This window comes from Natator depressus, chromosome 18 (genome assembly GCF_965152275.1).
Source record: "Natator depressus isolate rNatDep1 chromosome 18, rNatDep2.hap1, whole genome shotgun sequence".
NCBI lineage: Eukaryota > Metazoa > Chordata > Testudines > Cheloniidae > Natator > Natator depressus.
Window position 1 is genome coordinate 21257451 of NC_134251.1, and position 562049 is coordinate 21819499.

Consider the following 562049-nt stretch of genomic DNA (forward strand, 5'->3'; position numbering starts at 1 on the left):
CTAGTAGGTAGTTTCCTTCTCTAATTTCTACATTTTCATCTTTAGATGCTCATTTGGACCAACCCTCACCTGTCTGTACCATGAATGGTCAAACCAGACACTAAAGTGTTCACAGCTGTGCAGGGATTGTATCACCATATCCCGAGAGGACAAAATCCTGGCAGCCCAGCTGATGGTCCCTTACTGTTTGTCAATATTCTTCTTTTCCAGAGTTAATTAATTAGGGTCCTCATCTCTTTCTAATGGAACTTTATGAGCTGGTAAATGGTGGAGGAGCAGGAGTGATCATTTCATTACAAACAGGAAATAATCATCCAGGCCTGAAGCATCACTTCAGCAGGAAAGTAACTCAGAAATTATCCCAGTTATGGACATAGCCACTGACCTCTCATGGGGGAAAAGCTGAGCACTATTCTATTTAGCAGCAATTCTTCTTCTGCTAGTTCCACAGAATCGCCAAAGCTGGAGCTGAACTAGGACCAGCTCGTTTAGTCAGCATCACATTGATGGTTTCTGCAGAGCTGGCTCAGATAATTCCTATTAAATTTAATAATCCCTTCCATTTCCAGCCCTGTTACATGCAAGACTGGCCCCTACACTATTTTCTCTAGTACTTTGTATACTCTCTTGTTAAATAACTTCAGCAATACAGCGGCCCTCACTTCCGCTGGGAGACGCTTACCAATTTCACAATGTATTTTCCATATTTTCTCTCCTCTTCCTTGTTCAGCACATCATTGTGTTTAGGAACATTTGCATAATTACACCAGGGGCGGATACCTCCGCTGGTGCAAATGGCTGTAGATGTCTTTGAGCTCCTGGGCCATGGAAGTTGAAGGATCTGCACCCACATGCAGCCCCTGGGGGTCTAGCACGGTATCTTTGTTTCTAGTATTGTTCCTGCTCTATTTCTTTGTTCCCATTTGCAGCCATGATCCTCCAACACTTGGTTGCTGTGGAGATGATGCTAATGAGGCTGAGTTTCCCAAATAAGGGTTATTAATTCAGATTTATTATAGATACAATTACTTAATTTTCATTAAGTGGGTCCTAAGGTTAGGATGTGCTGTGCCAGGAAAACTCTCCACGGCCAAAGAGACAGGCATTATAGCCCCAGACACCAGCAGTGAGCTGTCTGAAGTGCAGCAGAGGTGTTTCAGACATACATCCTGCACTGTAGAGCAGCTGTTTCTATGGGGTTATGATAGCGCTTGCTGTATGTCAGGGATCCAAATCGTCATAAAATAAAGATTCCAAATACTGAATTCCAAAGCCTTGAGGAAATCTGTTTCTGTGAACTGACATCTATCTCCTTTAGCTCAGTAAAAGACTATGCTTCATTTGAAGTGCTGCCAATTTTTGCAATAATTTTAATTAGTGGTACAGGAATCCCTTGAGATGTCACTTTCCCCCTATTAGCTATGAGCACCAGGTAAATGCTTTGAGTCAGTTGTCTAGATGAAACATAACAGGGATCCTGGAATCCCAGTCAGTGCATGCATATTTAGATAGGTGACTAGTAAATAAAGCAAACTGTTAGTGTTCTGAAAATAACAGAACGCCACTAGCCATCACCTTCAGCCGCCAACTAAAACCTCTCCAACGCATCATCAAGGATCTACAACCTATCCTGAAGGACGACCCATCCCTCTCACAGATCTTGGGAGACAGGCCAGTCCTTGCTTACAGACAGCCCCCCAACCTGAAGCAAATACTCCCCAGCAACTACATACCACATAACAGAACCACTAACCCAGGAACCTATCCTTGCAACAAAGCCCGTTGCCAACTGTGTCCACATATCTATTCAGGGGACACCATCACAGGGCCTAACAACATCAGCCACACTATCAGAGGCTCGTTCACCTGCACATCTACCAATGTGATATATGCCATCATGTGCCAGCAATGCCCCTCTGCCATGTACATTGGCCAAACTGGACAGTCTCTACGTAAAAGAATAAATGGACGCAAATCAGACGTCAAGAATTATAACATTCCAAAACCAATCGGAGAACACTTCAATCTCTCTGGTTACTCGATTACAGACCTAAAAGTGGCAATTCTTCAACAAAAAAACTTCAGAAACAGACTCCAACGAGAGACTGCTGAATTGGAATTAATTTGCAAACTGGATACAATTAACTTAGGCTTGAATAGAGACTGGGAGTGGATGGGTCATTACACAAAGTAAAACTATTTCCCCATGTTTATTCCGTTCCCCCCCCCCCCCGTTCCTCACACATTCTTGTCAACTGCTGGAAATGGCCCACCTTGATTATCACTACAAATGGTCCCCCCCTACCCGTGTCCCCCCTCCACTCCACTCTCCTGCTGGTAATAGCTCACCTTAACTGATCACTCTCGTTACAGTGTGCGTGGTAACACCCATTGTTTCATGTTCTCTGTGTATATAAATCTCCCCACTGTATTTTCCACTGCATGCATCCGATGAAGTGAGCTGTAGCTCACGAAAGCTTATGCTCTAATAAATTTGTTAGTCTCTAAGGTGCCACAAGTCCTCCTTTTCTATCTGTCCAAAGGTATTATGCTAGATAGTGGTTTGTACTTACAGTCTCTGCTCTGTTTGGGATCTAACATGCTCTGGTATGAATCTTAAAAAATATACTTGTTGCTCTATTATGGTTTATTCTAAAGATAACCAAGCCTATATTGTTTGGATCCAGATCTGGATCTAAATTTTCCCAGGAGGGTTTCTGGTTTATATAAAATAAATATTGACCAGATATCAAATTGAACATGAACCAAATATTTAAGGTGGGTTTAAAAAATCTTACTTTCATTTTCACCCACATCTGAGTCACTTGGGGCCATCCAGAAGCAGTAGTGGAATATTTCTGACCACTGAAAATCTTTCAAGAATACCTGTTTTCATGAGATTTCCAGTCAAATGTCATTGATTCAGAGGTCAAGATAGTTTGGATGAGCATCCAGAGTTTAGCAAACCAAGCTGATCGGACTGTCCAATTATTCAGAGGTTTCACCAGCACTAGTGTCGACAGAGATGCACAGAACAGACAAGGTTAAATCCGGAGGAATCCCACACGCAGCCTGTTCTAGGCAACTGGTAAATAGATGTTTGCAGAGCAAGAGTGTATTTCAATAGAAAGAGTGATCCTGTGTTTTCCAGCATTTCTCACAATGTATGAAAAAGAAGAGAATTTATTGTACAGTTAGAAACATAAATGCCGGTGTGACTTGGCAATAAAATTTGAAAGCAGACAGCAGAATTAGATATCCAGAAAATACCCATTCTTCTAAATAGGAAATAAATAGAGGTAAGGAGAATAACAGAGCAGAAAGCAGTCATCTGTATTAGACAGCGTCTGTAAAGTAAGACCCACAGCCCGTTAAAGTCAATGGGACACTTTCAGAAGACTTCACTGGGCTTTGGGCCTGGCTTAAAGAGTGTGTGTGTAACTCTGACAACAAGAAGGGGAGACTCAGGAAAAAATGTGTGTGGAATCCAGTTTTGTGCAGTTGCCTTAAGCCCAGACATGCAATCTGGAGAGAGCTCTCTCATAGCAAATAATCTGAGAAATTGTTTATCCCACAGCAAGAGATATAAATTTTAGACTCCATCCCAAGGGGAGTCTAACACTGTAATAAAGAGAGAGGACCACTTTTATGTTCAATTTTATTCTATAGTCTTTCTTCGGCAAAGGAAGTTTAGCAACAGGACATTGTCATCTTGGGGTTTCTGTAATGACCTTGTCTTAAATGTGAGAAAGGCGATTCACCAGTAATGTTAAGACGTTTCAAACCACAAACGAAAAGTCCATAAAACCCAGATTGAGCCACCACGCACACTGCTGCAGCGATGTTATAAAAGTTCTTATCAGCAGTTATGGAAAATAAGCACTTTTGTATGAGATTTGCTTGCTGTGAGCGACATAAATAAGCACTTGTCCAAAGTAACTGTAATAATGATCAATTATTGACAATAGGCCCCTGTAACGAAGGAGTGTGACTACCCCAACGTTGGAAGTAGTCATAGTTTGGTCACATGCTAGAGATTTAAGAATAGATCTGAAGCTGCTGTAAATCAAAGCAGCTGCATTCCCTGGCCTTTGACATGTTTCTGAAATGCTCATATATCACCTTGATGGGCACAGTATAAAAAGATGGGAAAGTAGGTGGATAAACCAAGAGAAATAAATGGATGATGCCTCACACGAAAAGCTGTCACCCACCTAGCCTGCATTGCCTGTGCTTTCCAGGTCTGCCCTATGCTAACAAACCAGCATTTTCTCAGCAGGAGCCGTGGGGGGAGATCTCCCTTGAGAAATGTCCCTAGTGACAAGCAGCCACCCCTCCTCATCACAGATTGTATCTGAACAGTTTATAAACAGAGGGTCAGATCCTCAGATGTCACTGGACCAGCTGTGGGGACTTGCAAAGTGTAGAAAACTAAAAATCTCAGCCTGACTCTCTGATATCTCTTTTTTGGGAGGTGGGGGGGGGGTAGCTCTGAGCTCCAGCTCAACATGGCTAAAACAGAGTTCTTCCTTTCTACCTTCTCTCCCCACGTCTTCCCCGCTACCTTCTTTCTCAATCAGTGTGGACAACCCCACCATCCTTCCTGTCACTCAGGCCCATAACCTGGTGTCCTTTTTGGGTGTCATCTCTTTCTAGGTCCTCACAGCCAGGCTATGTTGAAGTCATGCAGATTTTTTCTGCATAATATCTCTAAAGTATGGCCGTTCCTACCCGTCTACACAGCTAAAACTCTCTCCCGGGTTCTCGTCATCTTGTGTTGCAATTACTGAAACATCCTCTCTGGCCTTGACAAATGCAGTCTTGCCCCACTCATCACCATTGGGAATGCTGCTACAAAACTCTTTTTCCTAGCCCATTGTTTTCACCACATTGCCCCTCTCTTTGCAACCCTCTGCCAGCTTTTCTTTCTCTATTGTCAAACATAAATGACTTCTCTTCACTCTCAAGGCCCTCCATGGCCTGCCTCCACCATAAGTATCCTCTCTCATATCATTCAGTCTGACATGTGCCCCACACCTCTGATCAGTCCATGATGCCAGCTCCCATCACCTACTTGTTCAATTTTCAAATAAGCATCTTCATACTTTCTCCCATCCACAAAGCTACCTCGTTATCCACCTTGAAATCCCTTCTTAAATCCCTCCTTTAGCATGATGCCTACAAAAAGCTTGACAAAAGATTAGGCTGCTGGTGTACTGAGGCCACTGCCTGTCATGCTGGCCAATACGGTTTCCTTGTAGTCCCCTGTTGTGCCTTTTCTTCTACAAAGATAGCCAGCTCTTTGGAGCAGGGAGTCTCTTTTTGCTCTGTGTCTGTGTGGTGCCGAGCACAATGGCCAATGGCAGGGGCTCCTAGGCGCTATGACAATAGATATAATAATGGGAGGGCTGCAGGCCCAAGGGCGAGCAGGCGGCAGTGCACAGGGCAGGGGGAGCTGGGTAAGGAGCTAGGCACAGTGAGTCAAGTGGTCTGAGCATCCCACTGCAGTGACCCCGCAATGCCTGTACCTGCGGTCTCGGTGCAACATTGCCATGGGTTGGAGAGGGCTTGGTATCTGATTGGCGACACTCTCCGTGACTCCACAAGGATGGGAATTTTCTAAAGCATGTTGGAATCCTCTGAAATCAAAGATGATACAGGACAAATCTTCTGCTGAGGTAACCCCCTGGATTTCACACCAGCAGATTTTGGCCCTTAGCTTATTATTTTTACTGGAAGGAGAAATATGCATCTCTTGGTATTATATAGCAACGCCTCTCAAATCCCATTCGGCCTCTTGCTCCCTTTCCTTGCAGTTTATTGAGGAGTTTATATGTTTCCAAAGCTCCTCTTCCAGGGTAAATGACATGCTTTTAATTAGTACTGGAGCAAACCACTCACCAGGAAAGGGAAAGGATGGCAGCAAGTGGATCTGAGGCAAACCCTTGAGCTAAACCAACATTTCAGCATGTTCATAGGCTGGGCTTATGGAAATTTCAAAGAATTACTGGGCAAGCCAGCTCTTTTCTATCCAGTACCAAGTCACCCTTCTGAAGCATGAGAGGTGCTTGAGCCAGCTGCATATTCAGTGAGAGCTGAGCTCAAGCAATGGTGCAGGAAGAAGGATCGGCGTATGGAGAGTATAAAACTTAAATCCAATAAAGAAGGACAAGTAGTATTTGGCTGGAGCTGTCAGGGAATGAAACTCACTTTTCTGAGAGAAAACTGTCACGAACTCAGCTCGTACAGCACTAAATAATGCATCCCAGAATGAACAAGGGAAGACAAATAGTGCTGGAATGAATTCACCAAATAAATAAATCAGTCCTTAAAGGTCTCTGCTGCAATGTTCAACTGGCACCTGCTCTCAGAACAAGCGAGCAGCAGTGGAAGGATCAGAATCAACTCTGGCTCTGGACTCATCTAAGAAGAGACATGTGGGAATATGAAATGCCATGGAGACAAAGAGAAGCAAGCCCGGCAGAGTTGGGGGAGGTAGGGGAAGGGACGTATGCCAGACAGCCTTACTCATGGGGCGGCTTTTTCATAACGCTGCAGTAGTGGTAACTTTGCAGCTGAATAACAATAACAGCCATTCCATTTTTAGGCTTTATTTGTGAGCTGAAAAGGAAGCACCTCCCCTTACAAGTATAAATGCTACCGTATACAGTACAGCACACAAAAACACACACACCGCTGCATGACCTAGTGGATAGAGCACTGGACTGGAGCTTGGGAGGCCTGGGTTCCTCTTCCTAACTTGGCCCCTGGCCTGCTGGGGGTTCCCTAGACCTGGACTTGTGGGCAAACAACTCATAGTGTTTAGACAGAAGCACTGATTGTCTGTGCAGAAGCCTAGCACTGTAACTGGGCTGATCTGGTACCCACAGGGTGGGTAATATTTGAAGAAGGGTCTCAGACACATTTGAAAAGATTTGCTGTAACTTTCTCAACACCTTGGATGAATTCTTAGCAAATGGACACTGAGCTATCACTCTCCTTTCCCCTCCCTGCCCACCATCCTCCCTTTCCTTTCCCTTCCCACCCATGCCTTTACTTTTTTTGTTCTGTTGACTCTTTTTCTGTTCCCCCCTTATTTTTGTTTAAAAAATAAAAAGATAAATAAAAATGGGGCTGAGCAGATATGGGGTTTAATTTTGTCCCCATTCTGGTGATGTCCAGATCCAGGGCTGTGGTTTGGAGCCATCCTTAGTTGCACCAGAAATGTACCCATGTCTCTTTCACACTCTTGTATAATTTAATATCCAGGCTCTGCATGTGGCACATACACCAAATACTTATAGAGAACGATAAATAACCCTAGAATTAAGGCTTAGTTAGCATTTCATTAAATATTTAGATGCATCTTCTGTGAGGAAAAAGTGGGAGTTTGTTCTCTGTGGAGTCCAGGCCCTAAAAAGTCATTGTAAAGAACAATCTGTGATTTTACTGACTGTGAACGCTTTGCTCGCTAAGTATTTATCTCATCTTAGATGTTCTCCCTGAAACTGTGCAGCCCAAACACAAGGCAGAAGGAGACAAAAAAGGGCCTTATACAACAACTTTTCTTCCAAGGAGTTTGCCCCGTCTCGAAAATTAAAATCCATATTGTAAGCACTGCTCGGAGGAAGTGCTGTAAGCTTAGCAGCAATTTCGTCCTGACACCGAGCAGCTGTATGTGGCTTTTATCAGCGTATCCTACTGATTTCCTTGAAGTCAAAGTACTCATTTGCCTGAGCTCAGTACAAGCTGAAGAACTGTCTGTCATGGCTGGATCATGTAAAGAGATGTATCAGTCTGGGACTGTCTCAAGCAGTAGAGGTTTATGCTTTGAGAGCCCAAGATCCTGGGTACCATCCCTGAAGATGACCTGGGCATGGGGGCATCCTTGCAACGTGGAGTGAGAACACTCTCTCCGCAGGCTGGTCTTTACCTACTGATGTAAACTAGCTCAGAACAAACCTTTCTATGTCAGACAGCATAAACCTCGACAATGGAGGAGGCCTGGTGTCCCCCAGAGACTAAAGCTGCTCCATGACATGTCCTGTGTCTCTGGTCTGGCAGTCCAGTGCCTACACTCGGATTTCCACTCCTCAGCCATTAGCACACCAGGCTGGTCTTGTAAGTGGGACTCTTAAGTACAAGGAGTGACGATGCTCTCTGGGTTTTGAAAAGATAAATGGCCTGCTGCAATGAGGAGATAACTGAGGGAGAAAAAATAGACTGACAAGAAAATTAAATGAACCATTGTGAGTCTGGATATCTTCTCCCTGAGTCAGCAATGACAGGGTAAAGAAACTAACAATGACAGTGAAGATTAAATGTGTGCTCATAGTTTTAGAACAAGAAAGGAAAAACCAACAAGACAATCCCTGGTGCTGAGTGGAGGGAGGGCATAAAGGCATTCTGCTCACTTTCCGAAACTTTGGCTGTTTTATTTCCTCTGGCCCCTCCCACCCTTGATCTGTTTGGGCTATTTAGATTGTGAACTCTTTGGGGCAGGGACTGTTTCTTCCCCTATTTATGTGCCACACCTACCACAATGGGGCCCTGATCTCAGATGGGCTCTCTAGAAGCTACTGTCATGTAACCAGAAATAGTAATAATGAACTATCATTCATTCAGGAAAGGGATGATGCATTTTGGCATTCAGGAAAGCTGGTATTGCTGTTTCCCATTCTGTATCTGTTCAAGAGATAGCCTTGGAGGCTGAAGCCCTCTGTTTATCAGTCCAGGATCTTTCACTTAATTGAATTGTTAATGTAAATTTTTAAATGTTACATATATGTGACATTTAACAAACCAAACCTCCAGGCATCAACCACCCCATTCATGCATCAAATTTCAGCCAAATATATTTTCCAAAAGCAAATAAGTGGGTCACACTGCAATAATATCTTCCAGATAAATATTAAAAGACAAATTCACAGCCTCTATTAAAAAAATGAATGCTGGAGAGAGATCAGAAACAGAACGAGGAAAGCAGAGTGAAAATCAAATATTAATCCCCATCAAAATTCTGACCAAGGAAGAAGCATTCATCAATAATCAGCAAAAGAAATCTGAAATCCAGACAATTTTTTCTGAATGGGCAGAAGGAGAGTGAGCTAGAAAAGAGACGGTTATTTTCTCTTGGGGGCTTCTACTTTTTCATATGGACTAGTTCATTATCTTCTTCTTCTCATCCACATAGCCTTTTCAACAAAGTTCTAACAGGTACTATCTCACCAGCAAACCTTGGACTTGATGTTCTGTCACTGCTTGGGATGACATTTGAGAAGTCTTACATTCCCCAGGTGAGGCCTCAGAAAATTCTTTCAAGGAATTAAAGTTCCTGCAGCTGAAGTCTCACTCATGGATTTAAATTCCCCTTGGGGTTGTCTGCTCTTACTTATGGACTGCCTGCCTTTTTTATCTCTTTGGTTTTTTTTCAGGTGCATCTCGCTCATCATCATCATCATCACTGCCTTGTTTCCTTTTGTTTTCTGACCACCACCCCCCATCTCCCCATAAATACATTACAGGAAGTGCAGGGATTGTTTAAATGATATTACAACAACTCTCTTTGGAGATGGGGGATGTTACAGCCTGACATAGGACCAGATTCTCACTGGTATAAAGTCCTCATAGCTCCACTGAAGCCAATGCTGATTTATGCCATCTGAGGATCTGAAACAAATTGTTTAGTGGGTGCCAGCTGGAGTCTATATGAGCTTTTGAAGGGGGAGGGAGGCTAATCATTTAAGACACTTTCATATAATTTATATCCTTTGCCCTGAGTCATTCTTCATTTATTATCCTCTTTGGGGCAGGATCTGTTCTTTGTTTGTACGATATCTAGCACAATGTGCTCCTAGCTGCTACCACAATACAATCAGTAATAATTCTTTGATAACTCATTCAAGATGAGTAACTGGCACTTAATATGTTTGCATGTAGCTTATACTTAACCTTATACTTTTATATTTAAAAACTGTTTTTCAGTGGGATGAATTCTAGCTTGCTCAGTGCAGCAAGATCAGAGAGGCAAACGCTGCGTTTCATTCTGAGTGTTCAGAACTAAACCAGAGCAGTAACATCAGTTGTGATTCTGGCTCTGCCGTACCTTTGATAAGTACTGGGCCTTTGTGGCTGTCCCAAAAAAGACCATCGCAACTACTACTCAGAATGGCCTCAGAGTTCTAGTGTAGGGTGCGGACGCTTTGTTCCATGCATTCACTGCTCAGTGTCAGCGGAAGGCAGCTATGCTTTGGTTTAGTAGGGAGACTTTACTTTAGAAGTAACACTATTGAAGAGATAATTGTTCTATATAAATGTCAAGTGGTGATGTTAACCTGAAATGGGCTTGAGCTCTTTATCTCTCTCTCTAAGTTAGGCATCAGTGAATTGGAGAGTGTTTTCTGTGCATTTGGAAAGCCGAAGAAGTGTATCTGGGACTCAGCTCTCACAAAGAGGGCTAGAGGAGATTGTGTGAGAGCCAGTCAAAATAAACCACCAACTGGCCTTCCATTTTCTTCAAAGATTTGCAGCATGCCCATTAGCTCGATTATCCTCTGCATGAATGTTGGCCAGCTGCCAGATACCACCCCTCATCATACAACCCAATGGAGAGAGAACATAAGACACCACAAATCAACCATGCTGCCCACATCTTATAGCCTTTCCCCACTCTCCAGTCCCGATTGAGTAATCCATCACTTTCCTCATTCTCCCCCCAGCCCTCGTGCTCATGTGTAACTCTTTAAAACAACTGTGGACTCCAGAGATCTTGTGGAATATTTATATTCCAGAAGTACCTACAAGCCCCAACTAAGACAGAATTCCATTATGCTTCGTGCTCTAGAGGAACATAGCAAGAGATGCAAAATCCCTGCATTGAAGTGCTTACAAAGTAGAAAGGCAGACAAAGGAAGTAGTATTATCCTCATTGTACAGGCACAGAGATGAAGCAGTTTGTGCAAGGACGTGCAGGAGCCTGGTGCAGAGCTGGGAAATGAGCCCAGAAGCAAGCCCACTCCCGGTGCCAAACCACAAAACCATCCTTCCTCTCCTTGAAATTGGTACTTACTCATGGTATAACGCGAGGGATAGAAATTCTGAGCAATCTTCATGAAGGAAAAGGCTTTTCCTTGGCACTTTCTAAAAAAGATCAACAAGGCTTACGAAATCTGTGCCTTCTGGAAGCAGTGCAAAAAATCTTTTGAGTGCATTTTGTGGTTTCAGCCATCTGGCTTCATCAGGTTCTAGACAGGCCCACTAACCAAGCGCTCCCTCTTGAGGAAAGGCTCTGGAAAATACCGGCGACTTTCACCTCCTGTGGACATGCTATTACTGGGCCATAACCTCAGCTTGTGCAGCGGTGAAAGTAACTTAAAGGACTTACCAGTACGCAGGGCAGCCAGGGTCCTGGGCAAGGTGGGAGGGCAGCTCTGGGCCCCCAGAAGGGGCGGGGCTGTAACCAGATCCCCCCAGCCAGCCTTTCAGCACTGCCTGGCCTTTAAATCACTGCTGGAGCCCTGGGGCTCCCAGCCACCACCGTGCTTTAATGTCGGCTGTGTACCGGCCCATACCAGCAGCCACATCCCGTACTGGCTTACTTTCGCCTCTGAGCTTGTGTAAATCGGGGTTGTTCCATTGAAGTCAATGTAGATTGACTCTAGCTGAGAATCTGGCCACTTCATCCCCACCAGGACGAGCAGGAGACTCTTGGCCCCTTCATCAGGCCTAATAATAATAGTTCCCTTAGTATTATTATTATCTGTCTGTTTACATGGTTTGTGCAGACAAGGTGCTTGCACTGTGTGCCCTGTGAAATAAACACTGTCACGGCTCCAAAGAGCTACAGTTTAAGGCAGGGGTCAGCAACCTATGGCACGCGGGCCAAAGACGGCACGCGAGCCGAGTTTTAATGTCACGCTGCTGCCTGCCGGGGCCAGCAGCGTGCCATTAAAAATCCTGCCCAGCCTGGCGCAGCCCAGCCCAGCCCGCTCTTCTCTGCCCCCCGCCCCCTCCTTGCAGGACAGGTGAGCTCCCCCCTCCCCCGCCTCTTCCCCCAGCGTGCGGGGTTCCTGCCCCCCCTCCTCCTCTCCCTCCCTGCCGCCCATCAGCTGACGGCCCTTGCCAAGGAGAGGGAGAGGGAAAAGCGGAGCCGCAGCGTGCTCGCTGCTCCGGGGACCTTGGGGAAGGGGGTGGAATCGGGGCATATCCCCTCCAGCCCCCTGCCGTGAGCTGCTCAGGGCAGGGGGCTGGGAGCACCCCCATGACCCCAGCCCCCTGCCCTGACCCCTGAACCCCCCACACCCCCCAGCCCTGACTCTGGCACTCCCCACACATACCCAGCCCCCCCAGCCCCCTGCACCCCCCACACATACCCAACCCCCCACACCCCATGCCCTGACTCTTGCACCCCCACATCCCCACCCCCACCCTGAGCACCAAACAGGAGCTCCTGCACACATACACCCCACATTTCCACCTGCACCCCTCACACCAAATAGGAGCTGCCCAGGTAAGCGCTCCACACCCAAACCTCCTGCCCCAACCCTGAGCCCCCTCCCTTATTCTAGCTCCTGGCCAGACCCTGCACCCCAACCCACAGCCTGCTCCTTCACCCACAGCCCTGTGCTCAGTACACTCCCACCCTCAGCTCAGTGCAGAGAGAGGAAGAGAATGGGCTAGAACCAGGGAGAAGGTAGGTACCTACTCTATGTGGACAGGGCCGGGACCCCAGACCAGCAGCGGGCTGAGCGGGGCCGGCAGCCGGGACCCTGGCTGGCAGGAGCCAGCGGACGGAACCCCAGACCGGCAGCGGGCTGAGCGGCAGCGAGGTGAGCCGCTCAGCCCACAGTCGGTCTGGGGTCCCAGCTGCCGGCCCCACTCAGCCCACTGCCGGTCTGGGGTTCTGGCTGCCGGCCCCTTGGCAGCTGGGGTCCCGGCCGCAGGCCCCGCTCAGCCCGCTGCCAGCCTACGTGAACCGAACCCCAGGCCGGCAGCGGGCTGAGCGGGCCAGCAGTGTAAGATCAGCATTTTAATTTAATTTTAAATGAAGCTTCTTAAACTTTTTGAAAATCTTGTTCACATACGACAATAGTTTAGTTATATAATATAGAGACTTATAGCGAGAGACCTTCTAAAAAACGTTAAAATGTATTCCCGGCACACGAAACCTTAAATTAAAGTGAATAAATGAAGAATTGGCACACCACTTCTGAAAGGTTGCCGACCCGTGCTCTAAAGCATTAAATGCACAGAAGACAGGAGGCCTGGGAAATCCAGTGACTTTGGGTTTTTCTTCATCCTTACTGTAGTAACTGATGATGATTATGATTATTTATCATCTGTGTTGTGGCAGTGCCCGGGAGTCCCAGTCAGGGACCAGCACCCCACTGTGGGCACATTTGTGTGGGCCTTGCAAAAGGACAGGGGTGTGCGGGTTTTGTTAGCAGAAGGGTGTGGTGGCTTTGTGATCTGGGATGGGGAGAGCATTCTGTCCAGGCATGGAGGCACTAAAAATAGCAGAGTAGCTGGAGTGGCAGAGGTTAACTGTCCTGAATATGCACCCGATGGAGCTAGGGGTGTGATTCCCAGCATATGTACACACACTCTCACACTTGTGCTAAGAACAACTGGGGGAGCACAGGAAGTGGTGAGCTGTAGCATGGGCTAGCCACCCCGAGTACAAACCTACCGACACTCCAAGTGTAGAAAGAGCCTTAATCTCTCTGTGCCTCAGTTCTCCCGCTGTAAAATGGAGACCATCGCACTAACCTACCTGACAGAGTGTTATGCTGATAAATAAATACGTTAAAGATTGTAAGGGGCTCAGATTCCCCTGTTGCAGGGCCACGTAACTACTTTAGTAGCTGGGCTTCCTCTATTCCCACCACTTTGCAGAAAAAAAGCAAGCGGCCACTCACCACAATTCCATGGTGTATGAGAAAATACTACATGTGTGTCTCTGTAAGTCAGAGACTTTAAGGCCAGAAGGAATCATTTCGATCTTCTGATCTGACCTGCATACCACAGGTCATACCCTCGCCCAATAGGTTATGCTATAGCCCAAACAGGAGTTATGGGCTTGATGCAGACCTTTGAGAAGGACATCCATTTTTTTTCTGTGTGCACGCCCACTCAGTTTTGCTTCTGGTCATTGTTCCTTTTTCCCTTCCACCAGAATGTTTCATCTCTTTCTCTCTCACCCACTGCAGTGAGAATCTAAGTCAAGGGAGAGCTTATCAAATGCTCCTGTGACCCACTCACTGTGCTTTCTGATTGCCGTTCTTAGAAACCTCTTCTGGACATAGTGCAGACATTTTAAAGCAAGCTATGCCTTTATTTTCTTAACGTGAATTTAACAATGCCATGTGGAATCAGACTGAAAACCTCCGGCTCTGAAATACTGCCAGCTAAATTCATTGACCCATTGGATGCTCTGATAAATAAAGGAACACACCAGAGACAGGTCAGCAACAAACTCCAGCTTTGTTATTATTCCACAGATTTAAGATCACTGCTAACATGCCATGATATTTAAGGTAACTTTTAAGGTGGACTAATCATATTCTACAAAGCCGTACGCAACAACAATGCATATTCTATTCTGTATAATTTCTTATACCATATTCACCACTATAGTATCTGAGCATCTTCCACTAGTGCATTAAGCAATGAGACTACATCTCTGTCACATGTAGTTTGTTCTCTCCTCCTCTCCCCAGGGAGAGAGGTGTATGCAGTGGAGTGCTTTCTTTTGGAATGTTTTTTACAGTATATATTAACACATGTTGCTATATGTTTATATATATATGTAAAATATGTTTATACGTCCATTTTAGCCAAGCCAAGGCATGTTCAGCAGATTCTGGTACCACCCCATTGAGAAGTTTATTGAAAAGAAATGTGTCTAGTTTGCTAGTACAAATGGACTCCTTTTGTCTACATGATCTCTGGCGCCTTTTTTGTAGCAACACTGGGAATAAACTGAAATGAAAATTTACCTGACACATCTGTCCAAATTGGCCTTTGACGCCACATGAAAAATAGATTTCAATCCTGTGTATACTGTGTGCTAGGCTCTTCACCCTGACAAAGCTGGAACCTACCTTACATTTTGCATTTGACCTGCAGCATGTTCTCTTAGATTTCAAAGAAACATGTGTGTTTGGCATCAGATATATAAATTGTTCAATAGGATTAATCCAGCTTTCAGGATCTCCTCTGCCCTTCTTCCTGGCAGGCTAGTCCTTGATGAGGAAAATAAGACATGAATGATAAATATTCAGCCTTTCCTCTGCAAGTCTCCACTGCCAGGCACAATTACTTCTTTTTGTTCATTATTAAATATTTTGTCACCATCCAGTGAAGAGCTGCTTCAAGAATGCGCGTAAATTTGCAAAGGTGCATTTAATTGAATATGTTCCTGTGGTTCATTTTATTTAAAAAGCTTAATGATATTTTGAAATAACATGTGAACACGTCACCTAATGTTCACGTGCACAAATTGTGCTACCACTTCTGTACAATAAATTAATTGGTGCATTTGCACAAAGCATCTCTTATGCACTAAGTGTCAAGTAATGTATGTGCGCTATTTAATGTCTCTATTTTATACACATTATTTAATGTACTTTGGGATGTTTTAGATGATAGTGACCTTCTCTTTGTAGAGCTCTGAATAACTATTTGTAAAAATGAGTTTGTATTTGCAAGTTGTTCAATCCCCAAAGAAAAGTATCTGACGTGATGGGAGCTAACATCCCATTTGAAAAGAAAGGTAGGTACTAATATCAAATGATTAAATACCAAAATCTGATATAGAAACAAACCCAAGAATCTTTCCATCTCTCCAACCATTCTTGCAATAAATGATTACAAACCATTACACCTACACACTCCCATAGATACCCAGCTTAAAATATACAAAATGATGCAACACCACTGTAACATAAAACTAAAAATGAAACCACGGTATATTGAGTCTCAACCATGGGCAGATGTCTAGATATGATCTGGAGTATGTTGGGACTGAAAGAATGGTCATCCAGCAGATTAAGACTCCATTTATTGTTACAAAGATTCCTTGCCTGATCAGTCACCCCTAATTAACCGCTTTAATTCAATTCTACAAAGGTGCAATATGTTAACATTATCCAGTCATCCCTGTACCCATGCTCATGTAAAGCAAGTTATAAAGGAACCAGTGAGCTAGTCCACCTCAGTGGATAACACATTAAAGTAGCACATGCCAGTTTTTCACAGATTCACTAATGCCTCTAGAACGCCATCAGGCTAACTGCAAAACAGTGAGATTATTTTTTTGTTCAGATTCCAAGCAGGACTCGATCCTGACTTCAGGTTTGAAGATCTTGGGCTGCAAGCAATAAACTTGAGTTGCGGGGGAAGGGTTGAAAATTGCAACACCCATAGGTTCCTAGGTAAGGAAGCATAAGAAGCAATTTGGATCTAACCACTTGACAGCCAAAATCAGGAGACTGCCATGGCTTTTCCTTCGGGATGAAGAATAGGGTCCCTGTATCTCTGCTGCGGACAGGCTAGTTCAGTAACCAAGACACTGTCTTATCTGACAACCAAAACCTGTTGGACTAGTTCTTATTCAAGAAGCCCTTGGCATTTCCCTCTTTCCAGTTTATGAAGAGCTGAGCTCTGGTAAGATATTTAGAGGTTTTATTCCAAATGAGCTGCAGAAGCTCAGCCTTGACTAGCTCTGCAAAGAAAAGGGAAGGTTGTTTTGAGGTATTGTAACGGATTTTTCATTTTTTTTCTGATGAGTAAAAATAACCTTGTTGATCACCCTTATTCAGCAAATCCGTGGCTGTCTCACAATGGGGCTCTCTCTCCGTGATTCAGGCTATTCCATTCTAGACTCTCCTCTGCGCTCACACTTCATTAACATTCTGCAGCCCCAGCTTTCTCAAAGGGGGCACGTGAGGGAAATATTTTCCACCTGCAGCCGTTTAGATGGATGAGTTTCATTACACAGCTGGGCATTTTTATTAAGACAGCACCTCTGGTCCTCTAGCAGTGAATATTTTATAAGAAACAGGGCAGGGTCAAGCCTCTACAGATTTTTCCTGTCACAAGGAAATGGATAGTCTGTCCAAACAGGTACACTGGGTATCATGTCCTAGGTGCTGATTTAAGAGGGGAGGCTCTGTCTCGTAATGCCACATGGGTTAGGATCATATTACCCAGGACAGGGACACCTGAAAGGCAGTGTGCTGAGAAGTCCTGTGGAATCAGTTAGACAATAAAGAAGTGTTCTTTATCCATTCTCTATTCATCTCTACAGGATTTTAGGCTAATTTCTATAGACGCCCATGACATGTCTACAGATCCCTGTGGGTTTCATCTATAAGACTGTGAAACAGGGGGAGAAGGCTAGAATATTGGAGCCCTAATCCCAGACACTCCCTCCCCAATACTGTGCACCTTCCCTGGAAATGTGTCTCCCAGAATTTCAGCCTGGCAAAAATTAAGCCTTTATCTGCATAGCTGGTTCACGTTCTCATCATTCCCTGGTGGGCATGGCTGAGGCTTTCACTCCTACAGAGAAGTAGCACTGAAAAGAGCTACCCAGTGCTCAGCAGTGAAGGCTGAAAGAGAGGGCATTTGGTGACCTTGCAGGAGATGCACTTGATGATGGCTAGGCTGGAAAGCCACTCTCCCCTTTTTCCCAGGGTACGAGGGGCAGGGCACGTTTCAGATGTCACGGATGGCCTGGGTTAGATTAGATGAAATGAGATGGAGGCTTTCTCCCACTTCGTCAGCTAAGTGAGAGAAGGGACAAAATGTTCCATCACCTATTTTCTGCAGGCCAGCCAGCTCTCAAGGGCTGAAAACAAAGGGAAAGTAGAAGCCCCTGGAGTCACGAGCATGGATCCTTCTGTTCAGAGGGGTGGCTTTAATCTGCCAAAGCAAGAGTAAGAAGGATGGAAAGACTGTTGTCTGCTGGACTCTATTTGCATGCAAACCCTTATGTGTGGTACAAAGGTACAAATCTTTAATCTGATGGATTTGCGGAATCAAATCAAAGACCATAAAAATTCTTTGAACAGTTTATACTTTGAAGCTGTGTGTGACTTTAAATCCAAGGATGAGAAATTATGGTTGCAGGGAAATAACCTAGATTTGGCATGGCACATTTTGACACATATTTACTGTCTGTTCATCTACCTCTGTGCTAACAATAGCTCCCCACTTTCACTTTATCTAGGAGAATTTGCAACATTGACAAAGAGGGGAAGACGAATGGCAGAAGGAAATGAGCAATTATTACTCCCACACATGCTGCAGGCAAACCAGTCAGTTTAGTATTTTATCTGGATTTCCAGGTATTTAGTAGAGTATGGTAATAGCCATGTTATTACTTGAACCCAAACAAATAACACTGGGATAATCCTAATGGATGGCTCGAAAGACTGGTAATGTGATATACAGCTCACTGGTTTCAGTGTGGCTTTAAGTAACTAGAGACTGAAAATAGTTCCCCTCTCATGGCTGTTTGGTGGCCTGGGTAAAAGAAGTATTCTGAATCTTAGCTCCTTTCTTCTTATACTTGTTATTTATTTGGTCACACTGCTGGCAGACTTATGGACTGATGGAAAATGAATTCCTCTTTATGCCTTTGGTCAGGTCTCAGTTGCACTGACAGAGGGAGGGGTTTTGAATTGCCGGTACTGTGCCATTCTGCTCTTAACAGCAGACGCCAGCCTCCAGCTCTGCAAGCCCAGAGCTTCCACCAGCACTAGAGCCAAGTGAATTAATGAATGAATGAATGCAACAGAAACAGGATGCTTTGTGTGTTATCTTGTGATAGCCTAGCACATAAGAGTAGTCATTTTGGTATGTTTTCATAAGCAAAGAAACCACAGCCCATTGTAGGCCTAAATCCTTGCCAGGGCACTGAAGCAGAAGACAGATTAATTACCCGTATCATGTTTATAATATCATCACTCCAATCTTCTGTGGGATTCTATGCTGCATGCAAGGAAGGGGTGGATTAGTTCAGCTACATGTCAGATCGGGGTAGAAACAGCAATCAACGAGAGAGAGCTAAGGGACAGGGAGAACTGTGTGAACTTGAGTCATCTGCTATAAATGAAACTGTGCCAGGTTTAACCCTTTGACGATATTGCCTGTATATAGTGTTAATAATTAACAATCAATATTTGTCCATAATCAATTAACAATTAAATTTGTATTTATCAGTTATTGGTTATCAATTAATTGTGAGTATATGTTTTGTGAGTATATGTTCTCTCCAGTCCAGATTAGTTTAATAATCAATAAATCCAATCAAAGATGACTTACCCGAGGTTTGTTATTAAGGGTTAGTAAAGACAGCACATACACGGAGAGGCAAACAGATGGCAATAGCTGTGGAAGGCCTTCCATGTAATTCTCTTACAGCCGGCATCCCGCCTGTAGATGGTCTTGCTTCCCCTGTGATTTAGGAGCAATTACGCCCTTGTCACCCTTATTGTGTGTCGTTCTGGTCCTCTTGTATTTCCTGATCTCAGGCTACTGCTGAGGTTCCCTGTTCCATTGCAATTTACTTCATATCTCACTGTTAGTGCATAGTTGTAGGAAATTTCTTAGCAGTTTTAAAAATCTGCTAAGGATTACTACTTGGGGAAATTCCACTCTCTAAAGTTAGCTTCATTGAACTGCAAAGCATCACGGGAGTCTTGCTCCCAGGCAAGCCTTCAAATCTTTCCATCTGAAGTGTCAACGATACTAAGCATCCTCTGGATATGGGGCTATAAAACATTTCACCCCTTGCCAGGTGCAAATACCTGATGCCAAAGGAGGTAATGAGACACCTGAAGCCTCCAGTGGATGCATTCTGCTGCAGTAACCAAGTGAGGCACATCACATGGAGTTGTCTCATTCTCACTTATGCAAGCAGTAACCCCAACATCAGCATCACCTCAGTCACAGCCTGGACAAGCCCCTTGAGTCGCACACCAACTCAGCCACTGTGAGCTCAGCTGAGGGACATTTGCATCACATGCTGAGTCATGTCACACTCCTGCAGCCCATCCCCGGTGAGTAAGACAAAGGAGAGGGCTGGCTGTTTCCCTGGGGCTGTCCTCAGTGAGAAGAAGAGGGATGGTTGTTTCCTTATGCCCATCCATGGCGTGCTGGCTTTTGCCTCATTTGAGCAGCACATAAGATCCTGTCTCGGAGCAAAGGGTTGAGGAAAGATCTAGGCGGTTTCCCATCCAGCCAGCACAACAGAATGCATTGGCCGCAGAGTCTTACAGCGGCATGTGGGTAACAAAAGAGCTTTGACCAAACTTTGTGATGCACCACGAAAGCCCCACATCTCTGGATTCATGCCCACCCTGACTTGGGCACAGCTTGTTTTTCGGCTTCAGTCCAAGTTCATGGCGGTCACTGCCCAGCACAGCAAACCTACCGATTTCAGTGCTGTGGCCAGCATTGCGATTTTTCACATTAGCTCTTAAAGGCCATGGAGAATAACTGAATGGAACCCATCACCCTATTCTGAACCGATGGTGCGGCCATGCTCTACAGATGCTTCTCACCCATGAGCCATCTTCGGTTTCTTGGAACACAACAATGTCTGGTTCTGAGTTTTTCTTGTTCTTTTTACCAAATCTCATCTTTCTTTTCGGTAACTGGTAGAATACCTTTCCTAACACCCATTGTTTCATTTATAGAGCCTTCAGTCTGGTTTTGATTGAGTACACTTAATATAGTTGCTCTTGTTGTATAAAGGTTTTTTAATCGGATATTTGACAGTCTTTATCTTAAAAGCATCCATTAAGTTAGGGTAGTTATACCTCCAGGTATTGTTCCCATTAAAACAGATTTTTATCGAGTTGCTAGTACATTTTCAGGAAGATATGCAGAGGTCGGGGGGGGGGGAATAATAAAATCCTCCAAATTCAGATGCTGAAAGATCTTTGCCATATTAGAAATAAAAATTTATAACCGAAAAGGGACTTTCTCCAACAAGGAATATTTTATACCTCCTTAAAGAAACAGTTCCCATATTTTTTTTCTTCTCTGTTTCCAGCAAAGAAGATGAAAATAATTGGATAAAGAAGGAACTGAATCAATCTATTCCTTGAATTTATCCTTTCAGGAATGATAGATAATCAGCCACCTCCTCTGACTTAAATGAACTTGGGTATCAACTGCTCTTCATTTCCCAGAGTCCTTGGGACTGCAGGTTCAAATACTGGGGGGCCAGCTCAGTTTTAATTCCTCCCATTTAGGTGAACTGATGTTTATAATGTTTATAAGACCCTTGTGGGGTCTTTGTGTTGAACCCTTCTAAAAATGATGTCCTGGCTGTTCTGCATGGACATTAGAAGGTCTGTGTTAATTTTGTAGGGAACTGTACTCTTTTCATCAAGCTAGATACAACTTCCATCACTTAATGTGCAGGAATTTTTGTGAGGATGCCAGGACAAGTTGTATTTAACTATCCCTCTGTGTGTGCCCAGTGTAACTCCTTTGAGTATTACTGAGTGCTTCGCAAGGTCACTGAGAGAACAGGCTCCATTATTATTTGGATACAATTCTTTCTTCTTTCCACTCTTTTCAGTACACCCTTACCCTGACCAGCTGTGCACATCTCTCTTTGTCATGCCAATGCAAGTAGAATTGTAATGGTTGTACTCAGCACACTGTGTCTGAGAAGGGTTAGCTTTACTTCGTTTCCCATTTTGGTTTCCCACTCAGGAAAATGGATTAATTAACCTTCCAATAACTGATGAGGCTGTCGAAGGGGGATACCAGGGCTGGCTAGCTGGCCAATCAAATTACAGAAAACTAAAAGGTCAGAAGGGCCTCGTCTGCAGCTGCTTCCCAGAGAACGTTATAAGAGATGGAAACTCTCATTCCTCTGACAAAGATGATAATGAGGAGAGAAAAGGGCACAGCGCGGGCTCATTCTGGGGCAATGATTTCAGCTTCTCAGATACCACATGGCACTTCTACTTGTGAGCCGGTCCTATGGGCCAGCAGAGAGGAACAGCTTCTCTTTCTTCCCATGTGTTCATGACTTCCTCCAAACTCCTTCCCCCACTACAAACCAGGACTTTCACTCCAGTTATTTTAAAGCCTAGATTCCTGACTGCCCTGAATACCCACAGCCATGAGAAACCCCCTTTACCATCTACAGCTGGCAAGAAGACCGTGCCCCTTTCTGATGGGGGTGTAGCCATGGCTAGCCGTGTATTCTTGACCTCTAGGTGCGGCTCTGCCCTGAAACCATGCACCGTAAAACAATACAGTTGGAATAACATAGCAGGCCCCTGCTCTGCAGCACTGGTCAGGGAGACCCCATCACACCAATGCTCCACAGGCTCCTTGTGACACCCATGCTCTGGGTGTTCCTAAACCTCTGACTGCCAGAAGCTGGGGCTGGACAACAGGGGATGGATCACTCAGTTGCCCTGGTCTGTGCATTCCCTCTGGAGCACCTGGCACCGGCCACTGTCAGAAGGCAGGCTACTGGGCTAGATGGCCCATTGGTCTGACCTAGTATGGCCATTTTTATGTTCTTATGAATAATGGGTCATATTTTAGATTTTAGTCAGCATCTTCAAAGCCCCCCCCTTATTACTGGCCCAAGTTACCTGAGAGACTGATTTGTCCTGTGTGTTCATGGCTTCCTACCACAGCTGTGTTCCCACAGGATGAAGGAGCCCTCTGCCTCACCCTGAGTCCAGAGAGCAGAATTTTCTTGGTAATTGGCCCATCGGCTGAGAATTCATGCCTGGAAATGGTCATGATGGCCACGAAACTCAGGAGTAGAGCTGGTGGGAAAGTTTCCATCAAAATATTTTTTCAATGGAAAATAGCTTTTTGACAAAACTGAACCTTTTTGTGGAAAAAATAGATTTTCGTAAAAAAATGAAAACTTTTTAGTTTTGTGTTTACAGTTTTTTCGATAAAAACAAAAAAAAGTTAATGAAAATTTTCATAGAACATTTTTTTTCCCAGTGAAAAATTTCAAACAGATTTCCTACTCAGGACCTGTCAAGCAGAATTTAAAATCCACATCTTTAACTGAACCTTCCCACAGCAACATTAAAAGACGTTTCTATTTCTCTGGTTAATTTTCATTTTCCCTTAATAGCTAAAATTCTCCCCAATCAGTGGGTGTTCCTCAGAATGGCTAGGAGAAAGGTTTTAAAAGCAGCTTCTGCCTCCAGCATTTGCTATGATGATGATGAGGATGGGGGGTGATGATATTTTATTAAAGTTAGACCTAGAGGCCCCATTTGTAACTGAGGTCCCATTGTGCCAGATGCTGTACAAACATGGAGTGAGAGACAGTCCATGCTCCAAAGGTCTTCCAATCTAAATACAGAAGAAACAGAGGAAAGATTATTATCCCCATTTTACAGACAAGGAACTGAGACCCAGATTCTTATCTACAGCTGTTCTTGCAATGAGTGCCACTCAAACCACAGGGACAGCCTGCCCAACTCAAATCATCGATTCCAACACTGCTTGTTCAGAAGGGATAGTCCGTAGCCAGCTCTGTGTGCTGCTGGTGTCCCTCGTGCAGTAACTGTGGAGGGCAGCAGGCTTTCACTTGTTGTCGAGTGTATCCAGATCCACAGGAATTTTCAACCCAGAATGTTAGTCTTTTTAGAGAAAAAATTCCATATGAATCAGAGCTGGAAACATTCAGTCTTTTGTCCCTACACAGTTAACTCTCCCAGCGCTTTTGTGATGCTTCCCTCGGAAGTGGGATGGTTTCTTCGTTTTGAGAGTTGGTTCAGCTTTGATTTTTGGAGCCTTCTAATCCCCACTTGCCCTCCTCTGGCACCAGCTGTGCTGACCCTGACTCACTGCTGCCTCAACACGTTCCCTGCCGTGCCAGCCTCTCTCATCCCCATTTCTTCTTGCTGCTATTTTGTAATGTTATAGCCCTAGGACACCCACTTAAAAATGAACAGCTTCTTCGGAGTTTGAAAATTCAATACCAAATCCATCCACAAACACATGTCCACACACTCCCCTGCTGCCTCTTTTGATCTCCACTTGTTTAACAGATAGACATGAAAGAGGCTTGGGCATAGCCCACTGGCAGCTAATCATGATCCCTCCCATCTCAGGGATCAGGGAACTTACCTTGCAATACAGTCAGAACCCATCTGTGAGAGCAAATGCTCATTTGTGAGGAGCTCCTGAATTGCTAGAAAAGGAGGGACAGAGGGATTTTCTCTGCAGCAAACCACTGGGAACTAGAGAATGGACCAGAACAACGATAGCATGGGCTTTCCATTTTCATTTAGGGTTGGCGCTTATGGAAAACTTCTCCAGAGCCAACAAGTTTCTTGAGTCTGCTAAATTGCTGTGGGAATCTTAGGGGAAAAGAGGCTTCTCTTCATTCATTGCTATGCAGGATTTCCTATTTCCAGTCCATCCAGGAATGCCATGAGAACAGTCTTTCTTGACCCTTCTCCTGAAATGTAGATGCTCCAGTCAAAATGGACAAAAAGGAGCCAAACTTCTTCTGAACCTCAAACAAACACAAAACAGATTGAATTTTCATCCCAAAAGTACAGGGTGTGGGAGAAGGAATTAACTATGTGTAATTCATTGTGACCCACAGGCCATCTGGTCCCCACTCCATAGAGGACACTGATCCTGAGGAGATCCATGCATAGCTGATGGAGGCATTTTCTTTTTTCCCAATTTTCATATACCTCTGCATTCCAGATTGCGCCTGGGACCAGAACCAGATGCCTTGAAACACCAGGAGAGAGATGCTTGTTGTAAGATTTCCTGTCCAGTTTTGCAATTCCAAGAGCTCAGAGGTAGTCTGGAGAAGCGTCAATTCATTTGCGGGTTGCCCTTCCCAAGTAAACACCTACTCCATCCTCACACTCTTTTGGGTCTGCAAATCACTAGGGCACAATCCTTTTCAGAATAAACTATTTTTCCTGTAAAGGGATTAGCTGCAGCTCTCAGTATAAGGGGAATGAATTAGGTTACAATTAATTCCATTTCCCCATTAATCTGCTCCCTTCATGAATGCTGTGACTTAGAACTCAGTATAATGCTGACCACCTCTATAGTAGCCCAACACTTAAAGAATAATGTGGGTGTCCTAAAGCTCATGTATAATTACTGCCAGCAAATAGTGCTTTGCCATGAAGCCAAATTTATCTCCAGAGTACATTTCTACCATTTTTAAATGAATTTTATTTCCTTATTAGGAAAGATGCTGTTAAAACTCCACTGCAAAGGCTAATCCCCACCTCTGGCTTGGAAACTTGCAATATGGTTTGTGTTGCTGCAGGTAACACTTAGGGTGGGAACAAGAATACTGAGCAAATTAAAAGGTCAATCGTCCCAAGAACTGCATCTAAAGTTTGACATAATCTTTTCTGAACAATGACTAGAGGCTTCCAAACACTTGTTACTTTGGCATTTCTTAATCTTCCCTTGCACTCATGGTCATAGGAGCTGAATATTCTTCCCTGGGGAATGCTATTGGGGAATTATCACAGATCAGATGACATTATGACTTAATCCAGTTCATAAAGCAGAAGGTGATTTTTTGTTTTTTTTTTTACCGTTAATGTTGTTGCTAAATTAGGGAGCTCTGTCCCAGCAGATCACTTCCACTGACAATGACCCAGCCCTTTCACAAAGCACTGTTACTTCTAAATACAGACACAAGGGAGGCTCACGCACACAGGTGTAAATCAGGAGGACCTGCAGTGAAGTCAGTGGAGTTACACTGGTGCAAAGTTGATATAAATTAGGAGAATCAGGCATTGGTATGGTAACCTAATATACCATGAAGATATTGGGTCAGATTCTCCAGTAACGTGTGCATGTATCTCTGGGAAAAGGGGGTGTGAACACCTGCCAGATCAGAATGTCAGCATTTTACACCCATTCTACAGAGGTGTAAATGACTGTGCCAGAGATGAGAGTGCAGAGAACAAGCCTCGCTGGCTTTTCTTTAGAGTGCCCTACAAAACTCCTGGCTTTTACCCCTCTGTAATAGGAGAATGAAGAGAAGAAATAAGCGTTCTTACTGAGTCTACACACAGAGCCATCTTCAGACTTGTTTGTTGTTAAACTTCATGTGAAATATATGCATCAGGTCACTCTGCCCGCATTCTAAAACATGAATGATTGATTGTTTCTCTCTTATAATACGGTTAAAGGACTGGGGTAAAAGAGCGCTGTAACACTAGAATGGCAGAAATTAGTAGATAGATAGATAGGCGTGTGCATAAATAGTTTGTATAAAGTCCCCTCACAGATGAACTCTCACTGAGAGCAATGGACCAGATTCTGTGCTGCACTTCTGACGCAGGACAGCCCATAAAGTGCAGTCCAAGAGAGGGGGCAAAGATGGCTACCTGGCATCTTTGCGTCTCCCTAATCTTGGGCTCCTCTGAGGGCCAGTGCAGGACCCAGGGTAAAGAAAAGGTGCCCTGAGGATTGCCCTAATTTCTGGCAGCCTTGAATGGCTGCCTATGGGCTGTCGACCCACCACGAGCAGAGCACTTCCCATTCTGGCTGCACCGACTCCACTTCCACTCTCAATTCCCCGCTCCCAGACGTATCCCTCGCATGCCCCTGTTCTGGCCCTGGACAGAATGCTGACCCTCTGCCAGCCCTGCAGCGGAGGAATTCCCCCAGGGGCCTTGCTGGTTCGTTTGGACGGTCAGAGGTGTGTACGGGCACCGTCGCTAGCCACATATTAGCATTTGTCAGGACAGTAATGCTAGCATGATGCCTGGCTGTGAACTTCACAGTTTAACTGGAAAACACACACGGAGGAGTTGTTAGTGCCAAAGTATAAAGGTTGTTGCAGACTGTTTTAATAAAATCATAATTTCCTCTTGTTAAACACCAAAGCACCACTCCAGTAATTGCAGGCGCTGAGGGCAGCCAGGCAAGTGCATGTTATTCACTGCTGACGTTTGTAAAGGGATTTGAGATCCTTGGAAGGAAGACACTGTATAACAGCCCTGTACCAGGATTGTTATTATTACGTGCCTGGATTTTGCCAATCCTCCATTTCCACACACACATTCTCTGCTGATACAAATGGATGTAACTCCACAGATGTCAATGTAGCTGGGCCCAATTACACCAGTGAAGAGTTTAACCCCCGTGGCCAGTAAGCAAAGCGGTGAAATCCAACTATGGGCCTTGTGGTGCAAGTGGCTTTGTTTTTAACTCATTTATCAATGTGCCAAAAAGCCTCGACATCACAGTGAGAGCCACAGTAAAATGAGTCTGTGGCAGCTTTGCAAAGCAACACAAGTGCAGCCCCAGCGGCTGAACGAAGTCTGAAGCCAGCAATCAATGTAGAGTTCAAAAGCCAGTTTCAGATGGGCTCGCAGACCCACTCTGGGAGGGTAGTTAGTGAGTACCAAAGCATGTTATTCAGGTCACTGAAGACAACATTCTCCCATCTTGCTCTACGGATTGCAAAGTGTTCTGTCACACTCCATTTACTTGCAAGATGAGTCTGCAGGGAGCCAGCTGAAAATACGGCAAGATCATCTGCTCACTGCCTGAAAGGGGTTTTCCCCATTGATGGAGTCCTATGGTGCTGCTGTAAAGGCACAGTCGGCAAAGGCCGGCGGCCTTGGATCATTCAAAGCCCTGCAGCATGTGTGCTCTTAGCACCAGCACCAAAGAGCCCCATGCTGTCAGTCTGCAGAGAAGCCAGGTGTGGAAAGGGCCGTGGGGACTGAATCTCTGCCCCACGCTGCCCTCAATCCTAGACAGGGTCTGTCCACATCAGAAGTGAAGCACAATGGCAGGACATGGCAGCAAAGTTTGCTTCATGCCAGAATTACAGCTCTAGAGATGAGGCAGGAGAGACATCATAGAATCATAGAATATCAGGGTTGGAAGGGACCTCAGGAGGTCATCTAGTCCAACCCCCTGCTCAAAGCAGGACCAATCCCCAACTAAATCATCCCAGCCAGGCCTTTGTCAAGCCTGACCATACAAATATCTAAGGAAGGAGATTCTACCACCTCCCTAGGTAACGCATTCCAGTGTTTCACCACCCTCCTAGTGAAAACGTTTTTCCTACTATCCAACCTAAACCTCCTCCACTGCAACTTGAGACCATTACTCCTTATTCTGTCATCAGCTACCACTGAGAACAGTCTAGATCCATCCTCTTTGGAACCCTCTTTCAGGTAGTTGAAAGCAGCTATCAAATCCCCCCTCATTCTTCTCTTCCGCAGACTAAACAATCCCAGTTCCCTCAGCCGCTCCTCATAAGTCATGTGTTCCATCCCCTAATCATTTTTGTTGCCCTCTGCTGGACTCTTTCCAGTTTTTCCACATTCTTCTTGTAGTGTGGGGCCCAAAACTGGACACAGTACTCCAGATGAGGCCTCACCAGTGTCGAATAGAGAGGAACGATCACGTCCCTCGATCTGCTGGCAATGCCCCTACATATACATCCCAAAATGCCATTGGCCTTCTTGGCAACAAGGGCACACTGTTGACTCATATCCAGCTTCTCGTCCACTGTAACCCCTAGGTCCTTTTCTGCAGAACTGCTGCCGAGCCATTCGGTCCCTAGTCTGTAGCGGTGCATGGGATTCTTCCGTCCTAAGTGCAGGACTCTGCACTTGCCCTTGTTGAACCTCATCAGATTTCTTTTGGCCCAATCCTCTAATTTGTCGAGGGCCCTCTGTATCCTATCCCTACCCTCCAGCGTATCTACCTCTCCTCCCAGTTTAGTGTCATCTGCAAACTTGCTGAGGGTGCAATCCACACCATCCTCCAGATCATTTATGAAGATATTGAACAAAACTGGCCCGAGAACCGACCCTTGGGGCACTCCACTTGATGCCGGCTGCCAACTAGACATGGAGCCATTGATCACTACCCCTTGAGCCTGATGATCTAGCCAGCTTTCTATCCACCTTATAGTCCATTCATCCAGCCCATACTTCTTTAACTTACTGGCAAGAATACTGTGGGAGACCGTGTCAAAAGCTTTGCTAAAGTCAAGGAACAACACGTCCACCGCTTTCCCCTCATTCACAGAGCCAGTTATCTCATCATAGAAGGCAATTAGATTAGTCATGCATGACTTGCCCTTGGTGAATCCATGCTGACATCGGGGCAAACAGATCAGAAAAAGAGACTTTGGGGGAATTCTAGTGGAAAATGTGCAAAGAAACAGAGAAGGGGAGAGAAGGTTTGGTAATTTCCTCTCCCTGGGACTATACCTCCTCAGCTCCCACCCGCTAACCCTCCAGTTCATTAGCTCTCTGCTGATGGAAGCTTTTCCTACCTTACAGCTGCATTTGGAGATCAACGAACGTTCACCGTGCAGCTGTCTATTCTTTTTGCAGCTCGTGTTTTCTTAGTCCTGATTATGATGGATCAGGAAGCGAGGCTTTGCCAAGGAAAAATATATTGGAGACATGCTGAATCTTACTTCGTGCACTTAGAGGAAAGCAGTGATAAGCAAGATGTGGACTGTGGAGCTGTCATGAGAGGGGAACTTTACCAATAGCATTAAACAGGTGGGGGAAAGAGCCAGGAGTAGAAATAGGAATGTGCTAGATTGTTACCTTTGAATAAGACTTCTTCATTCCTTGCAGCCTGGACATTCCTTGCTCGTCTTGATCTTGGAGGTGCTGAAGACACCATCATCCTTCCCATGATATTTCTTGGTGAAATTTAAGCAAGGCTTAAACCAAATTTATTTTGCACTCACCAAGCAGGACATGCAAGTTTTTGCTCTCACAAAATTGTGCATCTGCCACATTTGCACCTAACTAGCCAATTTTCAGAGGCAAATGTTTGCACAGGCCAAAGGGATGAGCAAGCAATTCTACAAACTCAGTGTATTTGCATAGCCACAAAATCTGAAGCCACTGCTGAAAATGTGATTCCTCAATTGCACTGCAAGAGCAAATACAGAGCTAAGTGGTCCTCAACAGGACAAAGTTTAGATACAGCTGAGAATCACACAATTTTGAGCAGTGGTTAAAAGGAAGGGCTTTTCAGGTACAAGAGTATAAAATGAAAACCTTTCTCCATGCACTGGTGAGATGGCAGGCCATGGGCATGGGAGCTTCACATTCAAAAATGTCAAATGATTGACTTGGGAACAGAATGACTGGATGTTCATCACTTGATTCCACATCTAGTGCTCAGCACTGGGGATAATTCCAACCGTTAGCCAAATTTACAGTGAAGAGATCAAAGGAAAAGGTTGCTTTTGCTAGTAGTAAAAACAATACCTCTTACAGTTATGTTAGAAAGGATTGGAAAATCTGGAGGGCATTTAGCCCTTCAAGTGTGAAATGTACTGTTAAATTACTAAGAGGAGAGATGCAGGTTTCTTTGAACCTGAAAGATATAGTCATTACTGAACCAGAACTCTCAGCTGGAAATGTTTTATAGAACCTAATTAAAGCTAAGATGGGGAAAAAATTCATTGGAACTCAGTGTGTGTGTGTGTGTATCAAAGTGAACAGAGCAACATTGTGCAAATTTTCTCCCCTCTGTTCCACAGAGTTCGTAATCTAGCCTTGTAACCATTATAACCCTTCCACATCAGTAATGCTGCCAATTAGTTACAACCTGCCTCAGAATGGATTCAAAAGGATTTACTGCTCTCTCTCAAACCCACACACCTAAGAAATGCACAGTCCAGGTAACAATACGCTTCTCACTCAGATCATTTCCCAGGTGGAACCAATTAATCTAGCCTCCCCATCTATTCATCACCAGTCACACAGTCACAGAACACATATTAACTTCCCATCATCATCTTAGGCAGTTATATATTAAAAAAAAACCTGTGTTAGAAAGAAAGTTAAGGTTGCAAAGCCAAGGACTTAAAAGTAAGGCAATGCCAGTGGGAAGGCTGCCTGTGCAACCTCAGTTTGCCCCTTGTGCGTATGATAGTCTTTAATTCCGTTCTATTTTTTCCCATAGGACACCTGCCTCATTCAGTGTGCAGGATGGCTGGTGCTCACGGGATGGGTATTTCTTTTCATCCTCATCATTCCGTTAGTGCAGAGTTTGGGGATAATGGGCAGTAAATGCCACAGAGTTCAGACTGATTAATTTCCTCGTGGACTTTTCTCTGGTGCTCACTGCCCTTGGACCAAAGTGCTTCACAAACATCAATGAATTTATCTTCACAAAATGCCCTGTGGTGAGGGGCTATTCTCCCCATTTTACAGATGGGGAACTGAGGCACAGAGCTTAAGGCCAAAATTGTCGGTGTCCAATTTAAGATACCTCGGGCCTGATTTTTCAGAGTTCTTAGCATTTTCTACCCTGTTCTAAGTTCAGAGACAAGCTCCACCCCATGTACCATGTTACTTCTCCTATACCTCCCTGTAGCCAAGCTTTACACACAATGATGTCAGTTCATGGATAGAAACATAAATCAAAGGCCAAGGGTGGGAGAAGGGGGACCTCAGATGTTATCTGTGCAGCTTGCGAAGATCACCTTGCCGAGTCAGCGATGAGCCATGGAGCTCAGGGAAAATAGAGGAGGCATCAGCTTGCTCCATCTCTGGATTGAAGCACCCACTGATCTATCACCATTTGTGTGTGAATTGTTCAGCTTTCCCCCATTGCTAGGTGTAATCTCACTCTGTGGAGCTGAGAGGAGATGGGTCTGCTGCTGGCACTTAAGTGCGCTAGGGTACACAGCTTAGCTCACCAAAACATCATCGCACCTGCTCACAGTCAAGGAGCAGAACAGCGGGGCTAGTTAAGCTGAATGTTCACTGGGGCTCGGGGAACTGCTTCAGACAACCCACCAAAACCCAAAAGCTAACCTTTGAAAATAGCCCTTTACATTCCCATTTTTAAATGTCTTTTATTGTCTCATGACTCTGCAACTCCTCATTCTGGTAAGCCCTGAAATGCTACAGTAGGGACCTGTATTTCCATCCCAGACCGAACCAGGGAGTGTCCCAGGGACTGCACCAGAGAAACTCATTTTTGAGAAAAAGAACAGGAGGACTTGTGGCACCTTAGAGACTAACAAATTTACTTGAGCATAAGCTTTCATGAGCTACAGCTCACTTCAACGGAAGCTCACGAAAGCTTATGCTCAAATAAATTTGTTAGTCTCTAAGGTGCCACATGCCACTAACATGGCTGCTACTCCGAAACCTGTCATTCTTGAGAGATTCCCAACAGTAGCCCTGGTTTACATTAAAGATACAAAATCAGTTACAGTTCAGAACTGGTTGAAAGTATGGGAGGGGCTCTGTGAATTGGCAATAAAATGCTCAGGGGAAAGTTTACAGCTGGTCCAAAGATATAAGCCAAGCAAAGCACCTGAGCCTCACTAGACAGCTGAAGGATCTGCAACTTAATGACCTCGAACAATAAATGTTTGACTTTGATGTGCAGGAAGGAGAGAAAAAGAGAGACAGATTCCTCCAACAAACTCGACCTCAGCTGGCTCCATGTACGCATGCCTTTGTCCTCTTCACAGACTGAAAGGAGACAAAACTAGGAAGATGTAAGGAGGAAGGGGTGAGGACACATTGTTGTCTCATACAAGAGGCTTCCAATGCAGGTCCCCACTACAGGTGCCCGAATACTGCCCAGTCTACAGCAATGGCCCTCGACGCAGACAATGCAATCATGGTCCCCTTTTACCTATCTGCAAACACTGGTAAAAGTGATTTTCTGAGCTGATGTAGAATAAGGTAATTAACACCCTATTCCCAGAGCTCTTGTGACATCGTTTCCTGTTGATGCACAACATTAAGAAGAAGCCACCTGCCTTCTGAAACCAGAGGGTGATGAGAGAATCATTGTGCCAAATGGAAAAGCTGCCCACTGGGAAGAGAAGCAAGTGTAGTTTCCCAGCTTCTTAACTGAGTTCTACAGAATGAAGCCTAAAGGAAAGGATGATAAGTTCCTCTGGGAATGCCACTTAAACAGTGGCCCAGTGTTTCTGATAGCTCTGGGTCAGCAATCTAGCAGCCTGCTTGCTTACCAAAGTCCTGCATAATCGCTGGAGCATTAAAATAGGACAGTGAGAGGGCAGGAAATTTGTGGCCACTCCAGCAACTATCTCAACACCAAAACCCAAAAATTAATACACCACATAAGGTGGAGGAAGAGAGACATTTTGCAAGCACATTAACAAAAGCTGGAGGATTGAACTCATTGGAAGTCTGCTTATTATATGCTTGAGCGGTTTCTGGATCAGCAGGAAGCTTCATGGGGGAGGCATGCTGGCAGCCTGACACACATAGCTATAAGCGAGGCAGATGTTTCACTTATCTCTGCTCATTGGACTTTAATAGCTACTGTAGGTACCCGTTTCTGCCCAACAGAGATAATCTCTTAGGAAGCCCATGCCAAAGAGGGCCCCTAAGGCAGGTCCAGCTGAACATCAGCTGCATAGCACAGAGCTAGGTGAATCCTTCAAAAAAGTATTTCCATTCATACTGACTTTAATCTTACGAGTATTGTTTCCAAACGTAACCTAGGCGCCAGAGTCCCACTTTTGCAAAGGTTACTCGGTACGAATCCCCTTTTAATTTTCACGCTGCCTGCCTGTTTTCCTTCCATGAGATCTGAGCAATCAGCTTTACACATAAAAATGTTCACAGAAAGTGAATGCCAACATTGCGTGTACACGTTGTTGCCCCAACCAAAGCTTAAATTTGCACATGCAGCTACTAGCTGCAGGAATGATTCAGTGCTTGTCAATCTGCTCACAGATACTCTGCAAGCAGGAAATGAGGCTAAATTCATTGTTCATTCATTATTGTTTGTTGGGAATAATTTTCTCATCTTTTTTACAATGTTAAATTTGGACTGAGCATGTGTGGAACCTGGAGGCCATTAGAAGACAACAGCCAAAGGACAGTGCACTAATGCTATGTGTGTACCTCCTTTTAACACAATGGTCAGGCGTTAGTTTTGTCTCATTCTTCAGGAAAGAAGCTTTAACATATAAGTGCATGTGCCAGGAGGTCTAAACGGTATACTGCCATGTAAATAACCCTTACGTAAAAGTCCTATAGAATTGAACAGGGATAAACCCACCAGTGTTCCATATAAATTACTCTAACATATAGAATTGAATAGTGAATGGGATCCATTCGATATTTGTTTTTAAGCTATCCTATGGAATTCTCTGTTGAATTCTCTAGGGTATTCCCATAGCTAAGGTCTGGAATTTCATTCCCAGCATTATAGAAGCAGCCTGTATGGTGACTAAACACCGGGAACTTGACAACTAAGAGACACTTCCCTCACTGAGCAGAGCAGAGGAGATGGTTGGTTGTCCCCAGAGACGACATTTGATAGAAGACAGCTTTTCTGCTACTCTCTCCTGTTAAAAAGACTCAGAAATGGCCTTTGCTCACTGTACATAAGCTCCTGCAGAACCCACAGGGAGCCGAGGGGGTCTGAGTTCAGGAAAGAGCCTATTGAGACACCCACTGCTACCTCATGAGAAACAACGGAGTGTGCTAATCTACACCTTTCACTGAGCGGAGACGCTCAAGCCTCAGGGAGAAGGTGCAAAGGGTTAGGCCTAAGACCTAATGCCTCAGAAAATTCAGCCTGCAGTCCTTCCACTGGCACTGTCCAAGGTGTAGCAGGGGGGGTGGGGGCGGCTTTGCCCAAGTCCCCCCCTTCCTGCATGTGCCACTCCATACTGCATCCATCCCAGTGCACCAGCACTCTTGAGCAGCCTCTACACACCTGCCCTGGGGCAAGGCAGCATCCCCCCAAGCCCTCTCTTCTGCAGACATGGTATTTGAAGACAGAATCATAGAATATCAGGGTTGGGCGGGACCTCAGGAGGTCATCTAGTCCCACCCCCTGCTCAAAGTAGGACCAATCCCCAACTAAATCATCTCAGGCAGGGCTTTGTCAAGCCTGACCGTCAAAACCTCTAAAGGAGCAGAACCCAGGTCTTCTGTTTTTAAGGTCAGGCTTGACAAAGCCCTGGCTGGGATGATTTAATTGGGGATTGGTCCTGCTTTGAGCAGGGGGTTGGACTAGATGACCTCCTGAGGTCCCTTCCAACCCTGATATTCTATGATTCTATGATTCTAAGTCATAGATTAGTGCTCTACCCACAAGGCCACACTGCATCGCACAGCATTGCATTTCCCCCCGATTATCCTGTTTGCAACAGCGCGGGGCCCTGGTTGCTCAGAGGCAACCAGCTCCTGGATGTAACCAAATCAAAAGGAAGTTTGGATGCAGATCCCAATTTATCCAAAACCCCTTTGGAGGAGAAAAATGGTCCTTCACCCCAGTCCTGTGTTCCTGACCCTGCAGCTGGGTGCTGTCAACTTTATTTGGGTGTTTTACTGAGTTTTCAGAAAGCCGTTTTCTCCTATTTATTTTATCACATACATTATCAAATGCCCAATCATTTCAGGGCTCTTGGTGGTACCACCAGCTGAGACCAGCACCTGCAGGAGAGATTGGATCCCGATAAATCCACAATTTCACCATCTCTGCATGTACTCTGTGTGCGCCTATGCACGTACATGTGTTGATTACTTGACAAGGAACTCATGGTTCAAGAAACAGTCGCATTTGAGCGCTAGGAGAAATCCAAGCTGAGCTGTACAGCAGGTTTAACAAGAAGGTAAAAGATTGTCTTAAGGCCTTCTGCTGTAACATTCTTAATTATGAGCCAGTTAAGTCCTGGGAACCAGAAAATGTGGACCTGACCATTATTCTCCACACTTTCACACTTAGTACCTTATAAGGGAGATTCCCATTTACACTACCGTCCTTTTTCAGCTTATCCGGCCGTAAGAGACCTTACGTTCCGTCTTCACTGCCAGAGGACTTGAAAGGGGCTTCCATTAGAGAAGAATCAGGCCCCAAGGACTCTAGATCCAATGCGTGTCGAAAGGGCCGGAACCTAGGTGCTGGAACTAGGGGGTGCTACCGCACCCCCTGGCTTGAAGTGGGTCCATCATATAAAGGGTTTAGAGTTTGGTTCAATGGCTCTCTGCCCCCACCTCCCCTCCCCACTGTACACATTGTTCCAGCAGTCCTGGGCAGGCATTGTGCAGCATGCAGGGCAATTAAGGCTAAATCCCCCAATTTAACATTAAAGAGCAGGCGAAACAATTGAATGTTGAAATCTCGCTTTTCTAACCAAATCTAGAATGAGTCCGAGGGCTAATCTAAAGACTCTTCAAAGCCAATGGAAGTCTCTCCATTGATGCCAATGGGTTTTTGTTCATGTCTCTCTGAACCGTGCAACATGAGTCCATGCCCATGGCATTGGTCATGATAAGAATGGAGAAAGCAGAATGAGTTAAATTTACACTACCTTAGATGGCTGCAAAGGAGAGTAATCCTCAGGACAGCATATGCCATGAACCCTTGGCTTCTAGTCCTGTGCTTCTGGTCTGGGTGGGCTGCAGTATCACAGGGTACAGGAAAGTCCTCAGGTCTATTTTCTACCTTTATTCCCCCAAGCACCACACACCACAGCTACCTTGCTGCCACCCTCTGGATAGTGCCAAGTGACTGCATTGGGAGACGGGAAATGAAGCAGGTAGTGCCATCATTTCATGCTAGTGCAGACAGCAGCAAGAATGTCCCTTTGGATACCAACGAGAAACAAGAGAAAGATCAGGGACCTGGCTGGGAGATCACTGTATTCGTATGAATACTAAATACAACAGAAAGCATTCTTCCGCATCGACAATCTAGTCACTCTTATCTTCTGCTTCCTCTTTCTAAACTGTCAAGTTGCCCTTGCAGCTCACCTTGGGAGCATGGCAGGGAGCTTTGCCTTCCATTGCTGCTGCTGTTTTCATCTTTATCAACTGTGATAGATGGTTTGTCTTACACTCAAGGTGTCCCAGTTCTGGGGACCTCTCCTCTCCCGCACAATCTCTGTGAGCAGAGGAATCTCATAATGATGACACATGGACATTGGCAAAATGCATCCATCCCCTTCCCAGGCCGAGCGTTCTGATTACAGGAGTTCATCTTCTCTTCTGAATAACAAACTGAGTGCCCCGGAGTTCAGCCCTGTAAAGCCCTCTGATGGCTCGGTAAATATCTGCAGCTATCTTGGTTCTCGCTCACCTCCTCAGTGTCTAGCTGATTGCCATATGTGGGGTTGCCTCACCACTGACTTCTTGACTATCTACCTTTCTTAGCCCTTTCTGTAGCAGCCATCATTATAGTAACTAAATGCTTGTTACTCCCTCATCTCACAAGATGTGAAGACAGTTGCTTCACAGACGTATGTTCCATGCATGTGTACACATGTATGTCCTGCAATGGAATCTACTCAAGCTGTCAAGAAAAAGTAAATCCCTTCCCAAACTTGGATGAAAAGTCAAAAATGGAATTTTTTTCATGGGAAGAGATCTCTAGTAAAATTCCATTTTGGGGAAACAGAATTTTGGGGTTTGCCTGGAGGGCTCTTGTCAGCTTCCCTGGCTGGCAAAAAGGTGTGTAGACGTGAAAAAGTCATCTTCATAGTACTATCTGCCCTGCCAAGCAGGTTTTCCGGGTTGATGTGATGCACACATTTTCCTCTCTGTTTTTTCCCAAGGTTTCTATCTGACCTGGGGTCAGACTGGTTTCTACTGTGTTTATTTCCAGAGAGAAAAATATGTAAAAATAGACAAGGAACTAGACACTGCCTGAATATTTGATTTTTATAATACTCCAAGAGGCTACATATGTTTACCAAAAATTGTAGAATTATTGTAAAATATTGCAAACTTTTAATTAAAACCTGTATAGTACTGCACATGCACAAGGAGGCAGAGCTAAAGTTGTGTGCTCAGTTTTGATGAGAGAACATTGCAACAGTGAGTAAAATTTTGAAAAAAACTCAGCAGTTCATTTACTTTGTATAGAGACCCATGCAAAGTCTGTGCAGTTTCTAAGCATCTAAGTTGTATTGTCTATACACCTCATGAATGCCCACAAATTAGGGCTGCATGTGTGTGTAAAGGTAATCAGCCACCCAAAATTCCAAACTTCCAAGCATGCAAACTGTGTGCAAAGGAGAGAGCTTGTGGGTATAATATATGTAGCTGTTCCTTCAAATTCAGTCTCTATGGTATCATCTTCCATAAGTCACTATTTGGGCAGAATCCGATTTTCATTTCATTCAGTTCATACAGATTAAGAAAGGTGCAAGCAGTCGTGTTAAATCACAACATAGGGAAGAACAATACCACACGCGGTAAATCTTTGGAGAACTAGATCAAAGCCATGTTCACTGCCAATTCGCCCACATTTATTCATTCAGCTAGTTGCTCGTGACTTTGACAATTGTCAAGCTGTCATACTGGAGGCATAAACATAGGCTGGAATTTAGAGATCGGAGCTTGAGCAAAACGGTACCATAGTCCTGAACATTCATTCAGATGAAAACATTGCTGTACAGCGATGGTATTTGCAGACCTTTTTATTTCACTTCTGTGAACACCCTTTGCGTGATTATTTGTCCACAAGGATTTTTAGTGAGGGTAGGATTCACCCTGGTGTATCTGGCCAGTGCAAAGCCTAGTCACACAAACTCACTTAAAAACTAAAGCTAAATCAAGGCAATTTTGCTACCTGATGGATACAGATGCTCTACAGTTTGTAATGGGCAAATTCATTATTTAGTTTTCCCTGTATGTTGTCTAGTCACTCGCACTTTCTTTGGCATATTGTAATTAAATTTTTCATAAAAAGTTAACACCACGGTGTTACTCCACAACAGCTGTCTTTCTGTAACCTAGGCATCAAGTCCCTTGCTGCCCAGTACTAGATCTTGGCATTAGTTGTGCGCAGTCAGGCTCTGCAGCAGCTTAGTTCCCTAGCGAGGCCAGTTAGCTTTCCTCTTTCTTCCACCCGCACAGCATCACGGAGTGTAATCTACTTTCCGCCTCTGGGCTGTGGAACTTCACTGAGCTGCATTTGTTATTATTTATTATTTATATTTCAGCAGCACCTGGGAACTCTAATCCTAGTCCGAGGTCTCATGCTGCTGGTCAAAACGATGGCAAATAACAAAGAAGACAGTCCCCACTCCAGAGGAGTTTACAGTCTAGGTGTCAGGCATGATGCCACAGTTGGACAAAACCACAACTTCTAAGGTGCCACAAGTACTCCTTAACTTTTCACTGGAAAGTGTCAGTTTCCATGATGGTCCAGGATGGATTTTGTGGTCAAAACCAGACCAAGAAACCATAGAGGGACTTGAACCAGAGTCTCCCACATTGCAGGAAGGAGCCCTAACTTTTGGGCTATTCTGAGGAGAAGTGCTTACCCTCGCGGGGTGTGCAGGGACTGGAACCCTGGGAGCATAGCAATGCAATCAAAAGACAATGCAGAGTTTGAACAATAAGCTGAGTTCATGTGAATCAGGTCTGCTTCAAGTCAGCTGAGTGAAGCGATACTTTTGTGACCTCAGATTCAGGGACTCGTGGCCCAATTTTCAGAGGCACTGGCCGTCCCCGCTCCCCATTGAAGTTAATAGGAATTGTGAGTGCTCATTAGCTTTTAAAATCAGGTCATCTGTGTCCTGTTGCAATGACAGCTGAGAACCAGGCACCCTACATAGGCCATACCTGGAGCTCCAAAGGCAGGGAAAGGTTAGTCTGGTATAGAAACTGCCTATTCCTTCCCCACCCTTCTCTCTCCAGAGATGGGCTCTCAAGTCATGGGCTCTTCTAGGATTATGTTACAATATGGCATTAGAGAGAAGCAAACTAGGAAGGGGAGAAATGGCAGTCAGGCCAAGTGTTCTCAACTTTGAGCTGCCACCCAATCCAGAGCCTGCGCTTTTGTGGGCTTGCCTGATTTTAAACAAAGCCCAGCAATCTGGAGAAACCAGCCAGGTGCCAGTTTTCTGCCACATAAACTGCTCTAATTGATCATGTGTTTCATAGCAGACGAATGTCTGGATATTTTATTGGATTGATTTGACATAATGCTCCACTGTCGTTTATGAAGGTTGTTTGTGCTGAGAAACAAGCAATTGATGTCTGTGTTTATTATCGAAATGGCACAATGCGCTTCGGCCTGGATCTGATCTCACTTGTAAAGCTGGAGTAGTGCCACCGATGTCAGAATGCAGAGCCAACAATGTTTGAGTTTCAGCTGAACTTCCAAGCGCTTGGTGCCCAATGAGTTAGAAAGTCTGCAAAATAAATTAATCAGGCAACATCTAGGGGGAAATCCTGGCCCCACTGATGTCTGTGGCAAAACTCCCATGGCCTTCAGTGGTGCCAGGATTTCACCCGCAATGGTTAGAAACACGACGCTCAATCCCATTTCATCAACGGGATGGAGGCTCTTGATCAGTTTAAGCAGGTTTGATAGCAAGTGCAGATGTAGGAGAAAGAGGTCAACTGTTAGCCTCAGAATCAGACTGCGTTTCTACGGGGTGATATTGAGCAAACAGGAGATAAAACCCACAAAGAGAAACTGCTACCTCCTGAGCGAGGACATTGCTTCAAGGACCCAGAAGTGTGTGCTGTACATCCCCTTTCTCTTAACTGGCCTGTTGAGATTTATGAGGCTGCCACTGCTTCCAGCTAGAGGAACTAGTCCTTTAAGTGGTCAGTGGTCTGCATTGTCACAGGGAACCTACGGTCCCCGAATGGTAGCCCTGTTGATGTCAAATGGTACTGTGCATTGGCTCCAGAATGATACATGGGATAGGATTGGCCTGGGATCTCCACTTTAAAATGGCTTGTTTTTAAAATGTAGGCATATTGACAGTTGTCACACACACCCTGTTTTACAGGGAAATGGTATTTTGAAAAGGGAGCATCCAATTAAGTTTAAATACTCTGATAAAAGCTACTTTCAGGGTTTACTTGATTGTTCTGAGTGCAGGCACTTCAGCCCATAATTAGACACTGTAAAAGCTAATTGACTTCAATAATATATTGAGAGCTAGATTTAGTTCCTGCTTCTTTTAGGTCTGCAACCTATTCACAATTTATAAAGAGAAATAAATGTTCTCTGAAGATGGACACTATTTTTTCTTATTACCATCTTCGGAAGCAATCAAAAGGTAAAACTTATAAATCAAAGGAGACATTATGCCTAATAAAAGAGCATTCCATGTCATTAATTCCCCTAATTATTTATGAATTTTAAAAAATTGGTCCACCTGGTTTTCTTTCTAGAAATAATAAATATACTTATGGATAATTTAAAAGCAGTTATTATAGAATGGGAAAATGTGAGCATGCAAAGAGATGCTGTACTGTACTTCTTCCCGCTCTGCAAATGCCTCTTAGTCACCACAAAACATCCTTGAGAGCAGGGAAATATTCTCTCTTTGGTTTGGAACATGCACTGTTCCGTTTAGAAACACTGTTGGATAAAAACTATTATCACTTACAATCCACATTACACTAAAATCATATCGAATATGCTGCTGAGGCAACTAGGTGAAGAGTAAGGAAGATATTTGGCATTCTGGCAAACCAAAGAAATTCTGAATTATTTATAGACTGGGATAAATGTCAGTGGAAATTAGACACCTAAATATCTTTGAGGTTCTGGGCCTAAGGATTTGATCCAAAGCTCTTTGAAGCCAATGGGAGTTTTTCCAGTTACTTCAGTAGTCTTTAGATTAGCCCTAGGCCACTAATTAACTTCAGGAATTTTGGATTATCCAGATGCTAGGAAACACCTGGGGAGTATTCAGTGATCTGACCTCCTTAGATTTTGATTTTTATTTTAATTCAGGCATGGGCCTCCCAAGTCAAGCCCTCCCATAATTTTCCCGGCTGTTTTTATCCAGTGGCAAAGCAGCCTTTCCTCCCTAGCAAAGGTGAAGATAATGTTTAAAATTAAATGTGACATTTAGGACCATGACAGCAGAGAGAGAATGCTGGTCATCTCTTTCTCTGATCATCCTACTGAGCGACAATATGGATTCTCTGAGCCAGAAGGCTTGTAAAAGAGACACAGGAGGGAATTTGGATCCTTTTTTTTTTTTAAATCCCAAATTCTTACAACCCCAATTTGTAAATTATATGGAGCATCCTTGTTGTGTGACTATCCCTTACCTGACATGGACTATGGAACTGCACATGACTTGGAGAAGAGATGTTCAATTTAACATTTATACCTATGTATCTTTATACAGTGTATTACTGGCATGCCTCAGCATCCCACAATGAGTCTGGTGAAGTGACATGAACCTCTCCCCACACTCAGGCACATTGTGGGTGTTGTGTCATCAGGTTGGGGTTGCATCAGAGACTAGCCCTGAAATCAACAGATGAGGGACTATTTTGATAAATTATTTATTTATTCAGTTTCTCACTGTTTTTCACAGTCCACATAACCTTGTGAGAGCAAGCGTTAAAAATTCATTATAGGTCCAGAGAGGGAATGTCAAGGTTCCTTCCCCACTCTGAACTCTAGGGTACAGATGTGGGGACCTGCATGAAAGACCCCCTAAGCTTATTCTTACCAGCTTAGGTTAAAACTTCCCCAAGGTACAAACTTTTATCTTTTGTCCTTGAACCTTTATGCTGCCGCCACCAAGCGTCTAACAAAAATAACGGGAAGAGCCCACTTGGAGACGTCTTCCCCCCAAAATATCCCCCCAAGCCCTACACCCCTTTTCCTGGGGAAGGCTTGATAAAAATCCTCACCAATTTGCATAGGTGAACACAGACCCAAACCTTGGACCTTAAGAACAATGAAAAAGCAATCAGGTTCTTAAAAGAAGAATTTTAATTAAAGAAAAAGTAAAAGAACCTCTGTAAAATCAGGATGATAAATACCTTACAGGGTAATCAGATTCAAAACATAGAGAATCCCTCTAGGCAAAACCTTAAGTTACAAAAAGACACAAAAACAGGAATATACATTCCATTCAGCACAGCTTATTTTATCAGCCATTTAAACAAAACAAAAGGAGTACTACTGGCACCTTAGAGACGAACCAATTTATTTGAGCATAAGCTTTCGTGAGCTACAGCTCACTTCATTGGAATGCATCCGATGAAGTGAGCTGTAGCTCACGAAAGCTTATGCTCAAATAAATTGATTAGTCTCTAAGGTGCCACAAGTACTCCTTTTCTTTTTGCGAATACAGACAAACACGGCTGCTATTCTGAAACCTTAAACAAAACAGAATCTAACGCATATCTAACTAGATTGCTTACTAACTCTTTACAGGAGTTCTGACCTGCATTCCTGCTCTGGTCCCGGCAAAAGCATCACACAGACAGAGAGGACCCTTTGTCCCCCACCCAGCTTTGAAAGTATCTCGTCTCCTCATTGGTCATTTTGGTCAGGTGCCAGCGAGGTTATCTTAGCTTCTTAACCCTTTACGGGTGAAAGGGTTTTTCCTCTGGCCTAGAGGGATTTAAAGGTGTTTACCCTTCCCTTTATATTTATGACAGGGAATGAAAATAAATCTATCTGAAAGCAGGAGATAGATTAAAGGCCTTTGACCTCCTAACTGAATGCAGAGCTTGTAATGCAAAGTGCACTGTCTGAATGGTTCAAGCTGCTGAACTGAGTGACGGAACCTCGCCGGCCTCCTTAGGCTCTCAGCAAGATATTGAGGTAATGTCAGTGCTACGTGGACAGCTGTGTGTGAAAATTGAAACCAGCACATGTTGCATTTTAAAGGGAGAACGAACAGGGAAAGGATCGATTCCACCTGGCCTGGGCCCTTTTCAAAGACTGCAAAATACACCCAAGAAAGCAGCAGCTTGGCAGTAAGGAGGGGGTTTTGTCAGTTTTGCAGTAATCCCCCATTCGCCCACCCATTACAAATCTCAGGGAGGGTGATCAAATTTCCCCTTCTCAAAGGATTTTTCACCAAACTGACTAGCAAGATGGAGATGGATTTGACCAAAGGTGTAGCCAAATGATGTTCTCTGTCACAGCAGTGTAAATCCAAATTAATGTCAGTGCAGTCTCACATTTGCACATGGTTTAAGCAGTTATGTGTTGGCCACTTCTGTATGTAAGCATCTGGTTAGGCAAATGATCATCCTTATTTTTAATTTCTGGCATGTATATTTTGAAGAGATAGTCTTAAGCTTTAGCTGCTGGATACATGAGCTTATAGAGCCAATTCTGTTTGAGAGCTGGGGCATATGGCCCCCATTGATGCAAATTTGGCACTTAGGTTTTTTTATTTATTTAAATATGGTAATTCTCCTGCAGCAGAGGTGCTATGACTTAAGTATAATGACTATTGTTTCAGTTTGCTGAAGGTGCACTTAGGAATCTATTCTAAGTTAGAAACTTCATTAACAGATTGGAAAACATTTGCCGAATGTTACCCTGCCATTACTAAATAAGTCTCATCTTTCAGTTTGGCACAGAGTCCAAATAGTCATTTGAACTAATAAAGATACTTGGTAGTGTCTTATTAGACAGCTGGCAAACTCCCAACAAATATTATGATGATCTTTTGTTTAATTAGGGGTTTCTTATGCAGTCTCCATTTCATCCTGGTAATAGGAAAGATAATACATTCTCAAAAGCATGAGCTTTATCTGAAAGTCAAGGGACAAAAAGGTCCATCCATGCTCACAGCTTTTACCCATCAAAGTGCTGGCAAAATCTCCATGAAAGCTCAGAGAATTTTAATCACACAACCCCTTCAGAGCCCTAATTAACCTGACTATATAAGGCCTAAAGACAAACTGTCCCATAGCAACTCCTCCTACCTGCAGTGGTTGGTGGTTCCTGTAGAAATGGACCCTTGGTATAGAGTGGGTAGAAAAGTTTCCCACTAAATATTGTTTGATATTATTTTTTTTACAAGACAAGACATTTGTCAGGGGGAGGGGAGACACCCCTTACATTTTCACTTATTCGTTCACTGAAAAACTGAAAACCAACTATATTTAGTTTTTAAATTGATACAGGGGGTTGCTTTATTTTATTTTTGCCAACCAAAAACTGAATCTATTCTGTTTAAAACTGATTTTAAAAATGAGTGAAAATCCCACTAGAAAAATAGTGACAACTATTGGAGGAGCTGAGAAAGGTGATTTTTATTCCCCAGGACCTAGAGAGGAGTAGACTGGGATCATGCTCACATTCTTATTTCCTTGCTTGATAATTACCATCACCTATTATTAATAGCACCTCACCCAATAGTGAGTTAGAGGCTGTCACAGGTGGGCTGGGGCTTAGCTGCTCCTGTGCCAGGCTCTGCCCATCTCTGCAGGTGGAGAGCATTAATCCAGGGGTCATGTGATGGGAGCATGTGACTAGAAACAAGGCCCTGCTGGGGAATATAAGAGCAACCTGAGTTTGGTTAGTGGTGGCTTGCTGCTGAGGGAGGCAGTTCTCCAAAATGCTCAGGCAGAAGGCTGGGAGAGAGGCTTGCAAGGTGTATCTCTCCCTGTGGAGGGGAAAGCCTCAGTGATGAGGACTATGAGCTTGGAAGGAGGAGTATTAGTAACGGGGATCCCTAGGAAGATCTTTAGTCTAGAGAGAGACTGAGGAGGCTGTAGAGTTTGCACCTACACTGGGGAGCTTCACTCTGGAAATAGCTAGACAAGTCCCTGCCCCGAGGAACTGCTGCTTTGAAACTTAGGTACCCCCTCGTAAGGGAGGGTGAGTCAAACAGGGTGCAGGGAGAGGCTAAACAGGCATGCAGGGAGGGGGTTGGAGAATGGAACATAGATAAAGTTATGAACCAACTGAGTCTCTAAGTTGTAGATCATGCAGCTGCCGTGAGTCACTGTGTGAGATTTAAATGAAGGGGGGAGGGTGGCTTGGTGAACAGGATGAAGGAGAGTATTAACAATGACTGTGTCAGAGGGTCCACAGTGCTGAGCTCTAGCATGTTCTTCGGAACACTGCTTATCAGGCCCGCATATCTCCCTCCCATGTCAGTGACTTGGTAGGAATAACGATACAGGCTATGTCCCTAGTTCCCTGAGTCTGAGTCTCCTCTCACTAGACAGCAATAAAAAGGTCAGTTTGAAAAACTCTTGAGTGTTAAAAACCCTGTGTGAGCTACTGATTAGAACAACATGTGTGACTCAGAGTAGCAGTAGGAGTTGGAGAAGTTACACAACTTTTCACCTGTCTTGCAGAGTTCCTGGCCATTATTCCAGTGTAGTTTTTAAATGCTGAATTTTCACAAGGAGGTATGATCCTTGAAGTGGCTGTTGCAGTGACAGCTCTTGATTTCTCCGATTCCGAATGCTTGAGCTGTCTAGGATAAAGCCCAAGATTCTACACAACGTATCATAGTGCCAGCACCACATAGCAAAATTGTTGAAAAACATTCTATTTAGAGTCACTTCTGCCTATGCGGCAGATATAGTCTGTATTTTCCTTCTCTGTTGTCTATTGTTCGGGATATTTGCATAAAAACAGCATCTTTGTTTCCTGAATGGCCCTTTTTCATGCAAACGTCCCTAGCAATAAACAAAAGAGAGAAATACAGAAATGAAATGGAAACAGAATTGTCTCCAGATAGAAAGTTTCACTAATATTTTCAAGGCTCCTCTTTTTAACCACAGAATATGTCCAGGCCTTGATAACTTGTAATAAAAATATTATGTAGTCCTTATATCACAGTATACAAAGCATTTAAAACACATTTATGAGTCTCCTGTATGAACAATGAACGAACGAAGTACTGAGTTGGAATGTCAGAGAAAATGATTAGATGTCTGAATAGCTGAAGGCACTCTCTAAAGCTAGAACTATTGAAGAGACAAAACCGAAAGAGTTTATGTGCCAGGCTGTGGAAGCGGAGAACTTGGAGGTGAGGGAGCTAAATGCTGGATGAGTCTTGGCCAGCTGAAGAATCTCATCTATGCAACAAATGGCAAAATCTCACAACAAAAGATAGTCCTGGATCTCAGGATCAGAAACTGCTTCAGGGACTCGGGACATTTTGAAAATAGTTCATTCAGATTACAGTACATTGCAGCTGATGTACACTAGACTGCATCTAAATATAGAGAGCAGTTTTCAAAGGGCATCTGCTGAAATGTTTTGGAACAGTTTTACCCTACATGCTTATCAAGTCTAATTTAAAAGGATGTCTCAAGATGTTTCTAAGCTGTATAAAGTTGCATGAAGAGATAGATAGTCAGATGGCTGCTCTCCACGATACAGATGCTCTGTAGATATAGTGGGACTAATCTAGCTGTAGATTTGAGGGGAAGACAGGCTCCTAAGTCATTTACATGCTTTTGAAAATTTGACACTAGGACAAAAAGTAAAGCTTTTTTTCTGAGATCTGAAAAAATTCTAAGTCCTATTAAAAAGTCAATGAGATTTAGGTTCCTGAACTGCTTCGGAACTTCTGAAAATGGTACCTCTGGTCTGTTTTCCCATCTCTAATTAAAAAGTTAAATTTTAAGTGTAGCCTCTTAGAAAAGATACTAAAGATAAAAATGTAGAAGAGCAGTGAGCCTAACTTCCAAATGAACGTCCAGTTTCCATTTCCAGATGAGGACTGCAGCACAGTGCCCTTGAACAGCATATATCCAATGCCCAAAGAGCAGAGTCTGTGTAATGCAAACACCAATAATTCTTTCTGCCCAGTTACTTCTCTGTACAGCAGGAACAACCTAATCAAAGAGCTGTATAATCCCCCCCAGGGAAGAGCTCTTTCAATTGACATATGGATTTCTCTGTCATCCCGGTAGATGAGTCTAAACTACTCTTAATTTTTACAGCAGTTACTTGCTTCTTGTAGCTTCCACCTGATGACTAGAAACTGATGTAAACGTATGTAACTCCCTCCAAAATGCTAACAGGAGCAGATCCTGCCATAGGATTCACACAGGTAGCCCCTTGTACCTGTGTGGAGTTGTAGATTTCAACAGGACCCTGCACAAGCATAAAGCTCCGACCACATAGATCAGATTGCAAGGTCTGAGCCCAGGTGAATATCTTGCTGATGCAACAGTTGTTAAACCAAGGTGCAGAAATTGCATGAGTCTATACTACAAAAGGTTCCCCCCCCCTTCTCCTGCTGGGGGAGCTATGGGGTAATAGCTCATCTTAAGTGATCACTCTCCTTACAGTGTGTATGGTAACACCCATTGTTTCATGTTCTCTGTGTATAAATCTCCCCACTGTATTTTCCACTGAATGCATCCGATGAAGTGAGCTGTAGCTCACAAAAGCTTATGCTCAAATACATTTGTTAGTCTCTAAGGTGCTACAAACAAGTACTCCTGTTCTTTATACTATCCATCTATCTATCTAGGTACACACAAGCCCCATCACCATTGTATCTGAGTGCCAAAGATATACTTAGGGGAAACTGTGAATCAGTTAAGAAGTGGCACCAGAGAGGATAGGAAAATTCTCCTTAGAAAATAAAGACAGGTGTTCTCGTGAAAGTGGAAAAGGAAGCCTCTTTAAAAGCTGGCACCTCCCCATCCCACAGTGAGCCTGTCTGGCAAAGAAGACACTAGATAATTTTCATCCTTTCAAGCTTCTCTTCTAGGTTTGTATTTTACAGGCTCTTGCATTCCCTCTCCATCCAGCTCACCCAGTAGCTATTATTACTATTCGTAGCTGAGATTGGGGCTCCATCGTGCTGGGCTTGTACAGACACATGGTAAGAGACAGTCCCTGCCCCAAAGAGATTAGTCTAAATACTCAAGACAGACCAAGAGTTGGAGAAAGGAAGGGTTATGTTTCCCATTCTTACAGGCAGGAAACTGAGGTGCAGGGAGACTAAACCACCTGTCTAAGGTGACACATGGAGCTTCTGGCAGGGCTGGGAATAAAACCCAGTGGTTCTGGGTCCCAGTCCCATCCCTTAACCAAAAATCATCCAGCTTTTCTAACTTGCCAAGGATCTGCAGCACAAACCTTCCTTGTTGCTAGTAATTCTCAGCATAGTCAGCAGGAACATCCTGGGGCCCCAGCGTAGCAGATGGTGGGTTCCTCACCTGGACTCAGAATGACCTCAACACCAAGGTCCTGTTTCACCTCTCACATTGGCATAAATCAGGAGTAACTGCGCAGAAGTCAGTTGAGTGACATTGGGGCAGAACTGGCACAAGTTCCCTCTGAGGGAAAAAATCAGACCAGATCCCCGTGGATGTCGATTCTCAAAGGGCAGTTACTCAACCTGGTCAGACGGTGATGAGAAAAGAGTCCTTGCACCTGGCTGCTTGATGGGCCCTATTCAAAAACAACCTCCAAGTGCATACCCAGAAAGCTCCAGTCTAGCCCTGGGCTGGATGTTGTTAGCCAGTAAGAGAAGGTGGATAATTGAGAGGATTCCCTCTAACCACCAGACTGACAGAAGAAGCCAGATGCCTTTAGCCATCTTGGCTGTTTCCATGTTTTGCATTGAGAAGAGGTCGTTACACCTGTATTGGCTCCTTATCCTAAAAGTAAAGCTTGTCATATGCCTTTATGTTAATCATTGGTGTCTTTGGTACAGCCCGGATCCTGCCCCATGTTAAATACAGTGCATGGGCTGAATTATTGACGATCATCCCACCCTTTAGAGAGGAAGTAAAGGATGAAATCTTAGTGCTGTATACTACTCCAGAGCTGTGTGCAGCTTCCATAGACCATGATGGGGTCCTGTCATGCTTACCAGGGTCAGCATACATGAACACTTAGAGATTATTCTCCTGTTAGTGTTAATCTGCTGCTCACAGAAATTTTCCAGTTCCAGAAAGAGAAGGAAAGTATTATTTTTAGAAGCCGAGATAATTGTCACATTTTGTGTAGGAAGCTAAAATTACAATTCTGTTTTTGTTGTGCTCTGTTTGAATAGCATAAAATTAACAGTAGCCTCATACCCCACACAACATTCCCTCTATTAGGCGGGGTAATTTAAAGAGTGTTCGGCTTGAAGCAATGTAAGGGTTGAGAAGAGAGCGTGGGGGCATTTTAAAGTGGTTATTTTTTTAAGTATTTAAAAATACCTTTTTAAGTGCATTTAATTCTTATGAAAAGTGTCTGGATGACAGCCCCTGAAAACTGAAGTTTTCTGCATTTCCAGAGAAAAGAGGAAAAGCACCAGACGCAGCAATGCAAGGAGCGCACGCACATACAGACCCCCTCCTGGCCAGCGTGATTAAACTCTTCCCTGCAGGGCATTTATTAGCATTGCTCCACGTAGCTTCTTTCGTTTCTCCCCGATTTCTCTGTGCTCCGAAGCTCCGCGGCACTGCATTCAAAAGTTGCATTTCCTTAGTTTCCATAAAGGATACAGAATTTCCTGCTCAGATAAGGAAATGCTCTTTCAACGCTTATGTAAGATGATCACGATCATGGCATATTAAACATCCCCATATTAAGAGATGGGATTGCACAGCCTTATTTAGAAGAGAGAAAGAAATACCTCTATGAAACCGAAGCAGAATGATTTCAAGGTTACACCCTCACTCCTTGTCATGAATAACCCTATAACTCAATTAATTATAGTTCGAGTTAACTTTAGCCACAACAGAGTGATTATTCTTAATATTGTGTGGGCAGCATGTTCTCACAGCACAGAAAAAAACAAAACCAAAACTGAGAAACCCACATAGATCACTTCACACAATGCAACACTCCACAGAATAACTGGATGAGTCACTGCATGGCCATTGTTGTGTGGCTGAGTGAGGACACAGAAGATGCCTCAGGAATGTAGAATGAATAAATGAAAAGGAGAGAGAGAGAGAGAGAGAGAGAGAATGCTGTAATGCTTGGGCTCTTCTGGAGGTTGGAGATGCTTTTGGTTTATTTATATAATATCAAAACAGTTTCCACTTCCTCCTAAGCGCTCAGACTCCAACATGGGCCCTCAGAGGGAAATTGCTCTAATGATTAGTTCAAACGATTCAGAAGTTCAGATGTATTGGGCTCTGGCTAGATAAGCTCGTAAAATTTCAAATACTTTCCATCTATTACCCTTAGAATGGGAAAATTGGTCTGGAAATGGGGAGAGAACAGTATTGTCTTTCAAGATTTTCTCTTCTTCCAACTTTCAGTCAGGACAGATTATCCCAGACACAGCTTGGTTTATGGTATTTCAGTGTTCTTGCTTCTGGCCTCTGAAGGACCCAAGACTTACAGAGTTATTATGAGGAAATTAAAAACAGGGGGAAACTTCTTCAAACCTTGAGTACAGATCTTCTTCAGGCTGAGTTTAGCATTATATTGCCCATGTAAGACTCTCACATTAGGCATACGTTGGGAAGTGAGACGACATCTTTGCTAGTGAAACCGGAAGCTCAGTGGAAAACAGAATAGTAAAACCTCATTATAAAATGGAATTTCTTCTTTGCAAAAGGAGCCTCTTCAAATATTAAGTACCAGCATACAATAGAGTTGTTTTCTGCCATGTGTTTCCTTTCTGCTTGATTACAATCACTACCCTCTTGAAATAACATATTTCATTTTCATTGGAACGCCGTCACTGGTTTGCAAGAGATCATGAAAGGAAGCCAATAAAGCAAGTGGGAAAAGATAAAAGCAAATCAAACACAACATATGGTACCACAATGAAAGCACCAACCGTGCAGTTTGGAGATCAGCTTTCCTGCATGAAAGCACGAACGTGCTTATTGTTTGTGTTGCAGAAAAGGGGATTCAATACTGTCATTTTCTATCCCACAAAAGCCTATATCCTTTTTTTTTTTTTTTAAATCACTGAATCTTTTGAAGCATTTATAAGGTCCTATTAGCAGCATTTCCTTAGGGTGCCAATGAAGTAAATGTCTCAACAGACCTTTGCCTTTGTGTCCCAACCCTATCATTCAGCACCTTTCATTGCATTTAATGTGTCCAGGGTAATTTAGCACTAGCTTTCTTTAAGTCCTATAACAACAGGAAAGACTGCAACGATAAACTTTCTTTATGTGAAAAGAGCAGGAGGACTTGTGGCACCTTAGAGACTAACCAATTTATTTGAGCATAAGCTTTCGTGAGCTACAGCTCACTTCATCAGATCCAATTTGTTAGTCTCTAAGGTGCCACAAGTCCTCCTTTTCTTTTTGCGGATATAGACTAACACGGCTGCTACTCTGAAACCTTTCTTTATGTGGTGTGTTTCGTACAAACTGTGTCACAAAATGCTTGAGTGTTAAAAATTCTAAAGGCAAATGTGATTAGAGAATTACAGGCAAACAGCTGTGAAACCATGTCTCATGGTGAAAAATACAATTAAAGCCTTCACTCCGACAAGGAAGAACAGTCCCTGCTCTGAAGACCTTACGGTATAAAAGACAGACTGACAGTCAAAGGGTAGGAGGAAACGGCAGGACACAAGTCAGAGGATTTGTTGACCATGTTCTGCTCTGTTCAGTGAGGGTTCTTATGCCACTCTGCTCACCGCAGTACTTGAATCCCTTCCAGAAGTGCATTAACCAATCTGACTGGCATTTGCCGTGGGTGATTCTTTGCCATTCTATTTCCAAGGGCAAAATTAGGTGTTTGCTGTGCAAGAAAAAAAAAGTGTGCTGTGTACTTGGAACAAAAAACGGGGAGGTTTGAAGTGGCTCTTAGATTTGGTGGGAGTTCGTTCCACAGCCTTGAACCAGGCCCCGCGAGCGCTCTGCCTCCTGCTGTCGGATAGCGGGAGAGGGGAGAATCGCTTTAAATAGCTAGCAGTGCTCCCTGGGCCCTATGTTTTGGAAGGTAGTAGGCGACGTCTACACAGCAGTTGAATAACCGCAGCTGGCCTGGGCCAGCTGACTCAGGCTCATGGGATTCAGGCTGTGGGGCTGGGAAACTGGGACTCTGCCAGTGGGGAGGGCTCCAGAGTCCAGGCTCCAGCCTGAGCCCACGGGTCTGCACAGCAATTTGTGGCCCCACAAGCTGTGGCTGTGTCGTGAGTCTTTTATTCCAACATAGACACACCCTGAGGCACCAAAACCCAATCAGAGCAGCGGGTAGAAGAAGCTCGGCCTGATATTTTATGTACAGTTAGTAAACACAATTATTTGGGACCCAGCTGTATATGTGTGGTTTCTTCCTATTCTTGTCATTGTCTATAGATCAAAAGACCCAACATCTGCAACAATGAGCTTTATCTTTGTTGATGTTATCATTAGTCCCTGTTAAAAATAAGGGTGGAAATCACAGCAATTTAATCAAACTTTTTCCTGTTGTTTTTTCTTGGTTTTTTGTTTTGGGCAAAATTTGAAATCTCAATTAAACAGTTCATCCAAATTCTGAAATTTGAAAAATGTTGATCAATGCTAAAGGTTAAGTGACTTGCCGAATTTCCCACAATAATTCACTGGCAGAGATGGGAATTAGCAATGGAGAGAATGTTCTGCTTGTCTGGGGACACTGTTCTTACCCACTATCGCAAGGTCCTGAATATGAAATGTATCCAAAATACTCCATTATTATCATCACAGAGCAGAGATGGGCTGCAAATAAACATCTGAACACCCTAAAATTGGGGAGAGTTTGGGTTGGGGTCCGACCTTTGGGGGATTGAGTCTCATTACACTTCACTTTGCACTTCTCAGGCAATGTAAATTGCATTTAGCATGTAGCGTGGGTGTAAATTACATTTTTACCTCCTTTAGGGCCTCTCTAAGCTGTCAGGCCTTAGTGTAAATGAGACTCAGCCACTCTGACTTCAGCCCATCTCGTTATGAAAAATGCTGTCGGGGAAAAAGGCTGCACACGGTAATGTTCTAATCCACACTTGTGATCCTCACAAAGGCAGGGATAGGAGCCTTGCTAAGGAATCACAACAAAAATAACACTGCACATGTCAGGAACAGTCCCGGCAGCATCAGTAAACCTGTGTGAATTAACCCTTTATCTCAGCAGCTACAAATCCATAAATTAGGGTGTGAGCAGCTTCCCCATGTAGGAAATATACCAGGGAGAGGAAGATCTAAGAAGCACCCATTTCAAGGCATGAATAATCCAGTGTGATCCTCCAGATTTTCTCCCAGCACCTATTCCAGTAACAGAAACCAATTGAATCAACAGAGACAGTTCTTGCAGCCAGCAAAATCCGAACTGATAAACGGTTCATCTTCCAGTGTGCAGTAAAGGTGTGCAGTAAAGGAGCTGAGAGTTAAACACTCTCATCCAGGAGCAGCAATGTTCTTTAAATAAATGCAATCTGAGCAGCATTTCCTGTGGAGCTCTCTGGGACTCTGACCAGCACACGAGCACATTCAGTGGGGTGCTTTCCTAGAATCTTCTTTAATTCCAGCCTCCTCTTTTAGTCATCATTTGTTGTTTGGGCAAACTACCATTGACAAAAAAGCAACTTCAGTGCAGAGGACATGGAGGTGAAAAATAAAATTAATACAGTGAAAAGGGAAGGTGTGGGTTGGCTCAGTGGACTCATGGTTACAGCTCTGCTTAGCATGAGGAACAGATGGGGTTCCTGAACCTGTTGTCTTAACGTTTTAGACTGCTCCCAGTGTAGAAATGCTGAAGAGCCATAAGAAGCTGTCCTATCAACTCATCATAAACCAGCAGTGGCTGGAAATCTCACGAGAGAACCAAATCTGGTGAGATTTTCAGACTAAACAAGACTGACGAAGCATCTCAAAGTTCTGAGCACTACCTAGCGTGAATCCCTGCTCCTCTTGAGTGTCACTCATTACAGCAGTGGGGGAGCAAGCCCATGGAGATGATTGAAAAGGGAGGTCCCACCACTGGCTCACCTGGGATGTTGTCCCAGGCCTAACGATTATACTAATCCCAGCTGTCTGCACCGTGCAGAGCTGCATACTTAACACCAAATCGCTTCTGTCTCCTGTAAGAATTATCCTGAGGGAGCAGCTGCTCCAGTGATATAAACCATCCAGCACTTTCTTTTCATGAGGGGACTCCAAAGAGCAGCCTGGTTTCAGCTTGGTGCTCACCATTCAATGACTAGTGCAGCAGAAGACTAAGGGGCATTTTCAAAAGGACCTTTCATCATTCAGTACGTGTGCAGCTAAGGCAGAGTTACAGGTCCCTGGCTAACATTAAGACCCAGAACATCAACTGGGAGGGCTGTCAAATTAAACCACTCAAAACAAATCGCTTTGTGGGTTCAGACAACTTTGAAAAATGTTTCTCCAGTCTTTTGCATCTGGCCTTAGCAGAGATACACACACACACACACACACACACACACACACACACACAAATGAAAAAGAGCCCAAACACTATGGACAAGAATCTCCTCATGGTATTTTGCCCCACACAGCAGAGGCCTGGAGAAGCAGCCATATCTTGGATTGTTTATCCTGACCCTTTTGAGAGGCGCATTGTGAGGACATCCATCCAGCCTTCTGGCCCCAGCTTGGAGGCATCCGTGCCCTGACCCTCACCTGCCCAAGGAAAATCCACTCCATCCAGGTGACCACCACCAAGACAGTCCTTCAGGGGCCTAGAAGGCCCAGGAGGATATACTGACCAATGAAGAAGCAGCAGGCCAGTGAAGAAGGCTTACCTGCCTGTGCTCAGGGGCAGAGCTGAGTGAAACTGGGACAGAGGAGGCGCTCCTTAGGGCTAATGCAGAACCCAGCTGCGGGCCAAGGCTTTGCAACTAAGCTCTTGCATTTGAAGGGGTTTTTTGCCTCTTTATTTAAAGGCACAGACAGCTGCATTCTACATTTGCTATTTTTCACACCAAGCTTACAGCACAAGCTACTCTGCCCCAACTTGGCACTTGAGCTTTGCAGACTAAGGTAGAGAGCACCTGCAGTACCATAAGTGGCCCTGAAGGAGGCACTGCAGAGCAGCCCCACCCGACACCCACATCCACTGCTAATGAATTATTATCCGAGACTAGGAGGAGACTAAAAGATAAATGGGGGAGGCATTTGCTTGGAGCAGGTTAAGCATTCCAGCTCAGCTGAATTCAATGCTGCCAGCAAGCACTGCTCCTCTGCCGACATTCTTGTTCTTCCTTGGCCCCCATCCAGTTGTCAGTAAGGAGGTCTGCACATCAGTAAAGCAGCAGCAAGGACTGAGGCTCAATATCTCCGCTCTGACAGGTATTAAATTTTATATGAAATTCTCCTCCTCTGGGAGAGAAATCTCTTGCCTGCTGCTCTCTCTTCCTTTCTGCTGGGAGTAATTACATTTTGTCGTGATTTAATGGAGTAATCCAACAGCACCACCCTCAGCTATCAGGGTGGAAGTGACTTTGCCTATTTCCCCCCGGCACACACTGGGTGGCTAAAATACAGATACCTAGAGCAGCCCTGTACTATGTTCTCTCCCAACAGAGATGAGGACGACGATGGCGTTCCAGCTAAGCTGTTGCAGTGGTTTCTAGCTCTTGACTGGAGGCAGTTCTGTTGGGTTGCAAGACCCCCGTGGTTCATGCATAAGGGGTTCATGCTGGTGCCGACACTTCCACGTTATGACTCACCTGCAGCTGTGAGTGCCCGACATGTTGGAGGCAGAGCCTGTAATCTCCGGGTGTGGAATGTGGGCACTGCTTGGGGACGTATTGCTCCTGAACATCAGGTGATCGGCTGGCTGCCAGTTGTGTGTATTTATAACCCACAGCTCACTGCGTTACTCATCCCTGTCTGTGCCCAGTCCACAGCAGATGTGAGTCTGTTACAGTCACCAGCTAGATCATTCCAGCTGTAGAGGATGGAGTTTTTCTCTGGAGTCCCTAGTGTTGGCCAGGATGGCATATGCACCTTGTGCCAGGACTGTCTGGAATATGATAGGCCTGCTGAAGTGCTAATCAGTTCCCTCAGCGGGCTGGGGAGCGGCTCCTTTAAGCAAAGTGGCTAACGCCTGGGCTGGAGCTGCTGCCCAATTTTCTGGTGCCAACTATTCATGTGGGTGTTAAGAGCATTCAGTATTCCAGCACCTTATGTCACTTCCAGAATGAGACCCTGACCTCGTGCGAGATCGGGGCCTTACAATATGCAGCGGGGGTGTGGGGGGTGAAGTGCCATATTCAGAGACCTTTCACTAGCAGGCATTAGGCAAGCAGAGACGATGTGAGCAAGGAGACAGACCCTGGCTGGCTGGCTTCGATAATCAGGCAGTTCAAGGGCATGTCCTGGGTTTACACCTAGGGACAGGTGAAGGTGGCGCAGATGAGACCGAACACAGCCATCAACAAACAACATGTCAGCCTGAACTGGAGCTTTTGGATCCTTGAGTCGAGTCAGCCCCTCTTCCTAATTTTGCTGCTCAGTGTCTAGGACACCAGTCCAGCATGCTGCGTCCAGCAAATCATTCAGGAAGAAAATCTCCCCAGTGGATAGCATACATTACATGCCCATTAAAGCCACAAGATCATGTACAATAAACCCTATTAATGAGTTCCTGAAGCTACAGCATGGACTTTACCAACACTGTCAATATCTCTTTTCCACCATTCTTCTTTGAGAGTGGATAAACATACATTAATCCCTTCCCTTCCCCTTCTGCCTGCAGCAATTCTCCTGCCGAGTCTCTGCTCTTCAGTTCGCTGCCGACTGCCTCTTGAGAGTTCGTGTGAAACCTTCCATTCCTCTTCAACCTGTGCTAAAACTCTAAATCATGCAAAGGTAGGTAACCGCCTGTTTTAATTGGAGCTGCAAGTTCACCGTCCAAATAGGGCAGCCTGGCTTTTCTCGATATCTCTGTGGTTTCTATGGCACCAATCACCTTGCTATCTAAACACTGACAAGACCATCACCATGCCAAGCACTTTAACCACCAAGATCAGCACTTTCCTCTGAGTGGCTCAGTTTCTGGGTGCCCAACTTAAGGTACATAGGGCCTTATTTTTCAGAGCTCCTGAGAACCCCCCAGCTGGCTTTTTCATCACCTAAAAAAATTAAGAGGCCCCAGAGGGGCTCAAACTACTGCATCATTGATCATCTTTATACATCAGTGGGGTTCCTGTAATGGTGGCAGCGTGGCTTCATAGCTACCAATTAACAGCAATTAACCCCCATTCTTCTCAGAATGACCTGCAACAAGCAGGGAGCCTGGCACACTGAACACAAGACAGAACTCTTTCTGGGTAGACTCTTCATCGAGGAATGACATCGCCAAATGCAATCACCCACAGATGGGCTGGTGACAGTGTTGTCTCGGACTTTCCACGGGTAGATGCAATAATTACTGCCTCGGGACCCAAAGTTGCACCTTCTTCATGGAGCTCTGGGCCAAGCACACTCCTTCCTGCTCATGCTCAGAAGCTCCCAACTTGAAAAGCCCCTGAGGTGTATCGTGGCTCTGGGTATAGGGGAGTTAAAGAACCAGCACTCTTCCCTCAGCATTACTGAGATCTGGAGGAGTTTGGCATTTGATGGTCACCATAGGGCTCATGCTCTGGAATCATTCGTGATCTTTAACCTGGCCCCATGCACTGCTGAGCATCGAATCATAGGGTTAGAAGGGATGGCAAGGCAATAAGGATGAGCTGTCCCTTGGGAGACAGGGAGTTATAAGGAGTAGCAAGTTAGCCCTTATTGTCTCTTAGGTGGCTTGATTATTTAAAGGGCTAACAATTCTCTAAAGCCCTGTTTTTCATGGTAATCTTATTTTCATACAATTGAATCAAACTTCTCCTAGCTTGGGGTTCTCTGACTGTGTGAAATGTTTAGGATGTTATAGAGTAGGGGTGCCCAAGTTCATAAGGCCTGCTGCCTGCTTCAACACAGTATACTAATGGCCTATTCATTACCGTTTTGTCATCATGTTTACATCATTTTAGTTTACACACGTGTGTAAACAGACAATACTGTACATAGAAACAAGGTCTCTGAAGACAGATGAAACAAGATGAACTTAAAATATAAATCAATACACGTGATTTTAAATTTTTACTAAAATATGTAGAATCTGTTTGGCACACACAAGGCTGCTCACCACGGAGGCAGAGCGTGCACGTCCTCATTAGAACACTTCTGTTCCTACCAAACAGCGTGGCTGGGCTGAACACAGCCACGGGGGGGAAGAAAGCCAGCAGGTCTGTCACTATAGCAGTGTTCCAGAGGCACTTCCCCATTCCCCTTCCTGGCGCAGACAATGCACGACACCATATATTTTAACTGAGGGCAGCAGTCCCATCTGAAATCCTTCTATTGCGATGACATCAGCAGAGTTACGTGAGGGATAAATTTGGTGCAGTGTATTGCAAAGCAATGACTCACATCAGGACAGAATCCTCTTTATCATAAGGGGCAAATAAATAGACTGATAAACTTCAGATTCTGCAGCCAATGAATTCAATGACTATATGGAGGCAAAATGATTTTCTGTGTTTCTCTGAATATTAATCCTAGCTTCCCTTTGTGCAGGTCTGACCCCAGACAATACTTCCCATGGACACAGCATATTTGCACTGCACACTCGAGTCCAATTTTAAAAGATATTTGTCCAGTTCTCATGCTGACACTCATGATGTGTGTGCCGAGTGAAATGTAAATGAAAGACACTGTTGCTCTTTTCCTCCCGTCCCCGGTGATGTACCAGTCTATGCTAATCCAGATTTATACAAACCTCTTCCATCTGCAAACTTTGGGCTGTAAATCCCATAGGAAATACTCCCAAAACAAACGCTCGATCTCACACCCCAGTAAGGCAAAGATGCATGAAAATGGAAATGTTGTTACCTTCCAATAAAGGTTGGATTGAGCACTGGTCAAAGATTTAAAGGGTTTCTTATTTCCTCCCCAGTCAATTTGCCAGCCTATAGCATGACCCCTTAAAATTAGCCTACTGAAGAGATTTCAGAGTAGCAGCCGTGTTAGTCTGTATTCGCAAAAAGAAAAGGAGGACTTGTGGCACCTTAGAAACTAACCAATTTATTTGAGCATGAGCTTTCGTGAGCTACAGTTCACTTCATCTCTAGTTAGTCTCTAAGGTGCCACAAGTACTCCTTTTCTTTTTGCATAACTGAAGAGTCACTCTGGGGTGTGCAATTCACAACCCCCAGGCCATATCAAGGCTAAGAGACTGGGAGAACCACATGGAGTAAAAGGATGAGTTGTCAAAAAGCACTAAAATAGCAGGAAAAAGAAGCCATTTGCAAAGTTTTTCGGAGCATATGTTCTTTGCATGCTATGTGGAGAGGTCTCAAAAAATTTCAACCCATTAGCAGTTTGGTTCACCGTCATAATCACTCATCTGTCATATCATCTATTACAGACTTCTACACACCTGCTGCACTCAGTGTGCAGATTCCAGAGCGGGGAGATGGTTGCTTGGCTGAGTGAGTGGCTGGGAAGTAGCATCTGTACATCGTGTCTGTAGCAGGGTGGTACCCACTCCGGCCCTGAAAGGGTAAAGCCAGCCCTTGGGGAGGGCTGAGGCTGTGAGCAAAGGCTAGGCTGATTGGGAGAAGCAGCCACAGCTGGGCCACGCCCTAGTCAGGCCACACCTGGCCCTGTTATAAGGGCTCAGGGAGGCGCTGGGTCAGGACTCTGCCTCTAGCTTCAGAGGGAGAAGGATCTAGCTGCCTGGGAGCTGGTGGAGCAGGCAACCAAGCAGGGCTGGGGAAAGGCGAGAGGAGCAGGGGAGCTCCCACCTGGCAACTCCCCAAGCTGCAGGCCTTGTCAAAGGCCAAACCAGCTACTGGGGTTGCAGAGGCTGCAGCCCAGGAGTTAGGCAAAGGCAGCAGATCCAAACCCAGAGTTGTGGGGGTACTGCAGAGGGCAGCACCCAAGATAAAGGGGTACTGGGGTCCAGGAGGGACATGGAGGCCAGTGATAGGCGAGACACCAGCCTGCAGAGGGCACCCCGGAGGCTGGAGAGCTAATTGGCGCAGCGCCTCCCACTGGTTGTCCTGGGAGTGAGTCCCGCCTCACTACAGCGTCCCATTAGCAAAGCCCCCACTAAGGAAAAGAGGCATTCACCTTCTTGCTCTGTGAGGAACCCTCCATCTAGCCAGCCTCATTGAAAACCAAGCATTATCTAGCTCACACACTCTGATTTAATTCACAGGGTCGTTTCCAAATGGATGTAACTATCAAAGGGCAAGGGCCCATTTTGCTTGTAACACAGCACTGGAGCTGGGTGCTTGCAGTGAGGAATGCTAACCAATTTTCAAGCATTTATGAACTAGACCAAATGTAGCCCAGTTTCCCACAAAAGACAAAACCCTGATTATTGGCACTGAGTAAGTGAAGCATAAACCTACCAGCTTGCTCCAGTATGGCTGGGCTTGTCTTTTATAGGCAGTCTGGGGATTATGATGATGAGACCTTTGACTTAGCTGGCCTCATATACTTGCCATCATAACACCTACATAGGTTAGCAACCTGGATTTGTTTTGCCTTGTTCCTCTCAACGGGACAAATCTAATTTCTCCTACTCCCCATGTACCTGTGCCAAAGTTAAGCCAGGGCAGGGTTTGATCCAGTGACCTTAACTATACATCCTCCTACTTTATTTAAAGAAAAAATATAGGATGCTCTATTAAGATGCACTGCATTCATGGATACCAGCTAATAATGTGACACTTTTTCTTATAATAGGGCATCATGCTCATCCCTTTCCTGTCAGCAAGAAGGAATTTCAACACTGGCCATCTTGAACAGAATGTACACTGCTGCAGTTCCCACATTAGTCATCTGAAACTTGGGTTTTATACGAGTAAGCTGCAGACTCCTGCTATATACAGAAGTCATTAAGTCAGCATTAGATCCATCAGAAAACAGTTCAATGGCTGGTGTGAAATGAGATGGTCACAAGTAGTGACTAGTAATACAATAGAATAACTAGGATGGGAAAAAACTAGGAATTCACTCAGTCTCTATGAATTTTACCCATTTTTAGAACAGAACTTGAGCCTCCATGAAAGTTCTGGAAAATACAGTTAACATTTTACCTCAGTTGTTTGCTTTGCTTCCACACTTGTGGGTTCCAGCCTGAAATACTAAGGAAAAGGCTGTTTCTATATAAGCAGGATGTATATGAAATCACACGGGATACTTCGTCCTCTTGAGAGTCCCATCTGACAGTAGCAGCCTCGAGTTCTGGAGAATGTGTATTGAAGCATCTTGTCTTCCACCTGTTTATCCAAATAGAACATGCGTGACGGGTTGGATCCCCCCATCCGGGATGCCACCTGATGTTCTGGGGTCTCACTGAGCCCACCCATTCCACCAGCCTGGGCTTCCTCACCCTGTCTATGCTGTGCCAGGCCCTCAGGCCTTGTCTAGCACACACACAAGTAGGGAACCACCCAGCTACAGACACAAACAGAAATCAGCTCTGTGTGGGAAGACTTAGCTAGGCGAATGGCCAGCACTCATGTGCACACCTCCTTTGGGGTATAAACCCAAAATAATATTGCCTTGAGCTGTATAGAAAGATCTGCACAGCGCAAGCTCATAAAAATTTGCCCTCTCCCTCAACGTAGAGAGAGACATGCACAGCTTCCTCTCGCCCCCACCCCCCATGAATTTCACAAACTGGGTTCTGAAATAAACAAGAAATAAGTTTATTAACTACAAAAGGTAAATTTGAAGTAATTATAAGGGATACCAACCAGAACAGAGCAGATTACTGAGCAAATAAAACCAAACACACAAACTAGGTTTAATACAGTCAAGAAACAGGTTTCAAAATAATGAGGAGTACTCGTGGCACCTTACAGATGAACAAATTTATTTGGGCATAAACTTTCATGGGCTAAAACCCACTTCATCAGATGCATGGAGTGGAAAAACCTCAGTAGGCAGGTATATATACACAGCACATGAAAAGATGGGAGTTGCCTTACCAGGTAGGGGGGTCAGTGCTTAAGAGACAATTCAATTAAAGTGGAAGTGGGCTATTCTCAACAGTAGAATACCAAGGGAGGAAAAATCACTTTTGTAGTGCTAATGAGGCCAGTGTAAATAGGGTGGCCCATTTCAAACAGTTGACAAGAAGGTGTGAGTATCAGCAGGGGGAAATTAGTTTTTGTAGTGACCCATCCATTCCCGGTCTTTATTCAGGCCTAATTTGATGGTGTCCAGACTGGGAGTGGATGGGTCACTACAAAAACTAATTTCCCCATATTAACTCCCTACTGTTACTCACACCTTCTTGTCACACCCTCCCAAGCTTTAAAAAGGATTTACCTAAGGCAGGAATCCTTTGTTTGATCCCTATCTCCCTACAGTGGAAAAGTAGCAAGTTAAGACAATGTCCAGTACCAGGTGACACAGTCACCTGACCCTGCTGTGTCAATGCAGCAACGCAGTAAATGTCTCAGGAAGGAGTGAGATTAGCAATTTCAAAGTTCTATTGTTCTCCTTAATGGCTCATCTAGGCTCTTTGCCTACTGTCTGGTTGGCATTTCCCAGGTGAAAACACAGTTGTAATTATTACATAGTTAATATTCATAACTCCAGATACAGAAATTATACATGCCTACAAATTGAATAAACACATACAGTAAATCGTAATCTTTCCAATGATATCTCACATGACCAATCTTGCATAAAACATATCTTAGTTATGCCATATTCATATCCTAATATTTCCATGAAGAATATGGGCTGTAATGTCACAACATGAACTTGGAATCTCTGGAGATTCACATATTGGTCCAATGTCTCATGTAACTATCCACATCACAAAATACAGCATCATCACTGACTGTCTTGTCAGGTAGTGACAGCAGGGAGCCACACAATTTGGAGGCTGAAGCTTCCATGTCAGTGATGATGACATAAGAGGAAGGATGCTTTCGTTAAAGAGCTGGGCTGGGACTCAGGAGATTTGGCTTTAGTTCTTGGATCTGTAGCAAAATCCCTTGTGTTATCTTGGGCAAATCATCTAATCTCTCTGGGCTTCATTTCCCTACCTATAAAACAATTATAATAGCCCTTCTATTTTCCCATCCTCTGTCTATTTAGACTTTAAAAACTTCAGGGCATGGGCTGTCCGTTGCTGTGTGAATGTACGATACCTAGCACAACGGGCCTTGATCTAGGTTAGGGCCTGTAGGTCCTACTATAATATTGCCTGTCTTTTGGCCTGAGCCATTAGCCAGTATTTGAGGTCTTCCCAGGTTGTTTCCATTAGGGAGAGAAATTGATGATATTCAGGTATTTTTGTGGGGCAATCCTGTTTATTTACAGAGAAAGCACATACTGTCCTGTTCCTGAGCACAGTAGAAGCAAATAGGAGGCAATTTCCTAGGTCACAATTTCCAAGCCAATCTTTCCAAGGAGACCTGTGCCCCAAGGAGATCTGTCTCTCTGGTCCCTCTCAGGACCATGCTCACAACTGTTTCTCTCACTTACTGGTGTCTTTCTGCCTCTGTCAAACACAGCAGCAACCAATAAATCCCCTCACCTCTGCATTTGCCATAGTGCCCAGGAAACCCTTCAACCCACATGGCTTAGCTTGTGATCAGCCTTGCCATGAAGCCCAGTGCCTTGGATGGTGGCTTCCCATCATTTCCAGTTATCACTACATAAATGGGTATTTAAATGCTCCTTCCACTTAGCCAAAATAGAAGTTGATTAGCACACCCATCAGCTTTAACTACGTCTGTGATTGTCTGTACATCGTAGCTCCATTTGATGGCAGCCAGTAATACCTTCCAGCAGAACAATAATAATAATTATAACGGGGCCCAATAGAGGAAGCTTGCACAGCTGCTGTCAATCTGTTTTGAAGATCAATGAAAGACTTAATATTTTTAAAACTTTTTGAATACAGCACACTTTACTAGCTAATCAGGAATCATTTTATCAGTGACTTAATCTATGCAAAACACAAGACCATTGCTCACTTTTCCGGAAAATTGATCCTAGTGACTGAGCTGTAATATCTACCAATGGCAGCAGTCAACATTAGCGATGAAATGGACATCAGTCAAAGACTCTCAGATCCCTAAGGGCACCACTGAACTTGGGCTGAGTTTGAAATCTCTACAGCATGATGCCACCATCCGTTCTCCTTTCTACCATGCATCAGTGAACAGAATTTTTAAACCTCTTCCTTTTTTCCATGACTGCCAAGGCATTATACACTGCTCAGGAGCAGGCAGAAATTCATGAGCCAATGCAATATTGATAAAACCTATTGTTGCCATTCCAGTCCAGGCAGGACCAGCAGAGTGATATTTCTTGGGAAAGGAAAACTTTCTGAATCAAAACACCTCAAATTTTACGTGCATATGAACGTTACACCTCACTCAGAGAAGGCACGAGTGACAAAAAGAAGCCCTTAGTTCTGCAACTGGAAGTTCATTTCCCACCTACATCTTATTTACTTTGTCCTGGCTGAAGTGTGTGCAGTCATGACCCTGGTGTGCAATGGTGTGTCAGAGGCCGGAGGTATCAGTGGGAACGGTTGCTGGCGAAACTCCCCAAACTGGCCGCAAAACCGTTCTTGGCGATTCCCGACTCTTCCAGAAAGTTGTGCTGCGGCTTCCTGGCCGTGATTTCCTCTAACACCCGTTTTATCTGGGCTGAGCCTGACACCAGAGCTTCTCGGGACGTGGTTTGCAAAACTTTCGGCAGCCGGAAGTAAAACCAGAACAACGTGACCGAGGAGGGCGGGGAAGCTGCAGTTTATCGTTTCTATTAGCAAAACCTATCTTGGAGCAAAACAAGTCAAATTAGATGAGTCCTCTTTAGAGGCAAGGGCGAGCCAAACATACTATTCTATTTTATTAAGTCTGAACTGCTAACGTGCTGGAATACAGGGTCCATGAATTGGGCTCCTGGGATTGAGGGTACAGAAGATACCAGCAGGGCATTTATTAGGTGAGTTGAAGGAAGTTTAAGATACTCCCAGTGCTTTTTAACAGCAAAGGAAGTACTGTCTCTGTACATTTTGATGAGTGTTAATAAAAGGCACAATGGTCAGCAGAATTATTAAAGCCCTGGAAAAAAATTCCAAATCTTTCCTTCTCCAGTACATTTCAGTTGTGAGATGTGAGCTGAGATTTCAGGGTGAATTAATTCTTTCATTACTAGAATCCAATTTTCCTCCTGACGTGAATGCAATGGAAAGTGAATAATAAGTTGCATGTTAGGCACAGAGTGATATGACTTTCGTGTCTTTAACAGGGACAACTTCATTAACAAGCCTGAACAAAATAAAGAATTCAATTGTTCCTTCCAAACCATTACCTCAAAGTACATGGAAGCTAATGGCAGATACTACTCATTCATTTCCTTATCAAGTGCTGCAGGGATCTCCACATTTGAATAGATGAGGCATTTCCTGGGGTTAGGGCCATGCCACTGTTCAGACTCCACAGATTTTTAAACAGGAGGAGAGTGATTATTTAGGCCACGAACGAAAGGCTTTGAACTAGCATCTCAGCTTATGAAAAGCATTTGAAAATGATCTGATAATGACCTGACATTTATTTAGTGCTTGTTAATGTAGACGCTCATATACCATTATGATGAGTGCAGTATAAATGATTGATTTCATCTAGATGGATCCCAGAGCCCTTTACAAAGAGTTTACTAACCATGTACAAACTAGACACTGACAAACCTGTGTTATGTAACCACTCCACGAAACAGCAAATGCCAATTACTTCATGGAGATAGCTCAGCGAAAGGTTGGATAACACCTGGAAACCACTGGCATACTTAAAACTGATCACTGAAAGAAAGCCTTGCCCACTGGAGGTGCTTCTCAATGCACATTTCATTGTAGTATATATTGGTAGCCCAACGCTGATGATGATGCCGATATTATTGCAGTTCTCAGAGTTGTGAGAGAACCTGGGCGGGAAATTTTTGAGCGAGAAAGCCGTTGCACAGAGGCAATGCCACTCTCTCGGCTGTAGAAGCCAGATTCCAACAGCACGAGGAATCGTTACGGCTGGGGACTTCCTTAGCCGCAGTGGGTGACCAGGACGTCTTCCGTGCCTTGTCACATTCGCCACGTGCCACAGCACATTGCTGAACTGCCTTCATGGTCGTTGACTCACAAATTGATTTCCTCCGCCCAGTCTGCTGGAACCGTCTTCTCATGCTAGAGACAGGCCGTTTCCCTATCTTGCCGAGGGCAAAAGACCCATCGACTACAGTCACCTGGTTTGGCCCGCTCATCGAAGCGGTTTCCCAGGGTGTGGCTGCTGTCACATGCAGACAGGGAGAGAGCTGGGGGAAGGTGGGGAACCAAAGCGGATTAACTACTCCCAAAGGAGCAGGACGTGTTCCTCCAATAGGGGTACTACCCCTCCCTAGTTCCCCACACACCCCGTTTAATTGTATGCTGGAATTAAATGCGGTTGCTTCTACAGTGGGATGCACAGCAACATGACCCAACATTTTAGTGCCATGTGGGCGGTCAATTCTATAAGGTGCTGAGTTCTCTGACCCTGCTCCAGCCAAGCACTTAAGTATGTATTCAGAGATGATGCTGGGTCAGGTCCTAAATCTCTAAAGCCAAACCCATGCAATTCTTACTAGGATTCATCATAAATAAGCCTTCGTCATTTTAACAATGCCTTGCCGTTTTTATAGTGCCTTCCATCCAGGGATCTGAAAAGCACTTAATGCTTCGTGAGCAGCTAATGCTGTTCCAACACAGCTTCTATTGAAGCGATTTCATATGCACAACTTTGCCCTGTTGTCTAGCCCTGTTGAGCAGCAAGCCCTCCGTTCCCTGCCTTATACTTCCACGGTAACTTGCCTTTCAGAAATGCTGCTCGTTGGCGTCTGTAAAATGTTGCTTTTAAACATGAGTCTAATTGAACTGCATTTTTGTTTAAGTTCAAAAGAAGTTAATTGTTTAATTAACACTAATGTAGAGAAAACAAAGTAATAGGCACCAACAGGATATATAAAGGCACCAGTAAAAGTTTATTACATAGGAAGTGCGGCTCTTAAGATGACTGTTGTAATAAGATGAGGCCCTGAAACATAAGCCCTTATATCAGAGGCCTGGTATGAGGCCTAAGGCCTGAACTAAAGTAACGGTCAAGACTTTGCTAACATAAAGCAAAGTTAAGCTGTGAGCCAGAGGCAGGCCCTGCTCACAGAAGCTGGTAAGGAAAGGGCTGATGCTGCAAGAAGATACAGACCTAGAAGGTCCTGGACACTAGATATCAGAACGCTCTGATACTTGCACATTCCACACACATAACAAGGAACAAGCTGACCCATCCCAAAGGCAGGGGCAAAAGGGTAGTATGATGGATTGAGTTGTTTTGTTCAAACCAACATGTACAAGGTGAGAGGCAGCACCTTACTGCATAGAGGGGTTGTACCTCAATACGTCAGGAGTGATGTGTAACTTGTTTGTACCTGTTTCAGAGTAGCAGCCGTGTTAGTCTGTATTCGCAAAAAGAAAAGGAGTACTTGTGGCACCTTAGAGACTAACCAATTTATTTGAGCATAAACTTTCCTGAGCTACAGCTCACTTCATCGGATGCATACTGTGGAAAATACAGTGTTTGTACCTGTGTATAAGTTGCATCCCTGGGGCAGTGTCTTTGTCTGGCCTAGGGGGCAGTGAAGAGTCCCCGCACTGACTGAGCCGGTCCATTGTCAGGGGGCACATATTCGTAGTATGCCCTGTAGAGTCTGCAGGGAACTATTACTGTGCTTCGTTTGACAATAAACCTGGCCGGGTGCCTTCGTACCTTAACAGAGTCTGTGGTCATTGGGGGTTCTCTCAGGGTCTGCTGTGTCAACTATCTGCGCAGAGCCGGGGCAGCACACTGAGGGAACACACGCACGCAGCCAACTGTTATCAACATTGGATAAAGCAGAGCACCACACCAGTGGCATCTGACGACATTGGTGACCCCGACCGCTGATCTGGTGAGTAAGGGAGCTGTCCACTGTAGGAATCGCGATCTAACATGACAGAAAACCACGAGCTAGGAAACCCCCTTAACTCCTCCCTGCAAATCCCCACAGAGTTTAAAAAATATAATGGGGATGAAACATGTAATGTTATTTGTAAAGCTAGGGCAGAGACTGTAGCCTTAAAATGTAAAATATTGCAAACTATAGCCATGGCTGTTAAATGGTTAAAACAGCCCGCCACAAAATTGGCGGGGCAAGTAACAGTAACAAAGAAAGAGTTAAAAGAATCAAAAGAAGCTACACAGCCCTGGAATGCTCCCACCTCCCTCGCAGGGCGGCAAGCAGCCCAGAGACAACCAGCACAGGAACAGAATAAACCACTGGAAACAGCTGTAAGAAACCTACAAAAGATACATGTGCCGTCCCCTGTTATAAATATTGGTGGTAAACAGCAAGCTTCAGGTAGCTCCCCTGTGCCTGCAGAATGGGGACAGAAGTGGCAAAAGGTGGCCCTAGTAAAATTTAAAAGATGAAACGGGGTCCACTGCAGTGCAGCCACCTCCTGATGATAAAAGCCAGGTTCTGGTAAAACCTAAACCGGGACCTACACTGGTGCCTGTCAGAACGGGACAAGTAAGTGCACAGATGGAAAAAGTAACACACAACACTTTCACTGAATTGGTAAATCAAATGAAGGAAAAAATGGAACAGTTCACGGAGCACATTAGAGACAGGAGCTGCGACTCGATCGCAGGGGAGTGAATAAAAAGGAATTTCAAAGTCAAAAACTAAAATTGAGCAGGTTAACACCTAGAATTGATGCATTAACACATGGAGTTGCCCAAACACAGTTAACTGCAGCAAAAAAGGGCACTCCCGCCATCCGTCTGGCATGCACACAAAAGCAACAGACACTGGGGGAACAAATTCAGGTTTCACAAGAGCAGGTAACTACCCCCACTCTCGTCTCAAAGCCAGGATAAAAACCAGGGGCACGGTTCTCAACTGCAGGTTCCCAACTGCTTTGACCCGCGGAACCACACTCCATGCTCATATCTAAAAATATGACCTTCTTCCTCAAATATTTTTACTACCAGTTAAGTTTTTTCCTTTCTATGCTTTCTCACTTTGCTAAACTCGCTGCTGCTGCCTGTGCTTTCAAATACCTTGATACTGTTAATCTCTCTTGGCTCAGGTCTCCCTACCTTCCTAGAAGAAAAGGAGGACTTGTGGCACGAAAGCTTATGCTCAAATAAATTGGTGGGTCTCTAAGGTGCCACAAGTCCTCCTGTTCTTTTTGTGAATACAGACTAACACGGCTGCTACTCTGAAACCTACCTTCCTAGGTTGCTCTTCGCCCTCCCTTTTCCCCCGCCTCTCCTCATGTCAGTTCTCTCTCTCTCTCTCTCTCTCTCTCTCTCTCTCTCTGTTTTAAAAGTTAAAAGTTATAATTTTTACAGAAACCTCCAAAAGATAAAGCAATTGAAAACAGAGCAAAACAAGAAACAAAAAGAAAACAAGGTAAAAACTTTACTTTTTAAATAAATCCAGTAAATTAATTATTTTAACCCTTCAGGAATGCAATAGTGCTCACTTGCTGAAGGGAGTCAATATCTAGATGGTTATCATGCTCCCCACTGTCATGGTTTGGCCAGGCTAATATATATATTGCTCTTTCAGGGTGAAATACATCCTTCTGCAGAGGGTCCTGTGAATCACATAAGTCTTCAGAACAGGTATTGTGCCGCCATCTGCTGATGGATGAGTTTTAGCTTCTATTCTTTCACCCCTTTCACCATTGTCATGGCTCGTCTTTGGGTCGATGTCAGTCCGTTGTCGTCTTGCTGGTATCAGTAAGCAGGCTGTTCCGGTAACACTCACCAGCTGCCCGGCTTGTAGATGGGTTGGGTCTGGATTTGGTTGCCTTATTTTATTTCAACATACGAAGCTCAATTAATGGGCAAACCAATTCTCAAAAGAATTAGAAGATGCCGCCTCATGATCCTGGCCTCTGAGCACTTCATGTCTCTTCGGTTTTAATGTTCTGCACATCATGGACCCAGGAGCAGAGCTGGGTAAAAATGTGCAGACAGTTTATGGGCTGAAAAATGCAGCGTTGGGTTGACTGAGACTGTGAATTTGACATGTGGCAATTCATACCAGCAGGGGATTTGCCTGCAGCTAAATTTGTAGAGCCACTGTCTGGCGCACCATGAATGTGGGATAGAGAAAGATCCACCGCATGGACACTGAAATCACTGCAGGAAGAAGTGCAAACCAGTGAAAAATCAGGGTGAAAGACACTGAAAAGGTGATGGCCACTATGCACGCTAAGTAATTCTATAGTCAGTAGATATCATTCACATTAATATGTAATAACTTTCAGTTGCTCATACCACATACAATGTGACCTGTCATAGAGACAGACCTGAATTAGGCAATTTCCTGCCAGAAGAGACCACATCAAAGTATCCCCAAATATTCTGAGTACAGTTTTGTTCTGCTTTTTTAAAATGAATCCCCAAGTAGCAGTTTTTGGCAGTCCCTTGAGTGGTCATTTAAGATCAATTTCATTATATTTAAATTATGAAATTACCTTGTTTTCTGTATTGTCATATGCATGTACAAAGGTTTTTATACAGCTTTTATAATAAATATACAAGGAACATGATGTCCATGTGGTTAGGGACTAAGCTGAGTCCATCAAACTCTCTTCGACGTGTCTGGAAACAGATATGAAGCCAAGTCCTTACAGATGATTTTCCATTTTATTCCATTTCCTCCTCAAGCCCGCACACATGTGCATGCAAACATGTATGCCGACACATCTCTCTCTGCTTTTGACACTGTTTGGGAGCTGAAGTGCACGTGGATTTGTAGAGCTGCCAAGTCCTTATCCAAGCACAGCTGAGAACAAGGTGAATGACAAAAGCACTGTTTCATTTTCTCTTCCCCTTGTAGTGCTAAATTGTTGGGAACAGCTGGTGCCATTGTCACTGAGACAAGTTGCTATTTTATTTATCTTCTGTGCATGTTGAAAACACAGCACTTCGCATTTAGAGGCTGGAAGGGATTTCCCTATCAGGATTTTCCTTTGTTTAGGGCTGATACAACTGGGAAGATATCTAAGAGTCTGCTTTTGTTCATCCAAAGCCAGTTGGCTTCCTGGAACAGCTGGTGCAGAAAGTCCTACAAGAATTAAATTAAGAAATGTGTGGAATCTTTTTCTCCCTCTTGCCTCACAGTGTGATTAGGTTTCACAGGAAAATGGAAAATGATGTGTCAATTAGTTAGCAGAGTGACTGAGTGACAGAGGGATGACTCTAAAGCTGGGAATCCTTGGCTGAGTGATCCATGCCTGTGCATGGAGCATTAGTGGTCATTATCCAACACAAAGCAATGTGGAAAGATGTTTCTGTCACTACTAGGGCACTGACTCACGGCACTTAAGAACTCAGTATTTTCAATGGAAGACTTTGCAGCACCCAGAAGCATGAAAATTAACTGGCATTAGTGAGATCCTTCCTATATCTTCCTAAAAAACACAATGGCAACCCTTCTCAAATAGCCATGCTGTTATCCCCGTGCTAGTTTCCTTGATGATCAGAATAACCTTGCAGGGACAGGCCAAAGGAAATGCAATTGGGTTGCTCAAGAAATCCATGAGGTTGACAGTGATTTTTAACTAGAAAAAATCTGGCCTCCAAAACTTGGTAATTTCAGTTCCCCAAGTCTTGCTCCTGTACTGCAAACCCGTCGTTCTTGTTTCCTACTCCAGCATAAGCAAAAGGAGCAGCGTTCATGTTGGGCCTCATTAGCATCAACACACCTAGGGTTAATTAGGAAAGGACTCCAGGCCACTGATTAACAGCTAAAGGAATGAATAGACCAACACGTTAATTGGCAATAATTGCAAGCGTTAATAACTGTAGAAATCCCGCCGGTTAGCACCAGCTCTCCCAGCATACAGAAGTTAAATGGTAAATGAGAAGGCAGACACTCTGCATTCATCTTTGCCAGGAGTCAGGTAACAATCTCTAATCAGACTGACCAGCCTGTCCTGTGGTTTTATCACATGGAACCAGATTCAGTTTCCACATAGGCAGAGGAACAAGTCGCAGCTTAGAAGGGGTATGGATAGGTGCCCAGGGCAAGCCCACCCAGGCTCCTTAGCTGCAGAGAGATCTCTGCAATGAAGAGTGGTGGGAGAAAGGGGAATTAAACAGGGTCTGCAGGAGAGGGGCTTTGCCATCTCCTCTGTTGGAGCAATGGTGCACACACTTCCTTAGCCAGGGCTGCATCAGTGTGTCTATTACAAACCCCTGGAGTTGAGCAAAATATTTGCCATGTTTTCCCTTGAGAATTTTCCCTGTTCTCACAGGTTCATGAAATGTCTGTCAGGTGGCCTAGAAGAGAGTAGCCGTGCATGTGAGAGAGAGAGAGAGCCTTTACCCTCGCACAGCACTTTACAAACACCGCTTACTCAGGTCATTTACATCATGACCCGCTGGACTGCGGGGTGGGAGGAAGCAAGTGGGGGTGGGCAGGGAACGTGCACGCCCGTGTCTGCACACACAGCACCATGTTCATGGAAGCCGGTTAGCATGCAGCTGTATAGCACGTCCTGGGCATTCGCTAAACAGAATAATCGTCATCTCCACTGCAGCTTGGCAAGCAGATCGGTTACTCTCATGCTGAGCAGAAGTACAGTCTGTTGACTCAAAAATTCACTGAATTGAATCCTTTAATGGCTGAACGTGGAGGGGGAAATTCCTGGGAACGCTGCAGAGGTAAGTGCTCTTACCTGTGGGGTACCCACTGCAATGTCTACTCTCCTGGTCTCTTGCTGTGCAGAGGGCCCCGCAAGTCTAGACATCGCTTAGCCCTAAGGGTTCAGGTGGGATTTTGGTGTTATCTGCTGCCCTGTGCTGTACAGTGGTGAGGATGGTGAATTCGCCCTAGACTAGCCTGCTTTCTCCCACTTATTTAAGGTAAATGAAATCTTCCATTCCATCTTCTCTGCCTGGTGAGACAGACTACCCTTTGCTATCACCTTTGGGCAGCTATAAAGCTGGACCCGGTTATCAGCACTTCAGATCTTTAACCAATAGAAACAGATGTCCCCATCCCTGCTAACAAGACCAGGGACATAGTGCTGGCTTTCCAGCAGCAGGGGGGTTGGATTCCGAGACATCCTGCTGGCTTCAAGTTCTCACTGCTTTGCCCAGTCCATTGTGCCATAGGTCCACACGGCCGGATCCTCCTGCTTTTGGAACACGTGTTTCAATAACAACCCCTTGCGAAAGGCCCTTCTCTCTTGTCCTGCACCAGTCAGGTAGCAGCATTTCCCCAGCCCCAAATCTCCAGCGTGTGCAGGGGCACCACAGACACTCTTCAGACCATGTCTCTGTTCATGCTAGAGCTGCATTTCAGGCCTTTCTATGAAGGACAAAAATCAGCTCATCCTTTTGTCTAGTGATGTCTGTGTAAGTCCCAGAACTATTCTTTTCAGGGACATTAATACGTTCAGGAACTACAGTGGCACCCTAGAGATGCAAGTAGCAAAGCGGGCAACAAAAAAAAGAAAAAAAAATCTCCAGTTGGTGAATCTCCAAAGCAGACACTCCGTGTCCCCTTTTTAGGTCTTTTCTTTGTCAGGCCTTTCTTTGCTCCCCATATTCAGTTTCCCCAGTCTGCTGGGAGCTCTCGGTGGAGGGGTTTTTTGGTAGAGTTTTCGTTTCTTGGTTTGGTTGGTTTGGCTTTGCGCACATAAAGGCATATGTAAATAATTCAATAATTTCACTACACCTTCATCTACAACAAACCCATTAGCATTAATCTAATTCACAATGGAGGCAGATCAGAACAATTCCATCATTGCAGGAATGCATCTCCCTGCAGAACATTTTGAGACAAAGCTTTATGCCATTAGATAATTATACTCACTATAAACATATGCTTTTTTAATTAGAATTGTGAATTATATTTATTATATAATCAGGTGCACTCTCCTGAATTTACTTTCTTAGAGTCTCTGCAGGAGAAAGACTTGGTCTCTCCAGTCCCACTGGGCATTATGGAGGAAAAGTTAAAATGGCATTCCATGCTGTTTGCTGAGGGATTTAAGAGAGAAGAATCATAGGTTGTCTACAGAAGAGGTCTTAAAGGTAGGTCTCAGGGGACATAGCCGCCTCCCATTCAGTTTCACTAAAGTACTAGCTCCATGGCAGGGTAGAAAAGGGAAAATTGAATGGCAATCGGACACTGATCTCACCCTTGGGACCAACACAGAGTGCCTGAGAATGGAATTCTAGGTTAGCAGGACTAGTATTGTGTGCTAGCCAGTGGGTAACGGGAACTGCTGGTCAAGGTACCATAGAAAACGTGTGAACCAGTGATCACTGAAGTGACATGCAGTTTAAGGCAAGGTGAAAATGGTGCAATGCTGTGACAATCCGCCATCTCCCTGCATGACACTACTGAGACTTTTGCCAGAATATTGGTGAAGGGCACAAACACTGATGTGCTTTCTCACACAGATCAGAGAATTTCCCAACATGACCCAGAGGGTTAGTACCTGGGAAATTTTCCTGGAACTTTTTGACCCTGTTCCTCGTGATGGGATGTATAGAGAAGGGCTTCATTCAAAGCCTGTTCTAAACCCCTTGCCTATCCTAAGTGGAATGCCCCAACTTCCCTTCTGTACCCCAGCTGGGATCTATTTATCAGGCAGCTTTCCTCTTTCTAGATCACTGTTGTTGTTTAATCTGGATATTACCCTAGATCCAGGGGCCCATGGTGCTAGGCAATATATAAAGACACAATGACAGCCATGAAGACTTCTTAGCATGGGATGCTCCTAGCATGTTACAAATGAAAAATAAGTCTCTTTACAGATCAAAACGTTCCTGACAAACCTGCAGCATCATTTATCGATTCCTATCATGGACACCGAGCCATTGTGCAGTAAGCTTTTATAAGCAGCAGACTAGAGCCACAAGACCAAGGCAAGTGCACCAGGTATATTTTTACAGTCGAATTAAAGGTCTCTTTTCTAGCTAGTTCAGCCAAAGTTCAAAGCATCCAACAATAACCTGGGTTTTGGCTGGTTCTCCGAATGGCATTGTTGCCTCGGAAAAGGCTACGATAAGAATTCCGTCACTTTTCTTGACCTGAGGATGCTTTTTTCCCATACACAACGTTGTGAAAAGAGAGATTAGAGTACTTAAAAGCATCTTCCCTCCAGAATAAGTGCTTATAAAACTATTACATCAACCCTAAACAGATTTTGCTTTCTCAACAGAGGACAATGCCACACGAGTCTCGAATGCATAAGAACTCTTTAGATCTGCATAAGCCAGGAGTGGACATTCTGCAACATTCAGTGTGGGTTTTCTTGGGGTGAGGAATGTTAGTTAAAACCATGTGCACACTAGGGCTTTTGGGCATATTCTTTCCACCATTGATAATCCATTGCATCTCTGCCACTGGAAACCTCAAAGAGAAAGAGAGAGTAGACTAGGTTCCTGTGACTCCTAAAAATGAGTGAGTTAAAAATGCTGGCAGAGTATTACAGTTACAGATGTGCCTAGAGGCCTCACGCTGGGATCCTGGATCTAGTGTGTGAGGTAGTAAAGCTAGACAGTATCAGTTTTCTGCCTTGAAGTGCTTCCAATTCAGGGGTTACTTTACTGATAGCTTAGTATCCTCCTCCAGTTAAGGAAAATTATCATATTTTTGTTAAAAAGCCGAACACTCTGTATAAATCCAATGAGATGTAGAATCCAGCAGAATTTGCTTCTGCAATCCCCAACATGTTGTAGGTCCTGATACCATATGTTGGAAACGTCATTCTCAGAACCAACACAAGAGATGTGTTGCCTCAAAATGCAGCTGACACTGTACCAGCTCCAGGAATGAGCGTTCTCCAGTGTGTAGGGTTACATTACTAAATGAAACCACTGCAAACAAATTCATTCTGCAGTAATGATCCTTTTCAGACAGCAAGATTCAGGGCTCGTGGTTGGCTATAAATCTAGATGCTGAGCTCTGTTGCCCATTAATTGGCATATGTATTTATAAAAAATCTAATTAAAGCTGTCACATTATCATTTTATGCATCTTGCATTATACACCACTGATGCACTGCACACATAATAAAGCAAATGACTGTCATCTGACATTCAGGCTCTGATTTTGAACAGAAAATGTGAAAAGCTTCAAGAAAGTATTAACTTGTTCCCCTCTGGCAGGTTACTCAGCTGAGCCCGTGCATGGCTTGCGAACCAGTTTGTGCCACGCTTCCCTAAGGAAATGTTATCATAAAACAAGCGGGCAATGGGGAGCAGATTGCTTCATACTGGGAGGCTTCACACCAATGACATCCCAAAGAGCATTACAGAGCCCCGTGTTAGGTACTGGGCCTACAGCAAGCCACGTAGGCCAGTGCCCCAACCACTGCAGCTCAGCCACAGTGAATAGGCTTTACAGAACATTTCACTGAGAGAGGGGGATGTCATGGTAAGGATGACATCATCATCCCAGAATCCTTACCATGACAACAACATGATGTCATAGCAAGGCCACTGGGTCTCTTTCACCACCATTCCCTTCTTGCTTTGAAAATGCCCCAGGGTCTTCCAGTCTCTCTGGACAGCCAGGGTAGACATGAACAAAGAAGCTCAATTTCACATCTCAGCTAGAGCATGGCAGACTTGCCAGTGCAGCACCCCTCTTCCTGCCCGTGCCTGCAATGGGTCCCAGCCCCAGTGCTGGCTCCGAGCTGGAAGGCATTGCCTCATGTCCTCGCTGCCCACGGAAATGTTACCACAGGGGCCAATCGGTGCCTACATACGTCTTAATGACATGGAGAGGCTGTGGCTATAAAGACTTGAGTATTTCAGACAAATGGGCTGAACAGAAATAATCACCTCTCTGCTGTAGCATCACTTCATCTATTAACCTGCGACTCTCCTAATTCAGTGTCAGAGCCCCGCCACCTAAACCCTCAGCACAATTTGTTCCACCCATAAGGGTATTTCCATAGCAGAGATGTTCCCTGACTAGCACCAGCAGCATCTTCTCTGGGGGAGAGACCCAACAGAGGTAATACGCTAATGTCTGTTTAATGAATGGGAGGGTAAAAGTGTTCCTCATAAACCAGCTTAAGCGAGAAACTGGTGAACAGTGGGAACTAGGTCCTACCCCCAGGTAAAGAGAGAAAACAATGTGGGCAGCAAGCAAGTCAGGGGACTGCCAAGAGCCAAGGCAGACAAATGTGCTACTTGACCCACTTGAATCCATGTTCAGGTTGATTTTGTCTCTGTACCTCAGAGCGGACTTAGCTACTCTGAACAAATGGGAAAGCATCACTCAGGCAATAAACACTCTGCAAATTGCCAGCTCCCCAATTCAGGCATGGAAATGGTATCTTTCTAGCTATCATTTACCAATGTGCAAATCCTCCAGGAGATTGGGTGCCCACCAGCCTCTACAGACAAAACCAGCTACCCCAAATGGAGATGTGCCAATTTAGAAGCCAGCTGGACACTCGTGTGAAAAATGTCCTTCTCCCTGATGCAAAGTCCGGTGAAGCAAAGCAGAAGGGAGCAGGGCAGCATGTCATGCTGCAGTCTGACCTCTGTGACTGCCATCCCTAACTGTGATGGAAAGACCGTTCCTCAGATGTCATGGCTCCGCACTGGCCAGGCAGGAGAGAAAGTGCTCAATTATCACTCCTTCCGCAAAGGAACAGAGACTTGTGCGTTGGCTAGACTGGCTGATGATAGCAGATACAGTCTCAGTGGTGACAGCAACAACACTGTCCAGGCCAGATATCCAGGCACTCAGGGCCTGATGCAAAGCTCACTGAAATCAATGGGAAGAGTGCCTTTGCCTTTGGCTTCAGTTGGCCTTGGATCAGACCACAGCCCTTACCTGGGGCTCCAGATGCTGTTTGCTAGCACGCAAGGATAGCCCCGGAAGGGGCTTTCCTTTGTGCCCTGAGCAGACCTGTCAGATTGCACCGTTTTCCCCCTTTGTGCTTGGTCCACACACACCAGTGTATAATGTTTTGTTAAATGCCATGGGTCAGATCTCCTCATTATATCTGCAAGTGAGAGCTTGGAAATTATAGCTACTGATCGCACTTAATCACAATGCACTTGCTGAGCTGCCAGTTTAACTGAAATCCCTATGTTAGCGTTTACATCCCTACCAGCAAATAATTTACTTACAGCTATAAAGGTGTGATACACAGTATACCTTTGGAGATTCCTGGCCTGAAGTGGCTGTGAATAAAGCACCGGCTCATGCATCATCCTTAAGCAATATTATATGAAAATGTAATGAAAATTATTCAGCAAATCTACTTTAATAGCCCATCTTAGGAGTCTCTCTGTCCTGTAGATGACACAATAATTTAAAAAATATTAGCTGTCACATCCAATCAGTTTGAGGGAGCAAGAGTAACTCAGCCCATGACTTACTGAGGGCTACTAATTCATCAGGCTCATATGCCGTAAAGAGCAGCGACTCTGCTTTGATTTGGACATAAATCTTTTGAGGTCAGGAGCTGGTTTTAGGCTGTTTGCAGGGAATTCTGCCCACTGCTCTCAGACAGCTCCCTTCCCAAGCTTGACCCCAGACAGCAACCTAATATTACCCCCTATCTTCATGGGCTTGGGGGTCAGGGGGGCACCATTTATCTTCCCATGCCCCATAACCTCCAACATGTCTGCCTCTCATCCTCTTCCCAAAGCAGCCATCTGTTCCCCAGCTCCACAGGCTCTGTCTGCTGTAGACAAAGGTGAATTCTTTCACCTTCAATAACCAGTGTCTGTCTCCTTCTCTTTTATCATCACTGGGCCTGTAAGGAAAGTGCCATTAAAAGAGAACCTGCACTGCATGATGGAGCAGCTGGGAGAGGGCAGGGGCTATCTGGGAAATAAGTTATGAATTCTGGTTGATATTGTGAAGTTATTATGCAATTTCTGTATCATGCAATGCTCCTATGTCTGTGTATCCACCATAGCTATCAAGGGTGTAGCACATCCTCACCGGAGTGGGGACAACAGTGATTACTTAACATCAAGGTCTGCATGGTGTCTGGCCAATAAGAATGCAAAGAGGTTGGCTAGCGCTGGGAGAAGCCATTTCCTCCCGCTTGTCTATAGAGCGCTGGGGCTCAGAGAGTGTAAATTCCCCAAGCAGGACAAAGACAGAGGTGACCAAAGCAGGAGGCCATAAAAAGATGGATGGGGGAAGACTTAGGGAGCTGCACAGGCAGCCTGGGCAGGACAGTGGAAGGGGATGGACCAAGCACGTTCAGGGCAGGCTCCGTGTTTCAGAACTCAAGTCTCTCACTGCAGCCAAGGGACCCTGGATGGCCCAGGACAGCTCTGAGCTCCATCCAAAGGCCATTCTGGAAGGGTGAGGAGAGTGAGGCTCAGACGTGTGTAGGGTTTCTTCTTGTTGTGTAGATCTCTGTATTTCTCATGCGATGCCGTAAAATGCAGTGGGGGTACAGCATTCCGTGCAACACACCTGCACGTTTGCTGTGTCACGCTAGTCATGTGCCCCCTATGGACTCATAGACTTTAAGGTCAGAAGGGACCGTTGTGATCATCTACTCTGACCTCCTGCACATTCCAGGCCACAAAACCTCACCCACCCACTGCTGTAGCAGACCCTTAACCTCTGGCTGAGTTATTGGCATCCTCAAATCATGGTTTAAAGACTTCAAGTTACAGAGAATTCACCATTTACACTAGTTTAAACCTGCACGTGCCCCATGCCCCATGCCTCAGAGGAAGGCGAAAAGACCCCAGAGTCTCTGCCAATCTGACCTGGGGGAAAATTCCTTCCTGCCCCCAAATATAGTGATCAGTTAGACCCTGAGCATGTGGGCAAGATCCACCAGGCAGATACCTGGGAAAAAATTCTGTGTAGTCACTCAGAGCCCTCCCCATCTAGTGTCCCATCTCCATCCGTTGGGGATTTTTGCTACTGGCAGTCACCGATGGGCCCCAAACCATCGTAGGCAGTCCCATCAGACCATCCCCTCCATAAACTTACCAAGCTCAGTCTTGAAGCCAGTTAGGTTTTTTGCCCCCACTGCTCCCCTTGGGAGGCTGTTCCAGAACTTCACTCCTCTAATGGTTAGAAATTTTTGTCTCATTTCAAGCCTAACCTTGTTGATGACCAGTTTATATCCATTTGTTCTTGTGTCCACATTGGTGCTTAACTTAAATACCTCCTCTTCCTCCCTTGTATTTATCCCTCTGATGTATTCATATTTCCCCTCAGACTTCTTTTGGTTAGGCTAAACAAGCCAAGCTCTTTGAGTCTCCTCCCATAAGGTAGGTTTTCCACTCCTCTGATCACCCTAGTAGCTCTTCTCTGCACCTGTTCAAGTTTAAATTCATCTTCCTTAAACATGGGAGTCCAGAATTGCACACAGTAGTCCAGATGAGGTCTCACCAGTGCCTTGTATAATGGTACTAACACTTCCCTGTCTCTGCTTGAAATATCTCATCTGATGCACCCTAGGACCATGTTAGGCTTTTTCACGGCCACATCACATAGACAGCTCATAGTCATCCTGTGATCAACCAATACACTCAGGTCTTTCTCCTCCTCTGTCACTTCCAACTGATAAGTCCCCAGCTTATAGCAAAAATTCTTGTTGTTAGTCCCTAAATGCAGGACCTTACACTTTGCACTATTCTATATCATCCCATTTCTCTTACTCCAGTTTACAACATCAACGAGATCTTCTTGTGTGATCATAGAATCATAGAATATCAGGGTTGGAAGGGACCTCAGGAGGTCATCTAGTCCAACCTCCTGCTGAAAGCAGGACCAATCCCCAACTAAATCATCCCAGCCAGGGCTTTGTCAAGCCTGACCTTAAAAACTTCTAAGGAAGGAGATTCTACCACCTTTCTAGGTAATGCATTCCAGTGTTGCACCACCCTCCTAGTGAAAAAGTTTTTCCTAATATCCAACCTAAATCTCCCCCACTGCAACTTGAGACCATTACTCCTTGTTCTGTCATCTGCTACCACTAAGAACAGTCTAGAGCCATCCTCTTGGGAACCCCCTTTCTGGAAGTTGAAAGCAGCTATCAAATCCCCCCTCATTCTTCTCTTCCGTAGACTAAACATCCCCAGTTCCCTCAGCCTCTCCTCATAAGTCATGCGTTCCAATCCCCTAATCATTTTTGTTGCCCTCCGCTGGACTCTTTCCAATTTTTCCACATCCTTCTTGTCGTGTGGGGCCCAAAACTGGACACAGTACTCCAGATGAGGCCTCACCAGTGTCAAATACAGGGGAACGATCACGTTCCTCGATCTGCTGGCAATGCCCCTACTTATACAGCCCAAAATGCCATTGGCCTTCTTGGCAACAAGGGCACACTGTTGACTCATATCCAGCTTCTCGTCCACTGTAACCCCTAGGTCCTTTTCTGCAGAACTGCTGCCGAGCCATTCGGTCCCTAGTCTGTAGCGGTGCATTGGATTCTTCCGTCCTAAGTGCAGGACTCTGCACTTGTCCTTGTTGAACCTCATCAGATTTCTTTTGGCCCAATCCTCCAATTTGTCTAGGTACCTCTGTATCCTATCCCTACTGTCCTGCGTATCTACCACTCCTCCCAGTTTAGTGTCATCTGCAAACTTGCTGAGGGTGCAATCCACACCATCCTCCAGATCATTTATGAAGATATTGAACAAAACCGGCCCCAGGACCAACCCTTGGGGCACTCCACTTGATACCGGCTGCCAACTAGACATGGAGCCATTGATCACTACCTGTTGAGCCCAACAATCTAGCCAGTTTTCTATCCACCTTATAGTCCATTCATCCAGCCCATACTTCTTTAACTTGCTGGCAAGAATACTGTGGGAGACCGTGTCAAAAGCTTTGCTAAAGTCAAGGAACAACACGTCCACTGCTTTTCCTTCATCCACAGAACCAGTTATCTTGTCATAGAAGGCAATTAGATTAGTCAGGCATGACTTGCCCTTAGTGAATCCATGCTGACTGTTCCTGATCACTTTCCTCTCATCTAAGTGCTTCAGAATTGATTCCTTGAGGATCTGCTCCATGATTTTTCCAGGGACTGAGGTGAGGCTGACTGGCCTGCAGTTCCCAGGATCCTCCTTCTTCCTTTTTTTAAAGATGGGCACTACATTAGCCTTTTTCCAGTCTTCCGGGACTTCCCCCAATCGCCATGAGTTTTCAAAGATAATGGCCAATGGCTCTGCAATTACATCCGCCAACTCCTTTAGCACTCTTGGATGCAACGCATCCGGCCCCATGGACTTGTGCATGTCCAGCTTTTCTAAATAGTCCCGAACCACTTCTTTCTCCACAGAGGGCTGGTCACCTCCTCCCCATGCTGTGCTGCCCAGTGCAGTAGTCTGGGAGCTGACCTTGTTCGTGAAGAGAGAGGCAAAAAAAGCATTGAGTACATTAGCTTTTTCCACATCCTCTGTCACTAGGTTGCCTCCCTCATTCAGTAAGGGGCCCACACTTTCCTTGACTTTCTTCTTGTTGCCAACATACCTGAAGAAACCCTTCTTGTTACTCTTAACATCTCTTGCTAGCTGCAACTCCAGGTGTGATTTGGCCTTCCTGATTTCACTCCTGCATGCCCGAGCAATATTTTTATACTCATCCCTTTCATTTGTTCAATCTTCCACTTCTTGTAAGCTTCTTTTTTGTATTTAAGATCAGCAAGGATTTCACTGTTAAGCCAAGCTGGTCGCCTGCCATATTTACTATTCTTTGTACACATCGGGATGGTTTGTCCCTGTAACCTCAATAAGGATTCTTTAAAATACAGCCAGCTCTCCTGGACTCCTTTCCCCCTCATGTTATTCTCCCAGGGGATCTTGCCCATCAGTTCCCTGAGGGAGTCAAAGTCTGCTTTTCTGAAATCCAGGGTCCGTATTCTGCTGCCTTCCTTTCTTTCTTGTGTCAGGATCCTGAACTCAACCATCTCATGGTCACTGCCTCCCAGGTTCCCATCCACTTTTGCTTCCCCTACTAATTCTTCCCGGTTTGTGAGCAGCAGGTCAAGAAGAGCTCTGCTCCTAGTTGGTTCCTCCAGCACTTGCACCAGGAAATTGTCCCCTACATTTTCCAAAAACTTCCTGGATTGTCTGTGCACCGCTGTATTGCTCTCCCAGCAGATATCAGGGTGATTGAAGTCTCCCATGAGAACCAGGGCGTGCGATCTAGTAACTTCTGCGAGTTGCCGGAAGAAAGCCTCGTCCACCTCATCCCCCTGGTCCGGTGATCTATAGCAGACTCCCACCACGACATCACCCTTGCTGCTCACACTTCTAAACTTAATCCAGAGACTCTCAGGTTTTTCTGCAGTTTCATACTGGAGCTCTGAGCAGTCATACTGCTCCCTTACATACAGTGCAACTCCCCCACCTTTTCTGCCCTGCCTGTCCTTCCTGAACAGCTTATATCCGTCCATGACAGTACTCCAGTCATGTGAGTTATCCCACGAAGTCTCTGTTATTCCAATCACATCAAAATTCCTTGACTTTGCCAGGACTTCCAGTTCTCCCTGCTTGTTTCCCAGGCTTCGTGGATTTGTGTATAGGCACTTGAGATAACCCGCTGATTGCCCCTCTTTCTCAGTATGAGGCAGGAGCCCTCCCCTCTCACATGCTCCTGCTCATGCTTCCTCCTGGTATCCCACTTCCCCCACTTACCTCAGGGCTTTGGTCTCCTTCCCCCGGTGAACCTAGTTTAAAGCCCTCCTCACTAGGTTAGCCAGCCTGCTTGCGAAGATGCTCTTCCCTCTCTTCGTTAGGTGGAGCCCATCTCTGCCTAGCACTCCTTCTTGGAACACCATCCCATGGTCAAAGAATCCAAAGCCTTCTCTCCGACACCACCTGCGTAGCCATTCATTGACTTCCACGATTCGACGGTCTCTACCTGGGCCTTTTCCTTCCATGGGGAGCATGAACGAGAACACCACTTGCACCTCAAACTCCTTTATCCTTCTTCCCAGAGCCACGTAGTCTGCAGTGATCCGCTCAAGGTCATTCCTGATATTCTGGTCATCCTCTGTGTCCCCCAAAGAAGTCAACTGTGAATTCAGAACAGCAGAGTTGTGAGAGAAGGTGTTAGGAGTTGCTGTTACACAACAGTGAACCCCTTGTTAGCTGGCAATGTGGGGCGCTTAGCGTCACAGGTGTCTCCACACAAGAAGCATAGGCCTGGGCTCTTGAACAAATGTACTAAGGGGTGCTGCTGAATGCACAACCCAGGAACCCTGGAGACAGTTGGCATTTCAAAGGCATAATGTCTTCTGATACCATTGCTTGGGCGGTGCACCTTCTCCCAGTTCTGGACATGGGTCCCCCACAGAGGAAGCATCATCATGGCCCAGGTATGTCAGTTCTCAAGGCACATCAGCTCAAAAGACTGTGTCATAAAGTTTGCAAATTAAAGATTTGGCTTCTGGCTCAAGCCAGCCATGTATTTTCTCAGTGCCGTAAGGCTAGCTGGTTGCTGCCGGAAGTTCCAAAGGGCTCAGCTGCCCATGGGGGCATCACTCGCAGAGCATTGTTAGACCTTTCCTAGTGCTTCTATGTTAGACATTTTCCTATGGAAAAGAGACGGGGCTCTCTCTAACCATCACAAGAATAAAATCCTAGTGAGGAGTCTGTCAAGGCTGATTCATTCATCTCACTTTAAAGGGAATATAAAGACATACCGTAATATGCCAGCACCCTACCCAGAAGGCACAGTGTTCTTCCATGCATGTAGGTTTTTGTTTCCCTGAGCATCTGTCTCTGAGTGTCCTCCCTGGGCTGCCCTGAGATGTTTTGTTCCAGGTAAGGATGGGTAGTGGGCTCCTAACATCTGCCTCAGGTTCATGGAAATGATCTGAGATATTGCAGACAGCAGGCAGCAAGATTCTCATGCAGATGGACAGAAACCACAACCACACACATGGGCACTTGGTGTTTCTGCCAAGCTGGTACAAAGGGAATGTCAAATTAGCTTTCTTCACAGAACCTTCTTGAAAGAAAGCTTCAGACATTGAGAATCAGGCTATTTCATGTTCAGACCCACAGTGTGCCATTAACGTGAAAAAAAGGCCATGCCACCAAAGTCAAATAAGGTATAAACATAAAGTCTTTATGGCTCATCTGTTTCTAAAGATTCCCGGTATCATTTTGGACTGCTTTACTCATTCAGTTCCAGAAAGCCAGCCATTTGTTGACAGGACAAAAACTGAAACTTGTTCCTCACACTGGTATTAGCTGGCAATATTGCTAGGAGAAATTCTTTCTGTCCCCAGCCTGGTGACCACTTTGTGCCTTGTAGCATGAGGATTGCTAGCCTGTTACAGATTGACTACTGTCAGCTGAGAAATCCCGTTCCAAATTCCTGGCTATAAGAAAATGTGTGGAAACACCTGTGACCCTAAGCACCCCGCAATGTCAGCTGACAAGGGGTTCACTGTTGTATGACAGCAACTCCTAACAGGCCTGACAGACTCGCTACACCTACCACATTGCTTTCATAGTATTTAGCCATAGAGAAGATCATGTGGAGGCTTAATGGAAGCCAGCATCACAGTTCTTCCGAATAGCATCATACGATGAATGTACAGATGATATTTAAGGAGTTGTGTATAAGGCTAAAATCTGTTTGAAAATCTGTCACCAGCCAAAGCAGAAAAACAGATGTCTTCCAGATGTGTAGCTCTGTCAAATGTAAATGAAGCATTGTCCGCCAACACAATGGACAGCCCATTTACCTACAGCATCAAGAGGAAAGGAGCACACCCGAAAAAACAAGCCATGAAGGTTAGGCTGGACCAAGGGTTCTCAAACTTCATTGCACCACGACCCCTTTCTGATAAAAATTACTACAGGACCCCAGGAGGGAGGACCTGAGCCTTCCCAAGCCCCGCCACCCAATGCGGGGTTTGCCAAAGCCCCTCCGCCCCAGGTCGGGGGGCCGAAGCCCAAGGGCTTCAACCCCAGATAGGGGGCCTGTAACCTGAGCCCTGCTGCCCAGGGCTGAAGCCCTTGGGCTTTGGTCCCGGCCCCCAGCAAGTCTAATCCAGTCTTGGCGACTCCATTAAAATGGGGTTGTGACCCACTTTGGGGTCCTGACCCACAGTTTAAGAACCTCTGGGCTTGACCGTGTATTAAGACAATGACCTCAAGGGGGGAGGTTGGGGAGGCAAAGAAGACCCCCATTTATCTTGTACCTGAGGGGGTAAATGAACAGCACATTTACATTAATGAAAAACGGCTGCCAAAGACATTTGGGGTGATGTAAGCATCTTTAGACAGCTGGTTTCCCTGGTAAAGCTATGGTAAGTCTCTAGGAATCCAGTCATAGGAGCTGATCCTGAAGGAAATCAAAGAGACCGATGTGTATCCTGTTCCTCTGGGGCCAGCTACCCTGGTATTTCTGTGAGTGTTCAGGCTGCAAACTACCAGAGAACACTTCAAAGGGGCTCGAGGACTAGGATGTGACCACCATTAACCTGCAAAGCCAAGGAAGGACTGGCATAGCCCAGAGGAGACTGGGTGGGTGGGTAACAGACTGGCAGTGTCAGGAAGCTGACAACCAGCTAAGCACAACCAAGTCTCTCTCTTGCTAGAGGAAGGGGTGTAGCAAGATGTTCACAGTCCTGGGTGTCCTGAAAACTGTCACACCACAATCGGGTATCAAGAAAATCCAGCCAGAAGCTGACGACTTTAGGAATGGGGGTTAGAGAACATTAAACTAGTTTGAGAGGTAGCTGGTGCAGGGAAGGCAGGGAATTACAGATGGTAACTAAAAGACCTTTTGAAATAACACTTGGTGAGAGACTCAAGAGGGAAACCAAACCTGTTTGCTGAGAAAATCTAATACCAGACGGTTGAATGACACTGAAACCCACAGTGAGTACTGTGAGTGGAGCCGAGATGCTACCCCAGGTACGGGATGCGAGAGACTTCAGTGTCACTCTGCCAATGGCAAAGATAATCCAGGTCTCTTCAGGACATCCTGGGGGCATGATTCCAAGGAAGACAGGGGTTATGGAGAGATGGTGTCAGTTGGAGAGCCAAGCCAATAAACAATACATTAAAAACTCCTAGCTTCTATGGGTCAGAGTTAAGGTATCAGGGTTAGGATGCAATATATATTCCTTTATATGTGGTAAGCATCATCATCTCTTTGTTTGTTACCCAGACACTGTAAGATTTATGATTCCCTTAACTAATCATCTCCTTGCTTTTAAGTGCCTACGTTTTGTAGCTGATGTGAGAGCTAGGTACATTCTTGTCACTTAGCAATCACAGATGGTTTGTTCCGGAGTCAGGGACTGAAGGTTACATAGCCCTTGTCATTTTCCCAGGGCAGCCATAGTGGTGGTGATTGTTTTAGCTCTCCAGGCATACCTATGCACCCTTTGCAGCCATGCAAGCTAGCTACAGCACCTCAGATACTGTGGAGCCAGGCTGACTTGGGATCTCCTTAGGATTGCAAGTCCTTCAGCTGGATGCTCAAACCCATGCGTAGGCGCAGGAATTGCAGGGACTAACCATGGCGCTCTGCTTGGGGGGATGAGAGTGGCTGCAGGGAGATGGTCACTGCAGCCCACACACACCACACAGCCCTGTAGAGACTAGTCTGCTGGCATGACTTTGGGAACTGAGCCACTCGCAGGCAGATAAGCCCCGAGTGTTGCCACTTGGCCTGTTTCAGCGTCCAGGCTTCCAGATTTACTGCAATCCCGGTAATGAGGAATGGCTTTTGAAAAGCCTGTTCAGCTGCCCATAAGGATCTCTTCATAATGCCAGCAAGCTACTTCTGCGTCATTGCTACTCTGACAAGCAAACTGCCCTTCTCCGGCCTGTCCTCCACTTTTCCAGGCCCTGCTGTGCTTTCCATCAGCAGCACAGGGGTGAGACACATGCGTGAGAAGGGCTCTCTGCCTGGCACAGAGAGGGACATGATGCCCCAACAAGAAGACCATCCAAACTCCTGGAGCAGCACTGCGGTAATGCCTTCAAACTCCCCACTCCTCAGGAGGGTGCTGTGCAGCCCTGAGTGCCCAGCCTCAGTCATTCAAGAGCAGCCACTCCATGGAGCTTCACCTCTGGGACAGTGAGAAGGTGCGTCCTTCGTTCCCCCCGAGGCCGAATGTTCCCAGAGTCTCTCACGGCGAGCCACCAGCAAAGTCTTCTCCTGCCGGGTTAGAGGCGAGAGGCCTGCCTGCTCTCAGTGCTTCCGGAACTGGAGTGCCAGTTGGGAGAGGAGACCCCCACACTTTTTTCAACTTCTCAAGAGCTTTCTATTTACAGGGTCACTGTCAAACATAAGTAAAATGCTGCCCATTTACAGACAAGCATTACACGGGGCTGTCCAAATGAAACGTTCAGTGACGACAATGTACAGCCGCCCTTAGACATTCCAGCCACAGGAGCAGTTACCCAAAGCAAGGCTGTGGCCCTACCACGTCTCTGGCTGTCTACTGCTGTCCCACAGACAACATTTTTCCTAGCTTTGCGTTGCCTGTTACACACACTGAGGCTATTTTCCAAAGCCCTGTGTGACTCTCTGCTAGCACAGAACGTGAGAAACAGAAGTGACCATGCAGTAGCAAGCGGCAGAACCCAACATTATCCCTCGGCTTAAAGGCACGGTCAGCTTTTCAATGTCAACTGACTTAATCGGAAACTCAAATCTCAAGCTCCTGCTGAGGAGCAGACTGGAAAATGCTCTTGAAGGACAAAACTCCTCTTGCGTTTGTGCTGCCTGTCCAACGCAAGGTATTATTTTATGCTATTAAACAGATGTGCGTGTGGGACAGATAAGAGCCTTGAGGTCTGATGTAGGCTCCAGGGTGGGGAGGATTGAGTGTCAGGATGAGGACAAAATCCTGATTAGGAATATCAATATGTATGAAAAATAATGTGTGTGAGAGGGACTGATTTAGATGGTACTTGGACACCGAGATGATAAAAGAAACTTAGAAACATAACTAGATTAAATTAAAACCTGCAATATGTTACCAATCAGGAAAGCTTAAATTCCACACCCTCCCCAGTGCAGAAGAAACATCATTTCAACAAGGCAAATCCCCCCTCAGCTGCTGTGTTGTAACAAGGCCCTCACTCGCTATATTACTGTGGTAAATTGGAAGAGGAAATGGGGACACGGCAGTGTGGTTTGTTTGGGGTGTTTTGAAATGAGTTCTGTGTTGTCATCCTTTCCTCTGGCTTTGCCCCAGACGATAGCTCTGCTCCCAGGTGGTAGCAGATATAGTGACAAAATGTACTCCTGCTCTAATTAAGATATCAGTCTGCTGTGTTGTGATGATAAGGGTCAGAAGTGATAACACCACTTGGAAGGTGAACAAATGATGTTGCTTTTTGATCCTCGTGATTCAAATGCTACCAAAAATATTGCCTTTATTTTTTTTATTTTTACAAAAATGCCACTCTAGGTTTAGAGAGAGTTGGGGTTTTTTTTACACATCCCTGAGAAATTAGTTGGACTAAGTGATAAACCATCATAAGAACATTAAGAATGGCCATTCTGGGTCAGACCAAAGGTCCATCCAGCCCAGTGTCCTGTCTTCCAACAGTGGCCAATGCCAGATGCTGCAGAGGAAATGAGCAGATCAGGGCAATTACTGAGTGATCCATCCCCTGTCATCCCGTCCCAGCTCCCGGTTTTATGCAACCTGATTAGGAAGCAAAGTGTTTAATTGGTCCATCAGCTTGGCTCCCATCTCCATTAATGAAATGGCCCACACATGCTAACAAAACCACCAGGCTGGGGTAAATCTGGAGGCTTTTTTTATCATTATAATGACAGTTATTTGTGATTGCAGGTCAGGTTAGTGGTGGATGCAAAGCACAGAAGTCAAGCTGGTTCTCGACAGCAGGCAGAGGACTGTATACTTTTGACACAAAACATTTAGGATGGGAAGTGACCTCTTAGCTGGAACACAGATGTCAGTAAAATATGCTCCCTGAACCAAAAGTCCAACCAAAAAATGAAATGCATAAAGAGCACACAGTAATTTGTAATGTTCAGTGCTCACTCAGGCTTCATGTCAAAGGGGATGACACTAAGCCAAAGAAAATGGCCGCTGAGTATCAGGAGATATGTCCTGGCAGTGACCTAACACTGCAGTGAAACACCCACAGCTGGTCCCTGTCCGCTGGCTCGGACTCACGGGGCTTGGGCTACGGGGCTCATTGTGGGGTATAAGTTCAGGCTTGGGCTGGAGCCTGGGCTCCAGGACCATCCCACCTCACGGGATCCTCTCCTAGTGCTCTGGCAGCCGGGATGAATGCTGACCATACCGTTGGCAGGCACTGGCTCCAGCAGGGCCGTGAGTAGAGCTGTGGAAGTTTCATAAGGCCTGGAGTGGGATTTTGGTATGATCCTGGGCTTTGAGACGCTTGAGGCTAGGCCCAAAATCTGCCACCAGGCAGCAGAACAGGGATTTCCCTTTAGCCCAGTGCACTCTGGGCTGAAGAATAGAGAGGCAGCATTAGGAATGAGAGGTCTTCAATTGTCTTAAAAGGTTGGGGACAAGGAGGCCATCTGTCATCATAAAATACCTGACTTGGAAGCTGCCCAAAATAATCAGTCAGACACCCCTTAATGATGTCAGGAGGCTGTCAGACCACTCTGGAAGACCCCCATTAACGTCAGGTAAGGTACTCATAGCAGGATGGGGGAAAAGGCCCTGGCTAAATGGGGGCTCTGGGTGAGTGGTGTCATAATGAAACAGGTGAAACTCACCAGATTCCTCTGGTTTGTCCAAGTTTTGGGCTTGAGCAGGGGGCTGCAAACCTGAATAAAAGCTAGTAATAATTATCTGGAACTCTGGCAAATGCACCCCAACAGGGTTCACACTCTAGTGTGCCCAGTCGTTAGCGTGATCAACAGCCCACCTGCACTTCTCTGTGCATCAAATGGTTTATATAATCCAAGTCCGTGTGACAGCTTTGCTGGTACCCAAGAGGGGCTGGCGCAGCAGCTCTTACCCATCTGACCATTTAATTTATACACAAGCTTTAATTAAATTAACCCTGGCCTATTAAGGTTGAGAAGCTTAGACAAAAGGAAAATCAAAAATTTGCTGAGCAGGCAGGTTCCCAGCCCTTGTTTATTATATGTTGTTTGTGAAATGAAACAACCGCTTGCTGCTCCAACTAGATAAAGCTTAGAAGCCCATTTGAAACAGAGGATTGAGATCAATAACTCAGTTGTGAAGGCTGTAATCCTACCCATCCACCCACATCTCCTCCCTCCTCCCCCAGGTAACAAGGCCGTTTCCAGATAACTAATTACTTCCCTGTATGTATTTACTGGTCATCCGTATGCGTAAAAATGAAGGCAATAATTCACGTTTTCTCTCTCACTGTTTGTAAACAGCTGCTGTAAATGCACCAGGTAGCCTTTTTAGTCAAGAGTATTTATGCTAAAACAAATATAAGCCTACATATTAAGCAAGTTCACACACAACCTAAATTTACAGGTAATGTAACTTGCCCAGGTGATCAAGATACTAAAAACTCCAAAAGAGCTGTCAGAAAACCTAAGAGCAAGGTATTATCCCACAGATCCATCGCTGTAAATTTTTACCTAAAACAAAACTGTAAGCTGAAAAAAAGGTTTAAATCAGGTTATTGATGAATTTTAAACAGACTTATTTTTCCTAGGTAGGTCAGTAAAAGCATCTCCGTAAGAACCTGCTGGAACAGTGAGTGTCTTGTGCACACGTACAGGAGCATTAGCATCCGAAACGTACACCATCAGCCTCTTTGCATCAGTTGCTTTCACTCAGGCGCATGTGCATACACGGGTGTTTGTCTTTCCAAAACAATGGACTCTGGCGTTTCACCACAGTGCCTAACCTGATCAGGGTACGTCCATTGGGGAAAGTATCCCTTTTCTAGATTCCAGTCTAGCTTCCATGTTTAAACTGCTGCATTCCATGGACCTAACCTCTTTCAGAGCAAGGGCTCCACTTGATCAAGGCACTTAAGCAAGTGCCTAACTGTATCACTTGAGCAGCCCCATTGAATTCAATGACATGGCTTGTGTGTTTGAAGCACCTGATGGATCAGGGCCAAAATGCTGAACTGTGTAGTAATTTCTTCACATACAAGAACTCCCGCTAATCCAGCTGAGAACAAGTCTCATCATCATAGTGCAGAAAATGCCTGCAGCAGCCAGTGGTCTGCCTACACAAAGGCACCCTGTTCTGCTAACACCAATGCAGCTGAATTTGTGGAGAAAATGTTGGTAAATTTATAGGTAGCAACATGCCCTCCACCCCAGAGAAGTGCAGCATTCTGCTGCTTCCCTTGGATCAGATCGCTGAGGTGAGCATTATTCCTTGTGCTCTTTGCAGTGAGGAAGACACAGTCTCGGCCAACACTTTACAGACTTGTAAGTGGTTTCAACCCCCCATAGAAGGACGCAGGGATGGAATGCAGGCTCCAGATGGATAGCAGCACTATCCGCTGACTCTGAATTAACAAGGGTCCAGTGTCATTAAGTGAAAACACAGATCATAAAATACTGGCCTGCACTTAAATATAATAATTCAACTGCTGGGATGGAGGGGTTACCATGCATAAAATCATACTGCTAACTCAAACTACAGGCAGTTTCTCCTCACTCATATAGATACAGGAGTAGACCCGTGTCCAGCCCATCTAGATTTTTATGTAGTTTTCAAAGCACCGCAGCTAAAAGAAAACCTGGTAATCTTAGTGGGGGAAAGCAAAAGAGTATCCAAGTCCACTAAAGCTCTTGCTCTGGGCCAAAGTTCTGTGCTTAACAGATACTTTAGCTGAGGTGAATCATTTTGGTTAAAGATGAAGATGCACGTTTAACTGACCAAGCTGTCCCTTCAGCTCTGCTGTATTTGGTAGAAAGCATTCCTCTTGGACACACAAGCAAATCTCAATCCTTGCCTCTTCCTGATGGATTGAACACAAATTTGCACAATGTCTCATCATCTTTTAAATTCTTCCATAGAACCGTTTGGGTCTGACAATGACTCTGGGCGACTATGCCCACCTCCTTCCCTGTCCAATTCTTCCCACGGACTGTAGAGACGATTGGTGAAAGAAGGCTGACATGGTTTGGACATATCTCAAAAAACTATGTTCCTAGACAAGTCCTTGATTGGCTAGCTCCTGGTGAAAGACAGAAAAGAGGAGGACAGCAGATGATATATGAGAAAACCACTGAGAAAGATGCCGCTGTCATGGAAACAGTCTAAAACAGAGCAAGAAACTTGGCATTAGACAGATGGAGGTGGAACGACTGAGTTGCCTCATGTGTCACAAGGCAAGAGAGCATCTACTAAATAGAAATCTAATTCTGAGAAATGGCCACTGGAGCTGGTCCAAACACCCACAAGTCATTTAACTGAAAAATTGAAAAATTTGAACTTTTTTCTGTTTTCAAATGTTCAAAACTGCACCTTTTAAAATAAATCACAAAAAAAATGGAAACGTTCTCAAAATGGGTTTTAGGGAAACAAATGAAAATACTACAAACCTCTTGAGATCGTGTTGAATAATATTTTCAATAACGATTGAAAAATATTGAAAAGTGACATTTTGGGAGGGAGAGAGGTGAAAAAATGCTACAGTGTTGATGATTTTTTTCCCAGAAAATATTGGTTTTTAGAAAGGACCATTTTTGGTGGGGAAAAAAGTTTTATTTGAAATATCTTGACCAGTTCCATAGTCCAGTTCCTTAGATAATTAGTTAGAAATTACCAGGCATGCTAGAGTACAGATGAGAGTAGCTGTGGGAAACTATTTTAGTGTTGACTGTTCCATGCCATCATGGAAAGGAGATTTCCATCCAAAACGAGAGAGAGAGAGAGAGAGAGCATCCTCCACACTAATGACTCTGGCCAAGACTGTCTCTTAGATGAGTGGCCCCAACTCATGTGGTCATTCCTTGGTTCCTAGCCTTGCCCGAAAGGTTAGAGGTTGACAATAATACATCTACAGTCACTTCAGACTCCATTAGAGAGAGCCTAATAGTACTGCCATTGTACAGTGCTATTACAGAATTACTGTACACTTATGTGCCATCTTCTGGGCTTTTGTTTAACAGGTGACATGGGAAGTGCTTTTCTCTCGAGTGCCATTCCTCCCCAAAGCACCGGCGTAAGGAAAGAGTCCGAGAGTACTTTGGGAGGCAGGCATCATGTGCTTTTCTGGTGTGACTGATGTACTTAGGAGCAGTGATAATAATTGTTATTAATCATTATTATTATATATAATTCCAAGTGCATGGGAGCAGTGATAGTCATTAATAGCAGAGGGGCATGTACAGCTTAATATGTGTTTATAAAGCTTGTCCGAGAGCCTCAGACTGGAGATGCCACATCAGTGTACAGTGGTTTTGCAATACCTCTCTACAATGGGTATGGAGGCAGATGTGGCAGCTCTTCTGACTCCGCAGTGGCTGGCCGCTAACTGGCCCCTGTTCTGCTGGTCTCGCTCCTTCCTCCTGTAAAAATGTGCCTTGGGATGTTTGACCTTCCACCTGGCCGCCTGCTAGAGCTAAATGAAAGAGGCCATTCATGCCTTTGCCGGGAGATGGAACATAATGATAATAATCTCCATTCATCTCCTTTTCTAAGCTATAGTTAAGGAAAATTAGTTCCACTTCCAAGACCTTTAAGAAAGAGAGGAGATTCTCCAGCGTCACCCACATTCATCCAGCACTAATGCACACACAGGTTGAAGCTCCGAAGTGGATGACCTTAACCATCGATTGCCTGGGCTAACTGCTCTTTGTGGGGGGCAGCAATCTTAGGAAAGCTCTTGTTTGGGGTGGATTGTTCTCGTGGGCTCAGAACCAAAGTATCAGGCACTTCCAACAAAGTCTTGCCAACCCCTAGCAATGAGTTACATTTGGGGCTTTTCACATTCACCCTAAACTTATCCAAATCAAGAGCTTTGAGGTGGTTGAGAATATTCCTGTCACTTAAATGACAGATTCCCACTCCATGTCTTCCCCAGACTGGCAGGTCACGATAATCCAAACTCCAGCTGCTTTCACAGCAATAACATAAGTCCGAAAAAGACTGAAACTGGGACTGCTTCTTAACTGCCAGGCAGGGGTGGAACTCTGCCCCGTGGGTGCTATTACCACACGCATCAAATGGTGACAGGATTTACACTTTAACTTGGATCCCTGAGGGTTTCACTGACTGTGTCTGCAATGCACTTCCGCCTCCTTCCCCCCAAACATGACAGACCAGGGTATCTGTGAGCACATATTAAAGACTGTATCATAATGCGTACACACAAGGGGGGCAAAGTAAAGTAGACAGGCAGCATTAATTCTGGCATTTCCTAACTTTTGGGAGCTTGACTTTGCAATCTTAATAACGTTCTTTTAACAGGTTTGGGTGCGGCTGTGTTATGTATGCAAGTAGCGTGGGCACAGATGATGTCTAAATTACACAGATACACAGGCCTGCCTCTCTCTCTCACAGCAGTGAAGTCAGGACTACTTGGGACAGGGATCCAAATGGAGCTGTACCAATGCAGGTGAGGCCAGGAGTAGCACATGTATGAACATTTCTAACGTAGTGCGACCACATTTTCAGCCATGCCTGGCCCCTTGGGAGGATGAAACAGAAGCCGTGACTTCCTTCTCAGCCGCTTCTCTCTCTGTGCTGCATTTATGTATGACCCTTCGTGTTGCTTTTGCACAGCTTCTGTGCAACTGATTGTGCTGATGTTGGTCTCACGTTATTTGGCATTCCAAAGGGGCTTCATAAAATGATTTTACTTCCACTTCCATAAAAATCAGCTTACCTCCAAAGAAAAACATTCTAATTATGAAAAAAATTCATACTCCTGTGTCTAGTGGGGAGGCATCTGCTGAAAAAGTCTGTGGATAATTACTGAGAGGTTGTGTGGGAGAGAGAGAGAGAGAGAGAGAGAGAATCGGCTACAGGAGTAAATTCTGGAAAACATTAGAGAAGGGCTGGTAGAAAGGCTAATGACTGTAATCATCTGACACATTCGGAGAGGGTTTCTGCACTGACAGAACATTAGATGAGTTCCATTAAAACAGTGGTTTATAGCAGCCTCGGAAAACGCTTCCTTTGCAATCCCAATACCAGACTTCAGTGTTTTGATAGAAAGCTACTGGAATCACTGAGGACATTAGCTAATTGAAGTTTCTTAACTACTGTGTCAGATTTTGCTGAGGGAATAAGTTCTTTGAAAAGGGGCAAGTTAACTATAAGTCTGGCTATATTGGGCCTATATTGTCATACTGAAGCATTACCCAACATGAGTGTACTTACCAAATGGAGAGAGAGAGAGAATATGTTTGTGTGTCTCATTTAGGTCCGGTTGACACCTAAAACTTAGGTCAGCCTGATTATGTCACTCAGTTTGTTAGTGGCAACACAAGGCAATGGAGACTCAGGCCAATAAGCGTGACGGGGCAATGGAGTTACAATATACCGCACCAGTCCCCGCTGAGACTTATTGCTTGTGTGTTTTGTTACGGCCCCTGCCCAGCTGCTGGACGCAAAGTTATCACAAGGAAATGGAGCTAAAAGCGAACAACTAAAGCCCTGGGGAATCAACGTGGTGGAACAAGAGGCCATTGGACAGATCATTTCTAGGGGAGGTTACTCTCTAATGACTGGATTCCAACTCCCCTACCAGGATATCGTTTGGATCAGCATGCTGAGATTTCAAACAGCAAACGCTTCCCAGCATCTACATTCCTCACCAGCTTAATGCAGGTGCTCGATGACACCCGTCAGCTTTTTTTACAGGAAATGAGGGGGTATAAATGAATGGAGGCTGCTTCATTTTCCAGATTGTTGGTTTTGTTGCTACCTGTGCTGGCAGCCCATTGTGATGGAAGTTCCTTCTCCTGGCCGTTCCAGTGGAATAACAGAGGTACCCTTTAAAATGCTGCCTTTTTTGTCCAGTTTTGCAATTACATTTCGGGGCTCGTCATTTTCATGAGCTCCGAGAAGCCCTGCATCCTCATGGGAAGTATGGCTACACAGCATTGGCTAATGGACCAGCCGTGCCCTGGGAGGTCAGTGTTCGGCTACAGACTATTAAGCACGGAAGGCAGGTTCCAGATGGAGCGCTGTGATGCGTTCTACCCGTGCCCCTGCGTCTGCCACCCTGCGCAGGAAAAAACCAAACAGCGTTGTTATCTGAAACATACATTATTCCTGTTCTGAGAAAGAAACTGTGAAACTGTTAATGTGGCTAAACTCATTCCAGAAGTGATCTCTTCCCTTGGCCCCTCATCCCTCCATTTTTACAGGGTACCTTTCCTTTGCCCTGGTTAATCTTCTAGTTAGGCAGTGTGACTAATAAGAGATTTAGCAGAATAAACGAAGGGTGTGTTGGTTTTGTAACAGAACCCCAGGTGTTTAGTTGGGAGCCGTGCTTCTTCCACTTCTTATTCTGAGTTGCTGAGTAGACACACAAACCCCTCTCTGCCCACTGAACTCTATCAAAAGGACAGCTTTCCTTGCTGACACTTCTCCCCTATCCCCAAAGATCAATGTGCATCCTGTGAAGCTACAGTCCTTGCTAGCCAGGGGCCCCTCGTCCTCCTGCAGAGTGCGACACCACAGCTCCCTGAGTCACTGGGCCTGGTCCTGCACCTTAAAATTCAATAGGAGTTTTGCCGTTGGCGTCAGTCATAGCCCTCAGTACAGAGTGGAGTGCAATTCCTGAGGTCATTCCCAAACCTTGGTGTCCTCTACAACAGCCCTAGGGAGGTGGGATAGCGGGAGGGCTGGTCTTTGTGACTGTGGGGCCCGTTTTTCTTCGTTTGTTCGCTCACATCTCCAGGCAGTTCCTCTAGGTGGTGGCCATTAGCTCTCTGGACTCCTTCATGGAGCAGCAGGCGTGTCCTCCTCCGGAATCCTGATTTTGAACCTTTGACTTGCACTCGCTCCGTTTTCATTTTTTGCCCACCCAGATTTAGTTGCTTTGTTTTGTTCTTTTCTGGCCCTTCCCTCTGAAGAGAGGGAAGCCCCTTTGGTTTGAGAAAGAGGTCTCCTTCCAGCGAGTTATCCAGAACATGGAGACCAAATAGGCCTAAGAACTGCTGCCTGAACCCCAGTGGGCCACGCACTTGGAGATTCCTATAGTACGTCGGCAGTAAAACGCAAGTGTGTTACTGGGGGGAAATGCTGTTGGATGATTGCACGCTGCTTCTTGATACTGAAATGGAACTTCGCCCCCAAGAAATGACTATATATATATGCTACACATGTTTAAAGACACCCAGGTCCTGTCTCTGTATCATCAGAACAGATCAGCTAAAGTTTAAAATGTCTGCCACAGTCCAAGCTCCCGCCAAGCTCCTTTGAGTAATTTGGAATGGCCACTATCAGATTTCACAGGCTTTTTTTTTTTGCTCCCTGCATAAAACCCTTTACTGGCCAAGCTCCTTGAGGCCTACCACAGCTTGGCAGTAAGGGGTTCTATTTTTCTGGAAAGTGATTTTGAGCAAACCCCAAATACCAAGAGACTAGACCTGAGCTGAAGCTGTGAAAGCTGGTTGGGCTGGCAAGTTCAGGACCAGGGCTTGGCTTCTTTATAGCAGTCTGGGTCACCAATCATATAGAGAGAAAAGGGAGTCATTGCTCAAGTTTTCAGTCACCTTGGGATGGGGGTTTAAAGAGTGATAAGTTTGCCCTTCTATAAGAACCTTTCACAGAAGGATCTGAAAGTGCTTTAAATACATGAAAGATTGAAACCACACAGCATCCTTATAAGATAGTTAAGCATTATTATATCCATTTTACAGATGGTAAACTGAGTCACAGAGAGTTGGTGTGACTTGCCTAAGATGGCAGAGCCAGGGCTAGAACCCAGGAGTCCTGTTACCCACCCACCTGCTCTGATCACTGTAGTAATTCTTTCCCTGTCTGCCTTGCCCTCAGGATGTGGCAGGAAGGGGGGATTTTCCCCCTCAATGAATCTTCCTCTCCAGTAAAACTTGCCTGTGAATTCCCAGTATTTATGTAACAAAGCCAAATGCAAGTTGCTGCTGCAAGACGAGCGTGATCAATCACAATCCTGCCACACTCTCGCAATCACTAGAATGGGGTTTCAGCTATTTCCCTCTAAACCATTAGTGCAAATGGTGCGCTCAGACAATTAGGTAGCGCTTGATGTTTTTAAGTACTAATGACCTGGAATTAACAGAAATAACTATGGTATAAACTGGTAATTAATGTCCTCTTTATTATCCCGCTAATGAGATGAAAACATATCGAGAAAGGATCGTCATTGCTCAGCCCCAAATATGACACCATTAGCACCATTGTAATGTTCTTCTAATTACCCAGAACTCATCCAGACGGATTGGCTCAGAATGAAACAGGCAGCTGCAGAAATGGCTGGACCCTAACGAGAAAGGAGTGGGACCATTTGACAAGTCACTAGACTGAGTGTGAATTTGAGGGGATAGGATGTTGTACAAACATCAGAGTTATTCTACCAGAAAAGAGCGGGGGTCCCTCTAATGCAGACACAGCAGCTTGTCTCTGGAGGAGACCTGTACTAGTTGCTTCCAATATTCCCAATAATGAACTGTGTCGGTTGTCCTATACAATTTTTAACACTATTATTTGGGCCCAGATGACCCAGCCATGACCGAGGCCCCATTGTGCTGGGGTGCTACACAGAGGGCTATTCCAGACAATCCCGGTCCTGAAAGATTTTACAATTGAATATTAAGGATTGGGGTGACAGGAGACTGAATATTAGAATTTATTCCTGACTGTGGTAGGAAAACACCAAGGCCTGGCTTGTGACCGTCACTTGTAGAGTTGCAAGTGTTAACAGTTATTAAATCAGAGGAGAGTGGCTGATGGGCTGGCACCCAGCTACCACAAACAAGCCCCCTCCTCGCTGCAGGCAGGCAGGGGACTCAGAGGACTTGCCTGCCCTGAGAACTGTCCCAGCACCTGCTTGTTCTTTCACATGTCTAGCGTCAGGGTGGGGCAGAGGGGGCGGGACACTCCGCTGATGCTGGAGGCCTGGGAGGGGGAGCCCACACCATTCACACTTCATCGCTAAAGGCTCAGGTGGGGCAAACCTCAAACACATGGGTGGGTTTGTTTGGTCTGAGTGACTTCGTCTGTATTGACTTTCCCTGCTGGCCTTTGTACAGTGCAAACTCGGGCTTACAGGCAGGGGGCTGGAGCTCCTTTCTCATTCCCCTCCCCTCAGTCTCTGAGCTGAAAGGGGCACTTGGGCTGCATGACATGCGGCTTTTTCCTCTAAAAGCTGCCTCGGCCCTTGACTTGGTGCCTCGCCCCCTGCAGAGAAACACACCACTCCAGAGCAGTGTTGTTTCAAGGTTGATTACACACAATGAACCGGCTCTTTTGAACCCCAAGTCACACCTCAGCTAGGGGATGACTGACCAGCAGAGGTTTGCCTTTTTTATCCACAGCCTTCTGCCAGACGTGCTTCCCATCCATCAGACCTGACACTGCGTGCAATCCTAGGGACCATTTGGAGAGCTGAAAAGCAACACGTCCCTTTTACGCAGCAAAGCCAAAGGAAGGGGCACAACGTGTTACTGACGTACCCAGGAGGGCAGCTGGTTTGTGCCTGTCATCAGTGTCTGCTCTACTACGACCTAATGGCGTGAGCGTTTCTAGTGCCATCGTCACGGTTGTACTGGCAGAATGTAAATGCCCCCATGCTTTTAGCTCTCTGCATTCATACAATTTAGCGCATGTGTTTGCTGTTGGTCAGGGTTTTTTCACCCTTTGATTTTCAATGAAGCAAGTGCCCCCACTCCAGGGTAGAATAATACACAAAATGCACCACATGTCCGCAAACACACACGGGCTGGTGAAGCTAGAGTTCTGGAGGACATCAAGCAAATCCACCAGGTACCGCACAAAGTCCATCCTGGGGTATGACCCTTGGATTCTGATCCAAGAAAGGCCATCACAGAGCTGCTGACTGCTGGTCACCCTCTAAAGTGCTTTGAAATGAAAAGGTCTAAAGAAACAGTAGGCAGAGGAAGGGCGGTCGGGAGGGTCAGTTTCATTTCCTCCCATTTTACAGATTGGGTGATTAGGACCAGTGGCTTGTCCAAGGCAGCAGAGAGGCAGAACTAGCATCCTGGACACCTGACCCCCAAGTCCCCTGCTGTAGCCACAAGGCCACCCTTAACTAGGAAAGGGATTTCAGTGTAAAGAGGATGGAGCTGTTGTAAACGAGAGGAAAACACCATTTAAAATTAAAATATTTTAAAATACCTCTACAATGTCTAAATAGGGGCAACCACAGGATTAAATCCTTATCACAGAGACATCAAAGAGTCGGATCTGCTACTTCCCGGCTTTCACTTTGCTCCATTTAGCTAAAAATGGCATTTTATTAAAAGGGAGAGGGGGAAGGCTGATGAAATTGATAACGTTAACTTTGAAAGATGGGCTGCCTTTGTCTGCCGTAAGAATGCCGCAGCTTATCTGGGGAAGATTCAAGTGCTGGGTCTGCATTCAGTCTGACATGAATGCAGCAGGAGCTTTCAAATGCAAATTGCCGACTCACTTTAGAGACTACAATGTGAAATGAGGCTCCACAAAAGAGAGGAAAAACATTTAAAATTACAAAAAAAAAAAAAAAAGCAACAAGAAGTCAGCAAACGCTGCGGCCCTCCTTCCTCTCCGCATCTGTGCTCCTCTACCTGGCTCAGCAAAGAGAGGAATTGACTGTGCTTCCTTGAAAGGAGTGAGGGGTCTGGGCTGAAGCATCCCCCAACTGTGGGACGGGCTGTAGCCTGGACTGGCCCAGTCTAGCTACTTAAAGGGCTTGTGAGGCTCCACTTTTCCCTTCTTCCAAAGGGGAGCTGTTCCCATGCCCCACTCTGCCACAGCACCTGACTATCTGACCTGCAGTCCCCGCCCCCACCATTCCAGCCATAGCAATAGTGCTGAAATTAACTTCGTGTTCATGAAAAGTTCCCAGAGATTTCTCCTATGACAAATGGATACAAGCCCTCAGGAACTGTCTAGGGCCACATGAACTATTTCCTTCTCCTTTACTGAACCTGCAGAAGATTGTGCTACACAGCCGTGATCAGCGTCAGATTTCTATCCAAATCCGTACACTGCTGCTCTCGAACCTCCCAGGTAGGGTTACTGGGACTCTTCATGCTGCAGCCCCTATGCAGAACCGAGCAATTGTTGTCTTTAAGCTGCTGTTCCGTCCTTGTATTTCTTTGGAAAGTACCTGTAGGCTACTGTAGGTTTACTGACAGGTTTCAGAGGAGCAGCCGTGTTAGTCTGTATCCGCAAAAAGAAAAGGAGTACTTGTGGCACCTTAGAGACTAACCAATTTATTTGAGCATAAGCTTTCGTGAGCTACAGCTCACTTCATCGGATGCATTCAGTGCTCTTAAGTAAGAATGCAGGAGTTTTTCTAGCCACTAGCTTGAAGTATAATATACGCTCCAAATTCTGTTCTCATGTCCAGTGGTGTGGTGTGACTCTGGAGTTACCCATTACAGCTAAGGCCCTGTCTTGCTATAACGTAGCTCATTGGGTTGTGATTATGTTGTCTCATGTAAGAGACAGCTTGCTTTTCTGGGCCGATGGAACAGATCCAAGGAGTTTGCTGCTGTGAACCCTTGAGGTCCAGAACAAAAACTGAAATCACTGTCTATGACACTACAGCCTCGGAAAAGAGAGATGTGCGTAGTTAAGATGTGCTTGGCAATCTGGATTTCTAGCAAGAGGAGCCCAGAAAGCCAAAAAGATAAGGGATTTGCTTTTCATGAGGCTAATCAAGGCAGCAAATTAGCTCTGTTCAGTACCGTGCAACATATCAATGAGCAGGCTTAATCAAATCCATTGTGGATTGTGCATAACAGGTAGAACTGCCAAAGGGGTTTCTGTGGGGGTGAAAATACAGCAGTTTGAACATCACAGGCTGACAGGTTTGGAGGCAATTAAGGTAATAGGAGGCAAAGTGCTTAGCTTACCCATCTATCCATGGGGGAGGATTCGGGTGAAGAATGTTGGCGCTGCATACAGAATGTTCCCAAATGCTGCTGTTCTGGGGAGGTATTTCAGGACCAGCTCTGACAGGTACTTAGATATTTAGTGTCCTCTACAGAGGCTGCAGGTGTTCAGATCTGTGCAACTTCTCAACTTTCTTATCACACTGTATTGCAGAAAGCACAGAAGCTCTGCATTGCTGAACCATTGTGCCTCAGTTTCCCTGTAAAAATGGAGGCAGTACTACTGACCTATAACACAGAGGGATTATAGGGCTGAAGGTTTGTAAAGCACCTTTAGATCTGCAAATGCAAGGCATATGGAAGTGCAAAATATTATTGTCCTGGACCAGAAATCTACAAGGAAGAATGTTTGCAGAGTATTTTTAAGCTGTACAAAAACAGAAAGCACAGCAAATCTGGCAAAAAGCTCTTACCACACGCTTGAAAATTTATCTAAAACTTTCCAGAAATGAGGATGCTTGTTTGAAGTCTACTCACTATTACCTATTATCACACAATAACCCACATCTAGAGCTGATTGGGAAAATGCAGACAAATTTTGCAAAAAAAAACTTTTCATAATTTTTCACAGAAATAATCATCAACTATGCCCCCAAATGGAAACGGCAACCAGTTTTTCATCCACTGTGGCCTATACAAATATAATTGTTTGTTTGTTTGTTTAAATCCAGTTAAAAATAACGTGGAATCTTTTTCACAGGCCTGCTTGGACAGTCCTCCAGAATGAATTAGACCTAATGCAAAGAGAATTCAGATCTTCTGCTCACAATGGGTTGTTGAAAACCTCTGCCTGTGTTTTTTCTATTCATTGGATGTCCTTCACAGTTCTGTATTCGGTTTGTCCTTAATTCCCCCTCCCACTGTGCTGTCTGCATGCAGCAGTCACACAGCATTGTCACAGTGCAGTATCTCCTGGCAACTAGGCATTCATTCCCAATTAATTTCCATTGACAATACGAATAGATGATCATATCTGTGCAGCTTTGATCACAATACGAGCTGGGGCTGCCCTCCTGGAAAGTTAAGAGGGTATTTTGTCTGGTTTCCAACTAAAGACGGCTGATAATGTGAAGAACAGTGAAGAGACCTGCAACAGCAAGTTTTCCCATAGATTCAGAGTTTAATGCCAGAAGAGCCCCATTAAATCATCTAGTTTGGTCTCCTGAATATCACGGGATTAAATTTCGCCCAGTTACCCCTGTATTGAACCCAGTAATTTGTGTTTGACTAAAGCAGATCTTCCAGAAGGGCATCCAGTCTTTATCTGGAGACATCAAAAGATGTGCCTGGTTATTTACCACTCCTCTTGGTACTTGTTCCAAGGGCACTAATACACTATCACATCACCTCTCCATCTTCTTTTTAGATGTTAAACAGATCGAGCTCTAACTTTCTAACTGTAAGGATTTTCTCCAGCCCTCGAATCATTTTTGTAGCTCTTCTCTGCACCCTCTCTAATTTTTCAACATCTTTTTTACAGTGTGGACACCAGAACGGGGCTTGGCATTCCAGTCTCAATACTGCTGTATCGCCTTCCTGCTCGCTATCCTCCTGTTCATACAGTCAAGGATCACGTTAGCCCTTGTGCCACAGCTCATGTTCAGTTGTGTGTCTGCAATGACCCCTAAATCCCTTTCGGAGTAACTGCTTTCCAGGATACGGTCGCCAATCTGTAGGTGTGGCCTGTATTCCTTGTTCTAAATGTGTAACTTTGCATGTGGCTGTATTAAAATACATTTTAATTGAATGGGCCTAGGTTAGTCTACTTTTTGAAGTCTATCAGTTAGCCAGTTCCTAATCCACTTAGTGTGTGCTCTATTAACACTGTTTGTGCTTATTAGGTATGGTATATGGCAGGGAACTATGGCTTTAGGCACGGTGTGGCACCTTGCCTGATGCTACGTTGACAATGGGGATGAGGGAGCATGAATTGTTGGCATAGACTCCAGAGGCAAAAAGGCAATATAATACTGAAGAGTGGCAGCCTATAACACAGAGGTGTGCATGGTCTTCACAAGCTCCCCAGACACTGCCCCATCACATGCCTGAGTGTTCTGATGGGACAATCTCAGCAGGTGAAAGGGCAGTTCCTCCTCATGGCCTCCCTGCTGAGATTGCCAGCAAGGGGTCTACCTGTGAGGCTGTTATCTGTGCACTGGGAAATGGACTGAGACTACCCACTTGTTTCACACAGGCCACTGCAAATTCATCACCCACTTGTCTACCACTCCCTCGCCTGTGGCTGAGACAGTGTCCGAGGGGTGATTTTGTCCATTTTCAACCCTCTCAGTTAACTCCCTTTGACTTGATTTTTAATACTAAGCAGAGTTAGCCCAATTCTACCCCTTGACCTGTGGCGATAATTCATCTCTTTATTCCTACATGTACTGTATCGCCTGATTTCATGCTTTCCAGTTCCCACCTTTGCCTGAGATCTGCAAGGGTCCCCTACCCTGAAACCAATACCAGATTTGGATGCTGTGTGCTCATAGATTAAATGAAATTCCAGCATCAGACAATTTTGACATCTCTAGTACTCACCTTTAGAAGAGATTATCTTCTGTCAATTCAAATAATGCACGAATTCTGAGCTGACGGAGTGATTTGAAATCACACACAGAACATGCTGACCCCTTCTAGCCTCCGGGACAGTTCATAGAAATGCAGGTGATGGGCTGGATTGTGGAGAGCTTCTGATCTGTCACTTAAAGGGATTAGCGAGAGGAAGGACAACCCAGCTGCTTGCTCCAGTATGCAATGGGGAGCTACTGGCAAACAAAAGCCTTGTAACAGAAAACTCTGTGCTGCACTCTTCGAGCTCTGTGCAACAATTTAGATGAACTAGAATGAGTAAAGTACCATAAAATTGTCGTCTTTGTGTACAAAATACAGTTCAAAAACCAAAATACTTAAAACAAACACATTCTGGAAATGCAGCTTTTTAAAATCTGTTAAAAAAGAATTTAAAAAATAAAAATCCAAACAAGCCCACGGCTCAGCAAAGGATAACAGAAATAGTGACAATTGTCTGGACTGTGGCATATGGTATAAATACATAGGGATTCATTTACCATTTTAAGTAGAACAAATATGGCTATGTTACATCACTGGCGGTCATGTTGATGTGCCAAGAATTCAGTAAGACAATAAATCATAGTGACTTGGCCATGGCTTGATTAGATAGAGGCAAACTGCAAACAGGAAGGAAACACATCCTGCCAGCATGTGGGCTAGGTTCACAGAGCAGCTCACTCGGTTTTCTGTCTGCAAACAAACATGGTCAAGGAAATTCAGAACCAGAAAATCTATGGAGGGAAAAGTCTCTAAAGCTGATAATAACAACAGGACTATGTCGCTTGGTAGGTGGAGTAAGATGAAAGCTTCGACAGATGCTCCAGGAACACGTCATTCTACTGACCCTCAGGCAAAGCCTCCTCTTTATTGATAGGTAACCTTCACACAGAAAGTTTCTTCATTCTTGTCTTCATGGTCATTGATATAAATCAGAATCTCCTCCTCCCCGGTGCTCTGGCTTGGTGCAAACCGCAAGCCAATCGTGTACGTCTCCCCTCCTCCAATCTGCAGAAAGAGTGAGATGTCAGCACTAAACATCTCCATTCTCCTTACACCAGCATGCCTTGCACTAGCACACATGTGCATTTGGCACCAAGCTGCCAGAGGGGTCTGTCAGCTGACAAAACAGGCACGGGAGATGTGCCCGACAACAACACGTAACGTGATTTCTACCTGGTCCCAGTGTCAGACATCCCAACCCACTGAGTTCACACAGCACCACCCTTCCCTAGCAAATTCTTACAGAGCACAAAAGAAGTCTAAAGTTTTCAAAACGCATGAAGCTTACTAATCTATTTCCAGTCTCCCTGAGCAAATGGTGCAGTTTCGCTGTGAGTGGAACATGCATTCTAGGATTCAGGGTAAAAAGCAAATGATGGACCACAACAGACCACGACATGCAGAAAAACCTTCTGGGAGTGATTTTCAAACGTGTTCACCTCCCAGAACTCCGGCGAGAGTCAATAGGAACAGCGTCTCTGAAAGTCAGCCATTGAGCATTGGAGAAAATCATTAGCTTTGGAAAACCTTTGAGGATTGAAAAACAGAAAGATAGGCAGGCCTACTGCAAGGGTAGTGAGATTCTCCCGCCATGCTGTTTGGTTTGCTACCTCAAAGGAATCCTCCTTGAACTGCAGCAGGTCAGCTCGGTTGGTATGCAGGAAGTACATCCTCCTGGAGGGATACGGGTTCGTGTATGTGATCCGCTTGTTGGAGCCTTTCCCTCCGCCGGCAGGGAGCGTTATTTCAAACGCCTGTGGTTACATATAAGAAATCACAGTGTTGTCATTTCAGTACTGATACAGGCCAAGTCTGGAGTAAAAGCACAATGGTTTCCCACATGGTATAGTAAACACCCACAGGAAGCAGAGTAGCAACCGTGTTAGTCTGTATTCACAAAAAGAAAAGGAGTACTTGTGGCACCTTAGAGACTAACAAATTTATTTGAGCATAAGCTTTCATGAGCTACAGCTCACTTCATCGGATGCATTCAATGGAAAATACAGTGGGGAGATTTATATACATAGAGAACATGAAACAATGGGTGTTATCATACATACTGTAACGAGAGTGATCAGGTAAGGTGAGCTATTACCAGAAGGAGAGCGGGGGGGGGGGGAACCTTTTGTAGTGATAATCAAGGTGGGCCATTTCCAGGAGTTGACAAGAACGTCTGAGAAACAGCGGGGGGGGAGAAGGGGGGAGGAATAAACATGGGGAAATAGTTTTACTTTGTGTAATGACCCATCCACTCCCAGTCTTTATTCAAGCCTAAGTTAATTGTATCCAGTTTGCAAATTAATTCCATATTCAGCAGTCTCTCGTTGGAGTCTGTTTTTGAAGTTTTTTTGTTGAAGAATTGCCACTTTTAGGTCTGTAATCGAGTGACCAAAGAGATTGAAGTGTTCTCCGACTGGTTTTTGATTTCCCTTTATTCTGGAGTCACTACCAAAATGTTCAGTAAATTTGCAGAGAGTGAAAACTACTATATAAGAACCCAGCAATGAGTTATTAGAACATGGAAGCGAAGTGATTATGACCCAATCGCAGATTCTGTTTAGGCCATTTATGGAAGGAATAACAGCGGGGACTGAATGGCTCCTTCTGGATCTTCTAGTCCATATGCTTGGCAGCAAGAACAGAAGACGTCTCTATCTATCATTCCAGTCCCAATTATCTATCGTTCTAAGGCTAACTGTGGATTCAAATCTCCTAGGACCATTTCATAGGAACGAGGGGCAGGTGGGTCCAAAGTACTCAAGGCTGGCCTGAACCTGCTCCCACCGAAGCCAATGGTCGAACTCTCATTAGGACAAGGCTCAGTGTTTTTGAAAATCCCTTTCAAAATGTTTTGACCAGAAACTTTAAGGGGTGTCTCCAGGCTACCACAATCAGCCCCCTCTCTCCCTACCACACATCCCACGGCGATGGTGTCAGTGCTGGTTGCAAAGTCTTGTGTCTATTCATTAGAGGAATTTTTCTTCCTCAGTGGATCCTTTGTTAGGCTATTCCCAATGGGTGTGCCAGAGAGGGCCCCCTTAAATCCCACTTGAAACCCTTTATTGAAGGCTAAAGTGCTGCATAGGCCTTGCACAGGGGAAACTTTCACTCACTGTGAAAACATTAGTTCCCTCACCTCACCTGGCTTTCCTCTCAGCTCCCAGGAAGCATGGATTATGCTTAAATTTCTACCATCAGGGCAAAGTGGAGAAAGGGCTCTCCCCCGGCTTGAATTCTGCAGTGAGTCTTTTGTATATATGGGGTTATTCGCCTGAATGACAAAGGGACTCAGCTGGGATCATAGCCAGGCTCCTTCACCAGCTAGCTAATTTATTTCCATCATGTCAGCCATGGTGCTAATTCCCATCACACGGCATACGGGAGTGGTTCTGGCGTTACGAGGGAAAGTGTAGCAGTGCTGTAATGTTGTGCTTAACTTCCCCCAGTGTAGAGTATTTCAGGGAAATGTTTAAAAATGAACAATGGTTAAATGGGAAATCCAGTTTCCTGCTTTGGCCCGAAATCCCAGAGCAGACTGGAGTCAGCGCTACTAGGAAATACCCCTGCTGTGACGGACTTCGGGAACGGGGGCTCTATGGGTGGAGCTGCCTTCGAAACAGGGGCCGAACATGATTTTCTGATGCTTTTCAGTGGGATTGTTCACAGGCTGAAAGTTAAGCACGTGCTTAAGTGCATCCTAGATCCAGGTTACAGTGCTCAGCATGATGTAACCCATACCGTACACCAGGTTCCCTCAAAATCCTCTACGATATATTCTGAATACAAGAGCTACCCACAAGTATTACCACAGACACGCATGCCACTATAGCCCGGATTCTGGAAAGCACTTAAACGTGTGCATAAAGTCCCGCCGACTTCAGTGGCAGTTCAGCATGTGCTTTCCTGAATGGGCATGGATTTGTGCTTCGGTGCTTTCCTGACCTGGGGCCTATATACACAAAATCGGGAGAAGGAGCAGTATTTATGTACAAAGGGAAAAACCACGAGTCCTTCCTCTGGTTATACCCAGGGCCATATCTAAAGCAGCTGTCCAGATATAGTAATATTGAGTTGTTATTATAATTCCGATGGCAATTTGATTGCATTTAGCATGTGAAGGCAATTACTTTGGGGCTAGTTGCTGTTAAAAATATTACTACTTTAAGGTGATTAACTCAAAGAACAAAGTGGTTTTGTCACTATCTGTCCCAAATGTTTAGAAATCAGTTTTATGATCCTATATTATATTCCTGGTGAAGGGAAGAGTCTTTCACGTTTGAAGAGACTGCAAAGAAAGCAAAACACTGTCCAAAGAATAATAAAAAAATCAAAATGTTCTACACACATTCTGGAGTTGTAACAATATAGGACTCTAGTCTCGCCCTTTCCTGTACGATGAATGACTTGGAAGTTTCTCACACTCAATGCGAGGGACTGATTTCTGACCAGAAGTGGTGGCTAAAGGCTATGGTAATGGGTGACATAGAGATAGCTACAGACGGTAGTGACCCTTCCAGTAAAACTAGTCAGCTCACTTTGCACTCAGGGCAGTTCCATCTTTGGCAAATAAGATTTAACTAGCAGCTAACAGCCCATGCAGTCGCACAAGTGTAATTTGTAGAGTCAACGTGGCTGAGAACTTAAAAATTTGATGGTAACAGACCACGAATCCCAGTGATGACTGAACCTGGTGACATTCTAAACACAAAGAGCTCTCGGCCATGCTTGTAGCTGTTTCCATCACTTCACACTGACTCAGGAGACATTCTAGGCTTTCGAGTGACACACAGAGTGACCTGCCTGGAATGTTGTTATAAGAGTGCACCCAGGTACCTTAGAAATGACAGGCTGTCGGCAGGAGACACACACCAGCCAGGTCGAAACAAGCTGGTGGTACTCCACATCCACCAGATTGAGGTAAACAAATCTGCTGCCAGCTTTCTGAGGCCTCACACCAATATGCAGGTCCTGGACCCCGTTCGGAGGGAGAATAAATACACCTTTGGGATCCACCTGTAGGAAATGAGCAAAATGGAAACCGGCAGAAATGCTCACAATTTAAGGCAGCAACCAAGCCGTAGGAACACTAACTCTACACGTGCAGATGAGGCCTCTCTGCCTCTCAGGAAAGACAATGAAAAGGTTTAATTAGAATCCCCAAATGATGTATCTCTCCGGTCCTGGAAATGAGGTCCAATCTGGTACATTCCAGCTCAAAATGTTTTATATTAAAAATGCAAGAAAATCAGAATTGTCTAGATGAAAATGAAAGATGGTATCAGTCATGGTCAAAGTTATTGGCACTGTTAATATAACACGTTATTGGGATAGTCTCAGCATGAGAGACAGTGGAGGAGAAATTAACCCAAACTTTTACATGTGCCATGAAAAATCTTTTTAGAGGCACCAACATGGTGTCCTTTGATGAAGTCAGAAGGGAAGCTAATCTACTGTACCTTCTAGACTCCAGTCTGGAATATAAATTAGACACTGATCAAATGTCAAGAAATGTGTGTTTCTGAGAAGGAAATTAAAGCTGGCTGCATTAATAAACTAGGCTCTAACTTCATTGTAAAATCTGTCTGAGTTGCACATTCAGAGCCTGTCTGCAGAGGAACTTTGCTTAGCAGAATGAATTTCAATAACAAAATGGAGTTAGCAACATCTAGAGAGCTCATCTCAGCTAGAAATGTTAACCCTGCTACTGCCCTGTGGATGCCTGATGCAGGCTCAGAAAAATGCTACCAACAGAGTGCAATACATCTAAGATATACTGGAGGCATTAGATGCCATGTGCAAAACAGAAGGTCTCTGAATGCATTTGGTTTTGTTGAGTTATGTACGTTAAGGTTACAGTCGTCATTCTTCCTTTTACACACGCTCGGCAAAGACAGTTCTGGCATTTTGTGTTTTACCTAAAAATTCTTCTCTGACAGCCCTATCAATATATCGACTACCAGAATACCGTCCGATGAGCTAGAAGGAAAGGGCAGGTTATTTGTATAGCTAGAACCTCCTACTTGAGGTGGAAAAGATACTTTGAAATGTCAGAGTAACAGACACTTTCATTTTAGGTGCCAAACAGATTTATGAATCAGATAAAAGACCCATGTGACATTACAAGCAAACGGGGGGCGGGGGGGGGAAGGTTACTCTGCTGAGAGAGACCCCAGAGCCTTATCTGTCAGGGGAAATCTGGACTATGGCTGTGGTAATGGTTTATGTACATGGGACTTTTGTAATAAATGAACCAAACAAGACCTATATTTACAGTAACAAAGACTGTTTGGATTGTTTTGGAGGACTCTGAAAGGGGAAATCGAGGCAGACCAGGCCATGGCCTGCCGCAGGAGGGTGCATCAGGCAGGGGCTGCCTTCTCACACATGCTTCCCTGCAATGTATTACAGTTCTAATTACCACTTCGGCCAACTAGAGCCCAGCCCCTACATCACAGGAAGCTAACACAGAATTCAAGATGTACAACTCCCAACCATAATTCAGGTCGCTGCAATGAAAGCAGCCCATTGTGGTGACGGAGCTCACTCTGGACGCCATCAAGGGAATTCATCTCCATGTTCTGCCTCAGTGAGGACAACATTTAAACACTGATTTTTTTATTTCCTAATTCATGGAATGGTTTGTGTGTCTTTTATTATTCACATTTATAATTACGACTAAATGAATTCTAAAGAAATTATTAGTCTTCAGATAGTCTCATTAATTCAGATAATTTGCCCTCTGGGGTTTTGTACCAATGATCCTACACATGACGACTTTAATCAAAAGATAATTATAATGAAGACTTTATGGCAGTAAATTGTTCATAATTCCTAATGGGACTGGTTTCATATTGGAGGGTTATTTTCACTGGGACTGTCAACGTAAGTCCATTCATAATTATAATTGTGAAGGATTTCACTAATTTTCAACTCACTCCTAACTCCAGTCTCTTCCAAATGAAAAGTTTCTCTTTGTGGTGGGGAAGGAAGAGAGGAATTGGCAGCAAACACTTCTGAGTCCAATGGCAGAGCCTACCTTCAGCTCCTGTGTGTGGGAGGTATAAGCTCTCACTTTCCTGATCGTTTGGGTGCCCCTGAGAACCAAGGAAAGGCGGGTCAGCTGGCCAGTTATGCAGCTAACATCCACACGTTGCAGCGAGTGAAGGTAAAATTGCCAGATCTGAATGGGTGCAGCAAGCCAGGCATCCCTGGAGCAGAGAGAGAGGAGCCTGTTATGACTGTACTAAAGGAAAAGGTGACACTGAATCTTCAGAACCCTCTTAACATCTTCCACCCTAGTCCAGGTTGTGCAAACAGGCGTATTTCAAGAGAATCATACAGATCTTCTTCCAGATTTTTGCTTGTCAGAAAAATAAGTCACGCGCTGGAACCAGTGTACTAGGAATGTTCCATGTGCGTTTCCTTATCTGCTCTGACAAGATTTCTGGAGAATTCTCTCTCTTCTACTTTTGGATTCTCTTACTTACGTATAAATAGCAACAAAGAATTTTTTGATCTGTGGGCTTGGTCCTCCAGCTACTTTTAAGAACACATCCTGTGGCTCCCCAGGACCCTGAGTACAGAAATCAGAAAGCATCGTTAGAATAGTTAACAAAGAGATCAAACCAGCTAATGAGGACCCCAGGGGTTCCTTTTCCCTTTATTTTAACCCCCCACCACTCCACTTCCACAAGCAGAGGGCTCCAGAACCCAGCTAAACTACCCTATTATATTATTATACAGCTTGGCTTCTTCCAACATTTTTAATTACAAAAGAGGATACAAACGGCTCTCACATTCCGGGTCTGTTTCAGTAATTAGATTTTGCAGAATTTCCCTCAAGTTTTCTAACAAGCCATAATCCAATTACCATGCTAGCAGATTTCTGCAATGGCAATTAACAAGCACCTTCATTACCGTCCGCATTTATGTGTGAGTTTGTTTTTCATTTAAATCCCAACTGGCTGAAAATAAAATCCAGGAAACTTGGAATCAGAGCTAAAAATTACAACACAGAGCATATCATGAGCTGCTTTTCTATGCATCTCCCTCTGATGGCCTGATCAAAAGCCCATTGACAGTCAGTGAGAGCCTGTCATTAACCTCCGTGGGCTTTGGATCAGCCCCTGAAAGCGTCTCAGTTATTGGATCAGGCCATCAGAGGGACATGCAGGAGATCAAGCAACACTTGTATGACGGAGAAATATCATCGCCTGAAAGGAAAGGGATCAGAAGTTAGATCGATCTATTTATTTATTTATCGATTGATCGAGTAGCCCTCCTCCCTGTAGTAACTGAGTCTTGAGTACTTGGATGCTGTCTTGGAATATGACACAAAGAGCAGCACCACAATCCAGTTGAGGTTTTGTGGTCTATTCAATAAGGACACATTTTTACTTCTTTCCTTATTGGAACCTCTGATTTCTGAAGAATTTATCTGTGGCACCTAGCTGGAGAGCTGGTGTTTCCATAAGTGGCAGTTTCCACCAGCATTTCAAATCTGGCCTTTCTTCACATGAACAATGCAATGCAGCCTAACAAATTATGGTTTATATTGTGGTATTAAACCCACAAATATGATGGAAGCAGGCTAGAGAAGTTCTGTTCCTTTTTAACAGGGGAGTGAGGCAGTCACAACCTAGTAACACCCAATATTCTATCATTACAGATCAATGAACCATTGGTGCATGGTATCTTTGCTTTAGATAAAGCGATCGATAGAAAAGAGATGGTGAACATAAAGGATAGACTCCATTGGATTGCCGCTTGATTTGTGTAAGTAGTACCATTTTTTTTGTTTCGCAAATGATGTTGGGGTCACTGCAGCGGACGTACATCTCCGGTTCCCCACCTGGCATTCCTGCTGGGGCACCTGGGGAAAAAAGCATAAGATGACCACTCTCCCTGCTGTTAGGCATAGGCCCATCTCCTGCCCTCGTTATCAGGAAGGCCTGAAAGCTGGCAAATCTCTAAGTATGTATCTCTTTAAAACCTACAACCCTGCAAAACAAAAACATGGAAACACAAGCAGACACAATATTTGCATGCCAGTTCTCAGCTGGATGCAGACAGTTACCTGGCAAGGTGTACCATGGAGGTAACCGTATGGACTTCTTCAGGAAGGTGAGCTCCGGATGATAGAATCGGAATGTCTGATCCACCACATGGGGCTGAGGCTCCACATTAACACTGAGAATTGCAATGGGTTTGTCACCATTTGCCTTAAAGAAGATCTGTGCAAAACAAAAAATAATAATGAATTCGTTGAGAGAGAAAGAAAAGAGACCGTCAACAAATGCTACAGCAGGGGTCGGCAACCTTCCGCACGCAGCCCATCAGGGTAATCTGCTGGCGGGCGGCGAGACATTTTGTGTACGTTGACCATCCGCAGGCACAGCCCCCCGCAGCTCCCAGTGGCCACGGTTCCCCGTTCCCAGCCAATGGGAGCTGCGGGAAGCTGTGGCCAGCATGTCCCTGCGGCCCACATGACTTCCCGCAGCTTCCATTGGCTGGGAAGGGCGAACCGCGGCCACTGGGAGCTGCGGGAGGCCGTGCCTGCCGACAGTCAATGTAAACAAAATCTTTTGCGACCCGCCAGCAGATTACCCTGACGGGCCGCATGCCAGCGGTTGCCGACCCCTGTGCTACAGCAAGAGAAAATAGCATCTCTGGCTTTCATTCCGACTGATAGTGGGAACAAAATCAATTCTCAATCTGTTTACAGCTCTGAAGTAGTTACCATCGAATAGCAGGGGACCTAGGATGCTATAAAGAGAACTCAATTTAAATAAATATGTGATGGTAAAATCTAGAACTATGAATGGAATCTCCAGGGCACTGAAACCATGCATTTTCAGGGGAGTAGCTTTAAAGTAATACTTGATAGAGGAATTAAAAACCAAGCCCAGGATGGTGACAGAGGGGTCAATAGATATGTTTGCAAACAAAATCCTTTCAAAAACAATGCTGACCATGGCTGTAAAGTCATTGTATTCTTCTCTTTTCATAACAAAACCTGTATGAGAAGCCACACAGACATGACTGGGTTCTAAATAGCCATGTTCACGAAATACATACAAACACATAAAGCCTAGTTATCTATACCCTGTCATACTGGTTTGTGGTGGCATTTACAACAGAGAACACAGTGAACATCAGCAGACAGCTCACAACGCATTTAAAGGGATACTACCCTATTTCTATACACTACAATAGACATCCAATGAAATTCAGAAAAGTTTATTTCCTGATCATTAAAAACCTTATGGCCTGCCATAAATGGGCAGTTAAAAGGAATTATATATGTGTAGGCTTAATCTTTGTCATAGGGTTTTGATCATTTGCAATTCACCTAAATGACAGCACTTCTTTTTGCCTCTGTTACCTTGATGCGTTTTGTCAGCATGGCACTGGACTTCCAGGGTGGTGCAGCTTCTGTGCCTTTATTAAACCTCAGCTCAGCAGGGCCCTGCTACAAATTAAGTAGTAGTAATCATGCAAAGCAGCAGTGCACGTCACGTCACGAATGCATTCTTTGGAATTTTCACCACTGTTTTGATCTAAATCTATAATGTTTAAGAAACCGTATCACAGTGAAAACTAGTAAGGGTAAAGTTCTCCTCCCAGAGCCTCCAGCTGTCCCTCTGCTTGTGACCAGCTGCTCTTTGCATACACCAAACAATGACAGCTCCCTGCATGTTGGGAGAGCAGGGTTTCAGAGCAGAGATCCCTACGCAGATAACGTTGTCCTGTAAAACACAAAGTGCTCTGCTCTAGAAGAGCTCTCCCTTGCACCTGGGAATTCAGGTACTAACTTTAAAACACCGTGAATTGCAAATTTCTTGTTGCTATTGGCCTCTTCGCAGTGTTGCTGAGGAAGCGAGAGTTGCTTTTCTATATTTCTGCATGTTCTTGTCATTGGTGGCTTTGCTAAAATCTGTGAACATCAGTAAAATAGTAAAAAGAAAAAAGAAAAGGAGTACTTGTGGCACCTTAGAGACTAACCAGTTTATTTGAGCATGAGCTTTCGTGAGCTACAGCTCACTTCATCGGATGCATAGCATATTGTGGACAGCATCAAGAGCCTGTTGTCCTCTGAACCCTCTCTTCTGTCCCACTGCTGAGAGTTAGAGGAGCACTCTAGGGTTACATAGCTGGCTTGTACCTCGGCCTAACCACTCTGAATTCTACAAGCACCCAGCAGCTTTGCCTCCCCTATTCATTTATTCTGTGGAATTGAGCTAAAAAGGGAATAAAAGGGAACAATTTGGATACAATCTCATTTTAAAAGCCAGTTTTATGCTTCTAAAGAGCAGACTAAGGGTCGCATTCATCCCACTGATGGAGTTACACCAATGAATTTGGCCCTAAATCTTAACACATCAAGAACTGAGAAGCACAGGTGGACATGAGCCAGTTGCAAAGGTAGAGGGGATTGTTCCCCCTGAAGCTAGAGCCCTGTCTTTAAAATGTAAGGCCTCTCTGTTTTAATCCTCATGTGAGCCTCACAAACACTGTGAGTTTGTTTGCTATTATTATTCAACCACAACAGATGGACAAGCCACTTTGGCCTCAAAGGCTGAGTCCCTTCTTATTTTTTCCAGTTTTGTGTGCTTTTTGTTTCCTGGTTCTGCTGGGGCCAGAAGAGAGAAGATTACAGAAGAGCCTCTTCCAGATATTTCTGACGTCTCCCAAAGACATTCAGCCATTGCTCCTCGGCAACAAAGACCTGATATTTTTAGGCCCTCCCTTATGAGCTAAGTCATATTTCTGTAAATTTATTGGTGTGATATCAGACAGCAGGAACAGAAGAAAATAAATGCTATAGAAAGCAATATAAAGAACAGCTGATGTTAAGTGATGTGGCATACTACCCATCACCTGCTAGAAATAGCATTGGTTATAAAATGGGCATAGAAGTTTATACAGTTAGCATCATGTTTAATTCTAGATAATGATGGTAGGCAAATGGACCCTTTCCTCATTGTTTTATTTGTCCTATGTCATAATACAGCAGAAGTGATAGGGTGATGTGTGTACCTGCATCATGACAGCGCGGTCTATAGAGAAGGTCTGGTATTTAAATGGAATGTGAATGGTCTCTTTGGGGCGCAGGTAGACCTGAGGCATGAGGTTGTCCTGAAGATGGAACATGTCCTCTTCTACTGGAGTAGTCATTGTTTGGGTCAGCTCTTTGAAGTGTCTCCACTCCCTACTGTCCACAATAACACTGTGGAAAAAAATCAAAGGCAGAGTTACTTTGGGGACAGAACATCCCAGGAGCTGGGGTTCCCCCGATCCCAAAACGAGGCTGTGAGTTATACCTAGACCTCAGTGTACGGGGTTGGAAAAAAGACAGTTGCTGGAATGTGCAGGCACATATTAAATGGAAAGAAAAATCCAAAATCAACCACACCTTTGGTTTGGGAAACAAAGACCTCTCCTCTCCTCGCCCCCAGTACACCCGCCCCTCCCCGAACACTGCACAGTGAGGCACGTGAATTACAGCTAGCGGCAGGATAACTAGGGTAGATTTGACCTAGTGTGGCAACTCCTCTGTGCTTAGCTTCTCGGTAGCTTGCGTTCTCCCATCCCTTTAGATAGTGATACAGGACGTGGGAAGAAAACAAAAGAAAAGTGAAATCTCTGAACGGGGGGAGCAGATCATTGGTATATGATGGAGTCCTCATTATAGACTAACCCCCCCGCCTTTCCCAATAAAGCCTGGAAAGCAACAAGCTCGATCCCAAAGACACCTCTTGTCTCACGTTTCCATAAGTGCCTCTTTGCTCTGGGCTGGCTTTCCAAGTGTAACGTGCAGAATTTTGGAGGGGAGAAGGCCTTTGGCTCCTACCTCAGCTCAGGGTGGTCGATCTCAATCGTCACTGTGTGCCGGACGTTGTATGGGTTTCTCAGTGCAAACTCAAAGAACTCTGCGGTGCCCAGCGTGGCATAGAGCGTGTAGTTGGTGGTGATGGCCTGACTCAGCATGCTGGAGATGCTCTCGGCCTTGATGCGCTCCCGGTAGGCATCAATAATCTGCAGGTCCCTGGAGTGCTGGATGCGCTCCTCACGCCGGCCCTATCGAAGAAGAGATGCACTATGACTAACGCACTGATGTGGGCCCCTCCCCTGTGTGTCTGAGGATTCATCCGAAGGAACCCGCCCCCAAACCCTGACATGAGAGATGCTACAAGGTGTTTTATCAGGCCTGGCTCCCGATTGCTCTCTGGTCCCAAGATCGTTTAGACAGCGCTCTGTGCTCCTCACCATGAGGCTTGCTCTCCTCCCGCTGACATCCTCCTGGGCTTCGAGCTGTCGCACCATCATCATCCTCTCCAGCTTCCGCCTGCGGCTGGCGTTGGCCTCGCGGCTGGCGTGCTGGAAGGCCGTGCTCACTTCCTGCAGGCGGCTGAACAGCATGGCAGCCAGCTCGCTGTCCACGTCCGCCAGCTTCTGGGCTTGGGACACGTTCTTAGCTGGGTGCAAAGGAAACAAGCGTCAGAGTCTGGGGCTGAGCGAGTTGGGAGTGGACCCCATGGGGAGCAGTGCAGTAGACCACTGAGACAGGGAGATGGATGGATGACCTGGGCAAACAGAGGGATATGCTGACTTGAGTTGCCTCAAGCATGCAGGTGTTTGAAGCCGCCTAGATTGGCAAGCAAATGAAGCGGCAACCACCAGGAAGGGGAGCTGAGGAACAGCCGCTTTGCGGTCCAGACTGCTCTTTCCTTGACCAAGCCTCAGTCTGGCCTAAGGGGCCAGTAAAAGCTGAGTAGTCCCAGTAGAAGCCTGGGTAGTAGGTGGAATTGATACCCAGGGTTTGGCACCAAAATCGGCCGTGAAAGCAACACACCCAGGGCTGTCAGGCAGTTTTTTACATTACACAGTTTCTGAAGCTTTCCACAGACAGCCGACAAATCACATCTCTCCTATATGTGTGGCCATCGTGCCAGATCTGAGCAACACATTGCGCTATATTAATTCTCTCTGGCCTGGGGATCCCAACAAAAGTTCCTCTCAGTAGTGACAATGTAACTACGAGGCCTGGATTAAATGCAGAATAAACAACAAGCATCTGGGATTTACGGGACTCTGACAATCGCCAGAATATCCAGATGAACCCAAACAATCTCAAGCCACCAAACATTCCAGAAGGGACTTCTGTTCCTCTCCCTTAGTTCAAAACCAGCCTGTTTCCTGCTGTACACTATGCACACATCTATGTTTTTATTAAAATGTTCTCTCTCTCTGTCTCTCTCTCTCATTTCTCCACAAAATTGCCGCTGGAGCAGCTCCCAATTGAAGTGCCAGCCAATATTTAATATGTGAAATACAATCCACTACCAAGCACTTGATGCATGGGATTAAACTCTCTACATGACGTGTAACTCCACACAGAGGCTGTTTGAGTCTTGCTGCATTACATTTTCTTAAAAAATTGGTAAACAAGGGTTATTTGCAAATTACCCACCTGAATTTAATTTTAAATCCATTTAACTGTTTCCCAGACTTGGCAAATTGGGTTAGACATCTTGAGCCAAAATGCTCGTATTTTAGCAATAGTCATATTTCAGCAAGTGTCCACAATGTTTAACCTTACGGGCCATGTTAAAAAATTAACGAGAAAGGAGGATGCCTGGCTGGAAAAGCCTGTCTCAGTAGGGGAACTTCTGCAATTTAAAAGCTGAATGTTCTGATATCAAAACCATTCCATGGAGGGTGCATTCATCCAATTCACTCTGCCACATGAGGCCAGCGCACACAGCTCAGCACATAGAGCACTCCACCTGGGACTGTGACACCCAGCCAGGCATTTACATTTCCCATATCTCTGTGCTTCCTAACTCCTGCTGAATTAGAAGCAGGTGTGCTGTGGGAGAGAGGATTCAGACCGGATTTCTGACCCACTGGGGAGGAGTGGAAATCTTGTGCGGGAGCACGTCTTTGAGGGATTTCCAGGTCAGCGAATTTGGATCAAAATCTAAACCTTTGACTTTTCTCTGAACTGAACCTTATGAGGTTCTCTGGTACGTGTACGTGTACACACACACACACACACACACACACACGCTCTCTGAGACAGTCAACTGCCTCTGATTCATACCATCAAAATGTGCGCTAGCTCAACCACAAGATGCGGGCTTGATGCAAGAATTTCTGTGCTTTGCAGGAGATCAGACTAGGAAATCATAATGGTCCCTTCTGGCTTTAAAATCTCAGATTCTTCTTCTTCCTGCATTACCTTTTTTGACACTTTGTGCAAAATGTCTAATTCAGTACTTCACATACCTCGTCATAGAATCATAGAAATGTAGGACTTGGATAAGTCATCTAGTCTAGTCCCCTGCACTGAGGCTGGACTGAGTATCATCTAGACCATCCCTGGTAGGTGTTTGTCTCACCTGTCCTGAAAAACCTCCAATGACAGAGATGCCATAACCTCCCTAGGGAATTTGTTCCGGTGCTTAACTACCATGACAGTTGAAAAGATTTTTCCCTACATCTCTGTTGCTGCAATTTAAGCCCATTACTTCTTGTCCTGTCTTCGGTGGTTAAGGAGAACAATTTATTATTCACACTTTATAACAACATTTCATGTACTTGAATACTGGTATCGTGTCCCCCCTTAGTCTTCCCTTCTCCCAACTAAATAAAGCCATTTTTTTCAGTCTTTGCTCATTGGTCAGGCTCTCTAGACCTTTAGTCAGTTTTGTTGCTCTCCTCTAGACTTTCTCCAATTTGTCCACATCTTTCCTGCAGTGAAAACTGCCCAGGCTGGGAATACAACAGTTGTATAAATAGCTCACACATTAGCTTAGACATAGGGCACATCGGGACAACCTGTCTTGTTGACACTCATCAGAAAGTCCATTAAAAGCATACATAGATGCATAATAGTATTTCTGTACCCCCTATCTCCCCTGGGAATTCTGCGTATGGGCAGCTCTCTTTCATTTCACACACCATCTGGAGCTCCTTTGGGAACAGGTGCTTAATTTGATAAAATATTTCAACGACTCTTACTCAAGAAATATACCCAATTCCAGCTGCACAAACGCATCACGGATAGCACAGGGTAGAGAATGTATCTGTGTGTGTCTGTGCTCTTGTACACTCGCATCTCAACACAGATGTGTGTTTAGTGAGCTGAGGAGGAGAATGTGGAAGATTAATGTCTCTCTCTAAGAGCCTGATTCTCATTTACACGATGGCGCAGACTCACTGATGCTGCGAGAGCAGTGTCAAGGGGCCTAAATGTAAATGACAAGCAGGTCAGACGTGTTTGAAAGACGTTACATGCCAGGCACAAAGGCAGGGCTGAGTGAACTGCATGTTAAGCTCATCTGAACCTGGACATAATAAGGGGTTCCCCATTTGCTGAATGCAACATACACCCCTTCATGGGAAGGAGTTAAATTTGGGCCCAAGACTCTTTGTCCAGGCCTATGTAAAGGCAAGCAGGCCTCAAAACTTCAATAATTACTTAAAGGAATATAATTTTCGACTTGAGCCCTCCCATCTCTAACTACATGGGCTATTGCTGCTCTCTGATGTAGGGGAGTTTAAATCACCGCGAGGCTGAAAATCAGCAGCCATCCCTCACCCTCAGCAGCTGCAGACTAACCGGACCGTAAATTCTACTCACAGGACCCAGCTTCGCAGGCTCAGAGCTGCAGAGTAGAGCCGGATTTTCACAGAGCCAACCTCAGCAAACACTTCGAGTCAATGATTCACAGGCCCCAGTTTCTCACCTCTTCAGACAGCCAGCTGAGACCCATACAAGTGTTTTTCTGACAACAGCTTCATTTCGAGCAGACAAGCAAGGGGAGAGGCTTCTCCCTTTGCTAAAGAATGGACTCGTGATGCCGCAGTGGCCTGAGCAGCTAAGGATTTACCTCCTGGACCCAACCGTATCTGGGAACTGGAACGAGTTGGGTGAAAAGCATCCCCTAATATTGGCTGATGAGAGAGTTCAGCAGAATCCGATTGTAGCTCAGCCTCTCAGTGGATGTTTGTCGGCACCGGCTGAGCAAACATCAGGTTCTGAACATTCACAGCCCAGGGGAACTATTTAGGCAGCAGCCGTGGGGGTAGATAATTTGGGGAACAAAATCCCCAATAACCCACCAGCAGATGGACCACTTCATGCTGATAGAACATATGCTTGTAACATGCTATTGTGGGAGAAAGGGGAAACACCGAGTCCAGGGACCCAGTGCACACGGCACTTGTGTCTTTGAGCAATTGTCGCCTTTGGTACTTTTAATAGCGCACAGGAGAAAAACTATTGCCAGACAATAGCTAGGAGCCGGCGGGACCTACCCCCAGGAGTATTGAGAGAGAACAGGCTGCCTCCGTGGAAGCTGCTGGTCCCATCATGCGAGGAGACAATGCGAGAGCGCGGGGGTGGCAAGGAGTTTGGTTTCTTCAGCCTCTGCTCACACAGGTGACCTGCAACAGAAACACAGAGCTGGTGAAGGTGGGGTAGGTGGGCCCCAGCCACGCCCAGAAAAAAAGCCCTTTGCTGTGGGGATCTGCCTCACTAGCATGGAGTCGGAATGACCCCGGCCCAACAATGATCCCCATCCGCGACAGGAGAGAGGCGCTTCTTAAGTTGGACCCTAAAGGTAGCATTTTCTGAAATGCTCCGTTGACCTAGCTTTGCTTCCATTAAAGCCAATGGGAGTGTTCACCATGGCTGCAATATTCACAACAGTACCTAGCACTTATCTAGAACTCGACAGCAGTAGATCTGAAAGCACTTTACAAAGGAGGGCAGGATCATTCTCCCCATTCTACAGATGGGGAAACTGAGGCACAGAAAGGTTAAAGTGACTTGCTGATGGTCACCCAGTATGCCAGTGGTAGAGTTGGGAATAGAACCCCGGTCTCCTCATCCTGTGCCCTGGCCACTAAGCCACTGAGCACCCACAAGAAGACCTTTGTTTTTAATAACAGTTCAGTGCTCAAGAATGTGCCAGATGGACATCCCTGGATCCCAATGCCTTCAGTTTATCTCCAGCAGAGACAGCAGCATTGCAAGGTTCACCCACACACAGGGTTAACGTTCTTCAGCCCTGCCCTGGAGGGGCCACCTCTTGGAACCAGGAGAGTTCTGTCTGCACGGTCCACACTCTATCCGTATTGCTAGCCAGGGGCCAGTTCGTGTCAGGAGGGACAATGGAGCCTGACTGAGACCGTCTCATTTCACAGTCCACCAACAGATGGCATTTATTATAATACAGCACATTGTTCCTCCCATGGGCACCTGTTGCCAGTTGCTTCATGTCACTGCAGGACACAGATACCAGATCACAACATGCAGTAAAAAAAATTCCCTGCTGCTATAAACTGGAAAAATTTCAGTGAAATCAAGAATTTGGCCCAATGTATTTAACTTCTATCACAACCATAGCCCAAAACTAACCAGTTCTCTAGCAAGAGAATAAGAGCAACCACTTTTAAAAAATAATTGTTCTAGCTAATTCCATTTCTCAAAGTTCTGTGTTTAAAGTTCACTTTCCCTTCTCATGCTAGGTATTTTTCTTTTCCCTTTCTCAACTCTTGACAAACTTCAGGCTGGTTCCTTTCATAGAACCAGAACAAATAATCATACAAACAAATCGACATCCCCCAGAGCAATGTTAATAAAATCTCCATCTGCACCAAGACGCGTGACTGAGCCCAGAGAGAGCTATGTTTACAGCCCGGCGCCTGGCAGTTATGGGATAGGATATTACACATATTGATCTAGCATCCCGACCTGAACAGGTAGCCCATATAATTTAAATGCAGACACATCAGGGCTTCCCCTTGTCAGAACGAATTTGTACTCATTTTCCTGTGGTATCTGAGCAGAACACAGCATGTGCTTTATGACCCTGAAACATAATAGTGGATTTCTGCAGTTACTTAAGAGGACTCTGGTTCATTTATTACTATTAATCATGTTGATTACAGTAGTGCCTAATGACCAACGAAGAGTAGGGCCGACTGTGTTAGGTGCTGTACAAAAACAGAGTAGCCAACAGTCCTGCCTCGAACCGCTGACAATCGAAATAAAGCAGACGGATGCAGGGTGGGGGAGGGGGAGAACAGAACAGCAGAGTGAACTATGGGATGGCTGCAGACAGCCTGGAGGTGCCCCAGATGAGTTAGGTAGTTAGGAGGTGATCAGCTGAATGGTAAGGAAAGGGAAGGGAGCTGGGACTTTAAGAGGGGTGAGTGGGGCAGGCTTGGGGAGAAGAGAGAGGGATAGGCAGGTGTGGAGTGGAAGCAACACTGGGGAAGGGGAATGGGGAAGGTTGGAGCAAACAGACAATCAACACAGGGCACAGTAGGTCCGACAGAGCTGTAGGAAGTCCCCTGAATGGCTCTGGCTGCTTCTGCAGCTGCTCTGACCAACTGGAGCCTCTCTCTGCACCTTGGGTACTTCCTTACACATCAGGCTGCAAACTGGGACAGCGTCACGGACTATCCAAAACATCTTCCTTCTAACCCAGGGAAGGGTATCCAAGGAGGTACTGTTAGGCACTTTACAGATGTATATCTTTGATTCTTAGTCTACAGGAGTCATCACAGAACCTTACTACAGCCACTGCGAAACCTGCACTCTCTACTGGTGTAATGAAGTTCAGATTTAAGGAGTTGAGGCATCATGTATCTACAGAAGGAGATTTGCTTCCCCAAACACACACGCTGCTGCATTTTAAAGTCAATTTGCCCATGACTGAAGTAGACAGACATATTTCTTCTGATTTTGTAACAGCCTCTCATAGAATCATAGACTTTAAGATCAGAAAGGACCATTATGATCGTCTAGTCTGACCTCCTGCACAACGCAGGCCATGGAATCTCACCCACCCACTCCTGTAACAAACCCCTAACTTATGTCTGAGCTACTGAAGTCCTCAAATCGTGGTTTAAAGACTCTCATGAACTTTGCCAAAGTTTTTCAGGTTTCAAAAGCACCACTGAAAAACGAACGTTTCCGCCTGCTAAACCTTTTATCACTCCAGCTTGCTTCTCAGATGAAGTAAAGGCAATCTGGAATTTGTGAATGTTGTTATGAGGAATGGAAATTACCAAATGAACTGATTGGCTGACAAGACTTGCACTGGATAGGCCAAAAACAACACTAAACGTTTTGGTAAGACAAGGTCAAGTCTGGGAGACTTAAAACATGGTCTTGCTTTCTGAGTGAAATTTGCACTCCCCAGTGGTTGCCACTGTAGAAAATACATACTGTGGCCATGCCAACATGGCCACAAGAAAATGTGCCTGTTAGAGAAAAGTTATGTAGATTTTAATAGCAAATGATAACTTTTCTCCGGGTCTTTTGGACCTGGCTATGCATTTAATAGAAAATTAGATCCCTGCTATAGAATTCTGCAGGATGGTTTAAAAAGAAGTCAGCAGTAACAAATAGATTCACGTCCCTGTTACATTTTATAGATTTTAGGGTGACTGCTGTAGGACCCTGTTAGTTTCATCACGATTACATTTTTTAGGACCTTTCCCATTAGGGACAGGATAACTGTTCCCATTAACTAATCGTTTAGACACTGTGTTGGATTTTTACTATGGGTCTTTGCAGTATGTAAGTGACATATTTTCTTTATTGCTACCACTGAAAATACGTACCTTAACAGAGACAATAGCTGTCCAGAGTCCTGGAGCTAGGGTGAGGGGCTTTCATTACCCACAAGAGGCCCAAATACTCCCTGGCATTTGCTTGTATCACTGGCAAAGTTTGTTATTCCAATGTCTCTTCCTTCCACATACTAGCTATTATATCAAGTGAAGAAAGACTAGCCCTAACACTGATCTGTTTACTGTCTTGTCACCTCTCTATGCTGTTGTAATTACATCCATATATAGGCTATCCCAGACTGTACAGGATGAAGCTGTAAAGTTGTCTGTGGATTCACCTAACCGACAAATGCACTCTGTCCTTCAGATAAAAGCTCCATAACTGTGGAGAATTTGGGAGACATTTGGCTGCAGCACCTGACATTGTTTTTCAATATTTAGGGCTGGATTCCAGCGGGCCCTGTACAAGTGTCTAGGGGTGGGCCCGAAGTGCATTCTCCTCCCCATGCCCCTGAGCCTGGGCACACCCTCTCTGGGGAGCAGAGGAATTGCACCCAGCTGGGGCAGCTCCAAAGCGATGGGGTGAAGACCGGACCATGCCAGAGCCCCCAACATGCAGAGAAAAGTGCACCCTGCATGCTTGCAAGAGATGGCAGAGCTGCTGATTCAAGGCATGCCTCCCCACAGCAAGCTGGGAAGAATTCTGGCACAACAAAGAGCCAAGTGTTAAAACTGCACAACCCTTAACATTTGAGCTGTGATGTCATCTGCGATGAGACCATCCACCTTAGAGTTTGTAGGAGGGTCTTCTGTAAACACAGGGGGTGACGTATTGTTGCAGTGTGTGATGAACTGTCAGAAGACAGGATACCAGCTAAATGGACCATTGGTCTGACCCAGTCTGGCCGTTTTGATGTCTTAGGACCTACAAAATATAGGTATTAAGGTGACTGGCACGATGCAAAATACAACAGCTAGATACAGCTTTTGAATGGAAGGACATTCTAGCAGTTATATGTGTACCCTTTTTTCATGTGTACAACTCCTGCAAATGCGCCGTTAGCAGAAGTAGCTCAAGCTGTTTAGGCAGCTGAGAATATTAACACGGACAGTGAGAACATTAACATTATCCACCAGGGCATGTGCCCTGAAGCTCTCACAATGTTACGGATAGTGTCAGTGCAACTCTGCCTCAGCCAGCTCTGCTGAGAATGCTGCCCCTGGGCTTACAGGAGTTCACACATTCTCCCAGTGGAAACCTGCAACCCTACGGAGCTCGTCTCTGAGAGGTATTTAAAATTACCTTGCTGATCATTTCTACCGCACCAAAAATCAGAAAAATATCATGCTATAAAGATGTCATTTAACTCCATTCACAGCTAATCCCTCCTAGCACTTCAGTGTGAATGGCAAGGGGAGGATTAGCCAGAAGCTTCTTTTCCTGCAGCTTAAAGGGTTACGGTCACTTTTAAAAAAAAATCACTTTGATGGAAAACGTTACGAGTAACAGCCAAGATTACTGAAACTGAAGGAGATTTAAGCCCTCTTTTCCAGTTTGTTTACTGTGCACATGACAGCACTTCCTGCTCAGTCAGTATTGCTGCGGCTCCTGGATGGTCAGTTTCCCCGTATTGTTTGTGTGGGTCTTTCACACAGCAACCAGGGGGAAGAGCATTTTAAAAAAAACAGGAAAATGAGCAAATTGGCAATGGGAGCCAGGGGTAGGGGCAGTATCTGAAATTGCTTTGAACTCACTTTCTGAAACGGATTAGATTTCAAAGGGATGATGTAGTACGGAGCAGAAATGGGTGTAGCAGGCAAAGACTGGAATACAAATGCCCCTATTTGGCTCTGTTTAGCCCCATTTCTCTCTCTCTCAACACCATCCAGTTTACAGAACGGGCCTGCTGTTCAACGCTTCAAGCCCCAGTATTATGAGGGATTTTAAAAACCAGACTAATATTATTTTGAAATCAAACAAAATTTTCCAGAGAAATCAGAGTGGCAGCTGTATTGATACAGTACGGTGGGTGTTTTGTTGTTGCTGTTTTGCGAGTGTTTGTCCTTTGTTAATCAGTTTCCTTTGCTGGGTTTGCACTGAGCTGTTCTCTGGGTTAGGAATCTCAGACTCTCCTTCCTCAGAGCTTATCACACTCTTGCAGGCAAAGTATGGAAATGACAATTTAAGATATCATATAATGGAGCTAATCTTTCTTCTGAAGATAAGATTTTAAAACCTGGAGTCACTGCACATTTATAAGATGGTGAATTAAATATATATAAAAAGTACCTAATAAATTCTAGGAAACAGTGTTCTTACAAGTTTGGTTTTCTTATAGGTACAGCTTTGTGCATCTTGTCTGTTTCTCCCATGTTTCGGAGTTATTTTGCTAGCACCTAATTGAGTGTCGCTGTTTCCATATTGTCTGTTTCAAAGCTGCCTTAGCTTTACATTTGTAAACAAGCAGGCAGAAAACTCAAAACAGAACTAATGAGCTGTGCATTTCCTCCTCTTTCTGTAGCCTGGTGTTATTACTTATTGTAGGCGGAGGGTGGGTACAGGATAATCGGAGACGGGCATTTAGAACCTGTTGATTTTTCTCAAGCAACTGAAAAATCTCTGAACAGCCCAAGCCCAGAGCTCTGCTGGGTCTCAAAAAAGCATTTTCTTCCCTCAGAGGCACAGGCACCTGGAGGTCCAGATCCATCGCTCCAATGGCATCATGGGGGTGCTTTTCATTTTGCCAGCATGAAACAATTTTGGGAATATTGTGAAGAGTTACAGCCATCTTTAGTGCAGAACCCACTGGTGGCAGTGGGCAGAGGCAGTTCTGATGCAGCGTAGCCTTGCCGTGACTCCCACAGGCTTCCAAAGAAAGGAGAGAGCAGTCTGCCCTCGGGGACAGAAACAGGTGCAGAGGGATGGCTGATTGAGGGCGTTATAAAAGGCACTCACAGAAGCATTGAAATTAGACAAACTTCTAGCACCACCATCAAATTATCCCCAGCTCCCATTTCATGGCTGGTGAACAAACACAACGCAACTCAGAAATGCTGATAGTCGGCTAATGGAAACTCTGGGTTAGCTAGACACCCAATCTGTCCCTCGGGTTGCAATGTCAGAATCCTCCCTTGTGTGTGACAGGTTTCAGAGTAGCAGCCATGTTAGTCTGTATCCGCAAAAAGAAAAGGAGGACTTGTGGCACCTTAGAGACTAACCAATTTATTTGAGCATGTGAGGCTCCTAAGCTTTGCCGGCTTCATACAAGCTCAAGAGCTTAGCTTCAGCACTGAAGGCCAGTAGGGTAACACTTCTCATGGTGACTAGCACTGAGATCACCTTTCAGTAGACCTTTAACTAACAAGCTGCTGGATGTCTGGAACCATGCTGAGCAATCGTATTGCTGGAAAAGGGGCATGGAGCAGAAAGCTGGCCACTGCACTGGGCTCTGCTCCTGGCGCAAATCTGATTTTCAGAGGTGCTTGTCACCTGTACGTCCTATTGACCCTCACTCAACACCTCTGAAAACTCAGCACCTCAGTAGCCCCAGCTGTACAGGGGGGACAGCATGGCTTCCTACCTTAGCACCTGCATAGCGCTTTTCAACTGTATCAAATCAGCGTGCAAAGTATTATTGCATCCTGGTGCAGGTAAAAGCATCTCTGTTTTGGGAGGTGATCACTCTGTGAAGATGGAGGGGGGAAGGTAACAGATCAGCCACTAAAGAGATTCCCAGCTATGCCCCAGAATGGTTCTGAAACTGCAATGATGAAGACAACCAGCAGAGTTAAGTGTCTAATGAGCATGCTGAAGAATACATGAGAAATCTTGAGTTACTTTCTGAAAGAAACAAATTTTCATCAGAAAACATGGTGAATCAGCCAAAATAACTGGGATTCTTACCAACGTTGGCCAAACTCAGGTGAAGTCGGCCTTTCACAACAACATAGACTCCTATGGGCTTCACAGTGCCATGTCTGAGAATGTCCCCACTCATTACTGTTGTGTCCTGCTCGTATTCGGTTGTCATCACCTCCAGCTCATGATGGACCTGAACTGCTGTCCGACCCTGGCGAAGCAAGTGCTGTGGGGCAAGAGGAACATATCCTGAAGCCAAAAAATGTGTGTAGCTGTTACTGTCAGGAGGCGTTGTCCAGAGTGGTACACTGTCCAGGAGAGACCATTGAGAGACTCAGGCAAGAATCAGAGAAACTTCCATAGGAGACGTAAATTGCTGTACAATTAAACCTGATAATGAAACCCCCCATCCTCACCACACACACTGGCCATAGCACAACCGTTGCCTAGAAATGGAGATGATTATTCTGGCCATTTGGACAGAAGGCCATTAGCACTGGTCACTGCATTCAGGAGTGAGGGGAGGGAAGTGGCACCTGATGGACTGGATGGTTTAGGCAACTCAGAGCAGGATACAAACCTTTCACCGCTAGGTCACTGAGCTGAATCCAGACAGTGTAGCAGCCAACAGCAATTCTCACTCCCTCGGGGCTGTTTGGTGGCCTGTTCGCAGGGAATTAGGGGGTCTCAGACCATTTCCCAGGGCACAAGTGTCTACACCACAAACCACCTCCGGCCTTTTGGCACTGGTTTTCCCTCTTTGTTGGCAACCTCGGTGGAGAAGCAGAGGAGTCAAGGGGCACAGGGACTGGCCTGACCTTGCAGTGCGGGTGGTGGTTCTCCAGAACAAGAATGAGGCACCCTGGCGGGCCAAAGTAACATGTGCTGCTCCTGCCCAGAGTGAGCGTCTCCTGTGAATCAGCGGAGACTGTTTGTTCTCACGCCCGCGCAAGCCCTCCAGCGGCACAAGGAACCTTAGAGCACGACCTTTTTTCTAAACATTTTACACACTCCGACAAATTGTTCAGATTTTAACACCAAAGAAATTAATGCACATTTGTAAGAAACTTCCTGAACTTACCCTACCCAGTAGCCATTCCTGCCAGCTGCAGCCGGGTTACTATTTTAATACTTCCTTGTAGAGCAACAGAGCCTAGAGCAATTCCCCATTCTGTTTGGTGCTGTACAAACACAACCAAAGAAGGTCCCTTCCCCAGAGTTCTTATACTTCGTAAGTAGAGATTCTGGCCTTTTTCTCCGTTATCAGCAGCTATGGACTTAGTATGGGAAAAGTTTCATACCTTCAGCTTAACTGCAGCAGATCCAATGAGGAGCAAAGAATCTCCATCCCAAATATCAATCTGTAGATTATGGTCAGCTATATAACGTATAAACCAGCGTTGTTCTCCTGGCTTCAGGAAACCAGGATCCACCATATACTTTAGCTGCAACCCTGGAGATCCTGCAGGAAAAAGAGTGTATGCCTGACGAAGTAAATTAACCCTCCATGGCTTCTCAGGAGATTCATTGCTATCAAAGGGACCCCTGTGGCTCCCAGAACCAGTACAGCTGTCTCTGAGAACCTCACAATCTTTACTGTATTTATCCGCACTACACCCTTTGTGAGGCAAGGCAGGGCCATTATCCACATTTTATAAATGGGGAACTAAGGCATAGAGTGACTGTGATATGCCCAAGGTCACAGAGGAAGTCTGCGGCACAGCAGGAATTGAACCTATATCTGCCAAGTCACACATGAGCACCCTAGCCACTGGATCAGCTTTCCTCTTGATAGCTGTAATTTCATTCTCATAAACCTATGGATCAAACCATTTATGAACTCCCTGAATCAGTCACTTTTAAGTTCGTCGGGATTGATATCCATCCACAAAAAATTAAGTTAATGTGGATTTTCCTTATTAATTTTCATTAACTATTCCACATGGGGAAGGAACTTTACAAACTAAAAATGCTCTGTAGGAGGTGGGAGATTAGTTTTGCATCTCTTGGGACAAAAATTTAATAAGACATTAAAAAAACCATTTTGCTAAGAGAATCCGATTGCATTACTACAGGCTGGTTGCTTAGATGTGTTGTGTCTCCCTCTACATCTGCTTAGCTATCGCTGGAGTCAGCAGTCTACACTTCTGAATCGTGTCACTGACACGTATTGATGTTTTGCCTTATGGCTTGACATTTTGAACACTTTTAATTATATGGTGTATAAACTAATGGAAACTTGATATTATAGCAGATACTAGTCCATTACCTTGACTTGGAGCTAAGCCTAAATCTGATTGACAAAAATCCCATTTGAACTATTAAAAACTGTAATTTAAGTCTCCCAATGGATTTTCCTCTTTACTATAACATACTAGCCAAAAAAGAAAAACAATTTTGCTGATACACTGCAAGAAAGGCTTAAAGCATTGGCATGTTTCAGTATTCATTTTTAAACCCTAGAGCAAGGCCCAGTTGATTGGAAGAATTTAGCACCCGAAGAATAGAGCTAGAAGGCTTGTGGTCCATCTGATCTAGCATCCCATCTCCAACAGGCAGACATTCAGAGGAAGGTGCAAGAAACCCCATAGTAAGCAACTGAAGAACGATTGGGCCATAGGGAGGTTTTCCTCCTAGCCCCAATCAGTTAACATGGAGATTTATACCCCTTATAAATCTATATCCTCTCTGCTGTAACTGTGGTTTTCCATATACTTGTCTAGTCCAGTTTTGAATCCTGCTAAACTCTTGAATTAAATGATTTGTTGGGGTAATGAGTTCCACAAGTTAGTTACGCATTGTATATAAAAAGGTTTCCTTGTATCTGTTTTAAATTTGCGGCCTTTTAATTTCATTGAGTAGCCCCTTGACCCAGGATGATGACAAAGGGTAAATCAGAGTGCCTTATGTACCATCTCTACCCTATTCATTATTTCATAAAGCTCTGCTAGGTCTCCCTTCAAACTGCACAGACTCTGGAGTATTTGGACATCTCATATAACTCCCAAACAATTGGCTACAGCCTCCAGGACTTCCTCAGAGGACATACTACCTGGCAAGTGCTGAAACATTCCTCCTTCTTCAAAAACCCTTCCTCCACTAGTGCTTACCGTTCTTGAGGGTTCCGTCTTTGTTGATCTGGAATAAGGTATGGGAAGATGCATCTGAACTGGCTGTCCCAGACTGGTCCATCTTCACCAGCTGCAATCGTGGTGTTGTGACCGGTGGGAAACGGTAAAACTGGAAGGTGAAATACATAGTCTTTGGCCATGTTGTCCCCATGCCGTCCTGTGGGATCCTTGACCAAAAAACATCTCTGGATTAACTCCTCTTGTTACAGACCCAACAATTGGTATGTGCTTTGCAAGTGCTCGTGAACCATTTGAGAAGCAGAAGAACTGGGGAAGATCCATGATATTAAGTGTATTCAAACTGGTTTGGGAGGCTTCCTTTGAAGCCATTGTGACAGGAAGGACAAGGTTTGGGTTTTTTTGCTTTCAATAAACTGGTAGTAACATGTCACTTCTGCTCTTTGGTACAGAGTTCCCAGCTTCCAGACCAGGTGGGAATGGTATTTTACTTCCAGAATTACAGTGCCCTGTAGTCAGTGGTAAATAGACAAATGTTGCATAATAAAGATAAAACCACCATTGCAGAAAAGCCTTTCCAAGTGAAGCTTTCCTGTCTGTAAATAAGGAGTTACTCAGTAATTAATTTTACATTACAATCTGGCTAATGTGAACAAAAAAATTAATTTGGAACGGGCTCAATGTATAAAACAGCATCTAAAATGGAATGTTCATTGTCTCACAGGCACTTCTGGTGCTTTTGTTACCATGGCAGTTGCTCACACATGCCTCAGCCAAGCAATGTGAAAGCCCTAAGGAAGGGGCACAGGAGATGGATACAAGGACCTTTCAGAATCATCAAGCCAAAGAGCAGCACGCAGATCAGTATGGAAATGGATGCTATTGCAAGAGGAGACGTGAATCCAACCTGAAAATGGGGCAGTGGGATTTCAGGTATTACCTGGTGAAGGCAAGGAACTGCAAAATGATTTCATTGCTTTGCAAGAAGTCAGCTTCTTCCCTTTGAGGGTTGAAGTCCACAGGGTCTGCGGGGTCCACAACTTCTGCTGGCTCCTTGTTACAATCCAGGATTTCCGGAAAGCCAGCAGCATGCAAGCGAGATAGAGAGGCCCGAGTGAGGACAGTGCTAGAGCTGAAAGAGAAATGGCTTTGAGTTTCCTGGGACCTAGACGCCATTGGAATCCTGACCCTTTCTGCCAGGTCCCTCCTGGACGGGGTTCTGTGCGAGTCAGAAGCATTTACGGACATCTATCGTAAGAGGCAGGATGATGGGTGCGGGACCGTTGAACATCACTGAACTCCACCCCCCTGGGCTAGCATCGCTGAGGCAGCAATTCACCCATTCCCACTCCAGCTACCATTAACCCTGCCTTAGAGCCTCACCTTCCAGTCTGTGCTCCCATGGCAACAATCGGCGCGTGCACGGGAGTGAATGGCAGCTCCTGCAGCTGGTCACTTGCAGAGGAATCCAGGATCAAGTAGCTGGGGCTGAGGTCAGCCTCCAGGTGCGTTATGCCACGGCTGCTGCCTCCATATGGGAGCTCCTGCTGACAAACAAGGGCGCCCCCATGAAACGGACCGTCCCCATATGGGTGGCGATAGAACGCAGCGAGGGGCAGGGGTCGGCACGGCACGCTGAAGGAGCTGCCCGGGCCAGGCTGCTCCACTCACACAAGCTGCTGCTTGTCTTCCTCGCAGGGCAGTCTGGGGGTAACAGATGCAGTGCAGGCAAACAGTTCCCCATCTGTTCTCAGCAGAAGTGTTGTCATCACAGTCCTGCTCAGCTGAGCCGATGAGCAGCGCCTTTCCTATCTCATATACGTTCTAATGCACAGATCACCGGGCAGGGCACAAGCAATGGGGGATGGGCAGAACCCAGGAGTCCTCCCTCCCAGCACAGCACCTGATGCAGCCTCTCCGTAAAGGGAAGTGCTCCTGAGCAGACAGGGTTCATGCATTCTCACAAACCTGGCTTTTCTACATTTTGAATTCAGATTTCCCACATTTATTTTTGGCTGCAATGACCATAGGAATGAGTGAACCTGGCCTAGTATGTACTGTATAGCTCTGTGGGAAGGGACACACTCCAAACACACGCGGGTAGGAATATCCCTCTCTGCAAGGGCTAGCCAATGCAGGGGCCACCACATAAACCCGACTTGGAATCCTTACTGCACGTTCACGTCGGCGCATCCCAGGGGAGAGGAGGACTGGAGAGCCAGTTTGCTGTTGCAACGGGGGTTTGGACGAGTGGCTTACAGGAGGAGAATACGGTGATGCAGACAACTGGGATATCGACAACTGAAAAGAAAATTATGATAATTAAGATGATGATATTAACTCTACTAATGAGGCTGCTGAAGGAGGAACTGCCAAGGTGCAATCTGGGCTGTGGAAAATCTTGCTGGATTAGGAGGGCCAGAAACTCCAAGATATGTTGGCAGTTTATTTTAAATGGTCTGTGCAAATTTAAATGGTCAGGAACGACCAAACTGAGCTACCCCTCTGTGGTTCAGATATGCAGCACAGCTCGGGCACTTATGGGTGCTGGACATGCCTGAACTATGTTTTGTAATTCAGCTGTTGATGCTGCAGCGTGCTGTGTGTGGTTTCGCAGAAAAACCCACACGCGTTTGGCGAGATGCAGTCGTCTCACAATGCACGCTCGTGAAGTATTAAATTTCATCAAAAATATCACTGTGTAAAGATCTCTGTAACAAGAAGGAAAAACAACAAAAAGGCTTTCAGTGTTTGTGCTTAAATCCTGAGAACTATCCATGCAAAAATTATATGTCATTGTCAATACACTTCCACTGTGCTATAGAGCAAAAGCCTGCAAATCTGGTCTGCTGCAAATGACCCCCTTAACAAATAAGAAGTCCAGGGCCTGAGAACAGCTCAGAGATTTCTGCCCAGCAAATTATATGTAGACTCTGGTTTGCTGCTTCTGGGGACATGGATTATAGCAGGAAATTGTTGTAGTTTGGCCACAAAGACCTGGGAAAGTGATGCCCAGTGGGATATCGGCATAACTCAGCGAGCTGGATCAAGCTATATGAAAATAACTATTTTCAAGGAAATGCTGCTGGGTGGCTAAACTTCTCCTTCTACTTTATATACTAATCATGTCTGTGTGTGGACATTTCACACTTTACTACCGAATTAGGCAGGTTCTCTACAACAGTATTTTTCAGGGCCTTATTGATGGGGAAAAAATTCGACCTGAAACAAGCAAACAAACAAACAAACCCACAGAAGAATTATTTTTATTAGTCTTATAACTTAATGGCAATTGAGAATAAGGTAAAATATGTGATCAAAGAGAGATGAGCAGCAGAACTGGCTATTTCAAAGCCTGCCTTTCATGCGGTATTATGTACAAATATGATTTATGAAATACTCACTTTTCTTCTCGTGATCTTCAAGGGCAGATTACAGTAGCCTAAACCTTGGTCATCTATCACTGCAGACAACTATAAATTTCTCCTTTCTGCCTTCTCCTGGGCTACACAAATGACCACTGCGGACGTCCTCTTCCCCTGGCACTCTAACCAAGTCACCCCGCCTGATCGCCTTTCTTTGCCTCCTTGTCTCTTCTCGATCAGATTCAAACTCCTTTATTAGTAGTGACTGGGCCATGCTTCTCCGTGGAGTCACCCCATTAACTAACTAGAGTTACACCAGAGGGAAACTGGACCTTTAGAATCTTCACGTTTATCCCGTTATTGATTTGAAAACATAACCTTTAAAAAAAGATCAGCTGCAACATTTCCCCTCCTTGGCCCCTTTCCAAGAATGAAAGACTCAAACTAAAATAATTGATGCTTAAATCTAATGTCCCAATAAGGCAACTGCAGATAGCCCATGTTGCCCCATCAGGCACTTACCCCAGGTCCTTGGGGATAGTCTTGAGTGGAAACCAACATCTGGGGTGAAGATGGTGCACCTACCGGGAAGCAGAGACAAGAGAAGGTGCAGTGAGCCTCCAGAACAGCCAGAGATCTAGCTGTCGGATTGATTAATTGGCTTTAATGGAAACAAAATTTTGCATTTGAAGTTTTCATAGATTTCAAGAATGGAAGGGACCATTGTGATCATCTAGTCTGACCTCCTGTATCAGACAGGTCAGAGAACATCTCTCACAGAATTCTTAAAGCAGATCTTTTAGAAAAACATCCAATCTTGATTTACAAATATTCAGTGATGCAGAATCCACCATGACCCTTGGTAAATTGTTTTAGTGGTTAATTATGTTCACTTTTAAAAATTTACACTTTATTTCCCGTCTGAATTTGTCTAGCTTCAACTTCCAGCCACTAGATTGTGGTTATATCTTTCTCTGCTAGATTGAAGAGTCCATTATTAAATATTTGTTCCCCATGTAGGTACTTACAAATCAAGTGATCCCTCAACTTCCCTTTGTTACACTAAATAGATTGACTTGTTTGAGTCTGTCACAACAAGGCAGGTTTTCTAATTCTTTAGCCCTTCTTGTGGCTCTTCTCTGGACCCTCACCAATTTATCAACATCCTTCTTGAAATGTGGGCATCAGAACTGGATGCAGGATTCCATCAAGGAATGAACCAGTGCCAAACATGGAGGTAAAATCACCTCTCTGCTCCTATTCGAGATTTCCCTGTTTCTGCATCCCAGGATCACATTAGCTCTTCTGGACACAGCATCACAGTGGGAGCACAAGTTCAGTTGATTATCCACCATGACCTCAAATCTTTTTCAGTCACTGCTTCCTGGGATAGAGGCCTCCCTGTAAATGTGGCCCACATTCTTTGTTCCTAGATGCATATATTTACATTGAGCCATATTATTTATTTATGATTTCTTTCAGGTCATTAATAAAAATATTAAATAGCGTAGGGCCAAGAATCAGTCTCTGAAGGATCTTGCTGGAAACATACCCATTGGATGATGATTCCCCATTTACAATTACATTTTGAGACCGATCAGCTAGCCAGTTTTTAATCCATTTAATGTGCTCTTTTTAAACTCTTGGATGCAAGTTATCTGGACCTGCTGATTTTAAAATGTCGAACATTAGCAGCTTCTGTTTTAACAGCCTTCAGAGCCTCTAGTGGAATGGAAAGAGTGTTATCATCACCATGTGATGAGACTATATCAGCTGTTTTTCCTCCAAATACAGGACAGAAATATTTATTGAATCCTTCTGCCTTTTCTGCATTATTATTGATAATTCTACCACTTCCATCTAGTAATGGACCCAATACCACTGTCAGGTTTCTTTCTGTCCTAATATATTTTTTTAAATCCTTCTTATTGTCCTTAATGCTGCTGGCCATAGACTTCTCCCTGTGTCCCTTGGCTTCCCCTATCAATTGTCTATAATTCCTAACTTTTGATTTATATTCATTACTATCTACTTCCCCTTTCTAATATATTATTTTTTGAAGCTGCCTTCACTTTCTCTGTAAACCAGGTCAGTTTTTTAACCAGCATGGCCTTCTTCCTCAGTTGTGGGATTGTGGCTTTTTGTGCATCTAGTAAGTTGTTCTTAAATTAGTCTTAATGATCATTCAAATTTTTCTGATTAAATTCTTCCTCCCAGCTGACCTGGTGAAGACACTTGACTACAGGGATGTGAAATGCTGTATTTCAGCCATTTGGCTGACTTAGACGTTTGCAATAGGGATTGTCACCTGGGGAAAAAACGTGTAGCAGTTCTCCAGATTCACTGGTTTGATTTTTGTTTTTTTTAAAGGGAAGTCGGCTAGATCTGCCATTTAGTGCTTGCCTGTTGTAAAACACAGATTGTCTATTGCTAGACAGTACTGCCTTTTCCCTTGAAGACATGTGGTACTGGCTAAGTGGGTTGCTTAATGAGACGTGAACGTTTTGGGACACTTAAGGTTTTCCTGGCTCTTCTATTATTTCTTGTCACTATTTCATCTGTTTGTACATTCATGCCCTGAAATTGCCTGGGTTTTGTTGTGTTTATCTTTGGCTGGTCTACTTGTTCTCTGGCACTCGATGAACTTGCTCTTCTACTAAGCAAGAAATCCTTTCACACAGCCTCCACACACAGACGTTTTCTGGCCATGCTGAGACTTAGTTTTGCTTTCTCTAATTCACACATTCCAGATATTTAATTGGGAACATTTCCCAAAGAAACTAGTGAGTTTCCCTTCGGCCGAAATTACTGTGTTCTTTTGATTACGATGGATTTGGCCATTAAAGAGGGTCATTATTAGAAATGCACAAGGCTCAACAGTTGGCAGCACAGGAGAGGAGTAGGAGAGGTTTCTTGCTAATCAGTTCATAGGCCACTAGATCAGTGACTTAGATATATGCAAGAGTCGAGTTATGGAGAATATTTTAGCAGATATTAACCTCGCATCAATAGGAGGAGACAAGTATGGTTAATAGTAAAGAAAGGCCAAGTCTGCCCAGCAGCTCTGTGATTACTAGTAGTGGGTCACTTTCAAATGGCTTAGTAAAGCTAGGTGACCATATGTCCCTATGCTGAATATGGGACAACTGGTAAAATTACTTATATTCAAGCAAATTCAACGGCAATCGTACAAATGTTCAAATCAAACCAAGTTGACTCAGCCCCTGTTAAAAAGTAATACTGCATAGTTGGATTCTTTTTATTTACCTTCTTACCTTTAAAGCTTTAGGGTTCACACGGGAGAGGGGTGACACACACTCCCGTACATCTCTCTCACACAGCAGGGGTGACAAACCGACCCAACCCTCCCTGCCTGGTGCTCTCTGCCCTCCATGCCTGGCTGGGCCCCCAGGATGGACCCGCCTCTCCTGGTATCTGGCACCACGTTTTCCCAAGAAAACAGGTGGGGGGGGGGGGAGCACACAGGGTCACATGGCCCCCTTCCCCAGATTTCTGCCCGGGTTCACACCAGAATGTTGCCGGCAGCAGCCTTTCGGCACTGGGCAGGAGGGAAGGGACGGGAGCTGCTTCCAGACGCGTGCCGGGGAAGTGGGGAAGGGATGACCTGGCCCGTGTCTTTGCAGAGCTCATCTCTCCTCCTCCCCCTGGGGCTGGAAACAGCTTGTCCCTTCCTACCCGCACAATGTCAAAAGGTAGCTAAGATATCCAGGCTGATGCTGGCCACTGACATAATGCAGACACCTCCTGTCCCCTGGCTACAGCATGGACAGGAAGGGGTTAAGCCCTAGGGATCCATTGTGCTCCAGGGCCCAGGGAACCTGACTGCAGGGGCTTCAGTGAACAGGGCCAGAGAGGTGGCTCAGCAGGGGAGGGTGCCTAGGGGATGGAGCAGCCCCCGTGCTCCCTGGGGGCAGGACCCAGGGCAGGTGAAGAGGGTGCTAAGCCCCTGCCACAGGAAGGGCATGTGGAACCTGAAGGTTCGGGGCACGAGCAGGCTGGAAATTGCTTCCCCGCCCTTGCTACTCCAGAGGGGCAGAGAGGCTTCCCCTGCCAGTGCTGTGCGGGGGCTTTGGCACACGCACGGCTCGGCTCCTCCTGGCCAGCACCCCAGGCTGGAGGGTCTTGGGCTTTCCCGGGGCGCCGGCCCAGCCAGAGGCAATGGGGGAAGGAAGGGGCCTGACGGCCAGGCTGTTGGTGAGCTGAGCACTCTGACCAGGGGCTGGTTCTCCACACAGCGCTGGGACCGGGACGCACCCCACTGGGGAGGATACGGAGGAGCAGCGGGGGGCGAAGGGGCAAAGCAGGGAGAGGACAGCAAGAGCGGAGGCACATAAAGGGCTGACACAACCGCTGCCGCCTGCCCGCACTCACCAACCCGTGCAGCGTGCAGCCAGTGCCGGCCGGTAATGGGATGGGAGGCTGGGCCCTGCTGGCCAAGGGCCGGCACGCAGCAGGGGCTGCACTGAAGGACCAGCAGGGAGAGCGGCCGGCCCCGCACGCTGCATCTCTGCCCCGCCACCAGCCTTGCCCACACACCCCATTGTTGCCCACTGGATGCCCCTCACCCCCCACTCACCACTGGTGGGCGAGTGGCTGGTGAGCAGGGATCCGGCCAGCAGCAGGACCTGCCAGTACTGATGCGGGGAAGGAGGGAGTCTGAAAATACGGGACAATTTGCTCGCTTCTAAGAAAAGGTTGGGACATCTGAAGGATGGTTTAAATACGGGCCTGTCCCTTTAAAAACAGGACGTAAGCATCCGAACATTCCGCTGTTGTCCCAGATCCTATCTGAAATATCCCATCCTATTAGATTTGCCAAACCGCCTTGCAAATCTCAGGAGACCAGGCCTCCTGGAGGGATTTCTACTCCGTCTGCTCTCGGATGCCTTGTTTATGCCACAGGAAGAGCCCCACGTGAAGCATTTTGCAACTTCTACCATACACGGGTATCAGGAGGGGCAGAAACACCAAAAAATGGAAAGAATGTCAACCACTCAGTGCAAGTGAGAGAGAGCCCCGTGTCAGTTCTCCATTCTCCCAAGCCTGTTTGCCTGCCTCTAGCAATGGCAAAGGCAAGATTTCCGTTTGATCTCAGAATTCGGACTGCTGCTGCCAAGAACAGCAGGGTTGGTGTGGTCGATAGGAACTAGGTATCATCCCTTTAAAGAGTTCGTGATCCCTCTCGTGGTTCTCAATGTGTTCTGTGGTTTAGAAACCACCAGGACACAACCAGAGCAGCAGGTGTTTGGCTGGGCCCTGCAGTGTTGTGTATACGTGTAGCACTGTTATTTGGACCCCCTCAACATGCCCATGTAGTTTCTTCCTCTTTATTATGTAAGGAGTAAAAGACCTCAGTTTGTGGCACAAGCAATCGGACTGACAGGAGGTCTATCCAAGCTTCTCTGGCCATGAAGTCCCGATGCCAGTCTCAGAGGGAGAGAAAACCTCCAATGAGGTAAAAAAGACCAGAATAAAATGGCCTTTGCACCAGCTTGGGACGCGGAATTATCTTTTGCATACAGCCTCGTTCGCAACTACTCGCTTTAAACTGTTTCATGCAAAATCACAGTATTTTTTGAAAAAAGAAAAGGAGGACTTGAGGCACCTTACAGACTAGCCAATTTATTTGAGCATGAGCTTTCGTGAGCTACATCCGATGCATCCGATGAAGTGAGCTGTAGCTCACGAAAGCTCATGCTCAAATAAATTGGTTAGTCTGTAAGGTGCCTCAAGTCCTCCTTTTCTTTTTGCGAATACAGACTAACACGGCTGTTACTCTGAAACCAGTATTTTTTGAGCGCTTCAAAGCTTCTGTGCAACATCTGCTCAGTCCTTCTCCAAGAATAGCGAGAAAAAAAGTGATTCACGCTGTAAGAGAAGAACATGCTGCATGAGTGATTATCTTTAACACGGATCTGACCTAACAGATTGTACCAAGTCCTGCTGTGCACTTATAATTACTATCAACTTCTAAATAGGTAAAACAAGAGTCAGTTCTGATTACAGAGAATACGCAGGGTCTGCAGCCAGGAGACACCTCGAAGGCACTGCTGGAGAATTAATCCATTGGATGCATCCCAGAATCGAATTAACTCTTGTGTCCCTTTTAATAAATGGGATGATATAGCAGCCGTCCTATTGGCCAAAATAGGCAACCCCATGGCTCTAGCTGTGGACTGCACTAGCTCTTCCAGATGAAGATGTCCCCTTTATCCATTCAAAGAGGAAAGGCGGGTAATTCCAGGGGCAGGAATCAGCGTCTAAGTGCACTTTAGTCTGGAGTGTTTGAATGACTGGGTAGCCCTTTAGGTAGCACATCAGATCACACAGTGTCTGTTTTACTTATGCAATAATTCCCGCTGCTGGCGGCTCCACTACAAGATGCCCACTGACAATAAGAGTTGTGTCTTTTAAGCCCAGGGCAAGGAGGCACCTTAAGGATGTCTCTGTTGGTTATTCTACTGCAGAGTTTAGGGAGAACGGGGATTGCTGCTATCAGAAGCTGTTACTTTTTATAAGGAACAATGTGGGATAAAAAAAAACTCCACTAAAAGCTTTAACGTGCCTTTGGGCTTCTGGCAGGGGTTGGAGACTGATGGGAGCTGATTGGTGGATTCTGTTCAGAAGTCTGTTTGTGTAGTGTGGTCTCCCATCTGCCTGCTGCTTTACAATGTGATCCAACGCTACTGCACTTACGTCAGAAAAACAGCCCCACGTGCTGCCCCAAATAATCGCCATCACTGCACTGTCTTCCAGCTTCTGTCCAACATGAACACTGAAGGGGATTTCTAGGTGCGCTTAAAAATAAAGGGAAGGGGGCAGGCCTTTTACAAATAACCCTAAAAGGCCCTTCTCGAGCAAGCCTACATTTGTTCAAGCGGGTCTGTCCACTCTCTGGATGCTCAGCACATCCCCTCACATGCGGCCAGAACCACTGTTGTCTCCCTGCACTTGGTTGCTCTGGGCAGCATTACAGAGCACAGCCTCGCTCCTCGGCAGCTAAAAACCTCCCCCTCCTTACAACAGCCTGAAACAATAGGCAGGGAAGGGAGGGAGCACGTTATGTTTTGTTCCGCCTGCGTCCAACATCCCAACTCAATGAGGCCGGACTTTCCAAAGGAATCTAGCACCCAACTCCCATTGAAACATGCATCGAGTTATTGTTAAGGGCTAACTACTCACTTCACAGGCATGCGCAGAGTCACAATTAAACTTCACAGGAGAGGAAGCTGAGGTGGCGCAAGGTTAAAAAAACACCCCTAGAAAACACCATTTCTCTACACATACACACACAACATAACAAATCCCAAGTCATTCTTATTGCCTAGCCCCATTTTTTGGCATCTTGCTGTCCCCCCCTTTTGCCCCCCCCCCCCATACACACCCCTTTGAAGCCTGTAAGGTGCCAATCCCCACACCAGCTGAGGAAAGGTTCTGTCAGCTTCTGTTGCACTCTTGGTCAATAAATCAACTCAGTTTAAAGCAGCTTGACTGAGTGAGCTCTCCCATCACTGAACACAGGGTTCAGTGTCATTTTAGACATTATTAGGCTTTGCCCTGATCTTTTAGTTTAAACCCATTACAGAACGTTGACAATGTCAGATATATTTCTACTCAAGATTAATTGATTTTAAAAATGTTGACACCTCCAAAAAAAACTCGAAAAACTTTATATTGGGACAATAATTAAAATACAGAGTCCAGATTTCTATTGCCTTACACTAACTCTGTTACCATGCAAATGTGCTGGGTTATAAAATCCAAAGACGTCTGAAAAAAGTCTGTTTAAAAACAATTCTGCTTGCTTGTAGCCTAGGCTTTTTAAAGTTCTCCAGGAGGCATTAGTCGCTCTTTAGGAGAAATATCCTAGAAGAATTTACCATAAGATAGTTTCCAACTGTTTATTAAATATAACACAGGAGTCAGAGACTGGAGTACACTACTGCCTTCCAACTGATACTAAAAACTAGAGTCCATCTGGAAAGATTGCTTGAGACAATGGTAAAAATCAGATTGCCAACTGCGCAAATGTCCCGACCTGTCTAGAGATTAATTTTTCCTGACATTCTATTACTCCACAGCCAGTGTCCACTCACTGAGTGTAGCTGCCAGCAAAATAATTAAGATTTTTCATTCAGCTTTTCTAACACTTGGTCACATAACAAACCAGACAGCTTTGAAGCCAGCTTGCCCTTGGCAGAGAAATCAGGAGCCAAAAGGGTTAATTTTAAAGTTACAAATGGACTTAGTTCTTTCAATTTTCTGTGTGTGAGAGCACCCATGCCTGCATACGTGCGGGCGCACGCGTGTGTGTGAGATCCATATTTCTCCAATGTCCCTCATTTCATTTTAGTACCAAAGTTATCTCGGGCCACACAAAGATGGTGTCCCCTTAATGTTACGGTTGAAAATTAATGACATCAGCAATTGGGTCGCCGTCTCATGAGACTGAAAGCACCATTGGGGTTATTAACACTGACGGCAGGAATCTCAAAGCATTTTGAGTTTCCTTCATGAATGATTTCCGTGTCCCTCCTTTTGGATGGTCACAGCACACTGCCTTCTGCGCCTGTGTTGGGTGGAGAGGGATGGTGTGTCTGCCATTCACCGCCTTGGGCAGCTAAAGGAACGCTGCTTTTCAGCTGAGACTTAGCTGAGTTCTCCTGTCTGGATTCCCCTCCTGAAATTGGACTAAGGTTTAGAAAGAAACAAAACTGAACTCTGCTTGTGCAAGGTGCCCGGCTGGCAGCTCGCGTGGAGCGAATCCGCTCTTTCCCCCAAGGCAGGTTCGGCATGTGGCTGCGCACGCAAGCGACCTGTGCTGTGCGCTCCTGCCACCGGTGTGCAGCTCCGCTACAGCCTGCAGGGAACTTCTAATAATTGTGTCCCACCGAGTCCTTGCTTCGCTGCAGAGAGGGCCAGCAAAGGTACTCTGGGGTTCTGCATTCTGTACCTGGAAATCGGTTCCGCTTCCTGCCTGGAACAGTCCTCACAACGTTCTCGAAAGCTCCTTGAACAAGGTGCTTGTGACTGCGTCTGTCTGGCTCTCTTTCTAAGCCTACGAAGGGAGCTGTGCTGCAGGAACAGTGCCCCCAGCGCGCAAGTCTGGGCCAGACCAGCACAAGTACAAAGGCATTTTTGCATAAATCACCCTAACAGAAGACAGAAGATCGGCTCCATCGTTAGAATCAAACCGGGACCGGACCGGGCCGGCGGCCTGAGGACGCTGCTGAGAGCCGCACAGACAGCTCAGTACCGACGAGCCGAGAGGTGCAGCGAAGTCCGGGCTGTGCTGGAACCGGCTCCCACTGAACCTAGCACGTGCTCTAGCCCGGGACACAGGATGAGCCGTGGCGGGGTGGGACGTGCTTCCTGATGAGGTTCACATCAAAGGAGCAGAATGGCGTGTCGCAGTCGCCAGCGAACAAACGCAGCGAACAAACAAACAAAAGGGTTTCTGTCAGAGTTAACAAAAAAAAAAAAATAGCCAACGTGAATTTGAGGCTTTTTTTTTTTTTGACAACCCTGAAGAATGAAGTCTCAGATCCCCAGAACAGGGACAGCAATGGTGCAAGCTTCCCTGCCGTCACCCAGAACCTGTGCGTCCTGCAGAGACCAGGTCTCCAGGCTCCATCTTTTTGGCTCTACAAACCCTTGTTCTGTCTGCTCACATGGCCAACAAGCAGGGCAGCTATTGCTAATTTGGTGGAGGTCTGAACTAGGGATTGGACAAGAGCGCCAGGAAGTAGACAGAGACATTAACTCATTTCAGAGAGGCTACCCTGAGCTTTCACTAAAGGCTTATGGTCTTGAAGATGTCATGTCCCACGTGGAAAGTTAGTTTTAGTGGTCCCAAGAATTCACAGGGTAGCATTACTGTCTTGCTTCGCAGTAAGAAAGCAGAATGTTGCAGACATAGGAAGCCTATCCAATCAAAGACACCCAGGAGTGGCAGGCAGGGTTTGAATCTTGCAGCTCTTTCTACTATGCACGTGTGCTGGTCAATCACTGATGTGCCAACAATACATGGCACAATTCTGGGGCATTACTGAAGTCTCTCACACCTTCCGATGATCTCCCTTACTTTTTCCTTTCAGCAGGGGTGTCTTGAGTTTCTGCAGGCATAGTTAGGGACAGGAAGCTGGGGTTGCAATGTTACACTAGGACCAGCGATGGGAATACTAATAAACTGGGTGGTGATGGAAACCTGCTGAGCTGCAATCCTTCTCCTCTGTACATCGAGGAGACGGGTGTGGTATGGACGGGATAGCTGTGCTGCCCCAGAGACTCAGGTCTTTTGGGGTAAGGCTGCCTCCATTTCAATCAATGCTAATAGGAATTTAATGTTAATTGTGCAAACTGGAGGAGTTTACTGAAGGATGGAAAAGCCAATGTGCATAATGTATTTAATGAGAGCCACTAACATGAAATATGCACAGTGAGTTTGCTGAATTTACGGGACGCAGAAATATACCTGCCTATATTTAAACGAATCTTTTATTAACCTGAAAAGTAGTGAGCGAAGAAGGATGAAGGGCCAATGTGATGAGGCTGTTGCTTAGCAACCTGCTGCTGTTCATGCAGAGAAATGTGTTGGGGTTGTTTTTGGATTGCACAATGAGGGTATAGAAATGGGGCCCAAGCAGGGAGCGGAGACACAGGCCAAAGATGGTCACTTTGTTGAAAGAACCAGTGTGGGAAGGATCTATTCTCTCCTGGGTACCCAAAAGTATCACCTGAATGAAATTCTGGAGGAATGTGCTCTGCAGCATCTTGTGGTTGGGAGACTGTGGTCCAAAACTGAACCTGTCTGGAAGGAAAGGGGGTTCAGCACTGTGACATTAAAAGGGTAGTGGACACACAGCTTCCACATGACCCCTCATGACAGCTTCCTCATGACCCCACAGCACACAGGGTTTCTAAGATGGCAGAAGCTCCTTTGTGTGAAAACTCTGATCAGTCCAGACGATTGGTTTTTAACTATAGTGACTCCACATATGTTTAGGAATTTTTCAAACAGGTCTCAGAAGTTGCTATGGGAGTAACAGCCTCCTCATGTTGGCTCTTTATCCTTCTTCACTCCCCATACCAGAAACATCTTTCTTTATATTAGAAACTATAAGCCCAAATGTATCTGGCCACTGGCAGGAGGGAATGGGAATCTGTGCAATAGCAGCAGGCAGAACAGAAACTGCTGCAGCCATTTTCAAGGCAGGTTCTTCCCTGTGGCTGCAGAATCTAGAGACTAAAGGTGAGCCCCAGCAAAGAGACATCCTGGGTCAGATTCGAATAGCAGATGTGCAGCCACGAGTGATAAACAGCAGAGATCAGAATCTGGTTGCAAACATACATGTGAAACAGAGGAATAGTCTGCCCCTTATGTAAATGCACCTAACCAGCAACTACGTCTCATCAAACAACCTGCGTGTTGCTCCATATTAGATTTTGAAACAGCTTGTTGGTCAGAAAGTTCTCCAGGGGCACTCTGGTTATGTGACTGGCACTAAATAACTTTTCCTGACTGAATGAGGCTGTGCAAACATCGCTTTAGAGCTGGTGAAGGTGAGCACTTCGAAGCCCCAAATCAAAGCAGGCAGGAGAGAGAGCGCTCGAACCAGTCACACGCAAGGCAAGAGTGTAGGAATGGGGGAATGCACTGCTAGAAAGGCAACAGAATAACCGTCTCAGCTCTGTTTGGATACAAGTACCAATCAGCGTTTACAGGGATGGGTACGGCATAAGAACCTGGATAGATGGAAAGAGATCAGCTTTTAGTTAAGGCCTTTTTGCAACAATCTCCTATTCGGATCTCTGAGGCATGCACATGACACCAACGAAAGGAACTGGGTAGTAGTGATGGTGACGGTTTTAGAGGCAGCCAGACATGTGTCTTGAAATAACTTACCGGTAATTGTGACCCATAAACACCATGCAATAGAACCAGCTTCCTGTGTTGAACTGTAGGAGGTAGCACTCTCCCTGAACAGATATAATCAAGATCTCACTGCTGTCCATAAATAGACATATTCAGCAAGCAATTAAGTATGCTGAAAAGCACAGTGGGCTGAGGGTTCTGAACACACAGCTAAGCCAGAGAGAGGGGAAGGGCTGACAAGCCTTGTGGTGCTGCCTGAAGCACAGAAGTCTCTAAGCCAGAGACCCCCTTCCGTCAAATGACGCACTTCATCCTAGCAAGCAGTGAGCTGGAGGAGAAAGGCAGGAGGAGTGTAAGGATGCAAACAGTCCTTGCAAAGATTCAGACTGGATCCGGTGTCTCTTCATGATATATCCCTGAGGCAGCAATTTGGGTTACAAGTCTGTCTTCATCTCCAAGACACAGCCCCACAAGTAATGCAGACTGGCATATACTTCAAGCCGTCCCTTTTCTGTTAGATAAAGGATGCTTCTTCATTTGCCATCCCAGGCTGTCGTGTTGGGATGCTATGTGCTGTTCGCTTTCACACTCCACCCCAGTAGTGGCTGCATTTCAGTGACAGGCAAAAGATTTCTTGCATAAATCTTAATTCTGGCAATTACTGGGGGGATGCTCGGAGGTGAAAGGAAGAATATAAAATGTAAGGGCCAAATTTGGCAGCTCGTAATCAAGCAAAACTCTCAATGGGAGTTTAAGGACTGCAGAATTAGGCTGTAAGGTTTTTTTTTATTATTACTGCTACTTTTAGGGCGAGAGCTTTTGCTGAATGAGCGGAAACTAGAGCCGCGACTGACATTATCAAAAACGAGCTGTGAAAGACACAAAGCAATCACTATGTTGACAGTGTTCTTTAGAGTAAATGTCATTGTCAAAGGAAGCATAACCTGTCAATGCTTTCCAAAGGTCTGCACTAGTCTCCTTTAAAAGTCAAGCGATCTCTCAAGGTGCGTAGGTAGAAAGGACAGGGACTCGGGAGTATATTCTGGTGGATTGACTGAAACTGTGGAATTCTGACAAGCATCAGAAGAAGGGACTCTGGATAAATGCACATTACGCTCATTCTATTGGCTGCGGCTTCCAGCACCAAGACTCTCCAAGGAAGTTACTGGAGACTGCCTGACACTTGTTCCTGGTGTACGTGGAACAAGATCTATCATTCTACCCAGGCACTAGGTTTGTTCAGAGCTCAAATGGGGGGTAAAACCAAGAACAGTGGACAGGTGCATTTTTAGGGCTGTGGAACTATAAACCAGTGTCCGATAAATGCCAATAGCATTTGTATTCAAGTAATTTGAAAGAAACAGGCAGGAGGATTCATGTTCTTCTTGAGGCACCAGAAGTTAGAATTGTTTCTATTAAAGACTCTTGGCAGGTTTTCAAACCTAAGCTTACTTGCCAGGCGTTGTGCCTACAAGTTTTTCATATCCATGTTCAGCGTGTCAGACAGACATACACCCAGCTGAGACAAATTACACCTGGTCTTTCCCAGTCCCATGGAGAAGTCAATGGAATCTACAATAGATTGGGAATGTTATTTATCTTGGCTAAAAGTCTGCCAGCAGGATTTCTGAATTCTTGTCTTAAAATGATGGAAAAGAAGGGGCAGGTGAGCCGCTGGCTTCAGTGAAGAGACCTGAGCACTGCACTCACAGACTGCTTGCTGTCCTGGTGTGTGGTAAACTAACTCAGGTTCTCCTGTGAGGAGGTTCTTTCCTAACTAGGAAAGAATTCTCACTAACCCTTCCTGGTTCCCCAGCTAATTGTGAGGGTCTGTCGGGGTGGGGACTTTGTCTGTCAGCCACACAGGGTAAAGTCTTGTGAAATAACCCGCACCAAAGTATGGTCACCCCAAAAGGAGGCAGTATGACCAATGCATGAGATCTCCTGTGTAAGCCCCAGGCAGATGCATGTAGAAACTGTGAATACCTCATCTTTCCTTAATGGACCATCCCTTTACTTAGACAGCCCTTGCCTCAGAGATCTTACAGTCTTTTTGTTCTGTGTTTGTACAGCGCCTAGCACAGTGGGGTTCATGACAGGGGCTCCTAGGCACTCCCACAACACAAATAAATAACACCAATAATGCCAACTAGATGGGATTTAATCAATTAGCAGTCATCATAACATTAGTCTAGGTAAGAGGAAATTTGGCTTATGCCAACTTTGCTCAGTCAGTAAAATATTACCTACAGCGGCACCGGTGAAGACTTTACAAGCTCACCGTGCCACATCCGCAGTGCTCTCATGGAGAGAGAGACAGAGAGGCAGATGTCCCAGGATCTGCACTTTGGGTTTCTCACTTGGTTACACACTGTGTTATTATTGTGGCACTGAGGTCACCCAAATATACTGGGCATTTTGTTTTGTTTTCTTTTTTTTTTTTTTTTTTTTTTTTTTACAGACTATTAGCTACAGCATGTTCTTGCTCAAAACTGTAGCCCAGTGTCGTTTCACATTCTGCACGATCGCTCAGGCTCCTCGCTCCCTACAGATATGGCACTGGCAATGCATGTTCAGATGAATTTACCTCTCCTTTTTCCACATTGTAATCCACTTAATTATATTGATTAATGCCAACTCAACTGCCTTTATGAAAAGACACTTCAAGCAAAGTCCTGCAATTATGTCCAGGAGATCCTAACTCAATATACCCAAGGAAACGCCACTATTAAAAAGCTTCAACTGGCCCTTTCAAGATTTCTGTTTTAAAACCTATTAAACAAATAAACAAACCAACCCAACTGTGACAAGCCAGAAAGTTCTAATGCAGAATATGAGTCAGTGCATATTTACAAGGCAAAACCCACGGTCCGACTGCCCTCTAGTGGATTTCATGATGCATAACGTAGCCCACATTTAGCCTGTTTTAATACTTCAAAACATGGAGCATTATTCATATCTATAAGTCAAAGTGTGTCACTAAAGCTGACAGCTACAATATCATTAGGGTTACCAAAGGACCCATAGCAGTTTGCAAAATATTCAAACAGAAAAGGTTTCGGTCATAACTTAAAAGCTGTTTTGTGTTTAAAGTCTCTTACTGAGGCTTGGGAGAGAATGCAGAGAAAGATTGTAACTGGAAGCTCTGGAGGGAGCCTAACAAAATAAGTTCAAATTAAATGCATTCAGCAGAGTCAGGCTTGATAGGAAGAGTCTAGGTATTTCTATGATAAGGTACAAACAGATGAATCTGCTAGACTATGTTCTCATGATACTTCAGCCTCCGTTTCAAGCAGCAGACGCCTGTATTGTGATGTGTGAGGCAGCAGTGATTTGACACCCCCGCTTCCGCACCCAGTGGGACAGTGGAAATGCTGCAGGTGTGGCTGTGCTGTTCCCAAGGAGAGATCGACCGCGAGCGTTCGTTCTACGGGAGACAGTGTTTCAAAGCATACGTGCTACAAACACGCGTGGAGCCCCAATCAACGTTCCATGGGAGGCCGCTCTCAACCCCTGCTCACATCAACAGGTTCCAAAGCATGAAAATGTCATTCTGTTTTGAACAGAGCCTCCAGAAGACAGCGAAGAAAAACAACTCTCCAGGAGGTCTCCACTCCATAGGGCTAGGAGAGATTCTCAAACGCAGGCATGTTCTTACTTTACTCGGCAGCTGTGTAATAAACTGCACAGTCTACTCCTCTGCATCCACCTGGAGACTTGAAATGGGCTCCCTGGTATGCACTACACATGCCTCTGTTTCCAGGGGAGGCTGGCCACCATCTCTGACAAGAACTGGCCACCTACTGGCACTAACTAGTTAAAGCGGACACTTTATGCAGCACAATGTTTACTAACAGATGACGTTTTCTGGCAGTTCCTCAAATACAGATAGTCCTAAAAAGAAAAGGAGTACTTGTGGCACCTTAGAGATGAACCAATTTATTTGAGCATGAGCTTTCGTGAGCTACAGCTCACTTCATCGGGTGCATCCGATGAAGTGAGCTGTAGCTCACGAAAGCTCATGCTCAAATAAATTGGTTAGTCTCTAAGGTGCCACAAGTCCTCCTTTTCTTTTTGCGAATACAGACTAACACGGCTGTTACTCTGAAACAGATAGTCCTATAGACTTCAGTAACAACACCACATTAATAAGGAAACAAACTCTCACACTGATGTTTAAACAGGCAGTTAAGTTGAGAGCAATCTGGTTAGCGCACCCATAGATAAATCGAGAAAGATTAAAAACAGCAGTGGGGGGAGTGACTTTCAATGAGTTGCTCATTTTTTTTTTACAGTACCTCCCACGGTGAAACTATCAATTACATCATTCCACATAAAGAGATGCTGGATAAACGGGCATACTCATTTTGCCTGATTTTGAACCCAGTACAGTTCAACTCAGACTCTAGCATATTGGGTTTGTTTCCTGCTGAGGAAAAGAAGAGCAGTGGGAGAAAAAAAGTATCTTGGAGGGGCCAGGGTTCAAAAGCACTCAGCCTGGACCTAACTCCAAGTGAAGTCAAATGCAATTTTACCACCATCTTCAATGGGAGCAACTGGGCTGAATGATTTTGAAAATATCACCCTACAGTATATTTTAGCTGCACACATGAACACACAATATACATAGGCTACCACTTCTGTCAGATTAACTTTTGTTCCCAATGTACAGCAAAGCCTTCCCTTTATCTAGGAAAAGGTTGGATTTCTTTCCTTCTTTTTTAAATTGAATCATGCTTGAGGGAAAACTACTGTGTTTAAATGACAGGAAAAGAGGGTTCACAGACCTGATCTAGTTTTGCAAACATGATGAAAAATATAGTCAGCAAGGTTTCCCAAAGTTTTGAATTCTACAAGTTTCCTCCTACCCTACTAAACGACATGTTTTTTTTCTCAGCTAGACCCTAGAACAGAATACACTGGCATCACAGGTACATGCTGATTAAGTAAGTAGTGTTTTCACATTTTATAAAGGACAATTAAATGAGGTTATTTATTCTGACTATATCAATTACTCAAACCATCCGGAGGGTCTAGGGTTTAAAGAAATAAATCACAGTGTTATACAGGAATGGTACATTTCAGGTGGTTGTTGGAATGCCACTCCATGAGGCTGTAGGGGTTCACATCGCCAAAGCCCAGGCCGGCCTGAAGATACTGGGGATGAAAACTTTATTGCAGAGACTTTCTGCCTTGCAAATTCCTTCTCCCAGTTTCAACAGGAAATGGTCCCTTAGAAGCCCACATTCACAATAAACCTCATGCTATTGACAGGCTGGTTATTCCCCTGGGACGGACAGGTCGCAGTGCATGAGCCCAGGCATAGATGCTTAGTGTGAAGTCTTAGTACTTTGCACAATAAAAGCACCTCTCATTGAAGGCTCTCCAATCACTTTACAAACATCAATGAATTAGCCACATAATTCCCCTGGAAGGAAGGATGGAATCATTATCCCCGATTTTAAGATGGAGAATTGAGGTACAGAGAGGAAGTGATGTACCCAAAGGTAGTGTCACATCTGGGACTAGAACTTGGGAATGGTCAACACACGCTCAGGTCCTTTGCACAGTGGTGGTCAGGCCTTGAGCTTGTTGATCTGGTACAGAGACTTTGCCCAAACTTCTCATCACCAGGCAGGATCTAGGCAGGAAAGATTTGGTCCTTTGTCTCTGTACCTCATCCCTTTTGACACAAAATAGGAATGTGCCATACCAGATGATCCCAATGGTTCACCTGGTCCAGTACCCTGCCTTGACAATAGCCAGATCAGACACTTCAGAGGAAGGTGTCAGAGATCCTGTGGTGATACATCCTGGAATAACCTGCCCATTGGACTTATTGTTCCCTAATCCCCATCAGGCAGTGGTTGTTTTATACCTTGAAGCATGTGGGGCTATACCCTGTCTACATACTTTTATCCTACTATGGATGTTCATATTGTCCATTAAAATGTCCAGTCCTTTTTAAAATCGTCCTAAGCTTTTGGCCTCAAAGATATCTTGTAGCAGTGAGTTCCACAGGCCAGTCATGTGTTAAGTAAAAAATGTTTCCTTTTCTCTCCACCCCAGGGCCTTGCACAGCTCTTGTTCCAGGCAATGGGTAGCAGTGAACCAACTCCTACACTGTACCGGGGTCTCACAGATAATATGTTGCCAAGCTCTATGCTGTCACAGTTGAATTTTGCAAGCTTAAAGGCAGCATAGGGAGTGAGAATCCCACTAACCAATTCAAATTAAAGTAAACTTCAGTCACAACCGTAGCTGGTAAATTCTATGCCTTCTGTATTGTGTTTGGGTTTTTTTGAGCAGAGATTGAAGCCAGGCAATGTGCTTTACAAGTCACCAATCTGGAAAATACTCACTCAGAAATGGTGTGGACGGCTTCGCTGAGCATCGCGGCTCTTCTCTGGTGTTACTTAAGGAATTTGTAGAAGTCCCAAGATGTTCCTCCGAATCAGTGGAAAACTGGAACTGGACTGTGCCAGACTCAACCTGCTTCACCTGAAATTTAAACAGATTTAGAAAAAACTGTGCTCTGTGCATATCCTCCATACCCGCTCTCTGGAATCAAGAGTTCTACTGCCAGGCAACCAACAAAGTTAGAATAAGAAATTGTAAGGCAAGGCATATGGCAGCAGGACTATCAACAGATAATTTTTTTTAAATGGGGTTCCCAGAAAGCTTTGATTCAGTCTGAAAGTTATTTTCCTTGAGGCACAAAGGTTGTGGAATGTCACTAAACTCCAAAATTATCATCAAATTTTCCTCCAAAGCTCAGGTGGGAAGGATTAATTACCAGAACTGTAACTATGATCCTACAGACTGGAAGAAAGAGCTTTATGTTACAGTTTGTTAGTTCAGTTTCTGGTCATGTTACAGCATCACAATGTGGCTTGTGTGCTTTTTCGCACACATTGGTCTGTTCAAAAACAGACTCCAACGAGAGACTGCTGAATTGGAATTAATCTGCAAACTGGATACAATTAACTTAGGCTTGCACAAAGACTGGGAGTGGATGGGTCATTACACAAAGTAAAACTATTTCCCCTTGTTTATTTCCCCTCCTACTGTCCTTGTAAACTGCTGGAAATGGCCCACCTTGATTATCACTACAAAAGGTCCACCACCACCCCCACCCCCTCCTGCTGGTAATAGCTCACCTTTCCTGATCACTCTTGTTACAGTCTGTATGGTAACACCCATTGTTTCATGTTCTCTGTGTATATAAAATCTACCCACTATATTTTCCACTGAATGCATCCGATGAAGAGAGCTGTAGCTCACAAAAGCTCATGCTCTAATAAATGTGTTAGTCTCTAAGGTGCCACAAGTACTCCTTTTCTTTTTATTGGTCTATTTGTAAACTTGTCCACCAGATCAAGAATGAACTTTGGCTTTCCACCAGACCAGCACTAGGAAAGAACTCTAGCAAATAGGTTTGGATAAAAACAGAAGGAAGCAACATCTTGGCAAGTGTTTTGGGGGAACAAATTCATTAATCTACAGCAGGATTCCCCAAATGGTCCTTGACGTCAGTGCAGTCACCAAAAACGAGCAGCAGTTCCCCCATTACTGCATTAGATGGAAAACCCTTTGGGCCCCAAGAAGGCACACTGCACATTTCCGTGTGATTCGTTCTACTGCTGTGTTCTTGTATTAAAAACAGATCAAAATCTTCTCTATCTAAAACTCCCTTTTAGAGAAACCCTTTCCAAATGTAAAATAGCCTTCAAATACCCTTTTCAGCAACTAGCATGAGTCTCTTCTAGCTCAGGAGACAAAAGAAGGGGAGATTTCAGCTACTTTGCTCTCTTTCGTGAATCTTTCCACCAGCCAATAATGAAATACACTCAACCCCCAGCTGTAATAGATTCATTCTTATCAGGAACCAGGCACCCGATCCCATCCCAGGCATTTCCTTCCAAGGCCCACCCTGTGTTGGCTAATTTCAATTCTTTTCTATTATTTCTCCATTTCCGTTTTGCCTGAATGGTTCTGCCTGTGTTGCACAGCACACAACATTCATTCTTTATTCGTTTTATTTTGTAAAACTGGAGCAGCCTCTACTATGGATTTACATGCTGTAATTGAGAGCAGAATCTGGTTCCTAATCTCTCAAACTGCCAAGGCTCAAATGCAGGAGAAAGACTTAAAATGAGAGACATGAGGGGGGATAAAAAATCTGACCCAAAGGACTAACTAATTTCTTTAGCACCTTCTGCCTTCTCAATGAGGTTCATATCTCAAGAGTGGCCGCCAGATTATGGTTAAAACTAGAAAATCATCTGGGAACAGTATATTTGTCAAAAGCTTGCACCCTTTCCCAATTCTTATGAAATGCACGGTGAACAGATTTTCATTGAGGCTTTCCAGTCAGAGCCAGAAAAAGTCTTGGGAAAAGACTGTATATGCAACGGAATGGACTAGCAAAACCACTCAACCACGTTTGCAAACTCTCCTTGCCCCCACGCTTTGTGTGAAGTTTAACAAAGTTTAAGCAACGTACACATATCTTCACTCTCTACGCAATCTACAGTTAAGATACAGAATAGACTCCAGTGTCATGACTTTTCCCCACTAGTGCGTGAATGTGAAGGACCCAGTTTAGTGTTATAATGGAATTCTGTACAGAAAGCATCTTTCTCAGAGATGGGTGCTTGTTCTGCATCACTAATCACAGACCCTCACTAAGCCACCCAAACATTGGTGGTTTCCCTTTGGCCTCTCTAATATTAAAGGACAGCTCCTAGGGAAGTGAAGGATCATACAGAGTGAACTGTAAGCTCTTCAGAGCAAGGACTATCACCTGCTATTTTTATGTACATCACCTAGCACAAAAATCCAGACACTGCCAAAATAAATAATTTTATAAAGTATGTGACAGTGCACTTGGCATAAATGTCATATAAATAATGAACACCAAACAGTTGACAAAATAAATGAGCAATGTGTATTTTCTGATGCGTTACCCTTCCTCCTTTTCTCATGTCCGTTCACTCAGTGGCTGGTTTGCATTGGGTTTGGGCTACTTAGCAAGATTCTTGTATGAAGCTTTTAAACCAACAAGAATGCTCTGTGCCGTGTGTGTACTGAAAACCTGTAGGGTGGTTTTGATGCACCTTCGCTAAAGGAGAGCTCAGAAGAGCTTCTTTTTACCTCTTCAGAGCTCATGCTGGTGGGGGGCATCTTGTAAACTAACACATGGCTGGGGTTATGCTGGGCGCTTCCTTGCAGTGGTAAGATCACGTCCGTGGAACTCGAGTCCAGCAAAGGATTCCAAACAGTCCATCGGATGGAATGCATATAGGCTGCTTTCGTCAAAGAGGAAATGGACAATGCCTAGGATTAAAAATATATAGGAGAGTAAATAAACAGATATGAAGAGCATTTGGTGTTGTGCCATAACTCTATCTCTGTGCCACTCTAGACTGCTGTCATCCAACCCAAAATCAAAGAGGAATTGGCCATTAGCCATCTTCTGCCTACTGAATGGTAACAATCGTCTGTCTTTAGCCATCTTTCGTCGGAACCTCATCATCTCCAGGCAGAGTGACAGGCACGTTGTCTGCAGCCTTTTTCTTTTCTGTTTGTTTGGCTTTCAACCCTAATCAATATTCAGAATGAACAGTGCATCACATCATAAGCGATAACCTAAAATGAACACAGATGGATATACATTTCTGCACAACCCATGAATATTAGAAAAGAAATTAGCCTCCCATCTCACTACCATTGCAAATATTCGCAACTACTCCACATGGTTAAGCCTATACCGGTTACTAATGTACACACACAATTATTGTTACTGAAGAGACTGCTATTGCATACCTGAAAAATCCTAAATCTCTGCATGTGAAGGCTGGATGTTCCTAGGATACAGGAGGGAAGCTATATTTACTGAGAGGCGAGATACCATATTCTCTCATCTACCAACACAGAAGGGTAATTTTTCCAGCTGAACAACAATAAATAGGAGGGACACAATAAACGACTGTGAACGGCAGCACTCCAGTATTAGTGCAATATAGAGAAAATGAATACCATCCACTGCCCCGGGGCTCTTCCCTTCAGTTACGTATTTCCCCTTGTGACTTCAATATTGTAGCCATAATTTCCATTGTCTCAACACAATTTTGAGGTGTACTATTTTGAAGCATGCTATCTGTCTTTCCAGCCCCACACTTTGCTCATAATGTAAAAAATTCTCTTCAAATCCCTAAATTTGCAGGTTCTTAAAGAAGTACCAATATTATCTTTCTTTGTGAAAAGGAGCTGCTGAGGCCTCGTGGAGAACTTGGAATAGCTTGCTACCTGCTAGTCAGAGACAACTGTGCTTAGATTTAGCACAAGTTTTTTGTCGTCTCGTCTTCATACTTTGTCACTGGGATCATCTGCATGAACAGGATCAGCTGTCTGAGGTCACATATAATCTCAGAGGCGTGGCTGGAGACAGTCCTGGCTCCTAGTTCCCTGCTTTAACCATTGGACCGCATTTGTCTCTAGAACGTTTTATTTCACAAGTACAAATCCAGTTTATCCACAACGTAAGTGTAACAAATCTCTGCCGTCAATCTCCTGGCAATCAGGCTATGTGATAACCGCACTTCATACCTTTGTAACATAATCCGAAAACAGAGGAGGAAAGGCTGTTTGGTTAACAGCATGTAACATTTTCCATACCTAGCTCTCAAAAATGACAGCCCCATTTCTCCTGCACTACGACTATCTGGCCAAATTTCAATCCAGAGCCAACATAGACTTTGCCTAGAAGGGTTTACAATGTGAGTGCCAGCACTGACCCTGCTGAGGGATTACCATCATTGCCATAATCATTGGGACTGTGTTTCCCACGACGACACACTGCCTGTACAGAGATGGAGATTTGTTTTCTGCTGCAAGAACCAGTGAGACCATTAAAAATAATTTTAATTCCCACATTGAAATGGCAGCATAAACAGTATACTTCTGAGCCATGTCCTCCAAGGTGGGAAATGTATTCTAAAAAGAAGCTAACGGGTTCCACTCAGACAATCACTTTAAAAGCTTCCCCTTAAAATCAGACATTATAGAAGGGTATGTATAAAAACAAGCTTACAGGTCTGTCAGTGACTGAAATCCCTCTTGTAGCTCCCTGCAAAGTGCTGATCGTGGTACAGAGGACACTGCGATTAGCATGGCAATCAGCTTTGGGATCAACCGCTCTGCATAAAGGGAGTGCAGAGGTTAATTGGGTTCACTTTGAAGCCATTGATGGCCTGGCTTGACGGTTCCCATCAGTGCAGTTTACGGCACACCAGCATGTCAGATGGATGCTAATCCCGCCTCAGGCTCAGTAACCTTTTAGCAATGTCAAAGTCACAGACAGAGGCTCTACGAGCGGCAGAGGATTCAGGATTGCCCAGGTAGCACCTGTGTGCTACCTGAGTTGACACTCCAGGCTGAATTATGTGTGTCGAGTTCATAGGCAAGGACAGCGGCAAGGACAGCATCCCGGTGCACCACGCAGGAGAGAAGGAGAGGGGGAGATGTAGGCAGGGAAGCCGCCTCTTTGGTACAGAATTTGCTGCAGTGGTAGCTGAAAGGAGAGGACATTGCCATGGGCATGCCAAAGGGATTCAGAATCGTTTAAAAGCACCTGCATTGGCCCAGCTTTCCCACCCTTCTTCTTTTCTTTTTTGATTTGAAGCACATACAGGAATGCCCACTTCCCATCAGCCTCGTTCTGAATGTAATACATCCATTGGAGGCATGCAGCTTAAACATTTCCCTTTCATCTCCCCAGTGCTGCCAGATAACTCTTTAGGGAAGGGGTTTCCTCATTCTGTGCCTTGTTCAGAGCCCAGGACAATGTCAGCACTTACATAATGACAACAAGGACAGAGAGACTTCAAAGAAGTTTGCAAAGACTCCATTTTTCAACTGGGTTTATTCTGCTAGCAACAAAATCTATGAACTGGGCAGGAAGTTGCAATGAATTACCCTTCTCAAACAGTCACAGGAGAGTGGAGACTGTGGCTGAAGACCTGTTATTTATCAGCATCCTCAAAGACCACAAGCTTCAGGCACGATACAGAGCAGCATTTTAGGTATGTTCATAAATCTCTGTTGGTTGCACAAGGCAACAGGGATATTGGAACTAGGAGCATTTCACCTCAAAGTCAGCCCACATCAGCAGTGAGCAGTCAGCCAACACTGGGTGGGTAAGGAGACAAAGCTGTCTCAGCAGCCAGAAGATATCATAACCACACTATTCAGGGCCCTCAGGACTAGATCTGAGACCAGCTTCCTTGAGCCACCCAGTCTAGCCAAAATATTTAAAGGCTAAATTAAAAAAATCTCCATTTGAGAGGTGGGAAGAGAAATGCAGAAATTCTGAGCTCTCTGAGAGTATCAGTTTGGAATTTATATAGGTGCTGAGTTACTGGGTGAATGTCTCTGGATGGACAGAAACAGATGAGACTGTGGCCCATGTCCTATTGTACAAGGGACCATATCACTAAAAGCACTACCATAATTGTTAGCAGTCTCAGCTGAGGGCATGGACTGACTGAGCCATGGAGGCTAAACTGATCTCCTAGAGGTGCTCCTTCCAGGGCAGCTTTAAAGCACATTGGTAAGAAGACAATGTAGGACAAGCATGCAGCTCCTGCTGCTCGTGCTGTATCTGTTCCATGGCTAAGCATGGGACTTCAGCCGACAGAGCTCACAGTCTGGTACTTTCTTCCAGAATTAAATACACTTTGATTCTTTATTTTTTTTAAACTACACCTAGAACTGGACTTTCACTCAAATAAATTTAAGTTTCTTATCAGTGTACAAAAATAAAATAAAAATCTGCATTCAAATACCCAGACCTCTGCAGGTCCTCGGGTTTTAATTTTTTAAATTCATTGAATCCAATATCTAATTTTCCAATTGTATGGTTCTCTTCAGCTTGTCTTCTCCCAATCAATACAAATCCCATCTGCCAGTAGGGCATGTGTCACTTATATAAATATCCATTTCCCCCCCAGTTTTCCTTTGGACAGCTCTAATGAGAGATGACATTTACTGCATTATCAATGACCCTCTCACAATCATCTTAGCGGGACAATTAGGGACTCATAACAAATCAATTGCTATTGATTAAGCTGCACGTTCTTACCACAAACTAATGGCTGGAATAGTAAAGGATCCCTGTAGGTGACAGCCTGCACAACATGTGCTAGAAATCCCCCATCCCTAGAGAGAGAGAGACAGGCAGGCCACGTACATGGAACAGGGCAAGAGGAGCAATTTATCAGTCCACCAGGATGAGACTCCCCTGCTGTCTGCCTCAGGCACTGCATGCAAAACAGACCATTTAAAAATCCCTTGTCTCCCTGAATTCGATCATCTTTATCCAAGTCATTAGGGTCTCAATTTACTAAAATAAGGCAAAAATGGCTCATCCAGACAGTGCTGGCTAACAGGGTGGAATTATTTTAATGCAAACCTACGTGTTCTCACTCTAACATTGAGTTAGCAATGCAAAGCACTGGATGATTCTGGCCATTTTAGCAATACTTTGTGGCTACCTTCTATTAAAGCATTAGACGCAGTTGTTACAGGAGGTTGCACTTGTAACAGAGGCTCTTGCATTAATGAGCTTTTCCATATGGAAAAAACACAAAAGCTACATTCTTCACCAAAGAAGTGAAAATGGTCTTATTTTGGATTTAGATACTATAAATATAACCTACTGTAGGCCAAACCTGCCCCCATTTTGTGATAAAAGTATTAGACGGGTCTTTTTTAGTTCCAAAGATTGACTCATTTGTTATTTTACATATTTATGTATATTAAATATGAACCCATCATGGGTCCTAATTACATGCACACAGTCTATTATTAAAATCCATTCACACTGAACCAATGCCCAAAACCTAAAGGCTTCCCAAGCCCTCTTCCACTCTCCATGAAGCTCAAATGCTCCCACCACAGCCTGAGTCCCAGTTACTCAAACCCTCCAGGTTCAAGACCTCTGGGATAAAATGGAAGATTGCAGTAAGCAAACCTATTCCGGTGTCCATACCTTGCTGAGAGCTCTCACAGGGATAGTCTAGACCTTTATTCCAAAGCGTGGCTGCTAAGAGACAGAGTCCAGGCACAGCAACCAACACAGGTGATGAAGACAAAGCTGAAGGCATTCCGAAGGGAGATTCCTATCTTTAATGGAGGATACATTTATATAGCATTAACTGGACTTATCCTACCCGGTATTTCAAGAAGTGAAAACTACCATCTACGCAGGGAAGAACATGGTTGCAACATTGCATCAGATCACTTATGCATCTTGCCCAACGTCCTACTGCTGGAAATGGCCTATGCTTACTATTCAGGATATAGGTGGAGAAGCTCACATCCATTCCCATCCCCCCCAACACAATATAATGTGAAGTCTTATCCCACTGAAATCAACTCAGTGCACCAGTTCGGTGTTGTGCCTAGGGACCAGGCAATCACATCTCATGATGCGGGGTATGAGATGGTCACACATGGGGTTGGTGTGGGAAGGAATTTATTGCATGATCCCCATTTACATCACTGATTCCATGGAATTCCTCAGCGTTAAAGACAATAATGGTAATGAATAGCTTTCTGTCTGCTTGCCACAATTTTGCATTGCTCCAGAATTTGGACTAAAAAACTGGATGAAACAATTTAAATGTGTGCACTTATCCCAATAAACGTATGCTAGCATGCATAATATTGGTACAGGGAATTCATCCAAAGTCGGTGAATTGTGTTTTTGAAATCCTCAGAACAATAAAAGATTTAAACTCACACATGGAGTTAAGGATTCAAAAAAGGACCAAGAAAGGATGAATTATTTTCATAGTGAAAAAATTCCATTTTGTGCTAAAACCTAAAGAAGAATTCGCTTTTTCAAAGTTGAAATTCTCCAATTGAGCTTGCCAGAGCACTCCAGGACTGCTGCAGGCTAGGTTTCTCCATTTATAGCGGAAAAAATTAACATATAATTAGAAAGACTTCATAAGCCCATTTGTGCCACATTACATGTGGGACCATTAAAAAGCACTTTGTCATTTTGATGGGCGATATTTGCCTTTCTACCCTACAGACTGAAATAGTTCTTCAGAAGCAATATGTGAGCTACAAAAGGAGTTATTGTTTGATTCTGAAAGACACTTTATAGTTGAGTACAATTTTTGCTCAAGGTTTTATAATGTTCCAACATAACATTAAATATTTAGATCAACACAAGGTGGGAGTCAAATTCTCAATTAGCTATGATTTTAGCACAAAGGGATCCACATTAAAAGCCTGATCTAACTCCTGCTGAAGACTTCCATTGACTTCCATGAGTGTTGGATCAAGCCGTAAGAAACAAACACCACTTTCTAGAAGAGTGGGGTGAATCCAGAAAAGTTGTGTTTATGCACGTGTGTTCGAATTCTGTAGTGCTCTTCAGTTCTGCCATGTTCCTGCCACCTTACTATTCGCTCCTTAAAAAGACTGACGCGAATGGGTTTTGTTCACATGGGTGTTTGGGGAACGGCTGATTCTCATATACATACTTTTATGTGCATGAGAGGTTATTTGCTAATCTCCTTTCTAAGAAGGTTCAGTGGCCCAGACATGGAGAACAAGCAACATCATGTGATTTGGATGACCAAATATAATGTATAGTGAATAGATTAGCTAAACCAAACAACCCACAAGCTGAAAACTGTTTGTCCAAACTACCTAGAGAATACTTAAGAATGGATTCATGCACAGATGTCAAGAGCATGAATCATTCAAGGACAGAACAAGCAACTAAATTCCCAGCTAATCTGATTCGCAACTCTTAATTTGACCAGCTCTACTTTCTAGTTTGCAAATCAAAGGGGGTACAGAACAGTACAGAGCTGCGGTGTCCAATGATATTAACAGGCAAATAAGCCCAAACAGCTTTTAACATTTAGCCTCACTCAGCACTCACTTCAGCAATAGAAAGAAAAGATCAAATTGGCCTGAGAGCCTATTGTTAGGGGCAGGTCCAGTGATGGCTGGCATCCAAAGGTTAACGTGTGGGTAGCTTCTTTCTATGGGATGGAACATTTTAGATATGCCCTTTTTGACATCCATGAGTGACTGAGCTATCGACCCTGCTCCTTTGCTCACTGTCTATCTTTCTGGGTTCTTTCCTGGTGCCCTGTAGCATCAGAATGTTTACCAAGAGTCAGAACAACAACAGTGATAGTTTCTCTCTTCCTCCTCTGCAGAGTTAGTGCAGTTTTTCTCCAACCTACACTGTAGCCACACCAGGTTGTGAGTTCTATTCTCAATGCCTCGTACACTCGATCTGATTAGCAGACAACGGTCGGCACGACACCCTCAGACCACTACCAAATCCTCTGAGAAATCATGCATTCATAGGATGCCTGACCTGACAATTTTCATTATATCTGTAGTGACCCATGGAGAAGGGGCTACTGCACTTTTATTTGCAATGGTGAGATCTTGTGAGGGAGGCGAAGGTCGATTAGGCACAAGAGTGGAAGTGACTGTTGTTAGTGACTCTTACCAATAGTATCAGTGTTTCCATGTTTCACTAGCAACCAAAGGATTCCATTACAGATCCCGCAGCCCAGACATTCCTGAGGCAGCTTGAGATGCTGGGGGGCCAGCTGAGCACTACATTCAAGCCACTGCCTAGGTGCAGAATGGGACAATGGGCAAACAGACAATAGCTATCTCCAGGTGGTGAAGTAAGTGACATTCCAAACAAGCAACTCAGCTGTCAAGGCCCAGTCAGCTCCTCGACTGTACTTGTTCCTAAAAGCACCTAAAATAAAATGGAATAGAAAGCCACTTCCATATTTAACTGAGGGCCTGTAAAGTTAACAGAAGAGAATGAACTGAAGACTAGGAAACCAAAGTTCTTATCTTCTGGGACTTTGTTTAGAGAGTGAAGGAGAAGCCACTGCCTGAGGGGTTTTGGGGACTGAAGGAAGAGGACATGCAATGCCAAGCAGGAGCATGAAGACGCTGCTGCTGTCACAAAGCAAAGTGACCTTTTGGTTAACAAATAAAGAAGTTTCAATAGTTTCACCATGAGACAATCGGAGCTGTTCTCCAAGTCAGAGCTGCTAACTGCAGAATATTGTAGGCTAAAATGACAAATATAATCAAAATTTCCAATTTGCAAGACCAGAGACACACAGGGATTAAGATAGATAATTTAATTAATAAAAGCAGAGGAATCTATAATTAGCAATCACAATTTCATTAGGAATTTTCACCAAAAGAAATAAGTCTGCTGTACGCTCTTTTGAAGGATCACTTTCTTTAGGGTGCCTTTCTTCAGGTCTGTGTTCAATTTCTGTTATGTTGCAAATTTGAGATTTTTAGTCAATAGTCATTTTTAAAAGAACAAATTTTTGTTTTTCTTTCATCAATGCACTTACTGCGTAAGTAGATTGCTACTCAAGAGTGATGTATTGTGGGGAAAAAGCAACAGGGAGGAAAACCAGAGCATTACCAAGTGCATTTTCAAGAGCTAAGACCCAGTGATCATTTGTATTAATGAAAAGGATTAAATGTGCTAGAAATAATCATCAATAGGGAGTGACATGTAAGTAAGTAAAACCTCTTGTGCTTTCTTTGGTTTATCAACTGAATTAAATACTCAACCACTGCTGAAATTGGAGTGTGTGAGATGAGAACTCCTCAGAGAACTCTTGGTCCTGCTTTGAGCAGGGGGTTGGACTGGATGGCCTCCTGAGGTCCCTTCCAACCCTGATATTCTGTGATTCTAAGCCTATATACCCTAGGTGCCTAAATCAAGAGCACCTTATGAAATAACAAAAGTTTTAAGAAGAAAGAGCCTGGCTCTACACACATTAAGGTCAATGAGAGTTTTGGGCCCCAGGGACTTAACGTCTTTTTGTTCTACCATGTCAGCAATTTCTGGGAAAAAACACATCTTCCTTTTTGGAACACTTGACTTCCACTCTGTACTGAAGAAAGAACTTTGTCGGGCTGTTAACTGGAATCCAGTACTTTGTTACGATGAAACCATTCCATCAGAGAGAATTTATGAAGTATCGCACGGCCTCAAAAGCAAGGCAAGAGGAGCAGTATGTGCCAAAACAGCCTACCACGGCTTAAATATTTCAGAGAAGACTTGAAAGCAACCAAATTTAACATATAACTCACAGTGTGTATCACTCAGAAACAGCTGTAAGTCATCACAAATATTCGTGGGGACCTTAGCTTAGTGTATATAAGTTTACCAAGGGGGTTGGAAAACCTTAAACTTGTGACACAGCTCTGAGTCACAAGGCTCCAAAATGTTTCTTTCAAGATTCTTGAAAACAGGTTTCCCATGGTATAAATTATCAGTGCATCTACTGTATATAAAAGGTTGCACTGTAATGCAGTCTTAAAGTTGTCTTTATTACAGATGTCGCACAATGTATATTTTTTATCTGAATCATTTTGTTCACTTTACCAGAAGGTCAAGCTTTCAACAGTCTATCATTTCCAGACCTTTTCTCCATAGAAAACTTTCTACAAACTTGTTTCTGAGCTTAATTTTAAGTTGTTCTGGTGATAAAACAAAATATCAATGCAGTTCTGAGAAGAATGGCTTCATTACAATAAATGTAACCAATAATTTTGAGTTGCAAGTATCTGTCTCTTCAATTTTCCTCTCATCTAATCTGAGAATACTAGTTTAGTGGGCTGAAGGAGCTAAAATTATTATCCAGCTAGATGACATGCAGTACAATTCAGCATTTCAGAAGTTAGAAAGCCAGGCATTAGCAAGAAACTACTCCATTTTTCTTTAAGGGGCTCAACATCTTCACCTTTTCCTAAGGAGTTTTTCAATAGACGGCATGTGTCTTTAATACCTGCACTAATTATACAGCAGCCAAGAATTGCTCAGAAGGTGCCATTTGTCTATTGTCTCAGTAACAGAGGATTGTAAAACTTGGTCAGAATATATAGTTACGCAATAGCATTCTGGTCTATCAGGTACAGATTTATGTTCTTTAATAATTAATCACAGAAAGGCTAAAAATGTCACCGATGAACAGAACAGCGTCAAGAAGCTATTGTGGTCTTTTGGAAGAATATGCTGTGTGACTAGTTAAGGAATGTCAGCGATGCTGTACATGCATAGTTTGTAAGCACTTTGGATCCTTCAGGACACAATGGGTAGCAGAAACAGTTATTTGTAAGTGTTACATTCACTCTTACCTTCCTGTCGGCTCCGCTTGGTGCACAGAAGACATACTCCAGCTGGAAGACGATTGCGAATGCTGGGTGACGGACCATCTCGGTCAAACGAATGCGGCTTCTCAAAACCAGAGCTTGACCTACCATGCTGCGTTAGAATGTAACAGAACCACAGATTAAATGGGGGCTGTTTATTATAGTCCTGCAGAAATTAGCTTCCAGCTGATTCATTCCAGCTGCATCCCTTGCTGGTGCTCTGTTGGTACTGCGTGGCATTGAGCACAGGTCTGGAAATGATTATAAGTTATTTGTATTGTGCAAGCATCTAGGAGCCCGGGCCAGGGACCAGGACTCCATGGCGCTAGGTGCTGTACAAACACAGAACAAAATGATGGTCCCTCCCCCAAAGGTCTTACAATCTAAGAGCAAACCTGATACAGACCGTGGGAAAGTGCTTCTAGAGTTACTTCTACGATGAGTTCAATTAATTCACTGACATTTTAACAGCAAAGGCTTTGTAAAGCCCAAAGAACATGGCTCAACTGTACTAGGCCCACCACCACAAGCCCCTGGGAAACATTCTTCTCTCGAACACCCAGACTTGTTGTTGGGGGTTGTTCCACCTCAAAAACACCATGGGCCTTTTTAAGAAAAGGACAAGTCGTTCAGAGCCCTGCTGACCCATAGCGACATGGGTTGGACAGGACCTGAATCTGCAAACTCCTCAGCTCCCTCTGGAGATAGGAAGGTGCTCAACGCCAGGCAGGATGGGGCCCAGAGCTGGGTAATGAGCTTTCTCCCTCAGCCCTGCCCATTTTCCAATTCTGATTGCTCAGAGCTGAAATCCAGGGAGGGCAGGCAGGAAGGCCGTCTGATGCTCTAGCCCTGTGGACTGCAGCCCATCTGCCACTGACAAGAGAAGTGACATGGAGCACCACAGGGCAGCCAAAAGCAGCAGAAACCAGCCACTCCTCAGCTGTTACTCGTCCTTTCACTTCATACCTGGGTTTCGCGCTGAGGTCTTGTTTCCTGTGGAAGCTGGCTGAGCGCCCCCGAGCCACCTCGGCCTCTGGCACCACCACCACCACCTGAGGTGTCTGAACGAAGCATAAGCCATTGTGGACCCCGATGTGCAGCCGCCGTTCCTGAATGAGAACTTCGCTCCCGTCCACTGTGGAGCTATCCTGGGAAACGGGCCAATTTCACCACGGTTACATCACAGGCTGAAATAACAGTGCTGCAGAAGCTGCTCCTTCATTACGGCTGGAGCAGGCCTGATCCTCCATGGCCCCAGCCCCAGCCCCATCTCTGCTGGGAGAAGCTGGGCTGACCATTGCATTGACATTGCATCCCAGTCTAGGGATGAGCTACACACTTCATAGGTGGTGCTCAGCTCCTGCCTCCCAAATCTAGCCAGTGGGGACTCCCCATAATGGCCTTGGAGAAGTGTACCTCTCCTTTTTAACATGGTTAAGCATGCAAGTAGTGCTATTCACATCCCTGGGACTACTCCTGTGCTTAAATTTAAGCACATGCTTAAGTACTTCGATGGATCAGGGCTGAAGTGCTTGGCGAGATTAAAGCCCTCAGATGGGAGATGGCACAATACGACATGGAGCAGAGCCCTGCAAATCCATTTTCTTTTGTGAGTTATGTTTGCTCTTTTCCTGGTTCTCATGCCTCTAGCCAATGAAGGGGCATTTGGAAGATCAGGAAGGAAAATTTAGGCAATTAATCAAAAAGACATAAAAATGGAACCTGCCCCAGAGTGATTGCTAGATATTAAAGTGTTTTATCTTAACAGAAAATCCACAGCAAATATGACAAACAAACAAGGATTTTCCTCCCGGTCATTATTGCTTACTAAATTATATGATATTTGAAAATGAACATTAAACCTTAAAGTTCCTTTATCTTCCCATTAATCAAAACAAGTTGACCAAACTGCAACCTATTAGTGTTTGAATATTCCAAACATAAACCACGGAGGACAGCTTTCTGATGATCAAAAAGAAAACCAAGAAATAAAATGCTAAAACGTAATAAAATTACTTTCATGGTAGAAAATTAGCACGCTGTCCCTAAAGCAATCTTGCGCTAGTGCCATTTTTATAAATGTGTCTATTCTATACAAAAACAAAGCAACAGCCTTACTGTACTTTCTCCTTAAAACTAAAATAATCGCCTGTTTTTTGTGTCTCTCATTTTAGAAAGTTTCCAAAATAATGTTGTAGAAAAAAACAAAAGTACAGTTGCTGTTGCAAAATACCCAACCAAAAAAAAAAAAACCCCCCAGGCCCACTGCTAATTTTCAACCTTTCACATTCCTCCTCGACTAGGACGGGGTAAGTGGTAAATCACTGTCGTGTAAGATGAGCACAGATAGAGGACAATGCAGTTCATCGTGCAAACATGCAATTTTTTTGCTTCTCTGGTCATTAGGGATTTCTTTTCAATCATGGAGGGACAATAGTACAGAGAACTGGAAGCACTGCAGAAACAGCTCCTCTTTTGGCCGGTGGTATTTTATTATTTCATGAAAAATGGCTGTGTGTTAAGTCCCTGAATAATTATTTTAAACACTGAATCAGGAACTTGTACCTAATCCCTCCTTTTTAGCTACCTGGGGCTTTAATAATAGGATTGTGACTGCAGGGATTTATATCACAAATGCTGTGTGATAACATCAGCGGTAGGCGATGCCAATACCATGCCCAGTGAACTGCTGACTTAGCCAGAAATAATATTTATCCCAAAACTGGCAGCTACACATGCATATCTTCTACCTGTGTTACCTCCAAATACTGCAGGGCTTAGGTATTTGCACAAACCCCACACTGATTCAGCTATTCAGGGCAAAGGCTTCTTCAGTACAAGTCCTGTCCATTGTCTGGCTACAGAGTCTGAGACCCGTCGTATCAAGACTAGCCATTGCAGACAGATAAAGTGGCACCTGCTCACCTTAACAAATGGGAGAGTATGCCAGAGAAGGACATGCCAGCGCTCACTAACTCTCATTTATTGCGAATGCATCTGACGGAGAATCTCTGTCTTGTTGCTGAAGATTCCTGGGCCAGATACCATGACTGAAGCAAGGCTGGGGCAGATCATTACAGGGTTGGGAGTATGAGAGAGCGCCCGGAGGCTTTAGAAAATTGTTATGGCAATTCACCAGGCAGTGCTTCTTGCCCTTGGCCAGTACTGAGCCAGTGCCTCGCCTTCGGGCTAAAGGGAGGTTGGTGCAGTCTTTGGGAAAAGATGTAAGACCCAGGTCTTGCTGTCTGTGGTCATTACATTTCCTAAGGTGCTTCTCATGAGTATAGGGAAATTACTCTCTGAATCCTGGCCAGGTTCTCACTTGGCCAATCATATGGCAGCTCCCTACACAAGCCTTCAGTTAGATAAGGTATTCTGCACACCTTGCGCTGAACTGTTGTGTAGTGTGGCTTTGCACGGTTAAACAGCTACCACATTTCATCCCAGAGCTTGCACTTCTATGGTAGGCAAAGTGATTCATAGAGATGGTTTATTCAATTGCTAGGAAAGCTATTAATATGCATCTTGAAGAAAACCACCCTATCAATGTCAGTCTATTAGCATGATAAAAATGCCGAGATGATAAAGGAAAAGGAGGACTTGTGGCACCTTAGAGACTAACAAATTTATTTGAGCATAAGCTTTCGTGAGCTACAGCTCACTTCATTGGAATGCATCCGACGAAGTGAGCTGTAGCTCACGAAAGCTTATGCTCAAATAAATTGGTTAGTCTCTAAGGTGCCACAAGTCCTCCTTTTCTTTTTGCGAATACAGACTAACCCGGCTGCTACTCTGAAACCTGTCAAGATGATAAAGGAGTTATTAGTGTTGCCATGATATTTACAGTACCTTAAGTAAACGCTCACTGTTGAGTAAATCCAGCAGCTCTTCCTCAAACTTTTCTAATGAAGGGTACAAATGAATGGACAGCTTATCCAAGTACCATGTGACTGATTTCATGAGGTGGGGTTTTCGAAAGAAATCATCTGAAAAGACATCCAGCCATATGTTACACTGCAGTCACCCAAATATGGCCTTGATAGTCAATCCCATTCTCTGACCAAAGCAGAGAATACAGCTGAAATACGTGGTACTCACAGGGAACTCACAATAATAAGCCCTCATCTTTCCACAGCTAAAATTAATAAACAAATGCTAACTTTGGGAGAAGTCTATTTTCTCCTTCAGAATGCCTCCAGAAACAAATTCGACAATCTAGTCACTAAAAGAAAGTAGATTATAAAGGCAAAGGAACATCTGTTACCTCTTCAGCTCAGTTTCTTTTCACGTCTTATACTCTTCTCCAACCAGAAAGAAAGCCAGCTGTACTCCTCCTCCTATTACATCTGCTGTGAAGCATCCTGAGTCTAACACACTAGGAAAGCCAACAGGTCAGCCCGATAATTTAACTGGTACCAATGTGGGGAGCCCCAAGTCCACAACAGATTCAATTATCCCTAGGCACCCGCTTGAGAGAGCGAGCGCACCACACAGCAATTTGAGGAGAAGATGCCTATTCAAGCGCCAGCATGAGCTGCAATGGGCGGAATGCACTTGCAGTTGCATATTCAAGGAAAGGACAATAGGGGAATATGTGACAGTCAAAAATATTGGGGGTGGAAGAATAAGCCCTTCTTGTTTCCTGGACTAGCCCCTTCCTGGGTTATTTACTTCCCCACCCAGCTGCATCACCACTTTTCTAAATGCACAAGGCAACTCCTTCTAAAAATGAAATCTACGTTCCGATCCAGAACAGCCAACGAGCAAGAACAGTATAAGGACGACATAAACCGAATACAGCCCTCCACTGCCCATCTCTCTCCTGACTTCTGTTGTTCTAGCAAGTCACGGTATCACTAGAGTCCTCTTTAGCCCAAGATACCCATACACAAGAGGCTGGAATCGTATGGCTCAGACCTGCTCCATGAATCCAGACTGACTTTAAGCAGAGTATTTATTGCAGCAGCACGCAAAGAGTTTCGAGCCAGAGAGCAGTGAAGTAGTGGATGTTTAAGAGAACCTGGGAGAATTACTCTGACCAACCCCCTCAACTTTGCTGGCAGTAGCAGGAGTGGGGAACATACTGGAGTCCTTTAAATAGGAAGGCACACACATGCTTTAGATAACCCAGACCAACAGCTACTCTGTTGTACAGAATTACATTTCACTTACCAAGACTACCTGGGGGGAAATGCTGGAAAGGATAAACCCAACTCTAAACTGCGCAAATTCTCTGAGTGCAGAGTGGTAGAATGATAACAGCAGATTTAGAGATTTTTGCACGGCAGGGCTCGGAAGGAAAACTGAAACTGAGTGACCCCATACTCTACTTTGTTTTGGCTGCACTCTGCTAATGGGCAGAGAGCCGAACTAGGCTCGGTGATGATGAAAGGCATGGGTTGAACCGAGGGCCACAGAAACGGCATGAAATATGAAGATATATAGAAGAAACAGTTAAAAATGGAACAGCCAGTCTCTAGCATTGACAATTGCAACCATGACCTTTCCAAGCACCTAACCAAACAGACCAAGGTTTCATGCAAATTTAGAAATTCAGAGATCACTGCTAGATTAAATATGCAAATAGATAAATAATGAACCATTTATTTATGCATAAGTATTTCCATGGATCTTGGTACTGCAGGGTCCCACCAAGTCCACCATTTCCTAGTTATTACTGATATTATTTTAAGCCACATATACATATCCCTATGGCAAGTATTCTGAACTCCAGCTGTTTTATTTTAATCAAAGCTGAGTTGTTTTCTCTTGCCCTAAAAATACAAGACGAAGCAAGTCACAATGCTGATCACTGCCAAGGCTGCCAGTCATTCCACCTTGCAGGAACTGGAGGGGCTGCAAGTTTTGGGAAGTGGAAGCAAAAATTAAGGAGTAGGAACACCTTCCTTAAGAGCTTTTTCCACAGAAAGGCACCTAAGATTTTATCCTCCTCCACATGACTCACAGTTGAGCATTAACAAACCTACACTACGTACTTAAAAGCAAAACCTGAAGTCTATAAAGTGCCTAACAATAGAATTCAATAATACAACATCTCAGGGCTAGTCAGAGCTGCAGGAGCCTTGAGGAATGAGGGAGTTCATATCAAATTAGTGCTAGTGAAGCTAGAATCTGCCTTAATTTGATTTTAGAAACCAAATATATCTTCCCGATTTCATTTACTCTGTTATCTGAAGATTCAGTCTATCAAATTATAGGGTATGTTTTGTTTAAACTGCCCATTTAAAACCAATTTCAACAACCCTGTTCCTTTATGTCCAGCTTTCAAGCAGTACTTATTGCTTAGTTCTTTAGCTTAAGGCAGGGGAGGGGAGAAGAGCAGAAAGAAGCGAAACTTATTAACTTTTCAGGACAAAGCTTTTCTTGACAACCAAACAGCAGGAAATCACTAGCATTGTTTTAGTTAAGTTGTTAGGCTTTTAAAAATGAATTAACTAACTGAAAGCAAAGAGGTGACAGGGAATAGGCAGGATGAACAGCTCCATGCTTGTGTATTGGTGGGCGACTTGGTAATAACACTGCTACATTTATACTGAAGTCAGATGTTTACAAATATCCCTGACTAACCTTATTCAGGGCCCCAATTCAGCCAGGAACTTAAGCACATGCCTAACTTTAAGCATGTGAGTAGCCTCACTGAAAGAATGACTGAATTAAATTAAGTTAATTGAAAGTCAAGATGTTAAAGGCAATAGCAAGGATTTCCAGGGGATTACTCGCAGGTTTAAAGTTAGGTATATGCTTAAGTACCTTGCTGATTTGGAGTCAGAGAGTGGTTGTAGCTCTCATCATTGTCTTCCGTCTGAAAACTGCTTCACTTTTCACTGCTCATCGAATTCGGAGGCCACCGCCGGCAGGCTGCAGCTGATCAGCCTCCGGTTTCCAAAGGCTGAAGACTGTATGAGTGTTACTGCAAGGGGCTGCGTATTGGGAAGGTGTATGGAACTCAGCTGGACTTTCCCTTACAACACATCTAATTGACGTGCCCTTACTGCAGCTGAGCCGTATGTAGGTGAGCCGTGGAGATACACAGCCCCGTGTGATCATCCGGTGTCTGGAAGGAGGATGCTGAGTGCACTTCCTTATCAGCAATCAAAGAACCATTCTTCCTCTGCATGACGGTTAGTGTCCATTTCCCCTGCCACACTGTACCTACCCTGTATACCCGAGCAGCTGATTTAGGGCTACCAGGGAAAACAAAGAGGAGCAGGACGCAGCGAGCTGAATTTTCCCTGCAAGGTACCTCTGAGACTATCAATGTATTGGCTTGATTGTTTGTTCTGCCAGTTGTTTGACTGGTAGCTGAATTTGCAAGTAAAACCCAGCAGGTAGATTGGTACGGCTTTGTGTGACTGTCATGCCTAACATGCAGTTCCCCCCGTCTGCCACAAGATGGGACTGATGCTCTGCAGCTAGAGCCAGATCTCAGTGGATGTATAAGTATACTGGGCTATACATTGAGGAAATCATCTGAAGATGCAGGAAAATGACGTCTCCCTCCCGCTGGCAAGAGCGAGGAGCTCCGAAATCTGAGCAATGGGAGAGAATGGAGAAGAAAATCCTTTGGAGACATGCATGACGAAGCGTGGCTCTACTCCAGCTTTTCAGATGACTGGCTATTTACTAGCCACAGTCAATGCACTCACAAGGCCAGCTGGCATCTCCGGAGCTGTATAATTGCAACCACGTCATTGTCAAGCTCTGCATGGGGTGGCTGCGGTTCTTGCAGGGGGCTCCTTTGCTCTGGAGATCTCACAGTTTCTGACAACGTGATGGCTGTGTCCTCAAGGAGAGGCATCCACAGGAGTTATTATTAGAAGGTTCTTCTAAGCAGAGGGAGTCACCACTGAAGAACTGATGATCTTGTCCTTAGCTCTTAACTTTTCCGAATCACATGGATTTAGCCACCAAGCCACCACTAAATGTAGAGCTCTGAAAATTCATGAGTAAAGATTAGTAAGGTTTTGGTGTATCAGAATCACATCCCGCTGCCCTTGCCAAATCTCCACTTATCCAGAACAATGCCATGAACAAGGATGTCTTTACAGCTTTCATCAAAGTTCTCTCTTAAGACTCCACTAACTGACTGACTACTTAAAGCGTCCATCATTCATCTAGAGCAGTTTCCCAGGAAGAGAAGCAATTAGCAAAAAAAGGGGATTAGATTGAAATGATTCTGTGTCCCCTTTAAGGATTAAAGATACAAACTGTTGTGATTAAATTTGTATGAAAAGAAAAATTCCAAAGAATGTACAAAATACTTCCAAGATATTTAACCTCAAAGAAACATAACTAGAGAGAGGCAATTGGAGCCTGAAACTAGAGAGGAACACTTTAAGTTAGACATTAGGAAACCTTTTCTTTTCCCAATAAGAGCAAGTAGCCAGTGGAGTAGATTCCACAAGCACCATTCATAGCTGTTGAGGCCCAAAGCGAACTTTATGATCATGTAGACTGACTTCCTTCACAACACAGGCTGAAGAACCTCCCCCACTAATTTCTGCATCAAACCCATAATTTCTGGTGGCGCTAGAGTAGATCTTTCAGGAAGATAACCAGTCTTGGATTTTGCATCACTTGCAGTCTTTAAACCATCACGTCCCCAGGAATCCAAGCTGGTCCAATGGTTAAATACAACCATTAACATTCCATCAACTGGGTAGATCAGATACTTGGAAGAAACTGTCCTTTGAAATCCCAGGTTCAGAGGGAGACCCCAGCCCCACAATAGTTCTGGTCCTTTTAGTCAGGCATCTGTAAAAGCAAAGCTCGGCATGCTGCCTGGGAACAAGGATGTTATTTCAAATAAGCGAAGCCACTGTTTCCGTTGACGTCATTTTGCTGGGTTGCTGGGTGTTCCCCCTGAGGTTTCAGATTAGCACAGATTAATATACCTGAGCTTTTGGGAGTGAGCTTTACACCACCAGATCGTGGTTTTTTTCTTTTTTTCCCCAAAGAACAATTCATTCTCTTCAAAGCTTCACAGTGGGGTTTCTCTTAAATTACAAATGCTGTTAAGCTACATATTTCATTGCTACTGTAAATATTTGAGTGTTATATAGTCCTGCTTCCAGGCACTGGAGAGCTGGGTTGGGCTCAATGTCAAATGGTCAAGCTTATTCAGCTCCCAGTGGATGTTTCAGGTTTTAAGAAATGAGATAATTTACGAAAAGGGGATGAATGGCTGGCTCTCCCTGCTAGCCTTTTATTTTCTCTGACCTTAATTCCCTTTGGCACTTTTTTCACCATACCATTTCATCCCCTTCTCCTTAAGAACAACTTGAGGTATGTCTCCAACAATTTACACACTTTGCTTCAGTCTGCTCTCAGGGTAATTTATTCCATGTATTCAAAACCCTTTGCATGAAGCAATTTAAACCAAATTCCTCATTTACTCCGGAGTGCCTTCTCTTCATTATTATTATTAATGTGCAGTGCAGTAGCACCAAGGGGTCTCAAACACCTTGCTAAGTGCTGTCTCTGCAAAAGACATGTGTTGACCAGAAGACTCCAACAATACTATGGGGGGGGGGGGGGACAATTTCTCTACTACTTTCATGTGCTACATTGATGAAGGAGGGAATATATCTAGAGGTGAAAGCAGGGGACTGTGAACAGGGAATACTGGGTTCTAATTCTTCCTCTGACACTATCACTTCACTTCTCTAATGCCTCTATTTACCCAGCTGAAAATGAGGATGATATTTACCTATTTCATAGAGAGACAGAGTCTCAGCTAATTAATATCTGTACAGAGCTTTGAATCTGCTGATGAAAGGTGTGACATACATTCAGAGAATCGTCATTTCTCGTCACATCCACAATTGCACTTGCTTTCCCTTTTCCTGTAGATCCGTTTAGCCATCTCTGTGCTAACATTTAAAACACACTAGGACAAACTCATCCCTAGCCTCGTTCCCATGACTTCAGAGCTGATTCACCAGGGATGAGATTAGCCCAGAGTTAGGTGATTTATCCAGCACGCCCCCGTGGTTTTGTTCTCTCTGTGGAGGAGACAGATGCTAGCAGATGATTCATTCCCAGAAGTGGCACCTGATGCCGTGTGGATGTTACGTCTGGGGCTGCTCTATGTTTAGGCTGTTGATGGGCTTTTTTTTGGCTTCTGAACAGCATATTCTGTTAACTATGTTTATGCCTCTTTGACTTTGCTGTATTAATGGGCTGTAATACAGGATGATATCAAGCCATATGATTGACCCACATGGACACCTGAGCTCTCCCATTTCTCTCTCAAAAATTTCCCACGACTGATCTTATCCTCTTATTGTTATTCTATCTTCCCTTCCCCCCAACCCCCATTAAAAGAAGAGGCAGAGCAGTTTGGTTTATTTTCTTTCGTGCCATTCTCAGCGGCTTTTCAGGAAGGCTAATGCCAAAGAGGTGGGTCTTAAATCTTTCCCTGAAAGCCATCAGACTTTCATCCTCAGCTCCTGGGGCAGGCAGTCCTCAGCGCACTGGCTGGCTGCTGAAAGGCTCTGTTCCCAGTCCTACTGTGATCAGCCTCTCTAGTGAGAGTTCCTTTGTCCCGGAGGAGATCTCTCTGGGTATACAGTACATTTCTTTCAGTAGAATGCCCGTTCCAGTTTCCATCAATTCGATAACAATTGGTCTCTGTGCCACATCACTCCTGGCCCATCTCTGCTCTGTAACTGTGTTTGTTGTCAGTACAGATCCACAAAAAGCAAGATGCACAGACTGAGAACTAAAAAGGAAAATGAAAACTAAACATCTATGGACATTAATATCTAAGGCGTCTTTTACCTACAGGCCTGTTCTGCAGTCCTCACTCACCTAAACAGTCCCACTAGTTAACATAACTATTACCATGATGAAGGGATGCATGACAACCCCTCATGTGTATTTAGTCACAATCAGCGCTATCTTCACTCCCAACACTTGGACCAGCAGTCCAGGTAAAGTGCCAATAAAGGACACGGCTTTAAGAAGTAGCAATAAACATAAGATCTTGTTGTAAATTCATGAAGAACTCAGGTACACTGTAAACTATCAGGTCTTATTTATTTGCCAATGATTTCCCCATATAATTCATAATGAAATAACATAACTTGGTCCAATAAAACCAGCACAGATTCTGCCTTGCTCAGACAGACATCAGCAACTCAAGCAGATGTCGGTTCGTAAAAACTGGCTGAGCAAGTCCAGTGTTCGATCAGCAAACTATGAAATGTTATTGCAGTGTCTCTATTTACCAGCAGCGGATACACTGGACCAGTGAGACATGAATAATTGATCGTGCTGTTTGTTAGCAGGCTTGGTTACCACAGTCAACGCAGAGCTCATGTTCCTTGCAGCCAGAGGGAAGTTGCATGAAAAGGATTCTGGCAGGAACACGTGCTGTCTGTCTGGTGTGGGTTTATGTCTCTGGGTCACAACCACTCCCTTCTTGGCTGAGATTCCAGAGGCACTAACAGAAGGAGAAACTAGATTTGTGACCCTTATTGATGGTGCGTTAGCCTCTGTCCTGACAACTGGCAGGTCAAAGAGACTGAAACTGGCTCAGATTATCTCCCCCAGACACATGAATGTGGATCTCCACCCACAACCCCCTTCCAACATGGAAGGAGGCAAGCCCAGCTGCTTATATGGCACCATGCCCTGGGCCACATGCACAGGGGAAGGTGGGTGAGGGAGAGTGGGCAGGGCAGAGATCGGGCTACACACAGTCCCCCTCTCCTGCCCAATGGAGTCTCAGTGAAAAATTAGAGGCCAGGGTTGTATTACCTTTTCGGCAGAGCCCTAGCATGTGGGGCCCAGGCACTGGAGTGGCAAGGAGCGTCCAAAAGCGCCATGCTGATGGGGGAGCACACAAGCGACACTGATCCAGACCCGGAGCAGAGACGCAAGACTCTGAGCAGATGGCTCTGACCTCCCAGAGTACCTGGGGGCATTCATGGAGTTTGGCTGCATCCCGTGGCCTATCCGTGGGAAGGTTGGCAAACCGCACTCCCACCCCCAACAGAAGAGGGGGCAGACCGGGACGGGATCCCACAGAAACTTATCCAGGGATAGTCCAGGCTTTCATTATCACGTGCTAGTGACAATAAACGCGTCCCAATCGCACTGTAGTTTAGCATTTTACAAGGGAACTCTCCCTAACCTCCTCATTTACTGGAAAGGGGCTACCACTGACGAAAACGTAGAACACTGTGTACACAAAGCTGCAGCCTTTCCGAACAGCAAAACACCACGTGTCCATAAAAACCCACCTTCAGTTTAAAACCCACAGGAAACCCAAGGAAATGTCCACCGGGGGGGGGCCACACACAGGCTGTGGAAGAGCAGGCACAACGGACTCGTCTGCAAGTTGTTTTATGAGCCATCGACAAGGTTGGCTGCACCTCAGCAAAGAGCTGAGTCACAGTGATTCGTGCTCAGATGGCCATTGAGAGAGAGAGTTTACGTGAAAATCCTGCTTCCTTTGTTTATTTCTCAGAAGAGGGGTCGCTGTCGTTCTTTTGCGGGTGAGCACGACATTTTCACGGCTAGATTTCTCATTTATAATCCCTAATTATTGGCACTTACAACAGCAGCAGTGCGTCACACACTCGGCGTTGCAGGCACTGCTTGCATCTATTTGGCGCCTTGGCAATTGATGCACTGCGTTAGCAGAGGAAAGCAAACGCTTTTGCGATAAGGCCACATTCACCTAGAAATCCCTTCTCACTGAAAACACCCAGACGAGCACATTATATGCCATACACAGGAGTCTCTAAATTATGACCCCCTGGAAAACACTCCGCTTTATTTAACAGCAGCGACCCGACTTTTCGCTTCCGCTTCCCCTTCAAAGTAACAGTAGTGGGGGGAGAAAACTATAACATTTCCCTCATGGTCTCCCTTCCGCCTTCCGCGCTGGTACTATTCCTCCGGGTGACAAGGAAACGTATGTCTTTGTCTGCTAGGCTGTGCCAGGCATTTCTTGTGCCCCACATCTGGTACCTGGTGTATTTAGCAGGAGCACACTAGTTGTGTTGTAATGAGAAGCAGCTGGTGCATTTGGAAGCTCAGGTTTGACCACAAACCAGCAACAGAAGATGTGCGTAAACTTAAAATGGGTGGGTCTGAATCTCCTCTGGCTCACATCAGCATGAGCCCATTGGCCTTCATGGAGCTGCTCCCATTTTGTGAGAGTGCAGTGGCTGGGAGAATCAGGCCCTATAAATAAATAAATTTGTACCATGCAGTGCTTTCTGGGCACCAGATGTTCTGCAATAATCCCTCCCCAATCCCCTTCAGCATCCCCTTCCCTTCTCTCCATTCCCACAGCCCCTCGCCCACTCCCTGATCGGGGGACCAGAGGTCGGCCGGTCTCTTCCCATCCCACAATGGTCACACTGGCTGGCGTGTGTTTCAGATCTCCCTCCGGTAATAACTGATGGGTGGAGAAGGCCTGGGGCCTGTCTCAGAGAGCTCACAGAGCTTTGCTCTGCCAGTAAGATAAAGTCCAGCTGAACCCCCAGATCTGGCAGGCCAAGGCCATAATAATACAAATGCTCACAAATCTATAAGCAGGGAAAGTCCAGAGTAACTCATGAGCACTGTAGCTTGGTATGTACTATGCCAACCTTACTGTCCTGTGGTCTGATTACACATGCAGGAATCAGAATGGAAGGATCCCTTACTTGTTTCTCCATGTGTTAGCAGCAAGCCAGGAATTTTCTGCAGCCCAGACACCAGCATATTCTCAGGGAAGAGGTGATACATGGTCTCGAGGGGCGGGTGTGGCCTTAAGGTGTACTGAAGGTGAGTGTTCTCTATCACCATCATGTGTTTATTCTCTAAAGAGGGGAAAACGTTATGCAATATCTGAAAACATAGAGAGACAGACTTATAATGGTGCTACCCGTTGGAGAAGCTGATCGAATTAAGGTATCAATACATGCGCACTTTATCAGCAATGTAAAACCTGTTTTTAAAACGTCTGTTTTCTTCATAAATGAATAGGCAGTCTCTTCAGGCTTAGCTTTGTTAAGAGTTCTGGGCTTACAAATCCTCACACTGCAACTTCAGGGTAAGTGAAAACAATGCCCAGTCTCTCGAAGATTATGATTAAGCAACTTAAAATTACTTGGATCTACTCTCATTCAGCTGTGAAGAAGAAAGAAGAAAATCCATCCCTTCTTCAATAGCACTGCAACTAAATGCTCTTGTTTAGGTTGTTCCTTAATCTTGTGTGTTCTATTCAAGTCCCCATCTAGACATATCTTCAAAAGACCAGCATCTGAGTCCCATTCAGAAAAGAACAGGGCCTGCACACAGCTGATCTTGGGTGCATTATGATATGTCTGTGCCATTTTAGTTCACAGTGAAAGGCAAAATCTTAATCCATAACAGCTGGCAAAGGCTCCCTGGGACACTTGTTTTTAATTGAACTTCCCTAAACTTCTTGTGCTAACTTTGCTCCCTCTTCGTCGTACAGCATGAGATGGGAATAGTGAAACTGGCTGCATCTCCTGCTGTTTCACTGCACGCACTCAGAAGAGCGACCCTTTTATCTTTCTGCTGCACATCCTTGTATCGTGAGTGATTCATTCGGTGGAGGTTCGGTTTCCCCTCAGGAACTGAAATGCAGGAACCAGTGGTACACACCCTGATACCCGGCATCTCCCAAGTGCTTTCAGCAGTCTAGCAATGGTCTCTGCTCTCAAGCTGCTGAGAGGTATTTGCTACTCATGGGCTTCTCTCACTGAACATTACAGCAGCCCCAACGCAAACTGGGAAAACGAGAGCGCTTTCTTTAAAAAATAAACTAACTCCTTCCGAGGTGATACACTACAGCTGCCTCTAGTGGCTGGATCCTGAGCACTTGGATACTCACCTGCAGGTTATTCCTCTTAGACTGCAATAAACACAAGCCATCTTCTCCGGGGAAGGCTTCAATACGGAGACAGCTTTCCAATGGGCAGCCACAGCTGAACTAGTGTTCATCATTTTTCAGACATGGTTATTGACCAGCATCACCAGGCAATCACAGCACCTATTTCTGCCACTTACCACCGAGGCTCAGTCCCTGCATTAGTGGACATGTATTTGCTTTGTTTGCTAGTATGGTGAGTATTGTTTTCCTTGCTAGGAAAGAAAACAGTTTCTAGAAATGACCTTTCACAAAGATCCCTATCCTGGGCAAAAGATGCTACCTAGCTTCTAACTCAGGAAAACAAATCTGACAAGTCTTTGTGGAACAGCAACCAAGCCTTAGCTACGAAGTTTTGTTTCAGTTACATTTTGCTTTTGAAAGCAACTTGAAATCCACCCCCTTGCCCATTTCCTTTGGGCAAGCTGTAGAATAAGTTACTCAAAATTTGCTAAAACTGCTCAGTATATTTCTCTGAATGGTCAGTTTTAGAGGTGGGCCAAAACCATAGCCATGTATTCAAATCCACATTGGCTCCCCACATTTTGACAGCCTGTGTAAGTTCAGCTAAATGAACCAAGAACCAAAACACCTCCTAGGTTTGAATCCGCAAAATAAAAACCTACCAAACGAGGTTTTTCAAAATTAAAATTACCCCTGGTTTAACCTGCTCTGATTATGTGTGCACGTTCTCCCCCGTTTCTAGCAGCAGATATTGGAGTCACGCTGTTATCATTACTATCCTATTACTGAAAACTCCCATGCATCCCTGATATTTGAAAAAAGAAAGCATGTGTCTGACTAGCACAGTAGAAAGTGGAAATACAATGCAAATTCTTCCACTGACTCGAATGGGCACTGGATTGGACTCTTCATCTCTGCAAACAGGAAACCAGCCTGGTGGAAGGATACAGGGCACTGGAGAGCTTGTGGAAAAAATGGTCTTTAAAAGCAAAACTGGTGAAAGTGCAACTGACCCTCCTTCCTGCTTCCGCTTCTGGAACATCCCGAAGGTTTCTCAGGGCAAACGACCACCACCCAGCTTTGCTACAGTTCGTTAGCAAATTCAGTACCAACCTTCAGGAAAACAGTGCACAAAGGGACAAGAGCCAGGCATGTTCAGAAAGACAAGGTCCTTGTTACACGCTTTACAAGGCAGCTTGCTCTTATATTTAATATTTTATAGTGCACTTTTCCTGCTCTGTGGGCTGTGTTCCATCAATACGTATATATCAATAATTGAAGCCCATTTGTGTTTATCGGCTGTGTCAGGTTTTCTTGCCAGTATCCACAGAGGCACCTTTTTCCATACATTGCCCATCTTTCACCTCTCCCTGCCTGTACAGATATCCAGTCTGGGCCTGAGTGAGCCAGTTCGCTGAGTGCTGAGCTCTGCTAGGGCCATCTAGCCCTCTCTCTTACAGAAGTGGGAATTAGATGTACCCCTGTGGTACACAGAACTATTGACACCACTGATACGTGGTCTTCCTCCAGCTCAGACAGGACATTTGGCACTAGAAAGGACAGCTTGTGAGCCCATTTTCCAGGCAAAGGAAAGAGAATCCCTTCTTCTTCCTTCACGACAGCTTTCTGCTTAGCTTTAGCTATCCATGTTTTCAGTCTGGTTCTTTCCAACTTAAATCGTGGGGTGGCTCACCTCAGTGTCTCTGTAGCAGGCTGCCCACTGCCAGGTATGAGAGAGAGATTCAACTCCTGGGCTCACTCACCCATTCTCCTGGATGTGGCACACTCAGAGAACTCCTCCTGCCCTATAGCTGACACATGGGTGACCTAGGAGCTCTGTAGATCAGCCCCCACTGGAGCTGCTATGGTGCAGGATTAAGTCTGAGAGGGAGACATGGTCGGGGAATCCTCCATTGCAGACTAGAAAATGCAAACTTACAGTCTAGAGGTGAATTTGCATGGCAGAGGCATGCATCAAGCTAGATACAGACTCACTGCCATGTAAAATACCTATAAAATACTGAGAAAGGCTGGGTGGGGTTTAGTGGGCAGATTGTTTGATACACTGTGCTCTGGGATCATTCTGCCTTCCCCAGCAGATGCGTCAAGGCTATTATTTGCTTGTTGAGAACTGACAACGGTCTTGGTGCTGTACAAGACCCTAAATGCAGACTCCATGCCCCAAAGAGCTTAAAAATCCTGCAGAGACTCTCATCCAGTTAACTTTATTCACGTCAAGCAGAGCCAACAGGACGACTCACGTGTGCTAAATTGAGTCCGTGTGGAAGTCTCTGCGGGATCAGGGCCTAGCCAGTGGACATGCTGTCATGGGACGGGATTTGATTGATGCAGCAGAAATTAAGCCCCTTTTCTCCTTACGCCCCAGAAATGGGCCCCTGCATGAAAGACAGCCGTTAACAATGTTGCAGAGCACATTGTTGAGGCTGCCGGTAGCCCCAGCTATGACAAAGAGCCTTGGGGTGCTGCCAACCCCACTGCCCATAAGCAATAACTGGCCCTGGCCTCGAACAGCCTGGCATACAGCACAGGGGCATTTCACAGCAACCATCCAGCACCCTTGTCTTCCGGGCTTTTCTTCTGATCCATTTTGGGTGGCTAACCCCGAACCTGAGCAGCCAAAAGCTTGACACACTAACACAGAAAACAGCCAATGCTACATTCAGCAAACAAATACGCAGACGTGTTACTGACCAGCCCGGGAAGAAAGTCAAGTAGAAAGCAGTTCTATGTGCTCTTACGTTCCATTGGGTCCTGGAGGAGGGGGTGCAGGAGCGCTCGCGGTGTCCCATGATACAGCTTGAGCCTAGATTTAAAGAGGAGCACAAACCAAACATGGCCGTTTAGATGGCTATATTCCAAAGTGAATTTCCCACAATGGTTCTGTTGATCAATACACAGCAACCCCCTGTTCCAGTCCCGTGAACTCTCCGCCAGCAGACTGGTCTCCTTAGAGCCTTGAGTAGCAAAGGAGGGCAGTTGACTGAGATGCCAGGTCCTTTGCTTCAGGTTGATTCCCCAGGGAGGGGACATAGATATTCCCTTGAAAACCTCCCTGGTTTGAGAAGCTTCCCCAGTGGCAATGGCTGGTGGGGAGGCAGGATCCAGTGTACAATAGGCGTTACACTGGGTATTTACAGGGAGTTTGACAATGTCAGCGTGACAAAGTGAAGCAGCCACCAGGAAAGGGTTCAGAGAGCCTGGCCTACTGCGTGGTGGGGGGGATACGTAAGGAAGAGGAAGCAGGCCTGGCGGGAGAGTGTCTCCTCTTTCCCCTGGCTGGCAAGGACGGTGGGCGACTGACCTGCTTTATTTTTGGTTATTTATGTCTTTCATGCCCCAAGTGTTGGGTGTGGTAGCCCTCCCCTTCCCAGGAGCAAACTCAGCTTATAGTCAGCCGGGCTTCAAGAGCTTAAAGGCAGAAAGAGCTGCCTTCCGCTGGCCCTGGAAAGGGGGGCTTGGCTGAGTCAAGGCTGTGAACTCTGCACACATGCGGGACAACACATGGGCATCGCTTGCTGGGTTACAAATCCAGCAGCTGACCTCACCCAACCTGCCACCTCAGGCCTGTCAGCTGAGGTGAATAAAGGCCCAGCCACAAGCCACCAGGGCAGCTGTAGTCCATGCAATTTTCATATATGTAGCCAAGAGTGGAAAAGGCTCAACCCAAACCTGTTTAAAGTATGTATATGACCCCCCATGAGCAATGTATCCTCATATGCTCTAGTTATCCCCATTTTAGATATGGGGAAACTGAAAGACAGAGAGAAAAAATGACTTGCCCAAGTTCACACAGGCAGTCTGTGGTGAAGCAGGGTCTCCAGGTCCCAGGCTAGTGGCCTAATCACGGGACCATCCTTCCTCTCTAAATGGAGAGCAATAATTCCATGTTGCCATAGAAACCTGATTCCACCTTATAAAATGCTACAGTGACTCGCAAGTCCCGCTGTCCCTTGCAGCCGGCAACACCTACTCTCCGTCCTTTGTGGCCACATCAGTTGGTTCTGACTTGCTGTTGAACAGGTGCAGAATTCCAAACCCACAAGACAGATCCTGGTGGGTCCCTTCTCGCTTCTTGGCCGCAGCCACCACTTCTACCACCGCGACGATGCTGGGGTGGTTTAAAGATGTGTGAAAATAAATGGTCTGGGGGAGGAGGGAGAGAAAGAACATGGCAGATTTTAGACCTGGGTGGAGTAGCTATTAGCAGCTGAATGTATATTACAGTTGGAGAGTAAGGTCCAGGTATATTCAAAATGAATAGCCAGAAAAACGGGCAGACAGTGAAATGTAGCAGTCTGCAGAATAATCTCCAATAGGAACTGATGGAAGCTCCATTGCAAATGATCCCGGGGGTCTGGGAGGGTAACTAACAGTAATCGTTCATCCCCCACACACTGTATCACTAGGGAATATTTTTTAAAGGGATCCTACTAGAAAGTGTAGAGTTCTTGGGGCCGGTTTACCAATGGGACTTCGTCTCCTTATGTCTGCGCAATACCTAGCACATTTTGGGTACCACTGTAAAAAGAAGAAGAAAAAAATCTAACCTTCAGGTCAGGTCAATTCCCTCCTACGAAGAATTAGCCTAAGAGCTGGGACTGCAAGAGAAATCTGCAGTCTGTTAGTGTCTATTATCACCCACTCATTTTACTGGATAGCCGGTCTGTGCCTCTGAATGCCTTTACCTCTCCAGTGTAGATCCATGATCTGGCCACCTTGATGCTGGACTATTGCAAATATGCTCTGTCTAGAGAACGACCCTGCAGGTCGTCCAGAAACTACAGCTGGTTGAACAGACAGGAGCCTGCTGGGATCCCATCACACCATATGCCACCCATATGCTGCACTGGCTGGTAAGATGAGTTCTGGTCTCTACTTTTAAAAGCTCTACATAGTCTTGTATTTAGCTTCTCATTACACTCCTTAACTGCATCGGAGGGGCTATTAGGGCTGCTGGAAGCCAGGGCTCATGCTCAGTGGGGAGAGGGGAGAGCATTCCAGATGAAAGTGCCTTCGCAGAATTCCCAGCTGTCAAAGACCCAGCAGAGCTCGAATTTTCCTCCTGAGGTGAGCACTCTCCTAAACTGGAGGAATGGCCCTGCTTGCAGGTTCCAAGAATGGTGCCACCAAGTCCACACAATCCAGCACTAATACGTTCTGGGGAGAAGTGATTTGTGCACTTCTGTCCTATGGAATTCAGCTAACGTGTGTGCAATGCCACGTGGGAATGGCACCTAGGGGCAACCCTGCCTCTGTCCTGTTTCAGGTTACGTTTCCCCAACTTAAATTGAGACATTTAGGACTAAAGCTAGTAAATGTCACAAATCCTGAGAATGGACAGCATTGTTAAAGTGGCCCACTTTGCCAAACAATAAGGATGAGTTATTCTTAAGCTGCAAACTCCATAAAAGTATGGTTCAAAGGTTTCAATTGACCTGAAGATACCATTGTGAGCTCTAGGCTAGAAAAGCAAAGTGACTGGAAAAATCTAAGGCCTATCATGACCTTCACCTGCGCTGATGTGAAAGAGAGTTATCCATGAGGATCAACAGTATGATATGGACCTAAGAATACGGGGTTGAGGGGGTAGGGGGATGTCTGCCAGTGACATGACTGAAAGCCAGGCTAATCCTTCTATTAAACAGTCATTATAATGGTGTCACCGAGAAAACAGCTACAGTAATCACAGACTGTCAGGAAGGGATAACAGAGAAAGGCATTAAAACATCATCCCAGAGAAATAAATCATTATTCGATTAACTTTTATTGCAAAATGATGAAATAATGACCACTAACTGCTGACAGGTGACTGGACCGAGAGAGAATTATGTTTTGGCTTGCAAAGAATGAGGAAGCTGTGAAAGTGGATCGGTTATAAAACTAAGTTTACCATTGTCTCCTTAATTGCTAATAAAAGTTTTACTAACATACTCCTCTCCCTTAAACTCTGCTCTAAAGTAACAACAATCTTCCCAATTAGGGGTCACCTTGAGATCATCACACTTTAACTCTCTGGAGCGCTTTTTTTCTCCCTTTGCATTTTCTTGTAGAGAACTAAGCAATGCCCATTTCTCTGGTTAATAAATTGCCAGAGGGCAGTCTGTGCCAGAGGAAAAGTTTAGGAGACATTATCTCACGTAGCCAAAAGTTCAGCGTTTCCTGTGTAGGAACTGAGGGCCTGATTCTCCTTTTGTTTATTCCAGTGTAAATCAGGAGTCACTCCACTGTAAGCAAAAGTAGTACATAGGAGAATCAGGCCCTGAATCCCTGAAGGGGAGATCACAAACATGTGCACAGTGGGTCTGATACAGTGGAAGTCGACTGAACTTCCCTGGGCTGTGGATCAGGTCCCCTGCCATTGCTCTAGATACAAATTAAACATCATTTGTATGTAAGTATTTTGTACCTCGTTGCATTATGTTCTAATGTCGACGGGAACTGCAGGTAGTTCACACAGCTCAGAAATGTATCCCCCGTCCAGAAGACCGGCTTGTTTGTGTGCAGCTTTATACCAGCACTTTAACTGTTTGTAGCTAAAATATACTTCCAGAAGGTGAACAAAATTGTAACTGTTTACTGAGACGGCTTAGCAATAGTTATAAACAAGGGCTGATGAGTTCTCCTAGGGGAAAATTATTAAATAAACTCAGGTTTCAGAGTAGCAGCCGTGTTAGTCTATATTCGCAAAAAGAAAAAGAGTACTTGTGGCACCTTCCAGACTAACCAATTTGTTAATCTCTAAGGTGCCACAAGTACTCCTTTTCTTTTTAAATAAACTCAGAAATTTGAATTTTCTAATCACATAATTCTAACTGATGAATACAAATTTCATATCAGGCTCAGCAAATTATCTGTAAAGGATTCATTCTTGTGACAGAATAGATGATATTTCAATTCACATCACCATCATTGCTTATCTGTCTTTGACTGTTACACTCCATGATGGGGTAAACAGATTTATAAATTACGGTATTTAAACACACTCTATTCTAATGCTTTCATCTTACACACACACACACACACACACACACACACACACACACACACACACACGTTATTTAGCACTCATACCAGGCTTTCAATTTTCATCTGGACTAGCATAATCTAAAGTATGCACCAGATGACATGCTTTCTCTGAGACATTCAGAAATCTTCAGCTAACTTCCTTGTAGATGTTTATGACCTCTTGAATGCCAGGTGTTAGCTCACCTTACCTCACCTCACCTTGTATGAATCATTAGCCCTACTCCTGTTTGTGAATAAATATGCAATTTAAGAAGCAAATAGCTTCTTTCCAAGGCAAACAGTATCAAAATAACCTAGCGACATATTGAACCCTATGTCCACAGCAGAGCAGCATTTCCCTTTCCTATTGTTTGTTTTGCAACACTTCTTTGCTCCTACATCTCAGCCTTGCTCTTTCTCCCAGGCGTCCACTTCAGTACAGCTTACAAAAAACCCCAACACACACTGAAGCTGCTCCTGATGGCAGTGAAATGCACCATGGAGATTTCTCTTCAGCAGGAGACCAGACCAATATCTAGAGTGCTACACAAGAGCAAAGTCCCAGCGGCTGCTAAAGGCAATGGGCAACTTACTCAGCTTCCCAAACAACCTCCATTTTCTTCCCCTCCTTTAGAATGCCCTCCTCCCCACCCCCCAGGCATCAGAGGGGATGAGTGGGCGTTGAACTAGGACTCTCCTCAGCCTGCAGATTCACAGCTGTTAAATGCAGCGAGGAGAGGGGTCAAGGCACCAAAGGGGAGCCCAAAACTGAAGGTCTCAGGATGAGAGAGCTGTGTTCAAGAATGGACTCTCTATTCCGCAGCTGGACAAAGACCGCACATTGGAATTCACAGGAGGATAGTGACTCCTTAGACCCCTCTACTTCTCTGCGTCTCCTCCTGCCTCAATAGTCACGGCTTTAGGATCTCCAACAACTCCTCCTCTCACCGGTTTCTCTCCTAGGCTCCCTCCTTCTATCCCCCTGCCCTTGCCCTTAGGTACCCTCATCCACTTATCATGATGTCAGCTACCACTTTTATGTGATGACAGACAGATCTGCCCCCAGCTTCCCCCCTTCCAGCCAATCCAGGCTCTCCTGGCTCTCTGCTGGTGTGGATCCCACTCCTGGTACAGGAGAGAGAACAGCATAAGGTGGCCCCTGCACCCACCCACAATTCTCTTGAGGTCACTGGGACTGTATGGCCTTACCCATCACAGAGGAAGTTGACCCTGAGGGTAAATCCCTTGCAGCCAGTGGCGTTACCCCTGGGATGAAGTCACGCCGTTATGGCATCGGAACTCCTTGCGGCAGATCCTTGGCTGGTGTAAATTGTCAGAGCTCCACCGGTGTCACTGGAGTTACAACAATTTACTCTAGGTGAGGATCTGCTCCATCTTTCCTCTAAAACGCACTCCTCTTTTCCTGCCTTTATCACCACTGACAGCTCCACTACCCCCCAGGCCCACAACTTCAATGTTACCATCAGTGACTTTCTAGCCTTCTTCCCCAAATCCGGATGCACATAAAAGTATGTAAACCATGGGATGGAGAATAGCCCTAGGCCAGATTTGTCCTTTTTTCCCTGCTTAAAAACCTGGGAAATTAAATGCAACATTAACTAAATCAATGAGACATTAATGCAACACTGAAATTGTGAAATCAAGCACTTAAAAGTCAGGTAATTCAGAAATGTAAGGTGTTCGCTATGATGTTAACTAGGTCACGTGGCATCTATGTAGTATTTCCTACTGTGGTTTAATGTAGGTTATTCTAACAATGTAAGAGCTCACATATCATTTATAAGTACATACTGTAAAGTATGTAGAATGTGTAATATAGTTTATTTAATGTTTTGGGGAAAACTCAAATGCAAAATAATAATTTTTATGCAACTTTATGTTTGTGAAATCCAGCACTCTAATATAAGGAAGGTCCTAAAATTTAATTCATTAATTGTATAAACTGCACACACATACTGACCTAGAATTCATAAATGCAACTTCGTAAACACCTGAACGCTGTAAACTAAGAGAAAACGTACCCCGAATCTGCTAGTGCATGAAATGTTAGTGTTTATCTCTATGCATTGCATTATGTTTGCCGTACTGGTTCATTTTTTAATTTAAAAAAAATCAAGACATTAATTGATTGATTATTCAAACAGCCTGGGAAGTAAGGTATATGCCAATAACACAACTAAAGCTAATGCTGCTGAAACACTCTTTTAAATAAAGAAAATTAGCGTCTTTAATTTATGCAAAATTGCACCCTGGGCAATATTTACCATTAGAACTGGAAAACAAACATAATTAGCCACATCAGGGAAAAGGACACCAAATCTCATCTCAGATCCATGCCCATAACAGACAGGTGTATCTTCTCCTTGGCTTTCATGTTTGTACAAACACGACAATTACTCGGAGTCAGACGCTCAGGTTGTTAGGCAGTTGTCTCTCTAAAAGTCTGCCCTAAGGAAATTTCCAAGTTTTTATCTAACACATAAGTGGGGAAAAATTCTCTGTAGTTGATTAAACTTGTAAAAAAACCCTGGTTTTATGAATTACAAATGTCAAGGTAATGAGAGGAAACTGGTGTGCTTGAAGGATGTTGTTAATTTACGTTCTAATTCATTTTCGTTCCTAGAGTAGCACTGCCCTCTGCTGTCTGATCTCTAACATAACACAAGACGACACTGGAAATTATTAACTATGCAGTGTTGTTGTTGTGTAGCCCTGTTGGTCCCAGGATATAGAGAGAAAAGGTGGGCGAGGTCCAATAAAAGATATTATCTCGCCCACTTTGTCTCTCTCATCATTAACTAAGCCCATTACCCAATACCGGGATTAACAAAAAGCCTGGGTTTTGCATTGAAATTCAAATTGATTTGACATAATAGAGACATAATTGTATCCTAATGAGACATCTGAGACAAACCACAGCCATCACCAATACGTCATTGGTAAGAATTGTTATTGTTCTAGATATATAAAAAGATATGAGTGAGCGCATATTTAGGAGAAGAATGAAAGGCATCCAAATGGTGAAAAATTAACAGCCCCACAGAAGCTTGAATAGGGAAAATATGCATGACAGAAGACACCAGAATCTGCAAACAATTAGGGCCTGGTTTTCACAAGTGCTGAGCATCCAGAGCTCCCGCTGCCTTTGCGGCTACAGCTGTGTGGGATCAGCACCTCTGAAAAGCAAATTCCCAGGATAACAAAGACTTGGTTTCAGCGGGATTGCAACAGATATTAAATGTGCATGACTGAGTCACAGAAATTAGCAGCAAGAAGATTGATTACATCCCATCTAAAATCAAGGGAAGGATTTTGCCATATATTTTCTAGTGTTCTCCCCACTATTATTTAAAAATAATCTGACCCAACCCATCTTTATCCACGCTGTATATATTACCCTACACTGTGGAGTGGTACCTCCTTATAGGATATTATCCCTGGACCAAGAAGATTACCAGAAACAGTCCCATTTCATAACAGAAAATACAAAATAGTCACATTATTAAAATATGTAAATCAAAACAGTCACATTGTTATATGACTAACTAATAATTTTACTTTTAAGCTATTTCGGTAACTGTCTCCACAAAAAACAGCTGTTGCTCTGAACTGCACTGTTCCAGGAAAGCATTTGTTTGGTCAGTAACCTCAGGACACCATGGGGGATGGAAGCACTTTTGCATCGATTGAGGCTGGATATAGAATATCAGGGTTGGAAGGGACCTCAGGAGGTCATCTAGTCCAACCCCCTGCTCAAAGCAGGACCAATTCCCCAATTTTTGCCTCAGAACCCTAAATGGCCCCCCTCAAGGATTGAACTCACAACCCTGGGTTTAGCAGGCCAATGCTCAAACCACTGAGCTTTCCCTCCTAGTCAGAAAATAGCTTACACTTGTTAAAAAATTCCTTCTTTGTGTATTTAAAGTGAGGTTTTGATCAAGAACCTTGCACTGAAATGGGGAAGTTCTCTGGTCTATGCAAACAGCAGCATGTGTAGTTTCTAGGATTAACTGTGAGAGCAGATAAAATTCAACCAGGTTGTTTCATTTCAAAAGAAGCACAGAAAAAAACAGAAAAGATCCAGACAGGGGAAAGAAAAATTATTAGAAGCGGCTGGGACCGAAGAGGAAATGGGCCCTGTCATTGGACACAGAGACCAGTCATATTGACTGGATATATATCACCTCATGAAGGGATGCAAAGATCTAAATTTCTAGACATTGAATGACTGCTTCTTGGAGCAGCTTCTCATAGCACTAAATCAAGAATTGCCTCTCCCTTTGTGAGTTCTAAGTGGATCATAGGATCTGGTCCAAGAGGTGAATATAGCTGAACCATTCAGTAATAGTGACCATAATGTAATTAAATGTATCATCCTTGCAGAGGGGGAAATGCCAAAGAAACCCACTACAGTAGCATTTAACTTCAAAAAGGGGAAATATACAAAAATGAGGACCTAGATAAATGAAAATTAAAAGGAAGAGTCACAAGGATGAAATGCCTGCAAACTGCATGGAGACTATTAAAAAACACAATAATAGAGGCTTGAACTAAATGTATATCCCAAATAAAAAAAAAACAGTATGAGGACCAAAATAATGGCACCATGGCTAAAGGCCAGAGTCAAATAGGCGGTTACAGGCAAAACGGCACCCTTTAAAAATTGGGAGTCAAATCCTAGTGAGGACTATCGAAAGGAGCATAAACTCTGGCAAGTCAAAGGTAAAAGTATAATTAGGCAGGCCAACACCGAATTTGATGAGCAACTAGCTAAGGACACACAAACTAACGGTAACGCTTTCTTTAAGTATGTCACATGCAGAAAGCCTGCCATGCAGTCAGTGGGGCCCCTGGATGATCAAGGTGCTAAAGGAGCACTCAAGGAAGACAAGGCTGTTGCAGAGAAGCTAAATGAATTCTTTGCATCAGTCTTCACTGCAGAGGATGTGAGGGAGATCCCCACACCCTGAGCCATTCTTTTTTAGGTCACAAATGTGAGGAACTGTCCCAGACTGAGGTGTCAGTAGAGGAGGTTTTGGAACAAATTGAGGAATTAAACAGCAACAAGGCACCAGGACCAGATGGTATCACCCAAGAGTTCTGAAGGAACTCAGATACACAGGCGTCGACTCCGTGGGTGCTCCGGGGCTGGAGCACCCATGGGGAAAAACTGGTGGGTGCTGAGCACCCACTGACAGCCCTCTACCAGAACCTCGCCCTCACCCCAGTGCCTCCTGCCCGCCGGCGGGCCGCGCCGATCAGCACCTCCCCCTCCCTCCCAGCGCCTACCGCCTGCCATGGATCAGCTGTTTCGCAGCGTCAGGAGGTGCTGGTGGGGAGGGGGAAGGACCGAGGGCGCAGCATGCTCGGGGGAGGGGCTGGAACTGGGCAGGGAAGGGGCAGGGCGAGAAGGGGTGGGGGTGGGGTGCGGGTAGGAAGAAGCGGCGGGGTAGGACCTTGGGGGAAGGGGTGGAGGGGGGCTGAGGGCAGGGCCTGGGCGGAGCCGGGGGGAGCACCTATGCTCAGATATGAAATTTCAGAACTACTAACTGTGGTATGTAACCTATCCCTTAAATAGCCTCTGTACCGGATGACTAAAGGATAGCTAATGTCATGCACTTTTTTTAAAAAAGGCTCCAGAGGCGATCCTGGCAATTACAGGCCGGTAAGTCTGACTTCAGTACCAGACAAATTGGTTGAAACTATAGTAAAGAACAGAATGATCGGACATGAGGATGAACATGATCTGTTGGGGAAGAGTCAACACAGCTTTTGTGAAAGGAAATCATGCCTCCCCAATCCATGGAATTGTTTCTGGGCATCAACAAGACTGTGGACAGGGGGATCCAGTGGACACAATGCACTTGGACTTTCAGAAAGCCTGTGACAAGGTCTCTCATCAAAGGCTCTTAAGCAAAGCAGGCAGTCATAGGTAAGAGCGAAGGTTCTCTCATGGATCAGTAACTGGTTAAAAGATAGGAAACAAAGAGTAGAAATAAATGGTCAGTTTTCACAATGGAGAGAGGTAAATACCAACGACCTGTATTGGGACCAGTCCTGTTCAACACAGTCATAAATGATCTGGGAATAGGGGTGAACAGTGAGGCAGCAAAATTGGCAGACAATACAAAATTACTCAAGATAGTTACGTCCAAACATGACTGGGAAGAGTTACAAAGGGATCTCACAAAGCTAGGTGACTGGGCAACAAAATGGCAGATGAAATTCAGTGTTGATCAGTGCAAAATACTGCACATTGGAAAAAATAATCGCAACTGTACATACAAAATGACGGTTTCTAAATTAGCTGTTACTGCTCAAGAAAGAGACATTGGCGTCATCATGGATAATTCTCTGAAAACGTCCAATGTGCAGCAGCAGTCAAAAAAGCGAACAGACTGTTCGGCATCATTAGGTAAAGGACAGATAATAAGGCAGAAAATATCACAATGCCACTATATAAATCCAAGGTACGCCCACGCATTGAATACAGTGCGCAGTGCTGGTCGCCCCGTCTATAAAAAAAGATACATTAGAATCGGAAAAGGTGCAGAGAAGGGCAACAAAAATGATGAGGGGAATGGAACAGCTTCCATGTGAAGAGAGATTTAAAAGTTTGGGACTGTTCATCTTAGAAAAGAGATGACTCTGGGGGAGTCTATAAAATCAGGACTGGTGTGGAGAAAGTGAATAGGGCACTGTTATTTATCCCTTCACATAACAAAAGAACCAGTGGTCACTCAATGAAATGAATAGGCAGCGGGTTTATAATACACAAGGAAGTACTTCTCCACACAACGCACAGCCAACCTGTGGAACTTGTTACCAGGGGATGTTGTGAAGGCCAAAAGTATAACTGGATTAAAAGAAAATTAGGTAAACTCATGGGAGGATAGATCCATTGATGGCTACTACCCAAGATGGTCAGGGATGCAGCCCCATGCTCCGAGCGTCCCTAGCCTGTGATTGCCAGAAGCTGGGACTGGATGACAGGAGATGGATAACTAGATAAGTTGCCCAGTTCTGCTCACTCCCTCTGAAGAATCTGGCACTGGCCACTGTCTGGAGACAGGACACTGGGCAAGATGGACCATTGGTCTGACCCATTATGGCCGTTCTTATATTCTTAAGTTCTTATGAACAGGAGACACAGCCAAGGCATGTCAAATTATGAATGGCAAAGATACAAACAGTTACAAAAATGGATGTACAAGCCTTGCCTCTGACCTGGGTGGCTCCCGCACTTCAGATACACAAACCATGGAAGGTTGAGTGTTTGGCAAATCTTTAACAATTCCATCTTTCTTGTCCTTTCTTTATATAAAGTCAGGGCGGCAAGAGCTGTGCGCAGCTGGCAGAAGCTCCTGCACATGCAGAGAAAGCTAAGGATGTACAGAAGGATGAAGCAGGTGATTAACAGTTTATTACAGTATCTGTAAAAACTTGCGGGGTTTATGTTCTGAAGTGAAGAAGAGCTCTTCCATTACAGTCTCAAGAGCATCCATCAGATTTATGTTACTATTTAGAGGAGCTCTTTGAGGTTACAATATCAGACGATGTCCGCATGATTTATGACGGAAAAAGAACCCTTTATATTCTGACATTCAGGAGCATAAGAGCCGTGGATACATCATTATTAATCATTATTTATGCAGGTCCATTGGTATGCATGGTATTTTATCTACAGTATGAAATGGGCCGGATGCCTGTGTCTCTGAATTCTTTACATCACTTGTATGTCATGTATTTATCTCCATGTTCACTTGTTAATGCTAAAAAGTGTCCAGCTGTTGCAACTCCGGATATTCAGCAAACAGTAGATTTCCATAGATAGAGATAGACTGTAACTGAACGGGCTCCCCGTTCTCTTTTGTCTGTCTATATTAATGTGCAAATAAACCAGCTCAGGACAGCAATGTCAGGCTCACTCTGTGAAACACATGGCTGCTCTTGCAAAGTGATTGTACCCACACTGGCCTCTATCCAACGTGACCAGCACAGCGCCAGATCTCTTGGTGAGGCTGCGTGCTCATCACAGTACCTGACGTGCAAACAGATTCCACCACGTGAACCAAAAGGGCACCTCCGCTTTGCCAGTGGGAGGGGCTGAGCCGAATTAGGTCTTGTCTATACAGCGGAGTAACATGCACTAGAGCTGTGATTTCTATTCAGTGTAGTGCTGTCACAGCTCTCCATTTAAAGTGCACTATGGAACATTTAGCACACACCAGCAGGATCTACACAGATCAATTCCAGCACTACACATTAGCCCGCTTTAGAAATCACACTCCTGTAGTAAGGAGACAAGCCCTTTGTCTTATTTGAGGGTCATGCCGCACTTACAGCGATTGCTGGAGCTGTGCTGAGTGGGTTACTCTTTGCTTGCCTTATGGCTGAAACACTTTGCATCTCATATAGCAAAATACCTATGTTCATCCAGGAAAATCTCCCTGTCCACTCACTGGGTGTTAGCATTCTCAGATGAGCTGTGTTCTCTGCTCTTGTCCTACCTCATTGAAAACCACTTTGCGTGGCTGTCCTGGCACAGCTTTGAGAGGTCTTGTGGTACTTTTCCATGTTCTCCCAAAGAAATGACGATACGTGATGTCAAAGAGGGACAGGCGAAGCTGGTATTCAACCTCTGACAAGCCTTCTAGCACTCTCTGGAATATAAGAATAAACACCCTAAGTAGGAGCTTTAAGAGTTTCTGATCGCAGCAGCATTGAAATGTGTCTGGCAGATTAAGAACTTTGATCTTATAAAAATGGTTCTAAACAATAGTTAATAGATAGCTCTGAGTGTAGTCAAAAAGGAGAGAAAAAAAGACATTTTCTTCTGACCGTTACAGTCCAATAGCTCCAACCGTACAACCCATCAACTTAGTGATGTGCCCTCACGTTCAGACAAGCAGGGCTTCTCTATGCCCGGTCGTCTCACCCTGCAAGACGCTGTGTACTGATACACCAAGGAATAGCTAGCTATGAACTCAGATGCTGAGGTCATCCTACAACAGAAGGTGACTCTTTTCCCAGCAGAGAGAAATCCCAAGACTGGCAAGCAAACCTTTATGCATGTAAATTTTAAGCATCCACTTGGTTTAACACATGTGAGTAGTGGGCAAATTATGTAAAACATTTTCCAGAGACACTTGACTGAAGCACTCATGTAAAAAAATTCAGTCACATTCACGTCTCTTCTGCATTTCCTGATTATTGTTATGATTTATTATTTGTAATACGGTAGCCTCTAGGAACCCAAATCAATGATAAGGGTCCCAATGTGCTGGGTACAGTACTGACATATAATAATGACCGATCCTTACCCAGATTACTTCCAATCTACATGGCAGGCAGACAAGTGCAGTGCGGATGAATAGGAGGCCAAGATACGAAAATTAAGAGTTGAGCAGGAGTCACAGCTGATCATTTGCCTAACCAATGCCAGATGGGAGTGATCTGGCCTCAGGACATCACAGCAGAAATACGTTTTAATCAGGGATTTTAAAAAGGAGAAGACGTGATCCAGTTTTACTGGCACAAAATTTTACAGAATACAAATCTCAAAACTGGATTTGTGAGTATTCATGTCAGAAGTGCTTGGATGCTCATCCAGTCATGGAATAGAAACAATACCATATGGTTTTTCTGGTTAATTATAACTAATCAAGAAAGTTTATACAGCAATTGAATCAAGTCATCACAGAAAAGTTTGCAAACAATCCACAGAGTTAAATAAAATCATACAAAAAATTGTTGAATGATTTTAAACTCCCCTCTCCTCTCTTCATCCCCAAAAAACACTAATTATATTGGGTACCTATCATGCTTAACCAGTAACCATTTTATTTGGGATAGTTCCACAATTTTTTGGCTCACTAGTATTCTCCAAAACTCTTGTACTTCTTTATATTTATAAGAACGTACGAACAGCCATACTGGGTCAGATCAATGGTCAATCTAGCCCAGTGTCCTGTCTTCTAACAGTGGCCCGTGCTAGATGCCTCAGAGGGAATGAAGCAATTTATTCAGTGCTCCATCCCTTATTGCAGAGTGAAGAACAGATCACAAGTGACGTTTTCCCAAGGGGATGTTTTTGGGGAGCAGGAGGGAATATCTGGTTTTGAAATTGCTCCCTCCAAGACCTATTCTGTGAACTGGAGCCTCTTTCAGACTTGAATTTCGAAAGTGAATTTTACTTAAAGGGTTTTTTTCTGAGAGCTTCTGAGGTCAGTGTTTGATTATTTTACTGTCATTGATCATGAACAAATAACTGTAGCATGCCTCACAACTAAAGAGTAATAATACATTCTTTTCCTGTTACCAAAACAGTGGCTGTAGTGCTGAAAAGGCCTGCACTGGAGAATCTCTTTAAAATCAGAGGGATTTAAAAATATATTTGGAAATCGGTAATTGTGTAAATGCATAATAATTTAATAAAAACAGTGATGGAGTTAAACAAATGTTAGAACAATGAATGTCTAGAGCAGAGGTTCCCAAACTGTGGGACATGTACCATTGGTGGTATGGTATGTGAGTTTGGCGTCCCATCCATTCAGTTCACAACAAGTTTTTAAGAAATGTGGTACATGAACCAATAGAATAGAGTTTGGAAACAGCTAGTCTACAGACATGTCTCCTAGAGATATGAAAGTTCTCATCAGAGTTCAAAATCAGCATGTGAAACTTGGCTGAGATTTTCAGCTCTAAACCCAGGGACACAACTCCCATTAATGTTACTAGAAGTGTGGCTACTTCCCTTAGTTGGTTTTGGAAATCTCACCCTGTGGTACCTTGGGCCTGGAATCAAAACAGCTGTTCTTCACAGTAACACAATGAGCTGTACAAATCTGAGGCCAAGAACTTATCAAAAAATATTAACAATAAAAGTAGGTAATCTTTTTAGCATAGTTAAAATTAAGCATTTTTAGCTATCAGTCTCCTTTCACATCCAATATTGCTGTCAGCTTAAGGACAGTGGAAAGATATTACCAAATGTGATATTATTTAGTGGCCCAGTCCCTGAAACCACTGAATGTTACTCTATTAGAATCTTAGTACAAGATCTCCAACTCCATTTGCTGGTTAAAATATAAACCTACATTAAAATGCACCAACCAAGTTCTAAAATCCTCTTGTAAATCCTCAGAAAGGCAGGACAGTGGTAAATCTGCTTAAAATTTCCACTATCACTACAGATCCACCTAGCTGAACTTTCCAGCTCCCAGAACAAAAATTCTCTTCAAATTAGCAGATAAGAATAACAAAGAAAATTTTTGTGACTAGTTCTTCTACTTTTCAGAACCTGAAATCCTCCTGGTTTTCTCCACCTGTGTTTTCTCTTGGCTTGGGGAAAGCTGAGTCTTAACCAAATCCAAATGGCACATGAACAAGAAAGAAAACACAGTTTGTTGTGATGCTAACACTGATTCTTGAATTTTTTTTAACAGTTTGACTTTCTAAACTATAATCCACCGATCCAAATGCATGTCTGAGCATTTTTTCTCATGAGGTACATAAAGAGAACAAACCTTTAGTTCCTTTTCTGAGCTCAGTGAACTCAAATATATGGATGCACTTGCTGAGAAAACACACCATGAGGCCATTCACTTTGAAGTGTCCATCCTACATCCCCTGCTCAGGTGAAAGTACCACTGACTTCAACAGAGCAGCTCACACGAGGAAGAACTGCTCTTATGAATTAAGTGGGATAGATCTGCCCTACAACTCATGTTAAGAATCTGTTTCTCTTGAAGCTTTGTTATTCAATTAATGTAGAGATGAGATTGTGTCTTCAAAGGCTAGAGCCCACAAAGGGGTGCACCCAGAGGGATCCATTGTTCCTTAACATGGTGCGAGTGTAAGTGTTTGCAATCAATTATATTACTCCGAAGATCCTGGACTGTTGGTCAGAGAGGAGCTGTTCTCTCATATCGAAAGTCCCCCAAAAAATTACATTAATTTGCACAAGACTTTACATTGCTGACAACATAGGATTTGCCTGATCAGATCCAGAAACCTGCCTCCAAGAATGGCCAATACCTAATGCCCAGGAAAAAGTGAAAATGCCACAGAATGCACCTGGAAAATTGTGCCAGTCTGCAGAAGATAGGGTGAAAGGTCCTTCCACACACCTCTTGGATCCAGCCTAAATCTCAGTAGTCACTGTGGAATTTTCAATATTAGAACTCTACTCAAAGCAGAGAATGTCAACAAGAGAAGGGTATGAAAGCTACACTCCCACAAGGCAGACAGAATATTTCTTTACCTGCTTAATTAAATTCCCCTCAACATACTTCAGGACACACTGAAATGCCACTGATTCCCTCGGGAGATGTCGTCTCCTTTGGGAGTGTGGAGGAACAGTCAGATTTTGCACAAAAATCCTTTGCCATTCACTCATCTTGCTGCTTAGAAGGTCACCTCTTCCTCTAGGCATCTGCTATGGCAAATGTTCATCTAGAAAATAAAACTGATTTCAGAAAAATGCATGCTCAGAACCTGTTATCTTAAAACTGGCATGAGAACACTCCAAAGCCTTTAAAAAAGCACAGATTTACTATCCAAATTATAAGCTGATTTTAAAAAATGTTTTATTGGAATATCCTCCACCCTCAAAGGCTCTGTGTTAACGCAACTCTCTTTCCCTTCCAGATGCAGAGAGCTGGACATGATTCTCTGGAGCCAGTCAGCACAGCTGTGAGCAACTGCCACAGGTCACTCAAGTGCACTGGGTGATGCTCCATTCCTTATGGGTTGATCACTGATGGCTGAGGACTTGAGGGACGAGCTCAGTACAAACCCATGAGAGAATACCGAGGGAGGGTACAGAACAGGGCATTGTAGGAACAGTTGCCCACTAGTCTAGCATCAGAACCAACAGTTGAGATTCTGTGCTGCACCTCCTAAAGGCATGTCACAGAAGGTGCAACACGGGCCAGGGAGAACAAGACAGTTGTAAAATACCCTTGGGATCCTGGGTTCCTCCAGAGATCAAAACAACCAATGGAGTAAACGAGCAGCCACAGGGATGCGTTACTTTATGGGAGGATCCACAGTCCAGAGCAGCCCAGAATCTCCACAGCAGCATGTGCTACAGAGACTTCCCAGCATGCTCTCTGTGCTGGGGCTTGTGAGGGGGCCAGCATGGGGCTACTTACAGTAGCCCTACACCATGCTAGTGCTGGAGGAAGACAGACTTTTCTAAGCCCTTTAGGACAGGCACTTTATCTTCCTTTGTGTTTGCATATCACCAAGCACAAAGTGTCAGCTGGAGTGAGCATTACCACAATATAAACAACAAACAACAAAACACTGCTTCAGATCAGAAAAACAACATGCTCACACTGTTTAAAGTAACGCTGCCTTACTCCACTCAGGACAGGATTCTCCTGAATGTTCCACAGGCTAATAACATCCTCTGTTTTTAATGAAGAGTTTCTGAAGAGGGAAGACGAGCAATACCGTAAGAGATGATCCTACAGTTATGGCAAAGAACTGGAACGCCAGCAGCTGGAGTTCAATTCCCAGTTCTACCACAGACTCCCTGCATGGCCTTGGGGAAGTCACTCAATTTCTCTGAGCCTTAGTTCCCTATCTAGAAACAGGAATGACAACATTTCCCTACATCACTGGGGGACTGTGAGCATGAACGAAGTGATGCCTGGCAGTCTGAGAGATTACAGAAATGGGGGCAATATAATTAGACAGATGAGAGATCACTTGGTGCAGTCCTCTTGCATGAGACCTAATTCCTTTGGTGGTAGTGCACTGGAGTGATAAGCAAGTTAGGATACGTCTGCACTTGGAACGAGGGGTGTGATTCCCAGCTGGAGGAGACATTCTTGTGCTAGCTCTCATTGACCTAGTGCACTGAAAACAGAAGGTAGCTTTGGCAGCAGAAGCTGCTGCACAAGCCCAGAGCATGTACCTAGGGTCTCTGAGGGGCACGGGCTTGTGATGGCCAGCCTGTCCCACGGATCGTACCGCTGCAGCTACATTCTACATCTCCGCGCACTAGCTCAATGAGCGCTAGCGTGAGCATGTCTCCTCCCGCTGGCAATCACACCCCTCGCTCCAAGCGTAGCTGTACTCTAACTTAGCTGTCAGAAGGCAGCATCCAGTGTTGCTGCTGGATGGCAACTCGCCTTATTACTAGAAATTCTGGGCAAAATTCTCGTCTGCTGTCTGCACTCTGCTCTCCCTGCCCGTGACATCAAGGGGAGATCTATGCAGGTAGGGCATGTCTACACTTTACCGGTCTAGTGAAGACCCGCTAAATTGACTGCGGATCACTCTCCTGTTGACTCCAGTACGCCACCGGAACGGGAAGAGTAGCGGATGTCAATGGGAGAGCGCATCCCATCGATGCCACATGGTGTAGAAACCGCAGTAAGTCAACCTAAGCTACATCGACTCCAGCTATGTTGTGTAACCTAGGTCGACTTACCTCCATAGTGTAGACAAGGCCCAAGAGAATTGTTGCCAGCTATATGCACCTGAGAAGAGAATTGTGCTTTCAGGAAAATCTCCATTCCAAACTTCCTCTTCTGGAAACTCTTTTGTGAAATGTAGATTCCTGGGACTATTTTTGGTTAATTTAACAAGAATTATTGTGAAGTTAGGCAGCTTTAAAGAAATTACAAGAATGTACCTTACAAGTGCTTTGAAAGTCATCTGATTATCATGTGTTCAGATGGGAACTGCATTACTGGTATCCAAGTCTAGAAGATCAGACTGTCAAAAATAATAATAAATACATTTTATTTTTAAATTGCTTACCCCCACTGAGGGACTCGGGGCCCTGTACAACATAAAATGTCCAAAGTGGCAGCTTCCTGCAGGATTAAACATAATTTTAAAAGAATAATTAAGAGATTTTTCTGGATGACTTACTCTTCCTGGAGACTGAGCTTTCTAAGAGTATAATTAATGTATGTCAACTTTAGGTGTCAAAGAGTCCTGACTGAGCCCACAGAAACTGGATTGCTAAAATTTTGACTGCTATCATAGACATGAGCAATCCATGTTTAACACCCCGGCAGAAGGTGTGCTCTAGGTCCTTCATTCCACATAAACCTTGCTTCCAGGAGCAATTTTATTCAGGTTTCCCAAATCCCACCCATATTGCTCGGGTAACAATGGTGAAAGCACTGGGGTAGACAGGCTAATAGTGACCACTGACATTTTAGTGCCTGTGTTGCAGTACTGCCAACCTCAAGAATTTTTAAACCTCAGGAGTTTTTAAAAATAATAAATGTGGGGTGGGCGTGAGGATATTAAGCTTTCAGGGTTCGCATTTTCAAGCTTTTCTCCACTACCATCAGGGCTAGAAACCTACTTTAAATAAAAATTAAAGGTTAGATTTTCATGTAATCACATAATCTAGGATCTGGGGCTTTCAGAAAAACATCGAATATTGCAAGGCTTGTGAAAAATTATAAGAGTTGGCAACCCTGGCTGTGTCATCTTTCTTTGAATATGGTTGAATGACACAGACATTAACAGGACAGCATCTAATCTGTCCTCGTCTTCCTACCACCACTGGAGCTGCACCAGAGCTCAGTAGGAAAACGCAAGAAAATTGCCTATGCAGATGCAGCTAATAGCATCAATCACAACTTCTGTAATGAGTGTTGGAAACAGTTTGAGGCTGTCTACATTAACAGCTGAACTGTTTTCAGTCCCAGATAAGGAGGACTCATTGTTAACCTCCATTGACATCAGTGGCACCACTCTCATGTTTAAAGTGAAGCACAGTTACCAGTTCTGAATCCCGTGGGGTGCAACTCCCACACTCTCACGTTAGTATTAAAGAGCCACCATGAACCTAACTGGGAAAGAAAAAGCCTCACCTACTGGTGGGAAAAATCAGAGATGTGAGTCACAGGGGGTTCATTAAAGTATTGCCCTCAGTTTAGCTCTCACTACTTTGCATCATAGAATCATAGAAATGTAGATTGGAAGGGACCTTGAGAGATCATCCACCCCAGCCCACTGTGCTGAGACAGGACCAAGTATTTGCAGACCATCCCTGACATATCTAACCTGTTCTTAAAAACATTCAGTGATGGGGATTCCACAACCTACCTTGGAAGCCTGTTCCAGAGCTTAACTACCCTGAGTGTTACACAGTTTTTCCTAATATCTAACCTAAATCTCCATTGCTGCAGATTACGCTGATTACGTCTTGTCCTACCTTCAGTGGACATGAAGAAAAATTGATCACACTCCTCTTTATTAACAGTCCTTAATGTATCTGAAGACTATTTATCAGGTTCCCCCTCTCAAATTTGTCCACAACTTTCTTTAATGTAGTGCCCAGAACTGGACACATTACTTCAGCTGAGGCCTCACCAGTGCTGAGCAGAAAAGGACAATTACAGCTCATGTCTTACATACAACACACCTGTCAATCCACCACAGAATTATATTAGCCTTTTTTGCAACGGCATCACACTGTTGCCTCATATTCAAGTTGTGATCCATTATAACCCCAGATCCTTTTCTGCAGTAATACTGCCTAGCCAGTTATTCTCCATTTTGTCTTTGATTTTTCCTTCCTAAGTGAAAAACTTTGTCCTTCTTTACTGCTGGAAATGGCCCACCTTGATTACCACTACAAAAGGTTCCTCCCCCCCCCCCCCCCCCACTCTCCTGCTGGTAATAGCTCACCTTACCTGATCACTCTCATTACAATGTGTATGGTAACACCCATGGTTTCAAGTTCTCCGTGTATATAAATCTCCCCACTGTATTTTCCACTGAATGCATCTGATGAAGTGAGCTGTAGCTCACGAAAGCTTATGCTCAAACAAATTGGTTAGTCTCTAAGATGCCACAAGTCCTCCTGTTCTTTTTGCGGATACAGACTAACACAGCTGCTACTCTGAAATCCTTCTTTACTGAATTTCATCTGGTCATTTCAGGCCAATTCTCCCCTGAAAGTCCAATCTGAACAAAGACAAAACTCAACTCCACCATTTCACATTTGACACCCAAGTCCCCAGTCTTACCCTAAGTTCAATTACAAGTTTTCTGAAGCTCAGCAAGCTGGGCACAGACGTTGGATCCACCCATGCAGCTAGCGCTCCAGGTAGCTGTATCTCAGCCATCACCCCCAGGGTATCTGGATCAGGCCCTCCGGCCCCTTAGGGAATCTGAAACCAGCTGGGCTTGGGGTTTGTTTAGGAAAGTTTTCCCCCGCTCCTGCCCTGCCCTGCCCGGTTGCTGCTGAGCCCCGGTGTCTTTAGTCCGGTGATGTATTGAGTAACCCCAGCCTGCTGCTCTTCCGTTACACCGGCTTCAATCCGGAGTCGGAAGGAGGCGAATCAGGCCCACGGGGCAGAGGCTGCAGCCCCGGGGCCGCCCCATGCGGCCTGTGCTCGGGGGAAGCCGCTGTTAAAGCCGCCGGGAGCTGGAGCCGGGAGGAGCGGCGGGGTCCAGGGAGGGGAGCCGCGCCGCGCCGCGCCGCGCCGGCAGCGCCCGGGAACAGGAGAAACGGACACATTTACCTGCCACAATGTATCCATCTGCCATCTTCCCGGACTGCACCAACTGCCCCGGCCGGCGGGGGGGGCGCCGCTCCACGGGCTCCCACCGAGCCGCCTGCCCCTCTCTGCCTCCGCCAAACACAGGCCTGGGGCCGCTCCCGCAGGCCAGGGCCGGGGCTCCCACCGCAGCCTCAGCCCCGTGCGGGAGGCCCGGCCCGGCGCCGGCTGAGGCCCGGATGGTTCGGCCCGGAGCTTGGCATCAGGTTACCAGGGCGATGGGACGCCGCGGGGGGGCGGCTCCGCCTCTGCTCCTGCTGCAGCCGGGAGGGAGCCGGGCCGCGCCGGGGTGAGCGGGGCAGGGTGCAGCTGGCGGGGGCGGACTCTGGGGCAGGGATGGGGGGGTCACAGTGCCTGGGGGGAGGATGGCTGGGCGCTGGGTCCCCAGGCAGGGAAGATGCTGGGGTGGGTCCCCAGTTGGGAGAATGCTGGGGGGGGAGGCGCTGGGTCCCCAGGCAGGAAGATGCTGGGGGGGGCGATGGGCACAAGCAGGGGCCGGGGCGGGTGGCTCTGGGTCCACAGTTTGGGAGGATGCTGGGGCGGGGGGCGCAGCAGGGGGCGGGTGGCTCTGGGTCTCCAGGCAGGGAAGATGCTCGGGGGGGGGCTGGCACCAGCCGGGAGCAGGGGGGCGGGGGGCTCTGGGTCCCCAGGCAGGGAAGATGCTGGCGGGGGGGGTGGCACCAGCCGGGAGCAGGGGGGCGGGGGGCTCTGGGTCTCCAGGCAGGGAAGATGCTGGGGGGGGGGGTCGCAACAGGGGGCGGGTGGCTCTGGGTCCACAGTTTGGGAGGATGCTGGGGGGGGGGGCGCAGCAGGGGGCGGGTGGCTCTGGGTCTCCAGGCAGGGAAGATGCTGGGGGGAGCCTCCTGGTCCCCAGGCAGGGAAGATGCTGGCGGGGGGGGTGGCACCAGCCGGGAGCAGGGGGGCGGGGGGCTCTGGGTCTCCAGGCAGGGAAGATGCTGGGGGGAGGGGGGTCGCAACAGGGGGCGGGGGGCTCTGGGTCCCCAGGCAGGAGCAGGGGGCGGGGGGGGGGGGTCAATGCCAGACAGTGCGGGACGTGAGCGCTGCCGTAGGGGGCGCTGACGGCCTGCGAGGCCCGGGGCCTCCCGGTTCAGCTCTGTCGTAATCAAGAGGTGGCTCTCTCGGCACCCAATCAGCGCCGTCTTGGTCGCTCTTAATTTGCATGAGTGTGAGCGGCAGGGCTAAGCAGCCAATGGGCGGCCGGTGGGCGGAGTTTCTCCCCCACGAGGGCTAAGATGGTCTGAGCTAGAGGGAGCGGAGCCGCTGCCAGGTGCGGGGAGCCGCGGGCCGCGCGTGGAGGGGCCGGGGCTGCAGCGTGGGGCCGGAGCACGGGGCACCGGGATGGGGGGGGGGAGGTAGCGGGGGGGCTGGGTCCCAGGGATGGGGGGGGGGAGGTAGCGGGGGGGCTGGGTCCCAGGGATGGGGGGGTAGCAGCTTGGGGCTGGAGCATGGGGGGGCCGGTGGTCGGGGGCCGGGACCCCGGGATGGGGGGGGGGGAGTAGCTGTGGGCTGGAGCATGGGGGGGCCGGTACCGGGGGGCGGCGGTAGTGGGGGGGCGGTGCCCGCGGTGGGGCTGTGGCGCGGGGGGGTCTATTCTATTGTACTGGGAGTTGGGGGGCTGCTTATGACCCCGCCCCCCCCAGCAGAGGCCGGGCAGGGGCGGGAGGGAGGGAGCGACTGGGGCTGGCACCCGGACGCGGCAGTGGGTCCTTGCCCCGGGCCCATCCCCTCCCCATAGAGCCTGGCCCGGCGCAGCTTTCCCGGGGCTGAGCGAGGGACGGGGCGGGTGGCTCCGGCCCGAGCTCCGGTGCGAGCTGCGAGCTCAGCCTGGCGTGGCACCGTGCCCGAGCTGGGAGCTGCTCCGCCTCCGAGCCCAGCCTGGGAGCTGAGGGTGCCCCAGCGCCCTCCACCCGTGTCCCGTGGGGTGTCAGGGCTCCTGTTTCCCCTTTGCTGCCCTTGTCGGAGCTGGAAGTGCTTTCTGCTAAAGTGACACGTTCATCTTCCCTCCTGAGGCTCCCCGGGCACAGGGGCTGGACTGGATGGCGTCCCGAGGTCCCTTCCAGCCCTGCATCTCTGTGACCTCTCTCCACCCCAGCCTCCAAAACAACCCTGCTTCCCGCGCCTCGTTTGGTATCCCATCGCTTTTACCGTTGCCAGGAATTAACTGGTTTTGTACCTGCTGATTTTTACCATATGTGTGACCCTCGGTTGCTCACAGCTCTCAGATGCGTGTAATGCGTGAGGTGACACATCAGGGTTGCCACGGACGTCCGTGACTCCGTTTCGTTGCTGCCTTTTGCTCAGTGCTAGGTGGGCTTTTTATGGTGGACCTTATTGTAACTCAAGCGCACAAGGGGCAGAGTTAAGGTTGCAGTAAAAATTATAACTCATTTTTATGACTGTGGGATTAAACTCATGTTCTTAAAGCTGTGTTAATTTAAGTCTCTGTGTTAAATAATACAGATTTCAGATAGAATGCCATTCATTAATTAAGTTCACAGGTTCGCCCAAGGTCTTAGGAATGGGTGATGCAGAAGCCAAACAATGTCACTGTGAATGGAGGGAAAATGTATTCTGTGTCTGAACATTTCTTTAAAGCTATTATCGTGTGTGAGGCAGTTGTTTCTCTTACAAGGCAAAGGAAGGCTCTCAGGAAATTAAAACATGGTGGGCCCTTTACCTGTTAGGGGAAGTCAAATAACTGAGCAGCACGGGAGTCGGGCACTTTGCCAGTACAACTGTTCCATAACAGTGAATGTTATTACTCTTGTTATTAAGTATTTGGATTATAGTGGCCCATCCAGGATCAAGGCCCCATTGTGCTGGGCTCTGTGCAAACATGTAAAGACAAGATCCCTGCCCTAAACAGTTTGCAGTATCAATGGTAGGCTAAAGAAGAGTTATCAGGAGTAACCTGTAATTTAGTCTTAAAGTCAGGGCAAGTAATAGATTCTATGTAGTGAACGAATGTATACATCAAAAGATGTAAATAAAAACTTTGGAGAGGGGGTGAAAGTAATCAAATAGATACAAAGTCTATTTATTTATTTATTTATTGTCTGTTGTTTACAATTTTATACATTTCAGTGTAAGATATTGCTCCTGCTCTTTGCAGTCTGTTCTACAGGGGCCAGAGGAGCATCAGAGGATTCTGATTTCAAGGTGGAGCCTGTCACATTCAGGCCTGACTAGCGGATTGGCTCAGTTTACTTGGGGCTTCTTCCTGTGGTTGAAATGATTCCAGAGTCTTTGCCATGCTGCCCCAGGCAGCTCACCCAGACACGTTCATTTGACACCTAGTCAGCATTGAGAAGTGGAACCAGAAAGGTGCTCAGAATTCAACAAGGCTGGTTGGAAAAGGCTTAAATGAAAAAAATTGCTATTTTGTCTCCTAGATTCATAATTCCAAGGCCAGAAGGGACTATTGTGATCGTCTAGTCTGAGCTGTATAACACAAGCCATAGACCTAAACCTCCAAGCTCTCCTCTCTCCCCAAATATACTCTGGTGGTTGCTGCTTCTCTGTATTTTGGCTTTCAGTTGAGAGCTAAGCTACGAGACTCTGTTCTTCCAGAGAAACTTTAGTTTTGTTTTTGAGTAACAGCCGTGTTAGTCTGTATTCGCAAAAAGAAAAGGAGGACTTGTGGCACCTTAGAGACTAACCAATTTATTTGAGCATAAGCTTTCGATGAAGTGAGCTGTAGCTCACGAAAGCTTATGCTCAAATAAATTGGTTAGTCTCTAAGGTGCCAAAAGTGCTCCTTTAGTTTTGTTTTTGTTTGTTTTAAAGAAAAGAAATACCTTTATTTTCTCTTCTTATTGACTGGTTAGCAAGCCTTTGCTGTGATCACACCTATGGTAGGCGGGGTGTGTATAGTACATAAACTGCATGACCCCTAGTCCAGGTATAAATTCCCCTTGTGGCAGGGAAAGGCTCTAACAATGGGGATGCAACGGGATGCTACACTGCTAAAAATAGCAGTGTAGGCGGAGAAGGGCTGCTTAGGGAATAAAGACATGTCCATATGGCTCTCTGCTCGCCCAAGCATTGCCTCCGCCAGCTACGCAGCGATTTTCAGCAGTGCAGTGTCCCACTGCCTTCCGGCCACTGGTACCTTTCCCTGCCTCAAGGAGATGCTGGACCCCTTCCCCACCATTGGAAAAGGCTCTGGCAGTGGGGACCTGGAACCGTTCACTGAGTGTTGCTACACCCGGAGCGTGAACTACAGCTTGCTTTTCATTGCGACTTGTCGCTACGCATACCCTACCTGCTGCCGCCCATGGCATGCAGTGTAGACGTAGGCCTGATGTAAGGAATCTCACTGTGTTTGAATTAATTGAAATCAGGCTGCTCCTCTCTTTCCCTGTTTGTTTTGCAAGGCAGTTCCCCTGCCCCCTTCTTGTTTTGTGGCCTTCAGTGATGCTTTGCGGGATCACTGTAATTCCATGTTGAAATTGGCCAGGGCATGGGCGGCTGGTGCCCTGGCCATTGTGGGAGGCTAGCCCCTGGCCCCTCCCCTTCTGCCTGAGGCTCCTCCTCTCCCCATCTGCCCCCCTCTCCCAAAGGAGCCCAGAGCACCCCCACCACTACCGCCCGGCTGCGCAGGAGCAGCAGCCCTGGCCCCGGAGCTCTGGGTGACGCGATCCAAGTGCTGAGCAGCCATCTCGGCCCGAGCGCCAGCCGCCCTGAGTCCCCATGACAAGCCCGCAGCCCCAGCCAGCCTAGGCCAGGGCAGAGCACCGGGAGCTGCAGGAGGGGGGACTGGAGGATGGGCGGGGCCACACCAGGCTGTTTGGGGAGGCACTGTCTTCCCCAGCCTATGATATCCGCCGCCCATGGGTTTGGGGCATGACTCCATTGGTAGAGAGGGTCCTGAGCAAGCACAGCTCTGCTTGGCTGAGTGATTTTTAGGGACCACACTGGAGAGGGGAAGTCTTTAACGCACAGAAGTGCAACCTAAGCAATGGCAGTGCCAGTCTCTCCCATGCTGCCCTGACAGTCTGTCTCAACCCTGATGCATCAGGATCGCCTCTAACGGGGGAGAACTTCATTCACCATGCCCAGGAGCTGATTCCCTTTTAGTGGAAGAAGTGCTAGTTCGAACTAGAGCGAACAATAATGTTCGTTTTTCTCCCTGTAAAGTGTAAGTTTGCTCTGCCAGGGATGATTTCTGAATAAAGAAGCTGTTCCCTCTGGGGCTGTGGCACAGCTGCCAGGATGTGGGCTGGCAGGAACCCGCTGATCTCACGGAGGATGCAGGAGATCTTTTGATAGCCTTAGATATGGAGCTTGGCGGTCTCTTCTGTCAGTTTAATTTTATTCAGCTGCTAACTGTTGTCGCCACATGTACTAAAGCTGGGACAAGACAGAATAGGTTAAGTGCGGTTCTGCATGAAGACTTCTGGATTGTGACCAGAATCCTGTTTTTTTGTTTGTTTGTTTTTTTTTTTCATGCCACGTTCTCCACTCAAGGCTGGATTTGACCCAGTAAACTACAGGTGAAAGTCTTTGTATCCTATTTCATCAATCCCTGGAATCCTCCCGCCCTAGACTGTAATTATCTGTGGTAGTGAAAACATACTAATTATTGAAACATTTTAAATACAAATGTAGACAATATCAGGCAAATTTTATCCTTTTATTTTACTAAAAATGTGCGGAAGAGGGACTCCAAGCTAATATAGCTGCAGGCAGCCTGTGCTCTCGCATTTCTGTAGCCATATCTTGTTCGGGGCTAGCGATCATTCGTCACGTTCCCACTGTTTACAACGTGTGGAGTGAGAAGAAGTAGAATATATTGGCTCTATAAAAATAATAAAGAAATAAACCAATGTTTGGGAATTGCTTCATGCGGTTAGAGGAATTTATTTATTGCTGTAAGCATTATTCCTTCTGTTGCACAATTTGATTAAATATTACTGACTCTTCTAGAAGTTTAGACACTAGTCTGTGTCTTTATGCCAGGTATTTGATTGCGTATGTTTGTAGTGACCTTGTGTCCATATTAGATCACCAGGAACAGTAATTCACATTAACTTTGTGGCTGATACAGTAATTGAATCCAATTACTGTAAGGAATACATTATGCCAACTGTTTGCCTTTAACTTCTGGCCCTAAGATCTTTGCTACGCCTCACTTCTTGGCTGTAAACCTTCTTGCCAAACCATGGTGGCTACTTATTTTTCTGTAGGTAGATTAACTAGGCAATCTCTAGTATTTAAAAAAGCTGATTTGGCCTTGAGTGCATGTGTCAAAGATGAATGTTGGATTTTTCTAACCCTAAAACCCACTTTCTTATATGAGTAATGAGCAACAGAATTTAAAGGGACCCCATCAAGTTGAAGTCTTCTAGGCTAAAAAAAAAAAAAAGCAGGGTGGCAGGAATTAAAATAATTTGCAGACGAACACCATATGTACAAATATATACACCTTCTCCAAGTGTAGCTGTGTGGGCTTATAGGGTGTTTTACCATTTTATTGTGTCAGAAAAAAGAAGCATCTCTTGCTTCATTTTGTCCGTTGTATTCATAACGCTTTGCAGCATCTTACAGCAATACGTTCTCTTTTAAAAAGAGATGGCATTTGAAGAATTACATCGTCCCCTGAGTCCTCCTATTAATTTTTATTTTCTTTTAAATCGTTTTCTCCCTTTTTTCTGCCTCAAAGGTCTGTATAAACAAAAGGAAGACAGACTGACTAATTATACAGTAGAACTAACTAGACACAAATTGCTGTTAAATGTACAGAGCAAACAAATGGGGGGGGGGGGAATTGTGTGTACGTAGACATATTTTTTCCTCTAAACTCTTTTGCTTGTGTTACTTTTAGCAATAGGAGGTAAAAAAAATTTCAGATGCAGGTAATTTTTTTGAGTTGATGGTATTCCCTCACATTATATTGTCCCATGTGAGATTTGAATCCACTGTTCAGAAATATGCTTCAGGCCTCAGGTGTACCCTTGAATCTAGTCTCCTCTTCCTCTCCTCCCCTGTTTATAGCAGAGCGGATCAATTTGGCAATTAGAATGAGTATCCAATTAGATATGATTATTAAAGCGTGTCATGTATGTTTCATGACTCAGTTACCCTGTATGGTATGACTGCCTTGTTGCGTCACTCGGTGTTCTTTGCTGTTAAACCAGGAGCTTCATTTCAACAAACATAAGAACGGCCATACTGAGTCAGACCAAAGGTCCATCCAGACCAGTGTCCTGTCTATCGACAGTGGCCAATGCCAGGTGCCTCAGAGGGAGTGAACCTTACAGGTAATGATCTAGTGATCTCTCTCCTGCCATCCGTCTCCACCCTCTGACAAACAGAGGCTAGGGATGCCATGAAATAGAACTATCCCACTGGCATGTTGCATGGGACTTAAAATCCTCACATAAATATTTCAAAAACAGGCAGCGTCCTTCAAGGAAAGTAAGATTAGTAATGTCTTTAAAAAAATACAGTGTGGGTCCTCATCAAATGTAACCCGCAAGAATGACGTGTGTGGGGTGGCTGTTGGTTTTTTTGGAAAGACCTTGCCAGACTGAGTGGTTTCCTCCTCTTGTAATAAAAATATTTGGTCCTTGTAGTAGACTATTATCTCTCTAGCACCCTCTTGGGGAGAGGGTGGGCACTGCTCCTGTGTCAGCATCCAGGGCACAGCGCTCCAGCTTTGCTGTCAAGGCATCACCCCCTCTCCCTTGCTGGGGGAAGTGGAGTTTAAAGTAGTCCAAACAAAAAGTCCATGTGCTTCCACGGCCCATGAAAGCAGAGTCCTAGACCTCTGGGAAGCCATAAAGTAAACAAGAGGAGATGCTCATTGAGCAAAAATCTTCCCTTTTAAGAACCCACCCATCTCCAGGCAGGAGAAGCCACACAGGTGTGTAGGGTTGAGGCTAAGTGTGCCCAGAGGAATTCTTTAACCATTTCCTGACTGGGTTGGGGATCTGCCCCACCACACTCACTCCTTTTTGGGTTACGATCCCAGGAGCCAGGGGATTCTTAGGAAGCACAAGAACTGATGCCTCTGGGTGAGGTCTGCGTGTGCTCCTGGCTCTCCCCTCGCTTCCACGCAGAAACTGACTTCTCCATTGTCCCTACCCTAGTAGGGAACAGATCATCAAGATTGTTGATTATTTGCATTATATAGAACCTCGGAGCTCCATTCAGGGATCACGGCCTCATTGTACAGGCCCTGTACAGACATGTAACAAGGAAGACAGCCCCTGTCCCAAAGAGCTCACTGTCTCTGTAGTTCTTCTTAAACATTTGTGACTGTGTTTGTATTTTTAAAAGAATCGAGTGAGCATTTCATACCATCCTCTTCTTGGAGGATCGGAGTTGCCTCAGTTCCAAGGAAAAGGAAGGCAGCTGATTAGGAATGTGATCATTCCATTTTCTCTTGTTACGAACAGAACATGGGTCAGAGAAACCAATAATACATCAACTTATTCCTTTGCTAACTGATCCAGAAGCCTAGATAGTTGTTTTTGCATTTTAATGTGTGTGTAAGAAAAACTCCTAAACTTTACTATTTGGTATGAACGTTTCTGATGTTGCTACATTAGTTTTTGTATATACATATAAATATGTGGACAGACTTTACCAGCTTTTTCCATCAGCTGATAGTGATTACTCAACCAGTACAGATACAGAGATTCTGTGAAGAACCTGTGTTGGGAGCTGGATCCCTTGAAAGTTGCAGGTATTCTACCCACAGTGGTTAAGTTTTCTGTGTCCACAGCACTCGTTCTCATGAGGGGTTTTTCTCGTGGTGGTTGTCTCCTGTCATTCTAAAGAAGGCAGGTTAAATTTTCAAAAATGCTTGAGTCCCTTTGAAACTCAATGAGACTTAGGGCTTGGCTACACTTGTGAGTTACAGCACAATAAAGGAGCCTCGGGCGTACTAGTTCACTACCTGTCCACCCTGGCAAGGCACGTAGAGCGCTCTGACTCCGTGGCTAGAGCGCTCCTGGTGATCCACCTCAGTGAGTGGAATAATGTTTGCTGCGCCCTTGCTGGAGCGCCATAGCGCCAGCATGAACGAGTTGTTGCTTTCCTATGCTCTGATCAGCCTCCAGAAATGTCCCATAATCCCCTTAAGTCAAGCGGCCACTCTTGTTATTGTTTGGAATCAGCTACAGGAATGCGGATAGGCCCTTTGAAAGCTCCGTTTCTGACAGCCGGCTGCTTATCTGCTCTGAGACAAAGCAACCATTAGTGTGGAGTGCTGTGGGGAGCGGGGGGGGCGAGGGAGGTCTGCTGCTGTCTGTACTTACAAAACAGCATGCTGACATGCTCTCAGCCCCCAAAAACCCACTGTCTCCCCCCACATACACACAACACACTCCCTGTCACACTCCACCCCACCCCCCATTTGAAAAGCACGTTGCAACCACTTGCATGCTGGGATAGCTACCCATAATGCACCACTCCCAATGCCACTGCAAGTGCCACAAATGTGGCTATGCCAGTGCGCTTGAAGCTGTCAGTGTGAACAGACTGCAGTGCTTTCCCTACTGGGCTCTCCCAAGGCTGGTTTAACTCGGCACGCTCTACATCTGCAAGTGTAGCCATGCCCCAAGACTCTTTAGTCACCTAGTTGCTCTTGAAGATGTTACTGTGCATCACCTTCCCCAAGCATCACAAAATGCCTTTGTGTTATATGGGCGGGAAAGGTATGGAAGTCCACAGAAAACTTCTTCCTGTAACATCCCTTTCCTATGACAGATTATTTCCCATCAGAGTGCAGAAAAAGGAACAGCTGTTCGACACATTCAACTTGATCTGCGGGCAAACTTTGATTACGTGCAGAATGGATGATTCTTTATGGCAGCTGGAAGAGATTATACTTTTTCAGATTACTGAGAACACCTCCTGAAGATTTAAAAATACGTATTTTTTTTAAACTTTGGCCACCTGGGTGTCCCTTTCAAATGTGTATGTCTTGGAAAATGTCTGTTTTCTTAGGCTGGGCAAACTTGCTGTGTGGCTGTATATTTCAGCTGTTCTTTCCAATATCTTGTTCAGTGTAGTAGATTATCCTATAGCAGACAGTTTGTAAGACCATGTTCAAAATACTGGGTGCACAGGGTCTCTGAAAATCATGATCCAGGTGACACTGTGAATCCAACATCGTAGGTTAATTTTAAAAATGTTGCTCTAACTGGCTTTCCATCATTACTGATCAAGTCAATAGCAAAGGCTGCTTTAGAACCCTGGAGTTCCATGCCCCGTATTCAGCTCAAGAGACCACGATGCTGCTGTGTGATATTTTTTTTTTAAGGTTGAAATAGTTTTTACCTCATTAGTTTCACTAGTTAGGAAATATTGGCAAATATTAGAATATCTGAAATGAAGTGATTAACTTCTGACAGGGTTTTTATCCTGGTGAAAAGCAAACTGTGCAAACCTTGCTGTTTGTTTAATGGAATGTGTCGTATGAAGTGAAGTAAATTGCTTGTGGAAAATGGTGGTGCCTTATGCAAAATCAATACACGTTGTGCCATATTTTGGAGGGGGAATGGACAATTCCTAGTTTTTGACATATTCCCTAATGTAGGTTAGAACTGCTTTGAAAAGATGAGGTCCCTGTTCAATTCAGCAGGCAGCTGTCAGCATTTAAAACACATTAAAAACAATCCAGAAAGATTAACTGACAAAATAAGTCTGTTTAATTCTACATCTCTTACTAGGGAATGTGTTTTCAGTACAAGTCAGCTAAAGGAGGAAAACATTATTTCCCAGAGAGAGATCTTACAGCTTAGCATGAGAGAGAACTGGAATACTGTAAAAGAGTACAGTGTCTGAGGGTGTGAGCATTTTGGATGGATGTTGTCCCAAAGCGACAGGAGCCTGGTGACTGAATAAAGAAATACTTGAATCTCTGTGAACCAAGTGAAAGATGTGTAGCCAGGGAAGGACACTGTCTTCAGTAGAACAAATTGAATGTTCATTTCTTTGAATATGTTTAAAATTAGTGGAATTATTCTCCTTCAAAGAGGCTGGTATTGATTAGTAGTATAGCCAATTGATTTAACTACACTTGTGGTTCGTTATTAAGTATGTTCAAGAGACCAACTTACCAAGCTTAGCCAAATTTATTTGCTAAAGACATAAAAGTACAATACAAAAAAGACACACACACCCTCCTTCCAAGAAGCAATTCTTATCTCACAGCATGTTCACCTTCCACAGAAGGTGTGCATCAAAGGTGTGCCATCGAACCCACTTCTATTTATGTTGTCATTGTTTACAAGCTAAAAGTCCCTATGCGTCTCTTAAAATTTAAGTTTAACCCACTAGTTTGTGCCATCTTTGTCCTTGGTGCCTCCCTCTAGTTTCCCATATCTTGTTTTGTCTGCTAGATCCCAAGTGCTGATGATCCATGAAAGTATTCCTTAACTGTACTTGGTACAAAGTATTCATACATCTTTGCTTTGACAAGTTTCTAATGCCAAAGCTGGCTTTAACTTTGCAGAGTGTTTTGGGATACTTGATGTGGGTGACCAGAATTGTGAGCAGACCATAATATATTCTGTTAACTTCCCAACACCCGTATGTATAATGTATATTCTATTAATACCATGCAAGTAAAAGCTATTAATGCGGTGTCCGCACTGCCTAATGTGTATCTGCTAACACTGGCATGGTATCTTGCAGTATAAGAATGACATTATTAAGCATTTCTATGCCGCACCTTACCAAACATTAGCATAGGATATTGCTAGTCTAGTCAAACCAACTGGCTGAGGTATTGGGAAAGAAAATGCAGCCAATGCAGATAATAAGGACTGTGGGTTGGGGATGGAAATGGAGCCCTTTCTGCTGTTCTTCCAGTTATGTTGCCTACACAACCCCAGCATCCCGGTAAGGCCACCCCCTGCTGTGCAGATGCAGAATCCCAGTAGTGGGGCCTAGATCCCTGAACTGAGGGATTTAATGTGTACACTTACAGTGATTCTCATGGAGCTGTACCAAGTGCCACGGGGGAGATGTGACGGTTCTTTACCACTCAGAGGATCACCCAAGTGGAAGGGCAGCTGTTTATTTAACTGACCGGAGCAGGGTAATAGGGTGGCAGATTATAGGACCCTGCAAGGTTCGTCTGTTGTCAGGTGCTTGGACCCTGCACAGAGAGAGGGAGGAATTGAGATAAGTCATGTTAGACCGTGGCTCTTAACAGAGTGTGGCGTTTGTCTCAGGCAGAGGGGAGTGTGGGCTGGGATGCTGGAGGGTTCTGCAGCAAACGCTACAGACGGGCAAGATGGGGAAGGACTCGTAGGCTGATCCTAGTCTTTATGGTTAACAAGGCAAACTAGAGGAGGAGGTAAGTGGGGTTTTTTTATTACTTCCATTATGTGTATCTCTGGGAACTCCTCTGGTTTTTGGATGCTTTGGCTCCGCTGGATCTGAGGGTTGACTAATACTCTCCGTATACAGTGCAAGTGTAAATGGAGTCTGGCCATCTTCCACCTCATGTTTTGAATGGCTTTTGGAGAGCCTGCTGCTGCTGTTCATGCACACAAGTGGCTCATTATCTGCCAAAAAGCAAACTGAGGGTGAGGTTTCTTGATGCAGGTTATTCCTTGGCATGCTCATAGAGTACTTGGAAAAATATTGTCTCAAGAAAAAAGAAACTGACCACCTCTGCTGCATCTTCCATTAAGGCTTCTTCTCTTGGGCCGACCCTGAGCTTGCTGTTTAAGAGGAGTGTGATGGATATTCTTTTGCCCTAGACACTGCATGAATCAGCATCTTCGGGCATGAACCTTGGATGGAGTAGGTGTCAGGAGTTTATGCTAAAAGATGGATAGTTGACATTGAGCCTTTCAAAGTCTTTGCATCCAAAAAGGTTTTAACTTCTTGGCAAGCTGTGACTCCTCCCTGGTTAACACGAAATGCCTCTGCGGTGCAGCCGGAACAGAATCTGCATGCAGAGCGTCAGTGGGGCAGAGAGAAAAGAGAGATTTGGAAGAGCTGCATTCAATGAAAGGTGCCTCTGGGGTGTGCTGGGTGGGGCACAGCAGCAATGCACAAGAACTTGGGGCAGGAAGTGAAGGAGGGCACTATCCAGGTGAAACGGAGAGGAATTTAAGCCAGCAGAACATAATTATTTGAGTTGGAATTTGTCCCAGACAATGCAGTTAGTAATGGGAAGTGCCATGTGATCTTTAATAATTACAAGAGGAAAGGACCTCATCTTTACTATCTCTCTGAAAGTCACATTCAGTCTGATTTTTTTTTTTAAACTTATGTTTAGTAGGAAACAAAATATAGTGAGATTGTCCTTATTGACCTAAGAACACGCTTACTCTGCATAACTTGGGGCAGCTAAGGGAATATTTGGGACCTGAAATGATTTTGAAAGATGACTGGCGTCACTTTTTATACAGTTCCTTGTTTGGAGGTACGGGGGTAGGAAGATTGGCAGAACGATACTGAAACACATCAGATCTGATGAATCAATATGTTGTTTGTGCAAGTTTACTGAAGAAACACAGCTGTATTGCTGATGGTAGCAAATGTTAGCAAAACAGTCCTTAAAATTATTGCGTTTTTTGTTAGTTGGATTATCCCTCCTGTCTTATATTCCCTGTAATCTAAAACTTCTGCTGTTGAGGGGGAAAGCTAGTATACTCAGCAGTTTAATGATCTCTTGATATTTATAGTTCCTTAAGTTTAAATGAACTTAGCAAAATATTAAATAAAAATGGGAAATGAGGCTCTTTTAGGGTAAGGACATGTCTAAACCTGGAGGCCTTTAAACCAGTAAGGAAATCAGAGCTGTAGAGGGAAATGGGGAGCTGCAAAGGGGCCTGAGGCAAATGCAGAGATTTCCCCCTCATAATCTCTCTTTGGCTTTCTCCTTTCCACACTAGTATCTGTATGGCACACAGATTTATCACCCTAACAGTGCAGACCCTCTTTCTTTGATATTTTTCCCCCTTAGGCGTCCTTCAAGCTGCAGAAACATACTCTTTTAAAATGTGTGTATAATAGAAACAGATCTTCAACTACCAGCTGATTTTTATGATATGGGCAGAGCTACTTATAACTTATGCATCTTTTCTCCGTCTGCTATTGAGACCCTTCTCACAGCTGAGCATTCGGTAATTGGTAACCAGTCTGTAACAGAGAGGCAGAAGGATGCTAGGGTATAGCGCTCGCATGTCCCTCATTCCAAGGACCATTCATCCTTTTAGTCCCAAAGTTACCTCTTTTCCACACACACTCAGCATACACTCACTCGTATTGTGGATTTGTGGTGGTGGTTGTTTTTCGTTTGTTTGTTACATCAGAAATAAAGATTCTTGAGACTGAGGTCACAGAATTGTTTACGCCAAAGGGGTGAATCACACAGCATTTTAAGTTGCTTCTGTGTCCTCATTTTGGGTCTGTGTCACACATTGTGTTCTATGTTAGGGCATTGGCAAGTTGAGATGTGTGATCCTAGAGTTCTCGGTTCTGGTCTCTGAGTCGTCCTGATGTCAGGTGCTTGAACTCTTCAAAAGATGCAGGGGAGCTGCTGCTGAGTTGTAGCAGCAGGAAGGCCCTAGTGACAGCCAAACTTTGGGGGGAAAGCTTAGGGTTCTTAAAAGCCTTGGAAAATGATGACCCTAAAGCATTTTATTCCCAAGGGTGGGATGCTGGCTGGGAAGATCCATCTGACAGTGGCAAGGGAATGTAGGTGTTCCAGGACCTTCCTCTTTTGTCTTGTAAAATTTTTTCTATAAGGTAAACCCCAATTAAACCCAGAGCAGAATCATATGTGCTTGCTGCTGCAGTGAGAGTAAATCTAGAGCTCTGATGCTGCTCTAGAAAGATGTACTTGACTCGAATTTCCAGGGTTGCAAACTAAAATTAATCTATCCTTGGTCAGCTGTAAGGAAGATTTTGCTAGCTCTGAGGTGGTCAAAGCATGGTCCCTGCGGTTCTGCAATGCAGCCTCCAGCTACCTTCCTCTCTGATACAAAGCTGGAGCTTGCAGAGACTGCAGGTCTCAGGATTCCATCTTCAACTGGGAGGAGGCTGCTGAGATCAGGATTCAATATTGCGTACGGGGATCTGTTGTCTCTCTATCAATTCACGAAAAGAACAGGAGGACTTGTGGCACCTTGGAGACTAACAAATTTATTTGAGCATAAGCTTTCATGAGCTACAGCTCACTTCATCAGATGCATTCAGTGGCTGTAGCTTATGCTCAAATAAATTTGTTAGTGTCTAAGGTGCCACAAGTCCTCCCGTTCTTTTTGCAAATACAGACTAACCCGGCTGCTACTCTGAAATCTATCAATTCAGTTCTCTCTCTTCCACGTAATGTAAAATAGTCGTGCCCCTTGCCAAGGCAGCCCACAAATGAACAAAGTTTGGGTGCCCTTGAGCCAGACAAACCCACAGTGGGAAATTCACTGGAAGATTGACCCGACCTACGTATCACTGGTCTCAGTGGGGTAATGTGACTCTACAGCTCATGTGCCCTCTCTGTTGGAAGTTTAATCCCTCACTGACTGGCCCAGTTTGCTCAACATACTGTCCTGGGCTCTCCCATTACAAGGGCTGAGGAGAGCTTGATTAGACAATGGTATAGTTCAGTGGTTCTCAACCAGAGGTACATGTACCCCTGGGGGTACACAGAGGTCTTCCAGAGAGGTGCATCATCTCTTCTAGATATTGGTCTCTGGAATTTTAGTTTGTACTGACTTCACTAGTGCTTTTTATGTAGCCTGTTGTAAAACCAAGCAATTATTTGTTTATACTGCTCTGTATACTAAACACTAAAATGTAAGTACAATATTGATATTCCAGTTGATTTATTTTATAATTCTATGGTAAAAATGAGAAAGTCAGCAGTTTTTCAGTAAGAGTGTGCTGTGACACTTCTGTATTTTTATGTCTGATTTTGTAAGCAAGTAGTTTTTAAGTGAGGTGAAACTTGGGGGTACGCAGGACAAATCAGAGTCCTGAAAGGGGTAGAGTTGTCTGGAAAGGTTGAGAGTCCCTGGCATAGTTTACTCAAATCTGCGGTGGGCCACCATGTTGTTGAAAGTGCCCTCCCTTGTGATATAGGGGGTGACTGGGAGCAAATCTCCAGCATCCCAAATGAGATTTGAGCCTGGCTCAGCATCCGGTAGGATGACAGGAGGCATGTTGCTGTTCTGTTTAAATGTTACATGCTGAAGTTCTTTTCATCTTCAGTAGCTAATCTTCAGGATCAAATTTTTGAAATGTAGCTATTTTCTGTGGTTTTGGGCCTTAGTTACCTGGTATTGAAAAGTTGGCCCTTACTGCCTTGGTATGTTATCCTCTTCTAATCTCCAGGGCTTTTGATCTTAAAAGAGAAGCTGCTTATAAATCCAGGAATCCTCATATAATCATAGAAATGTAGGGCTGGAAGGGACTTTGAGATGTCATTTAGTCCATCCCCTTGCTCTGATGTAGGACCAGGTAAACCTAGGCATTCCTGACAGGTGTCTGGCCACCCTGTTTTTTAAAAACCTCCAACGATGGGAATTCCACAACCTCCTTTAGTAACTTGTTTCAGTTCTTAACCATCTTTACAGTTAGAAAGATTTTCCTGACCTCTAACCTGAATCTCCCTTGATGGACAACTCGGCTAAAACATAGGCCAATGTGCAGCAGCAAACAAGATGGCAGGTTATATTAACGAAGGAGGAAGAGTATAATTCTGAAAATATTACAGTGGCCTTTTCAAAAGTTAATCGTATGCCCTGACTTTGAGTACTCTGCTTATTCTGTTCACCCCACATCAAAAGTGAGAGGAAATTTAATCCCTTCTCATAAGGAAGTCTGCACATGCCTCTTAATTATTTTCACTGTCCTTCGCTGAACCTTTTTTTAAAAAAATTAGGGCCACAAAGATTAAAGAGGAGGCAGATAAGAGGGGGCGTGGCAGAGGTGGGTCTGTGTATTTAAAGATAAATGAGTAGAGAGGTGAATCAGGATTTCTATTGACCCTTTTTTATACTGATGGAACAAGGAGATACCCAACAAAATATCAGGTTTATAAGTGTTGCCCTTTAATTTAAAGGGTTTTTACATATATAATTAACCTGTGTGGGGAAAAATTACACCCCTACCTAACATAGGTATGCTGGCAAAAGCTTTAATGTAGATGCAGTTATACCAGCAAAAAAGTGTCCAGGCCAGTATAGCTTACTTTGTTCATGGAACTGGTGTCATAAGCCGTACTGGCAAAACGTGCCAGCACACGCTGCGTCCCCACTAGGAGGGTTTTCCAGTAGAGCTGTACTCGCAAATCCTTTCTGGAGTAGACAAGGCCTTGGACAGTTACATGGATAATAATTACAGTAACATTAGATGGGATAAAACAAAATGATTGATCTAAACCCTCATGCTTCAAGGCATAAGACAGCCACTAGCTACCTGTGGTTAGGAGGAAACTTCCCAGAGGCAGGGTGTTCCTCAAGCATCTGTCTTGGAGCTTCTTACGTTTTCCTCCGATGTACTTAGGATTTACCACTGTTGGCGAAACCAGATGGGCCATTGCTCAGACCTGATAGGGAGATTCTCCATTCGTGTATATCAGCTGTTGTACAAAAATCATCTGAATTCAGCCACCCCTGAAGCCAGGAACAGAGAGGACTTGGGCTTTTTCTAACTGAAAACAACCAAGCTCATTTTTAATACAGGGTTTCAGCCCAATTGGAATTAAATTGTGTATTTATCATAGCAGCACCTGGCAGTGCAGTTGCAGTTGAGCAGCTGCCAGACGTTCTTTGTGTGTCCGTCCGTCCGTCCGTCCGTCCGTCCGTCCGTCCGTCCGTCCGTCCGTCCATCCGTCCCTAGGATTTCCCCAGGGGATTCTAACCATGTTGCTGAGCAACAGGTGCCCACCGAGAATCGCAAGGAGGTCCACAGTGTATTTTAGCTGGCTGTGTTCCAGAGGCAGTTAGCTGTGCGGTGCTGAGGATGGGCAGAACTGTGTGGCTACCAGGCCCAGGAATATAGGGCTGCAAGCTCTTCACTCACCGTATCTCCTTGAAACATAATTAATTCTTAAAAAAAGAGTTCGGTAGTTTGGAGAACCGCACTTATCTGTGAATCAGTCCTTTGCAGCTTTTTGTGGCTTTACGCATTTCCCTCTCCCCCATATGGATTTCTTTCTGTTGTTGCCCGATGAAATACCACACAAATTGGAGGAACTGATTCCGAGGGCATCAGTGAAACTCTGTGTACACCAAGTGCGGTCAGATGCTCAAAGGAAAGAGACTGAAAAGCAGAGAGAAACACAATCTCCCTAGCAGTTCTTGTACAGGTGTGGCAGAGGCGATGCGGGGTCATGTGTCCTGCCCCCCAGATTTCTGCCAGGGTTTATATTTTTATTTTTATTTCTTTTTTTGCAGGAGTGGGTTCAAAATACATCCCCCACCCCACTATCAACAGTTATGCGTCACCTCTCGGTGGTGATTTAACACTAGGAGGCAAAGTACATTCGGAAAAGAGAGTGCTTGATAAGTTGTTTTATGTATTACTGTGGTGCCCGCAGACCTTACTGTGCTGGGCACAGTGCAAACGCATAATGAGAGAGAGTCCCTTCCCCAGAGATTGACACAAACAAGACAACAGATGGGAGGGGAAACAAAGGCACACAGACGGGAAGTGACTTGCCCAAGGTCACCAAGTAGGTCTGTGGCACGGCTGAGAACAGAACCTTATCTCCTGACTGTCCCGTCTGCCAGATCCCACCACCTCTCTGCAGCTGATGGCATCCCTGCAGTACTGCATACATTAAGAAGTTTTATTCAGCCCCTGCAGCCAGATTTTGAGAAGTGCCCAGAACTCCCTTGGGAAGGGCAGGAGCTGATGGCTTTGAGCGCTTCAGACATTCTGGCCTTTTGTGTTCGTGTTGGCCACTGGTTTTAATGTTGAATCAGATTTCCAGCCGTATCAGTTTTATTATCGCTGCACTGTTACAATAATAGAGCACAGTTGTCTGTTTGAGGGCAAGTGCAGTTTAATTATAGGGATGTCTTTCCATTCTCTTCCAAACCACATATCTCAGAGAAGAGCATTCCAAGATGGCAAGAAAGCAAAAGCCAATTAACAGTTAGCATGCGCCTTGAGCCAGGATCTTTATTAAATATCTCCCTCTAAAGAGAAATGCCCACAAGGCGATCTCGTCACCTACTTGGAGAGCTGAACAACACCGAGGGAATTTATTCTTACAAGAAAAGGGCAGTTCCTACCCAATGCAATGCTACAATCTGACTTCTGATGAAATGGAGAAATTAACCCATTTATTATCTGCAATACACTAGTGTGTAGAGAACCCTAGCTGAGATCAGGGCCCCGTTGTTCTCGATGCTGTACGTACACATAGCAAGAGACTGACTCTGCCGTCAAGAGCCTGCAATCCAAATAGGCAAGACAGACAAACCGTGGGCGGGAAGGGAATATTATCCCCATTTTACAGATGGCAGAGTCAGAAATTGAATCCAGGTGCCCTGAGTTCCAGTACAGTGCCCTAACGACCCTACTGGGTTAGCCAATGACCCTCCACCTCCCCAGAGATACACCATTAGAAGGACTTGCGGTGTTTGCACCTTTAATTATAGAGGTGATCGCAGTTCTTTAAAACATGGGGCAAGGGCATCTTTTCCCTTGTTCTCCCTGTGGTGCTGGGAGTGCTGCAAGGTGCACACGCAATCACTCCCAAGCCAAATGCTCCTGCCCCATCCAGCCTCTCACGGCTGGAGGGGTGTTTTCTGCAGTGGGGAGTTCCTGGAGGGATCAGCAAATGTGTAGTTTGGAAGCATGGGGCCAAGGCAAAAACAAGAGTTGCCCAAGCCTCACTGTGCAGTATTGGGCACTTTGGGGCCGGTTTCTTACTGGTGTGTAGGCACCTAAAGGTGTAGATAGGTGCTAGTGGGATTTCTCTGCAGGGTACTTCTAAAAGCCTGGCCCTTAGCACTTACTGAGTGGACAAGTTTGCTCACTAAAATACAGACCTGGGGGTGGCTTCAGAATGTCAGCCACAGCATTATTCTCATTGTCCTCAGACTGAGTTGCGTAGGTCCAATGTGTACATTGCCCTGTTTTCACTTTTCTTCAGACCACAAGGAACAGACTTTTGTGGGGGGGAGGGAGTTGTTCTTCTGTTAACGTCTGAAAAGATAGCCCAGACCAGAACAAACTGGACATTTCTGATACAGATCAAGTTTTGCTTGCTGGCTTATGCAGAGCGTTCTTCAACGGTATTCATCATGCTATGGTCATCTAATCAGGCCTCCTGCATCACACAAGCCAGAGAGCTCCACCCCGCAGCTCCTGCATCAATCCCAGAACTTCTGTTTTGTACTAGAACGGATCTTTCAGAAAGACTTCCAGTGATGGAGAATCCCCCCTGGTTCCATAGCACTGAACTCCACACAACCTAAAGCTTCTTGTATTTTGGCACTTGAGTGTGAGCCAGGTCCAGTGATGAAGAACAATGTAGTCTCATGCTGTGTCATGCGTTCGTTATGCACACCTACATGTTAGTTCAGCCTTTGGCGGAATATGATCAGTTCATCCGGTGCTTTGGAAGGTTTAAGTAGGTTTGGGGGCCATGGTGTAATCTCTCTACCTTTGAGCCTGGTATTTTTCTTACTTACACGAGGTAAGTCAGGAGCAATTCCACAGAATGGAAACTTTTTTTTGTTTTTTTGGGTGGGAGTGGGAGAGTCTTAACGGGAGGATTTCCTCCCTACTTGTCAGCCTGCAGACTCTGGCTCATGACCTTCCTTTTCAGCTGAGGTTGCCTAGGACTCTTGTCGCTCTCCTTGCTGAACTGGCCAGAGGGATCACTGCAGATATTTCCATGCAGATACCTTTTGGTTCTTGCACTATTCAAAAGGAGTATTAGATTCTTTATCCACGTGACCTTATCTGATCGTTCCTGCACTCCGCTTCTCTTAACCCTGGGGACCCAGGTGTTCATTTCCTCTAGTAGGCATACTAACGGTATGTGATCTTGACAAAAGTTCTTGTTTGTTTGGGATAGCCTCAGGATGAACCTTGTAATTCATGCAGTGTGGTCTAGTGGTTAAAGCAAGAGACAGAGAGCTGGGACTCCTGGGTTATTCCCAACCCTGCTAGTGTATGGATTTACCTTGGGCAAGTTGTGTCTCTTCTCTGTGTCTCCACCTGAAAATTGGGGTTAGAACCTCCCAGTGCGGGATGAGAGGTTTAACTAGTGGTTGTGAATGGCTTTGAGATGCTGGGCTAAAAGGCTCTGCAGAAGTGCAGCATCTGTAATTGTTCTATCCTTTATTAACATTTCCACAAATAATATAATTTCACCCCTGGAGTGTAGCACTGAAACTCCTAAATTGCCTTTGAATTGGGGAGTAAATTGCCTGTCTTTTTTTCTTTCTCTTCCTCTGGTGCTGTGCACTTGTCTATAGGTCCAGTTTGCTGAGAAACCTTCTCAAGGCACCGTCCTAGCCTGGCGGCTGGACTTGGTGTGATTTAGCATTAAATTAGGTAATCACAAATGTACTGTGCATATCGCCCCTTTGCCGGCTTTGCAGATTCCAGCGTTAGAACTGCTTGGCGCTGTGAGTGGCCACGCAGTGGAGACAGTATGTAAAATCAGCCTGTGTGACCTCGAGAACTGGAACAATATTCTCGTGAATCGTTCGTGAGGCACTGCTGCAGCACTTACACAGGTAAAACCAGTTCCTTCTCAGGCCAAACAGTCCAGCCTGGGTGCAGTAACAGTGGACAAATGAAGCCGTGTTGTGTTCTGATCCATAGGCTGAAGCGCTTGTCAGTACGGTTTGTGTATATTGGCTGGCAGAGTGCAACTTGCCGAGTCAGGATTTGAGACCAGCATAAGATATTTTTGCTGCAGTAATAGCAAGGGGTTTTATTTACTTCTGCCTGCGCTCTGTTGAATGGATTTCAGCCTGGCCATGAGACTAGATTAATTGGTGTTTTGTTTTTTTTTCCCAGGGAGTGAAAGGGAATGGGGTAAAAATAACAAAATAAAATACCTCCTGTATTTGTATCCAGCTGTCTTGGTTGCTCATGGTCCCAGTGGATTGGTACTTTACACTGTCTGTCGCCTCGGTTCTTTAGAACCTCCTTCTCCATCAGTTTGTTTTTTAGTTGATTTTTTTTTTTCAGTTGCACATCTTCATTCCTGGAAAAAATCCATTCAAAATTTGAGTTGGATTTTTGTGGCCTCTGATCGTAAGGCAAGGTAAGTGCATTGCTTTGAGGTGATTCACGCTTTGAAAGGTCTAAAAGGCTTTTGTGTACAACATCATTGTGCATTTTCATTTGTACTTCTCTTGCAAATGCATTCCAGCAGGGAGCCTAACTGAGAGATTAAAAAATAAAAAAGTGACACGTATTTCCACAGCTGCACATCAAGGAATTGTCTGTGCTCTGTTGCATAATGGGCAGTGTTGCTTCTGTGCTCAGATACCTGTCACTTCTAAATGTTACTATAAAAAGCCCTTCTTTGAAATGTCATATCCCATCGTGGGATTTGGAAACGATTCGTGGAGGTTAGCAATGAAGGTTGCCTAAGCTTTAGAGCACACACAGAAATAAAGCGGCAAGTTGCCACAGTTGTGTTGTAAATGAAATAGCGAAATAGAGGAGGTGCAGCTCTGCACTAGTTTATTTTTTGGACTGGATCATGAGCGTAGACAGTTCCACAGCAGCTCATGAATTCACAGAAACCAAGAGTCCAGTGTAATAAAGATTTTAAGCTGGCTAATGCATGGCAAGAAATTTTACCTAGTCCTGTAGCAATGCTCTGGATAGAGGGGGAAAATGGTAAACAAATGACTACCTGGGTGTGAGGGGTCTGATAGAGGGTGAGAGAACTTGGAACGGCTGAGGTTGGGAGGTTGCTCGGGTGGAGGAGTGTGTGGAATGAAGCTCCGTGTAGGTAACCTGCATTGCATGAGGAGGGAAGGTATAGTAACACTGGCTGTTATGTCTAGCATCGCCATATCAGATGCAAGTATTGAACAGTATCTTTAATTGTCTTAAGTCGCATTTGTGGTGGTGTTCCTCTTCATTTTGGCTATAACTAGAGCTGTTTGTTGTTAGATCCGGTAGAGGACGTGAACACGGGCTGTATTATATTGAATATGGGAGCTGTATTGTTGAATGCCTTGTGAAGCACCATTGCAAATGATGCTGGCTCTTGGCACAGTGCAATGTACTATGGGGCCTGGGGGATAACGTGGCTAGGCAAGGGCATGGCAGGGTTCAAAGAGGAGTTGCAGTGTTTCCACAGTAGGACTCCTGCAGCCCACATCTGGGAATTAACCCCACACGGCGCAGCACTGCTCTGCCACGGAGGGCTTTGTACTTCAGGGGCATGCCTCATTTATGGCTGCTGGCTTTTAAAAAGGGTTTATTAAAAAGAACCTAAGTTCCGTGCTGAAACTTGGAGCAAGGAAGTGTCACGCTCCAACTGGGCTTTACACGCTGCGTTCGTAGGCAAGCTGATGAAAATCTGCTCCTGGATGTACTGATGCACAGCATGGGTTATGGGTGGGGAGGGAGCTTCCCAGGCAAGGGGGAGCTTTCCCTTGTCCTCTCATCCCCCTACCATGGGCTGTTCATGGTCTGTAATCATTCGTGTCCTGTGTGTGAAGGGGTCTTCCTCGTTGCACACCTGTGTACAGGCTCTTCTCTTGCTGCGGTGGAGCCTCCGTGCTTTGCTCTTGGTTTATCTTCCTAACTCTTCTTTCCCCAAATCTCTCTTCTTTTTCTGGTGGTCACAACTGCAGCATCAGTGGTACCTCATCAGGAAAAAGGAGATCCTGCCATTTTTGGTCCAGGGCATCTCCTGCCAGCCCACGGTATGGCTGTGGGGGCCCATACTTGTGTCGTGAGTGCTTGGTCTGGGGTGTTTGTTCACTGCTAAGCCAGCGTGGGTTGGCTGCTTGGTTCATTCTCTCCATGTTTGTGGCTAGCAAGCAGCAGGGACTGTGTTTATGGAGGCATCAGCTTGACGACTGCACCTTGCTCATGGTGGCAGCCTACTAACTCCAGATCCTAGTGGTAGAAGCTGGCAGGGCATTGCGCCATGCAGCACTAGGATTGCTTGCCTTCGACAGGGAGTGGATAGGTTTATTTCCCACCACCGTCTCCCCACATACTACATCCCTGGCTCCTGTGCAGCCCACCCCTAACAGGGAGCTTTTAAAAGGGGTTCTGTGGTCTGGTTCTCACTCCTTATCCATGTGAAGTTGTATGTAGCTGTCGGATAAGTGACTTGTGTGTTGTGGGATTCCAGAAGCAAGAACCTGAGACCTCCTCAATATCAAAGCCCACTATAGCAGCTTCAGCTTTTCTCCCTGGTGCAATCACTTTACCCTGACTGCTTGTGAATTCTGTCTTTCAGAGCAGGGGCCTGGTGTCCTGCTCTTTTTGGTGTTGTGTAATGTAGTGTGCACGCGTGGCTTTTTCAGAGGCCAAATCCCATGAATACAGGAGCTCGCTTGTGCTGTCTTTCCTCCACCTCCCCCAGATGTGTGTCGTCTTTGATATCTATCCAAGTGTAGAAATTTAATGAGCTGGCTGCCCCCAAAAGGACAGCAGACCAAAGGACAAAGTGATCCTACAGAAGGGATGCCGCTGCAAGGTGTTCCCCATGTTCCTGTTCTGGCTCCAGCTACCAAATTTAGTAGTTAGAACTTTAGGACAAATTTCCCGTGTGTGTCTGCGCTGTCAAAGAGCAGAAGATCTGCCCCCAGTGCTGAGCCTTTCCCTGCCCACCCTGCTTCCCCTAGAAGGGGGAGGAGAGATTTGGGGGCTCTAGGCACACTGCATTTGTTTTTGGCATCGGGGCATATTGGCAGCCTCTCAGGGTTTTACAGAATGGGAGAATGGTGACTTGCAGAAGTAATGCCTTTGGCAATAGGTCACCTGCAGCCCTGGGCGGTTGAGTGGCTCCTGTCAGTAGGAGGCGTGTTGGCTGGGATACTGAGGTTACCCGGCGCTCCTGGAAAGTGCGGCGAGGCCACTAATTCCACCTGAAGTGAGGCAGGCTCAAGAGACGGGCCTGCTGAGCGCAGCGCCTCCTGGAACTGCACTGCAATGCCAGCATTTGGAGCAAGCCCAAGTCTGAGCGAATTCCAAAGGCAGGGGGTCTTGATGGGAGACACCCTGTTGGCAGCTCCCTCTGACTGTGGTGTGAGTGCCTCTCATGATGGGTCTAGGAGTGAGATGATCCAGCTCCCAGGCCATTGAGAGTTTCATAGATCGGCCTTTTAAGCTTGCCCAGAGCACTGATGTCACACGCTCACCCAGAGAGTCCCTGTGTAACAAGCAGGGCCCTGGGCTCTGCACCCGTTTCAGTTTCAGAATAGATTTCAGGTGGCACTCCACATAGAACGTGGTGCAGTCGTGAGGTGTGTGATGCAGGTATGGGTAACGTAGATCACTGCAGCCAAATAGGTGCACGATCAAGAACATGTCGAATCTCGAACCCCATGCACAGCTCGATCGGGTCTGAGGTCCTAGGTGGATATTGAGGCTCAAAGTCTTTCAAAATAGCTGCTGATGCTGGACCCAGCAGACATCACCCAGAGGGTCTGTTTTGAGTGATCTGGAAGGATGCCTAGCTGCAGAGCACTGTGGCAGAAGCTCTTAAACTTAGTTTAATTTATGTCTGATATGTTGCAGTGTCCACCCATCTTCTGGGGTACGTTTCAGATTTACCATTTTTGGAACAGTCTTTATGAACCAAGAGCTAATGTTGACCCATTGACTCCTGAAATACTTAGGACTTGAATTGTGGCAGAGCTGTTTTTAAATTAGAAAAATCCTAAATTGTGGGCAAGAACAAGAAGGCTTTAGTGCAAGGATTTCCCAGACTGCCAGATTTTGGGGTCTCAATTTACAATAAAACGGTACTGCTTTTGACACTGCAATGGGTTTTGTGTGTGTGTTATCTTTGCGCTGTTGCAGCTTATGTTGTTGCCTCACACGGAGCGTTAGCAGCCAGTGCTCTTGTCCTGGTGCTGACTGATTTCAAGCACTGCGAATGTGCCGGTTATACGAGGAGAGGAGGATACAGCAAGGGAGGGAACCTACTCGCAAAAATATGCCAGTTCACAAACAAAATATTTTACATTTTCTCGGCCAGTCATTTCTGCATGTTAATCTGTACATGGCATGTATGTGGGCAGAGGTGTTTGCACAGGTTAATCCAATCACCCAGGTGCTGTGCAAAGTCTTTCCCTTCCCTTCGAGCAGGGTTTGCATGTATTTCATGGGAAAGTACCTTCTCCCCAATGCCTCAGTCCCCTCCCCCCCCCCCCCCCCCCGTAAATAAGGGATATTGGTGTAATACTGCAACCTGTCCTAGTTAGATCCTTGGAGGCCTGTGGCTGTAAGGGGCCGTGTAAGTGTCCTTCGGTTTGTTACCACCTGTTGCTGAAGAGCACCATTAAAGGTGACTGACAATTTTTCTCTCTGCTTCTGCTTTTCTTGGAGTGGGAGATGCATCCTGACAGCACAACTGCAGCCCCCCAAATTCTGCTTTTAGAATCCAGAGGCTCAAAGAACAGAGCGAACACCAGGGCAGAGGGGACATCGGAGGGCATCAGGGCAGCAGCTCTCCAAGTTGAGCTGCCAGGTGTTCCCGGCTTTCAAACTTCGCCAGTGAACCCTGTTATACTTCAGAAAAGCTATCAAGGCAAGATGCTTAAACCTGTGATGTTTCTCCCCTGATATGTATTATTGACTCTCTCCATTTCGATAATAATCCAATTGGCAAAGGCTGGAGGGGTGGGAGTGGCAGTGAAGCTCAGGACCGTGTGAGGAGGCACTGTCCTGCCCGGAATAGCTGATAGAGCTTCCTTTTTCTCTTTATTTCCCCTAATTCTTGTGTTTGTAAGTGTCTGCTGTAGGACCCTGTTTTGTCAAGTTTGCACACTGGAACTGAGTTTTAAAACTTCTCTCAAGTTGGTTTTTTATATGAGAGCAACGTTCTCTGCTCTCCCCTAGTTTCCCTCTCCCCCTCAGTCCTTTCTGAAGCCCCAGAGGTGTGTAGCATCACTTTCAGTGCATGCTGCTGTCACGGGCAGAGCTACTGCGATACAGAGGTCAGCTGCAGGCTTCACAGCTGTGAGGTTCCTGATGTCTCAGGTTTTGACCACATGGGGTAAAAAGATCAAATTCTTTTAAATGTCAGGTGTTTTGGCTTTTCCCTCCTTAGTATTCTTTCTGCCTTTTCATGCGGTTCTGATGGGACATGCAGAAGCAGGGGGAACTGAGCTGGAGACATTCCACCTATCAGGGGACCCAGAGACACTTGCCTACCTCAGCCAACCGGTTTGCTCACTTCTCCTGTGTAGCTGCCTCCGCATCTTGAGTTCCATCTTTGGGGCGTTGAACTCCATTTTGTGTGAAGATCTAGGAGGTGCCTGTATCTTTTCCTCAGTTACCTAGAGATGCTCAGAGATCTGCACGGTAGAGTACATGAACAAAGCAGCTCTGCCCTGCTGTGCTGTGAAACTGTCCTGTTACTATTCTCTTAAGTTTTTTTTAACCCTCACGCGCGGCCCCTGCTGTCAATGCACCAAGTGTAAAGGCCCTTTAGGGCTGGGGTGGTTCCCTGAGCTGCTCAAAAAGAGAGGCAGGGCAGGTTTCTTCCCGCCTGTTAAGTCATTCTTCTGTAAATCCCACCCAGACGCTGCAAAACTTTTTTGGATTTCTTGACATCCCATCATTTGTCAGTCTGCATAAATTGTGTAACCCCAAAGACCTGTGAACTCGGACACATTTCAGACATGATCCCGGGGAGGCCGGCGGGAGCCCCCGGGAGAGTTCTCTTTTATTTCTGGTTAGTGACACTTAGATTATATGGTTAACCAGAGAGATAGAAAAGTGTTTGTTCACTAGCAATGCATAAATAGCAGTGGTCTCCTCATTTACAAATGCAAAAATTGTCGAGTATAAAAAATAAAAGCAAAACACGAAATACCCAGGAAGCATCATGTATTTTTAATATCGTTTTAAATAATGTGGAGTTAAACATGGGGGAAAGAGAGGGATTATGGATTTGTCACTAAGTCACGTGCTGATGCTGCTAGGCTTACCGCGAGGCCTGGCTATAAATCTCAGTTACCAGGAAACTACCATGCTATTTTGTGGTGTCTGTTTGTGAGAAGGTGGTATGAAAGGATCAGACGTAAAGCCTCCAATAGAGAGAGCGCATCTATTACTGCAGATCTTCCCTGTGTCAGTTATTTAAATCACTGTTCAAACTGCACCGCTCCCCTCTGCCCCCATGGTCAGATTCTTTTAATTGACAGAAACCACTACAAATAACGTAGTTTCTCTAACTAAAAAGGGTTGATTTCCGAAACACCATTTAAAGAATGATAGACTTGGACTCCTGGTTTGATACTATGACATCATAGCCTGTTCGGGGGGGCTGAATTTTAATGAAAAGGCTTCCCTGTGACCCCCTCTGCCGCTGCAGCCGAGTGCCTCATTCATGAATTCACCACCACCACAGATGGAGAAGCTAATTCAGCAGAGGCTGCTCAAGGCAGTCTGGCATCCTATGCAAAACTTCTGTGGGCCCCCGCTCTCCTACCCCACTACTGAAACCATCCCTCCCTTGGGTGCGCCAGATCGTAATGCCACCCACTCGAATGTGGCCTGGCTGCTCCCAGAAAACTGCCTTTCTAGGCAGCTGCCTAGTTAGTCTATAGCTAGAGCGGACTCTGCAGTTCAGGCAGGGAGAGAGTTTCAAAAAGGCTTAGTGCCCGGTAGCTCACATTGAATGCCTTGTCCTAGACTGGGATAACAGATGTGGTGTTTGCTAACGTGTTCTCAGACTAATGCATTTGAAAAGCCTACTCTAGGCAAGGCGTGTGTACTGGAACTCCTGCTAAGCTGCTCCTGTTCGAGTTTTGGCTCCCCAGCGCCGTGTCTAAAATCGACACTTCACACATCTTCACTTCCGCATTCTGTTACGCCTTTGTCCTAGTCGAAACAAGGCTGAAATAGGAGCTGAGGTCGCTTGAAAATCTGAACAGAATTAACTTTTCCAAGGACTCACAAGGGGGTCTATTAAAGAACCAGAAATTGGGATCTCCCAAGTCCCAGTCCAGCACCTTACCCACAAGGCCATCCTTTTTTCTCAGTGGAATCCTGTCCCCGCTTCCTTGGAATTTCAGTACTTCTTTTTAGGCTAGAGGCCAAAATGTGCCTTGTCTTGGGATGGGAAAGGGTCCACCTGTCCCAGTACAGTAGAACCTCAGAGTTACGAACACCTCGGGGATGGAAGTTGTTCGTAACTCGCAACAAAACGTTAGGGTGGTTCTTTCACAAGTTCACAACTGCACAGTGACTTAATACAGCTCTGAAACTTCCTGTGCAGAAGAAAAATGCGGCTTCCCATTTATTTTTAGTAGTTTATGTTTAACACCGCACTGTATTGTGTTTGCCTTTCTTTTTTTGGTCTCTGCTGCTGCCTGACTGCATACAGTACTTCCAGTTCCAAATGAGGGGTGTGGTTGACCGGTCAGTTCGTAACTCTGGTGTTTGTAACTCTGAGGTTCCTCTGTATTTTTGTCTCCAGAAAAGTGTGACAGACCTGTGTAAGCTTTTTGAAAAGCAAAGGTGTGTGAAAGAGTCCCTCGCCTCCTTTCCGCGAGGGCTTTTAGATGCATCGCTCTGCATAAGAACAGCTTTCCCTGTATTTCCATGCATTAGCCCAGAGAAATTAATACAGTAACTCTAACTCGAACGGATTTTCAGCTAAGCCTTTCAGACTGATGAAACTGAAACTGGTTATAATGGTTTTAAGCCGGCTGAAGAGAAATATAAAATGACTGGGTCAGAAGAGGCAAGTGATTTTTGGCAGTCATTTTGATCTACAGAGAACCTTGAGTCACATAAAAATAAAGGAAGAATACAATTTGTCTTTAAGAGAGCAGAGACCCCAGCATGCCAGACTGATGGGAGCAATTGGGGGCACTATTCACAGAAAATACCTTTTAGGGAAAATAATTGAAATAACACACATTATTATTTTTGGATGGAAGGGGGGGGGGGGGTGAAAGAACATGGGACTAAACAAATACACCAGCTGCCGCTGCGCATGTGCAGCGGTGGTGATTTAAATTGCGGCTAACGCTCCCTTGAGGTTTTCAAGACTGACGGGTGGATGGAGGTGTCTGAAGGGCAAGGTACAAGGGCACCGCTCTGAACCCTTGCTAGAAAATGAGTTTTCTGGAGCCAAAAAGGTGACATTTTGTGTCTGCTCATCCTCTGATGTCAGGGGAGTCTTTTCATTGACTCCATTGGGCTTTGCATCAGGCCCCAAGTTCAAGACCAAAGACAAAGGGCTACAATTTTAAAAAGATTTTATGGAAGATGGGGTTTTCCTTCCACTACTGGTGGATTGGGGGTGGAGGAGCAGAGGGAGGGAGATTGCCCATAATGTGCCTGCTGTATGAGGAATAGTTGGGAGGGACCTGTCTGGAGATTCATTGAGCAGCAGGGTAGTTAGAAGTTAGTTACTATGAAGCTAGTCAGCTGTACAGTCTGTGTTTATCATAGTGCTGCAGTTCCTATATCAAAGAAGTGGAAATAATTACAGTTAAGCAATGGAAACCAATCGGCGCCCACTGTAAGTAAATGTAGAGTTTAAAAGGAATAGAAAATAGGTGCATAGTAGACCTATTGACTCTTATCTCCTTTAAAGCAGCAGGCAGCAAACTGAGATTGCGAGGTAGCCAACCATGTTGACTCTTGCATGCATAAAAGAACATCAACAGCTTACAAACTGCACTTCTGCTGGTAAATGCTTTCCCAGGTTCCTGTTAGGAATTGCTGGATGAGATCGGACGCATGGTCCATCTAGCTCAGTATCCTGTCTCTGACAGAGACCAGTGCCAGATGTTCCAGAGGAAAGTATAAGAGCCCCCCCACCTGGCATATATGGGATAATCTGTGCCCCCCATGTTGTCTCACTCAGGTTTCTGATAGTTAAAAGTATCCCTGAAGCATGAGGTTAAAAATTTTTGTTAGAACTCTGAGTATTCTTGTTATCCTATAATAGCCCCTTCTTGAATCTTCTGAAGTTTTTGGCTTCAGTGACATCCTGTGTTGGTGAGTTCCACGGGCTAATTTTGCATTGTGTGAAAAACTATTTCCTTTTATTAGTTTCAAATTTGCCATGTTTTAATTTCCTGGAGTATCCCCATGTTTCTGTGCCGAAGCTCCTGATCTACTTTCTCTATAACTTTCATTATTTGTATATTTTTATAATAGCCCTTCTTATTCATTTCCTTTCCAAGGTAAACAATCCCAGTCTTTTCAATTTATCTTCATTATGTAAGTTTTTTTCATGATCCTCATCATTATCATTGCCAAAATAGGATGAAATTTAATAGTGAAAAGTGCAAGGTCGTGCATTTAGGGATTAATAACAAGAATTTTAGTTATAAGCCGGGGACACATCACTTGGAAGTAACAGAGGAGGAGAAGGCCCTCGGAGTGTTGGTTGATCACAGGATGACTATGAGCCACCAATGTGATATCGCTGTGAAAAAAGCTAATGTGGTCTTGGGATGCATTAGGTGAGCTATTTCCAGTCAAGGTAAGGAGGTGTTAGTACCGTTATACAAGGCACTGGTGAGACCTCACCTGGAACACTGTGTCCAGTTCTGGTCTCCCATGTTTAAGAAAGATGAATTCAAACTGGAACAGGTACAGAGAAGGGCTACTAGGATGATCGAGAAATGGAAAACCTGTCTTATGAGAGGAGACTCAAAGAGCTTGGCTTGTTTTGCCTAACCAAAAGAAGGCTAAGGGGAGTTACGATTGCTCGCTGTAAATATATCAGAGGGATAAATACCGGAGAGGGAGAGGAATTATTTAAGCTCAGTACTAATGTGGACACAAGAACAAATGGATATAAACTGGCCATCAGGAAGTTTAGACTTGAAATTAGATGAAGGTTTCTAACCATCAGAGGAGTGAAGTTCTGGAACAGCCTTCCAAGGGAAGCAGTGGGGGCAAAAGACCTACCTGGCTTCAAGACTAAGCTTGATAAGTTTATGGATCTTATCAAGGGATGATATGATGTAATAGCCCAATTTTGGCAATTAATTGATCTTCAGCTATTAGCAGTAGGTATGCCCAATGGCCTGTGATGAGATGTTAGATGGGGTGGGATCTGAATTACTACAGAGAATTCTTTCCTGGGTGTCTGGCTGGTGAGTCTTGCCCACATGCTCATGGTTTAGCTGATCGCCATATTTGGGGTCGGGAAGGAATTTTCCTTCAGGGCAGATTGGCAGAGGCCCTGGGGGTTTTTCACTTTCCTCTGCAGCGTGGGGCATGGGTCACTTGCTGGAGGATTCTCTGTACCTCAAAGTCTTTAAACCGTGATTTGAGGACTTCAGTAGCTCAGACATAGGTTAGGGGTTTGTTACAGGAGTGGGTGGGTGAGATTCCATGGCCTGCGTTGTACAGGAGGGCAGACTACAAGATCATAATGGTCCCTTCTGACCTTAAAGTCTATGATTCTATGATCATTTGCCCTTCTCTGAACCCCCCTCCCCGTGGCCATTTCGAGATGGTGTGACCAATAGTTCACATTCTATTCCAGTTGTTCTCGTGAACACTAAGATTCCAGTAACTGAAAGAGAGCAGAGAAAAATTCTTTATTTCTTCAGTCTGCTTGGTTTGTGCATTCGACAGCACTTTGTATAGTCAATTTCCCCATTTCCCCTGTATCATGTAGTATTTCCTGTCATGTGGGCCAAATTCTTCTCTCGTTTATACAAGTGTGCGTCTCCTATTACTTTACTGGCTTCATCGGGATGGCTCTGGATTTACACAAGTGTTTCTGAGAGAATTGGGCCCATTATGTGGGTCTTTCACTCAACAAAACAGGGGAGAAGAAAACATTTAAAGATAGGAATACGCCATAAAACCACAACACTTGGCAGGGCGCTAAAAGACCTGGGCGGTATCTGAAACGACTTTGAACTCAGCTGACTTGGTTTCAAGTTGACAGCGCTCCTTTTTCATTTGCCAACCTGATCTCCGCAAGGCACTTTACAGACCCCTTGTTGCACGCTGCATTCCTTGTGAAAATAACACAAATCGCCCTGAATTTTAATCACTTATGTAACTATCGGAGGTCGAGGAAAACTGGTGTGTTCAGTTGCACTCACAACAGTGTCTGATTGGAGGGAGTGTTGCACTGGAGCAAACTATACTGTTTCTGCAACAAGTGTTTCTCCCCCACCCGCCATTCCCACCGCTGGTTCAGCTGGCTGGTCTGAGCCATCACCCTCTGACAAAGTCTGTGTTCTCCTCTGGTGACAATGCTCTAATGCGCTTCCTGCCATCCTGGTCAGTGGGAGACCTCATTTAAAATATCAGGAGATTTGAATCTGTGTGGGATAAAAGCAGTGGGGAACAAGAGAAGTCCAAGGATAATCAGGATTATATTGAGGCCTGATAAACTGGAGGTTTCCCTCCTCCCCAGCCTGAAAGTCCCTCTCTAAGTGACATTGAGAGAGTGTTATCAAGGTTTTGTGCTAAAAATTGGAACAGGAAGTAGGCAGTCCATCTCTCTCATCTTTTAATTATAACCAGTGTCTCTTGCTGAGATACAGCCAATGGTTTTGCTTTACGTTTTACATCGCTGTCGCTCTCCCCAGAAATCTCCTTGAAATTGCACCTTGGCTGAGCCTTTGTTAATCTTTTTGTGCAGCAAATAACTTTGTTTGATCTGGTCGGGATAGAAACAAATTGCATTGGCTTGTGTAATGTCAGGCAAGCTTTTAAACCCAAGTGGTTTCTATTAAATGGGAAAAGCAGAATCATTCCCTCCTACCTATTCCTACCCCCGGCATCACAACAAAATAGCAGCTAGGCAGCTTCTTTTGAAGTGCTGTGTTGAAAATTGGAGGCATTTCTGTGCAGTGTTACTTGGCTGTGGGCTGCTTGGTAATATGACATGATGGTGCATTTCCCGACTTATAGTCCTACTATGTCAAACCAAAGAGAGATTTCAGTGAATTGCTAGTTCCTTTTTTAATATTAAGGCTGGTGTTCATAGAAAATTTTAAAAGTAACGGTGCATCCTGTGGTTTTGCTAGCTTTCTGTCTTGGTTATGGCAGCTGGATAGTTCAGTCGGGCTCTCTTGGCCAGCCTAATTGAAGAATTTTAATTTACTAGTAGTTTGGGAATGGGTTGTCACAAAAACAAAGGTAATCCCAAAGAAACTAAAATCACATTGAAAACCAAAGACTGCATCACCTGTTAAATTACACAGTAGCTAGAGCATAGCTGAAAAGAACCAGCCACAAACTATATAATTGTAAACCTCTCGTTTGCTGATGTGCAAATCAAAGTAACGTTGCTGCCTCAACTAAAACGTCAAAGAAATGGAAGACCTCTTCCTAAAGGGTCGACCCCCAGACATTCCTCGCCGTTCATTCCAGCATCACAGTCCTTTGCTGGATTACTACTTCTGCGTTTGTCTGAGGCTCCTTGACCAAGAATGCCTGGTCTGTCGAAGTTATCCAGCAGAAGGGTCTGCACCAATCTGATACCACCCCGTCTCAGTAGTCAGCAGCTTAGTCCTGGGTTGTTTATACCCCTTGTGCATGGGGGAGGTTAACTGGGATTTTTGCGTGGTGGACAAAAACAGTTGTTCTGCTGTCCTCAAATGGAAGTGCAGAGTTCTAAACCCAGAAGTTCTAGGCAGGATTTCACCTTCCTCCAGAATTTCATAGCCAAGGGGCCATCAATAGTCTTGCCCCCGCTACCCAAGGCCTGCTGGGTCGAAACCTCTCTACATTGGGTCCATCTGGTATTTCTCCCAGAGCTGCCTTAATGGTTGGAGCCAGCACAGCTCTGCCTTTCTCTTTTGGGAACAGGAAAGTGGGATGAACGGCTGCTGTTTGGGTCAGGGACCAATGAGCAGCATCCCCCTCAGGATGCTCTCTGGTGAAATAGGTCCCTTCTGTCACTGCATTGTCCAGTGGCACCTCGTGTTCCCTGTAGAGTTAAACTCATCCTGCATCTCTCACTGCAGTCAGCAGTCTGTGCCAGCTCGCTAGGAACAGTCACATCAGTGCCTGGCATTAAGACACAGGGAGACCCACAGCCCTCTGCGCATCTGCCTGCACCAGATTACTGACCTCTTCAGAGACTGCAGGGAATCACAGTGGTGTACTGAAAGGCATTTCTGCTCTCCTGCATCAGCACGTCGTGGTTTTTATCCCTAGGGAAGAGTCCTGGCATGTCTGTCAGGAGCACTCAGCAGCGTCCACCCTACCCATTTCACCGTCCCAGAGAGGTCAGTCGTGGGTGGTAAGTGTGTGACTTTCTGATGCTCACAGTTACTGTATGGCTTGGTTTATGTGGCTTGGTACAGGTACTAGGTCCTCCAGGCAGGCTTGGAGGTTGCTCCAGAGCCTGAGTTAAGCATTCTTTGCTGTGTCTCTCCAATGGCAGTGCTGGGATTTTGTCTGTCTGAGGTATCTATCCAGCTCCCATCACCACAGTGTTTGAACACCTTGCAGTCTGCAGTGCATTTATCTTCACAACATCCCCTGGAGGCAGGGCAATGCCATTATCCACACTCTACCAATTAGGAACTCAGGCACAGAGAGATGAAGTGACTTGCCCACGGTCACACAGGAAGTCTGTGGCAGAGCAGGGACTTGAATCCAGGTCTCCCAAGTTGTAGGAGGGTGCCTTCCTCTCTGGAAACAAAATGTGCATGAAGCTTTTCCATTTGTCATTTATTCCTCCAAACTCCTGCAACATCCTGCCCTCTTGTAGCATCCAGAGCTTGTGTCAATTGTTAGCTTTGTGTTTGTGATTAAGCTGAAAAACCTGAGTCCCTAACATGTGTCTGAGGGTTTGGGAAAATGTGAATGTTATGAAAGGTGTGAGCCACTCAGCATGGATGTCAGCTTGAGGTTATCAGTTCTCTTTTGGCATGATCACTCAGCATGGCCAGGGAGTGTCTCAGGTTGCCACTTAGCACAGTTCTTCCATTTCTGCTTTCTTTTGTTAGCTTCCTGTGTCTTGTTTTAGGAGGCTGTGGCTCCCCCAGGTCTCGCTGAGAAACAGCTCATCTGGAAAGTTCATTTCACCCTCAGAACACCAGACACTTACAGTGTAGTGAACCAAGCACACCACTGGGTCAGAAACAGCTGATGGGTTTGGACATGGGCTTTTTAAATGTTATGACTATAAAATTAAGGGGCTTCTGGAGTGGCCAACAGAGAGGAATAGTGACGGACCTTACGCTGTTAATGCTGAAGGAAGGAGGAATTGGTTTGGTTGCTGTGCCTGCAGCACAAAGGATGTTTGAGGTTGCCGTTGTGAAATCATGCACTTTGGAACGGAAGAAGGAAACTGCCGTCGCCTTTTTGCAGGGTGCAGGCTGCTGTATGTAACTGGCTTTTTTTTTTTTTTTTTTTAAATCAAAGAGTGAGTGAAACTGCTCAGGACCGATGGGACTGACCCAGCTGTGCGGGTGGGCCACATCTCCGTGTCCGCCTGCACAGTGTCAGTCCCAGCGCCGTGTAGTGCAGGGCAGTAGTCTAGGGAGGCTGGATCATCTAAATATCAAAACTCTAGGTAGGTTGCTTGTGTGTGGCCTTCCAGCTTCTCCTCTGTGACGGTGCAGACAGAGCTATTGGTGCATTGCTCACGACGCTTCCAGGGCTTGGGGCTCTCGTGGTTCAGTGTCAGTGGCTGGCTAACCCCCCCACGTACAGTATCTTTGAGAAAATGAAGACCCTCACGTATGCCATTTTCACTTTACTTCGAAGAGGAGTGTATGCTTGCGTGCGTGCCTGCTTGCCTTTAGATGAGGTTAGGAGGATTTTCCTCTCATTAAGCTACAGTGTAGCTTTATAATAACCAGAAATGGACAAACTCTGTGGCTGCGAGTTTCAAAATGGCTAAAGGAAATGAGGCACCCAATTCCCACAGATATTTCAATGAGAACTGGGTGACTAACTCTCATAGCCTATTTTGAAATTCCCAGCTTTGGCTGACTTCAATCCGTCCCAGACTGGACCCCTCACTTGTGAAACATGTAACACGCTTTTGGACCCTGTAGAAACAGTTCACTTGATTCGCATTTTGCTTAGGAGGGAGGTGGGGGGAAACAGATTTTCTGGTGGAAAGTCAATGCAGCACTGGTACCATACGCAGGGCACTTGAGCTGTTGTGGGAGCTCTTATGTTCCTTTCAGCTAGGAAAGAAAAGCATGTGGTTTGTTGGGGCGGGTTGGTTTACATTGCAGAGGAGAAAGCGTTTGTGAACTCAGAGGAACTTTAGCAAACTTGCAGAACACAGTTTGAGGTTTGCAAAGCTTCAGCCTTGACAGGATTCACCCCTTTCCTAATAGTAACCAAAGAACATTGCTGCTGAGACGTGGCCTAATGAAGCGAACAGTATCTCATATTGTCCTGTTTGCCTTTCTGCAAATACAGTGGCCATGGCTTTCTTTACTGGAGCCATACATTGGTTCATACAAAATCGGCTGTTGGCTGGGGAGGGAGGGAGGAAAGGAGGGAGGAAGGCGTTGAGGTTGAATCTCTTCCTTTATTTTTTTTTAATGAGCCAAGTGAGTCTATTTTTAGACTGCAGCTATCCATGTGCTCTAGACGTCTAGAATAAAAGACACACAACTTGCAACACTCACTTAGACTCTGGGTTAACCAGTTAACCCCTCAGGATTCTCATCATCTGACTAGGATAATGCCGACCACTTCCGACATTACTGGCTGTCCCATCTTGGAGTCCGGGTTCTACTCCCCTGTTCCCCATGCACACACCCAAGCATCTTAGGCCATGTTTCATTTTAACATCCTCCTGGCACCCTCCATGCTTCCCACCAGTTATGAGCAGCTGTTTGCAGCCCTGGTTCTGTCTGCTCAGGTACTGTGTGCAAATGCTGCAACATGGGGTGCTTAAGAGAGAAACTGCCACCCCGTTTCCCATCCCTTCCCCCCTCCAAAGTCTCCGGCATCACTAGACTCCCCAACCTCTCCAGTCCCCATTAAGAGATGTGAGCTCCCTCTCTCCACTATTATTATGCAACAGTTCATTTGGGTGGGCTGTGCAGTGTTGCAGGGCTCTGTTGTTGTTTTCCCTGACTTGCTCCTGTTCTGAGCTCTGCAGGTTTGGTGCAGGGGCTGTAACTTGCACTCCGTTATTTTCAGCGTCATGTCTCTGGAGGGATTGGTTACTTGACTGATGCAGTTGATTTCTATTGGGTAGCACTGGCTGCAGAGCAGCTGGAAGTCCATTCAGCATTCCAGTCAGGTCGGAGGTGTGTGTGTCTGGAATTCAGAGTTACTGAAGAAAGCTAGACCAGGATTCTGGAAATATTTCATTTCCTATGTGGGATGAAATTGGCTAGTTGATTCCAGGGTAAAGGAATTTTTGTGGGGGAGAAAAGACTGCTTACTTTAAAAAATTAATGTGTATAAAAGAGCATTGAATTTTACTGTAACCCTGACCAGAGCTAGGAGAGGAGACTTGACAGCAGATGGCACTGGCTGGATACAGAATTAAAAGGCGACAGGCAGTTCTGCCCCCCAAAAAGTATTAAATTCAACAAACCTGTGCTTCCCTCTGATGAGCCCTGTGGAGGGATTTGAAGCAAGTGAGATAATGCAGGATGAACATATTAGCAAATTTGATTTCCTTTGGGCACTTTATTAAATTTCATTTCAAGGTATTTGAAGGGCAGGTTGAAGGGTGACTTATGTGGTCTGGCTCTGTGCTGGCTGCCTAGAAACCTATGAAAGAGAAGGTATTTGTTTCATGCCTTCAGCCCTGCATAGATTGCGGGTGTTTTATCGCCTTACACACTTGGCTTCCTTTCTTCATTTTCTGCTCCTGCTGTTCTGATGCACGGGCCAGCTTGCCCAGCCTTAAGGCCTCCATGCTTTGCTGTGTGGCTTCCGTCCAGAGCCAGCGGTTGTCGGTGAGGTGTTGCTGTTTCTTGGCGTGGGGGAGAGGCTATTGTTCAGAGCTCTTTGTTTTCACTGGCAGGGAGGGGGAATGATGGTGAACTTCTCAAGTTGCCTGTTGACTAGTTAGAGCTTCCTTCTCATTGCACTGTGTGCCCTGGGTTGTGATATTCTCTTTCACTCTGACCTGCCTGTCCCACCTGGAGAAGGAGAGCAGGGACAGGGATGGGGAGGGAGGAGGCAATGGACCAGGCGACATCTCCTTACTCTGTTCTTCCGACATGTGTAGTGTGAGCTCCCCCCCCCCATTCCCAGTCACTCTGGGGGGCAAAGCGTAGTTTGTTCTTCAGTGACCTATTTTACAACATGCTCCTTTGGGTAGAAAATGTGTTTTACTACCTTCCTGCCCGGCGTGCCTTGGGGAGAACCTGCTTGGCAGTTCCCTTGTGGTATTTTTGTTGTTCTGTTTTTAATGCTAACTTCATCGAATTGGAGAAAGACATAACGGTGTGAAGGACTCGTTGCAAGAGCAGTGGACTAGAATCGCGGAGCAGCCAGACTACACATACACAAATGCACTCTTGCTACCGACCATCGCATCTGAGGGTTTATCTTTACATACAGGACAGCTCCTATTGGCATATTTAATCCACCTCCCTGAGAGGCCCCAGCTGTGTCAATGGGAGAAGCCTGTTGTCTGTGCAGGGGGTTAGGTTGGTATAAGTACATCGCTCACAGGTCTGGATTTTCCACACCCCTGAGCGACGTGGCTATAGAGAGATAGGGCTGTACTATGGACCTGGCCTCAGGCTGCTCTAGCTGTAGCCAAAGGAAATAACAGGTTTAAAAGGCAAAGGCAAAAGAAACCAAATATCATGTTTTTCTCCTCCCCCAGAATTGCTCATGACAAAGACATCCATTGTATAGGCTGGGGGTGGAGGGACATGGTAAGGGCACCTGGTTACAAGGGCAGAGCGGACCCAAAGCCTCTGACCTGGGAGACATTTACATATGTGCCTACAGCTTTGTCTACATACACACTTGTCCCCGTGTAATTAGACCGGTTTATTTAAACCAGTACAAACCCCTGTGCGGATACTCCAATTTCAGTGTGAGTGGGCTTATTTTGGTTTATCTTAAACTTCTTCCTGATCAACTTAAGATAGACCAAAATAAGCCTGGTTTAAACTAAGTGTCAACACAGCCTTTCACACTGGTTTCATTAAACCAATTTAAAATTACACCTTAAATTACAATAGTGCAACTCTGTGTGGGGGGGAAAATCTAGTAGATGAGTCTTTGCGGGGCCATAAAATGCCTTTTCTTTAAAAACCTCAGGTTTTCCTCTTCACATTTAATGGGTTGGCAAATCAGGTTAGCAGTATGCAGATAAGCACAGTTCCTGCTGGTACTTTTATAATCGCATTTCTCCAGTCACACTATGTTTGCAGGAAAATCTGAAGTATTTTCTCTTCCGTCTAGCACGGAAACCTCTGCATTCGAATCTCTGGCTAGGAAAACGTTTTTAATGTTTCAGGCATCAAACTTCATAGATTTTAGTAAAGGGAAAGTGTGAAGAAACCTCCGACGCAGGGCAGAGCTTTGCTAACGCAACCTTCGCACTAGTCAGGACCCCGGTTGTCTCGTCTCTTCTCATTCTGCCTACCTCCATGTGGGTGAGGGATGGGGAATTTGAAGTGGGAGAGGGTGAATCCTTGTGGAACTGCTCTGTTTCTGTTTCATCTGCTGCCCTCTGGCTGTCTCGCTGTTTCAGTACAGCTCTTGAGCATCAAGAGTACCATCTCCATTCTGTAGGAGCTATTCTTCAGGCCCCATCTGTATTCCCCTTCCCACCCCTCCCTACCCTGCACGTCGTTGTAACTTCCCCTCTGTGAGATTTAGAGATGGCCCTTTCATGACTTGTTTGTATTGTTGACTTTTGAAAAGTCATTTCTGTGTTTATGATGGAGTCTGGCATCTGTTGATTTAAACTGGCATTTAATGACTTTGAAACAATATGGGAATGGAGCAGTACAATGCAATGCTCAGTTACTCGTAAGTACAGACCCCCACACGCAAGGCCCATGTGTTTAATGGGGCAGGGCTGTTTCCCTGACTGTAAACAAACTACACAACTGAGAACTTTGCCTTTGAATGGTATTGTTCTGCAGTTTGGTTTCTCTGAGTTTGCTGGTTGGTATTCTTGGGTATTTTCTGGAATTCTGGCTGGTTAAAAAACAGGGAAACATAAGGCTGGAGCTTCAAACTCCACCATAGTAGCTATGACCATCCTTTGGAAGCAGGCTGCTATTTTTCATCCACAGATTTGCACTTGTCCTGATTCATGGAGATGCATGATGCTGTTGTCTGGGTTGACTGATAGCGTGAAGTGCCTGCTCCAGGTGTGAGTTATAGGTCACAGATGATGACGAACTGCTTCGAAATGATTCCTGAATTATGAACTCAGAGGCTTCAAGAATCATATGGAGCATGTTGCAGGAGGGATTGAGATGGAGTTTGCTGCTCTAGTTTTGTTCACTTTCTGTGTTCTGTTCTAGTCTATATGGATACTTATGCTGTGCCCAACACCATGGTACCCAAGCACCTTCTAATAGTGCAATAAGCAACGTGATCGCACATCCGTTCATGTGGTTTATTCTCTCATAGCTTGTACATAGTTTATGCCATTTGAGATGTGGCAGTTCATACTGTATGTTTGCCAATCCAGTTGTTAGGTGCTCAGCATAGCTTTGGGTGCTAGATAATTAACAAGAAAACATCTCGATTTGGCTTGTTCCACAGCTGCAGATGGCCTAGGCACAAAGTTACAGCAGCTTCTTCAATTGTCACTTGGTTGTGCTTAATTTTTGTGCAGCTAATAATCCACAGTCCTGCTAAAGATGAAAAAAATTTGCATGTACATATGTGTGTTTCAAGCAAGGTGTTAGATCCAAAATCAGTAACAGAGCATCTGTATGAATTTAGGCTGCGATTTTTGAAAGCTGCCTGAAGGAATGAGTGACCCCCTCCCCCTGACTTTCAGTAGGAGTTGGGCTAGAGAAGTTAAGCACCTTTTGAAACCCCTAGCATTAAAGTATAAATACAAATCTGTTCTTCCTTATCAATAGTCTAGTGTCGTGGGCACTTGGACATTTACATAGTTTGACCTTGAAGTATCTAAAGCATCTATGTTTATATAAAGTTTCCTGAGTTCTGGCATAGTTCTGATGAGAAGGGATATACCTAGAGTTTCTTGAGACCTGTCTGCACATTTTCCCACTGTTGCTGATGTCTGTTCTCTCTGGCAGGGACAACATCAGGGCAGTCCTAGTGTCGATGGGATCACAGCTGCTGGTGGCATGTCATCTACCTATTAAGTGCAATTTCAACCCTTGTACTTAAAATGCCTCTGCCACTTGAAATAGTGGTCGCCCTGTGTCTAAAAGGATATAGCAGAAATAGGAGGCACTGACAGCTAATGAGAGTGACGAGAGGGTGGAAAGGTTTCCAGATGAAGAGAGATCAATACAGTTCAGATTCATCAGTTTAAAGAGGAGATAGGGGTATAGAAATGAAACATTGGATACCCCTAATTAGCCTTTCTTGGAATAGGAGAACAAGGGGACATTCAATGAAAGCGAACAGCAGAGAATTTAAAACCAATAGAAGGAAATACTCCTCTTCACAATTCATAATTAACCTGTGGATCTCATTGCCACAGCATGTCATTGACGTGTTTGCTGAGCAGCATTCAGAAGAAATTTGACGTGTGCATGGATAATGAGAACAAACTCAGCAGGATTTTTAAAATTTATGCAATTTATGTGAAAAGTATGTAACCTCTCCTGACTCGGGACATAACCCCCAGCTGAGTGGGGGTCAGGATGAGATGTCCCCCACTGGGAGGTTATTCCATAATTATCTGCCACTCTGCAGCGTCTGGTACTGGCAATAGACCAATGGCAGGGGTTCTCAGACTTTTGTGCTGGTGACCCCTTTCACACAGCAGCCTCTGAGTGCGACCCCGCCATATAAATTAAAAACACTTTTTATATATTTAACACCATTATAAATGCTGGAGGCAAAGCAGGGTGTGGAGTGGAGGCTGACATCTCACGACCCCCCCCCCCCGCCGTAATAACCTCGCAACCCCCTCAAGGGTCCCAGCCCCCAGTTTGAGAGCTCCTAACCTATGGTCTCATGGCCATCCGTATTATTCCCAGAGGTGGTGATCTGCCCGATAGCTCATGGTTAATTAGTGGTAGAGGCAGGATTAGAACCCAGAGTCCTGACCCCCACATCAGCTCCAACCAGTGGGAATATTCCATGCTCACTAAGAGAAAGTAATGAGAGGAAACACAAAAATTCATGTGCTTTAAAAATTCAATTTATTCTGGTTGTAACTTTTTATTCTATATCTTTTTAGAAGGTAAAAAAGAAAACGGAGCTTGAAAACTGAGGCTGGCTCGATGTATCCAGAATCTACCACTGACTCCCCTGCTCGACTCTCGCTAAGACAGACTGGCTCTCCAGGGATGATTTACAGGTGAGCCATGCGACCGAGTTTATAGCTTCCCCGACTACCCAGAAGTTCTCTTTGTTACGGGGAGCACATGTTTTGCAGTTTTTTGAAAAACAGGGTAAACCAGTTGTCATGACCCTCTGAGGCAGCCACTATTCTATCCTAAAATCCAAACCTTGATTTTTGAAGATGCTTACAAAAAAGTCATTTCCAGAACTGTGCAAACACTGGATAGCATAAACAATATTTAAGCTTCCTTCTGAGATTTGGTGCCTGTTGTTTTAAGGAATGGGTCACTCATCAATTTCTTTTCAAATAATCTATTACATTTAAGGGTTTAAGAGTATGTTTTCTGTATTTCACTTTATTTTTTTAACATTGAATGACATTCTGTTGAATCAGGTGAGCCAGAGTCCGCTCGCGCACGTGCCTTGCACAAATTTTGTGCCCATAATTCTTTCCCTCACTTGGTGGCATTGTTGTCAAGCTTTCACAGAGCTTTTCAGCTCCTCCTAGTGAAGAGAAACTGTGCAGACATTAAACCCTTATAGAGACTTTGATGGAGATCAACCGAACGGGTTTGCTAGAGCACAAAGATCATTGCAGGATGAACTGAGACTGAGCTTTCTGTTTCTGGCACTTCCCAGTTGTTAATGCGATTTGTGGAATATTTCTTCTTTCTTTCCCTTGCTGTCGGAAGTGCTCGGTACGGGAGTCCCAAACGACAGCTCCAGTTCTACAGGTAACAGAGTCTGTTATTTTTTTTATAAAAAATGGGACTGAACAGTAGTGATGGGTATAATTACGGAAGGGCACGTTTCAGAAGGGGTCTCAACCCGTCATACACCAGGATATGTTATGTATCATCAACCTCAGCAGGTGTTGGCTCTGGCAGCCTGAAGGGAATTGTTACCCGCACAAAATTCTCTGTCACTTGCGCACTCTAGGCACCCACCTCTACCTAGTTCCTAGGGCTCAAGACGTAACCCTCTTAATTTAGGCACCCACCGTCAACCTGTTCCTAGGGCTCAGGTGTAACCCTCTTAATTAAGCACTCTAACTTTACCCCTACGTGGGCTCTACTCCTCTGGGCTCTACTCCCCTGGACTTTGAGCAAACTCCCATTCCCTGTGGACTCGGGGCTTAATCTTTTGTGGGTTTAAGGGGTCTTTTACCAGTGAAAGAGCCTTACATAGTAATATCCTACTTACCCTCTGTTTATTAACAATCACCAAAACAGAATGCACATGCTACACGTACAATGCTTACCACTCCCAATAAGACTGTTGAACTTTTCTTGATGGCCAGTCAGGATCAGGTCCACCTCGGGGACTCCAGTTTCTGCAGGGTGTCATTGGCAGGGTATTGAAGTCTGGCACCTCTGTTCTTGGGGCTATGTCCAGGAGTTGGTTCCCAAAGAACTTCCTCTTGGACCCCAGTTTATATAGTGAAACTTGACTCCTGCTTAACAGCATCTTAACCAATCATTTTAGTAAAATTTTACTAACCAATCCTAACATATTGTAACAAAATTCTCTAACCAATCAGAGCCCACCACCTTAATTAATTTACACCTAGCAAAATTAATTGTGTAACAGAAACAATCAAAGAACCAGACAGAGACCATACAGACAAACAATAAGGAAGTGGGGACCATAAAGATAAAATAGTAAAAAAAAAAATGAGGATTTCACAACCACAACTATTGATAAGTGATTTCTTGCCTGACAGGATGCTATCTATCAAACTAAGTTTTCTTTAACCATTTTAAGACCTGTTTCTTAGTCTGGTGATAGCGGGTGATATTAGGACAGGATCTCCTTCTTATCGGCCCGATATTACAGTGTTTTAATGTAATTTAGATGGAATGTGAGAATGCGACTTCCTGCTTCTTAGCTCATGGCTGCTGCTCTCCTAATATGGCAGCAGACAAAGGTCTTAGGCCTTACCATATGGCTACAGGAAAAGGCCTTATCCTTACAGAATGGAAAAGTTAGAAGATTAGCTCTGCAATTCAAATTCAGCCAGCTACTTGCACGGTCCTAGTTTTCATGCTTGTGCTGCAGAAGTATGTGTATTGTTCAGCTTGTGAAAAATTAACCTGTACAGATTAGCTGAACTATCGTTTAAATTACTGAGATGGCTGCATTTAATTTAATCCTAGGCAAAATAAGAAGTGTGTGTGCGCGTGTGCAATTTGTTTACAATAATTTAGCAAAGTGTGAAGTGCTTTTGGGTGGCAGTGTGTTGGAAATCCGAAGAATTGCCAGATCAGAAATGGCAATGATCAAAATAAAAAACCCAGGACAGTCTAGTGTACAAATTTGGTTACAACTCCATCCCATCCTTGTTGAGAGAGAAAGAGAGACTTGACCTTTTCACATACCATATTACGCTGGCCAGAAGGGACAGTACCATCTTACATTTATTGGCTAAGATTAGTGACTAGTGATTTTTGGTGCCTCCGTTTTTGGGTGACCAGCTTGAGACCCCTTAAAGGGGCCTGATTCCCTGACATAGGAGCTTAGCTCTTTCTGAAAATCAAGCTCCCTTTAAAGTATTACTAGTTGGATATGTAAAAATGGAGTTGTCCAAATTGGCGAGTCACTTCTGAAAACTTTGGCCTGCAGAGCCAGAGGTACAGCCTGTGGCACATAATAAATTTGTCACTTCTCTGAGACATGGGATGAGGGTTGGGGATGATTAGGAGCCTGGTGGGGAGCTCCGTAGCCAAAATGTTAGTCTGTGGTGTGTTGATCATCCAATGAAATATATGTTTATGTTGACTCAGCCGTTCAAGTAAAGTGACCAGATGTCCTGATTTTTGGGTCTTTTTCTTATATGGGCTCCTATTATCCCCATCCCGATTTTTCACATTTGCTGTCTGGCCACCCTACATTCAAGGGAGCCTAGAATCTGGGTGGAGCAGAGTGCAGCCATGGCTCTTTCAGCTAAGATAATGGAGCAATCTCCATTCTGGCACTCGGAACCCATTGCATACTAAGGGGACCATATTTTCAAAATCAGAAATGGGGATACTTGTGTCCTGACGTCTTCGGGTCAAAAATAGTCGTACAGGATACAAGAGTGTGGTGGTGTCAGTACTCCTGTCTTTTCACTCAGCTACAACACACGCGTATTTCTCAGGGTGAGGCTGCTACACAACTGAGAGGATGTGTTGGCAAAACCCAGACCTACTTGTTTTTCCCCAGAGCTCTTGTCCAGGCCCTGTTAATCTGGATATGTGCATTAGGAGAAACACCATTACCTTGGGTCTAAGACGAAATAATTTTTCTTCATCCTTTTACTGTCTAAAATTGAAGGAACCATTTACCCCCTACAAACACCGTGTGAATGGAGTGCTGGACACTATTTGAACATTGCTGGAGGCTTACGTTAACGATGTAACAGTACAGCAAATTGCTGAACCGGCCGCTGGTCCAGACACAAGTGTGGATGATAAGGAAGTATGAGGTTGCTTTTGGCACGCTAGCCCAAATCTGCACACTTCTTCGTTAATTGATGTTCTCAGCTTACACGTACATAAAGCCACATGAATGAAACAGAATAAGTATTGTAACAGAAGGGGGATGGGGCAAGAGAGGGGGTAAGGTAAGATTATAAAAGAGGGAGAAGTGTCTTAAACCACTGGCGGAGTTATAGCTTTCATGATGTTTCTGTTTTTGCAGCATTAACACTGTCCTGACGTTTTATCCTCATGCATTCCTAGATGTGTAGTTAGTGATCACTCAGCTACACTGACTGTACAACAATATGCAAAGCAATGATTAAATAGCTAATTAAAGCAAAACGACTAATCACTAATGCTGCACAAATAATGGAAATACTTTTCCGTTAATATTTATTACCTTGAGCAATCAACAGGTGGTTTATGGAAATCTGGGGAATTCTAGGCATGGAAGAAATCTAAAGAACAATTCAGATGAGTTGTTTGGCACATGGTCAGTATTAGTAATGGCCACTTATTAGTACCATTGAAAAGAGAGGATGGATTAAAAAGTTAAAACTCCTCATGCGCTTTTCTCCTTAATAGGATCTCATGGACTCCCACTGGCTTTGCTTGACATGTGCTCTCTTCAGGTGTGACTCCACACCACAGACATCAAAGGGTGATTTACCATTGACGTTCTATGGCCCTCGATCCTGCAAATGCTTCCTAACCTGTTTAAGTACGAGACAGTCCCTTAAGGATCAGGGGGACGGTGCCAGGGCTTGAAGCTACATGTGAGCATGTTTGCAGAGTCAGAGCTTTATAAATGTTCTTTTTCTCTTTATTTTATTAGTGTATTTGGTGGCTTTATGTTCGCCATTTAGCAGTGACCCGTGTGCCCGAACATATCGTAATGTAAGGCTATGCGTAAACGCTCAAAGCAGACAATTCAAAAGACAAGGTAATGCCTCTTGGGAACTTCGTAGAAATCTATTATTGTTTTCACTTTCTAGTAACCTATAAGCACTGAGCAGACCTGGGCACAGTGTAGGTTACTTTTGGCCATGTAACTAGCCATTCAAAATGCTCCATGAGAGCACCATGATCCGTGGCCCAGTTCAAGTCTCTTTCTGCCACTGCAGCAGTCCCAAAGGGCTGGAAAGTGTAACTGGCCAGCTAATGGCTCCCCTGGTGAGGCAGAATCTTTGGATGGCACAGGCCTGGCGTAGAGTGCCCTGTGCCATGCTGTTACAGCCGTGGGGTAGGAAGTGCATTGTGGGGGGTGGCATCCCTCTGACAATCCGCAGCTACTCTAATGGCTGCTTGGGGGTGACTGTGGCAGGTGGGAGTGAATTGGAACAGCCACAATGTTGCTGTAACTTGCACTGGGTTCTGGCCAGCCACAGGATCCAGGTTGTCCAAATGCCCCCTCAAACTCCATCCCCTAGTGCTGAGATGAGCACGATTTAGTTAAACTTCAGTATTGGGCCCCATAAACTCTGCATTTCCTCCTGACCTTTGAGTGTGTAAAAGGTGACCCGAACGATGAGATTTTTGTGTGTGATTTCCCCCCTCACCCCTTAAATCTCTCTCCTGAGTTCACTGTGCACTTCCACAGCCACTTGGTCAAAATAAAGTATTCAACTCTACAGTGAAAATAACCGTTTAGACACCTCACCTGCATAGCTCACGGCTGTTGTGTATTTGTGATTCCACGGCCTCACTAAATAGTGTTGGAATTTGAACGTAGTGGAAATGTCACATGGCCCTGTGCAGAACTGATTCTCCCATCAGTATGCTGTTTCTCTAGCAATCTCGGAGAACTACTAACCTAGTAGTTCCACTGAATGCATCCGATGAAGTGAGCTGTAGCTCACGAAAGCTTATGCTCAAGTAAATTTGTTAGTCTCTAAGGTGCCACAAGTCCTCCTTTTCTTTTTACTAACCTAGTGAGTCTCAATTTGTAGTTTTTAGTCATTTTTTGGTTTACATCCAAATAGTCTTATTCTTTCTGCTGTAAAAAGTGTGTTTTGGTTTTTCTCCTTTTACCTGGGTGTGACTTAAAAGTGAGTCCATATATTTGGCCTGGCAAACTCGCATCTGGGCTTAGACCAAGCATGGAAAACTTCTGCCAGTTAAGAGAACTTTTTTAGACATTGAGAATATTAGAGGGTTATAATGAAAGTCTCCATGGAACCTTTGCTTTCACAAATAGCAAGAGCTATTAATATCTATCTGTGTGTAATATAACTGTTCTTAGTATTTGTTTTCAAACCACGTACTGGAGAAAAGTTTTTACTTCAAACTGTTTGTCGTGGTGTCTGGAGTGGTTCATGACTGTGAATGCCAACCTCAGGGCAGACTATCAAAAAGCAGGGCAGACACCCCAACCTGGTGGTATGTTCTATAATTAGATTTCACCAACCCAGTAACAAATAGGAACTCCCGAAGCACTGTGCCAGTCTTACCATGGTATCACAGACAGTCCCCTCAGGCACTTCAGTCTATCTTGCCACTCAGGCAAGCTGGACTTAGCGATAAGTCCATGAGTGCAGGGGACTGGACTAGATCCCGAGGTCCCTTCCAGTCCTATGATTCTATAAATGGTCACACCAAAAATCATTAAAGATTCAGGTCCCAAGAAACCAGTCACGTAACCCAAGTCAATCTGTACCTTAGAGCTCTCACCAAAGACAATGCTTGTAGCCAATCCAAGAGTAAACTAACAAAGGATTTTTTAACTAGGAAAAAGAAATGAGAGAGTTATTTACAGGTTAAAATGTGCAATATATATGCACAAATAAGTTAGTCTGTGGTGACAGAAATGTTGTAATCTGTCCACTGAACGTGTTTTAGGGCTAACCCAGGTTGACCCTGGGGATCTCTACTTTTGTTCCTTAGCTCCAGCCCTTGTGAGAGGCCAAACAGCAAAGAGACCAGTTTCTCCTTGTCAGTGATTTTTATTCCCCCCCGGAGCCCAGAATTCAAGCTGATGGGATGAGTTCATGTGCAGGTCTCTCCTTCCTGGATGGAGTTAGTAATGCAGTCAACAAAGACTGTCCTTTGATTGCATTGTAAACCTCTGTAAATTGTGTAACTTACTAAACAGGAAAAGAAGCATTGATTCAGGTAAAGTGCTCCTCTGGTACACAAGATGTGTACCAAACAGTATAACTTTATACCATGGGCTGTAGAGATTATAAATGAAATCAATACATGCTGCATCCTACCAGCGTTTCATAAAATCTAAACACATTCTTATCAACTTAACATTTAATATCTATTTGGATAGCGCTCACACACAGGTAAGCAAGACTGATTTCCAGCTCTGCATTTGTAAGTGTTCAGTGAGGCCTGGGGCCTTGGCATGAGCTGACACCTGGTCTGCCAGCGTCACACTGTTCAGCTGTAGATCCTGATTCCCTGCTGCACTGGTTTAATACCAGTGTAACGCCACTAACTCCAAGGGAGTTACTCCAGCGTGACAGAAGGAACTGCACTTCCAGTTTATTTATAGGCATTGCTATAGCACTTGCCACCACAATAGCTCATCATCAGAACTATGGCTCGTTAGAGGTGGAACCTATCGTTGGGATGTGCCTGTCCACAGCGTCTGACAAGTATCTGCTTTATAAAAAAGTAAATGATGCCAATATTCATAAAGCGGCTGCACATCCACAGGCTTTTAGAGAGGGAGAAGGTCATGAATAATTTAGCTTCTGTTTGCTAAGAGGAAAATACCCTAATAGAACTAATGGAGCGCCTGCTAAAAAACTTGGCTCTGGAGTGACTGTCTTATTCACCAATTGCTTTTGACATTTAGTTTTGACACTCCCATGATGGGGGAAAAAAAACAACCCACCCGTACTTTCTTTTATAGCTATCTGAGGAACCCCTAATAAGCTAGAACTTTTCTTTTAATGAGCAGGATTCCAAGAAACCGGGTGAGTTTGTGTTTTTCCTGAAGCTATCGGAAAAGACAGGCAGAGTCCTTTTGATATTATGAAATATGTATATGTATTGATAGATAATCTGTGCTTTCTTAACATAGGAAGTGGTCTAGGAGATAATTTTTAGGATCGTGTATTTTTTTCTTTTAAAGCAAGATGCGTGCTCCGTTGGTGGAGGCAGGAACTCTTGGTAGTTCAGTAGCTTTCTGTCTGTAGGAAAATGAGAAATCTTTTACAAGAGAAACAGATGCCAAAGCTACGATGTGTCAGGTTGAAACTAATCCTATTTGTAAACTGTCTGTTTATACCTTCTCATTGGTGCTGCTGGCTCGTAAATGTTAGGGTTTTTCCCATTTCTGGTGATGTTACAGTAGATTTTATCATGTCTTCGGAGCTGGGTATCTTGAAATATTCTCAGTTAGTTCCACTGTACAAGTGAATTCAGTGTTTGTATGGTTTGTGTATATTTTAGAGAAGGCAGTTCAGTTACCTCCAAACTGTTGACTCAAGCAAGTTCTATGTTTATATTTTAAAGAATAAAACTGTTATTAATAGAAACCAGCTGCTAATTTGCTTACTTTAGACCACTGCTTTCTCAATATAGCCTCCGCTCATTCCGCCTTTCAAATGTGTGATGCATGTTGGAACTTTTTATGTTTTTAATTGCTGTACATGTTCTAGAAAATACAATTATTTTTTGTTTGCTGAAATTCTTGTCATTTCTTTTGTTTTTTGTGATGCATAAAAAATCTGAGATAATTGAACAGTCACTGGTGCATTTTTATATTTTTTGTTTAGACTTTTGCAGGTTTTATAATCCCAAACTGCGATTTTGTTCATGTCCATGTTATGTTAAATTATTTTTTTATAAACGACTGTGACTATGTATTGGTGATTAAAATGGCTTTACCCTGCTGTCGACACTTGCGGCTAAGTAATGCTAACCAAAAGCGTAACTACATAGAGGTTGAGATGCCATGTTCAAGCTGTGCCTCTGTTCAGCCAGCCCTGCGCTCCTCAAGCCAGGTCAGGTCCAGCTCCCACTGATCTGTCTGTCCAATGACTTTAATTGCAACTGGACAGGACCCTAAAAAACTACTGTGCAGGATTGTAGGTTTGCCTCTAATTTGTATTAAGTCCTCAATCAGCAAATAGTACAAGAAATGGAACCGGGAGAGCTGCCTGCATCCATCCAGAGAATTCTTGTGACGCTAGGTACACAGGTATATATGCTAGCAGGCTTACTAATTTCTGCTTTTACTCTTTAAATACAGTCCTTCATTTTTCATATAGTCCAGCCCTTCCCTCCTTACTCAGGTGAAATTCTCATTGCTTGCATCAGACCCTTAGACACTAAGTTTGGTAGAACTCCTTGGGTGCTGCAGTGAAGCAGGAAATAGGAAAATCCTCATATTTGATGTGAAAGAAGAGTGGAAAATGTGTCTATCAAATGCAGAAGATCCTGACCAGTAGTTTCACTGGAAGACATGTGTTGCAAATGTCCAAAGCACTGCAAAACATAGTCCGAATAAGTGACCCTGTATTGGCAAGAGGATGGAGTACTTTTTTCCATTTCTAACTTCAGTGATTTTATGAAGCTCTTTCTAAAAAGCGTGCCCAGCTATTTAACTCCCCAGGTCACTGTGTGAAAGTGTGGATTTTGATCACTACATTATTTACTAAATCTGAGGATTTTTTTAAAGATTTCTTGAAATAATGTTTGTTACAGGAATTCTTGGGGTTTTTCACATTAATTTCTTGCACACTAATGGTTATTGATTCTTTTGAGGTTACAGTTGGTTGGAAAAGTGATGCATCTTCTGTGCTCTTTGAGAGAAAATACCGCAAAATTTAGCTTGCATCTGACGCTTATGAGTTTGTCTCAGGAAAAGCAATTATATAGTCGTTATTCTTATGCCTTGTGTTTTGCTGAGAAACTGAGAACTAAGCTATATCACTGCATCTAATGTACAACTGTGGTGTCAACGTGCTGGTGTCGCATAGGGAAGAGCAAGTGCTGGTTGTTTGTTTGCTGGAAGAATTGTTGATGCTTCTACCGCTGTCCGTGCTACCCATCTAACACCTCTTTGGAGACTACAGCTAGATTTCTGGACATGTCCTAACTTTGCATTTTCTGGTTCAACCCACAGACTCCAGGTTTGCACTAGATTCAGAGGTGAGAGCAGCCCTGACCCCTGAAACAGAGACTCAGAGTTTTCCCCAGTACCTTCAGTGCAAAATTCTGGAGCTCTTGATTGGGACCTCTGGCCCCAACATAAAAACTTGATCTGGGTCCAGATCACCTCAGTTCTCATTCTTTAAAAACAATGAGAAACTGGAATTCATCCTGCCAGGATGAAAACTGGAAGGGCCCTAAAAGCAGATTGCATCAGCGTCTGTGTGCAGTTGTGGTTAACTGGTATGTGCTTCCAAACTTATCCACGCCGCTGTCGGCTTCCTTTGGTCAGGTACGAATGGCACCATCTTGTCCAGCGCACTAACTGTGACCCGCAGGCACTGATAAAATACTAGGGCCAGCATTTCCACAGGGGGAGCCTACTTAGTATCTAAACACATGGCCTGATTTCCAGTGGCCCTGAGCATTGACTTCAACGGGGGCTGTAGGACCCCAGCTTCTCTGAAAATCAGGGCACTTATTTATGTGCCTGCTTATGGCCATAGAGCTTAACTTCAGGCACCTGAAACATCGAATACTTTGGGTGTTTCAAAAAGCCATGGGGAAACATCATAAGCTCTCTTCCCATCCTCACGCTGCCGAAAAGCACCCTGGTGTGGTGGAGGGGTTTGTGTGCTGTCACTCAGAGAGACCAGCTCTGGTGCACAGTCAGCAGGTTATTTTCAGCAGCCTGCAATGAATGGAAATTCGATGACGTGGTCTTGTGCCGTGCATGCTGCTGCAGATAAAAATATTGGCTTGATGCACGGATTGCAGCAGTCCGCTGCATAGACATTGCATTTTCCTCTGAAGAGTGCAGCCAGCCAAGAGTCCCGGAAGAGTTAGCTGCTGCAAGCCATTGTCACTGTGTTCCCCTCTTGGGGCGGGGGTCTAGCTGAGAGAGGGTGCTGCGTCCACTTTGAGGTGGAACTTCTATGCACGAATAAGATTGCTAACTTTTCCTGCTTTCCAGACGGTGCAGACATGCATTTTGGCCTGACTGTGACAGCCAGATCCTTGTCCGGTGTCAATCAGTGTACTCCACTCGTGGAGTTATGCCGATTGACACCAGATTAAACTTCTGCTTTTGTGTTGTTCGCTCAAATCCATGCAATGCCCCCCAAAAATTCTTTTGTGGCATTTTCTGTGGAGCATGTATTTAACCAGATACCGAGGGGCAAACCATATGTGGGCAAGCGCTCACAAACCAGCAACCAGCTAAAAAACCCAGGATCAGTGATCTAATCAGAGGAGCCATTAGAAATCTGAAGAACCAGAAACTGCCAGATTTTGATCTACAAACTGGCACAAACTCTTGATGCAGAGAGCACTTCGCTGTTTGATACATTTCTAGTTTCCCTGCCAGAATACATTGGAATAACTATCTATAATATCCATGTAATTGTTCTGCAACCAGAAAAGAGGCATTCAGTATGAAAACATCTGTAACATCAATCTGACAAGTCCATGCTACAAGGTTTTTGTGACAGTGACACAGTACCAACTTCTAACATACGCTGAAGTTTAAGCAGCTGAAGAAATCATTTTTTTTCTGCTGAGAGAAATAAATGTGATGATCTGCAACTTGTTTGCAAAAGCTTTAAGACAAATCAGGTAATGGTGAATCATCCAGCAAAGCTAAAAATGTTCTTGCTAAAGACTTCTTAGATCTCTGAGCTTTCCAGGATGGTTACATTCATATAGGGATTTTTCCAAAGACTATACCTAGACATTTACTAATTACACCTTCTACAGCGTATGTGCAGGCACTGGACAGCGTGCAAACGAGTGCAGTTTTTTACTCTCTGCCACAGCCGTCATGACATCTTTCATTCTAATTAAGTTTTCAAAGTAACTGCTCTAAGGGAAAGTTTTTAGCAGCACCACTGAATCACAAAGTGGTGTTGGTGTGGCTTTTCTTCTGAAACATTTTGCAAATAATGCCCTGCGGGTTTTCTGTAGCCTCTGACAGTGGAAATCCTAAATCTTCATTCTTAACCAGGAGACGGTTTAGGTGATTTCAATACATGAGGAAGTGCCTAATGCAAATAAAGCTGAGATGCCTAGATTACAAAATTGCAGGCCTTTTTTGTCTCCAAGTGAAGGGTGTCGGTTTGATCTTCATTGTGTTCACACAGAATATCTGTCTCATGTACAGTACTGAGTTAAGGAATTGACATAACTCTTCCTAACTCATCACAGAGCGAAGGTCTCTTAGTCCCCAAGCCTAAAGGATTCAGCACCCGATCCAGCTTCTGTTGTGGTCAAAGGAAAGACTCTCACTGAGTTCAGTGGGGGCTGATCACGCCCCAGAAGAGCAATTCATTCTGTTGTTTTAAAAAAAATCCCAGTTGTTGCATAGTTAAAACCCCAAACATTTCTAAATGCTGCCCTTGTAATCCTTCAGAATCCGTCACAGTGAGGGTTGCCTAAAGAGGCGCAGCTTCAGTGCATGCTGGCATGAACGCATGTCTAGTATTAATGCTCAATATGCATTCAGCAGTTTGTCACTGTATGACGAAAAGCAGCTTCAAGCCTTGCAACTGAGCATTCCACCTAGCTCTGCTTTATTTCATGCTGCGTTCTCTGTGAGGCTTGGTTTTTGTGTGGAAACCTTTTGTTTTGATTAATTAAATTATTTTGCAGTTTAAAAGTAGCTCAGGGTTCTTCTTGACTTGCTCGTGACTTCAGTTTCTCAGGTATGTGGATGAGCTCTAGGGACGATCTTCCTTCCAGCAAGCAGAACGTGACTTCTGTGGACATGTGCAAGTGTAGTGTCTGTCTGTTTGCTGTGTGAGCGCAGGAGCGTTTACTAGAGGTGCTGACGTGTTTTACTTGTTGTCTGGCTGAGCTGGAGAGGAGGAGTTTTGGTTTTGTGAGTTTGTGCCCTACAAGGTCACTACTACCTGATCGAGAGGGAATATTAGACACCTGCCTCCAGAAGGACACAGATCTTGTGTGTAGATTCAGTTAAGCATTTAATATCTGGAAAAAATTGCAGATTTCCAAATCCGGCAGCAGAATGCTGTCCATGACATACAGCGAAAGCCTGAGAAGCGTAGCCAGCCGGTACCACTCGGACTGGGGTCTCCACCAGGTTCGCCATACGGATGTGGTGGAGCTGCAGCGACTGCGAGATGTCCGAGTGGCAGCACAAGCCAAAACCATGGAAGAGTTTCTCAAAATGCACGGGCTGTCGCTGGAAGATTGCACAGCTCACAAGACGGGCATGAGATATAGGTAAGAAATGAACTTCCTTCCTATCTTCTACGTGGGTTTTAACGGACATGGAAAATCTGGGAAAAGCTACAGTTCGTGCGTATTTCACTTCAGTTGAGATGTAAACGAGTCCATACAGCAGCATGTCAAATCTGCACACAGGCTATGAAAGTAGTTTCTAGGATATCGCGTACCGTAGATAAAACTAATGTTTTCTTTAACCCCCTGTGGCAAAGAAATTCCAATGAGGAGTTAGCTGAAGCAGCTGCTGTTGTTTTAACTAAACCTAAATAAGCGTCAGAGCCTTGTTATGACATGTTTTGGGAAATCTTTGTTTGGATAAAGCAGAGACTGGCAAAGCCAGGGGTGCAAATAAGCTGTTAAAGTAAGAGTGTGTGTGTGTGTGTGTGTGTGTGTCCGTATGTGTACTTCACTGGCGGTAGAAAATCTTTTAAATTTTTAAGCTTGATACATGAAAACTCTGTTCACAAGTCTGTCCAAAATAGCAATCGTGCAGGCTGGGACAGCTAATGAATTTGTTTCAGAGTAGCAGCCGTGTTAGTCTGTATTCGGAAAAAGAAAAGGAGGACTTGTGGCACCTTAGAGGCTAACAAATTTATTTGAGCATAAGCTTTCGTGAGCTACAGCTCACTTCATTGGATGAAGTGAGCTGTAGCTCACGAAAGCTTATGCTCAAATAAATTTGTTAGTCTCTAATGAATTTGTGTGTCTGGTGTTTATACCCAGATGAGAACCCAAACGCACCGCATGTACCAACAGAGCATTTGGCCCACATTGTATAACTTTAATTTAAGCCACCTTTTGAGACCAAGATGTGTGTTTGTTTTCTTGGAATGGGATAGACTCTTATACGCTATTACGGTCTGTATCTGCCCTTTGGGATTAGACCTAGGCCTTCATCAGGCGAGAAGAACTGATTAGTCGATTTCCAGACTTGGAGTGTGGAATTCATGGATGTACAGAAACAGATTTCCATCTTAATCCATTTCCCATGCCATGGCAAGTGCAGGCTGGTATTCAGCAAGCACATCCACCTCCCTATTCTGAGTCAGAGTATTTATCTCCATCGTAAATCCGTTAGTGGTCTTCCTGTCTCCCATGACATTGCAAACTGTCCCAGGTACCTCTCCAAGAGAGAGCAGCCTGTCCTAATAGCCACTCTAAACTTTCTCCCACTGCATCTTTCAGTTTAGGCCATGTGCAGTGTGCCCCTTTTAGGTGGAGCAGGTTATGTCCTTAACCTTTGATTCCTTGTATTCAGAACCACAGTGAGATTCTCCTTTTCTGCAGCCCTTCCATGCCACGAATCTACCTGCTGTTCACTCTCTGTAGTTTCACTTGACCTACTTCACTTTATCATGTGGTGGTGCTCACGCTACAGTTGACAAATAAGATCATTTCTCTGGAGATTCCAGCAGATGGCAGACGTTCACCACGGGAGGCCTGGAAATGGGCGTGTGCGGGGTATTGCTAATCGAAGGGGATATGGATCAGATACTAAGTTCAGAGTGTCCTGTGCATGGACCTTAGGGTACCCAGCCACCCTAGCGGGGTTGTGGTTCTCACACGAGCACTCTAAATGTAACTGTGTAGACAGTGCCTTGAAGTTGCAGGTTGGGCTGGAACTCGGGCTCTGTGTAGACAAACCCGTCGTCGCAGCTCAGCTATTCCACTGGAACTATTCTACTAGCAGGCAACATCGTGGTGTACTCCCCTCCCAGCTCACTCCCCGCCCTGGCCGAGCTCCCTCTTGAGCCGCCTTCATGCAGTCCTGATAAAGGAGGTGTACTGCTGATCTGTGCAGTGATCTTAGAGGGATTCACAGTGTGAATTCTAGGGGAAAGATACGGACGCAACTAAATGTTGTTAGCTGGCCATGATGGAGCGCTTTTATAGAGGCTACTGCCATCATTTAACATCAGGTGACCACGTTTTTTGCTTTGTGGAGTTGAAGCCCGAATGCAATAAACATCAAAAGGGGCAATGCAGCGGAGACAGCTCTAGACACTAGACCATATCATATTTCTGTCAAGCTGGTTTTCTTTTTAAATAACTTGGCTATACTGTATATCTGAAGTGTCTGTATCCAGGAATCTGTTCTCCTCTAGGTGAGTGGGGAAATGACGATGAAACCCTTCTCAAGCCATCCTAGAGAGAAGGTCTCGTCCGGTGCATGTTTAAATGGCTAGAGAAGGTTAGCGCCTTTACATCCTTCCGTCCTCCCCTCCGTAAATAAAAAACCCCAACGTTTCTATAACCTCTCCTCCTCATTCAGGATTATTTTTTTCTACAGTATTATTAGTATGCTTCTAAGTGCAAAGAGCCTAGAACCTTAACTTCCTCTTTTAGGACAAATGAATTATTGAACAAAATCTCAAAAATTAAGAGCCACAAAAATATTTTATCCCGCCAGTAACCAGGGAAGTCAGAGCAGTTGAGTGTAACGTAAACTGCTGAATAAGTCAGTTGTGCACATGTAAAATATTTCAGTTTTATAGCCCAGGCTCTCTTGTGTGCCTGAAATGCCAATAAAACTGAACATCTCGGTCTGATTTTTGTGGTTTGAGAGCTAAGCAAGATTTTCTTTTTGAAAAGGAAACGTAGATCAAGATCCCTGCCTCAGCATCAGACACATTAATGGTTTACATCTACCACACTGGCTTTTAGCAAATACATTTCATTTAGCTTCTCACCGGTTATTTAATAGAATCGTGAAATGAAAACAAGTCATGACACTGCTTTAGTTACTAAAGATCCAAGAGAGAGACAATTCCTCCTTACCAAAACTGTTCCCCAGGATCAAGATTAGAGCTCATGTTAAGTTTGGTCCTAAATATTAATAAGAAAAATTCAGATCTGGTGTAGAACATGTTGGAGCGAGGGGAGTTATCCCAGCTTTACATGCAGGATGAATTTGTCCCTCTCTCTTAAGGCAAACACTGCCTGGTGAGGAAAGAGAAGCCAGCTCTCCAAGAAGGAATGGCATTTTATCTGACTACTCTGTCAGGCAACGGAGTTTTCTGGGTTGGAACGTACTTTATCATAAATCCACAGCAATTTGCTTTGAAATAATTAAGCAATAAACATGTTGGAATAACAGCATGGTGTACAGCAGATTTCAGCAACTTTGTTTTAACCCAGACCTCACAACTAGACAGTGATGCCAGTGTCAGGGTTGTATGACCTCTTGCAAATGAGACCACCATGTCAGTGAATAAAAAGGTCACTGCATAAAAAATCTTCAGTCTTGTGAGATCCAGAGCTCACCTTGTACCCACCAGCTCTGCTCCTGCAAATGTTTCCTTGTAACATATTCCCAACAAATGAGTTTAAACTACATACCAGCTGATGCTGGCAACGCTCTGCTTTGTAAAGCTGTGCCAGATCACTCCAGGCGTTGGGTGAAAATTAAAGATAGAATTTTAACCTATTAGATTCCAATGCCTGTCCAGGAATATGAGAGGCTGTAGAGGAATGTGCTCAGCTGCTAATGTCCAGGGGTGTTCACAGCCTAGTCCCAGGCCAGGCCCACTCTACAGACTTGTGCAGGCATGGTTCTCTCAGTCAGAACAGGCCAAACCCCTACAACAGTTGGACTGAACGCTAGGAAAGGGTATCTGTGTGCAACCACTGGAGAAGAGCCAGATTTTGCAAAGCAATATCTGGCAATCACTTGACACACAGCATGAATGAGGCCAGTGGCCCAGCAGTGATCCTTCACTAGCTGGGAGGAAGCTAGTTTCTGACCTGAGCATCGAGACCTTTGGGCAAGTTGCCTTCTCCCTCTGAGGGGCCAGTCCTGCACCACGACCCAGAAATGCTGCACTTGGCTGTCCCGTGTGTTAAAGGAGACGGCAATGTATTGGGACAAGCTAGTCATCGTCAGACTGGCCTTTAGAGAGAAGTCTGCCAACAGCACTTGATCCAGACCCTGGACAGGGTTTGAGTACTGGTGCTAGGACCACAGTAATCCCTGCTCCAGCCAGGGCCCGATGTACCCAGGAATCCCTACAACCCAGTCTGATTGCGGTCATGAAACCTCAGACCCTAAAAGGAGAAGTGGCAGCTCTGCCCATTGTATCGGCAACAACTGGTAACAGACAAATCTCGCTTCATCCATCCATCAAGGTGGCGTCACTACTCACTTCTCCCTGGAGTGCCCAGAGCAGAACCCTGAGACCTCCGATGGCCTGGGGCGCCCTCACGAAGCACTGTTTGACCGAGGTGTACAGTGGAACCTTGCTCAGCCGCTCAAAGTAGCTATCCTCTTTGTCCCTGCCTCAGCCAGGGGGATGCTGGAGCGTCGAGTGCAGCCCATGGATCCATAGTGTTGCACCTTTACAAAGCACGCATCATGCTCATGACTAATGCAGCATTCAGGCCATCCCACAGGTCACGTTATCTGCATTCTGTCCAAAGCCATCCCACCCATCGGAAACACTCTGGCACACATTAGGACCGGCACAGGGCTCTCCAGATCCACGTGGAGCTGACAGAAACCTTCTGAAGATCTGACATGCTCTCTGTCCAACGTTGCCCAGCGGCCAAAGGCAGGAAAGCCTCCAAAGCTCAGCTACTGAGATAAGACCATTGGAGCAAACTGGGGAAGCATAGAGAGCAAGGAGTCTGACCCCATACTGCAGAGGGCGGGGCTCCTTGGCGCAGAGGCACAGCCGTAACCTGGGTGGGAAGATTGCATGCCCTGTGTGCAGCAACAAGGAAGGCATCCACGCAGCCTTACCCTTTTGCCAAGTTTCCATGGTCGGGGTGTCAGAAGCAAGGGGTGGCATGCTGCAGTGCTCACAATGTGGGATGTGATCGGCCCTCTCTTGGCGGAGGAACGCATACGCTCTGCAAACGGTTAGTTCTCAAGCAGCGGTTGTGGAAGGGCTCAAGCTGCTGGACTGGTCACTCGCACTTTGCCGCTGACTGCCAGGGCTAGCTCTGGCCTGTCACTGCCAGCTGGTGAGGCCAAGTCCCCTTTGGAAAGGGCCTGTGGACCTTCCTACTGACAGAAAGGAAGCATTCAGGTGAACCTGGAGACAAGTTCCTATTCTGTGAGGTGGGGTGGGGGCATTGTGGGTGGAGTGTTTCTATTCTTCTCATTCATTTGATGTAACTCAATTTCTCTTGACTGATTGCATCCATCCCAATGTAATTATGACTTGTTTAGTTTTGTCTGGAGTTTTAGTTTGGTTTGGGGGGTATTTTTGTATAGATGGAGTGGAATCCCTTTGAGAGCTGCAACATGGTGTTTACTAGGGCAAGACATGAATATGAATTAATTAGGCTGTAAGTCCTAGGTACAGCCATCTGATACCCTGGTGAGATACATCATTCATGGGTCCTGCCTGGCGGCAGGCAGACAATCCCTCTTTCCTAGAGAACAAGCAAAGCCTTTGGAAGCCTAGGGCTTGGGCTTTAGAAACAGAACTTCTTTGTTGTCTGTGAAGTTTTTTAGGCTCTTGTCCAAAGCCTTGTGGAGTCAGTGGAAGGCTTCTTCCTTTGATTTAATAGGGTTTGAACCAGAACCAGGGTGCCTGTGTTTGAGTGATTCCTTCCCCTGCCATTGGGATTGTCAGTCCAACGTCCCGGCTCCGCATCAGTCAGTTCCTGAGTGGGATAGGATTATCTATTTCCATTGCGTTCACTCCCAAAGGGCTGATTCAGGATCTGTCCCTAATGTGCCAGGTACTGTCCAAACACGTGGCATCTCAGCCAGGTTTTGGGACTGAGGCAATTCCCGCTCCTTAAAGATAAATGAGAATGAGTCATCCTAAAGAGAGCTGCACTGCTCTGACCTGGGTACTTTTCCACACCTTCGATAGGCCATGCCTGGTACCCCGGTCTAGGCAGGATTGTTGTCTGTCTGTGCTTAAACCAACTGAAGAAATGTGGTGGGTTTAAAAAAAATCTCTCCTATAAAAGGCTTAATGGGACCCATCAGAAGAGAGAACTAAAGATAGTAGAGGGGTTTGTATAGCACCTAACACAATAGGGTCTTGATCCACAACTGACGCTCCCAGCCACTACCATGGTGCTAAAATATAGAACTATTCAGAAAGGGACTTTCTGGGTATCCACAGCCTAGGTGCTGGACCTTCTCTCACTTCAGAAAGCCTATTTCATGAACTACAGGCCTCCAGACATTCAGTGCCCCCCATCCAAGTGTCTTTTCCTTCTCTTCCTTCAACCTGACAACAGAACTCCCACACTCCCTGGGATCTAAACTCCAGTCCTTGCTGCTCAGCTCAGACATCGCACATATGTGGAGCTCAAGGGGAGTTCCCGGAGAGCTTAGTGCCCTGTGCTTTAGGTACTCCGGCTTCTTGACTTGTCTCTGCCTTTTTGCAGTCAACTTGGAAAAATAAACACCAGCCCACGTTAGAGAAATAAAACGGAGAAAGTATCATGTGGAGCCGGAAAACCAACTCCAAGCACAAAGGCAGCCGGCACGCCATTAATTTTGCATGTTCCTCCAGAACCTGGTGTAGTTAGAGCATAAATATTTCAAAGCATTTTTGTTTTTTTAACAACTGTATTATATTTTTGATTGACTGAAAGCTGTTTTAGAATAGGCTTGGGTTGTGAGCTGCTAGTGTGAAGTGATGCTATGAAATGTTCTCACTCTGATCAGAGATGGAACAATTATTTCACTCGGTGTATCTGAAATCGTCATGATACTGAAAGTAGAAACAGGAGACATTTTAGACACTCCAGAGTGTGGGACAGTTACTGCCAAACTCTAGCTTGGAAAGGGGAGAGTCTTTAGACACTCATTTTAAGTGGGTTGGGAAGGAGGTTATCTTTATTATTCCTCTGTTTTCGTCACCATTCCTGTTAACCTGAATCTGTGGTGTTTCTAGCTGGTAACTACACCAGCTTCTGACTTACATGGCATAAGACCTTGACTGCACTGGGATTGTAACCACTGGTGTAAAGTCCTGCTGTAGAATTGACTTACACCAGCTCAGCTCACTCCAGGTTCAGGGTATGCTGCACTGGTGTAAATCATGTCCATACAAGGGGATTGCACTGGCACAGCTACGGGAGTGGCCAAAACCCAGTGTAGACAAGACCAAAGTGAGAACAGAATGTAAACCTTCTCATCTGTCAAACTCTCACATCAAAGGCAGGGAATGGGGAGCAGATGGTCACGATCAGCTGTGAACTGAATGGCTGACGCAGCCCTGGTGAAAAGTTGCGTGGCTGCATTTTCGTATCCGAAGCCAAGCTGTGAGCCGGTCAGCGATGGGGCACCTGCTGTTCTGCTCACCTGCTTGTTAACACACGATCTGTCCAGATATTGCACTTTTCTTTCTCTTAGGGATTAGAGCCCACTCCACAAACAAGCACAGAGACTGTACGCTTTTAAAAAAATCCCTTCTGCAGTTAGTCCATCTCCTGCGTCCTGAGACAGCAAATTACTCCATGAGGACTACCCTGTGCCCACATGAATTCTGTTTCTTTGAGCTCCGCCTGCAAAGAGCTGCCTGCAGGATTACGGCATGTCATTGAATCAAAAGCTTTGCAGACAGGGCTTCCTTGCATTTTCTTCTATAAGAATGGAGGGAGCTAACACTTGCACAGTAAAAAATAGCCCATTTATTGACGTTATTTATTGATGAAGTGAAGCTTTGCACATACAGTATCAAAGAAATTATTTAGGATAAAATATTTAGTTCAGGAAAGCAATTTAAAGTTAAGCTGCAGGGGTTTGGAGGTGGAGGGGCCATGGTGACATACTTTAAGTGTGAGCCTTTTTTGCCATGAAGAGTGTGATTAACGCTAGCAGGAAGAAGCCTCTGGAAGTTGCTTTACAATAGCTTAGCCTACTTCTGAACAATTTCCCTTGAAGTTTAGAATGGAAATGTATCGCATGTATCCTAGCAAGGGCTAAGCCGCTCCACTTCAGTAGCTTTTCAATTGGTGAGTTTAAACATTCTGGCTTAGAAGCAGAGACCCTTTCTAGGGGAGGGGTTGTTCTGGGGATCAGAATTACATAAAGAGAAATTGTTCCGTTTTCAGGGCATTTCCTCTGAGTAATAATTTATTGACTGAAAAAGTCACCAGCTGAAATTTTATTTCCTTCTCTAATAAATCGCTGTATAAATTAAGAGGATTTATTTCTAATGACAGTAAATAATTCTGGAGGTCGACCAGTAAAAACCTTTTAAGTGATTGTACAGCAAATCAGCACATCATTTTTCATGATCACCCTGAAACTCATTTTAAATAAACCAGTAAAATTAGGGAACCAAAAAACACACTTAGAGTGTCACACGGAGGTCACTGCTAGAAATTAGAGATGCAAGGGCCTAGTGCAGTGGCTCTCAACCTTTCCAGACCACTGCACCCCTTTCAGGAGTCTGATTTGTCTTGCGTCTCCCAGGTTTCACCTTACTGAAAAACTACTTGCTTACAAAATCAGACAAGAATACGAAAGTGTCACCGCACACGATTACTGAAAAGTTGCTTACGTTTTCAATTTTACCATGTCACTATAAAATAAACCAATTGGAATATAAATATTGTACATATATTTCATTGTGTAGTATATAGAGCAGTATAAACAAGTCATTGTCTGTATGAAATTTTAGTTTGTACTGACTTCACTAGTGCTTTTTATATAGCCTGTTGTAAAACTAAGCAAATATCTAGATGAGTTGATGTACCCCCTGAAAGATCTCTGTATATCCCCAGGGGTGCGTGTACCCCTGGTTGAGAACCACTGAACTTTGGGACACGGACATAGTCCAAGTTTCTTAAAGTGTTTTGTGCGCTCATGGCGCCCTATAAATGTTTGTTATATTCTTGTATCTGCAGTTGGAAACTCTGGGTTAAGTTGTCTTATCCTTTTCCTAGCATGCAATAAATATTCTGAGGAGTTCTAGGTTTGGCATGTTAATATCTAGAGGATGTGCTATTAACACCTACAGCGTGTTTGCTGCCCCAGCCAAGGGGTAGTAATTTTACCTGTTGCTGTGATATGGTTGTGCATGACACACGGTGCTTTCTGTGGGGCTGGGGTTCCAGGGCCTAACGAAATGGAGCAATTTCTGAAAGATGCCAGATTGGGGGTAGGGGGCAGTGGCAGCATCAGCAATAAACTGACATTCAAATTCCAGGGTCCAAGAGCCTCCGGCACAGGGCGATGGCTGGAGTGACCTCTGGCAATTGCTGCTGTAGTACAGTGAATTTTTCTAATAACCAACGTGGATGAAGGGTTGAGAGCTGAATGCGTAGCTTCTGTGTGAATCCCGCACGCTGGGCTGGATTCTTCTCTGAGCTCCTGGGGCTTCACGACAGCGTCACTCCACCGACTTCAGCAGTGTTGCTCTGGATTTACGCTGCTGTAGCCCGGAAAAGAATGTGACCCACTGAATCCATTGGTGGGAAACTGCATTTTGCTGGCTTTTGTTTTAGTCGGGGGCTTTGGCCTATGCCTCCTGCAAGGAACTTTTAATCTGGGATCAGGGAGGTTTTCCTGCTTCTCCTCTGGAGGCACTAAAGGGTCACATGCAGATTAGTTCTGATTCACTGTGTCTGTCTGGGGTGCAGGAACTGCTCCTTGTCGGATAGGTGCCCGTGTGTCAGTGACCTAGCCTGCCAGGATGTTAGAAGTAATCTGCAAGGACACTCTTCTTTTCCCATCCCTCCTCAGGGCTGCTTTCTGCCATGATGCCTACAACAAATGATATGGGCTAGCGGGCCTGGGGCCGGAAAGAAGAGAAGAGTGGGTACGCTACAAGTTTATATTTGGATATTTCCCTCTTCTGTCCCTCTGTGCTGTTCATCATCTTAGGCTACAAACCCTTTGGTACAGGCTCCGTGTCTACTTGTGTGTGTGTAAGGCCTAGTCTAATGGGTCCATCATATAAGTATTAATTAATAAAATAACTAGCAATCTTGGCAGGAATTTTAGCATTATTTTTTTTGTAAATGCTTTGGATCTCAAGTCTATTTAAACTACCACACACTAAAAGCAATGGGCCTGATTCTCCATCGCCGTGCACCTCGTACGGCCATCACACCAGTGCAAGTTGGGTATAAAGTGCTCCCAGACCCGGATGGCCATGTTTTATACTCTCTTTGCACTGGTGTAAGTGATTGCACAGGGAGCTGGGTGATGCAGTGTCAGACTCTGTGCATCCAGATCAGTTATCTCTTAGGAAGAACCTCACTGCAAGGGATTATTGCAATGAGAACCTGTAGGATTACGCCAGCCTTTTACAGCTTCTGTGCTGGCTAGCAGGTCTGGAATGGCCTGCGAGACTTGCCATTCAAGATGCACTCTGTGTTGCTGTAGCCGTGTAGGTCCCAGGATATTAGGGAGATAAGGTGAGTGAGACAATCTCTTTCTGCTGGTGAGAAGCCAGTCCCATTCAGGGTGCAGTCACTGTAATGGTCAGCTGTTAAAGTGGTACCTGGTGTGCACCTGGCTGTACAGAGCTAAAAATAGCCTGAGCAAAAATTAAAGTAAGTAATTTTGAATATGCAAATGGAACTTTACCACCAGTATTGAGTCCCAGTAGGAGCTGATCTCAATGGGAGCTTTTTGCTAGAGGTTCTGATTCCCAGGAGTTTTGGACAATGTTGTTTTTGGTTTTTTGTTAGGGCTGGGGGAGGCCTGGCTGGTTTGCTGGGCGGGCTGGTTGGTTGGTTTTTGTTTAGGAGGATTTTTTTGGTAAATGCGTGTGGTGTTGGGTTTGCATCGCAGGGGGGTTGTGTTTGTTTAATTTTGCGTACTAGAGGGACCTCCAGTATTGTGAAGACTTTGGTGACGCCAATAGGAAAACTATCATTAACTTCAGTAGGGGCAAGAATTCCCCCTTTGTCATCGGGAATTTCTGAACTGGTTGCAATAGAATTGGAAACTGCAATCAAGGTCTGGAGAGAGCTAAGTAGGATTACACTGGCTCAACTGTATGGATTAAGGATCTTTGAGGCAGAAGAAAACATCACTGGATTACAAGGTTGGGGGGGGGGGTAATCTGAATTCAAATTTATGTGATTTTTTTATTCCCATCAGACACCCACACACCAAAACAATTTTCGTTGTGTAAAAGTGCTTTACAAATTAATTCACATAATTATATTGATAATCCAGTTTGTTACTTCAGTGTTATTTTTCTGGACCATGTGCCTGATTTAAACAATTATTTCCTGATCACGGAAGCAGTCTCCTGTTCCTACTGAAAGAGAAGCTTCCACAGATGTCAGTTAAAAGGACAACACAGGAGAGGGGATGCTGCTGCAGGCAGAAGTTCTGCATCGGAAGGTCTAATATTGCATTCAGAAGACGTGAGAGTGTTTAATAGAGGGCTCATATTTTATGTTTGAAATCACAAAATAGTTTAAAAATGAGATGAGATTGTGTAGCTCTGAATGGTTAAAATTTTGCCTCCCATTGGTCAATTTGCCCCCTGTTTGGAGAGCCTTCAGGCAGGGGTCACACAAGCAATAACACTGAGTGGTGTGTTGAATTAAATTAAAAACCAAGAGTACATTACAGGGAAAGAAATTTCCCCACACTGGAGTGCTCTTAGCATTTCCCTAGGGTTTTACTCCGGCGACAGAAATGTTTTAAAAGGGTGAGCGATGAAACATTCTTGCTGGGAGATTTTATTTTTGACCTTGATCCGATTTTAAGAAAATTCCATAAGAGCCATCTTGCAATTACCCCACAGCTGTCAAAGAGAGAGAATACATAAGCCCCATTTCCGGTCATAGCTAGGGCCTCCGTGGAGCCAGTATCCAAATCTGGCCCCTGCACCCTTTCTAGATTGAGAATCTAAAGATACTTAGTTTTGCAGATGTTCGCCTGTTTCTAAAGATAAATCATAGAGACATACAGACTGTGTGTGTGTGAGAGAGAGAGAGAGGAAGGGAGGGAGAATTTTTCATTGAGTTAAAAGGTCCCTAGGAAGACACCGCAACATCTGAGTGTGCGTAGGCCGCTAGCCCAGCGCTCTGACAGCGCCGTGCAAGGGGTCGGTGTTCGGGAGCTGAGCTCTGCAGGCAGATGCTTGGGAGCGCTGTGAAGGCAGCACCCCGAACCCCGGCAGGGAGAAAGCATCTTCCCGCCCAACTAAAGGGCCTTTTTCCGCCAGGGAGGGGCGAGCCCGGGAGGCGGTTCTCGCTCCTGTGGTGGGGAGATCCCCCAGGGCTCCCTGCAAGAGGCTGTGGATCAGCATTCCGCACCCTGCCGGCTTCAGAGGAAAAAGGGTTTTTAATCTGGAGCTGAACTGGACTACCCGATTTCATTACGCGATTAATTCCATGGGTGTTAATCGAAGTGGCCCAAGCAAACCAGGGAGACGGGATTCCAGTAGCCTGGTCCCACAAAACCTCCTCCCGCCAGCCCTGCTTAGCAGGGAGTTGCATCATCACGACAAAGTCTCCGTGGCACAGTGTGTCCAGGAACCGAACGGTTGGAAGCAGCAGCCTTTTAGTGCAAGGGCTGCTGAGAGGAGCTCTCTTTCATGGGTGTCTGATGGACAGTGGGGTGCCAGGGTAAAATAAAGAGCTCTGTGTCAAAGCAAGCTCCATACTAGGTCATTTCTGTCCCTCCGGCTAATCTAAAGTCCTTGTTTAAATTGTTACTTTAGTATTCCCAGAACTGTTACGTTGCACAGCCCTGCTGCCCTGTTCGGCTATCAGATGGGTCCTAACGTGTTCACCTGGGAGCAGCAGGATCTGCTCCAGGCATGGCAGCGGGCCTGGCAAGGCAAAGCCTGATTAATTCGTCTCTTGCTACTGCCATGGTCTTTCCCCCCTTCGAATTAGCATGAGGAGAAGAGATCCGTTTCCGTGGCCGAAGTCCTTGGAATCCGACCTGAAACCTTTGTTGTGGCTGTTGGAATTTGGGAGCCCCCAGCACATCCCGTGCAGCCTCCTGTCCTGTAATGGTCTCCCTTTTCTCATGTCCTGTCTTCTGGGGGGAGAGGCTTTGTGTATTTTATTAGCAAACCCCTCTGTACTAGCCTGTAGGTGCAAAGCCACCAGTACCTCTCTTTGGTGGTAAAATTCACCACGACCATTTAAAGGCAAAGAATAAAAATAGGTTTTAGAACAGCCGCCGCACATGCTTATGAAAACACTGCAAACTGCGTCGGTTCCAGTCTGTGACATTGTTGACTCTTGTATTTGAAACAGTTACGTTTCCGCTTCAGAGCTGAATAGGACATTTGGTTTTTTTCATAAAACATGTCGCGAATACAAGCTGGGTCTCTCCATTCTTGCACTCTAGTAGTAATGTTTAAATGCTGCTTTACAGACATACAGGAGGGAGGTCTCTGCTTCACCCAGTTTACTATCTAAATTTAGCTGTTGTCACTGTTCATCTCAACATTTGGAGATGGAGGGACAGAGACGAGAGGGAGCAGAAACTGAGGGGGAAGGAAACCCCTCCCTCCCCCCCTTGAGAGACCATTAGTGACCCACAGAGCAGCTGCAAGCAGCAAGTCCACTAACACCCACAGCTGTCTCTCTAGTTATTCTTCCCTGGGAGACGCAGCAACGAACCCCCTTTTTGTTGTTAATGAATTGCTGAATGTTTCCTGCTCAGCTCACTGGTTACCTAATTGACTTAGCCGAGCCTGGGAATCCAGCAGGATCCGTGGCAGCATAGTCACGCTGCCCTCTTCGCTTCAGAAATCCAGCCCTGGATCTGGCAAGGAAGCAGCTGTCGCAGGGGTCAGCGAGGGAGAGAGACAGGAATTCCTCTGCAGGGCACAAGAAGCAGAAGAATTTGGGGGCTTGGCAAGCCTTTTACCTTAAATGAAGGCCCGATGGATGTTTGCTTTGCCTATAACCAGCTGGGTCTGAATGGCCTGGCTCCTGTGCACGTGGAAACCTGCAGAAGATTTTTACCTAACAGAGCTGAAAGTCTGAGATTTGAAAATAAACAGAAATACAGCATAAATATTTATTTATTTGCCAGCCACTGTGTTTAACTTAGTGGCAAACAGCATCCATTAAACTTTGAAAAGCTACTTCAGAGAAACACTGAGCTACACCGTCAAGTGTGGGAGCAGGGAAAGCATTGCATGGCAGAAGGATGCAAGCTGGGATGTAAATGGATTTGACTCTATTATTTCTTAACCCTCCCAGTTCATTTAGTTGTGTTTTTTCCCCGGCAGACTTTCTCCTATGACAGAAGGTTGAAATTGCAAGAGCTGTATCTTCTGCTTGTTTGTTATGTGGTGTTTTTGTTTTGTTTTGGGGGGGGGGTTCTGAATATTCTATATTCCCAGGGAAAACACTTCCAACCCGTTTCCTCCTCCAGCCCTCCCGGGGAGAGAGGGCAGCCTGCTGTGGAACAGAACACTTCTGAGAGCTAAAGTGGGGAGGGGATTTCTGCAACCAAAATAAAGCGAGGACATTATGCAGGTTTCTTTTGTATGCTCAGAGCACAGCATAAAGAGCCGGAGTGCAGAAGATCGACTGAACAGACAAAATGCCAGCAGTCCCAGCCTTGGCACGCGTAGCAAATTCCGAGCAGTGGCCATGGTTGCCCGGAGTCTGGGGCAGCTGTCTGTGCAAAATGCTCCATCCTCAAGTGAATCCAGCATGAAACAGCCAGGAATGAAATATAGGTATGGAGAAGACCGTGCTTCCCGTTCTGCGGGAAGAGAGTTTCTTGGTCTCTTGTGTAGATGTGTTTCTGATTTCGCTGTCTAGTATACATGTTGGAAGGGGGGTGTGCGGGTGTGTGTTGTGTTGCCTGACTACGTCTATACATTTTCACTGATACAAATGCTGAACTCGGTGTGCACTGTCCTACTTCTCTCTATTTCTACTAGTTGGCTGTTTTTCTCCTTTACGTGCAACCTTGCGAAGGGTCGTCGTCTGCTCTCACTTACACTGATGTAAAACCAGAGCACCGCCACTGCATTCATTGGAATTATTCCCAGTTTACGCTAGCCTAAATGAGAGTAGAATGTGACCCTAAGATATGGTTTAGGGTTCAGCAGAATCCCTGTTGGCTTTGTTGTTGCTGATTCTCAGACATTCCCGAGGGTCAGCAGCCCACCGATTCCTCATATGATAGCAGACCTTTGTGTTCGGTAATATCACCAAACATTTTCTGATGCTTCCACCTTTTCCTTTAGAGCCCCAGTTCATGTGCTGTCGAATAAGAGGGGACTGCATCAGTCATACACTCTACCGCTGTTGATCTGTGTTTAGTGATCTGAAAACTAAACAAGACAGACATAACGTGCTCCAAAGAGCCATGCACCAAGGGCTTAGTGTGTTAAACTGGCATGATATTTCAATACGGAGATGCCAAGAAGTTTTGTGTGTCTGAAAGAACAAGAATAACATGTATGCTGTACTTTGGCTAATATTGGCATGTGTGACACTTCATACAAGATGTGAATAACAGTGCCAAATATGTCAGGGAGAGGCACATCGCTCGCGTGGTGTGAGGTGTACCAGATTATCTTGCCATGTTCAATAACAAGCCATTATTACTCCAGTCCTCTGTAGTCTTCTAAGCAGTGAGTGTGTGTGTGTGAGTGAGATAGAGATAAAGAATGAATACATGGGAGAGGTTTCGCCTTAGATTGGAAGGGATCTATTAGCTAAGAACCTTGGGGTCTCCTCTCGGTCCTGTATGTACCTCTCAATTGAGACCCCTGAATGCCAGAGCTGTATTCGCATTAAGAAAAAAATTGTGACAGGCAATTCTATCTGGAAACCATTCAATACATGCTTTGAAAAGTTCAGCTGAAAATTTCTTTAAATGCCTGACTTATAAACTTACACCCTACAGTTCTTCAACCTTTCCATCTAAGACAGCAAATTTCTAAGTATCTTCCAAAGGCAAGAGAGATCATAAAGACCAAAGTAATTCCAGTGCCAAGAGCACTAGTTAAACTTCCTGGATTGCAGAAGATTAGGTCAACCATAGCATTGCTGGTTGGTTGGGTTTGTCAGCTTATTAGTGGTGAATAAAAACATGCTGTACAATACACTGGGGGCAAAAGCAGCCTTTCTCCTCGCCCATCCTTCCCTCACTACCCAAAGAGATCGCCTCTTCCTGTGTAAAGATCTTAAAATGATGAGAGAAAAATGAACCATGTAAATGTTATTTGGCAAAGATTTTCAGGAGTGACGAACAATTTTTTGGTTGCGTCGCCTTTTGGGTGCCCAACCTGAGAGGGGACCTAGCATCAGCGGGTGGCTTTTCAGCCCTTTCTGAAAATCAGCCCCCTTCTAAGGCCTCCAGAAACACAAGCCACTTTGAAAATCTCAGCCTTCCAACATTTGAATGTTTCTTATTCAGTATTTATCCCCTTTGCCACATACCCGAGATGGACACGCTGCCTCCCACGTAGTCCGGAAGCTAGAGACATATGCTGTGTTGGATCCTATTTCTCTCTAGATTGTAACTTGCGTAGCCAATTATTTGAGACAGAGTTCTGCTGAGGTGAACGTAGACTGGTGGGAATGTTGGGTGACTCCCAGAACAGGGAGAATTTGGGCTTCAAAAAAGTTCCACTATCCTTCTGAAGACCGTTCCCCATCAAACATGTGAATCAGAAATGCTGATTCATTATGTAGTTTGTTCAATCCCTGGGAGGCAAGCATGGTTTTAAAAAACCCAACAAAGTACTGGTGGATTGGGTAGTGTGGTCTGCGAGTACATGTTTAATAGTTTGAAAAGCGCATCTGTTACTATCCTCTTCCAGTGCTGAGGAAGGGAAAAGGTCTTTCTACTTCCTCATGGAAGTGTCCCTTCACCATTTCCAGCTCCCTGGCAGCACTGAACGAATTGCACACGCCTTAGGTTGTGCCTTGCTGTGTGGTGGCTTTTTTTGCTAGGGCTGTGTTAAACCACTAATAACACACGTTATTAAGGGAGTAGGGGGCCAACTTGTTAAGAAAGTGTGTTTGTTTCATCTTTTAAACTAAGCTGTACATACGTATAGCTTTAATACAAGCCTTAACTTCTACACCAGTGGTCCCTGAACTTTTTACCTTGTTTCCCACCGTCACCCCACAGGGCCAGGAGCAGGGCCATGGCTCTGGGAAAGGAGGGGGACGCAGACAGGGGTAAGGGGGCTGAGGCTAGGGCCACAGCTGGGGGCGGGAGTGGAACCTTAGCTGGGGACCAAGGCCCATGGCTGGGGCCCCGGCAACCACGAATGGAGCTGGGTGGTGCTCCTTCCCTGCCCCCATGGGGGCTGGCTCGGGCCCCAACTGCGCCCCCCCAAACATTCCTCCATGTTCCCTTGAGGGGCATGCCCCACAGTTTGGGGACCTCTGTTCTACACAGTGAATCAGAGTAGTATAACAAGACCTGAGGAATATTAACCATCATCTACAGTTAGTAACTATTATTATTGTTGTTTAGATTTGCTCTGTTCCCAAATCCTAGATCCCTTGATCAAATTGCTGCTTGCCTGAGGCTTCAATCCAGAGATCACTTTCTTTTTGATCCCAGTCCCTGAAAGAACAATCCTGTATCTGGGCTATTTTCATAAATAGAGGATTTTTTACTGTATTTCATCATAGCCAGTTTCGTATATTTGAGTGTAAAATAATAAGGAGCTCGAGCTCTCTAGAAAAATGCCTTGTCACTGAACTAAAGAACAGCGACGTACTTACCGTACAGGCAGGTCCACACGAGAAGTGCTTCATGGGCACAGCTGCAGAGAAGACTGAGAGGGGACATGAGAACAGTTTTCAAGTACATAAAAGGTTGTTACAAGGAGGAGGGAGAAGAATTATTGTTCTTAACCTTTGAGGATCGGACAAGCAGCAGTGGGCTTAAATTGCAGCAAGGGAGGGTCAGGTTGGACATTAGGAAAAACTTCCTAACTGTCAGGGTGGTTAAGCACTGGAATAAGTTGCCTAGGGAGGTTGTGGAATCTCCATCATTGGGGATTTTTAAGAGCAGGCTGGACAAACACCTGTCAGGGATGGTCTAGAAGATAATACTTAGTCCTGCCATGGGTGCAGGGGACTGGACTCGATGACCTCTCGAGGTCCCTTCCAGTCCGATGATTCTGTGAAGATGCTGTATGCCAATGGGAGAGCGCTTAATGCCCCAATTTATAGCTTCTTTCCTTTAGTATCTAGGAATCTGTATTGTACTTTGAATCCTGCAAATGACTATAGTTTCTGCTGGACTGTGGTGGCTGCTGCTGCAGTGTGTTACTATATAGTCTTCATTTCCCCAGGTCCTTTTATTAGTAGAGGTTGTTAACCATTTAAAGAGGTAAAGGCCTCCACCTTCCTGCAGTGAACCAGCCTTCCTAGATGTGCTTACTTCAAAGCTGTAGACACTAAGCTGAGAGAGTGCAAAAGTCCAGAAAAGTTTTAATGGCTGGGTTATTAGAGTCTTTATCATTTGAATAAATAGATTTTTTTAAGCTTGATGTCGGTTGTAGACATTAAAGATGGAAAAGGTCTTAGGCGATCCTCTAGTCCAGGGATGGTCAATTTATTTTTTGTTAGGGTTCAGATTTCTTGGTCAAGGTGTAGTCAAGGTTCAGACTCCAGAGAAAATAAAAACAACAATAATTATAGTAATTAATAAAAAAAATTTCAGGGTCTGTTCAAAAGGGTCTGGCAGTCCGGATCTGGCCTGCAATCTGCCTATTGACTCTCCCTGCTCTAATCCATCCCTAGCCAGTACCGAATCCGTCCCTAGGATGTGTCCCCACATCTTAGGGCACGTCTACACTACAGCGCTACACTGATGCAGCTGCGCCGCTGTGGCATGTCTGGTGAAGAAGACACTCTAGGCCCATGGGAGAGTGCTCTCCCGTCGTCATCATTACTCCACCTTGGTGAGAAGCGTAAGCTACGTTGGCAGGAGACAGAGCTAGCGTGGATAGCACGAAACTTGTGTCTATGCGGGGGTGGCTTTTTCACACCCCTGAGTGATGTAAGTTAGATCGACTTAAGGAGTAGTATAGACCTGCCCTTAGAGACCAGCTCTACTCTGAAACAGCAGCAATGCAGAGTACAACCTGGGGACTTAAAGGCAAGTGAGCATCTCAAGCCAGTTTGTTTTACTAAGCACATTTTCTTATCTTTTCATTTTCATTTTTATTTCTTAAACAAGGTTCCTAATGTGACACAGGAATTGAAACACCACCTGGGTCTAACATGCAATATTCAATAGCAGTGAAATATGCAGGGGCTAAATGAAGTGCACCAGTGCTTTCTGATGGCTCACGCTAACAGTTATTCCAATAGACTGCCATTAGTCTTTTCTATGCAGTTGAACAGACCTGAGCCAGAGCTAATGAAAGCCATTCACTTGGCATGTTTTTTCTGACACCACTTCTTCACAGCATTCTGCTTTTGTGCCACTAGAAAATATCTGTGCAAATCAGTTTTTTTATAATGTTTTAAAGATTCTAAACCCCAAATTGAACTAGTTTATTGAGAGAGGGAGCAGCGTGCGTTCTGGACACCAAACCAGGAGTCGGGAACTCCTGGGGTCGAAATCCCAGCTGTGAGATTGGTTTTCCCTGTAGCTCTGGGCAAGACATAGACTCTCTTCTCATGAGTGTACCCTTCTTAAAACTGGGGTTAAGTTATCTGTATCATATTCATTAATATTTTAAAGCCCTTTGAAAATTGAAAGAGTCAAATGTGCCATAACGTTGCAGAGTTCATATCTGCTCACCAAATTATATGCTCGTTAGACATCATTTGTTTCCAGCTATTAAATTCTTATCCTATCTACTCTGAATTTTCAGTTTGTGTTCTCTCTCTCTGTGTGTGTTAAAAACACCATTGTTGTAAAACTGCTGGATGCCATAATGACTCTGGCTTAATCATATAAAGCAGATTGAATGAGGTCACTGCTACTGCCATTTTACATTATTGTGCAACTGTAGCGTACAGCGTTTCCGCAGCCATCTGTGATCTAATAAGTGAATTTTGTGTCTGAAAACCTTGCATTTGCTGTTTTATTTTCCACTAAAATGTGGCTGGTTTTCCATGTTTAATTGTCATAAATAGTTCTGATTTTGTACTCATTTTTTGAGCTCTAAGTAATTGCCCAGGAAAAGAGCATTCATTGTGTGATGCAGATAAATTTCTTGAAATGACCTTTTCCTGGTTTTATTCTGTCATATATAGTTCATTTGCAAGTAGAAAAAGGTGATAAGAGATTTCACATTCTTTCGCTTTTGTTTTATCCCTGCAGATGTGCTGTGTGCAAAATTATGCATTTTCTGTTGACACTCTCAAGTTGCAAAGTGCTTTTGTTTTTCAGTTGGCAATAACTAAATGTCTAGTGTCTAAGTAACAGCATCCTTTCCATTCCTACTGTGTCTGTGTTTGTTGTCTCCTTAGATATTTATCTCCTGTTTTGATTGCAAAAATAGGAAAATAATAATGTTACTTGACATTATCAATTGTTGTTTAATACCTCATTCGAGTCGGGGAAAAATCATTCTCTGTCTTCTCTTTCTTCTTTAACTAAATAGCGTCTCAATTCATGGCCTTAATTTTGTAGCCATCAATATGCGTTTAGAGGGGGTAATGCCTTCTATCGTTTGGTTTTCTGATTAAGTATCGAGGATGGTCTAGATAATACTTAATCCTGCCTCAGTGCAGGGGATTGGACTAGATGACCTAACCAAGTCCCTTCTGGTTCTACATTTCTATGATTCTATCTTTGTGCTGCTGATTTCATACTTTCATTTCTATCACAGTTTTCTTCAAATCCAGTTTATTCATAATTTTACCTTGTGTTTATATCTCTCTCTTTCATGGTTATTTCATTCCTTATCATGTTCTCATTACCTTGCTTTTTTTTTGTTTTGCTCTCTCTCTTTTTGCTAGGCTTGAATGTGGCCACCCTAAGCTCTTTAGAGCCTTGCAACCCAGGTTGGTAGGTTTTGTGGGGGGGGGTTCCCAACCACCGGGTCACCTCAGAACAGTTACACTAGCTGTTTATTCCAGGTAATTTTGCAACACGCATCCTCATTCACTGCCTGTCAGTCTCTACTTTGTGCATCTTCCATCCATGCTAACTCAACTCTTGTAACTCACAGATGTGTCACAGGCTCTTCAATCCATATTATTTCGGGGGTTAAATATGCTCTTGTAAAGGGACTAATGTTATCACACCAGCTTGTGATTTTGTACCTGTTCAATGACCAACATGAGGTTGGTTGGTTGCGAGGGGGTTGTTAAGTGTCGTACCAATAACCACGACTTACTGGTTGCGTTTGCATGTTCTTTACAATACACCTGGTACACTGTAGGGTGTGCCCTTCAGAACTTTCTTACAATAATAATGCAGTCTAATTTTCAGTGTTTCACTTTATCAATTCAGTACAAAGACCAAATAGTCACATAGGCAAAACTAGAAAATCCAGACCACCACCACCATAAAAACAGTGTGTTGTGTGTGTAAGTAATTATTAAGAACAGGATCAAAAAGTAGTCATTAAAATAGTACTGAAATTATCTTCCAAGAACAGTGAATGCAGAGGATAAAAGTTATTTTTAATGCCTTTTCTTTAAAGTGGCTTCAGTAGCATTGCCTTTTTTTGACAGTGTGGAGGTCTCTCTTCCTCTAACTATCTATACGTGCATACATATGTAGCTGCATAATTTCCCTGGAGTGAAACCAGTAATTTCACTTGATCAGCAGTGGAGGAGAAGTGTTATGAACTGCCGCTCCACGGTGGTGCCTGGGGAATACATTGTACTCATGGTTCTTTCAAAGACAAGAGCTTAGCTAAACACTTCCCGTACAGCACTTTGTGTTGATTGGAGTGCAACTGAAGGGCACGGAAACCCCTGTCCTTTCTGTGGATAGTTTTGGAAACTGATGTTCCTGTGACATTTGCTGAAGGGATGGGGATTGGGGACACCACACATATCATCTGTCCCATGTAGCTATGGCACATCCTATTTCTGGCATTTCCACTGGTTATTAAGTGGTGTTTCTCTTTTTCAGAAATCTTGGGAAATCAGGGTTGCGAGTATCCTGCCTTGGCTTAGGTAAGTGACTTGATCATCAGGGGCACTCTCTCATACCTCTCCAGTGTCCATTGGTAAGCAATCATCTTCACAATGATTTCTTCCCTCAGTTATTTAAGCAAGAGACAGGCCCCCATGGTGGAGGTGGCAGGTGAAGGGAGCTGCACCTTTTGCATTGATCAGGGTGATGTTCCTCTGATTCCATGTTGCATTAAAAATGGATGACCCGAAACCGGATCCAGCTACCAGTGCAGTATTTCCCTGCGTTGTTGTTGCTAACTGCTGGTTACCAAGTAACCAGATCTAACCACAGATTTCTGTTCTGTCCTAAACCTCGGCATTTCCCCCAGTGAATCAGCCTGGATCGTGGCCTCGCAGACAGCATGGTTACCAGACTCTGAAATCCTCCTCTGTGCTTAGTGCATGTTGTATCCCCAGTTGGTTTTCTGTATTAAAATATGTGGTGGTTACAGGTTTACTTGGGCTGCTGTCATGGATGGGTTCACAAACAGGCATCTCTTTGTGTTTGCTCCTCAAGAGACCCATGTGCTCATGACATTTAAAAGTATGTCAAAAGAAACATTTGTGCCATTTGCTGCATATGGTTGTCAGAGCACTTCAGCACGTCACGCTTGAATTTGGTTTGCAAAGACACCAGCCCTCAGTGAGGGCTAAGTCCATGCTCAGTTTAAAGCTCAGCCGTGACCTGCCGAGTACACTTGGGCTCTCTTTGGCTTCTTTGTGATGTATGACACAAGCTGGCCAGGTTGGGGAATGGAGTTCTGCTTGTTTGGTGCTTCTTATAGAAATAGCAGAAACCTCAAGTGTGGTTGTTGCTGTTTTTCTGGAGTAGCTGCTGTGTGTGTCTTGGCGAATGTCTGAGTGACAAGGGACTGCCACGGCTACAGCTATACTGCCTGCCACAGTTGGAGAACGTAGGGTTAGTTTAAGCTCTCACACCTTCATTGCAAGGTGAGCAGTTAAATCTTTCGACAGAAGCGTCCTGTATCCAAAACGTTGTTAAGCCCGAGAAGTTAAATAAGTATTAACAAAAAGAAACCGGAGAATTAAACAATCTGAGTAAAAATCTAGTCTCTTCCCAGTTGATCAACTTTCACGGTCTTGACTTTTGCCTGTCCAGTCCCCAGAGACTCGCACCTTGACATTTTAATGTAAAAGACAAACAGAAAACTAAAAATGTTGCTTGTTGGGGGGAAGAGAAACATAGAGGCCTTTTTTGTCCATCGTAAAGAAGGAAAAAGAACATGCCGAGGGTTTTTCCATTGTAGGTCACTTTTAAAAGAAAAGCCGTTTGAGTCACTGTCATGAAAACGAAGCATCTGAAAAATGTAAACAGTGAACATCTGTTTTTCTTGTCTGAATGAAATTTTATCAAACTTTTCCAAAAAAAAAAAAAAAAAAAGGCATTTTCCCCTGGGCTGATAACAAGCCTGAGAAATCTCAGCCCAAAAGGTAAAATGCCTGAAAGGGGGGCATTAAACAGAACTGTTTTATCAGCCCTCCCGATAGCATTGGTCATACAGCATTGTATCTGTTAAAGGGCACCAACAACTCAAGATAGCTGCTGCCCCTCACAGCTTAGTGACTGCAGAAAGAAATGTCTGACTCTTCGATTGCTATCATTCAGATGGACTGCAATGAACAACTTAAAACTTCTTTTTCTTTATGAAACAAGCTGCAAGGCATTGTTCTTGCTTCTTCATGAACACTCGTGTTCAGAGCTTCCAAGTTAATATACTTCAAGAATGATCCACCCTTGAGCTGTAGTTTGCAGAGTTTGTGCAGAATTCAGAATCTGCTGTAACTGATTGTATCCAGACAAAGACTAACTTTCTAGATATTTGGTTGCTCAGATAACGTTCCAAATGTGGAGTGAGTGCAGCCAACGCACCCATGCCTTCCTAAGGGCTTGTCTACATGGGAAAGTTAAACTGGTATAAGGAAAGGTGTGTATTTAAACCGCTGTAGTTACACCCGTAGAACTGCCCATGTGGACCCTCTTATTCTGGTGTGTGTGGGGGGGGAGGTCTTTTTCCAGCTTAGTTTGTCATTTTGGAAGGAGTTGTACCTGTCTAACCGTTCTGTATAACTGGAAGAATGTGTTGTGTAGGCCAGCACTGAGTCTGCAGAGAAGCTGCACCAGTACCTCTGTGGCTCCTCGTGCCTTTGCCAAGCTGCAACAGAGCTAACATTGGCCAGCATTGAGAAAGCTCTGGGTATCCACTATCTGGAGTAGAATAGGGAAGGCAACAGCGCGGAGAGGAAATGGCAAACAGATGAGCTATTACAGGTTCCTGGTCCGGTGATTCATGCTGTAATGTCAGGCAGTGGGGTCATTACAGGCAGACAGGTCTCCACTAGCAAATCGGAAATGGTTTAGTTAACTGTTCCCTGCTGGTTGTTGGCTGGGAAGGGCAAGTAGGTGTTGCAAATGGCAAGGGCAGAAGTACAATGCTCCATCCCAGTTTGGTGGGAGGGCTTGACCTGGCAGGAAGGCGTTGGAGAACCCTAGCATTTGGTATCCGTGAGCATCCACCCGGATGATAAGTCTTCTGCCCGAGTCAGGCAAACACAATGAGAGAGGGAGACAGACAGTCTAAGTGCAACAGCAAGAGGTAGGGAGGCCCTGAGAGCCTGGTTCACTCATCCACCCACAGGCTCTGGGCAGGGATATTTTATATCCCAGAAGGAAGAACAGTGGGGCCAGCTTGGTATTGACAGGCTAGCATAGGACTGACTGCGTTTGGATTGTTCCCGTGTTTCTCTGTTATTGACCTACAGATTAATTCAGTCTGGAGCTCCCTTTTCCACAGTTATAGTGCCTTTTAGAGCACAGCTGTTTTGTACTTGTGTTTTCAGAATGAGTGTTTTCCCTTCTTTCCCTTTACAGGAACATGGGTGACGTTTGGAGGGCAGATTACAGACGAGGTAAGAATTGTTCCCTGTTTTGCGCTGCCTGCTCCATAGGTCAAAGATACAGTTCTTATTTCAGTCTCCTTTCATTGTACTGAAAATCCCCTTCAGGAGACTCCGCAATCTAGTTCCTTTTATTATTTGAAGTGACCGAGCCTCAGTGTTGCCAATACCCTTTTTCATGGGAAATCTTCATAATGAATAAAGAAAAGGAGTACTTGTGGCACCTTAGAGACTAACCAATTTATTTGAGCATAAGCTTTCGTGAGTTACAGCTCACTTCATCGGATGCAATGAAATGTAGGTCACGAAAGCTTATGCTCAAATAAATTGGTTAGTCTCTAAGGTGCCACAAGTCCTCCTGTTCTTTTTGCGAATACAGACTAACACGGCTGCTACTCTGAAACCTGTCATAATGAATAAAGGTTCTGTAATACCTACCAGTTTTCACTATAGAGATGCATAAATATTCATGTTTGTCTGACATGTTTCAACTTTGTTTTTCAAATTAGCTAGATTAATTTTTATGATTATGGCCAAAAGAAACAAAAATTATCCTTCCTTTGGCTAATTATTATCCACCAAGACTCGTACTTACTGCTGAGCAAATAATTTGCAGCACATAATTGGTGAATAATTTCCAAGAACAGAGACTAAATTCAAACCAAATACTTTTCACAATTGTTCCAGGAGGAGTTTGCTCATGAGCTGTTTGTTCCAGCTATCTAATATTCAAAATTTGAGATGCATTGGTTAGTTTAATTGGACACACGGGTCACATGGTAGCCTTTGTGATCCCTAACTCGTTGAGCATGAGTCTTAAACACAAATAATTAGCAATGAAAGACTGATTCTAAGAGTTCAAAATTTGGCGTCAGCTCATAGTCTCAAGTGACTTTGTACGAACACCCTGGTCTGTAAGGTGATTTGCTGTAATATTTGTGGGAAATGAACACAGAAGGGGGCACAAACACAGCTGAATGTAGCAGATGCTTTTGTTCAAGCAGATAGACTCAGAAAACATGAACAGCTCTGTTCCATTGTACATGGATGTTGGAACTTGAATCTCATGGGGATGGTGAAGTTTTTAAGTTCGTGTCGTTTCTGTGAAGCCAGACTTTCAGAAGGTATAGTCAGTTTACCAGTAACATTTGTGAAACACATGTTGCACCTGAAGCCTTCCCTGCTAATACAGATTAGGAGGCAACTTCATAGTCATCCGTTCAGGACACCTCCTCCATTCCGTGTAGTAAATGTGTACAACGCAATACTTGCATCACGGTTTTTCTGAGCCAACCGATGCCAGCTGTAGTCCGAGCTAATACCATAAAAAATCAATTTTCTGAACACTGGATTATAAAAGTGGGAGGAGGAAAATCATATTGCAGTGTGTGCTGGGGATTCCCTCTTTTATATTCATAAGCTACTGAGTGCATCCTGATATGGGGGAAAATACGCTGGACTTAAAAATACATAGTGTGCAATTTGCATGGTATTTCTTTGCCGTGAGGCCAACCGTGGCTGCCTAGAGTTAGGCATCTAAATAATCAGATCACCTCGTTAGGTGCCCAACTTTAGGCAGCCTAATTTGTAATGTCTGATCTAAGCATGCTACTGTGTGCTGTGTTACACGTGCATTTTATTGATATAACGCTCATGCCCAGGCGTTTCTGGGCTCCTGCTTTCTACAAGGGGCTCTCTATAAACGTTACAAACGTTTCTTTGCAGATGGCGGAACAGCTGATGACTTTAGCATACGACAATGGCATTAACCTGTTTGACACAGCAGAAGTCTATGCTGCTGGGAAGTAGGTACCTTCTATGTTTATCTAACCAGGAGACACAAGTAGATGTGTTTTAATGAATGGGTGATTGCTGTAACCATTCAGCATGACACTTTCCCTGTCTACCTGACTTTCCCTGATCGAGGTGCCTTTACTATGTTATATTTTCTCCAGTATTTTTTCTTTTGCTTCGGAGTTCTCTAAAACACACACAGACCCCAAAATGTCGTGTTCTGGATTCCCTGCAAGGCTCTTTGCTGTGCCCCTTGCTCTTCGTGCTCTCACTCCCTGCCCTTATGGAGAGCAAAAGTGCAGAGCAGGAATGAAATCTGGGTCTCACCTCAGCGGGTGGCCGGTGCTTACTCTCTAGTATTTAACCAGCTTTATTACAGCAGAGACTCCTGTCCCATAAAGTTTTTCTCCCAGAATGATGATGTCCCTTCTGCATTCCTTTGCCAGTGAAAATCCAGGTGGTTTTTTAGCTTCTAATTAAATGCTCTTCACTATGGAGCGCACAGGCTGCGTCTTCACTGCGAAAAAGGTGTGTGTTTCCATCGGGATGGCTATCGCCAGGTAAAATCCCAGTGGGAACAAGGCATGGGAGTTTTTACCTCATCTCGCTACATTGAGGTAAACCCCTTATTGTCGAGGAGAGGGGTATAAGGTGGAACACAATTAGCTTAATCGAAGTAAAAACAGCTACATCTCTGCTTGGATTTTACATGGCGATAGGTATCCCAATGGAAAAACACCTTCTGTGGCAGTGAAGACACTGTCTACATTCCCCATCTGTTTAAACTATGACTATCAACCCCCAAGCCCCAGCACTGCTTCAGCCAAGTGACAGATTGCAGATACGTTTTCCCTTAATCCCCCTGCTCTGACTGTATCACTCGGCCAGGGGTCCCATCTAATTTTCTGTTCATGGCAAAGGAGCAATCACTGGGGAGGAGTGCCAGGGTGCTCTGTTGTTGATGTTCAGCGCTCCTGCCAGGTTAACCAGGCATTTCATGGTTTAAGATCCAAACAAAACCTGCGTTCACCCAACAGAACAGACTGTGAAAGAGGTTGAGAAAAATTGTTTGAAAAGTTAGTTGTCTCCGTTGCTGCTCCAGCCTGGGAAATGCGGTGAGAAAGGGCAGCAGCTGTGCCGCGTTTAGTCCCAAACTCGGCTTGGGGGCAGGACATAGTACAAGTTGGCCTGTGCAAAACGCACTCCTGAGAGCCACAAAATTGTTACAGCCTCTCTGTCTTGAAGGGTAAATTAATGGGGTTTGGTTCCTCGACACACTGCCTGCCTCCTGGCTAGTCTCAGAAAACCACTATGGGATCTAGCCAGGCCTATAAACCCAGCTGGGTGCAGGATCTTGGGCCTGCTCAGAAACGGGGCCCAAATAAGTACTGTAGATAGATATCCGCTCAAACTGCCATTTCCCACTGGCCCGGCACAGTCGGTGAATGAATGTATTTTATTTCTGTTTGTTTCAGTGCGTTTGAAGCACTTATCCCTGACTCCAGGTGCTTCGACAGCACTGAAACAGACAAAATCAGAGAAAAACTCAAAAAAAGATTCTGCACAGATGTGTCTCACGTGGAGAACCCAGTTCTCCTTCAGAGAACGAGCTGCCTCCGTCCCCTTGCCTACGCACCGTGAACTGCGAAGGAGCCTGGGTCTGTCTGGACTAATAAGTGGGGGCACCTGCTCAGAAGAGATGAAGACTTGGAAGGCAGAGGTTGTCAAGGGATTGCTATGAAATGGTGCTTGAGCAGCTATAGCTCATCTCATCTACGCTGACTTTGACCAGCACAGTGACCAGGCAAAACGAGGCTCTGCTGTGAACCAGAGAGGGGTGCATGGGCAACCATCGATTTGGAGGGACAGTCAGTAAATTACAAGCACCAGAGCCTGTCTCAATTGTTAGAAAAAGTCACAGCCTGATGCTGATGAAAAATGAAATAGAAGAAGTAGACGCCATGAGGTGCAGAATGTTTGTTCCTGCTCTCACTGGGTTTCCGTGGCATTTGCTTGCATATTACTAGCAGGTGGTCTGAATCCCTCTGTGTGTAACTGGGCATGGATTTTAGACAGGCTGGCAGTTCTTTTGCCTTTGTATGTGGTATCCTGGTTCAACAGGTCAGACTGTGAGTAGCAGGGAAAGTGGGGGTTGGGCAGCCCCATCCCTTTCACATCTAAAAATATATTTCTTCTGAAGTTTTTATGAGAAAAAATGAATACAAAAAAGGACTGAGGGAGAGAGTTTGCTGTGCAGTGTCTAAGGGGAGGTGATGGGTGATCAATACAGGGGGACACATGGATGACAGCATACTGGGGCAGCAGTGCAGTATGCGTTTGGTCTAGAGGCAAAACCCTACTGTGTGGAAAGAACCTCAAATTTCCTAATTCTTTCCCAGCTCAAGGCAAGCTCTACTGGTCATCACTACAGCCCTGCCTTGCTGAGAGTCCAGACGGCTAGGCCACCAGCACTGACATGGTGCCAGTTCAGGGGTTTTCCCTACCAGAATTAATGAACTGAGCTCCTGGGGCAAGATCATCCCCCCCCCCCCCCCCCGGTTTTACAGAAGACCCATGCACAAGTCTTGTACGCCATTCAACTGCCTCTTCAGGCCTATGGGCCATGAGGCTAAGTTTCACTCAGAATGATTAAAACTTGCTCAGAAGCGGAAACAAACCCCCCAGATGGGTTTGAATGAACTCACTTATCTAGAGCCAGGTCCCAAGAGTCTGGCTCAAACTCCTGTTGAACTCAAGGGTCTTTGAACCTGATCCTTAGATGTTATCAAAGAGTAGCCTCCCTCTAATTCCCTGAGGCCAGAAAAGTTACATCTGGGAGTCAGCGTTGCCTCTGAGATTTAACAGATGCTTGTTCCTGTTTCAGTTCAGGTGGCTGAAAGAGTTTGAGATTGGTGCACTCCATTTTTGGGTTGGCTGACCATAGCCTGTTCTATCCTCATGTCTTGCTGATGGTACAGCACTTCCTGACTAACCCAGCTTATCTTCCATGCCATCAGGAGCAGAGCAGGACAGAGTTATTTTAACTCTTTTTTGAAAAGTTTCTGAATTTGTGGCTGAAATTTACTTCTTGGTAGTTGTTAAAGAACTAGATAAGTTCATGGAGGATAGGTCCATCAATGGCTATTAGCCAGGATGGGCAGGGATGGTGTCCCTAGCCTCTGTTTGCCAGAAGCTGGGAATGGGTGACATGACTGGACGGATCACTTGATGATTCCCTGTTCTGTTCATTCCCTCTGGGGCACCTGGCATTGGCCACTGTCGGAAGACAGGACCCTGGGCTAGATGGACCTTTGGTCTGACCCACTGTGGCCGTTCTTATGTGTTACAGAACAGGTAGGCTCTCTCTCTTGGCCCTTTTCTCGCCCTATAATTTTTTTGTTTGCCTATAATATAGATCCTAGCGTCTACTTCTTCAATAGCCCTTTGTGACACTACTCACTTGCAGTGTTTCTTTCTGGGAAAAGGCGGCACGTTCTATGGAACGTTTATATGTTCATGACTTATGTGTGAATGGGCTGCATTAGGAGAAGACAGGAGATACGGAGAGCTGACCCTATTTATTTATTTTTTCTTATGAACTTTTCCGACAACGAGAATCCGCTGTGCTGTGGTACAGCTAACCCATGTCAGCACAGTGACTTTCTCCTCATTAACCTTTCCACTCCTCTCCTTCCATCACTTTGTGCCTGGGCTCCGACGAAATATCGTAGCTCTTCAGCGTCGTGACGCATCTGCATGTGTGTCCCTACAGCACCTAACACAGTGCAGCCTGGTCTTATTCCTATTGCTGTCTGAGCAATGACAAGGGGTAAGCAGTGAGGAGGGCCAAGTGATGAGAATGTGGCGGGCAACAAAACGAAGGCCTGGCGCAGGATACTTGTAGGTAGAAATTGCAATCATTCCCGAAGGGTCATGAACAGACGCTGGGCATCATGGCTGCCTTGCCATTTCCATGTTGCTAACTGGGAGGTTGTGTCCTAGCGAGAAGGCAGGAAGGTCCAAGTATGGAAAACATGGAGAACCACTTTTCCTGTAGCTCTTAGGGAACATCTTTTGGTGATTAAGTGTACTTGAGAGCATTGGTGAAAGTCTCAACATGTCGTGTGCTGTGTATTAAACCCTAGCGACAGTGAATTAATTGGGATGACTGAAAGTGTTCATCTGTGTCGCGGAACATTTTATTTACTGTACGAAATGAAGGTCCTGCAGTCTGACCTGTTCAGAGTCTCATCTTTGGTTTTAGACGCTTGCACAGCACAGAACAAATCCAATGAAGCGTCACGCATGTCTCTTTAAGTTAATGACTAAGGGTCGGTTTTTCCGGTCTCCTCCCAAAGAGACGCAGTGACTTTGTGACTGGAAAGGATGGAGGCTCCAGAATGTAGTGTCTGAGAGGTTTCACGAATAATTGCACATTAAAAATTAAATTGCCCAGGAACAAAATATGCCTGACATGGCCAAGAGCGAAGATCAATTCAGTTGTGTTGACTGTTCCTACCAGTGTGTGTCTGGGCACTCCACACAGTCCAAGCACAGATGTTCGCATGGCTCAGTTGGTAGCGTCCTCGCCTCTGGGCCACACTGGAACTTGGGCTCCTACCCAGAGCTGGCACAGCAGTGCCAAATAGGAACAAGCCACACACATTAATCCCAGTGTGATGTTCAAGTCCATGTATTTATTTCAAAATCGAAATGTTGGAGGAGCCAGTCCTGCAGCAGCATCTACAGGGGCAAAGCAACCTGCCAAAGCGGGTTTGAGCAATGGCTATGGAATTGGCTCCTGACGGATGGCAATGGAGAGCTGTCTCTGGTGTGGGGTGGGTGAGAGAGGCCTTACGTATAATGGAAGAATGTCTCTCTCTTACCTGTGGCTTTGGTCTTCCTTACCTATTGCCGCTCTTGCTGGAGAAGACATGCACAGTTCCACTCCAGCACATCCCAGCCGGAGATCCCACTAGCAAAGAACCTGAATCTCTCTGACCTGTTTTCTCACTCTGAAGAAGAGAGGCCATTATGAATCCTATTTGTAGGGAGTCATTTGTGCCATGACAGGTCTGAATAGCCAAATCCTGCAATTATCAGCCATGAGCCACAGCACTGCTAGTGGGCTGAGCTCCGATAACCTGAACGCATGCCACGTTTTGTCCAGCCATGCCCTCCCTTCGCCACTGATGGGCTCCGCGTGTCCATACAAAAGAGGCTGAGGAGATGGGTGACATAATATTCAGCTTTCACGGTCTGTGCCTGCCATGAGTCCCGTGGGAAGTAGGGTTGGGATTGGTTAGTGAAGGGATGCGAAGGCCCGAGTGAGCGGCACAGGGGATGTGGTGGGCATAAATGTAATGCACATTGCATTCTTGTCCCATCTCTGTTGCTAAGATGTATAACAAGCAATTAGAGAGAGCATTTCTTTATACACTGCAGGACAGTGCAAAGGAAGGAGGAAATTATGTTGCCTGTGGCCAGGATATTTTTATCTTTGACCCTGACAAATGCCAAGAAAATTCCAGCTGTCACTTGATCCTGTACTGCAATGTAAACAACATGCAGGATTCCTCTTTGTTCGGAGAGCCCATTAATAGCCATTGGAGTGGGTGGGGCATGGGGTAGCCTCAAATTGTCTTGTTCTCCATAGCTCCTTAATAACATTTTAACACCAGGGATTTGAAATACATGGGATCCCTCCATTGAGAACCGATTTTTCATGATTGAAATGGTTTGGACCTAATTTCTATACCAGTCTGATGAAATCATCATTTGTGTTTCTCTCTCGTTGCAGGGCTGAAGTTGTGTTGGGAAATATTATTAAGAAGAAGGGTTGGAGGTAATTTTATTCTTCCTTAGGCCAAGTGCCATGTTAGAGCCAGAGTGCTTCATTTTTATGCCTTGGGCAGTTTCCTTGATAACTGCTGTGTTTGTTACGGAAGGAAGGAAATTAACGGTAGGCATCAAGGTGAAGAGTCAAATAACTGTACAGGGATTTGCAGGGAGTGGTGCACCAGTGAGCACAAAATCTGGGACATGGAGTCTGAAATCCCCTCTCTGGTCCCTAGCAGTGATCGCTCCAGGGCAGGGTAGAGGAATCTTTCACTGCTGCTGCCTGTCCTGGACTTGTTCCTGTGAATGAAGAGAGTTTCTGCCTTCTAGGTTGTTGTAACGGCATGAAATAATAATGCCTTCTTTATGGCTGGCATTCAGTCTTCTGGTAGCTCGGGGGCCCAAGGTGCATGCCAGTTTCAAGCAAGACAATGGTCTCTTAATCTCAGTGTTTCCCCTGGTAAATCTCCATTCCTGTTCCTGATGGAGATGTCCAGGGCTCGTCAGTCCGTCACAGCCTGGCACCTCTCCCCTGTCCTGGCCGGGTCAGAGCAGAGTGGCGTTTCTTCAGGGACGTGTTTGAAATGATCTCAAATTGTAAAAGTCACAGGGAAGAGCAATTTCAAATACCAGCTCGCTGCAGTTGGGCATGAATCATTAATCATAGTAGGATTGTCAGAAAGTCTGTATTTCCTTCCCTCCAGAATGCCACAATTATCCTCCCAGTCAGTGGTTATCGGGTACATTTTTCCCACTCAATTATTTATACTTGTCATCTTGTTCCACCAATATTGTTTCTTTGCATTAATTACCATGTGACTACAGCTCCCAGTAATTAAAGGTAATTGACTTTTTAGCAAATCCCATGAGGAGCTCTCCTGTCAGTACTCGGAGGCGAACTGTGGCACCCACATGCCTATTCATCGTCCTCTTCTTTTTCCAGCACCAAGGTTCTGAGCAAATTGGTCCACAGCTGCTTTGAGGTGGCATTGGAGCCCGGCGGGGTGTTGCCTGAGTAGTTTTCTATTTACTCCGCTGACTCCAGGACCGCTCCTGGCTCTCTCACCATGCACTCCGCCCTAAAGAACAGTCTTAGGCAGTCATACTAGGAACATGGCCAGCCCATTGTGGCTGGAGCCCTTTGATGACTGCAGTCTCACACTGCAACGTAATGTGGGCACAATGAGAGTCTGGTTTAGCTGTCCTGGACACTGATTTAAGAGTCCAAACATTTTAGTTCAGGCACGCGAATAATGCCTTTTCAGCAAACAGCCTCTTGAGTCTGGAGTAGGCACGGGACCATAGCAGCTGGTTCAGTAAGTTCACAGTAGTTGGAGCTGGTAGTGGTTTCTCCTAGTAGTTGCCATGCTATAGCCTGCTGGATGGCCCTGAAGCAAAGTGACTTTGGGCTACAGGGCCAGACCCAAGGTTGGGACTTTCCGAAGTGCCTCAGTGATTTTCAGAGGGATTTGTGTTCCTAAACACCGATTGTACTCTTGACAATCTCACCCTAAAGGCTTAACCCCAGGATCATTCAAGGTGAGGTGGGTCCTAGAGGTAACACCTCTGATCTGGGCTAGTGAAGGTGTCTGATCAAACAGCCAAGCGGATCACTAAGGGCCTGACTCTAACCTTCCTTACACTGGGGTAAATCAGCAGTAACTCCACTGCGAAGTCAATAGAATTATTCTGGCTGTGCCCCAGCACGACTCGGAGCAGTGCTTGGTGCTAAATCACTTACGTTCCGCGGACCAATGAGTTGGGAAGAGGGTATTTGCGTAACTGGAAGCTGTGGGCGAGCGTCAGCTTGGGGCGGTGAGTGTAGGGATGGGAGCACAGAGGGCGAAAGGGAACCTTGGCTTGGTACATTTTATGCAGTGACTTTCTGTTTCTCTTTAAAGGCGCTCTAGCCTGGTCATCACAACCAAAATCTTCTGGGGAGGAAAGTAAGTAACGCTGGCTAATTTCACCCAGCACCGTAATTGTCGTCGTTGTACTGTACACTGCTAACCTGGGCCTGTTCTTTTTCAGAGCAGAGACTGAGAGGGGACTGTCCAGAAAACACATCATAGAAGGTGAGAGAGCACGTCTGCTTTAATGCTGTATGTGAGCCTGACCCTGCAAGGCACTTGAGCACGTGCTTAACTTTAAGCACATGAGCACTTAACTGAATGGAACTACTCACATGCTTAACCATGTGCTTTGCTGGGTCGGGGCCTATCTGCTGCTCCTGTATAGTAAGATGGGAGAGTCTGAGGGACCTGGGGTGTTCCCATTCAGGAGAAGGAACAAACACGCTTCGACAGGGCTCCAGCTGAGCCCATCCCTTGGGCTGCTTCAGTGGCTGCTTTGCCATGTCTCAGCGGCTGGGACACACCTGCCCACACACACCTGGTGGGTGCGCTGTCCTGCCAAGATGGCGTTAATGGCACTGCAGAGTGCCTTGCAGACGCCAACAGCTGACATCATGACCTCCTGGCTTGGAAGAAGGAGCAGGGCGTGGGAGAGGCATGTGCTGGTAGTTATTGTTTATAACAATGAGCTGAATATTTCCTTGAGTTGTTATAAGTGTAATTCAAATTGCCTGGCAACTGGCCCGTGTTGGGCAGAGGTTGGATACATTTTAGCGTCACCACTTCTGCAACTCTTCCCCTGAGATGGTTTTCATTCTGTTCATTACTCCAAGCAGAAATCCAGGGAGTGGCCAGCCCTTGTGAGAGCTGGGGCTGGGGCTGCCCTTCCCAGTGGAGCAGCAGCAAGCCGGGTCTCTCCACGGAGCACGCGGCACAGCTCAGCCCTCTCGTGCAGATGTGGGTCGCGGTGCTCTTAACGCTCTGGAACCGCCTCAGCAAAGCTGGGATCCCTGGGCCTCAGGGCACCATCTCACGAGTGTTAGTGCAGCTCTTCGGAGCCTGTGTTTGCCAAGTGCTGGGACCTTCTCTTTAGTGCTAACGAAGCAGGGAGCTCAGTGGGGAACCCTGCTTGATGGCCTTTTGTCCTTGTTTGCTCGTCACCAGGTCTGAAGGCTTCCTTAGAACGGCTGCAGTTAGAGTACGTGGATGTTGTGTTTGCGAACAGACCAGATCCCAACACACCCATGGAAGGTAGGTTCCACGGCCAGTTTCTCCCTGAGAGCCTATTCCTGTTTCGGGTGCTGGTCAGCAGGCAGCTGAGACTGGTGGATTAGCCATGGTCTCGCCATTTGCGTCCAGAAGTAGGGAGCGACTTCCAAAGAGTGTAGCATTGGGGAGTAGGAGCGCTGGCCGTGGGCCGCCAAATCATTTTCAGAATAACCTCTTTCTCTCCCCCAGCAAAGTGTAATAGAGGGGCACCAGTCAAAGGGCTTCTCAGGGGACGTTCCCCTTGCTCATGTCATGGGGAACTCTTACGCTCGGACTTTCCGGGCCTGAATGTGATGCTATCTTTGTCCCTTTGGGGTTTGTGCTGCAGGCTGAACTGGGACTCTCGGAAATACATGCTTCTCTCTGCGTTATCTCCCTTTTCAGTCCGTGTTTGCCCAGTATGACAGAGCCCAGGTCCATGACTGGCGCTCCTAGGTTCTTGGATAATACAATTCATACATAGGGTTACGATCATTATAATAATTTTCTCAAGCTGCTGTGCTAGCAGTTTGTACCTCCGCAACAGATCTAACTTTTCTCATTTCATGGCCTGTCCCATTTCTGGATTACATACTCGCCCATTCTAAGAAGGAACTATTAATTCCTTGTTAGTTTAACATCTTATTAGCCAAATCAGGTCTGAATTTTTCATTGCATTTTATTTTTTGATGTTTTGAATGTTTGAATCATGATGTTGGTGACGGGTTTTTAGTTATGGTGCGTTTTCCATTATTGTAGCAATTGTTTCATGTGTTAATACGTTCAGCATATGTAAACAAACCAACCAAAAATCTTTTTCAACCTCAATCCCCCTCCATCCCCATGTAAAGGGGCCTTCTCAGGATGCGCTCTGCTTCTGGAACAGGCTGTTTTAATGGTGCTTTGATAGGGGGTTATTCTTCCTCCAGACTCAGACCCTTTTGTCATGCCGTTCATTGTAATATGCCAGCAGTTGTAAACTCTGGTCTCTTTAAATCTTTCTTTTATCACCAGGGGACCCATTTAGTTCTTCCAAGTCAAGAACATTCATCATAGAAGGTACATCGTACCCGCAATCCGAATATTGACTTCTGTGTCCAAACAGCATTTTATGGGACAGACTCTGTATTTTTATTTACACGACTTCCTTTCCTCCGTGGCAAACTTTTCCATAAAATGCACAAAGGAAAACAAACAAAAAACCCCACTTGCCTTTGAGAACATCTTGCAAGTAAAAAGCAAAATAGTGATTAGTTCTTCTCGTTCTCTTCCCTCGATTCATGTCACTTCATTCTTTTGTTCCTTTCCTTTGTTCAGTGCATGACGTGCCATTTTCTGCTATGCTTGTCTGTATGACATGAGGTCCCCGCAGTTTGAAATTCTGCATTAAAGCCTAATTCGTTGGTTCATTAAAATAACATGGTTCCTAACATGCTTGTGATCTTGGAGGAGAGCAGTTCAGGGATCAGGGTGAACAAATCAGTAGTCCAGGGGAGAACAAGCAAGTTGTGGTGGTCCTCACCCAGAAGTTTTAAAGTCCACAAGACTCTCCACTTTAAAGCCCATGGTGGGGGCTGAGTGCTGATAAGTTTACATTAGCATCAGAAAATACGGCTGTCTGGTAAGTTGAACGAATTGGCTCCCAAAGTCCGTCTAGTCAGTTACTGAAATAACATGTTATGCTGGTTTTTTCACCCCATTGAATGCGCCTGGTCTTGCATAAGGAATGTGGTTGGATTTTTTTTTTTAATGAGTGTGTACTAGGGTTGGGCAAAATTCTGTGTAACTGCACTCCCTGCAGTGGCAAACTTTGACCAAAGACTAAATTAAAATAAGGGGACAGAGTTTTCAGCCCTGTTCAGAGTCAGATTCCCTCAGGGGGTTGCTACCACTGGGGGGGGCATCCCTTTACCAGCACTAGGTTGGGACCAAAAGGCTAATAGTTGGCTGGCTATATATCCATGCCAGTCTAGCTTTTTACAGTCCCAGCTATGAATATGTACAATAGGTACAAAGCATTCGGTCGTCTTACTCCTGTTCATTATTGAACTGAACGTCTATTGCCGTCTACCTGCGATACATTTTTAATATGGTTATTCAAGCATTAGTGTCTGGAACTTTGGCATGGAGACTGGAGACTTATTTTCCCATGGGATTTTTTAAATTAAAGGGGCAAGTGGAATAGAGCTAATGACCAAATGTGACCCCAGCTGCATGTAACCTGCTGAGCCTATTCCTGTGACGTAAGAAATGCCCATTTTGCCCAGCTCTGACAGTCATTGCTCTTTGTGCTTATGACGGGCTATTCTTCCTCCTTGTAATGGCTTGTGATCTTGTGCAAGATGTACTACAGACCTGCCAGATTTTATTTCTATGGAAAACTTTCGTTTGCACAAGCCCAGCGCTTAGCTAAACTGTAACACTCTGTCAGTGCATGTGATGGACATGTGAAGCCTGGTGTGACTTTTTCTTTTTGCTTCTCTCCTTGGCATGAGTTTATGCCTTGGCTTCAAACTCAGCCTGCATGGTTCAGACTTGGCTGGAGAGCCTGTGACCGGGGACTCCCAACAGTGTTTCTAAAAAAGAAAAGAAAAGGCAGCAACAGAACAGGGCAGCAGCGGTTTGACTGACACCTAAAGGTTAAGCTGTAAATTCCCGTGTTAACTAGCCAATTGAGTCTCAAACTCTCTGGCACCTCTTTCCTTGGTTTCATTAAGCTAAGAGAAACAAAATTAGGGGGATGGTGGTTTTTGCTAATGCAGTACCATGAATGTGCATAGCGGCTTCGACGGTAAGCTCCATGGGGCAGAGACCTCGTCTTCTGTTTGCCTACATTCAGACAAGAGACCAAGAGGAAGGTTGTAGAGAAGGGAGAACAAGGGTAAAAGAAGATTGGGATTGTTTGCATTTGTTACTCTGCATCTTGGGGGGGGCGGGGGAAGGGGTGTGTGTGTGTGTATGTATAAAGTGTTTTCTTTAAATACTGGTGGCAGGTGGCAGCTGCAGAGACTGGGTGTAATCCTGGCCCCACCAAAGTTAATGGCAAAACTCCCCTTCAGTAAGGTCAAGATTTCATCCCGTGTCTTGGCATGGGAAGATTCCTCAGCCCTTGCCCCGATGAAGACTCCAGCTACGTGGACTGGGTGGCACGAGCAGGGTTTGCCCCAGACAGCTAGAAGGCTGACCCGATGCCTAGCACACTCCCAACAGATCAAGGAGTTTACATGGCCTTTCCAGGAAATGTTTGCTTCTGGTTGCTAAATCTGAGTCTCCCTTCATGAAAGTCCAAGCTATAGAGCTCTTGACATTTGGACTTTCCTCATCCTCCTGCTTCTGTACGCTCAGAATTTCCTAACGATCCCTTCCTCAGAGCTGAAACCTTCCACCTTGGGTCTCAGCCCAGAAATGAGGTTTTTGGAGACTGAAAAACGTTCTCTCTGATTTCAGTATTTTAAACCTGTTCAGCAACACTTCCTAAAGCAGCTCTGAGGAAGCGAGAGAAACGTTTAAACCAGCACAGGGCTGACTCTGGGATAAGGGCTAGTTGGATGTTACAAGGAACAGAGAGCCTGCTGCGGAGCACTCTCGGGTGGCAGCTACTAACCTAGCTTAATGAAGCCACCACCTAATGGAGCTCTGCCCCCTTTGTGACTTTTTGCAAACGTAATTAGCGTCTTTGGCAGGATTGTGTCTTGTGGTCCAAGGAGAAGTTTGCAATCTGCAGGCTGCAGCCCGTGGGCGTCATGGAGACCAGGCCATGGGAACTGCATGTTCTAACTCACTGCTGCTTTCTCAAGCCTTTTTTAACACTACCAGATGCTGAGGGCCAGTGTCAGCAACGGGGCACTTGAACCTGTGCTGAACAGTGCGACTCCAAGTCTAATAAAAGACAAAGCATCTTCGCACCCGTTCAGAAACTGACGGTCGACTTTTTGTTTGTCCCAACTGGAGATACCAGTGCTGGTTATCACAGGAGCTGCATAGGGGCAGCCGCCCTGAGCAGCCCCTGCAGCTGTAAGCACTCTGTGCCCTGAAAATCGGCCCTAAATGCCTCAAAGCACCCAAAATCAGTAGCTGTTTAAAACATTTGGGCGAGTGTCAAATGAGGAGCCTCAGGTTTTGCGTTCTCGTTCTCTCTTTATGTTCCAGCATGTTTAGCATCGCACTTAGACAAACACATACCATTGTCTGCTTCCCACCTTGAAACAGACAGAAGACAGGGATACATACACTTTTGTCTGAGTGAGTGTGTGTGCGTGTGTATAATCACATTGATTTATATATTATATCGGGTTTATTTTTTCAGGCCGTCAGTGGATTGTTTTTAGAAACACTTGTTTGCAATCTTTCCTTTATACCACAATAATTTGCAACCAACCTTGCAAGCAATGTATTCTTAGAGCTGCCTTTTCTAGATATCCCCCGCTGGATCCACTACATACATTCAGCACCTTTGGTGGGCCGTCCCTGTATTTGCCAAACATCACAGTGACAACCCTCAAAAAAGAAAAATCTGAACGTTAGCTGTTTTTAGATGCAATATTAACCATGAGGCCAAACTAACTTAATGGGTTCCTACAATCAGCTGCAATATTTGCTTTGCATAAGTCTTTATACAGACAGAATTTGCCCTCTGTTTTTCATAGCTAATGGATGTTTTCTAATGATGAATTTTTCTTATTAGTAATAATCTCTGAAGTTCACAGCAGCTAAACTATCAGGGCAAAGCTGGAGGTGAGGGTTTTTTAACCATCCTTAACATCCAGCAGTCCCAGCTCCTCCTGTATTCCTCAGTCTCTGAAATCTTCTGATTCCAGATGCTCAGGGGTAGAGTTTTTGAGCTCGTCTGTCCCTGCACAGGGAGTTCTGAACGGACCTCGGAGTTGGGTTCATAAATCTCAGTGCAGCAGAGCAATGATGCCCAGAAACAAAATTGGAAGGTGCTAAGAACTGCACAAACATTGTGCTGTTTCCCTCTCCCAAACTATCCCACCCCACGCCCCCACACACACACAGAGTCAAGCCCTGCTCCCCAAAGAAGTTGGTCTCCCGGAAATGTTTCTACTTTTTTTGTTGTGGTTTTTTTAATGTCTCCCCTCCTGTGACAGCTGTTCCATCCTGGTGGATTTGATCTGGTTTTCCTCTGTTTAGATGGAAAACCGAGTCTTCGGGTCTGTTTTTTGTAGGACCTTGAAGATGTTATTTTTTTCCCCCACACATGGGTGCAATATATCCTGTGGCTCCTGTCCATCCCCATCTCACAGGAGAGCGTGAACATCCGTGAGGTTGGACATTGTTTTCCACCACTCTGTACTGCATTTCACCTATTTGATTGTGACCTCATTACGTTTCACTGGTCCATTGCAAATGGTTATTTTCTTCTAGGCTAATCCTATTATTCCTCCAAAAAGCAACTAACTAAACAAAACTCAATTCTTATGGCATCATAATTTACATCCCTCTGTTTCTTCTCACCCTCATTTCAGCACAAGCGGCCATAAAAAGGTCACTTTCCAACCCAATCTCTGGCGATTGTTGGTTTGTTTGTTTATTTTTGCATTCGATTATTCTTTACAGATTTGGACAAGTAATTAATATGGGGAAATGATTTCACGAGCAGTCTCTGTTGTGGGTTGGCTTTTTGGTTTTTGTTCGTTCGTTTTTGTTTTTTAATTTCCTTGTAAAACTCCTGTCTCCAAGTTTGAAGTCTGGAAGTACACTGCTTGCAAGATGTCTGTGCAGTCAAAGTCCCCCCTTTCCTTTTGGTGTCACAGTCTTTATTTACGGAATAGCTCCAGTCTGCGTGCCAGGCTGACATGTCTCCCTCCTTGCCTTCCTTTCCTTTTTGACAGAGACGGTGAGAGCAATGACCCATGTTATCAACCAGGGAATGGCCATGTACTGGGGAACATCGCGCTGGAGCTCCATGGAGATCATGGTACTGTGTGTGTGTACACGCCTGCGTGTGGGCGCATGCATGCCTGTGCGTTCCCATTGCTGAAATGCAAGGGCCGGAAGACACGCCATAAATAAATGATCTGTGCGCAGCTGATGCTAAGCAGAGGCCGAGCAGACTGCCGTCGCCAGAGCAAAGTGCCTCTCTGCAGTGTTTTTGGGGAGAAGTGCTCCGTTGATGGTGATTTAATTAGACAGGAGCTGTCAGGAGCCGACTGCTTGCAGACGTATTTTAGCTGTAATTATTTTTAGATCTGATAGGACGGCTCATCGGAGTGTGTCAGGCTCGTGCCGTAGGGGAAAGGGTTCCCTGGCTGGGAAAGGAGGTAGCACAGTAGCGGTCAGTGAGAAGGACACCTGAGCGGGGAATCCCTGTCATTGCTGTCACAGGAGCCCCCAGCTCACCTGGTTTCCTCTCCCCCTCTCATTCTCTCTCCTCGCTGGTCTGAGACGCTTCAGTGAGAGATTTCCCCCTCTGGCCCTTCCCAGCTCTGTGTGCTCTGCTGGCTCAATCTGCTCCAACTTTTGGGCAAATTAACATGATTTCTAGCTAAATCCTTTGACTTGAGACTCTCCAGCCAGTCGCCTTTTCCTCTCAATGTGACCGTCTCCCTGGTAACAGACAGAACTTTGTGTCAGCCCCCATGTCTGCAACTGTCTCCAAGGCAGCATCTCAGGAGCCCTGGGGGCAAATCTGGGCCTTTTCGAGCCCCTTCCAGCTGAATGCTGACAGTCAGTGCGGTGGCTGCCCTGGCATTAAAGCACTTGTCAGTGCAGAGCCAGCCGCAGAGCGCCGGAATGCTCCAAACATACAGACCTCTCGGGCTCAGCGTGGGCACCACATTTGCAGTCAGAGACCCCAGAGCCTGGCTCGTGCCCTTTGAAGTCAAAGATAAAGTCCCACTGGGGCCTGCCAATGGGCAAATCTCCCATAGGACTGGGCCCTCCAGTCTCTGCTTGTTCAGCGAGGCCCTGGGTCCCCATCAGCCGCAGGAACAAATTAGTTCTGTTTCGGCAATAGCCACTCTCCCCATGTCCCTGGGTTACTCCCTTTCACCCGCCAGGCAGGGTCTCCGGACGTCCCAGCCCCAGTGCCGTGGGGACGACCTGGAGGTCTCACCCTGCTCCGGGAGGAGAGCATGGGGCGGGGCAGCCCTGCCCTATAGGGAATCATGCTGATTTGCATTTATCTTTGTGCTTGCAGGAAGCGTACTCAGTGGCACGGCAGTTTAACCTAATCCCGCCGATTTGTGAGCAAGCCGAGTACCACATGTTCCAGAGGGAGAAGGTGGAGGTGCAACTCCCTGAGCTCTTTCACAAGATAGGTACAAACCCCCCCCCCACGCCTTACATGTTCTCTGAGGCTGGCTGGGGGCACAGCTGGGCACTCTCAGGGAAGGGAGCAGGAGTTGAGAGGCTCGGTCCTGTCATAAAGGGTCTGTCGATATTCAGCTCAGCTGCCCGGAATGCCCAGCTCCTGGCTTTTGTTTCTAGAAAGAATTGCCTTTCCCAATGGAACAATAATCAGGCAACAGACCCCTGGTTTCCATTGAGGAGGGTTGGGGTTGGTCCGGGGGCAGTGCACACATGGGCCAAGTATAAAAAGGGCAATCTAGAGAGGGGCCCAAGCCATACGGCTCCAATCCAGGCCTGAACAAAAACATCCACAAAAAATTCAAAGCTAAACCCTGACTGTTTCAACGTTTCCAGCATAAACCATTTCAACGTTTTGTTTAGAAAAAAGCATTTGTTTTTTAATAATTTCTTTTCTTGTCGAAATGAAAAACTGAAAAGATTTCATTGGGGTTGAACAATCAGTTTCAACCAGATAAAAAGGGAGGACAAAAATTCTGGAAAAACGTCAGAACAATTTGCTGAATTCACCCCAACTTCGCAAATGCTTTTGGTTGCCCCAAAACTGCATCTTTATGGCAAACTAAAAAAACCCAGTGTTCTTCTGAGTCCCCAGAGCTGGCCGTGTCCCTTCAGCACATACAACATGCCACATCGGCACGAGGCCCCGTATCTGTATTCATGGGGCACTTGGAGGTTTGCGGTTTAAAATGTACAAAAATAGTTTTTAAAAAAACTGAATAAATGTGCTAAGATATGGGGGAAATAGGCACAGTTTTAGGGAAAATAAATCTCAGCAGCCTTGTCAGACCCGTTTGTCACCCCGAAGCCATGCTTGTTCCCAGCCTCTGCCACAGCAAAGGGGGATCACGCTGCATGATCTAGCCCCATCTGAATATCAGAGCTCTGGCCAGGCCAAGCTGCTGCTGAGTTGGTGTCATGGCCCTTTAGCTGGCGTCTCCTCCACGCTGCTAACCCAGTGTGTGATCATGGTGCACATTTCATATTCATGCCAAGTCGGAGCCGCTGGCTTTGGTAATTGTTTAACTTCTGAGTGCCCTGGAGTGGCTGTTGCACACCCTAACCTGGCATTATTTGGGCCATGCCAAGTCACTCGGTGTCTTGGCTCTGGCTGAAATCCTCTTACAAGATTGTGTTTATATCATAATCAGAAAAAGCAGCCTGGAATTAGGAGAGAAATTCTAAGTGCTGAGGCCTGATGCCCAAACTCCTGATGTACCCGGACTAACCTTTGTGTGTGCGCATGAGAGACCGAGAGAGAGAGAGACACACACGTTACCTCTGAAGAGTATAAAAAAGCCAGAGAGCACAGGACAGAGGAGGCATCTTCCTCTTGGAAGCCAAAGCTGGGTCATTTACAGACTTGACAACTCTTCTCTAGAGTTTCACTCTTTGCTGTACTTGGAGGCTTCCCAGCTGCCTGGCCAAGCCTGTGCTGTGCATTCCTGGCCTACGGCCCATTTGTAAAGTATGATGAGGTCTGGCCTGTCGAGCCCTTTACACAAAGACGGGCTTCCTGGGTACAGACAAATGTCTCCCCTGTTCAAACTGCTTCACTAAATAAACCAAAGAAAGGAGACTGTAGTTACTGTGTCCATGGAAATGTGTGTGTTGTCTGAGCAGGGAAGGGCTTTAATGACATATGATATTTATAGGCCGGGAAGGATTCGATTTTTGTCAGTAAATGTTGATTTCATCACACACACACACAAACCGTGAAAAAATATTTCCATCAATAACAATCAAAATGAACAGCTGGGGAAAGTGGTGCCCGAGAACCTGTGAGTTTGGTCGAAGGACCGTCCCTTGGTTCGTTTCGGCGTGCGCTGTCGGCAGTTTGTGTGTTAAGAATTATATAACTCCGTTTTTTGACTCTCAGTGGCTACTGTCTGATGTCCCCCACACCATTTCAAAGGAATGGATATGATTGATAAAAATCTAAAAAAAAAAAAGCACTTAACAAATAAACATCAGTCACCTGAGCAGTGACGCTAACGATCAGTTTAGTAGATTTTTTTTTTTTTGGAAAATGGCTCCAGATTTAAAGTTAATCGCAAGCTGGAGCGTTCTGCTGGCTCGGGGCCCACGGGTTCGACACCTGGCAGGGCCGAGCACACAAAAAAATGCTCTCGCAGGTATTCGCCATGTACAATAGTGCACAAATAGTCAACAGCTCTTCTTCTGTGCCTTTAAATAACTACTTGTGCCATTAGCCCAGAAATCCTGCCTAGGGTTACACTCTAAAACATTTCCCCAACCTCGTTTTAAAAAAGACTATCTCCCACTTGTCCAAGTATTTCCTCTCTAGCAGGGGCCCCCTCCTTTTTCCTCCCATGCTGCGTCCTGCTCCCAAATCACATCCTCCCAACAGCACTGACAGCCGCACCCCTGTTTTCTCTACCCTGTGTTCTGAGCTTGCTCACTTTTAGGGGTAGGATTTTGGAGCAGGGCTCATACAGCTGGCAGCTGCCCCCAGACCAACACTGCACGAAGGAAAATGTCTGGTTCTCTAACGGTACTTACCAAGAGATGCTAAAAATAGGAACAAAACTGGCAGACAGCTGTGTGTGCAATTGATCCCTCCTCCACCCCCACCCCGGCTGTCAGCAGGAACCTGCAGTGCCCTCAGTAAATGTTCTCTCTCTTCTCAGGGGTTGGCGCCATGACCTGGTCCCCGCTGGCCTGTGGAATTGTTTCTGGAAAATATGATGGTGGAATCCCCCCTTACTCCAGAGCATCGCTGAAGGTGAGGAAGAGGTGCAGCATGATTTGTGGGTTGGTGTGAGGGATGCTGGGTGGAACGGTGTCTCTTTATCACTCCTTGCATCTGAGGTTTTATCCTGCAGCCAGTATGGGGGGTTCCTGTTGCCTCCCAGTACTTGGTCTCCTTGCTTGAGGCCAGTTTGGTTTCAGGATCATATGAGGGGAGCTGAGGGGGTTGATTCTGGGGAGCTGCACTACCCCACTTGGAAGGACAGGCACTGTAGGCAAAACACAACATTCCCCCCTTGTTCCAGTGAATTCTGCACCTGCATTAAGTAATATGGTGTCGGAGGGGATCTACCTTTAATCAGCCACCTGCTGCAAAGGTGTGTTTAATTTTACTGCAGTGTCACAACTGAGACCCCTCACACGTTCTGGTCCTCGTGCTAAGCATTCCTGTGTGAGGGTCACCCCGTTACCGAGATCTCTGCCTAGAACGCCGCTTCGCTTCATGTTCCTTGTGCGGGTTTGGGGGCTGTACAGAATCCTTGATATCTTTGCATTATAGCCCCAAAGATTTATGGGAAGTCCCTTGACCGTATGCCGGAGTGATAGAACACATACACAATAAACCCCATTTCCATTGGATTGTTCCCCCTGCGTCTGTGACACTAAGTTCAAGTGGAAGAACCCCCTGCGCTGGCCTCTGGACCTACAGTGAGCACATCGCCAGCTCCCTTTGACTCCCAGAAGCACCTTTCCATTGCTTTCAGTGGGAGCTGACCTGGGTCCCAAGCGAGTGCTGGCATCAGCCTGTCTGCGTCCCCAGCCAGTGACGCCCCGTCTCTAGAAGCAGACTGGGGAGGAGGCAGATGCTAAGGACTCTTTCCCCTCTCCCTCAATGTGCCTCTCTTTTCAAAGGGATACCAATGGCTAAAAGACAAGATCCTGAGTGAAGAGGGAAGGAGACAGCAGGCAAAGCTGAAGGAGCTGCAAGCCATTGCAGAGCGCCTAGGATGCACCTTGCCACAGCTCGCGATCGGTAAGCAGCCTGCGAGACGCAGAGCAAGAGAGATCGTCCTCCCCCGGCCTTTGTCACTGGAATGCAGCAGCGGGGCACTGGATAAGCATAGCCTCGTTCCCTGGCATTGATACCGAATTCCAGACCATCCGACCCAGCTCCTTGCTTCTCTTGCGCCTGCTCATGTGAAAAGCTGCTCCGAGGAGACCGGAATTTCGTTTCCTCTATTCACTGCCCACGGTTGCCCCGAGACAGGTGGAGTCTGTCAGAGCGGGAAATACCAGCCTTCATGGCCAGAGAAAGCCTAACCGAGGTGCCCTCCCTGCCTGGGCACATCTCCCCCACCAAGCCCGCCTCTCCTGGCCGTAAAAACATGCTGTGGGTTGTACGCGCACAGCGCCTTGCAGCGAGTTCTTCCACGCACTGGACACTCCGGCCAGTTGTGGCCGGAGAGTGAAGAGCTGCTTCTGCAGCTCTTCACTGCATTTTTTATTAATGTAAAGAATGACGTGTGTGCGCCGCAATGAACCCCCTGTCCTTAGCTCCCCTAACCCTTCCTGTCACTCCAGCCTGGTGTCTGAGGAACGAAGGAGTCAGCTCCGTTTTGCTCGGTGCCTCCAATGCAGACCAGTTAATGGAGAATATCGGAGCGATACAGGTCAGTTCCCACATACAGCCTGGCAAATTTCCCTTGCTTAAAAATGTAGGCATGATCTTTGGCTTGCTCAGAGTTTGAGAGTAACTAACTCCTTATAGAGTTTATATCGTTAAAAAGAAATTAACCATATTGGAACTGTTGTAATAGATCAGCGCAAGGTAGGATGTGCCTTGCAGCTGCACTTGTTTTGCAGGTATTAACGAGGGCTACTACATGGGGCTCATTTAGTAAGAGGGGGCTTTAAGACTTTGACTTGGTGTCATGGCTCATAAGTCCTTGGATCAACCTTCATGAGAGCTGTCAATTGAGCTTTGGATCGGACCTTTAACAAATCACATGTTTTCCCGTAACAGATTCTTTCAGTGAACCAAGTTATTCTGAAAACTCTGTTGTTTGACCCATCAACCCTTCTATTTAGTAAATTGTACATGATACTGAAGGAACCAATAACGCCTTGAATTCACACCCATGTGCTTTATTTCTTTAACCATGTATTTCAGCCGTTGGTTTTGGCTGACTTTGCTTTCCCGTTTACCTTTGTTTTCCAAAGCGGTCACGCAGGTTACAGAATTTTTTTTCCACACTATGATTTGTGGTTGCAGGGAAGCTCATGACCATCACTAACTCAATCAGCCCCTGCTGGTCCCTGTCACAAGCGAGGATGTCGGTGGTTTTAGTGTTGCCTGCTGGTCAATACGGTTTATTAGTGAGCGTCTTGTGCCCCTCGATACTATGTGCTGTCACTAACACCTCCTTAAACTCCACCAGTGACCACTTATCCCAAAGCCAGCAGGGGAATGTTGACAGCTCAAGTTTTGCAGGTTGATGGGTCCCTTGAGACAACTTCCGCGCTGACTTACATTCTGATTTTCTTTGTATGTATGTTGTGTACAGGTTCTTCCAAAATTGTCCTCTTCCATTATACACGAGATCGATAGTATTTTGGGCAATAAACCATACAGCAAAAAGGACTACAGATCCTAACTATGCCTGCTGTCCCCCGGACTCTCTCGACTCCTAGTCTTCTGTTTGCTTGCTTAAGCTTTACTGAAGCCAAGGGAAGAGTGTGATTGGCATCCGAAGATACCACATGGCAAGATGTTCTGGAGAAGTTGTTTACCCTGTTGCTGCAAGACGACATAGGCTTATTATGCACCATTTCTTTTGAATGCAAGAAGAGTCCCAGGCTGGGAAGATTTCAGGCCTCTGGGCTTCCTTTTTTAAAAGGAGAAACTACGTTTTTCACAAACGCACGCAGAATATCTCTGCTTTTCGTTGATTCCAGCTCCTGTACGATGTGCTTGAATATTCAGATCTGACACACACACCATTTACCTGTAAGAATTCTAGTCTCTCTGTTCCAAAAGCAACGCTGGCTTTACAATGATCTGGCTAATGTGAGTGCGGAGGACTGTCTGTGGTAACCATCTAAGAATGCTAGAAACAGCTGTTTCGGGAGTACTGCCTGCATCTCCCAGCTGGTTCTGTTCTTTAGTTTGCTCTGTATCTATTTCTGTTGGAGAAGAATTGAATACTTCAAAAAATACAAAGTGAATCAGCCAAGTTGTTGGCAAGCAGCTGTAAGAGTTCATGCTCTGCGATTTGGTAGCCTCCCCAAGGCCCCCACTGGGGCCAGGGGTGTTTGTCACAATGCTTTTTTTTATTTTTCTGGTGCCTCATATTGACCTTCTGAGGTGGTGTTGCTATTCGCACAAGGCCTGAGCCCACTCAGTTCCAATCAGGGGGCTTTCTTTCCCTGTGAACAGGCTATGTCCTCAGCCCAAGCACCTCTTGGCCTCAGTGGGCTTCCCGGGAGCTTTGCGGAGGACTGAGTGCAGGACGCAGTTTGTGACTTTGAACAGAAATGGCACGCTGGCATTGAAGGCATTCCAGTAAGAATCCCTCACTGTGCTGGTGCTTTTGTCTCCAGGAGGCAGTGCTGTTTTAACACGAGCATCTTGCTGGTTTCATTACTTCCTCTGTCATTCACTCAGGTCTAGGTTCTCATTTACAACTAATATGAAGTTTTACATGCACAATGCTTACAATGTTTAAAATGTTTAGTATAACTGTTTAGTATGAAAGAGAGCAGAGACCTTCAATTAATCTCTGTCCAGAAAGCATCCAGCTTTAATTTTAGATGCTTGATTTCCTTAACACCCTGAATCTGTGATATTTCGTAAGCAACCTCTCAAACTGCTTGAGCCAGTCATTGCTTTAAAAGGAGCAGGGCAGACAGGGATTTAGTTTACATGTGTTCAGTGGACAATCATGGAGTATCGTTACCAGCTGCACACAGTAAATGATGGTAATGAGCAATTTAATCCAAGAGGATGTCGGTCTAAGGAGTTCAAGCCACCAGACTTGCGGCTGTGTCTGGTCTGTGGCTGGGTGCTGCTCAGTAATGTGGATACTGCACGCTGGACTGAACAGCTGTAGTGCGTATTTTTGAGAATCTTTTGCCTTTGCAAACAAAAAAAAATATTTTTTGTATGTTACAAAATCATTATTCTTGTTTCAGATCCCTGACTTGTGTGGGCTGCCACCTAATATGGTACCAACTTTCCCCTAAAATTTCAGACTGCATTTGTAGGTACTTGTTTCACTGATGACACATGTGCACAGCTATTACAGGGAGATAGCTTGGTCTCGCTTGCCAGAGGAATTACTTCGGTAGACTGCTAGGTTCCCCATTTCCACTAAAGATTAATCTCATCTTTAGACTGATTGTGGAACCACTGAGTCAACTTGATATAACAGTCAACAAATACATGTTCATTTCCTGTCCTAAACTCATAGGTAATGTTGCTGGTGCCGTTAAACAGATGCCACTTTCCACCCCAGAGGTGGCTGCATTTCACTGTTGGCTACATGGATCCCTTTGGGATGGTTCTGCAAATCAGATGCTATCGGATAAGCCACTTCACACTAGGTGGTCTGAGATGTAAAAGCCGCAGAAGTTTTGCATTACTGTAGTAATCGCATACTTCAATTTTTGGTATAATGTTGGTAGTATTTTCTCATAACCATTGCATAGATAACCACATGTTTAGACTACAGATAAGATTCTGTTCCAAACTTCCAGGAGCTGTCCAAGTGCTGGAATAATTCTGCACCCTAAGGGTAGCAGAAACCTATCTAATTTGGATGGTCTACAAAGCAGGCAGAATAATACTAATGAACAATGATAAAGCAATGGTGGTGAGGAATCATTGTTCCCTGGCAGGGGTTAATGTTTTCAAGGACTCTGACTGCATTTATTTAGGTTTTACAAATATTAGTGCTTCTGTTCCCCTTTTTCTCTTTCAAGGGGCAGCTGGTCCAAGCACTCCCCCAGCAACACGCAGGGAGCTGGGAACTTGCTCTGAAAATGCAATTGCGTTTCTTGCATTAATTGGCACTACCCAAGCAGTGCCTGTTTGGTGTTTGTACAGAGATTGTGTGTGTGTACATGGGTCACACAAACCTCTCTAGCACAGCAGGATCAGAGCACTGCCCTAACCTACAAAAAACCACAAGTCTATTGGCAGATCATTTTAAAACATCCCTCAGCTGTGTCCTCCCACCACCGTAGGTTACTGCAGTGGGAGGAGAGCCAGCTACCTTGTGGAAAGCTGATTCGCTTGGACCATTTTTGTCTTGCTCCTTTTTAAAAGGCATTTCTGCACACCCCCTGGACTGGTCTCTTTACAGCTGGTGGTGTGGGCTCGGCCTGTCTCAGGTCCCAGCCTGGAGGTAGCTCCCTGGGCTCAGTCCCCAGTGCAGAAAGACAAGTTGTGATTTGCACCAGTGCTGTTTATTCCTGATTGACTTTGCAAATTAGAATATAAATTACACCTGTGCATGACTCTGCTGGTCTGCGGCAGGGGTCTGAACCCCCACCCATGGCTGTAACCTCACCATACGACCAACGTGCTCAATGCTGTCTTGCTGAGCCACTGCTGTTCCTGCCCCCCATCCAGCCCCAGCCACAGACCCTGCCCTGTTGTAATCAAATCCTGGTTATGGCCAGCTGCCTTAATGGTTCTCATGCAGAATGCTGCTCTGAGTGAGGACTGTGTACGGGGCTGCTCAGTGTTTTCAGGCCTGATGCTTGTTGCTACTGAATTTAAATTTCCTTTCATATTAGTGTTTGAGGCTGGATTAAAAATTGTACAGTTTTTAAGCTGCTGTAAAAAGGTGGTTGGCCAGTTGCATGGGGTGTTTGCTTCCTGCAGCGCTGCATGTGCAGGGGGCGGGCTGTGTCCTGCAGGCAGGCAGGAGGGACGAGAGCCTGTCCCAGTACTCGCAGTGCTCTGCCATACACCTGTGAGCAGGGGAATAAACACCTGGCTTGTGGGCACTGAGAAAGGGCCCACTGCTTGGGTATCAGCTGCTCTGGGAGTAGGCTAGTCAGCGATTCATTGCCTTTGGTGGTGGTGTTAAACCCCCAGCAGAAATGCCCCAGGAAAGCTCAGAGTGGTGCTCCCCAGCGGCAGGGAGCGGGTTTGGGTCTCCCCAGTGTAAGGAGTGGGCAGAGAAAGTTCCCCGGCAGGGTGAGTGAAGGATGGTGACAGCCTTGCCTACGATTGCACTTTAGCAGCTGCTGTTTGTCTGGCTTGTCCAATGTTAGCCCCAGCCCTGCAGTGTCCCCAGGGAGCGCTGTGGGGTGCTGCACCTGTTCAGGTAAACGTTATGCTAAAACGGGGAGGAACCACCCCCTGGATCCCAACGCTTGCTCCTGTGGCCCTCGAGCGTCCCCTCCCAGAGCTGTTCAAGGGGGTTTCCGCAACTTCCAGTTGCCTTTTCCGGTCTGAGCCTCCATATCCTACCCCAGGGGATTTGCTTGGTTTTCTGTGTACGAGGCATGTAACGCAGGTGAGTTCTGGTGTGTGTGCTTTCCCCGTCATTCAGCAAGCCCTGCTCTTTACCCTGGAAAACTCCCCTGCACCCAGTAGCTGTGAATTACCAGCGCCAGTTATTGTCCTGTCTTACAGCCAATCCTTGTATGTAAATAAAGCGCTTTCTTTTGAGAGAGAGAGAGAGACACAGCGAGGGTTGTGATGATTACACTAGCTAGAACTGCATAAATGACAGGCCAAGCCAGCTGACTGCATTGTGCTGCTGAATGATGATTGCGACGGACATTCAGCTACTGTATTTATGGAATGACAAAATAAAAGGCCAGCCTGATCTGTCTGCAGGAGGGTTTCCTTGGCTGCTTTGGACCGAAGGCGTTGGGAGCCTGGGCTGCATTAATCCTGACAGGGGGATCCTGCACCATCACAGCGCCTCCCCATGCCTGTTGGGTCCCTGCCATGGCGTTACTGGGGCCAATCATGTGGCTTCCCCCGTGCTCCAAGCCCAGCCTAGCGCTGCAGGTCCCCCGTTGGTTCCTGTGGCTGCCTGTTTCAAGCAAGACGTGATGTCCCCGGGGGGGGAAGCAGCCATCACCCCTCTCAGCACTGAGGCTGCAGAAACCACTGCTGCCAGCCCGGTGTGGCTCAGCGGCTGCAGGCCTTGCTCAAACTCAGCTCCCCCTGCGCCCAGTGGCTTTCCAGGCCATGGCAATACTTCAGCTCCTTCAGCCTGAAACCCAGGTGCTCAGTTGTCTCAGAGCGGAGAGTAGGGGGCCTGTGTTTGTGCTAATGCGCGTTTCAGAAACCACGTGTGCTGAGCCTTGGTGGAAGGGAATTTCAGCAGCTCTCAGCCCTGGGGAGGGAAAGCCAGAGCCTGTGCATGCATGTACCCCCTCCGAGGGGGCTTGCTGGCTCCTGGAGGCGGAAACTCCACGGGCCGTGCTGACAGAGCGCTGAAAGGGGGGGTAGAACAGTGTCCTGCTCTTCCTGTGCTGATCGTGTCAGACCTACCTCCTGCGTTTTCAAGTGACTCACGGGGGCTAAAGGCCCCCCCCAAGCTGCCTACAGCCTTTCATTGGCCCATTTCCACTCTGCTGCAGAGGCTGCGGCTGTAACAATAAAAATAATTGGGAAACGTTTTTGTTGACTCCTTTTTTTAAAGGATTTATTAAAACACAGAAAACAAAAACAAATACGCACAGAGTACAAAGTAAATGTGATTTGTGTTGGCTACAGACGCCAGGAACGCTCCTACAAAAGGTCAGCACGCTTCAGTTAGTATCACAAAATAACAAACCAAGAATCATGAAGGCAAAGTAGCTTTAAATGCTTCTGGTTTTCCCTAGTCTGTTCCCCAAATCTTCACTGCCTTAGCCTGTATTTCACTGGAGCTTTTTCAACTTGCTCAGAATTGTTGCATAATCCCTTCTGTCGATGACCATGTAGGTGGGAGGAGTTAATACTGGCCCCACTGTCCAGGCATCAGTGCCTTTCCCTGTTGCAGTTACTGGTAGGAGTCTACTTTGTAGTAGAAAAAAAGCAGGTTAAAAAGCATGGGGGGGGGGGGTTATTTTTAGCTAGTTTAACATAACCAGCAGTGAGAGCCTTTTAAAACGCTCATCTCCTTGGGGGAGGGGGGGGGAGTACAGAAATGGTTCAAACACAGCCTAGTGCCAAGTAATCTTACCCAAAACAAAACACTGCTACAGGAAATCTAGCCATTGAGGAGGGAACCATCACAAACAAACTTTGGACAGAAGAACACACTGGTAGCTCTGTAAACATCAGAGATATGAACTATGAGATTTGCTAATTTCCCCTCCATTAAAAGCCTTTGCACTCATTTAAAAATCTTCTTGCCACAAAATAAGGTGGCAGGCCACAGTGCATTGGCTTCCTCTGCACTAGAACAGGGCCTGCCTGCAAAGACAAGGCTACTGTTTGCCCCATTCCATGCTTGCAACTCTCTTCAGTGTCCGCTCCCAGCGGCTGGCTCTCAGGAGCGGACTGCCCAGCTATTACAGAATGCATTTCACCCCCCCACAGGCATGCATCCCCACCAAAATGCAGCCACCTCTGGAGTGCATGCTGCATTATCCTTCCCTGGGAGACACACTGGTACCCCTAACCATCCTGACTGAAGAAGCCCTGTTCCAGGTCAGCCAGGATCTGGGAGCGAGCACTGACAGCCGTTCTTTTTCCTGTGTCACATTGTGCTGGGGGCAGCCCACTTGCCCTGTGGAGGGAGGGGACAGGGTGAAAAGCTACTGATGCAGAGTTAATGCTGGCCCTACTGTTTTCAGGCACCATGCTCTTCCTGCCACGTGCCTTTCCCTGTTGCAGGGCTGCAGAGAGCCACTGCAGGGCTGTTAGCAAGGAGCTCGCACCATGCAGGGAGACCTGGCTTATTAACAAACCTCACCCTACCAGCGAGTAAGCCAGCCCCAGCCTTCTGCATTGCATGTTCCAGCGGCGACAATCGACAGCTGATTGCCGTCCCAGAGCCTGGATGTCTTCCGCTGTCCCAGCAATCGCTCACCACGCCACACTGGAGTAGGGCTATTTCACTAGGAGAGTGGTGAAGCACTGGAATGCGTTACCTAGGGAGGTGGTGGAATCTCCTTCCTTAGAGGTTTTTAAGGCCTGACTTGACAAAGCCCTGGCTGGGATGATTTAGTTGGGGCTGGTCCTGCTTTGAGCAGGGGGTTGGACTAGACGACCTCCTGAGGTCTCTTCCAACCCTCATCTTCTATGATTCTGGGGGGCGAGCGCTTCCTCGCTCTGCTCCAGTTCAACCTCCAGAATCCAGTGAACCACCAAGCCCAAGGAGAAGGTTCTGGCTGGAGCAGAGCTGGATATGAAGTGATGAGGGAATTCAAGGTAGGTAGATGCAGCGTTTGACCCAGGAGCACTTCCCTGACACACCTCGCTCCTCTCCTGCCAATCAGCGTCTGTGCCAAGAAAGGGCTGGCAATGTCAGGTGCAGAGAGGAAGAGAGTCCGGCTGGGTGTAGAGTCCCCCACACACACACACACACACCAGTGCTTGCCAAGTAGCAGCTCTGCCGGCAAGCGGGGGGCTCCTCCTCGGCAATGGGGGGCTTTCACCACAGGCAGGTGCAGTGAAAGGCAGATTAGAGAGGGCAAAACGGCTCCCCCAAGGAGGAGGTGACAGCACAGCTGCTATCTCGGGCCACTGGCCTGGGGGCAGGCAAGGCGGACGGGCTGCCTTTTATTCTCTGCCCCAGTAAGAAGGACGCCCCCAGCCCTGTGGCTCAGTAAATGGATGCAGCAGACCCTAGGCCTCAGCTAACATAACAGTGCAGGGTCCTTGCTGTCAGCAACTCAGCTCTCATGCCAGACTGGGAGAAATGTTTCTTGGGGGGTGCAGTGACCTGGCAGCCTGCAGGGCAGCGACCTGCGCACCAAACCCCACACAGAAACAAATGCCTGCTTCTTACACCAGCAACCCCAGCTCCCCACGCTGCGTGTTACCTGTGAAGCCCGGTGCCCGCTGTCCGCACTCTGGGCCAGGCAGGAAGGTCCTAGGTGACTGTTCACCTGTCACGTTCTCTGACAAGTGTCTAACTACAGCACCTGCCTTGTATGTAGCTCACGTCATCCTAACCCACCCAAGGCTTCGACCCCCTGAATCCCACGCAGTCTGCTAGACCAGCTAGATCCGTGTATTAGCTCAGAAAACTGCCCTCAGTCAGCACAGGCTAGGCAATTCGTCTGTTCAATACAGGCCAGGAGTCAGCGAGCAGTCCAGAAATATAAACACAAGCTCCTTTAACCCATTCCCTGCCGGTGAGACAGACGTACCAGGCATCTCCAGCAGCGTGTGTGTTCTCCCTTGGTGCCTGCGGAGGGTTGGCAGGACAGCGGGCACATTCTCCCTGCGCATACACGGGACATTTGGCAGCAGAACAGGGGCTTGACGTGTGCATGCATTTGCTCAAACACAAAACGGACATAAAAATAGAACGACCCTAGGAGGCTACAGAAAAGAATTAAGCCTGGCTCCTAACTGACACCTCAGGGTAACTGGACTAGAAACAGAGCTTCCAATACGGTCTCCCTTTACATGTCGATAAAACCAGAGACATAAATACTGTTACTAGATAATCCCTTCATAATTCAGCCAACATTGTCAAGACAAACTCTTCAAGTCTTCAATAAGAAAGTGCAAAAAATGTACAAGGAAATGAAATCCCCTTCTAAGAAGTTCTTGAAATGGGCTGGGGGACGGTTTGTTTTGAAGAACACTTTAAAATGTGAGCAAGGCAGCCCCTGGCCTCAACACCCACTGGGCTGAGAGTTAGTCTTCGATGCAGATGATGTCACCAAGCTTCCCCTTGCGTTCCAAGGCTGCACCATCTTTCAGTGACTCGGCTACTTTTTTATCGGGGTGGCTGGAGGGCGGCCCATTGGGTGTCGCTGCAAGAACAAAAGTGAATGCGTTACAGGCCACCTGGTTTCCATTCCCCTCCCTGTCATGTGGGCTACCATGTGCACGGAAACGCAGTGCAAGGTGACGGCAAAGCGGGCGTGACTGACCCCAAGGAGCAGAGAAGGCAGGGCCACTGGCCAACCTAAAGGAAACGTTCTTAGAAGCAAGCACCCCAGCCGCATTCCCCTAGCCCAGCACCCGCGTGCACACACGTCCGTGTTCAGTTCACCAATAAGCACCACCCGACAGCAAGGCAAATGCAACATTTACACAATAAGGTGCTTATGGCCCAGTGCACACGGCTCCACTGCTCACTCCAGCTCGCTGCTGGGAATGCTTGCAGCGTGCTGGCCTGTCAAACCTGCTGTCAGCGGCCCGGAGCGGGCAGCTGGCTGGGCCGAGGGGAGAGAGGCACGTGGTGAACTCTCAGCCTTCTCAAGCAGTAGCTGAAGAATCAAAATGTAGCGCTCTATGAGCAGGAAGGAACACAATGGTGAAGGCTCTGAGGGAATGGCCCCCGGGATGGCAATGGGCAGGACAACTGAGAATAACAAGCCGCTCTCCGAAATAGCCTGATTTAGCACCTTGCAGAAGTGGCAGCTGTCCCGGAGAGTCCTTTCCGTCCCTGGAGCAGCTTTGCTCCCTGCATGTGGCCTTAAATTGCAGCACGGGCAGTTTAGGTTGGACATTAGGCAAAACTTCCTAACTGGAAGTTAAGCACTGGAATGAGTTGTCTAGGGCGGTTGTGGAATCTCCATCACTGGAGACTTTTAAGAGCCGGTTAGACAGACACCTGTCAGGGACGGTCTAGATAATACTTAGTCCTGCCGGGAGTGCAGGGGACTGGACTAGATGACCTCTCGAGGTCCCTTCCAGTCCTATGATTCTGTGTGTCACACACTGACCACAGGGGGCCATGCCGCCCACCACGGAAACTCAGCCACCCGTGGGGCAGAACACCCAGGGCTGTGCCAATGGGCAGAATGGGCGACAGGGGGGTCGCAAAGGAAGACGCTCTCAGTAGGCAGTTCTAACATGACATTATATGTCATAAGATGAGCCACTCTTAAGAAATGTAACCTTAAGGGATCTAGTACTGTAGGGAACCGTTTCTGGGGGGTGGATCTCATCAACTGGAAAGTGCCTCCAGGCGACGCTGGCAGCCCTTGGCTAGCAGAGGCATTGCTGATGGGTAATTTCCATGTCTCACCATCATGAACCAGACACCACGTGCTGGGTTTCATTCTATTTTCATATAAAGTCATGATGGCTGGCAGGGCTTGGTCACGTGGCCAGGGAGCTCTGCCCTGCCACTGGATACTTTACAGGAACTCATTTCCTGGGTCTAGGAGGAAACTGCCAGACAAAGACACGGAAAATCGCCTCAGCCACCTGTGAGGGTTGTCCCGTTGTGTCTGGAACAGGAGCTTTGTGCAGAGAAAAGGGGACACCCGCGGCTAACTCCTGATTTGGACCAGGACTGGGCTCAAAGTAGGATAATGCCAGGCAGTCCTGGGTGCTGAAGAATGGCCTCACGGGTGAGACCCAGCAGCGCTCTGAGAGTGGGCTAGCCTCCCAGCACCTCTGGGTGTGTCTGCCCGGCAGACTCACACCAGCGCATAGCAGTGTAAACATGGCCGCTGGGGCGGCAGCTAGGTCTGAACTCAGGGGTGAGCCTGAGCTGACTGTCTGCACTGCTGGTTTACGGGCACTAGCTCAAGCGGGGCTAGCATGAGTCGCGGGCTCCCAGCTGCAGTGCAGACATTCCTCGGAGTGCTACCTCTAAAAACAAGGGGCTCCCAGCCCAGCCCAGCAACCTTGGAGAGAATTCCACAGCGCGCTGCAAGGAGGAGAGGAGAGGAAACCTACTCGAATGATCCTTGCAAAGCGGTGAATTATCCTGGCTAAAGACTGCTCGTTGACTGACGATTCCTATTGCCCTCTGACATGACCGCACCAAGAGACACGCCGAATCCTCTGGGGCAGTAAGAGTTTTCCCAGAGCTGGGCTTATTTGCTGAAGACTCCTTTGCATTTCAGATGAGATCTAAGGAGAGTTCAATGCCACCACAGTAAAAATACAAGGGAGAAATGGACGGCAGAGCCTCCTGTGTTGCTGTGACTGGTGTGTTCGTTAATGCCCTAACTGGTAGCTCAGACAAGACACAAACCAAGGGAGAGGGAGGAAAGTTTAAATGGATGCAAAGTCCTGGAAAAAGAGAAGGTTCTGGCTGTACGTCATGTCTCACTGACGGGCCCTCTGCACTGGGAGCTCACATCCTGGTGATGAGCTTCTCCGATATTTGTGCAATGCCAACCTCATCAATACAGCACTGACTGAACTCAAGTCCAAGCAGGCACTGGGCTCAGAGTAAAACTTGGGGTGGATTCTCTGGGAGCTGGCTCTTCTTTAGGCTTTCCAAAGTCCTGACCTGCAATTTGGAAGGGATGACACCAGACAGGTTCCATGCAAAAGTACACATGCTGTATCCACATCAATATGTTCTCAAGGCAACATGGCTCATCAGTCTAGGAACTTCCTTTCTTCAGGAGCAGAAGGGAATGTGAGGTTTGATTTGAGGCAATGGCATGAGAACAGGGAAAACTATTCTATGCAAAGAGAACAAAATGCAGAGATTCCAGAAATCAAAGATGTCAGTGAAGCCACTACACTGGGCATTACCTGCTAGCCATGACTTAGCATCGCAAGCATGAGCATAACTACGCACACGAGAAGAACGGGACACTCCCCAGATATGTTACCAAAAAAACAACAAAGCAACCAAACTGGTGGGTCTGAGATGAGTCCCCCCAAAACAGTGATGCCCAATGACAGGCACACTAGCCCCAAGGCTCTGCAAACACTCTCCATACCGACTTAGAATTGCGGGGAATGTTGATGTTCCTTATCCTTACAGAGCTGGAGCTAGGTGTTTCGTAGTGTGCCACGAGCGATAAGCCCTGTGCCCTAGGAGCTCTGGAGCCCCGGAGCCCCGTTCCTTCACATGTTACTTTGTGAATGGTGCTGACGGAAAGGCTGCTCCCCATCTGACCCCGTCAAACCAAAGAGCTTCACTAAACGCACGGGCACCGCTGCTCACGGGCATTAGTGGGTGCAAAGACATGGGAGGGTGGGTCAGAACCCAAGAGAGGACCCATCGTTTCACTCCAGCATCTCCGCAGCGACTGCACCAGTTACAGCTGCTCTCTGGGGACCGCCCCCAGAGCTGACTGCCTGGAGGAATGACTTGCCCAGCAGCATGTGACTAGGGGCCGTGTGGAAGAGCCAGCAGGGCTACCACCATTCAAGGAGACAACACTAACTATATGCTCCTGAACAGTCTGGATTTATTAACTCATTCCACCTCGTGATTTGCTGACACAGAGTTAATCACGTTACTAGGCAGTGCCTGAGAGATGGGACAATACGATACGTTTAGCAGATAGTAATAAGCATGGCCTTACCTCAGGTGGGAATAAGAACTGCAGAGGAAAATCTTGGAAACGGCTAAATATCTATTGATAAGAGAGAAAACATCTTGCTTGCCCAGTGGTCTTTGGCTTTGCTTGTGGCCCAGTGAAATTTGCCACTTTAATTTCTGCAGTTAGAGAAAGAGGCTGCTAGAAATCTCAACCTACCGGTCACGTAAGGTCCCAGCGGCATCTGACTGTAGTTGACAATCCCACCTGGTCCAGGACCCCGGAAGTTGGGCCCAAAGTTGTTGTTGTAGAGCTGGGAGGACGCGAAGGAGCCCTGGAGAAACAGGAGAAATAACGGCTATGGTGCTCTCCAGACAACCAGCCCTGCTCTCCCTGCTCGCCACGCACTGGCGTGACCGGGACACGTCCCAGGCTACCTGCTCCACTTCTACTCAGGCAAAATGCCCCGGGGGTCTCCAAAGAGAGCGTTGCTCAGACACCACCGTGCTGAGCGTGGGAGGCGGAGACGTTTGGCCTACATAAGGAACGCAGGACACGGCACGCAGAAGTTAGAGATGGAAAAGGCCTGTTAGGTCAACGTATCCATCCTCTGCCAATTAACTCCCTAACACTGCACCGTACAGAGATGCTTTGCAAGGGACTCTCCAGGCCGGTCACCAGACTGAACAATTCCACTAGCACAAGCCAGACAGCCCAAGCTGCTGGAGGCCTGTGCGGCCCAGGCCCCATGTTTATTTTCGGCTCTCTCTGACCTGCTGGACCGTGGGGTCCCCTCCTCGGTTAGTGAGACGACTCAGGATGCTCCGTTCAGACATCTGCAGGCGAGCGGCGACTGGTGGTATCCTGGACAGCATGGAGGGCAAGCGGGTCACATCTGCCTTCATGTCACTCAGCAGCTCCTCGAGCTGGTTCAGAACTGCAACACAGACACACGGATTACACCCAGTGTAGCTAGGAAACCTGCTCTCCCACGCTGAGCGGGGGGATCCTGGGGAGGGAGCAGAAGGGACAAACTGATTCCAGTGGGGTTACGTGGGGGGTGAAAGCACGGTGACACGTCCTGGACACTGGAGGAGAGGAGACACGGGAGCTGTACTGGGAGAGGTGGCGGGGCTCAGAGATAGTTTGCAGAGTGGGACACGGATTTGAAGTTGAGTGGGCGTACGGGGGCGTTGTTCTCCACACGTGCCGAATGCCTGCACCTCCTTCACCGCACACTTCTGTGCCGAAAGGAAATGACTTCCACACACTTTGTGCCCTCCTAATTCCACCCCTGAACCATCCCCCTCAATCCCAGCTGATGTCAGAATCCCCCAAGCTCTGGGCCCCTCTAGCCACACCGGAGCAGCCGTCACAACAGACCGTGCACCTGCCTGAAGCCACGTGCCACAGCAATGCTGTAAACCGTGTGCCCGTCTAATTCCACACCCTGCCCCCTCCTCGCCCGAGGGAGAGCAGCTCTCTCATCAGCCACCTGCCTTCCCACATGGCTCTCCAAGCACACGGCAGCAAACAGGTAATGCATCAGCCTCGTGTTCATGTTCTGCCCATACTTGGCTACTTGTATTTTTCTTGTGTCCTTTTAAATGGCAGAACCTTTCCAGCATTTCCCCATCCACAGCTCAGATCTGTGTCACCCATCAAAGTGTTGATTTGCTCCCATGGGATGTTACGGTAACGGCCCTTGGCTGGGATCTGAAGACTAGGACAGTGAGAGTGCTGGACAGCAAGCTGCTGCTCGGAGCCCCCCAGAACAGCTGTTTTCTGTCTGGCAAACAAGCTACATTCTGCCCTCTCTACTCTCACATTTGCACACCAAATTCCGGCATGGACTGTGTCAGTCTCTGGCCAGGTGCCCTTATGTAGCACCAGGGAGCAGCACCTGCTCCGTCCTTTGCCCAAGCGCACTCCTCACCAGTCTCCAGTGGTCCTAGCTCCAGCAGAATTGGCTGCAGTTTACGCAAGTGACTATTTCCTCATTGACAGCTCATGAATCAGCAGAGCTGCTAAGCTGTTATCACCCGGGGCAGCCTGCATCAGGATGGCAGGCTCCATGGCCCTGCCAAGGGATGGAGGGCACTTACACTGACCCACCCTGTTAGCAGGAGCTAAAACCTTGCTCAGAGCTGCTGGGTAAACGTAAGAACATAAGAATGGCCAGACTGAGTCAGACCAAAGGTCCATCCAGCCCAGTATCCTGTCTACTGACAGTGGCCAATGCCAGGTGCCCCAGAGGGAGTGAACCTAACAGGTAATGATCTAGTGATCTCTCTCCTACCATCCATCTCCACCCTCTGACAAACAGGCTAGGAACACCATTCCTTACCCATCCTGGCTAATAGCCATTAATGGACTTAACCTCCATGAAATTATCCAGTTCTCTCTTAAACCCTGTTATGGTCCTAGCCTTCATAACCTCCTCAGGCAAGGAGTCCCATGCCTTGTTAACTCCACTAGAGTGCTGGGTGGGACCCTCCAGCTAGAGAGAACACAGGGCAGAGAAAGGGAGACCCTGTAGAAAGAGCCAGACTTGGGGAGGAGACGCATGTTCTGTTCCTGGAGGGTGGTTTGGAACAGGAAGGGAACATCACCTGCTTGTATGATCACTTCTGGACTGCCTGGGCCAGTATCCCTGAACACTTTAACCCCATCCTGTAATGGTTCAGAGGAGTCCAACTGCTGGGGAGGTAAGATCCTGTCCTTGGGCAGTCAGGAAAATGAAGGGAGGATTTGGGGGTGGAAGCCCTGCAGAGTTTTTTGCCATTGCCGTAGAGCAAGGCTTCGCTTCAACCATGTACCTCTAGAGGAGAAGCAAGTGTCTCCATGGGCACTGCTGCCAGGAGACAGTGGTCCTCAAAGCCCCTGGACTGCAACAGCAGCTTTGTCCCATTGACTCCTCTGTCAGAGCGCTATAAACGGATCCCATGCCTGTAAATCGACTTGGTATAATCAGTCTGTTACAATCGGCAGTGGGAGTCTGTCAAGGCTTGGTGCCAGGCACAGCACACAAAACCTGAACAGACCTGGGCTCTGCACACACGACTGGCTAGGTGGGGACCTGCTGGAGCCTCTGCTGGTCTCTTGGTTCCAAACTCAGTCTCCATCAGACTGACTCATCTAGGCCTGGGGCTGTTCATCTGTTAACTCTGGGCTTCAGTCCCGACCAGCCAGACACGGCACCGTGTCTCCTGAGCACCTGCACATTTGTAAGCGGGTGAAAAGCACGTTCCTGGTTACCCTGGCTGGGTGGGGATCAAAATACCCTCACGACACCCTGTGCTGGGCAAGATCTGCTCCAGATCAATGCACCAGATTCAAATGGGGCACCGGGTGCCGCTCTGGGGCTGTTTAATAAGCCGTGCGAGTAAACACTTCTAGACCTGCCAGTGTGAACGGCTGCAAAGCAACACTCAGGTCCAGGATGGTGACCTCAACCACACACACAGTGTGGCCACTGGGATCTTCGAATCGGAGCCTCTGTGCCAGGGCGCCTCTGTGCGCACATCTGTACGGACACAGGCTGAGAACACCTCACTTCTCTGCTATCTCGGTCTCGCTAGGCTTAGGGGTGCCATGCAATCCCTGGGGTCAGCAGGGGGATACGCAACCAGGGCTCCCAAGACACCCCCACCTGGCGAGCGGCCCCACATTAGGCGGGTGTTGCTGCACGTCACAAGCAGGGCTCGTTTCAGGTCTAAGCCACGTCTTTTCTGCCCAGGGAAGACTGTCTCCCCTTGGCACCTTGGGAGCCATGAGAATCGACCCACCGCACACTTGCATTTCCCCTCTGCTCCTGCCCTGGAAGCAAATGGCCACGGTCCCTGTGGTCAGGAAAGGTCGGAGGGACATGGCCAGTGCCAGGACACGGGAACATTGTGAGACAGAAACACCAGCCAGTCACTTCCTCCCGGTTGGATTTATTGTCTCTCTGCCCCATGCTGGTACCACTCCCCCTGCAAGTCAGCTGGGGACACCGCAGCCCCCGCTGGCTCTGGCTCGGCCCCAGAGAGCCGTGCGGCTGGCGCTCCTCTCAGCCCCGGCTAGGGAGGGAGCAGGCTATGCAACAGCGACAAACCTTTGTGCAAGACAGCATTGGCAGGCTTGTTCCCAGCCAGGGACTCTTTGGAGAGATGCTGGTGGCTTTCGGCAAGGCACTCCACTTCAGCCAGACGGGCATTCAGTGCCATGGCCGGGTGATTGGGGTCCTGGCTCATGTTGAGGTACGCAGCCCTTCGCAACTGCTCCTCTATCACCAGGGCCTGCTCCAGTAACTGAGACACATCCAGAGAAGAGAGAAGAGTCAGAGCCAGACCCTCGGCGGGGATAAATTGGTGCTGCGCTGGCTATGCGGATTTACTCCAGCCAACGTTCCAGCCCTCTGGCTGCCCCACTTGTCCGACACGGGGGCACCCACAGCCACTGAGGGGGGAGCAGACTTTCCCCTCCCCCTTAGGTTTTTCCATCTCACCAAAGTGGAGGCTGGGGGGCCAGTCTGCGGGGCCTAGCCAGTCCTCAGACACGGCTGTGGCTCAGACGGAGCGGACGGTTAGTGCCAGCTGCTCTGACTGGCGGCGTAGACACCTGGCCTAAGAATTAGGTGGAGACCCCTTGACTCACTGCGCAGAGGCCAGCCCCTGGCAAATGGATGGCAACAGCTTTAACTCACTCCCACTTGGACTACAGAGCAGGGATCTGGCAGGCAGCCCCGTTAAACACTGAGCACCGAGGACAGTTGATTTATACCCATGGAAGGTCACGCAGGGCCACAGCAGTTCCCTTTGCTGAGCTTAGTAAGAGCTGAGTGAGTGGAGACGATGCTCAGCTCCCAAAACAAGCCCAGGGGAACCCACTCCATGGGACCCCGATACCTGACAAGAGGCCCCTGGCCTAGGTAAGGAGCTAGGCAACAGTCTCATTGCAGTGGTTCATTGCCATTCCATGCAGAAGTAGCAGCACGTAGGGTCAGGGGCTGTCTGCAGCCCATTCCCTATGAATCTGTGTCTGGTGCCATGGGCTCCTTGCCGGGCGCTTAACGCCCTTGCAGACCGCTCCCTAGCTCTCTCCAGTGCATGAGACTGGAGCCCACTCCCCACCCTCCGGCAGAGCTCCACTAGCCCTCCTCCAGTGGGGGGCACCTTCCCTCCAGGCTCACCTTGAACCGTCGGGCAAGGAACTTGTTCTTCATCTCGAGGTAGTTCCCCTTGTGTATCTCCGACTTGAATGGCTCATTCAGAATCACGTAGCGTGGGTCGTTCTGGATATCCTGCCAGCGGGCATAGCCATGGCTGGGTGCAGGGAGGGGTGTTAAGGGAAAAAGCCAGATTCCCAACTGCAATCTCATTGGGTAGCCTGGGGAGTTCGCTTAGTGACACTTTCAGCCTTTCAATAGCTCTCGTCATCTTCAAAGCACAGCACTAGGTAACCGGTGCAGCACTCCTACTGTGGTCCTCTGGTGACAAAGACTCAGGGTAGTTAAATGACATGCCCAAGGCCAGAGAGGGAGCCGGTGTCAGAGTCAAGACCAGCACTCAGGAGAGGAGTCTCTTCAGAGCAACGTGAAGACAAAGATCTTGCTCATGCTGATCACCTCCCCATCACCCCCCGGCGGCCCAGCCTCTCTGGTCGCCTCCCTGTCAACCGCGGCAAGAGCTCTCACTACAAGCTCAAGGATACGTAACAATTCCTGCCAGCAGCCAGTAGTCATGTCTCCGGTGCCAGATGTCGTAGATCTTGCCCGAGGAGACGGCAGCTCTCTCCTCGTTCTGCCACAACGTGTGCAACTCTGAGAAGGCAAAGCAGAGCCACGTTCAGCCAGCAGCACGAGAGCATACCTGCTGCTAGAACGCAAGGCAGGACTAGCCAAGAGGACGTATTCCTGCCTGCGGCCACTGGTACTGTGTGTAACCTCTGGGCCTTTGACCCATTTCAGCCACTGGCTGATGTCATCCTCTACTGAAGTCAATTGACACCTTAGAACCAAATCACGGGTCTCACAAACACCCCATCAGCCACCTTCTTATTCTGAGCAGCTTTGCTCCCTTTAAGAAGGACAGATCACTGGCTGTAGAAAGCTGCCAGCTCATTAGGAATGACGGATATATTTTTCCTTTTAAATAAGCAAAGAGGAAAGACCCCTCCCCCAGAAAACTTATGATGCTAGAGCTAGAGGACTACAGCTAAAAGCTGTGTTCCTCAGGCATGGCTACTAGGATTCTAAGCCCCGGCATGCAGCTGGTGGGCAATAGATTGAATGACATGGCTGATGGTGCTATCCCTAAGCATTGGGAACAGGCCATGAAGAGAAGAGGGAGGCTCTCTCTCAACCTGGAGAGTGGACTTCATTACCGAAGAAAGTCTCTAGTCCAGGGCCCACTTTGGAAAGGGACCTACACAGTATCCCCTAGAAGCCCAGGGGACTCCAGGCTGGCATAAGGTTTGACGTTAATGATTCCTTCAGTGCCACGGGATGCACAGACTATGGTTACAGTGGATGTTATGACAACTGTGACATCAAAAAAAGGAACCGACAGGAAATCCCGTGATGCAATCACTCCTCGGGACTGGAGCTCTTTTTAAGTATGCAGCTATGTAAAAGGTCAAACCATTTAGGCTCAAAATTTAGGGTGTATGTATTAAAAATGGGGAGGGTTGCAAATATGAATCTGAATGGACGTGCTGTCCTGAATTAAACCAGCGAATGCTTTCCGTGAAAAACATGTTTCAAACATTCCTTTGCAGCATCTGCAACCCCAGTATAACCAAGGTCACAAAGGCCAAGGACTGAAAGGGACTATAAAGAGAACATGAAACTGACCAGTATAGCGTCTTAGGCCAGTGAAATACAAAAAGTTAACAGTGAGCATAACTGGAATAAAGCAGATTTGGTTCTTGTAGTGCTTCCTGTTTCAATATTCTGTGGAGTTTTATTAGTCACTCAGGCGTACTTTATAAAATATGAGCTGAGTATACAGTGCCGCAAATGCTGAGGTGAGAATGACTCACGTGATAAACAAGGCTGATGATTTTAGTAGCATCACAGACCAAAGCAGTAGAGAACTCAAGACAGCTCCCTGAGCTTAGCTTTCCCCCACAGCCAGTGACTTCTAGCACAGAGCAAAGATCTGGCATTGTGTTCTGGGACGGGAATTCCATTAGTTTAAAGCACTGTCAGGCTCAAATCCTCTTTAACTGAATATGCAGAAAACCTGAGCAAATCTTGGGCAGCTTTCGCAGGCACACTTTAAAAGTGACTGGGATGCTCTGTGTCAGCCCCAAACCCTGTTACCTGTAAAGCCACCATCAGCAATGTTGAACATGAATCTAAAGTTCATATTTTTATCCTCCTTCTTCCCATCCTCCTCTTCCTCTTTTTCACCATTTTGCTGAGTCTCACTCTGCTCCTTCTCTCCCACCTTGGTATCCTCTGCTTATCAAAAAGACAGTAACATCAGACGAGCACAACTGACCCTGCCACGCTGAGCTGAATTGCTTATTTCTCATCATTGCCCCATTAACTGCAGCAGCTCTCTCCTCAAATCATTCTCCAAAACATCCCCAGGTGCATCTCACCAGCCGGCCTCCGGGCCCTCCCAGCTAGCACAAGCAGCGCCCGCCAGCCAAGATGCCGGTGGAGCCAGGAACGGGTGAAGCAGCTCTGGGTGTGGCACTCTACACCCACCTCAGAAAGGAGATAAGGAGAAGTGTCAGGGGAGAGTCAGTTCTCTTGCCCATCACTAGAGCTATTCTGAGCCACTGGCATTGCTCCACCTGCTAGGAAACGTGGTCTAGTGGCTGCAGCTGGGCACTAAGGGTGTGGCTGGCCCGGGCCGTTTAATTGTAGTGCAATTGGGCTTGGGCTGGAGCCCGGTTCTAGGACCCTGCAAGGTGGGAGCGTCCCAGAGCTCAGACTGTAGCCCCAGCCCAGGGAGCCTGAGTCAGCTGACCTGGGCCAGCCGCAGGTGTCTAACTGCAGCGTAGCAAGACCCTAAGTCCCTCCTGAGGCCCATTCTGGCTCTCGCACAGACTCTTTGCATGCTGCTGGGCCCCCGTCTCCACTTGTAAATCCAAGCCACAGATGGAAAGTCGGCAAGCAGCAGCAGGGTACACAGCTCTCGGGTGCGCTGCCACTTCTCACAAAGGTGTGGTGTACGAGCCGCAAACATGGTCCATAAATGCACTTGCACATCATAATTAAGCCCTTTGGGGCTGGATCTCACTTCTCGTTATAGGCGTATGCACAGTGATCACAGCCGGTGGGCGCCACCACAACACAGACATGAAATAGCAGGAGCTGCTTTTCTATTCCCCGTTCCCTGGCCAAACACGCTACAGACACATGGCACACGGCCCCTCGCACACATACACATGCACATGCATGCACACTGCTCTGTAACACACACAATTTTGGATCAGTTCTCTGTTGCAGTTCAGGTCATGGGCATCTTACCTGGCTTGAACTCTTTGTCTTCCCCTTTACCTTGGCAGGCATTTAATTCTGACTTTTCCAATGGCTTTTCCTTTGCCTGAATTGCCTCATCTGCAGGAATTAAACAGGACCATTAGCGGGCAGAATGCTGTTTAGAAATGACCACCAGTGTCTCTGGACTGATTTGCCGGTCCTATTTAAAGTCGCAAAGTATGTGTTTGCCTGCCCATTGCAGCTGGTAGACCCACGTCAGAAAATGCACTTTCCTCAAAACTGAAACGTTTGGTGGTTTGATGGGGAAACCCCAATTTGCATCGTAAATGGATGCAAAAATTATGTTAATAAAATTGCGAGAGCTTATTCTAGTGTTAGGCCCATCACTAGAGCCCTCCCAGCACTACCCATGCGTGAAGATACATGCTCCTAGGTCTTGTGCTGATCCCTCACTCAGGGGTGAATTTCACCCTAAGCCACACTGAAGTCCCATCTAGCAGGGCACAGGCCTCAGGAAGAGGGGTGCATGTCACCTGCAGAGAGATTAGCCGCTCTGTTTTACAAGTTACATTACATACAAAAAGGTTCCTTAAAAACTATGAGGGAAAAGAGCATGTGATCATGTCATTACAGACTGTATCGTAATGCATATTCACGAGGGGGCCCAATCAAGGTTGCACGGGCATTTCCTAACTTGCGCGTAATTGATTTTACAATCTTTACATTCTTTTAATATAGTATTTTTATGGACTTTCCTAGGTACAAACAAATTCCATTATGTAAAACTGTAACAACCCTATCACGCAACGCTGGGAGGATTTGAACTCTGCACCTTCAGGCACTGAGGTGGAGTAGCTTGAACTACAGGATGAGCTATGAAGCTTCGCTGGGGGAATACCGCATTCATGCGCACAGGGCCTTGAACGAGGAAGGAAACAGTCTCTCAGGCGGCGCGGTGACAGCTGGGGCTGCCCCAGACTTCGTGGATGCTCTGCATGCAGCGGGTGCCTCACCTCTCACCGGCAGCTGCTCGGGCGACAGCTCAGCCTTTGCGCTCTCTTCCTGTTTCTCGTCTCTCGGCTTCTCCTCGTTTCTGGAGCTCTCTTGGTTTTCTTCATTCTCGGCTTTCTCTGCACTTGCTGGACCCTTGACGTCAAGTGGGGACACCACATTAGCCACTCCAGCTCAAAGGGCTCAGGGTATGTTGCTGCAAAACTGCCCAGAAAGCCCCGACCATAGCGTGGTCCAGCAGCCATGCCCTGGCTCTGATTTACAGCGGACACCTCTCTGCCTAGTTTCCCCTCTCAGGAGTCCTGGGGTAATACTACCCGGGGGGCTGTGTGGCTCCGTTACTAAAGTGCTTTAAACGTGATCAATGAGGAAAGGCAGGAGCATAACCCTTCCTTTGCAAAGCACCGTGTTACCAGAACGTGCTACATAGCATAAGGGCTGAGCAGTACAATTCCCATCCTGGGTTTTCAGAACTGCAGGCTGATCTCTTCACTGTGCAGACAGACTTCCCCACCGGGTTCAGTTTGTATGTACATAAAGGGACAGATTAGGAAATAATTAGCTACTTGAATAGTACCATGAAGCTGTAACAATGCCCTTGGAGAGAGGACACTGTGGGAAACCAAGCTGTGCCATGGTGAGATTTGTACAATTTAGCCATTAGATTGGCTGCCATTTCCTACCTTGGCACATGGACTGATACAGATGGGGCCACTTTCTGGCCCAAAACTGGGGTGGCAGAGCTCCCTGGCCAGGATCAGGATTGGGGCCGGCAGGGTTCCCCAGGTTGGGGTTACAGTTAAGACCTGTAGCTCTCCCCAGTTTAGGGTCAGAGTTGAGACTGGTAAAGGTTCCAGGCCAGGGTTAAGGACAGGGCCAGCAAGACTCCCGTAGGGGCCCAAGGCGAGGGTCAGGGCTGCGGCCAGGCAGGGGGCGCTGTGTTCATTCACACAGGGGGCTCAGCCAACTGGGAGGGCGACACAGAGCATGCTCTGGAAGCCTTTAAATAATGCTGTAATGGGGCGGTGGGGTGGGCTGCACAGGGTGCCTGGAGCCGGTGGTTGTGAGAGCTGCAGGGAAATGCTCAGCACGAGCTTCAGGGCAAAGAGCCAGCTGACTTGAGCAGTGCTGCAGTGCCCCAGGGGCTGGGGAGAACGGTGCAGACACGGGGCACTGAGAGACTCTGGGCAGTGCAATGGGGCAGATGAAGCACTGGTCACTCTGGAGGCCATAAGATCAGTACTCAGGACACTTGAGGACGGGATGGCCACAGAAACCCTTCTGCGTGAACAGCGGTAGCCCAGAGTGGAGAAGCCTGCAGAATGCCCCATGCTCTGGAGCACACAAAGGTTCCTGCGACAGCAGAATATGCTGCCCCTGCAGAGAGGCAGCAGAGACAAGGGCTCGGAGGATGGCAGAAGCGAGAACCTCATCCCTGGGGCCAGCTAGGGAAGGGTCCTCGTAAACTCCCTCTGTCTGACCTACAAGCAGGTTCGGCCAGCTGGGCAGGGAGCCCTGGAAAGGCTTTATAAATACAACAGAGGAAGAGGTTGGGGGACACAGGGCCAAGGGAAGCAGAGAAAGAATTGCTGGTTCAGCCCAGCTTTGCTGTATCCTGGGGACGCTGCATGTGCCACTAATGGGGTGTGCGAGCTCCAAGAAAAGAAGGGGGAAAGGAGCTCCCCGCTACCTGGCTCTCAGCTGGCTTCTTGGGCTTTGGCTCCAATTGTTCCTTTTCCTCTTGGAGCCCCAACTGTATTTCTGTTTTGTCTGAAACAACAACAAAAAAGGACACCATGTGAACTGCACTCAGCTGGGCCATTCGCGTGGTGCTATCAGGTAAGATTAACCCTTTGGGAGTCGAGCCCCATTGGAAAGTTCTGTTGTTCTATAGAACTTTCCAACTCGATTCCAAGGATTATGAGTGGGAAGCTTATTTTTAAGTCAAATGTTGCTGGTTATAGGCAATTTCATCCTTACCTTGGAAATAGATGCAGTTACTATGGAGCCTTTGTGTCTAACTGTTAACTTCCCATTGTTATTGAGAGGGGAAAGAACAGCTTGTAACTGTGTTAGAGCTCAGCAAAAGTCCCAGTATATCCCAGCTGGCCCTGTGGGCCCTGGCTTCCCGGGCAGACGCTCACTACAGCATCGGGAGGGCTTCTCCCGTCAGCGCAGGTAATCCACCTCCCCGAGAGGCAGGAGCTAGGTTGACGGAAGAATTCCTCTCTTGACCTAGCACTGTCTACACCAGGCATTAGGTCAGCATAGCTACTTCTCTCAAGGGTGTGTATTTTTCACCCCCCAAGAGATGTAGCTCTGCCGATGTAAGTTCCTAGTGTAGACCAGGCCAGAGCCTAATCCAAGAGGAGTTAACTGGAGTGTAGAGAACTCGAGCTCACTCGGCAGTGAAGACCGCCTTTGTGGGGCATTATCAGAGAAAAGCCAGATCGATGCTGTGATCTCAGTCACCGTGGCCAAGATTCTCAAAAGCAACTTGTGATTTTGGGTGCCCAGCTTCAAACACCCTGCAGGGCCCTGGTTTGCAGAGGGTGACAGCCTGCTTTCTGGGGTTCCCAGGCCCTTTTAAGGCCTCTCAAGGTGGGCATCCGAACAACTCCAACCACTTTTGGAAACCTGGGCGCATCTTGCTTTCTCAGCAGTTTCTGGACCCAGGATTATGCTCTCCATAAAGCAGCTTGTTGTCACATTTACCTGGCTGGGCCACTGGCCCAGTCTGCGTATGTGCTGGGCTGGCTGGGACAGGGGTGTTTGGATCAGAAGAGACAACCTCGCTGGATTTTTTCCCCTCCGGCCCCTCCGGGATCAGATCAGGGGTGCTGTACTTCCCATTGACATGTTCAAACTCCTGAACCTGACGCACAGATACAATAACGAACAACACACCCGGTTAGTTTGTAAAACACAGTCAGACAGCAGAGCTGCCAATCAGAGACGTGTCCCCAGCATTTCATAACCTCACAGACTGCGTGGCCATCAGTGTCCAGGTGAGAACAAGCTCACAGTGGGCTTTGTTGCGTTTACCATCCAGCAGCCAGATACTTGAGCAGATCTGACTGGCCAGCACAGTTGCCTATCCAGTGTCCAGACCAGCACGACCGCTCTGCATTTTGCTGCATTCCAGGCTCGGGAATGAGAGGCAACAGCTCTACCAGGTGAGCTAGCAGGGGGCCCTGCACATGCAGAAGCGGAGCTCAGGAGCCCCCCAAGCTCCCCCAAACTTTGCTTCTCACCTGCTGTTCCCTGCATTTACTCTGCAGGAGACACCTCTGGAAAGAGAAGGTATTCAGTTACTAGCACGGACGTGGCTGTGCAAACGAGTGACCATGCTAATGCCTAATGATAGCCCGTGTGCATGCCTGGGGTGAGACAGATGTCGCCAGAAGCCTGAACACACACAGACTGATCAGAGTCCATGCCTCCACTTGAAAGCTTCTTGCTTTACCTTTACTTTTTCCCCTGACATATCTGACCTTGCTGTTCTCTTCCCCTTTCATGTCACAAGTTCTCTCCCACACACCCCATGCACTTCACATTGCTCTAGGTTGTTTTTCCTACACTGCATTTTCCCGCCCTTCCTGGACAGTTGAGCAGCCCGTGTCGCTAAAGACACCGCATAAACTGAGGTCTCCCACTTTGACATGTTCCCATTTCCCAGTTTGATGTCAGGACCAATTCCATTCTCAGCGTGATCTCTTCTCAGAATGAACTGTGGCTGCTCACCAGAGGGTATTTGAAGGTTGGGGGCAAGTAGTACAGATAAAATCAGAACCTTCACCCAAATCCAAACCAATTGTTTTTTAACCATGGGATGTGGAAAGCTCTCCATCACTTGGCATCTCCGAAGACCCAATTCAGCTAGATACTTACGCACATGCCTAATTTTAAACACTAGTTCCACTGGCTTCAGCAGAACCACTCACATGCTTCAAGTTTGGCAGGTGATTAAATATCTAGCCGACTCAGGGCCCAACATGAAAAGCAGGTGTCTTGCTCAACGATATGCTCTGGATCAGCCATAGGTGTTGGGCTGGATGCAGGAATCGGTGGGGGTTGTTTTCTGGCCTGTGATATACAGGAGGTCAGACTGGGCGGTCAGAGATCAAGGACCCATAGGGCTTGGCAGGCAGCTTGTGCTGTTATTTTAATAAGAGGGGGAGTTTCCATAGACCCCCGTGTACTCTACATTCAGTTCTTAGAGGCATACTCAGTGGGTCACTGGCAAGAAGCCATTCAGCAGAGTCAGCGACATTCAGAGGAGCCCAGAACATACCTGCAATGCCACAGTCCAAACTCTACTCACCCACCTTCTTCCTTACTAGTGACATAACTCCTATCCTCGTCAACACGTGCTGGCGCGACAGCCCTTCTCGGGGAACGCCATCCGCAAAGGTTTCAGCACCATCTGCTCCAGGCTCACATAAATGTCTCATAAACAAAGAGACATAAGCCCTGGAAATGAAAGGAAGAGTTCAGTCTGACTGAGGTGCCCTGGACCCTTCTCCACTTGCCGAGTGCCTGCAGCTCTCACTCCCGACCGGAATCTCAGGGGGGGAGAGAAGCAGTGTGTATTTATAGGGAACCATTCGTTTTCTTCTCCTTTCATTTTCACACTGTGGGTCAATGTCTCTCCGGGTGTGAAGTGTAATTATTTACTTGTAGCTCAGCAGCAATAGTCTCCGTTGCGTGGAGCACTGTACACACACATAATAAGGCAGTGTCCATCCTGACGAGCTTACAACCTAAATGATGCAGTTGCCTAGGAAACCTGTCGAGACAGGCAAGGACTGATGGCCTGTCTAAGCCTGGGGTCCCCTCCACCTACACAGAGCCTGGGCAGTGACCATGTTGGGGGCTTTGCAGCTCTTTGGGGCAGAGCTCTGATTGGGAAGCCTTTTCTTCATTTCTCCAGAGCCGACTGCTGCTTTTAACTGACTGCCATGTCCTATGCGAGACCTTCTGCCTCTCGCGCTCACCAAGGGTCCGGCCTGCCGAGAGAATGACTCTGGGCGAAACTCCACTGAAGTTAATGGAGCTGGGCCCATTTATGGGAGCTGTGGCCCGGTATATCCAAGGGTTCAGTTATAAAGCACTTATCGAGGGCACTTGCCAGGCTCCACACACCGTGCAATGCAAAGGCCCCCCCAGTGCAGCCGAGATTTTCTCGAGTGCTTACTTGTATTGCACACTCGAGAGAGTCCAGTGAAAATGGCAGAAAGCAACCAACCGGAGCCCAGGGCCCGGAGCCGGCTGTGTCCGTCCAGGGAGCCTTTACCTAAACTCCTTCTCGCTTTTCCCGCGAAGGTCTCGGACCAGCCAGTGTGAGTTGAACGCGTCCTGGGGCGGCATGCCCCACCGCATGATAGCGTTCAGGAAGGCCTTGCGCTGCCGGGCATTGAATCCGAGCACCTGCAGAGAGCACGGCCATTAGCACAGCTCTGCGAGAGCACGGGGCATCTCTGAGCGTAACGTGCCCCGCAGCAGGGTTTAGCCAGAGCTAGTCTGAACAGATACGAATGGACGATACAAGTACGAATCAGGCCAAGCTCCCCCACGGGGTAAGGCTGGCCCTGGCTCTGCCCCCATGGCAGTCACGCTGATGACGGCTTACCTCAATGTTCCCCCCAACTCTTGCCAGCAGAGGGGGCAGAGGCTTGTCTCGGTCGCTCTTCAGTTGCCTCCGTGACTGTCTCCTGCCACCTAGAGGCAATCGACATACTCTGTAAAGAAGCCACGTTTGCTGATGGAGAAAACCTGGACTGCCAGCCCTGGTACGGGTCTGCAGGCACAACAGAACCAGTCCCTGCACTGCTCTGATGTGGATATTACCACAGGTTCCCCTCAGCATACACACCAGTCACTGCAGGCTGGGACAGATGGTGCTTGTGACCCAGGTGCAGGTCCCAGTAAGATCCGCAGGGATGTGGCACGAGCTGCAGCCAGGGTAAGGCTGTGGGGAGAGGTCTGGAACCTTAAAGTGGCTACAGCAGCGTCCCAGAGTCCTCTCTAAAAACAAGACAGAAGCAAACTCTGTGCACACCGTGGCCAGAGCTGGAACATCACTGCTGGGCCCTGAGTTCTGGGCAAGCCGTTGTGTGCATCAGGGTCCAGTTCTCTGTGCATCACACTGCAGTGCAGGAGAAACCATCCTGCATTCCTTCCTGCAAAAGCCCTGGGTGCTAGAACACAATGAGCCTAATCTGCTGTTTTTCTGGGGACCTCTTGTGACCACACCTGGTACATCTCCCCCATGCACTGCAAGGACCCGCTGAAGTCAGCCTGTGGCATCACATCCTGCATTAAATCCTCGGCTACCAGTCACTAAGGAGGATTTGCAGGCTGTACATAACAGGCTCAGTGGGGAAGGCCCACAGAGACGCAGGATGCTTTTGTAGAACAGGTGTTGGTTCCCAGGCCTGATGCTGATGCTGACCCGTCTCCCACTGGCTAAGACGCTGTGGTGTCTGTCACACAGCAATGCAGCAAAGGGAACGCTCTTGGTATGGTCAGCGACGGACAGGCGACGTCCTGCCCAGCACACCCATTCCACCTGCTGTCATGACGGCCCAGGGCTGGACCACATCTCCTAAGAGCCTCTCACCACAGCGCAAGAACTAGACCATAACTGTGTCTGGGACCCGAGAGGGGTGTAAGGGAAAGAGCCAGGCACAAAGAGAGGCCTCCTGGAAACTCCAAACCAGACTCACCTTAGCGACCCATTGCCGCTCATGCCATTAAAGGGCTGATCCTGGGCTCGGGTCACAGCAACATGCTGCCACACAGGGAGCAGAGCTCGAGCAGCAGGACATTGGGCCACTGGGGAGTGGGGCCGGAAGCACCGTGTATCTTTCTGGAGTGAGCCAATGCCTGGAGCAGCACTGATCAGCTCCAAGGAGAGATTCACGCCCAAAGGAGGCAGCGTCCTGGAGCCTTTGGGGGAAGCAGGGCGGTAAAGGGAAAATGGAGAAGACCCCTCACAGAGGACAGGCTCCTGTGAGCCTCTCCATGCTGCTCTGCTCCGGGCCCCATCTCGTCCCAGGGACGTTCAGCATCCATGGCCCATTCAGTCCACAGCTGCTCTTCTGAGACCACCAGCAAGCGCAGCAATCGGTGCCTGGGGCTCTTGTGACACAAAGCTGGGATGCTCCAGGCATTTCAGAAAGACCCGAAAGCCCGCAAATGGAGCCAGCCTGCAGCCACTCCTGACCAGGGCCAGAAGGGGAACCCCACATCCCAAGTCCAAGCCCACCCGCCAACCAGTCTCCTCCAGCAGATACGTTTTTATCCAGTTTGCCTGCCTGTCTGTCATTCTCGAAGGGCCTGGCGGGGGTGAGGGCAGCTAAGGGAGGCATGCAAGTCTCTGGCGTTGTCGAGAGGGAGGAATTTGAAGAGTAATAAATGCCACAACTCACTCTGACCTTCGGGTCTTTCTTCAAAGTCTTCATCTTCGTCCTCGGAGCCGATGGAGTATTCGGACTGGTTATCGGAGAGCTCATCCTGCCACTCTGCAGAGCACAGGGGGACAGAGGTCAAAGGAGCGGTCTTGTGCCCACCAACCTCTCCACATGCCCTCAGGAGAGAGATCTGGGACTCGGCACAGGGAAGAGCTTTCCCAAGAGAGGCTTGGACGGGCCTGGTCCTTCGACTTGCCAAGGCCTTTCCCACCTGCGCGGCGCATGGGGCAGAAGCCTGGCCACCGCTGCCAGTGTGAGAAGCCCCCAGTGCGGGGGGGCATTTCTCCCTGTCTGAGGCAACTCTTACCCCATCTGCCCCCCATCCCAACATGGAGGGATGGTGGGGACCAGCTGGAATACAGCTCTGCTCTGCCAATTCACAGCTGATGGATGCATAGCCAGCTGGCATCAGTGAGACCAGTGCATGGCATCCCAGTCACCAGACTGATTCCACCTGCTGTCAAGACAGAGCAGAGCAGGACCATGACTCCAAAGAGTCCAGCGCTACAGGACGAGAACTAGACCCTAGCTGATGTCATGTCCTCTCAAGACCTAAACAACTCCTTGGCTGCTCTGACTTGTGTCGAGACCAGGACAACTTGGAGCTCAAGGAGCCATAACCTGCTCTCTGAGAACCCGCCAGCCTTGAGATCCTGCCCAGAATCTCTAAACTCTGATTGCAACACATTGCCTATCCCCTCGCTCGGCGTATAATACCGGTCCCCGACCGCTCGCCCCGCCCAGTAACACAGCAGGGGAACATCTCAGACAGTGGCACGGTCACCCCACAAGCACCACGTGCACCTGCCAGCCTGGTCGCGCTCCTTTTTCTCAGTCAAAACCCAACAGCCCGACCCCCTCTCCAGCGGCAGCCGCAGGTCCCGTGCGGTTCCGAGGACAGAAGCCGTACCTTGGTCCTCTTGCGAGGCATCATTGTAATTGACCTGTTTGCGGATCCTCTTCCCTTTGCCAAGGTTCCTGGCCAGATCTTCCTGCTGCTGCTCATAATGGTGCCTGAGCAGCTTCTCCCAGTAGTCGGGGTCCACGTTCTCCTCCTGTTTGATGATCTCTCGCTCAACCTCCTCCTGAAAGCACAGGAGAGCAAGAGGGTGGGGAGGTTAGGCACCTCAGCTCCGTGCTAGCCCTGCCCCGAACAGCCCCTGCTGCTCCACACAGGCTGCCCTTCCTGAAAGGCACTTCAAAGAGAGGGGGGCTGAGAGCAGAGCCGCGGGCCGGGGACACCGGTGCTTCCAGCGCCGCCAGCCCGCAGGAAGGAGACTCCGCCTCTGTCCCTTCTTACCCAGGGTCAAGCGTTACGTTAAATAAACTGTCCCGCTTCAGCGCCTGCCATTTCTCCTACCCAGCAATGGCGACCTTGGTGCAAGGGTACAGCTGGGTGTCAGTGGCCTGGGGCATTGCTTCCTGCCAGCCATTCGTACCCCCAAAATACCCCCTACAATCCCAGCAGTGTAACCCCACTAATGTCAAGGGGGAAATCTGCTGGGACTTCCAGAAATAAGCACCCAGGGTCGGCCTGAGAGAGATGAAGAAGAGCAAGTCCAGCGGCTCCCAGGGGAGTCAACAGTCATGGTACGATATGTAAACAGCAGCGTGTCTGGTCCCAGACTCCCAGGGGTTTTGTCTGCCTGGCAGGACACCCCTCTGTAGAGCAAAAGAAATGAGGCTGGTGCCTTGGGGGCAGGTCATCCCCTCGACAGGGGAGATGGGCAAGGGGGACAGGACACCCCACTCAGACGCCCTCTGTCAGGGGTTTATCTAGTGCCCCCCCACACAGTCTCCTCAGGGCACCCCTGGGAGGCAGGACAGGGCTGTCACCCCACGTTACAGATGGGAACTGAGGTGCTTGTTAAGGGTCAGATGGGGAATCTGGGACAGAGCACAGAATGGAACCTCTCTCTTTGTGGGTGCGCTGGAGTCGAGCTGTCCAGAGGCAGCTGTAAGGGCCTGGACAGGGGAATGTGGACACCCTCGTTCCCCTGGCCACGGCTGTCTGCACACCCAGCAGAAGGCTTGGCTCTGTCTGAGGGCTGGTCTCAGGAGCTGAGTTCTCACTGGTAGAATAGTAGGGCCACGTGCATCCTCCTCCTCCAGCCCCAGAACGTGGCAGCGCTCCAGTCGTGCCAGACCCTAGCCTGTGGGTCCCGGCATCGCACAGCACCTGCCGACTGCGTGCTGGGGCTCTCGGGGAGCTCTGCCCACTGAACTCAAACTATCCCACACACAGGGTTGGGGCGGGAGGGATTCCCAGCTTCTGCACAATTATTTTCCCAACACACAAGAAAAGAGGAGGAGGAAACGCAAACAGGGGCAAGTACCCAAAAAGATTAAATTCAAGACATGATACTAATCACATTACCGCACCGTCCTCTTCTCGCACGACATACTGGGCCACTTTAAAGGAGCTGAGATACTCGTTCATGTTCTGCAGCTCTGTGTCATCAGTCGCGTCCTGGTTCCGATCCAGGAGCTTCGAGATGGCAGCGTCATCGTAGTGGATCACACTGCTGTCCTCCACGTCTTTATTGTCCCCTGAATGGCACAACCAAGGAGATGTGAGAGCACACTCCCCAGAGCCGGGGACAGAGCGCTCCCCCGACGTTCCCCTCCCCAGAGCCAGATGCATCGGGAGGGGCACAAAGCATGAAGGAATTGCACAGAGCGGAGGAACAGGCGAGCAAGTGGCACAGACAAGCTGCAAAAGCCTCAGTCAAGGATCTTCTGGCTGCAAACTTGCTGATCCCTTCCGTGTCCTCCACCCCGTCCCCCAACACAGCGCTCTGCCTAATCCCAGCAATCAATGCCATCAGGGGGCAGCTGTTCTCTTACGCTTTACATACCTGGCGGGGTGCCTCCATGTTTCTTTTTCATGCTTGGAGTCACGGCGCCCCCTTTGGATGACGGTGCTTCGGGAAAGGGAGTCATAGGGTCAGGCATGGTGATCCGCTGGCCCTGCGACATCATGCCTGAAACAGAAAGGGCAGCAGGGATGTGGGTGGGCTGGGAAGTGGCGAGACAATACAGGCTGGTGAAGCGTAAAAACACCTTATACGTTCTCTTGGGCTTCTCATTCAGGACATTTTCCCTCCCCGTCTCACCTTCCACATCATCTTTGAAGAGCTCCTCAGTCCCAAACTTCAGAATGTCATCCAGCTCCTGCTTAGTCATGGAACCAGACTTAGAGCCCAGCCCTGGACGGACGACCAAGTGGGTCAGCATCATCTTCCTTTTGGCCACTTGGGTGATGCGCTCCTCCACGGAGGCTCTCGTCACGAAGCGGTAGATCATCACCTTCTTGTTCTGTCCGATGCGGTGAGCTCTGCTGAATGCCTGTGGGGAACAGCACCCGGGGGAGTTACTGACAGGCCTAGTCTGACTAATCCTTGGTCTCAACAACCAGCTGGGCCCCTCCCTCCACGTGGGCAACGTCACCAACAAGTCGCACACAGGAGCACGGCCTGGGGACGTCTCCCTGCTGCAGGAACCCCACATTCTCATCCTGACAGTGGGAATCTAGTCAGCCTGTGTTTCCAGTTCTTACCGGCATTGCAGGCTGAACTGGGAGTGGTGAACAAAGGGCGAGCTGTAAAAGATTAAGCTGAGAACCTGCTAGCTGCAAACATGTTCTGCCCTTATCTTCCATCCCCCTCTCCTAACAGGGGGGCAAACCTCGTTGGAGGGCTTGAAAAGCTTGTGTGTAACTGAAGGGCGATAGATCATTAGCACCATTTACCTGGAAATGGGATCTACCCCGCATTTCCCCTTCACTTTTCCATTTTTACTAGGGCATTTGCTTTGTGTCTGCCATAGGAAAGAAAAAAGAAAAGGAGGACTTGTGGCACCTTAGAGACTAACCAATTTATTTGAGCATAAGCTTTCGTGAGCTACAGCTCACTTCATCGGATGCATACTGTGGAAACTGCAGAAGACATTATATACACAGACACCATGAAACAATACCTCCTCCCACCCCACTCTCCTGCTGGTAATAGCTTATCTAAAGTGATCATCAAGTTGGGCCATTTCCAGCACAAATCCAGGTTTTCTCACCCTCCGCCCCCCCACACACAAACTCACTCTCCTGCTGGTAATAGCCCATCCAAAGTGACCACTCTCTTCACAATGTGTACGATAATCAAGGTGGGCCATTTCCTGCACAAATACAGGTTTTCTCACCCCCCCCCCCTTTTTCCAAAAACCACACACACAAACTCACTCTCCTGCTGTTAATAGCTTATCCAAAGTGACCACTCTCCCTACAATGTGCATGATAATCAAGGTGGGCCATTTCCAGCACAAATCCAGGTTTTCTCACCCCCCCCACCCCACCCTCCCACACACACAAACTCACTCTCCTGCTGGCAATAGCTCATCCAAACTGACCACTCTCCCCACAATGTGCATGACAATCAAGGTGGGCCATTTCCAGCATAAATCCAAGTTTAACCAGAACGTCGGAGGTGGGGGGGGGAGGAAAAAACAAGGGGAAATAGGCTACCTTGCATAATGACTTAGCCACTCCCAGTCTCTATTTAAGCCTAAATTAATAGTATCCAATTTGCAAATGAATTCCAATTCAGCAGTTTCTCGCTGGAGTCTGGATTTGAAGTTTTTTTGCTGTAAGATAGCTACCTTCATGTCTGTGATTGCGTGACCAGAGAGAGTCCTTGCCTACAGACAGCCCCCCCAACCTGAAGCGAATACTCACCAACAACCACATACCACACAACAGAACCACTAACCCAGGAACCTGTCCTTGCAACAAAGCCCGTTGCCAACTGTGCCCACATATCTATTCAGGGGACACCATCACAGGGCCTAACAACATCAGCCACACTATCAGAGACTCGTTCACCTGCACATCCACCAATGTGATATATGCCATCATGTGCCAGCAATGCCCCTCTGCCATGTACATTGGTCAAACTGGACAGTCTCTATGTAAAAGAATAAATGGACACAAATCAGATGTCAAGAATTGTAACATTCATAAACCAGTCGGAGAACACTTCAATCTCTCTGGTCACGCAATCACAGACATGAAGGTAGCTATCTTACAGCAAAAAAACTTCAAATCCAGACTGCAGCGAGAAACTGCTGAATTGGAATTCATTTGCAAATTGGATACTATTAATTTAGGCTTAAATAGAGACTGGGAGTGGCTAAGTCATTATGCAAGGTAGCCTATTTCCCCTTGTTTTTTCCTAACACCCCCCCTCCCCCCAGACATTCTGGTTAAACTTGGATTTATGCTGGAAATGGCCCATCTTGATTGTCATGCACATTGTGGGGAGAGTGGTCAGTTTGGATGAGCTATTGCCAGCAGGAGAGTGAGTTTGTGTGGGGGGGGGGTGGGGCGGGGGGGGGTGAGAAAACCTGGATTTGTGCTGGAAATGGCCCACCTTGATTATCATGCACATTGTAGGGAGAGTGGTCACTTTGGATAAGCTATTAACAGCAGGAGAGTGAGTTTGTGTGTGTGTGTTTTTTGGAAAAAAGGGGGGGGGGTGTGTGAGAAAACCTGTATTTGTGCTGGAAATGGCCCACCTTGATTATCATGCACATTGTAAGGAGAGTGGTCACTTTGGATGGGCTATTACCAGCAGGAGAGTGAGTTTGTGTGTGGGGGGCGGAGGGTGAGAAAACCTGGATTTGTGCTGGAAATGGCCCAACTTGATGATCACTTTAGATAAGCTATTACCAGCAGGAGAGTGGGGTGGGAGGAGGTATTGTTTCATGGTCTCTGTGTATATAATGTCTTCTGAAGATTCCACAGTATGCATCCGATGAAGTGAGCTGTAGCTCACGAAAGCTCATGCTCAAATAAATTGGTTAGTCTCTAAGGTGCTACAAGTCCTTCTTTTCTTTTTGCGAATACAGACTAACACAGCTGTTACTCTGAAATAGGAAAGAAAGAGGCCAAAGCAATACCAGAGGGCACAGAAAGCAGAAGGGTTTCAAAATGGAGTCATTCCTTCCTACATTTTCCAAGAAGCATCAGCAACTCTTTAGAGAAAAAAACTATTGAAATATACACGGAGTGCCAGCAAGCGTACAGGAAATGCAAACAGGGGATGCAGCTGGAACATACTCACTCTATAGCACAAGGAAAAGAAAGCACAACACACCTGGATGTCATTGTGGGGATTCCAATCAGAATCATAAATAATGACGGTGTCGGCCGTTGCAAGGTTTATGCCCAGACCCCCAGCTCGGGTAGAGAGAAGAAAACAGAACTGCTGAGCACCAGGAGCTGAGGAAGACAAACCCACAAGGGGGTGTAAGGTGAGACAAGGGGCTTTGGTTCAGCTGGAAATGCGGGACACTGTGTTTAGGTGATAAAACACAGGGAGCATTCAGTCTAAACAAACCCACCAAAAGAAAACTTGATGCTTAGACCGGGGCGGGGGGGGGGGAGGGGTGGATTAACAAGTGTGTCAGTCACTAGAAATCAGTTACTGGGAAAAAATAAAACTCCAGCTCTCAGGGAAAGCTTGGCAATTCACTGAGACAGACAAGTCCTTCAGACTAGGCAGCACCTGTCGTTAACACCCTGGGACTCAACCATGTGACTCGATTAAAAGCGTCTAAGTCAACATGTTACAAACATCCCTCATTATGCAGCACAGTGCTGGACTTGCACACGTGAGCACGACAGGCAGGTCTGCAAAACCCACCCTGGCATAGCAGGTGCGCGCCCTCTGGGGCACGCAGTTACCTGCTTCATGAGCAAAGGCAGGGTTTGGTGGACACAGATAGCCAGATTCTGAGCTCAGCTGCACCGTGTAAATCCAGGTGAGCGCACACAGGCATTTTGGCTGGTTCACCTGTTGCACTTTTGGAAGGTCTGGCCCAGAACATCGGTCGAGCTTTCAGCTATCTGACTATATTTAGCACACTAGCTCAATGAGAGTTAGCACAAGTGCGTGCAGGTGAGCTGGGAATCACGAGCTCAGAGTGCAGACGCAGCCTTAGTAATTACCGACAGACTGAAAACCCACTGTGCTCTCAGACACCCCAGCTGCATCGGGCCCAGCGGTGCTCACACTCAGTGAGTTCAGCGTTCAGTGTCAGTTGTGGAAACAAGTACGTGGATTCATGTTCTGGATTATTCGGATTCTTCATCTTGCGGGCAGTGCCTATTGCAGGTGTTAGGTACCCTTGGGAGACCAGGCTCCTTAAGGGGGGTACATCGAAACACGAGCTTTGGGAAAGTGCAGCTTGCACGTGTGCAGGGATGCAGCTATCAACCAGCTGTGCACGGCCACCCGTATTCACCAGTTTTTTGCCCCCACTCACGAGATGCCAATACTCAGCCAATCAGACATCACGTTATACACTGGTCCCGTCACTCGTGCAGCTACACACACAGACAGCGCTGTGTTAGTCACGTGCCTGATACAGAACAAAAATCCCCGCAGCTCACCCTCAGAACCATTACCCCCATGACATTAAACCGGAGTCCTGGATTGCTCAGGACACATGCTGCCTGCACCATGCATGGAAAGGGAAGCTCTGATTTTTTGTGTTCTTTACAAATAATAGCAATAATGCGTACCATTAAACCTGTCGATGGCTTCTTGGCGCAGGCCTCCCGTGATCCCTCCATCTATCCGCTCATATTTATAACCCTCGTACTCCAGGAAATCCTCCAGCAAATCCAGCATTTTCGTCATCTAGAGAGAGAATCCCACCCTAAGGTGCTGTGCACTGCCCCGGAGAGTGGGACTGGGGGGCTGCAAACGCAGCACCTGGGGGGAGATTTTGCCTGAAAACAAAAAGTGGGTTTGGCCAGTGGGAAATGACATCTCACCCCTGGAAATTTAGCTGCTGAAAGGAGCAGGCGTGCGGGTGCCTTTTGCAAACCTCATCGTGAGTGACGTGTTTGGAAGCCTGAGGCGCTGTTTGCATTACCCAGAGGGCTGATCTGGGCCTAAGTGCACAATTCCAAGGCCGCCACCCCCAATTCCAAATCATAGCCCCAGCGTCTGACTGAATAGAAACAGTAGCAATATTATAAACAAGCTATTGTGCTATTAATTGCCATTATAGGGCACCTTTTATAGGAGTTCTTAGCGTGCTTTGCAAACACTGACACTCAAAAATCCCTGGGCACATGAATTAGTATTATTATCTCTGTTTTACACATGGGTAAAATGATGTTAAGAAAGATTAAATGACTTGGCAAAGGCCACCGGCCAAGTCATTGGTGGAGCTGGGACTACAACCCACGTGTCCTTACTCCCAAAGTCTGCTGCACCAACCCCTAGATACACTGTCACCACCTCTCTCATTCATCTCAATCAGTATCCAATAAAAATCCCCTAGTACAGAAATAGATGTAGGAAAACCATTCTGGTCCTTTATCGTCAACACAATTAACAGTTTGTGATCAAAATGACACTGCCGGGAAGTGAGACTAGAACGCTCACCTGTCACTTGTGAAATAAAATAGCCTTTTGGAGGAGATGCCTTCCCCTCGGAATTCCCAGAGCTTTGGGCTTTGAGTCTTGAAGGCGAGGGGAAAGAAATTCTCTTCACTCACCTGGGAGAAGATGAGGACCCTGTGTCCCCCATCTCGCAGCTTCTTCAGCATCTTTTGCAGCAGCATCAGTTTCCCAGAAGATTTAACCAAAGAATTCCCATCGTAGGATCCATTTGGCAAAACCGGAGCCTCCTGAGAACATTGTAAGGGGATCCTTGGTTGGTGGAGGGAGTCTTTACTTTTGCCATTCTAGGGGCAAAGCCTGTCCACACTGAAGTCAACAGGAGGATTGCCACCAACTTCAGCAGGAGCAGGATTCAGCCCCTAGACTAGAGGATTATTATAAATGGTCGGTGGGGGGATGAGGTCAGAGACAGAGTCTGTTGGCTGTCCACTTGCTCCGCCTGCTGGACGTCTGCTGTGGTTTTGTAACATTACATTGCAAATTCAGAAGCCTGCCAAACACTGAAATCCATCATGAATATATGGTGTTATTTTGACAAATAGAAATATGGAGAGTTTTGCAGAATTTTAGAATATTGTGTGTAGAATTTTTAATTTTTTGGTGCAGAAAGATGAATGGTGCTGGAGAAAGATGAATGAGAAATTCACTGGGTTTCAGAGAGAAGATGCCCACCTCAGACTGTTCAGGCCAGAAAAAATGACCTGCCTTTAAGATGATTTCGGTGTAACAACCTGGAGGATGCCTTGAACACGTGTATTGAAAAGAAAAGGAGCAGAAACATTGGCCCTCAGCAATGCACACATACATTACAGATGTGGAGCTTCTGAAGCGAGGTAACTTACCACAGCAGCCACAGGAAAGAGGTACGGGTGATTACAGCACTTCTTCAAATCCATCATGATATTGAGCAGCGACACCTGGTTCCCACCACCTTTGGAATTGAGGGCTTCAAAATTCCTCGTCAAGATGAACTTGTAGTACTTCCTGCATTAACAGTGATGGGAAAGGCATTACCACCGACATGGGATTGGCCGAAGAGGAATGAAGGGATCAAATTCATCCCATTGACTTCAATGGAGTTACACTGCTATGGATCACTTCATCGGATGATTTCCACTGAATGCACCCGATGAAGTGAGCTGTAGCTCACGAAAGCTTATGCTCAAATAAATTGGTTAGTCTCTAAGGTGCAACAAGTCCTCCTGTTCTTTGTGCGAATACAGACTAACACGGCTGCTACTCTGAAACCTGCTATGGAGTTACACCCGGAAAAGAACTGGCCCAGACACTTAAAAAATGTGATCCTGTCTCTGCAGGTCCTGGTCAGTCGAGTCCCTCCACTGCCCTCTTGGATAACTCCGTCCTGGTCAGAGTCCCCGGATGAGGTGGGTGAAGTGTTAAGAAATATTCCTGCTGCTGTGAGCTGTGTGAAAAGAACTTGTGCCCCAGAGCAGGTATTTCCTGGAAGATAAATTAACCTTTCCCTGCTGCTCTTCTGCATGTCAGTGGAAAGCTGGGACCATCAGCAAAAACCAGATGGGTTCTACCCAGGCATGCAAGACCAGACTTGTGCCCCGCTGCTCGAGCCTTGTGTGACTCCACATCTGCACTGGTGTAACTGAAAGCAGACTCTGGCCCACAGGGCTGACCGCATTCAGCAGTAGAGCAAGTGGATTTTACCTCGGGGAACTCTGATTATTCAGGAGAACACCGGAGTGCATTCTAGCGAGACAGAGCTGTAGCATTCAGCATACTCCACACAGCTACACCTCTCAGGCTTCCAATGGCTCCGAGAATTTTAATGATTTTTCAGATCCATCATTTCCTCCATGTGCCAGACGCTGCACAGGGCAAGGAGCCAGGCTTCCATTTACCAAACCCTCTGTCAGAGGACCCAGCCCCACCCCACTGCCGTGACAGGAAGGGGCCAGGGCCGCTAACTCTTATCAAGGCTGAATGCTTCAGTGCAGATGGGGGTGTGTGGCTCTCCCCTAACAATCCATTTGCATGCCCTCCGCGTAGGCTGCAGCCTCGCTGCACCGAGCACAAATGCGACGGTGTGAAAGAAGCCAGCGGCGCTGTGCCCTCGCGCTTCCGGAAGAATCGTCTGTAGCCCTTGGTGGCTAGTCACTAGCACTTACTTCTGCATCTGGCTGAGCTCCACCCTCACTATCAGCTCTGTTTTTGCAGGCATGTTCTTGAACACGTCGGCCTTCAGCCGCCGGAGCATATGGGGACCCAACAGATCATGAAGCTTTTTAATCTGGTCCTCCTTGGAGATGTCAGCAAACTCTTCCAGGAACCCTTCCAGGTTGCTGTAAAAATAACCCATAATGAGGTAGCACATGGCAGGTCATGGGGGACCCATAACCCAAGCGATTCATACCCTCAGGGTTTGAATGAGGAAAGCTCGAAGGGAATACAATGGAAGGACCCTCCCGCCCTGTGAAGGTAGTTCCAGTTCTACAGAGGAACGGTACGGGCCACGTAGAGCGGATTTACTGCTACTGTTCTGACATTAGACGTTAGCCAAGTTCCAAAGCCACCAATGCCTCCTTCTCGGGAGGAAGAGGATGGATCGAAGAATCTTTCACCCACAAGTCCAGTGACTGCTGGGGAAGGCAATAAGCCCAGCTGGGAGTATCCCAGAACTATATACATGTAATGTGTATAACACGAATATTTATTTATTCGTTCTAGCACAGCGCTGCGACGGCCTCCTTCTGCCATCTATCCGTCGACCTGCCCGCGCCTCTCTGTGACACTCACCCAGCCAGCGAAGCGAAATAGTGCAACTTACTTAAACCTCTCCGGGGTCAGGAAATTGAGCAGGTGAAAGAGCTCCTCTAAGTTGTTCTGGAGCGGCGTTCCGGTCAGCAGCAGCTTGTAGTCAATCTTGTAGCTATTTAATACCCTAAAGAACTTGGACAAGAAGCCGAGTCAGGTGGGAGCAGTTTGGTTTGAGGGGGTGGAACCTGCTCAGTTGGTCATTTTAGAGCTTTTGGTTCTGCTAATCCGAAGTGCAGCCGCAGCGTGGAGTAGCCTCCACTCCCTCCTCGTAGCCACCCCAGCCACCAGACCCCGCCATTCAGGCTAGCCCAGGGAATCCTCTCTCTCCCTAGGGAGACCGGGAGGAGTTCCTCTAACCAAGGTGGCACTGGCTACCCTGCTGAAATGATTATCCTGCCAGCGTGACTTGACTAAATCTCACATGGTTTGAAACTGAATCTGCCCTAGACTTCTTGCCACTGGAAGAAGTCTCTCAATTTCCCTCAGTCTTTCCATTTCCAAGACAGGAGAGCTTGGGAGCGCTGAGGATGCATCTCATTTAGCCCAAGGGGATGGAGGGAAGGAGAGGGAGCGTCTTCCTTCGCTCTCAGGTGAGCCCTCCCGGCTGGCCTGGCAGCAGTGCTGACCGGCTCTGTGGGGCATGGGGGGCTGTCACCTCAAGGCTTCCGACCAGGTGGGTAAGCCAGCCCATTGTGGGCCATGGAGGGGATAGAGAGACAAGCGGGAGTGAATCCTGCAGAGCCAGCTCCCGCCCCGACCCTGGCAAGGTGTGGCTGCTGCTGGACTTGGCAATCTATCATCATCATCGTCATTTCTAAGCGCTTCAGATTTGCCCACATCAAAGTGAAGCCGTGTAGCGCCCTGTGGCGTCTGAACGCCAACCGCCAGTTTTCTTTTTCCTGTGTTAAAGAAATCCACTTTGCCTCTTTTCTGTGTTTTTACCTCCGTTTGGAATTTCTGACCGTCACCAAACAGACTCCCCTGCTCCCACTGTGCGTCAACCCAGGCAGGCAAAGGGCCCCGTCCTCCTCCCATCTCTTCCCCCAGCTCCCATCAGTGACAGCCCGAAGGCTCCCCTGAACTCCAGCCACGCCCCAAACATGCCAGTCACATCTGCTGACTTGAACTGACCCAGACAAAGCCTCCCACCTGCTCTCCCTGCTAAGCCAATGCGGCTCCTGAGGAGCGAGCTGGTGTCAGGACCACCGCAGCTGTGTACCAATGGCAGGACTTCTATGGGCAGCGATGATGCAAGAGGCAGGAATAATCCAGATGAGATTCAAACCCCAAATTGAGTTTGGGGGTCGGGTGGGGGACGTGCGGGAAATGATCTTTTGATGTGCAACCTGAGCAAATCTGCTCTGGACCCACAGAGAGGGAATCAAAGGGGAGTGCAGCCATGACGGGGCAGTGCAGTTGGAACGGTAAATGCACGTCCAAGTAACATTCTTCCCAGCTGCCATGAAAGATACCTACTTTGGATTGGTTGTTCTTCAGCCTGTGAGCTTCATCCACCACCAGACACGCCCACTCTATAGAGCCTAAAACAGCCTGATCAATAGTGATCAGCTCATAGGATGTGAGCAGGACATGGAATTTAATCTGAGCTTCTTTCTAGATGAAATAAAGAGAGAGAGAACATCACAGATTAAAGAGACCAAGGGGACATGGTTGCCACTGGCCCTCAGTGCTTCTGCATACTACACACATCCCAACACGTGAAGAAAAATGTGGACTCGTTTGCACCGCACTACAAAATGCCAGCAAGCCCAGTCTAGGAATGAATCAAGCCAGCAGAAAATCTATATCCATCTGAGCATTAAAATGAATTAGGGAGCTGTATAAACCAAACAGAGAAGGGTCCTGCAGAAATCTGTAAAGCCCATCATAAATCTGCTGCATTTATAAACAGTGTCAGCTTCTCTCTTTGGAGAACAGTTGATTCAGCTTCTTAGGAATCTCACCCTCTGTGGGTCACACTGTGCTCTCATTTGCACTGATATAAATCCCAAGTAAATCCATTGGCTTCAGGAGAGTTACTCTGGATTTAAACTAGCACAAATGAGTGCAAACCTTTTCCATCCCTTCCTCTATCCCTCCCCTCCATGCCAGAATCCTGTTCTCTGGTGTTCTGGTTCACAGGCTGGGCCACATGAAACAGAAACTACAGTTCTTTATCTTACAGAGAGTGCTAAACTGAGAAAATCATATGTGGAAGGAGCCTGCATCCTGGCAAAAAGAATACAATTCACCAGACAGCCCCAGGACAGCAAATTCCCTGCTGCAGTGGTAACGTATATGGGTGGAATACACATCCCAGGAACAAAGAACCTGCCTCAAAGCCATTAGACAGAATGAGAGCGGAGATAATGGGAACCCAGATGAGCACGAGGAGTCGGAGAAGTCAGAGTAAATATGCTCTCGGTTTGCAATTCCCAAGACAGCCCCAAAGAGAGAGACAGATGCCAGGAGAGGCTCATTAAGAGAGAGTTTCTTTTTCCATTTGTTAGCAGGCTTACAGAGGAGAATTTCTCTACATACCAAATGAGTAAGACAGTTAATCTTTCCTAGCACCTTTCACCCTCTCCCCTGCCAATAGCAAAAATTTGCTTTGCCTCAGGCAGGGTCAGGGCTGTAGCTAGCCAGGACTTACTTTCATTCGGAAAACCTTCTTCCCGCTCCGGATGGCATTGTCTTCAAAGGAGAACTCATTTTCTCGGATCACAGCCCGGCTTTCCTTATCCCCTGTGTAGGTCACCACATAGAAGTCAGGTGCCCACATCTCAAATTCTCGCTCCCAGTTGATAATAGTGGACAGAGGGGCACTGACCAGATACGGCCCTTTCGAGTGGCCCTGTTCAGAAAGGCAAATTCCAGGTGAGCGTGCTGCACCCCAGGCTCCCATGGGATGCCAAGGAAGTAAGGACTGTCTCCATGGGTGCCAAAACACTCACCTCTTTGTACAGGGAGTACAGGAACACAATGGTCTGCACCGTCTTCCCAAGCCCCATCTCATCAGCAAGGATCGTATCGGTTCCCTGGGCCCAGGAAAACCTCAGCCAGTTCAGTCCCTCCAGCTGGTAAGGATGTAAGGTGCCTCCTGTTGCATCAATATACCATGGCTGCTTGTCAAATTTAACTGTAGGCTGTAGGGGAAAGAGGTGGAATGCAAAGTCTGCAGAGCCTGTTCCCCCCCTCACCTTCCTTCTCTCTATAGCCCGCTAGGTTCCTGCTCAAGGCTTTAACACAGACAGACCCAAATCAAGATTTAAATGCAGTTCGTACAGTTCCAAAATGCAGTCCTCCTCCTCAGTACAGAGCTGCAGCCTGCAGACTACAGGTTCCAGCATGCAGTGGTCTGTTTGTGTCCAACACCTGAGAAACTCCCTTTCCTCTTGATAATTCTGCTTAAGGAATGAACAGAGAAAACGTGTGGGGCGTGGCCATTCAGATGAAGGTGCTGCACTGTACAATCGAGGGCAGCTGAAAATGGTTCCCTCTGACGTAAATGAGATGTAGCGTTAGCCCCCCAGAAAGCGAGACCCAGGGCTGGACAAGGTTTGGGCTTTAACACAAAGAAATACTGAAACAAACTACAACGTTTCTTAGGAGCTCATGCAAGAATGGGGAACGAGTGAGATTCTCAGCTGGATCGCATGCCCCTGCTCTGCTGCCTTCACACCCCCCACTTACATCAACAATTGGAGTTTCTGGAGGTTTTTCTAGTTTTTCTTCCTTCAGTTTTCTCCCTTTCTTGTTCAGCCTCTTTGGCGGTTGGATATCATCCCCCAACATCAACTCCCTGGAAGAGACCATTAAACAGAGGGCATGAATCAGACAAGGGGAGCTGGATAGGCAGAAGGATATTCCCCTCATGGCCTCCACACAATGGATTAGAATTCCCAGCCAATCTCCATTCGTTCTTTCCCCACAGAAACTTTTCCGCCCCAGCTCCAGCTGAACCTCCCTGATCATTAATGAGTAGGTTATAATAAGCCAGGCAATTTCACCCAAAATTCATGTAATAATTTACTCAAAATAAACACACTCCAATATTTTTTCCTAAAAACTAGACAGAGCCAGGCACAATGGATTGTCTTGGAAATGCAGTGAGTCAAATTAATACTACGGATAAAAATGAATGACTTCTGCACACGGACAGGCGGATACTCGAGATGCTATAGATAGGCTGTAAACAGATATGTGGACTAGAGATTTTGGGTGCCCAACTTGAGACACCTTAAAAGGGCCTGATTTTCAGAAAGTGCAGCTCACCCACGCAATGAAAATCCATTCCCTTTAAGGTGGTTCCAGTTCTTCACTCAAAATATGGGGCACCAAAAATCACCAGTCACTTTAGATGCTGTAGATCTGCATGACTCTATGCTACCCGCGCAGACTACAGACCGCACTGCCTCCCTGGCTCATACCTGTGATTCCAGTAAATCTGTTTCAGGTTTTCGTAGTACGGGATGTCTATGTCGTCAATCTCCCAGGTACACTGGTCGTAGGGTAAATCTTTCCACTTGATCAGGTAATGGACATCTCCCTTTTTATCAAAGCTAGAATTCATAATATAGAAAAGCACATCACTGAAATGACCTAATGTAACAAACATTGTCTGAGTTGGTGTTTCCCTTGTACTGCCGTGTATTAGCAATGGAAACATCTCCCTGATGAGACAGCTTCCTCTCTCTCAAACACAACCCCCCAGGCCTTCAGAGCCTGGAAGTCTCAGCAGGGTTTAATTAAAGTCCCTTGAAACAGAGAACCCTGCACCCAACAGAACATGCTTAGGTCTCCTGTCAGCTAGCACCCAGGAGATTCACACGGAGCCAGTGGAGGAAAGAACGCCAGAGATGGGCTCTCATACACATGCCCAAAACCATGAACAAAACCACCAAATGTCCAGATATAAATACACAGCAATGGGGGGGCCTGCCCTTCCAAAGGCAATGAATTCAGGAACCTTCCCAGGGGGAGCACCAAGACTTGTGTAGGCAGGTTTCAATCCTAAGCAAACAGCTTGCTATGACCCTGTTTTCAAGGAACCGAATACTCCATCCTCTGTTTGTACCTTCAGATTATGAAGTCGATGCAGAGCTAAACCACCACCAAGAAGGAATCAATAGTTTCAGGTGGAATGGTCCATTAATCCGCTGGGTATGTTTAATCAATCACAGAAGCTAAATGCCACACGATTTCTTTGTGTCTGTGCTGCCTGTAATTTAGTGTTGGGGACAATAATTTATGTAACACCACCACCTTTAGCACTGTGGCGTCAGGGTATGTGCGCAGCGTGCAGCAGGTATCCAGGGCTGCTCAGAGGTCAGGTAACATAGGGCTGTTAGCGAAAGAGCAAGAAAATTAGTTGAATGTTTTTAAACTTAAAAGAATGAAAGTCAGAAAGAGCAGGGCAGGGTCCTACATTTCAGCCTAAGCACAGGAACGTAGGCACTCATCCAGTATCCTATCTCCAACAGTGCCGGATGTTTCAAAGGAAGGTGCAGGCACTTATGGAATAATCTGTCCCCAAGGAAAGTCCTTTCCTAAAACCCATTAGTTAGAAGTTGGCTTATGCCCTGAAAAATGAAAGTTTATATCCCTTCCAAAATTCTTGGGGTTTGTTAATTTTTTCCTTACTATTGTTGTTCTGGATATTCTCACATTTATATAAATGTCTCTTCCAAATCCTGCTGTGCTCTTGGCCTCAATGGTATCTTGTTGCAGTGAGTTCCACTGGCTATTTTTGCATTATGTGAACAGGTCTTTCCTTTTACTAGTTTTAAAAGTTTATTGAATGTCCCCTGGTTCTTGTAGTATGAGACACTGTGAACAAAAGTCCCCAAAAGACATTCTCTAGTCCATTCGTTCGTTTGAAAAGCTTATCATGTCTCCTTACACATTTCTCATCCCAATTACACTGAAAAACTAATGAAAACCTTTCAGAATCCGGTTATTTATAAAGGCAAGACCTGCCTTATTTACATAGAACGTAACTCTGGCACAGGGTTTCGCCACACAACTTGACTCAGTCCCCGTCAAACAGCTTTGAAGAGAAGTGTGTAATTCCTAATTTAGAAGTTCTACAAAGTGATCCTTGCCTTTGGACTTTTAAAAAAAAAAAAAAAAAAGGTATCAACCCAGAAGATTTCTAATACATAGGACATGTCTTCAGCACAAATAAACTCAGATATCATGGCTAAATAATTGAAATTCATTTAAATTCTTCTCTGCATGCACAGTCCCATCAGCCTCCAAGGGAGTTATGTGAGCATTAGCTACCTCTCAGTATACATGTGATTCCCAAACTCCTGTTAATGTCTTTGATGTGATTTGAGTGAGGGTGGAATGCATGATTCCCCACAGAAATGAACAGCATACACAGAAATGGACTGGGTTTGAGAGCAGTCTGTGTGAGTAATAGCAGCTGCATGCTGCGATCAACAGGAGAAACACTGATCACCCAGTCGCAGAAGAAATTTATGAATTTTTCAGTAAAATATTAGTTGGCATCAGGGACCCAAATAATGTACTTGGGGAAAGTTTAATAACGCCAAGATCCACCTTTTGGAAGAATTTACTATCTATATTTTTAACGTGCAATTTAATAGAAATGGAAATAATGCAACAATTCATGTTTGGCCTCACTTTCAGCTCTGTAATGAGCTTCCAAGGTGATGATAGCCTTGGAATAAGTTTACAGCTTTACAGTCTTTAGGAGGAGCAAATTAGGGTTGCAAAAGCAAAGCAGTAGGTAAATCCCCATCCCCTAGCCAGGAGAAAGTTTGGGCTTGGGGAGACATCGCAGGACAAATTCTGCTGTCACTTACAGGGCCTGGAAATTCAGATTAATTCCATTAGAATTGGTGGAATTGTTCTGGGTTAACACTGGTGACACACATGAGCAGCACCCATCCTACCAAGACACCAGGCTGTCTATGTTCTGGTATTACAATGCTGTGCCACGAATGGCCACATGACACTAGCCTGGATGATCCCTGCGCTCTGGGCTGCCTAAATTCAAGGCCAGATTCAATAATGTCAGTGGGTAGAATCCAAACTTGAAATGCTTTGTGTGTGTAACTTTGCAAACATCTCCCTGATCACTCTGCGGTATGTTATGTTCTTAGCATAAGCAGATCTAACCGTTGCTGAATTAATATTGCCCACAAACTAGGCTTGACATAGAAATACTGCTTGCTACAGAAATTCTAGTTCCCCCCCAAAAAACCTAGCTAATCACCATAAATCACCACCCCAAAAACCTCTGCAGGATTGGGAATATCACACAGTCCATACTAATGACATGGGGAGGAACCACTCCCTACACCTTCATTTGCAAAAGGAGGCAAGGTGAATGCATCAGGTTTCACTCAGAATTCCTTCTTCATGGATCTTCACGAGGCCCTGTGGGCAATCTTTGCCCCTTGATGTTCTAGGAGTCTGTACACCCACCCCTCTCTCCTGCACAACTCCCCACCTGTGGTTCAGGATTCGGTGAATCATCATCCACTCAGGTTTGATGCCGTAGCGATAGTACTTCTCCTCCATCTTGACGTACTGCGGGTCTTTGTTCTTCCGCTTCTCGCTTTTGCCATCTTCATCCCCAGAGCCATAGTCAAAGGCCGGGGGCTCATCCATGTCGTTCTTTCTTTGGTAGTTGCGATACATCACGGTGTGGTAGAGCTCCAGCTGCGCCCGGAGAGAGCAACAAATGGGGGAGCTGGTTATGTTTCAACACCCCCACACACGTGTCGAAAAGCCAGGCCCAGCCACGGGCAGCCTTGCACGCAGTCCCCCTCTCACCAGCCTCGCTGCGTCTTACCTGCAGCTCCTTGACCCAGGAGCAATGCCAGTAGGAGAGTCCTGCCCACTTCACAAAGAACTCCCGCTCCGGGATCCCCTCCAGGGGCTTTGATGGAGGGATGGACAGCTCCAGCTCAGGCGGAGGGAGCCCAGACAGGAAGGGGGCAGGGGGCTCTCGCCAGACCCAGTGCAGGATGCGTTGGACTTTGCCTTTTAAGGGAGGGCACTGAGAATAAAAGGAGGCAAAAATAACACACATACACTCAAGGTTTAAACTGTCAGCCCCACACAGCAGTTCCCCCTTCCACTTCCCCGGCAGCACAGCCCTGAAACACCAGGGAAAGCCCAACCCATCACTACCAAGCCCCGGGTTCTCAATGGCTAGACACCAGACCTGGCCTGGATTGAGCACTGGACCTGCACTGGCAGTGGAGTCTGCTGGAGGGCAAAGAGGTCTGCAGTGGGGAAATGTAGCACAGATCCTGCCTGGGCCAAGCCATGAGGGGAGCTGTTACTCTGAGGGAATTCTGCACCAAAAAATTAAAAATTCTACACACAATATTCTAAAATTCTGCAAAACTCTCCATATTTCTATTTGTCAAAATAACACCATATATTCAGGCCAGTTTCAACTATTTTGGTAACTTCTTATAAAATACCTGTCAGCAAGTATGTCTGTCACAATACAGACAACAAAAAAAGATTCAGGGAATGTCACGGGGCAGGGGCTGAAATTTGTGAAGCATTTTGGTGGAAATCACAAATTCTGCGGGATAAAATACAATTCTGCGGGGAACATGAATTCTGCACAAATTCTGCATTGCGCAGTGGTGTACCCTAGGAGTAAGCTGTCCAGAGAAGGAGGGCATTGCCAGGGCAGAGAGGGAGGTGCACTAATCCAGAGGCCCCCTGAGCAGTCTCCACTGGCACCTGGGCCATAACTGGAAACTGCTTCCACTGTGGGAAATCCCCAGGCAGGATGGGCAGCAGCGACTGGCAGTAAATTAGGCCTAGACTCAAGGGAACCCAGGGTCATGCAACAAACTGGGCAGTTTTTAACAACCCCAGAGTCAGGCCAGTTCTAGGCCTGGCCTGCCACCTCTGACTCAGCCTGGACAGTCCTGAAAGGAAATGCTGTGCTCTATGTCAACTCCAGGGCTTGTTTCTTAATCAATGCTCTTTTTTACTGGTCAGACAGTAACAAGTGAGCGAGTGAGTGAGAGGGGTGAAACGCACGGGGCGGGGTGAGTGAGAGAGTGCGCCCCAAGGCACCTTGAATGATGGCAGATCCATCCCCTGAATGCAGGCGTGCTGGAAAAGGATGGCTCTGTCTGAGCGGCCATGATGCTGCCCATGTCCCAGCTGGGGACAGAACGGGCTGGGAAGTAATCAGTGTTTCACTAGTCCCATATTTAATTCTCCAGTGCTGTCGCGGGCTCCACAAATCACGCCTACCCGCCACTGCAGCTCGGCTGCCTCCGATGAGGGAGGCTCCTCCACACAGGAGATGCATCAAATGGAACCTGACACTTAATCTAAAAAGCTGCAGGGAAATAACCAGTCATCTGCATAGGGCAGCGAGTCAGTGCAGGGAACAGAGCCTTCCAGAGACCCAGTGGGTCCTAGAGGCAGCCTGGGGAGGGGGATGACAGACTCTGCTGAGCAGGAAGTGAGGGGCAGGACGGCAGGCCCATGGGGAAGAGGGCATGGGATGGGGGCACATCAGAGGGGGGTGGGATCAGAGCCCATCAGAGCGGGGCATCTGTCTGCCCTCACTCTAGCACCAGTTCTGAAACCCTCAGGCCACGCTGAGGCCCGCTCCTTGCCCCGGGGGAAGCGAAGGGGTGGCAGGACAAATGCTGGTAACACTCACTGTACAGCGTGGGCAGAGCCATTCACCGTTTGGTATTTCCGGGAGAGGCGGGTTCAGACAGTGCAGGTGATAGGAAGACGGGCAGGTGTCACAGCACAGCAGCTCCCCGCCATCCTTACACACACGGCAAAACTCCATGTGGTCATCCTCCTCTTCTTCGCCTCCTTCCTCGTCCTCCTCCTCCTCTTCCTTCGGCTCCCACTGGATCCCTTCCTTCTCCTAGGGAAGGTGCATCAGCACAGTGCTGAGTATTTACTTAGGTGGCCCATCCAGTGCCCCAGGGGTGTCTGAACACACACGGGCGCTTTCCCCTGCGGGCCAAGTTCTCAGCCCTCAGCACCCGAACACACAGCTGCAAGAGCTCCTGTTGGGGTAGGAACTGCGTGAGGAGGCTGAGAAGCCAAGTCAGCCTGGCAGGGATTCGGATCCATGAATCCAGGGAGTCAAGGCCATTTCCAACCTGAGTCTTAGCTCCGCTAAGCCGCCTCTCTGGTGAGCACTGCAACCAAGTTTGGCTGCAGCCAAGTCCTGCTGCTGTGGTCCAGGACATGGTTTCAGAGCCGTTGATCACACGGCACCAACTAAAAAGCAAAGGCTCCTTTTGGACAGGGTGCCGCTGCGACTTAGATAAGCCCGTGTGCGGTGAGGAGTGGGACACACAAATCTCTGAGCGCTCCTCTCTGCAGAAGAGGAACCCTCCTTTTACTAGTGCTCCCAGCTATGTTCTAAGCTGATTTTCAGCAGCAAAGTTACCCAGTTTCAAACCAACCCCACAGTTACTCACACAGTGCGGGCAGCTCCACTTGCCCTCTGGTGCTTTCTCCAGCTCAGGATCCAGGCAGACGAGGTGATAGGCGCGAGGACAAGTGTCGCACAGGATAATCTCCCCTCCCTGCTGGCAGACTTCACAGTAGTCCTGGTGGTCGGTCTCGTATCCATCCCCTTCTTCAACTAAGAACAAGGGACACACAGGACAGTCAGAGAAGCAGCAGCCATCACATGCTTTCCCAGGAGGAAACGAGACAATTTCTCTTGTAAAAGGATTCATTATATTTAAGGAAACAAAGAGAACATTCCACCTTAGTCCCCATCTATTACATTCCCCTACCTCTCTGTCCCTCAGCATCAGTTTATCTGGGTCTTTGCACACAGCATCATCTCACCTCTGTCTCTCTTTCTCTCTCCACACTGTATCATCCTTTGGTTCCTTCAGGCTCTCAATGGAGAATGCCAGAACCTGGAGAGGTTGCAAGGGAGGCCAGTCAGAGAAACCTCCGCAGATACCATCACCATCAACTGCAAATGTACCATGCAACAATAATACAGCCGAGAAGGACTCTTCCTCTTTGGACTACTCTGGTCTCCCTGTCTGTGCACTAGACTCAGAGGCAGGAGCTCATCCAACCTGGTACAGCAGGGGACAAGGAAGGGCAGGATAGCTCTATGGTTAAGGCTCTGGACTAGGACTCAGTAGACCTGGCTTCAAGTCCCAGTTCTGCCACAGCCTCCCTGAATGACCTTGAACAAGTCACTAAAACACTCTGTGCACAACTGCTCCTCTGTAAACTAGGGAAGATAATGAGTCTCCCTTTGTCAGTCTGATCTACTAGGACTATAAGCTTCTTGGGGCAGAGTCTGTCTCTCACTATGTATTTGTACAGCACCTCGCACAACGGGGTCTCCATGCACTGCTGCAACGTGAATAACAAACAAAAAGACTAAACAGATTCCGTCTTCGTGTAGGGGACTGATTTGCAGCCAGTCCCAGTCTTCGTGAGCTCAGCTCTCACCGGTGTAAGATGTCAAACCCAGAGAATGAGGACTGTGCATTGCCGGGGTGAGACAGTCTCGTTTCCTATCCCAGCAGAAGCTTCCAGCCCCACATCCAGAAGCTGCCCTTTGATTTGTTGAAAGTATAACCTGAGGGTGAAGATAAGAAGCTACAGGATATTTGGAATTTCTGGATCTGAAATATCTCGTGCGGAGCAAGGACGGAAGATAAAAAGAAAAGGATCCTTTCTGTCGCACTACAAGAGTGAATGGCTGCCCAAGCTGAGAACACAGCGGGGACGGTGCTGCCATGGAGCAGATGGCTGTGCTGAGCCAGCAACAGCTGAGGAGAAGCCAAGCTGCTGCCGTGAATGCAAGTCCGGGATGGTGGGAGGAAACAAGTAGTGCACTTCGCTCCTGGAGTCCTTCGGGGGCGGAGAGAGATGCTGCCAAGCCAGTGTCAGGGGAACACTTCCGGGCAGTTCGGTCCAAAGGGACCTTTATGGATTTTCTCAGTCGCAATGAAGCAGAGAAAGTGTTGCTAAAAAAAAATCAATGGTATCCAAAAAACGATACATACGTCTGATCCAATACCCTGCTGCGTGCCTTGTCCTGCTGCTTGCATGCATTTCTTATCCCAGGGCACGTCCATGAGGCTGAATGAAGCACGTGCCTTGTGAATTACTCTGGCATTTAACACAGGGAAAAAAACCCTAATCTTGTTCACATCTTCATGCTCCCCTATGTCAGCTAGACACCTTGGCCTACGTGGCTGGCCACTCTGTAAGGCTAAATTTACTGGTGGCGTGTTCCCGCAAATACCGTTTTCATGGAAGGGAAACAATGCCAGGCCAGCAGACAGGGCTCTCCCTCCAAAGCAAGGCAGCGCTGAAAGAACGGGAGCTGCTCACACCCCTGGCGAGACACAAGCCAGCAGTGGCATTTCGCGTTGGGTGTGAATGAAGGCGCCCCTCGCCCCCACACACCCCCACATGGAGCCAGGGTCAGATGCTGCACTGGAAGCTCCCACACAGGGCTCCAGGGACCAGAGAAGCACACATCAAAGCAGGAAATCCAAACAGAACAGGAGCGGAGTACAAAGAAATGGCCTACTCCTCTTTTTCTTTCTCCTCCTCTTCCCTCTCTTCCCCAAGCCCGCCGAGCATTCGGAGCGCACCGAAGAGCTGTTGATGCTGGCGCTGTCGAAGTCCGACTCCTCCCGCTCCTCCTCTTCACTCTGCAAGGGAAATCAAACCACACAGAGGCAAAGCATTGGCTTCTCGTCCCCCGCTGCCAGAGGGCCAGTCCTTGTGGCAGGAGGAGCACAGCACCGAGAAGCTGGGCAAATGCATAGGGAGAACACAGCTCATTGAGTGAGCTCCTCAGGGCTGAGCCCCACTGAGGCCAAGCGGTAAAGCTTGCAGGTTCATTGAGTAGTTAGGGATAGGCCACAGGCAGGTTTATACAGCTCCTGGTGACATTATGCGGAGGTTATGCAAGTGCGTCACAAAGTAAATCTTATGTATTATACCAATCTCTCGGACTCAGTGTCGAGCCAAATAGGGCTGGATTGTATCTGGCATCTGCAGGACAATGCTCTCTCCCCTTCAGCTCTGAAGAGAGGCTGCCAAGCCTGTTCCCTGGCACCTCCAGCAGCCGCTGAAGGGAGCAGACAGATTAAGATCCCAAATCACTGAAAGACTAAGTGCAGATTTAAAGAGTGCAAATCAAGCCATTTAAATCAGGCGACAGTCCAATTCCTTCTCCACTTACCTGACAAGAGTCGGAGACGGGGCTCCCTGGCTGTCTCTGATAACACCTTCACAAATGCACAGATTGCATGCACAACCAGCCAGGGGTCATCCTGGGATGGCTCAGTGTCCCCTGAACACCGGGTACTGGCCAGAGGCAGGACACTGGACCAGAAGGTCTCAACGGTCTGGTCTAACACCTCAGCCGCTAGGGCCACTCCCTGCACCTCTTACCGATGCCAACAGCCTCACTGGAGTCAATGGCACGGCTTGGGTGAGTCGGGGTTACAGCTTCAGGCAACTAGACAGGTTTAGCTTGCAGGAGAAATGCAGCATCCTCACCCAGGGCCTGGTGTGTAAAGATCCGTTGGCTCGTGCCCTTTAAAAGTAGCTCCATGAGATACTGTGTTTGAGCACAGTTCAGATTTTGCCTGGAGCACGAAACGAGACTGATCCAGCCAACAGGAGCTTTGCGTATCAGACACAATGAGGGCTCAGAATTCCAGGCTCACCCAGAATAGCCCCTGCCACGAAAAGCACTAAACAAGCACGTGTGTCTGTTGAAGTGAGGGGGAGCGGGGCTGGGGGAAACAAAGCTACCACATCCTCTGCTAAAAGCGGGGAGCTCTCCTCTCCTCCCTCGCTTGGGTGGCTGCACTACTTCTCCCGGACCGATACAGTGAGGGCACCCCCATACCCCCCGTTGCTTCAGTCTGCCGTAACCCCGGCATGTGCATGCGCGCACAAAAATTCACACACTCACTACTTCGTTGATTTTTTTTTTTTGCAAATAGTTAAATGAGCTAAAACTTACACTGTGACATCACACCTAAAATTAACAGGTCTAAATTCTCATTCTGGACCCTAAACCCTTCTCCCCAAAGCTCTGATTTATACACACACAAACACACACCGTACTTAGTCCTCTGACTAACCGTGGGAGAAACTCTGAGCTTTTAGCATCACTTGAAAATGTGAATGCACAAATCTAGGGCCCACTTTTGAAAATTTGCCACATATTCACATACTTATGATTGAAAACTACTGCAGCAGATTGGTTCAAAAACGCTCCTTTCACTTGAATCTTTGTTGCACAAAAGTAATTTACAAACTGATTATATTACGTGTAATGGCTCCAGAGGGTTAGTGAACTCCAATAAGGCTAAATTAATGGGATTCTGATCAATATTATCAAGACCTACAGGAGTTCTGTCCTTATTCTATAGTTATTTAAAATATTTATTCTTTAAAATACTCTGCATACATTTGATATTCATACACTGCCAAGTGCACAGCATGCAAACTGTATTACAGATTTTTTTGGCCCTGCATTTATTCCTGTGGTCTTCTACTCCAGGAACTGTGCTGGAAAATCACAGGCTCGATATGGTAATATAATTAAAGCATTTGATAATTCTCTCTGACATACATTCAGTACGAGGGTAGGCCCTAAAGAGTTTATTTGCAAATGAAATCTGAAATTATGTTATCACTGAACTCACCACAGGAAAGTATTAAAACTGATTCTATGATTTTAGTGGAAGAAATTCCCAAACATGCCATCTCTAGGAACGTGAGCCTGGATGCAGTTCTCTTCCACAGGGTAGAATACCCACTGAGCAAAGATTGGTTTCTAACAAAGAAACGCAAATGAGATTTTAAGATTTCCTTACCCAGCCCCAAGTGGGGAGGGACTGCCAGCATTTCCCCAGCTGAAGGAAGCTTGGCGCTTCCAATGGGTGAAATGCATGCCAGTGCAAAGGGCCAAACACCCCATGTAAATTCAACTTGAGCCCTTGGTGCGGCACAGACTGTGTGCTGGCCCCTCTCTGCACAGAAGTGAATTTCCCCAGGTGCAAAATGGGTTGACAGTCACAGCCCAGCTCTGTGGGACAAGTAGCCACATCCAATACCCATCAGTGCAACTGGCACTAATTGTCTCCCTTCTTGGCAGAGAGACGCCAAAACTGAATGAGCTACAGAACTGAACACCCTTCTCCTATCTGCGAATGGGGCTTCAGGCAGGATAAGGAACACCGCAGGAGGAAGCTTGCCCGGCCACTACCCAAAATGTTGGGGGAAACAGGACTCCAATCTCCAGGGCTGCCCGCCCAGCACCCTCCACCAGCACCAACATTTGCCGTTTACAGACAGAGAGCGCTTACTGAGGAGCCTTTTTTCCTTTTGTTGGCGATTCCTCCAAACCGGAATTTCACGCCCGCCATCTTTTTCCCCTTCCCCTTTTTCTTCCCATCTTTGGAGCCCTTGATTTTCTTCCGCACTCCTGGACCTAAATGAACAGAAAGATTTTCTTGACGTTCTAATGATGGACACCTTGATTTCTACATTCTCCCCAAACCCTATTGCTCATAATTTACCTTCGTTCAAGTATCTTCTGAGTGTTTGCATTGCTTGCATAACATTCTAGCTTATCACATCGTGTTCCCCCCCCACACTGAATCCACAGAGGATAAGTGCCCAATACTGCTACCCGTTAAGAGAGCGACTCCTTTAGTTAAAGAGGCAAAGGCCCTGTGCTTTGGTGCTGAAGGTCCCATGTTCAATGCTGGGAAAGAACCAAGGCTCTACATTTTTACAGTTTCCCTCCTGTTTGAAAACGATGCTTCACAAACATTCCTCACTGAACTTTATAAATGCAAGAGCAGAGCAATGAAAGCAGCATGTCTCCTTCCCCGAAGGTGCTTCTTTCCCCTGTGTTCCTGGCTCTCTGTGTCTCCGCAGTGGGAACCCTAAGCAAATACTGAGGGGTGGCCAACTGCTTCCCTTATAAACCAGGGGTTCATATTTAACTGCTTTGCATTTGGGGGAAAAGTGCAGCCTGCCCCCCAGGGGCCAGGAAAGGGACTGCAGCTCAGATACTGCAGAGATGGGTGCAAATAACTAACCTCTGTGGGTGTGGCCAGGGGGGACAGACGACAGCTTCCTCCCACAAGATCAGCTAAGTGGACTGAGAGATGCTGCACGAAAACTATGGGAAAGGAAAACTGTTGCAAACAGCACCATGCCTCTTGGGCTGCTCCTTTCAAAGCTCTTGAGGCATCAGGATTTGATTGCTGCATAATTGGAACAGAAACTTCATGAAGAAAAACACTGTAGGAACAAAGGGAGATTTCTCTCCCTCCTCCCCTTCCCCATTTTTTCTTCCAATGACTCATGAAGCCCTTTCTGAACGCTGAGGGAAGCCTCCCGTCTCTGCTGTCAGGAGCAGGAAAATGTTAATAGTTACAGACTCATTTCAATAAAAATGAGATCAATTCCGTAGGAGCTGCTGTAGATTAACATGCTTGCAAATGGGGTTTGAAGGCAGTGTCCTTCCACCTCCCCGCTAGGAAATCAAATACCTTATAAGTTATTTTTGTAATCTTTTCTACTGTGGTCTCTTCATTGTTCTTGAATGTCCTACGTCGGTCCAGATGGAATGCATCGGCCAGACTGCTGAATATTACAGAGGCATACAGACAGAACACATCTGCTCTGCCAATGTCCTGCCCTGCATCCTACCACCCCTACTATTCCATTTGAGTTTCCACCAACAGATTTTCCAGTGCCCCTCAGTCCTGAACTTACTGGCCTGCAAATTCACTGCAGCTTGAAAAGTGCCCTTTCCAGGAGGTTGCGAGATTTCACTAGCAAATATTTATAAAGCTCTTGGAGATCCTTTGTGACACAGGCATCACATTAAGAAATATTGTTATTATTGCTTTATTTAAAGTAGGATACAAATCCTCCATGGTCCTGCTAACATGATCGGTCATTATATAAAGAATCACAGTTCATCTGTGGCATTTATTGTAGAACACAAATACAAACTACAGACACAGACTCACAAGTTTCCCCACAGCTCAATTTCCAGCTTTGTTTCCCTTACTTACCAGGCTTCACACCCTGTCTGGAACTAGCTAGGTAGCACACGGACACATCTAGTGGCTAAATAATATATTGCAAGTAAATGTATTGTTTATCATTGCAAGATCTACCCACGCTGTCTGGTTAGCCATTCATTCCTGTCTGGCACGTTACCTTTGCCCTCCTTGGTTTTCGCTTTCCTGATGGCCATGGGCAGAGCAGACTGCTGAGGGCTGACAGAAAGCTGAGGTGCAATGGTGACTGTTTCCACGGCTGCCGCCACTGCGGCTGCGGCTGCCGCGGCCGAGCTGCCTTTGAACGGGTTGTTGGCGCTGAATTCTCGCCATTTGGCACCAAGCACCGTCATCATCTTGGACATGGGGATTTTGGGATTCTTCTTGGCAATGAGAGGCCTGCAGGGTGGGGTAGGAAAAACCATCAGTCGATAGGGCTCCTCTGCGGTCTGATTGTTTTAACTCATCACACGCTGGGGAAAAGCGTACCATGAATTAGCAGCCAATGCCTGACACCGATTGTGACGAGTCACTGGCAACAGATGCACTGAAAACGGTAGAAACCAAAACTGCCCTAGCAAGGAAAGAGAGGGGAAATGTTCAAATATTCAATGACTTTTTTTTCCCCAAAAAATCTTTTATTGTTTTCAACCAGCTTAAAGAGCAGCCAGGGTGGGGGGGAATTCACAATTTTCAACAACAAAAAATTGGGAAAATTTTATTTTTTGGTGAAAATGTTTCTGCCTTTTCCAACCAGTCCTGCAATGAAACCCGTGGAAAACAGCGTCCTGAAGAACACCTCTCGGATACATGTGGTGAAGCACCAAGGTATAGATGATGCACCAGGGCAGCAAACTTAAACTGGCCAAGAGAATGCTTTGGAGCCAGGGATAATTCATTACTATTTGTATAGCACCGTGGCATGACATTGCATCATTTCCCTGTTGCGTCTGACCTCGCCCTCAAAGCGAACGGTAACCTTCTAGGGTCCAACTGGCTATGGGCGAGAGCAGAACTCCACTTGGGATACATCCAGAGTCTCTACAGAGATTGTAGCCCAGATCCTGCATCTGATGAGGAGCGGATTGTGCAGTCTGGCAGAATGTCAGTAAACTGCACATGTCTGGTTTTCTGTTGGTGAGGAATCAGCATTCTAATGCCTTGGCTTTATCAACTCGATTGGGTAGTAACCGAGTACAAAACAGATCCCCATCCACACGCACAATGCTCCACCCTCAGCCTCTTACCTGAGAAACTGACTGAAAGCCTTGTAATTAGTCAGAGTATGGTAATCTTCTTCTGAGAAAATATAATCCACATCATCCAGGCCCCACTCCTCCATTAGCTGCGCTGAGCTCTTGGGCTCCTATGGATTTACAAAGGGATACATTTAATGCAAATGACGGAGGTGCTATGACCGAGCGGTGTGCAGCCACGCCTGTTATATACTGCACGCCATCTGCTACTCCTAGACCTCCACAACATGGGGATTGGTTTCTGTTGGTTAAAGGATGGAGTGTGCACAAGTGCTTAGTAAACAGACACACTACCTAGCTGGAAAACAATACAATGCCTTCCAAACGCTTCCCTAACCCCACCACAGCTTTAGTGTCACCACGACATGTAATCCGTGGGCACATCAAATGCATCAGTGGGAACTGCGGCAAAATCCATTTGCTCGTAGCTGTGACAGCACAAGGCCCCGGTCCACTCCGGTGACTCCTGACTCACTGGGTGCTACTGCTTTTCCACACCTTGGGGAGGGGTGACCCTGGTGTCAAAGGATTTTTTGAAAAGCAAAGGCTGTTTTAACATCAGTTTCTGAGGAGCCAGAGTCTCGTCACTCATCTGCTTTTCCACAGAACCAGATACATAAATGAACACAACCGTCAAGGGCACCACTGGTGCACGCCCTATTGGCAACCATGCAACAGAGACCTCCGAAGAGCAGCTAAGAGCCAAAATAAGAGAGAGGGACAAGGGGCTGGAGCTGGTTGAAGAAACTTGGACGGAATCATTTTCCTCCAGAATACACGGTGCCATTGACACTGACATGCTTCCCGAAATCAGATCCATTTCGCTGGAACTCTGTTTTGGAAAAAAACGGGAAAAGTTCTGACAATATTGAAATGTCCCATTTCAACAATGTCAAAACAAAACCCTTCAGACTTTCCACTGTGGATCTTTTTGATTTTGTAACAGAATACAGCATTTTTAAAAGTCAAATCCGAAACTAAATGTTTCAATCAACCCAAAACAAAAAGTCAGAATTTTTTTTTGGAGAATTTCAAAATTTTAGTTTTTGCTCCAGTTTGGAACAAATCCTTCATGAAACAGAATTTCCTCCTCCACACAGCTCTCTCAAGCACCAAACCTGCCAGGTTCCCAGTGCCCTCGGCTCCTCTGGGAGCATCTGGGAGTAGGAGCACTCCACTCCCTGCAGGATTGGACCCCCAGTTAGGCATACAGGCAGAGACTGAAATGAAACTCCTCCTGAGGAAGCGCCTGGTGAAAAACAGCCCCCTTAGCCTTTTCCCATATCCCATCCTCGCATTGAGAGAGAGTAACAGGGAGGTGCCCTAAAGTTCCCATTCTCAGAAACAATCCGACTAATGGACCTAGGTCCTGGACAGTAATTGTAGGTACCTTTAAACCTCCTTCCTCATTATCATCCTCCTCTTCATCTTTCTTCTTGCGCTTGATTTTTTTCTCTTTCTTTTCTTTGAGCTTCTTCTTCTTCTTTTTGTTGGGCGAATAGTCACTCCCTTCGCTCTCAGATTTCTCCTCCAATTCCTCTTCGTTTTCAGATATTTCATCATTACTCCCCTAAGAGAGGAAGGGACAATGAAGGAAGGCCAGGATCTCCCCTCCCCAGCTTCCCTGCACAAACCCCTCTGGTCGTTTGCCAGATTCAGTCATTCCTATTCATTACTTTTACATTTTAAAACACTCCAGCCACAGTACACGTGGATAGCAACACCCTAGCAGAAGTCAAGGAAACGCCACTCTCACTTGGCTTAATCTGGGCTGTAAGAAGGGTCTGACTGTAGGAGACACAAGCAGAAACATTGTTTTCCATTCATTATTTTGTTGCAGGGGAAGGACACTCCTCTGGTTAAGACACTGGACTGGGACTCAGCAGATCTTCTATATAATGATGCAGACAGGCGGCCAGCAGCAGAGTGGGGGCTGTATAGTTTGTTGCACTGAATGAGACATGTAGGATGACAGGCCTGGTGGGCAGGTGACATATGTGCGTATTTGGTGCACGCAGCTTATGACCCTCAGGGACCGAGTACGGGCTCTTGAGACCAGTATCTGAACTGGAGAAGCTAAGGGAGACAGAGACTTTCCAGGACAGTTGAGCAGTCCCACCCCAGTCTGACAGCCTCTGGACAGTTGAGGAAGATGAAAGACTTGGGGAAGGAGCACATCCGGCTGGAGTGGAGGGAACCGATCCCATGGTTGGGACTCTCCTTCCAGATGGTGTCACGGGATCCTCTCGCATTGAGGATACCCCTCCAGAGGAGGGGAAATCTGTTATTAGGAAGAGACAGGTAATCGTAATAGGAGATTCATTTATTAGAAATATGGACAGTTGGGTTTGTGATGACCGGGAGAACCACATGGTGAATTGCCCGCTCGCTGTGAAAACTGCGGACCTCTCAAGACATCTAAACAGACTTACATGCAGGGCTGGGGAGGAGCCAGTGGTCATGGTACACGTAGGAACCAGTGGCACAACAAAAGGTAGTAGAGAGGTCTTTGAGGCTAAATTTAGGCTGCTAGGTAAGAGATTAAAGTCCAGGACCTCCATGGAAGCATTCTCTGAAATGCTTCCAGTTCCAGACAGGGATCCAAGTAGACAGGCAGAACTGCAGGGTCTCAATGTGTGGAGGAGACAATGGTGTTCGAAGGAACGAGTTAAGGTTATTAGGAACTAGACAACCTTTTGGGGAAGGAGGAGACTATACAGGAAGGATGGGCTCCACCTAAACCAAAATGGAACCAGGCTGCTGGCATGTCAAATTAAAAGGTTGTACAGGAGTTTTTAAACAAAGGGCTGGGAGAAAGCCGACAGGTCAGACAGACACATCCCATAGGCAAGGATTTATTAAAGGGGAAACTCTATATCCTAGTAAAGAGGAGAGGACAGAAGTTGATAAAGTACAGGTAGGAGCTGAAGAGAAACAGTCAAATGAACAAGAGTCCCCATTCAATTACCTCCTGAAGGCAGACAACTAAGTATGGACAAATTGTATAAGTGCTTGTACACAAATGCTAGAAGTCTAAATACTAAGATGGATGAACCTGAGTGCCGTGTATTAAATGAGGATATTGATATCATAGGCATCACAGAAGCTTGGCGGAACGATGATAACCAGTGAGATGGGGTAATACCAGGATACAAGATATATCAGAATGATGAAATAGGCCATGTTGGCAAGGGAGTGGCAGTATATGTACATGTAAGCATGGGGTCAAATACAGTAAAAACCTTAAACAAATCAAACAGCACCACAGAATCTCTATGGATAGAAATTCCAGGCTTGAATAATAAGAGTATAGCAGTAGGAATATACTACCGACCACCGGTCCAGGACGGTGATTGTGAAATGCACAGGGAGATTAGAGAGGCTACAAAAACAGAGAACCCAATAACAATAGGGGATTTCAACTATCCCCATATTGACTGGAAACATGTCACCTCATTATGCAATCCAGAGAGAACTTTTCTAGACACTATTAATGACTGCTTCTTGGAGCAGTTTGTCTTGGACCCCAGAAGGGGAGAGGCAATTAGTTATTTAGTCTAAGTGGTAACTAGGATCTAGTCCAAGAGGTGGATATAGCTGAACCACTCAGTAATAGTCACCATAATGTCATTAAATTTAACATCCTTCTAGGGAGGAAAATGCTTAAGAAACCCACCACAGTAGCATTTAGCTTCAAAAAGGGGAACTACACAAAAATGAGAAGGCTAGTTAAACGGAAATTAAAAGGAATAGTCCAAAGAGTGAAATGCCTGCAAACTGTGTGGAAACTGTTTTAAAACACCATAAAAGAGGCTCAAACTAAATCTATACCCCAAATTAAAAAAAAAAAACAGCAAGAGGGCCAGAAAAATGCCACTATGGCTAAACAACATAGTAAAAGATGCAGTTAGAGACAAAAAGACGTCCTTTAAAAATTGGAAGTGAAATCCTACTGAGGAAAATAGAAAGGAGCATAAACTCTGGCAAGTCAAATGTAGAAGAAAAATTAGGCAGTCCAAATTTGAAGAGCAACTAACAAAAGACAAAAACTAACAGCAAAAAAAAAAAATTTAAGTACATCAGAAGCGGGAAGACAGTCCAAAAATCAGTGGGGCCACTGGATGACTGAGGTACTAAAATAGCACTCAAGGAAGACAAGGCCATTGCAGAGAAGCTAAATGAATTCTTTGCATCAGTCTGCACTGCAGAGGATGTGAGGTGTGGTGATTTCCACACCTGAGCCATTCTTTTTAGATGGCAAATCTGAGGAATCTGAGGATCTGTCCCACATGCAGGTGTCAATAGGGGAGGCTTTGGAACAAACTGAGAAACTAAACCGGGGTGGGCAAACTTTTTGGCCCGCGGGCTACATCGCGGCGCGAAACAGTATGGAGGGCCAGATAGGGAAGGCTGTGCCTCCCCAAACAGCCTGGCCCCCGCTCCCTATCCGCCCCCTCCCACTTCCCGCCCCCTGACTGCCCCCCTCAGAATCCCCGACCAATCCAACCTCCCCTGCTCTTTGTCCCCTGACCACCCCCTCCAGGGACCCCCACCCCTGACCGCCCCCGGGGACACCACCTCCTATCCAACCCCCCCTGTTCCCCGTCCCCTGTGGCTGCAGGGAACGGTGGGCAGCAGGGGAGGGGCCAGGGGCTAGCCTCCCCAGCCGGGAGCTCAGAAGCCGGGCAGGATAGTCCCACGGGCCACCCACCTCTGAACTAAACAGTAACAAGTTACCAGGACCAGATGCAATTCACCCAAGAGTACTAGTTCAACTCAAATATGAAACTGCAAGATTACTAACTGTGGTAGGTAACTTATCACTTAAATCAGCCTCCATATCAGAGGACCGGCAGATAGCTAATGTAATGTTGATTGTTTCAAAAAGGCTCAGGGGCGACCCTGACAATTACAGGGTGGTGAGCCTAACTTCAGTACCAGGGAAATTGGTTGAAACTACAGTAAAGAACAGAATGATCAGACACATGAATGAACATGCTCTATTGGGGAAGAGTCAACACAGCTTTTGTAATGGGAATTCAAGGCCTATCACTCTATTTGAATTCTTTGAGGGCATCAACAAGCATGTGGACAAGGGTGATGCAGTGGATACAGTGTCCTTGGACTTTAAGCATGCCTCTGACAAGGTCCCACAGCAAAGGCTCTTAAGCAAAGTGAGTGGTCCTGGGTAATCAGTAACTGGCTAAAAGATAGGAAACAAAGGGTAGGAATAAAGAGTCAATTTTCATAGTGGAGAAAATAAATAGAAAGTAAATAGCAGAGTGCCACAAGGAACTTATACTGGGACAAGTGCGGTTCAACATATTCATAAATGATCTGGAAAAAGGAGTAAACAGTGAAGTGGCAAAATTTGCTGACGACACAAAATTACTCAAGGTATTTAAGTCCAAGCTGACTGCAAAGAGCTACAAAGAGATCTGACAAAACTGGGTGACAGGGCAAGAAAATGGCAGACGAAATTCAATGTTGATAAATGCAAAGTAATGCACGTTGGAAAATGTAATCCCAAAATAATGGGGTCTAAATTAGCTGTAACCTCTAAAGAAAGATCTTGGACTCATGGATAGTTCTCTGAAAACATCTGTTCAACGTGCAAAGGCAGACAAAAAAGCTAACAGAATGCTAGGAACCATTAGGAAAGGGATAGATAATAAGCCAGAAAATATCATCATGCCATTCTATAAATCTATGATATGCCCACACCATGAATACTGCCTGCAGGTCTGTTCACCGCATCTCAAAAAAGATATATTAGAATTGGAAAAAGTACCAAGAAGGGCAACAAAAATGATGAGGGGGATGGAGCAGCTTCCGTATGAGGAGAGATTAAAATGACTGGGATTGTTCAGTTTAGAAAAGAGACGACGAAGGGGGGCGATGATCGAGGTCTATAAAATCATGGCTGGTGTGGAGAGAGTGAATAAAGAAATGTTAATTACCCCTTCTCATATAACCAGGGCCATCCAATGAAATTAATAGGTAGGTTTAAAACAAACATAAGGAGGTACTTCTTTAGTTAATCTGTGGAACTCATTACCAGGGGATGTTGTGAAGGCCAAAATATAATTGGGTTCAAAAAAGAATTAGACAAGTTCTTGGAGGATAGGTCCATCAATGGCTATTAGCCAAGATGGTCAGGGATGCAACCCCATGCTCTGGGGGTCCCTTAACCTCTGACTGCTGGAAGCTAGGACTGGACAACAGGAGATAGATCACTCAATACATTGCCCTGTTCTGTTTGTTCCTTCTGAAACATCTGGCACCAGCCACTGTTGAAAGACAGGATACTGGGCTAGATAGACCTCTGGTCGACCCAGCATGGCCATTCTTATGTTCTGATATCCAATCCCAGTTCTGCCACAGACTCCCTGGGTGACCTTGTGTCTCAGTATCCCATCTGCAAAATGGAGACAAGAATACTTACCTACATCACAGACGTGCTGGGAGTATAAATGCACCAACGTGTGCTAAATGCTCAGAAACTACAATGGTGAGCACCATAGAATACTCCTGGGGGCATGCTGCGCCAAAAATTTTAAAATTCTGCACACAATATTTAAAATTCTGCAAATTTTATTTGTCAAAATAACACTAGATAATCACACCAGTTTCAATTATTTTGGTAATTTATTTCAAAATAACTGTCAGCAAGTATGTTTGTAACAATACAGATACATAAAAATTCCCCCAGGAGTAGAGAGTTAAAGAAACCCCTATGACAACCCAGTTCCTGTTTCTCTACCCCCTTCCAGGGATACAGAGGGAGAAACAGCCTGATGCTCGGTCCCGGGGTTGCACGGAGTTTCCTGCACGCCACCCTCTCCTTCCCTCAGGGCATGCTGGGAACTGCAGCTGCCAGGAACCCTCTAGCTCCTTCTCCCGCCCCCTGCCCAGCAGTCTCTCTTCTATGTACAAGCTGGGCTCTGCTGAGTCCAGTGGCCCCTAGTGGCAGCTAGCAGCACTGCAGCCCATTTCTGTGGGGGAAAGGAAATTCTGCACGCACATTAATTTCTGCAAAATTCTGCATTGCGCAGTGGCGCAGAATTCCCCCAGGAGTAATAGAAAAGCCTACATATAAATTAAATGGAAAATAATGCAACACAGGTGACTTTCATTTTGGAAACTGCTGTCTTGTCCAATGTATCTGTAAATGGTACATCATACTCTTACTTTACTGTCAGTGCTGCACCCTGTGTGTAGTGGGGATGTTTGGCCCTAGTCATGTAAAGGGGATGTTTATTCTGCCTATCCTTTGTGATGAGTATATATGTATTTTCACAAAATCCTGCAGGGGCTACCACAAGGTCGCACCCAGGTACTATTCTGATGGGTGATGGTATAAAATAGACAAGTAAATAGATAGCAACGGATGCTAAATTAATCTATATATTAAAAAACTGAACAATGTGTGAAATAAAACAACAGCTCTAACCAGTGACATATGCTATGTCATAGAGACAGCTAACTGTTTTTCTAAAAGATCCTAAAATTTCATGTTCTGCAACATCTCTGATTGACATCAAACAAGGTAATTTATGGATTTCTGCCTTGTATTTGTTTATGTCTTAGCATAAATAAAATGTCACTCTCATATGGCAAGCATGGGAGCTAAGGAAGACAGGATTTCTTTAGTTGTGTTACATCACTTAGATTATCAAACACCTTTTTTGTTAGTTTTTCTTCAGCTCAGTTATTTGCTGCACTGACAGCACCACAGCTCTCCCGCACCCCCAAGGCCTCCTCACTGTAAATCAGTTACATTTCTCAGTCCAGACACATTATGCACCTCACTCTTCTCTTGACCCCACACCAGGCCCCTTTCCCAGGTGTATACGATCCAAAGTTCTGCCGTGTGGGAGCAAGAAGAAATTATTTCCTTCTATCCATTATCACTTTGGGCAATAAGTTTTCCTACAGCGCTGAGCTGCCAACATATCAGTATCTTCACCTGTTCCCATTTCTGTCATGGAGTCTATGGGGCTCGCCTGCAGTCCCTCTGAACCCAAGGATAGATCTACCTGCGTACAGCCATCAGGACCCAGCACCATGCTGATGAGCCAATGGTACTGTTCTGCTTTCATATGTGTTAAGTAAAGAGGAGTCCAAAGAGAGCAGACACGTGAAAGAGGCTAGAAAAGAAAACAGCAATCACCAAATGGAGAGAAGGAAAGGCAGGGAGGGCAGCAGCCCCACTGGCAGCCGGTAGCCAAAAGCCAAACCCCTTGTGCAACATTAGTCCTTCCTTGAAAAGGAGAAGGTTAAAAAGAGAATGCAACACCCAAATAATTCCAATCTGACGGTGACCAGCAGGATAAGAGAACAGCCCTCCCGCCCCAACACACACATCATATTGTAAAATCTTGGCCCTAGCCTTTGCTAAGGAGCAGTGTTGTGAACACTCATGATTTTATTATGAGTCTCACAATATTTGGTGTTCTCCTTAAAGTCTCAGCTCCTGGAGTCAGGTGACCACACGAGACTCTCAGCTCTCACATATACTGTATATATAACGTTTCTAGCTCTTATGTTTGCACAGAAAATCTTGAAAATGTGACCAGAGTGCAGTCTAAAGGCTCAAAAGCCAAAAGTCAAATAAAAAGAGCCCCAAACTTTCTTTTGGTAGTTTCATTATTTTTAAGACAGTAAGGCATCTGTACCACCAAGGGTCGCAGTCTTAAAGGGGAGGGTTCGTGATGGGGTGTTCACCAACACCAGCCCTGAAGGGGTTGAGGTGGCCCAGAAGAGGCCAATTACCATTCACACTTGCACCTGAAGGGAGGCCCGCGGATTTATAAATGACTAATTGCCAATGAAGCCCCACTAGGGGAGAAGCTGGGTACGGTATAAAGCTAAGAAGTTTGCCGCAGAAAGAGACTGCAGGGACAGAGGCTGCAGTCACTCTATGAGAGAAGAGAGCTGGGAAGGAAGAAACCCTGAGTGAAAATAAGCCCTGGGATCCTAGTCCTGGAAGACGAGTCAAGCCCAGAGAAGCTGTGGGAGAAAGAAAGTCTGAGAAGGCAGGGTAGGAAGAAGCGCAGGGAAGCTGCAGCAAAGAGGGGGACCGGGCAGACCTTGGCTGCTAGTTATAGGATCCCAGGGCTGGAATCCAGTGTAGAGGGGGGGCCTGGGTTCCCTTACCAACCACTGGGACGTGGCACAGGACATTGGACAGCTGGTCTGGCAAGACTTTGATACCCCAGAACTGGGGGAACTACACGGTGACCTAGTCAGAGGCTGAGTCACAAAGAGAGAGCACTGTGAATTGCAGGAAGAGACACCACCACCACAACTGAGTGACCATTAGCAAGGGGTGCCGTATGGGAAGGGAAGAAAACTGCTACTCCATGCCCAGCCAGGAGGATGCACTCTTGCAGTGAGTGGACTCTGTCACAAGCCCCCAGAAGAGCTAGCAGCTGCTGGCTGACCCTTGGCTGGCCAAAGGCCTCAAGGTCCAGAGATCACCTTCTGCACTCACTAACAGGGCATATACATATTTCTTCCTTACCCAGAACTTACCCTTTGATTTTGCTCTGTCTCTGCCATAGGGAGCAGTCACATTTATTGGCAATAATCAACGGAGGGGAGCCACGCAGTCAGAAGGACTGATTGATCTGAAGGTGCATGCAGGGCTAATATTTCCACTGAGGTTTTCTGGCAGGAAGATAGTTTGAAAAAGCAACAGACACACAGAGCTGTGATTAAAACACACAGTGCAAAGGGGGCCAGTTAGCCAGTGGCCATGAGTTCTGTCTTGAAGCTCCCATGGACCACCCCCTCTCCTGGGGGGGAAGCGCTGCCAATCATTATATTTAGCAATGTAGATTCTTCCTACAAAACATTAAGCTGTGTCCCACATAGCCAGGTCCAGTGTGACAGTAACAAGCCACACCCAGGCAGTACCATTGTGCGTTTAGCCCTGCTCTCGCTCAGTCCTGTCCTGGACTGTTCCCCAGGGTAAGGCGTTCTTCATCCTCCATAACTATTCAATCCTTTCAGAGTAGCAGCCGTGTTAGTCTGTATTCGCAAAAAGAACAGGAGGACTTGTGGCACCTTAGAGACTAACAAATTTATTTGAGCATAAGCTTTCGTGAGCTTCCGACGAAGCGAGCTGTAGCTCACGAAAGCTTATGCTCAAATAAATGTGTTAGTCTCTAAGGCGCCACACGTCCTCCTTTTCTTTATTCAATCCTTGGCTACTCAGCTGGGATGGGGGCAGTGCTGGCAAAGGCTTTTCATTATATGAACATCACCCTACTAGGAACTGGTCTGAGACCACCAGATAAACAGCGGGTGGGAAAAGCTCTGGCTCACTCCTGACCCACTCTGGTGATTTAGACCAGCCACCTCCACGGGGAAAGCTCCACATCCCATGAACCATCCTGTCACCAATAAAACATTTCCTTCTATCAGAAATCTGATCACCTGATACCATTCACATCCATTAGAGAAGAGACTCATAATTCAGCAGCATGTCTATGAAAGGAAAGGCCTTGCCTACATTTTGGGGGGTTAGTACAAGACGGGACATCTTATTTTTCTCTTTAGAACCAGACATTTATACTTTATAACAAAATCTGAGGACGGCTCACAATTATTTGTTCAGGTATTCCCTTGTAGCCAATCACAGCCTACAGGTCAATGTTCAGACTCTAAAGCTGCAAGAGCAATGTGGGAGGCATGACCGTGGACAGTCAGTCTGAGGATGTTTCAGCCTAAACTGGGGCAAACAGCTGGGCTTTTAAATAAATCCCTGAGTGAAGTTAGGGACCAGAAATTAATTAGAGGAAAACAAGGAAGGAAGGCTTACAATAACAAGGGCCAGATAAGTACTCTAGACAGAGGTTAAAATTGATTCCCTGTTGGCCTGAGACCTTGCACCAGGTTACAAATAAAGCTGATTTAACCTTGTTTCTACCAATTCACTATTAGACATTTAAATATTACTGAACAGCCAACAACTGGTTTTTAATGTATCCAAAACGAAAAACAACGCACACAACCTCTGCACACGTCTTTTTGCTGTGCGTTATTTTGCCCTATGTCACATTTTAATTTTCTAACTGCATTGTTGTCTGAAGGACAAATCCGTGCATGTCTGAACATGACGCCAGCCAGCCCGCTGGAATTGTTCACCACCCCAGTTCAAGTGTCTCTCTGTTCCTCCATATTGGGACATTCTCAGCCAGTCTAGGATGGTGGGCAGATGGATTTTCATATTGTAATACACAAAATCAAATGTTCTAACGCTAGGGAAGCATCCTTGCCCAGCAGCCATTACTGATTTTTGGTCCTTCAAGCTTTTAAAACAAAATTGAGCCTTCTTCTTTACCAGTGTTATAAACAGTTATAATTTAGCACTGAATAATTGGTTGCCATAGTAACTGCTGCAGTACAGGTTGAAATCCCTTCTCTCTCTCTCTCTCTGCCTCCCTGTCTGACAAGGACCTTCATCTACATATGTTCAGGTTCAAACTGCAGGCTGGTTATTTTATGTAAATAGATCTTCTCAGCACTTGCTGCATCAATTCTGCCATCGGCTCATGACTGAATATTACTGGCAAATAGACTCTAAAGAGTTGCAACATAGCTGATACACATTAAGGCATTCTATAAATTAATGCATGCAAAACTAAGAGCTAACAATGCTCCTCTTAAAATTTCAGGGTCAAAAAAAGTTGTGTTTTTTTTTAAATAAAAGCTTTAACAGATTAAATATTTTAAAAATCCCAGCCAAGTGCAGAAGTCTGCACTCCATTCATATACTCAGTATTACACATCCACAATGAATTCCAATTGTCTACTTTATTTACAGTAGAATGTGCATTTACCTAGCAGGTATCAATAAAGGAGCTTAGGAGAAGCAGCCTCAACTCTGGACTTCTTTATCATTCATTGTTGCACATATATTTCTGATGCCCATTAAGAATGTGACTCAATCACATGAAGTCAAGGGCAGTCTTTCCCTTGGTTCTACTGGGCTTTCAATCAAGCTTTATGCCAGCCAGAATCAAATCAGACTAATGCTGTCCACACAAGGAGTTAATAAAAATTGAATGCAACAGACATTTATCAAATTTTCTCTTCTCTTCCTTTTTTGCACCAAGTAGTCAATCAGATAACATACGTGCGACATGCTGCAGTTATTTCCAGGTGCCTCTTCTAAATAGTCTTAGGCAGGGCACTATTAAAATAAAATAAATCAGTTTGGGAGAAAATGTTGTAGATGATTTTTTGAGGAGAAACTACATTACAAAGAGAAAAGGAGGACTTGTGGCACCTTAGAGACTAACAAATTTATTTGAGCATAAGCTTTCGTGAGCTACAGCTCACTTCATCAGATGCATTCCGATGAAGTGAGCTGTAGCTCACGAAAGCTTATGCTCAAATAAATTTGTTAGTCTCTAAGGTGCCACAAGTCCTCCTTTTCTTTTTGCGAATACAGACTAACATGGCTGCTTCTCTGAAACCGTACATTACAAAGGTCTCTGCTCTGCTTAAGGGGGAAAAGATGTGATAGGCTGATGACTTGAGCTGGGCTTTGTATTGTGTCTATAAAAAGCAAAGAAAGAACAATACTATGACCACAAAAAATTATGTATTTGCTGGACTGTGACTTCTTCCCAAAGTCTGTTGGACAATAAAATGCAAGTCTGAATCCATGTTCTTTAAATAAACAGACTGTTAGGCTCCAGGCACTTGCAAAAGCATTTTAATGTGCTACCTTGTCTAGACAATCTCCTCTTAGAGAGTGGGGTGGGTGACTTGAAGAGAACAGCATCTTTTACACTGAGTCTGGCAATGAAAGGGATAGGGAAATTACTAGCTATACTGGGCTTGCATATTTGATACTTGCTGACCTCCCTTTACAATAGGATACTGAAATTCATCTGCACACATTTCACTAATTTAATCTTCATATGCTTCTGGGAACTCATCTGCATTCAGTGAAACATCAGACAACAAGCAGCACCCTGTATGTAAAGGCAACATGGCCCCATGACAAACATGTATTCTAATAGGGCTATTAGAATGTCCTCAGACTAGAGAACATTCCACTGAAAATCCAAATGAGGTTGAGATACCTTGTCACCCTCCAGCTTTGGAACGGAGCACTCAGAAAGCACGTTTTTGAGTAAAATAAACTCAACATGGAGCTTTTTGCCTCATATCCAAATCCTGGTTCAAATCCAGCTCAAGTCAGGAGCAGTCCAAAGTCACTTCTGAGACAAACGTAGCCTATGGGTAATGAGTTGCAGAACTCTACCCAATCTCTAGTTGCTCAGGAAACACATCACAAGAAAATGTTGAAATAAGGAACGGTACAGAGTTCAAGCATAGAAGTTTCTGGTTGTCAGGGGATAAGGTACAGATTATCAAGGGGTGTAAAATTTGATTTAGGAGCTGGTGGAGCAAGGATCACATAATAATCTGCAATCTCCCCGACTGGGGGAAAAGTTTAACCAGTCAGAGTACAGACATTGAGATATGGGGTAAGTTATCCACACAACGGCTATGTTCACTATCCAGGGTATAGTGAGTGAATACGATGGTGGGGATGGGTCTACCCTCATTTGGTGGGGTTTAATGTTCAGTGGATTTATAGTTCCAGTTCATACAGTCCGATGGGGAAGGCCTCTCAGTCTCTTTCCCACAGTGTGTGCACAATGTCGTACCGGCTCACTCCTCCTGGTACTGTCGGTGGCCGGTGATGTGCTCGATGTAGATGTCCCTGGAGACTACAGCAATTAGTATGAATTAGCCCCTTGTTGGCAACCTTAGCAGAAAGGCCAAGACCAGGCTGAGCCACGAATTCCCTGAAAGTGGTCACTCCATGGCAGAGCTAAGACACACTGCTGCGGAGAAAGGCCTTCTCCTTGCTGGGCTAAGAGTTTCTGAGTCTGACACAGTCCAGCACCTTTCACGATCATTAAAACAGTGGTTTCAAGATGAACAATGAAGGTGTTTCCCTAAGCAAACATCAGATCCCAGAAAGCTTGCTCATTTGGGCCCAATCCTGCAGTCAGATCAGCACAAGCAGACACTTACACCCATGCAGAGTCCAAATAAAATCAGTGGGGTTCAGTATGAGCAAGAGGTTCTGCCCGAATGACTCCAAGTGCAGGACAGTGCCCTAAATCAGAACGCTATCAGAATCCAAGTGGCAGCGTTGTAATTTACTAGCAATCCTGCTTCTAACGAGCTGTAATATACTAATGCAATAGCTGCTAATTTGTTGTTTGCAAATTCCAGCATAATTTATCAAATGGGAACATGCTAACAGGTGCAGAAACAAATATATTAATTAATATGATCAATACGAAACAAACAACCTGCAGAAGGGGATGAGTCTGACGACACTGTGCCAAGCCATGTGTGCAGAGCAGCTCACGCATCCCTCACTCCAACAGCTCCATGGCACATTGCTCACTACCAAAACAATTAAAGTCCCTTGGTTTGAGATGTCCTGGCTCCATCTGAGCCGCTTGTCTCTTACATAATAGATAGGACCCATTTCCACTCAGACACTAGTGGGTCTCGGCAGCACAGCGCTGGGCTCCAGCTTTCCTTACTTTCATTAATAAAATAGGAAACTAGAACTGTGTGATGCTTGTGAATGATTTTCCGGGTCATCGTATCGACCTTGCAGTGTTATCTTGATCTGATCTTCAAAGGGTCTCAGGAGAAAGTTGCCAGCCAGCCTGGGTCTGAGGTGAAGAAAAATAATCCCATTGCACTAAACAGGATAGCGCTAAATAGGGAACAGCTGAGCCATCGGTGCAGGCAAATGGAGACATTCACATGCAAGAGGGACGGCTCATACTGTCTGCACACCGACAGCTGGTGCTTTAAATATCAACAGCTGGACCTGCGGTTACCTGAGTCACTGATGTAAGGAGAACAACCATTCTGGTGCTTTTATAGTAAACTATTAAGTGGCTGGACCAGAGAGTGCTACTCAGAGCTGTGTCTGTCCCTGCCCTGCCTGCCTGTCCCTCAGCATGCAGCTTTACCACCCCACTTCCCTCTAGTGATCTAGTGTGAGAGCTCCCTATGACCATCCCAGGCTCATCCCCTTCTGAGGCTGGGTGATGCTGGGGCGCGATGGCATCTGGAGCCCACCTCCCCCAGGAGGGAGGTTGCCACAATCTGGCTCTCGGTGTGGAAGTCCAGAGCTCACCCTGGGATCCTGATCACCAGCCCAGCCAGGTCAAAGGCGTGAGCAGCTCAGTTTAAATGGCAGGGAAAGCTGAGCCAAGCAAAGCTCATTTCACCCTGCGCACCATGCACCAGCCAGCTGTGTTTATTGTTTGACGTCCCCTCCCTCTCTCCAGCCCACATTTCCTGTTTTCCCTAATCACTCTCCATGTCCCACGCTGGACACTGGATGTGCACTGACCATGGCTTAGTGAGCCCAAGCTGCCTGGGTCCTTCGTACCCTACGGCTCCGACCAACCACAGCAACACTCCAGAAGGAAGGTTACTCAGAGATACGTAACTCTTTCCTCGCTGGCCTGCCACTGCACCCATGCGCTGCCAGCATCCACAGATACCTACAGAGGGTTAAAAGGCAGCTGGGGTATCTGACAGCCTGGCGATTATGTTCAGAGAAACCTGGCACATGCAAGTACAGGGGCACGCCACCTCAGCGGCCCCTGGACATTCAGCCGCAGAGAAGGGGCCCTCTGCCCTCCGCGCTATAGCATGACGAGAGCACAGCTCCCATCCAGGGCCTGGTCTTTCAACTGCCGAGTCTGAGGCCTGGTCTACGCTACAAACTTAGGGCAACATAAGCTGATCTAATAATGTCTGCATCTACACTACCGAGTCCCTTCCGCCAACCTACGCAGCCTGTAAAGTCAACTTCTGTACTCCACCTCCACGAGAGGCTTAGCCCTTGATCCGACATCCACGGGTCGACATGGGGTAGGGTAGACACTGCACTGTGTAATTCGAACGAATTGGCCTCCAGGAAGTGTCCCACAGTGCTCCGCTGTGACCGCTCCGGAGAGCACTTTCAACTCCACAGCGCGTCAGACAGGTACCCAGGAAACAGCCACGCCCCTGTTACAGCCCTGGGAACTTTTGAGTTTTCATTTCCTTTTTGATCAGCGTGGAGAGCTCGCCAGCACAGCTGATCATGGAGACTCAAGGCCGCAAACGCGCTCCAGCATGGGGCACGCAGGAGGTGGTGGATCCGATTGCTGTGTGGGGAGAAGAGTCAATGCAGACAGAGCTCCAATCCAGCAGAAGAAACGCTGACATCTACGCCAAAATTGCGCGGGGCCCGGGGGGAGAAGGCGACAGCAGGGACACACAGCAGTGTCGCATGAATATACAAGGAGCTTCAGCAAGCATACCAGAAAACAAGGGAGGCGAACAGTCGTTCTGGTTCTGCCCCACAGACATGCCACTTCTATTACTCCTGGGGGAATTCTGCGTCACTGCGCATGCGCAGCATTTATGTCCCCGGCAGATTTCTTTGCTTCCCCACAGAAAAATGACTTTGACGGGGAAGCACAGGGAAGCCACAAGAGCGGTCATATGACCCTCCTCAGGAGTATGTTTCGGGTTCCCAGGGCAGCCAGCAGAGAGGTAAATCACTGTGGGGCAGTGGGCAGGACTGGGGGAAGACCTGGCTGGAACACATGACATATCAGGAGAGGCTGAGGGAACTGGGATTGTTTAGTCTGCGGAAGAGAAGAATGAGGGGGGATTTGATAGCTGCTTTCAACTACCTGAAAGGGGGTTCCAAAGAGGATGGATCTAGACTTTCTCAGTGGTAGCAGATGACAGAACAAGGAGTAATGGTCTCAAGTTGCAGTGGGGGAGGTTTAGGTGGGATATTAGGAAAAACTTTTTCACTAGGAGGGTGGTGAAACACTGGAATGCGTTACCTAGGGAGGTGGTGGAATCTCCTTCCTCAGAAGTTTTTAAGGTCAGGCTTGACAAAGCCCTGGCTGGGATGATTTAGTTGGGGATTGGTCCTGCTTTGAGCAGGGGGTTGGACTAGATGACCTCCTGAGGTCCCTTCCAACCCTGATATTCTATGATTCTTAGTAGAAGTCTGTTAATGGCCCTGCAAACCTGGATCACAATAGATCACACCGTAGAGTTACCCCCTCCAAATTGACGCCCCACTGACTGGTAGCAGTCTGGCTTTGCAAGCTTCCACAGAGCTATTGCCACTCACTTCTCCACTGTCAGATCAGCTCTCATTTTAATATGGCTGCGCTTCAGGACGAGGGAAAGCTCTTCCCACAGTTCCTGGAAAATGGCCTTACGCATTCGAAAGTTCTGCAGCCATTGCTCGTCATCCCGTAGGTGCATAACGATGCGGTCCCACCAGTCGGTGCTTGTTTCCCAGGCCCAGAAACGGTGCTCCACTGGGTGAAGGTGAAGCGTGACTGTTGCCAGTAACTACGAATTGCTCCGCTCTGTGTCTTCCAGCAGGGCTGCTTGTGTGGCATCACACTGTTCAGCACAGTGGCTCCTGTACCGGTGTGTAAATGCTGCAGGATAAGGCACGAGGTGTTTGTAATGCTCATAACAACAGTGTAGAGCTGAGCAGAGTCCATGCTTATCGTGCTACGGCATCTAACTCATGCTTATGAAAAAAGGCATGAAAAAGGCTTGGTTTGTTTGCTGTTGATTTCAGGGAGGGAGGGAGGTAAGTGCACCATGGGAGGCTGTAAACGCCATATTCCCATAACCACCTGCGCCAATGTTTTGGTCCCATAAGGCATTGCAAGCCCAACCCAAAATTCCACTCGCCTATGTGCACTGTGGGATAGCTACCCACAGTGCAGTGCTCCATGTGTCAGTGCAAGCCCTGCTAGTGAGGATGCACTCTGCCGACACAATGAGCTTAGTGGGGACATGCAAGATCGACTTGCTTAAATTGGAGGCTTGATGTCAACTTACATGAAGTCGACTTAAGTTTGTAGTGTAGCCGTTGCCTGAGGGGCAGCACACAGCCCAGGGAGCAGAGGGGAAGCATCCCTCGGGGCCAGGAGCAACGCTGCAGTGTAGGGCTCTGGGAGTAGAGTGGATCCTCTGGGAGCTGCATGAGGGGAATTCACTGGGACAGTAATTCACTGAGAATCTGGTTTCTCTAAAAAAAAAAAAAAAAAAAAAAAAAAAAAAAACCAACTCCTCCCCAAATCCTTCCAAATGTCACATCCTGAGAAGCCAGCACATCCTGCCCAGCCCCACTTCTTGCCTGAGAGACACCCTGGAAATGGGCGGTCTGTCATTCGATATCCTGTCTCCACAGAAACCTCAAAACCATGCTGTTTTCTCCAAACAGCATCACACTGGTTACATTCCCAACCTGTCGCTTTGTATTTCATCCCTAAGAGACACAGTCCCTAGATAACGGTATTGGTACAGTACGTGCCACAAAGATTTACTGTCTGCCACCGGGGATAAACCGTCAATGAGGTGCTGCATTGCAGTGTGTGCATCCCTGGCAGGAGGGGTTTACTAACCAGATAAGGAGATCATCCTAATACAGATATTACATTATTATATATATCAGCGCACTGTACTGCTGCATGTGGTCTGGTGGGGTGTCTGATAATCATCGTTTGTAATAATTATCTAATGGGTCTTTAACTGGGATACTATAAATCCCAAACTCACGAATGCAAAAGCCTGTTTGACAAAACCTCCATTTCCTATTGGTTCTGCCTTCTTTTAACGCTTCTGTATGTGAGACGCCAGAAGACACGCTTCTCACGCTTACAACTCACTCCATTTAAAAGGCCTAATTGCCAGCTCAATATCTGATATGTAAAGCGTGGGATATAGGATCAGAATGTGAAGTGTGAGATTATTCACTGCCTGTCACATACAACTCACAAGATTAAAGACTGGCAATCACATTTATCATACATATTTCCAGCATTAAAAAGAACATATTAGAATAAACAGAATTTCAAAACATTGGGGAATAGAAATAGGAAAGTTTTAGAACAGTGATTAATGCCCTTGTCTTTCATTATATCATAGTTGCATAACAAAACATTGTATTTGGTGACAACACCCGGGGGTACGAATGCAGCTGGTAAGCTTTAAAATGTAATCATCCTTGCAAATGATCAGCTAGGAAGGAAAGTCTCACCCCTTCCACCCTGTGTGTCTTCTCACTAATTAGTAGTTGTTTGCACCCTTCTCTCTCTTTGCAATCCACCCTCAAAGTGAAAACCTTTAGGACTCAAGAAAAACTAAACTACTGGCAGAACTAGATCAGTGTTTGCCCAAATTAGTACCTGTCTCCAGCTGTGCCTACTTCTGTAGAAAGATTTAGCTTCCAAATGAGAAATTAACTAACCACACCAGGCAGAGCTAATTAAAAGCAGACTAATCTGCTGCCCCTTGAATTCAAAGTGCAGGGCTTGGGATTTAGAACATTAAAGTACAAACTATGGTCCCTGGGACCCAGCAGGGTAGAGAGCCCTTTCCACAGTCCTTACAACAAAGCATTTAGAGGGGCAAGCAGTGAGCACTGAGTTTTGGGAGGAGGAAGACTTCCTGCTCTACACGGCTCTGGCCAGAGTCTCCCCAGATCCATTCATAGGGCCAGGGCCAGTACCCTCTGGATGCTTGGCACTGCTCCAGCAATGCCAGGCAGCCAGAACCCCACCTTAACTGGCTAGTCAACCCAGGTTGACAAGCGACTTGGCATCGACGGAGCGGGGAAAGTAGCCAGCGTGCACTGGTGAATCTTGCCCTCCCAGTGGCATGAGCACGAAGCGCAGCCAAGAAAGCGTTTATAAAAAGATTCCGTTTTACATTATTTTCTTTGAAAAAACATGAGGTCACAATCTTGGCTCCTCCCCTCGCCCACCTTCCCCACCTCCACAGTTCTCTGCATGAGAAGCCCTTAGCACAGCCCTCTCTGAGCCATACAGCTTCCTCCATCCAACATGCTCTGCCACAGGCCTCATTTAGGACAGCGCCCAGACCAAGCGACCACACGAGGAGCAGGCAAACATGGCCTTGGAAAACCACCGACTCACACCTTCGTCCCTGCTGCTAAACAATCCCAGGGAGAGCGGTGACGCCATTACGGCTGCAGCGCCAAACCACCACCCTTCTGCCCCGAAATCGCTCCAGGGGAGAACACGCCGGACCGGTCCCATTCCAAAGCCACTGAACGCATGAATAAGGGTCCCTCCAAACTTGCCCGAGTCGACTGAACTCTTCTGACGGATATTTTCAGAACTCAGTCTCTCTGGATTTCCCCAGGTTCACTCTTTACACCCATATGGTGTTCGTTTCTCCCTTTGGTCAGATAAATCGTCCTCGCCATTTAGACAGACTAAGCCCATCCATGTCTCAGAACCAAAACCCACAAATTTGAACCTAGCATCTTCATGTTGTGGAAGTTATTTAAGCAGAGGAGGGGTTACAGCAGCCACCAACTCACCTCTGTGCATCTCCAGAGCTCAACCCCTGCAGCAGCTAACGAGGAGCATTCTGGGTAATCCTATGCAAAGGAGCGCCCCCCCCCACCCCCACTTTCAGACACATGCAGCGCTAGTGGAGACCAGGTGAAGGAAGAGACAACATTTGTAATCTCAGTTTTCAACCTTGGGCATGTAAATTAGAGTGTTTAAATCCACACCTGAAACTCCAGCGCTTAGCATCAGACTTTCCAGGGATCCTTATAATCACGGAGTCGGACCTCCTGCCTAACAAAGGCCAGGGAGCATCACTCACTAAGGAACCCTTAATAAATAATAATACTCAAACCTTCACATTTCAAAGCATGCTCTAAACACTGGCTAATTAACCGTCACAGACTCTTGGAAGTGGGCAAGTACCATTCTCATTTAACCAGTGGGGTCATTGAGGTAGAGAAGTTAAGTGATTCACCCAAGGCCATAGTGAGTCGCTGTCAGAGCCAGGATATGAATTATGCAGGTATTGCTCCCAGCCCTGTGTGCCAGGTCATTATATCGCTCAGCCTCTCCAGGCACTCAGGGGAGTGACTGCCAATCTGCAGGCTCAGCTGTGGCATCACCCAAGTCTAAGAAACAGGTCCCCCGTCACACATCAAATTAGTTCCCCTTAGTAAATACCTAGCTCTTATCTAGTCCTTTTCCATCCCTAGACCACCGACTTCTCCACAAGGGAGGCCAGCAGCATTATCCCAAGCATACAGCCTGTACACAGAGTCCAACAGCTGCCTGCCAGCCTCACTTGAGAGCGGGAGACGTTACCTCTTTCTTCCTTCTCTTGACTTTGGATGTCTTGTTTTCTTTCAGCTTTTTGGATTTCTTTTTCTTCTGCGCAGTCACCTGCTCCTCTGGATAAAATTCCTCCAGCCCTTCCAGCACTCCATCCTCTTCTTCTGGAGACGACACAAAGGGGGAGGAAAGCGAGACGTTACACAGCCAGGTTCACAGACACACAAAGTATGGGAATTGTGTTTGATCCCATGGGAGAGCATTGGCCAAGCAGCTCCATCAGCCTATGGGATACAAGGACATGTGGCCTCGCTCAAGTTTCTGTTTATTGCCTGACTCACGTCCAGCTGTTGACACAGCTGTCCCAAGTTAGGCTTTGTCTACACTGACAACTGAACAACAAAACTTTTGTCTTTCAGAGGTGCTAAAAAAACCACAAACACACACCCCGAAAGACAAAAGTTTTGCGAGGACAAGCCCCAGTGTGAACAGTGCTTTGCTGGCAGGAGTGCTCTCCTGTTGACAAAGCTAACACCGCTCTTTGGGGATGGGAGTTTTTTGTCAGCAGGAAAGCCGACAAACAGCGGCTACACTGCACAACTTTTAGCCACAGGGTGTAGTGTAAACATAGCCTTACAGTAGCATTAGTTGCCTATCAGGCCAGCACTCAACTAGCTGCTAATGCCTCATGCAGATCCTTGAAAGACAAGTCTCAATCAAAGGGTCAGCCCTGGTTTCCATCTTCATGGACCCCATTGTGTACATGCTGCTGCCCGAGTCACATGTGCAAATGGCTGTCTGTGCTCATGCAACTGGTGTGCAAACTCAAGTGGAAGGCACTGCAGACACCAAATCGGAAGATGGGGTTAAAAACTAGTCCCCAAATTGTTTCCCCTGTGTTTCTCTTCCCACTTATTAGTAATTATCGCGATTATCCATCGAACCACCGTTCCTGTTTGTATGAAAAGACACTTTGTTTCTGCCGACACCCCCTGCCCTGCTGCGCACTCCTCCCACCAGAAATCAGTTTGCGACACTTTGGGGGTGACTGTGATGACACAGAGCAGAGGCAAAAAGCTGCTCTACAAGGTCTGCAAAGTGCAGGTGTCTTTAAATCCTGGAGATGCAGACTTGCCAAATGGCTGGTCAGCTCCCAGCTGGCTGTTTGGGAAACCGACAACAGGACAGGATCATCGCAGGTAGAAGACAGGCAGAACGAACAGCAGCACTCGATACTGATATTTAAATTTGGATTAAATAATGGGCTCTGGAAAGTCAGCTTGCAGCCAGAGATAAATGTTCGTACTTTAGAGGAAGCACAGGGATTCTTACCCAGCAGCCCGGCGTGGTAGCTGGAAATCAGGGACTGAGGGATTTTTGAGTGGGCCAAGTTAAAGAGTAAATGCAAAACAGAGAACTAATTTTTGGTGCAGTTATACGTTCTGACCTGAATCCATTTGCTATGGCATATTGCTGCGCATTCGCCCAGTACCAGAGTAGCATGCACCGTGCCCGGTCTCAATCTCTCTCACCAGCCACTCTGCTGCGGGGTCAGGGATTCTTAGGAAGCTGCTCTGCTTCCGTTGTGGCGTGCTAGGCGACACAGCAGCGAGGCAGGTACTCTGCTCTCGTTGGCTTCAAAGGGAATTCGCATTGCTCAGCCATGGACAACTCTTCGGTCACAAGTCTTCGGCAACAGTATCTGGTGGTATCTGACACCTTCAGTTTTGTCACAGTGCAGGTTCTGATGGATGCTAGGTCATAAAAGGGGGCCCAACCCTTGCAAAAGCTTACTACAAGGCGTAACGCTTACCCCCAGGAGCAGGCCAGTGGGTGCACGTCTGGAACGGCATTCAGCACTAAGCTGACAGGAAGTGTTTGCAGGACCTGAGTCCCAGGTTCATGGCTACAGCACTTTCAAACAAAGAAGAGACTTGTTCGAATCAAGCACACATCACGCACACAGCTCTTGGGCGCTTAAGGAGGACAATGTCGGGCCGTTTAGACTCAAAATTCGGGTTTTGTAAATTGATCGGGGCTGGGGTCATTTCCACAGAGCCTAGAATTAACGGCAGTATCTTCATTACTTCATCTAGGTGTCAGCGTAAAGAGCTCTCTCCTGGATGCGTCACTGTGGACACTGCCAGCAGGAAGAGCCCGCGCACGGAGCCTGGAACCTCATCTCCAGCCTGCCGCACAACTGCTTTGGCCATCAGAAGAAGAGCTTTGGTGTTCAAAAGAGTGCACTGCTATTATTTTGCAACCCTGGCGGGGTATTAAACAGGAAAGCCGTTTGGATGGTTAGCGCAGGATCAGAGGCGGATGCAAAGGGGTCTCTAGTCTCGGACACTAACCTCCCTTTGCATCACCAAGGTCATACGCAAGGCCTGGTTTTCAGCAGGATGGCAGCCCCCAGCAAGAGGGCAAGAATTGCTCCAGCATTCAGCACAATGCAGTGGGAAGGGGCAGTTTCTGTTTGCTCTTACAGCAGTGCCACTAGAAACCAGCTCCCAGAGAACTGGAGCTCCATTTCCAGCAGGGTAGGTGAGTTTTCAGTGCAGCACAAAATGCAGACTCCAGCTCTGGCTAGAGAGAACCATCCACGCCGAGAGAAGTCCTTGTGGGATTTACTGCAGGGATCCAGAAAGTGACATGGACGACACGATCCAAGCTGGGTGAGAGTCTAGCTACTGAACAAACAGGATTTGGTTTCAGGGCCCTCTCTGTCTCAATGATGTAAGGTGTTACTGGCAAGAGAAAGAAAATGCAGGTAGGGAGTTGCAGAGGATGAAAGGGGGCAAAGAATCATTTGCAGCCTTCAATTGTCTGGAGGACAGAAGAAGGGGTTGGGAGCGAGGAACTTGCGGGTCCTCATCCAGACTCCCTACGTGGCCTTGGGGCAAGTCACTGACCTTCATGGCCTCAGCTTTCCCATCTGCAAAATGAAGCTAAGGACGCTTGCTCTCTGCCTCCCAACGGAGCTCGTGAGGGCTGACATTTGGAAGGGGCTTGGAAGATGCAGGGGGCTGAGTATTCCTGGTACTGCACGGAGGGGCTGGGGCTGGGCTCCACAGCATGCAGCACCAAAGCAGAAGGATCATCTCGTTTTCTCCCGCAGACGCCCGGGCCCACGAAGCCCCCGCCACTGGCCTGCTCAGAAGCGGGGGGGGCAGGGACTGTCTGGACGCCTCTAACATGCTGCCTGCCGTTGCTGATTTGGGCTTGTAGGTAATGAGGAAGCACTTGGCTTTTTATTGTTTACCCTTTGCCTTTTGAAATAGATCCTGTGAAAATGGATTCAATGAAATCAAAGAAAAGAGAGAAAACTCGTCTCTCTTCTGAGCTCCTTCCTCCCCATCTACCTCTGGCTGCATATTGCAGCACTGAAGGCTGGAGTGATGCTATGTCTTGGGAGAGGCTGGTTGTTCCCCCCGGCACACCCTCTGATGGCCCCACTGACTCCTGGACAGACCCAGAGCCGCCTGAACAGGAGCAAAGCGAAGCGTCCGCTCAAAGCATGCCGGCTCTACTGCTTTCATCCATCTGCTGCATCCCCACCAAGGCAAAGAAGCTCATCACTAATTGCAATGTACCCTTTTATTTTCCTGTCATCATTATCTTCCAAGTCTTGACATTCTTACTAATGAGCTTTGGCATTTTGTCAAATTGTTGCATTTCCTTAAGATCCAGTTCTGTGTTGTACTCTTCTGTTTTCTTTTTGAATTTCTAAACTTCTACGGTAATAATTCTCCAATCTCATTAGACCGGACAGATTTTGTGTTCGACTTCAAAACACAGCAGTTTAGACTTTGCCAAAACAAGCAGCTTAGCTCCATCTCAGTGAAATTTATTAGACAATTGACAGAACCATGCCCTGCAAGCAACACATTTCCCTCACCTCTGACAGGACCAGAATAATCTCCACTAAAAAGCACCAGATCAGAGTTCTTGGCCTCTCTATCAGGTGCATGAGGCTCTATATAGAAGCCATTCAGCATTGCTTGATTTTATTCACAACACCCCACAGAAAAAACAATCTTTTGGGGCCGGGAAGGGGGCTTTGTATCCCAATACAAATGTAGTAGCGACGGGACTCAGCCCCACGGACCCGAGTCTCGCAATGGGACAACAGAGCCCTTTGCTTTGAAAAGAAGTTTTAAAGCCTTAAGAGTTTTCTCGATGGAGCTGGAGCCCAGGATTCCATCTACAACGAGAAACATCCTGGCCTCTTTTGTGCATTTCCCACAGCAGTTTGTGCTGTCAGTCATTGCAAGATTCAGTTTACTATTGAGTGTTGGTTCCTAATGATCAAGATGTCAAAGGGTGGGGAATGAATCCAGGCAAAGATATCCTGGCTCCTCAGTGCACGTACCTGTTATGCACACAGCAAGCTAGGCACAGAGCTGCCTCCCCACCCCTTCTGCTGAATGCCGAGTAATCTCAAAAGATCCCAAATCGCATTGCAGACTGTGCCTACAAGCACCGCTTCCCCCATATCTGGAATAGCCATTCTGCTATTCAGGGGGATAACTTCTCCAGCTGGAGCTCTGCCTCAGGGAGATGGAAGGCAATCTTCCCAAACTGACTTTTGGCCAGGACACTGCATTTAACACCCTTATGCTGACAAAAAAAAATGTGATGGGATCTTAGATGAGCACAAGAGGTCAAGACTGTTGGCTTCCCATCTCATCTCAGCCTTTAGCAGCAGAGTGGTCCCTGGCTCTGGACTGGGGCACTGGTTCAGTGCAGACACAGCAGGAAGCTAAGCTACCTACTTAAACACCAGCACCATTTCCTGCAACATTTGGTTTTTTCCCCTGGTTTTACATCTGTCATCCAAGTACTGACCGAACCCAACCATGCTCAGCTTACAAGAGATATGCTCCAAGCCTGAGGTAGCCTAACACAGGTGACAGAGACTGAGCAAATGCAGCCAGAGCTGACGGCTTTGAAAGACAAAGGGATATCTTGTATCACATATGAACAACCTGGACAGACCATTGGAAGGAACCAAAAGCTACCTGTGAAGCCAGAAGGTGAGCAACCCCTGATCTGCAAGATTAATTGTGTTAATTGAACCTTTCCCTAGATCTTCTGTGGGCTGCCCATTCCACTCCAGGCAAACGGAAACTGGAGCCACTGGCGTTCCTGTCTACAAAATGAGGATACCAATGCTTTGGAGAGACGTTAGAGCTACCGCTGGAAGCACAGTAACTAAGTATGTCACTTTCATTAAATCCAACCAGGAGACTGAGGCATTTGGGCAGAATCTTGTTTTGCTCAGTAACGGAGACCAATGTGCACCAAGTTTATTTTTGAAGTCAACCCTTTCACTCCACACTCCTGTTCACAAGCACAGCAGCTCACTCACATGACTCTCACAGATATGAAAGCTCCAACCCAAAGGTACGGCTCAGTAAAAAACAAAATCCCCAGGGACATCCAGTGACTTTGCTGAGTGCACGGAGAAATCGCAAGGCAGATTCCACCGCATGTGATGAAGAGAGTTTGATTCTTAAACTTAACCGCAAGATTGTGAACAATGGCCTGTCAACCTTGAACCAGAGTAAAGAAGCTGAGAGCAGCTGTGGCCGTTCAGAGGAAAAACACCTTGCACGCCCTGCCTACCCGCTTTTCAGTGGATTTAAACTCTCTCCAGCATTAACAAATCCAGAATTCATGCACTGCAGCATTCAAGTTTCTCTCTCACACACAATCTAACCCCCCTCCAAAACAACAGCTTGTTCAAGCATCTGGTGCTGCAATTCAGGTGTCCTGCAGAGACTTCACCCCAACCATCCCTCCGGTTTACATGCGTTTGTTTTGTTTCTAGCGAAAGACCAACTCCTCCCTTGCTGACAGACCATCTCCATAGTGGAGGAGCAGCCTCCCTGTTCCTATGAGCTCTCCCTCCTGCACGGCTTGTGCGAGAATGCTTGGCCCCGATTGTCCTGGGATATTTTTAATTGAACGAAATGGAAAGATAAAATACTGACCAGGTCACTCTCATTAGTCCAAAAGAAGCAGAGGCATCTGCTACAATCCCAGTCACTTGCTGGAAGCTGCAGCATTGGAGGCCGAACTGGCCCAGCTCAGCCTCTCTCAGAAAATGACAGCTCCAGCCAAAGGTCTGGGAAGAGCATAAGCCAGGCAGCTGCAGACGAAGGCAAGGGAAGGAGCCTGCCTGGGGAACAAATCTTTGATAATGGGCTCTTCAGACAAGTAGGGGAAATTATAACATGATCCAATGGCTGGAAGTTGAAGCGAGACAAATTCAGACTGGAAATAAGCCATGCATTTTTAACAGTGAGGGCAATTAACCATTGGAACAGTTGACCAAGGGTCATGGTGGATTCTCCATCACTGACAATTTTTAAATCAAGATGGGATGTTTTTCTGAAAGCTCTGCTCTAGGGATTATTGTGGACAAGTTCTCTGGCCAGTGCTATCCAGGAGGTCAGACTTGATGATCACAATGGTACTTTCTGGCCTTGGAATCTATGGTTCTATGAAATCTATGAAAGGGAAGCCAGGAATTCCCAAAAGTTAGAAATGCTGCTGTTTTAACTGAACGGATAGAGATGCTAAACTGCTCAGATGTTTCATGGAGGCCAGGGGTGCAGGGTGACACCAGGTCCATACATGCGTTTCGAGCTATGCTCCCTTTCAAGGCTTTCAGAAGAAGTGACAACCCTCATTCCTTCCCCAACTCCCACACACACTGAGGAGCTGAAAGCCAGCCCCTCAGGGTTGGATTTTAAATCCAACAAGCCTACAGCATCTGCATTAATGTGTTCCATTTTTATTAGAGAAGGGGAACAATTATCTAGCCAGCGACTGATAAGAAAATTGAACTAAAAACTTTCTTTGCAGGGGGAAATAAAACTCTTCAAAAGTTTAACAATAGTTTTCAGTGAAATTCATGCTCATGAAAGTTGCTGCATTAGCAGCCCTGGACACTGAAGTTCTTTGCTTATCCTTTGACAGCTACAACCTGGTCAGCATGCCATCTCCTAGGAACTGGACAGAGACTCACCAACTCCTGTGCAGAAGGGACAAGAGCCCCCACGTCCAAGTGAGCAATTCAGCATGGCTGAGAAACAGGCCAGAGAGAGACTGCTGAACTCTATCGACCAGCTGTCATTTAGAAAGAACACAAGGGCAATCCTTGTGAAGACCTGTGTTAACTGAATGGACCAAGGTGCCAGTCCCAGCTCTGCAGATGTGTGATGTGTTATGGAGAGGTGATAGCTACAGTCCTATAATAAAGCTCATTTGGATCCCCCTGGCAACCCTAATAAAAAAATATCCTCATGCCTTCTAATTCTTGGGTATACATCTCATTGAGACCTAAACAACGTCCTGAGCATTGTGATTAAACTGAACAAACTGACATGGAGAAAAGATGATGGGAACGGAGAATATTTGTCACTGACCTCTAAGCCAGCCTATCCATCGCCCCGGACCTGTCCCTGACCCCACTTCTCAAAGTGAACAGAAACTTCAGGACCGGGTACTCCTCTTCCTGCTCTCTCACCAAAACACCCTTGCAGGAAACAGGCTGTTATAACCCAGGTACCCCCGACCTGCACAAAACACCCTGGTCTGAGGGAGATGCAAGCGCTGAGGCCAAGTCAATACTAATTCAAGCAGCACTAACTCAGATGTGATACCTACTGCTGTTCAAGATGGAGAATCTTACAGAGTGAGAAACAACTTGGCATTCCCTCTGCTGGAAACTTTATTATGTTCGTTCTTTCTTCATGTTTTCCATAACTTCAAAGCAGAGTTATCTTCACCAAAAGCACGTGTTTTGTAATCAGTGTATGGAAAACATGCTAATTTGCAAATTTTAAACACCTCCATACAAAGAATAATCAGTAAATGTAATTCTGTATATGGAGATTATTGGTAACTGAAGTGAAAAATCAGGAAGAGAGAAGATGCTATGGGGATAGATTTTGCAGGTGAATTTGAGATGCACTAATATCTTTAACTGGAAACAGCTGGACACAAGTTATTTTATTGAGTTCATGTTAATCTACCACACTCCCATCTCTCTCCAGCACATGCAAACTCACACTCACTTATTTGCATGGCTCTATTGTGGGCTCTGATTATCTCTCTGATTGCACTTCAGTCAGGTGCATTAAGAGTAAAAACCAGAGAGATCTTAATAATCTCCTCCAGAGTCATTTCTGGGAAGGAAGAAGAATAGAACCATTCTTGACACTGATGGGGAGGCATCCATCTGCCAGACATTAAGAATTCTTCATGCTTTGGAAAATTAAGGACAGGATGGAGATGAATAGCTGTGCAGCTTGTAAAGATGGGTGTTTCACTCCTGCCCTCATGTTTTAAATGAAATATGTTTGATGGGCTTTTGGAATCTCAATCCCTTATGGATGACAGTCCACATGATATTGGCACCAGGTACCCTTATTACCGCCTCACCACGGGGGTTGCTGGATTTTCGGGCTTGTCAGAAGTAGCATTATCAGCCCCTACTTTTCAGGAACTCTGACTCACTCCTATACCATTGCTCTCCACTAAATGGGCTGCATTCAGGCTTTCTGCTCAGGAGAACATTTATTTTAGCAATGTAAGAAAACGAGAGGCGCTGTTTGGACCAAATTCACTATGGGTAGAATTCACCCTTGTGCAGCAGCCAGCACAGTGAGATTTAAGTGCCACATAGTCCTGGTGCGGATTCCCTGCAGAATGGTACATTTGGCCCTGTTGGCATAGGCAAGTACAACTCCATTGGCTCGTATGGATTTTTAGCCATTTGCGCTAGCACGAATTTGGCCAAAGTGGCTCCTTTAACAGATGCTATAGGAGTTTTTTAATTTGTGGATGTAGTTTTGGTTTGTAAAATATCAGCCTCTATGTACAAGCAGAAACTTTTTCCTTAAAAAAACCCCCAAAACCTGAAAACAAAGACCTACAAAAACAGGAGTGCTGCTGGAGACCCTCACACAGACTTAGCAAGGTAATTATGTGCAGTTCTGCAGGAGGATGCCACATATTAGGAATTCCCAGGAATAAATATTTGGCTGCTTTGGGGGGAGGGGGGCACTTTGTGTGCCCCCCATGGCCGGAGGAGCTGTTTTCCCCCCTCCCTCCCTCCACGGCCAGTGGAGCTGCCTCGCCCCCACACCCTAAGGCCAGAGGAGCTGCCTCTCCCCACCGCAGCCCCAACGGCAGAGCTGGCTCGCTCTCCCTCCCCCCTCCCGCAACCACGAGGCCGATCAAACTGGTTCTCCCTCCACAGTTCCAGTGGACCTTTCATCTCCTGCCCCAGTCCGGGGCCACAGGAGCTCGCTCTCCCAGGCCCAGAGGAGTTCTGTGCCCCTGACATGGGGGGGCCTGGGCCTCTGCTTGCCCCCACCCCTTTGAGCATGCCCCTGATGCCAAGTAAGGTCTCTAGCCAAATAGCAGGACAGATCATTACTATATTTATTGATGTCACAACTAAGGAAATCCATCTCTCAGTGCTCAGCTATAAGTCTTACAATTAATAAGCCTCCCTGAATAAGTTAAGCCTTTATTTAATTATTTCCCTGCCCTCTTTTTCTCTACCAAGATGCACCTGAAATGTCTGCTAGCTGCTTTCTACCTGAAACGTACTCAGCACTTCTGTCAGCTCAGCAGGTAGGTTTCAAATGTGCCGGGTACAGCCAGGTAAAGCAATCCATGGGCCAATTAAGAAAAACAAAACAGGGAAATAAAAAAGTCTTTCAACTACTAAATCTGGTTTAGGCTTCATTGAAATGAGTCTGTTGGCCTTAATAATCCCCCTGGACAGTCCCCAGCATATAGACAAACCTCAAGAAAAGCAAAGGGAAGTAAAAGTGATACAAGAATCATAGGTAAAAAGTCAGTGGAGAGAATGAGGGAGGTAAACATACAAAGGCTGGGAAAGAGAAGACCAAGGGAGGCACATGACCCATCTGCAAATCCCTTCCAGGTAACACTGCAAATGTAAGGAAAAGATTTTTCACATCCTCAGAAGGTGGTAGGTCAAGGAGCAGTACCTGACACTTAAGAGGGAAACTTCCAAGGAAAAGGGTCTCTAGGCACAGTCACCACAGATATCAAAGAATGGGTCCAAAAAGTCTTTAGTGGGGAAGATGTAGAGATGGAATCCTGCATAAAACACGAATCAGGCCAGACAGACCCTTGTCACACCCCACCAGGAGTCTACAAATGGCTATTTGCCCAGGGTACAAAGCCACATACACTCTGGAAAAGCATATGTTGCTCCAGCCATCACTCTGCTTAGCTCTAACGAGTGGCGTCAGTTCGTCTCCAACACAAAAAGAACCAGTACAGTTAAGTAGGGAAAAATTAAAAACCACTCCAATTTTCTCTTTGCCTGAGGTTTCAGCTAGTTATTTAGGCCTCCAGCTACCCAGGCCAGGCAGGGATGTCAGGCACTGAGGGAAGAGAAGAAGAAGTCACAGAAGGGAACTCAGGGCCAGATCTTCAAAGGCGCTGAGTCCCCCGCAGCCGCTGTTGATGGTGAATGGAGCTGCGGCTCCGCACCCCTCTGAAAATCCAGCTCTCCAGCTTTTCACCCTTCTGTCACCGACGGCGATGTTCCCCCCCTGCGGGCGGGGGGCCCCCTGGACCGGGGCGCAGAAAGAACCAGAGGGGAAGGGGGACCCCAGGGTGCTGGCCGGACCCTGGGGCGCAGAGGTGTTGACCCCCCCATCGCCGCACACTGGGAAGGGGGGCCAGTCCCATCGTGAGCCCACTGGCCCGGCGACAGGTGAGGCTCCGAAAGCACCTGCCCCTGGAGCCTGGCAGGCGGCGGGCTCCGCGGACCGCACACCGGAGCGGAGGGGACCCCCTCCCCGGCTAGCCCCGAGCCCCCGGCAGCCTGCCCCGGGACACGGTCCCCAGGCTCCGCCACCCCCCGGCTGGGGGGAACCAGCCCCCTTCCCTCCCTCCCTGCCGGCCGGCCGGCCGCCCATCACCGCAGCCTCTCCCCCGCCGGCTGCCCGGCCCCGAGGGGCGCCCCTCGCCCCCTACCTGACAGCTCCTCCTCGTTCCGCATGGCGCCCCGCGGCTCGCCGCCGGCCCCCGCCGGCCCCCGCATGCTCCCGCCCGCCGGGCGCAGGGAGCGGCTGCTCCGCGCGAAGATGGCTGCGGCGCCGGCCCTGGGTGGGTTTTTTTTTAAGAAGCAATTTCCCTCCCCCTCCCCCTCCCCCTCCCCCGGCCTCTCTCTCCTCCCGCCCCCGCTCCAGCCCCAACCCCTCCAGCCTGCAGCGACACCCCCCCCCGGAATTACACATGCCCAGATTGTGACGTCCAGTCTGGTTACCCCGGCAACCGCATCCCATCGTGTGTTTTTTTGGCACCAGTCCCGAGCAGGGGCGCCGGGGGGGCCCGGCTGGGCGCTCCCTGCGGAGAAGGGGCAGGGGGCGGAGGAAAGGCAGCAGGCAGAGCGGGCTCTGCAAGGGCGGCTTTTAGGGGACCGCTGCCCCCACGTCCCAGGGACAGTCCTGCTATTCAGGGCTGCGTCTTCCATAGGCACCTATTACCCCCCCCACACACACACACACCTGTCCCCATGCTTCACACTTGCTCTCTGGTCACCCTATGCTGCCTCCCCACCTTGCCCAAGGTGGGCACGGCCCGGCCAGGAGGTCTCCTTTGGCATGGGGCAAGGCTGGCTGGCAAGGGGGCAAGCCACGCTCCTGCGCCCCACCGAGAACAGTCCCTCCAGGCGCTGATGGCTCAGCCCCCCCGAGCACTTGGGGAGCAGCCCTGGGAGGATGCAGAGAAAGGTCAGGGACATGGCCCACAGGTGACCTGCTGCCTAGGAGCCTGAGGGCCAGCACCTGCCCTTGAGCCCATCTTGTCTCCCACCCAAGGCCCTGGGGCAGCATAGTGCCCAGGCAGCCAGGTGCTCAGTTTCCTTTAACTAGCAAGTTGACAGGCAAGGCAGCCTGGAAGCGAAGGGCCCACTGCTGGATTCCTCCTGGCCAGAGACCCTGCCTGGTGCAGCCCATTAGTGCCAACCTAGCCCAAAGGAAAGGAGACAAAGAGGCTACTGACCTTAAATACCAACCTTCAGTGCTCTCAAGGCATTATCCTGGAGAGCTGTGGGGGGGTGTTTAATCCATTGCCCCCATTGAAAACAAAAGGTGATAGCCAGGAAAGTCCGAGCAGGAGAGCCCAGCCTCTAACGTTATGAGCTTTATAAACAGCATCTGCATTTCTGAATAATTCGCCCAAAGCTCGACTTTATGGGGAGTCTCAGGGTGGTACTAGTAATAACTTCACTGAGGAGCTGGCCGCAGCCAAACTCACAAGCCCTTGTGCTACTGCCTACAATTTTCAAAAAGTGCCTTGAAGCAATGGTGCCCGCAGCGCAGTACATCTCCCTTATCCCACCAGCCCCATGACAAAAGCATTCTTTAATAGGGCTGCAAGTCAGCACATGCAGAATTGCACTAATCTTTTGTTCCTGTTATTATACATTGAGAGGACACAGCAACTCAACCACCAAATCCAGCGAGAGAAAGTTGAAGGAAGCTTATTTAAAAAGAGACCATTCTGTTGAAATGACTCCCATGCCCTATTTATTAAGGGGACTGGGCATACCCGATTACTTGCCTTTAAATGGTATTTTTATTGTTCCTTTCTTCTGAAAATACTAGCCATATCATAGTCGAGGTTTAAAAATAGAAGTCACTGAATCCCTCCACATGACTATTTAGTGAGAAAGAACTTTGAGGCAAGGATGTCTAGCCTATCTCTTGGCTCTAGAACACCTTTGGTTGTTGGGACCAAAGCATCATTGAGAAGGGAAGGTGCCTTATACACAATAGTTATACACAATAGTTTTTACGCTGCAAGAACCCTGGATTCAGATTCCCAGTTGACACAAATCAGACCTTGGCCCCCCCCTTTCTAATCCTAAATTTGCATTCCCCACACCACTACTGCTCAAGCTAAGGCTAAAACTAGAAGAGCAGGGATGATGCAGACCAGAACTGACAGCCAAATTTGGAGGAAGTTTGCAGATTGCCTACTAATATGGATGGCTGTAACCTGGTGCCATTTTCACACACCCCAAGAACTAAGGAAAGGGTCTGCTGAGATGGACAGACTAATGCTAAACCAAAGCAATCCCTGAGCCCTGCTAGAAAGTTTACACCACATATGTTCTTCCACACCATTGCATTGTGGATGCGCTTTTGACTATCAACACAGAGTATTTTAACAGCATAAGCCCCCCCGGAAAAAAAATGTTCTTTAATTTTTATTTATTTATTTATTGGCTGAGTTCAAGCTTCGTGCAAAAACAGCAATTCAGGTTAACAGTTTGGGAATTGTTCTGGTTAAATAAAATGGGGAGAAAGCATTAATTAGATCTATTCAAACCCCATACATTTAGGGCATGAAGATTACTTGCTGTTTTGTCCTGGGTCAGTGCTAAAAAGAGTGACTGAAATTAGTGAGTCACCTGCATTACCTTCAGGATAGGTGCTGCAATGTGCTGCAAGTGAAGAGCCTGAAAAGCTTCAGCTGGTGCAGAGTTCAGCAACTCTGCTCCTAAGGAGATGGTCAAACATTGCACCTGTGCGCCATGACATGCCCTCCATTTCTGTTCAGTTCAGGTCTGCAGGTGAAGGTGTCAGTCACAAGATGTAAAGGCTTGCCTACATTAGAAAAGATGCACCAATTTAACTAGATACATTTTAAATCAGTTTAGTTAGGTTCATGCCATTTTATAGACAAGCCCTGATTCTCAAGACTCTTAGGACTGCCGGTTGCTATGCTGATGGTTCCTGAACTTCATTGTCCTAGACTACAAGCAGGACAATCACAGTTGAGCATCCTCACCTGTGAAATTCTTCTCTGCCACCTCAACAAAGCCCAGCTTTTGCAAGTTTCAGGGCCCATTACATAGCATATTTGTTTCTGCATAACATAATTCCAACAGGTCTCCGTGGAATTCAATGTATCTGCTAGAACACTGAGCATTGAATAAGCCACATCACCCCCATTGGGTTTGACGGTGACCGGATAATGTGCTACAGAAATACACTTCCTCCAAGGATCTCAAAGTACTTTACAAAATATTCATTAAGCTTCACAACATACCTGCAAGGTAAGTAACTTTTTTATTGGTGAAGAAATGAGTCTACATTCAACTTGCACCAGTTTAACTAAAGTATTTTTAAATCAATTTAGTTAAACCAGTGCAAACCTATTAACAGAAAATGGGTTCACAACTGGCTTATATCAATTTAGGTAAATTTAGTAATTTACCAGTTTTAGTTAAACCACTGCAAGTTCAGGGTGTAGACCAACCCTAAGTGATTTACCCATGGTCACATAGCAACTCCATGTAAGAGATGGAAATAAAGCTGAAGAATCCCATCTCCAGTTCCTCACTAGAGGAGCTGAAATTGTCTTCCCAAGTCAGAGGCTCCTATTAAATAACAGTACTCATCTGAATGTTACACAAATACCAGATTTTTACAGGTTAGAAGTTGATACATTTCCCCATAAATACCCACAAATTTCTTTATCTAGGTGTGCCAGGGAAACAGGGAGCGAGAAAGGACTATCCATTCATCACAAGTCATCTTGACTAAAACCCACTCTTATGCAAACAGTGTTTATGTTAATTAGCACTGTAATGATACCTTTTTAATCCAAAGGTGTTACTACATAAGTTTAGCATGATTCTTCTTTAATTTGCAAGTAGACAGAAAAGAAATAAGATCAACATTTTAAAACTCTCCCCTGTCAAGTAACTGGGTTTCAACTGAATAGCCTTACTAAAAATTCTGTTTCTGTGGGTGCGGTTTTCTGTTGGTTAATAATAAAGAGAAAGATTAAATACGGGGTAAGGTTCTCTCAATGCATTAGCATTGTCTGTCATTTGGAACAAATATATTTAAAGAACTAAAGCCTGGAAGAATACATATGAGCTCAGCAGTTAAACATTCTGAGACTCCAAGTACAAGATCACATCAAGTTAGCTTATTCAGGAAAATGCTTGCTGGCAAAAATGTAACTGTTCTGCTGTCATACTTGCTGGGAATGAAACTCAAGTTCTACCTATTTTCTATGCTTCAAGACCAGTAACCCTGAAAACACTGGTTATCACAATCATTTTGCTACTAGATTTATACAGACCTTGCTATAACATGGTCCTAGGCTATAGCATAGATGGTTACCTTAACAAAATGTTACCAGGTCCCTTGATTTGACTGTAAGCGTAGCAGTCAGGCCTTCAGTAAGCCAGGACAGATGGCATGCCATGACCAAGTGCTAGTCTGGTTACAGCCTCCATTTTAACACTGTTTGCACCCTCACCACTGTTACAAACTGGTTAGTACTCATGCTCTAGACTAAGTTACTGGATGGATGGAGTCTAGTGTCAACGTTTGAGGATTCAGTGAACACTGTAAATGAACGCGGATGTGGGAGGGAAATCACACTGATGCAAGAACTGCAAACATGATTGCATGTGGGACAGACAAAATTGTCCGTGACCACTGCAAGTTGTTGATCCTTCCTTTGCACTGTTCATGTTTTTCACATCAGGTGTTGATGCATCTTGCTTCAAAGTGGTTAATGGCAACATGACAAATCTGCTGCCACCCTGTTGTGGGCTGTTGCTTCCTAATTACTGAAATTGACCTGACAGGCTTTCAAGTTTGATGTCAGTGTATCTTCATACCATTTGTACTGACCACCATGAGGGCAGGTGCCTTGTTTTAACTGACAATAAAACACAGCCGTGGGTATTCTCAAGTCTACCATAAGAAGCTGGCCAGACCAACACAGCTCAGCTATTATGAGCACGCTTTGAATGCTGGTAATGATAAAGGATTTCAGTATTAGGCATTTTGTCCTGCCATTTGCCCTTGCAAACAGATTGAAAACAGCACGTATGGAACTGACAAGTTTTCTGATATGGCGGCAATATGTTGTCCACATCTCACAACCATATAGCAGCGTTGTTAGCACAACTGACCAACAGACATTTAGCTTAGTGCTTGTTTTGATGCCTCTCCCTATCATTCCACTGGCACTGTGACAACATTCCAAATGCAGAGCTAACCTTGGCTATGCAATGGGTAATCTCATCTTCTGAGACAGCACTCTAGGTAACAACTTCTCTATGGACCTGAGAAGAGCAGTGCTGACTTTAATAACTGGATGGGTGTGCTCATCCCCTGGCGCAGGTTGGTACTTATTTTCTTTAGATGAGTTGTAAAACCAAAGCAATTAACTATAAACAACGTCCTCAAAGAGTGAGCAACCAGTGCATAGTCATCAGCAAATAAAAGCCCCTTAAATAAGTAAATCTGCCACTTTTGTGCAAGCACAGAAACATCGTTTAATCTGCAACTTCCCATTGGTAGGGAACTAAATAAATACTGTTGTCAGTGTTATGAACATGAACATAACTGAAAAATGGATGGAAAAGAGCGTGGAAGCTCTGTTCGCTGCCATTAGTGACCAGAAAATGGTTTGATATCTCGCCATTTTCCACCACTCTTGTCATCATCCCATCCAGGAAGAAGGATCACATGGCACAACAAACTATGCAGGGCATCCAAAGATGAAAAACCACAAAGTTTCCCTCAGTCCCTTGCAATTTACGTAATCAGAAGCATTGGGTAAGCCAACAACCACCATATGAAGGGCTGTGGCAGTTTTGCTCCAGGCATTTTTCCTGGAGCTGATGAGCTGCATCTCTACAGTGCCCCTATCCAAACTGAAAGCCAGGAAAGATGGTTTCCACAAAACAAGTGTCAATTCTTTTCAATATGACCCGTGCAAGGATTTTTCCAGCAACAGAAAGTAGGGAAATGGACAATGATTATAAACATAAGATGGATGGGTAGGAAAAACTGATAAAGGTGACTAACATATTGGCATTCTTGTAATCCTGTGACATTGACTGTTCCCAGATAATACAGAAGAGCCCTGAAAAATGCCTTGCAATATGGTAGCCATCCTGCTTACAAGATCTCTGCTTGGAACAGCATCTGATCCGGGTGCTTTCCCTTGTGACATCTACTTGACTGTTATGGTCTCATATAAGGTAGGAGCTAGTGCAAGCTCTTTTAACGGGTATTGTCAAAGAGCATTAATTGCTTCCTTAGAGATGTTGGAAGGGCAGTTAAGAAGCAAACAAACATTCTGTCCATTGAGCAAATATTTCTTTTTGGTCAGTTAAGACTCAGTTGCCATTCAGTATGCATAGAGGGGCCACACATAGTACAGAGACCAGCAAAAAGAGTATTAAGGGTCTTTTTGGTCTGCTGACAGTTGTAACTCGGCTACCTTCTTTTCCCACCACTGGTTTTTCATTTGCCAAAGTTTGATCTGTTTTGCTCAATGATATGCAGCCTTCAACTGACAAATCCTTATCTGCTATGTAGGCTCAATGGATACCATGGTATGAGTTCAAGAGCTGACACATTCAAGATCATTCTCAAACCAATTCTGATGGTTCCTCTTTAATGAAGGTGAAAACTTCAGCAGCTATGTGTTGTACCCCAAAAATGTTTCCAGGCTGTCTCAACATCCACTGAGTCTTCTGTAGCTAAGGGAAGTGTTTCTGCTGGAATTCAGTCAGTTTTCCAAGCTTGAAATATTTATTTTCTTCACTGGTTTGAGTCACTGTTTATGTTGCTTGAAAGCAATATGAAGAGATATTTGACTTCTCACGAGCCTATGATCTGACCAACAGTTGGCACCTATCATGATGCAAATGAGCTTAACATCATGGAGATCTCTTCACCATACAATAATGTAATCATGTCACAGTGTTCTGAACAGGGGTGCATCCTGGTAGTCTTATTTATTGGCCTGCTGAAACACTTACTGGTGATGACTAGGTTGTGCTCAGTGCATTTGGAAAGTAGCAGCAAGCTGTTGCAACTCACATTAGCAACTCTGTGATGAGCTATCACATTGCCCCATAACGTATAGTTCTGACCAACCCTAGTATTGTAATCACCCAGAATGATCAATCATTACAAGGAACTGACCTGATGATATTATCAAGGGTTTGATGAAGATATGGACAACTATCTGCATAGATAATTCTCAGTGCATATGCGCTAATGACAGAAGCATAACGACCTTTAGCAAAGCTGACACAGAGGAGCGTAAGTTTGTCATTAACACCCTTCGGCAATGACTCAAATTTGTGGGCAGTCGTAAAGCAGATGGCAAACCCCACAGTGTTCATCCTCAGATTTGCCAATTGAATAAAAAGTATAAACTATACCCGCTGCTTCCAGCTGCGACTCACTAACTAGTCTTGTCTCGCCGAGTGCAGCAATATCTATATTGTACCATGCCAATATTCTAGACTATAACAGTTCTATGTTTAGGTCCATTACCTGTCAAGGAGTGTGTGAAGTTTCCAGGTTACAAAATTTTCTACAATGGATTGGGAACCCACACCTGCAGGAACCATGCTGAAAAGCTTAACCAGTCTCACCATAACTACACTTAATTTTTCAAAGTTGTCATATGGACAGAGCCCAGACTTGAAGTCATTGCACTAGAAATAAAGCACCAAAAAAACCTTGTACAAGACTCCCCTCAGGCTTTGACCCTAAGCATTTGTTAAGTCACAGCTGCTTGAAGAATTTTGAAGGGGCTGGCCTACTTCTAGAATGCATGCTGCTATGCAGTAGAGTCAGGTTCCAGACCTAGGCCAGCAAAGCTCATGCTGCTCATCAGCACTTCCACCGATTCAGCAGCAACACTGTCCATCTTCAAAGGGACACATGGCCAGCCCAGTACCACCATAAGAATGGCAACTCAGACAGAAGGAAGGACAGGGAAGAGAAAAAACAAGAAAAACATTTTGTATGGTTTAATGCTTCATCTTCACAAAGCTTTAGAGACTAACTCTCAACATCACTCCAAGGTAACAGTTTTAATTTAAATTACAGCAATGGGGGGGGGGGGGGGAGAGGAAGGAAGATGAGCCATGCCACACCACAAGAGTCAAGTCTCCATTTGAAATGAGGGAACTGTACAGGCAACAGATTCTCTGAAATATTCTAGCAGAGTCAAAACTGGCTGGAAAACCCATTTCCTACAGATGTTTAAGATCCCCCATGCATTCATACTGTCAGTCCTTCACCCTCTCTGCTCTCAGCCTGAGAAACTCCCCACTCCAGCTGAGGGCAGAATACTTTGGGCAGTTAAGACTTAGGTTGCAGTAGGTATTTAATGTACTGTTGTAAAATGTTCTCTGGAGGCTGTATTAAGGACACTACCCAAATAAAGTAGGGTGAGATTTAACTTCTCTATCATCCACAATGATTCCACCACCACTCTTACTACTACAGCCCAGGAAGGGGAAAAGAACTTTATAGTTCCTTCGTCAATAGATATTTAATGAATTTTAAAGTCATGTATCTCGATATTTAATTTTTTTTTTTAAGTCTGACAGCATAAAAGGGCAGTTACTGGGTAAAATTTTCAAAGCCAAATAGGGTATTTAGTCACAGAACTCCACTCAGATTAAGAGGAGTTGTGGCAAAATCTTTGTCAGCGTTGAAAATCTCAACCCCCTATAACTAAAAAAATTATGCCACAGCTAAGGACCTTATTAAAACAAAGCAAGGCCAGTGAGTTACATGAACACCAGAGAATATTAGGTCTAGGCTTTACTTACCTTAAAAGTGTTGTATCACGGGATAAATCCTCATCCCAGTGATGATCTTTTCCAGACCGCTTACCAAACTTCAGTGTAGAATATTTTAATCAAGCTATAAAGCCTCTGAAAAGAGACCATTAAGTATTGCTGTACTTGGAGCATCACTATAATGAAGAGGAAATCTCAATTCTCCAATAAAAGGAGAAAACTTAATATCCCCTTCATGAGGAACCTCAGATTTTCTGAACAAATTCTCTGAATTAAGATTAATGAGAGAAAATTTCTGATAGTGGGAGTTGAACATTATTCTTATAATGTAAACTGTAAACCTTATCTATGAAGTAGATAGATATGAAGAAGTAGGCTTTAGAGTGATCACTATGTAATCTGAACAACTGGAAGAGCGGCCGATATCTAGAGTTTGGAAAACACAGAAAATGTTAACATTTTTTCCCCACATTTTATTGAAGGAAATTTAATGTACAAAATATTTCCAGATCCACATGCATTTAATCCTCCTCTTCCTCCTCTTCTTCATCCTGGTTAATCTGGAAGTATCGCAATTCATAGCTTTCCTTGCTATTGGCAACTACACGCAGCCAGTCACGCAAGTTGTTTTTCTTCAGATATTTCTTAGTAAGGTACTTCAGATATCTGTGGAAAGAAGGCAGCCAATAACTGAACTGAAGACTATAAAAATTACTCGTTCCACATTACATGCTCTTGAAATCTTGTGTGCTATTTAATTGAATTTCCCTACCTTGCATTATTTAATAGTGGCTTTCATTTTCACCTCTGATAACAAAAAACAGGAGTTTGTCTTAACATTTTCCTCACGCTTTATAAGAAAATGATGATAAGATTGGCTGTAATGATGTAGATTGTAACGTGCCATTTTACTTTTTCAGAAACAAAGAAAATGTGTAGGTTGAAAGTGTTTTTGCATTTTCACGTCTGCAACATTTGCCTAATAGCAGCATTTAATATTGTCTTTTCTGAAGACACTCCCCTGTGGGACCCTACCACTAACTCACCTTAAAAGGACAAATTGTCTCTTCCATTAATGTTTTGACAAGCAGTTTTAAAAACAATTTTTCTTAAAAGAAAAACTGTCACCTTTGTGAGAAATTACATTCCTGCAAGGCAAGCCAAAAAGCATGATATTACTGCAGAAGTATTGTATTACTCACAACAGTGACTGAGAAAGTAAAGCAATTCACTATGAGAGGATGACCAAGTTACGCCATGTCACAGCCCCAAACCAGTAAACACAAAACACGTTTTAGAAGAGGGCACCTACAAGACAAAGAATGCTCTCTCAATGCAAAAGGAAAGCACATTTAACCATCCATTCCACCCAAGCTTAGATACCATGAGCCAACTTCTATAGGCCTTACTTTAGCAAAACTCCCTTTGGAATCACTGAAGTAAAAACAGCAGAATGACATGCATTAAAACCAGAGGATTCTGAGAATGAGACACTATGAATCACAGAATCAATCTTGTATAACAGAGGTATGCCACACAATGCAGAAAGGCTAGCCGTTCTCTTCCTCTCTCAAAACCAAACCAAGAAACAACAAGAGAAAAAAGGATTAAGTTAAATTTCTGTGGTATCAAATAAAGTTTAACCAGAGAAGCTGTAAAACCTCTCAGAGAGAAATGGACCAACTGACATTTTTCAGTTCTTTACTAAGTCATTATTGCAGTAGTGCTCAGAACGTGCTAGGTTCTGTGCTGACATGCAGGAGACTCTCCCTGCCTTGAAGACCGTACAATCTTAAAAGGACAACACAAAAGGGTAGGCGAAAGGTAGGCAACATATATGCAAAATAATCAGGGGATGTGTACGAACACATTTTGTATATAAAAACATGGAACTAAGTCTCAAGCTTCCCCTCAGCCTAGTCCCTCCTAATTTTGGAAGAGTAAAAACATTTATAGCTTGTAAGTGGGTCTAGAAAAATGAGTCTTTAGGATCTGATTGAGAAAAGGGTGGAGGTTGGGCAAATAGGATGAAAGGGCGTTCCAGGCACAAGGGGACAGCATGGAAGAAGGCATAAAGATGACAAAAGACACAACAGGAGGGTATCAAAGCTAGCATTGTTGGCAGATGGGGACAAAAGGAACAAGAAAGTAGACGAGGTCAATGGTGTAGGCAGGGACTGCTCAGTGTAAGGCCTCGAAGAGACAACTATTGTATGAAAAATACACTGGAAGATGTTTAACTGCTAAAAGTCAATGATTAAGTACTTTGCTGGCCAACAGATAAGACATTTAAATGTGTTTCTAATTTATTGGTAGTTTATACATTTTCCCCCAAAGATGTTTTTTCATAATTTAGACTTCTTTGAATGATTAATATTGTGTCATTACTAAACTATCCTTTAAAAGGAAGGAATGCATTTAATTTATTTTCCACTTCAATATTCAAAAAATTCTCTCAGCAGCCTAATCAGCTATTTAGAAAATTAGCCCCAAACAAATCAGGTGTCAGTTTCTATTTCAGAGTGTGCATATGTCTTCATTTAAATATTAGTACCAAATACTAAATGTAATCATGATAAATGTAAATTGGTCATCTGTTAATCACTAATTTCTGAAGACTGCATATGAAGTTTAAAATATTAGCACCTACACAAGTAATGAGAATACTAAGAAAACCATGTTTAGGAGGGAATTAAAATTTGCACATAGATGTTACTAAATAAATTCAACTTCAGGCTTTTTAAAAAAACTATTTAAAAATTCACAAGTATCTACTGTACCCTGATATGAACTGACTAATGTGTCAACCAGAGAAAATCAAGGACCAAAGCATCAGTAGGATTAAAAAAGGTTAATACACAAACCATCCACTACAGAGGGTATATAATAACTTAAATAAATGCAACATAAAATCTACTAAATCAAAATTGTCAACAACTGGTAACAGAAAGGAGGATACTGTTGATACACAGCAAGTGATCAAAGTGCATTTAAAGGTCACTTTTGCATGGAATTTTATTAAAAATTGGACCTATGCACCCTTTTTGCTCGTTTCTTCTTCCGCTTTTATTTTACCCATAGAAATATCAATTATCTGAATTCTGGCCTTCCCAGTTCATTCTGGAGAGTCTATCAGATAACTCAATATGTATATAATGCACACCTACTCAACTAACTGAAAGGGTGAGCAAGGTGAACCTGGAACAAATGCTTCCTTTCACCAAAATGTTATTCACTCGTGTTAACCAGGCATTAAAAAGAGACTTAAAATAGTAACTAAAAATCAGTTCCCTTCAATTGTTCAACTTTCACTGTCTGGAGTTATGTGATATCAAGACTTCATTAGTTCTCCAGGTTTCAGAAAGGCTTCCAAGGCAGACAAGACTTGAACTTCTAATGTAAAAAGCAAGCAGGAAAAAAAAAAAAACCTTTAAGACACCTTTCAGACCCTCTCAAGGCATCACTGAAGCCGAAAGGTGTCACTCTTAAGGTGTGAAATGGCTGTCAACTGGGCAAAGTATTTGCATTTTATGTTAAATGGAGGATTGCTGAGATTTCCAAAGCTAGCCTATTATGTCAGTAAAAGGCATTACCCAGCAATTAAATTATAGCAGGTTACCAACAGAAATGTATCCACCAAATATTTCTTGTAACTCTTATGTCCTGGCAGCTACCATGTACCAAAGGATTTTACTTCAAACATTTGCAAATTGTTTTAAGTGTCAAGAACTTAAATTGGTCATAAACAACCTCTTTTAAAAATAGTTTACTTATCAAAATGAAGAGGTAGCTGACCAGCCTTGACATGGCAATGGGCCACCTAATTCATAGGGACAGACTGAACTAAATACTCTAAACAGGAAAGTAATAACTTGTCATATATATTTCTACCTACTGGCACTTAAGTTTGTATTAAGTGAAATCTTAGCTCCGCTGATGAGAATGGTAAAACTCCTACTGACTTCAACAGAACAAAGCTGTTACTCATTGTATTTAAGTGCTTGCTGCTCTGGCATGCAGTGTGCTGTGCTCCACCTAGTTACCACACCCCACTCCAAACGTGGCTGTATTTCAGTTGGTCTGTATGGACAATTAAGCACTTTCTGCTCCATTGGGATGAAAGGCCCTGTAGAAATGTAAATACTACTGCTCCGATATATTGGTTACTAGCATTTTTGAAAGCTACCATGTCTGTTTCTGCATAATCCAGCAGAAATTTAACACTGTCAAAACACTCACATGCTTAATCTAGATCTGACGATTAAAGCTGCTCAGTGATTCAGGTTGTTTGTGAATTTCTACTGTATCCTTTTCAAATGTGGTTATGGCCAAAAAATCATTTGAAAAGTATGTCCGACTTTTAATCTCACTTATTTTATACAATTTACAAGTCAAAACAAGATTGTACATCCAAGCAACTAAATGGAACCAAGTTCAGCTGGGTCCTGACGTTAGTTCCTTGCTTCCAGGAATGCTGCTGTTACATTCTAGAAGGATGGTAACTGATGCAGGATTTGAGGAGACAGAAGAGGAGCATATTAGAATGGTTCCAGTCAGCGTATTTTTAGACATGCCTGCTTTGTTATATATGCAATCAGAAGTTTCAATCAATTTAATAAAATTACCAAAAACATGTTGTGGGAAGCGTAACAATGCTCACTTTGTAAAATGGTATCTCCATGTTAAATAGAGATAACTGATTGCATTGCTGCATAATGTAATTATTGTTTTGTCTCTGATATTACATGGCAAAGATTTATAAACCTGTTAACTTCCTAAATAAAAAAGAAATAGTTCCACTGAATAATTAAAATGTATGTCTCCCAGTAATTTTTGACCTTTACCTGCTTTTTTTTTAAAATAATTTTTAGGGGACAGTATAAAGGTGGGGTGGGAGGCTGAAGTCCGGTAGGATGACCAGGAAATGGAAGATTATATAGTAGTGGGAATCGTCTGGATTGTTTTAATTTCTAGCCTTATTTTGAGATATTTTAGGAGGTTGTAGAACTGTTGTATAAAAAAAAGTTTTTTGTTAGACGTCAGCTGGACTCCACTGAAACATCTTCCACCGTAAAACTCTACCGAAGGTTTTTGTTTAGGAACCGAAATACAGTCACTATGCATAACCACATGTGCAGTTCACCAGTGGAGCTGAAAGCCATTTCCCAAATCCTCTCCAAGACAGACCTGTCTTGACTTGTTTTCAACTTGTAGAAATGAGACGTAAGATTGTCTAATGCATTAATATTTAATGGCAGAGATTCTGAGGACCCAGAGGGTCAGAGTTAGGCATAAAAAAGAAAGCATTAGGAGAGAAGAAAACTGTTATGAATGTGATGCTTGTCAATTAGGAAAGTGACCTGCCTCTTGGTGACACACTCGAGTTCTAAACAAAGTGAGAGAGAACTCTCCTAGTGGTATAACTGTTCAAATTGCCATCATCGGTGTCTTTTAAATTGTCACTCTAAAAGACCAAACCATGGTCTTCCTACAGTAAATTTAGTAAAAGGTACAGAACAATCGTGAACTGTGAAGTCCTCATAGGGGGTCAGAAGGGACCATCATGATCATCTCATCTGACCTCCTCCACATTGCAGGCCACAGAACATCACCCACCCACTTCTGTAATAGACCCCTAACCTCTGGCTGAGTTACTGAAGTCCTCACATCATAATTTAAAGATTTAAAGTTACAGAGAATCCACCAATTACACTAGTTTAAACCTGCAAGTGACCTGTGCCCCATGCTGCAGAGAAAGGCAAAAAACCACCAGGGTCTCTGCCAATGTGACCTGAGGGAAAATTCCTTCCCGACCCCAAATATGGCTATGGGCAAGACCCAGCAGCCAGACACCTGGGAAAGAATTCTCCGTAGTAACTCAGAGCCTTTTCCATGTATCATCCATTGGAGATATCTGCTGCTAGTAGTAGATCCTCTAATCTACTGAAGCCTATTCACTTATCCACAGAATAGGTATAGCATAGACAGCAGCCACAAACACGTTCTCACTACCCTCTTCGCTAACACAAGTCAAGGCTGACCTAGAGGGCAGGAAGTTCAAACTCCATAGACCCTTAGCTGAGACTGCCAAAAGGGGGCCAAACAGCATCAATGATGACTGATGTTTGTTGTACCAACATCAGTACATTAGAATCTGGACTGTGACATCATAAATACCACTGAAATTTACTATCTGATGGCTGTTGTCATTACCAACCTGAGATTGATTGGAACTAGCCTTCCAGAGAGAAAAGGCTTTGTATCCCACTCCTTAACCCCTTTAGCTAGACATTCCAATAAATTTACACTGCCTCCTCTCCCTTACCTCTTGGAAAATGGCACCTCTGAAGTTACAGTAATTTTGCTCTTGCTTCTCTCAATGGTCACCACACCTCCACCCAGATTACCAGCTTTTCCATTCACTTTGATTCGTTCCTGCAAGAACTGCTCCTGCAAAATAAGGGTAAGATTTGTTAGTCAGAGTTATAGCCATAAAGTCTCTCTGCCTTGAACGGCAAAATGTCTCCACTAACTTCCTAGCATCCAAAACGTAAGATTGAAGAGCATTTTCCCCCAATTTACTTTAACCAAAAGCCAGACAAGTTTTAAAGTGACTTCCTCACACATCAAACATTGAAAGCAAATGATTACTATATTCCTCCCAAAGACTTAGGCCCGGATCCTACAAAGATTAATACGATTAGTCCTACTGGCCTAAATGGGACTACCCAGGTACCTAAAATTAAGCACATGTACAAATCATTGCAGAATCACGGTTATAGTGAGTAACACCCATCAGGCCTTTGATGCTTGGACGTATTCACCAGTCTTAGGTATTCATCTTTCTGGATATCTGACAAAAATAAGGTTATAAGGATTCAAGTTCCTACAAAGGTTTAAACCACAATAAAGAGGAAACTTAATGGCCACCTTTATAAAACTTACTTTCCTAATTTCACATCTCACATTTAGTGATAAAGAGCATACAAAAAGGCTTCTAAGAGATTGTAGTTATATAAGAATCCTACCAAAGTGTCTCATACACATTTCAGCTAGCCCATTTCCCTTTGAAATCCCATAAGCCACTATGCAGCCATCAAAGAAAATATAGCAGCGGCCATCTTCTCTGCAAAGTGTATCCAGTTGGAGGCTCCACAACCAATAACAAAATAGTGATCACGAAGAAACTAGAAGGTGTCTAAGTTATAAATTTGAAATTTTAGTATTTTACCAGGATGTCAAAGTTATAAAAAATCTGAAGTCTGATGACCTTCAGTATTCTATTATAATCCTAATGGGATGATCAGCTCAGCTCGCTGAATCAACAACAGTCACCTACATTTCTGATAAGGACTTCAATAAATTAAAAAAGCACTGAGCTGCAATCGAACGGCACTGTTCCACCCAATCACCTCCATCACCTCGTATCATTTTATTTTTGATCTATGAAATGGGTATAGTATAAAAAAGTGTTTAAACTCGAAGTCTTAAATAAAGTTACACAGTAATCATTGGACGATACATCATGAATAAAAAAATATTTACACATTCAGAACTACCATTTTATAAAAAAAATACAGGGCTGTTGAAAAAGTTCCCAGTACTTCCAAGAAATGTCAGTGTTACAAACAATTCTAGTATTTCCCACAATGATCCTGATCAGCAGGCATTAAATTAGCAAACCAATAAAAAATATAGTTGATCAAAGTCAGAACTATATGGCCTAGTTTCTAAAGCCACTTGTTGGTTTAGGATTAATGACTGCATTTGTAGCGAGCCCACAGAATACAGGACATTTCACAGTTATTTATATGAAGGTAATTCAAAGAAAGTAGACAATTCAGTTCAAGAATATTCCAACACAACACTAGAAACTGCCCTCCACACACCTGAAAAGCCACAACATAACTCAGCAGCCAGAAACGTCTGTTGTAAAGAGTTAGGCCTGGTCTACACTACAGAGTTAAGTCGACGTAAGGCAGTTTACATCAACCTAACTCTGTAAGCATATACACTAAAATGTAGCTCCCAGCAATGTAACTTGCCACAACACCAACTTAATAACTCCATCTCCGCAAGAAGTATAGCGCTTAAGTCGTGTCGGCGTAGACCAGTGGTTCTCAACCTATTTACCATTGTGGGCCGCATCCAATAGTACCTGTATGGCCCTGAGGATATCACATGGGTCACAACTGTGTGCTGACTGGGCCACAGGTTGAGAACCACTGGTGTAGACACTGCGTTGCTTACATCAACTGTTGCTGCCTTTCAGAAATTGTCCCGCAATGCCCCAGGCTGGCAGTTAAATTGGTGCAAGTGCTCCTGGTGAGGATGTGCACCACCAACACAAGGAGCATAGCATAAACATGTAAAACCAATTCAATTACTGCGGTGGCTGTACATCGACATACCACAGGGCATGTCTACACATACAGGTCTGCAGTACCACCACTGCAGCACCTCTGGTGAAGACACTATGCCGATGGGAAAGAGCTCTCCTGTCAGTATAATAAAACCACCTCAACGTGTGGCAGAAGCTATGTCAATGGGAGAAGTGCTCCCAATGACGTAAGCGCCAGTGTGGACAGCGCTATATCGGTGTAATTTATGTCGCTTGGGGGGAGGTTTGTTTGAGCAATATAAGTTCTGCCAACATAAGCTTTAGTGTAGACATAGTCTTAGGTTGATTTAAATTTGCAGTGCAGAACAGCTATCCAAGAGAGATCCCGATCAACACTACAGAGAATTTATGTTAAGTAAATCCACTTTAAAACTTGTTTTTTTTACCCCAGAAGGATGCTAGTACTGTTTGAACATGCTTTCCCTGGCTACATATAGCAACCCAACAGTGCTAAAACTATTCTACAAACTTACATTAGGGAAAACCATTGCAACGAACAGCCCAAACTTTCAACTTCTGCATAGAACCTATGCTTTTTACAGAAGGTTGCAATGGTTGGTTGTAATACCTGGGAGAGAGTCTTTAGTCCTGACCAGGTGAAGCCTCCAAAGCACTGTCCTCCCAGCTGCACAAAGGTTCAGTTGTCCTAATTTCATTACACAATGTTTGCTTCATATCTGGAAGTAAGCCTAAAGCCCTTGTTCCCAGCATTATGGGATAAGCGAGACACATGCCCCAGAAAACACAGTACAACCAAAGGTGTACATTGTGCTATGCATGCACTTGCCTGTTGTGTGGACACAGTAAACCACTTCAAGAGAACCAGACAGACAATTTATGCTATTAATGTCACCACAATTTTCAGAGTAGCAGCTGTGTTAGTCTGTATTCACAAAAAGAAAAGGAGGACTTGTGGCACCTTAGAGACCAACAAATTTATTTGAGCATAAGTTTTCGTGAGCTACAGCTCACTTCATCGGATGCATTCAGCAGTAGCTACCGCTACTCTGAAACCTCTCATTATGCAAGACACTGAATTTAGCCGTATGGAGTGGAAATCTATCAACTTCATGAAAAAACTTGTACAGATACAGACAGACATCATCTTCCTTTTCAAATGCAAAGAGATGGACATCATACCAAAAGGACTGAAGGTAAAAAATCCATTACAATCTACATACCTCACAGACTATGCTGACAGCTTGTGCCACACGGTCCACTGAATGCATCCTATGAAGCGAGCTGTAGCTCACAAAAGCTTATGCTCAAATAAATTGGTTAGTCTCTAAGGTGCCACAAAAGTCCTCCTTTTCTTGTCACCACAATGGTCCTCTCACTTAAGGTCAAATTCTGCACTGACTTCACATCATTCATGTCCTCATCTATCATCACTGACTTAAGTTATTACAGCAGGTGCAAACTGGAACAAATATGAACCCTGCATGTAGAATGACAAGAAATCCTGCCATATTTAACTGGAGTCTCACACTTCATGCATCAGTTATTGTTCGGCCATGACCATACCAGCAAAATACTAATAGTTTCCCTGCAGTCACGGCTGAACAAAATGTGTGTATATGGCTTCCAATGTCAAATGTGACAGGACTACTAATATAGACACAGAATTAGACTTTATCTTGACTAGATAAAATGGTCAAATGTAGGTCAATCTAAGACAGCATGTATTAGCTAAGCATAAATGAAGCTCAACCTTTTCACCCTAGTGTATATGTAGAGCAATACCTTGTAGCTTGATTTAGCTGGCCCTGTTCTACCCTAGGCTAAACGTGACAATTTTTCAGTCAAAACAAAGCCTAAGAGACTATCTAAAATTTTCAGAAGCATCTAAATGCCTACGGAACTTCTGAAAGACTAGTCTTTCACGGCAAAACTAACAAAAGGTTTTGTCATACACTCAGGCTTGGACTACGCTACCCAGGGAACATACAATTAGTGTGATTTAAAGCCAGCATGGAAAGGGTTTGCCTTACTATTCCAGAAGAGCAGCCAGGATCTGAAAGGTGCTAGAAGCAAATATGGTTCCTTTCATGAGAATCATGCATTAACTTTGCAAAGTTCCACTTAGCTGCCAGCCCAAGGTGAGTGAAATCAAGATTTACCAATTCTCAATGCCAAGCACTAACCAGTGCCCACCCTTTTAACAACATCTCATCTACAGTAAGATTTTTAGATAAATCCCAACATTGCTTCTCTATTGGTAATAGTCACAGTAGGAACCCGGCTGTAGATAAGCTTCTATAGCCACCTGCCTTTGAACGCCATACAATGAAACCCTGCTCAAAGCAGATCTGTACAGGAGCCTTCGCTACACAAGGTTTCCCACCACAGCACTGCATTGCAAGAAACTTTTTGCCAAACCTAGCATAGGTAAGGCTTTAAAGGTGGTGATACTGTTGCCACTAACTGCATCTTAGCGGGGAGGAGACAACTGGAAAGAGAGAAGGAAAGTTCCCAACAGGATGGGAAACAGGCTCGGGAAATAGAAGTTCATAGTTAGCAGTGGCTAAGACGAAGCAAGCCAACAACACTAATGTACACCTTTGGGGATATGAGAGAATGCTAGAGAGTGATGCATGGAAGGGAAGAACAAGTCAGTCGATTTTTACTATAATAAATATATTTTCATAATCATTTCATTTAGCTACCAAATGATTCCTTTGCTCGACCTCCTAGCGGCAAATGCCATTACAGTTAAAGACACACTGATGGTAGGGCATTTAAAACTTACGAAGTTGGCTGCGTCCATGATTCCATCTTCGACGGGATGGGTGCAGTCCAGAGTAAATTTTAGGACCTGCTTCTTTTTTTTGCCACCTTTCGTCGCAGGCTTCTTCTGTGAAGTCGGAAAGAAATGAAGTGACACAGGTTACGCATGCTAAGATGAACCTTAGGCTTGGGCACGAGCTGCAGGGGCCTGTCTTAGCAGCAGGGAGTGCGACAGAAGGGCAGAGCTCGCTCGCCGCACTGCCAGGCCCTGGAGACACTAGCACCCCCGGACAGGACGCGCCGTGTCCCCGACCAGATTTCTCAGGGCCGCGGAGCCAGGGGAGGGTGACAGGACCGCGCGGCGCCCGGCTCTGACGGGTACCCCAAGCCCCCCAGCCTCGGGAGCCAGCCGGCGCCTCCGCGCGGCCGCGAGGCGGGGGCCGCGGAGCTCCTGGCCCGCAGCGCCCAGACCCCGGGGGAGCGGGCGGCGCCGCAGGAGGCGCCGGGAAGCGGGGGGCTCCAAGGCCGGCCAGGCCGCAGCGGGACAGAGGCCCCCGGCGCGGCGGGCGAGGCCCCCCGGGCCCTCAGGAAGCGACGGCGGGAGCAGGAGGGCTCGCGGCCTCCCCCGGCACCCGCCCCGCAGCGCGCGCCCGGCCGGCCCCCCGGCCACCCCCGCGGCCAGGGCCGGAGCCCGAGGGGGTCGGGCCGGGGCTCGGAGCCCGCGGGGAGGCCGGCCCGGGCCCGGCGTGGCTGGACACTCACCACAGGCGCCATGGCGGCTGCAACGAGAGGAGCAGAAAGGGAGGGCGGCGCGACGCGCATGCGCCAAATCACCCGTGTGCATCTCGCGCATGTGCCGACTACACCCCCGCGTGCGTCTCGCGCAAACGCGCATGTGCCACCCGCCCACCCCACCCCCGAAGCACGCAGAGCGCAGGTCATGCCAGCCAAGCACTGAGCGAATAGATTTCCCCCGGCCGCCACCCCTTAGCCATCTGCATCTCTGGGATCGATTAGCGCTACCTGTGCAGGGACTGGGATCTGGGCGGTGGGGGATCTGGGCAGGGGGCGGGGCCTGGCAGGGGGGATGGATCTGCCGGGGGGGGGGAGCAGGGGGCGTCGAGGAAGAAAGCAGGGTCCTGGCTTGGGCGGGGAGCTGGGAAGGAAGCAGGGTCCTGGCTGAGGGGGGGGATCTGGGAAGGGAGCAGGGTCCTGGCTGAGGGGGGGGATCTGGGAAGGGAGCAGGGTCCTAGCTTGGGGGGGGAGCTGGGAAGGGAGCAGGGTCCTGGCTGAGGGGGGGGGATCTGGGAAGGAAGCAGGGTCCTGGCTGGGGGGGGGATCTGGGAAGGAAGCAGGGTCCTGGCTGAGGGGGGGATCTGGGAAGGGAGCAGGGTCCTGGCTGGGGGGGGATCTGGGAAGGAAGCAGGGTCCTGGTTGAGGGGGGGGGGGGATCTGGGAAGGGAGCAGGGTCCTGGCTGAGGGGGGGGGGGATCTGGGAAGGAAGCAGGGTCCTGGCTGGGGCGGGGGGGGGAGATCTGGGAAGGGAGCAGGGTCCTGGCTGGGGGGGGGATCTGGGAAGGAAGCAGGGTCCTGGCTGGGGGGGGGATCTGGGAAGGAAGCAGGGTCCTGGCTGGGGGGGGATCTGGGAAGGAAGCAGGGTCCTGGCTGGGGCGGGGGGATCTGGGAAGGAAGCAGGGTCCTGGCTGAGGGGGGGGATCTGGGAAGGGAGCAGGGTCCTGGCTGAGGGGGGGGATCTGGGAAGGGAGCAGGGTCCTGGCTGAGGGGGGGGATCTGGGAAGGGAGCAGGGTCCTGGCTGAGGGGTGGGGATCTGGGAAGGAAGCAGGGTCCTGGTTGAGGGGGGGGGGGATCTGGGAAGGAAGCAGGGTCCTGGCTGAGGGGGGGGGGATCTGGGAAGGGAGCAGGGTCCTGGTTGAGGGGGGGGGGGATCTGGGAAGGAAGCAGGGTCCTGGCTGGGGGGGGGGGATCTGGGAAGGAAGCAGGGTCCTGGCTGGGGGGGGGGATCTGGGAAGGGAGCAGGGTCCTGGTTGAGGGGGGGGGATCTGGGAAGGAAGCAGGGTCCTGGCTGGGGGGGGGGGATCTGGGAAGGGAGCAGGGTCCTGGCTGAGGGGGGGGGGGGATCTGGGAAGGAAGCAGGGTCCTGGCTGGGGGGGGGGGGATCTGGGAAGGGAGCAGGGTCCTGGCTGAGGGGGGGGGATCTGGGAAGGAAGCAGGGTCCTGGCTGGGGCGGGGGGGGGAGATCTGGGAAGGGAGCAGGGTCCTGGCTGGGGGGGGGATCTGGGAAGGAAGCAGGGTCCTGGCTGGGGGGGGATCTGGGAAGGAAGCAGGGTCCTGGTTGAGGGGGGGGGGATCTGGGAAGGAAGCAGGGTCCTGGCTGGGGGGGGGGGATCTGGGAAGGGAGCAGGGTCCTGGCTGAGGGGGGGGGGATCTGGGAAGGAAGCAGGGTCCTGGCTGGGGCGGGGGGGGGAGATCTGGGAAGGGAGCAGGGTCCTGGCTGGGGGGGGGATCTGGGAAGGAAGCAGGGTCCTGGCTGGGGGGGGATCTGGGAAGGAAGCAGGGTCCTGGCTGGGGCGGGGGGATCTGGGAAGGAAGCAGGGTCCTGGCTGGGGCGGGGGGATCTGGGAAGGGAGCAGGGTCCTGGCTGAGGGGGGGGATCTGGGAAGGAAGCAGGGTCCTAGCTTGGGGGGGGAGCTGGGAAGGGAGCAGGGTCCTGGCTGAGGGGGGGGGATCTGGGAAGGAAGCAGGGTCCTGGCTGGGGGGGGGATCTGGGAAGGAAGCAGGGTCCTGGCTGAGGGGGGGATCTGGGAAGGGAGCAGGGTCCTGGCTGAGGGGGGGGATCTGGGAAGGAAGCAGGGTCCTGGCTGGGGGGGTATCTGGGAAGGGAGCAGGGTCCTGGCGGGGGAGGGGGATCTGGGGGGGGGAGCAAGGGCCGGGGGGGGAGATCTGGGAAGGGAGCAGGGTCCTGGCTGGGGGGGGGGGGGATCTGGGAAGGGAGCAGGGTCCTGGCTGGGGGGGGGGGGGGGGGAATCTGTGAAGGGAGCAGGGTCCTGGCTGGGGGGGAGGGGGGAGATGAAGGAAGCAGGGTCCTGGCTGGGAGGGGGGGAGATCTGGGAAGGAAGCAGGGTCCTGGCTGGGGGGGGGGGGGATCTGGGAAGGGAGCAGGGGCCTGGCTGGGCAGAGGTTATGGGGGGGGGGTGTCCATGCCATGGGGAAGGAGCAGGAATGAGAGGAGGGGAGGCTTTGACCCTGGGGGCACTGAGATCTGTGTCACTGCTGAGCTTTCCCTTGGTGGGGAGCGGAGGCCCTGGCACCATTTCCAGGGACAGGCAGTAGCGAGGGGCGCACAGTAGAGAGGGGAATCAAACCAGAGAGGCTGTAGTGCGTACAGGTTCCTGTCCCCTCAGCCCTGCGGGCCCCAAGGCAGGACTCTCATGTGGGACTCACTTCACAGCAGCTTTTGTTAATAATAATAAAAGCCACCTTTCTTCCCCGTGATTTCAGATCTCATCATAGCGTGCACATACAAATCACTTCCTCCTGTGATGAAATGCAGCCTGCTCTGGGGTGGAAAGTGGCAACTGTTTAACAGCTCACAGTGACACTGCACAGTGGTCTAGGACAGGAATTTTGCCTGGGCACTGGAGCCAAAACCTCTACCCCCAATTCATATGTGTGTGGAGTGCATAGCTCAACAAGGCCCTGATCCTGGAGAAAGTAAATAAGGAAGTGTTATTTACTCCTTTTCATAACCCAAGAACTAGGGGTCACCAAATGAAATTAACAGGCAGCAGGTTTAAAACAACAGGATGTATTTTTTCACACAACGCACAGTCAACCTGTGGAACTCTTTGCCAGAAGATGTTGTGAAGGCCAAGACTATAACAGGGTTCAAAAAAAGAACTAGATAAGTTCATAGAGGATGGGTCCATCAATGGCTGTTAGCCAGGATGGAGAGTAATGGGGTCCCTAGCCGCTGTTTGCCAGAAGCTGGGAGTGGCCGACGGGATGGATCACTTGATGAGTCCCTGTTCTGTTCATTCCCTCTGGGGCACCTGGCATTGGCCACTGTCGGAAGGCAGGATACTGGGCTAGATGGACCTTTGGTCTGATCCAGTCTGGCCATTATGTTCTTATGGATCCTTTGCTGGGGACTCTCAGCACTACCACAATACAAAATGTATAACAACACTCTGAAGAAAAGCTCTGGATTGATCTGAACCTGACCTCCGTTTTACCTCTTCAAAACACAGAAACTCCACTGCCCTGATTCTGCCATGGGAAAATCCCTACTCTAAAGGTGTGGTCTTTAAAAGGGTGGGGGCATGGAGTGATCTCTGAGGTAATAAACAACATGGAATTAGAAAGGCAAACATCACAAAAGCATGGTTGTAAATGAACACACCGTGGCATCCAGATCCTGTGCACCATTGCACAAAAGCCACGAGGTGGTGCTGCTCCAACAGGAACCTACAGAAGGAGAGAGCGAGCAGTTATGAAAGGTGGCATTGCCAGCAACAAGTGTTCCACAACAGGAAGCACCAGTGGGCAGACGAGAAGAGTTACCCCTTGGCACACCTGCTTCAAGGTGGGGATGTGGGGCTGGTTAAATTCTCCTCACACTTGCCCTATTTTAAACCCACACAAAGCACCAGCCTGACAGCTCGGAAGCCTGAAGTTGCCAAGCTAGCTACAGAGCACAGACAGCAGCAGTGCAAGCTTCTGCCAAGCTGCCTCTTGCCAATGCATCTTACCGCCCAAGCCTTAGTTGGAGAGGCACCAGGAGACGCTGGGCCTCTGATCAGACTGTTGACAAGAGACAGTTACAGTGCAGTAGGTGAGGTGGACAGTTTTCCCCCAGGAAATTGGCTGAAACTCACCAGCTACCAACTGGCTATCAGCTATTTGGTCAATATCAGCTTGGACTGGATATGAATGCATCACCATTGGTCTAGCTTCCATTCCTAATTACCTGAACCAGCCATTCTCCACTTGCTAATTGAAACAGAAGAGTTTTTAATTTGAAGAGTCCTCTCAGCTTCCAAATGAGTATTGCTTATTTGTTACTATTCTCATTAATGGTGGCAATGACTCCTTACGTCTCCATAGCACCAGAGCTCACAAGCATCCGTCAGCACTCTGCTGACATGGTATAGGAATAAGGATAGTTTCCCTCGCCCCTGGGATGCAGCTGCCTCTGGGGTTGAATCCTCATAGCCATTGTGCACCAGTAACTGGACAGGTCTCAGGAGAGAAAGTGAAGAAAAACTGATTCAGTTGAATGTTTGGAGGAATTTGAGATCAGCTGAGTAAACCTGGGGAACAGGGGTATCAGAGGCGGCCCTGTGTTTTAGGTATGGCTTTTGGATGGAAGCATAGTTGCTTCTGAGGAATTCTAATGCAATTCACTGCAGCACTGAAGGCATTAGGGCCCTGAGTTTTACACTGCCTCTGAAACCCTGTTGAGCACACACAGCTCAGGGGGCCTGCAGGAAGCTCAGACTGATAGACAATTGAGCAATGGGATCTTCTGCAAAGCGTTAACATGTGAATGGGATCCTGACCTCGCCTCACTTATTGTAGAGCCGTCGCTGGGACAGTGTCTGTGCAAACCCCTCCAGCATGAAGTGTGTTCCTGTGTGTGACTAGAAAATGACCTGCTGAGTTATGCTGCTCTGTCACTTTCAATATGCCACTGGGCTTCATAATCCCAAAAGACTGAGAAACATGGGGAGGGCTGATCCCTTGCAAGGAGAGGCTGGTCTTTTTCCATCACATGGATTGTCCACTAGATCTGACCTTGGGTGAACCTTGAAGCTTGTTGATGAGATGGAAGGAGCAAGAGGGACAGGACAGGGATATAAAGGAAACATTAATCATGCATTCACATGGCTGTTTGGGTTTAAATTTACACCCTAGGCAACTTTTAGAGGTGCCTTTCCCTGGGAATTGCATACAACATAGAGATAACTCAGTCTGGAGAAAACTGCCTGCCACAGGTAGGAGATTCCTCCTTTCCCCTCTGGAAGAGTCAACAGTGAATTAAATGCATTGATTTTTTCCCCTTTTACTTAGGCTTAGAAATCCTAACCCCTCTGTTATTCATTTTAGCCCCTGAGGGAGAACGTGAGCATATCAGACAGTCCCCTTCACACCAGGCTGCGTAGGGCACGTCAGCAAATGAGAGACTTCAGTTTTTTAGAACAACATTTCATTGTGCTCTCTGTTATGCCTGCAGAAACAATGTATTCTGAACCCAGCAGCTCTTCCTTATTGGCAATGTTGCCCTGGCTACTGTGTTCACGTCACTCATAATATTCTGGCTGTGCTGAAAGCCTCGGCATTTCTGTCATTCCAGCTTCAAACGCATGAAAAGCAGGAGACAGGCAGAGCAAGGGGACTGAAATTTTATCTACTAACAGGACAAAGCAGATACAACGTTGGAAACTTTGGAAGAAAAGGTAAGAAACTTTGATACTGCCGCTGTGTCTAACTACAATAAAGTGACCATAACAAAAAGATATACCGTTTGCATTTCCTTAAAATGCAAAGGTAGCATTTGCTTACAAAGTCACTTCACTTATTGAAACTAGAGGTACTGGCAGACCCCAGAGAGACACAGCCCACCTTGTTAACACACATACATGTATCCACATCTGAAACACTGTTTTGATTTCTGAGCTCTATAATAACTTTCAGAACTTGTACTTTTCTCACTGAGGCTTGCTCATATAAGGACTTAATAGATAATTGCTGGTCTATTTCAAAAGAATGTATTTGAATGGCATCACCATGAAATTGACAAACTGAAAATAGCTGGATTTGATCAACAGGTTAAAGAGAATGCCGTCTTGTTTCTCGTATTTTTACTGAAGTGTTTTCACTAGCATAGCATAATAGCAAAATGAATTAACCACAAAGAGTGCTCTTCTTGAATGTGGTCACATGCTGTACGGAGTAAAGAATTTAAACCACAGCTGATTGTTTGAAAAGTTGCATTTTTCCTCTTATACCCGCACCACTTTGCTCTGTTCTGGACAGTACAGTGGTTTTTTTAATAAAATATCACTCAGAGTGGTATAAGAAAACAGGCATGTTTAGAAACCTTCCATCCCCCCACTTTATACACAGTTTGTTTTGTCAGCACCAAACAACATAGGCTGTGTCATTTTTACTCTCTGGCTGTTTGTTGTGTAATATGCAAAGCCCAGACAGACTGTTAGTTTATTTATTACTGCTCTTTACTAGATCTTGTAAATGTGCAGGTTTCCCTTCCAACACAACACAACTTTTAAAAAAAAAAATCTAAAAATTCCCCCTGACTCCTGTTACACCTTCTGGAACTCCTGAAATGAGGATAATTCAGAAATGATTTTCAGACTTTCTGTGGTTTCTGACTCTGAACTTTAATATTGTTATTGAGACACAATGTTAATAATTTCCATTTGTTCTTACAAAGCACGCTGTGTGCTCATTGCGCTGCGGACAGCCTGGCATGAAGTCAGTCCTATGAGTCAAATGTGCCACCTATTCTTTGACTCTGTGCGCTATTTCTGGTCACAATGTAGTTTAACTCCTAAATGCTCAAGGAAGTGGTGGCATTCAGCAGCAGCTCACTGCTATCGCAACTGTGCCCTGCAATAATAGTGCAGGACTCTTTAAACAATAAAGAGCGAGAGCACTAGACTTTACAAATATACAGAGTAGAAAGACCGGGTCTCTGCCTCCGAGAGCTTACAGTGGGCTCTCAGAGAGACGTGATTCACAGGACAACAGCTAGAACGTGAGAAGGCAGAAGGAGATAGCAGGGCGGTTTTGGGAAGTGAGGACTGGAAGGAGGAATCTGGGGACAGAGAGGGAGAGTACTTGGTGCATGGAAAGTGGAAGGCTGTTTCAGGCACAAAAGCAGTGTGAAAGAAAATGCAGAGCTACATATGGGAGAAAAGGTAGGGAGATGGGCGGGGAAGGGGTATGAGAAGCAGAGAAGATACATTGGAGCTGATGGTAGGGAATATTAGAGATTTTACTCAGACGGAATTGTTTCCTGGGAGGAACCAGTCTCCCCCTCTTTTTTCTTTTCTCAGAGGCCCTAAGCTGGGCCAGCACATCCTTTCACCTGCAGAAGGCAGGACATTGCTCCCCCTAGAACTGCTGCACCAGCCAGGAGGGTGCATTTGAGAGATCTTGGGGGAAGGGGCACTATCTGGCAGTCTTGCCAGTTCTAACTTCATGGCGAATTAATCAGTTGCTTGCAGTCAGGCGGCGCAGCCCTGCCCAAATGCATGTGATCAGGTCACCCCAGTCCTAGGCCCAATGAGAGAGGAGCAAGTTGGGTCAAGGGACCAGAACTGTCCTTTACACCAGCAAAAACAGAGCTGTGGCCAAATTACATCTGTGACCACCACGCCGTCCCAGACACTTCTTCCTGCAGCTGTCCTACCCTTTACATGCAATCGGTGGCCATCAGATCATGTAGCTGCCCTGTCCCTCATATGCTATCAATGACCAGCAGACTCTTGATCTGTCTAGCATGTGGCACCCTCCAAGGTCAGGCTCCTCTGTTGTGACTCACCAGAATAGCTGCTTTTTAACTGTGCCACATGCCCCATATCCTGAATTAGATGTTGAATCCCTCTGCCTACTTGTGTTGTTTTCCTCCAGATGTCCGGTGGGATTTTCTCGCCTTTGGAAAACCTCTGCAACCTGGATAATGCCAACTGCCACCCCCTGGTATGTTTCCTGTGCCATGAGCAGTATGAGCATCCCTGCCTCCTGGACTGTTACCACAACTTCTGTGCCAGCTGCCTGCGAGGCCGGGCAATAGACAGCCGCCTCACCTGCCCTCTCTGTGGGTAAGAACTTCAAAGCAGTGCCCGCCCATAACACAGAAAGATGGTGACTTACCAGTGAAAGCTATCCCAGGCCTTGCCAGGTGCCCATGCTCTGCAATAGCCCCACAGACACACAGGTGTCGAGCATGCTGACAAACATACCAAACACGCATTTCACACGTGGATGTCTGAGTTAGAGGGTCCAGCTCTGCCCATAAGCAAATACCCAATGCAGCTAACCATGTGCAGCATTAGGCAGCTAAGTCTGAAAGTTAGGCCCAAGGAGAAACAGTCGCATTTCTTCTCTTATGCTCCTTGGGCTGAAGGCCTGCGCGGTGCTCTGTTGAGATATGTTATTGAAATTAGCTTATGTACATTGGTTTTGTGCTCAAAACCTGGCACGGGAGCAGGGAACATATCTGACATGAAGAGGGTTCTAAGCGTGATATATTTGAATGTGTGGCAGTTCCCCTTGAACATGACTCTCTAAGGGTGAATGGGTGTCATTCCGTTAACGTCACTGAGAGTTGGGCCAGACCTCAACCTAATGCCTTTTGTAATAGCTTGGATAAGGATGCGGGCTGGGCTACACATGAACCAGCACTGAAATAGCCTAACTGGTTTTCATTCACACCTTCTGTTATTTCAGTGCCAGCCTGCGTGTAGACACTGGTTGTGGAATGAAAGTGTCTTATTTAGATTTAATTTAAACTGATTCTTTACTGACAACCTATGCTGAATAGAGACACTCATACTCCACAAGAAGAGTGGCCACACACAAGCTTGCACTGATATAACAAGAATTAAACAGATGTCGTTATTTTGGTGCTAAGTTGTGCCTAGACTGCCTCTATGATGATAGGCTGTTAGAGTCTGATCCAAAGACAATGGAGGCCAAGTGGAGCCTTCCATGGACTTCAGTGGGCCTTGGATTAAGGTCATTAGTTCATAACAGACGCAAGGTGTAACACAGGAGCATCTCTACTCTTCGCTAGCTCTCTGAGAAGGGAGGTAGCAGTGAGATTTCCTCAAGCACAGGACCAGCATTTGCAGTCTTTGTGTTTGGCACTTGCCCCTTTAGGCTCTTCAGTCTTCACCTTAAGCTGCAGTGAGGCTCAGCACCACTACTGGTAAGCAAGCACTCTGTGTTGGCTCTAAGCCCAACTGACTTTGGAACAAGAATTCTTACTGTGTTCACTAAAGGCCAAATTCAGCCCTCATTCACCCAGTCCAGCCCTGCCCCGCCCCTTCAGGAGATTATGGGGGTAACCAAATGTAACATCCCTTTCTTCCCCCTCCAATTACAAGACATTTTGGGCCAAATCCTGCCCTGAACCAAAATGTCTTTTGCAGTTGGAACAAAAGGAAATTGCGTTTTACATTTTAATACAATATTAATGTGCTGAACTGTGTGTTTCTGAGCATTGTGGTTGTATGGATATTGCGATATGCTACAGATTATGTCCTGTTTTTTTCTGGAGCATATTGTACATCTTCAGTTATGTTGTATTTGTTTTCATTTTTATTCCTTTCAAGAATCTCATATTAACGTAAGTGAAGCCAGGAATTATTTAAAGTAGTAAAACAACAAGGAGTCCGGTGGCACTTAAAGACTAACAGATTTATTTGGACATAAGCTTTCATGGGTAAAAAAAACCACTTCTTCAGATTCATCTTCAGAATGCCTCTTACCCACAAAAGCTTATGCCCAAATAAATCTGTTAGTCTTTAAGGTGCCACTGGACTCCTTGTTGTTTTTGTGGATACAGACTAACACGGTTACCCCCTGATATTTAAGTACTTTCTCTCTGGGTTCTTCTATAGGTTCCTATTACTGTACATAGATACTTTCATCAGCTCTTAGCTGTGAATGATGCAGTTTGCTCCTTGTTATTAAACAATACTGTAAATGTGGAGTGTTCGTGCTTTCTGCTCTGATGTGGACAGTCCTGTTTGAAGAAGGTCATTTCTATCACCGTATTAGTAACAATAACATCCACTTATAATTTGGGGTGTATTACATTCTCTACAAACCAAGTTCATCTACATGAAACTTGAGTGCTTCAGATTCTCAAGAACACATTGCTGATGATAGCAAACATGGTGGAAAATTTACCATTGGACGTGGAATGCTACAATACACCTCTGCTTTTCTGTAGTACACTCTAATGATCAGGGAATCTGCTTTCACTTCACAGGCATGAATTGACAACACTGTGCAGGACTTTGTATTCCAAAAAAGGAATGAGAATAGCAGGGGTGTTGATTGTCGTTTATTCTAGTGAATAGGATGTGTATCAGGCTGACTATAGTTGCCAAAGACATTTGAGTCTAATGGAGGGCTGGTAGAGGCAGAGCTGAATCCGAGCTGTGTTCTGGAATGTGAAGTTAGAACTATCCACAAAGCACTGGAGGAGGTTAACGTTGTACCTGATTAGATTTCACCTTTAATGTATACAGATCTCTCTGTATAGTTTGTCCTTAGGGGAAATGGAGATTTGATGAGCATCCAGTGAGCTGCTCATTTATGCCTGTTCTTTTTAGATGAACACAAATTACAAATATTAAAATAAATCCCATGAGGTTTTTGTTTTTTGTTTAAATCAGCATGGGAAAGACTTCAAGCAATACCTGTCTGCATACAAATTGTCTAGCTAGGCCACAGCCTGAAAAACAATTGTGTCTATTCACAACTCTTGTTTTTAATTACAAGCAGTTAAAAACAATCACATTTCTGTGAAAATTAATTAAAATAAAGCTCTAGGTACCGAGCAGGCCCCATCACCATTGTATCTGGGCAACTGGCACTCTCTAATGTTGTTATCCTAAAAGCAGACCTGGGAGGCAGGGCAGGGCTATTACCCCATTGTACAGATGGGAACTGAGGCACAGAAAGTCTAAGTGACTTGTCCAGGGTCACAAAGGGAGTCTGTGGCAGAGCAGGGAATTGATCCCAGGGATCTTGAGTTCCAAGTACTGAGCCAGCCTTCCTCTCACTGATGAGGGTAACATTTTCAAAGCACCTTAGTTATTTAGGAACCTGAGCCCCGTTGACTTACACTGAGATTTAGGCCTCAAGTCACTTAGGCACTTATGATTTTTTTCCCCTGGATCTCAGACTTGTAAAATACGCATGCCCAGTGGGGGTCAGCCTGCCTAGTGGTAAAGCCCCAGGAAAGCTGGAGAAGCTGTATCTAGCTCTGCTCTTATACATGGCCTGTCAGCACAGCATTTGAGTGCTTCGTTGTCAAGCTGCCTTTGTGCCTATGAAATACGAGGTTCTAATCACAATGGTTTCAGATGCGAACAGCTGCAGAACACACAAGTTCTACTTATAGCTCCACAAGAATTCAGGAGAGCTCATTCCCCTGCCAGGGCAGACCAGCAATGGGAGAAGTGCAGTGAGTGTCTCCCACTCTATCCTGGACAAGTGATCACCCTGGGGAGAAGCAGAATCACTGCAGCCCTAAGGGCTGATCTGGCAAGGGGCTGAGCTTTCTGGCCCCTATCCAGCAAAGCACTTAAGCATGTGAGTAACTCTTGGCTTTTGAATAGCCCCACTGGAGTCAATGCTCAGCACCTAGCAGGACTGAGCCCCTAGGTAGGTGGATTCCCCTAGCCAAAAAATGACTCCTGGCACTTACTGTCTGAGCTCTGGGGGAAAGAGGGCTGGGTGACACCGGATAGGTTTGTTGCACGCTTATGGATTTATTTTTAAATTTAAAAATAGAAAATACCACACAAAAAACTGTGTTGGGATTTTTTAACTGTTATACAAAATTGTGTATCTTAAAGAGGTGTTGGCCCTTCCTGGAAATCTTTGGAAACAGTTCTGGCTAGGACAGTTCTGTCTCCATGACCTAGAATTTTGCTCTCTCTTCCCCCCTCTCTCAGTATGTGGTTATCTGCTAAAGACAACTGTGTGCAGAGAGAGCCTCCATCTCTTCCAGTTGCATCTGCGAAAAGTTGTTCATGCTGTGTCTGAGATGGCACAATTATCGTGCTGAAGTTGGTTCAGACAACGGTTTAGCTTGGAGCCGTTTATGGCAAATTATCCATGATTTAACATCAACCCGTAAACTCTCCAAAACTTGCCCCCCAAAACCAACAAAAGCATCAACAGTAAAGGAAAATATCAAAGTACCAGGCACTGCGTGGCTATATTTCTAGAATAACTCATATGGATGTTGCTACTTAAAGCAGTTCAATGGAACTGTTGCTCAGAGCCAAGTGAGACCAAACAAATGTTATTTTTAGGTATTCACCTCTGGCTGTTGTTTGTTGGGTGCATCTCAGGCACTTTGAAGGGGCTGTTCAGATATCATTAGCATGAAATCAGAGCTTATATAAAAAAAATCAAGGAATTACATATTTTTAAATTATTTAATTAAAGCAGATCAGCTGGAGTAAACATTCATTCTTTTCTGCAGAAAACAGCACTTTCCAATCAGTTTGTCATGCAAACTCCCCACTGATATGGGCTAAATATGAACACTGTTAGATTAGGGAAAGTCAGTTCTAGTCTTGGGAGCAAATGTGACAATGCAAAGAGACCACAGGCCTTACACACAACTATGTACGTAGAAAACAAAACAAGGGGGTGGGGGCATGCTAGGGCTGAGGCACTCTGGCGAGGAAGCTAGAACTGCCCCACTCCCCATGCTGTGCTGGGTATACAGAGAGGCCTTTAGGCAGCGGAGCTGCCAGTCTGGAACCCTTCATTAGCAGGATGGGCATTTTTTAAGGTGTCCATGGCAGTGTGTTCGGGTTGCTAATATTAGCCCCCTTCAGAATGCCCGAGTTCACCAGGAGCTCCCCTATCTTTAGGAAGCTAGGGCTAGATTTCCCAAAGTATTGAGGTGCCTGAAGATGCAGGCAAACTCTGAGTGGGGTTCACTAAAGCACAGATGTTCCAGCTCCAGAGCAGCAGCATTGCCACTGACAGATGGAAGAGGAGGGAATAGACGAGGAGCCGTGCTGATGCCTTTGCTCCTGGAGGGAGAAGGGCAGGTTTTCCAACCAGGACCCCTCTCCCAGGTAAGTTATCCAGAAGTCACGCAACAGCCTCAGCTCTAGCTGTAGGTCAGGGACGCCAGGCTCCATAGCCACAATCAGCTGCCCAGGTATCCCCCAGGAGCTGCACTTCTGGGAGGATTTGATTTCATGGTTTTGATACCCCACACGGCTGGACTCACCTGCTCTGCTGTATTCTGCACATCTCTGACTGGCGCTTGGGCCCAGCTCTGCAGCCAGGCTCAGTAACAGTCATTGGCAAAGCACTGCAGAGGGGAACAGGGCAATTTCTCACTCTCTTGGCAGCATGAATGGAGCCCCAATGAGCTATCACTTCCTCCCCGATCACCATCAATCTAATATTTCAGCAAAGCAAACAGACACTGTGACTCTGAGCAGAGCAGGTATTTGGCATCGGATCACATTCTCACTTGTTTTCTGGTTTATAACATTTCTCTCACTAGAAAGTCTTGTGCGTGTTCTGCACTGGGTTATTTTTAAATAGCCCTTCTCCCTACTCCTCATTATAAGATGCGATCTCTCCCCAAGCATGAACAGTAGGTATTATATGCATCCATAAGCTACTGTCTCATTGGGGAAGGAGGCTTTTAGTAGCTTTTGCAGAGTCAGCCGTGAGCACCTTAATTGGGATGCCATCAGATGTCTCCCAGGAAGCCAGTTCTGCCTAATGGCAGTGAACAGCAATGACATCTGCTTAATTAGACCAGCAGTGGCATGGGTCTGCTTAGTAGGGACTCAGTGCTTTAGCCCCAAGGTAGAAGGGTGGAGCAGCAGGGGTGAAATGCAGAGGTCTCGTCTTTATACAGAAGTTGCCCAGTGAAGATGAAAAGGAAGAAGAATTGTAGATGCAATGAAGCTGCCATGCAGTGTGTCCCCTTCACTCAGGCAGAGTCTGAATCTTGTTGGACTGTTTTTAATGGTACCCTCTTGTGCATCAGCGGCCTGCCTTTTCCTCAAACTCCCACACAGACCCAAATTCTCATGCTTACGGCTGCAATTGCTAAACAATTGTCAGCCTGTAAAACCCCATTAACCCGTGCCCCACCTGTCACATGCTACGTCCTAGCCAGGTGCTCACAGCCAACCCGCTCTCCATCTCCCAGCAGGCTGCAGAGCACAGGCCTCTGGAGAGAACACTGGCCTGGCCGTCAGCATCAGGCTCTCAAGACAGCAGGACTGGGGAAGTGACTCACCTGTGGTCCACAGCCCAACAGGCAGGTTTTATTAACTACCTCTGTCAAGCAGCACAGCAGCCGAGCCCTGGCAACAAGAACTTTACCTGCATTACCGCAGCAGGAGCCCCGTCTTGGGGGCCGAGCTGCCCCAATTAAACTCACCGGAGTCATGGCCAGAACCCTTTTCAGCTTCACACAGCTTGCCTGTTGCTAGGGATTTGACAGAGACGGGGACTGAGAGACGCAGTGTTTAATTCTGCTTTACTACTCTCCGAATTCCCTCCTGATCTGTCGTAACAAGAAGTTACTGGGGCTGGGAATCAATTCAGGTGGACATTAAAATGCCACAGCATACACACAAACCCTTTCTAAATTTTCCCTACCCAGTGTTTCCAGCCCTGTCCTCGGCCCAGCCCTCCCCACTCACACAGAGTCCAAGGGCATAAAATCATAGAATATCAGGGTTGGAAGGGACCTCAGAAGGTCATCTAGTCCAACCCCCTGCTCAAAGCAGGGCCAATCCCCAACTAAATCATCCCAGCCAGGGCTTTGTCAAGCCTGACCTTGAAAACCTTTAAGGAAGGAGATTCCACCACCTCCCTAGGTAACGCATTCCAGTACATCTGGTTGGGGGCTAGATCGCTACCTCTCTCTCGCGCTCTCTCTGGAACATAATACACATGCACATTTCTGCTGCAGTTTTCACAGGATTCTCCATTTGGTTTAAAACTCAGTCTCTCCGCGTGCTTTATGCCCAGTACTCGGAGGGCTGCAGAGCACAGCGGGCAATGCAAGATGCCACTGTATGCAGCCCCGCCATGCAGCAGGAGAACAAACCAATTGCCTGGGAGGTAAGCTATCTGGCTGGTATTAGTACAATACATCTCTCTCCATCAAATACAGCCTTGCAGTGCCAGAATATTAATAGACAAAGACAACAGACAAGCCCCCTGCAAGACATTCCTGGGCTAATAGGTCTTTTCCATTGGTAACTTGGTGCACCCGAACGTGGCCATGTTTGATGAAGCCGGGCAATGATGAACCACTGCCAGCTGCAGTGAGACCTTTAGTCCCATGATTAGTTTGCTGGGAGATGCAGCCCAGAGCGATGAAACCCAATCCTGCACAGGTGACTGGTGGGTGAATCATCATTTCAATCCGACTCAACGCGCTCATTGTCCAGGGGAATGAGACTTCAAAGTTCCTGTCATCTCTGCGAACCTGCGTTTTGAGACACACACTCAAGAAGTGGCCGTGGCTTGGTGTCTGGTTGCGCTGTCGTCATACTGTTTGGGTCCTGGGTTTTACTGGAAGTGTCAAAGTGGCTACAGTAAAGATTTCCACGATGCTTTTAAAGGAAATGGATGAATATATGTAAGGGTGATTCCTTTCTCTAGCGTTCACGGGGAGCTGCAGTTTGCCAGGAATTGTGTACAGTCTGAGCTTAACTGTGAGTGACATTTCTCAGGGTCAGCACTGCTAATATCTTCACTGATGACCCTTCATTTTTAACTATTTTGCTAAAGCAAGTCAGTGTAGTCAATGCCAGGGGAGGTTAGCCCTGGCCCTTACAGAAGGTGCTTGAATTCTGGCACAGCTTTTCTGACCTTTCACTCAGACTAATCATGCGTTCACCCAAATTGGAAGTATTTCACTAACATTATTTGATTACTTTTAATGCGGCACTCTTGCTTTTAAGGGTTTCAACAAAGCCTGTGTGTGTATATGTGAGGGGCTCAGGCATTGTCCGAGAGGGATTTCATGCAGGGATTTTGGCTTTGGACAATTTCTGTCCTCTCGGAATTCTGTTTACTGTTATTTTGGGAAAGCTGTTTGGAGGGTTGTTAGGGGAGGGGCTTCCATGGTCACCTGCTTCCCATTGGTTAAAGCTCCTTTCTGAGGAAGTCACCGCATGGCTTATTTTGATGTTGTTAATATTCCCATTCTGGATTATTCTTGCTCCGCGAGATTATTCAGATGTCGCACTATTAGTCTGCTCCTTTCTCTCCGCAATTAGACGCTCGCAGTAGCTAAGGGAATCTGGGCAGCAATGTCCAGTGCTAAACAAATGCTGCAAAACTTGTGAAAATGAAAGAACCATTTCAGGCAGGAGCAATTCCTTGCCGGAAGTCGATATTCTGGACACAGCCAATGGGTAGAGCCACATGCAGGCAAACTGAATTTAAAGATTCAGCATAAACAGGAAAGTATCGAAGGGGCAACATACTAGGATTTCACACCCTGGAATTCATCAAGCATGGCTATTCCAAGACTGAAATGACCCTTGCAGCAGCCTGTGGAATGAATCACACAAAGTTTTGATTAGAAAGACCCTGGAACTCAGGCTGTTCATTTGCAAATGCTAACGTTAAATGGCCATTCTCAGCATGTCCCATGCTGTAAACTCCTAGGAGCCAAGCAGAAATGTGTGGCATGCTGCTAACGTGGCATGTAGAGGTTTTGACAAACCTTAAGAGAGTTCAGCATGCTCTTTGGGAAGAGCCAGAGCTGTAAACATGGCATAGAATTAAGATTGTTAAATGCTGTACCTTAATGAAAACATTTGCAACAAAAAGGAAATGCTCATGGAGTATGTCGCAAGACAGAATTCAGCTCTGATGAAAACACAAAGATCTGAACTGTGTTATGGAAAACAGTGCAATTTATGTCCAGAAATGCCAGATGCACAAAGGAAAAAAAGTCTGATCCTGTGTGACTGCCCTGCAGTTTGCCTTATATCTGGGGTCATTAAGGATCGCATGGTATCTTTTCACTCCAGTCCCAGGAGAGTTATTTTCCTTTAACATTAAGTTGTTTGAATGTAGAGAAATATTTTCTTGCCATTGCCAGGGCTCATGGGCCTAACCCTGTCTGTTTTGTCCTCCTCAGTCATCAGTCCATAGTGAAAGGAAACAATGGGCTCCCGCCTGTCGACAGGCTCCTGAAGTTCCTGGTGGATAGCTCTGCAGACTGCGAGGAGGAAGTTCAGTGTGCAAACTGTGACCAGGAGTGCAAGAAACAGGTAAGACACAGTGGCTAGTTATGTCTCCAGCTCCATCGCTGTGCCTCACACATTGCAGAAGGCAAAGGAGTACACAGCCCCTCCCCAAAGTCCTTCCGGGCTATGGCCAACACTTCCAAATTTAGGCCTCACATACATATTTAGGTGCCTATGCGAATGGTCTGTTATTCAGAACAGCTGAGTTTTTCCAGCCACATCCTTGTTGCTTGGAGGGTCCTTTTATCATCTTCCCGAGTAGACTGTGTTTGGGTCTTGAACAGTGTTAGCATCACATTCTAAAGCCAAGCCGCAACCAGCCTAGGAGTAAGTACAGCATGGCATATGGATTAGTAACTGGTTAAAAGATGGGAAACAAGAGGTAGGAATAAATAGTCAGTTTTCAGACTGAAGAGAGGTAAATAGTGGTGTCCCCCAGGGGTCTGTACTGGGACCAGTGTTGTTTGACATATTCATAAATGATCTGGAAAAAGGATAAACGGTGATGTGGCAAAATTTGCAGACAATTCAAAATTACCCAAGAAAGTTAAGTCCAAAGCTAACTGTGAAAAGTTGCAAAAGGATCTCACAAAACAGAGTTACTGGGCAACAAAATGGCAGATAAAATTCAGTGTTGATAAATGCAAAGTAATACACAATGGAAAACATAATCCCAACTCTATATGCAAAATGATGGGGTCTAAATTAGCTGTTAGCACTCAAGGAAGAGATCTTGGAGTCATTGTGGGGAGTTCTCTGAAAACATCTGCTCAATGTGCAGCAGCAGTCAAAAAAAGCGAACAGACTGTTACGAACCATTAGGGTAGGGATAGATAAAACAGAAAATATCATAATGCCACCATATAAATCTAGGGTATGCCCACACCTTGAATACTGCATGCATGCTGGTTGCCCCATCTCAAAAAGTGTTATATTAGAATTGGAAAAGTTACCGAGAAGGGCAACAAAAATGATGAGGGGTATGAAACATCTCCCATATGAGGAGGGATTAAAAAGACTAGGACTTCTCATCTTGGTAGTACGATGACTGAGGGACGATATGACAGAGGGCTATTAAATCATGACGGGTGTGGAGAAAGAGAACAAGGAAGTGTTAGTTACCCCTTCACATAACACAAGAACCAGTGGTCACCTGATTAAATTAATAGGTGGCAGGATTAAAACAAACATAAAGAAGTATTTCTTCACACAATGCCAGTCAGCCTGTGGAACTTGTTACAGGGGATGTTGTGAAGGCCAAAACTACAACTGGGTCCAAAAAAAGAACTAGATCAGTTCATGGAGGATACATCCATCAATGGCTATTAACCAAGGTGGTCAGGAACGCAACCCCATGCTCTGGGGGTCCTAAGTCTTTAACTGCCAGAAGCAAGGACCGGACTACAGGCCATCTCATATCAGCATATGATAATTGCTCCATTCTGTTCATTCTCTCAGAAGCACCTGGCATTGGCCACTGTCAGAAGACAAGACACTGGGCTAGATGGACCCTTGGTCTGACCCAGTCTGGCTGTTCTTATGTAAAGGGTTCTGTGCCATCCTGCCAATCTCCTTAGCCCTGGTGTGGATGAGAGAACTGTGCAGTTCCAATCGACCATTCAGTCCTCGGCCTCTCTGCTGAGACTGCCAACAAAGAGGCCAATCAGTGCCATTCGTGGCCGTGGGATTTTATGTGATATGGACACCTATCTGCTCAGAACTGTACAGAGACTACCTCCCGCCTTCATACCCAGCAGCTGGCATTCCCGGCCTAGACCAGATCATAGCAGGGAGCTGGAAAGGAAAGGCCTTTTCTTCTCCCAGTCCCCTGCACTAGCCAGACAAAAATATATGTCCAAAAGGATTAGGCAGAGAGAGAAAAAAAACACGCTGCCCTGCAATTTCTCATAAGATAGCGCTACGCTTAGGGGTTATCTGTCCAAGCATGTGCTCAGTTAAGCTAAAGGGCGAAAGCAGCAGAGAGGTTCTGTTCTGTTCCCTCCATCCTTCCCTTGTTACTTTCTGTCTGCGCGGAACCAAAAAGCACGAGTCACGGATCGACATGTTTTGCCAGGTCAGAGAAACATGGCTGTACTAAAAACACTCACCACCTCTCAGACCAGGGTTTTGACTCGCTCCCAGCTGCGGCGCCCCTAGCCGTCCGGTGAGGTTTCCTGTGTTGTGGGCCTTTAAAGTTGGGCTGCAGCCAGCGCGTCATGTGGTATTTGCTCCCTGTACTTGAGACGTTTCTGCTTATAACAAGCGACATAAAGCGCGTGTAGGTACTGCAGCAATGGGCATCTCAGAAACACACTTAATAAGGGATAAATGGCACCAGAACTCACAAGTGGCAGGTACTTAGTTATTCTGGAATGAATGGAAATACATTTCCCTGCCCGTGGCAGCTTTGTCATCTCAGTCCTCCCCTTAGAGACCAAGGCAAGTGAAAGTCAGATAATGGAAAGTGTGGCTGAGATAGCAAAGAGCTCCAAGGAGATTCCCGGTTCCAAAGGTTACTCCAAGGATAAGAAGCTATCCCACCAGCAACGCTGGTGCTGTAGGAAAAAGCCAGGGCAGCCCTATGGCCTGTCTCTTTCCCAGCCTCTCTGCAGCCCTGTGGGTGTGTCCCTCCCCACTTGTTTGCTCCTGCCCTCTTGCTGTTGCACTGAGGTCTCAAGGCTGGATTTGGGCTGTCTGGTTTCTTTCCCTGAGCATGTGCTGCAGTGTCAGACCCGTGGTGCTGACTCTGCTGCAGGACCTGGCAGCAGGCCAGCTGCCTGGGGGAGGTTACGCTCTTCCCCCAGCACAGGGACCTGTGACGGCTGGAAAGGAACCCACCAGGTGAGGAGGTAAGGGCCTTGCCGAATCATTCCCTCCAGTTTACTCCCACCTCCCGTTCCTGGACTCCAGATGGCCAGACTGAGGTCTAGGCTAGTTTATCTCAGTTGGCCTCAGGAGTGGCAGAGCTCAGCCACGTGCTTGCGCTTACCTGCTGTCCCTGTGCTAACAGAGGGTTAGCAGCCATTGGATTTCAGAGCGCGGGTCACAGACTCTCCCATTTTACCTTTTCTTTAATTGCTTCTGTTCATCTCCTCCCCCCTCCCCAGATGCTGCCTCTCCTGCTGCACTGCTGTGAGAGATGCAAATACCTTGATGCGACAGTTTGAGGAATTCAGAGTAACAGCCGTGTTAGTCTGTATTCGTAAAAAGAAAAAAGAAAAGGAGTACTTGTGGCACCTTAGAGACTAACCAGTTTATTTGAGCATGAGCTTTCGTGAGCTACAGCTCACTTCATCGGATGCATAGCATATCGTGGAAACTGCAGAAGACATTATATACACACAGAGACCATGAAACAAAACTTCCTCCCACCCCACTGTCCTGCTGGTAACAGCTTATCTAAAGTGATCATCAGGGAGGGCCATTTAGATAAGCTGTTACCAGCAGGACAGTGGGGTGGGAGGAAGTTTTGTTTCATGGTCTCTGTGTGTATATAATGTCTTCTGCAGTTTCCACGATATGCTATGCATCCGATGAAGTGAGCTGTAGCTCACGAAAGCTCATGCTCAAATAAACTGGTTAGTCTCTAAGGTGCCACAAGTACTCCTTTAGTTTGAGGAATCCGTCTAGTTTCAACTTTGGGTGTATCTATTTCAAACTACACATGCCATTGTTATTGCAAGGCTGGTCTGGGCTCTCTGCTGTCCTTTTACCTCCCTTTTAGACTGAAATTCCAAGGCAGTGATACAGGGCTAATCAAGGAGGGTCATCAAACCTTGATGATCCTCTAGTCAAATGGAAGCATTGTAGGACAAAGGTTGGCTATCCCTCAGAAGAACCAGTCTGCCCAGGTGATCAGGTAACTAAGCCAACGGATCACTGGGTGGGGAACTTTGATCACTTGACAAGGCTGATGGGGCGGGGGTCACCTGACAAAGAGGAGTGGAAGTTATAAAAGGCAGGGTCTCACAAGCCATTTGGGGGCCGGGGGGGCGGGGGGATAGGGGAAGACGGCAGAACAAAGCTGGCTGCAGGAGAGAGAGAGACGTGATAATTCAGAGAAGCCATGTGCAGGTGGGGGTTCCTGGACAGATTCCAGGACTTCGACCAAACCCCAAAGAATGCTCATGAGTGGGGAGGAAACTGAGGCAGAGAAGGGCATGCAGCTGTTTTATGGGTTTTACCTAGATTCTGTACAACTCTTGTGCTGTCTACAGTGAAGAGTAATTGTGTTAGAAACCTTTGCAAAGCCTGTGTGGTGTGTGCTTCTCTGTCACGTGTCCCTGGAGAGATAAACAGTCAACCACATTGCCCACGAGGTGGAGCTCTGAGAAGGGGTGTGCTTATGCCACTGGGGAAAGGGGAGCCAGCGCTGGTCCGAGCGGCCAGGGGCAGCTGACCCATGAAGTCCCACTTCTGTAAAGGGGTAACAGACAGGGCCTATGCCCAGGAAGTGGGCCGGAGAGGCCAAAGCCAGACAGTGTTGGATCCTACCCAGACCAATTGAGGCTTAGCACATGAGTCCAGCATGGTAGGACCCTGGTGAGGGTCCAACAGGGGAAGCCTGACCAGGGCAGTGACACTCCTCAAGTGCTAACCACAAAGCCGACACCTGCCCTGTTCGTCCTGGACCCTGCACTTGGCCACGGTACAGTTTCTGGCTCAGAGACAGATGCCCCCTCAGCTGAGAAAAGCCATTTCTAATTGCACTGATGAGAGCTCAGGTGTTCAACCCTCTTTGGGGTTTGTTCTGCGTTTCCCCATCAGGAAATGGACACCATGTATTTCTGCAACACTTGTAACCAGCCCCTCTGCAGCAAGTGCCGTGAAGAGACCCACAAAGCCAAGATGTTCTCTCGCCACGAGATTGTCTCCTTGACTAAACGCACTAAAGACATCCACAAGAAATGCTGTGAGTACATCCCTGCTCCACCTGGGCAATTACACACAGGCCAGAGTTTTCACAGGGAGCGCAGGAGGATTAACACTGGCCTATCAGCATCACTTTCCCAGCTGAATCCAGGGTCTCTCCTCTCTGAGCTGCAACCACAGACCAGAAGCTGTGTACTCCGTTCCTGCCCCGTGCGGGGTGCAAAGCCCAGTAACTGGCTGTCTCCCCAGGAATGGTGTGCAGTCCGGATCTGCTCATTATTTTCCCCATCAGTTTGCATGGTGAAGGTGCAGTTAGCAAATGAAGGCAGTTACTCACCAGCTTCTTCGTGAAGCAACACTGTGCCTGGCTAACAAATGGCACATACTGTGCAGATTGCACCTTCTGTACAAAGGATTCAGGTGTAAACACAGACGGCAGCCAGCGTTCCCAGGAACAGCTACCTGCAAGGTGTGCATAGAAGGAAAGTTTCAGAGTAGCAGCTGTGTTAGTCTGTATCCGCAAAAAGAACAGGACGACTTGTGGCACCTTAGAGACTAACAAATTTATTTGAGCATAAGCTTTCGTGAGCTACAGCTCACTTCATCGGATGCATTGTTCTGCCATGCATACGCAAGTTGGACAAGTACAGTCAGTATCTTCTCCACCTTCAAGACAGGAGAGGCTACAGACTGCAGGTTCCTCCAAACCATTATGAAAACAAAGATGCCAAAGGAAAGACGCATCCGATGAAGTGAGCTGTAGCTCACGAAAGCTTATGCTCAAATAAATTTGTTAGTCTCTAAGGTGCCACAAGTCCTCCTCTTCTTATATAAGTGTTTATTAAAAGGGCTACACCCTCGAGCAGTAACCTGCATGTAGCCTTCTCCAGTTGGTCCCACCAGCCAGAACCACGGGCTGCTCAGCCGGAAAGCCTGCAAGTCAAAGTGGTGTTGTCTGAACAGAGCAGGCAGCAAGACTGGAGCTGGGAGGCATCATTTACGGTCAGATGGCAGAGCTGTCACAAGTGAGAGCTCCTCAGAAACCTGGTAGGAAGTGACACCTCCAGCCTCAGAGGGGTGGACCCAGCTCACCTATTGCATATCCTCTTCCCTAAGGACCGAGCTGTGCTCTCTTTAGGGAGCTTGTTTAACTCTGGGATGCATTTGTTTGTTCCCAGCTCTTCATGAGGAACCTTACATCATGTTTTCAACAGAGAAAAAATCCATGCTCTGCATTAACTGTTTCCGGGACATGCAGGTGTAAGTAGCAGAGTTGCTGGCTCCCCGCCCCTCACCCAGCCCTTTGCAGACGGAGCAGCCTTACCCTGCACTCACCCTTTGTGGGTCTAGCTTTTCAAATTCCTCCCTAAGCCCTGGACATTATGTTCCATGGAGGCTGCAGAAAAACTGCATGAGAGAGGAGCTGCACGATGGCAGCATTTAGGTGCTGCAGCGAGGACACGATGGCTAAGCCTGAGAGAGAATGGACACAGTACCTTGTCTGCAGAGGTGACTATCAGACATGGCTGCTGCCATCATGGTGCCAGCCCCAGAGTGGACAGGGCCTTAAGGAGCTGGAGCTTGGGATGCCCAGGAAAGGGAGAACATGAATGGAAAGTCACAGACACATTTAATAGGAGTGGCCTGAGAGAGAGAGAGAGAAACTACTTCCCAACTTGAGCAGTGAGCCCCACTAGTTGGAGTTAGAGCTATTCTAAAACAACAGCGGTTGCTGGACCTAGGGGAAGTTTTTCTGAAGTGGGGGGTGGGGGGGAGGGCAAAGAGTCCAGAAAGTAGCAGCAGCATTACATAAGCAGGCTGAAACCAGCGTCATCAACTGGTCTAAAAAGTGATGGGAAGGGGAGCCGAGAGCAGCATTCAGAGTAACAAGAGTTCCTGGCGGGGAGACGGGGAAGTCAGAGCAGAGAGACATTCTACTTTGGGGTCAACAGTCAGTAATCAGCATATGATCTGAGCGCCCTGGACTGTGCGTGTGTCTATCAGACAGCTGATAGATGGGCGGGAGGGGGCCACATTCATTGTTCCCACGCTGCTGCAAGAGACTCAGGTTCAAGTATCTTGCTGCCCCAGACCACACGGGAGCAGAGGGTCATTGTTAACTGCCGTACATCAATAGCCCTGGCTGGTCAGACTAAAGGAGATAAGGAAGGGTGGTTTGCAGGTTATGGCTGATCCTAATTCCCAGGTCTCTGCCTCTTTCAGAGAAAGCCGAGCCCACTGCATTGACATTGAGACTGCGTACATGCAAGGCTGCGAGAAGCTCGACCAGGCTGTGATGGTGGGTAGCATTGAGAGATGCGTTCCGAGTTTTAGTCTGTTGATGTTTATCATCAAAATTACTGTGGCGAGGGAACGGCACTGGGAGGGCTGCTCCTGCTCTCATCAGCATTGGAGTAAATCGTGCTTCAGTAAAACGTCATTGCCTTGGGGAGTGGACCATGCCCAGGCCCATGACACATGTCCTGGACGCGTCAGTCTTGTTTGCAACTGACTCTCCAGCTGACCCTGCTGCCTTTCCTCCTAGGCTGTGAAAGAGCTCCAGACGTCCACGCGAGAGGCCATTGTCCTCCTCAAAGCCATGATTGAGGAGGTGCGCAACAGTGCAGATGAGGAGAAGACGTCCATCAACTCGCTCTTCAGTAGCATGCAGGTACGGAGGGGCTTGGCACAGCCACCAACTGGACCTTCTCTGTGGGGCTGTCCAGACAGCAATGGGGTTAATTACAGCACACTGCTTTGGGGTGTTACTGCAGTAACAGTGCACCCACATAAGGGGAAATCAAAGGCTTCAGATCTTCGCCAAATCAGAGCAAAGGAATGATCCAACTGCCCGGATTCTCCTCTTGCTCACACTGGTGTAGCTATTGACATCAGTGGAGTTACCCTGATTGACAGTGGGATAAGTCAGAGGAGAATCAGCTTCTCCCCATCTATTTTCCCCATGCAGAAGAGCATTTTGATCTACCTCATTTCACGGCTGAGTGGACATGGGGGAAAGCTCAGCAAAGCCTTTGGAATCAAGAGCAGCAAGGTTCTTTGCTCGCAGTGTCGGGAGTTGTAAACTGCAGCCTCTAGCTATGGGAATGTTTGATCATTTCTACCTTTTGCAGGAGAAACTAGCAGAAAGGAAAAAGATGCTTCTGAAAGCCGTTCAGAGGTAAGGCCAACCCAGACTCAGTGGGTTATCACATTCACAATTTATTACTATTGGGATGGGATATGTAACAGACTAAAGAGACGGCCATGTTTTAAAGGGGAGCTATAAAAGGCTTCTGCAAAAACCCCAATATCCCAATTCAGTAACGGAATCCACATGCAGAGGGCAGAGCAACAGATACATTTGCATTTAACAGAAAGAGTCAACTCCTCCTTCACACACCTGCCAAGATTAGCATTTGAGCCTGTCCCTGGAAAAGCTGATGCCTTGATTCCGATCAGCGAGAGCAGAGTGGAGGATCCTCTGGGTTGCTGCTCTGCTTTCAGGAAGAGGCTGGAACCTGAACTGGCAAGCGTGTGAAGAAGAGTGGACACGTTTGCAAAAGTCCACACCCTACCCTGCCCCTTTCCGTTCAGTGGCAAGAACGTCTATTGCACTGAATGGAGGCAGGATCAAGGCCACTGTGATCATCTTCAATAAGTTGTTGAGAGTGTTTTTGTTCTCCTCCCAGACAAAGAGCCAGCTGTCAGCATTTGTGTCTGCCTTACTGATTTCTCTCTCTCTCTCTCTCACACACACACACACACACATATTCTCCCCCGCCCCATTTTACTGGACGCTTTAAATGGCAGATCTTACCTATAGCTGACAGAGCAAGGCGCCCTCTAGTGTCAACGTTTTTATTACTGACTACGAGCATAAAAGTTGCGGGAGCTAATATTAGTGAGCACCTCTCATCCCACCTGCACAGTCCTGCCCCAGCCCTTCCATCTAGGCCCACTGTCCTGGATGCAGGTTGGACATCCGCTGGCCTGCGAGCAGGGTGGCAGCTCCACAAGACAGTGATGTGGTGACTCCTGCACCTGGTTTATAGTTCGGCAGTGGACAATTACAGGGTTTACTCCTTCCCCCCCTTCTTTTTCGTAAATATTTTTTCAAAGTTACAAAGATTTCAGCAGCTCCATTTTGCGTGCTGAGCCTCAGCAAAGGCAGCTCCCCCAGCAGAGGGGACAGCGACACGCTAGCTCCACCGGAAGCAGGTGCACATTAGTTGACTGGGACGTAGCTCTTACCTCCAGCTGCAATAACTTAGATCCCAGTTTGAACCTGGAAAAAATATTTGCCTGGAACACAAATGTCCTTATGACTGTGAAATATTTTAATATTAATAAAAATGAGTAACACCAAGTTTCAGGACACTCACCTCTTAGTCAGCATCTGACCATTAAACAACATGGCAAGTGCAGCGTATTAGCCAGCACCAGCTTACTGCAGGGGTTTTCCAGTCTTCTCATCCACAGCCCAGGTTATAGAATAATGATCCCAAGCTTGGTGAAGTGTAATTACCTAGTGACCTGCAAGAGCCCCAGATAGGTCAAGGGTATTTCCCAGTAAAATACTATCAGGTTCCCTTCCTACACAGCCACTATGTGAGGTGTGAGATGTACCAGATTTATTTTTTTTGCAGTAATAATAATTAATAATAATGTATAAATTACTCCAGTCCTACCAGTTAAACTCTGGTCAGTCTGGTCTCTAAGCTGAAGTGAAATGGTTTTTTCCCCTGTAACTTCCAGCCAGTATGAAGAGAAGGAAAAGGCATTTAAGGAGCAACTCTCCCACCTGGCCTCCCTGCTGCCCACCCTGCAGGTAAGCACATGCAGAGTCTCCGCACACACCAGGCTATGCTCCTCCTGCAACATATGCACCATCTCAGGCGACCCTTTCAAGACTCAGTTATCCTGTCCTCTCGCTCCCTGCTACGCTCATGGCTGAATTACAGATGAGTTAGGTCAATACATAGGATTCTCTGGCCCTTTGAAATAGTGAAGCAACTCCATGATAGTCCCCAGGAAAAGAAAACTGCCATCTAATCGAAGAGTTGGTTACGTGGCCTTGGAATTGCAACCATGTTTGCCTGCTGTTCTGCAGTAGGTCTCAAGTAGGGCTAGACCAGAATTGTTAGAAACCTTCATGTAGCTCCATGCTGGGAGGTTGGTGAACATGGTGGGTGTTTGCCAATCTGTTGGCAAGGCCATGCGTTCACAGACCACTTCACTCCTGGAAACGGTTTTCCCAGAAAACAAACAGTGACACTGGAGCAGGGAAACTGAGCCAAAACCGGAGTGGTGCTGAGCAGCTGTAGCTCCCATTGGGCCCAGTTAGGTTCCTGTGAGTTCAGAGGAGCAGGATCCGACCCATTCACGTCAATGAATGGCAGGTGTTCAGTATCTCCCGGGATCTGTCCCTCTGAGTGGCGGATTCTGTGCAGCGTCATTCCCAGAGGAAGGGTGGCTCTGTTGCACATAGGGCTTTTGTTTTGTGTCCTCAGGCAGTGCGGATTTTCCATCTGGCCCTGCCAGGCTCCTCACTGTCTCTGCGGCAGTGATATTTGCTGGGTTAGCACTTACTGCTTATACCTGGAATGGGAACTCCCCCATGAGTGAGAACAGCCCATTTGTAGGTGCCCACGCCCTCCAGACCTGGGGGTTGCTGCAGCAGATGCGATTAATAGCACTGTTGCTTGTCATTATGTCTAGGTCCATCTGGTCACCTGTTCTGCTTTTTTGAGCTCTGCGAACAAAGCCGAATTCCTGGATTTGGGATACGTAAGTACATTGCAAGACCGGAACGCACACTAGCAGCTGGCTTCCAGGTAGATCCAGAGCCATGTGTCTCACCAGGAAGCAAGGGATGAGCTGAGTAAAGAAAGTACCCAGCCTTTTGCCCCAAATTCACTGACCAACCTGAGGTGGGAAAACTCTTGGCTCACTGGTTCATACTTTGGGGGTTATTTTCGCACTCTCTGCACTTTGGTGTCAGCTGAGCGAGGAAGCAGAAATAAAGCAAAGTCAGAAGCCATCACCTGTCTATACCAGACTTCCAGGCCAGAGAGACTCAGAAGCGCAGACACATGCACCTGTCACTGCACCAAGGCCCTGGAAACATTTACTTACCCCTCTTTTGTGGAGCTGAGCAAAAAGCCCTTCACCATCCACCTTGTAGCTTCACAAGCGCTCTTGGGTGCACACAGGAAGATGTGGTCTCCCATCACGTCTGAAAGCTTGGCCAGTATTGGGAAGCGTGTCCAGGACCGTGGCAAAAAGGCATGCAGCTGAAAGCTGTAACATAAAATACTCTGCTTAATTTCAGCAACTGATGGAGAGGCTCCAGAAAATAGTCAAACTTCCACATCGGTTGAGACCTACGCAGACTAGCAAGGTAAACCCTTTCCTCCCAACTCACAGTCTCCATTGTCTCTTGAGTCCCATGTTCTGGAATTTAATACAACCCTCTCATGGCGGTTTTGGGGCTCTGTCCTGAACCTGCCTCCAGTTCACCTCCAAATGTCTAAGACACCGGAGTTACTGCTGCTACTTCCCCAGCTTCACGCTGCCTCAAGTCCACAGTGCTTTCAGCATGCCCATCATTTACACAAGCAACCTGGCAGCAAAATCGCTGCCCAAGGGATAAGCCAAGACAGCACGTTAGACTGGATGGTTATTTCCTGTTCCCAAAGCATGTTTCATTCTTCCTTGCAAGGAAAAACACCTCCCCCAGCAAACAAAGGGTAGAATAGGTTGGTTCTCAGACAGAACATAGTGTCCTATACTGACGAGTTCAGGGGCTGTCTCTGTCTTGAAGCCCACTGCATTTTATAGTATCTGAGCAAGAGACTATTCACTGAAGGAACAGAATCCAGCTGGGTATGCCTGCCTACCAGATGTTCTAATCGGTCTCCTTTTGGCCCCCTGCAGATAAACACCGAATACAGGACGGAGTTTGCCCATTGCTTGGAGCCACTGTTGCTGCTGAATCCGCGCCGGTCTGTGGTGGTGAGTGGAGGTGGCATTGGACCAGGGATCAGCAATGGAAACATGTAAGATGCTCCATTTCTCAGCTACATCCTCAGGGAGGGAGAGGGAAATGACAGTCTCCAGGAACCTCTGATATTTAGAATAAGATTTGGAGGATAAATACTAATTTAGGATTTATATGCTGGAAAGAAAGTAGCAATTCTAACCTGTGGCTCACACAAAATGCAGATAAGCCAAAAAAGGTGCCCAGGTGGCTGTGTAGCGCAGCACTGGTGGTGAATCTTGGCCAGAAGAGCGTGGTCAATGTCCATGGGATGCTAACACTGAGCTTCTACTCTGCCATCTCTCAGGAGTGAATCCTGGCCATTTGTGTCATATCTAATTTCACCTATGCATCTGAGCACCGTACTAAAACAGAGCCAGCAGAATCCAGCACCACTTTCTCAGTGATGGGCGAAGCACTGAGGTCTGGAGAAGCATCACTAAACACTGGTACTTTGGGGCTGGAAATCTCACAGGAGCATGTCAGAGCAGGGATGGAGGCAGAAAGTGAGTTCTCTTTAAACATTTCAGGGGGGTTTCTTTCAATTAAATCTAATTTGAAGTTATCCCTACAAACTAAAGGAGATCCACCTTCACGCAGGACTCTCACACTGCAATTTACCAGAGAAACAACAACAACGTGAAGTTGTATTTTCAAAGGACTGAGCAGTCCTGTACACATCTGAACATGTACTTAGAGGCATGATCTGTTATAAACATAGTCTAGATTAAACGGTGGAAGAAACTGGAATGTCAGATATTGGAGGCATAGTTTGTTGGGCTATTTGGGATAGACTTTTAAACACTGAGCCATCCCGTGTCATTCTTCCAGCTGCCTTCTTGATTTCAGGACAACAGTCGTAGTCTGATCAGAAATATAGACACTGCTGTGCAGCATGGAGTAAGTCCACCCTCGCTGCTTCCCCAGCTGGCCGGCTCCAGCAGGCAGTAAGCCTAGTGGTGCCATCTGGTGACGTTCTTCCAAAATCACTTAGACTTTCTGGGGATGGGCACTAAAGGTGCCTTGTAACAGTTGTCTTTTGAAGAGGTTGGTATGGGATGTATTTGTACATGGGGTAAATCTCTCTCACACCAAGTCACCAGTCCTTCCACGTTCAGGGAGAAGTCACAGACTCCCTGATCAGGATCAGTGATCAGACTCACAGGGAGCAGCCTCTGTCCACAGTACCTTCATGAGTTGGTTTGGAATATCTGGTTTGTTAAATTTTGAAAAAATCACACACACACCCCCGAAAGACTACCCATGCACAGAACGATTGGATAATCAATACGTGATCCTGGAAGAGGCAAACAACCTACAGAGTAACAAGCCATCACGGTATATCAAATACAAAGCTGAGAGAGGGCAGCATGCCAAGCACATTGGAGACTGTTGTGACTGTGGAATTACCATTCAAACACACCAGTTCTATTCCTACATTGGCATTAAGGGACCAGCACGTCTTAGAGGTTAGTGCTCCTGAAAGGAACAGCCTCACAGCAAGCCTTTGAAGCAAGTGTATTGTGAGCAAGCACCGTGCAAATTTCCCACGCCTGGCTCTGCCAGAGTACCTCATTCCTGACCTGCAGCACCCCTTGTTATTCCTGCCACAGACGGCTGTTTATTTTAATTTAAAACCCAGCCCAGTGCATTGGTCTGAAATGCTCTGATGCTTCCTTGTAGCGTCACCTTTCCAATGAGCTGCCCTTGACTTTGTCATAATGAGAGGTGTCCTAGGGACAATGCATAACAGCTGTGCTGATTAATGTCAGGAATAGGCACAGTGACTTGAATTGGCAATTCCTGGAAACCGGGATTTGGAGCACAAGGGGAGCTGCATGTCTGTGTTTTGCAGGAGATCCAGTCTGGCCGGATATGATAGACTCATAAAGGTGGGTTCATCCTTACTGCAAAGCAAGGGGTGAGGGCTAAAGCAGGTCAACAGACAAGTGATTAGTTTAACAGCAGCTTTCATGAAGAACTGCCAGAAATTCCTCCACATACACACCACCTTCTCCTTGCAAACACTGGTGAGTGACATAAGACAGACAGCATTTATCCCTTCATGACCAATGCCATCCTTAGCATATGGGTAAATCCCACAACATTAAAATCGCAAAAAAGTCTGGGAGGAAAGCAATGTGTTCCCAAGAATTTCCTCCATTACAATAATCACTGACAAAATAGGAGCCTTCCCTGTTCTAATCCATACAAACTATGAGCCCAGCACTGTTGATTTCAGACCGTAACTGGTGCCTGTCATGGGGTGCAACAAATCATCTGGAATAACTGAAAGGACTTTCATTGTAACTAGTGGCTATTGGAGGATGAGGTGACAGAGGCTGATGTGTATAGTTATCCGGCATGATAATATCGATCCCCTCTTATCCAAAGCTCTCACGGTTCCTTAATCACTTCTTGGAACCCCGCTGTCCCCATTTCACAGCTGCAGAACTGAGGCACAGAGAGAGGAAGTGACCCAAAGGTCACCCAGAGTACCTTGCCAAGCCAGCTTTAGAGGCCAGGCCTCCTGGCTCCATTGCTGGGCTCCAACTGCAAGAGCACTCTGCCTCCCAGCTACCGAAATATCCTGCCTACCTGGAGGTCTCCTCACCGTACTGATATTCATGTGGGAGGCCCCGTATGGCCCTCGTACAGTGCTGCCATTGCCACTCACACACAAACAGCAAGGGCCACGCCTTGAGAAACCAGCAACGCTCCTTGTTTGGTTCCTGGTGGCTCAGCGACTGCGGACGCCCCTGCAGTTATTGACAAGGTGCCATTAATGTCTCTCGTGGAGTCACTTCTCACAGCATCAGCCTCTCTGGGGGACTCTTTACTGTCTCTGTCTAGAGTTAGCTTGAGCACAGACAAACCCCTTCCCTTTGCACTTGTCACTGCATGCAGTGTGGTTAACGGGGGCACCAGGCTGCGATGCAAAAAAACTGTGGCTGCAGCCACCAACTTCCTCCAGCCTGCCCGTGCTGCACCCTGGCCACCCATGAAATGCAGGGGACCCCCCGGGCCCCCCTCACAGCATGGTGAAGATGAAGAGCCCCAGGCTGTTCTCCGTGATCTTGACAGCAATTCGCTCACTCACCTGGTTGATCAGCTGCTCTGGGGCTGTCCCAGGAGCAAGCTTTCAGGTCCTCTCTCTGCCCTCTGCTCAGTGCCAACACCAGCCCACGTAGCGCTCCAAACAAACCGCCTGCCTTTCGGCCGGGCTCACCTGAGTGATTGGTTTCAGCTGAGGCCCCCCGGAGCAGCCTGTTGGTCTGCCACTATTTTTATCAGAATTTCAAAGAACTCTCCAGGGCACAGTTCCCTTGCACTGGATATATTTAGGCCAATTGATGTCACAGGCAGCCTAGGCCACTCCACTCTGCTCCAGCTGCTCGCCCTGCAAACAGGACAGAGTTTCTTATTGTGAAATGGGGATCACTGCTTGTTTCCAAGTGGATTTTACAGTTCAGGGAAACTAATCATTGCGCCGAGGACTTCAGAGCACCCTTCCCTTGTAACAAGGTACATTTCAGCTACATATAATGGGCTGCCTTTCACAAGACTTGGATTCTGATGGGAAGCAGAGAGCTGGATGATAGGAATCCAGCAAGAACTGCAGAGTGGGTGTCCGGCTGCGTCCTCTGATCAGTGAGCATTGATTCTAGCATGAGACTTGATTCATTACATAATGCATGGAACGGTGGTAGCAGCTACTGCATGTAGGACTGTGCAGGAAGAGTCTGATTGCAAAACCTTCCTTTATAGGAAGTGCTTCCCATTTAAGAGTTTGATTATCATTAGATAACAGACGAAATGCTAAATCATGCTGAGAGTATATTTTCTGATGCTTGTCCAAATATTGCTTCTTTACTAGAATGGTTGGCAATTTTCAGCTTCAAATTTACAGCTCAGTGAATTCACCTACTCCCAGGGATATTTTGCAGAAACTTGCATTCCTGTCTCCTTGGATCTGGCTGTCGGAGCCTAGTCGCAGCTCCCTGGAAGAGCTGTTTCTTTTGGCCATCAAAAGAGGCCAATAAATGCACGGTGTGCAGGCAGCAAGACGTTTTCAGTGCAATTAATACAGGGATTCTGTACCAAGACTCTTCTAGGGGGCCAAGAATCAGGGTTTTGTGACTCTGACATTCTTGCCAATAGGTCGGATGACAAAAACAGACACAGGTGGCACTTGATACAACACAAGAGAATCCATACCTAAAGAGGGGTTTCTGATGGTCATTCTGGGTTGAGATTGGTTCTTGTTGGGTGTTTCTGCCACTTTGTATTCAGCCTCATAGATACCTCTGGGGTCTCGAACTATTCTTCTGTTACTGGCTTTATGACGACACCACCTTCGTGTTTAAAGTTACAGACTGATTCAGAAGAAATCAAGTAGAAATGATGTTTAGAACAATTTCACTGTAGCGCTGGGAACAGGAACTCTGAGTACTACAGGGTCATGTTCACCCTACTGTACTGGGGTTTCCTTGCAGGGACCATCATTACATGGTATAGACCCTCCAGGCAGTTTCCATGATTGTAAATCTCCATCAGATGAACAGGGACTAGAACAAGAACGTATTAGATGAAGCGTTAGGCAGGTAAAGTGCCCACTCTGCCCAGTGCTGTAACTGCATGATAGGGACAGGATCTAGGCCTGGGTCTTTTTAAATAAAAGACATTGTACCAGGATTGGCACTGGGGATGTTACCTCATTAGAGGTGGTGATTTTGCTGCTTTCCTGTCATAACTGCTGACACACAATGTGATCTGTCCCCCACAGACAGAGACAGTAGCCACAGGCAATAAGCTTCCTTGGAGACATTGTCAGAAATGAAACCTGAAATCAGATTTTCTAGCCCACATGATCTGCCTTTTATAAATACAGTTAATGCGAGAGTAAAATAGAGCTGATGGGCAGGAATTCTTCCACCTTTGGCCTCCTCTTTAACTGCTGCTGTATCTTTCCCAGCAAAGGGCAGCTGTGATCTTAGAATCTTCTAATTGCCTGGTGGAAGGAGTGACACTGTCAGATAGAACGATGACCTGCTAGCCTTGTCCTGCGCTAAAGAAAGCTCTCTCAAGGAAGAGGAGCTGGTTTCTCTTTGGCAGACTAACTAAAATATGTCCAAAGAGGCTATTTCCTGGCTTGCACTACAGACTGGACACAGGTCCGAGGATGCTTATTTCAACTATGAGCAGATGGAGGCACTTTCTAGTTTGCTTCTGCTGAATGGCAATTTCAGAGACAGCAGTTGATTTGATGGCACTGCTTATCTACGTTCTAAAAACTCATGCTCTCTGCTTAAGGCTCTCGGGTGGTCAGTGCTCCAAGACGCTGATAGTGACAGGCTGTCCCCCTCCCTGTGATAAGATGTCCATCACAGGCTCCATAGTTCGAAAGCCAACCATGCATCGTTACATCAGCACCAAGGTCCTGCTGGCCGAAGGAGGGGAGACGCCCTTCACTGAGCACTGTCGCGACTATGAGAACATGTACAGGGTAAGTACATGGAAGAGGGCAGGTATAGTACACAGCCTGATTTCACCACTGACCAGGGGACTGCTATCCCTGGCCAGGGGGTTTCCCTTACCTGACAGGATCAGTGCCCAGAGGCAGAAGAAAACTGGCGTAATTCCTGTAATGATGCAGGGCAGGCCTGAACCAGGGAGAAGTTGTTGAAGCTAGACAAATTCAGACTGGAAATAAGGCATAATTTTTTTCAACAGAGTAATTAGCCATTGAGACAATTTACCAAGGGTCGTGGCGGATTCTCCATCACTGATCATTTTTAAATCAAGATTGGATGTTTTACTAAAAGCTCTGCTCTAGGAATTACGTTGGGGAAGTTCCATGACCCATGTTATACAGGATTACAGAGCTCGCTTCTGGCCTTGGAATCTGTGAAATCCATTGGCTTAGAAGAGTTCGTCTGTATCATATATAACGGCCAGGCCTTCTGTCCCTTCAGCAGTGACCTAGTCACAAAGACTCATCTACGTGCCTATGGTAAAATAGTGCTTCCACAGGAGAAAACAGCAGTAGCAAGAAAATCAAAAGATACTGGATTTTCCATGTACTTTCCCCTTCTTTAACCAAACCCACTGCCATCTGTCTCCTCGGGATGAAAGGGAAACGCCACAGCAACTCACCCCCTTTCATATTTCCAATGCAGACCCTACAAACGGAGATTCAGAACCTGAAGGATCAGGTACAGGAGCTGCATCGTGACCTCACAAAGCATCACTCCCTCATCAAGACAGAGATCATGAGTGAGATCCTACAGAAGTCCCTCCAGATGGACGTGCAGATTGCCTCGGAGTATTCGTCTGTGGAAATGAGGCGGAGCACGTTTGAAGAGGTACGTTTCCTACAGCTGGGTGAGTCATGCCAATGCCAAGCCCAGGGAGAGAACATGGAGCATCTCGGAGTAGGAAGGACACGTAATGGGCACGCAACAGGGGTTGCTCTAGCATAGCCGGCTCCTTGCAGAGCATTTGCACATTTCTGCTCTTTCTTTAAATGAGCAGAAAATAGCAATGGACAGTTGGGCACAGCAGGGTTTTTTCCTGTCGATGGAAGGTAGAAGGAACATGACAGACAAGGTGGAGTGAAATGAGATTATACTGGAATCGTTAGGCTCAGTACGGTGCTAGAGATCTTCGTTAGCTGCCAAGATTTTTCTAGTCCTGCCAGACAAAGACATCTGCTTTGTGCTCAAGACCCGAGGCTATATGATGTGCTGAGAGCAATATTGTGTTCTGAGGCAAGTGAGGCTGGTTACATTTGGAGCCTGATCCCTGTGTACCCAGCCAGCAGGTAGGTTTGGATCTTGAGTAAGGGTGTGGTCTGTAGGAAATCGCACTCATCAGTACTGGATGCAGACTCTCCCCTAGGAGACTTGCCCCTGGAAATGGTTTGATGGAAAGTCACCAGCCTTATTCTTGTTTTGCAAAGGCTCCACTCAGGCTATGCTACACTACAGCTTAAGTCGACATAAGTTACGTCGCTCAGGGGTGTGAATTAGCCATCCCCGCATGACATAACTTATGCCAAATTAAGCACTGGTGTGGACAGCGCTATGTTGCCGGAGTGCTTTTCCCACCGCTCGTGGGGGCTGGCGTAATTAAGCTGACAGGAGAGCGCTCCCCCATCAGCTTAGAGCGGCTACACTAGGGAACTTACAGTGGTGCAGCTGCACCAGTGCAGCTAGCGTAGCCATAGCCTGAGTTACCAGAACAATTAAAAGGGCCAGGCTCTTGGTCTGTACTAAAGGGGCTGCTGTTGCTGCGGTATTTGCAAGTTGCTAGCTGCAAAGTGGATTGCTCTGCCAGCCTGGAATGATGGAGAGAAACAGGCTCAGCAAATGTCCCTTGGAAAGGGTACTTCAGCCCTGTACTGCAACGCGCTGTCCAGCTCACTATTTTTGTTTCAGATTTGGGAGGAAACATATCAGAGGGTGGCAAATGAACAGGAAATTTATGAAGGTATTTGTGACAGTTCTGTCCACTAACCCACTGATTCCGTGCGGGGAGACGTTCTTCCCCAATTCACCGTCTCTGTTTAACATGCATTTGCTAAGTGGTGATAGGGGTTACCGTGCTAACTTAGTCTGTGTGTGTGGTCAGGTCACATTCTAGTTTAAAGGGGAAGTTTCAAACGCAAGAAAGAGCTGCTAAATTGCTCCTCTGCTGCTCTCCGCTCCAAGGGCTTCCAGCACTGGAATGCTACACAAAGCACAGCAAGGCCTTGCCCCACTCAGAGGAATCAGCCTCGCTTCCCACACATGCGGATCCCTCGACCTCTCTTCCCCAATCCTGCTGTCCTCCATCTGCTACACCTCTCATTCATTCCATGCCGATGGGCGAGGCAAGAATGGTCCAGCCCAGCAAAACCCCCTCCTCTAGCCATCCAGAGCAGACTCTGTTAGAGAAGGTAAATCAGGATGGGTAACTGTCGAGCAAATCCCCACCCAGTAGCTCAGAGAGTTGCTAACACAGTTTCAAACCACACTGTGGACAGGGCCCAGGAAGCAGCAAGAGAACAGGAAACAAAAACTAGAAAAACCCACAGAATTCAAAAAATAAAATGTCAGCCTAGAGAAAGAGAAACTGAAAAGCAGAGTCTGGAGGGAAGTCTGGATATTCAGAGATTGAAGTATCTAACCAGCATAGTAGCTTTGCAAATCTCTCCCATAGATGGCTGGTTAACTGCAGCATGAAGAGATGGCAGCCTCTGGTGCTTCAGTTGGTTGTGGTTTACAGCATCTCTCCTGGGCTTAGCAGAAAGTTTACAAGCATGTAACAAGGCCCCGCAGAGACGTAAGAGATCAGAGGACATACTAGATGACTTCATAAAAACTCTTAGGACATCCATGAAAAAACACCCTCTGAAAGCTAAGAGTCAGGACCAAAGCCCCAATTTCTGGAAGATGGTGAATTGCTGGGTCCTGTTACAATGTGTTCCCTTTCCGTGCAGCACAGTTACATGACCTGTTGCAGCTGAAACAGGAAAACAGCTACCTGACAACCATCACCAAACAGATTGCCCCCTACGTCCGCTCCATAGCTAAGGTGAAGGAACGGCTGGAGCCCAGGTAAGACAGCACAGAGCCATTTCCCCAGGAAGAGGGGCTTTGGGGTCTTTGAGGTGGATTCATGTGTCTCAGTCCAGTCCCCAGTAGACTTAGCCACATTTCAAAAACACAACCAGTGCTCTTGCTGGCACTCAGCAGGGACACCATGGCGACCTAGCTGTCAGACGTGTGAGCCCATTTCTTCAGAGATGAGGCACAGTGGCATGGCAGTACAGGGAAGCTTGTACTGCCCTAGCTGATACTGTATCTGTTCTGTGGACAGAAACTTGCAGTTCTCGTGCTGCTCATGTCCTGTTAAAAATACAGCGTACCACCAAAACCGCTGCAGCTCACTCTGCTTTTCATCTCACTGTAGACTGCAAGAACCCAAGGAACTGAAGGATGACCAGACAGAGAATCTGCTCAAAATGTATGATGATAGCACAGTGACCAGCGACACAACACACAGGTAGAGGAGGGGGTGGAATGGTTAGAATGCCGATGGCTTATCTGAATACTTGATATCAAAATTAGTCAAGCCACTGACAAATTAGCTAGTCATTCGTTTCCATATAAAATTGTCAACTAAAATACTGAAATTAGGAAATACAAATGGAAGACTTCCATAGAACCTCAGCGCTGCAGGTAGCGTTAGGCACTGCCAGGGGCCACACACCGAACAATGTGGTCAGCAACAAGTGCCCTGCATTTTGCATCAAAGGTAGGGTCCATGAGGAAGGGAGAGGTGGTGGGGGTTTTGGTTTTTAGCCAGACTGTATCCTGGCTAAAATCCAGCTCAAGCAATTTACTTGCTGATCCCACCCCCTAAATTTCTTCACCACCTTCCCTAAATTTGTTTTTCTACTAAATTTCGAAGTTCCAGAAACACAGGATAGTATCTAAACAGAATTAACTCAGTATCCAATTACAAGAGACAAAGGGGAAGAAAAACACACCTGCAGTAATATTTAAACCAAGGATTGGTTTCTCAAGACGGTCTAAGGTCTTAGAAGCTGCAGCTGAAGCAATGGCTGCTAAAGAAAATCCTGAGTTACAGAACCCTGAGAGACTAGTACGTAAATACAATATTGAATTGTTAGGAACATTTGGTGGAGAGAACAAGGAAGGAGGAGAAAAAGAGGAAGGGGATTACCCTACATGAATGAGGAAAGTAACATAGCCAAAGATCCCTGTCGTCCACCACTGCATTGCCGCAACTGAGGGAAAACGTGGGGAAGAGATGGAACAGAGCCACTAAAAGCACAGTACAGTGCTGCCCTGCAACAATGGCACTCCACCTCAGAGGAGAGTGTAGAGCAGCATCAGGGGACACGGTCCTTTGAGTATCTTTAATGTACCGCAGAGGAGGGTGGTAGGGCTTCCTTCATTGTTGGTGAAACTCCCTGCAGTCCTGGCGATAGCCAGGTGCCAAGTGTTAATAGCTGGGGTTAAGTGCTAGAGAACTCCTGTAATTGGAGCCTGATTTAATCAGTGAAGTGACCCAATTAAGGATCAGTCTCAGTCATCCCATGCAGACTTGCAGCATTTTACATACTGTACGAACTGGAACTTACTTTGATATTTTATTTAAAAAAAAAAATGTCCATGTGACTTGTGCTGTTGCAATTTTGCTACACAAAATACAGCAAATGTGGAAAGTGTAAGAACAAAACTATTACACAGCAACTATTGCCCATGCCAGCAGTAGACTGCCCAGAATCTCTCTTCTAAATAAAAAGAACGGGGAGTACTTGTGGCACCTTAGAGACGAACAAATTTATTTGAGTTCAAATAAATCTGTTAGTCTCTAAGGTGCCACAAGTACTCCCCGTTCTTTTTGCTGATACAGACTAACACGGCCACCACTCTGAAACCTCTTCTAAATGAGAGTTTGCTAATAAAATATTCAGGCCATCTGACAATTAGATCTTTTTGTGATTTAGCCAAGGTGTCTTTTCTGTTCTAGGAATGACTTGACAAGAAGCATGGAAGACAACAGAGAGCCCAAAGTCGACAACCGAATGCTGAACATTGTCACTGAGGATCCCCTACTGAAAGACACTTACAGAACCAAACAGAAAGGTGGGACAGAGAGTCCCAGCCAGAAAGATTTTGCAACTTAGGCAAGGCAGAATGCCAAGAAGCCGCACGGCTTTGCATTTCATATATGCAAACAAAAGACTTAAATAGGAGTTTCTCAAGTACATTTATGGTTGAGTCAGATTGGTGTGTTACAGGGGATCTATCCATTGAAATAAAGACTTGACAAGATGCGGAGGACCAGCATTTCCAAATTTAGTTTGATGAAATTGAATCTTGAAATGCAGACTAAGGCTTCACCAATTCAGTGAATCTAAATACTGTTCTCATTACATTACCAGATGGTTTTTACTCAGTTATGGTCTGACTTCCCAGGCCAATTTCTTTGGCTGTTTGTGTATTTTCAACAATGTTACACTGTATTTTTCTGCATCAGTAAATTCAAACCTCTATACAGCAGAGAAGTCCAGTATCTCCTGAGTCAGAACTCTTTGGTGGGCCCCCATCAGGTCAGAAACTTGTTATTGGAATTGGTCTCCTTTCTCCTTCACGTGAAAACTTTGAAAAAACAAATATTGATATATTTCACACCTGAAATCCCTTCTTATCTCAGCTGCTCAAAGCGAACTGTAAACTCTTGATGGTGAACCTAGAAAAATGGAGTATTAATAAGCCTAATTTTGACATTGTGCTATCAATTTATTTTAAATGCATGAAAACAGCTAGCTCTATGTAAGTTTTATTCCCTCTACCCCTACTCCCTGCCCCAATGAATACAATTTATTTAAAAGTCTAGCTTAGTAAACAATGTATTCTTTGTAAAATGTGGAATGTAGCTATTTCCTCAAAAAGAAAGTCACCTTACATAGCCTTGAAGCTGGGTTTTGGGGCAGTTTATGGTTTTGGGGTGGTTATTTTTGGGGAGGAATTGTTTTTAACACTTCTGCACTTTAGTGTAATGAGATCAGTAGGACTTCCTTGAGTTTTTATGCTGTAGACTGTTCAGAAGTCTTGTTTTCCATAAAAGATGTACACTGCTTTGTATATTAAAAATCTGAAAAAATAAAATGTCAGTTGATACTTCATGCAAGGTGTTAATATAGCATGCCTACACCCACCAGGGAATTCTGGGAGGGCCAGACTACATGGGACAACAACCCTCCCACCAGCAGACTTCTCAGAAGATAAATTTCCTTCTGATAAGTTTCAAAGAGAATATGTTTCCCTTATAATCACCACACCTTTTCAGGTTATTTTAACCAAGTAGAGTTTTATTTAATAAATGGAAAGAATTCTCAAATCTGCAAAAGAACAGAACCTTTAAATATCTGTAATGAACATTTCTTCATGTAAGAAAAAGGATAGAACTACTCCATTTGTTTAACACACAGTTGGTCTCAGCAGGCCCAAATAGACTGTGGAGTGATTCTAGTAAACATTAGTTTTTTTCAGCACAAACAAACAGACTTCAAACATCTTGAGATATAACAAAGTAACAATCTTGTATTGCAACAGGAATGTTGAGGTGTTTTCAAGGCAGAAGACGACTTCCTCCTCATATGCCAATCCAATGACAAATTGCCAAATAAAATAAAGACAGTGAGATCAGAAGCTACTCCAGGCAGTAAGAAAGTGCAATAGATGGACAGTTACTCTGTGCCATTATTTGAAAGTTGTATCCTGACCGTCAAAGAACTCTTACTCTGTGCTACAAGCAGAAAATGAAAGTCAAGGAACCAGGGCAAAGTAAATTCCTAAAGTTATAACATGTTTACAAAAAAGAGCAACAGTTTTAGAAATTAGTTGTTTGCAGAGTGACTAAGTTACTTTTTGTCGAACATTAGGATAAATAAATGCTCAACGTGTTCTTACTAACCCCTCACCCCCAACTTACATTATTAATAATCTAGTTTCCTTTTTGCAGTTTATGCTAATCACTCTGTCCTTCACAAACCTTTGGACAATAAAAATGGACAGGTCAGTTTCACTTTCTGGTTCTCCTGCACTAGCTTAAAATTGCAACTTTTAAACTGCAAACGCTGCAGGGGATAGTTTAAATACAAGCTAAGCAGGTTACTTGAAAAAACCCTATGGAACACTTTTGCAACCTATTGAGCACATAACAAGTCCTAAATTTTTGGCCTGAACAACATGATAGTGCCTTTTACCCTTGTTAGTAAATAACGGTCAGTGAGCAAGAAATCCGATTGGTTGACAAGTTTCATTTGGTAGACTGCTTTAAAATACATAGAATTTTATGTAGCCTGTACCTCTTCTTAGTGGTTAAGATGTTTTCCCAGGCTACATAAATACTGTTTGCAGTAGTGAGTTGAAGTCCTTTCCCACAGTCCCATAAGTTAATTGCTAACATGAGACTGTGCAAACCTACCAAAGGCCAGAATCAAGTTCTTATTCACTGGGTACAGAACTAGAAGCCGTTCATTGACCATACGTCTTTGACTTTTTAAAAAGACTCTGAGCTGCAGCATGTGCCAAAGGGTCCATTTTGATGAATAAACAAACTGAAAACCCAATCTGAACTAAAGGGTGATCTTCATTTCTTTGTGAATGCTGACTCCCCTTTCCTTTGGGAATGAGGGCTGCAGCAATCATTCCAGATATTTACACCACAAGATAAAGTACTAAGATCCCACACTACTGTGCCATCCCCAGAAGTGGAACATTAGCGCTATGTAAACGTACTTAGGGCAAACACCCACATCTCATTTTCAAAAGCGATTTCGTGTTTGACAGTTTTGCCATAGGTCAAGAAGTATAAAGATTATTCTTCCGACTCAGCACATCTTGGGATGAACCTACATGCCCTGCACAAATCTGATTTTTGTGCAAGTTCTAGTCCGGGTGAAATATTAACAATAACTTTGGGGAACTGTCACTATATAAAAATAAATTTCAGCAAGGCCATTGGAGAAGAAAGTGCTTTCACTGACCACTGCATCAACCAAGTAAATCATTTCCTGTGCCCATTCATATTCTTGCTGATAGACACAATCGAAAGAAAATGCATTTTCACTGTGACAACACAGATCCTACAAAGGGCTTATTCAACAGAACCTGAGGCTTGGTGAGTGCTAGTCAGAACCTCCAGCTACACAGATGAAAAAGGTCTTCTTCCAACATAGCTATAAATGTTACATTTGGGAGTTGACTCAGAACATGCAGATAAATCCCAAACCCAAAGGGGAACTGTAGTATCTAGGCACCAGAACTGATGTCGTCAGTGACAGGTGCATTAGAAATACCCATGATGCGTCACATGAGCTAAGTGCTATCCCAGGCATATTAACGGTAGCTTGACGAGCACTATCGCAAGCACAAACAGCCGTGTAGCCACGGTGGCATGAGCAATGCGGGGTACATACTGACCAGTTCCAGGCAGGTTTGCATTCTGCATGGCTCAGATGTACCTCCCGTGCCGCTACTCATCCTACCGTGGCTACACAGCTATTTATACTTGCACTAGCTCTCGCAGACTAACCGCCAGTACGCGTACACGAACAGGGGAAATTATACCACCAGCTCACAGTGTGATGCTTTTCAACGCTCAGTGCCAAAGTGCTTTACAAAGAAGGTCAGTATCATTATCAATAGCAGGTTTAGTTATGAAACATTTATACAATGGAAAAATTCATATGAGAAACATCTTAACAAAATAAGCGCAGTTAAAAATCCTTGTTCGTATTAAGTTTTTAACTGGTTTGAGATTTTTTCTGAGGTATGTTGGCTACACACAGATAGCAAAATGTATAACGCTCTTTCAGAAGTACATTGGAGGCACTTCTATTGCAAAGGAAAAACAATCGGAACAGGAATCAAGTCCTTACAAATAATTATGCAGAGGAAAGACAACATTAACCAAATACAGCCCTGCTGAAGTTTCATATCCCTTTCCTCAAGCAACAAATATATTCAGTAGGAGATTTAATATGCCAGTGGGTATTTTAACTAGAATTCAATGCAGCAGGTGCCCTGAAATTTGAAGGCATAACTTGGGTAGGAAAAAGCTTTAGCATAATGGAAGAGAGAAGAGATTAACAATTTGTCCCTACATCCCTTCGTATGCAGGTTGACTGAAATTTGACTTCCAACTTGTTTGGTACATGCCTCATTTTAATATCCAAGTATGTTCCCAGTGGTATTTCAATTGTAAACTTAAGCATTCCAAACTACCAATATAGTCATCAGCACCACAAAAAAACTCTACTGAATTACAACCCAACAGAAGTTGGCAACATCTTTACAAAAGCAGCTTCTGCCAGTGCTCTATTTCCTGAACTATGTTACAGTACCTTAAGTAAGGGAATACTTCAAGCCAAGCCATTACCTGTCAGCGTACAATTCTCATTCCAGCAAGAAAGTCTATCTGGAATCAAGGAAACAGTGAACTTCTTTGGTATATAGTAACAGAAAATAAATTATACCACAAAATCTGAATACAAATCATATCCAGAATGGTGAATATTTAGAATATCACCAGTTAATCAGAAAAATATTTTCCTACAATAGCTTATTTTCTGGAAGTGTTTCCCATACAGATGAAACATCCAAGTCATATTCTAGAACCAGGCAAGAATCTTACCACCTAAGGCCTTTTGCAAGTCTGCCAGCTATTGTTCTCTCTCTGCATTTCACAAAAACAGGAACAAACTTGTAATTTCTCTGAATTAAACTTATTTTCATGAGTGAACTAAAAGTAGAGAAAGAGCTAACAACTAAAGTTATTTAAATAGGATAGAATGCAGCATGATTTTGAAGATTGTGTTTTACAGAAGCAAGTTTACGATTTGACAGGACAGACTCTTGCCAAGAGGGCTATGGGAAAACGACAAAATGACAATGAAACTTAAATTCATGGCACTAGGTAACTGATGGACACAACTGAGTTAAGTTTTCAATCTGAGCTTTCATGATGTTTAATGAAAGATTATTTGCGATTTAAGAAAGTTTGAATACTGAAAGAGCCCCCTATTAACATTATATTAGGAGACAGTGCTTTATGCCGCACTGTCAGTCTTTCAGGTAAGCATATCCCCAAAACGGTATGTAAATTCATGCATTTAAAAGACAGAGATTAAGGGCTGGGTTCTGACAGCCCTCCAAGCAGGACATTACCACACTGACTTCAGTGGGAGTTCCACACACTGCAGGCTTGTCGAGTCAGGTCCAGAGAGGTTAAAGCTGTGCTGTTTAGCTTTTTTATGGGCAAAAAGCTTTAATTTTAAAGTTTCACCATAGAAATATGAGCTTCCAACTAGCACCCTTCTAGTGCAATGGTAGTTACTAGGAAGTGCACAGCTCATTCTTCAACAGAATCGGTTAACACATTTCAGTACAACTCGCTGGTGTAGGCAGAGTGAGACATCTTTTCACCAGCATTATGCTTCATTTTAGGATCACTACAGATTAAATAATCCAGATGATTCCTCTATGCATGTAGGAAGGACTCATCTTGATTGAGCTTCTGGTTTATTTGCAAGGCGTTCCAGCTGCCTAGCCTTTAATGAGTCTCCAGGGGATGACCAGTAAACAGAGACTGGCTACTATTACAGCGTGTCACGATATAGTGCCATGCATAGTTCCTTTCCATATGATGCCTGGAACTGGATGTTCGCTCAGTCAGTCTGATGTTTCATGTGTTACAGTTCCACTTTAACTCCCTTGATAAAAGGCAGACCTGATGGCACTTTCTTTTTATACTCCAGGTACTCCTCTCCAAAGAAGTGAATTAACGTAAACTCCTCTTCTTCTATTCGCTCTCTGAAGAATCTCCAGGATGCTAAAGTGTAGCCAACAACACAGATGGGATTACAGAGTAAGACCTGTAAGAGGACACAAGTGGTTACAGTCCAATTCAGCCTTGCAAAACTCTGTTCACCCTGAGAAAGGTTTTTGGTTGGTTGGTTGAAAAAACAAATGAAGTTTCATTAGTTGTCCACAAAGTGTGTATCTGCAGTATGGCTTAAAAGGTCCCCATTCTCCAAAAACAAATTTTTAGAATTTTGTTCTTGATCAGAATCCTATCTCTGCATTCTAGCCCGAGTATGACAAATTAGTTCTGATGAAGAAAGAGCACTGACGTTTCTTCTTATTGTAATACCAGACCCAAAGAGTATGCTCCTGCTAAAAGAATTCAGGCTTGTAAGGCTTATGCATATGTGGCTTTGCATATTTATAATTTTTCTTTAAAAGACAGCAACAGACACCATCACCACTCATACACTACAAGGTTTATATCTCGGATACTCTATGCTTGTTATAAACGAATTACAATATCTAATATACTGACATTTTAAGTTACAGGAGTACTGTAGTTGGTTTCAAGTATTTGACCTGGGTTTTATATACACTAAATTTACTTAGCAGTCCTGTACAATACTAATATTCAATAAGAATAAGGCAAGTCTGATGGCTTACTGGAAGACACTTTGGAAGTAAAGATGAAAGGGAGGCCTGGACACACCCTGGAAGCTTTAAGGTCCAATGGCTAGCAGCAGATCACACCTTGAACCTCTGAAAGTGTTCCAGCTCAAACCCACGCTCCATTGCCTCTGCTTAATTCACACAGAAAATTAAGGAGATATGGTCTTCCCAAACATCACACATGATGGAGAGTTCAGAGGCCAGCAGTTTCATGATTCACAGCTAAAAGTGTACTGGTGGAAGACAGAATGTGTCAAAATCCATACCAGGGACTCCTACAGTTGATCATTTGCGAAACAGATTAGGTACAGGCTCTGGGAAGCATTAAGAAAAACTAGAAGATCAAGATAGCTAAGTGTATTTTATACAATACCTGTGTTCCAATACTCCAGTAAAACCATCCCACGTAAGATGGGTGCCGGAACCACCCATATACCCCACTTGTCACCAAAGTATGAGTATCCGATTTCTCATTCTGAACAATATGGTTGAAGTTGGAGCCAGCTGTGAGCATGGCAGCTTTCCTCAGACAATCCCCAAAGATCACCATCAATAACCCTACTGCACTGAGCCAGGTGATTTGCTTCATTTCTGCAAGTGAATAAGTACTGGTCATAACATGTTTTAAAAGTTTACTCTTTTATTGCAGGTAAAAAAAGAAATTTAGGGTTAGAGGTTTAGGGTAGGGAGAGAGCACCTTCAAAATTCATTAACCTAACCTGATGCATCCAGACCAAAGCCCCAAAGTTATTATGTACTATCCCCAAGAGACTGATGTGCATGCCCTTGTTGTTTTAAGATAATATAGAACATAAATGCAGCGTGACCGGTTTCAGAGCAGTAGCCGTGTTAGTCTGTATCAGCAAAAAAAATAAATAAATAAAAAGAAAAGAAAAGAAAAGAAAAAAAAAAAGGAGTACTTGTGGCACCTTAGAGACTAACAAATTTATTTGGGCACAAGCTTTCGTGGTCTAAAACCCACTTCATCGGATGCATGCAGTGGAAAATAAAGTAGAAAGATATATATACACAGAGAACATGAAAAGATGGGTGCTGCCATACCAACTGTAACGAGACCAATTAATTAAGGTGGGCTATTATCAGCAGGAGGAAAAAAAACCTTTTGGCCATCCTGATTATCGCTACAAAAGGTTTTTTTCCCTCCTGCTGATAATAGCCCACCTTAATTAATTGGTCTCGTTACAGTTGGTATGGCAGCACCCATCTTTTCATGTTCTCTGTGTATATATATCTTCCTACTGTATTTTCCACTGCATGGATCCGATGAAGTGGGTTTTAGCCCACAAAAGCTTGTGCCCAAATAAATTTGTTAGTCTCTAAGGTGCCACAAGTACTCCTCGTTTTATTTTTATAAATGCAGTGTGTGTTGTACAATTTTAGTCTATAAAAATTAAACAAAACATTTTAACAGAAGTCTGATACTCTATTTACTCTTCACCAGCTATACTGATAAGGCAGCAGTGTGTCTTAACTCTTCCTGGTGAATCGAAATGCAAAGGCAGAATGGTCAGAATACACAGCTACAAAGAGAATCTAACCCTGGAACTGCGCACTGTTTCTTGGTGTTTCACAAGTGGATGGGGTTAAACTGATGTGCTCAGTCCTCAGAGGAGAGCAAATGCACTGTATCAGACTTTCCCCACCAATTCAAGAGCAGCACTGAGGAAGCCATATCCAACCCTCTTTGGTCTGACATAGGATACTGGCAGTGCGGAAACCATAAATACTTCCCCCATTCCAGAAAACTGGTTTAAAAAAGTTTCTCTACAAAGATAAAGAATCCCAAAATAATTGATAATTATTGGTAACATGAATCTTACTTGAGCACTAACAAAATCCAGTCAGCAAGGTATGTCCTCTTCAAACTCTTTTTAACAGAATGCTAAACATTCATTGGTATTCCAGATTGCCTAAAAACTATCCTCCGTTTCAAGAGTCAATACAGCATGCAAAGCGTTTGGGAATAAGATAACTGTCAGTACACTCTCATAAAATCTCTTCTCCTTTAGACACCCTGTCACAGAATAACTAGATGGGACTAATCGAGCCTAACAGCGTAAGTGCCAGGTTTCATCCTTTACCATGCTTTATTAGAATCCCACATAAATGTATTTAAACACCAACACGCTGAGCCAGACCTATACACAAGGCATGAAAATGCTGGTGCTGCTTAAGTCAGTGGCAGAAAACCCAGTGACTTCAGCAGGGCCAGGACTCACCTAACATATGCATGAGAATAATTTAATCCTAGGAATTTTTCTCCTTTTATGAATTGCTTAAAATGTGCTGCCAACGCAGTCCCTGCATGTGAAATACAGCCTATAGTCACACGGGCAATTGCTCTTCTCTTTAAAAACTTACCCAAAAACCTCAAATAAAACTACTGACCTGGATAAATGATTTTTTCAACTGTGAACTCTATCCAAGAGGAGAGAGCAGCTAGATTATACTCAAAACTGTGGTTTAGGAGGAAAGAGTCCAAGGACAAACTTCTGGGATTATTGATCGCTGTCACCAAATACTCAGAATAATGGAACAGTGACAAGGAACACATATACCTAGAAAAGAAGAAACCCACCAAAATTAAGATGAACTTAATTTATTTAAAAAGTCCAGTTATGTTTTGCTGTGTTTATTTCTGGAATCCTATGTTTTGAAATCCATGGTACTCTGTTGACCGTTCACAGCAGCATAACTAGAATTCTGCAACTCTTATTCTCCACTATTTATTCATGTATGTTAGGAACAAACATGTTATTTGTGTAAGGTTATGTTCACATATATATTAAAAACAAAACTTAAGACTTTCACTTAGGAGGAACTGGAGGATTCAAGGCACTAGTAATACAATTATATTTAAGGGCTTGTCTACACTGGCAATTAACAGCACTACAACTTTCTCGCTCAGGGGGGTGAGAAAACCACACCCCTGAAGAAAAGGAGTACTTGTGGCACCTTAGAGATTAACCAATTTATTTGAGCATAAGCTTTTTGAGCATGTAGCTCATGAAAGCTTATGCTCAAATAAATTAGTTAGTCTCTAAGGTGCCACAAGTCCTCCTTTTCTTTTTGCGAATACAGACTAACACGGCTGCTACTCTGAAACCACACCCCTGAGTGCAGCAAGTTTCAGCGCTGTGAAGCGCCAGTGTAGACAGTGTACCAGCACTGGCAGCTATGCCCCTCGTGGAGGTGGATTTTTTTAAGAATGCTGCGCCGTGACCACACAAGGCACGTTAAAGTGGTGCCAGTGTAGACTAGCCCTGATGCAAGTCAAGCAGACCAGAGCAGCAGGTAGAGAATGCTACAATGCCAATCGATCCTGCAATGCCAGGGGTATTGAGTAGATAACCAAATATTACATTTTTCCATCTCTAATTTCTAGCAATAGGATACCAAACCTCTCACCTCTCGGCTATTGGTTTGAGTGCATCTATTTCACTTGTAGTGCACCTCAACCTTCATTGGGAGGCACTTCGCTGCAAAGGCCAGGAGGGGAGTTAGATGTGCCTGACCATTCAGTCTCTGGCTTTCTTCTCGGACCAAAAATCAGTGACAACTATGCAGGTTTTCTGATGCAGTCGCCTGGCTTACATGAACAGGGCTGAGACCTGGCAGGCTGTTCAGCACAGGTTGCCGTACAGCAATCGTTTTCAGACCCTACTGACCTGCGCTGCACACAGGTCCCTGTCCCCAGCCTTAACAAAGGATTTCCTCACCAGCCAAAGTGCTTCCACGAGGATTGTCCAAAGCTCAGCAGCAAACCACAGCCGAAGGCAAAGCCCAGGAAGCAGGCCCGGATCGCGATCTGAAGCAGAACATTAAACACAGAGCTTCCCGTCTCTGCCCCAGAGCAGCAGCCCCGGCTCCAAGGGGCCCGCGGGGGGCCCTGCCCCCAACCGGTCTCGTGTGCCAGGTGTAAACACCGGGAACGGAGGGACACCCCCACCCCCAGCCAGGCCCCGCCCCCCTCCGGGACAGGCCCCGCCCCCCCAGCCAGGCGCCGTCCCCCCCTCTCCGCGGGGCAGCCCCGCCCCCTCCGAGCCAGGCCCCGCCCCCTCCGAGCCAGGCCCCGCCCCCCTCCGGGACAGCCCCCGCGCGCCCCCAGCCAGGCCCCGCCCCCCTCCGGGACAAGCCCCCGCCCCAGCCAGGCCCCGCCCCCCTCCGGGACAAGCCCCGCCCCAGCCAGGCCCCGCCCCCCTCCGGGACAGGCCCCGCGCTCCCCCAGCCAGGCGCCGTCCCCCCCCCTCTCCGCGGGGCAGCCCCCGCGCGCCCCCAGCCAGGCCCCGCGCGCCCCCGCCCCCGCCACCGCCCCGCGCCCGCCCCAGCGCCCCCGGGCCGCACCTGGTAGAGCGGCGGCCGCCAGAGCAGCAGCAGCAGCGCGTTGATCCCGGCCACGTGCAGCGCCAGCGCCGCGCGCCCCTGGAGCCCGGGCCCGGCCAGCAGCGCGGGCGGCGCCGACAGCAGCAGCGGCAGCGCCGCCACCGACGCCCCGAGCAGGAAGGCGGCCAGGCTGGCCCGGCCCTCGGCGACCAGCCTCCCCTCCGCGGCGGCCATGACGGCGGCCGGCCCGGCGGCAACCCCGCCGCGCGACACAAGTCTCGCGAGAGGAGCGTCGACGGGCCCAATCTCGCGAGACAGCGCCGGGGAAGCACTGGAATCTCGCGAGATTCCCCCAGCCGGCTCAGGGTTTCAGGGGCGAGGCTCCGAACGGGTTGGTCACGATGCGGCCCTGCAGCGCCCCCTGTGCAGGGGAGGATGCAGGGAGGCGCTTAGCTCCAGGTCACCAGGGGGCTGACTCTTGAGTAATGGGTCACTAAGAAGAAATCGGTCCTTATGAATGGGACCCCCCACCAAGGGCCTGAATTATGATCTCATTTGTACTCATTCCATACATAACTTCACTGGTTCCAGTGGTTTCAGAGTAGCAGCCGTGTTAGTCTGTATTTGCACGAAGAACAGGAGGACGTGTCGCACCTTAGAGACTAACCCATTTATTTGAGCATAAGCTTTCGTGAGCTACAGCTCACTTCATCCGATGCATTCAGTGGCTGTAGCTCACGGAAGCTTATGCTCAAATAAATGGGTTAGTCTCTAAGGTGCCGCAAGTCCTCCTGTTCTTTTCGGTTCCAGTGGGGTCACTCTGGATTTACGCAAAGAAGTGACTCAGGATTTACAGGTGACATTAGCATTTGGCCCGTTGTTTCTCTGTACTGTCTTTGTGACACAGAAGTGCTCTTCTGCTGCCGAAGCAGTGGGTTGGACTGCCAGACAGAAGGAGCTGGAATACCACACCATCCCTGCTGCGAGCAGGGGAGGGCTGTGAAGCTGTAAATGCTGCAGCAGCGGGGCCTGCGGGCCCAGACAGCAATAAATAAAAGCCCTGTGTGTCCACTGGGGTTGTGTCATTTGAGGGTGAGTGCCCGCATGGCTTGTAACTTGATTCATGCTTTTGTAACCGTGTTGTGTCGTGGACACTAGAGGGGGCATGTGCACTAGTCAACAGAAGCCCACAATTGCAAAGCAAGGTAGAGAATGTATGTTTACTAATTCTAGTTACTGGGTCCTGCGCATGCTGAGCACCTCTGAAATTCAGGCTCAAGGTCTCCAGCTAGGTTCCCAAAAATTGAGGTGCTCCAAACCAGTGGACCCTTGAAAATGTTGGTCTTCTGTCCCATGCCAACAGTACCAGCCTCCACTCTCCTGTGTGATCCTTAACCAGTGAGCTGTGATTTCTCATTGAAACTGTAAACTCTTCAAGGCAGGGCACTTGTCGTCTTGTAAAAAGTCATGAAAATTTGTAGTGCTGTATATAAAATAATAGTAATCTGCCATTTGAAACCAGCAGTTCTTATTTGTAACTGAAGTCCTTGGAGTTCAGTGAAGCTAGTTGTAGATGGTTGATGGCTTTTAATGAACATGATAACCCAGAATCATACTCTTTTGGGTGCACTTCAGTTTTTGCAGATTAAACTCTCTAAAACTTCCATAAAGGCTGCACATTCTATCAGTGAATTAGTCTAAAGTGTGTAAATTATATTTCAACAATAGAGCAGAGTAAATATTTAAAGATTAGGGCCAGCTGGAGCTACGCACAAAAGGCTTAGACAATGGGGTCTTTCTGAATTCACTCTTCTCAACTCTTGAAAAACCCAGTTCAGTGTTGATTCACTTCCTTGATTCACTCCCTTGACTCATTATGTGGCATCAGGCTGCTTATAGCTGAAACCTAACTAAACAGATGTTAAAACTTCAGCCCCAGCAGACTTCTCCGGGGTAGGCTAACTTATTTCAGGGTGTTTGAGTTTGCTCAAGTCAGTCGTGATTGATAATCACTAGTTAACTGATTGAAATATAGCTCGAGCAAGGACTGAATTAAAGTATCATGTAATAAAAGAAAAAAGACTGCTGGCTTTGGCCTCCTGTCAGGTCCTCGCCTTTCCAGATGACCACAGCTTTAATTGTAACGAGTGACCAAGCCACTGGACAGACCGCCATTCCCAGATTTGCTGTACTTGGGCTTTCTCCAGTGCAGGAAAAATTAGGGCATTCATCTCTGTCTCCAGAAATGTGTCATGAGTTTAGCAACGAAGGAGCCCACAGAAATCTCTTATCTCCTCTCCCCACCCCCCACTATGAAATCAAAGTCTTCTGAAGTTGGGAATCATATAATCCAAGACTGTTCCCAGGAGTAGCAACAATATCATGTGGGAAAGGGGGCACTTTTATTCTTTCTTTCTTTGCTTCAGAATAAAAATAACTCTCAGTAGCTGGTGGTTTTGAATCCCCAACTAAAACAGAAAATGACTCAAGCAAAAGTAAATGTGGTCACTCGACACAGTGCCCTTACATACCAGGGCATTGCAATATCCAAGGACGTAATTGTTCTCAGAAACGTTAATATTATTGTTAAAGATCAAAGTGCATCTCCACATTTCAGCATTCCCTGGCAGACCTAAGGCTTTAATCAAAGTGTGACTCAGGATAGAACATTAATTAAAAGAAAGAAAATAGTTTGCAGCAGATAAATGTGCAGCACACTTACAGTAATCTAAAATTAGGAGCTCGTTGGCAAAAATTGAGACGAGCAAAAACAAATGTCCGTGTAAGAGTCGAGAGGCCAGGCCTGATTCCGATTTCACAGCAGTTACACATGAATATCATTCCACTGTCTTCAGTGGAGTTACTCCTGATTTATACCGGTGTAAGTGAGAAGAAAGTCAGACCCAACATTTCCAAGCATCCTTTATATGCCACAGATTGTTGAAGTCCAGAGTGCTATTTATATATGCATTTTCTGCTTGCTGAGAAACAAATTGATGGGTAACTTCCCTATGCAGATCCCAGAACAGCTTGGGAGACCATGGGATTTCGCGTACTCTTCAGCTCTGTGTGGGGTAACGTTTTGGGGGGGAGAGGGTAGAGCCCATTAATACGGTGCTGCCTCCAAATCTGGAGCGTGACCAGCAGTGAATAGCAGCTCTCAGCCCGGCTCTGGGGATCATCTTCTCATAGCCAGAGCAGAACATTGCACATTAGCAACATTTTTCGGTCAATTTTCCACTGTTTAATACTACTCACCACACAAGTTGTTCAAAACCAGCCAGATGTAGCATATAGAATAGGCAAATCCAGAGAGCAGCGTGGGGATATGTTGAACCGTCAGGAGCCTTTTCATGTAGTAGTCATTCATTAAACACAGCCTGCTGTGCAAGAAATAGCCATGTAATTAAAATAATAGGTGGGAAAAGCAGGCACACGATTAAAAGTTGGCCATTGGAGGGAAACGAAGATTGGTAAGTAACCATTAGAGCAGAAGAAAGGTTTGCAAGCCCTTTTCTTCCTGACCAAATCTGAATCTGGATCGGATTCTTTCCCCCTTTTTACCGCTTGACCAATGTATTCTCATTAATTCAGTTTTGCAATGTGCTCGCTTCCACCCTAGAGAGTTTGCAGAAAGAAGCAAAGCTCAGAACAGAACCACCTGGGTCTTTGGAAATCCAGGGAAATCTGAATTCCAGACTGTTTGCTGGAGATTTCCTTGTGTATGTAAGCGAGTAATAGTTACAAATTGTGGCAGGCCCCCAGGCACAAGGAGCCTTTCTCTGTCCTCTTCTTTGTGTGGCCAAGTACAAGGGCCAGGCACTGGGATTGCTGCCCTTACTCTCCCCTGAGGCCCTGGCCCCGCTGGAGTGGGACCTGTGCACATGGGCGGAGGAGTATGCTGGGCCCCCTGAATAGGGGGGAGGCCAGATGCACACTCTCTGCATGCTGGGAAGCTTTCAGGGTCAGATTTCTATCCCAAACTCCAAGAGAGCAGCTCTATGCTACCCCTAACACTGGACTCTACCCCAATCACATTTCATGCAAAATAATAGCACAGTCATGAAGCACCAAGATTGAGAAATTAAACACCAAAAAGTCCAGAAATGCTGAGTTCTAGTGGAACAGTCTCCACCTAACCTTTACCTTTCGGGCCTGTGCATTGTAATAGGGCTTACAATCCATGATCACATGCAGCGTCTCAGGTAATAGAACAGAAGATGAATGCAAACAATGTCCTATCACATTAAGAATTACAGTGTTCAGTTCTCAGAAGGATGGAAGACAAATGGTGAGGTTCCCATGGTACCCTTAGGTCACATGTTGCCTACATGGGCCCAGCTTTCCCTCAGTAACACCCACACCTCTGTCTGGAGTCGGAGGGAATCACTGAGTAGATCCTGTCTCCAAAAGCATTGATGGTAAAGCTCCCATTGAGTTCAGAGGGCCTGGAGTCCTACATGTGTGAAGTGAGTCAGCCGGTTATGAAGGAATCATGGGTGAAATCCTGTCCCCTTTTGTCCCACCGGCAACACTCCCATTGACTTCCAAGGGAGCTGCTTTCCTCCTGCACCTACAGCCCTGGCCTATCGCCTGAGTAGGGACTGCAGGATGAGGCCATTGTTTATGTTTAATTGTTATTAACCCAGTCTGAGGCCATGAGTCAAGGGGCATCCAATGGCTCTTTGAGAAGCGATAATCAGTTGGTTTGAAAGCAGCTCAGCTTTGCAGTGTCTTGTTTAATTACCCTCCGCACTTCACCAAGTGCCCTCTGCTTCCTTGGCTTCCTTTGTTCTAGTGAGATCAGCATAACAAGGATCATTTGGTTGCTAAAAAAGCCTCCTTTGAAAGACTTACAGAAGCCATCAGGGGTTTATGACAAGGAAGCATATCATTAGGTGACAAATTACCGTAAAGGAGAACTGGAGTTTCCCCTAACAATACAGACCACTGCCTAATTCTCACGGCACTTTCTCTTTGAGCAGCTGCCAGCAACAATTCCCTTTCTAGTAATTTGAAATCACAGTGTGGTTTGAAAGAGTCCTCAGTTCTTCCAGCCTGTGATATTTCAATCTTCAGGGTTATGGCAAGCTGTGGCCCTAGCACTGTGTTTACAATATTAATAGCTCTTAACAGAACTGCTTAGGCACCAGATTGAGGGATTGTGCAGATGACAGGGGACATGGTTCCGGCCCCTAAGTGTGTGTTCAGTAAGGGGGATGCCACTACCCAGTGCTGCGGTGGGCCCAGATGCCTGTACTGGGCAGGCTGGCAACCCGCTGGGCCAAGCTCCAGTGGGACTGGCCGCCCCCTTTGCTAGCACTGCTGAGCTAAAGGGTCCCTCCTGTGCTTTGGGGGGCTGTGCCAGGGCGGGCCGTGACTCGCGCCTAGGGCCCCCATCACCGAGCCGGGCCCCACTGTGTTGGTGCTGTACCAAGGCGGCAGCTCCTGCCCCAGAGAGCCTGCCATGAGACCGGAGGAGAGGGGACGGGACAGATCCGGGGGGTGGGAGGAGGAGGCAGGAGAAGGACCAGGGTGTGCAGTGGGGAGGCTCCCCAGCCCCGGGCTGCCGTGGCTCTGAAGGGCAAATCCAGGGGGCTTCCCCTGCTCCAGCGTGCGCGGAGCCGCCTCCTGCCAGGGGCAGAGCCCCAGCGCCCGCAGGGCCCCTCGGCGCCCTGGACTCCACGGCCGGGGGGCGCGCTCCACCCAGCCAGCCGGACACAGCGCTGCCAGGGGCCCCTGCCCGCGGCGCCCAGCTCGGCGCGGCACTGCCCGGGCAGGCGGGCCTGGCTCCCCTGCGCTCAGGCTGTCCCCAGCGCGGCCCCCGAGCCTGCCGGGCACTGAAAGGCGGGGGCGGGCCCGCGATTCTCCACGCTGCGAGCTGCCGCCCTGCCTGGGAAACGCCGCCCGAGCGGCCCGGGCCAGCCAAGCTCCAGCAATCGGCCCCCCGAGGGGAGAGGGGCCTGTCCGCCCACCTCGCCCCGCACGGGACGCGGGGCTCCAGATTTCCTCTGCCCAGCCCCTCCGTGCCCGTGGGTCCGGGCGTGCTGGGCTCGCCCGCTCCGCTGCCCGGTGTCTGAGCAAGGAGCGTGTCGGCGCCCAGGAGAGGCGGTGTAACCACCCCCCACCCAGGGGTGCGGAGGGGCTCGGGCTGGTGCCCGTGGGGGACGAGTCTGCAGCGGCTGGTTGGGCTGGGCCAGCACCAGCGCCCAGGGACTCCCTGGCGCAAGCCAGCCCAGCCCGCGCCTCCCGTTTGTCTTGGGAAGGTGACTCCCCGCCCCCCGCCTTGTGTTGCATGAAAGCGGGGTTCGTGACACACCCCGGCAGCCCCGAAGCTGACACTGGCGATGTCTTCCCGCAGGAATGCAGCGGTTGGCCCGCTGGCCCGGTTGCATGGTGGGTGACCTGCTGGGCAGGGATGCTGGCGATGCCAGCGGCAAGTGGCTGGGTGGCGAGCTGCCGTCTGCAGGCCACACCGCCAGCGAGTCATGGGCACAGGTGCTGGGACTGGGGGTGCTGGGGTGCAGGGTTACAGTTCAGTGCAATGGCTCTCAGCCCCCCCCCCCCCATTGCTCCAGCGCCCCTACTTGGGAGTCATGGGAGGAAATCCAGCTGCCCTGGCATCCTTCCCCCACCTTGTTCCGGGACAAGATCCTCCCGCCTAATCCAGGGGCGCTGGTACAATGTGTATAGTGCGGGGGGGGGGGGGGAGGCACTGAGAGCCATTGAACCAAACTGCAAACCCTGTATGTGATGGAACCACTTCAAGCCAGGGGGTGCCGCAGCGCCCCCGGCACCCCCAGCTCCTATGGCCTAATCGGGCCCTTGGGTTGTATTCTCCTGCCTGAGCAGAGATGTCTCTGCGCTAAACTGCAGGCGGGTCCCGAAGGGAGGGACTGGGGGGTAAGGGGGAGGTCAGATCCTGGATTGGTCGGAGACCAACTTTCCGCCACTTAGCCCCTGCCTCGTCGCTGGGCAGGTATCCGGGAGGGCCGGGGGTAATAGGATGGCAGAGCTGGTGCCCCCCAACCCCTCCATCCCTGGGGCAGTGGTGGGCCCGGCCCAGGAAGGCCCCTGGGAGTGGCTGGAGCTGGCCCCAGGCAGCAGGGGTGTCCAGTCACTGCAAGGGCTATTCTGGGAGGAGCCCGCGGTCTCAGGGGCGCAGCAGAGCGGGCTGTGAATAGGAGAATAACTCCCCGGTCACCTTCGCTGCCCCGCTGGGTCCGGCAGCCCCCGCCCGGCGGCCCTTTGATCTATTGTCCCCGGCCAGCGGCGCAGGGCTGCAGGGACAGCGGCGAAGGCGGGATTCAGCGCGGCCCGTGGGCATAATAAAAGCCTCATTAAAGGCCAAATGACGGAGCAGGGCTGGGAGCGCGGCGGGCAGGGGGGCAGACGGCCCGTCGCGGGAGGGGGCCCCGCGTGGCGGGACGGGAGCGGCCTGCCCGGGGGGGGGGGGTCCGCACTGCGCCACGGGACGCGCGCGTGCCCCCGCTTTTCCTGCACGGGGCGCCTGGCACCCACTGACCCGCTCCGCACCAGCGATTTACACTGCGGGACACTGGCCCTTTCTGCGCGCTCGGGGCAGCCCCAGCCCTCGGCGGGCTCGGCCCCCTTTCCCTACACACCGTGGAGTGAACCTGGGCTGGGCCCCTCAGCCATGGGCCCGATCCTGCACCTCTCCCGTTGAAGTCAACGGCAGGGCACCCCTGGGTCCATTTCAGCACCCAAGGGGGCCACGGGACACTCCGCAGGGCTCCCTGGAGGTTTGGCTTTTAGTAGGGTGACCAGAACCCCGGGGAGCGCGTGCGAGGAGCGGAGAGGTTTGGAGGGGTCCCCTCCCCAACCACGTATAAGGACCCCCCCCCATCCCCGCAGCGACCCGGTGCTCATTCTGCATTCTCCCTGTGCTGCTCAAAAGCGCCGCGGGCCGCGCTCACACAAACGGTTTGTGGCTTTCCAAACATCTGGGGTTTTGTATCTGGGACCAGACCTAATTGTCTGTTATAAAAACCTTTTAAATGAGTGAGCTGGAGGAATTTAGACTGTGGAAAGCAATTTTGAAGCGAGGCGAATCCGGGAACGCCTCCGTCCCCCCCCCCCCCCGCTCTTTGCTGAGTTCCCACGTGCAGTGGGGAAGGGGCGCCCGGAATAGTTACGGCTCTAAGGACAAAAGCCAGCGAGCGAGCGAGCGAGAGAAAGCGCCCCCGCCGCACCGGGAGTGCATGGGACAGGAACGAGGGGCAGCGCGGAAGGGAGAGTTCCCGAGGTGTGCAGGGGGCCCGGGCCAAGGAGATGGGCGCAGCTGGAAACCCCACTTCCCTGGACCGCTCCTCTCCCAGGCTCCTCGGGAATCCCACGTGCACCTGTGAGCGCGCGGGGCTGGCCAGGCCCTTCCACGCTTTAATGAAACATGTGTTCGCCCCTGTCTCCGCTCGGAGCGCAGAAATCGCCCCTCCGCGGGCTTTGAAGGGCTGGGAGCAGAAAATTGCTGCATTGTCCGGGCATTAGGGCCGCTAATCTAGCCTGGCCTCCCCGCGCCGAGCGTGAAACGCGGCCAGAAAGGAGGAATGGCTGCCCCTAGGTGGCATGTCTTCATCTCCCGTGGCCCGCCTGGCAGGGGGCTCTTCCAGAGCCTGGCCCGGGGCCGGGCGGCGTGCGGCCGGCAGGGAATAAACCCGCCGCTAATTAGCAGTGCCTGGCTGAGGGAGGCTGGGCCCGGTGCAGTAGCGCTCTAGGGATCCCCGGGGCGCACAGGCTGCAGCAGCGGGACCCGAGCCGCCAGCGACCTCGAGCAAAGGAACCAGCTGGTGTCTGCCAGCGCTGGGGCGGTGCGCGGCGCTGTACAGCCAATCACGGCCCAAACAAGCCCATGCAGCGAGAGCCGCGTGTTCTCCGGCACCCAGGGGCGCAGAACACAAAGGGATCCCTATGAGAGTTCAGAGCCGCAGGTCAAGGGCCTGGTGAACCCCCCCACACGGGGCGGGGGAGGGCGGGCAGAGGTAACTCTAGTGATGTCATTTGCTTCCCAATGCGGAGCCCCCGCCCCTGAGATGTGGCTGGCTCGGCGGTGGCTCCCGTTCTTTAAATCCAGTGAAACACACAAAAGAAACTTGAACATCTTGGTAAAAGTCATTGTAACCCTTCTCAGGCGCCCTCGCCTCGCCCATCACATGGCTCCTCGGCCACAGGATTCCCCTTCCCCAACTGCCCGCCCCCGGCCCGTGCCCCCCTCGGGGAGGTGCTCAGCGCCTGAATGCAGGTATTGACATGTAAAGTGAGTCCCCCGTATAAATCCTGGCTCCCGCCCCCGGCTGCGAACTCCCAGGGCCGCTCATTCCCAGAGAGGGGGGAACATGGTCACCCAGCCCGGAGGGCAGGAGAAACCGCTGCTTTGTAGCTTCCGCAAGGTTTGCCAGCAGCACTAGGCAGGAGGAAAGAAGTGCCTGGGGCCGGCGGAGGAGTGGCAGCCAAACCCCGGTAACATTTCCCTTCTTCCCCGCAGATCTCAAAACCCTTGATGGAGAAGAAGAGAAGAGCCAGGATTAACGTGTCTCTGGAGCAGCTGAAGGCGCTGCTAGAAAAGCACTATTCCCACCACGTGAGTCCCCCGCCCCGGGAACCTCGCCCCCAGATCGTCAGTGTCCAAACAGCTTTCCCCGGGGGCACGTCCTGGCTCCGCATTTACAGTGGAACCAAAGCACGATTCTGTGGCCCGTTCGGTACGTTATTGATCGCATTGGGGCTCTCTCTCTCTCTCCAGATCAGAAAGCGCAAACTGGAGAAGGCAGATATCCTGGAGCTGAGCGTCAAGTACATGAAAAGCCTCCAGAATTCTGTCCAAGGTAAAACCCCGTTTCCTCGCGGGAGTAACAGGCTCTCGGCGTCTGTTGCTGGGTAGATGGGTCCTGTGTTAATCGGGATCGAAGCTCAGTGTTACGGGGTCCCGCCAGTTACATCCCAATGATGCGAATCCGCGAGTCGTGGTGCAAGGAAACACACAGAATCTCAGCCCAGGTACCCGGGGGCCCGCAGCGGGTCTGGTTATTGGGCTGCCTTTGGCCGAGCCCGGGTTCCCTGGACGCCTCAAGACACTGATTTGAAATGTACTCTGGATTTAGATCCCACGCCCCGTTATATCGATGGCACCGAGCCCTGTGTGGACACGATCCTGTCCGGTCCCTTTGCTCTGTCAATTCCAGTGTCTATTAATCCCGTGGCTCGCAGGCTGGGGCGGAGCAGCGCCGGGCTCGCCGGAGAGCCCGCTGGTGTAACTGGACCCCCGCCCCCCGAGGGGGAGGGGCTGAGTAGGCGCTGTTTCCTGGCTTGTCTGCGGGCCAGGATCGGGGCAGGGGCGCGTGCCGCACGGACTGACACGTCCCCTGCATCCCAAGAGCAGGTTGCACTCGGACAGGACGGGCTGCGCCCTGGGCGCGCAGGAGAGAGCCGCGGGTAACGCAGCGTCCTGGATACACGCGCCCCAGGCTCCTCTCCCGGCCAGCGGGCGGCCTGACGCCCTGGGGTGCTCGCCCCAAGCCCCAAGGGCTGTTCAGAGACCCCGCACCCCTGCTGGCCAGGGGCCCCGGGCGCAGAGTCTTGGGTTCCCAGCGGTGCGGACCTGCAGGGTGGTGCGGGCAGGAGCAGCACTGATGCTGTCGGGGTGGGGGGCTTGGCCCTGGAGGCTCCCGGCTGGCACCGATGGGGTGGGCTGGGGCCCTCCCCGGCGCCGCGGGGGGGGGGGGGGGCGGGGGCCGCTGCTGCGCGTCCCAAGGCTCCTGATGCGCTCTCCGTTCTCCCAGGGGCTGACTACCAGGCCGGCTTCCGGAGCTGCCTGCATGGGGTGAACCAGTTCCTGCTGCGCTCCGAGGGGGCCAGCGAAGCTTCCTCCTTCCACCTGCTGCAGGAGCTCGCCCGGGCCTCCCCGCGGGTGAGCGGCTCCGGCTGCAGGACCACGGACAGCAGCCCCACCGCGCCGCGCCCGGAGCCCCGGGGCTCCCGGCCCGGCGGCCGCGCGGCGGAGCAGCCGGAGCCTTTGCAGAAAGCCGGCGGCTCCCGGCCCTTCACGCAGCGCCCCGGGGCCCCCGGCGCTCCCAGCTCCCAGCCCCGGACTGAGCCGGGCGCTGCTGCCCAGCGGCGCGGCGCCGTGGAGCAAAGACCCTCCCTGCCCGGCAGGAGCCAGGCGCTGTGGCGGCCCTGGTAGCGCCCGCGCCGCCCCCCCGGGCGCGGCTCGGTCCGGAGACCGTGAGTGGCTGGGGGCGGGCGGGCGTTTCCCTGCCCGTGGGCGCTAGAGCGCAGCGGGGACGTGCCTGGGGGTTAGTCCTGGTCCCCGCGGGCCTCGGCTCCTTGGCTAGCCTGCGCCCCGGGCGCCCCCGGCTGGTTCCCGCCCCCGGGGAGACGCAGGACCCGCGGGAAGCCTCCGGCGTGGCTGCCGCGCTGGCATCAACGACCGCCTTGGCTGCCAAGGGGCGCCGGGGGCAGCGTGTCTGTACCTGGCTCCCGGGTTTAATAAACCGGCTCCCAGATCCCGTGTCGGTCTCGGTTTCTTTCCCTGCACGGCCCAGCAGTGGAGCGGGCAGGGTTAGGGAGGACGTGGGAGAAAAAAGAACCAAAGGCGGCCCGCTTGCGCCCCTGAGCCGCGGGGCTGGGGTAGAGTTGTTGAGGCTTAACATGTGAAACTGGTTTGAACAAAACTCTCCAGGCCGCTGGCGAGACACAAGGCGGAACGGCCGGGAGCACGCCGAGCTGGAGCAAAGGGATGCTGCAAAAGGCGAAGTGTCCCCCCAAGAGACGGGACCTTCTCCGCGGAGCAGCGGCTGCGCCTTTGCACGGGAAGCCGGGGTCCGTGTAGAATGGCCCATTGGCTCCAGCCAAGGCCCTGCACAGGGGAGACGATGCTTAGGGTTAGGGTTTACTTTTGCGGGGACCTTGCTTCGGCCCGTCCACACTCGCCGCCGCTGGGAGCCGCCTTGCGCAGCGTGGGGGGGCGGGGGGGGGACACACCGAGGCCCCTTTGCCTCTGTCAGACTTCTCCCCGCCAACGCCGGGCGGTCAGTGCTGCTTTCCACCCCAGAGCAAGTGCGCCGGCAGTCAGCCCCTGCGCGTCCCCCTGCGGCCCAGCTGGCTGCAGCCACCCCCGGCTGTGGGGCTGACCAGCCGCCGGACCCCCACCCCACTAGCACCTTCCCGGCCTGGCAAAGGCTGGGGGCACAGGAGGCTTCTATGGAAAAGAGCATTCGCCTCTCCCTGAACCACTTAATGAAACGGGCGGTGGGGACGAAGGAGTGTGTCTAAGCTCCTAATCCCGGAGACCTTTTACTCCCAAACTAGCAAAAGCAGCCTGTAGCTAACCGACAGCGAGCCTGACCCCGTGACTCACAGTAACTGGGCTGTTCTCCTTCCAGTGCTAGCCCAGAGGGGGCCCTGGACAGCAATGCCCCCCCCCCCCCAAACAGGCAGGTGCTTATAATGAAAAGTGAATAAGGGCCCTAAGCGAGTCCTTAGCCTGCTGTGGCCTAGGGCTGGCTCTGTCCCCTTCGCCCCTTGAATGGTGAATGGAGAAACTAGGCACCGGCAGGGACCCTGAACCACTCCAGGTCACTGTGGGCCTGCAGGGCCCGCCTTGCTGGACCGGGTCAGCTCCTGGACCCTGACCGGCTGGGCCCAGCTCGCAGCCCCTGCAGCTCACATGCTGGTTGGGGGTTTACAGTGGGTTCCCGGTAACACTCCCCGGCCTGGAGGCCGTTCCAGGCCTCTGCCCAAGGATCGTGTCTTTGTGGTGGGGCCCTGCCCTGTGCCAGGCGCCCAAGGGGGATGAAAAGCCACTGCAGGCCCTGGCCCACAGAAGCTCCACCTTTTTGTTTCCTAGGACTCTCCCGAACTCCTTTTCTCAGCACAGCTATTTAGCCCAGTTCCGGCTCGTCTCCTTGACCCCTGGGGGAAGGGGGAGCAGGCGGTGTTGAGCTAACTCTCCGCTGCATTTCAGCGTTTGTTTGTTTTAGAAAAGCAGCCTCCAGCCCTTGGTTCCAAGCCCCAAATTTAGTCTTTGGCACATAAAAGCTGCCAGCAGGCAGTGTTTAAACACCCCCAGGTGCGTACATGTGTGCGGTTTATTAAGGAGAGATGTGTGACTTTCACCCTGGTGAGCGCTGTGAAGTATCACCATGCAAAAAATATAGAAAGAGCACTTACAATTCTGCGCTGTTGCTTCCAAGCCAGAGGTACCGTGCTGCATATCCGGTGTGCAGATAAGGTTGCACACTGAGCAGAAATTTACAAGGCCATTGCGGGGAAACTAAATGAATTCTTTGCTTCAGTCTTCACTGAAGAGAATGTGAGGGAGATTCCGACACCTGAGCCATTCGTTCTAGGAGACAAATCTGAGGAACTATCCCAGACTGAGGTGTTTCAGAGTAGCAGCCGTGTTTGTCTGTATTCGCAAAAAGAACAGGAGGACTTGTGGCACCTTAGAGACTAACCAATTTATTTGAGCATAAGCTTTCGTGAGCTACAGCTCACTTCATCGGATGCATTCATCGGAGGTTTTGGAACAAATTGAGAAATTAAACAGTAATAAGTCACCAGGACCAGCTGGAATTTACCCAAGGGTTCTGAAAGAACTCAAATGTGAAATTGCAGAACTACTAACTGTGGTATGTAAGCTGTCACTTAAATCAGCCTCTGTAACAGATGCCTGCAGGGAAGCTAACCTAACACCTATTTAAAAAAAAGACTCCAGAGGTGATCCCAGCAATTGCAGGCCCATAAGTCAAACTTCCAATACCAGGGAAATTGGTGGAAACTATAATAAAAAACAGAATTATCAGACACAGAGGTGAACATATGTTGGGGAAGCATCAGCATAGCTTGTGTCAAGGGAAACCATGCCTCACCAATCTATTAGAATTCTTAGAGGGTGTCAACAAACATGTGGACAAGGGTGATCCAGTGGATATAGTGTACTTGGACTTTCAGAAAGTCTTTGATGAGGTCCCTCACCCAAGGCTCTTAAGCAAAATAAGCAGTTGTGGGATAAGAGGGGAGGTCCTCTTCTAGATCAGTAACTGGTTAAAGGATAGGAAACAAAGGGTAGGAATAAATTATCAGTTTTCAGAATGGAGAGAGGTAAATAGTGGGGTCCCTCCAGGATCTGTACTGGGACCAGTGCTGTTGAGCGTATTCATAAATAATCTGGAAAAGGGGGTAAACAGTAAGGTGGCAAAGTTTGCAGATGATACAAAATTACTCAAGATAGTTAAGTTCAAAGCTGACTGCGAAGAGCTACAAAGGGATCTCACAAAACTGGGTGACTGGACAAGAAAATGGCAGATGAAATTCAATGTTGATAAATGAAAAGTAATGCACATTGGAAAACATAATGCCAACTACATTTACAAAATGGTGGGGTCTAAATTAGCTGTTATCACTAAAGAAGAGATATTGGAATCATTGTGGATAGTTTTCTGAAAACATCTGCTCAGTGTGCAGGGGCCATCAAAAAAAGCTAACAATGTCAGTAACCATTAGGGTAGGGATAGATAAGACAGAAAATATCATAATGCCACCACATAAATCTAGGGTATGCCCACACCTTGAGTACTACGTGCAGTTCTGGTCGTCCCATCTCAAAAAAGATACATTAGAATTGAAAAAAGTACAGAGCAGGGCAACAAATCTTGGGAGACAGGCCAGTCCTTGCCTACAGACAGCCCCCCAACCTGAAGCAAATACTCCCAAGCAACCACACACCACACAACAGAACCACTAACCCAGGAACCTGTTCTTGCAACAAAGCCCGTTGCCAACTGTGCCCACATATCTATTCAGGGGACACCATCACAGGGCCTAATAACATCAGCCACACTATCAGAGGCTCGTTCACCTGCACATCCACCAATGTGTGATATATGCCATCATGTGCCAGCAATGCCCCTCTGCCATGTACATTGGTCAAACTGGACAGTCTCTACGTAAAAGAATAAATGGACACAAATCAGATGTCAAGAATTATAACATTCAAAAACCAGTCGGAGAACACTTCAATCTCTCTGGTCATGCGATTACAGACATGAAAGTTGCGATATTACAACAAAAAAACTTCAAATTCAGACTCCAGCGAGAGACTGCTGAATTGGAATTCATTTGTAAATTGGATACAATTAACTTAGGCTTGAATAGAGACTGGGAGTGGCTAAGTCATTATGCAAGGTAACCTATTTCCCCTTGTTTTTTCCTACCCCCGCCCCTCAGACGTTCTTGTTAAACCCTGGATTTGTGCTGGAAATGGCCCACCTTGATTATCATACACATTGTAAGGAGACTGGTCACTTTAGATAAGCTATTACCAACAGGAGAGTGGGTTTGTGTGGGGGGGGAGAAAACCTGGATTTGTGCTGGAAATGGCCCAACTTGATTATCATACACATTGTAAGGAGAGTGATCACTTTAGATAAGCTATTACCAGCAGGAGAGTGGGGTGGGGGGAGGTATTTTTTCATGCTTTGTATGTATAAAAAGATCTTCTACACTTTCCACAGTATGCATCCGATGAAGTGAGCTGTAGCTCACGAAAGCTTATGCTCAAATAAATTGGTTAGTCTCTAAGGTGCCACAAGTACTCCTTTTCTTTTTTTTAAAAATGACTCGGGGTCTGGAACAGCTTCCACATGAGCTGAGACTGTTCAGCGTAGAAAAGTGATGACTAGGGGTGGGGATGGGGGCTTTACAACAGAGGGCTCTAAAATCGTGCCTGGGACGTGGAGAAAGTGACTAAGGAAGTTTATTTACCCCCTTCACATAGCCCAAGAACCAGAAATTACTAGGCAGCAGGTTTAAACCAAACATAAGGAAGTACCTGTTCACATGACGCATAGTCAACCTGTGGAACTCATTGCCAGGGGATGTTGTGAAGGACAGAAGTATAAATGGATTTTAAAAATAATTGGATAAATTCATAGAGGACCAACATGGTCAGGGACGCAACCCCATGCTCTGGGTGTCCCTAAACCTCTGACTGCCAGAAACTGGGACTGGACAACAGGGGATGGGTCACTTGCTAATTACGAGAGCCCTACAAATCCACGGATATCCATATCCGCAGTGAGTATATCTACAGACCATTGTCACACCCACAGGAACACACCCTGGTTCAGAAGGAGAAAAACATCATTATCAACCAGGCCTAGTCTGCTAAGGACTATTGCACCAGCTAGCATGACCATGGTTGATGGTGTCCCACCAGGCTTCCTGTAGGGAAGTTTCCAGCTCTGCTTCAATCTTGTGAATCCATAATCTCTGGGGCAGGCAGCACCAGGCAGGGGTAGGGATGCACCTTTTGGCAGTGAATGGAGAGTTTGCAAGAACACAGACTGCAAACTGCAGTTTCTTTTGCAGTGACCTCATCTGGTGGACGTCTTTTGTTAGGGACTGCAGGGGGCATGCTTTGCAGACGCAGGAGGCAAAGAAGGCACAGGCTTACAGTAAAGTGTCATTTATCATTCTGCCTCTCTGGAGCAGATGCCCTGACCCTGCATGAGCAGTAACACTCTGCTGAAGTGGGAGAGGGAGCTGCTTTCAGTGGGTTGCACTGAGATTCAAACGGTTACCTTCTCTGTTGTGATCTCTCCCGCCCCTGCACACGCTGTACGCATACAGCCACTTCACCCCCCAGGGGCTCGCCCAGCTCAGAGCTTTCACCAAGATTATCTGCAAAGGGAGCCAGATCCTCAGATGGTGCAAACCTGCACAGCTGCACTGGTTTCAGGCTATGCCCTTTACACCAGGATCTGGGTATTCCTTGGCAGAAACATGGACCCCCCTGTTCATCAGCAGCTGGCTAGGAAAACCCGCCAGCACCCAAAAGATCAATTGACCTGCTCTGTTGGCATTTACTGAGGCCTATGGTGTAGGATGAGCTGTAAGCAATTGCAGCCTCCCACCTCCCAGCCTGCCTTTGTGCCCCCCTACCCCTCCCTGCGGCAGGGTGTGCTCCAGGCACCTCCAGGGCTCTTTTCCCTTCACACACACATTAAGTGGCACTAATTATGCACTAAGTAGCCAGTCATGTTGAGTTACACGGTAATTGAGGTGTTCCTCCAGCACGTCACAACCCTTTGTTGTTTGCTTTCCACATGCCGACTGGTGAAAGTTAATGCTAGCAGCTTTTGCTGGCCCCTGGTCACCGCTCCCCTGCCCCTATCTCTGCATGGAGCAACCTGCTGACTTGTCTCCCTCACAGTCGTGGAGTGTAGGAGTGCTTTCTTTGGCTCGGTCTATCTAAGGTTTGTACCCAGTACCCATCACTGTGTTATCTGTGCTGCACAAAGCCAAGAACCGCAGGCCTTTCTCTCTGGGGCAGAGCAGACATGCTCACTAAAGACAAGATGCAAAAAGTGAGAGTTGTAAAAACTGGGGGGCAGGAGGGAGCAACACTAACATGCTTTTCCGAGGACCCACCATGGGCCCAGCATGTAGGTCCTGAGGTTTAACTGGCCCCACTAAAGGAGGCCCCCCCACCAACCCCCACCCTTTGTGCAGGACTGGTGATAAACTTCCTGAGCTGAGAGTAACCACCAGCCTGTGTCTGGGAGAAGGTAAGTGCTTTGGCGGGGGGCCAGAGTCAGCAGCAGGGCACCAAGCAGCAAGAAGAATCACAGCTACTTAAGCAGCCCCAGGCCAGGCCACCGGCACCCAGCCCCCACCCTCCAATCAACCGCACCCCTACATTACAAGAGAGCCGGGTCCTCCGGCACCTCCAGGTGCTGTGGACAAGCCTTAAGGAGCTTGCGGAGGGAAGGGAGGGCAGGAATTTCTAGCAGTTCCCTGCACCGTCTCCTGGGATTTTCACTTTGGCTTGGAGCCTGCAGGGTGAGCAGCAGGAGAAGAAAAGGCTCAGCTATTAACATGACACTGGGACTAGTCAAGGGGTAGAAGAGAGCTGATGGCGGAAGAAAAGGGGCACTGGGGCCGGGCTGCCACATCCCCCACTGCAGGAGGAGCTCAAGGCATAGGCCTCCCTTCACACTGTGAGCTGCAGCAGTGCCCAGCCATGAGCTCTCTGCACTAACTGCTGGCGTCTCGCAGAGGTTGCTATGGGCTCCAGCTGGAGCAGCACATCCGTGGCCATGGGGGTACAGAGTGGCCCAGGCTGCTGCCTGTCTCCCTACTTGGACACCTCTGTGGTTATTTCTACCTCAGTGGTCACAGGGCCGGAGGTATTCTGGCTGGTAGGAGCTAGCTTACTCTGCAGCACAAGGCCTGGAGACGGCTAACTCCTCACTGGTCACACCAGCTGCATGTTATCTTGCTACTCTCAATGATCCAGCAGCCGTTTGTCGTGAGAGCTCTCGGACCTGGGACGTCTTCTACACATTCAATATACATAAAAATCAGTTCAGCCAGATTTAAACAACTCCTGTGCAAATCTGACCCCAAGCACTCTGCTGCCCCTGCCCCTCCCCCCCCCAAGACACCTGCTGCTCCAGAAGCAAGCGCTGCTCCTGCCAGCTTCCCAAAATTTGAAGCACACTTGGCTTTGAGCCCTATAAATATCAGGTTTGTTTACAGGAGTTTCCTTGTCAGCGCTAGCTATGGTAGATCCTGAATGGAACTACACATGGATGGCTGTGCCCCCAGTGTCCCCAGAAAGGCTGCGATGAGGGATGTTCCCAGAGACCTGCTCCGCCAGATGATGGCTGATAAAAGCAGTTGTGGGAGAGCAGGTGTAGGAATTCAGCATCCTGCCTGTCCTTTTGCTAAGCAATAGCTGTAAAACTAGCCTGTGATGTTCTCAGTGTGGCTGGACAAGGTGCTCCCCAGCCAGGCTGGGTGGCACCCATTCAGCTCCCGTTTCACGCTTCTGCATAAAAGAGAGCTCTCGGCGGCTACCCACTGCTCCGACACACCCCAGAGGAGATTGCAGCAGATGAGCGCTCTCCCTCGGGCTGGAGAGGCAGCAGGAAATGCTCCTTCCTACTAATACCAGAAAGAAGACGCCCACAGATTTCCCCTACACTGCCTTGCTCTTCTCCAAGAGACACCTGCAAGCAAAAGTGTGAGGGAAAGTGGCAATCAGCAAAACACCCCTCCTCACCTGCCATTTGTTATCCTGTCGGGCCAGCGGAGTAAGTAGAAGATTGGTTTAGAGCTGGGATTATACAGCATTGCCTTTTATTACAGGCCAGTTACAGCTGTGCGAACCCACTGACTTCCAGGGGAGTGAGTGGGGCGGGGAGAACTCCCCCAAAGAGGTAGGGAACACCTTGCTGACCAAAGAATTAACATCCCAATTCACTGCAAAGTGCCATCGTTACCTGTTATAGTGCAAATTCATTCCATAATCCGAGTTCAGGGCCCCTGGGTCCCTTGGAACAGCTAAGGATATAATCAAGCACTTAATGTAAAGCGAGGCACCTTTTCCAGTGTGAAGAGCACATCTGCTGCGTCCTTCATTAGAGACATTCAGCTGGTAAGACTGGAATGGAAATGGAAGGAAAGGTTACCCCCCTGTGCAGTCCCCGTGGTTGTCTGAGATGTCCCTGCTGGGTACTCCCCTTCAGCAGAGATTTTCCGCAGAGCATCCACCACCCATTTTATGAGGTCCTAAAATTGCTGAAAATCATCACCCAGAGACGGTAGTGAAGGCATAACCACCTCATCTGGAGACAACGAGGAGATGGTAGTCTGAGGGGTAGCCTCCTTACCTGCCCTGGCTTCCTGCTTCTCAAATGTCTCCTCCTGAGGCATGGCTGGAGTGGAGGGGAATTGTGTCTCTCTCTCTTTTCCTGGTGGGCAAGACTTGGAGCCCTGGAATATTGTTGTTGGTTTGCCACCCAGGGGCCCTGGTATGGCTACTGTGGGGGGCCGTATGGGAAAGGAGGTGACTTTTACCCAAGAGGTCTCCCGTTCTCTGTGGATGTCAGTGGGTGGGTTCCCCGATGGCTGGGTGGGAGAGCCCTGCACTGAGACAAGAGGAGTGATCTCCATCATCATCCTCTCCATCATTTAGTGGAGCAGCCCCAGCAGAAAAGCCTGGTGAGTCTTCGTACCAAGAGGCCTGTCACACCCATAAGCAATGGAGACTCCGGCTCATCTGCCACCAATAAATCCTTTGAGTACCTGAATTCTTGCAGTCCCGAATGGGGAAGTGGTATCCACATGACTGTGTGTTTGTCTCCGGAGATAGATGGACCTGAACATTTCGAGCTCTCCGAGGTGGGAGCCATGGGCTTGCCTGGTACTGAGGAACCTGTTGGGGGAGGTGCCAGTGACAAAGCTGAGTATGACAGCACTGGTCTGGAAGAAGGTTTGTCCTTGCCTTCTTGGGCATGTCCGGATGGTACTGAGGCTCAGTCAGAGCCATGTTTGCTCTTGGAAGATCTCTAGGGCTTTCCAGCCCGGCCAGTATTGGAGGAGTCTGTTACATCTATGGTACCGAGTTGGGAGGTCCAGGGTTCTGAAACCATTGACATACTGAGGGACTGGGCTCTTTAGGAGCAGGCTTCTTATGAACGGAGTCAGAGCTCCTCTGCTTGTCACCCGTTGACGGGGTCTCTGGAGTCTTTCCCTCACTGGGAGAAGGCTGAGCTGAGGTGGAAGGGGCGCTGGATCGGCCCTGAGACTGGTGTACAGGGCCGTTCTCCTGACCCGGCCCTGAAGCAGGGCAAGGGGAGTACTCCAGCTTCAGTAGCCTCAGCTTAATCTCCCAGTTTTCCCTCACCCTGGATTTAAGGGCGAAACAGAAGTGTCCCGCCCGAGGAGCGTGAGGCTCTTCCAGGCAGCGAACACACCTGGCGTGGCCATCGCTAACCGGGATGGCGTCCTGGCAAGTGGGGCAGCATTTGAACTCCAGGGGGCTGGCACATTTTCCCAAGGACGATGAGCCTCCCTGGAGGGAGGGGAACAAGCTAATCACACTACAGCTAAGTTAGTCAATCTGTCTATAACGGAACTACAACCCGAGAAAACCCTCGCAGCTGGGGCAGGTTCAAGGCTCCCTTTCAGGCTGAGGCAGCTGAGAGGGACTGAGGGCAGTTCACCCACACGGCCCTGTATAGCCTGGGGGCAGGACAGGAGGCGAGGTAGGGCAGACGCATGGGCTAGGGGTGACAGTGGACGAGAAGCTGGATATGAGTCAGCAGTGTGCCCTTGTTGCCAAGAAGGCCAATGGCATTTTGGGATGTATACGTAGGGGCATAGCGAGCAGATCGAGGGACGTGATCGTTCCCCTCTATTCAACACTGGTGAGGCCTCATCTGGAGTACTGTGTCCAGTTTTGGGCCCCGCACCACAAGAAGGATGTGGATAAATTGGAGAGAGTCCAGCGAAGGGCAACAAAAATGATTAGGGGTCTGGAACACATGACTTATGAGGAGAGGCTGAGGGAACTGGGATTGTTTAGTCTGCAGAAGAGAAGAATGAGGGGGGATTTGATAGCTGCTTTCAACTACCTGAGAGGTGGTTCCAAAGAGGATGGCTCTAGACTGTTCTCAATGGTAGCAGATGACAGAACGAGGAGTAATGGTCTCAAGTTGCAATGGGGGAGGTTTAGATTGGATATTAGGAAAAACTTTTTCACTAGGAGGGTGGTGAAGCACTGGAATGCGTTACCTAGGGAGGTGGTAGAATCTCCTTCCTTAGAGGTTTTTAAGGTCAGGCTTGACAAAGCCCTGGCTGGGATGATTTAACTGGGAATTGGTCCTGCTTCGAGCAGGGGGTTGGACTAGATGACCTTCTGGGGTCCCTTCCAACCCTGATATTCTATGATTCTATGACACTGCTAGGAGCTGCTTACACTAGGGAGATCTGTATCCCTGCTGCTACCTGTACAGTCTCCCCTCTTAGAAGTGCTGCACTAGTGTAAAACAGTGCTTGCACCAGTGAGGCTTACCGGGGCTGTTTGAAAGTAGGGACGTCCATCCAGGGAACAGCTACACTGAAGGCCTGTCTCGCTGTACTGGGACCAGTATAGACGCTTAGTGGCAGAAGCAGGAATAGAATCCAGGAGTCCTGACTCCCAGGGCTTTGGCCTTTGATCAACAGCTGAGTGAGATCAGGACTGGACCATCCTCAATGGGATCCCTTTGAGCCAAGTTTTCTCCTTGGTTACACACATTAGCAGAAACCCTACTCACTTCCACTTCCGCTTCCAGGGGTGGCAAGAACCATTTGTTCGGCAGCACAACACCCACCAGCCATGCTAGCAAAGTGCTTTGCTCCCCTCTGCACCTTCTATTTAGGCCTTTTCAGCACTTGATAAACGTTAATTATGATTCATGAAAGAAAAGCCAGTAAGCGAGCTGTAGTACCCTTAAGCCCCTCTGTAGTTTTGCTGTTATGTGCAAGGTTTGTCTGAGGCCAGATGTAATTTACACTGGATCTGGAAGGGGTTGTCAGTTACAGACAGTACATCTTATGTGCGGAATCGGAGACAGCGGGGCAGCGGGGCTGCATACCTAACGAGGGCCTTTCTGATCCCCGAACGGTCAGGAATGAGAGCGGGCCAAAGGCTTCTCAGGCACGACAGCTGATTTGTTCCAGTCCTCTCTGCGCCTGTCTCTGTCTGAAGTTACACACCCGAGACACAGAACTGCACAGCATGGCTCAGCCGCCGATCCAGCCAAAGGGGATGGCAAAGCTCAGGAGGTGTTTAGTTCAGGGCAGAAGTTAATAAGACGGATACATTTGCTAGGAACAAAGATGACCAGCCATGGCACTTTGTAGAGACCCAGAGCCTCTGTACTGGTCAATCCAAGGAGAGGGTAGCTGGGGAACTGAAAAATCTGTGTGTCCAAAAGAGCACACAGCCATGGCTCGTACTCATGGGGCAGCATGAGCTTTGCACCACAGCTGCAGAGGGCAAGGGCAGCACTCCTGTATCCCTCAGGGGGATAGCTCAGTGGTTTGAGCATTGGCCTGCTAAACCCAGGGTTGTGAGTTCAATCCTTGAGGAGGGCCATTTAGGGATCTGGGGCAAAAATTGGGGATTGGGCCTGCTTTTTGAGCAGGGGGTTGGACTAGATGACCTCCTGAGGTCCCTTCCAACCCTGATATTCTATGATCCAGGCAATGGAGAGAGCATGTCTGTAAGTGCATGGCCAGAAAAATCACCCACGCAGGAGCAGGCCAAACCAGATCCCATTCCGCACTCGCTGATTGGAAGCTATCTGGGAAATGTAATTTCTGCCAGTTTTGCATGGGCACATGCCTTCCTGGGGCTGCGGGAGTGAGAGACTTGTCTAGTGGGTACAGCACAGGCTTATGAAACAGCAGTTATTGCTCATATTCCTGGATTCCTAATGGACTCGTTGCCTGACCTTGGCCAAATCACTGCAGCCACCTGTAAGAAGTAAGATAAACACCTACCTCAAGGTGGACAGAGTGATAGAATTCATTAATGTTTCTAAAGCCCTTGGCATTGCCAACCACCTTCACCTGGGACCTCTGAGCGTTAGAATGCATCTTACCAGCCGCCCAGTTGTATTTCTCTGGTAACTAACACACAAACCCAAATGCGCTCTCACCGGGATTACGCAGTCCTGCTCAGGGCATTGTGGCAGATGGTTCCTGGGTATCTCTAGTACTGGAAAGGCACCTGGACTTTCAAGTCTTTCCCAGTTTGAGCTCAGTGCAGTGATTTGCAGTCATGCTTTGGTCAGCATTCATCTCCAGCGGCTGAGTGTGGGGGTGACAGCCAAGTCTTGCTGAGGAGTTCATTGCGAATGCAAACTGAGGGCTGTGACTGCTCCCTGGGGGAAGAGCACATTATCTTCTGGGGATTACCTGACAGGCTTTTCCCTCAGGTTAATGATAACCCCAGTGCTTTGGGTGTATACATCCCAAACACTGGTGCTCTCAGGGCTTATTTTGCCTGAACAATGGGTGTCAGCTGCAGGTCAGGGTGTGAATTTTTCAGCCTGGGAAGCTAATTTTTTATGCCAACTCCTGTCTTGGGCTAGGCCAGGAATAGTTTACAGATTCAATGTCTGTATTTTACTCTTCTGCAGCCAAAGTCACTGTAATGCAGGTCTGGTAAGCTGCACGCTAGGCCATCGCTGAGCCCCGGAGAGAGGGAAGTGATTTGTCTCTTCCATTTCACATTTTTTCCCCCATGAAGAGGAATTAGAGCCTGTAGTAGCTTGTGTTTGAACAACTGGTCACAAAAGGTCACCTTGCTTCCTGGCCCAGCTGTCAGATAGAGAGATTTCATCCCAGTCACCAGCAGCGAGCAGAGACGGGCAGTTGTCCTGTGGGGGAGCAGGGGCAGAAGAGTCATTTTAAAGCCCTCATCACTGCTAAGATCTCAGCGTGTGAAGAAGTTTATTCAGGAGCATTTAGAAAGGGTTAATGATTAACCTTCCGGGTTATAAAATGTTTTACCCATCCAGTCTGCAACTGAACCACTAAGTGCCTTTCACAAAGAGAGGAAGACAATTAAGCAGACCCATAAACGAGAGAGACACGCAAACCCTAGAGAGACAATATCCCACACTATTGTCTGTGTTCCCCCTTTCATCCTTAGACAAGGAGGAGGACGAGGGTTTTATTGCTTGGGAGATTGTCACAGCCATAGTGCAGCAAAGATGGACATGTTGGTGGAGAATCTTCCCGGAAGCATAAGCCTTGATCATTCTTATGTCTTATTAGCAAAGCCATAGAAGATCAAAACAAGGAAGCCAGGAGACCCCTTACAATAGACTGGCTCCAAGAGCCATAGGATTTTAGAAAGACAGACGTGCTTTCCCAGCGATGGGACAGGAACACTGCCTCATCCCAGAATTTTGCTCAACGAATGACAACTATAAGCCATCTTTCCAATGGCCATAATTTGATACAGTTTTGTTTTTAACCCATCCTAGCGTGGCTTGGGAACAAAGCTGGTGAAAGCTCTCCTAGGTGAGATGCACAGCAGAGAGCCTGTACCGTTAATGATGCCAGACAGGCCAGGTCTTCTGGGGCCCACTCTCTGTTGCTTGGAATGGCTTGGCCTTCTTCGCAGTCGTCTTTAGCAGGGTTCTTTCACTGCTCCTGCCTTTTCCTGTGAACCCACGTTCCTACGGCAGAGAGAGGAAAGACACAGAATGCCAGATCCTTCTTTGGTAGATGCTTTATGGAGCTCTTCCAGTTTCTGCTGATGTACCCTAACGCCCACACTAGGTATGTGTGACAGTGAATGGGAACGGCTTATGTTAATGGGCTGGGAAAGTGATGTGCCTCACTTCACCGCCACGCCTTCCTTCCAGCTCCAAAAGAAGCCTCCTCCCTCGTGTCCAAGTAGCCTCTCGGAGAGAGACAAAAGCCCTTTTACTCTCTGAAGCCACCCCCTTGTTGGGGTCAGCAGACAATGCCAGGACTGTTCTGCAACCTCTGCCCCTCTAGATGGCAGCACCAGCACATGCACGAAAGAGCCGCTTCCTCGCAAGGCTGTGCAAAGACACTGAAGAGCAGCAAGGACACTGGAAAGACAACTGTGGCCTTACCAGAATCTCACTGCAGCCGATGGAGGATCTGGGTTTCTTTGCAAACCAGTGCCTGAGCAGGGGAGCAAATACCACAGCCAGGACAGTGCTGCTGAGCAAGGCTCCAGGAGGGCCCTGTGTCCCCCAGGGCAGCTTGTCCGAAATAAAGATATTAAGCTCTGTTGTCCAATGTCATTCCAGCCACCAGTGAACCTTCAGCCACACTCTGCCTGAAGCTCAGCTGGAGTTCAGTTCCCTTTTGCACAGGGAGGCAGACAGCCCCTTTCTTCTCTCCACTGTGCCACGGATACCAAGACGATGGGCGTGATGTAAGAACCCAGGTAGAAGGCACGCGTGGGTCCAGGTGGACAGGCTCATTCCTTCATGCACTGCAAGCACGATGTGGAGTTTCTGAGCATTTGCCTGTAATTCCAGTCACACCAGTGACTGTTTCCCCAGGTCCACCCTGCTGGCTTTCATGACTAAGGACAGCAGGTGATTCTCCTCCATCTTGCACAAGGCTGCCATAAAACATAGGGGAGATCATCTGACCAGAAACTGGTGAGTCTGTCAGGCAGTCTAGGCACTGATCTGACATTGTTTTCCAACTTGCTCCGGGAAGCTCCTACCATCGTGAGGCTGTGTCGACAGAGAACCCAGCCTTGAAAAATCACAACAAATGGGGAAATCTTTGCAAGACCAGACCTGCTAGTCTGCTCTCCGTGTAGGCATAATTGCTTAAAAACCGTAAGTGTTCAGGTGTTACTCCAAACTCAGCTGTAGTCTGTGGAGGAGGGCAGGGAGGGGGGACTAGCTGGCTGAGCCCTGGACAGGGCATACATTCTCCTCAAGGGCACTGACTCACACATGGTTCAGGATGAGGGAAGTCATTACCATCAGCTGGCTGTTCAGCGATTTGTGTAAACGCAGTTTGGCTCACCAGTGCAGTTTTTAGTGAGCAGGTGTCTCCTTCATACAAACCTCAGGCATTACTGGTACTAGGGATTGTACTTGCTGGCAATTCCTGCAGAGCAATCAACAGATAGAGAGGGTTGAGTTAAGCTCCAGCTCTGGGGCAGGTAGATGCTGCTTGCTTGGTATCTCCTTCTGGGGACTTCAGGTTCTGGTGCCTTTCCCCAGCACAAAGCCCGCCTGAGGGGAGTCAAACACATTGAAGTTGGTACATCCAGCACTCAGCAATACAAGGAGCCATTCCCCACCCCCAGGCACGACAGTGACATTGAGAGGGGGAACATTGCAGCCGACTGCCCAGAAATTCTTACTGATGTAAACAAAATGCAGCTGGTTCTGTGGGTTTTACATCACTCAGTTCTGTGTTGGGACGAGCATGCAAGCGCCCTGGAGCAAATGAGAGCAGAAATGGGCCCAGGACAGAGTTTTGATGATTTAAGAGTAGGAGTTTCCAAACGTGGGAGTGCAAGTCCTAGGGAAAGTGAATGGGACTTCTGCTGTTCCTTTCCAAGTGTGGGGTTTTCAAGAGTACCTCAGGAGCAGGAATTGCTTCCCACTGTTATACTGGGGCAGGGTTATGAGAATGCAGGAAAACTCTGGCCTGCACCTGAAGAAATAGAAATGAAGTGACGTGACAATGTATATACCAAGGAGCAAGGTGAATGGAGTGTAAACAATACAGAAGGAATTTTTATTCAGTCCTTTACAAAGAGAAACCCTCAAGTTGTCAAAAAGAGCAAACTACAAATGAATCAGAAATACTGTGAATAAAATGCTCTAAACTTTATACTTAAGACAAATCTACTTAGACCAATAGAAAGAATTGTTGCAAAGCATCAACATCACTGACAGAAAGGAGATCTTACAAATGCATAGTACACACAGAACAGTTTAAAGAAGTAGTTTGAGTTCCAATAAAAGTACCTTATTGGAATTTACAAAACATCAGTCATTATTGTGCAATAAAAAGACATTGTCTAGTTATCCCGAAGACCAGAGCAGCCTTTGTATTCTTTTTTTTTCTCCAAAATTCAGTAAAAATCAGGACTGGCTCTCTGTGATACGGTGGCACGAAACCCATTCTTTTCAGAACATGGCCTTTTGACACTACAAATAGTTAAAAAGATACAGTACTACAAATTGTTAACAACCGCTTAAAGCCTCGTTCTCCCCTGGTTAGAGGTGAAACACAAAGAGGTCACCGATAGAATTATTAACAAATGACCAGCATCAATATTTTTAATCCTTAAAGGCACAACATCACTTTCTGGTGGGGGAATTTTATCAATAGGAACAAAACACCCACCCAGACGCTCTGTTTAATCCCTTGTTTCTAAGTTTGTGGTTCTTTTTTTTTTATTGCAATTGAAAAATGAATTAGAATGGTTCATTTAAACGTTGAGCATTCCAAATTATAAGCATGCCTCACACCGGTCCCCTAGACACAGAGACTCTCGTCACTCACTTAACAGGAGAAATCTCATTCTCTGGGACCCTGTTGGTAAGAGCTCAAGACTGAGTATTCTTTGCTTATGACAATTAAGGATTCAAACGTGACACTGAAACCGGCTGTGTTTCTTTAATGTTTCATTCATGGCTCTGAAGTTTAAGTGAAGTAATGGCAGGGTCTGGATTGTTCTTTTACGGTCAGGGTTAGATTTGTCAAAAAGAAACACACCTCAAGGCCAACAGAATTCAACAGGTGGCTCCAATTTCAGATAAGTTGAATTTTGGTTCCAAATGCATTTTATTTTCAGTCTAGTGCAGTTGGCAACACTTTATTAGTCTAATTTAAATCAGTCTATTTCAGTAAAATGTACTTGCATTTGTATGCTTCAGCCCATCGATGACACCACACAACTGCTGCTCTGTCTGTTGACTCTTTCACTGCAAAAGGCAGCAGAGTTTTCTGGCGATCTGTTATAGACTATTTCTTGCAGCAGAGGAGGAGTCTCCCACCCCTTCTTCACATTCACGCAAAGCAGATAGTTTAGCCACATGCTTTCCCTGGAATTCCTTCCCCATCAGTGCTGATTAACAAGGTACCAGGGGCTACACAGCTGCAGTTCAGTACTCTCACCGTGCAGTGAATTGGGGCAGCTAACGGCATCCTTTAAGGAACTGGTAACAATGGTACTTTGCACTCAAAAGCACTTTTTCTTGAGGGATCACAGCCCCGTGAAAATGGCAAATGTTACTAAACTGCCACCACATCTGAGGAAACCGAGGCACAGAGGAGTGGTGACACCTCGGACAAGTCACTTTTCCAATGAGCGGCAGAGCCATGAACAGGATGGAGTCCTGCCTCGCAGCCCCTCTAGACCCAACAGGCCTCTCTGTGTGGAACAGGAAGGTCATCAGAGCGACGCTTTCTATTTACCCCCACCCCAGGGCAATCGGTGCTGTTGGGAAAGGAAATGGCAGAGAACTCCAGGGCAAGGCAGAGGCCCTGGTCACTGTCTTGTCAGCTCTGCTGAGCATGCTGCTGACACCCTTCAGTGCTCACTTGCGAGCTAGCAAAATCTCACGTACTAGAAAATAAACAGCCAGGGCACAGTGTCCCGTCAAAAGTGCTACTGGTAAATTTTCTATGGCATATGTATATTTTCTGTTCTTAGACAGCTCCTGCTAGCATCGGGGAATTTTATCTGAGAGTGTAGCTGGTCTAACTCAAAGAAATGCGAGAGTACATGAAACCAATACATGCATGTTACCATATATTACAGTATATATCAGGTTACATTCACACAAGCATAACATCACAGACCAGGGAGGGAATGTCCCTCGTTATGCAGCACATGGGGACTGCCCGTGGAATATGGCATGCAGCTTGGGGCATCCCCATTCCAGGAGGCTAAAACAAATTGGAGGGGATCAAGATAGAGGGGGCCCAGAGCATGATAGGTTCAGAGGGGCTGCTGACCTAACCAGAAACACTGAAAGAGCTAAGTATGAATAACTCAGCAGAGAGACCAGTAAGAGGGGTGGCAGGGAACAGCCACAGTGTAAGTACTTGACAGGGAGCAGTACCAGTGAGTCAAGAGGAGAGCATGAGTTTATCAAAGGGAAAGTTTAGGGTGGAAGTCAGGACAACTGTCTATCGATGTTGATTGGACTCTGGAAGAGTCTCCCCAGGGAAAGAGGGTCAGCACTTCACCGGGAATGGTCCCTTGAAATGTGTGTTAAAGCTAAACAATCTGTTCCACTTTGTATTAACCTGTAACACTGCGAATACCTTTCCCAGACCTGCAGAAGAGCTCTTTGTGGCTTGAAAGGGTCTCTCTCACCAACAGAAGTGGGTCCAATAAAGGATATTACCTCACCAGCCTCGTCTCTCTAATATCTGGGGGCCAACACAGCTACACAACACTGCAAGCAGTAGGTTCTATAGTCAACTGTGAACTTTTGCAACAATGATTCTCCCTCTGTTATAGGCTGCTATTAAAAAAACACAATATTTATCCCTTCCAAGCCATCTGGAAATGTCTATCCTTGGGCTCACGATCAGAAATCACGACCAGCCATATGACTTCTGCTCCGCAAATGCAGACCCCAGAGTAAAAATGTCCGTCTACTTCCTGATAACCCCTCTAGGAGAGAAGAGAATTATGAACATCCTGGCTGCCGGGCAGAAAGGCCACATCTCCTCTTAGCAACTCGATGTACAACTTGCCACTTCTGTCCCTGCCACCTGCAATGGCTGGTAGTGGGGCAGAGTGGCCCACTCCAGGCAACTCGGAGGCACTCGTAGCTCCAGGGAGCGCCACATAAAAAATGGCAGGGAAATCCCGATGGCTCTTACCTCTCCCCAGCCCTCTAAAACAGCCTTTGGGGGACTGATTCCTAAAGGTGTTTAAAATACACTGCAATCCGAAACTAGGCGTTACTTGTTCACAGAACTCACCATGCTCCAGGTTTCCTACTTCCTGTAGCAAGTCAGCGAGGATTGGGAGTCAAGACTGCGAGGCTGTCCTCCTGGCCCTCCTCCCTGTGCGATTTGGGGGCAAGATGCTTCCCATCTCTGTGCCTCAGGGCTACAGAGCAGCACCAGGTTAGCTAAAGTGATGTAGTTAAACTGGTACAAAAGGCTATTCGGTTTAAGCCAGGCTTATCTCAGTTTAGCTGAAATTGACTAGGAAGAGGGTTAAACTAAACTGGAATAAGCCACTACTGAACCGAAATAAAAGGGTCCACACAAGCAGGTGCAGGGCAGGGGCCCAGTCCTAACATCAGAGCTCACCCAATCCCAGGGGAAGCCATGCTGCACCATAAGCAGTCTGGACACAGACAAGGACTCTACCTCCCCATCAGTAAAATGGCCCAATTCACGTCTGTTTGCAAAGCACTCTGGCTCCTTAGGAGCGAGTGATGTGCTAAGCACTGCCAGGGAGTGTGTGTAGCGCAAACACAGATTTCAAGAAGCCCATGCTGAGGGAAGCAACAGAGAAGAATTGAAACTCTTTGTAAGCCAGACGCTGTAACTCTCAAGCCCCAGCCTGCACCCAGGAGTTGAAGAAGAGAGGGGGGTTACAGCAAGAGAAACAGGAGTAACAGCCTGGAGGGTGGAAGTCAGTCTGGTGGGTGGATTAACTGATGGCCAGAAATATCTGTATCAGAGGTGCAAGCCAACTGGAAAAGGAAACAAGAGGAGAGCCCAGCAGAAAGCCAGCCTCTCCCCCTACTCTGCCGTCAGCTGATGCACATAACAGGAAGGGGTGTTACTGTAGCAGGTGCATTTTGGCTGTGATGGGAGGAGCAAACTAGACTCTTTGCATGGGCAACTCTCAGTATTTTCCAGGGTATTGGAGGGGCTTGGGGAAATAATCAATGAATGTTTCCGTTTTCTCTCTGCCTGTAATAGGGGTTTTTTCCTATTAGCCTAAATTGTATCCCAGTTATGAACTGCAGTGCAGGGCAGCGAAGCCTTCCACAGCTCTGAACTGGTTCCAGGAGCCAGCAGCCGCATGGCAGCGCAGGGACATATGCATTGCGAGCGCTGGATACACAGTCAGTGCAGAGCGGCCTGCCACCGTGGTACCAGTGTTCAAGTGGAAAAGTCAGAGCAGAGATCCATTGTCGAGGCTTCAGTTCCCCCCATTAACAGCGTTCGGACTGTGGCTGGGAAGGGAACAGAAATGGCGATGCCAGACCCATGCTTCTGATTGCTGCAGTTGGCGAAGAAGAGGCGTGTGGGGAAGGGGGGTGTACCAGTCATCACCAGCTTTGTTTTTTTGCACTTCCAACATTGCTTGTTATAGTTTTAAGGACACAGAAATTAGCTCCACAGAGTGAACCTGCCACTTTACCTTTAGCTTGTGTCTGTATCAGCCGTGAAACCACAGGGCACAAGTTAGTGGGATTTCACACCATGAACCCAAAGGAGCAGAGGCACCAATTCTCCAGTCTCATGCAGTTCCAGAGCAACAAGACCGAGATCTGAATGAACGCACAAGAGCAATGGAGCCTCGTGTGAGCCCGCGCAACACATGGATCCTCGGGCAGAACCCCGTGAGCAGTCTCACTCTAGGAGCTACGACTCTCAGCCTCGGCAGTGGGTTATGAAGATGTACTAAGCGAATCACAGATCTGTCTGTAGTAACCGGCCACTACAGAATCCAGAAAACTGGGCCCAGTTCACTTAGCCTGTATTAAAGGTGGCCTCTGCTCTTGGCCCACTGGATCCAGTGTCATGAGCTGAGCAGGTACCAATCTTCTCCTTCTTTTTCCCCTAGAGAAATCAGGTATAAAATTTAATTCACAGAATTTAGAAAAAATAATAATGAGGGTTGGAGTATTAGAGAATACTGAGCCCCTTTCCCCTTGCCTGGCCCTGGGCTCTCTACGCTTCGCAGCTTAGTTCGAGGCTATTAGTTCCCTTCCCCTGTGCCAGACAGCGGACGCACATGCACCCCACACGTGCTCAAAAAGCAGCACGTAGACGTTCGTAAGGGTCACTACGTCTCCCCACTAGCGAGAGTCCTAGTAAAACAAAGGAGCTCACAGAAAGTCTCCGCCCCCGGCCCCCCCCGAATTCTCTCGCTAATATTTCTCCAGGCAGAACACAGTGATCCTGACTCCTCCGTGTTAGCTGCATTGTAGCAGAGCAGCAGGTTAACAGAGATGCCATTGAAATGGAAATGTCACCTCTTCTTCCCTCCTGACCCACCTCTCTGTGGCTCACAGGCAGTGCCGAGAAAGGACACAAGAGAGACACTGGTTTTGTCGGCGATTAACTCAGCCTCTCGCTGGCGACAAAAGCTTTTCAGTGCCTGCATTCTGCCGAGTGTATCAATGTTCCCTGCTAAACACACCCCATTCTTCTGCCCTCAGAAAGGCCTTGCCCTCAAATGCCGGGGGGGGGGGGGGCGGGGGAGAGGCTGAGTTTGTCACCCCAGAGCAATCTCTGGCTGGGTCTTGTTTTTACTCACATCAACAAGGGGAAGAAGAAAACACCCTAATTTTTTCTAAATGTCAAAACGGAATCGGTTGGCTCTGCTCGGGAGGCAGCTGGTTCTGTCTGGAGCAGCCTGGACGCTTTGCGGCGGCCCAGACGCACAGCACGCGCCAGCAACAGCAGCAGCCGAGTGTTGCCGTAATGTTTTCTTACCTGCCATATGCTGAGCCCCCTGTTCCAGCTGACTGTTATCCACTACACTCGGGACTACCCCAGCGCACAGCCTGTTCCCAGAGCACAAACACGGGCCTGGTCGCACGGTTCAACCCCCTTTCCCCAGACAGAGAGGGAGCCCGGTCCTGGATAAGCGACACACGCACACACCAGCCCCGCGCTATTAAGCACTGTCGTGTCAGGCTACCGTGCCTTGGAGATAAGGCTGCCTCGCCTGGCGAGCCAGCCGCTCTGACTAAAATGAGAAACACCCTTATTCGTCTCTAACGGAAACACGAGCCCAGCTTTCCACCCCAGCCTGAAGAGGAGGGTACCACGTGTTAGCGATCACTGGAGGAGACATGCTGCGCGTGTTACAGCTACTAACAAACGCCAGGAGAGACTGTGGGGCTGCGCTAAACCCCCACCAGCCTTTTGCAGGCAGCGCAATCCTGCTGCCCGGGATCAAGCAGAGCATTCACTCTGGGCTGCAGCACCCGCGCCGATCCCCCCACCCCGGGCAGCCCTGCCATCCGCACACGGAAAGGGTCTGGAAGGACTGTGCTGTGGCTTTGTCCACCTGAGTAGGAATTGCAAACGTTTTTACACCGTCCTCAGATCAGACCTTCCTCTAGCAAGTCTCTCTGCCTCCCTTTTTTTATGCATGAGAACGACATCGGATTTCTTTGGTGCTTTGCCCAGCTCCCGTTACTAAACCAAGACCCCATCTTTGACCGACGTCAGGAAAGCCGCAGAAAACCAGCACCCACGGCAGAGATGGCGCTGGGGCCTTAGGAGGCCGAGCCGATGGAGTCGGAATGAAATGTTATATACCCAGACGAAGCAGAAGGGGAGCTTAAAAAGCTAGTGGTGCTTCCTTTGCTCCCACCTTTCTGTAGATTTTCCTGCTCCCCCCAGGAGATGCTCAAACTCGTCCGAAATCCCCCTGACTCGGAGCAGCTGCTGCTTGCTGGGCGGCTGTCCAGTGCCTGGGCCTCCCCTCGTTCGAAGGGAGTTTGTCCCCTGCATGGGTCTCTGTTTCCCTCGTGAAAGAGGCACCTGGGGTCCTCCTGGGCGCGCAGAGGCCTGGGCACAGTGAGGCTGCAGCCCTTCCCCTGCGCCAAGAACCTGCGCAGCACCTGAGGCTCCCGCTCAAAGTCGGTCAGAGGGAAGTTGGAGCGCACGCTGGCCTGGGGCAGAAAAGCCTCAGGGAGGAGGGAGATGGAAGACGAGCGCATGGGGCTTTTCCTGGGGCTGGCCAGGGGGCTCTCGTCAATGAAGTTCACCACTTCCTCCTTGCTGAAGCACTTGTACAGGTCCTCGCGGGAGAGCGGCTTGAGTGAGATGACGCTCTCGGCAGACTTCCGGCGCTTGCGGTAAGGGAGCCGCTCCTCGTGGCAGGAGGTCAGGCTGCTCCTCCTCCGTGCATGCCGCGGGATGAGGAGGTGGGCCAGCCCGGCCACGTCCTCGCCTGCCCCCCAGCGCTGGAGGTAGGCTGAAATCTGGCCCGTAGTCCAAATGTCCGTTTCATCGTGAGAATAACGCCTCAGAGGCGGGACCTAGAGAAGAGGGGAGAAAGCAACACCACAGGTCAGCCTTCCCCGCCTGGCCTGGGAGCTTCGTCGTCAGAGCTACGGAGTCACGTCAAACAAAACATTCACGGCATGTCAATGACTTGGTGCTGGATACAAACAGATCAGAGAAAGTCCTGACTGCCTGGTGCTCCTGCCGGAGGCCTGGGCAAGCTGGACGCAGCGGAGGGCCAAGCAGTGCTCTCAGCAAGTCTCAGTGCAGAGACGCGTTGAGCATCTATGGTGCTTCCTCAAGAATTTTCCATGCGGGTGGCACAGGGAGGGTCTAACCCCTGGGGAGAGGTTCCAAAGGGTCCTGGCACCATGACTGAAGCTAAGGCTGAGAAGAACATCCCGTTCGAAAGCCATGTGCTTCCAGCTGACCCCTGCTGAGTCACTGTGCTATGGCGTGATCTCCCATGCTGCACAGAGGCAGGATGGTGCGATGGATGGGACACTGGACAGGGACTCAAGAAACCTGGGTTCTGCTCCTGGCTCCAATGCTAGCTCTCTGTTTGACCTGGGGCAAATTGCTTCTCCTCTCTGGTCTGTGTTCCCCTCCCGCCCTGGGTCTGTTGGGATGATACGTTCTTTGGGGCTGTGTTTGAACAGTGCCTGGCCCAGTGGATACTGGTCTCAGTGGCACTACTGCAGTGCAAATGAATAACAACTGATTGCTGGGAAATAGAGAAAATGGAAATGGAATAGGCGCACACAAGAGCAATGAACCTGTCTGCCCAGCTTCTTGTATTCGCAGCTGCTCCAATTTTAAGTAAGCCTGTAAAGTTTTAGGACTCAACACGGGTTCGGGGTGTCGATGCTACCGCAAAGCGATTCTGAGGGAATGATGCTGACATCTGTCGGTTCCACTGGGTCTCAGAAGCAGGCAGTAAAATACAGAGCAAGTCGATTACACACAGCCTTTTGTAGGGCCATCTCTCAAGCTGTTTTGCGTGCAATAAAAGACAGTCTAGAGGTGTGTCATTTGGACAAGGCCTCATCTTGCACAATGTACTTTGCTGTTTTAAAGGCAGAGTCTGGAATCACAGCAAATCTGCTGTGGACAGATTCAGAGTGTGCTGTACCCTGGTGGTGTGAGCTCCATTTCAGAACAGTCAGGAGCATGCCACAAGGGGAGCTCCAGCCAGCTGTTCTTGGGCCGAGACCCCAAAGTGTGCGCAGCCTGATTGGTGCAAGCAACGGCCAAAAGTTAATTTGACATTTACAAGGAAACTCCACATATCCTTCAACATTGGACAAGCAGAGTGAATTGACGTACTCCAGGCTGAACTCCTGACCAATATTAAACCTTTTCTTACAAGTGATTGTGTGGAGCAGCCAGAGTGCAATGGGACAGCTGTGAAAATCGGTCATGCCCTAGCAAATCCTGACTGATTTTCCACCAATCAGAATGTGACACATTCTGGTAGGTTTGTAATTAATGTTTATAAAAACTTCCAATAAATGAATTATTACTTGTCAATTGTTTAATTCCTCAGGGCTGCCCTCCTTCGGTGTGGTCAGCACTATAATCAAGTATACTAAAAAAAAATACAAACAGAATAAAGTGGGGGAGGGGAGGTTTGCATCTTACAAGGTCACTGATCAATGCGAGAGCATACAACAGCAAAGCAGCATAAGCAAAGGTCAAGCAAGGTCTCACCTAGGGGTCAGCGAGCCAAGGGACAGTCACTTTGCCCAGGGGCTTTAAACGGCTCCAGTAAAGGCCAGTCCATCTTTTATAAAGTTACTTTGCTCCCATTCACCTGTCTCCTGCTCATCCTTTGCTGTGCTGCCTTCACCCACTAACTTTCCACCGAAATCCATGGACTGGTAAGACGTGCTCATCAACATAGCACCCACTGGGCTCTTCCTGGCTGTGCCTGGGACACAGGGCAGGCAAGCCGGTGCTCTCTGTCGGGACACTCGATAGCAGGCAAGGTACATTCCCAAACCGGACAGACATGGACTGTCCAACAGGAGTGAGCTGAATGTGCCTGGACACACCTGCCAGCACTGCAGGCCCCCATTGCACCTGGAATGCTGAGCCACAGGCAAGCGATTCACACTTTTTTTTAATGCTTTGTAGGCACTTTCTCTTTCCAAGAGCATGTCCCAAGACTGCTCGGAGGGGAAGGCTGCTGCCCATCCCGGAGCCCATTACCTGCAGATACTGCATTTTGTTCTCCTGCACCGATCGCACCGGGTACACCTGAGGGATTCCTCTCTCCAGTGCTGAGAAGTCGTACTTGGCAATGTGCTCCAGCGCTAAGATGTCCCCGCCGTAGTTATAGTCGTAAGGCCTCTCATACATCAGGTCGGTGTGAATTGCACCATCCAGGCTGGTCTCTGCAAGGGGTTGGTGTCAGAATTAGTTTGGAACAGAAATAAGCACATGCAATTGAGACCCAGGAGGGAGACGTGGTGCCCTGGTGGCAGAGCTCTGCTAGCAGGGTTTAGGCAGGAGATTCTCCAGCGATACCCAGGGCGCTGCGTCGTCGACTGTTCTTAGCCCGGAAGAATGTGGCGCAGTGACACTTAATGGCATGTGGGTGCCTGGTAACTCCAGACAGGAGGAGACCCCCGGCAAGTGACCCGCTTGCCCACCACCGTGCTTGGAATCATCTTAGTTATGTCTGGCTTTGGCTGACTGATCACAGAAAAGCATTTGCAGCCACTTCATTGCCCATCGCTCAGCCCTCTCTACCCCCATGTTAAAACACAGAGGGTGCATTGTGACTGGCACAGCCCGCCGCTCTGCAGACACGGGACAAGCACCCAGGGGAGGGGTAGTGCTGTGGCGGACACAGGCTGGCCCAGGCAGCTACCCAGGGCATGCATCACGTGTCAGCACAGGGAGTTGCTCGCTCTCACCTTCATCTGCGTCGTCGTTGGACATGACAGCCACGCACTTCTCCCAGATGGATCTTACGTCTGCTCGGTAGCGATCACAGGCCCAGAGGAAGAGGGGGAGGAGCAGGGACTGGATGACCGAGCACCAGAGAACACACACCACCATCCAGTTGTAGGACATGTCAGACTTCAGGCTGGCAAAGCTCACCACCTGGGACATCAAAACCCCAATGCGTTAGTTACTCAGAATGGCACCATCAGTGCTCAGATGCTGGGAGCACGGCCCCCAGACTGGCCTGTCCCATCGACTCAGGGCCTGTGTGGGATGCAGAGGTTAGTGCTGCGCTCTGCACAAACAGCGGCCCAGGTTGGATCCCCAGGCTGGCTGGCTGGCAGAATGCTGTGGAGATCTGGCCCGGGGCTAGCCCTAGGCACTGCTTTTCAGCAGACCCAGCTCCTGGTCCCTGGGCTGGTGGATAACTGCTCTGGGCAGGCTCCAAATGGAGCCCTACACAACCCCGCAACCCAGAAGCCTCCATGGGGGTGGGCAAGTCCTCAGCATTCAAGCCGAGCATCTCAACCCTGTCTTCCCTTCTCCAGGAAGCGGAGGGCAGGGACACCTGGGAGGCCCCGGTACCCAGCACACACAGCTGCTCTGAAGGCCCTGCCTGCACTGCTGGGTGTTGCGTTTGGAGGGCGGTTCTTACAGCTGCCACATCAGGGCCTTGCTCAGGGAGTGTCACGGTCCAGCCGGCATTCTCCGTCACACTCTGCATCAGCCACTGTCTGGTGCCGGGACACTCCTGAGCACTCAGCATCTCTGTTAACACCGAAACAGGCCTTCGTGCATCTGATCCAACTGGGTAACCACCGCTTGGGGCGGGGTGAGGCTGGAAGAGGGGCCCTGCTAACCGGCCTTCTCAGCTTTGCTCAGCAACCTGTGAAAGCCTCCAGGCACCTGGCAACCTGCTCCTCTCAAATCCATACGAGAGCCCAAAGCCCAGAGCAGCCTTGCCACGTGGGGCACGCTCAGTTCCAAGCCTGCAGCGCCCCTCAGAGAACAAAGCCTCTGTCTGCAGCTGCCTCAGCTTGGGCCCAGTTTCCAGACCCCCTTGGCACACACGTTGCTTGATGCAGGGGCACTGCCCTGATGTCACCATCCCACTTGTGACATCATCGCTAGTCTCAGGGTAAGGCTTATGAGGTCATCAGGAGGATGAAGGGAACAAGCAGCAGGGTCCAGAGAACCCAGAAGGGACAAGAACTATGGAGAACAGGAGCTGTGGCAGATGTGCCCCAGGGGAGATTCTCAGTTCCCCCGCCAGCGCAGCGGGTACCGAGATAGCGGCCTGCATGCAAACGGAGCAGGAGAGTCTTTCACACCTTGCACTATTAGCTCAGCGTCCCCAGCGTAATTCACACAGGACAGCGACGCAGCCCACCCCAGCTGCCTCCAGCAATACCAGTCTCGCCGAGAGCAGCACTGACCAGGGCTGCAGCTGGCAGAGGTTAGAGGGCAGCGATTCTGCTGCCATCAGCCGCAATGCAGGCAAACAAGTATCTGCCCTTTCTCCAACGTTTGCTTCCAGGGTCTTTAAAGTTCAGTTCTGTCTGAGTCACTCATGCAGGAGTTTCCCTCTCCCTTGCTTCCCAAGCACCAGAGCTCCCTCGATCGTTCTCAAGCTCCCCACACACAGATTCACGGGCATTAGCCACTGCTCCATCCCGTCAATGTGGGATTTCACCATCCCTGCCTGGTCAGAGGGAAGCAGTGTGTGTCCAGGTGCAAAGCCTCTGCTAAATCCTCCTTGAGTGGAGAGAGTGAGGAGAAAGGCAGACTTCCCCTCATCCGAGAGCCTGGTTTCCGTGGGTGCTCAGCCCCCCAACTCCAGCTAAGGCAATGGATGCAGCATCGCGGGGATGAGGCAGACAGGTGAGACCGAGGAGGCTTTGCATCGTACTAAGCTCCATGATGCTCACTGGGGTGGTTTTGTGTTTACCCAGAGGAACTCCTGTACAAGCTTTGCAGCATCAGCCTGCTGGTAGCAACCTCCCTCTCCATCCCCCACACTTAGCTCCCACATTCATCAGCCAATCAAACCGCTGCTGAGCAGCTGAAACGCCATGCTGGTCTCTCTGCGACTCCTGTTATCGAACGATGATTACACAAAAGTCACACACTAGGGACTCCCCATCAGCCACACAAGTTCAAACAGCCTTTTGCAGGCACGGCGCCCCCAACCACTCACCCTGCCATAGGGAGGAGGCTGGCTGCAAAACCACATCCCCTCTTAACACAGCTGCCTCCTCCAGCCAGAATTAACGGCAGCCACCCCGACCTTTACGAGGGCACCACACGCCAGAAAGCAGGCAGCTCACGCAGCCGCTCTGCCGGCGGCAGGGCAGGGACCTCCCTTCAGTGATTTGCAGACACAGTCAAGACCATCCTTCTGACCCAGAGCTGTACGGACGGACTCAAACACCATGCTCCGGGCTCACATGCAGCCAGTTTTCTCAGTGTCTGGGAGCTCAGTCTGCAAAATATAAAGCACTTGGCTGTGCCTTCCCAGACACAAGATTGACAAGAAAATGACACAGGCCAGCTCCAGTCAGATCACCTGCCCTGACAGTAGGGCTGTGGACGACACCCTCCTCTCCTATCCCATGGGACACCCTTCCGCCTCCAGCAGAGCAAGACCAGAACTGACAACTCTTGCCCAGTTTCAGCCAAGCACTGCTAATCCAGCTTGACACACGTGCTGGCTATTAGGCAGCTCCCTGCTCCTGCAGAATTTGGAGAGAAGACTGCGGACTCTGGACAGAACTTCGAACATTCTGTCGGCTTCTTGGGACAGTAAAAATTAGATTAAAAGAGGGCACATTGTCAGGGCCCTGGCGATCCTAAAAGATGCACGTGCTGGTTCTCAGCCTGCGACCCAAGCCCTGCACAGCAAACACCCTCCCGCAGAGAGTATTTTTCCTGTTTTAATGCCCAAACATAGCAATTATTCAGTCTTTCCCCCTCGCTCCCAAAGGCAGAGCATTTCAGTGGCTTTTAGAAGCGGAATACAAGGGTTATGTTCAGAGCAAGCACATGCTCGGGGTTCAGTACACTGACTCTGCTAAGCGCACTTCATGCAGGTCTCAGGAGACTTCGCCCCAGTGCTGCAAGTGCAGCAAAGATGCAATAAAATTATTAATGCTGAGGGAGCTGCTATGTAACAATAAGGGTACGGAGATGTAACAGTTTTATGAACAGTGAGTGTGACCAAGTCAGCGAGGGGAAGTTCTTCTGTACTGGATAATAAGAATTTCCTGTATGAATGTGTTGATCTAGCTTAAGAAGAAGAACAAACAGAAATGCAAGCACATATTCTCCCCGGATAAGCAACCTCCCACCAAGCACTGTGGGTGGCAGTTACAAGGCAATGGCCTACTTCCAGGCCGAAGGGCACAGCTGGCTTGCCAGGCTGGGAACTAGAGAGCAAAGGACAGTAAAGAGTTAAAAAGCTCTTCTCTGGAGAAGATGGGTCAGTGAGTTCTAACAGGAAGACAAGCTGTCAGCCCTCCCTGGGAGATTGGCCTTTCCAGACCAGGGAAGGGTAAGCCTCAGGGAGAGGCAGATATGCATAGAGGTTGGTTTATTGCTTTTAAGACCTGTTTTCTCTGACATGCTTTTGTTCTAGTAAATTATACTTTGCCTTAAGGAGGGGGTCAGTTCACCGGTTATCACTGTCATCACCCGGGAGGGAACAGACTGCAGGATACGACCCAAGTCAGATCTGCTGAGGCAAGCCTGGTTAGTACCAAGGGAATGCCAGGCAGGGCCCAGTCTGCGAATGGCAAAACCACGTGATTCCGCCCAAGCCAGGTGATGCCTCGAGGCTGGGGGCAGGGGCACTCCACGAGCTGAGGAGGGTCAGAGGTGCTGATTGCCTGATAACAGTGCAAATCCCCCCCCCCCCCCCACAAATCTTCAAATCCATACAAGCAATGCAAACTGAAATGCTCTCTAGGTTTCCTACTCTGGCAAATGGCTCCATGCTCTCCCCCCATCTACTGGAAAGGACACGGGGCCCATGGGTCATAGGCACTGGTAGTGCCCCAGCTGGTGTCATTCTCATCAACGGTCCAAAATCTTACATGGGAAATCAAGATTATTTCACCAAGGTCTCTCTTCGTAGGACTGCCCCCTCCCACTCATCAGCTGCTCCAGAGCACTTTGTAGCGTCTTGGAGATGGCAGCTGACACCAGCCTGCAAGTGAATGCAAACATCCGGCTGTCTCCCCTCTACGTGAACTTGCTCAATGCACTTGGAGCCTCCCGGCTATGGGGAGAGGGGAAGTTCACAGCACCCTTGCTAGGCTAGATACACAGTGATTTGGTCTGAATCCCACAAGCTCACTGAAGCCCTCACTTGTCTATCCAGAAAAAACCCTAGGTGCATGGTCAAGTTAAGCACGCACTTAAGCGCTTTCCTGAATTGGAGCATGAAAGAGCCCACTCATCGACACCCACCCTGCAAGGCTGGAATGACTTTTTGCATGTCAAAAGCGTCGCCTGCCTCCCATCTACTTCTCTGAGCTTTCCCCACGCTGGATTCCAGATGGCAGACAGCAAGTCTGTACTGCTGGGGTTAGGAGTTCTTAACATGTTGCTGCTGAAACAAAAGGTTTATTAAATTAAAACAACCCCCTGCAGCACGTAGAGGCCATTTTCCCAGTGGGCTGGCGTGTCTACTGCCAGTTCCAGAGCCAATGAGCTGCACGCAACCACGGCCGGCCAGCCCTGCAGCACAAACCACCCAATTATGAATGTTTCAGAATTTGGAAAAGAAAAATACAGCCAGAATATGCAAACTGATTCATATTAATCAAGACCAACTATAGTGCTTCCCCCTGTTAATTAATAGATCATTAGCATAATGGTGTAAGTCAAATTCATATTAACTTAATTTGATCTTTATAAATTGCTTAACATCGCCTGGCATGGAGTATCAGCATCATCACTGTTCGTTAAATCCTGCTTCAAGTAACATCATGAATGGGCTGCAAGGCAAGAGCAAATTCATGCTGGAGGAGGGGAGGCTGGCTCGCTCACCGGGGCAGCATTTGCATTTTTAACTTCGCTAACATAAAAATCAGTTTCGTCCTCGTCAGAGGTGCCCGATCGACAGTTTTGGACACTGCCGCCTTTGTACCTGGTGTATTGGTCCCCAGGGCAGAAAGAGCACAGGCCACAGCTGTGCAAATTCCACACTCACACCCCAACATGCCTCAGCGGGGCTAGGAGTAACATGCCCTGAAGACTGGGAGTGATCTGGGGTTGGGTCTGTCTGTATGGCACCCAGCACTATGGGCCCCGACCGTGATCTCTAGGTATTACGTCTTCCTAGGTGGCATCTCCATTCCTGGAGATTTGCAACCACGGTAGCTCAAATCCTCTGCTAATCTCTGTGGATGAATAGTCCACCCAGGATACCACATCATCCATCCAAGATCTTCTTTTCTGCCTCCTGTTCACCATTAGCTTTCCTTTTCAGTGCCTGTAAACATGAGGTGTCCGCTGAACCTTTTGCAATGTGCCCTGAAAATCGAATCTTTGTTTTTGTGAGATCGCTTACTAGCATTTGCTGAGTTCCAGTGGTGCTGACAATACCCTGCAGTATCCTGAACGAACCTTATGGAATTAAGATAAACTTTATTGAATTAAGTTAAATCTTATTGAACTAGGGTTAATATCTTTGGGTATATTGTATTAAAAATGCAGGTGTCTATGTGTTATTGTGGCATTGAATGTACCTTCTCTAGCAGGGAGGGAAATGCTAATGTACTGTCTCCATTATTAACCCCCCTCCCAGAGAGATGTAGGTACTAGCTCAACCTGTATTCTCCAGGGAAGAAAGGGTTCTTAGATAAATATCCTGGTTTTAAACTAGCTCAGAGCCTTCTCCCTGATCCAGCCAATTTGCCAAGGCCCCAAGCCTTAGGGTAGGGGTGGAAGGACTGGGGGCTAGTTCTGAGCTGAGGCTGTGTTGACCTTGTGGCCACAAGGAAACCCAGGGGTGGGGTGCTGACGGACAGCTCCTGCCAGAATCCAGGTTAGGGTTGGGATGAACCCTGGTAAGATTATTTGCATGCATGCAGGTTCTCTTATTGTCTTTAATATGCTTTCTCTGTAATGCTTTTTACCTCAAGAATAAAGCAGGCCTGCATGGGGAGTGCTGTGTGCTGCCATGTAACTGTCGCAGTTACACCTGTTAACTGTCTCAGAAGAGAAAGTGAGCAGGTGTCCTTGGGCCACCTTGTCTGTGCTGAGAATTACACAGAGTAGGCAGGGAACTGCACAGCATGGAAACTCCCCAGTCAGGAGGGAGAAGGCGTAGGTCTCTGCCCAGAAGGGCAAGAGCTGGGGAGGCGGAAGTCTGAGAGCGGGTGCCCATGTCGGATTGCTAAGGGAAAATCCAGGTGCAGTTGCCCTGGATGGTGACACCCACCATCTCTAATACTTCTTCATTGGTTACAGTCTAGCCAGGATATCTTCAGAATTATTCTATACCACCATAATTCAAAGGATTGGCTTCATTTTTAGTTACTGATTTTTTGAATGTCCAAGTTTCACAGCCAGAGTTTAACACAGACCAACTGTATGTTTTAAGAGACTAAGTCTTCAGATGTATATCCCATCTCATCAGACTGTTATGCTTCCAGAATCTCTTCTGGTTTTGCTATTCTGGTGCTGACTTCAGTATCTGATTGTCCATCTTCTGTAATGATGCTTCCTAAACAGCAATAATTTCTCACTTGCTGTATGGCGGCTTCATTCACTGGAACCTTGCATGTTTCCCAGGTTCTTTGTGCACCATGCTAGTTTTTGTCTTGTCCATATTCAACTCTAGACCCGATTCTTCGCCATAGTCATGTATAACCTCCACTAACTTCATCAGAGCGTCTTCTGAAGCAGCCAGCAGCACTTGCCCTCTGCGCAGCGAATGGTGCTCACCCACTCTAGGTGCTACCACAATACAAACGTTCATCAGCAATACAGAGGTATCTGCTGCCTGCAGGTCAGTCCGTCCTTGGCCCCATGAAGAGGCTGATGATGAGGGGGCCCAGTTAGGAGGGTGATGGGGCACCTGTGCACTTGGAAAGAAAGAAGCCACCAGCCAGTCCCCCTCCAGCCACTGACCACAAGGTAAGGGGGAGGAGACAGCACCGTTCACCCCCAGCCGTTCACAGGAAGCTGCCCCAGCTGGCTCCCTGGCTGGCAGGCTCAGCAGAGAGGCCCAGTGCTGTTCCCTTCCCCACCCCCACATGGCACCTCTAGTGCTGGGCTGAAGCACGTGGCGGGAGCTTGCACTGCCCAGCCTCACACCCAGCTTGGCCTGAGCTCATTGCATTACCTTTCACTAGTGCAGCTTCCCCGGGGCACCGCCCAGGGACGTGTGCCCGCACGGCACCCGGAGAAAAGCTGGTCTCAGGGCGTCACTGTGGCATCCTGTTAGCTGGGGGAAGCACGGCCGGCGGACGTGGTGTCAGACACACCAGCTGTGCCGACACGGAGCTCGGCGCTAACCGCGTGTTCGTTACCACGGATTCTCTCTTGATGCCATTTCCCAGCGCAGACAAGCCCCGAAGGCTTGGGCTGCACTTAGCAGGTGCCCGCACGGCTTTGCTGGTCAGGGTGTGAAGGACGGACAGTCACCAGCGTCACGGTCGCTATGTTGACAGACAAGAACCTCGTTCGGGGAAGTGGCATTCCTACACCAGGAGCACTGACTCCCTGGCACGGGCTGCATCGGCGCTACAATGTAACCGGGCTGCCAGAGGCTCCATGGTGCTGTCCTTGAATTCGAACTCAGAGCCTAGACACGAGTGCAATGGCTCCTGAAGAGTGCACTGCACCAGGAGCTCTCCCGCATCCAGGGGGGCCCCGCTTACCAGCTGCTAACGCCAGCTCCTAAGGAGTCTGCACTAGCTAGCAGGGCTGGCCAGGACTCTGGGGGAAGCCGCTGGATGCTGCTCCACAGCCAGACGCAGCCGCATTGGCATCTGACCCCGGGCCTCCGGCATGGGAGACCAGAACATGCCCCTGCAGGCACCAGGAGCAGCCCCTCATCACAGAGGGAACATGGGAGAGGAAATGTGCCTCTCTTTCCTCCTTTTCGCAGTGTTTATTATGTAAATTCCAGCAGAGAACGTTCCCCCCTTAGGGTCTGACACATTTCGACAGCGAACACTTCAAAAGAACAAGGAGTGCTTTTTATCTGCTCCTCTCATTGGCACATCTCCTCCCCACCATGCGCCCCCGCGCACCTGGGGCATGCCTGGCCCAGCCGCTCCAGCAGAGCGCAGGGCACACAACGCTGCCTGTTCCCCATGCCTCACCTCCTGCACATCTCCGGGGATTTTCAGCCCAAGATAAATTCTGCTCTGCTGAGGCTTTTTCCAGAGCAGAATTTTAAGTAAGAATCCTGTCAGCACTGAGCTATTTAAAAATCCCAGCCATCAGCTCCAACAGTCACATGCTCTCGGAGCCCGGGGTCATCTTTAGCACCTTCTAAATAAAATCCGCTCCTCACTCGCACTCTCCCCCCGCCCCTCCCTTACAGGCGCCTTTTAAATCCCGGTTTCTGTCCCTCTTCCCATGTTCCCTGCCTCTCCAGGGAGCACCCTCCCCTCCCCCGGGGGGGAAAAGCTGGCCTGTACTGCCTTGTCTTTTGGACTGATCCACCCCGGCCAGGAATAGGCTGTGGGGTGGGTAGTCCAAAGAGAAGCAGCAGCTCTCCAGGAATGAGTCACTGACTTTGGAGGCCAGAGGGCAGCTCCCCGCAGCCACAAGAGGCTATATTTAGGAGGGGCTGGTGCAGGGCGGTCCTGGGAAACGTTCCGGTCTCTCGGCTCGGCAAACAGCCTGCCGCTTCACCAGGGCATTGCCCTGCTGAGGGGCGGGTGGCTTAGCGAGAGGACCGACTGTCTGGGGCACACATCTCACAAGGTGCAGAGGGCCTCGGAAGACGGGGAGAGGGGCCCCGCCCCGGACCTTCAGGCACAAAAGGAGCCTGCCGTGCCCTAACAGCAGTCCTGGCTACAGAACTGTCCCCGCATTAGCCACACAGGGCGGGTGGTGCCCAGCCAGTTCCCGAGGTACAAGCTGCGGATGCACCTGAAGGGGCAGGTGCAGCAGTGGGAGGATGAATGGGGCAGCAAAGGGGGATAATCCTGCTGGTGACAGGTGGAAAGAGAGAGAGAAAAGAAAAACCAGACACAAAAAGGTGCCAACCCCCAGTGGAATCAGGCCAGATTTAAAGCAGGAACAATAAACTTGCTGCATTCAAAGTAGGCATCTAATGAAGCATGAAATATAATTTCAGGTTGCTGAATTAGTGACTGGCGGTGCAGAAAAGCACTGGATCGGCCTGGCTGCCTGTAAGCACAGCCTACCATCGACACCTACCCTGGCCTGCCAGTCTCCCACCCCCCCCCCCGACTGCCCCCGCCCCACTGTGCGTTACTGTACATAGCTCACAACGATAGGACATCAGCCGTGCAGCTCCAGAGTCACACCAGCGCCACCGAGCGCCGAACGTGGCCCCTCGCCTCTCCAGCGAGAGGAGCAATGGGAGCGTAGGGCAGGCAGGGAAGGTGGGTGCCAGAGAAATGGGCAGAGGGACTCAGAAGGGCTAGCATTGCCCTGCCCACCCACTGAGCCAGGCGAGAAGAATGTCTGTAAATGAGGAATCCCTGCTTCTCCGCCGCGAGTCCTCCAACCCCGATGGGGTGCTCCACTGCCAACATGCTCCACAGTCAGCACTGCCTTCATGAAGCCAGCCTCTGTGTCCCTGGCAGATTAAGGGACTTGCCTAAGGACATAGATTCAGTCAGTGGCAGAGTGGGGATAAGGGATTCCGGTACTACGGTGGCAGGGGCCATGGAAGCTGGGAGAGATGGAGCGCTGCTGTTTCTGGCTCCTAGGCCCCCTCTTAGCCCACTACCATCTGGCTGCTTTCTCAATGGCACAAACGCAGGGGCTCCTACAGCACAGGGGGGGCTATGGGCCTGGAAAGGCAAATCACCCTCCACAGATTTAGCTCGTCATTTATTAATAGCCCTCAAGGCCAGCACACCAGGGTTCTCAGGAGCACTGGCATATTATTAGCAGGCTGCAAAGCTCTGCCCCACCAGGGTGAACCGCACCCCAGCGCCCACCTGGGGCAACATCTCCAGGGTGGCATGCAGTCACACTCTCCACAGGGGCCCCCACGTACTGACTCGTGGCTTCCGAGAGCGGCTATTATTTGCTGGCAAGGTGCGAATGAGCTGGCAGCTCAGGGAACGAAATCTCAACCAGGCCACAAGGCTCTGTCGTGTTTTGCCTGCACAACGCCGGGCCTTTTCGAAGGGCTTTAGCAAAAGGCCTCACAGACCAGCTTCCCCGCAGCAGCTCTCCATCCACTGCAATGCACGTGCACGTATTCTCGCCTTACACGGGTCCTGCCAGTGCTTCTCCCTTCTCTCCCCAGAGCAGCCACTCCCAGAGAAGCCAAAGATACACACAGAGTCCTGCTTAGAGGAGCTGCACCAGCTACCAAAAGAACCAAATGCATAAATGGGACAGCCGAAGCAGGGAAATCTGCATCACTCGCCTCTGCTGGCCATTTCATAGGCTGCTTCCCATGCAGTAAATACAGACACTTATCACCCCCAGCTGCGGGATGTCAACACTGGGCCTGCCACATGTCCAGAATCATCTTAAAAGCCACAGGATTCACATCCCCACTATACATGACAGCCACAGAATAAAGCATCGCGGGCACTTGCCCAAACTGTTCTCAGTTCCACGCCCCTTTCTCTGGCTAACTCCAGATGCCAGGAGCCAACAGCCGTCCCTGACTCCAGTCCTGTGCTCACAGCCCCCTCTTGTGATGGAGAGGAGGGGCTGGCAAGCCCCATGGCATGGGACCCACTCGCCTCCATTCTCCATCACAAGCCAAACATGGGAAGTGCTGGGGCAGGACCAATCTGAGGCCTCACATTGCTTCTGCTCCCTTCTGGGGCCTCGCTTTCCTTGCCCTAAAGCTGCAGGAATTCATCTGCACTCCTCCCTATTGATGTACTCACATGCCCTCCCCACCACCGTGGTTTGTGGGTCCCTCACTGGCATCCTTCCCCCCACCCACAAAGCTGGGCAGTGCTACTGCCCCATGCTGCCAATGGGAATGCAGGCAGAGAGAGACTTGCCCAAGGTCACGCAGGGAGGCAGTGGCAGAGTTGGGAACTGAACCACATTCCCCAGAGGTCCAGCCCAGTGTCTTAACCACAAGCTCGTCCCACCCTGCCCCCCCACAAGGCTCCCCAACCCTCCCACAAGCAGATGGGGCAGCTGCACTATGCACTTGGCTCCTGCCTCAGTAACTCTCTGTGCTGAGTGGATTTGACAATGCTCAGGCTGCGGGATCAGACTTGCCAGCGTCCCAGCTCCTCTCTTCATTAAAGTTGATCTTTAAGTCCCAGCTCCTCATCAATCGCTCCCGACGCACTGCCTTCCCTCTGTCCCTCCGCTTCTATTACGCAGGCAGGAGTGTATGAGAAAGGCACTTCAAAGACATCATTATTCTGCATTAAACCATCTTTGCCATTTATTAGCCTTTCAATTCATCACATATTCTGGCTCTGGCTACATTCCTCCTCACTGTGCGCCCAGCCCATTTGGTTCCGGGCGTGCACATCGGTCCTGCTGTCTCTGCACCAACCCCGCTCGACCACCCTGACAACGTGGGACGTCACTCGCTCCAGGCCCAGCGCTCCCTCCGTCCCACACAGCCCTGCAGACTCCCTGTGATTTATTAGCAGTGGAAACTCTGAATCAGAGAACTCCAGAAAAGTGCCAAAGTTCAAGGCACGAATCCCACAGCCTCCCCCTCTCCCTCCACTGCTGCGTGAAGCTGTTTCCTTGCTGATCTCACACATGCGATTCAGAGGCCAGTTTCGCAGGTCCGGGTCCTAGCAGGCTGAGAGCTGTGGTAGCAATGTGTGGTCACACAGAGCAGGAGTGAAACCCGTGCCCAGGAAAGAGCTGCAGGATCCCGGCTCCCTAGCAATGGTGCAGACACTGGCACTGAGTGGGGACCCAGCGCTTCCTCAGGGAGCCTGGCTGTCTGCACTCCCACCGCTGGGAGAATACGTGGGACCTTATCATGGAATTCCTCATGTGGAGAAACCTGCCCGGGAGGCAGGACATTCAGTGAGGTTCCCCTCAAGCAGCGTCCCCAGACCCTCTCTTGAGGGTGTAGGGTTTGCCCCATTGCCCCAGAACCCACAGCTCTCGGGGGATCTGCTAGAGGCCAGGGCCAAGGCCCTGTAGACCTGCGGGTGTGGGCAGTGGTTTCCACAGCACAGAGCGGCTCTAGGCCAGGAGCTATTACAGCCCTAGGCCAGGGGATGAGGGCTACAATCCCGCAGAGGCAACAGAGCTCCCCTTCCCCACAGGCAGGGAGAGAACCCCTCCTCAGCTTGTCCTCAGAGCACGGCCTTGCGCTCTGGCCCCGGCATTTCTGGGAACAGCAGCAGGACACCAAGGAGGGGGTGGCAGGGGAGAGTCTGATTAATTTCCTCCCCAGTCCAATTTGCTCCAGTACCCAGCCATTTCAGAAAACCCCAGGTCACCTGATTATTCTTTGTTAACGAAACATCCTACAGCGGCACTGTCCCAGTGTAACTACAAGAGAGCCCCATGCCTGGGGAGCACAAACACCAAGTCATGATTTCCATGGCACCACCAAACCTGCAGCCAGCACCCAAACTACCCCCATCCCCTTGTGGGATTGGAATGGCAACTTTCCACAGTCCAGCAGCAAGTGCCCCAGGGACAAGCCTGCGCTGCAGCATTTACCCTGCACGAACGTTGCCTGAAATGCCCCCTCTGGATGCCAGAAACCGCCGGTCCGGGGTTATATCAGCCTGGGCAGCTTTCCCCCTTTGCGCACAAGTCACTAATCCAACCCCTCCTGCCCCCCAGCAATCACTCACCAGGATGGGAAAGCCCATCAGGAAATCATAAATGAACACGATCCCGGTGACCAGGTAGGTGATTTGCAGAGAGGTCTTGATGGGCTCAGAGCCGTCGATGGATGAGCGCCGTTTGCCCTGCGCGTCCTCCACCACGATGGCAGGTACGTTGAACTTGTTCCTGTCGATGCTGTGCCCCATTTGGACGGAGAAGGTCTGGAAGAGGGCGATGCTGGTGCAGACGACGCCCATCGCCACGCTGCCACTGATGAGGAGCAGGAAGCAGACGCCAAAGCCCAGGCCGATCTCGGTGACGATGAAGCGGCAGTCCCTGGCGTAGAAGCGCTCGGTGGTGTCATGCCATCCGACTGCTGGCAAGGTGGAAAGGATGAAGGACACCATCCAAATGCCCATCACAGTGTGAACAGCTTGTTTCTTGGTATTGCTCAACCTGCAGTGGTGGGGGGAGACAAGACAGCATTCCTTGGGTACAGACGAGACCCGCAGGGCAGCGCTGGCTGGAGAAGACCCAGAGGTAGCGACTGCCCCCAAATGCCATGTCACCACCAGGGCGAAGGCTCTCGGGATACTAAGCTCAAAAGGAAAACAGCCTCGTGAGCCACCATGGTGCTCAGCCCAGCAGGCAGCAAAGCCGGGACCGGGTGGGAGGCTGACTCTGACCCCCTGCTGAGGAGGAAGAGGGCGTGAATTATTTGTGCTTGTGTCAAACTGGCTGGAGAAGGAATTGAGCTGGGCACTCCATGCAGAGACCCTGGCCAGCTGTTCAGAGCTCGGGGCCCTTCCCAATCGATCTCCAACCTTGCGTCACAAGCGCCTGTCAGGTTTCTAACTGGTACATAACCCGCCCATGCGGAATTCACCTCCCCCGCGGCACTGCCCACCAGGGCCTGTGGTGACCGCCCCTCTCCAGCCACCAGCCAAGCCACGCTCCTGCTTTCAGCGCCTGCAGAGCGCGGCAGCACGCAAGGGGCGAGCGCTCTCCCAGCTGGCTACAAACGCAGGGCCCGGTCCTGCCAGGTGCTGAGCGACTTCAACTCCCACCAGCTCCGCACACCTCACAGGGCCGGGCCCGCACTTCACCGACACATGAGCCTGCAAGAGCCCGAGACCCTGCTGCCCGGACCCGCAGCCCCAAGCTCCGGATGGGGAGGCCGTGCTGCCTCTCCGGCGTGGCGGTGCCGTTCGGACGTTCGCCGCCCTGGGGCTTCTCTGTGCGGGGCTGGATCCGTACCCTGTCCTGCCGCCCCGAGTGCTGCGGCCAGGGGATGATTTCTGGCAGCCTGGTTCAGCTCCATGGTGCTGTTCAAGATTATTTCCAGTCACTGGAAAAAATACAATTGCTCCAGGGAGAGTGTCACCGCCCAGCCCGACTCCCGCCCCATGTCCAGGCTGCTGCTTTCGGTAAAGCTGTTCACGGCGCCAGAGAACCAGGTCCTTCGGCAAGTGGAGGAGCTGACTGGGCGGCTGCTACGCTTGGCTCCCCCAGGCTGCTGAACAGAAAAGGCTCCGTCCACACAGCGCTGGCAGGGGCGAGGCCTAGCTCAGGCAGGCACGGCAGCTGGGCTTGAACCAGCGCGTTACGAAGAGCGTGTGGCTGTGGTGGCGGCAGGGGCTAGCTGCCCGGGCACGACCCTGCCTGGCCCCTGTGCGGACGCAGCCAGCCAGCCCTAGCCATGAGGCCACGCTCCTCTTTTTAGGCACTCGCTTGAGTCAGACTGGTGTGCGTATGTCCACCCAAGCGGGGAGTGAGGCCTCCCAGCTGCTGTGTAGACACAGCCCATGGAGCAACATTATTCATATTTCATCGTTTCACACTGTGGCGATTCTGTCCAGTCGTAAAAACACCCAAAGCAGCGTTTTCCCTACTTTAAACAGACGCGTGCTCGTACGGGATCAGCTCTTTGGTTGCTGCTTAGAACTTCAAACGACATGTCGAAAATACCTTCGTCTCAGCAGCGGACTCTCACTGGAGCCACCAGCTGATTTCATACAGGCTGCCAAAAGCCAACAGACGATAGAGGCTGCTGATCTTGGCGGACCTATTCAATCTGGAGAACTAGGGGTAAAATCCAGCCAGGGTCTCACCTAGCTGAGTGCTGCTGGGAAGCGTTGCAGTTTCAGGCTCAGGCTGGCATGACTGACAGGGCTCCAAACTGAGAAACATTTCTATAGAGCTTCTCCAGGATTGAAGCTCTGCTTATAAACCCCAAGAGAAGAGTCAGTTTTGTTTTGCTTTATGCTCTTTTGAAGGCGCCCATCAGATATTTTGTCATCTATTTATAAGTAACTACTCCTGCAGCCTCTGAATAAAACAAAAAAGGGCTAAGGAGAGAGAGAGCAAATGGAAAGAAGTTGGTTAAAGGGAGATAAAAGGAATATTCGGAGAACGGTTCCAAGGGCATGTACAAGAAATGAGAATGAGACAGACACTAAGTTGTTTTTTATGTAAACATCTCTCCAGTTAGAAGAAAAGGATTCTGGGGGATGGCTGCAGCAGATTTCACGCGCTGGGAATCGCATGGCTCCTCTTGACCAGGCAGTTTTCACAATTTCCCGAAAGCCCCAGGGAGCACACACAGTGCGACCAGCTTCCCAGTGGGGTGGTTGGAATCCACCCTAGCAGGAAAAAGTTCTACAGTACAGGGAGATATTAGAGGGAATGCATTTAAATTGCAGAGGAAGTGATAAAAGAGGATTAGACCCAAAAATATCAGAGAAAGCAGGAACTTGTACTGTTTATGATTTTGCTACATTACAGAAGCTGAAAGAATAAACTCTTAAGGATAATTCTTTGATCAACTGCCTTAATATTCTTTCTCCAAAATATCAGGCCTAACACTGCTCTGCCTCTGTGTGCAGAATTCAGATGGGACATTTGCTGTTTTAAGGGGGAGCTGAAAAGCGTTTTTTTTTCATCCTAATTCCAGCTCTGTAGAGAGGGAAATACAGAACTCTGGACTCTCATCTCAGCAGAGAAGTGCAGAAGGAGCCAGCTTTCCAGTCCATCATGCTCCCAGAACATGGCAATGGATTAGCTCATTCTAAAAGCTGAGATTTTTAACTGAAACCATGTTTGTGCTGCTCACAGCTGGGCGTCAGGTTCAGTCCATTTCTAAATACAAGGGGTTCCCCATTTCTAGACTTACTTCATGCCACCTTGGAATGCATGTCATTGCATGGAATGGATTTTTATCATGTTTTAAAAATCAAAATTTGACTGAGGCAGAACAGGAAACCCATGGTTTTGCAGGGAGAGAGAAATTTACCTGTAATTGACTGGCCAGCGGACCATCCACATCCGATGGTAGGACAGGGAGGTGACTGAGAAGCAGGTGACCAAGGTTAAGGTATAGAAGGTGGAGACAAAGGCCTTGCAGAGGCCTTCGCTCCATTCATAGTCTGAGCGCTGCCGCCGGAGCTCGATCGCAGCGTACATAGTGATGGGGACGGCTATGTTAAGGATGTGAGTCCCCGCCAGCGTGCAGATAAGGAACTCCAGGGGCTTCCATTTCTTCTGCTTGGCACTTACACTCAGAATCCCCCAGGCGTTGGCTAGAACGGAGACCCCCGAGCAGACCAGCCAAGCTACCGCATTGTTGTGTAGTCTCTGATCATCATTCATGGTGGAGGGTGGAGGCACCATCAGATGAGGCAAGTTGTGGATGACATCCAAGGAAGGAGGAGGGAAGTAAATACATCCTACAGCAGAGTGCAATCCATCCAGGGCACCTTTGGGAGGGATCAGGCGTTGCAGGGGAGCACCCGACACCAGACAACTCCGGAACCTGAGGGAATACAGAGGGTCTGGCAGGTTAAAAGCCTCTCTCATACGTTTTGCCCATCGTGCCCACTGCTGTGTGCGCAATGGACACGCAGCTGAATGCTGCCGTCCCCAGCGCGGGTCCCTCCAGGACAACGGGGAGGCAAACGGGCTGGACAGGGCAAGCTGGCACTGCGGCTCCCCATGTGGCTAATGCAGAGGGTGTCAATCCAGCATCCTCCCCCAGTACTAAAGTCGCCCAACCCAAACACCCTTTCATGGCCAGTCACAAGATGTGGGGAGCTTGGGTAAAGCCCAGGAATAAATATTCGACTGCAGGCTACCATGGAAGGCCACCGGACCCACAGCAGGTCTAGCCAGCACACCGGGGGTGCCGCTCCCGACAGTCGGCTTTGTTTGCATACCACCCGCCCCTGGAAGTGCAGCTAAGCACAAGCAGGCTCCAAACGCAGCCTGCTTCGCGCAGACCCAGAACCGTCCCATGAGGTGTGTGGCTGGGCTCGCTACCCTGTGTTTAAATAGGTGTGAACGCAAACGCTTGGGGGAAGGGGTGGAGTGGGGGAGGGGCCTGGAGCAGTGCCAGGGGTCGAGCCCCCCCCGGCTCTTTTGAAAGTCAGCGCCTGGGCCGGGGACTGCGACCCCATGTTCAGGGCCTGAGGAGCCCGCACTTGGTGCGGCTGGATGGTGGAATCTAAGGTTAGAGCTCAGCCACTCAGGGGTTTATGCCCAGGTTTCTCACAGTCTGCCCTGAGGCTGGTACTCAGGCTCTTGCAGCGCCATTGGGTGCGTCACATGCACAGTGCCCCGTGACAGGACCCCCCGCACCCCGAAGTGGCGTGGCACAGAACAGCAGCTCTGCCCAGGGACCACCCAAGATGCAGGCATGGCAGAGGCACTGGAGTTCTTATTCTGCCACCAGTTCCGAGGCAGAACCTGAGAGTCAGAGACTCTCCTGGGCCAGGTTCCTGCTGGGCAGCTGCTGGCAGCATAGCAGGGCAGGGCCTGGGAGGGTTTGTAAAATCACTGCCCGTACCAGAGAACGAAGTGAGGGGCCTAGGAACTCTGGCTCTGGCGCTCAGCTGACTTTCAGCAGACCCACGCATACCAGCGCACCACTGTCGGGGGCTGTGAGCCCAGAGTCAGACACAGACAACGGCAGCTTAGCTACAAGGAGCTTTGCTTGTGGTTCCGTGTCTGCACCTCTAGGAAAGAAGGGAATTTTATGGAAGGGGAAGAGCGTGTGTGTGCATCGCTCTTTGGGCTGCAGTGGCCGCAGCGCTGCCAGAGGAAGAAGGAAATTGTTACATATTCTGTCACAAGTTGAGTTTTGTTTTGTGTCTTAATGTTTCCTTACCAAGGCGAGTTTGGGGAAAATCAGGAAAATTTGGGGAAAATCAGGAAAACGTACAATTTCTATGGCTGTCCCTCTAAAAGCAGCAACTTGATATTTGGTTAATTAAAAAAAACCCCTCTCTCTATCATGCACTTAAAGTTAGTTTTGTGTCGTATTCTCTTCAGACTCTGCTTAATGAATCATACTCGACTTTAACTATTGGCCATTAGCTGTCACTCTGTGATTCACTGTTTAATCTGGAAAGCATTTTGCTGCAGTTACAGAGACTTAAAAATAAGACATTTTTCATTAAAACACTCACAGCCCCCGAGACGCCAGTGCCTGAAAGCCGAGATCATCAGCATCACCACGTGCTGCTTCCTCTGCAAGGCAGACAGGACCACACCCCAGCATTCGCCAGGCCATGGAAGTAATCACCCTCCCCCCGCCCCCCCCCGGAGCAGTGGCCCTGCTACACTCCAGGAGCCTGGGCGCTCCAGCTCGCTCAGCCTCCCAGACATTTCTCAACACCACCGGTCCCCACCCCTGTCATTTGAACTGAAATCAGCCAGCGTGCGATTCTTCCCCCGCCCCGGCCAGGAGCTCAGCAACGGCTTTGGCAGAAGAGAAATTTGCAAAGAAGGAAAACTTGCTTAAAGTGCCCAGTCCCACCTCCGTGACTTACTGCTCAGAGGGCTAGGAGCCAGGACCCTCCATTCATGCTCTTCGCATCCTCCCCCATCTATCTGCCATGTTCAGGCCGCCCACAGCCCCTAGCTGAGGCACAGACACGGGCGAGCAAGCGGGATGACAGGACATAGCGCAGCACAGAAAAGGAGCAAGACCAACAGCGAGAGAGTGGGGGATGGAATGACACGAGGATCCCTGTCCTGAGCAGAATGGGGGAAAGGACGTGAGCACAGACAGGCCTGACTGGGGCAGGAGCATCCTTCTCCAGGGGCTGGATTGTCAGCTAGGGCAGCATCCTCCTCATCCAAAGCCGTACGCTGCAGGAATGGCAGCGTCCGGGCGCCCCGGTGACGGGCACACCACCAGAACTGGGCGCAACAGCGGAACGCGGGGGTAAGGCGAAGTCCACGGACATGGTAGCTCATCTCGGGTCATTCTTGCCGCCCATAGAGAACAGGCCGCGTTTCTTAACCAACGGGCTCATCACCCTCTCAGTTCAGATCAGGTTCACGCCCAAGAGAAGAGCCGCTCCCGAAGACTAGTTCGGGTGTCACATTTCTGGAAACCGTCGGTGCTTCTTAAAGAGAAAGGGCCGATCTGGTTTTTTAAGTGATCACAGAGGGGAGATGAATTGCAGGAGCAGCTGCAGCAACCAGGTATTTGCAGTGTGCGGATCAGGCATCTCCCCTTCACACCGCTGTTGACATGGATGGTCTGGGGCAGCAGCTAGCCCGGACCCTGGGGAAGGAACAAGGCCAAAAGGCTGCTGGCAGAGCAAGGCTGAGGGGTGGAGGGTAGGAGGGCAGCCCGGAGCGTGTCTGTGTGCGCTGCAGGGCGTGAGGGGCAGGGTACTCACGGCCTGGCGCCGTATCACAGGGCGGAGCAGAGAGGGACACATGCCACGTGCTGTGACCTGTGTGCTCGGGGGCCCTGCCTCCTGGCGGGGACGCGACCAGCCCGAGGATGCCGCTGGGCAGCGTGGCTGCCTCCCTGTTCTGAGAGGGCAGAGCCCGCCGCGATTGTGCCAACACGACAGCAGCTGCCGGCAGCTGGGCCTGGACGACGGGAGGGAGCACTGATCATTGCCCTGTTGGGTTCATTCCCGCTGAAGCACCTGGCGCCGGCCGTTGCCCGAGAGGGGACTGGGCTAGACGGCCCATTGGTTGGACGCGGTATGGCCATTCTTATCCAAGGCGCTAACGAGGCGCTATTACCAATAACGCCCACCTGGGGGTCTGCCCTCTCAGCTCCCCCCAACACCTCCCAGGAGGCGCGCCTGCCACTTTGCCCTGGCTCGCCGCCCCCCGCCCGGAGACCCTCTATTAGCATCTCCCTGTCACAGTCTTTGCGGGTGCTGAGAAGCCCGGCGATGGCTGAAGCTGTGGCTGGAGCCCTGGATGACACACGTCCCAGCTCAGGGGCGGCAGGATGGTACGTGGGGATGAAGGCGACCAAGTCACCTGCTCGCCTGACACAGGGCAGCGCCCACGTGCCTGGCCCAGGGACTCCCGGTCTTTGTTCTCATCCAGGGCAGGACTAAGCACCCCATGAGAAGGAACCACCCCACAGCCCCACCCTCCCGCAGGAGACACAGGGGCAGCAACACAGGAACCCCCAGAGCATGGAGTCTTGGCAATGACACCCCACTGAGATGCATGGTGCAGCTCCCAGAGCTGTTGTTTCAGGCTGCCCACAGACTCAGGCAGGCACCACCGCACCAGTTACCCTGGGTTTCTATTTCCAAGCTTCCCTTCACAGCCACAAAAGCTAAAACTTTCATTTAAAAGAAAAGGCAAGCGGGTAGTCTGAACTCATCAGGAGACTCCAGGAGCTGGGGCCTTCAGCACAGAGATCTACAGTGTGCCTGTCTTAATCTGGCCTGGCCTGAATCAGGTGCTGTTGAGCTGGCGAGGAGGGTGTGGTGGTACAGGGGGCCTGGACTCAGGGACCTGCTTCTCTCCCAGGTTTGCCAGCCCCCTTCAGGACGAGACTCACCTGTTTTACAGGCTTCCATGTGGGCTGGGACTGACGGGCTGAGGCTGGGAGAGTGTTTTAATGGGGTCTTCTGGGGTTGGGGAGGTTTTGCCTTTCCAGGAGGTCTGGCTCTCCTCTGCAGCTCCTATTTTCAATGGCTGTAACGTGCAGAGTGTTTGATGGGTACCCTGGGAAATCTAAATATACGAACACACGCTAAAGATAGAAACCCAAGTCAGGGCTGCTTGGGGGCAACCTCAGCCTGAGACGGGAAGTGGGGGGAACACAGGGATTATTTTACAGACCCCTGGTGAAATCCAGCCGCATTTGCTAAAAATACACTTGGAATATTGAAAACATGTGGCTATTTCTGCAGAAGATACACTAGCTCCCTCTCTTTTTTGACTGCCATGGCAACCCAACCATCCTCAAGGGTATAAATATACATTCAGCCAAATGCCTCTTTTCAGGCGCAACCAGCACAAGTCCGAACCCTCAAATATGCATCATCTCAGACAAACCCTCCTGGGACACTCATTCTTTTGCACAAGACAAACATTAATTTTGACCCCTTACAGAGGGGGGAAATCATTGCCCTTTAAAAGCGTGCAAGGCAAGGTGCTATAATTAGACTCCTTGTGAATAAACCCAAGCCAGGAACCTGAATCCATCCAGAACACTAACCCCCTTAGCATTTCACTTTCATATTCCTTATGCAGGACACCTTGATTTCAGGCCTCCTGGACTTCTTTGGCAGCCTATCACCTATTTCGGCAGCACACAACAGTGCAAGCAGATGGATTCCCTTGCACAGTCGCAAATCTATACAAAGGAAGCAGTGAAATATGCTTTCCAAAGCATGGAAACCTCACCACTTGCATGATTTCAACCCGCCTGGGCAGAGCACTGAAGAACGCATCGAAGGGAAAGATTCAACCCATGCAGAAGGAGGAACTAGAAAGGACCCTAGACATCTTTCCTACCTCTAGCGTGGGGTTATTAGGCAAGTGGAAAGTGAGGTGTTTTCATTTGTGCACTACAATTTCACCAATACTCTCCTTCTCCAAGAAACACTATTAACAATTCTGTACTTGTACCCAGAATACAGGATATCCAGCATTTCTGGATTTTACCAATAAAAGCTGGTAAGACGACGTCAAAGATTACGCCAGGAGAGAAAGGAGGGTTGTGATTACGATGCTGAGTGGGGCTCAGGAGATCTATGTTCAAATCCTGCCGCCGCCACAGTTTCCAAGTGACCTTGGGCCAGTCACAGGCTCCCCGTGTCTCAGGTCTGAAGATCAGGGACCGCGATGCTCTCTGACTCCTACCCCTTTTGTGTCTTACGTATTTAAGCTGTAAAATCTTTGGGGCAGGAGCTGTTTTGCTATGCACAGTTGGTACAGTACTAAGCCTCGATATTGCAGGGCCTCCGAGCACTCCTGGAACATTGCTATAAATCATTTCCCAGTTTGTGTTTAAATGAGCTCAGAGGATAACCAATTTTAGCTATTTAACATTCCTTTTTTGTTTTTCAGCTTTCCCATTGGATTATGTCCCCAAATGTGCTGTTGAAAGGTTAAATATATTCAGCGACAGAGAGAACAGGAAGATGAAGTTTGCAACTTTTTGCTTTCTGTAGGTTAAGCAAGGGACCCTTTTCTGAGCTGAAAAATGTAACAGGGAGTGAAATTTAGACTAAGATACCTTCAGTGCTTTCTCCCCTCCAAACTGAATTGAAATAGAGCTTGTAGGGAACTCAAAGTTTGCATAAAATAAACGCTGGATTTCAGAAAAGAAAAGAAAAAAATATCAATTAAAATCCAACCCTATTTAACTCCATTTCCCCGGCTTGCTTTTCTGGTTGGACAGACTAGGTCACCCAGGAATCCTAGGATCAGAGCCCTAGGCCCTTCATAAGGAAGTACTACAGCTAATATAGACATTTATGGTGCCCCCCCCAGCCGGTCCCTGACTGCCAGGATGCTCACAAAAGCTAGAAATGGAAGACAGTCAGTGGATCGTGCAGTCCAGGTTGGTCAATCACCCGCCCTGTGTGAGAGAGGTGTACTTGTGTGTGTGGGTGTGTGTGTCACTTTTCCCCGTGTCGGTGGGGAGAGGGTGTGTGTGTCACCTCTTCCCGTGGGGGTGGGGTGGGAGGGTGTCACCCCTCCCTGTGTGAGCCCTAAAGCCTTAAAGATAAGAAGGTAAATAAAAAGAACCCAACTACGCAGTATTTCTTTTTAACAGGGGCTCAGGGGCTTGATGCTAATTTGAACGTTTGTACTTCATGGTTCTGACTGATTGCCGTTGAACTTGCTTGAATACGAGTAATTTTACCAGTTGTCCCATATTCAGCATAGGGAAATATAGTCACCTTATGCAAATGAAGAAGGTTGAAAACCACTGCTTTGTGTCCTACAAGATAGCCGATCCCAAGTTCTCTCCCCAGCGGTTTCAACCAGTTTGGCTGAGATCGCTTCTCAGAAGCTTGAGCCCCCTGGCAGCTTATCCTCACAGACTGAAGAAATAGCTAGGGTCATCTGTACCTAAGCTGCAGTTTCAAAAGTTCATTTCCTGACCCCTAAATAGGATAACTCCTGCTGGTTTTGCTTTCTAGGGTGAGAGAGTTTAAGGCCAGAAGGCACCATCTAGATCACGTAGTCTGACTTCCTGTGTATCCCAGGACACCAGCACTACCCTGCACCCGCACACTAAACCCAACATGGAAATGGGGCCAAAGCGTTACAGCCCCCAGGAGACTCAACTGATACGTGTAAGGATACGATTTACCTCCATGACTCCTTCGGCGTCAGCCCGTGTGACAGGGGCAGGAAACAGGCTTGAGCGACAGCTCGGGATTTGCTTCCTGAGGCACTGATGAAGCATCTGCCTTTTATTTAGGGGACCAAAGCTGGAGCTTCTGAGCAAGGGAGGGCAGAGGGCCCCATCAGTCCCCCCATGACGCTCCAGGACAAGCCTGTGACAGAAGCTAGGACCAGAGAAGCTGTGGGTGCGGTTTGGGCCTTCTGAGCGGACTCGTTATCCCAGAAGAGATGGAGTTTTGATTTAGCTTTGAGAGACTGGTGAGGGAAACTGAGGCAGTGGCTGCAGTACTGTGGCAACAAGGCAAGGCCCTCTCACTCTTACCACGGGCCGGTATAAGCAGGTCAGCCGCTGGCCAGCGACCTGCACTCCGGTCACATGCTACACACAAGAGCAACAGGGCCACTCTTCCTGCTTGATTGCTCCCCACGAGGGCTGCACCCGGAGACGGAGACGCTCTGTCTAAGGAGGCAGGGACTCGGATGAAATGGGGCACGATGCTGCCGCTCAAGGAAGGCACATCCTCAGCACGCGGCTGTATAGCACCCCAGAGAGGAACGTTACATTGCCATGCGGTAAAGCCAAAACATTGCAGGCCATCCAAACAGCACGGCAGCGCGACACAGCCTTTGGAAGCAGAGAGCTTGGACCTGGGCCATTTATCATGACAACTAATCATGTGCAGCTTCACAGCCCAGAAACTCAGATGCTGGGAGTGAGCAGCGTTCTCCCTGGGTTTGTCTTTTCCAGTTTGCTTTTATTGCTATCCGGTTTTATTTAGTACGCAGCGATGGCAAAAAGTAACCACCGAGACTGCACTCTGGCAAGTGCCTTTCCGTATGAAAGCAGCGCAGAAATGCACCGTGATGGGTATGGCTTCGCCACACACTTAGATCCCACCGGACAAGATGGGTTTTTCCCACTTTAGGGCGTGGAGCAGCCAGCAAGGCTGGGGTTTGGGTCAGATAGGAACTGACGGGAGAAGTTAAGGGACAGAGCTGTTCCTAACGCAACCCCTCTTCACGTTAATGTAGCCGTGCATCTCCCTCCTGAGCAGAGATGAGTGGTGCATTCAGTTCTGTGGTTTGATTTCCCACCCTTCTGTCCAACCACACTCGATACCCCTCCCCACACACAACACCTCCCCCTCCTCCCTGAGGCACAGCTTCTCACAGAAGGTGTGTGTAATGAGCTTCAGGGGCCAGTCATGGGTCCAGTTCTCCTCAACCTTTTCATTAATGACTTGGATAGTGGGTGGAAAGTGAGCTTGACACCGAGCAAGCTTGGCGAGGCTGCAAGCATTTTGGAGAGCAGGGTTAGAATTCTAGACAAGCTCGACCAATTGGAGAATTGGTCTGAATTCAGCAAGATGAAATTCAATAAAGGCAAGGAAAAATCATGCACACAAGTACGAAACGGGGAATAACTGGCGAGGTGATAGTACAGTACAGCTGAAAACCATCTGGGGGTTGTACTGGATCACAAACTGAATGAGAGTCAACAATGTGATGCGTCTGCAGAAAAGGCTGGCGTCATTCGGGGGTGTGCTAACAGGAGTGTCGTGTGCGAGCCATGGGAGATGATTGTCTCGGTGAGGCCCCAGCTGGAGTGCCGTGTACTTTAGAAAGGTTGTGGACAAATTGGACAGAGACCAGAGGAGAGCAACCAAAATGATAAAAGGTTTAGAAAACCTGACCTTTGAGGAAAGGTTTAAAAAAACAGGGCATGTTTAGTCCTGAGAAAAGAGCCCGAGGGGGAATCTGATATGTAAAGGGCTGTTATAAAGAGGACGGTGATCAATTGTTCGCCATGTCCATGGAAGCAATGGGCTTAATCTGCAGCAAAAGAGATTTAGGGTCGATATTAGGGAAGTTAAGCTCTGGAACGGGCTTCCAAGGGAGGTTGTAGTATCCCTGTCACTGGAGTTTTTAAGACCAGGGTGGACAAACACCTGTCAGGGATGGTCTAGGGTTACCTGGTCTTGCCTCAGCATGGGGGTTGGACTTGGTGACCTCTCGAGGGCCCTTCCAGCCCTGCATTTCTGTGATTTCAGCAGAGCTGGGAGTCACAGCACAGCAGTCTTGTGCCAGAGAGAGTCATTTCCTGGCTTCTCTTTGAAGCCATTCTTGAAGACACAAGGGTTGTAGCTGCTGCACTCAGCAGGCCAGTCCTAATGCTGCACACATGCTGTAACCTATTTTCCATCAAAGAGAACCCCTGCCTGTCTCACAATCTCTCTGCCAGTCACAGCACAATGCTCCCCAGACACCTCACATCTTGGTACAGATTCATCTCCGGGAGCCACAAGGAGCAGAGAAGCTCAGTGCAGTCAGGCCCTAAAAGAGGACACACACCTAACTATCTGTGGATAATTACCCTCCGAGAGCAAGCTGGTCTAAATGGTGACAGGCTGATCACTCACTCCTGCTCCCAGGCAATGCCTAGCCACCAGGGAGGGTTTCCCACCTCCAAAATGAACTGCTCACAATTGCTCAAGTGCAACCATTCGTTTGCAGTTTCCTTTGGAGCACAATGTAGTGGCAGGCCAGGGGCAATCTGAGCTTTAGGTCAGGCCCCACGAATCTGTGACAACTCCTGTGTTACTAATCCATAGGATGAAAGCCAATAGGATTCCTTTTGATTGCCACAGGATGAATGAAACTGAGAGCCAGAATCTCAGCCAAGCTGCAGGGAGCTATTCTTGGTTTTCCATCTGAAAAATGCTGTATTTTCTTCCTTAAAAGAGAACGATGGAAAGAAACAAACTCTTCAGACTGCTGGGCTGTTTGCAGTAGAACACCAGTCCCCACACTCCAGAAATTGTACAGCAGCCAGCGGTAAATTACACCGTGCATTAAACAACACAAAGGTGAGTGGAGGGGCTAAGCCAGAGCTGCAGGAGCAGGGGAATTCAGAGTTCAGCACCCGTCCTGTTCCATGTAGGCGGTATGCCATAACCCTGTGCTATGGAGAGAGCTCTTGCAATGTCTAGCGCACTAAGACAGACAGAAGACAGGATTTCAGCCAGAATCTTGAAGTTCCCCTTTTCGGTGGCACTGGGACTTTCTGCAGCATTTGGCGGTTTAATTGTCCTTTGGGGTGTTTTGACACTTGAGAAAGGCAGATGGGGAAGAGGACAGATGACACAAAAAGAATTAAGTGTCCACCCACAGTGGATCTTCCAGACCAATTACAGACCCTTACAAATACGTGTTCCCAAGCTGATTGCCCAGATCCTTGGCCTTCAGAGGGGTTCAGGTGTCACCATCACAATGTTAATGATAAAACGCCTTCCAAAGTCTGAGCCCCACTAGGGAGCTGTGATGGGCCAATGTCACTGACAGCTGGGGGTATGTCCCCTCTATGTGGATAGAGATGTATCCATGTGAGTCCCATTAACATTAATGGGAATCCCATAGCTAATCCCCACACTTGGCTGAAGACTCATTCTTCCCGCTCTTGCTTCCTGCCACCAGTAACAAGAGCGCAGGTAAATGCCCAGTTAGGACTTCTCACCTTATTCTGTTTTATAATTGCCATTTAGCTGTAAGAAAAGGCAGCCATGCCACACGGTGCAGTCCTGGGAATGAGTGATACTTGAGTGTATGAAAGATTCATTATTCACTAAAGATCTGTAATAATCCCCTAGACATCAGCTGAATTACACGTATTTAACCACCCACGAGCCCTGTTTGGGTTCCAGAACAGCTCACCCACGTACACAGTGGAAGGACAGGCTGGGGTGTAATTTCCATCAGCTCACGTCTGCAAACACATTTTAAACATGATCAAGCAAAGGGCCTTCTGCTGGGTTTGCATTTCATTCTTTCATGCAATCTCAGTTTTCCACCTATCAATCAAGCCAAGCATTCTACACATACAAGCACCCTACTTACTGGTCCATGCATTACTGACACAGGCTGCACCCCAAACCAAGGCACCACCCCTCTTGTATGCTCCTCCTAAGGGCCACTCGTACCACTGGCCAACGCCCTTTTGCACAAGGAAACAAGTCTCCAACCCATGACTCCTCTTAGCAACATCTCCGCTTCCTGCAAGCACTAAATTAGGGGGAAACCAAGCAGATAATGAGAAAGGAAAGTTAAAATAAATAGGGATTTAAGAAAATAACTCACTGAAAAAATAACACAAAGGAGAAAGTTATTCATTTCCTATCTGCATGTCCAAGCCATGAATGTATAGGACAGGGGTCAGCAACCTTTCAGAAGTGGTGCGCCGAGTGTTCGTTTATTCACTCTAATTGAAGGTTTCGCGTGCCGGTAATACATGTTAACCTTTTTAGAAGGTCTCTCTCTATAAGTCTATATTATATAACTAAACTATTCTTATATGTAAAGTAAACAAGGTTTTTAAAATGTTTAAGAAGCTTCACTTAAAAATAAATTAAAATGCGGATCTTATCAGTTTAGTGCAGTGGTCCTTAACCGGGGGTGCACGCACCCTTTGGGGGTATGAGACATGCAAGATTTTTTTAGAAGGTAAATCATCAAAAACACAAATTAAGCACAGGCACAAAAGTGTTTCATCAGACCTATGTATTTTTTAACATTATACATTTTTAAACGATTACTGTAATATACAAAGTTTTTAAGTTTTTAAGTTTTCAAGTTTTTAAGCTAATTGTAGTGTAATTTTTAATAAGGGCTGTAGTGCGTTGGGCCCAGGCCAGGAGCAGAGCCCTGGGCTGGCTGCTGGTACCCCAATCCGGCAGGAGGGCTGAGCAGGGCCAGAGGCCTGGACCCCGGTTGGAATCCCAGACCAGCAGCGAGGTGAGCGGGGCTGGTGGCTGGTATCCCAGGCCGGCAGCAGGCTGAGCAGAGCAGATGGCTGGGACCCTGGCTGGCACGGGGCCAGCAGCTGGAACTCCAGACCGTCAGCGGGCTGAGCAGGGTCGGTGGACAGAACCCCAGACTGGCGGCGGGCTGAGCCGTGGTCCCGACCGTCGGCCCCGCTCAACCTGCTGCCGGCCTGGGGTTCTGTTCACCCAGGCAGGCAGCGGGCTGAGCGGGGCCGGCGGCCGGGACCCCGGCTTGCAGCAGCATGCCAGTAAAAATCAGCTCGCATGCCGCAGGTTGCCGAATCCGGTACAGAACAACCAAAAGCACAGAAACTAGTGGTCAGAGAGGGTGGATTCACACAGGGCTGATTGTGGGATCTGTAGGAGAGGTACAGGATTCTTCATGGCATTTCCAGAGAAATCTGATGCTCTGCAAAGCCTGCAGAGTGAGTCCTGCTATACCTTGGCATTCTCCACCCTCCTTGGCCAGCAGCTGACTGGCACAGAATGGGATACAGTCTAGCCTGGCACGTCTAAGTTCCTGGCTCCAATGCAGTAGGTTGGTTCAAAAGCTGTTATCAGACAACTAATCTGGGGTCTGCCCAGGCAAGATTTCCCCATGATTTCAGAAGGCTGGAGGTGAAACCAAGAACAGCTTCAACAGAAGGCCAGAACTTTGGGAGTTATACTCTCTCTGCACACACACACCGGAAAGGGCCTTCCTTGGACTGAGTTAAAGATGGGACAAGTCGTTCAGGGAAGGCAGAGTGGGAGTGGGGGCAGGGCTGTTCCTCGTTAGGATTTGGGAGGGTGGCAGGAGAACACAACCCGTGGCAGCCCAAGTGAAAGATGCCAATTTTGTTCCTAATGTCCCTTTAGTGCTAAATTAACACTGTGCCCCCACTGATTGCCTGGCTCATAGAAAAGGCCAGTTTCATGCTTATGAGAGAAACACACATTTTTGGGTCTCCTTGCTCTCTGTCAGGAAACTCCACTTATCACGCATTCATAACTTCACCTTTCCAAGGCAGGCAACTACGGAGCCAACTGGACTATGCACATCCTGTTAAAAAGGGAGTCTCCTCGTCCCCAGAAGGCTGCTATGAGGTTCTGAACCTCTCAGCAAAGCGAAGTGCTTGTAACTCTCCCTGCGCAGCACTGACAAACCCTCTCAAACCGCAGCTGTTTGGAAGCTAGTGGGGCAGGGCTCTTCAGTGCTGTCCTCAGCTGATGGAGGAATGTGGCTCCTCTCACGCGGCCGGCAGCACATGCGTGAACCGTGAGACATTTGGCTCTGTGAAAAATCACATCGCTGGGAATCATTTTTCAGAAAGAAAAATGGAGGAAAATCAATAGTGGCTTTTCCACCTTCTGCAGCAGCTACGTGAGAAGCGACACGAGAACCTGTTGTATCCTCCTAGCTCGGTAACAGACTCCAACATCCACCGGCCCGCTCTGGAAGCTGGATAGGACTTGGAAACCTGAACTGCGGCAGAGCAGGGGGAAGGAGGGGAGGTGCTTACTCCTGCTCTCCACTCTCCGGAGCCATGTCTTTAGTTATATTTCTGTGGCACCCACAGGCCCCAAATGAGCGTGGCGCCCCACGGTGCAAATGAGTAAAGCAAAGACGGGCACTGTCTGGAGAGCTCAAAGGCAAGAGTTAGGGCAAGATGCCACCGGTGGTCAGACAGACAAACATGGGAGGGGCAGCTTCAAGGGAGCCACTCCAGATTTACACCAGTGGAGTAACCGAAGAATCTGGCCCCAAGACCCCAATAATAAACTTAAAAGCATTTTTGTTGCCAAACCTGAGAGCCGGGCCAGGTGCCTCTCGGCATATGGAGCAGCATCTCCATCACTCCCCTTTTCTCCTCATCGGCTCTGAGGGCAGCCACTCCTGCACTGCGCCCCAAGACTGGCCGGACGGGTGAGCTGCTGCACCGATCCGGTGCTAGGAAGTCCTAAAAGCACAGCAGTCACTGCTGGCCACAAGAAGCCCACGGGCAGTAGCTCTGCCAAGTTTGCCACCTTCAGCTGCTTCGAGCCAGAGATCCAGAATCCCCCGCTGGGCATCACTGCCCCCGACTGCACGGCCAGCAGGGCACTTTGGAGAGGGCAGCAGGAGAAATCCCAGAGCAGGGGTCTGGCAATTATTTGACTAGGGCAGCAAGACAAAGCCAGCCATCCAGACCAAAGGGGGTGAGAAGAGACAAGAACAAGCAGATCTTCTCGTAAATGCTGCCTCCCTTTCCAATACCCTTAAGCCAGAAAACCACCGCCACTGGCACGCCGCATTCAAAAAAACCAAAATGCTTCTGCCCTCTGGCTGCTCTCGTTATGGACACGTGACAGAGCTGTAGTTACTCTGTGCTGTGTGGCCACTGCGTTACCTGGGCTATATTAGTATTGATCGGATACAGCTGCTGTTTTTACAGATCTCATTAAATATTAAACGTAAATGATGCCAATATTATCCTCTCTGAAAACACACCCCGAAGAGGCTAACGAACACAGCGACCGTTGTTAATTATTTAGGCAGTGCCATCACTGCCCCGGCGCTTTAATTCAAGAAGCGATGAAGAGAAACGACAGGCACAAAAGCTCTCTTCCAAATGAGCGTAATGTCCTTTGCAAAAATGCAACGCCATGGAAGACCTGAGTTCAGGCCCCTGGACTTGAGGGCCAGCAGGGGTGACTGCCAAGCCCTGAGGAAGGGAGAGAGTCCGATCATTTTAGGCTGAGCTCTGGCTGAAATTCATGTACACTCATGGAAATCATCTTCAGGTCTCCTCAGCAAAGGTCCTTGCAATGAGGTGCCTTTAGTGAGGTGAGGAAATGGGACAGGATCCTCGAGGGTGTCACTGAATCGTAGGGAAATGCACTATTGCAGTTCATCAAAATGACCATCCAGTGTCCTGGGCTGGTGGCGTCTTCCTCTCGCCGCGTCCGGTCTGAAAGAGACTGTCAAGAAATACCTTCTCGTGACTTGGGCATATCTACGGTAGCCCTTTAGGATGCTTTGATTCTGCAGCCAGGAGTAATGAAACAGCTGAATGAGACTGCTCTCCTCTGTAAAGTGCTTTGAGATGTACTGATGAAAGGCTCTCGGTAAGAGCCGGGTATTATTGTTATAATAAAGCAGCTTATTCCCATCTTAATATATGCTGCAAACTGCCATATACACAAATGTGTTTCATGTGTGCCTAGAGAATAGAGGATAACCCCAAGGTTATAACAGATTCCTCATGGTCATTTACTTGAAACTACTTCCAGTCCAGACAAAATAGCGGCTAAATAGTGCTGGGGTAGACAGATGTTAAGTTAGATCTAACTAAATTCACTAGGTGCAACCTCTTCTTTCTGTGGTTCACATGGGTATGAATAAAGATACACAGTGTGTGGAAGCTGCCAAGAATACAGGCTTGCTGTTTGTTTGTTTTTGGAGGGGAAGGCCCAGAAAAAGAATAGAAAGAAATATTTTAAAATGACAGGCTTTTAAGAAACAAATGTTACTTATTTCAGACAGAGAGGCGGAGAGGAGGCCTTCTTTCCTGCATGTGGCTACTAACCAAAACTGCCGAAGCTCTGATGTATTTTAATGCAATGCCCATTGCAGCGGCATCAGGGCACCGGAACAATTCAAAGTCATCATAGCCTCTCAACCAGAGGCAACCAGTTCACGTCACTACAGAGCCAAATCCTGCATCTCTGCAGTGTTCATGCTCCCACTGCAGGGAAATGGATCTGAAGGTTTTCACCCCCATGTCTGCTCTGAAATGTAATTAACAGACTGGCTAAGCCAACACAAAGGTGAATCCAAGTGATTTTAGAGTATAGATCATGAAGAGCTTTTACCAAAGCCCATTTTCATTTGCAACAGATTATGGCATGCTCAGAAGGGTCCCTATTTTCAGCTCTAGACAGGGGAGGGAAACTCTATTCTCAACAGCACCATTGTAACGAGCACACGCAGGGAGCCTCATCTCATCCTCACCTGTCACATGTGTGAGGTGTCACCTATGCTGCAAGAGGAATTCAGTTTGCACACTAGATAAGTGGAGAGTCGTTGCTGGCTGAGGAGCACACTAGCTGTAGGAAAGTCTTGTCAGAACCAAAGTTTAGGCTGACATTCATTTTTCAAGCCGGGTGGACTAAACTGCAATCTACACTGCAGAGGTGCTGTGAGTACGCTGACTACAGCAAGAATAGCTGCCGGCTTGTATCTGATTACTGGAGCATTTAACGATGGAGATACACACAGGAGTTTATGGCAGGATGTTCCATTTGTGCACACATGGCACTACGATTATCTGTGGCATCTATTCTTGTAATCTGTACCACCTGCCTCATGGGCTGTGTTTACTGGTGGCAGACTCTGTGTCTCTGGGGTCGGTGAAAAGGCTACCACACACCTCCGAGTCCTTGTTTCTACCCTGGACTCCTTGCTGAAGCCTGGACAATGCCTCTGGGCAAGGCCAACACCAGACAAGCATCGTGGAAGTTTTTGTGATTCTAGCGGGCCAATTCCTGGAATCACAGGAGTTACAGATGGAAATGACCTATTAGATCTTCCAGTCCATCTCTGCAAATACAGGACTCTTCCCAATTGTACCTCTTCTAGTGTTTCCTCTAGTTTTAAGTTCACCAAGTGGCAGTATTTCTACCCCTCCCACTGCAAAGATATGGGCACCAGTAATGGTGCCCCCGCCCCCTTTGCACAGGGCTTTGAGATCTACGGGGGGAAACAGAGTCGTAGTCTAATCAAGGCCAGAAGGGACTAGAATCATCCAGTCTGATCTCCTGTAGAACACAGGCAGTGATTTCACTCCGGGACCTGGTGTCGAGCCCACTAACTGAGCATGCGATGCAAGTATTATTCGTATGTTGTTCCGCAGACCGAGAGAGCTCACTGCTATTAATATTCGTAAACACCCTCCTTCCTCCCGCATCACACCAATAATTCCTACACCTCATCGGCGAACTATCACACCTCGCCTGGATTTATCCAAGCTGTACAGCCGTAGTTGTATTTACTCTACGCTCCGCAGCCCAGCCCCTCGCCTGAGTGTCTCTGAACTCCCACCAGTTTGCCAAGATTTCCCAGAAAGACAATGCCCAGAACGACCTCTAGGCTAGATGTGACTGCACCAGAGCAGCACAGAGCAACCACTGGCTCCTTCCTCCGTGCCTTGCTGTCTCTTCACATGCAGCCCCAAAGTAACCTGGCCTGCTTGGCAGCCACACCACAGCACAAACTTCTGTCTCACTGGTTGCCTTCCATCACCCCAAGGGTTTGCTCAGCATTTCTGCTTTCCAGCACAAACGTTCAAATTACTCCCCACTGCATTCCTCTCTCCTCCCCATGTTTAGCTCACTTCATTGGGTATGGTTTTAATCTTTCCATGCCCCATTTTTTATTTCTCTGTCCTCAAGGATATTCTCAAATGCTCCCAATTAATATCATTGGTACATTTCATTAAGCTGCTGTTCACCCTCTTCTAGATCATTCATGAAAATGTTAAACAAGAACACACCTAGCACTGATTTCTATAGCACCAGATCGCTCCCACCAATTCAGTACATGGCCAGTTAGCATTGCTCTTTGTTGGTGGCCTTTTAGCCTGTTTTCACTGCACTGGAGTGTGTTTTGTGATGAGCAGAGCAATAGCTGCATTATAAAACAAACAGAACCACATTTAAATGCCTAATTTGTTTACCCCCCCCCACACCTCCCAAATAATAAACCTTTACATTTTACAGTTCTTAAGGGAAATCTGAGTTGCTGTTATTTAGCTCCAATGTGTTAAGTCCTTGAAGGAGGAGTAATGAGAAGAAATCAGGAATGGGAAGTTTTAAGACAAAAATGAGATTTTTTTTGGCTGTAGAAGAATCACCCATGGAAATGACAGAAACCCCATTACCTGAATCCTTTAACGCTAGATCAGACAAATAACTAGACTGTGTAAAAGAGGGGACTACAGTGCCATGGGAGGACAGTCTGAAAAGGCCTTTTTAGCATCTAACTTCTCCAATTCCAAACCATGTCTCTGTGGTTATGAATAATTCAACTCTGCCGTCCCAGTGGCTCAAGATGCAATAATTTGGGTGTGAAAATCAAGTGCTGGTTGATATGCTGCAGGGACCTGCTGAAATTAGAGCCTCTCCTTGTTCTGTATAAGAAACCTTACTAACATTGCCGAACACCACCAGGCTGCTTGGTTGTGAATACAGAGGACTTCATGGAAGACATTTCAGACCAGCTAATTTACTTTGACCGGGGGAGACATGGGAGCTGGATGGGAAGTGTCCCTTTTTCATTCTGAAGGCTGTTGGTATTTCTAAGGCTTGCTGGTCTCACCGACATGTCTGGAGTATTAGGCTATTTTGCAGCCTTAGCGGAAAATGAGCCCATTTTCTGGTAATGGGACTAGAGGAGCAGAGAAGGTAGAGATGGACACATCCACTCCCGCCCCCTGCAATTGCAGGACAGGATCCCTCATCAAAAGCCGTACCCACTGACAGTGTCAGGGACGCCGCCGACCTGCCAGTCTCGGTGGCAGGTGCGTGTGATGCGCCCTGCCTGGGCACGCAGAACCTCCTCCCTCTTGGTCACTTGGTTCCTGCCCGCAAACAAAGGCTGGGAACACGCACGGCTCCTGGTCTCCTCTCGGAGGCAGAGACGGTCCCTGCCGCAGGGGACGAAGCCAGGGCCCCTCACCTGCCCAACTGCAGCAGGGACAGAGAAGTACAGACCCTTTCCAAACATTTTTTTAAAAAAAATCTCTCTCAAGAGTAGCGAAAACCCCGTTTAGGAAGCGAAATCCAGCCGGTTACTGACCCGAGGGATTTTCTACAGCCAGGTGACTGAGCACCTGCACGCAGGGATCCAGCCCTGATTTACAGAGCGGCAGCTACAGCTGGGAAGGGAAACCGTCCGCCAAAGCCCGGACAAATCCCGGGGCTCCCGGGCAGGGAAGGCGGGCCGGGGCAGGGCTCGGTTTCCAGCGGGGGGGTTCCCAGGCGGCAGTCGGGCTGGCACACCAGGCAGCCCCAGGGTCGATGGGTGCGGAGGGCAGAGGGTCCGGGCGAGGGGAAGTCCCTGGGGGCCCCCCCGGGTAAGGCGGGCGCCCGGAGGGGCAGGGCTCGGTGCACCCCCCCAGCACCGGGGAGAGGGGCGCACAGCCTGCCCCCGCCTGCCCAGCCCCGTGCTGCGGGGGACGGGGGAGCCCGCGGGGGGCTCGGTGGGGCGCAGCCCCCCGGCGGGCTCCCCACCGCTCCGGCTCTTACCTGGCGGGGCTGGAGCAGCCCGCAGCCCGCTGTCCCGGCGGCCGGGCTCCGGCTCGGCTCGGGGCGGGCAGGGCGCATGCCTGGCCGCGCTGCCGGCTCCGAGCCCCCTCCCGCGCCGGGGCGGGGCGGGATTCCCCGGGCGGGTCTCTGCGGGCGGAGCGTGTCCCTCGCCGAGCGCCGCAGGCAGCGGGGAGCTCGGCCAGGGCAGCCGGGGGGAGCCGGGGGCGCCCGGCCGGGACCACGGGGGGCCGGGAGTCCTGGACCGAACTGGAACCGCGGGGTGATGGAACCGCCCCAGCCAGGGGGTGCGCAGCCCCCCAGCGCCCCTCGTCCCAGCCCCTGGGTGTGTCTGGGGGGGGGGCGCTGGGGGGGCAGAACCCCTAGTCCCAGCCCCGGGTGTGCCCGGCGGGGGATGGCAGGGGGGGCAGCGCCCCTAGTCCCAGCCCCTGGGTGTGTCCGGCGGGGGGGTCGCTGGGGGGGCAGCGCCCCTAGTCCCAGCCCTTGGGTGTGCCCGGCGGGGGATGGCCGGGGAGGGCAGCACCCCTAGTCCCAGCCCCTGGGTGTGCCCGGCGGGGGATGGCCAGGGGGGGCAGCGCCCCTAGTCCCAGCCCCTGGGTGTGCCCGGCGGGGGATGGCCGGGGGGGGCAGCGCCCCTAGTCCCAGCCCCGGGTGTGCCCGGCGGGGGATGGCAGGGGGGGCAGCGCCCCTAGTCCCAGCCCCTGGGTGTGTCCGGCGGGGGGGTCGCTGGGGGGGCAGCGCCCCTAGTCCCAGCCCTTGGGTGTGCCCGGCGGGGGATGGCCGGGGGGGCAGCGCCCCTAGTCCCAGCCCTTGGGTGTGCCCGGCGGGGGATGGCCGGGGAGGGCAGCACCCCTAGTCCCAGCCCCTGGGTGTGCCCGGCGGGGGATGGCCAGGGGGGGCAGCGCCCCTAGTCCCAGCCCCTGGGTGTGCCCGGCGGGGGATGGCCGGGGGGGGCAGCGCCCCTAGTCCCAGCCCCTGGGTGTGCCCGGCGGGGGATGGCCGGGGGGGGCAGCGCCCCTAGTCCCAGCCCCTGGGTGTGTCCGGCGGGGGGGGGTTGCTGGGGGGGCAGAACCCCTAGTCCCAGCCCCTGGGTGTGTCCGGCGGGGGGGTCGCTGGGGGGGGCAGCGCCCCTAGTCCCAGCCCCTGGGTGTGCCCGGCGGGGGATGGCCGGGGGGGGGGCAGCGCCCCTAGTCCCAGCCCCTGGGTGTGCCCGGCGGGGGATGGCCGGGGGGGGGGCAGCGCCCCTAGTCCCAGCCCCTGGGTGTGCCCGGCGGGGGATGGCCGGGGGGGGGCAGCGCCCCTAGTCCCAGCCCCTGGGTGTGTCCGGCGGGGGATGCCTGCAGGCGGCCAGAGGTGACCTGACTTGGCCGGTGGCAGGGGCGAGCCAGGGCCCGGCTGCATGGGGCAGCGGAGGGGGCCCCGGGGTCTCTAGGAATTAAAGCTTCTATCCAGTGATGGCATCTCCCAGAATACGTCCAACCACAGCTGGCCGTGCTGGCTCGCAGGGATGCGGGTGATGGGTCCCACTGGCGGACCACAGGGGGACAGGCAGCCGGGATTGCTCTGCCTTGTCACTGCAGACCCCCCCGGCATATCTCCACCCCAGGGCCCAGTGACAGTGCATTTATCACTCCCTGCTCTAGGCTATTCCAATGGCTGGGTGACCGTGAGGGCACCGGGCCATGTCTCTAGCCCTCAGATCATGCTGACCTGCGAGCCTGGCTGAGGCCAGATTTAGAGGTCTCGCCCTGTGGAAAATGATCAGATTTTCTGAGGTGTAAATGTAGATCGCAGCAGAGCCCCTCCCACTTCACTGTGTCCTCACCGTACCCAGGGGAGGCCAGGCCAGGCCCTTGGCCTCCTTATCCACAGGGAGATTAAATGACTTGCCCAAGGGCACACAGGAAGTCGGTAGTGCAGCAGGGACCCAAACAGGGATCACCCAGGTGCCAAGACAATGGAACTAAGCCTGGGCCATGAGCCTCTCTGAAGCAGACAAATCAACCAGGGAGCCTAGAACAGCAAACAGGCAGTGTCCTGCAGGGAGCCATTCTGCACTGTCCCTGCACGGGGACACAGACTGGACGAGCTGAAAGTTTTTCCATCTGGGTGTCCCTCCCACATCAACTCGGGAGGATAGGGAAATGGCAGGTAAAACTGGCAAGTCCAAGGCAAGGTGACAGGAAGCTGGATAAACCCTCACATTACAGTATTAATACACAGCATTGTAAATCACATTTGCCTGGCTCTGACCCCTCAGCCAGACACAAAAGGTGCTAGCCATCCATCTCTGGCCATCTTGTCTAAACCCCCGGCAGCCTGACCACGCTCCAGCTGCTTGTGGCTCCAGGCAGGAGCTGCTGGAACTGGTCATTTGAGTCCCAGCCAGGGTCAATGGGTCAGAGTCTGGCAAGGACTCAGTGGGGCTAGTTTAGTGGGTAAGGTGAGCAGGATTTGAGCTCGGAGGATGGTGATGGGAGGTGCTGAGTCGTGAGTCAGTGTGTGGATCATCCCCCCCATCGCCTTCCTGCCAAGACCAGCCTGCTGTATTTCTCCACTCGGTTGAGAGCACCCTGCAAACCTGCACTGTGAGCTGCAGACCTGCTGGGGAGGGCAGGGACTCCACAAGAGAGACAGATTTCTGCACTGAAGGCCAGATGCTTCCAGCTGATCGGCGCTGGGGTTTCTATTGTATCTGGCACTGTGGTCAGCCCTAGTCCATCCCTCTAGGCAGAACTGCTTGGGGGCAAAGGTGTTTGGATCCAATTTCACCTTCTCTCCTCTGCTGTTTTCCTGTTGCAATTCAAGAAGTCCACAGCCAGCTAAGATTGGAAAGCGAGAGCTTGGCTAAAGCTCCCATGGGAGAGTCCCTGGGGGTGACTAATGCAGACCTCGGGAGCTCATCACAAAGGGGAGTGAGTCGAGAGAAGAGGATGGCGATCCCTATCAAGTCAGGACTCTTCATCTGGCCTAGACAGAAACTCTCGCACTGAGCCCAGGCAGGACCAGGCTTTAATTTATTTTGTTTCTCTCAAATACAACTAGTGCACCTGGGTGGTTTCTCCTTTTCCTGCTCACAGCATAACTAATTCACTTCGCTTCCTTCCTGCTCTGGAGCACCATCATGGAGCCTGATTACCTGGATGCTCAGAAGCTTAAACTGTCTGCCAGTTGGCAATTTAACAAAGCAATATGTAATTTAAATAGAGAAAAGCATTAGCAAAAAGCAACAGCTTAATCGTTAATACCCAGTGTCTCCAGATCTATGGGAATGGCACCCCTTCTAGAGGAAGCCATTCCAAGGAGCAAAGGGCATGTGCTTACAGCAGATTTGCTATTAAAGGCTGTTTATAATAGACTGGAGGGAAGTTGGGAGCCTTCGTTCAAGGTAACTTTCTGACACAACCTTATAGCAGGAGCGCGTGTTATGTGAACAGGGAAAAGCAGTGTGGATTGTTATTTCAGCTCATAGCTGCTCCAGCTAAGGCAGTAGCAAACTGTATTGAGGTGTGAACAGAGACAAACTCAGAGGTCAGTTTAGTACCTACCTACCTGCTTAGCTCTTGGAAGGACTAGTAAATTATTCGCTCTCACTACCATGCAGAAAGAAAAACAGTACTTGTGGCACCTTAGAGACTAACCATTTTATTTGAGCATAAGCTTTCGTGAGCTACAGCTCACTCCATCGGATGTATCCGATGAAGTGAGCTGTAGCTCACGAAAGCTTATGCTCAAATAAATCGGTTAGTCTCTAAGGTGCCACAAGTGCTCCTTTTCTTTTTGCGAATACAGACTAACACGGCTCTTACTCTGAAACTACCATGCAGGTGGCTGGAATAATCTATTTTTGGAACTGGTCAGAAGACAAGAATATGGACCCAAATATTTGTATTCCTCTTCACACAGGTAAGCTCATTGACTGGTTTGGGCTTTGCTCTGAAGATGTGGGCTGGGGAGAGGGAAAGCTAGCTGGCTTCATGAAACGTGCTCCATGAAATTTGGACCATTACAAAATTTACATTGGTTTCTATTTCTGGGTAAGTTGCTGAGGAGCAGGAGTTACCTCTTCCTGCGGAGACACAGGAGAGTTGGTATATTGGGGTGTGTGTGTGTGTCACTTTACATCAATCTTGGTGCAGCATGCACTAAGGTAACAGGCTTAGCTGCTTTGCTAATCAGGATCAGGGCATTCCTACTGGGAGCTGGTGGGCAGCATCACCAGCCAGGGAAGGGAGAGCAAGCTCCAGTCCTCAGTCCTTTTAAGGCTCTTTCTTTTGGGCTTGTTTTATTGTCCACACAACTCACTAAACAAAGCAAATCAATCAAGAAACAGCAACAATCCCTCGACTTTCCTTGCTCCAGCCAGCCAGGCAGGAGGGGACGTGGTTCTGCCTTTTTACACTGGGCCCCAAACAGCCAGTGCCAGACACCCTGTTAACCCTTTACAGACTGCAGCCCTTTTACTTTGCCGATGTGTATTTATATTATTTTATTCTGCAGGTGAAAAATACCTTGGGCATGAGTAGAAATCCATGTGAACTTTATCCTAAACTGATGGAAACCTACATTTGTGCAGCTTTTGCTCTTGTTTTCTGTTTTGCACAATTATAGGTAAGAGGATAGAGGTAAGAGGACTTTGTCACGGAATAAATGCTCTTTACTTCTCTTCAGCTGTGGTCATCTTAGTCCCCTGGTTTGTAGAAGCTGCATTTGCAGGGAGATGGTAGACACTAGCCCCGGTGCCGGAGCAAGTGATGCTGGTCTATTGACCACAGACACATTTTGGCAGAAGGCACATGCTTGGTGACGGTTTTCTCCCCGCAGGTACACCAAGATCCATCCCTGGTTTATTTCTGTTTTTTACTTTCCTTCATCAGAAGCCCCGCAGTGCAATGACATTCCTGCTGAACTTGGCTGCGGGAGACCTCTGCTCAGAGGAGGTTGCTTTTAGAGTGAGCTGGATTGCTGCCACCCACCCAATCAAGGTCAAACCCTTCACAACATGCCCAGGCCCCTGTTGCCTCAGGCAGATGGCAGATGGGTGGGTGGGACACAGCTTGGACTCTGCACTCTGAACTTCTGTTGCAACAAGGTGGCATTATTGCTAGATGACAGGGTCAGGACTGCTCTGATTCTGTACACACCTTCTTCCTGCTGAGCAGGAGCGCTGTCCTCCTCCCTGGCTCTTTCCTCATGCACACTCACATTGTGACTCTCATCCTTTAATAATGCTGTGACCTTTCCTTTATCTGGTTGTCAAGGTATCAACCTATGTGCGTGGCGTGGCAATCAGTGCAGTTTGGCCTCTGGAAGCTGTGTCAGCCTGTGGTAAGGGATTCCAAATGAATAATAATCCAAATGCTGCTAAACATTTAATCTGAATTGAAAAGCTGACAGCAGTCTGCGTGCAGCGGCTCAACCCTCTGCGCCATGGCTGGAGGAGGCAGGCCATAATTTGTCATTGTATTGAACAAGGTCTCGCAGTTACCCTGCTGGAGATGGAGCCAGTCCCAACTGGACTATGCGGGATGCTAGAATACTTCAGTTTGTGAAAACTAAGCCCCTCCTTCCTGGGCAGCTGAATGCCTACAGCAGCCAAATCTGCATTGGGTAGAGGGACGTCTTGCTGACTAGGGACAAAGTGAAGTTGCGGGTTACTAGCAATATTTACAGGCTTGATTCCAGTGAGAAGAAAGGTGCGGTAGTGATTCGGGTTGCTAACTGCCAAAGCCAGCCGGAGCAGAGCAATGGGTGCAGGATGGAACTGGAAGCGACTCACAGACACCGTCTGCTGCAAACCCTCTTATAATCAGACAAAAATTAGGATGCAGACCCAGACCCAGACTTGAACATGTAACTCTGTGTTGGGGCTTGGAAGGGTCCTCCCTGTCTGCATTAAAGGGAGGCCGTGCAGCCTCGTTATGCCACCCAGCCTCTGAGAGCTGATCAACAGGGGACCAGCACTCGTAACAGCCTGTAGCTCTGCCTTCTGGGCGGGGCCAAGCAACCCCAAGCAGCCTACGGGCAGCTCCGTGGCTGGGGCAGACAACCAGGTCCTGTGGCCTAAGGGGGGGTAGGCTGCCACCCCAGTGGTGGGGCTGGCAGTAGGGGGAACCGGGCCCACCCTACTCCACCGGGTCCCAGCCCAGGGCCCTAGCAATGGCAGGGACTCCCAGTGCTGGGACAGCGGGGATCCTGCCATAACACGCTGACCGGGGTTTCAGCAACACAACCGGCCGAATGTCTGGTTTCCTAGGGCTACTTCCTACCCCTACTTGTTTGCAGGGCTGCATCGCTCACGGGCCCCCAGGCGCCTCGGCAGTTCCAGCAGCTCCTCTGGAGGCAGGGGTTGATACAGCTCAGTCCCTGGTGCAGGGGCCAGGAGCAAGGCAGCAGCGTCCACCTCCTTCCGTGGCTCTCCCGCAACCAAGCTGGAAACCCTGCCTCTTATAGCGCCTGTTCGGCCCCTCCTTCGGCACAAGGAGGGGCCTGGCCCGGCTCCGCCCACTAGGGGCGGAGTTCCTCCCTCTCTGCCTTGGAGGGAGGCCGCTCCGCCTCGCTACACTCTGGAAGACGATCTAATCGAACTTTCAGCTTTGAGTGCGGTGACTGGCGGACAAGCCCAGCTGCTGTCCCAGCCCCTGAAAGCCAGTGGCCGGTGAGAGAGCACACGGGGCCAGCCTGGACAAAGCCATGAATCGCAAAGGCCTTGTACATCTTCCATGCTTGAACAACAAGAGCAGGGCGGCAGGAATATAGCACTGACCAGCATGGGGACAGTGACTGTGAAGTGTTCGGGGAGATTAGAGGGGCAACAAAAACAGAAAACCCAATAATGGGGATTTCAACTATCCCCATATTGACTGGGTAGTCACCTCAGGATAGGATGCAGAGATCACATTTCTAGCCACCATTAATGACTGCTTCTTGGAGCGAGGGTGCCCAGATGTCCTCAAATTGGGGACAAGGAGTAATGGTCTCAAGTTGCAGTGGGGGAGGTTTAGGTTGGATATTAGGAAAAACTTTTTCACTAGGAGGGTGGTGAAACACTGGAATGCGTTACCTAGGGAGGTGGTGGAATCTCCTTCCTTAGAAGTTTTTAAGGTCAGGCTTGACAAAGCCCTGGCTGGGATGATTTAGTTGGGGATTGGTCCTGCTTTGAGCAGGGGGCTGGACTAGATGGCCTCTTGAGGTCCCTTCCAACCCTGATATTCTATGATTCAATTCTATGATTCTATGAATCCCGATTTTTAACTCTTTGTCCTGCATCCTGACCGATGGACGCCATTTGTCCCGATATTGTAGGGTTGCCCGGCCTCTAGCTGGCACGGGGCTGGCAGGCCCCCTACCCAGCTCCACACAGCTCTCCAGAAGTGGTGACCTCACCCTCTGGGTCCTAGGTGCAGGGATGGCCGGGGGGCTCTGTATGCTGCCCCTGTCAGGAGCGCTGGCTCCGCAGCACCGATTGGCTGGGAACCATTGCTAATAGGAGCTGCGGGGACAGCACCTGTGGATGAGGCAGCGAAGAGAGCCGCCTGGCTGCACCTCTGCCTAGGACCCAGAGGGAGATGTCGCCACAGCCGGGGAGCCGCCTGAGGTAAGCGCCACCCGGAGCCCACACCCTGCACCCTCTCCCGCACCCCAACCCCCTGCCCTAGCCCTGAGCCCCCTGCTGCACCCAAACAGCAGTTAGAGCTGGGGCCATGCACCCCCAACCCGTGGTGGGGGCTGTGAGCCTGTGGCTGCCCACCCACCGTGTCCCCATATTTTACTTTTGCGATCTAGTCACCCTACTTGGAGCAGTTTATCCTGGAACTAAGAAGGGGAGTGGCAATTATTGATTTAAGTGAGCGCAGAGTGTGGGCTAAGAGGTGAATAGAGCTTACCTGCTCAGTAATGAAATTTAACATCCTTGTAGGGGGGGAAATACCAAAGAAACCCACCACAGTAGCATTTAATGTCAAAAAGGGGAACACCACAAAAAATGAGGAAGCTAGTTAAACGGAAATTAAAAGAAACAGTCTGTACGTTGTAAAACAAGTCTGTACGTTGGATGGAAACTATTTACTAACACATCATAATAGAGGCTCCAACTAAATGCATACTCCAAATAAAAAAACAAAAACAAAAAGAGGACCAAAAAAATAAATGCCCCCATGGCTAAACAGAGTAAAAGAGGTGATCAGAGGCCAAAATACGTCCTTTAAAAAAACTAGTCATTAAATCCTAGTGACGAAAATAGAAAGGAGCATAAATTCTAGCAAGTCAAATGTAAAAGTTCAATTAAGCAGGCCAAAAAAGAATTTGCAGAACAAATAGCAAAAGACAACAAGAAACAGCAAAAAAAAATTTTTGTAAGTACATCAGAAGCAGGAAGGCTGCCAAACCATCAGTGGGGCCACGGGACAATTGAGGTGCTAAAGGAGCACTCAAGGAAGACAAGGCCATTGCAGAGAAGCTAAATGAATTCTTTGCATCAGTCTTCACTGCAGGGGATGCAAAGGAGATTCCCACAACTGACCATTCTTTTTAGGGGACAAATTGGAGAAACTGTACAAGATTGAGGTGTCAATAGAGGAGGTTTGGGACATCTAAGGGCAGATATGATAGAGGTCTATAAAATCCTGACTGGTGTGGAGAAAGTGAATAAGTGTTATTTAGCCCTTCATGTAACAAAAGAATCAGAGGTCACCTGATGAAGTTAATAGGCAGCAGATTTCAAACAAATGTAAAGAAGCATTTCTTCACACACACAGTCAACCTGTGGAACTCATTGCAGGGGATGTTGTGAAGGCCAAAGGTATAACTGGGTTCAAAAAAGAATTAGACCTATCCTCCATGAACTTATCTATCAATGGCTATTTAGCCAAGATGGTCAGGGATGCAGCCCCTTGCTCTGGGTGTCCCTAAACCCCTGACTGCCAGAAGCTGGGACTGGACAACAAGGGATGGATCACTTGATAACTGCCCTGTTCTGTTCATTCCTTCTGCAGCACCTGGCACCAGCCACTGGTGGAAGACAGGACACTGGGCTAGATGAACCATTGGTCTGATCCAGTATTCCCTTTTTCTGTCTTTCATCTTTGTGATGCACTTAAAGGCAAGGCTGACCTTTTAGAGGTTTGATATGACGCAGAACATGTATTTGGTGTTTAGTCTGGGCTTCAGCATGAGCCAAAGAAGTTACTGCTGGTGGCCTTGAGTAAGCAGCCTCAATAGCTTGCAGGCTGAAGTCTTGCCTGAGACCCCACATATTTCAAGGACATCACTATCGGGCACACAGCACACAAGATAAATACTAAATGTTACCCCCGCTGCTGGGACCATTGTGCCCCAGTCGGCACAGCTGCCACTAGTCTCATCACCTGCACACCAGGCTGTTTGCTGCCTCTGTACAACTCGGGAGGACGCACATTTCCCTGAGCTGCCACCTAAGGACGGGAAGGGTTTGACTTCTCTTTGGTGCTGGTAAAACAGAGGTTCCAGGCCACTGCTTGTTATTTCAGGTCATTCCCCGGGTAGTCCTAGAAGTCAGGCAAGAATTTCTTTCCAGCACAGGGTTCCAGATGTTAGCAGAGCAGGGCTTCCTAATTTCATTGCCCATGAAAAGCAAGGTCTTAAACCAAAGACAGATTCTGCCAAACCCAAAAGTTTTCAAAGTTCTAGAAGTTTTGCAAGCTCCAGAATAGGATGAGGGCCTTCCAGCCCATGGCCTGAGGGCACCTCCCAGCTGCTAAAGAAAACCCTTGGGAACATCTGCAGTCACCACAGTGATATTATTCAGTATTTTAATAGCTGTCAAGAGTTCAGCTTGCAGCTCTCTAGGGGAGGGGAACATCAGAAGCAGCTGAGTGTCTTATAGATGTCAGTCTGTATATGGTCCAAAAAAATGTAATAAGGCCATCTATCCTGGAGCCTGCTTTCCATGTCAACCAAGAAGAGCTATTCAGAGAGACAGACGGACACTTGACTGATGAGTCCTGACCATCATTCAAACAATGAGTCACTCACGGTTTGGCTGCTGTCAGAGGCAAACTCTCTTTCTGGTCTTTTTGCCCAGCCCCAGGCTCGAGTTCCTGGTGATCCCACTGCAGTCACCTGCCACCTCCTGGAGAGGATTGCTTGCCAGACATGTTGCTGCTCAGTAACAGGAAGGTAGGGAGCACTTGCTTCCCTGCCACGACCACCCTGCTGCTGGTGCAACTGGGGGAGGTGCCCAAAGTCCTGGACCTGATCTGCACTCCAAGAATGCAGCAGGCTCAGCTCAGTATTACAGGTCACATCCTGCTTGCCTCTCGCTGGCTTCAGTGGGGTTATAAGGCAAGCAGGACGTGGCCCTAGGTGGGTTAAAGAGAGAGACGATGTTGCTGACAAATGAGGATCAGGGCAGGGAATTTACATGACCTGCAGCTGATGCCTCTGTGACAGAGCTGCAGTAACTACTGGCCCCAGGATGCAGTGCGAAGAACACGGCGAGCGGAAGCCCTTCATCACTGCACTGCTCGGATCAAGAGCTGGGACCTGTCGTCTCTGTGGGCTGCGCATCCCCATTAAATACAAGACCCCACACAATCCACTGCCAAGCCGCATTTCACGTTTGACCTGTCAACAGCATGGAAGTGGTTGACCAAAGCTCACAGCGCCAGTCCCCTGCTACGCAGCTCAGAGCAGCTGGGTGCCGTGTCAGCTTGGGCTGCTCAGAGACAAGGAGACGCCTTTTTGAAGTTGCTGCAATGCACAGTACTGCTACTCGGTGTCACGCACACACCTGTGGGCACTGGTCCCTCTAGGCTGTGTGCGCGCACGGACCCGAAACTCCGCGCGCACAGCGAAACACTGCACAGAAGAAATTTTTTGCGCACATGGCCTGTCAAAAATTAGAGGGAACGTTGCCTGTGGGATGTGTGGCTGAATTTGCTCCTAGTTACTTAGGGGACATGGACACTGAGCCAGGCCCACGCGTGTGTTCTAAGGTTCTGCACGGAGGGAGGTGGTGCTGGAAATTGCTCCTGGCTTTACAGACATCGAGTGTTGAGTTGGTGCCTGGGCTTGGGTTTCCGTTTTTCAAGCTCCAAGGCCAAGGCTGGGGTCGTTTTAGTGCCAGCAGACTTTACAGCTCAACATGGAGAGCATGGCTCATGCCAGACTGCGTCTGTCCCTACTGATCTACTACACCTAGAGGCCACATCGGTGCTTGGAGAGGCCAGGGTTGGCAGGATTGGCACCCTGCCAAAGAGTTTTGTCAGATGATTCATTAAGTGTAAGGCGAATGACTCAGCATTAGAGAAGCATAGAAATATTGACGGAGACCAGAGAACAGGTGCAGGGCAGGTGCTGTTGAATCAGGAGCGTTTGCAACATCTGAGATGCGGCTGGATTGTGTTGGCAAACCTAAGGTCCATCCTGTCTAAGCAGAACACGGAGCTTCAAGGGACACAGGTGAAGACCTTATTTAAACAAAAGGTTTGAATTCTTGCTACTTGGTTTAGAATTTCTCAGAAGTTTGGAAAAGAGGAAGCTTCCTCCAGATGGATGTTTCCCCTGTCCTGTTTAACCAACACTGTTCCCCTCCCCAGCAAGAGTCGCGGGGGCTGGAGCCCCTACACCTGCCATTTCCTTACTTCTTCGAACATTGCTATGGGGAGCAGCACCAGGCCGAATGTTGGCGGCTCTAGGAAGAGCCCTTGTTAACGGCTTGCTGCAGGACGGGCGTGTGCACTCGCACTGGGATTGTGCGGTGTGTCCCACGACCGCAGTGTCACCACTACGTTTTTCGTTTCTTGAGGGTGGATTTTGCTTAAAGAACTAGCTCTTCGGGGGGGGATTTTCCACCAGAGTCTGATCACTTTTAGCCAGGGCACACCAGAGGCCTCTGAAGCGTGTCTTCGGGTGACGAAACGGTTGAGTCCTGGAGTCGCTGGACGTGGGCAACCTTCTGCTCGGACAGAACATTCTTCTCAGAGCAGCAAATCTGCCTGAGGCTTTCCTCTAGCTAGAAGGCTCTCCAGGCCCCCCCACTCACGCTAATCAACTTCAGTCAGGCCCATAAGGCCTGAGTAAGAACGTCTATGATACTGTTGAACTGTCTGGAACAAAGGAAGTCCCCATTTCAAACTGGTGGGCATGTGCTCTAAAGACGGAAGCCTTTCGACAAAACCAGCAGCAAGAAACATCCTAGCACACCAAGATGCTGGTTTGAAAGACTAGACGGTGCCTTGTGCCGAGAAAGGGCGACCAGGTCTGAGCTCCTGGATCCTACACTCCATGGGCTGCTGCAGGAGAAGACAGGCGCCAGCTCAGCTGGTGGTCAGACATCTGGAACCCAGCAGATGCAGTATAAGAACCTGACTAGGATGTGCGAAGGTGTCAGCCACCCTGGGCAGCGGCGAGATGTTCTGGGGAGGAGAGCCATGTAAGTAGCTGCGGAGATAAAAGGGGGCTCATGATTTCTGAGGGGGATTAAACCCTACTGGAAAAGGAGGCGTTGCTTAGCAGCTCAGGTCACCCCTACACCCTTGGTCCCGTAGCACAGGGGCCTTAATTTTATTGGAGACCTTTAAGTTGGGCTTGGTATAAATAGCGTCACTAGCCGTGGGCAGCCGCGGAGCATTATTCATGTAGCAGACTGACATTGACAAGTCACACAGCTCTCCCCCTCTTGTGAGTCACAGGAGAGTCTGTCCGATTTGGGGACACGTTGCATTAGGCGATGCTAGAGCTGCAGCTGCTATTAGAAGCAAATCCCGCTCTCTCTGATTCTGCACGGAATCACGAGGGGGTCTGTGCCGCATGCCCCAGAGTTCTACCCCTATCCAACCTCCCCCTGCAAAAAAGAATCCACTCTCATCCTCCTGAATCCTGGAGTGCATTGGATACATTGGCTCTTCCAGACCCATAGAAAATACCTTGAGTGAAATGCTGTGTCGTCATGAAGCTGGCAGCATTTTTAAAGCAGATGGGTCCGTGCAGCAGGTCCAACCTTTGAGAATGCAGTCGGCCTTGAGGGCTTCTTGTGTCAGCCCAGCCGCCTCCATGCTAGGAAGCTTTCCAAAAAGGAGTGGATTTCTTTTCCCTTTCTCCCAGGCTGGGTGTGGTTTGCCTCTGGCAGTTCCATCCCTGCTGTTCTCAGGTTACTCTTTCCTCAGTCTGCATCTATTGGAGTAGGTTAAACACAAAGAGAAGAGATACGTGCTCCCTGCCCTGCCACTGTATTTCTCTTTCATTGCTCAGTGCTGCTCGAGCACCTGGCACTGCACTGGATTTATAAAATGCCGGCGCTTGGACTTCTTGTCCTTTTGATTTTTAGTTTGAAGGCTGCAGCCTGTATTTCTCCAGGGCCTGTCACTGTTACTTCTGTAGTTTAAAGCAAAGGAACCAGACTATGTAATATGTGCAGTGGGCCAAAATTTATCCTTGGTGTATTTTCATTGACTTCACTGGAGATATAGGCCAGAGATGATTTTGTCTCCAGGTTTAGATTTACTGTTAGCAACAGCTGGCTCTTGTTTTATCCTCAGTAACATATTCTGCAGCACAAGGCATTGTGTATATTGTGCACTGGCAATGGATTGGTTTCTGCAAGGTGCTTTCCTGCTTTTGCATCTTCATTATTTACTGATTTAGGTTTTTTTTCAGGGTCTGTCCCAGAATTAGGCTTTATTAAATCTGCAGCCTCTTGAATTGCCCACACCATGCAGCCACTCCCAGGAATCCCCACACTAAACCAAGCTCTCCGGACGGCCCGCTCCCCAAATCCCAGAAAGAAAAGGTGAGCTTTGCAGCCTGCCTAGAAAATTAACAAATCTATTTGGATGACACTTTTCCCAAATGCAAGAACTGTTACATGTGTCAATAGACCTGCTCAATACGTATAGTGATTAACCCCCGTTCTGCAGCACACAGATATTTACAGCGTACCATAGCTCCTGTGTCTACTACACAATCACCCTTCTCTACAACAGCGAGACATGCTGAACTGCGCAAGTCCTGCATTGACTGGTAATCCTCCCTCGAGAGAACAACCTTTAATTTAATACTTCCAGGCCTCTGGACATGCATCAATTGGCAATTTTATCCTGATACATCTGCAGGAAAATATTGACATGGTCTTAGACTGCTCATTCTGTTCTATTCAATTCCGCAGAGCCCTGTTTCCCCAGCACTCTCACTGAAGTTTTTGTATCTCCCTGCCTTCGTTCATGAAATGCCCTGGCTTCTGGTTTACTTAGTAACGAGCACCGAGATGTCGCCTTTTAGACTTTCTAATTTTTTCCATAACCTACTATAGCTATTTAATGGGGTCTTTCCTCCAAAGGCTCAAATTGTCCCAGCCTAGTTAGCGTGCACTAGACCTGAGCCACTTCCTAGTCAATACACACAAGCACAATGAGAACCCAACACTTCAGGACTGCAACTTGGGCAAGGATCCTAACGGGGTCTGGCTGATTCTAAATGAAGCAGGTGAGAGCAGCAGTGAGCACAGCCAAGTTCTCTGTTCTGCTCCTTCCTGCATCAAAGGTATCCGCGCCAACCTCTCCATATCTTCTTGCACTCCCAGGCAGGTATTGCACTGGCCTCAACAAATCCTTATGTATCCTGGGGATTCACCCTAGTTAAAACCTCATGGCCTCATTCAGTGCCTCAAGACAGCCATATTCCACTGCATTTATGGAGCTTCTTCATGTCTGCATCCTTCAGTCCACTCACCTCGGTTGTTTGGCCCAAATCTCATGGAGCTGGACTTGTTCAAAGGCTTTTCC

At 47.2% G+C, this 562049-nt stretch overlaps 8 protein-coding genes across 32 annotated transcripts; 3 read left to right on the top strand and 5 right to left on the bottom strand.

Annotated features, from left to right (window-relative positions):
- Positions 1-104285: 104285 nt before the first annotated feature.
- On the bottom strand, positions 104286-207941 carry NPHP4 (nephrocystin 4). 10 transcript variants are annotated; one of them, XM_074975118.1, is made up of 31 exons: positions 207780-207941; positions 204920-205002; positions 202535-202725; positions 198780-198932; positions 187214-187386; positions 185982-186046; positions 182027-182182; positions 172191-172327; positions 169308-169489; positions 168327-168453; positions 158250-158432; positions 155456-155594; positions 137720-137778; positions 136005-136133; positions 135216-135376; positions 134773-134964; positions 133854-134041; positions 132045-132205; positions 130789-130969; positions 123615-123743; positions 119559-119767; positions 119143-119369; positions 118329-118518; positions 116674-116760; positions 115366-115522; positions 115076-115161; positions 113777-113862; positions 113326-113497; positions 111123-111302; positions 107900-108043; positions 104286-107294 (listed from the first exon to the last, which is right to left on the bottom strand). In XM_074975118.1, exons 3-31 carry the CDS (start codon positions 202703-202705, stop codon positions 107154-107156), a joined length of 4365 nt encoding a protein of 1454 aa, XP_074831219.1. In that variant the 5' UTR covers positions 202706-202725; positions 204920-205002; positions 207780-207941; the 3' UTR covers positions 104286-107153. The 10 variants fall into 10 exon arrangements, with proteins under 10 accessions (XP_074831219.1, XP_074831220.1, XP_074831216.1 ...); XM_074975119.1 differs by having other exon boundaries at positions 116674-116757; positions 135216-135379; XM_074975115.1 differs by having other exon boundaries at positions 135216-135379.
- Positions 207942-207996: 55 nt separating this feature from the next.
- On the top strand, positions 207997-317421 carry KCNAB2 (potassium voltage-gated channel subfamily A regulatory beta subunit 2). Of its 8 annotated transcripts, none has more exons than XM_074934005.1 (16): positions 207997-208104; positions 251239-251358; positions 252035-252076; positions 286098-286141; positions 289032-289069; positions 290783-290862; positions 296652-296696; positions 298591-298635; positions 298721-298764; positions 299707-299793; positions 305643-305728; positions 306950-307070; positions 309771-309865; positions 310744-310864; positions 311413-311501; positions 312396-317417. In XM_074934005.1, the coding sequence occupies exons 2-16, from the start codon at positions 251282-251284 to the stop codon at positions 312483-312485; spliced, it is 1104 nt and encodes a 367-aa protein (XP_074790106.1). In that variant the 5' UTR covers positions 207997-208104; positions 251239-251281; the 3' UTR covers positions 312486-317417. The 8 variants fall into 8 exon arrangements, with proteins under 8 accessions (XP_074790106.1, XP_074790111.1, XP_074790105.1 ...); XM_074934004.1 differs by lacking the exon at positions 207997-208104 and adding an exon at positions 209043-209103; XM_074934007.1 differs by lacking the exon at positions 207997-208104 and adding an exon at positions 229381-229516.
- Positions 317422-317900: 479 nt separating this feature from the next.
- Positions 317901-403316, bottom strand: CHD5 (chromodomain helicase DNA binding protein 5). Of its 6 annotated transcripts, XM_074975336.1 has the most exons (42): positions 402987-403084; positions 391983-392113; positions 372125-372304; positions 370726-370844; positions 369639-369877; positions 367763-367887; positions 364960-365083; positions 362861-363027; positions 362077-362295; positions 360223-360429; positions 359878-360089; positions 356825-356956; positions 356088-356196; positions 355349-355540; positions 355048-355248; positions 353871-354008; positions 352405-352526; positions 351746-351919; positions 350447-350588; positions 349700-349831; positions 348713-348830; positions 347283-347407; positions 344253-344484; positions 343995-344120; positions 343514-343686; positions 342047-342221; positions 341095-341187; positions 339294-339382; positions 338958-339091; positions 337990-338134; positions 336377-336536; positions 335352-335431; positions 333664-333796; positions 332678-332767; positions 331517-331654; positions 329905-330013; positions 329384-329516; positions 328307-328502; positions 324984-325147; positions 324430-324544; positions 324256-324306; positions 320647-320778 (listed from the first exon to the last, which is right to left on the bottom strand). In XM_074975336.1, exons 1-41 carry the CDS (start codon positions 403051-403053, stop codon positions 324299-324301), a joined length of 5868 nt encoding a protein of 1955 aa, XP_074831437.1. In that variant the 5' UTR covers positions 403054-403084; the 3' UTR covers positions 320647-320778; positions 324256-324298. The 6 variants fall into 6 exon arrangements, with proteins under 6 accessions (XP_074831436.1, XP_074831435.1, XP_074831433.1 ...); XM_074975335.1 differs by lacking the exons at positions 324256-324306; positions 402987-403084 and adding an exon at positions 403252-403316 and having other exon boundaries at positions 317901-320778; XM_074975334.1 differs by lacking the exon at positions 324256-324306 and having other exon boundaries at positions 317901-320778; positions 341101-341187.
- Positions 403317-412056: 8740 nt separating this feature from the next.
- Positions 412057-423626, bottom strand: RPL22 (ribosomal protein L22). The gene is made up of 4 exons (XM_074975338.1): positions 423497-423626; positions 422757-422861; positions 417932-418056; positions 412057-412272 (listed from the first exon to the last, which is right to left on the bottom strand). The coding sequence occupies exons 1-4, from the start codon at positions 423554-423556 to the stop codon at positions 412128-412130; spliced, it is 435 nt and encodes a 144-aa protein (XP_074831439.1). The 5' UTR covers positions 423557-423626; the 3' UTR covers positions 412057-412127.
- A 5569-nt stretch (positions 423627-429195) lies between these two features.
- On the top strand, positions 429196-463540 carry RNF207 (ring finger protein 207). Its single transcript, XM_074975261.1, has 18 exons — positions 429196-429211; positions 431412-431602; positions 440680-440812; positions 445556-445700; positions 446839-446920; positions 447884-447959; positions 448206-448331; positions 448792-448838; positions 450416-450488; positions 451379-451447; positions 451992-452060; positions 452597-452718; positions 458013-458205; positions 458879-459064; positions 460139-460190; positions 461182-461299; positions 461655-461747; positions 463245-463540. Exons 2-18 carry the CDS (start codon positions 431412-431414, stop codon positions 463399-463401), a joined length of 1932 nt encoding a protein of 643 aa, XP_074831362.1. The 5' UTR covers positions 429196-429211; the 3' UTR covers positions 463402-463540.
- A 1110-nt stretch (positions 463541-464650) lies between these two features.
- Positions 464651-474337, bottom strand: ICMT (isoprenylcysteine carboxyl methyltransferase). The gene is made up of 5 exons (XM_074975264.1): positions 474125-474337; positions 473500-473588; positions 472169-472338; positions 470133-470350; positions 464651-469158 (listed from the first exon to the last, which is right to left on the bottom strand). Exons 1-5 carry the CDS (start codon positions 474335-474337, stop codon positions 468976-468978), a joined length of 873 nt encoding a protein of 290 aa, XP_074831365.1. The 3' UTR covers positions 464651-468975.
- Positions 474338-483356: 9019 nt separating this feature from the next.
- On the top strand, positions 483357-485300 carry HES3 (hes family bHLH transcription factor 3). Its single transcript, XM_074933843.1, is given in 5 exon segments — positions 483357-483449; positions 483451-483510; positions 483606-483701; positions 483864-483945; positions 484900-485300. Coding segments are annotated over 5 exon segments (732 nt in total).
- A 15892-nt stretch (positions 485301-501192) lies between these two features.
- On the bottom strand, positions 501193-547354 carry GPR153 (G protein-coupled receptor 153). 4 transcript variants are annotated; one of them, XM_074975268.1, is made up of 7 exons: positions 547273-547348; positions 527850-528368; positions 524584-525013; positions 511576-511765; positions 510866-511050; positions 508020-508689; positions 501193-506251 (listed from the first exon to the last, which is right to left on the bottom strand). In XM_074975268.1, exons 2-7 carry the CDS (start codon positions 528224-528226, stop codon positions 506211-506213), a joined length of 1893 nt encoding a protein of 630 aa, XP_074831369.1. In that variant the 5' UTR covers positions 528227-528368; positions 547273-547348; the 3' UTR covers positions 501193-506210. The 4 variants fall into 4 exon arrangements, 3 of the variants coding, with proteins under 3 accessions (XP_074831369.1, XP_074831370.1, XP_074831368.1); XR_012642314.1 differs by having other exon boundaries at positions 506162-506251; positions 507131-508689; XM_074975269.1 differs by having other exon boundaries at positions 501193-508689; positions 528113-528368; positions 547273-547354.
- Between the last annotated feature and the right edge of the window lie 14695 nt (positions 547355-562049).

What these genes read in the sequence shown, in the direction of transcription:
- NPHP4 (XM_074975115.1), bottom strand. Translation starts at nt 202,705, where the DNA reads ATGCCTAGAGGAAGAGGTGACCTTCTAAGCAGCAAGATGAGTGAATGG. An exon ending in AGGGGAATTTAATTAAGCAG is followed by an intron (nt 198,933 to 202,534) that starts GTAAAGAAATAT and finishes CTTATATTCCAG; the next exon opens with AGAGTGCTAGAAGGCTTGTC. An exon ending in CCAGCATGAGCTCTGAAGAG is followed by an intron (nt 155,595 to 158,249) that starts GTAAAAAGAAGC and finishes TTTAAATTTCAG; the next exon opens with GTGAAGCAGGTTGAGTCTGG.
- KCNAB2 (XM_074934011.1), top strand. Translation starts at nt 263,934, where the DNA reads ATGCTGTCCATGACATACAGCGAAAGCCTGAGAAGCGTAGCCAGCCGG. An exon ending in GAAGTCTATGCTGCTGGGAA is followed by an intron (nt 290,863 to 296,651) that starts GTAGGTACCTTC and finishes CTCTCGTTGCAG; the next exon opens with GGCTGAAGTTGTGTTGGGAA. An exon ending in ATTAAGAAGAAGGGTTGGAG is followed by an intron (nt 296,697 to 298,590) that starts GTAATTTTATTC and finishes TTCTCTTTAAAG; the next exon opens with GCGCTCTAGCCTGGTCATCA.
- CHD5 (XM_074975332.1), bottom strand. Translation starts at nt 403,053, where the DNA reads ATGCGGGGGCCGGCGGGGGCCGGCGGCGAGCCGCGGGGCGCCATGCGG. An exon ending in AGTGGAGCTGCCCGCACTGT is followed by an intron (nt 362,296 to 362,860) that starts GTGAGTAACTGT and finishes CACCTTCCCTAG; the next exon opens with GAGAAGGAAGGGATCCAGTG. An exon ending in GGCTCTGCCCACGCTGTACA is followed by an intron (nt 360,430 to 362,076) that starts GTGAGTGTTACC and finishes TTTTATTCTCAG; the next exon opens with TGCCCTCCCTTAAAAGGCAA.
- RPL22 (XM_074975338.1), bottom strand. Translation starts at nt 423,556, where the DNA reads ATGCGCGTCGCGCCGCCCTCCCTTTCTGCTCCTCTCGTTGCAGCCGCC. An exon ending in TCATGGACGCAGCCAACTTC is followed by an intron (nt 418,057 to 422,756) that starts GTAAGTTTTAAA and finishes CTTATTTTGCAG; the next exon opens with GAGCAGTTCTTGCAGGAACG. An exon ending in GAGGTGCCATTTTCCAAGAG is followed by an intron (nt 412,273 to 417,931) that starts GTAAGGGAGAGG and finishes TTCTTTCCACAG; the next exon opens with ATATCTGAAGTACCTTACTA.
- RNF207 (XM_074975261.1), top strand. Translation starts at nt 431,412, where the DNA reads ATGTCCGGTGGGATTTTCTCGCCTTTGGAAAACCTCTGCAACCTGGAT. An exon ending in GGGATCAGCAATGGAAACAT is followed by an intron (nt 452,719 to 458,012) that starts GTAAGATGCTCC and finishes TCTCTGCTTAAG; the next exon opens with GCTCTCGGGTGGTCAGTGCT. An exon ending in GGCGGAGCACGTTTGAAGAG is followed by an intron (nt 459,065 to 460,138) that starts GTACGTTTCCTA and finishes TTTTTGTTTCAG; the next exon opens with ATTTGGGAGGAAACATATCA.
- ICMT (XM_074975264.1), bottom strand. Translation starts at nt 474,337, where the DNA reads ATGGCCGCCGCGGAGGGGAGGCTGGTCGCCGAGGGCCGGGCCAGCCTG. An exon ending in TCGTGGAAGCACTTTGGCTG is followed by an intron (nt 472,339 to 473,499) that starts GTGAGGAAATCC and finishes CTTCTTTTCTAG; the next exon opens with GTATATGTGTTCCTTGTCAC. An exon ending in TGAAAAAATCATTTATCCAG is followed by an intron (nt 470,351 to 472,168) that starts GTCAGTAGTTTT and finishes ATTCACTTGCAG; the next exon opens with AAATGAAGCAAATCACCTGG.
- GPR153 (XM_074975267.1), bottom strand. Translation starts at nt 528,226, where the DNA reads ATGGTGCCTCCACCCTCCACCATGAATGATGATCAGAGACTACACAAC. An exon ending in CGCTGGCCAGTCAATTACAG is followed by an intron (nt 525,014 to 527,849) that starts GTAAATTTCTCT and finishes CCACCACTGCAG; the next exon opens with GTTGAGCAATACCAAGAAAC. An exon ending in CAACGACGACGCAGATGAAG is followed by an intron (nt 511,051 to 511,575) that starts GTGAGAGCGAGC and finishes AACCCCTTGCAG; the next exon opens with AGACCAGCCTGGATGGTGCA.